The 570,183-nt window shown below is 38.2% G+C and overlaps 9 protein-coding genes and 1 long non-coding RNA gene across 38 annotated transcripts; 8 read left to right on the forward strand and 2 right to left on the reverse strand.

The window, feature by feature from the left end:
• The first annotated feature begins 2,223 nt into the window (after positions 1 to 2,223).
• BTAF1 (B-TFIID TATA-box binding protein associated factor 1) lies at positions 2,224 to 50,169 on the forward strand. 2 transcript variants are annotated; one of them, XM_032994094.2, is made up of 38 exons: positions 2,224 to 2,627; positions 12,757 to 12,880; positions 13,919 to 14,033; positions 16,829 to 16,975; positions 19,385 to 19,590; positions 19,846 to 19,982; positions 20,618 to 20,729; positions 22,008 to 22,076; positions 24,600 to 24,689; positions 26,211 to 26,306; positions 26,560 to 26,736; positions 27,299 to 27,439; positions 27,584 to 27,708; positions 28,878 to 28,998; positions 29,075 to 29,179; positions 29,413 to 29,562; positions 30,145 to 30,287; positions 30,455 to 30,629; positions 31,091 to 31,294; positions 33,368 to 33,794; positions 34,573 to 34,763; positions 35,725 to 35,878; positions 35,969 to 36,078; positions 38,065 to 38,266; positions 38,689 to 38,837; positions 42,383 to 42,535; positions 43,055 to 43,176; positions 43,373 to 43,540; positions 43,731 to 43,808; positions 43,892 to 44,021; positions 44,672 to 44,813; positions 45,019 to 45,149; positions 45,572 to 45,697; positions 46,462 to 46,614; positions 47,064 to 47,275; positions 47,433 to 47,592; positions 48,169 to 48,339; positions 48,575 to 50,169. In XM_032994094.2, the coding sequence occupies exons 1-38, from the start codon at positions 2,614 to 2,616 to the stop codon at positions 48,719 to 48,721; spliced, it is 5,577 nt and encodes a 1,858-aa protein (XP_032849985.1). In that variant the 5' UTR covers positions 2,224 to 2,613; the 3' UTR covers positions 48,722 to 50,169. The 2 variants fall into 2 exon arrangements, with proteins under 2 accessions (XP_032849985.1, XP_032849993.1); XM_032994102.2 differs by having other exon boundaries at positions 2,226 to 2,627; positions 19,385 to 19,548.
• Positions 50,170 to 78,801: 28,632 nt separating this feature from the next.
• On the reverse strand, positions 78,802 to 220,688 carry CPEB3 (cytoplasmic polyadenylation element binding protein 3). Of its 7 annotated transcripts, none has more exons than XM_042807605.1 (11): positions 220,648 to 220,688; positions 164,899 to 165,809; positions 141,180 to 141,339; positions 129,148 to 129,204; positions 115,137 to 115,160; positions 110,243 to 110,410; positions 108,322 to 108,411; positions 88,525 to 88,643; positions 87,158 to 87,272; positions 84,216 to 84,397; positions 78,802 to 81,241 (listed from the first exon to the last, which is right to left on the reverse strand). In XM_042807605.1, the coding sequence occupies exons 2-11, from the start codon at positions 165,796 to 165,798 to the stop codon at positions 81,014 to 81,016; spliced, it is 2,043 nt and encodes a 680-aa protein (XP_042663539.1). In that variant the 5' UTR covers positions 165,799 to 165,809; positions 220,648 to 220,688; the 3' UTR covers positions 78,802 to 81,013. The 7 variants fall into 7 exon arrangements, with proteins under 7 accessions (XP_042663539.1, XP_042662567.1, XP_032849968.1 ...); XM_042806633.1 differs by lacking the exon at positions 220,648 to 220,688 and adding an exon at positions 174,126 to 174,242; XM_032994077.2 differs by lacking the exon at positions 220,648 to 220,688 and adding an exon at positions 173,431 to 173,569.
• MARCHF5 (membrane associated ring-CH-type finger 5) lies at positions 174,416 to 207,011 on the forward strand. 2 transcript variants are annotated; one of them, XM_032994577.2, is made up of 6 exons: positions 174,416 to 174,675; positions 194,046 to 194,248; positions 199,457 to 199,557; positions 202,740 to 202,923; positions 203,340 to 203,506; positions 204,712 to 207,011. In XM_032994577.2, exons 1-6 carry the CDS (start codon positions 174,632 to 174,634, stop codon positions 204,826 to 204,828), a joined length of 816 nt encoding a protein of 271 aa, XP_032850468.1. In that variant the 5' UTR covers positions 174,416 to 174,631; the 3' UTR covers positions 204,829 to 207,011. The 2 variants fall into 2 exon arrangements, with proteins under 2 accessions (XP_032850468.1, XP_032850462.1); XM_032994571.2 differs by having other exon boundaries at positions 174,420 to 174,675; positions 199,427 to 199,557.
• Positions 220,689 to 227,253: 6,565 nt separating the features above from the next.
• On the reverse strand, positions 227,254 to 298,729 carry IDE (insulin degrading enzyme). Of its 8 annotated transcripts, none has more exons than XM_042800982.1 (26): positions 298,649 to 298,695; positions 292,253 to 292,346; positions 287,365 to 287,549; positions 285,727 to 285,934; positions 284,746 to 284,915; positions 281,162 to 281,284; positions 277,446 to 277,558; positions 276,854 to 277,016; positions 276,155 to 276,247; positions 275,514 to 275,605; positions 273,822 to 273,902; positions 270,663 to 270,766; positions 259,085 to 259,187; positions 258,012 to 258,134; positions 255,413 to 255,495; positions 250,921 to 251,065; positions 248,079 to 248,189; positions 245,916 to 246,036; positions 243,813 to 243,904; positions 241,374 to 241,485; positions 240,116 to 240,283; positions 237,019 to 237,291; positions 234,722 to 234,783; positions 233,101 to 233,173; positions 231,084 to 231,151; positions 227,254 to 229,903 (listed from the first exon to the last, which is right to left on the reverse strand). In XM_042800982.1, exons 2-26 carry the CDS (start codon positions 292,303 to 292,305, stop codon positions 229,808 to 229,810), a joined length of 3,015 nt encoding a protein of 1,004 aa, XP_042656916.1. In that variant the 5' UTR covers positions 292,306 to 292,346; positions 298,649 to 298,695; the 3' UTR covers positions 227,254 to 229,807. The 8 variants fall into 8 exon arrangements, with proteins under 8 accessions (XP_042656916.1, XP_042657424.1, XP_042658819.1 ...); XM_042801490.1 differs by lacking the exon at positions 298,649 to 298,695 and adding an exon at positions 298,306 to 298,375; XM_042802885.1 differs by lacking the exon at positions 292,253 to 292,346 and having other exon boundaries at positions 298,649 to 298,729.
• A 99-nt stretch (positions 298,730 to 298,828) lies between these two features.
• LOC116963351 lies at positions 298,829 to 302,491 on the forward strand. The gene is made up of 2 exons (XR_004408106.2): positions 298,829 to 299,903; positions 301,440 to 302,491. It is a non-coding gene; the product is annotated as an uncharacterized LOC116963351 (long non-coding RNA).
• Positions 302,492 to 303,576: 1,085 nt separating this feature from the next.
• Positions 303,577 to 329,226, forward strand: KIF11 (kinesin family member 11). Its single transcript, XM_042787858.1, has 22 exons — positions 303,577 to 303,785; positions 307,070 to 307,202; positions 307,312 to 307,409; positions 307,492 to 307,570; positions 307,897 to 308,082; positions 308,167 to 308,291; positions 309,923 to 310,013; positions 310,316 to 310,558; positions 310,669 to 310,764; positions 311,890 to 311,978; positions 312,491 to 312,578; positions 313,365 to 313,553; positions 314,671 to 314,878; positions 315,154 to 315,326; positions 315,600 to 315,722; positions 316,717 to 316,875; positions 317,275 to 317,414; positions 318,023 to 318,302; positions 319,331 to 319,553; positions 319,802 to 319,956; positions 320,269 to 320,385; positions 322,485 to 329,226. The coding sequence occupies exons 1-22, from the start codon at positions 303,688 to 303,690 to the stop codon at positions 322,608 to 322,610; spliced, it is 3,219 nt and encodes a 1,072-aa protein (XP_042643792.1). The 5' UTR covers positions 303,577 to 303,687; the 3' UTR covers positions 322,611 to 329,226.
• A 14,967-nt stretch (positions 329,227 to 344,193) lies between these two features.
• HHEX (hematopoietically expressed homeobox) lies at positions 344,194 to 349,086 on the forward strand. Its single transcript, XM_042792745.1, has 4 exons — positions 344,194 to 344,623; positions 346,277 to 346,455; positions 346,685 to 346,735; positions 348,384 to 349,086. Exons 1-4 carry the CDS (start codon positions 344,245 to 344,247, stop codon positions 348,615 to 348,617), a joined length of 843 nt encoding a protein of 280 aa, XP_042648679.1. The 5' UTR covers positions 344,194 to 344,244; the 3' UTR covers positions 348,618 to 349,086.
• Positions 349,087 to 398,118: 49,032 nt separating this feature from the next.
• EXOC6 (exocyst complex component 6) lies at positions 398,119 to 494,496 on the forward strand. 10 transcript variants are annotated; one of them, XM_042786887.1, is made up of 25 exons: positions 400,419 to 400,523; positions 418,746 to 418,917; positions 420,219 to 420,266; positions 420,375 to 420,465; positions 421,384 to 421,429; positions 430,088 to 430,292; positions 431,501 to 431,656; positions 432,317 to 432,385; positions 435,863 to 435,946; positions 436,040 to 436,086; positions 436,460 to 436,580; positions 438,493 to 438,564; positions 439,227 to 439,324; positions 440,430 to 440,535; positions 442,658 to 442,687; positions 444,146 to 444,255; positions 445,324 to 445,435; positions 447,087 to 447,221; positions 452,356 to 452,535; positions 455,627 to 455,656; positions 461,528 to 461,669; positions 469,705 to 469,778; positions 492,347 to 492,459; positions 492,885 to 492,896; positions 493,369 to 494,496. In XM_042786887.1, exons 1-25 carry the CDS (start codon positions 400,441 to 400,443, stop codon positions 493,499 to 493,501), a joined length of 2,469 nt encoding a protein of 822 aa, XP_042642821.1. In that variant the 5' UTR covers positions 400,419 to 400,440; the 3' UTR covers positions 493,502 to 494,496. The 10 variants fall into 10 exon arrangements, with proteins under 10 accessions (XP_042642827.1, XP_042642812.1, XP_042642808.1 ...); XM_042786918.1 differs by lacking the exon at positions 400,419 to 400,523 and adding an exon at positions 401,031 to 401,196; XM_042786878.1 differs by lacking the exons at positions 400,419 to 400,523; positions 455,627 to 455,656 and adding an exon at positions 398,120 to 398,271.
• Positions 494,497 to 495,202: 706 nt separating this feature from the next.
• On the forward strand, positions 495,203 to 502,895 carry LOC104359203 (cytochrome P450 26C1). 5 transcript variants are annotated; one of them, XM_033001912.2, is made up of 7 exons: positions 495,203 to 495,447; positions 495,525 to 495,749; positions 495,878 to 496,153; positions 497,839 to 497,994; positions 501,480 to 501,625; positions 501,845 to 501,983; positions 502,269 to 502,895. In XM_033001912.2, the coding sequence occupies exons 1-7, from the start codon at positions 495,256 to 495,258 to the stop codon at positions 502,629 to 502,631; spliced, it is 1,497 nt and encodes a 498-aa protein (XP_032857803.1). In that variant the 5' UTR covers positions 495,203 to 495,255; the 3' UTR covers positions 502,632 to 502,895. The 5 variants fall into 5 exon arrangements, with proteins under 5 accessions (XP_032857803.1, XP_032857729.1, XP_032857878.1 ...); XM_033001838.2 differs by having other exon boundaries at positions 501,480 to 501,619; positions 501,800 to 501,983; XM_033001987.2 differs by having other exon boundaries at positions 501,480 to 501,619.
• Positions 502,896 to 506,691: 3,796 nt separating this feature from the next.
• LOC104367686 (cytochrome P450 26A1) lies at positions 506,692 to 509,769 on the forward strand. Its single transcript, XM_033001127.2, has 7 exons — positions 506,692 to 506,880; positions 507,062 to 507,286; positions 507,386 to 507,673; positions 507,794 to 507,943; positions 508,276 to 508,410; positions 508,621 to 508,773; positions 508,966 to 509,769. The coding sequence occupies exons 1-7, from the start codon at positions 506,692 to 506,694 to the stop codon at positions 509,305 to 509,307; spliced, it is 1,482 nt and encodes a 493-aa protein (XP_032857018.1). The 3' UTR covers positions 509,308 to 509,769.
• The last annotated feature ends 60,414 nt before the right edge of the window (positions 509,770 to 570,183 follow it).

The following is a 570,183-nucleotide window of genomic DNA, read 5'->3' on the forward strand; positions in this document are numbered from 1 at the left end:
ATTGTTTTGCTTGGACTGCAGTTTATCATAATTTCAGCAAGTACCCTGTGCATAACACCCACCACCAGTATTTTTCCTATTTTTATCAGGTAGGATAACCCCTATGGAGCTGTTCAAAACAAATTTTATTGAATGTTTGATGCTTTGACTGATATTTAAACAATGCACAAAATATTTTAAGGAATCTAAGAGGAAATAGGGTGTTAGAATTGCAAGTAGCCCCTGAGGTTCATTTCAATAATGCCCACAGCAGGACAGGATGGCTGTGGATTCCTGGCTAAACAAATGTGGAAATATTATCAGGGTGGTTTGCTATATGTCCATGTCAACAGCATTGAACATGCAAGAAATACATATCCACCCTCAGCCTACTCCTTGCTGCTGCCTACCCCAACTCCCTGCTGTTCCTCCCTATCACGTGGCTAAGTAGCAAGCACCCCATCATGTGAAAATATGTACACACATGGGACAGGAGTAGACATGTGCCTCAGATCATGGGTCAGGGACCTAGACAGATGCACCTGAAACACGTGATGGCATTTGATGGCAGAAAGGAAGGTACGTGTAGTTTTGAAGTACTTCAGTAAGAGGCTCTTGGCCTCCATCTAACCCCACTGTATTTTTGTGTGTATTCTGCTACAGCAGACATACTGAGCTATCTAATGGTAGCTACTACATCAGAGCCGTGGCAGGGAAGAGAAAAGGCATTATCTCGGTCATTGAGTGTAGCACTGTGACAAGAAACATCTCTACCACTGAAAATTAAGTCTGTGGTTTGCTCTGGCCACATTTGTGATGCAGGGGCTTTGGGCTGACTCATAGTGCTGGTGGTTGGTTCCCACTTTAATGCCAGCTCCTAGTCACCACTGAGCTGTCACCAAAGGGCAAGGAGCAGGAATGGACCCTAAAGAGGCACCCAGAGCAAACCTTTTTAGAGGTCTCAAATATAGGCTGGATCTGCATGGGTAAGAATGGATTGAGGTATTGTGTACCTGCATCTTTTTTACAGAACTATAAAACCACAGTGATCATGCAGATGGCTTTAGTACGTCTATTTGAAATATACACTAGCAGGGAACAAATGGGCGAACACATACATGAAGAGTCTACTACTACAGGGAAAGGGAAACCACCCAGTAGAAAGGCTGGAGTAAGCAAAGTCCCTGTTGAAAGGTTTGGTATGAAACACGCACAACGGGCTTTAGAGGAAAACTTTATCATACAGTATTATGCAAATTCATTTATTTATGCAAGTTTATGCATCACAGGAAAGCAAAAAACCTTTATTGTGTTTTCAACTTATCACATGAAAGGTTATGTACGTCAGCTCAATTTACGTCCCTGTCTGGATCATTAATTTAAATGATTAGTCGAAGGCTGATTTCGTAAGTTTCTCTGGTTCTGACCGAAGCCCACAGCAGGCACTTGGAAAGCCCTGCCTCCTTCCCCAAGCGGCCCGCTGCCCAGCGGGCACGCCTGCCGCAGGGGACTGCCGGGTGGGACCCCGGTGGTCTTCAAGTCCCGCCCTGCGCTACAGGCCGCGCGGAGCCCGGGCGAGCTGCCTCCGTGAAGAAGGAGGCGGCTGGAAGGAAACGCGGTCGGTTACGGAGCCAGCGCGACCGGGCCGCGCCGCGGGGAGCGGCTCAGATGGCCCCTTGCTGTCTTTGGCGGGGGAGCCGGTGCCGGTTAATAAGCCCTTGCGAGTAGCCGAAGCGAGCCGCGGAGACCGCCACCACCCCCGCGCGCCCCCCTCGCCGCCGCTGGGGCGGAAGGAGGGGGCGGCCACCCCCTCGGCCAGGCCCTGCCCGTCGCGGCGCCGAGCGCGCTGCACGCCGGGAGCCGTAGTCTCCGCGAGACAAGCCTCCGCGCGGCGGCACCGGCCGTGAACCGAGGGGCAGCGCACCGTGGGGAGCGCGGCGTGAGCTTGCCGAGTTCCCGGCCGCTTGTCCCGCCGTGCTGGAGGGGGAGAAGCGCCACCGCCCGGCGGACTGGGAAGGAAACACGTGTACTGCGCGGTTCTGGCGCCTCTCTTCTCCCTTCGGGGCGAGGGCGTGGGGCGCTCTCCTCTGAGCTCCCCCCGCACGCGTGCAGATGGTACGCCTCGCCGGAGGCCGGCGCGCCCCCCGCCCCCCCCCCCCAGCCGGCTCGGCAGGCTCCATGGCCGGTCCTGCTCAGTCCGGGAGCTGCGTGCGCCCGCCCTTCTTGCTCTTAGAAGCGCTCTCTCCATTGGCTACGGCCAGGAGCTCTTGCCAATCAGGAAGCGGCTATCATGGAGGAAGGGAATAAATACAAGATGGCTGCTCATATAAAACCAGGCATTGGGCTTCGCCCCGGCGATGGGGGAATAGAAGCTTTAACTCGCGCTCCGAGCGTTGTGCACCACTCCTACCCGCGCCGCTGCCGCTCCCCCCGGGGGAGCGAGACTCTGACCGTTGCCGGCCACAGCTGCCTGCGTTCAGCAGCTCCCCGCAGATCAGCGGCGGGGCCGAGGCCGGGTGCGGCGCCCGAGAGGCCCGAGCTAGGCCCTGCGTCCTCCTCCCTGGGAGAGCGGCGCCGGCCCCCCCGCCCGCTGTCCTGCCGCTCGCCTCCAGTGAGGCCCAGCTCCGGGCGGCCATGGCCGTCTCCAGGTCGGTAGGAGCCGGGAAGGGGGGGGGGGGGGGGGGGGAGAAGGCGGGCCGGCAGCGGCGGCCTGGAGTCCCCCGGCCCCCCGTGTGGACGGGCTGTGGGGGGTGCGGAGGAAGAGAGGGGTGCCCGGTTTCCACCTCCTCTCGTCTCGGAAGCCTGCGGGGACCTCGCCGGGATCTCGGCGGCATGGGCCCGCTCGGTGGGGTTTGGGGGTGGCTGCGTGCTCCGACGGCTGGCTGTGCTTCCTGGCCTGGGGTAGCTATTCCCGTGCCTGTCGCACAGGGAAGCCCTCTCCCTCCTTCAGGCCGCAGGGCTCTGCCTCGAGCCTCTCGGGCTTCCTCCTTAATTCGACGCCTTCGTTTTGTTGGCCAGTACCTCATCGGGTTGAACTGCTAGGGAGCAGGGGGATATGATATCAACTCTCAAAAACTGGCAAGAAACCATTCTGCCTTTTAGAGCTCTTAGTTGTAAAGTAACAGAAATAAAACAGGCTTCCATGGAGAAAAGTGATTAGTGTGTTCTGGCTCTGCCTCAAGATGTTGGGTAGGTATCTGCTTACACACATGTGCTCCGGGGTGTGCCAGCATTTAAAAGTATTCACAGATACAGAGGCATGTCTTAATAGAGCTGTTTCATAAAAAAATGCTGAGCCCAAATTCATGCCATCTTCTTTTTGTGTGTGAAATGGGCATGTTAAGCTTCCTAACAGATAGTTGAAACCATAAATCCAAATTAACCTTGTGATAGATTAGCTTCAAGTCACGTGTTCATAGTATCTTTGTACTTCCGAAGTGCTATAACAAAAGTAAATTCTGTTTCTGAAGCTGTGTATAAATAGGTTTATAGTTCTATGTAGCAAAGTAAAGGTGTGCACTTTTATAATAGAAATCCATTATTAATCAAAATTTATAGCAGCAATATGCCTTTTAAGAATTCTGGTAGCAGATGTTTTAGTTTGGGCTTTGTAGTTTCTACAAACTATCCTTTTATCTTACTGTACCCTTATTTTTTTAATCAACTTGTAATATACTAGTTGTTGGGTTGTTTTTGTTTTGTTTTTTTTTTGTCCAAAGCTGACCATAAGAACTTGGAAGAGTAAGGATTGCTGTAACAAGACTACTATGTACATTAAAATACTACTGTAAGCCATCATGTAAAATAGAGTGGTACTCTAATTGCATTAGGTTTGGGGCAGTCTGCTTAAATAACTGTGCTAACATACATGTGATATGGGGGTTAACTGGAATATCAAGGTATGTTTTTTTTCAGCTGTATGCTGAGGTTATGTCTACTGTAAAGATTGGTTTCGCATTGTTACCAACATTTCTGTAAAACCAGGTGCATTTAGTGAAAAGCACTTGAAAGTGCTCTATGCAAAGATTTAGTTAACACCTGTTTGGTCTGCTAACTGACAGGAAAAATTATTTTGGATATGGCTCATTCTAAGTTTCAGTACGGAGCACTAAAGAAGTTGGTGTGTTATTAATGTCACGTGATACATTGCTTCAGAGTACAGGTTTAAGATTAAAATATTACATGAGTTGAACATAAGGTATAGAACTTTAATAAAGGTGCTATAATACTTGTGAGTTGGTATGGAATTGTTTCAAATCCACATGTAACTTAGGTGAAAGAATTACACATTTTGAAGTGCTTTAGTATCTAGGTTATTCCTGGCAAACTCTGGTGTTTCTATAATTATAAGAAGTGATACTGTGTAAATTTGGCCTCATGCGTGTTTTTTAATAGATCAGCACAACCTGTCCATACCTCTTCGAAGTTACACAGCAAATGAACCTTTTGGCTGCTGGACCACAGGAACACTGATAATACAGTGTCAGTGTTGCTTCTGTAAAGAGAAGAAATCTTGTTTTTACCTTTTACTTTAGAACGCAGAATTTCTAAGGTCCTTTCAGACATATTACAGATAATTGTTTCGTACACTTACATACCACATACCTATGTTTATGTGAAGGGTATAGTTGTTCCAGCTTCTGTACCAGCTTCATTTAATTGTAGAGATTTGCATTTTTCCTCTAGGTAGTTACAGTTACATTTTATTTTTTTGAAGGACCAACATAGTACTTCATTGTTGAATGATTCTAACTATACAAATGTGGAGTGTGAGGGAGAAGTTGATGCAAATTAATCCTTTTCTGAGGACCATAGTCTTTGAGTGCACACCAAACATTGACATGAACAAAAAACTTCAGTGGGGTTAGTTCTGTATTGGGACTGTATTTTAAAAAATAGCCATTTTTGTAGGTGTGTGGGGGGGTGTTTTTACATTTTCAAAACAGTAAACTGTGAAGTGATGGTTTTCCCGTAAAGTTTTTTTTTTTTTTTTCTACTATTTGGCCAACTGAAAACCTTCCTCAAAACTGTAACCTGTTCAGGAAGACCTAAACAAATATAGGGGATGCTTTGAAATATCTCAAAATTCGATTAATAGCAAACCTATAAATTCTCAAGGTAATGTTAAAAATGATTGTCACTTATTTGTAATCTATTGAAAAAATATTTTGATACTTTATTCTGCATTATATGTATATAAGCTTGTTTTACTGGATTCTGCTGTTACACAGAATGAAGACCTGCTTCTATATAACATTTCTGTGATCATATGCCAGAAAACAAACCTAAAAGCAGAACAGTAGATACCTTATATCAAAAGATGTTGCAGAGTAGTTGCTTCATATATGCTCATCTCTTTGATAGTTTTATGCTAAAAAGACTGATGAATGCCATCCTCTAGAAGTATGTATAGGTGGGTGGGAAGATTGATGTTCTTTCAGTGAATGCGTGAGCTAATTTGGTAGGCTCTATCTGCTGTCTCTGGTATTACAAGTAAATATGAAGTACTGTAATGTTTGCATAACTAATAAAAAAAATAAGTCTTGATAGTGGAAGTGAGAAGGGAAAAAAAGGAAGTGAAAAGTTTTGCTTCAGGTTCATTCCTACAAAGTGTATGATCCAAGTGAACAAATACAATGGCTCACTAGTGATCTTTTGATATACTTTAGATGAGAAAGTAATACTGCCAATTTTTGGAAAATGACAACACTTATAGGTTACTCAGGGTGATTGAGTTTCAGTAGATAATAAAGTGTTGATAGTCCCTTTCAATATCTAAGAAGACTTTTTCAGGTTCTGTAATGTGTTCAAAGACACTTCATGTATTGGTATTCTAACACCAGGGCTGCTAATGGCTTTCCCCTATTTTTGAGGGCCTTCACAGTACAAAGAACAAATACACTTTTAAAATGTGATGAAATACATGAAGCTGGTAGGATGCACTACGAATAAATGATTTTATTTTAATAGGTATATCTTTAAGTTCACCCTGAAATACCTTAAAGACAACCTCTTCACGGTGTTTTCAAGACACTTCCTTAAGCAAGTGTGGGAGAGCAAAGCAACTTGCTGCTCTTGCAAGCACTTTTTTATTTAGTCCATGTAAGCTCAGTACTGGTGTCTCGAGTTTTAATTGTTTTCATTTACTTGGATCTGTGTATAACTGGTCATATGTAGATTCGAAACCTAGTTTTTATTTTAAAATAATGTCAGAAGGCTATGATAGTAAAGCTCCTGGAAAATATGTGAGCCTTGTATGTTCCTCTTGGCTTTTGAAGTGTAGGGCTGTGACTTCCCAAGAACAGACTGCAACAGTGGCTGCGCTGGCTGACATAATTACTTATGTAACATTTCAAGTTTAATACTGCATCATTGGGAGGTTGAAGTTCTTACAAGATACCAAAATTGCCCCAGATCTCTTTGATGGGCCCTATGTACCTTTTGGAAATGTTCTTTTGGGGTTATTGCAAACTTTCTAAAGAAAGAATTCAGCGTCTAGCTTGCTTGGAAGGTATTACTTCGTGGCTGCTCTTGCATGAAAACGCAAGAGTTAAAGTAAAGCAGCATGCTTTCACTACTACTTAAAGGCACATGCCAGTTCCATCATCGTAGGTAGATGTGATTACAGGAGTTCTGAATCAAAAAGGGGAGGGAAAAATAGTGTACCTCTTCTGTTGTTGTTGGAGATTAACTCGAAGATCAGAACTGTGGACTGCCTTCCCTGTTGCTGTTTGTGGGAGTGCCAGCAGAGTCATGGGGAGGAGGGGAAGCAGAAGTAGCATGTGCGCTACTGCCCAAATGAGAGCTGTAAAATTTCTCAGACACTTAACAGACTGAAATGAAACTTGAAAGTTAGGATTGTGCTCTGGTAAGAATTCTAACTTGCACCACCAGCTAGAAATTGAATTCTCACCAAAGCATTCCCTGTATAACTTGCTGATACACTTCTTGTATTAGTATATTTTTACAGCTGCTTTAATTTCCTATTCTTTCTCACAGTTTTTGTAATATAATTGGCCATACATTTTTGGGCTGCTTTGTTGGATATAGATGTATATGTAATAATTTTATTTGTTAACTTGTACAGCCTAATGCTATGGACCATATATTATTTGAAATATACATTCCATATGGAATTAATTATTCTAATTTTAGCATTCAGTTGGCTTGCATAGGCAGTATATAGTATTGTGACCAGTGTGGTCATGGAGCTCTTGTTTCATTCTAGGTGTCCCTTGCACTGCTCTATAGGAAACAAGATTTCTTTGTTGTCCACAGCCCCACCTTCATAACTGTTTACTTCACAATCTCTCACCTATAAGAAATAAAATCACAATCCATTATTTATGTGTATCATCACACTTTTTGTTCTGAATTCTGTTCAGTGATTTTTCTCTTGCTTGATGATTGTATATTGGAAAGTTGTTTACTTGATTATTTAACAGTTTATGTGTGATTTAATAGGGTCTTGAGTTATCTGAGCTGTGAAGCTGACCAAACTGGGATTTGATCAAATGATGAAATACCACCAAAGGATTATCAGGTCAACAAGAAAAGCTAAGGCATCTGCATTAGTGCTTAGGTTGAATTTCACTGTGTGTGTCAACCTTTGTCAAGTCTGAATTTTAATTTAGTGTTGTTTTCTAGGTTTCTGGGCTATTTCTGTACTAAGAAATAAATAGTGCCTAGGAGGAAGCTCCTCTGTGTTGAAATGTGATTTATACTGTAAACTCCTAAGGGTATTGTCTTGCCTTCTGATGGGTGCTTGCTAGCAGTTTTCCAAAGAGCTCTAGGCAGAGTTTGACATTAGAGTGTTCCAGGGTCTATGCTGCTAAGGGTTTTTTTTTGTACAGTCACACGATTTTGATGGATTGGAGTATATTCTAGGATAGTTAAGAGCTGTTCTGTACCAGTTGGCCTTTACTGTCAGAGATTGCTCCCTGGCCAGTTAAACATATTGATGCACACAGATATAAGTCCAAACAGGTCACTTTGTTGGCAGCAGTGACCAGTTCACTGTCCCTTCTGAGCCTCAACTCACTGAAATCAACAAATTGGAAGTTTCCCCATCTGAAGTCCCATGGGGACCCAATCAGTCAGAATGCTTATACTGGGATGACTAGGATCTTTGTACAATTCAGCTGGATAGGTTGTCTTGTAGAAACATTTTTGAGATGCTGTTGGTAATCTGTGTATCTTGACCTTGTCATTAATTATCCTGCTACTGGCTTTCTAATGTCTCTATAGCTGAAGGGCTTTCAAATCCTTATCATCCAGTTTCCTCAGGAGTTCACTTTAAATATTAGGATAACTGTTCCTTCAAATGGAGTTCGGCCCTCTCTTTGGAGACATACCTTTAGGCAGCAAAGAACTGAAGATGAGCTGATCAACATAGAGAACTGAACAGGTTATTTGTTGCAACACTTGCCTACCGTGCTTGGGTACAGTCATGTCTTAGTTTAATGCTGAATATGCAAAACGGATTGGAAAACAGTGACTAGAACATGGAATCACTGTGCTACCTGGAGAGTGCCACTGAGTGACTTATGGTGGCTGTTCTGAAAGTACTTGCTCTTGTGTTTGTCATTCATAATTTTTTTATTTATGGTCTTTGCTGCGATAACAAGCCTGTTGCTCTTCCAGTGCGTTATGTTTAGTGGCTGGGGGTCAGTAATTGTTTCTGTGTGCTTCTGTGTGCAAAACGCTTTAGTTAACTGAGCTAAGCATGCATGCATAATCATTCTGAGTAACAATGTTGATTAGAGAAATGATGTTCCCCCTTATGACAGCCAACCTTGCTATTCTGATTAATAGCAATGCAAATAAAATTGTTTACTGTTAGAATTATTCTTGCCTGCAATCTTTCATTAAGAATTTTTCTTTTTGGTGGGGGAAGGGGGGAGGGGCAGAATTGTTAAATAAAATTGCTTGAGTGGCAGTAGTCTAGTGGTGGAAGAGTCTGGCCCAAATTGGGATGGCTGTTACAGGTGATATCCTGATCATAGACCTGATTATTCTTGAGTATCTCTTGGGTGGTTCTATTCTGAAAGTAAAAGTTCCAGCTTTAGTCTTTTCAAAACTAGTGTGCTGTAATGAAATGCTTAGGGTTTGACTTGGAATATTTATATGAGGAGGATTCACTTGCCTAATCTAGGTCTCTAGTGCCAGTTTAGATGGTATAATGTGTCCTTGCCACCTCAGAATGACAAGGATCTCCTGCATCCTGTGTCAAGTCTGCTGACCCCATGTGGATGACTCATTCTGAAGAGTCTCAAATGCTACTCAATGCCTCTTCTTAGGCACCTGAATGGATGTCTTTGTGTCAGAAACATTTCTGATGAACTATGTGTCAGTGTAAAAGCTAATGTGGTATTTCTTAGAAGAAAAAAATACTTAATATGAATGTAATGCTGTTCATAAGAACTTTGAATTGCTGCTCCAAGTTTGTCTTGCTTATACACTTCACCAGCAATTAGAAAATCTCAAATCTCTCAAGTTAGAGGAAGAATCTTAGCATCTTTGAAGAATTTAGTGCTTTGTAATGAGCTCATATGGCATGAGTTCACTTAACGGTAGCGTATGGTTGCTGTTGCACTGATGAGATGTAGTTGTTCCAGGACTAGTTGATGACAGGGTTATGTAAACCATTGCTTATGAGTTCAAATTGAGGGACTTTGTATTTTTAAGGTCTGATTACATCAGTTAATGTGCAGGAGAAGTTGAGATAGATTTCATTTTTAGCATTTGTTGGTATTTAGATTTTTCATAACAACCCATAAATCTCTTTGGGTTTCTTACTCTAAGTACTCCTGTATTTCTCTTGTTTGTGTCTTCCATATGCTTAGAACAACTTTTCTGACAGCCTATGTTGAACTCTTTCATAAAATAAACTAATCTGTTTCTAGAGTGTTTCACTCTACCACACTGATTTGGACTTGTGTTACATTTGTGAATGATGTGAGCCACACAGCGCTTTGCTTACAGCACTGTCTAGCATAAGAGGCAGAGAACCACATGCCACTAGAAAGCTCTTAGTTCTCTTTGCCTTTAAGAGCTAGTTTAGAGACTGTTAGCTCATTCTGAGAATGGAAACCTTGTCAGAATTTAGAATATTTATTTCCAACAGCAGGTACTCAAAATTACCTTGTTTAGAATTTTTAGTATTTTTTTCATTCTTAATGAAACTAAGAATGAAAACTTTAGTTTAAAAAAAGCTAGCACTGTGGATCAGTGGCAACTTTCTCAGTGCCACCCTTACAACTAGAGAAGAATTCAGGCTCTGCCATACTCTGCTGCAACACCAGAACTTTTTCTAAGAATCTTAATAGCTCCAAAATTTTAACAGTTTGGAAATTGTACATCAGGGAAGTCTGGGGGAGGAAAAGGAGAAATGGTTAGCATGACCAGGAGTACTGTTAGTCAGGTATTGTTAGCTGTATTTACTAATCCTTTTTCCATTTATTTTGCTGGGGTTGACTGCTGAAATCTTCCTGTAGTGATGTGACGCAATAGAAAGCTTTTTTGGTTTATTCTGCACTTGTGTGTAAGCTAAGCATATTACAATTTTAAATCACAAATTACAAACCAAGTATACTGCAGGTTAAAAGAAAAACAAACAGAAAAACCCCAACAAACCACAACAACTGTATTTTGTAGGTAATACAGCTTCAAATAGTTGTGGATTTTAAGACAGAAGATCTAGTGTTGTAACTAATATTGGAATTAAATTTGAGGTTTTTTGAGGGTAGGCTGTCATAGTGGTTTCCTCCTGTTTTGACACATGAAGAGTTCTGGCTGAGGAAGTGGTCTAAGCTGCACATTCTGCTTGACTTTGGAGGTGGAAAAAAAGGTACTTTGATAGTTAAAGGAGTGGGTGGTGCTAAATGGCAAACTTCTTGAGTATGGAACACTGAAGTTTCGCAGAGAGATGAAGAATGAAAGGGATGAGCTTAAGAAATGAGAGAACAAGCAAATTAGAGTAAGCTGTGGTTCTGCAAGCTGGAATATTTTGTACTGAATGATACTGAGTGCTGCAAATCAGGGTGGTTTATTACTGTCAAATGTACTAAGGAAAAAATATTTGGTATGTTTATCCTGACTACTGCACTATCAGTGATTTGGAATAGTTGGATCTGTAAAGATTTTGCTTATCTCCTTGATTGTCTAATCACACAAAAGTGCTGGTTTAGGTATGTTTGGGTTTTCATTTTTATGTAACTTTAAAACTAGTAAATCATAGCAATTGAAGCTCCAGGTTTAGTTACAGAAATTAAAATAGATTCACCTATTTTTAGTAGTAGGAAGAGAATTATTACAAAGCTGGCTAGTATCAGAAGTGTGTCAAAAATACTAGAATGATTTGAAATAGTCAGAAGCTTTTTTTTATCTAATGGATATTTAATCTAGTGCCTCCAGTTGTGAGAGCGTTTGGGTTTCTGTGATGTTACTGCCTTGGCTCTGTAGCACTGCTGTTTCTAATGTGTTGTGAGACATTATAAGACATTCTCAGTAGTTAAGTGTGTCAAAGGAAATAGAAAATCCAGTGGTGTTGGAATGAGGTGGTTTGGTTTTTTGTTTTATTTTGGTTTTGTTTTGTTTTTTGGTTTTGGTTGTTTTTTTTTTATGTATTTGGCACTAATGTTAAAGGCAATTTTGGTGAAATGTTATTAGTAGCAACAGACTAACAGGCAAAACATTTGTCCATTCCTGTATGTGCTCAAACCTAGGGTACGTGTTTTATGAGGAAGGGGAGTTTTTCAAAGTACCTGTATCCTTATTTCATTAGCCTGATCTAGGTGAGCTTCATTGCTGTGTAAATTCCAGCTTCAAATTGTTGCAATATTTGGAGGAGTATTTTTAAGCCTGGAAGGGACAATTCTGACTGCACTACGTGGACAGATTCTAGACTTGCATTCAGCAATAACCTCATACCACCCAATAACTAATGGATAAACTAGGCACCTGGTAAAGAGTTCTAACTGTCCCACTTACAGTGGAGGGAATAATGAACATTTGTTACTTCCATCATTGATTATGTAGGTAGACTCTATTTTTACATGGTTTTTGTATATGATGACTTTTTCATTCAGTAACTCCAAACAAAAAATAAACTAACTGTTCTGAAAGCAGATGATCGAGGTTCTCTTTCACTACAGAGTTACTATGAAAACAGATCTGCTGGTTAAGTTCCTGTATTTCATGGAAAGGCCAGAGGTATTGGATTATTTCAAAACTGTAAATACAACAGGTTTGGTCTTATATATTCCAGGTAGTTAGGGGGAGAATATGTGAAAAGTAAAAATATATGGTATCCTGGAAAAGCAGAGTTTGATATTATAGATTGCAGGCTATGTCTTCAAAGGAAATAATAATGCACAATATGAGCAGTTGAGCCTTTTGCTTTCTCTATTGGACAGAATTTGAAGAAGATCATTTACAACTTAACAGTATTTTTCAAGATTGAGAATATTCTATCACAGAGCAAGGAAGAAAATAACTTATTTTTTTTCTTGTAACTGCAGATCTTTTTAAAACTAATGTTTCTAACAATTTCCCTATTATTTTTTTTTTGCTTACCAAATTAAATGTGCATTTAGAACAACTATGCTTACAATTAGAATAAAAAGTATTTTTGTCACCTTGTCAGTTGACAGTCTTCAGGCAAACATTTATTCTGTTTGCATTAGATAAACTGGAGAATGTGGGGGAATATTAATAGAAATGGGCAGCAGAACTATGAATAGTGTAACATTTTTGGTTTTTGTCAATCATATTTAGGCTTGATCGTCTCTTTATTTTACTGGACACCGGTACAACACCAGTAACAAGAAAAGCAGCTGCACAGCAACTTGGGGAAGTAGTGAAACTGCATCCTCATGAACTGAATAATCTCTTATCTAAAGTAAGCATCTTTTTTTTTTTTTTTTTTTCCAGTACTTTAAAGGTGAGAATAAAACTAGTTTAAAGCGGTGTGGGTTCTGTGGAAAGAAGAAGAAAAAGCATAGCACTCTTGTGTTCTCTGAAAATAGGGGACTGAAGAAAAGTAGGAAACTACTACTGTTAAGTCTGGTGTTTTGTCATCCTCTGAAATGGTTACATAAGCAAGGTTTCACTTTGCATTCAGTATTGATATTCAATGTTTTCTGAAAGCTTAGGTTTTCTTCTATAAAGGGAAGCTCTACTGCCTTATAAAAATATCTGTTCCTGCCTTTAAAGATTATTAATTGTTACAGCATTAAAAATATAGGAGGTTGTATGTCTTTAAAAGGGCTGGAAAATGTAAAGATATTTCTACTAGTTTGAGACTTCAATCTGGCCAAGTCTAGTAAAACCACCAAAAATAGTCTGTATCTGACAGCTGGAGATGGCTGAGTGACCTCAATTCTGCTCTTATTGAACAGGTGCCCTCACCACAATTGATGGTATCAACAGAGTGGCCAAGGAATCATGAATATCAAAGTATTTTCAGAGAAAGAAATAGTTTTTCCAGATTTCAGACATAGTGGTAAATTAGTTTAGAAGAGCATATGTAGCTTCAGGTGACCCATGTTGTCCCTTTTCTTGGGTTAAATGACTTCAAAGTTTTAAGGTCTATTAACCTTTTTTGAACACTTCATTTTAGAAAGCCAAAAACAAGTCTCAAGCCTTGTTCATTACCTGGAAGAAATCAAAGTTGAGTTTGACTGATGGGACTAAATATATCTTATAAATTCTTAATGCCTGGCTATGGCAAGAGTTCTGCTAAGCAGTGAGCTATATGGAGAAGGCTGCTGCCATTTCTTTGGTTTGTTTTCTTGTCCTTTGTTTCTGTTGTTTTGAATGTTGTCGTAATCCATAGCATTAAAAGTGTGTTTTAATAGAACATAACAGCTGATGGATTTTTCTAAAAGTATCTTTTAAGCAAATATTTATTTATTTGTTTATGAATCTCTCCTTAAAGGTGTTAGTGTATTTAAGAAGTACGAATTGGGATACTCGTATTGCAGCTGGCCAGGCTGTTGAAGCAATAGTGAAAAATGTACCTGAGTGGAATCCAACTCCAAGATCAAAACAAGGTGCTTCTTAAATGAATTATGTAGAATTAATTGTTTATCTGATGCAAACTGACTGTGATATGAGACTTTTCAAGGCAACTGTGTCATTCTGTTTTTTATGAGAAGTGATTTTTTTATATGCATGGACTATAATAAACCTCTTTAGCTTTAGATGTTCATATCCATTTACAGCAATGTGCCTGACCTTTGTTTCTTCTAAGATTCCTGTGCTTGTGTTCTGTACTCTCATAAAGCTTCTATAAATAAAAGGAATAATAACTAGTAAAATGGCAAAACTGTTAACCAGTCGACATTGTCATGATACTTTGCAGACACCCTTTTGCTTCTCTGTTTCCTTGTGCAGAGCACCTTTGAGGAAGGTGAAATGGCAGCTTGCTGAAGTGGATTCTGTTTGTATTCACTTTGAAGCTGAAATTGTCATGTTAGGGATGTTAAGAGTTGTTTCTGTTACCAACTTACAAACCTATTGTAAGGGATTTTGTCTAAATCTGCTGGTACTGTGTTCACAACCTTATGTGACACAGGTTCCAGAAATTCACCAACTGTTTAAAAAACCTCCAAAACAACAAAACTCTGATCTGTTTTGAGGTGATCTCATATTTATTTCATACAGTGCTTCCTGGTTCTGTTGCTATAGAATTTGCCAAGTAACTTCTGCATTTACCTTATCCACTGCCTTTATGGTATTTGTTGGAGGAGAGCAAATATGATGGTTTACAACTTCTCTCCAGATTGGAGAGCTGCAGTTTCTTCAGTCTTTCCTTGCAAGATAGCTGCTTTGTCTTTTAGGTAACTTTGTCCTCCTCTGCGCATTTTCTTGCTCATGTCTTCCTTTAGATGCACAGAACTGTACACAGTGTACCTACATCTCTAGAGTACTCATATTTATACACAGTGGCAAAATGATGCATTCTGTCATGTTTTCAGTGTCCTTCCAGATGATGCTCAGTACTTAGTTGGCTGTTTTGGCTGTCACTGCCCAATAAGCTGGTGAATACAGAAAATTGTCAGAAGTGCTTCCAAAATGTCTATTGAATGTTACCTGCCAGTTCTGAATTGTGTTTTGTAGGCATGGTTTAGGTTATTAATTTTTGCACCTTATCTGCCTTTTTGCCCATTAGTCTGTTCTGAGAGTCCTCCTTGGGTTCCTTAGTGCCATTGTGACTTTTGGTTACCCAAAAGAGCTTAATGTCATCTGCTTGCTTGAAGAGTGTGTAGTGAAATCTTCCCACTGCTAAAGACTGATAGAATTGATGGCAACACTGATCCCTGAAGGTCTCCAAAGTTAACTTTTATCTGTCTTTTGCCAGCTTTCAGTCTATAAAAGGATGTTTTCCCCCATTCTGTGTAACTTAGTTCCTTCAATTTTTGCGTGAAACTTTGCCAAAAGCTTTTGAATGTATTATGTCCACTGGATGCCCTCCATCCATTTGTTGGAGCTCTTTAAGGACACTGATAATCAGGTTAATGATAGCTTTTTTTTTTTTTTTCCAGGAGCCATTCTGACTCTTTCCCAAGTAATCACATTTACCCATATACTTAATAACTTTATTTATAGGCTCTATCTTACCAAGGATAGAAGTTAATTTCACCAGTCTAGGTATAAGAATTACTTATAGCACTCCTTTTGCACATTGATATTGGGCAACCTGTCAGTCTTTGAGTACAGCAGCTGTTTTGAATGATGAGCTATGTGCATTGTCTAGCTTGTGCATATCTGCCTATCAGATCTGAAATTGAAAAGGTAATTCTGTGTGTTTAAGAAAAAGGTACCATTTAACAATGCAAACTGGCTATGCAGACGTTTATTTCTTTTATTTCAGTTAAATTATTTGATGTAGTAGTCAAATACATGTTTTACAGTTGTCTGGTAGGTTCTTAGATTTGCTATAAATCACCTCTCTTTTTGTATATGTGTAATGCAATGCTAACTTTTTCTTCAGGTTTGAAGAAATTTAGGTGATGTTTATTTTGTACAGTGTCCTGTGTGCACTTAGACTCATTCTACTGTAAATAAACAAGTTTTTGTAAATAAGTAAGAGTGTGGGGTGAAACACACCAAATGCTGTATTTCTTGTAGGCAACAATTGTATTGATAGTGCTAGTTGTAATTCGGGATGTGGGTGCACTGGATTATGTAGGAATGGCCAATCTTCTTGGATGATAAACTGCACATGACTACGAGTCACAAAACACACTGATCTTTGAGTGCTGAGTGGAAGGAATACATTGGAAGTGAATTAATGTTCAGGAAATTATAAGACACCTTGTGAAGAGCAAATCTCTTCTGTATCAGTGTTGAACTGCACTATACCTGCAACTGGATTTGAGAAGAGCTGATAACTAGTCTTTAGCAGCCCTTGGTAGCTGGCTTTCTCCCAGACCTGTTAAGACTACTCTCCAGCTTCCGTATCAGGGAGGCTTGGCTGTTGGTGATACGATACAGTGCTGGTGTGATGCTGTTTTGAACTATTTGTGAGCCATATGCAGTTCAAACTGCAAGTTGGCTCTGTGTACAGAGAAGACCTAGTCATGTGTCAGTGTACAAGATTTTAAAAAGCTCAATTTATCAAGGGAAAAATATGGAAGTTTTTCTTCAACTTAGTTAAGTGTATTAAGTGGGATTTTTAAGTATGTCTTTGTGAAATAGAGCCCTTATATTTTGTGAATCAAAATGCTGTATGTCTGATTCCTTCAGAGGACAGAAATTATTTCTTTCACTTAATCTTCTGCCAGAACTTTGAACAAAAATTTACTTACTTTGTCCTTAATGTTATTTTCCGTGTCCTATCTAGAACCAGGCTCAGAAAGTCCTATGGAAGATTCACCTTCAACAGATCGGTTGCGTTTTGACAGATTTGATATATGTCGGTTGTTAAAACATGGTGCATCTCTTCTTGGATCTGCTGGTGCAGAATTTGAAGTCCAAGATGATAAATCAGGTATATCTTTATATTTTACTTGCAGACAAGAAAACTTACTGATTTTAAAAAGTTTGTTGTGGCAGTATTAGGAGTTTAGCCATCTGTGGTTTCTCAGAATGCTAGAAAATAACAGAAGAAAATATTCCCCAGCATAACTGGTTTGTATTATCTTTCTCAAGTTAAATGATTTTTTTTTAAGGGGGTGCGTACTGCTTGTTTGTTTTTTTTCTTATCAGAATTAGTATGTCTATTGGAGGAAGAGGAAGGTGGAAACCTGAAAGAGGGAGAAGAAAAAGGAATATTAAAGGCTTCTGTAAAATTTCTGTAGATTATTTTAAGAGGTGCAGAAACTATCACCACTTGTTCTTTATTAAAACTGCTCCCAAATACAGTAGTAGGATGTGGCTTATTTAAAAATTTGAAGATTTCAAGTATAGAAAGATTGCATGAAAAATACTGTGGTAAAACTGTCTAAGTTGGAAGGTCAAATACTGTCTGTGATACCAGACAAGTCACTTAAAAGACATCTTTCTGTAACTTTTTAGCTGAGAGAGTTGGTTTACATCAATGTAATGGCATTGAATTATTTTAATTGGAGATTTATTTTTGTTGCTATTACTGTACTTTACTGCTTTAATTCCAGTCCATCTTCCCATTTCTGCACCAAATGAAATGATGGTATAGATAAGAATCTGGTCTGCCTGCATAGCCCTGATTCACTTGTTCTGTGACGCGTTCTGTGTAGTATACACAGAAGACCACTAGCTCAGCAAGGAACAGAATTTATGGCTCCTGTCACTTAAGCAGTATCCTGTCTGTTAAGCCTTGTTGCTATTTTATTGCTTGCCATCTTTTATGCTAGATTAATGAGGTGTTGTACAAGTTTAATCTCTTCTAATGAAACCCTACTTGTTCAGAGATCAAATAGGTAGGACACTTTCGTTCACAGAAGTCTGATATGCATCCCTGTGCAAATAATTCTATGAATTAAAATAAAAGTATAATATAAAAAAATAAGAAATCAAAAATTGCTTTAGTTGCTGATTTTTTTTTTTAAATGATGAGAAAACGTACAAAGGCTGCTTTCTCTGCTGCATTTTGTAGCAGCTTTCCTTTTCGAGTAAGTAGCCAATGTGAATGGTTGTAAAGCAAGCTAAATAATTTTTGAAACTAGCAGTCTTTGACAGTTTTTCCTAAAATAAACTTGTGAAAGGAAAAGTATTTAGAATGGAAGTTGTCTGCATTTCTCTGCTTGTCAGTAAAATGCTATTAAAAAAAATAAATGGCTTAATAGTATAGATAAAATCAACTACTAATTACTACTCAGCCTGGTGTATACCCCAAAAATTCTGCCAATATTGATCACCTTCTTACACGTTTATGTGAAGATAGTTGACCAAAATACCCCAATCTCCTGACTGGTTTCCATTCTGCACATGTAAAAAGAGAGTGAAGACTGACAGCACTACAAGCTACAAGTTTTGGTTTACTTGGAGGGTTTATTCTGTTCAGGCACTAAAATCTTATAATTTTTTATGCAAATGTGGGTGCTCCCAAAGTCTAAATGTTCAGTAATTAGCGTTGAAGCTTCACAACATTCTTGAGGTAGCTTCTATTAACTTCCTAAATGAGCATTGCTGACACATGAAACTTGAGGATGATAAGATTGTTAACAGACTCCAGCACCCTAGGAAAATTATGCTGTGCTTTATTTAACATTGCCATCAGGAGTTAGTTAGGAGAAGAGACACCTGGGTCTAGTGCATTTTACAAGGAAGAATGTTTATGAAGGAAACAGGTTCAGATTCAACCTCCCTTAATATAGGATATTGTATTGAATATCATTTGAGGGGTTTTATTGGTGGTCGTTATTTCTTAGGTTTGTTTCCCAACAGAAGATAAAGCTTAGAAGAAAAAGAAGCATTAGAGGAAAAAAAAAAAAAAGCCCCCACAAAAAACCCACCCCAAACAAACAAACAAAAAAAAACACAACCAAAAACCCAGACTGCAAAAATCAGCAGATCTCAGAAGGATGCAAGTGCTTAATGAAAAAGTACTAGTTCCTAAATTAGTTGCTGGATTTATTTTTTAGTGTGTTAATTCTGCTCCTTTCAAAGTGCACCTTCCTAAAAATTCAAGGAAAATTTGTTTTTTACTTCCGTAGACCAAATGTAATTTAATGAAATTCATGGGAGCTATTTTCTGCTTAAAAATTGATCACAATTTAAGTGCTAGTATAGTTTCAGCAGCAGAAAAAGCCTTCCTTGGAACCAGTGTTATTTGGTTTAAGAGACTGTATTGATGTATTAGCCAAGTATAATTCATTTTATAACTTCTGACTTTGTTATTTCATTGAGCAAATCTTCAATAATACATATGGCTGGAAATCTGACATATCTTTCCTTCTTTTTAAAAACTTTTTTAAAGGTGAAATTGATCCTAAAGAGAGGATAGCACGACAAAGGAAACTGTTACAAAAGAAACTTGGTTTAGATATGGGTGCTGCAATTGGGATGAATACTGAAGATCTGTTCAATGATGAAGATCTGGACTATTCTCCTTCTTCAGTTTCACTAGTAAACAAACAACCTGTAGGTAAAACCTCGGGCTGTTTGACTGCAAGGAATAATACAGTGGGTTTGCTTTATTTGTGCTTCTGCGGTTATAATATATATATTTTAAGTATGATGATCAACGTCTAATATGGTTTGCATTGACTTCCTGAATTCTTATGCCCCCATAGTTGCATATTAGTATTACTTGATGTCAAACTGCTGCTCTGAGTTTGAAATGATGGAGGGTTGGGGAAGTTGAGAGCAATGTGGGTTTGAGGATTTTTCAGGACTTTCATTGTGAGACGAATTGACAATGAATGACTTCTCTTTCAGACTCTTCAGGCTGCTGAGTTAATTGACTCAGAATTTCGTGCTGGTATGAGCAGTAGACAAAAGAATAAAGCCAAAAGAATGGCTAAGCTATTTGCAAAGCAAAGATCCAGGGATGCAGTGGAAGCTAATGAGAAGAGGTATAACAGTGGACTGGTTTGCTTTTATTTCAGTTAAGATGGGACTGTGCTTTAATTATCTGTTGAAAAACTTCCTACAGTCTCTGCATCTTAATCTTTTACATGCTAATTGTGCTGATGGTAAAATGCTTGGGGGTGTTCCTTATTCCCACTAGAGCTTTGTTAAGGACCTGGCTTTATTTTGAAATAACAGAATGCTACAGTTAAAATTTGTGGTTTGTCTCTGTTAAATATGGCTTGAGAATAATGAGGGATTAAAGAAGATAATAACTTAAAAATTTCAGATATAACTTTCTGATGCATGCCGTGTTCCTCAGTGTAGTTAATAGTGGCATATTACTGTACCTACTATGTTTATAACAAGTAGAAACAAAATTATCCTTCCTTGATTTTAGGAATTTCTGTATCTCTTGCAAAAGAATGAGAAAGATTGCCAATTTGGGACAGCATTCTGCTGTGTACTCACTGAATTTTTTTACATGTAAACTTACCTGTTTTACATATTTCACAGTGTTAAACCTCTTTGGTTTGTATTCTTGCCACACTTTATTGTATCTGAAGACTTCAGTTGTAGAAGCAATTACTTTCCCTGAAGCATACTTTCTGTTCATAAACTTACACTTTTTCTTTCTCAGCAATGATAGCACTGATGGTGAACCAGAAGAAAAGAGAAGAAAAGTTGCAAATGTTGTTATCAACCAGCCTGCCACAGACTCAAAACCGTCAGTAGAAAATGCTCCAGAAGAGGTATGATGTATTTTTCTTCTGTTAGCAGGAATGATCATTCAGTTTTTTAGCAGAGTAATGTAAACCATAACTTCTTTATACTTGCAAATTCTTTAGTAATTTTAGCATTAATTGAAATGGAGTAAATAATGCCATTGCTAGCTTACTTTTATATGTAATGAAGCAAATGAGCTTCAAACTGTGTATAGCATTGAGAAAGAAAACACATTTAATCCGTTGGTAGCAGTTTGACCCAAATGAACCTGGCAGGTGGATTGCAGGTGTCAGACCTGGTTATTAATCTGTAAAACTGTACTAAACACTTACATGATAGGATTACTGTGAGCCATAAATAATTTGATCTAAATGTTCATGTACACTTTATTTAATCTTTGCCTTACTTTAATTAGGCTTAATTTAGAATTAAGTTCTGTCTTTAGTAGTTGAAGATTTAAACGATTGCCTTAGTCTTAGAAACACTTGCATTTGTTTCAATAGACTGAAAAGCTGAAAAATTGTAAGAAATTCTATACCCGAATACAAATGCTACATAGAAGTTTATTTGAAGAGACTTTATCTTAATTAGTCTGTATTCTACAAAAATAAGATTTTTCTAGACCTAGTTTAGTAATTAAATTATTATTTGCAACATGATGAATGGAAAAATAATTAGAAAGATTGATAACTACAGGCTGAATAGCTAGCCTTTCGAATGCTTTGTGTTTATGATGGTGTGAACTTACTGATGTTAGTATTGTAACTTTCTTTCCACATCCATGTCAGTGTCCTTGTATGAAATCTTGAGATAGTGGATATGCTTCTGGTTTTCAAAAATGTAGAATGTGTTTCAAAAAGGGTGGTGTTTTTAATGGGATTAATTGACCCAATTCGATCATGTAGTGTAATTTCTAATTGAGACTTGCCTGTTATGTTCTTTAAAGACAAAGTTCATAAATTTAAAGAGTCACTGGGGAGGATAAGAAACTTTGCTTAAATTTCTGCCTTAGCATGATTCCTAAAGGGGGGCTGAATTCCAGAACATCAAAATTAACTACCATAGAGGTTACACTACTGACAGACAAACTTCATAAGCTTTTTGAAAGATCCAGTGCCAATCAGCGAAGTTTATGGAGTGTGGAAGAAGTTTGTTTTTCTTCAGTTCTGTCCAGTAACAAAGAAAAATACTTAAGCTTTTAGAGGTCTTTATCTTCAAATATCTAAGTGGCATACAATATAAGAAGTGTTCGTCTGATCCCTTTCTCTTTTAATCTTGTATTTCATATTTTTGTATTGATTTAGGCAAATGAATGGCCTTTGGAAAGCTTTTGTGAAGAGGTGTGCAATGATCTCTTTAACCCTTCTTGGGAGGTAAGACACATGCAATACCGAAGGTGTAACTATAGATTAAAAAAAAAACCTTCAACAGAAGCACAAAAATTGTATGTGTAGGACTTGAGCATTTTGCTAGGTATCAAAAATTACATCAATCTAAATATAGATTACATAGCCAAGACAAATCTGCTTTTAGGAACTTAAGTGTTTTTTTTTAAGACTCATTTAAAGGGAGAATAAAAACAGATATGTAATATATACTGCAGTGGAGAGTGGGAAGGCTATGGAAAGCAGTGATTGTAAGTGAGAATTCTGGAAGTATTGAAATTCAAGCAAAATAAAAGCACATGAATCTATGGTCAAAAAGATTAAGCTATTAAAACAGGCTTGGATTCATCAAGAGTGTGAGGAATATTGTGTAAGTCTATTGCTGACAACTGTGACATGTTTGTCTAATGCTAAGCTGGTAGAAAAGGGGGCAGGATCACTTGTTCGGTAACAGGGGCTAGGCTACAAGTCATTAGTTGTTCTCTTCATTTATAAAAAGGAACTTAAACTTTTTTTTTAGAATGATAGTAAATACCAATTACAAAAACTATATATTTGGTTGTCTAGACAACTTATTTTCAAGATTAAAAACCTGTTCTTCTCACTCTTCTATTCAATCCTTATACTATTTTCCACAAAAAATCAGTTCCAAGAAGAAATATGAAGTAGCTGACAAATCTGCTCTCTTCCTTGAGCAGAAAATGGAAATAACTGTTGTTAACTAACTTGAGGATTTTTAAGAAAAAAGTTGGTCCTTTTGAAAGAGTAGATGTTAACACCAACTATAACATACTTTGGTATGTCTGTAGTACAGTTTTAGTGATAGCAAATTGGCTCTGCTCTTACTGCCCTCAAACTTAGAAACAGAGAGATAGATCGTCTCTATGTAGGCAGCACAATTACTTTGGGCCCAGAAAAAGGATAATTATATGTGTGGCACATCACTGCATCTGTGCTAATAAGCATCTACTTTATTTGAAAGCGGGCTATTTGCTGCTTGCAGATGAAGTCAAAGTACACTTGTCTGCTGGAATGCAGACATTCTCATAGCCTTCTTACTACATTTGATATAGGATGCATACATATTAAGGAAGTAGATCAATACAGAATCATTATTACAGTATGTTACGGATGAAAACCAGGTTAAACTACCTCAAAATACATGTTTATAAAATGGCCCTCTGGCATCTTGCATTGTCTGGAGGTAGCCTGGATAACTAGTTCAGACTGCTTGCCTAGCTTACAGGCAGCTGAAGTCGGGCAAGATGGAGCCTACTACTGTTATTTCCTTTATACGTTTGGCTGGCTGGCTGTTTTTTTTGTTTGTAGAAGTGGAGAAGTTAACTAGCAAAGTTTTCCTCTTTAGGTTTGTAAAAACTAGCTCATAGGCAATCTGACGAAACAAACAAATGATTGGTGTATTATGAGCAATTAGGATTTTAAGACCAGGCTTTCTGTTTTTTATTGGCTTGCTTGTAAGCTTCTACCAGCAGTCATTGAGCTGTACACGTGGGGATGTGTATGCTTCCAATTCATTTAAGATACTCTGATTTTAAGGGAGGACCTATAATCTACTCAGTTCTAGTTGTTACTGTTATGAAATTAAATACAATAATTTTCTCCTAGCAACAAGCATGTATGTGAAGTGCTCTTTAAAAAAAAAAAAAAGTTCTGCTCTAACCTATGTAAAGGCCTCTCAGTGAAAACCTGGTTCAGAACTTTGCTTTTACAACTTTCTGTGTATCTGTTGAGTGGGCTTTTCTTGATTAGCCAATTACTAGTCCAGTTAGGTATCAAAAATACCAGAATTGTGTCTGTAGCACATCTTTCTACTGGTCTGTCATTTCCAAACATCTTCTAGTGTATTCAATTGTTCATGTTTGGTGAGAACATACAAATAGCTATAATTTACTTTCCCATATCACTTGTTCACTTATTTTTTTTTTAATATTTAGCCAAACAAGGCAGGTTTGTAAGCTATGCAGAATAGTTATTTCCAGAAATTTGTTTTGTAGACCCCAGAATATTCATTGGGGAGCCAAACTGTGTTTAAAAAATATTAGAAGTTGTACAGAAATATAATACATAATATAAAGACAAATATGTAGTGTTTAAGAAATATAAGAATATTGCCTTTTTTTTTTTAGTTTAGAAACTTACTAAAACCAGTAATATCTTCTAGTTGCTTTTTCTGAATACTAGTATCTTATAGTGAGGTAAAATTAAATGAAAACTGTACTGGCTACATTACTACAAGTATGATAACAGTATCTTATATGTTAGAAAATAGAAGAAATTCTTAATTGCTTCTGTCCATAAACTGGCAAATACCTAGGGAATAAACAGGTTGGTTTTGAACAGTTTAGAATTTAAGTCTTAAGTACCACTAACTCTGCAGCACTTGAAATATCTCTATTAAGAATAAAATAGCATTTTTTTCAGTTGCCCAGTGTGGTTTTTATCTTCTGTTCCTAAATATTTAACAATTGACTTTTTATTTCGCTTTTCTAGGTTCGACATGGTGCAGGTACTGGACTGCGAGAGATACTTAAAGCTCATGGTAAAAGTGGTGGTAAAATGGGAGATAGCTCTTTAGAAGAGGTAAGTTTCCAGACATGTAGACTTAACACATTATTTAAATGAAGTTCATAAAACAGACTTCTCAAAATACTTAAGCTTTTCAGGGAAGAATGAGTGATCTGGGGCAATACAAACCATGAGATTTGTCTGCTCAGAATAATATGGATGAAATCACTGTATGCACTGACTGAAATGTTTACATTCTTTTTTAAAGGCCTGTGCAAAAAACCGTTACTACTGTATAAGCAGCCATTAATATCCTGTTAAACACTGGCTTCCATACTAGAAGATACTGTTTTCAGGTCCTGATAAGGGTGTACTGAAATAGAATTGACAAGTTGATTATGTAACTCTAGTGAAGTGTCTCAGACCATCTAATTCTATTCACTTAAATAGTGAAGTGACTCTACTGATCTGCTTGCTTTGTTGTTATGAGAACTATTTAAATAGTCTAATTAAAAGGAAAACACTTCTTAAAAATTCCTGACAGTAATGACTTCTTCACTAGTAGTGAATCTCATCCAGATTCATACTAACTTCCCTGCTGTAAAAGCAGCCTGGGAGAGCTTGTGGTTCAGAAAGCGTTGAAGAATGAAGAGACATGTTTATAAATTCTAAAATCAAGCTATTTCAGCATACTTTGTATATAGAGAAAGCAAAAGCCGCTGTCCCTCTGTGCTTCCATGTGGAGTAGTATTTGTTCCATGGTGATTGCAGTTGTAATAATGCACACTACAATGATAAGATACTTTAAACAGTTTCCTAACTATTTATGGAAGGTGTGTGGTGTGTGTGCACTGCAGGCTAGCTTCAACAGCTGCTGCACGTGCTATGTGCAGGCTATAATTCTTTGACATGTATGGGAATATGAAATCCATAATATGAAGAAAATTTTGTTCATTATAATGATAGTTTTCAAGGGAAGTGGTGATCTAGTTGGCAAACAGTGGAGATGAGAAATATTATGCCTGAGCAGGTGCTTTTATCAGGCTTCTGCTCTGAGATTCAGAGTTAGAGCTATTGGGCCTCTAACAGAGGGCAGAGCTTCAAGACAAGCTTTGTCTAAATTGCTTTGTTGAATCTCGAGGAGACTTGGCTGAAAAGTGATTTTCTTTTGCTGGACTCCCACAGTGGAGTAGTACTGCTTCATAGTTTATGTTTAATTGCAAATATTCTTCCAACAATTATTAATTGATTTGCCTAGGACACGTTGATATTAGTCAGTATAGATTATCTGAATGCCCTTACCTTTATCTTCTGTCTAGGGATAAAATTATATGTCTACCTTAGGAGGTGCTTTCTAGCCTTTTGATAAAGATACTGTGTGTTTGTTTAAAAAATACATTATGATGTTTGTAATAAGTCAGGTGAGCTGAATTAGTGCTGACTATTTTGCCTTGACAAGCTGTGCAACATGACTATATTCAGTCCATTTAAACATATGTTGTTGTATCTTTTACATAAATTTTAGCTAAAGCAAGCATATCAGTAATACTTTATGAATAAATATAGTCAAGGTGTTACTTTTTTTTTTTTTTACAGATGATTCAGCAGCATCAGGAGTGGCTAGAAGACTTGGTTATTAGACTCCTTTGTGTGTTTGCATTAGACAGATTTGGAGACTTTGTTTCAGATGAAGTAAGTTGTCTCTGAGTGACCAGGTAGATCAGCAGGCTTCTGCAGGAGATACTGCAGCAGATGAGCTCTTCTTTGTAGGGTGCTTTTGCATGTGCCTGTTGTAACTGCTTGCAGATGCTTATTACAAAGTAGCCAATATATAAATTTTACCTTCTTTGCATAGCAGTTTTGGTCATCTGACTACTCACACTGGTTTCTTTCTAAGTCAAACTTTGTACCAAAATACCTGTTTTATAATTTTACTTTATCCTAGGTGGTAGCACCAGTACGTGAGACTTGTGCTCAGACCTTGGGAGTAGTGTTGAAACATATGAATGAGATGGGAGTTCATAAAACCGTGGATGTTCTCCTGAAGCTGCTTACACAGGAACAGTGGGAAGTAAGACATGGTGGTCTCCTAGGAATAAAGTACGCTTTGGCAGTACGTCAGGTAATAATACTCATGACAAAGTGCAGAGGGCTTTGGAACAAAAAGCACTGCACAGAGTTGAGGATACGGTTGAACGTTAGATAGGTGTGTTAAAGCAAGCTTGCTTGCACTGCAGCCTCATATGGGTTATAAGATGTGTGACTACATTTTTATATCCAGGCTGCAGAAATCTGCAAGTATATAGCAAAGTTATACCGTTTTAACTTGATCAGTTACTTGCACAAAACATTATAAATAGAGACTGGGCTTGTCTGTTTTTTATGATACTTTGTGTGTGAGGATAACAGAGCTGAGTGCTACAAGAGTTTTAGTCTATTCATGGTATTATTCTTCAAACACTGAGCTTTGTTTACACCAAATCTGAGCTGAGTTAATGTTCATTCAAATTATAATTGAGATATTACTTCATGAATGGTGACTTGCAGTATTTAGATTATAATCTTTGACTTGTAGCTTCTGTTTATATAACAAACAGGTTTATTCACACACTCAGAATACATTTTACTTGTTTGCAGCATTATGTGCTTTTTAAGTTTAAAAATTCTGTTGATCTTTTTGTCAGGACATGATCAACACTTTATTGCCTAAAGTGTTGCCTGCAATAATTGAAGGTCTCCAAGATCTGGATGATGATGTCCGAGCTGTTGCTGCAGCATCTTTAGTACCAGTAGTGGAAAGCCTGGTCCAACTTCAGTCTCAGAAGGTAACTGAATTGTTTTCCATCAATTCTGATTGAAAAGTTCACTTTTAGTCTGAGTTAAGAAAATAACACTTATAGTCAGCAGTCAGCACTGGGATTTTTTTTTTTTCTTTTTGGTACAATAACCTCTTCTGCATATTTGTGTAGGTGCCTTTTATTCTTAATACTTTGTGGGATGCACTTCTGGAACTGGATGACTTGACAGCTTCCACAAACAGTATCATGATCCTTCTTTCTTCCCTTCTGACTTATCCTCAGGTCCGCAAATGCAGGTAACTTTTTCATTAATATTGTTTCAGTATTGCAGGTTTGACTGTCCAGTTATTTTCAAATTGGGATAATCAAAATTGCTTTCAAATCATGTGCCGAGAAGATGCTTGATTTAAATCAGTATTTTAATTTTACTCTTACTTTTCCTTAAAGTGAAGGTTAGGACTGTGCTTCCATTTTCATTACATTAGTAAAAGGCAACAAAATAGAAGATACTAGGCACTGTATACATGTGATGATTTTTTCTTTCCCCTTTCTCTCTCATCTTGGGTATTTTAGTAAAGGATGTTGGTGGTCCTTCCCACAAACCACTTACTTGTCTGCTTCTTGTTCACAAACTCCAAACAAGAGAGCAAACTACGTACATTAGAAGACATGCATGTACCTGTAAAAATTACTGTTGGAACAGTTCTAAAGGAAGCTACAAACTTGAAAATGTACATCAGTAGTACAACTAGAAATTCTGTGACTCATTGAAGACAATGACTAGTCCCTCTCTTTTTGGGACTCTGTCAAATTAAAGAAATTGCATGTTAGTATGTTAATGGTTTTTATAATACACATGGTAAACTCAGAGCATCTGCACTTCAGGTGGATGTTTTATACATCTTACCTTTCTCATCCTATATGCTTGTCATTGCTGAAGCTGTTTTTTGCCAAAATCCAAAATTAAGAATGAAGTTTTATCTCTAATGCCATCTTTAATTCAGCCTGTACTACTTTCAGCAGTTGATGTGAAAGTTCATGCACAAAAGATCCAAGCTTGTTTTAAATTATTTCTAAACTCGTACATGCCTAATAATAAATAAAAAAAAAAAAAAAAAACCACCACACTTTTTTTCTAAATAGTTGAACAAATACCAAAGCATAGTCTGGGAAACAACGTGGTAAAAATACATGCTTGAATTGACTAGTTCTTTATACCAGTAAGGAAAAAAAGTGTTTTCCTGAAAAAATATACTGACTCAAACTATTTTAAATGTTTAAGCTGTAGCAACTTGATCCATCCCTTAAAATCAGCAATCATATGCAATAATACTTTTTTTTTTTTTTTAAAAAAAAAGCTTTCTTTTGGATAGAACTTTATAACTGATGATAAACAAAATTAACTTAGCTCTGTGTTTGTTTTTTATCCCTGTCACGGCCTCTACATTTCCCCTTCACGTACTAGTATTCAGCAGTCACTCACAGTTTTGGTCCCACGTGTGTGGCCGTTCTTGCATCATACGATATCTTCTGTACGAAAAGCAGCACTGGAAACGTTATTCACACTTCTGTCTACCCAAGACCAGGTAAGAATTGGAGTTATTAGTGGTTTGCTGTGATACATATTGGAATCATCTTGATCGTATGATGTCCTTGTTTCAGAGCTCTTCAACATGGCTGACTCCAATTCTGCAAGACATGTTGAGGCACATATTTCAATTTTGTATCTTAGAAAGCAACCAAGAAATTTTGGATCTTATTCACAAGGTATTTGCATGACTTATGACCTAGATATGTAGTGTTTGTGTATCCTGCTGTTTCATATCATCTACACTTTTGTGCAGATCAATAATTGTGGGTTCATGTTAATTATTTTGTAGTTAGCCTATTTGATGCTTTATTATAGAGTGAAGGAGAATAGGGTCGTTCCTGCAGTTCATATATGATCTTAAGTAGACCACATACAGATGTGTCATGATTTCCACTGTTTCTTTCCCCAGGTGTGGCTGGAACTGTTAAACAAGGCATCTGTACAGTATGTGGTTGCAGCTGCTTGTCCATGGATGGGAGCCTGGCTCTGCTTAATGATGCAGCCATCTCACTTGCCCATTGACTTAAACATGTTGCTAGAAGTAAAAACCAGATCAAAAGTAAGTAGAATGTGACTTCACTAACAGTTCTGGGGAAAGTAGGAAATGGATTAGCTGTACATAAAGACGTGTTCTAAAGGTGTTAGAGGGGAGTAATGGTGCCCTTCTACAACTCTAAATGTAATCTGTCTTACAAACCTCAAATATGTACAGCAAAATAGTTCTTGTCAGGTTATCTATGAGAACTCAAAATTCTGACATAAGTCTTTATTTACATGGTTCCATAACCATCTGTTTGCACGACTGAGTTAAGTCTAAAAGCACTGTGTTATTTCTGAAAACATGCTTAAAGAGGTTTCCTTTTTCCTCTGTGGACTTAATTTATTTGCTGTATGTTGAGTATTAGTTTCAATATTATAGTGAAGGAACCATATCATACATTTAATAAGACCATAGAATACTATTAGCAGAGAGATGATTTACAGTGATTAACTGTTCTAAGAAGTCTGTTATCCAAGAAACGTTCTGGCTTAGTCCAACTTTTGCAGGGTATGATGGTTATTGGAAATGTTATGGAATATGAATTTATCTATTCTATTTCAAACACACTTACTTCCAACCTCTCCCAACTTTATTCCATAGGAAAAGGCAGGCGCTAAACTGCGTCAAGGTCAAACCCAGAATAAGGAAGTGATTCAAGAATATATTGCTGGGGCAGACAGCATTGCAGAAGATCCAGCAACCAGGGATTACGTTGTCATGCGAGCTCGGATGATGGCAGCAAAGTCAGTTTACTGAAAAAAAAAAATATTTAAAAGCAATTTATCTTTTTCATTTATACAGTGTTTTTGCTAAAATCTAATTATGTGGACTTTTTTGGCATCTTGATTTTGAATCATTAATTGTAGAATAATTAAAACATTGAAGTGACTGTTCTTTCTCCTTTTGACAGGTTGCTGGGAGCACTTTGTTGCTGCATTTGTGATCCAGGTGTAAATACTGTTACTCAAGAAATAAAGCCAGCTGAATCATTAGCTCAGCTACTGCTCTTCCACTTGAATTCTAAATCTGCCTTGCAGAGGATTAGTGTTGCATTAGTAATCTGTGAGTGGGCAGCCTTGCAAAAGGTAGGATGTTTCTGCAGCAAAAATAGATTTCCCTTACTATCTTAATCCACAGCTTGTCATCTGCCACTTAGCTTGAGATAAAATGAAGCTAAAATGGTACTTATACATCTAAATACTAAAATCTTGATTGTTAGACAATGGAGGAATACATTACTCGGTAGCTAAATACCAACTGTCAGAATATGGATCAGTAAATACATTCACATTTTTTCTACAGATAAGTCTGTTCTCAAGATGCATGTTATCTAAGGTCAATGCTTCCTTTCAACAAGATGGTGCTCCTTGTATCACTTCTGTTCTAGTGGCAGACTGAAGGTTTTGTCCATGATCTTTAATATTCTAGGTTTCAGATGTTAATGGTCCTTCTGGAAACTGGGTTTTTGTAGCTAGATTGTGCTGTTTAATGCCCAAAACAAATTGTGATTACTCAGAAATACAAATCATGTCTTTTGCTGTTATAGGAGTGTAGAACTGTGGCCATTTGTGTGCAGCCTCGTTTACTTGGGGTCCTTTCTGAACATCTCTACTATGATGAAATTGCTGTTCCTTTTACACGAATGCAGAATGAATGTAAACAACTCATCTCATTGTTAGCTGATGCAAACGTTGACATTGGAAACAGAGTAAACTGCAGTGTATTTACAATAGATCAAGCTAATGAGCTGGTAAGTAGACACACGCCTGCCCTTCCTTCAAATCTATTCTTGTCTTGAAATAGATCTTCAGCATAATTATTATTTCTGAAAGTTATTGTCTGTATAATGTGACTACACATCCTTTGACATGAGATGTAATAGACATCACTTCCCCTGCGGTGTTTACAGACAGTGCCAAAATCAAGAAGAATGCAAATTAGAGAGATACTTAACAGGAAAGAAAGTTGACAGTGTTCTGTCTCCAGGTGTAGATTTGCTATTGAAGTCTACACAGAAGAGAACAAAGCAGGCTGGAACTCCTCCAAAAGCACTGTCAAAAGACTAGTAAATAAACTGTGTAAATTCTAGACCTTCTCCCCACCCCCTCAACCCCCACAAGCCTAAATTTTTTTTTTTTTTCCTGGCTGTTCAACTGTTTTGTCTTTTTTAATCTGAAAACATCAGTATTCAATGTGCTAATAAAAGGTAGCACTTTACATGAAAAACTCTGTAAGCAGAAATAGAGCTGATAATGTTGGGGCAACAAATTAAAAAGCTTTTCTTCCAACCCCAGACTGGCCTCTTAAGTAGAGAGAAAGATGAATATGGACAGATGAGGTAGGATGTAAATGAAGAGCTTGTGGATTTGAGACCCCGCAAAATAAAAGCGGACTGGGGTGGGAGGGGTGTGTAAATTTGGTGGGATGAAGGAATGGTGATAGGTGTGGCGCAGCTGGAGGCTGGAAAGGAGGGACATTAGGATTGTGGATGTGTTTGTGTGTGTAACTGGGATGCTGAGGATGAGGATAAAGAAGTTTTAAGTTTGTATGATTATGGCCATGATGACTAGCATGATGGATCTTGAAGTTCTCAGGTTGGTAATATTTATGTAGTAATACGCAGTAGCTTAACCTAGAAATCTCCACATATCTTTGAAGTTATAGATAATTGTGTCTGAAGGGATTATGGCTACCATCTAAAATGAATAAATTTCCAAGGTAAAGCTAGACAGAATAATGTGAACTTAGAGTCTGTGAAGTACTGGAGTTTTCACATACCTCAACTGTTTACTCTTGAGTGTAGTAGTAGGGCCGCTTGTCCCATGTATGCTTTTTCAAAATATATCCGTTCTGATTAGAAGATTCATTCCATAACTATTTGCTATTTTCTGTTTGTCTTCTGTACCCTTTTCAACTCTTCAAGTTTTCTTGAAATCCAGACACAAGATCTACTCTCACTGTAGTATGGGTCTTCATGCATTAGATGGAAAAACCCTGTGCTGCTCCTTCCTATTCAGATTTTTTTGCATACTTTGGTCATTCCAGTCATCAAGGTCACATGGAATAGAACTTGTGAGGTATCAACAGAATGAAGCAGTACAAGTCTGATAGTTGAAAGACTTGACCTGAACATTTAAAAGACAAAAAAACAAGTAAAAACTCCCCAGACTAATCCTCTGAACAGCTGTCATCTTTCCTGTACTTAGGAGTTTAAGTATCCTATCAGTAGAGTAAGTTCAACATTTCAGTGATTCCACACAGCTTTTAACCTGTTCCCTGTGAAAGATTTAAGCAACAGTAGTCAGCCAGTTGTGAGTGGGGAAGGATATGGCAAGTCCTGCAACTACTATCTTGTGCTGACTTTTTCCTTAGATTTTTATCCCAGACTCTTTATTCAAAAGAAAATAAGCTTAGAAACAACTTCTTTGTGCCCAGGACCTTGCACATCCTTTCTGATCTCTTGTACTCATAGCATATTCTCCTTTGCTTATCTGTCCCATAATTTATATATTGCCATAATATCTGGGTATATCTGGCAGTTACAGAACAATCCAGATTTGGAGGAGTATGTGAACTCCTCTTTTAGCTTTGGGAATTTAAACTTCAAATGTTCATAATATGCCTGATTTTCCCCTTGAGCCTCTGGTTCAAGATTCCAGAAACTGGAATCTTTGGGAGCATTTCCTGCTATTTGCTGGAAAAACCGGAGATGATAATACCTGGTGAAGTGACTTGTGTTATGCCATGAAAAACAGTTTTCAGAGGATATCCTGGTTTACAATATATGAAACAGATTTTTAACTCTTTTCTTCCTTTTTATTAGGTTACTTCTGTTTTCAATGAAGTGACATCCTCCTTTACTTTGAATCCGAAAATTCTACAACAGTTGGACAGTAAACGACAACAAGTCCAAATGACTGTTACAGAAACAAATCAAGAATGGCAAGTGTTGCATCTGCGAGTCCATACATTTGCTGCATGTGCAGTTGTGAACTTGCAGCAACTTCCAGAAAAACTAAATCCTGTTATAAAACCCTTAATGGAAGCCATCAAAAAAGAGGAGAATACACTTGTGCAAAACTATGTGGCTTCATCTATAGCAAAGTTACTTCAGCAGTGTACAACAAGGTCTCCTTGTCCTAACTCAAAGATTATAAAAAATCTCTGCAACTCCCTCTGTGTGGATCCACATCTTACCCCACTAGCAGCATGTCCTGCACAGCCTCAGAGTAGCCATGAAAACTCAAAAGGTATGATATCAAAGACTGCCAGGATTCTTAACAGTTCAGAGACAAGCACAGACATATTTTAAAATGAGTATTTGAGTCAGTCTTGTTTTCAGTCTTTTTAAAAAGACACCAACTGAGTCTTCATTCATTAGTAATTATTTCATTTAGGTATCTTAAACTACACACTGTGTGCAACTAACAACGCGTATAGTTTTCAGAAAATTTGTATATAAGACCTTAGGTACAATTTGCAGTTATATATTGTTGTTCAATTATTATCCAACTATCACGTTTAATTTACATATGTTATGAAGCTTTTTATTGACATTGAGTAAGTATGGAAATTAGAGTAGCCTGTTAGAAAAAAGTCTGACTTGTGCCACATTCCATAGGCTAATAATAAGGTAACAAAAGTTGAGAATAGCGTTCAAAAGGAACAAATAATCCTTTACATTCCGTGGTCATGGATTTTCTTTAAATGACTGTCCCTTGCTAAAAATGTATGGATTGAACGAACAATAGAAACTAAGGCTTTAATACTTTCAAAGATTCTAACCTGCTTTTAACGTTTGACCATTATACATTTTACTTTTTCTTAATGAATGTGTCTTCCTTCATCTCAGAGTAGAATAACATTTGTATCTGATTGATAATTAAGCTGATTAGCATAGAAACGTCAACACTTATGTTTTTTTAAAGCACATTGAGATCTGCAGATGACTTGTAGGTGGCTATCACTTCCACCTCTGTTTTAAACTGCAGCTTAAATTGTTGTCAGCTATTCTCTCCTTCCCTTTAGGGCCCAACTCTGAAAAAGACGGGATGCATCATACAGTTACTAAGCACAGGGGAATAATTACACTGTACAGACATCAGAAAGCTGCTTTTGCCATCACAAGTCGGCGAGGTCCTACTCCAAAAGCTCCAAAAGCCCCAATTGCAGATCTCCCTGCTGGCAGTAGTGGAAGTATTCCTACAGAACTTGATGAGGTAAATTTCAAAAACTTGCATTTGTAACTTGTGCATCCACCCCTCCCTTCCATTACTTTGAATTCACTGGAGTTGATACCATTATAATACGGAGGCCCAGGATCTTTTCATGAGAGAACTGAGTTGATGTAAAGTTTTGTGATACAAGAAGCATATGCTTGTTGGTGATGATGTTGTTTTAAATCTTCAGTGTGTCATTAAGGAAATTAGTAACTCCTGAAATACTCTACATTTAGTACAGAATATGAACATCTCAATATAAATCCATGCAAGTGGATTTTCACAAACTGTGCTGTGATTGTCCCCCATTACCCATGTTAGTGTTGGTCATCTTGATGCACAGTGGAAGCTCTGAATCATTAAAAGCAGTATTTGAAATGTAACTGGCTTTAGGATGTACATGTGAGTGCCACACTCGATACACTAAATTTTTCTGTTACTGTTCTATTCATGTAAAACTTCGGCGTATTTTAGTAGGATCCTAGTCACAACTGTGATTCCTAAACAGTGTTGTGGATTTTATTCTTTATTGTTTGATTTTTAGCAATTCCACTGTCTGAAGAGGGTGGGAGCAAGAGAAGGTGCTTAATAACAAATAAAATATTGATTTTGAGAAGCTTTGCTAGCATGTCATTGTTCTTGGTGTCCCTATATTGGCAATATCTGAGGTTCTGGAACTCTAAACAGTTGGAATACCTCTTGCTGAAATGGGCCTTTGTCAGCAAAAGACAAATCCCCAAATATATAGGCTTTAAATAATCTGTTATAGAAGATTTTAATTTTTTGTCTGTATAAAGAACAAAATAAATAACTTAGAAATAAAATAATGGACCACCAAATGTAGGTAGCTGTAAACACAATCAGAATTGAATGCCTGTATAACAGTGGGAGCCTCCTTGAAAATAATTGTTATTCTTAAATGTATCTGTCCTCACTGCTTTTTAAAATTGTTTAATTTTAGGCTCAGAAACCTTATGTTGTACAGAGAAGAGGAGCTGAATTTGCCTTATCTACTATAGCTAAACATTTTGGTGCTGAAATGGCAACAGGATTGCCACATCTCTGGGATGCTATGGTTGGTTCATTAAGGAACAACATTCACATAAATAATTTTGGTAATTACACTTCTGATTTAAGATGGGAAGGTTGGTAGATTGGTGGCAGTATGTCAGTCTTAAACTGAACACCTTTTCTGTTTTTAACAGACCGAAAGTCCTTACTGGAAAGAGGAGATGCTCCTGCCCAGGAGCTAGTAAATTCTTTACAGGTTTTTGAAACAACAGCAGCTTCAATGGATACTCAGCTACATCCTCTGGTAATCATATTCCAAAGCAGCTTTTGTATGAAGCAATTCAGTCTGTTCTTTGCCACTGTTTTAAATCTTCGTTTTGTAAAGCTTCTTTTCAGATGTTTTTCTAATTTTGATCAAATGATGGTTTTATTCACTTGCTAGCCTGCCCAAGTCCTATATCCTAGTCTTGATAAACTGAAGACATAGCCTTCTGTCTTCAGTAGTTAAGCTGTTCTATTTTAAAGCTGCTTTTTCCTTGTGTCCTATAGGGTATTAAATTCTGTATTTGTTTATGCAGGTTGTAAAACAAACTACAAAAGCAAACACCTACCTACAATTTAGCCTTAGCCTAGCTTTTTCTGGATGAGGTGACCAAACAAGATTGTGTCCATGATAGTACTTATACTATTGTGTTTCACTGAAATCAGTATCTCAACTCTGCCTTACTCTAATTCCAAATTTCCTAAATCTGGAGAACAAACAGATATGATACCTTCTCTTTGTTATTAATGTACAGATAAAAATGTTGTTATGCTGCATTATGTGGGTGACTGAAATAGGTTTGACTTCTATGTAGTTTGTGTGGCCAGAGTGGGGGGAAAAATGGTAGTAATAAAGACTGCAGTTTACTGCCTCACTACTGTGTAACAGGGTGAAGGTTGTCAGAAAAGCTCCCTTTGCAAGGAATGCAAAAATTATAGGAGACTTCGGCTTACCCTTACGTAGACTGGATTTGATTAATTTTTAAAATTATTTCTTTTTACCTATCACTCAGTGTAAAAGACTTAACATTTTACATGCAGTAGTAGGCTTGAACTGACTACTACTACTTGGGAGAGAGATCTTGGAGTTAGGACAGTTCTGTGAAGTATCAGCTGACTGTAAAATACTGGTTAAATAAAACAACAGAAATTTAAGAAAAGAAACAGAACAAGAAAGTCATCATTATGCCTGCATCTGAACACGGTTTTCAGCACTAGCTTATCAGCATTACTACATTTCAGAATAAATACAGTAGCACTGGAAGAGGCATAAAGAAGGGCAGTAGAATGATAAAAATATGTAAAAAGGCTCCCATGCACAGAATAAGTAGGCCAGAAGTCTGTCTGGAAAGGATGGATATAAGGAATAGCTGTAGAAATCTGAGCAGATGGACAAGATTCATATGGGATGGAACATATGGAATTGTTTCTTATCTAATTTAATGAAATACTGAAGTGATTTTGAGTACGTTTAGCATGATATGGAAAGATTTTTATATATATGTATATGTTATATATGTAGACATGCATATATATGGTGTGCAGTTTGTGTAGATTGGTTTTGGGGTGCTAATGCTGTAGACAGGTTTAAAAAAAAAAAAAAAAAAAAAACAGGAAGTCAGAGGGTGGAATTAGTTCATCAAAGCTAATAGTTAGGGTCTTCCACACTAGGAAAAACTTGACTATCTGTTTAAGATACCTGATGTAAAAAGGCATTTGTGCTGATAAAAAAGATATGTATGTACACACATACCCCCTCAGGAAGATGTGAATTTCATTCTGGATGTCTGTCATGTTACACAGAGTTTGTAAGACTCCCAACATGGATAAGTCATCTGCATAAACATAAATGGGATGAATCTAGGATAAATTTGCTGGCTGGAAGGAATTCTTTAATCTCTGTATCTATTTAAGCAATAATTATATTTTTAATAAAAAGTTCTTAGTACTGTAATTTCCTGGTGTGAAACACTTCCTTAATTATCAAGGGCTTTTTCATTTTGACTAAAACCCTAAGTATTTTGATACTCTGAATTTTAACTGTATTGGAGAGTAATACTTGTTCAAAGTTCACTTGTCTTTTTCTTCTGAAACAAGTTTTCAGTTCTAAACAATTAGATCTTGTGAAGGAGCCATCAAGCATTCTTTGGGAGGCAACGGGGACTTAAAAAGACTGTTTAATTCAAAGTAATTCAGTAATTTGTTCATAATTCATATTAATCTCCCCCCCCCTCCTTTTTCTATTCAGTTAATACAGCATTTGCCTCATCTTTATATGTGCCTTCAACATCCCAGCACTGCAGTGAGGCACATGGCTGCTCGTTGTGTAGGTGTTATGAGCAAAATAGCTACCATGGAAACAATGAATATCTTTCTAGAGAAAGTTCTACCGTGGTTGGGAGCAATAGATGACAACACCAAACAAGAAGGTGCAATTGAAGCACTTGCATGTATCCTTGCTTGAGTATTCAAAAATGCAGAAACTTCTTTGCAGTTGTGTAATTTGGGGGAACAAAAACTGTTGTCTGAAAAAAAACGGGGGGAGAAATGAAATAAAATGTTAAGGTATTGTCTTCCTGTAGACAAGAAATAGAAGATACTTTAGAAACTTTAATTTCCATTGCCTTTTATCTATGAAATGAAGGTCTGGTGGGGGTAATTCAGTTTCTCAAACTATGGAATTCACTGGAGTAAATGTAACTGGGTAGATCAGACACCTCCCCCGCCCCCCCATTGCTTTGTTGGTAGAAATCTTGTTCATCTGAGTGCAATGTATTCACGACTACTACCTATTGAATGTGAATAGTCACGTATATATTGATATCTGACAGTCCTGAACTGGTAAAAACTATTTCCTTAATAACTGATCCAGGTGTAATGGAGCAGCTGGATGTTGGTATAGTTCCATACATTGTTCTTCTAGTGGTTCCAGTTCTGGGTAGAATGAGTGATCAGACAAACAGTGTACGTTTTATGGCTACTCAGTGCTTTGCAACACTAATTAGACTAATGCCTCTTGAGGTAAGCTCAAGTTGTAAGTATACTGAATATGTGAACTGTCCTGTATCCACTTTTTCATAAGTCACAAAGTCCAAGCTTCTGGCTTAGTAAACACTGAGTAGGTAACTTTTTATAGGTGTGTTGAGGCCCATATCAGGTAATTGAAGAAGTGTCCTTCATGGTGTAAAATGAGTAAAATTCAACTGTCTCCTAGTAATTTTCTAAATTAATGTTAAAGTAAAATTTCTCTGAGAAACTCATTTCAACTATGTACATGAAGCTAAAGTGTATATTCATTAATTTTGCATGTAATGATGCTTTTGCTAGTTTTGGCTCAAAAGTCTTTGAAATTACATGTGCACTTTCTCTAGGTATGTGTGGTGGTGCGTTTGTAGTCAAGAGAAATGCGTAAAAAAGCAATACTGATTTAAAAGGAAAAATTGAAATAGCAGTAATAGAAATAGTGTGGAGATAAGTACAATTATTTATTCCTAGTTCTTAAAATCAAAAAGCCCCACCCTAAGCTTTGAGCAAAATATTACATGTATTATGATCCAGTAGTGTTTAAATGGTAGAGATTTGCTTCATTTTTTTTACTCCTACTACGACTTGCATACCTTGGACGCTTTCTAGTATTGCACTTCGAGGACTACAAGGCTTCTAAGTAACTTATTTTCACCACCAGATGGTAATAGAAGACAGTTCAGAATTCATTTGCATGTTTCTAATGAAAAAAAAAAAAACAAACCTGTCAGTTTAATGGGTTAAGTATCTTTTACTGTGTCAATTTTTAATTTAGCATAATAGAACCTGAGAATCTGATAACTAGCAATCTACCTTAAATGGAGCACTTACTTTCTGTATGCTTACACTGACATGTTGATAAAGTTGAAAGTGAGCAAAGTAGAAATGAATGCTGCTGTTCATTCCAGTACCATTCGCGCCAGTGCCCTTCATATGCACCTAAACACAGTGCTATGGAATACATGTAGCTTAGTTGTTTGGTTTTTTTTTGTTTTTTTTTTTTAAAGCTGGTTTAATAGAATTTAGTGAGCATCTCTTAAAAATATAGGATACTTGTTTTATTAATTGCATACATATGGATGATCAGTTCATGTTTCTTTTCCATAGTTACTCAAGAACTACCTTAGGACTACCCTTTCCAGTTAAGGAAATATGCAAATTTAAAAATATGCCTACTTCAACTGAAGCAGATTAATAATGAGAGAAAATACCAGTCACTGTTGTGGGACAATGTTTTGAATGCTAGAGAATTTTACAATGCTAGGCTAACAAGGAATTTACATTGATAACTGTACAGGGGTTGAAGTCATCACAGTGGAAAGAGTAGGGGGTAGATTGATAGGGACTACGGAAATGCATGTTTTATGGGAAAATAATAAAGAATCCTTTTTTTGAAATTGAAGTAACTATTATCAAGTTTTCATAGACAGTTTCACACGTGTGAAAAAACTGATGGAGTGATGTTTTATGGATACAGTTTTACTTTTTAAAATGGTGTCGTGGTTTGAGCCTGGTTGGCAGCCAACCACCGCAGCTGGTCACCCACCCTTCCCCCTCCCTACCTGGGAAATGGGGGAGGGAATTAGAGGGGTAAAGGGAGACTCACAGGCTGAGATAGGAACAGTTTAATAATGGTAATAAAATGAGAACAATGACAATAATAGAAAAAAAAAAAAGAACATAAACGGGCAATGTACAGTGTAATTGCTCACCACCCACTAACCAATCCCCAGCCCGTTCCCGGCCAGCGACCCCGAGTTACAAAGATCCCACAATCGCAATCCCGGAAGCGAGAGAGCTCCTTCCCAACCACCCCTCCTCTATACAGTGAGCATGACGTGCCATGATATGGAATATTTCATTGGCCAATTTGGGTCTGGTCCTTGGGCTGTTCTCCCTCCCTGCTTCCTGTGCCCTTGCGCACGGGCAGAGCATGGGGAGTCGGAGAGTCCTTGAAGTCCCAGTAGCAGCTGAAAACATCAGTGTGGTATCAGCATTCTTCTCATACCAAACCCAAAGCTAAATCCAAAACACAGCACTCTTCTAGTTCCCGAAAAGGAATATTAACTCTATTTCAGCTCAAACCAGGACAAATGAGAAGACTTTTTAGGGTAGCCTTGCAGATGTTTCATAAGACAGACTCTTAGTTTTCAGGAGTTACAGTGGTATTACTAAAACAAGAAAAAAACCCTCTCCACTCTTTTTCAATTTTATGTCCCTGAGGCATGACTTACAGTTCTGTAACAGAACAGTCTATCTAGACTTTTGTATTCATTGCTGGTATTTGATGTACTGACTAAAATGCAAGACCGGAATTCAGCTGTTGGATAAGTAAAAGCGATTGAGGTCTGAATAAGCTTGGAGTTTCTAATCAGTATTTTTGCGTTGGTTTCTAATTGTAAGGAATTGGAAACAGTAGCAATAAATCAGTTGGGAGAACTTAAGTATGCTCAGTTTCCTTTATCTTTATTCTCCATTTCATTATTAATTCAATCATGAAAAAATGACTGAGGAGGATTGTAAGATAGATGGTTCAACTTAATCTGTCCCATTTTAATGATAAGCAATGCTGCAAGTTGACAATATACTTGAACCAAATTAATTGGCATGGTATTCACACTTCAGATGTGTTCTTTTAAAAGGGAGCATAGGAAGAGCAGCTGAACAAGTAGGCTGTTGTCTGTATGTACCTACTTAAATACCTTATTGGAGCACTTCTAACATCTGAGATCTGTGTTAGTTTTCCCCCTTCTTTATTAACTACATACACAGTGGAATTACTTGTGCTTCTCAGCCAGGAGCCCTCCCTGAGTGATTAGTAACTTGGGTTTTGAAGTAAAACTAAATAAAGATGGAGGTGACCCAGAAAACTGGGATGACAGATGTGATGGAAAATATCAGTACCTCTTTTGCTACTGTATGTTATTACCAAGCAAGAATATCAGAGCATATTTGACCCCCAGACAGCTTCTCTGGGTTTCTGGCATGGTATGGGAAGTACGTAGGAAGGTAAGGTCTGCTGCTACGAATCTGGAAGGGCTTAGGTTTTTCTTTTTCCCAGTAGTTTCCAACTGCTTGAATTCATCTTGTGGATTTCATTATCACTTTAGATCTAGTTCTTCTAACATCTGCAGGAGAAAAATTCATCTAATTTTGGATGGTAGACTGTGGCTAAGGAGAAATGGGTGTCAAAGGATTCTCTAGCCAGCCAGATAAACTCTGATTAGAGGTAGAATAGCTCAATCTTTGTAAAATCTTACATGCATGACCAGGGTTTCCCCTCTTCTGTGCGACTGTATCAAGTTTTTCAGTGTGTCCTTTGGGGCAGAATTTGCCTCCCAGTTGATTTGCATCATTTGATTTGGATGAGTTGATTTGCAAGGAATCAAACAAGTATAGCACTGAGTTTGGATTTATACAATTTAGAAGATTGCAAATTTTTGCTGTTTAAAATGTCGAAGCTAGTATGAGGTTTTACTTCTTATTGTCTGTGTATTAAGTACTGTAGCCCTTATATTACTGCTTTAAAAATAATACCCTAGGCTGGTATACCAGATCCACCAAACATGTCTGAAGAATTAATCCGAATGAAAGCTAAAGAACGTCACTTCCTGGAACAATTACTGGATGGAAAAAAACTGGAAAACTATAAAATTCCAGTACCAATCAAAGCAGAGCTCAGAAAATATCAGCAGGTAACAGCTTATACTTTTATTTTAAAGGAGCAGTAAGTTCCAGTCTGATACGATTTTATGGAAGGGTAGGAGTTGTTTGGTGCTGGGGTTTTTTTGCTTGTGGGGTTGGTTTTTTTGCTTTCAGCTGTGCAATGTGTATTGTGGATTCTTGGGTAGGGAAGAACAAATTAAGTAATGCATGCTGTTTATACTGTTTTTCTTTTAATTATGTGGGTTTCCCCTCTCTGGATTCTGTAATTTTTTTCTCGGGGAATGGCCAACAGGTTGTGCTGCTTAGGCTGACTGTGGCAGCTCACCACTGCAAAGCTGGGTGTTGTTATACTGTTCGGCTGCTTATGTTTTTCCCTTTATTCTTCTCTGCTTTGAGTGGATGTGCTGTAGTGGATGCCTTTATGGTGGGAAACAAGCTCATAGTTTGGCAGTGATGGATGATAGGCCATACAGATGTTGAAACTGAGGCTTAACTAGCCAAAAGCCAGTTTTTACTTCTGAGGCACTCTTTTTATTTCCTGATTTCAGGATGGAGTGAACTGGCTGGCATTTCTCAATAAATACAAACTTCATGGAATTCTTTGTGATGACATGGGCTTAGGAAAAACTTTACAATCCATTTGCATTCTTGCAGGTGATCATTGCCTCAGGTAAGCTTAAACAAGTAATATTCTATCTGAAAGACTTTAACAATAGGTTTTATCTGTAGACAGAGTCCTGGGCAACTGGCTGTAGGTGGCTCTGCTTGAGCAGGGCAGTTGGATCAGATGACCTCCAGAAGTCCCTCCCAACCTCAACTCTTCTGTAAAAAACAATTTTTTCAAACTTGTTTTTATATTCTTTAAGGGCTCAGGAATACGCAAGAACAAAACTAGTGGACAGCGTTCCTCTTCCCTCCTTGGTGGTGTGTCCTCCTACACTCACAGGACACTGGGTAGATGAAGTGGGCAAATTTTGCTCGAAAGAATATCTTAATCCTTTGCACTATACAGGACCTCCTACTGAGAGAGCAAGGTAAAGTACTTTACATTTATGGCTTGGGTAGAGTAAAATATCACACACAGAATTTTGCAATTCACTTTACTACTATTTCTGAAGCATGATTTGTGGGCATGGTAAGACTTGAGATAATGCTACCTTTAAAGGCTGAAATATTAACGTAAGTAAAGAACACTTTAGTTAGGATCTCCTCTTTTTTCTTAAGATTACAGCACCAGGTGAAAAGACACAATCTCATAGTGGCTTCATATGATGTTGTAAGAAATGACATTGACTTCTTCAGGTAAGAATTTGGGTTTTTTTTCCTGAGGTTTTTAATAGCTTAGAATTTTACATGCCCCTTAAGTCTATGTTGTTCTTTTCTAGAAATATTAAGTTTAATTACTGCATTCTTGATGAAGGCCATGTAATAAAAAATGGAAAGACAAAGCTGTCAAAAGCAGTAAAACAGCTGACTGCCAATTACAGGATAATTCTTTCTGGGACACCAATACAGGTACCTGCTTATCTTTTTTCCTAAGGAGTTGAGTGACTAGTAGAAAACAAGCAAAAACCATCTATTCTGCAGTCGGGTTTTTTGTGCTTTTTATCAGAGTCGTCTTGTTCAAAGTCTGCATTGTAAAAAAGCCTTTCATTGCTAAACACTTGAATCTTTTTCCCTTCCCAGTATACCCGTGTATAGGGGAATGGCTGCAGGATCCATGGTACTAATGGGACTTAAGTTGGCAACAAGACTTTCTCTACCGTTTGTTCTTTAAGTAGCAGGCAGGGAAGGGGAGAGAGTATTTACTTCAACTCTGAGAACTCCAGATTTTGGGCTTTGTCCTAACAACTTGTCTGTGGAGTATGTGTTTCATCCAGGACTAAGAGCACTGGCATCTCCTGGGTTTTGTTGTCAGGAGAACTCAGTGTGGCTTAGGACATCAAACACAGTAGAAAGTCCATTTATATATTAAAGTGCATGTATGGGTCTTCCAGTAACTTAGGTTGATGAGCCACCATGTTCCAGGAATTCAAAAATATGTCCAACTGATGTATTTGTGGTGTTTTATAGGCAGTGTTAAGTATGTATGGAAATGTTTCTGATAACTTGTGACAATTCACTACTTTTGAAGATAATTTAACAAATGTTTCTTTCATGTTCAGAACAACGTCTTAGAGTTGTGGTCACTGTTTGACTTCCTTATGCCAGGATTTTTGGGTACTGAACGCCAATTTGCAGCTCGTTATGGCAAACCAATACTGGCAAGTAGAGATGCCCGAAGCTCCAGTCGAGAACAAGAAGCTGGTAAGGATCAAATCTTGGTTTTCTTATTTTCTTCCTTTAAGTGAGAACTGCTAATGAAAAGAGAAAGTGGGGTCAGTTCCAACATAAGAGATTGGCAGGGGGTGAATGAATGTTTTGAATTGTTGGTTTGTTTTGTTTGGGGGTTTTTTGCCTTTTTTTTTTTTTTTTTTTTGTTTAAAATACTGCTTCTGTTGCTTTCACTTAGGGGTTCTTGCAATGGAAGCACTGCACCGCCAAGTTCTGCCATTCCTACTACGGAGAATGAAAGAGGATGTACTGCAAGATCTTCCACCCAAAATTATTCAAGATTATTACTGTATTCTCAGTCCTCTACAGGTATGATTAAAAAGTGGCCAGAAGCTTAGGTTTTTTTCAGCACAGTTAAGACCACAAAGCAACCAATTCCGTATTCCTGGGCCAATCTGATGTCAGTTCTGACATTTTCTGGCACCATGGGACTAAAATGTTTTTCTAGTATGTGTTTAAAAACTAATTTCAGTCCAGTTGCAATACAGTATTTCTTTAGCTTAATTTCTGGCATAGCTCTAGAAGAATAACATCTAGGCATCTGCAGACTTTTTAAAGAATACTGTCCGAGCTGAAAGAGATTCCACTGTTAATGTTGATCTTGTGCTACATATAAAATAGCTTTCTTGATTTACAGAAATCCAGAACTTTAACTTGAAATTCTAAAAATGACTGTGTTGCTTCTGTTGGGGAAAATATACTCATTTTCTTGTCTGGGGCCTGGTCTACAGGTTCAGCTTTATGAAGATTTTGCCAAGTCTCGTGCCAAATGTGATATTGATGAAACAGTTTCTTCAATTTCACTGAATGAAGAAACGGAAAAACCAAAGCTTAAAGCTACAGGTCATGTATTTCAGGTACAGATTTCTTTAGTAATTTTTAAGACACAGTTCATTTATTTCTGGTAACAGTGTTTCTGGGTTTAGTAAAAAATTAAAGTAGATATCTTACACATTTGTGGCCGTATGGTCTAAGTAAAATATTTAGATTTTAGATCTGATTGCCTGGAACATGATGTAGAGCTATTATGCTTAAATTATGGTCCTATGTCCTAATTATTTTTGTGTTCTGCTAAACTGGTGTTCAGCTATTTTGTGGATCTTTGATACTACTCTCAAGTAAAAACTGATTACCAAAAGTGCAAAACCTCAAAACAAGAGGGAACTAATTTTGATCTTATCAGTTGTTACACAACAAAATTAAGATTCTGAGCCATGAACGAAAAGGTTTCGTTAAGGTTATATCTGAATTTATGAAGGTTCGTAGTCTTACAGAATTGCAAATTAAGTCTTGGCTACTTGAAAACAGTAATTTTCAAAGCTCTGCAGAGCTCCCAAACCCACGTACTGTATCTCACTCACATGAAGGTGTGGGAAATGGTAGTCTTTGCACTGTTCCTGCAACAGGAACCAAGACCATTATGCACCTGACAGTTACTGGATACAGCTTGAAATACAGGTTTTCTTAATATAAATGTGCAACTTTATTTTAATGAAAATACATACTAAATCCAAATTGTGGAATGTGGCTGAGTGGCTCCTATACCCTTAAGAAATTTTGTTCATCCTTTTTCTGTAACTACCTTGTTGCTATCTCTTTGAATTTCATTTCCTAAATAAAGGCATTGCAGTACTTACGGAAGCTATGCAACCATCCAGCGTTAGTGTTAACAACCCAGCATCCAGAATATAAAAGAATTACAGAGCAACTTGCAGCTCATAATTCATCCCTTCGAGATATCCAACATGCACCTAAGCTGTCTGCTTTAAAACAAGTAAGTAGACTTGCATGTTGTGCCTTAAATTTTCTAAATGTCCCTACTAATGTTAAAATTTAGCAAGATTTGTTTAAGACTTCATCGATATGAAAACTGATCTTAAAACTCTAGGTAAGTAGCAAATGAAATAGAGTACAAAGATATGCCCTATTTTTCCTGTTAATTCAAGGGGGAGGGGGAAGAACAAGCTTGCTTCAAGGTGATGTTTACATAATTTTTGCTGCCTTGTCAAAAACCTTAATTTTATTCTGTTTTTTACTCCTGTCCCTCTTGTTACAGAACAACTTTTTATTATACAGTAGACTACTGGCTTGATAAATTGCATTATGTACTTAAATTCTATTTTAAGTAAACCAAAATGAAGAAAACTACTATTCTGTCAACTCCTAAATTTTTCAGCTTGACAGTGAAGCCAAAGATGCACTTTAATGCTCTTTTACTTTAAGCTGCTGCTAGACTGTGGCTTGGGGAATGGCGGATCTTCAGAAAGTGGTACAGAAGCTGTTGTGGCCCAGCACAGAGTACTTATATTCTGTCAACTTAAAAGCATGCTGGATATAGTGGAGCACGACCTTCTTAGACCTCAGTTACCTTCGGTTACCTATTTACGACTTGATGGCAGCATACCTGCTGGTCAGAGGCATTCCATTGTTTCACGGTAAGCATATCCCTTAGTAACTAATATGAGGCCAACTGTAATGAACTGTATTATTTATATGGTACGAAATTATTCTTTTGTTTGCCTCAAAGCAGTTGAGGTTCATAGTTCCATTATTTAAATGAAATTTACCATGCCTACCCTTTCTTGTATGCAGGTTTAATAATGACCCATCTATAGATGTTCTTTTGCTCACCACTCATGTTGGTGGATTGGGACTTAACTTAACAGGGGCTGATACAGTAGTATTTGTGGAACATGACTGGAACCCAATGAGAGACCTGCAAGCCATGGATCGGGCACATCGCATTGGACAGGTGAAAAACAATTTCCCATAAGTTTTTTCCCTGATTCTTCAAATTTGGATAAGGTTGTAGCATATAGTAAAAGCAATGCCTGGGAGTTTCCACCAAGCTTCCCTTCGTAGTGCTTGCAAATATCACAGATGTGTGTGTATTTCTCTAATCCTATTCTCAACTTGGTATGCCTTCTCTTCTGTGCTTCCTGAGCTGCTGAGGAGAGGCCAGGGAAGAACTGCCCTTCAATGGAGGAAAAGATGCAACTGAGGCAAAGGGAAGCCCCACGGGGTTGTCCTTCTCTGATGCCTGGACAGGGAAAGAGTGACTGCTATTAGTCTCCCTCTACAGCTGTAAAAAGCAGAGACTTCCTAATTTCAGATGCAAGTGCAGGTGCCTCCACTGATGTGCTTGGCATAGTCTCTTTCTTTTCATCTAACATCAGTCAGACTTAGTACAATTACTGAAGGGTAACTCCAAGCCAAACTGCTTCCAGATTGTCCATGATGAATACTAAAGGTCACACTTTCTTAAATACCTAAGATTGTATTTTTTAGATGTGTGCCTTTTTTTTTTTTTTTTTTTTTTTCCTTTCAGAAACGTGTTGTTAATGTATATCGCCTGATAACAAGGGGAACTCTGGAGGAGAAGATCATGGGTCTTCAAAAGTTTAAAATGAATATTGCAAATACAGTGATCAGCCAAGAAAACACAAGTCTCCAGAGCATGGGAACGGAACAGCTTCTTGATCTGTTCACTCTTGACAAGGTAAAGAACCATTTTTATAAATATCTACCAAAAATAGAGTAAGCTTAGGGAAAAAGCCCTACTTTTAAATGTAGAATTTAGTCAGACAAACACTTGAAGTTCGAATGTTGAATAGTAGACAGCTCCCTGAGAAACAGGAGGAAGTGATACTTCCCCAGAAGAATCATCAGACTTGAAGGATTTATTATATTCCTGAAAACATTATCCTGTGTATTTTTTTTTTTCTTCTGTGAAGGATGGAAAAACTGAAAAAGCAGATACCTCTACCTCTTCTGGGAAAGCATCAATGAAATCAGTACTCGAAAACCTTGGAGAACTATGGGATCAAGAACAGTATGACACTGAATACAGTCTTGAAAACTTCATGCATTCATTAAAGTAACCATCATATATTTGTAATACAACTGCTGCTAGTTCACGTATTTTTCTGCTGATATTCAGCAAACTTCAAAGCATATTTAGTGAACCTTTAGCTTAATGTGTAAATAGACTTACTGAAAGAAGAATCTTCAAAAGACTGGCACTAAGTAGTGTCACCTGTTTCACTGGGGAGTTATTCTGTCTTAAACGTTTGCACTGTATAAAAGAACTTTAAATGTAAACATTGTGAGGTGGTTTGAATTTTACTTGTTCTGAATGGCTGCAAATTCTTACTTGGTAGAAGAATAAAACAAAGCAAGTTTTTACATATGTTAACATAAGTGTTGCTTCTGTTTGAACTTAAGTCCACCATTATTTCTTTCTGTATCTATAATAGTTTTGTACAGTTGTTTTGGTGAGTACTTCAGGTTGTTCAGTGTACACTTTTCTTTTAAGCACAACTTGCTTTTATGGTGTATTAAAAACCAATTTTCCACTTAAACTTTTTCAGATCATTTCAGGACTTGTATCACCAGAGGCAAAGCCTAGAAGCCTTGAAAGTATTGAGTAATTAAATGGCACTAGGTCTGTGCACCCACCTTTGTATATTGAGTATAAATATATTATGCTCTTCAGTCTTTTGACACCATCTTGAGAGAACAGCTGACTTGAACTTTTTAATGTAATGAGCTATATTAAATACAGGTAATGGCCTATTTGAGGCCATGTTTGCATCCTATTAGCAGGGGTGTACTTTTTTAATTTATCTATAAGGCTAGAACATAGCCGCTTTGAGAGATGCATGTATTCAGTATGTTTCAATCCTATATATTTTTTGTAACTAAAAGAAGAAATTAAATATACAGACAGACATTTTCCAGAAGTAGATTTTACACTGTCTACGATTCTAAAATCCATGCTAAAGTGACTGTTTACTAAACTGATGCATGATTTAAAGCTTCTTAAAGGAATAGGGAAGACTTTTTTTCTTTAGGAAAAAATATACATAGAAATATCTACATTGAGGGAATTGAATAGCTGAAATTGTGTAACAAATATAGTAAAGGACTTAAATAGCAGTGAGTGAGAATAATATGGCTGTATGTTATGCAGCTTTTTATAAAAGGGAGGCAGTAGTAAAAGCGTTGTTTCTAGATGTGCATATGTACTAATATATGCACTTTTTATAAATATTAAATTATAGATAACTTACAGCAGTTGTCTGAATACATAGACTATATGTATAAATATAAAACCTAAGGTTTGTAGCTTGCTGTGTGCTTAAGCATCAGAGCTTAAAAACCACCAGAGACCTCAACTATGTAAAATAAGATTGTTTTAAAACAATATATATAAATCAAGACTGTTCTGCATCATTTGAGATGAAATAATGTCACATTTCAGTAGTTATGAACTGCCATATTGTAACTAAATTAGCATTCCATGAAAATAAACAAAACTGGGAATACATAATTTGTATGTTGTATATGTCCATGCTTAGGGATTTTTCTGTAGAGACGACTTTTTGACTGTAGCTGACTAGGTATAAAACTAATGCTTTTGGAAATTGCAGCTGGATTACTATTATTAGTTCAATTCTACCTTCATACATAGATAGAATGTATCTGTTGTGCTTTCAACTGATAATCCAAGCTGGGGGGAGACAGCATTGGTCTTGGTGTTCTGTTTGCAGAGAAATTTATAATGCTGGAATACTGGGTCCTTTAAGATTTTGGTACAGTAATCTGGTGCTAGAGTCCAGAAAAAAACAAGATACTTGAATAAAGAAACATCTTAATTAGTCATAAAACACTGCATATGTTATTCCTCAATAGTTTTATTAGTTCCAGTGGTAAGAAACTGGCTCCTGCTGGAAAAGAAATACACAGCAAAGGACTGCTTTAAACTAGTTAGTTATCACATCGTGGTTGCTATGCAACTGTAATACTCTTAGTGATGGCTGTCTTGGATATGACATCAAAAAGACTCCTGCACCTGGACAATGGGGGGGGAGTAGAGCCTAGAATAATTGTTTCAAGATTATTATACATACTGACTGATCTTAAGTGTTCTGTGAATTAACACTTTCAAAATGGAAACCAGCAGGAGCACTGCACTAAGTACATAAAAAATATTTTTAGTTACCTTAATATTTAACTAAGAGATTTTCTATGCTTTCCAAGCTAGCAGACCATTTACCATGATTTATCTGGCTTTTTAGTACAGTATTCTTGGTGCACAAATTAGATTCACTTACAGCAAAACTCAAGAAAGAAATATGTTCTTGGAATGACTTTAACTGCAGTTGACCTGTTTAATGGGTATTCAGCTGGACCGGACCAGGGTCTGGAGCGAAACAAAGTTTTTTATTTCTAGGCTGAAACAAAAACTTCAAATGTCAGGTTGTTAGCACCAACCATTTTGCTCTACAGCTCTCCCCTCTACAGCAGTGCATTACTTGCTAATGAAGACATAGCCTAAACCTTGAATTGACTGCAAGTTCAGTTGTTGCAGGCTCTAAAAAACATGATCCATGAGTAGAACCATGCACACACAAGGCTTGATGCACTGTGGGTAATTTGCACTGAATTTCTAGTCTATCTCCATTATTTAATGGCATTAAAAGAACACCAATAGTCACTAAAGCCAGACCTCCAAATTAATGATGTAGTCCCAGATTCAAAGACTGCTAATTTGTTAAGACTAAGCACCTCTTACTGGTGACCACATTCTGGGCTGGAAGAACTGCCTTGAAACAGCTGTATAAATAATGCTGCTTTTCAGTCAAACTTTAAGACAGACTGAAATTCTATTCAAAACTAAATGGAAAACTATCTTCTGCAAACACGTACCAGTCTACCATAAACATGCCTTCTGAAATGTCTGTTACACTGAGCATTCAGTCCAACAAGTCTCCTTCTCCATGCATGCCATCTTTGGAATCCATTTAAGCAGGCAGCTGCCTGCTTTCTGCCAATGCAGTTATGACTACAGTTGGGGGGGTATCCTGCTCCCTAATGCTTTTGAAAGTTGGTTTGGTTTTTTGGTTTTGTTTTTTTTTTTTTTTTCAAGCTTGCTGAAATCAAAATTACACTGAAGAGCTGAGGTATGCATACTCACCATTTAGTTGAACTAACTTAAGTCTTTTGCTTTAGTTCTACTAGATGTCCATTACCTTTAGAAAGCTTGTGTTTTACCTTAAAATTACCTGCTTTAAAGACAAATGCTTACACTTAACCATTAGTGGTATCCCAAACTTTACTACCTTCCCATGGTTCTACAGGTTACTGAGGCAATGAACACATCTTTGTAATTAAGTCTTCATTCAAGCAGAAGTAGGGCAACTCAAGCCACATTAGGAACTGTGGAAAACTTCCACAATGAAGACATGCAAGATTTTATTAACTTGTGTACAAATGACAAATAATGTAGTGTTAAATAAAGCTAGGCGTGCAGTGTTAAATAGAGCTTTGGCATAGTGCAAGCTTTAAGTCTTTTAAGGACCACAGCAGTAACTGATGTGTGGCTGATAAGCTGCTTTGTAATCAAAAGCTTGGAAGCTGCCATTTTTATTTTAAACCAACCAGAGAGATGCTTTATAGTAAAAATTAACTCACCTTTTAAATGGTATTTAAGCGAGTTACTTCAAGGGCAGCTCTCTGAGTATAAGCATTCTTATAGAAATGATTATTCATCTGAATTCTTTCAGTGTCCTGGTAAAAGACACGACCTTTGAATTTGTGGCAGAAACTGACACAAGTAAGTTGGCTCCTTACCTTCTAGTGGCTTCACTAGTTCTTCAATATTCTCTTATACAACAGATTTGGAGGTATCTGTTCAGTTACACTGTTTATTTTTAAGGCTAACTTACTGTTCAAGAATTAAGCTTTAGTTGCTACTCTGGTAGGCAAAACCAGAGTCAAACCCTAGCTGAAATGGGGGATTCTGCCCAACAAAGGCAAGTCTCCATTGGTGCGAGGCTGACAAAACTACCCTCTGCAGTACAGGGATGCCACTCTGCTTCTGGGAGGCCCATACAGCAGCAAGAGAGCAGAGCTCTGAATTCACACTGACATAACTCACAGTGATCTTGGGTGTGACCCAAGGGGAAAAAGCATTTCTTCCTTCTGCTATGTGCAAGCACAAGCAGTTTTCCGCTGGCGTGATGGTGGCATTGGGGGAGGGAAGGTACTAAACAAGTGAGCACATCTCAAGAAACAAAATGGCAATCCACAGATTTAGAGCAGGCTTTCAGTCCTCTCCATTCATAAGTCTTATGCAATAAACAACAGCAAGAACTTAATTTTCTTTTATTTTTTACAGTAAGGTACCTTTAATTTAACATAGAGAGTAGGTGGTCTGTGCCAGGCTCCTAGGTATCTTTTTTTCTTGGGCACCAGCTAAATACACTACGTTGAACTAGGTTTGTGTTTTAAAGACCTTCCTTCACTAGCCTCTTGAAGTAGCAAAAGGTCTCCATTTCTGTAGCATTCTCCCCTTTCTTTATACTATATTGTCCAAAATTTAGCAGTTAGTAAAGAGCTTGGTTACCCTCTTAGTGCCTCGGGATTAGCAACTGCATGTGCCTAAAACAATTTTAGGAATAGTTTAGGAAAGCAAAATATTTCAGTACTCAGCATTCTAATATTGCTTAGATGCTACAAGTAGTTGTTCAAGTTGTTCGGTCACAGTAGTCCTGTGCAAAGAAGAAATCATGAACTGTGTTTACTCTTGTTCAGGATGATAAAAAGGTGCTTCTACAATGCAAATGTTTCTATAAACCAAGTTTTATAGCAAAAACTTGCGCCTGATGATCTACAGTGAATTCCACAAATGCACATGCTTCCAGCTCTTCCTGAACAGAACTGGTTTGTTCTTTTTTTTTTTTTTTTTTTAATTACATACAACTGTGCATTTATTTGCAAGTTATGTTACTGGAATCTTGAAATGGCATGTCTTCACATGCCTCCACAACAAATGCACAACAAAGGGTTGAAAAGGGAATTTATTTCCTACAGAAATTCTAAAGAAAAGTCAAACATGGGTGAAGCTGAACAAAGATTACCAAGACACACAACCTCAAAAAGGAAAACTAAAATTACATGGCCTAAGGTATGTAGCCCATCCTAAAAAGACTTGTTAACTGACTGAAAAATGTTCTTGCTGATGAAATATGCTGTGCTCTGGAACATATTTTTCAGGGAAAAGAATGTGCCTTTTTTTTTTTTTTTTTTTTTTTTAAATTTAAAACAAAACAAAACAAACTTCACAACCAAGAACAAGAGCTACCGATTGTAGGGAACCACCCTGTACTGACAAGAGCTAGACTGGGTGACCTAAGATATCTCATACTTAGCTTTAATTTCTATGGAAAAACCCAGCTCTGTTTTATTGGCTCAGAAGGTTGATTTTTGTCTTTCCCAGTCGGTGTACTAAGCCCACCGAGATCTTGGTTTTTTAATGCTAGACTGCAATAGATATGCAGGAAGACAACAGAGTAACTCTTAATGGTTGTCCTTTGCTAAACTTAAGAAATTTTTATGACTTTCTTGTAGACACAGAGATCCAAACTTGCAACTTTACATCTCCATTTCAGTTGTACCCAGTCAACACTGCATCTGCACAAACCAGCACACATAACATCAACATTTCAAACACTTAAAAACCTTCGCTTCACCTATCTATAGAGCTGTGCAAAAATATTTTTAATAGATTCAGTACTTTCAATTTAAATGAGTTTTTGAGGAAGTGCTGGACACAATTTTAGTAAAATTAAGGACTCTATTGGCATTGGCTGGAAGGAGTTAAGACCAGGAGGCGCATCACTTAAAGCTGACATCTTTTGGAACAATGATTTAATTCTAGTAGTCAGTATAAAAATAGGTTTCTGGTACCTAATGTCAGGAGCCCAAGTTTAATAGATTTGTCTTTTTACTACTTTTACAGAGGAGGGCCAAGGCTTAAGGAGAAATATCACCTCATCTCACACGGGATTTTTAAAACTGAGATAGTGAGATACTCAGATACTATAACCATTAGCACCAAAAAGAAGAGGGAGGAAGGTAAGGAGGTGAGATGGGAGGGGGTAGATGGGGGGGACAGATGGATGGACAGACAGGAAGCCATCTTCACAGGAAGGTTTGAGTTCTGAGTAAGTAAAAGGTGTGATAAAGGCTTAGGATCACACTATGCAAAATAAGAAAAGTAAATACCGATCTTATCAGACAAACATGATTAAGGAAGGAAGGAATGTATGTGGTCGTAAGGTACTTGCACAAGGGAGCCACATTAAGTTCAACTTTTACCTAGAGCTTTCCAGGCGCAGATGTTGTAATGCCACAGGTAAGTGTAGGGTCCTTCCACTATGCCCGTGTAAGAATACCCACCATCACACAATGAGGCTACTTGCTCAGTCCTTCATGAAGTCAGGAATGAAGCTCCTATCCTGAGTAACCAACAGATATGCCAGCCACCAAGCTCAGGTTTGAAAAGTGTACTTACTTTGAAGAAAAACGAAGACAACTATCAAAAAAGATACGTTTCAAATACTACTGTTGGAGCTTTCAGGAGAAAGATTTAAGCTGCAATATGGCAACAACTTTAATTTCTATCAACTTCTATTCTGATCGATTTTTCTCTTATCACCTAGAGCCCATCCAGTTCAGTGACTCCAATTGCCTCTTCAAGTTCTAACATTGCCACGACAGCCAAGTGAGATGCCACCCTCAATCATCAGTACTTGGAACATGTCATTCCTCACACGATACTATAATTCTTAAAACAGGTTGCACCACTGATCTCTCATTCAAATAAATTGGAGGAACGTACAGCTGAATGTGATGAGAGGCTGGTTTTCAAAATCCTAAGGTTCTGTGCAGATGAACAGTTTGAGATTCTATGAAAAAACTGGTTGATCTGCTTGTTACACAAACAGGGCTAAGACTGAATTTACAGTGACTAAAGAGTTGCCACTCAAATCTATCTTAGCATCTAAATATGCGAAGGACTATACATACTCTATTGCTAAACTATGCCAAATTTTTAATACTTTAAATGGAAGAAAGGAACAGCTGAGGAAACAAAGTACTTAACACCAGGTAGCACTAGGGAACTCAGACATGGATTTAGGAACTTAGGTTATCTTTCCCTCCCCCAGACATTAAAAGTCACATGCTCAAAACTTGTACTATTTTCTTAGCTCTATTGTGGATAACTAGCTCAGTTGTCTGTTGTTAATTTAGCATGTAATCAAAAACATACACTCTTACAGATAATGACCTGCAGTATTTTAAGGTAAAATTCAGACTAGAATTTGCTAAGTTGTAAGAGGAAAATTGTACATATTAAAGGAAAACATTTACTGCTCAATTTCCCTTTTTAGACTAGAGAAGGAAGTTGATCCAGAGAGCAGCAACTTCAAACCCTTAAATTCAGACTCTGGTACAAAAACTGTAGGAAAAGTAGGGAAGGGTGAAGTACAGAAATGGGAAGAAAGGAAAAGCAATACACCGCATTCTGCCAAAGGCCTGTTTCAGGAACACAGCAAACTGAACTAATCTGCAGTTCAATCAGAGGCTCAGAAATAGCTGAGCTATCAGAACATACTGGACATGTCTCCAATACACTCCTGTTCCAAGGGCCTTTGCAGGGTGATGCTGCACTGTCCATGCCAAGGCTGTGCCTGCCAGAGACTTCCCATATGTCAGAGTAATTATATTTCATAGTTTATGCAGGCTAGCTGCTTAGATACTTGACCAAGAAAACAGGAATACTTATCAGTATACTGGGAGCAAGTGAATTAAGTCGTTAGCTATGGTATGCTTTTTGCTACTGCTTCTATGTTGTTTCTCTTTGAATAAATATTTTCCCTCCAGATACACATTTATGTATTCTGACCCTGTTTCACACAACTCATGCTGCACTTACAGTGATTTAATATCAATCACAGCCTAGCATCCTAGAAATAGACTTCAAGTAGAGATCTGTAATAAGCCAAGGGAAGAGCTAATGCAGATGTTGAAATCCAACTGCTTTTGCAAGTCAGTAAACAGAGCTTGAAAGAAGTCAGTTGAATTGTACATTATCTCTGCCATGCCCAGAGAAGGAAGACCGTGAAAGACATCAATCTCCAGAAAACACTGCATTCCGATTCCTGCCTCTCTTCTGAATCAGAGCTACTTCACTTAGGAGCAAAATTTACTTTTGACTCTGTGCTACCAAAAGAAGTGTGGCTTTTGAAAAGTGTTGCACTGTATTTTGATCTACTTCTCCATGCTGCCCACATCTCCACTCAGTTCAAATCATAGAACACCTCTGGGACACTTGCAACTGTTCATCCTTGGTGCCGCTATCTTGTAAGTGTCATCACTCGCAAAACACAACACTCTTATCAACCAAACTAAAAGTACTGAGCTGCTATTTCCTGTTCATTTGGAAGCTTTGGACACGTACATAAACATAGGCAAAGTTCATATCTGTGCATAAACTCAAAATACTGCCCATACTCATATTCAGGAGAATGTTTTCAAGAGGCTTGCACACTAATCAAACCAACAGTCAAGGCCAGCCCATCAGTGTTTGTTTACAATTAATTTTATGCTCACCCACTTAAGCATCGTATCAGTTAAATTATCAGTTCATTTTCAAGATGAGAAGGACAACGTGGCAGAATTCAAAGTTGATATTTTTGCTTTCTTCGCTGCCCTGGTAAGAGCTGCAAGATGTGATCAGCATTTCAGGCTTCTCACAGCTGACAGAGTCAGCAGTACCTAATTATTGTTTATAAAATGCAGAACTATGTGTTCTCACAGTTTCAAGTTACATCACTCTTTGGCTATGTCTATTATTTATCAGTTGAAGAGCAAGGCAGAAAACAAAGCAAGAAAAGTGAAAAAAAAAAAAAAAAACAAAACAAACAAAAGCGACAGTTTGCATGGGGTATGTGGTGTCAGGGAAAGTGAAGGAAGAGGAAGGGACATGAGATGCACTTGCCATCAGCCCATTTTCTCTGGCTCAGTTCAGTTTACTTCTCCCAAGTTCCCAATGTGCAGTATTTTTGCCTCCAATACAGACGTGGTCACAGCTCCTGCAACCACTGCGGTGCCGCTGTGGAAGAGATTTAAATGCCTTATCCCTGGGAGCCCTACGCACTGCTTCATCCTCTTCCCACTTGAGCAGGAAAAGTAGCTCCAACCACCAACGCACGAGCCTGGTGTGCCACCACCAAAGGAGAAAACAAACCAACCAGCCTGGAAGCCCAAGTAAGCCTAAGTGGCACATGGCTGCAAAAACTCCACGGCTTCTTGTACCTGCACAGAAACCTAGAGAAACTACAACGCTTGCACGCAGACGCCAAGGCCCAACTTCGGCTGCAAGGATGCAGCAGCCAGGGCTGCCTTCATACCTTCGGCATCCCTCACGCTCCAAATAAAATAACAAGAATAACAGGAGAAAAGGCCTCAAAAATCACGAGCCTCTCACCCGTCGGCGCGGCTCGGCAGTTACAGTTACGCCGCGCGCAAGGCAGCACGCGGCACCGGCGCGAGTGGTCGCGCGGCCGGTCGTTTCCGTCGGGCCGCGCGCGGAGCCCGCCCCGCCCGTCGAGCCTTCCAGAAGCCGCAAACCGCACTCCCGCTCCGGCCCCGCCGCCTGCCCAGGTAACGTAACGTAACGGTTCTTTAGCGACAGCAGAGGACGGTGCGGGCTCCCCCTGCCAGCCTCCCGCCTCCCGCTGAGGCACCAGCGGTCGCCGCCGCCGCCGCCCGGTGCGAGCCGGCCTCGAAGCGCCCCACCCCCCACCCCCGGTTTGCCGTTGGGCACCCCTGTAAAAAGTCCCCACCACCTCAGAGTCAAGAGTAAGGCGGGTTGGGCACCGGTCCTCTCTCCCTGCGGCAGCAATAGCGCTCGGCTGCTGCCAGAAGAGCCGGGGGGCACCAGGTGCTCGAGTGGGTTTTTTAGGAGTTTTGCAGCCCGGCTGGTAAAATGGTAGTGCTTGTCCTAAAGAGAAGGCTACTGTGCTGTTGAAGTGTTTGTAGAGCAGTGAAATTCCCATCTTCGTCTGTATTGTCTGTTTACTGAAAAATGAGGATCAACCTGGATTTGGAGCTCAGTTGCATACCTTATTAATTTATCTGTTTACCTATTCAAGGTCTCTAGGGGCAAGGAGACTTTCTTTTTTGTTAGTCTGCTGAGGATCTGTCATACAGTAGGACTTGGATCTGTGGCAGAGATTTATTCAAGACACTGAATGGCTTTTGCAATTATTAGATGCCTTTATCAGCTTTGCTTTGGCATTTCATCAGCCACAAAAGCTATTTATTGCCTCATAAACTCCTCTGCAGCAAACATTATCCTTTAATTAATCCCTGAAAATTACACAGGCTGATGAGGTAACCTGTTTTTCACACCACCCAATTAAGCTTAGGAGAGTTTGTTGCTGTTTTCCCTTTAATTTTGTTTTTAGATAGTTGTCAGCTGGCCCAGAGAGTTTGTTAGGACAGGTAATAGCAATTTAGCAGCATGGCACAGGTGACAAATACCAGCTGAATCACTGAGCTGTGAGGATTATTCACAGCTGAAAAACTTGGGAGATGAGTAAAAGTTAAACCCTAATTTAACTCACATTAAAATCGGAAGGGCAATCTGAACAGCCTGTGGTTTCAGAACTAAATGATGTTACAGAATCATTAAAAGATTGGAGACAGCTGCTAATTAGGAGTATTTGAAGCTGAGGACACAATAACAGAAGTAGATCTCTTACTGAAAGATTTCAGATGCATACTTTATATATCATGACTTGTTGTATATCAGCAGTTGCAGAAATTCAAAGCAGCTGAAAATCATCAAGATCTGTCTATGACTGGAACAACTTAATACCTTAAGATATCCAGTAGCATAATATTTTGTAGCATGGATAAAATAACTTTACGGCATGGATGCAGAGTTTTGCTATTTCCACGTACTTCGACCAGTATCAGTTTTAAACTAAAACAATTCACAAAGTAACCAAAATGTTAGGCATTATGTTTTCAAACTTCTACCCGGCCATATGAGGGCTAGAATTATAGCTGGAAATTCAAGGATCTTGTGTCAACTTGTTGATTCTAGTAGAGAGATTTACTGAGGGAGTGGGGAGCAAGAAACATTCCCCTAAGTATTTGGGAGTTGGCAATGCTGAGTCCTACCTCACTATCTCCCATGAATGACTGATAAAAATTCTTATGAAATTGCCATTGACTGCTCAGAATCATGATATGAAGAAAGAAGGTATTGTCATATATATAGTATGATTGAGTGCACCCTTGGCAAGTTTGCCAATGACACCAAGATCTGTGGTGCAGTCGACATGCTGGAGGGAAGGGATGCCATCCAGAGCGACCTTGGCAGGCTTGAGAGGTGGGTCCATGCAAACCTCATGGAGTCCGACAAGGCCAAGTGCAAGGTCCTGTACATGGGTTGGGATAGTTCCAAGCACAAATACAGGCCGGGTGATGAGTGGATTGAGAGCAGCCCTGTGGAGAAGGGCTTGGGGATACTAGTGAAAACTGACTAAGAGCCAGCAGTGTGCACTTGCAGCCTGGAAAGCCAGTCACATTCTGGGCCGCGCCAAGAGAAGTGTGGCCAGCATATTGAGGGAGGTGACTCTCCCACTCTGCTCTGCTTTTATGAGACTCCACCTGCAGTGCTGTGTCCAGCTCTGGGGCTCCCAGCATAAAAAGGACATGGACCTGCTCGAGCAGGTCCAGAGGAGGCCACAAAGATGATCAGGGGGCTGGAGCACCTTCCCTGTGAAGACAGGCTGAGAGAGTTGGGGTTGTTCAGCCTGGAAGAGACTCCAGGGAGACCTTTTAGTGGCCTTCCAGTACTTAAAGGGGGCTACAGGGAAGATGGGGAGGGACTCTTTATCAGGGAGTGTAGTGATAGGACAAGGGGTAATGGTTTCAAACTGAAAGAGGGGAGATTTAATATAAGAAAGAAATTCTTTACTGTGGGGATGGTGAGACACTGGCACAGGTTGCCCAAAGAAGCTGTGGCTGCCCCCTCCCTGGAAGGGTTCAAGGCCAGGTTGGACGGGGCTGGGAGAAACCTGGTCTAGTGGATGGTGTCCCTGCCCATGGCAGGGAGTTGGAACTAGATGATCTTTAAGCTCCCTTCCAACCCAAACCACTCTGTAATATATTTATCCAGGTTAGTTACTGAGTTGCAAAAATGTATTGGGATCACATAATCAGCCAGTACTCTGCAGACCTACAGCAAATCTTTCATGAACTGTGCATCATATTTTAGCAAGTACCTAGTGATGCAGGCTGTAGAGTTTATAGTTAAGGTAGTATAAACGTGATAGAGCACATGAAGTACAGGAAGAGAAGTTACTCTAAAAATTATTGCAACAAATTTCCCCATCAGTATTTCAAGTTTCAAAAGCAAATTCTGAAAGAAAAAGAAAACGAACATATCTTGTGTTAGAGAAAAGGGAAAAAGTAGAAAAAATGTTGCTTCCCATGTCTGTTATGGCCTTTTATTTTTTTTCTGATCACTGGAAGGAAAAAAAAAAAAAAAAAGGCAAAACCGTAGAAAACCTTGACCTTGTTCTAATGCTAGCTCACAGCTGCTAGGGAATTTAAATCTCCTGTGGCAGGTGTTAATCATGGTGAGACTAAAGAGCAGTTCCACTTCAGTGACTCTTTCTATGTGTTAGTAGGTGGTAGCATAGTCAGGACTCAAATTATAAGAGATTATATTTTCAGAGATGTATTGAAAACTCCAACCCAGTAATTATGTTTTCTGAAGTAGTCAATTTGTGCTGCGTTACTGCTGGAGACATTCTGCATTGCTTAAGTGATGTGTTCTTGCCACCTGAGTTTCTGAAACCTAAGTAGGAAAAAAAAAATTAAGTAGGTGGATCCTGCTAAAATGAAACTTTGGAAGATAGAAAGTCTTAAGACTTTATGTCCCAGGAGGAGGTGTCGTGAGGCGATGTAGTTTTATGCAGTGATAGATGGTACAATTGTCAGCTTCCTGTATTGAGGGGGAATGGAGGGCAGAGCAATCCAAAACTTGGGAAAAGCAGGTCTCTACAATGGTGAGTACAGTAATAGTTCAGTTAGCTACTTTGGTCCCAGGAACATTTAAATACACAGGCAGTTGTACACATCCCATGATGCAGTAGCACTTTGGTATATGTAGTCCACAGCTCATTTAAATGAAAAGTGTAATAGTAAAAAATGTAGCAGTGGGACTTTGGGGAGTTTGTGGGGAATTAAAGTGGGTAACCAAGTTGTTCAGTTCTAATTCAAAGTACAGCTAGACAAAGTGTGATAGTGAGAACAGATAGTCAGGAACAGTGATGTTCACCACTCATAAGCCTGTGTCTTGCCCTTTGGCTAGAGATGAGGGCAAAGCTCCAAACCTCTGAGCTAGCCTCAGCTGGGAAATGCTGGCAGAGGTCCCTCATTATGCCAATTTTGGTGTTTCTAGGCATCTAATTCCTGCTTTCTCATATGTCTGTAACTTTTCCTTTCTGAGCAGTTTGGTATTTGTGTCTCATGTAAATCAAAGCTGGATTCAGAAATAAGTGCTCCTCTTCTTGGGTGCATAAGAGGACATGAATACCTGATAACAGCTGTTCTCCTTTTCTTCTAGAGCATAGCTGGAGCACCAGGGGGAAATGGCAGTGCCAGTCCTTCTGTTTTTCTTTTTATTGACTAGGGTGCTTGTTCAGCCATGTTAGTGTAAAGACATGCAACCCACTAGGCTATGAGTGGATCTGTGTGGGATTCCTTTCTACCCTGAAACTCTGCCACAATGCAAAACAATTTGAAATATCATAAGGATCAGAGAGTGTGAGAGTGAGTGTGTAAGGATAGCAGACTGCTCTCTGTAGTCTGGCGTTTTATGTGCTTCTCTATGGGAGAGACTATGGTTGTGTCTCTGCGTCATGGACTGTTCAGTTTATGCACATTAAGCAAAACTTCCTTTGGCTAAAATTCAAATAAGGTCCTGGTAATGTAACTGCTACTTATCTACAGTTACTTGAAAAATCTCTTGACTGTCTAGTGGGTACAGAAACAAAACAAACAGAAGGGATTTTGTTTCCCTCACATTACATCACATCACACAAATTTCTATTACGCTTCTTTTCAGTGTAAATTAAGAATATCGCGGTTGTTTCAAAGAGATGACAGCATTCTGCCTAGTGGGCCAAAGAAATGATAACGCATTCTTACAGCGATTTGGCCTGCAGTGAGGAAGTCGGGCTTGTTTGTTCTTCTTCTAAGAATAAAGCAAAACAAAAAAGTTAGTGCAGGGGTCAGAGTTGTGTTCTTTAGAATGTAATTAATCAAATGTGCTAATAAGAACACCACTTGGTTACAATTTCTTAGAGTAATTGGATCAGAGCAACTTGAAGAATAGGAGCTATCTCATCATACTGACCCTAGGACTTGGCAAGATAAAGAGAAGATGAGAGCTACTCAGTCTTCTGCATCGCTGAACCCAGCCTTGCCCCACCATAAAATCTCTTATGAACAGGCAGCTGAAGGTGAAGTCTCTTTGTGAGTGTCACCAGCAGGGGGGATTGTCTCCTACAGCTCTGGCAGCAGTGCAGTGCAAGAGGCAGACAAAGGCAATACTATTATTCATGCTTTATTTCATACAAACAATGCATTTTAATCTGCCTACCAGAAAATAAGCCAGATTGAGTCATAACTGTTGTGAGTTTGGATGCCTGAATTGTTTCTAATGTCTGAGCGAGCCTTTTCTTCCTGCTTCTGCCAATCTGATTTGCAATCTGAAGCGGTTTGTAGTGTTAACATAAGTACATTTAATAAGTTTTGACTAATTCTCTGTTGAAAATGAGTCTGTATGTAATGGGATATTTCTGAGAAGAAGCCTCTTGTATTGTGCTCTTCTGAGTACAAGGTTTGTTTGAATGCTACCATAGTCTTTATTGGACATCATAGCCATGTCTTTGAAGCACTGACCTAATAAAATCTAGTTGCTAGGGCTAGGGAGCCAGTTAAATGTGAAACAAGCATAACCTCTCTACCCAGCCCAAACCCTCCAAACAGGGATCAGACTTTCAACCTCATTTTTTTACACAGCGGGAAAGAACTAGCAATTAAAGCTTCCTAAATCCTTATAGTTGTCAATTGCCAAAATTAATAGGCACCAATAAATATTTTCTACAGTGGAGACAGGCAGAAATGGATCATCACACTGATTATTTTTTTCTTCTGAAAAAGGTCTGAGTTTATTGATTATTATGACACCTGCACATTCCTGACTTGTATGATTGCAGACAAGTCACTTATTTTCAGTCCTTCTGTTCCTTTCATGTGCTCTGATTGTTTTGCCTGCTTAGACTGAAAGCACTTCAGGACAGAATCTGTCTCTCTGCTTTATGTAGTGCTAGGCCCAGCAAAACTGTGCTTTACTTTGAGGCCTTTAGACACCGATGAAACATACTTTCAAAGACAATTAGCAGTGCTGCCTTTGAATGGGAAATCATAGTTTGGCTTGAGAAGGAGGAATTTTTATTGCTCTTCCCTATCTGCTGATTAATATTGTCTTGGAAAGAAGGAGACTGGAAATTTTTGCAGACATTATAAATGTTCAGAATACTTGCACAGTTGCGGCAGACTCTGAAGGAGGTAGGCGGTGAGTGGTTAGATTACATTTGGCTGAAAACCAAATTAGCTTTATTGATGCCTGTATACCTCAATAATACCCAAAGCCCAGAAGAAATTTAGTAAAAATTACAGAACTCCCTGCCCTAAGCAGACACTCATGGTTACTTTTAAAATTTAACCATCAGGTGACTCAAGGGAAAGGAGCTTGACAATGTGGTAATATTTAGGCTGTAAAACAAACAAATCAAAATGGGTTTTACTTTGAAGAATTATATAAATCTTCCATTCCTTCCTTTATTTTTTGTTATTTAATTTTATCACGGTAACACCTGAGAGTCCCAGTCATCCTAAAGAGCAAGGCAACGTCCAAACCCTGCCACAAAAACTCTGTCGTTCCTCCAAAGAGCAGTTGGTGTCAGAGTACAGTGAGAGGGCCAAATTACATTAAGAGATGCCTGATCTGACTACATTTTATAACTTTTTTCTCTCCAGAAGTTCCTGTCATCTCAGTTCTGCCAGTTGATTGACTTTTACATTTTTTTTTTTTCAGCTTGATTTTTTTTATAGTTAGGCTGCATTCTGTAGTAATTAGATGAAGATCTGAGATGGGTGGAACTCTGGCAGAGACGTAGGGTTAAATATCCAGGGAGCTGAAACCTCTTAACCATGATCAGCAGCAGAAGACACAGCAAGTGAACATGCACTGATTAACTCAGCTCTGATCTCATGGGTGTGGAAGATAAGTGCAGTCAGAAATTCCTTCTCAATGATTTGGTTCCAGGCTGTGATGAAGACCACCTGCAAAGGTAGTCACTATTGAAATTACTCTGGCCTTTAGTTTCTTCTTAAATTCACTTAGTCCACCAACATGCATTCCTAGTAATTGTAATTATTTGAGAAATGGTACTACGTCATTAGAGCTCCTGATCCTCAAGGCAGGCTCATTGTTCACTTGCCTACAGTGTATATAGATGGAGGTAATATCCTATAAGTCCAGTAAGTTAGGTGCATCTGTATGGGCTGTTACATGATAGTTAGAGAATCCTGAATCTGCACAGTGTCAAAGGCAATTAGATGCTTTCATACTTGGCAATGCAACTTCACTAGAGCTGGCTAACAGGATGTGGTGTGGACAGCAGCACATCTGAGATCTTGCTGTTCTGTCGCATGTGGGAATGTCACTTGGAATTCACACCTGTGGGTCCTAGCAGTCTTTTTTTTCTTTTTTTTTTTCCTCCCTAAACTTGTCAATATAATTGAAGCTCTTACGAATCATGAGAAAAGCTTCTGGCTTGATGCTGTGAAATGAAAGTGTGCAGTGGAGGTCTACAAAATCACTTGCTCTTCGGGTTTTGGTACTGTTCAGGCAGGCACTATATACTCACCTAGTCTGCTTTCTCAGGACGGGCAGTTCTGGTTCTATGCAGAGGCAGCTGTAGGCAACTTAGCCAGAATGTTCAGACAGTTTCAAGGTTATGCAGCAGCTAAGTAAGAGTTTTCAGGAACAGTTTGGGACTTTTTAATAACTTTTTTTTACATATTTTTCAGTTTGGCCCCACAGTGTAATATAATTAAGGCAGTATCGAAGGTTTTCCACACCAACAGCTTCACCTTCAAAGGCATTTGCAGCTGTGACCACAGACATTGCCTCTGTTTCTCTTATTTCTCCTCTACTGACAGAAGGAGGAATTCATATTCACTATTCATAAATAGGATCATGCCAGAGAACATCCTGACTCTATGTTCAGGTTCTCTGCCTGCAGTCCATCTGCTTAATCTGCCAACCCTAAAGTTTCATCTACCCACCTGACTCGAAAAGGGGCAGGCAGATCCTACATTTTTCTCTGAAATTAACTGCTGAATTAACAACACTCTCTTCGAAGGGCCACAAATGGAAATGAAGGGCTAATTCCCTGTGCCATGGTGCTCAGCCCTGAATTATGTGGCAGGCACTCTTAAGTGATGCATATGATACTCTTAGAAACCATTTTGATGAAGTGTCATTACATCAGCCAGGAGCAAATGCAGATGAAAGGCTCAACAGATAACAAACCAGAGGAATTCCTTCAGTCTGAGGTTCATGTCCTCATTCAGGAGTTAGATTTGGAATCTGCTTGTCCTGGGTGTCATCAGAGTTTGTTTTTGAAAGCATGGACACAGCTGCTCAGAAAATCTGAAAGGATTGCTGGCCAGATCTTTTTTTTTTTTTTTTTAACAGGTTACATCTGGCTTTGATATGCTGCAAATACAGCTATATGATCCATGTCCAGGTTGACAAATGTCTAGTTTAATGTTTAGTACTAGGTCCTTCATAGCCTTTCAGTCAAGGGCTTCTGTTATGTCTTAATGGTACAGGTCTTTGTGCAGGTTCAACAGCAGAAACGTTGGAACATACTGTGGTAGGGAATATTTTGGTTCACCATGTCAGATATAGCCATTAGCCCCAGTTTGGTAATTACTTCAGTGTGTATGTAATTTTAAGCACTTAAATAATTCCAGTCAGTCAGGCTTGTGTTTAAGTGCATTTCTGGCTCCTATAACTATTCAGATTTTGGCTCCCAGGAGTTTTCCTCCAAATTTAACAACATTCCTGCTTTATTCTCTTGTGGTACAAACATGGTAGCCTGCTTTAGCCTGCTGTCTGACAGCACAGATAGCAAATCTGCTTTTGCTACCATCCTATGAGGATCTGTCATCTATGCATTGGACAGATAACTTGATGGGAATAAACACCCTATGGTTAACTTTGAGAGGCTAAGCAATATGTATTGCTAAAGCTGATAGTCATTAGCTAGGTTGCATGAAAGTGCAACCTAGCTAATTGGCGAAAATTTTACACAAGCTTTTATAAAGTTGGGTGCTTATTCCACAAAGTTCAGAAGTTTACAGAGCCTAAATAGGGCAGTACAAAATAAGAACCAAGAGACACGTTAGAAATTGAATTGCTTTTGCACCAGGATTGGGAAAGAAATGTGTTATCTCCTTTGAACTAGTTGAACTGGAATATGAAGCTACATCAGCTCCATGCTATACCTGAGATAAATATTGTTCAGGACTGCAAAGGAGAAGATATATCAGCTTAACTCTTCGAGGAGAAGAAGGGCTGTTTGGGACGTTTGTAGGTAAGGGAAATGTACTTAAATCTGTGCTGCTATTTCTTGTTCTGATTTTTTTTTTTTAAAGATCCTTCACTCTACTGCACCCTAACCTAGAAGAATTACAGAGTTTCTCCTTTCCTCTGGGCAGTGATGCATAAAATCTTTTTTTTTTGTACTCAGTTGTACTAGGAAATGTCTGCCATCTGTCACTTCGACCCTGACTGTGGAGGAATCAACCTATAATAGGAGGAGATTACTGCCTTACAGTACAGGCCTTTCCCTTCCTTTTTAACCATGTCCTTCCCTTGAAGAGCAGACTGTCCAGCCTGGCTCAGGTCAAAATGGGAAAAGGGCTAAAGCAGCAATAGACTTGATTTTCCCGTGAGGCTACACTTTTGCTGTTTACCAGCCAAGTGTATCAGATGAACTTACTTGCTATTTCATTAAACATGTATTTAACTCTTTTCTGTTTTCAAAACTGGCATTGCCTATATCATTGAGGTTTTGGGGCACAAGCCCTTTTTTACAAGAGTCTTGTTCAGCACTAGGTTTTCCAAACTATGGATCATACATGTCACTGCTGTACACATGCGCCTTTCTCATCTCCTGGGACTTCTGACATAATCCAGCATAATTATCCTATAGGGCAAGTTGTTCCACAGTTGCCAAAATAAGACTTCTTTTGCCTCTTGCTTAAGCATTTGAAACTGGCAGCTCTCTGAGATGGGACATGGAATTACCTGGGTCATTGGCTGATCAGTACAAGCAACTCCTGAGGTCCTGCAGTATTGAATGGGCCTTTCAGTTGTCTGTAACTACAGAAGGCAAATTCACATCAGAGGTGGTCTGGCTAGATAAGCACCTTGCAGCCTTGGGCACCATCCTCCCCGCTACACTCTACTTGACTTTCACATCTTCAGCTCTTCCTGCAGGCAGTAGGAAAAGCCACAAGTAGCTAGGGAGTTCTGTCAGCTGTAGCTAGTGTTTTCTCTGTTAGAAAATCCACAGCTGTTCCCAGGTGCAACCCAAATAGCTTCCAGCAAAGAAGCAAGAAGTGGCCTGCAGTTTATCACAAGTTTTCATGGCTTCTATAGAATAAATGGGAGCATGTAGCTCTGCGGGTTGCATCAGACAGCACAGCCTGGTGTTGCTCTCCTTTCCTCAGCTGTGCAGTCCTGCAGTTAAGACTTCTGTTCATGCTTAAGAGTGAGGATGATCTGAGGAGAGGTGTGTGTAAGGGTCTAGAGCATAGCTGGAACTGTGCTCATGGGGAGAGGTAGAACTGACAGAGGTGATATCAGTCACCTTCTGATGCCTCAGAAGGGATATTATATTCTTCAGATCCAGACAGAAGCAGCATCTTCACTGATTGCCTTGTCCCACTGCCAGGATGAGGCTATAACAAGTAAATGGCTTGGTAATAGGAGGAGTTGCAGAAGGGCCCCAGGAGTGCAAGCAGGTGGTACAGCTGGTGATGACAGGCTCAGTCTGTGGGAACAGTATGTGTGCTGGAGATAGCCAGGGAGAACCCATTTTAGCAGGAGCTGGGCAGATTCACGGTCACATGGGCTCTGGCTCAGCTGTACAGCCTGAGCTTTAGGAAGTTGAGAGGGCAAAGTTTTCAAAACTTGCATATTGCAGCTGAGTGACTCCACAGCACACTGACTCCCTTTCCTGGGGCTAACAGGTTGTTCTCACAGTCATGTTTCTGCAAGGATCACAAAATGGAGGACAAAACCCCGCAAAATTTCTGACAGTGTATCTGGAATTGGCTCAGGAATTGGGCAAAGATTCAGTCTGAGTATTTGATGTGAAGTGTTCACTTCTGGCTAATGCTATTTCTGTTACATCTCTCCTTCAGAGCATGATTTAAGAGGGCTCTCTAATAGAAAGGCATTGCCACTTGCTGACTCTGCGTTAGCTCCTGCAGCATTTTGAATGCATCTTAATTCCCCTGTGAAAAGAACTGACACAACCAATTCCCATGAACTCTTCACACTTGACAGAAACACAAGTGAAGAGGTTGATCCATAATAATTAGGAAACTGGGATCAAAAGCTGGCAGGCTTAGCCCAAACTGTTTTGATCAGAGGCAATACTGCAGTTTATAATATACAACTTAATTACTAGAGAACATCATTTCTGCAAGTGAAGGCAGTTTCCAGAATGAAAAAGCTGCTATAAATATAGTTCTAAATTCTACTCAAATTAGGTTAGGAGAACATGAGTTTGGATAGTATTTAAAAGAACAAAGGGATAATCTTATGTAATGTTGTCCTATTTCTGGCATCACTCCTCAGTGGGAAGGCCACTGTTACCCATCTGGCCTCATATGTCATTCAGAAACAAGAAATCAAGAACACGACAGAAATGGTGTTCCTTAAAATCGTTTTCCAAAGAGAAATTGTCCTACTTCAGAGCAGTGGCAGGCATCTTCAGTTCAGGGCCACAGTTGCTTTGTCAAAGGCATAGTGAACTATGTTTTCTATGAAGAGTCTTTTTTTTGTCTCAGATACGGTGTTAACAAAAGGCTAAACTGCAAGAGAGATTCATCCTCCCCCACACTTCATCACTTTTACTTTATACACTTATTCTACACTCTATAGACACTGTACGTGGAGCCCAGACTCATAGGATGGATGTGAATTTAAGATTTAGGGTTTTTTATATATTGTGTGTGAATAGTCTGACAAATGCAGAGTCCACATATCTTAGCATTTGTTTTCCTTTTTCTTTGTCTCATGACACCTAGCTTCACTGAGCATTAGCTATCAACAGCCATTACACAGCAGTGAGTTAGATATAAGAGATACAGTGTTACATAATGATGTAAAGATTTGCAGACTCAGTAAGTCCTATCTCCTCATGACTATGGGGTGGGTTTTTTGGCCTTCTGGCTATATAGTCTATATTAAACTTTTTGCAGGGCAGTGATTGAAGTAGTATTACTGAAGGAGTTTTAGCACTGAAATTTCCTGGTACTTTAGGGATTTTTCCAGAACAAAACATTACCAAATTGCTGGCCGATCATTGGGAAAATGTGTCCCAGAATCACAACCGTGGACTTTACTTTGTTTTAATCAGAGAGAGAGAGAGACCATTACACTTTGTCATGTTTATATCTTGTGTGCTGTGGGGGCAGTGCTTTCATAACATGGCAGTAAATTAATGGTAATTCTTGGCCTCTAAACTCTCTTGACAGAAAAGTGCTAGAACATTCTAGCTCTGGATTTACTTTTTCCTCCTTTTTAGGGTTGTATGTTTGTGAGGTTTGCATTATCACTTGTTTCATATTTTACCCCATACCATGCAGGTTCTTTAGCACTTTGAGGCTTTACTGTCATTTTCCTCTGTGTGGCTGGTCTTTTTTTTTTTTCTGGTGCTTATTGGAGTATATTTTTTCTGCTGTGGTCAAGCATCAATATTTAGCATCTTTGGATAGAACAACATAAGCACCTAATGTAAATATTTCAGCAGATCAAAAAATCTCAACTGAGAAGAGGAAAAAAGAGTCAAAGTCACAAAGCCAAATCCACAAAGTTATGTAGGTGGTGTGAATTTGAGCATCACTGCATCTAATTGTTGAGTATGTGGTGGCCAGAGCATAATTCATGTCCTTGAGTTAGGCACCTGTACAAGTGTGTAAGTGTGATGTAGAGATACCCAAGGTGCTTTAGCATTGCCTAATTTAGTTGTTTCTCAGGGTGAATTATCACACAGAGCATTTCATGCTCACAATGGTAGAGTTAGCTTGTGTTATGCTGCCTGAAGCTGGAGGAGAGCTTTTGCTTTCTGTTATTCCACTTCATATAAAACAAGACAATCTTGGCTAAGAGGGTGAAGGCAAAGGGATGACTTATTAATTGAAAGTCCTGGACACCCACTTGGGAGGGAGGAGCTCTTGGTTCTGTTTTCTGCCCTATTTCTGACTTTATGTTATAATAGTTATCAAATACTTATTTCTGCTGGAGTCACTGAAATTTTTCTAGATAAAACATTAATTAAAATGGAGATAAAATGGACAACTTAACCTTTCCCCACTCCTCCTCACCTCACCTTTGCTAGTGTGCACTTGCTGGTCATTAGGTTCAATTAAGTTCATCAGTGGGTAGAAAGAAATGATTAGACATTTCCTAAGCTAGAATATGTTTAGGTAGGCTGTAACATAACAAAATAACAAGAGTAGCATTCATGTTTTGTCTAAATCTGGAGCCCATGAGAACTGGGTGAAAGTTGAAACCTTTTCTGGTGAAGTGATATCCCACTGAAGTCTGTAAGACAGAATTCTGTCTTCAAATTAGTGGGAGCAGTATTCTATCCTTTATCTTTTATGCATTCGTTTGGCCGTTGCTATTGCATACCATTTTGATTAGCAAGTGATTTCACATCAATGTGTTCAGCATATAAGGAGGTTATTACACAGAGGTAATATGTTGGTTGCATGTTGTCTAAAGGTATTTACGTTTTGTAATATACATAGCAAGTTCTTAAGGGGGGAAATGCTTTTGTTCATTCATGGTTTATATTTTCCTTTTGTCATTGCAAGCAGCAGATGAAGGAATGCAAATGTACATGTTCAGTAGTAAAACTGTCCAGTTCTGTGCTCTGACAAATTATACAACAGGTAGTGATCGGGTGAAAAAAAATGCAACAGCCTAGAATGTGTGTCATGTTAGCACTGTCTATCCAGTGAGAATCTAGTTGCCTTCTAGAGTAAATTATAACTACTTTGAATTTTACCTCTTTGTTTTAGGCAGAATCCTCCCCATCACGCAATATTGCCTTACTAACATTCCAGTATTTCTTTGGTGCTCTGTGACAGGTTAAACCTTGTGAAAACGGAGCAAAGAAATGTTACCATTGCTTTTCATCCATTCATAAACTGGTGACAGTTTCTGAAATTGAAGGAAAGCCCAAACAATAGCATGCAAGTCTAGTCAGAACTAAGAAAAGTAGAGGCAGAATGCATAGCAGAACATCTCTGGCACATGTGTGTATACTGTGATTCTGTGATGCGGGCTCTGACTACAACAATATGCACAAGGCAAAGTTGGAGGGATTAGTTATATTATGAACAAGATTTGTCCATCTCTTAGAATTTCATGTGTTTTTTATTTGACTCAGACCATGCTCTGTAGTCTGACAATGAGATTAGAGGCCTTTTTGTAACTTTGAAAGGCAAAGATCTTTGAGGAAAGATGAGATGAGATCATGAGTTGTATCCGTGCCATGATTTTTGGCAGTATTTTGCAGAATTGTTTAGCATATGAATTGTACTAGCTCTATCGCTTTCAAACTTTTATTTCAATGGGTCTGTATTACATGTTGAAACTAGCAAAGAAGTCAAGGAGGTGTATCAGAGGGCACTGTCTTGTTACATGTAATTTTTACAAAAAAATTCTGATTATTTACACTAGTGATGATGCTTATGCTGTTCCAGAGGCCATTTCTCTTCACTTTGTAGAGACCAAAGTCTGTGTCACAAAATAGAGTAGTTGCTACAACCATGAGCAAAAATGTTTAGTCTTTGCTGCATAGTACAGGAAATTTGGAAAAAGAAAATGAGAAAAATAAAAAAAAATAAGTGTTTTAACTGTTCAGGCTATTGGATAGAGAAGGAGAAATACACCTCTGTTCTCCTTTATGTGAGATTTGGTCTGATAACTGTTTGCAAGTGCTTTCTGTGGTTAGGCCTGCAGGAGAAAAAATAGAGGGAAATACCTTGAGAATCTAAGTAGATCTTGGGTTACTGACATAAGCGGTTTTACATATTCCTGTTCACAAAAATATAGGCCCAAGCAATGCTAGGCAGCAGCTCAAAGAACATTTTAGGAAGCTGGTAGCAAATAATTACCACTCAGCACCTAAAAGTAGCAACTGGATACATGGTTTTACTGATTTAGCCCGAAGCACCTACCATGCTAGTCAGGCAGTGGTTGGCATGGCCACACTGGAAAGCTGCTGTGCTATGGGTGAGGCAGCAGGAGTTCTGACCTAACTATTGCCAAGGGCCTGCCATGTGACTTTATACATGCTGATACTTTATTTCTCCTTCCAAAACAGGAAAAGGGGGAGATTTATGGCTTTTTATTATATTTCCTTCTCAAATTGCTCTAGGTACAGCTTGTCCTCCCAAGATAAACTTTGTAAAACCTTGCTGACCGGGGACTGGGGGGAGAGAATGCATCTGAACAGGCATAGTTTGTGTGTGCATCTGGTGTATGCAGCTTTGTCCTGTGTTCATAGTAGGATTGTGTAGTATAAGGGTTTTGCAAGTAGCTAGTAACATTTTTATGAAAACAGGTTAAATATGTTGTTTGGTTTAAAACCCATTCTCTGGTTGATCCCTAGGAGAGAATACAGCAATTCTCTCTTTGTGCTCATGCTGTTTAGCTTTTGCTAAACACGAGGAAAGCAGATTATGGCTTTTAAGAGCTACACTTTGGCTTTTCTGCAGGTATGTGTGAGGGATGGCATGTTGCGTTCATGCGTTGAGTACAAAAATGTTTAGCTTAGAAGCGTGCCTAAATATGTTTAATACACAAGTTTCAACAGTCATAGACATAGCTACTCCAGTTTAAGCCTAGCAAAAATGACACATACAAACCAGAAGCAAAAAACAAAAAAAAGCGCCATGCAGCCTTTAGTACTTATTTAAATGCATTGGTTTAAATTAAATTAGTGCAACCTTTTTTTAATGCAAGTGACAGCTGAGTAAAATGCAGCTATCAGCTGGATAAGGAAAATTGTCAATGTCAGTACTTTACAAGTGGCATGGCTTAAGTTATCAGTGATGCAAGGACTGGGATTAGAAGTTCCAGAGAGGCTGCACTTCCTCCCGCAAGTATTCTCTATACTAGAGGATGGGGGTCAACCCAAGCTGATTTTGTCCAGATGGACTCAGAACATTGTATGGTGAGAGGCTACAATAAGCAGTTTAAGACTCCTTAACTGAGAGGTTTTTATAAGAACTCCTTTCAAAAATTTAACTCTGAAGTAACCAGAAGCCTACCAGTTCTCATACATTTAGTTACTACTGGAATTACTATTGCAGATCACTGTCTTGCAAAACCACTTCTCCTGGAAGAAGAGTCAGCAGCCCATTCTCTCGAGAGTTATGGTTATTCACTGTCAGTTTGAAAACAAGTCCATGCCTGGGTGTTCTGTTTGTTTTCTGGCAGCCAAACTTTCTTCTTTCATGTGTATGAGCTATTGCACATGGTAATATTAGGATAAAATAGCATAACAGAAACCACAGGGCTCTGCACACTAAGGCAGCATGCACACATAACCTCATCAGTTTTTCATATAGTTTCCAAAGGGAATTTAATTTCTAGTGCAATCCTAGGCAGTTCCTTTTTAAGTGGAATGTGTACATGGGAGTCAGCCTGTAATTTCTAGTGCTGATAGTTCCAGCAGGGTTGTTGAACTGCATTTATGTAAACACTGACAGAAAGCAGTGACAGAGAACGTGCACTATTCTCGTAGTCTTCGCTTGTCCTGATGTAGAATTCATGTTTTCAAGGAGGTATTGTGTAGAGTTCCAAAGAGCTCTATCACTGAGCTTTAATTGTCTCCTGTTCTTAAAATAGAAACCATTAGTGTAGTGCTTTTTTCTTTTTTAACTGATCAGTCTAATCTCTAACCTGCAGCCATTGTTAAACTGCTAATAAAAAAGTGCAATAAAAGTTAGCATTTTTTCTTAAATTCAGAGAAAATAGTTCAACAATTCCTTTCTTCAAGGCACTTGATACTCCATTTGGTGGGAAAAACTACCTTCTCAGAAATATTTCCATAGTATTTATTTTTGTATTTCCCTTTGGCTTAGCATAATAAATGCCTTATCAAGGGTGGCTTTTCCATTTTAGAGAGAAAACATAAGTGGTCCGTATACCTGTATTATAAAATAACTAGAAAAGACAGATTAAGTGCATGTAAGGTGTGAATTTGCTTAACCTTATCTAGTGTAAGCAGTTCTCCAATACAAAATTTGGGGGTTTGTAGTTAGTTTACATTCCCATAATGCATATCCCAAGATTTCCTTAGCATGTGCAAAGGATGACAAATATCAGTACTTCATACAACTATATTTAATAAGTTATTACAGAAAAAAATAAAGTCCAAACTACAAAGTTTAAGCAGTTGTAAGCAATAGCAGCATTGAGCTCCATGTTTAGTCACAGTACTGCAGTTCCATACAAGCATTAGTCCAAGCCAAAAAGGAAGAAGCCTTGTTAGAATTACTAGCAAAAACAATCTAAGAGAACATGTAATAAAAGATACAGTACATTTAAAATTAGTTGAAAAACAAGTACAGAGATCTTAGCTGTGAATGCTCTAAAAGTTATGTCCATTATTTTGACAGTAAAATTACAAATATCTAATACTTTATACCCCAACAGAACTACGTCCAGGAAAAAAAAAAGAAAAAAAAAAAAAAAAAAAGAGCCAAAATTATCTCTTATTAGCACCCTGGTTTTCTACTTACTGCTATTTTTCTCATGTAAATTTGAGTGCGCCAGAATTATGTGACCAGTGTGATATCTGACCAGCTACCCATTTGGGGTATAGAGTAGTCACTAACATGAATATAAAATACTCTGTGGTATGATAGAACACTATAGCAGCAGAGGTGAAGAAGTTTGTCTGGTTTAAAAAAAAAAAGAAAGGAAGGAAGGAGAAGAAAAAGGGCTTAGCTGACATTATACAAACTAGCATAAAAGCAACTACATACAAGCCAGATTAAACAAAAGAGACATTTCTACAAATCTGTGACTAATCTTTCACTCATACCTTGCAAGTAGAGATGTCACAATACTGAAATATTAACATGGGAGCTTTTCCCAGTTAAGCGCCTTTTTTTTTTTTTTTCCTTTTTTTTGTTTGGTTTTTTTTTTTTTTTTTTTTTTTACTACTCTAACAGATAGTGAAATCAGCAAAGTTATTTGCTAACTGCGTATTTGCAATACAATTTGTTTTAGCCCATGCCTTGCTAGCAGGCTATAAAATACAAGCATGTAGGCAGAAATATAAGCATAAACTTTGTACCACTTAGCAGGAATTTTTTTATTCCCTCTTCATTCCTTAATCTCCTTTGTTTGCAATTTGTGTACATTCCAACCAGTAGTACCTAATTTGAGTCTAAATTTTACTTCACTATTTGATCTAGTCTATACATTACTTACAGAACTGAACACACAGAGGATACACAATAGACCAACTCCGGACACGTTTCTTTCCTCAAGTTACAGATGAGCCACTCTAACACTCTAGCATAAATTAGTCTAAAAGATCATCAATAACTTGAAGTAATTGTTTTGTCTAGAGAAAGTCATTGCATGCCCTGTTTACGCAACACCAGTTTTAGTCTGGATTGTTTCAGGTGCCAGAACAGAGTCACTGGCTTCAGGAAGGGGTTTCTTCTGGCTGCATAGGGAAACAAAGGTGATGTAAATGGCAGTGGAGTGAAAGGTGTTTGATACTGGCACTTGGTATTGCCAACACAAAAGAAAAAAAGGACAATGACACAAGAGAGGCAGAGAAGAACGGAGAAAGACAAAGCAGCTGAACAGATGTTCAGACACGGTGGCAATATGGGTTACTGCATTGCTACCAGGAAATGGACATACATTATTTTGCTTTAAAGAGGCAGCCACCAAAATTGTGTGGTAACTTCGATTGAAAATGATGTGGGTACCTACAGTCTGCTCCATGCTGCCACTGATAAATGTATGCAGGAAGGAAGTTGTGCAGGAAAGGGCCAATTTAATTAAACAAATAACACGTGGCAAAATAAAATGAAGAATATATATTTTAGGAGGTTCAATCTAAGACTACTGAAAAGAGAGTTTGTTGAGTTCATGATGAGAAAAGTAATGGAGCATTATGCTGAACGGGCCGGGTCAAGAACCCATTGTTTCAATAGATTTAGTTCCTTATAACGGCAATAGTATTTCATCAACACTGGTGGTGTATAAATCTAGACAGCGAACTGGTACTGTGACATCCCTATTATCTCCCTAAATCATTTTGATAAAGGAAAAGGCTTTTCAAAATATCACATTTTTTCTGCTTCATTCTGTCATTTTATTGCCCAATTCTTTGTTACAATTTTCCAATCACTTTACATAACCAACCATTTTCATCATTGCCACACTATTGTAAACCACATCAGCAAGTTAATACATAAAGCTTTGCATTTCAAAAAACTAGACACTTTAGTAACAATATTACAAAGATTTTAGCTTCAAAAATAACTGAAAATGAAAAAAATAAACTTTTAAAGAATTAGCATCATAAAATTAATTTATTCCAAGTAAAAATACAAAATAATATTAATGACATTGACCAGATATGAAAGTCTCTCCCAGAAACAACTATATTAATGGTTGAGAAAGCACTCCTTAAAGAAAATACGAAATAAAAATGAAAAATATGTAAATATGTTTAATTTTTTTCTTAGCAAAAAATCTTTCTAAAAATAACAATGAAAATTTGTCTCAGTACAAAGGCTACATTACTATTGAAAAAATACCAGCATGAAGAAAAGGTACATATTTGACAGTAGAAAAATGATTTTAGTGAATCACAATGTCTAAAGTCTGCAATGAAAATAAATCTGCAATAAAGATTTATGCCTTTTTTCTTTTCATTTTTCTTTTTTTTTATACAAACAGTACAAACAGTATTGCACATAACAACAAATAGTCGAGGTTAGGTTAGCCTTCAAAAAAATCGACTAGTTCAAGTCTCACATCAGAAAAGGCCACAATAGGACCTGTTGTACCCAGGGGCTTCTTAGTCAAGTTGCAGTTCAGAACTCCATATTTTAAAAAATAACTTTTTTTGAAGGACCCTCTTTTAATATAACATATTAACAACTCAGGGGCACATTCATTTACAAAACAAAAGGGAGCATGTCATAATTTAATAAACTAAAAAAAGTTCTCTTTAAAAAAATACAAACAGAAGAACTCTCACAATTCTGGTCAGTCGTGCATAATCACACTTGATTATAAATATACAAATTAAGGGAAAACATTTTTTCACCTTCTATTCACAACTTTCAGCACCAAATGGAGTTTGTGTTTACACCTGTTCTTTATGATGATTTTGTTTTAGATTTAATCCAACATTATGCTATATTGTACATTTTCCAGCTTTTCTCTTTCTCTCTCTCTCTCTCTTTCTCTCTGGGGGTATTTTTCTACATGAAAGAGGGGTATTTCTTCAAAAAGGTTTACTTCTTTCACATAATTAGGTAGATTTCTGTAGGTTAGCTATGATCTTTAATATTACAGTTATAAAGCTCTAACTTCTTCATTTTCAAAAAAACTCAAATAAGCATGAAAAAAATAAAGTTACCCATCTGTTAAATCATTTTTCTTGCAGAATTAAATTAATATATATTTTTCTGAATAAACTTACTTAGAAAATATCATTTTCTTTCCTATATTTCAAAATTGAGGTATTGCAAAAGATCATGTCAGTCAGAAAGCATGCCTTTTTCTTTAAAAAAAATCATCAGCCGACTGTTGAAAACTGTCTAGATACAAAAAGTAGTGCATAACAAAATGTCTTGTACAGATGAAAAAAAAAAAAAACAAAAAAACAAAAAAACAGAAAAGACATCTGGGCTGGGAAAAGCAATATCACAAAAACACCCAGAAGTAACTTCAAAAGGGATAATCATAATAAGCATTTTAAACCAGTAAAAAACTATTTTTTCTTTTTTTTTTTTTTTTTTTTTCCAAAAACAGAAAAAATCCTTTCAAAGCCAATACTTGCAACTAAACATTGGGAAAAACAACTTACTAAATGAGACACAAACAAGGACATCACTACAAACAAAACCCAGAACACTTAAATCTACTATGCGGTGTCATATCCAGTCAGATTGTCCCCAGAACTGCAAAAACAAAGGAGGAAAAAGAAAAAAATAGTGTACACATTCTCACAATCATTAGTATATCAAGTGTGTTTATATTTATATGCTATCTGCAGCCCCATAGTTCATGCTAAAAAAATGTCCACTGTTAGCAGGTCTTAATTGTATTCAAGCTTCACAGGATACATCCAGGGATTAGAGAGATAACGCCACATCCACAGAGCAGACATCTCGTGTTACTTTTTTTACGCAGACATTTCTTTAGCACCACTTTTTTTCCTAACTTTCTTAAATGTGCCTAGTTTATTAGTTTGACAGACTATCTAATTGGTAGTGTATGTATGCTAGCATGAGCTCTTTGGTTTTCTGGACAAGGTCTGCAGCTACATAAATGATGCAAGCGTTAGGAGAGAGATTGTAACTAAGAGCTCATTTCTGTTTATGTACCTGTTACGAACTGTCAAAAATGTGTTAATGTTGGATACAGAGGCTTTAACAGTTAAGTTTGATCACAGTACTAGACATAATCACTTTACTATATAAAATAAATTGCACGATATATAACAGAGCACCGCAAAGTACTTCATCTACCATCCACAAATTTGTTTTAAGAATATCCTACAGCTAGTTTTTATATTTGTTGTAACATAGGTCATTCTGTAATGGGCTGATCCTAATTTCAGAAGCATTACATTTACTGAGGCATGCCTTCCTCCAGTCAGTAACCAATTTTTTTTGTTACTGAGTATTTTGTAGCCTACGGAGATTCATAATTTGTGCATTGTGGGCAGATTTTATATTAGACATATATAAAATTTATTGCATGCAGCAACCTGATTAAGTAAACATGCAGTCAAAAAATATTGACCTTCCTTGGAAGCTTTTCTGTATGCTATACTGATCTCCTTTCAGCAGCCATCACTATTTTAATCACATATTCATTTTTTAATTGATACCCTAGCCTGAATAGAGTATTATGGTATTAGTAATACCATTTTAATAGCAGCAAAAGCTATTGCAGCATACATTTACATAACACTAAAAGACCTAACAAAAACAAAACAAAACAAACAAAAAAAAACCCTCAGCAAAACAAAAGAAAAAAGTCTGATCCAGCTTATGAGGTATCATCCTTACAAGTCAAAATGGAGAGCAACTAAAGGCTTATTTTCTTTAAGGGTTATTACTACTCTAAATGACCCAAACTAATGATTGCTGAATATCTGTTTAAGTTTTTGCTACATCTGCCACCTACTTGTGAATATTACCTTTGGTAAGTCATCTGCTAGGGGCAAGTCTAAATTTCTGAAAATAAGTGCATGCTCCAGTTTAAAAATAAAAATAATTATAATAAAAAATCTTCATCACATACACATCAACCCGGCGAAGGCTGATGAGAATGGCAGTCTACATAATGTCACTAGTGACAAGTCTTGTGTAGGAAATTAAGGTACCAAGCAGATGTTTGTGTGAATCAAAGTGCAAAATCAGTACAGTTACACTCTGCCGGTTTGTATTATACTGGACACTGAGTTCAGTAATGTGACTGTAAATAATAGTAATAGTAATAAAAAGACCCATATCTTCATTAAAGTCGAGGACGAATGCACAGATTTCCAGAACACTAAGCCCTGAGGCAGCGCTCTCTTTTCACTCAATTTTATCTACTCCAGTACTTGTTGCTGGGTGAGGCCTGGGGTTCAGCTCCAGCGGAATGGGACGTGGCGGGGCCGGTCACCTCCCTCCTTTACCAGTGGTTTGTGGAACTCTCGCCCAGCACGAGAGTGTATGCTTGCCCAGCAGTATTCACAGTAATACTGCAAACAGGTAACATTGGCACAAAAGAATGGAGCAAATTTTCCACCACAGCGAGTGCCCTGGCATTCGTCACACATCTGATCATCCAGCACATATGGCTTCACTTCCACCTGCACCAGGAAGAAGAAAAATAACTGTAAGAAGATTACATGGTTTTTGCTAAGTATGAACAGAAGGAACAATATCTTAATTCTTTTGACTCTATTCAAGGTTTTCAACTGATGCTGAATTAACCCAAAGAAGTTGGTAGTTAAATTTTCATACCAACCACTTTACTTGTCAGAAAATCTCAAGAAAGAAGAGTGTGCTTGGTAACTATCCAACATTTCTTGGAAAAGTTAGGTATATGAAAGTAGTAAGATGAAAGTACAATAAAAATAGCATCTCCAAGGATTTTGCTGCTGTCTAAGAAACCTCCAGCAATGTGAGTACAGTTGTTACGGGGGGCAGGGCGTGAGAAAATAGCATTTAGGAAGAAAAATGATCAAGATCAAAATTACATTTCTAAACTTCACAGGTCTGGTGAGTTTCAGAGGGTTTTTTCCAGATTTTTTTTTGTTTCTTTGTTTTCTGTGAACTGCAAAATGCAGGGCCAGACTAATAAATGAAGAGAAGATTCAAATTAAACAAGATTAAATGCAGTTGTATTAAGTACTCTGCCTTATGCTGGTAAAAAAAAAAAAAAAAAATCACTATCCAAAGATTTTTAGCTGTAGAAACACAGTAAGATTTCATAGTTGTTCCAACTGTGGCCTTGCCATCAATTACAAATAGGCTGGAGACCTGCTGTCTTTTGTCCTACACTTAGTTGTAGAAACATATTAGGATTGGAATTCGTGTTTTTAAAGCACCTGTGCCAAACACAGCAGTATTTTGAGGCATGACTAGGCAGTTAGAAGAATACTATTACAGAAGTTGGCGACATGTGAGTTTTCTCCTGTTTGTCTGTTCCTAAGAATCAAGCCTACACATTTAAATTAAGCGCTTATTCATTTTGAGGACATCATTAGTTTATGCATGTGTAATTCTCATGGCTCTATGATGCTTTTTAAAAAGTGGTTTAAGTACAGTCAACTACATTAAAAGACATAGAAAAATTTGAAATATACATGCTTTTATAATTAATTTTGCTCTTACTACACAAGTGCTAGTCTGGCAAAATTTGTATATTGCAAGGAAAACTTGACTCCAGTAACTACTCTTAAATACATACGATATTAAAGAAACACAGCACAAGATACTAAGTTGAGAAGCAATAAACATATACAAAAAGCTTCATGCTGAATTTTACTTCTGCATATCCTGATCACTTGTCAATAAAGGTTACTCATTTGAAGTAAAGCTTATATAGTGAATTATATTTCTTGCCTGTGGAACAGCTAGAACTGCCAATATTTTTTTTTTCTTTTTAAATTACACTGTACTACTAGTAAACTGGACTACAAGTCTGAATAACTGCCGTTTTGCATGTCAGATGCCCTGCCACTAAAATTAGAAGCATCATGTGAAATAAACCAGCACTGTATCAAATTAAATTGGAAGAAAGCAGGTCAAATGTCCAGCACATCTTTAGGTCCCCACCTACTCACATTTCCAAAGCATGAATTACAAAGGTCTGAAATAGATTATCTCTCTCACTGTTTTTATTGTTTCAGTTACCAGTGAAATAATTTAAGGATGTATGTTGCACAGTTCAGGGATTTCAATCTATTATATTTTAAAACTAATACTTGAGGACTGATTAAGAGACTTCATACTTCTTCAAATTCACAGATAAACCTATTTTAAAAACAGATAAAAGATAATTAAGTAACCTTAAATTATCAGTCAACAACTGGGAAAAGTACTGATTGGTGGAACAAACTACCAGCTAGCATATTTGAGACTCTATCCTACAGTTTAGGAAAAAAATCAAAGTTTTTAAGCATGACTGATATATAAATCTCAAAGGGTTCAACACTGTAACTAAGATTCCAAAATTAATCTTCTTAGTCTCTTTGTAAAATTTTTCAGAATTCACTGGACAAGAAATATTTAAAAACAGCCTTATCTTAGTTAAAATCATGAGGTAGAGTAGCACCATAGAAAAATAGTTTGAGGACTTACGACTCCATGTCCTCATCCAATCTGGGAAAAAGTTCAGTTCAGATTTTTAAAGAGAAGGTAAAAATAGCTTGGACTTTGCCACTGCGTATTTTTGTATGTATACTGCACATAATAGACACAACCAATACCTGTCAAGCTGACCTCTTAAGAAACAATTTATATTAGATTAAGTAGAAAACATGCCATCCCTGTTGTAAAAACACATAGCAGCAGTGCATGCTGTATGTTCTTTTCAATAATTCTAAATGCCAAGTCCTCAAAAACATAGGTGTTACTTGAACATGTAATCGAGGTGAAGAAGGTCTAAAGGAAAAAAGATATATTGGAAGTTAAGTAATGTTTTCTTTCAATGTCTTCATCTCAGATTTCAGTAAAGACCTTAACTTCACTGTATACTTGAAAAGTCCTTCAGAAACCAGGATTTCATATGCAATAACAAAACCACCTCATTTCCCGCCCTTCTGCCTAGCAAACATCTATTGGCATTTGGTTTTGGTAAAATAATTCTCAAGACCTTTGAGGTCAGCATTACCTATGATACTTACAGTAAATCTGTGTTTTAGGAACCTCAAATCTAGATGCACATTGCCGAGAGAAAATGTTGCCTAATAATAGCAGAAATGCCAGAAGCTATCTGAGTAGCCATTAACTAAAAGCTGTGGCCACACAATGAGCAAACATCTAGAGGACAAAGAAGCTGGGAAATTCTACAGTGTTTGACCTTCAGAATTCAAAACAAAACCAAGAACAAACAAGCTTACAACCAACTATTTTCTGGTTTTAGTGCTAAACATTTAAGAGGTTTAAGATATTTTTTCACTCAGCTTTAGATGCTTAAATAAGCTTTTAAATATTTAACAAATGTCATCTGAAGGACAGAGGTTACAATGTTCTCTAATACAATATTAATATGACTGGTTTTAATTTTGGTACAGTTTTGTGAGTAACAAGCATTCTGTTCCATGCTCTTTTACTTACCCGTTTATCAATGTCATTGTGTTGGAGCTGGACAAAGCGAGCACTGATAGCAGCAATATAGCTCTGCTGATTGGAGAAAGCCACTCTGCCAGCACCTTTTGGATACTTCAACTCTGGATCTGTATCAATGCCAGCATAGCAGACACCTCCATATAAACGGTCCATAATCATTGCCAATTCAACTGCAAAAGGTCAATTGTTAAATATTACAGATTTAACATACATAATAGTGTTGCATTTGGTTTATAGCATTAAGAACAGCGCTATTGGCCTTAGCATACTGGACTTCCAAACTCTAAAACAGCAAACTGAAGTGTTGGTTTTAACAGACTGAGTCAACCCTACATGAATTATAGTGGAATGTAAAGGCAAAAAATCCAAAATCTGTAAAAAGAAACTTGGTGTGACTGAAGTGTGAAAAAAATTAAGAGTTACATTGTTAAAGTAGGTACCAGGTCAACTGTTTCAGAATTTATCATATTGTAAATTAAAACTGTAGTAATTAGGGATTAGGTATTCAGGATCTCTGCAAGGTCCAGGCAGGCTTGTTAATGCTAGTTTAGAAATAAGACCACTTAAAGATATTCCTGTATTTAGAATCTGATATTTTGCCCTAAGTACTGAGGTTGAAAAGACATTAAGGAACTATTTTACATTTGTGAAAAAATTTTGTGAAACATCAGGAGTTATTACACTTAAAGCAAGCCTACATTTGGATGCAATTTAGCAGTATTTTTGTAGAACATTAACTTGATTGTGGATCTCGAAACCAAGAATAACTCCAAAGAAGTTATAAATATCATTCATTAAATAAGGCTGAGTGCATAGCTGAGGAAACATACAGGAGGAAAGTTAAGGGAAAAAACTGAAGGAAGTGGAAAAGGGGCATGTAAACTGTGCGAAGTCATATGGTCGTCAAGCCAAGGTCTCTGTAATTGACAGGCAGACAAATTTGTCAGATGGATAAGGGACAGACCCTCCCAAAGCAAGATACTGCGACCTGTACTGACCCTGCCAAGTCAGCCATTCTTTTATGCCAATGTGTGAAAACACTTTCAGTAGCAAGTTAAAACTTATCTATCCAAGATAAAATGAAAAAGGTATACTAAATATTGCAATCCTTGTAGTTCTCACAAAATTCTCACTAGTTAATTGTATAGAGAGACAATTTTTAAATTGAGTATGTATGTGTGTTCGTATAAATGTCTGTGTCACATTAAGGGAAGACTATATGCTAATTTGTCCATCAGCAATGAGCAAACAAATGTCTGACTCATTCTACCAAACCAGATAATCCTCTTGTTCCAAGCAGTAAGGGAAAACTATCAGCATGATGTGGTGACCAATAGGTTCTTCTGCTTTCTGATAATTTGGAATCATCATTTGGGTAATGATCTCAGAAAGTGACAGTACGGAATAAACATCAGGAACACTTAAAAACGTTTACAACAGTTCCAGTAAGTTACTCTTGCCAATAGCCAAAGAATATATAGGATTCCAGGGCAAGGAAACCATGCAGTGTTCAGACATCTTACAAAAATCTTCTGTATCAGATCTTTACAGCTGCAAACAATAAAAACTGGAAACTATTTGTCTGCTTTGGAGAACGTAACTATTTAAAGGCATCAGTTTTCAAATGTAATGCATTTGAAATGTAATCTATGACTGGCCAAATGACATACAGTTTTATAAAGGCATACAGTTTTATAATTAGAACTGAGGTAATGTTTAATTGTTACTATTTACATAATTACCATCTTACAATTATGCCTTATTTTAAGAGGGTGAGGAAAGTGAAAGCTGCCAAGAAACCTGGGCTGGGAGAAATTTTACTGTCGGCAATGGCTGGGGGACCTTGTGTACAGCTTCCCAAAAGAATTAGGAGAAAGATAAAATGAGACGGAGAAGTTCTAGTGGGCTTAACAGTGGCTGCCAAAGGAAAGTACCAGGAAACCTGTTCCAGAAGTCTTTCTTCCAGACAATGTCTGAGGGGCCTTGCCTACTACAGCCTGGAAAATTAGGATTAAGGTTGAGAGGATTTAAAAAAAAGAAAGCGTGGAGCTGACGAAGTGAGGATGGACAGGGACTACTAAATGGCAGTGAAGGCTGCCAGAAGACCTAGCTAGGAGTAGTGTTTCCACTTGCTTCATGACCTTATCATTGGCTCACCAAAAATACAAAGGTTAGGAAGAAAGAAAAGAGTCTTGAGCTACAGTTGGGACTGGAGTTGAAAAGGGACCTTCAAAACAGAGTAAGGGCTGAGAGGAGATCTGGGCTGGGATAAATCTTTCCTCTGGTGAAAGGCTAGAGAGTCTTGTCTATGGCTCTGCAAATAAAAGTGAAGAAAAAGAGTTAAGGGTAAAGAAAAAAGTATGGGGAAAAGAGCTACATTAGGAGTGGGTCTGGAAAGTGGTCTTCAGTACAGAGTGGAGCCACCGAGAGACCTGGGCTGGGAGAAATTTTTCTTCTGTGCAAGGGCTGAGAGGTCTTGTCTATAGCTCCATGAGAAAATTAGGGTTAGGCTTGAGGAAAAGGGAAAGAGAATTCTCAGAGTTGCAGTTGGAATTGGTTTGGAAAGGGGCTGGGAGAAGTTTGTCTTCTAGTCAAAGGGAAGGGGAACTTGTCTGCATTTCAGCAAGCACATCAGGGTTAGGATTAAGATGGTATACATTATGAAAAATCAGTCAAGTTCAATGATATTATGCAAACTTGGGGAGAGCTTTCTACTGAAAATCCTAATTAGTAACCTGTTCAAAAGATAAAAAATGTTCATGGTTTGTATTTTGTAGACAGGATGACACAGACTTAGAAAGTGAGCTACAATCTGTGGAAAAGACAGGGTATGTTTTCTGCGCTTTTACATATACTGTATGTCATTCTCATCTTTTCTGCTTAATCTGGAATCCCGCTTCTACATGCCTTACATTCTCCTTCTAACTCACCAGCTCGGAGGGGCCGTGGAACTCCTCCAACAAAGATAGTTTTTCTTGGATCCAAAGGCTGAGACCCATCCATCACAAAGTCACTGTCACTTAGGTTCCAAGGTCTAATTTGCACCTGTATTAAGGACTGTTTTTAGTAGAGGAACTTGACAACTCAAAATTAAGAAACAACTGCCAAATCTTTCTATAATTAAAAATATAATTTTACCTTAGAAAAAGCAGTGTATCAGTGGTATAAGCACCAAAACAGTTGGAGAACATAGCTTATCTGTGTTTGAAAGGTGGACAATTCATTTATCTCCTCTAGAGGCCAGGCTTGAGTTAAATTTCATCATAGCAAACTCCTACCTCATTAACTCTCTGCCCCTAACTGCCATTATAATAAGAAATCTGCAAAAGGTCATTTTACCGTGTATGTGCAGTTACAGTTGTAGTTTGGGCTTCTGGCTTTCCTGAAATCACATACTGTGATTCACAAATTTTAAAGCACCGATAGGAGTGAAGGTAAAATTAATTTCAATGCTTGGATAGAAAAGGAGTTTTTACAATGTGTGAATGCCCACTTCTGTTAAGCAGCAAGCAACACAGTTGATAAAAATTCTTTAGATTACACAGAAAAAAAAAACTGCTCAGAAGTTATTTGGGTAAAGTTGTTCATCCATCCATTTTCTTGATCCTAGAAAATCACGTAAGCATACTCACTGTGCTGTAATATTGAGTTGTTCATTTATCTGTGCAAGCTTTTTAATAGTGTTTTTAAAATGCAGCACATTTTTTATCTAATCATATTTGTCTGTAGTTTTCATCTAATCTGTATGTATCCATAGCCACAAAAAAATAGTAGCATTAAAGAATATCAGAGTTGTGAACAATAGAAGCAGGTTACCCTATGTCTTCTATTTTGCTATAGGTGACTGCATTACTTGTTTTTACTCTGCAGTTTATATAACATAAATGAGACATAAATTATAAATTACCTATTTCATGCAGAAAAAATAATAATCAAGAAACCTAATGAAGTACAGTATATTAAGTTTCTTTATTTCATTGCACAAGGCTTTCTTTTCTTTCAAATTATATAGAGGAAAAAATTATATTCTGATTGTTTTACAGCTAACATTGTAAAAGGATGTATACTCCTATGAGATACCAGAAGTACCCAATATAAAAGTTAACCGAACACGACATTTATCAGAAAGAAGCAAATGTTAAAACCATGTTATGCTGAAAGTCAATGTAACAGCAAGGACAGCAACAGGAAATGGACAGGTCAATTAACTGTAAGTGTTTATTTATTTTTTTAATTGAAAAGAGTAACAGCAAATGGGTTAGCAACCAGCCTAAGTGTCATGGCATAAACTACTTACTGGTTTATCCTTGATTGTGGGACTTGACACACACAGGTAAAGTTTCCCATCTTCTTCCAGACAGGCGTCAATCAGAGCTTGTACAGAGCTTTCTTCCTGGAACAGCAGAAAGGCATAACCTTGGAAAGGATACAGGCACAAGAAAGAAAAAGAACAGATTAATTTATAAAGCATTTTTTAAAATAAAGAAAACAAACCCAAGAAATGAATAAGATAAACAAATTACAAATATCTATTAAGGCTGTTAGTTTTCATACATTAATTTAACTGAATAGCTCACACCCTCATACAGTATTGATTTCAGAATGGAGACAAGACTGTTTGCTGCATATGAGTATGTTTATTTTATTAATTAATGATTTTGAGCAGCGAGGATATAGGCTGGTGAATGAAGGGTTCTTACTGTCCAACAACTGCATCTGAGCTATTTATCAGTGGTATCTGCTGGTATCAGTGATTATCATATTACAAGGGAGGCACCGAGTTTCTGGTAACTATATACAGTGAATAAATATTAGAAGAAAGGGTCAAAAAAGTAGACAGGTAAGCAGACTTCCATGCTCACATACTTAGACATGAAAAAAATGCTCACCTAAAAACAATAAGCATGATCGAAAAAAGAATGGCATGCATTGTGTTTTATTATGAGTCAAAGACCTGCTGCTGTTATTTATATTTAAATAATGTAGTTCAAAAGAAAGAAGAAAATCAAATAAAAATTGCTCCAAGTGATTCAGAATTTTCAGAGTTTAAATTAGCTAGTAAAACTAAGCATGTGTGGCATTCAGTGCTCTTCTCAACGCAGCTGGCAAGAAAGCTTTCTTCAGTTTTACTTAATGTTGTTAAATTTGAATGAAGATTGGACCCAAGCAGTCTATGCTTTTGCTACCTCAGAAGTAAAACTAATACAGCACGCTCTACACTAAGCAAAGTCATCTAAAGACTGGCTGCTAGACTTGAATACAGCTGCCTGGTTAAGAGGATTTTCTGTCGAGCATGCATTGCTCTTTTGCTCCATAATCAGTACAACTCAGTTTTCTCACTGAATGTGAACACGTTGGCTTTGACCTTTATAATTTGGCACTTATGTGTCTTACAGGCTACCTCTTGTCAGAAAATCATCAGCAGCAATTAGAGGCAGCTGGAGTTTAAGCAGGGACTGCTAGACTTTCTCTGCCTAAGACACTTGACACAAACTAAGCGCCTACATGATACACCATATTTAAATTATGACAACCTTTGATATAATTTTACACAGTCTATTTGCTATTAATATAGTAGTGACTTAACCTAATTTTATACTCAGTATTGACTGAATAGTATCTGGCATGTCCCTTTTAGATAAATACCACACGACTCTGATTTATAAAAAAAAAAATAAGATAGACACTGAAAAAGTGTTTTCCTCTGTAGAGTTATCTTCCAAATTAGCTCTTACCCTATTATCTTTAGTCCCGTGTGACTTCTCAAAGAATATTCAATTCTATGCAGCTGTTTGTTTTCAGAGGTGAAAAAAAGTTTACATTAACAACATAGTTATAGCCCAGAACACATCTAGAAAGGTTGACTTGCCCAAGAAAAACAAAATAGTTTGATCATCACTCTTGCTAACAAACAAGGAACTTGCATACCTAGGGTTAGAGTAGATCAAAGATACAAGTTCCAATAAAAAGCGAAATACTTTGTGAGTAAAAACATTGGTGTCCTCTCTAGCAGATGTAATTCTCTTAAAACAGTCCCCTAAAGATATAAACACACTGAACATTTTAACTTTAGACTTTACAAAACTAATTACGTTGAGTACACAAATAATTAGTTTGCAATCACTATCACTTTTAGTTTCATTTTATTTTCCATCCATGCACTTATTATATCTTCCTCAATCCGTACCATCCCTTTTGATTATACTGAATAATCAGAGCAAAAACTTTATACAAATTAAAGTATCTTTAGTTTAGCAGTTCTTTGAGCCTTATAAAATGCCCCAGTCGGGAAATTAGATATGTGGAAAAGACTACCGTGGCAACTACACCTCCAAATGCAACTGATCACACACTGTGGTTCAGCTCAATCCTTGCCTCATATTTTATACAAATACCTTACAAGACAAATTCACAGAAGATGCAGTGCAGATCATTCAATTACTATGAAATCCAAATAAGGATACATGTATATGTATGCATACTTTAAAAGAATGGTTTACAATATCTTTAAATAGATTTAAACATTTAGGATTTACCTTCTGCCCAAACTGTAAGATTTGAACTCTAAAAAAAATGGGATTTTATCTATTTCAGACTTTCATACTCTTAAACCAGCAAAATATTGGAAATTCCTTTAGCATAAAGACAAAAATGAAAATTCAGAAATGTTTATCGTGGCTTAATTATTTAGCAAAAATCTGGCCAACAGCTTGGGATGCTTTGTCTGTGAAGCTTTTTCAGGTTTTTCTGGGTCACAGTGAGAGGTTACATCTGTGGTAGCTGGAGTTGATAGCCATTTTGGGGGTACAGTAAATGGTATGATCATCATTTCCCAAACCAGTTAAACTTAACTAAACAGATACTTGTTAATTTTTTCTGGGTGCTAGATTACAAGAGCAGTCCAAGTTAGTAAGAATTCAGTTTTCTAACCTGGAGCTAGTGCCTGCAATGAAGTTTAGTACATTAACACCTCCTCACTTCTATAAAACTCTGTGACTGTAACATATTCTGCCTGCTGTGGAGACTGTGTGGGCCCTCTGCAGACGGACAGGTAAACAGTTTACAGTAGCAGTCTTGTTAATCTTGAAAAGCAGGCTGGAGTAGCATGACATGATGTCCAGCATTACTTCAAAACCTGGTGATTGCACATCTATTCCAATTATTCAAGGACTTTTAATAATATTAACAAAGATAACACTGAAATGAAAAAATAACTGAATAACAGAAGTTCAGATAATATAAGGATCATGTAGAAGCTGATACGGACAAGAAAGATATCTGCCAAAGTTAAAGGTGTTTTCGCTCATTTTCTAGAAGTGCACAGGATGCAAAAAACTTAAATTCAGAAAGATGCAGCTCCTTCCCATGAGCAGTGGGAAGTGCTAGACATCACTGTTACTGAAGACTTACCCTCTTGCTCACAGTACCACCAAGAACTGCTTTTGCTTGTTCATACAAGCAAATATGTGCTTCCATGGCTGCACTTCATTTGATAGGAACTCTGTAGTGGGAGATGTACTCTGAACTCAGATTCCAGTATAAAAAATTAACTTGGAAAATACACATGCCAAAATTGAAACTGTATAAAGAGTTATCTCACACTAGATGCAATTTAATAATATTTTTTTTTTGCACAGGAACAAACCAACATTTTTAATAAATTCAGCCACAATTTAAAGAAAAAACAGCATGCCAATCTATAAATTAACAGTAATTCATTTTCTTTTTTGGTCAGCTGTGTTTAAACACTAAGTTTGGCTTTAACTTTATAAAACTCTAAGAGTATCCCTTCCTGAAGAGATTCTCAAAAATGTCTGCTATAGGCATTATATGCTGTTCTACTGTGGATTTCTATTCCTATTTCTACTACACACAATGATGAGCCTAATTCCCAAAAAGCTTTACTGCATGGCCAGTTGACTTCTAACATTCAGAATGGTCCATTATAGAGGCATCTAGGCTTAAAAGAAACTTGATTCCTATTTAAAGACAGCAGGTGAGGTAGCAGTAATAAGATGATCAGTTTCAAAAACAAAAATGTATAAAACTTTCAGCAGATGCTGAAAGTTGCTTCAGATTCCTCATCATCATGTCCCTCTCAGCACATTCTCCTCTCTGTGCATCACAGGTATCATACAACTTAAAGCATATGTTTTTTTTTTCCCCAAGTTGTAAGAGATATGATGAATTTCAAAATTTTAATCCTCTACAGCAGAACCTCGGTAGCATGCTGTGCTAGTATGCTGCAGACAAACTTCACCTGTGATCCTTTCTTGCCTGACCAGATGTTCTAAAGGTTTGAGGGCTCAAGCGACTGCTTCTGACTCAGATTCCACGAAGTAAAACAGGTGAGATATTTGAAGCCCCAGAAAATAGCAAGGTACCTGACAACAGCTGCATATTGTATATACATGCCTACATGGCTTCTTGGCAGAGCAGAAACAATCCAGCTGCATCTCAGCTGTTGGTACAACATATCAGTGTAGTGCTGACAATAAACATTGCACTTTGCAATTCTCTGGAAAAAGGCTACAACATATATTGCTGTAAGACAAGTCACTACAACTTTTGAAGTGGTACAGCAGACAGAAAATGACGATAGGATTTATTTCCCTAGATTCTGAAGCACAGCCGAGGAGCTCTTCAACTTTAAGATCGAGGAGTCATTATTTTATGGAAACCAGTACAAGTACTAAGCTCATTTGTATATGTCCCATTCTGACATCTAAACAGTGACACAATTTCCATATGAAAGGGTAATTTAGTCCAGTTGGTCTGATTTCACTTAACCTTGCTGAGAACAAACTGGAAAATCTGGCATATATGCCATGTCCCACAAGCTTGAAACAAGGTTGTCACTTGACATGCAGGGTACACTTGAAACTACCATATAATGTTGCTATAGTCTGGAAAATGCATTTTTGCTAGCCTAGACAGTCTGGAAAAATCTCTATTTCAATTAATATCAACATAGGTATACCTTCTCTAATGATGGGAACACTTCTGTATTACTTAAAGTACATTCTGTCCATCCTTTCTCAATGTAACTAAACTGAAAAGAAATACTCATGAACCTTTATTAGGGCAGAATGTGTATTAAGTCTATCAGGCAAGGGAGAAAAACTTATGGGCCTTGTCAACACCATTCAACTTAGCAAGCCATAGCTGGTAAGAGTTTATCAGAGACTATCTTCTCGTCTAGACCAAAATATTTCTGAAGGGTTAAAGATGATCCAACTTAACACCTTTCATGGCTCAGCAGGAAAAGATTGGTTGCATTTCAGAGCATCCATGAATAAAAGATGTTAAAAAAAAAAAAGCTTTCATTTATTCTTCTAAACCTGGTAACACCTTCCTTGTACAGCTTCATCATTAGGCACAAAGTTTGGTGGAGTGAAATGAAATCATTGTGTTTTCTAACCTATGGGAGAAAGTAGGAAAGAAGTTTGGTATACCAGAATTTTTACACTCCTTTCGGTTTAAGGGATTGATTACTAATCTTAGAAGTGCTAAGGTTCTCTGAACAGTCTCTACTTACTTAGTGATTCAGGAAAATGCTAATGGAGTAGCTGCACAGATCTCTCGCTTAATGAAGTCCAGAGTGGATTGAATTCAATTAGAAGTTTTTCTTAGAAATTTTAGTTAATTGTGAATCTGTTCCATCTCTTTATATTAACTGCAGTTTACCATTTTGTGTCCAACTTGTGAATACTAAAAGTAATTCTTAAGTTCTGTAAGTTTCTGTATTTGAGAACATCAACCATGAGCTGCATCTTCTGGTACAAGGCCAGCATTTTGGCACTCAAATATTATATCCCAGTAGGGAAAGATTAACCTATTTCTAGCTCTTAGAATCAGGACTACTTTTCAAATAGAGAAAAAAATGGTAATGAAGAATTATATATAAGGTCAATGAGTATTTGAATATCCATGTCAGAGTTCTGCATATCATCTCTTGATTTCCTATGTAATTGACCTAAAATCCATAATTCCCAAAATTCAGCCCACTTACAAAATCAGATATAGAAATCCTATTCTAAGGGTCGTATGTTTTCCGTTCTATAACACTGATGTTGTGTGACAGAACTAAGACAATGAAGAGAAGGACTTTCTCTTCTCTTTACTTAACGCATAGCAAGTCAGAACAATCTTTGGGTATTCACATGTATTCATTTCATATGCAAAATGGAATGACTACTTACACTTGAAAAAAGTTAAACCCTTTGAAGCACATTTTCTCTCATTCTGTTTTTTTAAAGTATAGACAGTGTCTTTTCTGATGTTTTTATAGGCTCCAGGATTACAATAAAACCTACCATCCACCAAAAAATCTCTTATAAAAATATTCCGATATATGTATCCACCTTGTATTATTATGTAAAAAATAAGATACAGCTAAACTAGCAAAGAAAATTAATGTTCTAGTCTCATGTCTCTGAGTTAATTTTTAGATGGTTGAGATGGCTATCTCAACAGACTTATTTCTTTAATGAAATATAAATAGCACTTTCTTCTTTTATTTTTTTTCTGGATTTTTAGAAATAGTTTTACATTGAATTATGGTTGTATTGACTAGAACTTTTAGAATAATGTTTTTTTAAAAAGCCCACAGCAGAGGAACATTTGGAAACAGTGTGAACAAAATTTCTAAATCAGTTAATGTGATGACAAAAGGTCATTGCTCAAAGTCACCCCTAGTAATCTTATTAGAAGGTGCTTTGAACATGAATAAAACACATTTCTAAATCCAAAGATGAAATTACTATTAAAAATGATACTCATTTTTGAAAAATAAAAATACGAGGTGTTAAAAAAAATGCAGACTTTCTTTTAAATATTGCAGTAACATGACTGGATTTTCAAAAAACATCAAAGGCTCTAAATACTTAAGAAACCTCAAAATAGAAAGGGCTGTAATCTCACTTAGCTACTGCAGAAGAGTGAAATTATGTATTAGTCAGGGCTGCAAAGATTAATTTCTTTTAGTCAGTCTAATTTTAAATGGCAGTGTATGACCCTGTCAGCTGATTCCTTTCTCTGAAAACCAAAAGGTGTATAAAGAAACATGAACAATTAGCATCTTGCAGCAAGACTCCTATTCATTTTTATGTCTTTTTCATGAGTACCAGACTAAGTCTGAGAGTCTGATATGTAAGAAATTCCCCATATGCCACATAAAAGACAGGGTTTGGAGTAGGTTTTGTTTGTTTTTAGTTACAGATATGTACTCTGTATCCTGAGTTCCACTGAAAATCCTGAATCTAAATAGCAATTAAATGAAGCATACATAGTTAAATGGAAGACAGGATACATATCAAGAAAAGTCAGCAAGCAAGTAGATCGTATGGTGAGAGTTGAATGAAGACTGATATTCTGTATCAGTAGCTTCTGTAAAAGAAATTGCATGTCTTCATAATTACAGTTTCACCATTAAATAGTCCACATTGCTGAGATTACCAAAAGAAAGGAAACTAACATTTAACCCTTACTACTAATATCTTAACGTATCACAAATAATAGAGAAATTAGAAACCTTGTATGTTGTCATAAATATCCTTGAGAGTTTTTCCCCACATCTTCAATTTAAATGGAAAACAAACAAAAAAAAACCAAACAAACCAAAAAAAAAAAACACCCACAGAATGTCTGCTTGCTCCATGAGGACATGCATTATTTTTGGGGCATGGGAGATGTGCCCCAATGTTTCCTCTGCACTTCAGTGATGAATAGAAAGGACATTTTGATAGTGCTGTAGTGAATATATGCAGCTAAAGATTTATGAAGTCCTTTCAATTCCAGAACATGTGAAGAAGCAGAAGGGATTTGCTAGTCATCACTACTTCAAGACTTTTTCTGCTTATGGGGAAAAAAACAGTATACATACACTATCTCAGTTTGTCCTGTAGTAAAAATACACCCATCCACCTATATTGAAAAAGAAAAAAAGAAAACACTGAAATGCCTTTTTTTTTTTTTTTTTTGAACTAAAAGAATATTCTACAAGTGTACTAAAGCCTCTCTTTTTATCTGGCATTTTACTTTTACCCTAGTGTAAAACATTGCAACAGCAAATTTATAGGGTTGTCTCCTCTTTCAAAGGTCACAGCCATTTTAAAACTTCAGACTGCAACATGATCTATAGCAGCTATAAATCAGAATTAAAGGGTATAAAAACATAAAAGAAATGCTATAACTTACAGTTTGGTTTATTGTAGTTACAAGAGTAGTCACACGAATTAGTTGTATGACAAAGACTAAATTTTTGATGAGGCAAGAGCTATCTTTGTGAAGTTTACTAGGTCAGCAGCATGAAAAAACATGCATTTACATTCATAAATATGAAAAAACTACATTCAGGATTGAATTTTTTCAAATTTGGTTTTCAAGGGCAATATGAAATGGTGACTGCTCTGGGCAGAGCAGCTCATTGTCATCATCTGGAGGGGGTCAGGTCTGCTGCTGCTGCTTTTATTCTGAACAGATGGCTGAAAAGAGATCACCTTCCAAGTTTGAACAAAACCTGTTACTCTTCTTTGCAAATAAACCAATTTCCAATTATACTCCAAGCAACACTAATATAGAAAAATTCTAGATTAATATAAATTGGCTGCTTGATTTCAGCTTCTATTTCATGCATAGGGTCAGCATGAGGTAAAATAAATTCAACACAAAGATTTTCAGGGGAAGAAAGCAAAGGTCCAAAACTCTAGGCTACTTTTTAGCTGAAGTCAGTTATTTTTAATTAATAACATTTTGTATTGGGGTTTACAATATAAACAGTTTCCATTTTTATTTTCCATTATATGTTTTCCTTAGGATTTATTTATAAAGAAGAAAGGAAACCACACTTACGAGAGCTGTGATACACAAAACACTTGGGACTGTTGTCAAGAGCTTCATTCAAAGTAAAGAGCTTCAGTCAAAAAGAGAAGATACCCAATGTCATATCGATAGACCATTCCTGAGTTTGTATGATTCTAACTCTCCTGTGAGCAGATAGATAATCTGTATTTCACAGTGAGTGAACTGTGCTTTGAGCGGAACTGAAGTTGTAAAACATTTCTTAAGACAGAATGCAGAGCTTCAGTACTAGGCTTTGACTTTTCTTCTTTTCATCAAGTAGTCAATTTGTCAATTGCTGCTGTGGTGTGTTGCTGGTCACTAATGGGTTTGTTCACTCACATGTGGATTGCTTTCAGGTTCTAGTTACTCAAATTTCTTACCTTTGTTGACTGTATAGAAAAGATGCAACTTGAAAAACCTTCCTTGATAACAGAAGGTTTTTCTAAAACTTGATTACTCATAGTTGCAGAACAAATTTCAATCTCTCAAAAAAAAAAAAAAAAAAGGGTTCTGGTTAGTGAGATGAGATTATGCATTTTTTTATGCATTTTTCTGGGAGATCAGAATAGTACATTTTACCAAAAAAATTATTGGATTTATCAAATCCTCTAAAACATTGTGTTTTCACTGTATTAAATGAAAACTGCACAGCCTCCACTGGTATAGAACAGGCTGGTATAGAGACAGGTGTGTCTCCCAAATGTCTCAGTACTCTGGTTGGCAGTTTTTATCTGCTTTATACCATGCAAATTCTACCCAGTTTTGGGACCTATGATAATCGTTAGCCACATGTATCTTAGGTCCCATAACTGGGTAGAATTTGCATTGTATAAACTGTCAACTACAGCACTGAGACATTGGAGACACACACACCTGCCTCAGTGCCTCCTAGTTTCTGAAATCAGAGAGAGGCATATACACTGCCTTGGGCAGAGGCATCCACAGCATCTTTCATTCCAGCACCTGATGCATTTCCATTGCCAGTCCTAACCTCTGATTTGAGAGAATGTAAGTATAATTTGGGATATTACCTTTTATAAATTGCTGATTTATATATGCAGATGAAAATGCACTGATTTTATATTACTGTATAATTATTTTAGGGGTAGGAGTTGTGTGCATTACTGCAGTGATTCTAGAAATAGAATATGGAATATTATAAATATAATCCTTACAGGAATTTATAAAGAGAGCACAAGTTTCTAATGCATGATATTATTACAACTGATTAGGGAGGCAGCAGCAGGGAACAATTTATTTCTTAGATGACCCTCAGAAACAGTGAATATGCTGCAGTGCTATTACAGAATTTCTCTCTTCACCCCCATCTCCAATCATCCTCTTAAACTTATTCCAGTGATTTGAAAGAATTTGGTGCTTCATAAATTATTAGCAAAGCAAGCCATAGCACAAGCTATTAGAAAAGCACAAAATATTATCAAGTCCTCAAAATCACTATTCAAAGGACTGATTTTATCCTGGGGCCTGTAATACAGATTAATTCATACATTTCCATTTACAAAGCAAAGGAAAATACAACATTTAATGAAAATAGTATTTAGATAGGGGGTGGGGGGCACAAGCCACAATAAAATCTACTTGGCTTTAGAAGTGGTTAGTGAGAATCAGACAAACATTTTGCTGCTTCCATTTGACAAAAGTGGTCTGGTTACTTCCTATAAGCAATGGAAACCTTTTCCTATACTTAGATACGTTCAAATTCTGGGTAATGCTTTCACTTCTCTACTCTGTTTTTGCCACCTTAAACCTTTTTTTACTGTCTGTACACTCAATTAGTATACCATATATCTCAGTCTGATATGTGTATCATCCACAAAAATGACAGATTCACAACCCTAAAAATGCATGATTCAGTGCTCTTACTTAGTAAATGTCATGAAGTCAGTCATCAAGCTCTGTGTGCTTCTGTTTCACTAAATACAAACTTTTCTTTAAAATAGGATCTGCACATCCCAAAGTAAGAGCTAAAACAGTTAAAATTTTGAACTTAACCCTGTCCCTGGTTTGGATAACTGGCGAATTGTAAGATTCATCTTTGATTATTAGAAGATAAATTCATAGGGGACCTCTTTTCTCATTGACATCATCTTTAAGAAGTGATCACAACCAAGTCTATTAAAATTAATTGCCCAATAAATTAAAAAGATATTCAATTTGCATGTGAGTTGGCATCAATTACCTATATACTGCAGAATGCTGAATACCCAAGACATACTCCTGAAAAATCTAAGGCTACATATTATATTCATAAAACTCAAGAATACATTCTTTAATAAGGACTATCTTTAAGATTTCCTGTTTCTCTCCAAAGAGGACATCAGTAAACTTGTCTGAAATTTGATTTTTGGGGGGAGCGGGATACAGCAGGTCACATGGATGGACATGGACACACAACCATCTATTTGGCAAAATGATGCAGTAATCTGAAGAACTGTTGTCTATTTTCCATTTAAGTCAGAGGTATATTTAATCCAAAGTAGTCAGACTTTCAGGAAGTTTTACTGCAGGTAACAGCTACACAATGAAGAAAAAAATACAGGTACTATACACAGGTAAGTCTTACTGAAAAAACCTAGTCAATTATTTCAACATCTGCCCAAACAAATTTACTGTACCAGTTAGGCCAGAAAGTAGATGCTTGGAATTGCTATTTAAACACAATCTACTGAACTGGGCATTTGATTGAATGCTTGTGATGATGTGTAGTGATTAGTAATTGCATGAACCAGACTCCAGTCAGCTGCTCTTTAGATATTGGAAGCAGCAATCCCCTTGAGACAAGCCTTAAATATCAACTGTAACTTAACCCAGTGTACTCTAATAAAATAGATAGTTTGTATAAAGTATAAGAAATCCCATTGCAATCTTAACCCTTCCAGGCAGTGAGTGATAGAAAAGAGCCTGCCTCTTTGGCATATGACCAACAGAAAAGTGTATAGATGATTTATGGAAACTTTTCTGGTAATAGAATATTGTGCAACTCCGACACGTGACCTTTAGTTTCCCTTAAAGAATCAGGAGGCTTCTGAAGAAAACCTATCAGTAGGTGCAGATGCAATGCATATGAACCTCAAAACTGGCTTTTCTGGAAGCAATGGATGTGGCCTAATTATCTCTCCTCATGTAACCAAGCCCATCAAAGCAAACTGAGAGGCATTAGATACAATTTAATAGAAAAGTGATACAGACAATGATACGGGCTTCCAAAGCACACCTCTGTTAATTGCTACCAACAAATCAATTGGGTCTTTTAGAGACCTGATTTTTTTCTGTGGAAAATTCAGGGCCTTTTGATGAGACTGCTGACAGAGTGGAGACATTACATCTTATTCCAGTAATCACACAGTCCAACAGCAGAAGTCTAGAATTTAATGCAGTTTTGAAGACAGCAAAACAACTTTCCATATTGACTTCTGTGTTGTAAAAAAGGTATTTTGCCCCCACCAGAAACTTCTGAACAGCCTCTGAACTGTTAGGACTACAAAACTCTTCTAGCAATTTCCTACTAATGCTGTAAAATGAAGTTACATAGTTAATTGCAGTCAACCCCCTGATTATATGAAACACTTTCCAATAGACTCAGATATGAAGGTAGCTGATTGACAGATGCACATCCAAGCTGAAATTGAGAACATCACACAGGGTTGTCTTTACAGTTTTTTTTCTGAGAACTCTGGGCACTAGCACAGTAGTGAGGAAGAGCATAAAAACAAGTTATTTCTCTAGCAAATTAGAAGAGCAGCCATGAGAAACTGTAGACTTGTATTCATCTTCAGATACCAAATACTAAAATCTTAGTTTTCATGTGAATAACAAGTACGTTTGACAGTAAAATTTATCATATTAGCAACATGCACTGGAAGAGCTACTCTAGGACTGTCACAGCCCTTGAACTCTCACTTTAGGCAACAGAATTTTTCCTGCTTAAATAATCTGCTTGAGCAATAGAAGAAGCTGGGTGATAGAGAGCTACTGAATTTATTTCCTGTATGACGCATAAGTCCCAAATGCATATTACTTCTTCAAAAACTGGAAAAGAAAATCCTTTATTTGTCTGTTCTACACATAGAACATACTACAGTACACAGCCATTGTACTATCCAATGTGATTTGACTATTGATCCTAAAAATGTTACTCATCTGAACAACAACACTACCAAAAATGCCAGGACATTGGTGGGTAACCAATAACCTGTTGAGGATGTACTCCAGCCTATCAGAGTTATCTTAAGAACTTTGAATTCTATAGAGAAAGGGGAAAAAAAAAAGTCTACACATAGACAAGTGACCTGTAGATTAAAAGTCAACCACAATTTCTTGAGGACAAAAAAAATCCCACACATAAATTAGGGATAAATTCATTGATAGGACAGAGATAGAAATTTGGACAACAGCCGCCTTTTGTGCTGTAAGCAGAAAATAATTCGATTTGGTCCCACTACATAAAATCTCACAAGAGACTACTCCACTTAGGAGAGCGTCTTTCAAGGTGTTATCAAGCATGTGGTGTTGCAAGATCAATTCTTACAGAATAATAATTGAGAGCCACTATCAGTAACTACAGCCCAACATCTGCCCCTCCCAGCTCCACCCCCGCACCTCAGAAACAGTCCTGAAAGAGCCAATCCAGTAATTGTGGGCATGACATCAAATTTTTCATGTCTTGATTGGAAAAATATTTATGACACCACATAAGGAAAATAAAAAAGAGGGAAGTGGGCAGAAAGGGAGAAATTGTTTTTTGAAAAATAAGATTTTTCTCTCTTAGGAACATTTGGTTTACACTAATGAGAAAGACACAAGCTGCTTTATGACTTCGTACTAGAACCCAGAACTCCAAACTTAATTTTTGAACTTTACACCACCCCTCCTTTCTAAATTTGCAGTCCTGGCTCTCAAGGCTTTCAGTAATAACCTATATTACATTAGCAATATTTGGCTACAATCACTATATTCTTCTCATAATAAATAGCCTTTATTTACTTGTTTGGTTACTGTCATCATAAGCAACTGGTAAGACTGATAGAAACACCTTTAACTACCAAATCCTATGGAGACTACAGATGCTGAATCCCTTCTGAAGAGACCTGGTCATTCCTTGGTTGCTGAATGAAGAAAGGTCAACAAATGCTTGCTAAAAAGTAGTGTTTTCGTAAGGGATTAAAAAAAAAAAATCTATAGCAACTGAAAGAAATTAACAGTTCTAAAAGAAAATAGCATTTGCTGAAAGCAATATGAAAGCTGAGAGAGAATAATCCTGCAACTCTACTTCAGAATCAGATTTGTTCTGCCAAGGCTTGATTGCTCAAAAATATTTTTATATTTTGCCTCATCAGATTCTTGTTTACCCCTAGAAAAAGAAATTGCAAATGGCATAGCATTAGGGAGAGAGATTCCCTTATAAAAGGCAAGCTCCTTGAATGCTCTTTGCTAACTGGCACAGCAGTCTTAAAGACAGACATTTTAAAATCATCATTATACTACCAAGAATTCTCAAACATTTAGAACAAGACAGGCAATAGTGTGAAGAGCTTTACAAAGGGAGGCTTAAACAAAAGTAATCAAAAACCTAAAAGAAAATTCTGTACAAAACCAACTGTAAGTTACACAGCTACAGAAGAGCAGATTACTATGTACTGCATTTTGCTACCACATATTTTGTGAATTGCACTGATTAGGGATTATGCTGCCTTGCTGTGGGAAGACACAGGGACTAAAAATTACATACATGGCCTCAGATGTCAGTGGGTAAAAGACTGATACTGCACACGTGTGTTGGAACACACGGAAACAAAGTTTTAAAAAGTTCTTGCATCACTATTTGCATACGATGTATTGCTGGATAAGGAACGCCAGTTCTCATTCTAGCAAATATTATCATCTCTCACTTCAGTTTTTAAAATACAACAATACAGTAGGCATTTTATGCTAGACCATGGTGGTATGGTATTGGACCAGTTAAGCCAAAGCAATTAGTTTCAGTACAATAGATTGCTGTATTTGGACAAACCAGGTAACTTCTTGTGAGTATGGCTGATGAAATTAGACTTATGACTCCATACTTTCTCATTGCAACTATTCATTCTTGCTCCTCTGCAGTGGCAATGGAATTAACCATGCAAATGGTCCTCATCCATGAAATCAAGATCAGTCAGAAGACTACCAAAATAGGTGTTCCCATCTAACACTACCTTAGAGATCATCAGGAAGGCTCATACAATCTGTCCCATCAGTTGTATTAAATTAAAGCATGAGAATCACTTCATAATGTTACTTTGTGTAATTTTGCATACACTATTTTCTTCTTCATGAGATCTTGTTCACCCTCAGTGTCCCCTGTGGAGCAGTAGGGACAAGTGTGCTTAATGTTAATAAATAACAGAATAACTAACTGAAGAACAGGGAAAACACAAGAGGATCAGACTGTTGCACCACATATCTAAATCAGCTGTAAAGCCAAAGCTTCCTCCCATTCCAAACCCATCCTATCTTCAAGCTCTGCCATACTTCATTTTCTCATCCTAAAACTCATCTTTATCCAAACATCAGTCCTCCTAAATGGAAAGGAACAGAGGAAGACTTTTGCATAATTTTTGTCGTTTCAAAATACATTGTGCAGTTTTTAGTGATTGCTAGAAAAATACTGATTTGTCTTTGTGATAACTATGAAAGGCCTTTTAAAAAGTTGTTTTAAAGCTAGCAATCTGTTAAAAAAACCCAAAAGAATGTTTTTGAAACAGTTGGCACCATCTGTTTAATAAAAAAAAGGGGGGGGGGGAGAAAAATTACTGTAGTTAGCATCAGCATTGCTTAACTCAGCAGACCAGCAAGTAAGTAAAAAAGCCATCAATTTCTATTTCAATAAAACATGAATTATATGGATTTTGCTAGAGAGAACTAGACCCTGTCATGGTAACGTGTAACTACATTTGATAACATTCTTCAGCACATATTTCATTATTTCTCAACATCTCATAGGTACTCACAAAATACTTGGCCACAAACCACATTTAATTCCCAAAACTCTGTGGTGAAAGCCAAGTAAACACATTACGAACTGGGCATCTGCTAAACCAAGACTAACACATGGCATTTATAATTTTGCCAATTCCGTTACTAACATATCCAAACAGATGCCAAAGGAAGTATTCCAAAGACTTTTCAGGCAATGGGAATGAATTGGCCTTATTCAGAAGCAAAGCATTAAAATCACCTTCTAGATGACACCAACATAAAAACACGGTGCTAAGCTTTACAATGCATAAAAGGGGTATAAAGAAATGTTAAGGCAATAATACAGATGCTCAGAACTAGAAATAGGAACCTCTCATACACATTGTCAGCTGTTATCAGCTTCTCTTGCCCAAGTGCATAATCTACACTCTCACTGACAAAACAGCTGGGTGCCACCAGTCCCTCCTCTCAGCAACCTCAGTATCAAACTCTGGCAACCAATGCATCCTGTAAGGGCTGCTTGATCTGTCAGATGATTCTGGTTTTATTATAATAATCAAAACTCAACCACTGACCAAGCCATATCACTTTCCCAAACACATGCTCACAGTGTATTCTGTGATGTCAGGCAAGATTCAGAAAGGGTAACAAAACTAGGATATCTGGAAAAACAGGAAAACCTGGATAATGTAGATAGTATAGATGTGCTTGAGGAATATGGTGCAGACACATCCATGTTGCTCTGCGATCCCACATGATGCAAAATCATAATGCTGGCACTGCACTGAAATAAACCTTGTGTTACACCATGCTGGAGGTGGCAGTACAGTATATTTCACACACAATCTTTGTGTCCACCAGGTCCAGCACTAAATCTGAGGTAATGTGCCTAAGCAGACTTGTGGTGTCACAATTCCACTCAGGATGCCAAATTCAGGAAAACCTTTGTTCAAGCTCAATGCTGCACAATGTTTCTGGACTCCAGCTAGTCCTGAAAACAGTTTACATGCAACTGCACCTAAGCTAATCAACTGTATCAACTAATAAATTAGCTAATAAGGCTTGCTAGAACTAACTACATATCTATGACCTGACTTGCTCACTAAACTAACCAGATAAAGCCCTCCAGGGCCTTGGCAAGAGGGAGGTCATAGGGCTATAAGCAACATTTTATTTTACATATCTATGACCTGACTTGCTCACTAAACTAACCAGATAAAGCCCTCCAGGGCCTTGGCAAGAGGGAGGTCACAGGGCTATAAGCAACATTTTATTTTACTCTTTCAGATTTCATGCCTGATTAGATTAGCCATGGCTAATAGTTCCTGCAGCCTTTTGTTTCTAGCCCTAAGCATATCAACAAAGTGTTCCTAATATAGTGCAACTATAGGGAACTCATATATTGCATACTCACATAGTAATCATTCCACAAATCCAAAAATTACACCAATTACTAAATACTGGATGTCTGTATTAATGCACTCAGGACTGTGAGGGATGTCATCACCTGGATGTAAGTACAAAGACAGAAAACCAGGACGTAAAAAGGCTCCAGTGTAAAACTTAGCTGACTATGCTGACCCATGGCATCAGCTACTGATGTCTGCTCCAAACTTCTAACTGAATACTTACCAAAGCAAACAAAAAAATAACAACCCTGAACTTTGTTGTAAGTCCAGACACTGCCCACTGGTCTGACCCTACAGACACGAAGGAGTAATTAAAAAGGCTATCCATCAAGAGGACACTAAAGTCTGTCTGGAGGTGAAGGCATATTTTCAGAGAGAGCAAGGTTCAATTTTACTGCCAGTGGGGTACATTGAAGTACATGGAAGAAGCCTTGGAGGTCAGGCTTTATTAACGTATGAACAAAGATCAGCCTCCACATCATCACCACTGCATTCCAACAACCCATTTTTCTTGTTTATCTTTCAGATTGCTAGCACACAAAAAACAATTAATTCTCTCCTCTATAATTTGTTTTGCGTTTTTTTGACATATTTCCCATTTGAAAGAATCAGTGGAACACGGAAGAGAAGATCTCTAGAAAAAGGAAGAGAGAAACCATTTGAATTTATGAGTATTTGACAGCTGAGTCACTCACATCACTGAATTTTGCACCAAGCATAATTTCAGATACCTCCATTTCACTGTATTTTTTAAAGAAATGCCTGATAATGCATCAAAAGAGCTTAAAATAAAAAAGAAGACCACCCCAAACTTATTTTTAGTTCTAAAGGAACTTCTAATGCAAGACAGCAGTAGAGATAATTTATTGTGGTACTTCTGTCAACGATTCCACAACAACTCTGGAAAATAAGTACTCCTTATCAAATAGACCAAAAAGCTGTGAAAAAATTGTAATACACATTCAAACTTTACCCTCTGACTCCTGGTAATGACATTTTGTCTTGTATGCAGATTCTGCCTATATAGGATCATAGTAAATCAAGTACATTTGACCTACTGAGCTTAACATGACTGTAAATGAATCTCAAAGACAGGAATGCAGGATGTATGATGCTGCAGTCCTGATTGATAACTAAGAAGTCAGTTATAAATAAATCTGGAACAGTTGGGATTGACTGTTGTTTAGCACTTTCAGACAGACATTCAGGGCAACTGGCAGGGGCTTTGAAAGCTGTTTCCTATCTTAGAATCATGACAAAAATAGAAGTGAGGCTGCATTCCCTTGTCTTCTGCTAGAATAGATCTTACTCAAAAACATTTTTACAAGTTTGGCAAGGCATAACTAGTCCACCGTCAGATACAGAACAAAATCATAATTGGAAGTCCCATGTTGATCTACCACAAATAGTTACTTATTGAATTAATAAGAACAAAGCGGGGGTGGGGGAAATAAGAAGAGAAACGTGGAAGGTACTAGGAGATATTAGGGACAAGGAGAAGGTGGTTTCACTGCATTTTTTTTTTTTTTTTAAGTTGTAAGTGAAGTTACAATCAGAATTCACTAGCCAGAAAGACCCTAAAGACCTTTAAGAATAAAATAAAAAGGGAAAATCATATATTTTACCAACTGTCCTTAGGAATATATGGGGTTTTTTTTTGTGGTTTGGGGTGTTTTATTGCTGGTTAGGTTTTTTTTTCTTTGTTTGTTTTGTTTTTGAAGTCAAGAACAGACATTGCATAATAACTACTGACAGCAAAACTGAGTTGTGAGAATGGAACAGGAAAGAGGGAGCATGTATGGGGTTTTGTTCTGTTTTTAAGTGCCCCAAATACTGTTTATGGGGCAACCATATGTCACAGAGTCATCTTGCCTTCAGCACTTAAGCTTCCATATAAATTAAGATGGCATTTATTTCTGTGGTTTTTACACTCAAAATATATCTATCAAAATATTGTAGGATTAGCTAGTTCACTGACTGAACAGCCCACTCTTCTGCCAAAATAATCAGTGGCCCTAATAAGCAATAAAGAACTTTCAGGGTCAGTGGGAACCAAAAACATACAGACCAGAAATTCCATCTATAACTTCTTCCTACTATTTCAGATGAGTGAACTCCCAAACTATATGCAAGAGGCACATGTGACTGAAAATAGAATGTATGTAGTATAATACAAAATCCCAGGAGAAACTAGGATACAGTAAGAGCAGTTTGATTTAGTCTAGTAACTCTCCCAAATGGGTTTCCCATAAACTGTTCTTTCTCAACCAGAACAGTCATGCATAGTGTTTAGCTGACAGAGCTGAAATTGCCCCACCTGCACGCACTCTAAACCACCCTGAACCAAATCAGCTCCAACCGGGAAGCTCTGTAACCGTGGTGCACAATGCCATCCTGCCCTCTTAGCAGAGGTACCCGGTGAGCCCTGATGATGACGTCATGGTTCTGAGTAGGACCACAGCTTCTTGTGTCAGAACACACACAAAGTGGAGGCACGCCTTTCTACAGAATACTGTGTACCCCATTCACTAGTGACTTCCAGGTATTATTCCTATAGTTTCTACAATATACAAACTTCAACAGAATCAGCACTAGGAAATTTCTGCAACTTGCCTTCTAAAGTAAGCCTACTACAAATTAAGGCATGATTCAAGGTCTCCAGGCTTGCTGAAGAAGTACACACACAGGACCACATTTCAGTCACTGAATTGTGGTGTTTCCGTCACGACAACTGCTGAAATTATGCTTGTTGAAAGAGAAAATTCGTCATAAAGAGTCAGATCTTTTATTTGTAATGGATTGCCGCATTGCAGACATATTTTCCTTTTACCAGAACAGCCTGCCTAAATGTATTTTAAACTAATTACCTTTAGGTGGAAAATATGACTTGCTTTCAGCTTTGTGAGGCCAGTCCACCACAAGAGGTCCAAACCTACGAAAGCTGGCAGTGATCTCATCTATAAAAAACAAATGAGGCACCTTAGAGAGAATCTGAAGACTGACAGTGACAAGGTAAAAAAATCTCAGTTAAAAAAAAAAAAAAAAGACTATTTTCGACACCTGTTAAGAACAGTGAAAACTGGAGTAATGTACATAGAGGATGCCTAAATATTCTTTCACCTATATGCTATACATGGCTGCTTAAAAAAGTAATTTTACATTCCACTAATGCAAGTTTGCATCAGGATTAAATGCAAACATGATCTATCAGAAGTGAATATGCTTCAGCTGCAGTTTATTTCTAATTATAGCCACAAAGCAGGGTCAGATGCAGCCACATGGGACTGGCTGAGGAGCTACATGTCAGCAGGGCCACTCCTTGTAGCATGCCCTAGAAAGCAGGCTGCATCAGGTCATGCGACTGTGGGGATTTCACCTTCCTCAGCCCCCTCTGGAAATCTGCCTTGAATTACCAAGTTATTTCTTTGCTTTTTAAGCACCAATTTAGAAACACCATGGAACACACATCTCAAACTATCCTAAAGGACAATTTTACATGCAAATGCATTGAGAAAAACCTGTTTTAAGGTTGTTTGGTTGGTTGGTTGGTTGTTTTTTTTTAATCTAAGATATTTTTTTCCTCAATGCATTTATGTACTTTAAAGAAACATTTAATTTAAAATTGTGTCTAATGTGATGCTAGATAGATCAGAGCAATGATCCATCAGGAGACAAAGGCAGTGGTTTTCCAATTTTTTGATCGCTGTTTGAAATGTGTCCAATTTATCTGACCCCATGAGCTGCACATCAGATTTTTCAAGACACTAAAGCCACACATATTGCATAACTCAGGAGCTGAAGGAAAAAGATGTTACTGGAGTAGACCCCTCATGGGAGAGGGTAACAGCTCCCATGTGGCTATGTTACTTCCTTGTAGAATAGACTGGGCATATATTTTGATTGAGTGACCCAGCAACATTTACATCAGTTGTACCTGTTGGCCTGTTTCTTCTTACAGCTGGGGATTCAGATAACCCAGTAGTCCCTGTGTCAATAGTCCTGGAACTCATGATGTGACACGGGAACTGCAATTAAGCTGTCTTGGCAGCTCATATTTATTAAAATTGCACGTGGTTCAGGCTCCAATTCAGTAGATCAGATTTGGAGATCACTCTCTTCTCGTTATAAGGCATCCTCAGATTCCCTACGTATACCAGTTGAAGCCAGATAGTGGTGGATTTCAGCTATAATATGAAAAATACACCAAAAACTGTCATGATTTTAGTTGGGAGTCAGGCTGTGTGGGGGCACAAACAAGTAGAGCAGATACTGATTGAGAAAAAAGCTGACCATCCTTACTAAGCTGGTTATTATTTTGTAGCCATATTAATTGCCCTACATTTGTCAGCTGAACACTGCATATATGCTGGATATAAGAGCTGATTAATTAAAGCCTGATTTATTTTGGTAAGGACTGTATTAGCAAAGTCCTTAAGGTCAACCACATCTTGTAAAAAGAACCAGGAAAGACTATGGTGGAGTGACAGTACCCACTAAGTTCCGTTTTTCAGTTTTCCCACTTTGCATGTGGGAACACATGCTGCTACTGCAGGTTAGAAGGCCTGCCATGCAGGCACTTCTGCCTCCATCTCTTCTGACCTACAGTATAAAAGAATGTCAAATTAATTCTCAGGTATTTCAGGGGGTGGTGATGGTTGGTTGTTTTAAATAATGCCGCGAGCAACATACCTGGGAAAATACATATGTTATTATGAAAATATGACCTTTTGAAAGTAATTATATGAAAGTCATTTCTCACATCTCACCAATGTAACTTATTCACAGTACCTTCATCAATGTCAGGAGGAAGACCTCCAACAAACACCTTTCTAGAATAGCGTTCCACTCTTTCACCATTCTGACAGCGTGTTGGAGAGCTGAGACCCGATGATAAAGACTGATCACCATGACTGTCGTCTAGGAAGCCATCTTCAAAAGGAAAGAGTGAAGACCGACCTGTAACAGATTTTGTAGTATCTATAGTTAACACTATTTCCTGGAGAATTAAATACTTCAGTAAAAAATGTTGTATTTCCTTCTACTGTTTTGCTTTAACAGAATTTGCATTAAAGGGGACAGCTAAGTGGTCCAGTTATCCACATGATGTTCATTAGTATTGTTTCTATTTTTCCAAGTCTATATTATCCAAGACAATAAACCTAATTTAGCTTTAAAACGAATCCTTGCAACTGACTAGTAATGAAAACCAGCAAGTTATCTGATGAAATTGTGTGTCATAGGTATAGAAAGAACAATTATAAGATTTGCATTTCAAACCAATTCTTAGAGATTTAAATCTTCCGTAACAGATCTTGCAGGAATGATCTTAAAGAGCAGATCCCTCAAGCTATTGCACTGCAGACCAGGACAGTCTCAATCAGAGTGCTTTACAGGGTCCTAACCACAAGGGCTGCATCACTTCCTCCTCGAGTGAATGGAGGCCCAGTCTGAGCAGGGGGGCAAGCAGCAAAATAAACATAGAAAGGCTTTGTATTGTGGATATTAAACGTGCAGGTGAAACAAAAAACTTAGCTAACAAGAAAAAAAAAATCTTTAAAATCTTATTAAATAAACCGCAAAAAACTTACAGTTGAAGAAAAAAAGTTGTTAGCTAGGACAGCCTGTCAAGCTGTTACTCTGTTTTAAAGCACACTTTCAGTAATGACCTAACTAAAGCAACATAAATGACTGCTACTCAGTCTGTTAATGGAAAGTAAAAAATTTTGTGATCATCTAATGAAATTAACTTGTTGCTATTACTACCAGAGTATACACACATTATCTTAAAAACAGATTTATTGACCTAGAAGATAAAGAAATATTCAAAGTCTCTATGTAAGCATGTAAGCAACACTGTAGAACACACAAACTTTAGAATTGAATGATTTCCTATATATGACTTGAAAACTAAATCCTGCAATGTAGAGGTGTATAAATGGGAACCTCATCTCAAGTCTGAAAAGGCTAATTGTCCCCTCATATTATGGAGGATTACTCCCAGGGATAGAGTTATAATTCATTGATACAAACAGTTTATAGGGGGTTTAATTACAAATATAAATAGCAGGGCACACAATGGAATTCAGAGGTAACAGATCACATGAAACTGACTTCCAGCAAGACCTAAGAAAGAATTAATGCCATACCAGGAAAGTACAGGAAATAAAAACAGAGGCAAGGAGGAAAAAAAAAACCAAACCAAACCAAACCAAAACAAAACAAAAAAAAACATGCAGAGGGACACTAGTCAGAAAAACATATATACTGAAAAAATACCAGTAATAGAGTAGCAAAGGACAGAAAACTGAAAGAAGAAGCAGTCCTATATATGGAAAACAATCTAAGAAACAAAAGCTAGGAAAGATGTTCTGATTAACACAGAACCCTAGCCTGATTTTTTTCTGAACATGAGGCACTGGAAAAGTCTTAATTAGGAAGAATATAGTGAATGCCCAACATTGACAGAGATCACAGATACAAAAATCCACTGAAGCAAAAACCCTACTGTGCTTTTAAGCACTGACATAAAAAATAGGGTAAATGCCGCAATCAGAGAAGGATTTAGAGATGCTACTTTTCAAAGTCTAGTATAACTGGTTGTCAGAAACGGTGGGTTTAGTGCATAAAACAGGAAAGACTATTGAATATTCCATTAATGGACAAACAGGTCATGCACATATATAAACATATGCATTTCAGCATAAAAGAGAACAGATGCATGAGAGAAATAATAATTAGGAAGGCTAAACTTGTGTAAAAATATCAAATCAGAAAACCCATTGAAAAGTAAGAAATTAGAAAATATCTCTAAGAGATTGACATTAGTAAGAAGCTAAATAATCTTTTAATCCCCATCCTCCCACCTACCTTCTTATAAAAAAATAAAACAAAACAAATAACAAACATGTGCTATTAGTGGAAGTTGGCATATCAAATTAATAGATACTAGAACATGGTACTCAACTAAAATACAGGTCTACAAATGAGGCTGAATAAGTGCTGAGTTCTGAATGAAATTATGAAAATGCACAACAGCTTAAAAAGCAAGATAACACATCTTATGCCAGATGCTTGACAGTCTGCAAGCATTGTACTCGTCTTAAGTAAAGGCAAAAGATGATCCAAAACTTTTAAATGTATGACGTATACAATTAAAATAATGGAAAGCATACAGACAAGGGAGTAGGGAATGACTGGTCACTTTCTCTACCAGTAAGGAGAAACTAAAATGCATTGAACACAATCAGTACATGGCAAGGCTGAAAGCAAATCAAACCGTGGAATCCCTTGCCACAGGCTTTTTAGGATGCTGAGATTCATGTATGTAGATTCAGAAAAGAGAATGAGCAAGAACAGAAGAAAAAACAATTCTGAAGCAATCAATATTGAGACATCACCTCAAGAAACCCCTAGAGGCAAATCTCTGGGAGAGCATTATGGGAAAAGCATCACTAAATGCCTTATTTTTATACCTCTGCGCCCCTCCCCTGGCATCTCTGAGTTGTCAGTGTAGCAGAATAGATTTTGGGCTGATTTCACATAGCTGTGCTTACATCTGTACCTGAAAAGCTGGTTGTAAAAGTTAAAAAGAACATGACTCAACAGATCTAAGCATGATACCTACAAAGAAATGCCTCTTCACTCAAAGAAATCAAGAGGATCAAGTAGACAACTGATATATTATGGTAAGCACCAAGAAATTTCTGACAAAAGCTCTTGTCACTGAAGATGCTTAGTCACAGTGACAGAATCAAACACTAATTAAAATATCCAAGTATAAAAAACGTTAAATGAGTCCCTGCACAGATTCGCCTCTGGGTACTCTGCAGATTGCCACAATGCAAATGGGAAAAACAATAATAGAGGGGGATATACGATAACATTTGATAAGCACCACATCATGTTTTAACAGACTATTGTAGAATTTTGTGTTTCTTAAGGTTAAGAAAGCTCAAAACAATAATATAAAATTCAAGATAATGAAAAAGCATGAATATCACAGACTTCAATATTGTATGAATAAGGCAAGTCACAAAATCCCTAACATTAATGAAAAGACACACACACACACACAAATCTATGTATTACTATAGACAAGCCTGAATTTCACATAGAAAACACACGTTACAGAGTGAAACATGCTTTTTGGTAAAGTAAAAAACATTCTGAAAGTCCAGCACATTCAGAAGTCGTTTGCCCTGTTTTGTCATCACTATAATTTGTATGAAACAGCCTACACTCTATTCATCAGTTACTGCCACATTACTATATTTCACTTCTACAAGTAAACATAAGTTGCAAAAAGTTAATAATGTCCAGCTGATTCCCACCTCCTTCCCTACTTAGGTGCCATTTGATCAACCTGGAAATACTTGCCACAATCTTAAAATGAAATTAAACAGTGTTTGCATGCACAGAGATTATACAATATTAGATATTTTGCCTATTTTCCAATTTGTTTCAGTACCATGAGAGCACTGAAAAAGTTTAAGTATTAGGATGTGTTCAACATCTGTTAACAATAGCCTGTTCTCTGGAATCAGGGAAAAATTGGAAGGTAAGTTTGTGGGGAACACATAAATATTTTCTTTTTGTTTTAGCTATAAAATGAACACGGAAACCAGACGGCTATTAACAAAACCCACTCAAAATCTCTATTATAAACTGTGTTAGCAGAGCCTACTACCTCAAATCCATACATATGTGCAAACTACAAGTTACTTATATGCTATTGGCTTGCTTGTGTGCCTACACTTGTCTCCCAGCTCCTTCACAAACATGATGCAAATCCTACATTTTAAAAATGGAAGAGATGTCACATGCATAGCTGTCAAAGAACATATATCAAAAATTAGATAAAACCAAGTTTAATGCCCAAGTACCTCAAGCAGGTGGCATTACCCAACTCTAATCGTTAAAATCTGCAATCCTCATTGTTATCTTCTCAGTAAAGAACAGTCTGTATAGGCTACAGCACAGTACATAAGTGTAAGCTACATTAGTAGCTTCCCTGGTAGTCAGCGAGCTTGCTGTTGTCAGTGTTCAGTAATCTCTCAGAATAAACTTATATGCAGCACTGTACATTTATAAAATGTTTTCAGTCTGCTTTTACTTTTTAAGGGTTGCATATAATGAAATAAAGCTAAACTGTGTTCAAATGTATCTTTTATTATTATTATTAATATCCGCTGTTGAAGACAGTTATTAGTATTGGTATTCACAATGTTCTACCTTAGGGAATCCAATATAATACTCAAGTGTAATATTCAATGAAAGTTGTTTCCTCTAAGAAAAAAGTATTTTTGAAATGTTCAATGTACTAGTTAAACATTGCATTTCTACCAAAAAAAAAAAACCAACCCAAAACATAACCAAACCTGAAAACAATCTTTTTTTTTTTTGAACACTACACATTTAAAGTCATAAATCTGTCATGAAAGAGTCTTTACATTCAGTTATCCTTCAGTTCACTAGTAATAGCAACACACTTGAAGTTATCAGCTCAAGTTCATCATTGCTTTAAGCTGCTGATGTTTGCAGATGAAGAATATGAGACTGACTTGTACAAAGCAACTGATGAACCAAATAATGTTAAAATTAGTAACATCATCTTATTATAAGAGAACTAAATATTTATTTCTCCCACTATTCACCAAACAAAACATTTAGTAAATACTTTTACCTCTTCTCCGCCCATAGCTCCTGGCTGCATGTAAACACAGAAGAAAATTGTCGGTACAGCTGTCATTAGATTTAGCTCCAAAAGCAACGAAAATGTAGCTTCTCTCTGTTCTCTTTTCCCCCTCCCACCATAAAGAAGGAAAATACATTCAAAAAGTGCAAGATGAAATCCAAACAACCCAAGACAAGACAAGAAGTTTGAAGATGACAAAAGGGGGTGGGGAGGTGGGGGGCGCATGGGGGAATTAAACATACCTGCTGTGCAAGTTTTCTACATAGCAAAGGTATTTTAAAAAATCAGACATATCAGACTTACAGTACTATAAAATAATTTAGGATTATGGTTTTAAGAGTCAATAAACATCATCAACAGTAATCTTAATTAAAATAATTAATTTTGCATCTTATTAATTAGTTGTGGAGAACATATTTTCTGATTATGTTTCAATTTAATTAATTAACCATCTGTAAATAGTAAGATCCTACCAAAACAATATGTACTCAATAGCCAGTATGTTCAGACAAATAAAAACAGATTGACAAAACCTCTTCATAACTACCAGAATTAATACAGCATTTCAATGAGACATGCATCAATGGCAAGATCCACAATGTTGTACAAGTGCAGAAGCATAATTTGTGATATAATGAGAAATGCAAAAAATAGCATTTTTTGATCTGAAATTTTAGAATACCAGAGAACAATCTGGAAAACAGTGTGTTCTACAGAGATCCTTCAATCTGTCACAAAAGGTATCTGTGGTTTTCCAAGGTAATCAAATGTAGAAGGCTAAGGGTCAGGTAGAGTTTTTCAACAGAAAGTGAACTTAGGGAATAGGTAATCGAGCCTTGGTGTGTTTCTTTCTCTCTTGACTGCAATACTATGTGCTTCTCCTCCTTCCCAACTCCATCTCTTATTTCCAAAACTAACACAATGCCTTCTCGTCCTACCCTACATGCCCAGGTTTTAGGTGTAATTCCTTTAGCTCTCCCTACAGCCCTTAGCCCACTTCATGTAATTCCCACTCCCTCCTTGTATATCCCAAGTGTCCTCCACCATAAAACTAATTTTTCTATTTCCATCTTGGAATGGACATCCTGAGGTGTCCCACCATACCCCTCCACTTTCCCTAACTCCTTTTCTTAGGCCAGCAATTACATGACAGACCAGTTGTTGCTAGTTGAGAACTACTAATCTGATGACTAGTCCCTTGGCTATGAGAGGCCCCAGGGACTACCCAGAGCAATGCTGAACCTCCTTCAGCACACGCACTAGTAGCCTCTCTTCTACCCAAGTAGATTCTTCCTCAAGCCTTGAAAAAACATTGTCTCAGGCACCATACTCCTTTTTCTCCCACCATCAATAAGGCCACAAAAGATCAACTACATGAGTATTTCATTAGAGGGATTAAAAAATTTCAAGGGCTATGATGAAAAACTGCTTCACAATTTCTGTTTAACACAAAAGCAGTAGAAGGTGTGTGAACAACTATTCAGCCTATAGTGAGGTAGCTGGTAAACCCTGAAACACACTCTGTTCCTTGCACCTCATGGAGCAAGTCCTCATCCTGAATGCCCATACACCAAAAAATAAGCATGTATCAAGGTGTAGCTATCAACATGTTTGGATAGTAATTTCTTTGAAAAACATTTCTCAAACAGAATGCTACCACTTGAAAAATTAAATAAAGAAGCATTACTTTAGTATGAGATGAAAAACTTCTGTGTTTAAGAAAGCTTTATATGCATAATGTAAACATTTAGGCTCTAAACAAGGTAACTGCATGATGGCAGATGGCAGACTTCCGTAAATTTTAGAATAACCTATTGTCATTCATACATTATAGCACTTCCATATTATACTGCACTGCATAATATTACTTTCTTGTATATATGCACTCACACATATAATCTTTATGCTCATAAATAAATTTTCATGAAGTTATATTTACTATTACCTGTAAATTCTAGGTGGAAAACAGGGCAAACCACTTAAACAGGAAGACAATCAGCCTATTCAGGTTTTGCTGGTTTAGAAACATTGCATTACATTTAAACACTCAAAGGTGAAGTTTCACCATTGTTGCTTATATTTTATATATACATACACACACGTAATTTGAAAATTAACTCAGTTTTATCCAGTGTTTACATTAAAATGTTACTTTTCCCAACAAGCTGAGTTATTCAGCACAACAACTTAAGAATGTCAACACACATTTTATTATGTTTTTTACACAGTATGCAGAATAAGATAGAGTTAATAAAAAAAGACAAGTTAACAAGAACAAGGTAAGTTAATAAAAAATACCCATCATGTTCATAAGTCAAAGTTGAGAGCATGAAAGATTTAATAGAAGGAATGGTTCATTAGGCAAATTTCTTAATGCTTCCAGTGTAAGTAAATATTTTATAAAATAAGCAATTTAGAAATTGTTCTCGAATTAAGACATTTGGGACCCAGCAAGAAAATTATTGCACTATTACAAACAGTGAAATTACCAGTGTTATATATCTGAAGTTACTTTCTCTCTCAGGCAATTCCAACAGAAGACAAAAGAGACAGGGAGCTCCCAAAATTGTACCCAGCACTGATGAAGCCACTCCTATATACTGGTTTTGGTGCCAGATATGAAAATCATTTTGCACAGAAAAACATCTCCTGAAACATTGCAAAATTCAACACAAAAGCAATTCTTTCCTAGGTACCTCATGGAATATTATGGTATTAATGAAAACACAGCTGTTTTAATAATAAGTGATGAGCACATTTTCCCATGTAAAATTTGAAATTGTTGCAAGCAGGCACTGATCAGTTGTGCAACTCCTGAAAGGATCACCACTGTGTTACAGTGTTTTTCCATTCCTTTGCAACTTCCCTTAACTGACAGGTAGAAAGTTACGTAACCCCTATGTCCTAAATTGCATATATTCAAATACAAAGGAACAATACATTCTTTTATACCTCCTGATAACTCTCCTGAAACTATTAACTCACCTCATCCAGAAGTTGAGTGTATTCTTACAAACGTGAAACTGTATGTTGAAGAACAAAACTCTAAGCTTTTAGCAAACAAGTAAAACTCCCCAAACCCCAAATCTTGCAATGCAAGCAAGCAAATTTAGTGCTAATGCTATTGGAATTCCTGAAAGCCTGCAGCTAAGATTACTCATTGCTGCAATAAATCAAAACACACTCAACTGAAATGCTCAAATTCTAACTGCATCTCAAAGAAAGCTAGATGAAACTGATGAAAAGGAACTTTAAAGGCTTGCATTTTGCAAATGTCTATCTGGTAGTTAAGGGAGAAGGAGTCTACTGGTAGCATAAGAACATGCTTATAAAATTCCATGAAGAGCCACAAAACTCTTGGGATAACATGGTTTATGAGATGAGCATAGCTGCATGACACACAGAAGCACGTATCCACACAAGATAGCCCTCAAGGATTCAGAAAGGAAGGTAGACCTAACAACCCTTGCCTGGAAAGGCAGAGGATCAAAAGCATCCACAGTGTGACAATGTTGTCAAGAAAAAAAAATGTTATGTGAACAAGGGAAGCTACTCTGCTGTTTAAAGTTACTTTTGTTCAGTTAATATACATCCTGAAAACCAAGAACACAAACAACAGAACATTGCTTATTGTATATCAACAAGTAAACAACCTTCACTCTTCAGCTCACTACTTAGGCTGGGAATAAGTTTGGATTTGTCCTGATGTTTGTGTTGGAAGGTTCTACCACTAAAAGGAACATTGTGTAATTTGTGTGATAAAAGCAAAACATGTAAATAAATACCAGAATTGCACAAACGATTTCTGAGAATTATTATTAGTAAGGCAGGTGTTCTGCAATGTATTTGATAGAGCTGAAACCAAGTGACAACATACAGAAAATAAAAGTTTTTGTCTAAAAAATATTCTTAGAAACTTAGTGTATGTTAAAACATAGACCTAAACCATATGGCTCAGCTAGAATACCTATAAGAGCTCATATTCAATGCCCTGATGGGTAAGACCAATAAACCATCCAGACAACTATTCAGTCTTCAATAGTGGCACTAGAAAGAGCATGTTAGACTGGCCGCTATCAGTGATATTTTTCTCTTCTGCTTACCTTAGCATTCATAGTTATTTGAGGAAACATGTTAGGAGGCACACTCACCTACTTCTAATACCTGCTTAAAGACTTTTGTAACCATTTGTCGACCTTTTTTTTAAACCTGCTGATACCATCTCTTTCCACAAATTCCTGTGGCACCAGGTTCCAAAAGTAAACTACAGAAGCACTTCCTTTTGTGGGTTTTGAATGGATCTACCATAAGTTTCACCAATTGCCCCATTAGTTCTAGCTTTGTGGAACACGGTGCACGGCAGTTTTGCATTTCCCTATAATTTTTCTAAGGCTCCATCACATTCAACTTCAGCATTCTCCCCAAACTCAAGTGTTTCAGCTTCTTTAATCACTTGGTAATCCAGTACAGTCACAGTAGAGACAGACTATAATGAAGAACAATTACAAAATCCAGAGAAAGTTGTATTTTAGTAGTTAGCTACTTTGATATTACAAAATAAGGAAAAAGCATAGCTAACAAAAAAAAAAAAATTAAGCTTCCAAAGGGTATAGAGAAAATTGAAATAGAGCAGTGAAAGTGATGTTCATTATCAGTCTCATTAGCTTTACTCAAGGCTGCAAAGACAAAAAAAAAATTAAAAACTCAAAGTTATGTGCTATCACTGGTTTAATCTATTCCTATGGAATAGGATTATTCCATAGGAAGGCCATGAGAACACTTTTCCACAAAAAACTATGCATGCTTTAGGGCTTGTACTGGTTTACTATTCTGGTCTCAAATCACACTTGTAACTGGGCTGGCTATGCTCATATAAGGCTTGTAGTATGCACTGTCCACAATACATTTCAGTTATAAAACAGCAGAAGGTAAAAATTGGCGGTACTTGGGAAGAATAGGTATCAGTGATGTCAGATCAGTCAATCTAGAAATGTGTATCTTCTCACACGATTCAATTAAATGCTGACACAATACATCAGTACAAGAAAGCATAATAATAACTTACAATATCCCTGTGAACCAAGCCTTTGAAGTCAAGAAAGACTTGTGAAAACAAAAACCACCTTACTTCATCTTCTGGAGACAACAGATGTTAGTCATGTGAAACAATGAGTATCTACTCTAACAACTTAATCTCTAGTAAAGGATTCAGTTTTTATGGATTAGAAACTGTGAGGAAAAGTTCCCCTGGGAAGACAGCTAGCTACACAAGGGAGAAAGTCTGTAGAACAATTAACAAGCTTGACAAAAATGCAATAACCTTTTTCAAATATTTTTTTATGAAGCCAATCAATCACATGCTGATATTTATTCAACATATTACTGTCACTTCCATCAACAAAACGTTCTGTATAGAAACTTGAGTACTGTTCACCTACATCAAGCAGATTTAAAGATTTCAGCAGCGTCATTATGGCTTTAACTTGTGAGAGAGAATTTCTGGAGAACCTTTTCAAATGCATCAAACCCTATCAAAGGCCTGATAACTTAAGTCTGTAGACAAACTGATGTACTTCCAGTATATTCATATAGGAGATAATATTGCCAAATTAATTAGTTGACTTGTCTTTTAAATCAGATTCTAACAGCAACATAAAGTTGACAAGCTGTGAAGTATCTTCTTCACAGATTTCAGCAGAGGTATGCACAGGATTAATCTGTCCTAGAGTGTGAAGACAGCATGATGCTCCTTACGGAAAACGCATCTATTATAATTTTATTGAATTATGTTGGACCATAAAGATAATCTCTACTGGTTAGGCACAGCCCTTAAATTTTTTTCTTCATTGTAGATGAACTAAAATTTCTAAGCCAGGAGATTTTATATGCCAAATAAGATAGTGATTTACAAATTACTGACATCTGATCCTGCTAAGACTTTTTTCCTGATTTTTTTCATTGCTTTATTGTAATATGGGATTAGATCTGCACACTGTATGTGGATGAAACAGCATTTCAGGGAAATAATAAATTTGTGAATCCATAAAACATTAACTCAAAAGAACTAGATCTACACTCTTACCATATCATAGCTAAAAGTGAATCTGATCAGGTAATTTCAAATGCAGAAATAAGTGTCACCATGTAGTTGTACTATCACATTTTCTGGAAGACTTAATAGAAAGTATTTTGAGATTTTTAAAAACATTTTTTCTTCACTGTTGATACTTATATCTTGTTCATGCATAATGTGTCCACAATATCAAAAGATACACATTTCAAGGAAATCTTAAAGGCACTGCTTAAATTGACTTAAAATAGCATTATCTCTATGGAGATTAAAAAAACCCCAAAAGTCAACATTCCCTGATTTGAAATTTCAGAACGAGGAGGGCTAAAGGAAAGTTTATTTGAGAAGATCAAGAACCATCTTGATTTATAAAGGACCAGAATCTTATTTCTAACTTAGAAAACTCCTTTGTAATCTTGAAGCAGGCAGCAGTTCAGAACCAATTCTTGCTTTAGGACACTATGACCTGTCCAATAATTTTCTAAGATCAGAAAGAAAAAGACGTCATGCTTTTTCTTTTGAATAATGAGTCTCTAAAGTTCTTAGAGATCTGGAAGTTTATAAATGAATTACAATGCCAGTAAAAATTAATTAATGAATTGAGAGAAGGTGATAGAATCAAGTGAAATTATGCAATGTATTTTTGCTATACCATTATCTCTGTAGCACACACCTTGAACTCACTGAAGAACTCATTTTGCTGAAGTAACAAAAAGCAAATGAACAGCATAATCTAGGAACTCTATTTTTATGTCATTAAAATACATAGATGGAGATCAACTATTTGTGTGCACATAAGAAACACAGATGCAAGAAGGGCATGCAACAGTCAGAATTTCTATCAACTGATTTGAAGATTTCCTTTGAGTCATAATAAAATACTGAGATCAGACACATGAATGGCGTGTCTTTGTAAAGTACTAGACTTCTCTTAAACTTTGGGCCACATATTCAAAGTTCCTTTAGGAAACATTCTTGACTGTTAATTTCAGTCATTTCATTTGATATAATGTACATAAATAAAGTTTATTAACACCTTTATGATTTTAAAGTATCTATCCTACAACAACCCTTGTCTTAAAATACCCAGATGGAAAAATAATAGTTGCAATTCCAGGAAGACAAATCAAAAGTTTTCTCCCTGTCAATCCATACTACTATGTCTGAATGGTCAATATCATCTAACAAACTGTCAAAATGTGAAAAAAAAATTCAAAATCACTGAATAAGAGCTAGGTCAGGAACATTTTATTTAAAAAGTAGATTTTCATACAGTTGGAAGTATATGAAAGGCAGTAGTTAAAGCAGAAGCAGTTTAAGTAACTTAATTTGTAGCAATCAACGTAAAAAAAATATATACATAAATGCATTCTAGAATAATTTCAGTATTTTCAATAACTAAAATAGGAGTCGAGGTTGACAAGAACAGTTTGCATACAAAGATGAGGCCAATGCTTGAACCAGCATGAATTTACTGCATATAAAATACTGTTTCTTGAATAACAATTTCTGTATTTTATCTAGATAAGAAGCAGACTGATAAATGAACATGACATGATAAAACTCAGTAAATCATGTGCATAAAAGTATGTGGAAAATAAGAACTAGGTTTGGGAGAATAAACAGTTAAACTTGGTTCACTCCATTAATCTTTGAGTTTCTTGCCATAGTATGTTTGTACTGAGCCTTATGTGCACAGAAATCTTCCAAAGGAAGTTTTCTACATATTAGTCTGTTATTTGCAGAACACTCGCCCCACTTTTTCAGCAATAGCATTTGTAATTATTTTTACTTCAGCATGTTTCAGCACTTTAGATCTGAGGGGTTCTTTTTCATGATGAGCAATACAACAGAACAACTTTTTTAAAAATAATGCTCTTTCTTCCCCTTATTCTTTGTCTATAAAAGCTGTTCACAAAGAACAATACTTTTGTCCTCCAGTTTTTTTAAAGAGGTCTTTGAAAGAAAATATAATTAAAAAAAAATTAATTATTATGAATTATTGCTTGGTTCAAAAGGTGTTTCTCAATTTCCACTGATAGATGGGCTGGATGTGCAGGTGGGTGCTGTGATAATTTGGTGATACTAGCTTCAACTGTCCTTTCTGGTTCAATTTTTCCCAATGCTAGCAATGCAAGCACTATAACAATCTCCCTGGTAACATATGCTGACATACATATACAATTGAATCCCATCATCAGAAAAACATGATCTACATGCATGCTGCATGCAGTTAAGGCCCACACATTGGAACTCAGACACTTGATCAAACACTTGAACTGTATTTGATAGTCAAAACTATTGTTTGAACAGTTTAGGCATATCATGCAGCCAAGCATCTGTGCAGAAGGCAAGGCTTATCTATTTTCATTTCTTCGCTATAGTTTAAAAAATAGATTAATAATAAAACTCACATTTCTAACAGCCAGGTTGATAGGAATTTCCTTCATATTGCTTCCATTCTACCAAACCTAATTCTAGACTTCTGTCTCATCTCTTCTAGCATCATATATAATGCTTGTGGAATAGCCTGGCAAATCTTGTTCTTAATATACTGCAGAAACAGATGGCACTCACCCACAGTAGAGAGGATCACATAGATGAAAGGAAAGCACATTAGTGAGGTTATGAGGCAGGCAAAGTGGTGGAAAACAAACAAACAAACAATAAGGTAGCAAAGAGCTACAAAGTTGGATTAAAAGGAAGACAATTTAAGAAATCCTTCTCTTCTAGAGAGAGACTTCAGCAGTCACTGATAAGGGATACTGGCTTCAGTAATAGACGAATCAGATCTAAGAAAGTCCAGATGCTAATATAAAAAAATTGAAGGGAAGAAGGAAAAAAAAGCATGTTTTATTGGGTTCTCGGCCTTTCCCCTCCGCTTTTTTTAGGTACTAGCTAGCCTGCCTCACAGCCCCCAAGGCAGCATCAGTACTAACTGTACATCTGGTTCTGAAAAATTTAGCAAGGTTATGTGTAAAGTGACAGTTTTCACACCCTGGGACTCTCATGAACCCTGCTGCCTTTGCTATGTCACACTTAACATCATTCATTTTTCCCTCCAGTTAAATAAACTCGGATCTCTTCGTTATTAAATTAGGTCTAGTTTTGCAAACCTTATTAGCTCTCTCAGTGTCTTTTATTCTTTTCTATTATTCCTTATATGTTAATAAGCTAGTAACACGTTAGTAAATGAGATTATGGCAATTCGGCTAAAGAGCTCAGCAAATTCCTATAGGCAGGTAACCAAACCATTAAAAGAGATTGATGCCTCTCAAAATTTAGATGCACATTTCCCAGAATATTATCACTACAAAACCCAAGCTTTTATTAGCTATTAAACTGCCAACCCAAGATTTTGCAAGAAAAAAATAATTCAATAAACCTTTTAGTCAGAGTGGTTCATTTCAAGGTATACCAGTAACACTGTCAAAAGATTTAAATATAGAATGCTATTTCAGCAACTTTGTTATATATCTAAACACTTTATGTGTTTGAAAACAATACAACAGAATATAGGGAGAGCCAAGTACATTAGCTCTTAAGGAGACAAGGCTATTTAAAAACGGATAGAAGCATGATAATAAAAAATTAAATTGTCTTGCTGCCATTACATTTTCTGTCATGGCATGATGACTTTCCACATAATTACTATCTGTATTAATAAAGCAAAACCAAAATCTCTACACAAACATCTAAAAAGATGCCCCAAACCCTTGCCTTAATGTATTTTTCAATTTATTTCACTCAGAACATACAGAACTAAATGACACTAATGCAAAGAAGAAAAGACAGTCAGATGGAGAGCAAATAGTACCAGACCTCACAGATGACACATTTTCATATGAGACAAGAATGAACATTGGAAGCAGATGGAAAATTTGAAGCCCAACAGCAGTGCAAAGTCACTGTGCAGAGGAGCTTTAGAAAAAAAAAACAGAATTTCATCATTTCACAAAGGGTTTTTTCTCATTTGTTGGTTGAACGACCTTTAGACTAAACTCATTTTACAGAAGCTTGTTTGGGATCCCAGCAATACAGTTCAATGCTTCCTTAGAAAGATCACACACCCTTGTTTATTCCCTATCTCGCCTTTTCACCTGCTATACTTCTCTCCCACTAAAGCTTATTGTTGGCTTTCTGGAGGTCACAAAAAGCATTAAAGATAGCTCACTACCTAGCACATAGGTAACTGTATTCTTGTTGATCATTTAGTCCTAATTATATAGCTAATTAAAAGGGAGCACATATTAACTCAAGACAATGTCCAGTGTCCCCCAACAGAAGCAATGGCTACAGAAATGTATGACTGCAAACGGGAGTGAATCCTAACAAGAGAAGGGGATGGGGGACACCTTTGAGTTAATTTTGGCAAATCAAATTAATTTATTCTCCGGTTTTGCTTAGTATTGTAAACATATTTTTAATTAGCATTGCAAACATCTACTAGAAGTATCATCAATAGATGGTTTCTTTTTAAGTTAATACAATAATTTATATAAATAAAATCAGTTGTTCAATTTGTGCCACATTTCCCCTAGAAATTACAGTATCAATTTTATGTAATCAGGTGTGTTAGATGAAACTTTATAAAAATTATTCTACTGTTCAGCTCACTATGAATCACGTTATTAAAAAGTTAACAGACCAATGTCACTACTTGATTAAAAACACTATTTCAATTACTGACATTTCAATTACAGCAGGTACATACAAAAAGCTATAGCTTTTTCCCTTTGCACAATCTTTCAAATTGAATTATTCGCATCTTCCTTTTGTTTAAATGCTCTTTAGGATTATGCTCAGATCTCTGAATATTTGAACACTGCATTCCTCAACAGAAGCCTAATTCTGATAGAGAACTTCAAGCACCTCTACCATATAAACCTGCTTACACATATGTGCAAGATTTTGTGCATGTACACAAGCATAATGTCATTAATTACAAGAAGATATAATAATTATGCATCTAAAAATAATCTATCTCACTAATTTTATTATTTCAGAGCTCAGTGCTTTGAGATGATGATGATTTATAGCTTTGCACAATGATGAACAAAATGGTGGTAGTATACTCTACACTAAGCCCTGACATCTAACCAAGTAACACCTTCCCTCATACCAAACAATCTCCTTCAACATTTATAGACAGTAGCTCAAGACAGTCAGGCAGGAAAATCCCTGGTTTCAGAAGGCTGTTATCAGTAAATAAGAATACCACCTGAAGTACAGTTGAAAGTGTTGCCATAAAGGATGAAAAGGAGCTAGAGACAAACAACCCTCAGAAAACTTCCCCTCTCCCTACAACATATGAAGGATTTGGATTGCAGTTGGCATGAGCCTATGTTGTCTTCCAGCTTCAAAAGATTGCATACACTGTTAGTGAGAAATAGAGTAATAAATCTTAATAAATAAATAATTCTGATAAATCTTAAGGATTATTACCGTGTCTTTGCAGGAAAAGAGAAAAATGCTTATGTGGCAACAACTATAAGTAGAAAGTGAAATCTGGATTTGCAAATTCAGCAGTGTTTGGTTTCACAGAAATTATATATAGATATTACAAGTATTATCACTTAAAGAAGTTATGTAAATTCTCCAAATTATTCCAAAAATTACTGGGATGAAATATTTTGGGCAAATTTTTATTTTATTTTACTTATTTTATTTTTTTTAAACACAAGCCACAACCATTCTGGCACAGGAAAGATTATTTCTTCTTGGACTAACTTTCCTTAGTATATTTCCCCATGACAAAGGTGATGGATCACATGGGAATTACATAGTTCTAAATTTCTCAGTTCTAGCTGCATACAAAAGAGGATTTAAATCACAAAGTAATTATTAATCTTACATACTTGAATACTTGCTTGTCTTCAACTTTTCAAAGATTTAAGAGCAAAACCCAACAGGTTTCAGAGTACAGTAATTCTAGCTTCTGGGCTCTTGGTAATAGCCCAAAATGGTGTGGCCTCCTCTAGTAAAGAATGGGAGGAAGAAGAGATGCAGGAGAGGTAAAATATATGGGAACTTACCCAGACTTCTGATTTGTGCTGAATTTCATTCAAAAACCCAATCACTACTGTTCTGCATAGGTTGTATATTTATGATTCCAGGTTTACATAAGTCTAGAAATAGTTAACATTTCAAGTAAACCCATCATATTTTAAATACTGCAAATGCATAAATATATTTTTTTAGGTCTCTCAGTTAGCTACACTAGTATTTTAGCCATACACCAGGACTACAGCTGCAAAGGATCATTATATTTTATAAACAAATAGATTATATAGCTACTGTAAAAATTACAAAGGAATTACACAGGAAGAAATATTTTCTGAAATACTATTTCCATTAAAAGGAAACTTTTTTTTTTAAGCTTATCTAGCAATGACAGAAATCAGAATAGAATACATTCATTCATTCAGGATAAAAGTGAGTTGCCCTGAAATGAAACAACCTTGATTTGATATAGTACCATATATAGCATAGATTTTTGTATCTGTTTTTCATTCCTGTCTTTCAAAAATCTCTACAAGACTTTGTAAGAAATACTGCTATATATTCCATAGTAACTGTCAATTTTTAAAAACAACTCAAAACTCAGTCATCACCTCCTATCCTCACAATTATATTACTCTTGCAATCAGCTTATTGAAGTGCCCATGTTAGAACAAAAAATACATTCTGAAACCAGAATTCATGTCAAACAGCAGCAGACTGTCCTGTATAGAACTTATTCACACACACAGCCACATGTACAACTTCGTCTTTTAAAGAAGTCTTTAATCAAATGGATCATTTATCCCAGTTAATTACTTGATTTTCCATAATTTCACGTGCCCATAAAAAAATGGAGCATATGCACTAACTATGACAACAGAAACTGCAGAATATCACCTCATCATTAACAGTGTAAAACTAAGAAAAAGAGCACAAGCAATGTCTTACAGGTTCTAAAAGCTGACATTTAAAGCAAAATATTAAAACCCTTGCGTCTTGTCTATTACAGATTTTCAGTTCTTCACACTTATAAATTATTTTTAGATTCTGTTTGGTGCTACACAAAGAACTGCAGTTTTCAACCATACAAAATGTAACTTATACAGACAGTGCAAAGGTAAAAAAAATTAGAGAAGCTCTTAAATTAATCCTAACACTTCTAATACAACATGGTAAACAAAAGCTGACATTTCAAAATAGTTAGCATTTCTTAGGATTAGATGGACAAAAATTGTGCTTTGATTTGAATAGTTCAGTTCTAAATTATGCCGGTGGTGCTTAACACCCCATACCCACACACCCCTCCTACATGATACAAGTCTGTTTCTAGAGCTTCCAGATCCATTTTGGCAGGTTTTTTTAAATGCATATGTTCATGACTAGATTTTTAAAATTTATTTTTATATTCCAAAACTACTGAAAGATTATTGCTTTTATTTAAGTTCAGCCCCAAACTTTTTCTTCATTATTTAGATGTCTAAACATTCGTTCCAGTCCTGTCTACATAATGCTTTAGGGAAACCAAAGTAAATTCCATCAGTCAATATAATGTATGCAAAACTTGTAACAACTCATTCTAAGAAGAAGAAATATGTCTGGAGAGATATCAGAACTTAAAGTTACAGATTTAACACACATTCACACCCACAAAAGAGGAAACAGAGATTGTTTTGCAATATTATCTATAGCAGGCATTATGAAGCTTCCAGTGGAACACATTATCTATTATAAAGCTAATATAAAGAATCACCATGTCTACCAAGAAAATCGGAGGTGACTGATTTACAAAAATCATTTTAAGAGAGTGCACAAACTTCTGTGCAAATATTATTATTACACATTTATGTCTGACTTTATAGCTACATATACAACAAATGTAACAACATTAAACATTACAATATTAGTCATTAGATATTAACTACTTACTATTAAGAGCCATAATATTGTCTGTTCCTGGATGATGGAAGTTTATGCCCATACGCCCTGCAACATAAATAACAGCTATTTTTGATATTTTGATTTCAAAACTGAATTAAATTCATTAATATAAAAAACTGCTAACAGGTATGAACACTCAGGGTAACCAAATCTTCCATCTACTGAAGACAACTTCCCAAGAATACACATTTATGATGTTTAACATCATATTACCTCTAGTGTTATGTACTTAAAATACTGAAAAAAAAAAAATCACAAAATAAATAATGAAACAATTGTTTTTTTAATACATCCATCTCCTTTGTACTAGGAAAACATTACATTTACCCTTTCAAAATAAGGCGTCAGTGTTCAACCTTGCTGCAGTCATGCCATTTATAGTAGACTTCAAATAACAAGTATAGCATTACAAAAGCTCCATCTAATTGGTAAAAATAAATAAATAAATATTTTGTCCATACTACCTGTGACACCAGAAGCTCTTGACTGTCAGAGACAGAGTGCTTACCCTGTTTTTGTATTTTTCCCTAAGAATCTGCTATCACTTAGTGTTTGAGATAAGATAGTGGTTTGGAGGAAGCATTGTTCTCATGAAGTACATTTATATGTACTTTGAAAAATATTTATTCTTGACCCATAATATGGGACCATCATATACAGAAGGTTCACCATGAAATTCAGATGAACTCTGCTGGTGCCAGCTTCCAGGAGGCTAGAAATATGTAAAATTGGACCAGTTTTCTGGGGTGATATTTAACAGTGGAAAGGTTGGCTTAAGAAGATCTCTGATGACTTCAGGAACTGGAAATGGGAACAAATTCATACACAGTTACTTTGTTTCAAAGGAGACAGTCCACAGAAATATATTTTTACCATCAAAGCAAGAAATGAGCCAGCTCTACTACTCTTCAGATTAGCTTTAGTTTTAGGTACTATTTAACTGATCTGGATTATTAAAAACCCTGAAGAAACCTTGTAACAGGACTTTCTTAAGTCCCCCAAAACAATTTGAAAGCTGTAATTGATATTAGTACTTGTTTGGAAAAAGGTATAAAAGGATCATTATAGACACATAAAAATTTATTTCAATTAAGTAGTATAAGTAACTGAAGTTACTTACACATGCTGTAATCACTTTCATGTGCTCTGTCTCTAAATTTGTGATTATGTTTGGGAGCTAAGGAAACAGGCAGTTTACATTTCTTCACTGCATTGACACTCAAATATGGGAGCTCAAGACCCACTCACTATACTGAAGAACCAACCTAACCACTAAGTTCCTATACTTCTCCAAAATCAAGTTTTAACAAATAAGCTTTGACAAAGCAGAACCAAAGTCCATCTTCTCCAGCAGTTTTAGTTCCTATCAATAAGTTGAAGTCTTCTATTTTCAGTCACAGAGACTGCTGTGCTGTAATTGATATTCTTTCTGAAGAGATGCAACATGAAGTTTCAGTACACTGCTGAAGCTGGCACAAACAGTTTGAGAAAAGAAAATATATATATTCTGCACATTATAATTTTCTCGTTCTTTTAGAAAAAAGTGTTGCCACAATAATACTATGAAGCAAACAGCCCCTCCAGAAAGAAGTGGGGGCAGAAGGAAGATAAATAAAATTTCCATTTTTACTTTCCAGCTCCCTGAGCAAAGCTTCCTAAAGAGATCTTCATTAACTACTTCAGATTTCCTAATTACTGACATAATTCTCCTATACACATTTTCACATTAATCTGGCACTGCAGAAACATTAAAACTGCTATTTCAGTTAATATAAGCTTGTGCTAAAATATTTCAAAAATCTTGCCAGATTTACATCAATTCCCTTTTCCCTACCAGCATATTAATAAACATGAGGTTACAAGTATTCATTGTGAAGAGAAAAGGTGTATATAGTAATCTATACTTGTAAACTAATACTAGTAATAGAAAAAAGGGAACTGCTACGAAAAATCTAGAGTAAAATTTGAATGCATAATGCTTGGATCAGCCCTTCTCTTTTCCTTTCTGAAGTTAAATTCTGCTATTTGACCATCTTCAGAAATAGAATCATATCTGTGACATCTGGGTTTGTTTTTTATCTCCCTCCAGGCTGTCACTGGACCAGGTGCTGCTTGTGTGACATTTTGTCACCTGCCCTTGGCCTGCTATTTTTAAACAGTTCTTGTCAGCTATCTTTTAAGAGGAGCAGAAAATACAGAGCAGCACAAGCAGAAGGACATGTTCTCACACTGAGCTAAGCAACAGTGTGAGATAATTCTGTGCATCTTCAGAGGTCCCCCAGTTCAATTCTATAGAAACAAATCAATGGAATAATTTCAAAACACACCTGTATTAAAAGCTTTCAAAACAGACTGGTAATACACCAATCATAAGACAATTAGTTACCAATAATTATATAGCCTTTCATGTTAGCTAGAACATTTTAACATCTTGCTGTTTAAAGAAAATTATTCAATTGAAAAAAGAGGCCGTATGCAGATTACAAAACTGCGTAATTATCTAAGGAACAAGAAGAGAGCACAAAAAGAAAATTATAAATTTATTCATTTAAAGGTGCAGTGCAAAAGTGTGAAATGTAACTAAGAATATGTACTTTCAAGGACATATTTGGGTTAAGCACAGAAATTACTATAAGAAAAAAATAAATTTTAAGAAAAGCACATGTATGCTACCTGGACTTTTATGGAGTCTATATAAGCACACATTTCTAACTATAGTTTTAAAATGAAATCTCTGGATAAAATTACTACTTTTCAACAATCTTCAGCACAATAAGCAGAAACACAGGGAAGTTAGAGCACAGAAGTTATGGACTCCAGCAGTTCACTGAAGTCATAAATAGGAACCCTTCCAGTAACAACGTCCCCAGTACTTGTGATTCAGTGTACATCTGCCATTTTCAGTTTGTCTGTCTTGGTTTCATAACTATCTACTGAGTATATTTTCAATTATGTGCCTTTGTAACACACACTTACATTACTGCAGTTAGGCTGCAACAATAATCACTCTTTTATGTAAGTCTTTTCAATTAATAATTTTAAAAATTAATCTAGTTGTATACTTCCTGCTCTTTAAACATTTCAGAGTATAAACAAGGGTTTAATGATTCTTGTATAGCATAGGCTGCTCTTTTGCATATCTGATGTCATTAAATTCCTTAAATTCTCTCTCCTAACAGCATTTGGAGACACCTTCCTGGCTAGACTGCCCAAGTGCTCTGCTGCATGTCCAATATCATGCTGGTCATGGCAGAGAGCCCAATTCCTTCTTAGAGCACATCTCAAGTATACGCATCTTCTCTTCTGTCTTATATCGGAAATAAGATGATGTTAAGTGGAATTTAACTTCACTTCATCCTTTGTAGAAAAGAGTCATGATTTTGAAACAATTCTGAAATCTTTCCAATAAGTTAAGAAAGTATACCCTTCCCACATATGAATCTCTTTATTAAATCTTTCACAAATAGATGATCTGATTTTTTTTTTAATTGTCTAGATAATTTCAAGTAACATGAACAGTTTCAAGAAAGAATGTTGTTCCAGAAATAACAAACTTGAGTATCAGGCACAGTTACACCACTATTGCAGTTTGACAGTGTCTAGTGCCAGGCTGGCCTATAGTGGTCTCTTTAATCTCAACTTTAATATCCGCTATTTTTAGCAGCTATTCAAGCTTATGAGCACAGTCTGTTTACAACTAAGTGTAAAACCAATCTTTGATTCCATCCTTGTATGTATGTGCTGGTATTACCATAATTTTCCCATGTCTGAAACAAACATTAGTGATTAACCAGTTCCAGATCTATAACTACTGGTTTTGCTTTAAGATATTTCTGAATTAATTGTCTCTTTTTATTAATTTTATCTTCCCAAGTGCTCTATGGTTTTTTGAACTTGTGAAATTCTAATCAGCTCCTGGACATGAACACTCAGTGAAGGATTTTTAAGATTAGAGTTACTTATACTCATCATTTTTATGTTACAACCAATGTTCTAAGAAACAATGTTGGTTATACATAGAGTAAAACTTCTTGCATTGCTTTACCTCATGGCTTTCACCAAGATCAACCACTTATATTAATTCAGCAACTGGTATTTGGCATAAGATTTGCCAGAAGACAGCAAAGCTAGCCTGCTTTTGACCTGTCCTGAATTTATTGGGAATGAGAACTTCTTCTCACATAGCTCCTAAGATCCCCACCACTCACTCAAACCCAGGACAATTGTTGATATCAATTACTAGTTATGACTACAGACTCCAGTGGCAAGGTCAAATGAAACTGGCAACAGGACTAGGTCTGCTATACTTCCTTAGTAATAATACCTCCTTCATCATTCTTATCTCTTCTATCAAATTATTTCAAAGTTGTTGCCAACAAAACAGCAACAGTTACTTGGATGGATAGGTAGCAAGTGCGTTAGAGCAATGTTTAGACACAGAAAAGTACAAAAATCAAAGCAAAACCAGTACTTCCTCAAACATATGAAACAAGATTATTTTGACCCATATGTATCTGGGGGTCTAGTTTACAGCACAACTTAATACCCTCCAAACACACACCCATACCCAGTTCAACCATGAGTCTTTGCACCATGACTCACAAATGGCCAAAAAGCATGAAGCATGTGTGTGTCTATATATAAGAATTTTAATCATTTTAACTTGAGTAGACCACGGACCATTCTCTCCTCTTCTCCCAAAAATACAGACACCTGAAACTGATGCTACACTAACACCACACGCACACCAAAACAATTTCAAAAGAAAGAACTGTGTAAGCAAGGGTCTGCACAAAGAATTATAAAAATAAAAGGTAACTCCCTGAAGAATTTTGTGGAGGTTTTGGGTTTTTTTTCTTTTTAGTTTCTCCTTCCCCCCCCCATTTTTTAAATTCTATCTGCCATTTATTCACACCCATAATCCAAACACCTACTTGGGACTTACATATCTTTTACATGTTAACATACACAGCAGAACAAAAATACTATTGTTTGCAAGAAGAGAAATATGAAGAACTATTACTGTTTTTACACATATTTTTACGGGTCAAATAGATATTGTGGCAATGTGAACAGAAGTGTATAATTATCAGCTATGAATATCAGTAACAAAGCCTGCTGATACTAACTTCTTCCTATTGCTGACTAAACAAATATATGCCATCAGTAGAGAAAGCAACCTATAAAATATAACAGCATATACAACGAAATGCACTCTTCATAAGTAAATTACATAGCTCCAATAAAACACAAAGGTCTTGCATATATTTAAAGTAGTGAAAACATTTTTAGCTTGAAAACAGTTTTCAAAATATTAGTACTTTAAAATCAAGACCTGATGAACATAAAAAGAAATTTGGCTTTACTTGTAAGGGGTAGAGAAGTATTTGCATACATATACCTATTCTACACATAGTTCTAGAACTGTACTCAAAAGAGCAATATTGGTATTCTTATTGGTGAGTTTGAGCAGAATAAAATAAACCAGTATAAAAGCAGACTTTTCCATTAGTAATCTATGGTAAAATATACAAAACCTTCTAAACAGTAAATAAGTGAAAAAAAAAAAAAAAAGAAAAAAAAAAGAGCTTTAGGTCTCTGCAAGGCCAGTCTTCAATAGCAGAATTTAAAAATGGAAATAAAGAAAAGGAAAATTTTATATCTGTATCACCAACTCCTTAAACCAAACAATGTAAACAAAAAACCTCACCAATCTTGCCCAAAACAGATACAGCAGATCAAAGACAAGGACATGCTGGATGTCAGCAGAAAATTAGGAAGTACAATCATACTACAGGATCATTGAAGAAAGCACTTAAGAAATATGAACCATTTAATGGTCATATTCTGTACTGCAAAAAAATTAAACAAGTTCTTCTTAAATAAGCAGTTTCAAATGGAAAGGAAACAGAATCCTTTTAAAGGATTAGCTTCAGTGACCTAATTTTACACAGAAATAGATGTGCAAACACATCTGTATGCTCACTCTGATTTTCATGTGCATTTACAGAAAAGTGTGTGATGAGCATCAAGATTTTGAGAAATACTGTTACAGTGCACTTCTTTCTAACAAAAGTGTTGCAAAAAGCTCTAACTGGGTGGTACCATTTCTAGGGCTGAAATGACAACATTTGTTCTATTTGCACAACCTTTGTGTTCTGCTGCTGACTGGAAACACAAATATGATCCATTCACCTTCACATTTCTCAGGTCATGTAGCAAACGTACTGCTTTGCTTACACAAAGCTTATGAACAATTAGAGTTGAACAAAATCTGGTAGCATGCACTGAAGTTAACTGAAGATCAAGATGGAAAAGTAAAGGTCCATTCTATACGCATTACAATATTGTCTAGGTTCCACATAATCTTAAAACACTGCTGTCAAACCTTGTAAACAATATAAGTTAAATGTAAACAGAAAATCTTAAATTTTACTTAGTTTTCATGTAACCTGATACAGTCTTTACAATAGTTAAAAAGTAGTAACTCCAGTAACTTCAGTTTTCTGTTGTGTAAATATTTGAGTGTCATTCATATTGACTATTGAAAATCAAGATAAAAGGTTTCCCTAGGATGCTGTTTCTATCTCTGAACTGTTGTACATTTGTATTCAAAGTCTCAAACAATCTCAGAACAACAAATGCTAAGACAGTCAGGGAAAATGTACATTCTTCTGAAATATTATGACACGATCAGTCCATATTTTAAGTATCCTTCAATAGCATGATATCCATCAAAATTAGTTTTAATAAAACCTACTCTTGAAATCCTTCTTGTACATGTATTGTCTCAAATACTTATACATAAAGATATGTCACATTGATGCTTTATAAAAACCTCGGAATTTTTGTTAGTTGGAGATTTGCACATTACAGTTTGTTTCCATTCTGATTTAAAATAAACCCCTAATATTAGTTATCTACAATAACAGTAAGTTTAAAATAAATATTTCAAAGGGACACAATTTCTCTCCTCAATTTTATATTTTGATTCAGTTTCATGGCCTGTCAGTAGCACATGTGCATAGTGTATGATCTAACACTGCTGAAATATTTTAATTATTTAAAAATAGAACAAAGGCAGCTGCTAGTTACTACTGATCAAAATAATTTTATAGATCAGAGTGCCTCTGTTTGTGTTGCAATGCAATAGTTTGACGCAGATAAACATATTGCAACAGTGACATATTACACCATAGACAGGAGACACTTTGATGTAGGAAAGAAATGTTTTAGTAATAAGTACCATCTACCCATAGCTATTCTGATAATTCAGTTTTGGCCTACAGCATTAGACAGAAGCAGCACAAATACCAACGGGACATAAGATACTGTAAATATATCCTTTCCTTGTTAAAGCAAAACTTTCTCCCATGTTTTTGTAGTGTATAATATATTTTATTGGCAACTCAGAAAGTAAGACAGTTCAGGAAAAACATCTTAGAAGATACTGCACACTTCTTTCATATAAGCATGGTTATAACTGGCAGAGGGAACAAACAGGTACCCTTGGCCATATACAGTAATTCTTTAACTAGAAGCAGCACAACAATTCCTTTAGTGCATATTTTTTCTTCTTTATCTCCATTTTGAAAAGAGGAAAGGATTTACAAATATTGACTGAAAAGGAAAATTTTGAAGCTTCTCTTGATGACAGAGAAATCAGGTAAGAAAGTCTGCCTAACTGTACTGGGAGAAAAGAAAATGAGATTTCCTTTTTAATGAGTTTACGTTGTTTAGATCTCAAAGCATGAACGTGGCAAGCAATTTGAAAAGTTACATAGTTCTCAGACTATGAGGACAAAAAGATAGGAATCCTCAGCAGGGTATCCCTAGCTGGAAGGAAAAGCTGAGAAAAAGAAATCAGTTTTAGACAGAAACAGAGTAAAGAGCTGACACTGGACACCACCTCACAAGACTGGGCTCAAGTTCAAATGCAACATGCATAAATAATCTGGTAATTTATCTAAACCCAGAAACCTCAAAGCTAGGTATCAAACCTTTCTTACATCAAGAAACACCCAAAAAGAACTAAGTGACCCTAGCTCTCCTAGCTGAAGAGCACCAAGCCAGCCTGCCAATCAGGCTGAGTTAGCACTCACTCAACATAAGTAATTCAATATTGCAAGACTGAGGATCAGTTAGTTTCTGCTACACTAGCAATCCTTCGGCCTTTCTCTTATTCCACACTTGAAAGCAACACCTCCCCAAAAAAGTCACTTAATCACATGCCCTCTCAAGGCCAAGTGGAGCATGCTTTGAAAAAAGTGACCTGCTTTGGTGACCTTGAAATAAACGCAATCTCCATGGCCTGCAGGACAAAGTCTGACCATACCTCAGATTCAGAGAAGATATGAAGCTTCAACTGCTACAAACAAGATGGCGGATTCTTCCTTTCTCACCCCTGAGCTTTCTCCACTACCTCCACTGAACAATGCAGAGCATGAGTAACTTATACCATAAAATGAGAAGAAAATATCCCAGAACTATTTCAATTTGATCTTCACATCAGAATATTTTATGATTAACCCTCCCGTCCACATTCTAATCTGGAGCCCTTGTTCTATATCCAAGATAATTACTTTTTCTTTCAAGTATCTGCTGGGATGTGAGTGGGCACGTATGCCAAAAGGGGCTATGTTCCAAGCAAACTTTCAAACTTCAGAAAAGCCACCTGCAATATTTTACTAATGAATACATATACAGACAGTACTTCTAAAAATACGCATTTGCTGAAGACTTTGTTGCCATCCGCAGGCTGAAATGATCCCGAAATAGCTGCACTGGCTTTGTAACATGCATTGGAGGCTCCAAGTCCTGTATAGCTTTTCTAGAATTAAATATTCCTGCATTTTCAACATCAGAGGCTTTTGGTACTCATCTTTTCACCCCTTTCATCATTTGAAAGCCACCTCATTATTTTTCTTTTTTTTTAAACATAGGATTTTTGTGGTTGTTTTGCTTTTTATCTACACAAGAAAAAGATGCACAAAACCTGAGAGAATAGTCACAGATGCCAGAGGAAGGGAAGATTTAAAGGGGAAAAAACCTCCCAGTTTACTATGAAAGACAGAGGAGATGAAATGAAGGGAAAGTAGCTCTGAGATTCAGTTAAGTTAATAAGACTCCAGAAAGAGCAGTTGATATTTCACAGAAGAGGCATTCACACAGGAATGTCTATGAGGAACTGAAAAATCAAGTTGAAGTACAGAACCAGTATATTCAAAAAGCTTCAAGTGAAAATAATTGAAGATGTGACAATAACTTAAGAAACAAGCAAAAGCAAGCAGAGTCAATCACTTACTTTTTCAGGGTTATTACAGAGTAAAATGCGCTGCTACTCTAAGGGGGAGAGCCAGAGGAGAGTGGGATAAATAAGAAAAAAGCAAGTGAGTATAGAAGACAAAATTAAGTGAGATCTGAGGAAGGTGCAGTGAAGGAGAGTGGTTGAAATCTTCTGCATCTTTGGTAGAGGAAAAACTGAAAATTGGAGGTACAGGGGAAGAGTCAAGACCAATGTTTGCAGAAAAATAGTTAGGTTTTTATGAGAAGGATTCAGTTAAAATAGTAACATAGATCTGTTTAATACAAAGAAAAACAACACTTCTTGGAAGGGAGAATGAACATGTCCTGAAACAGCCACCCCTACAATATTGCCAGTCATGCTGCATAGTGTGAAAACAGGAGAAAAGTGCACGCTAGGGTCATGCCAAGGCTGGAGGTTAGCAAATGAAGCCCTGTAGTTAGAGGCAGGAGGAAAAGAAAGCAAGACAGGGAATTGACTAGATCAGTAGGAAAAAACCAAACCAAACCAAAACAAAACTAAAAAACAGCTGGGCAGAGACAGAGAGAGATAACAAGTAGAAAACAAGACGTTTAGAAGTAAACTTCTCCAGCAGTTACTGGACTGGCAGCTGGAAAAGAGCTAAGTAATGAGGCAGGGAGGCCAAAACAGGTGAGCAGCACTGAGTGAGAAAATGAGAGTTAGAGCACATCCAGTAAGTGACAGATATGTCTGTGAGAGAAAAAGTAAACAGTCTCAGTGGCAAATAGAAAAGATCAACTCAAATTTTACAAATAATACCCAACTCTTTCATTTTACTTTTTGAGCAGAGGGAAACAGTTCCTACTGCTTTCAAATGTCCATTTAAATTAGTCAGTCTCCTTCATAAATTGATAACCTAGTAGAGATGAAAATATTGTTTGTTTTAGAAAGGATACTTTTCTTGAAAAGCATGAAGCTGCTTAATGAAACCAATAATTTAATTTCTACCTCATGCAATACACTGACATTGAATAGTATTATGACACTCAGGTGCAGCTGAGAAATATGCCACTTGCAACACTTGCATAGACTAGTTCATCTAAGTATTAGAAACTATTCTTAATAGAATGAGCCAACAACACAAAAGAATTAAGTATTTGTACCCAATATTATTTTATGCACTAATATTCTGATTAAAAACTTCCTAAATGGTTATAAAAAGACAATAATAAAAGCATAAGCAAAATTGCAGTTATATGATGTTGAAGTCCTTTTCTAGACTAATACAATTTCTAATTCAGTCTCATTTTTTCCATTCCCAGGTTCATATGGAAATTCAGTCTTTAAAAAACAGTCTCAATCTGTAAATTTAAATAAATATTGATTAAAAAAAAAAAAAACACAACATGAAGTTTTACCTAGATTATAATACGCTTAATAAGATACAATACTTAAAAATCTACTTACTAGCAATTTGGATTTTTTTTTTTAATACCAGCCATATAAAATGTATATCCGGTACAAATCTCAACTTTGTTCAGCTTGGGTTTTTTACAATTTTTAGGTTAACATTTATTTTGGAGGACTCTGATCAGAATAAACATGAGACAGTATCTCTTACCATTTTAGACAGCTAAATAATGATTAAAGACACATAAAGGCTACAACACAGCAAATTTAAAGCTAATAGTGGAAAGCACAGGTTAAAGGAGCTGAGAGTACAGAAGCGTTTGATCTGGTTGTAAAAAAAACCTCTGCACCCAGAAAGATGGTGAAAAAGGCACAAGACCTTAGACCAAGAAAAAAATATTTTTCCACATGTAGTATATAAATGGGAGGGGAGCAAATGAAGTAATAGTGACATCAGAAAAGTATGCATAGAAGCATTAGCATAGGAAATGCCATACATGACTGAATTTCTCTATATCAGTTCCAGAGTCTTGACTTAGTTTGGGAATCTTAGAGTTTGTGAACCCTTTCTAATTCATATACTTCCTTTGTATACGGCTTCAGTTTTTAAAGTCACCAGGAATGCATGTGAGCAAGAATATGTACCTATTTTTAACCTTAACCAATGAAAGATTAAGATGGAGGAGTGTGCAGGTTGATCAGGAATATTTATTTATTGAAATGCTGCCACAACCTTTCATTACTCAGTATCAGCTAAGTATTAGAAATGATTTCATCTCCAATGCTACACCTGGTAGAAAAAACACAGTTTAGTAGCATAAATAATCAAAAGTTTCCCAGCACTTAACAACATTTGACAGCTTTTGCCTTCCCCTAACAATCTGAAATCCAAATTAAGATACTTTTTTAAAAAAGAAATCTGAAACAACTGTGGAGAGTAAGCTTGAAACAGCATTTGTATCAGAAGCCTGCATACTAGATGACAATCCAGAAATAAGAGTAGTATTAACTTTGAATATGATGTTGAACATAACAGTTGGACTCCAGTTGTACTACACATTTTCTGAACTTTGTGATTGCAGCAGGAGACACAACTGTGCCATTTGCTGATAAACAAAACCAGGTTTTGGGAATGGCAGTTAGATAATATTATGATTGTGCACTTATAATAAATGTATACACATTTCACCTTATCTTCCTACAGTAGAGATGATTATCTTAAGATGGGAAAGCAGAAGTTTTACAAAACTGACAACTCATTCATTAGCAAAATGTTTATAGCAGTACTGAAAAGCTGATTTTTGTTTAAACACCAAGCAAGCATGGACATATGAATATTCCTAACCTGTAAAATGATTCCTCCACATTATATCAGCGAAACTCATTGGTGGGCCACTGGGAGGGTAGTGTTTACCTTTCAGAGGCTCATGATCAGTCCTTATCATATCCATTAAGGAATTTTCCAAAGAGTGCAAGTTAAAAGTGTCATAGGGCCTATTCCGGTCCTAGAAGGGAAAAAAAAAAAAAAAAAGAAAAAAAAAAAAAAAAAAAAGGAAAGAAAGACTGTTAAAGAAAAAAATCATTTTCTAACACAGGCTCATTTCTCAATTTATAAAACTCCATCATCCAACTCTACATTTCTTCTTGATAGAGCTTCTTATATTACAAAAAGCTTCATAAATATAAGCCCACAATTGTTAAAATGACGCCCTTCATTTTGAATACTCCTAAAAATATACATACAAAGAATAGATAATTCTAAGCATTATAATTTAAATAAGAACTTCAAAATAAAGTAGTATTAATGTTTAAACTGAATAAGTGAAATTGTTTCAGAGTTCCGAGGTTTTTGTTTTACAGCTTCATTATCTGCCTTCTGTCACAGTGCTACCTTAACATCAGAATAGAAGCAAGCAATGCTCAAAACACCAGCAGGTACAATTGTTCCAGAAAGTACCAAGTAATTCTTCAAATGTCTAACATGAATCTCACAGGTTTAAAGAAAGTACACTAGATGCAAGACAAAACAAAAAGCAAGGTAGGATATGCAACACTCAAAAACCTGAGCAAGGGTTGGTTTGTGTTGTTTGAATCTCTCATTTTTAATTTGCTGTTGTTCAGCCTCTGGTTTATAAGTAAAAGGGAAAACAAAACCAAACCAAACCAAAAAAAAAAAAAAACAACAAACCAACAAAACCAAAAACAAAACAAAACAAAAAACAACAACAATCCACAAACAACCCTTAGCAGGCCTATTAAAATAACCAGTTTCCAAGTTCAGGAACAATCTTCTGGAGGGAACAATGTACCCATGCCCATGTATCTAGAGTACTGAATGCAATGGCACATGTATCTAAACATGAGATACATGTATCGAGAGGATATGGGACAGTACCAGAACTGCCCCTTGTAATCAGAAAGTAAGAAAATTAATGGTTTTTAGAAATTCTCATCACTATCATTAAAGTAAAGCACAACTATGTACAAAATAGAAGGTTTTCTTTGTACACTGTATTATGCTACAATTAATAAAGAGAGGCATATCATGCTACCGTGCAAACCTAAACCTTAATTGTAATATGCCCCCCAAATTCCTGCAACAATGTTTTGTGCATGCTGGCTACTACAAGATAATCTCCTTGCTTGAAAGAATAACATTTAAAATCCTCAGACAAGAGGCAGCAATAACCATAGCAAATATAACAAAAGTTTCATCCTAATAAGTATTATTTCTCTAGAAGTCTCTTTTTAGTAGGTTGTCTTTAAATAAAACTAAAGCAAAAATAAGTTCACTGGTATAATTAAGCTTTCTTTTAATATATCTGTTCTGGAATTCAAATAAATACATGTTATTAAAGGTTTGTTGTTACAGAAAGCTCTGAAATACAGATCTCACTGCCAAAAATCTCATGTTCCCACAGTCTACCTACTCTAAACTGAAGATCCAACTTCCCTTCTCCAACATGCTAATGCTACAGCATTATTTTCTTCACACATTTATTTTACCTATTAGGCATTTTTTGGCAGTCAAACATGATGTCCAAAGAATAATACTTGCTGTTTATTAGAAGCTATACTAAGCACTAAAGTTCAAATGAGCTCACCAATTTCCATTGTTGATGAATTTTATGTCTTCTACAGCTGCTTAGAATGCCAAAATTTGTATACGGTATTTAAAAGAGTACTTGTTCACCTATCCAAGTGGATCAATATATATGGAATATGAGGAAGGAAAGCAAACCCAAAACCCTGAGGTAATTTTTTTTCCTAACAGAAAACTTCATTTTGGTTAAAACAACCCAGTGCTTGGTAATACACAGTAGGAGAGTTTGGTTTATTTCATATTCATTTTCTTATAAAAATGCAAGGCTATACTGAAAAGAAAAAGCAAAACTTGGATGTAAAAAAAATTCTATTCTTGTGATAAATTAGTAACTTGATTAAATAGGATCTATTTTATTCCCTCAAAGCAAAAATTTTAGTTGTCTTTATTTGTTTCTACCTTTTAACTACCTGTATTGTGAATACATTAGGAGGTCAGGTGCTACAGTACTGAACTATGGCACCTTTTTGAAGAGAAAATATGAAAGGAAACATACAGCTCATACCCTAAATAGGGGTGGGAAAGTATTTTTCAGTCAGATCAGTCCCCTGATCTGGTTTACTATACAAGTGTAGCAGAGCTGAGCTAGCAAAACCAATACTGGCAGGAGAGCAAAAGGGCAGGACTGCTGCTTTTGCCACAATTGATAGTTTATTTCAGCTTTAAACATTCCTGAGATTACAGTCTTAGAGGCCAGAAGGCATAAGTTCAGAAGAGGACACAAATTGAATTTAATTGTCCTTTATTAATATACATATGTTATATTTTAAGTATGTTATTATAGCATCAAATCTTTGGGAGGTCCTACTTTGTTTTAAAACTTCCCAAGGATCTGTGCACATGGACACAAGTGGAAAAAGGGAGAAGAAAATTGTAGCATCAAAAGCAAGATTATATAGGGCAGGTTTGCTAGAGTGCAGGATCTTTCTAACCTTTTAAGGGACATACAAACCTGCAATATATTTTTGACATGAAATTAGACCTACATTGAACACCGGCAGATCAATTTGATCAAAACCCTTTACCTAGGCAACTATAACACTTCCCACTATAGTCCTTGAGCAACCTAAATCAAGTAAAGGAAATTTAGACACAACACATTTTTGTGAGTATGTTGTGGTATGTGCATAAGTATAATGCGTGATGACTACAGGGTTTGTAGTGTGGGTGATAAAACTAACAAGGCAGACCTACATTCTAGCTCCTAAGGAAAAAGGCTACTACCATTTTTCTTAGTAGCTTTCATTTCAGTCGTAACTCATTTATACTGAGCAGATTTGAAGATTGTTTCCTAATATTGGCAATTTCTTCCAAGAAGCCTGGTGGTTCTGCACACGCATGCATAGGATGATGTTTCTGTATTTCTCAGCATGAACAGGTTCTCCTGGATTTGTGAACTGGTACTGTTCCGTCTCTGGGATTTTCCTTTTTCACTGTTTCCATAGGTTACTGATCTACTGCCAAACAATCCCAACAATGGAAACAATTCATAAAGATCCTTAGCAGCACATGAGAACTTTGCAGGGAAGTTCTGGAACTAGGCCCATGAATGGATATAAAAATATGAAATACAGAATGACAAAGCAGAATAAAAAACCTGGAAAAGAAGTCTGAAAATCCAGCAAGTCCGGAAAATCTGCTGAGATCTTCCAGAACAAAGATTCTAAAACCCACTCAGATCAACTACATTATGGATAAAAGAGAAATCTCCAGCTAGAAGGCATTGCCTTTGGCTACACAGCAATCATTAAGTTAGCAAAAAATTATTAAGTCCAGCCTGCCCATGTTGGATTTTACTTTCACGGTGTACAGACAGCAGCTCCTTTCTTGGTAGCTCCTAGTATATATGGCAACATATTTCAGTTCTTACAATACCTAGTCTTGAAAAAAAAGAAAAACAATTTAGTAGTAACAACTCTTAAGAGAAGATATGGGTCCCAGAACCTTAAATTCCAGCCCTTGGCTGCTATCTATATGTTCATCCATGACACAGATTTCCTCAAAGTGTATATGTTAAGCATAGCTAAAGTTCACAAATGCATATGCAGGATCAGATTTTTGAAGATTTTTTCACAAAGTGAAATGGACCTTCAGTTGAAGTTAGGTCTCAACTTTCTACCTTTAAATATTTTACTTGTAAGGCTAGTTAAAAACATCACAAAATACAAGGTCTATAATTTGTCTGTTAATTTAAAAAACAAAACCAAACAAACTAACTTTGCCAAAAAATAACTGCAGAGTCAAGACACTAAAATAAAATGAGAAAATAAAATAATTTGCATTTTACCTGCATTTTACACTTCGTACATATGTATTATGTGAGTCTTTAATTAGACAACCATAGTAATTTTTCAGAGGTCTCCAGTCTCCATCCAATATAAATAATGAACCAGCTCCAGGAATGAACCAAAACAGTGTTTTAAAGAGGTCTGTTTATCTCTGGGACAGATGTCTGTGCTGCTTATTCCAGATGACGGAGGTATAATCAGTGTGTCAGCAAATTCCAGGAGGGGAAAAGACATTCTTAAAGTTATCTTAATTATGAAACAAAGATTACTTAACAGTACCTGAAGCATGTAATTGACACGTGTATGTATCATTTGAAATCAAAATAACTTTTTTCCCTTTGTTATACCCTGTAATGTGGTGTGCTTTGTCCTGCCCCCTTCAGACTCAAAACATGGGCATGTAAGGGCAAGGCATACCTAGCACTATTTCAGTTCCCTCCCAATAGATAAATAAACTATGTCTTTTCTGATAAGAGGGAAAGGTAAAGAATGAGAAAAGAATATATGACTACATTATCGATAATAAAGCCATATAGCTAGGGCCATAATAGGTGTGAAGTGGACCTTAATACAGCCTGGCTTCCTCACTACACCTTTCAGCTTGAACAGGTAGCCCAAAGTAATTGAAACTAATGAACTAAAAAAGGAAACTACCAACATACCCCATGGCAGAGACATGAAGAATACGCACCTTGCTCCAAAAACTGAAGCTCTATTTTTTTCTTCTGTCTCTGCAGAGGATTATGGCAGCAGAGACACTTGACCATTAATTGATTAAACTACAGTCACAAAGTGAAATTTTACCCTGAGAAAGCATGTCAGGAATCTAACATTGCCCAAGCCTAGCTATCATCCATACTCAAAATCCTTAACCATGTATTTTCACATGTGTTGAATCCTTGTTGGCAAGGTCATCTGCATCTGTAGTATAAAACACACACTAAACTGAGAGATACCAAAACCTCAGGTACCTACACCCTTCCAAAGATACATTTCCCTGTGTCTATATATTTCAGTCCTTCTCCTAACTGACTTCCAATTAAGCTTACTAGCTTCCTATATTCTGAACAATATCTCAGTTTCAGTAATTTATTTCAGTGTTCTACATTTTCATACTGCCCTACATTTTCAAGCTTCCTGCACCAGTATGTGGCACAACGCAGCGCAACTCTGCTGAGCAACAAGATGGCCTCCACTAACTGAACTATTAACTGTTTCCAGGAAAATACCAAAACTCCAGAGCCTCAGCATTTTTTGCTTACTAAATTCTGGGACATTACATGTAGTATTTTGAACAGAAGGAATAGATGAGATCCTGGGGAACAGATAAAATTCGTATAGATTAAACAATTTTCCTATTAATGCAAACTACTTCACTGTGGTCACTGCTGTGTTTCATTCTTCCGCGCCTGACATAAACCTGGATTTGGCTGCACAGGATTGCTAAGCATTGCCAACTAAAGCTAAAGTCAATGGAAGTACAGCTTTGAATAAATACAGGGTAAATTGCCAGCACTGTTTTAAACTGGGCTTGCTCACTCTATTCTAACACCAGCAGCAGGGCTTATTACTAAGAACACAAGGAAAACAAGTTTGTCTAGCTCCAATATCCCAATCCAAAGCAGCAAAAACAGCAACTGCAAAAAAAGTATTATGGAAGTTCGGTTTGGGACATGCTCAATCTGCCATGATGGTACACATGAAGATCACAAGCAGCAAACTAAATACTCACTGAGCAATCTTTATCTCCTAGAAGCTTCAACTGTGATGCAAACCTGTTTGCAATCTCAGTAAAGCTGAAAAAAAAAATCTTTAAAAAGATAGGAAATCTAAGGAATATGGGCACATGGTAAAATAATCAGTTCGCAAAAGAATCAAAAAACTGTAAATAGCAAGTGTTACTTCCTTTGCAGCTTGGTGCTGGAATACTGCCAATAACAACATGACTGACAACACAGATGCATGCAGAACTAGAATAACCAGAAATTTCAGTAATTTTTTCCTTATATTGGATTTCATAATAATATAAAATAAAACAAAGCAAATAAGAAGGTATAAAATATAAGTAGGAGGGAAAAATAGGGTAAATTTGTCTATGCCAATGATAAAGAACATTACAGCAGAGCTACTAGTACTAAATCTTAATGGAATTTTATTTTAATTCCACTTTCTTTTCTGATCTTTCCAATTAATTTGGGATAGTATTAAACTAATCCAGATTTATTACGTTCCTTTACTGGAACAAAAAGAGAAATGCTTTCTTATGTTATTATTGCTCTTGGAATGCCCACAGAAGAAACACATCGACTTTTCATATACTTGTCTTTTCTCACTACCAACCATAGCACATTTTACTTTCATAGATGTTCAGAAGTTCACTGGGCAAAAGGTGAATTTTAAGCTTGTTCAAAAAGCTTCTAAGAAAAATAAGGAAATTTAGTACAAATATAAAACAATATCTAATTGTATATAGATTATGGAAATATTTGCATATAATTTGAAAAATATCATTCCAGAAATTTAGTTAATGATATCTAATCATCTTGTCCATGTTACATAAACTTTTATAGCTAACATGCAAGAACTCAGATTGAATTCAAAGACATTGAAAACTTGACCTACTCAAGCTATTTTTCCACAAAGAAAGGTAAAGGTTGCATTCAAACTTTACCCCTTTGCAAATTCTGAATTCTAAAATGTTACGAGAAAACTAAAATCATTCAGTGAAAGATTTAATTTTTTTCTTGAACCAAAATCCACAGAAATAGGAAGACATAGAACAGGTATTATATAGAGTTAACAAAACTAATATAAATTATATTATTCTTTTTAACAGTCACTTTGCAGTTAAGATGAGATTCTTTTTTTGTACACACGTAATACATGCTCAAAATATATATAAAAAAGATCAGACTTTATAGTCGTAAGACTTTGCATCATAAACAGAATATCCTGACAAGTTACTGAATATTCAATACTTGCTTGGAAACTGCAAGGAAGAAAGTAATAGAATTTAGCTTGCCTTTTTCTAAGTAGAGGTCATAGCTATAGGGCAGACTGAGAGGGATACATTAACTGTTTCCCTGGTTTAGGCAATTCATGTTTTGGAGTTCAAGGAACAAAGCACAATATGGTCCTACTGGATACAAGCACACCTATATACATATACACATATATTTATCTGGTTCTGTATTATATGTTTCATTTATTTCATCATAGCTTTACTAAGCAATAGGCTACTTATTGTGTTCTTTGAAGCACTCTTAGCTATGCTTCTAATACAGACTTTTATGATATGCCAAGCGTACTACTTACATGATCACTAGTGTTATTTCTCTACCTCAGATTCAAAGACAATAAAGCACCTAGTCAAATGCTTAAATAACCTAACCTAATGCTATAATAGGGAACACTGTTTATTATCAGTAAATAGAAATATAATAAACTTAATATTTCAAACATCTTCCTTTTGCCAAGAAAACAATTAGACAATATGTTAAAAAAAAACCAAACAAACAAACAAAACCCCCACAACAACAAAAAAATCAAAAGAATCTACGAAGCTGTTATTCTTACACCTATTACACTACTGTAGGGTATGATCTGCAGACATTACAACTGACTGAGCACTCACTGACAGGATTTATGTTTAGTCATATTTTGTTCAACGTGATGCTTTAGATAAAAATCTGCTCATCAGTCCTGCTGCTGAATGCATCTCAAAAAGCTGATGTATCCACTTTCTATTATAGTTACTGATTCCCGTATCAAACAGTTCTAACACTTGTAAAATATAGGATTAAAGTAGTTACACCCAAGATGATCATCAATTCACAAAAACAAGCAAGTGGAAAAAAAAAAGATGTCAGCAGTAGAATTTACAAGGCCATTCATTATACACTTGAGCTATTAAAATGACTTAATTTAACTGGTTCATCGGCCTGCTGTGCATGACTTCAACACTGGTAACTCACCTTTGGGCTTCCACCACTCTGTTCAGTAGAATGATGCCTGTGTGCCATAGCAAGATAAAACTAACTGACCTAAGAACACCTTGCCAGCTAAATCAGCCCTAGTTAAGTGCAAACCTTAAATCACAAGATGAAAGCACTATGAAGATGCAAAGACTGCAAACAGAGAAGGGAGTGTTGCGTATGCTACAGCACAAAAGGATCTTAAATGTTTACAATTGGAGCAGTCTGTCTCATGATATTATAAGATAGAGACAAAATGGGAGACAGAAAAGAATACAAGTAATAACTGTCAAATAGATATCTGAGCACCACTGCCCAGTAGCTTCATTTACTATGGCCACCACAGTAAAGGAAGCTCAAGGATTTCTCCAAAACAGAAACAGTGGTTTTCTGTATGGTTACTAATCATCAGTGACATGGAATGTATTTGTAAGGTTAAAAAAAGTGTCACTGAAATTTTTAAGCCTTATGCCAAACAAAATATTTTCTTTCATGCAAACTCATCGTGCTTTTAAGAACAGTGTGACTAAAATAATATCTAACTGGCATATTTCAAGTCAGGCTTTTGTTGCATTTCTGTTGTGCTCAGGAAACGGTGCCACCTGAGCAAAAAAACTTGTAGGTGACAGAAGTCCAGATAGGTATTTCAAAAAAAAGAGGTAAGACATTTCATCTGTTCATACAGGACAAGATCTTCACCTATGTGTTTGAAGAGCTACCCTTAGAGAAGACAGTATTTTTGCCATTTCGATACCAACATAGCCCTTTACTTCTAAAAGGAAACCAAGAAAATGTTAAGTATAGTGGGAACAGTTGCCTAGTAAAGTGCAGGGGAAGTGGGGTCATTTACCAATATTTATGCATGGGTCTAAAACCAGGCCACAAACACTCTCAATGAAAAACAGCTCCGAGAGAAGACAAGGAAGCGATTTGTGATGTCACTTTGCATCCAGCAGGATTTAAAGAAAATGTTTACTTATTAGCTGCCATATACTTTTAATTACTAAAATTACTCATATTAGTTGTCCAAGTCCTAGCTTTATAACTTTATATTATTACAGCATGATTAATATGCATGACAAATTGTGGCAAAAGAATTTAAAGCATACTTTAAATATGTATACACAAAAATCCAAGCAGACACCTTACTCATAGGGACTGAGAAAAGTCAGGCAGTGAATGTTCTCCATCCTGGGACTTTATCGAGGACATAATCTATCATAGGAATCCCAAACTGTCACAGCTACCTCATAAGGCAAAGAGGACTACAGGCTCTCTCAAGATGTGCACCTACTTCTAAACATAAATTGAGGACTCCTGTATAGCCACTGGAATACAAGGCAATTCTTTTCCTGTCATTACATTAGAAATGTTAATTTAAGAATATTTGCTATTAACAATTTGATCAGCTTCCAAGTAACCAAAGGCTGCAAATCTGCAGCTGAACAGGTGGGAAACAGCAGACTGGCAATCCAAAGATGACTCATAGCATCAAGCTTCACTTAGAGGAAAGAAAATCCCAGCCCAAAATTGTTTTAATTAGAAGCAACTCTAAATAAATTATATGCAAGCAATCTCATTTCAGATAAAATTTTGTTAAAAAATAATTTTTCCAGTTGCAAGTACTGAATCATCACATGTATGAAAATTTTCCATTTAATAACAAATTCAAAATATATCAACTATATTATTTCACATAATAAATACATTAAAATAGTAACTGAATGCATACTTGCATCTTTTATTACCTAAGGGGCTCAAGGGCATACAGGATATCAGGAAAAGAACAACTGTCCCATGTACAAGGTGCCTTAATACTTAGGTTAAACCCCTTAATAATAACCAAAATAGGTCTTTCTTCCTCTTAGAAGAATCCATAAGCATTTTTGTGTTGTTAGGTGTTACAAATTCAAATTACTGCTGCATACTTCTATTTAATGAATTAAAATAATTCAGAAATCACATACAAGATACACAAGTACATGTATGAACAGGAAATTAACCAAAAAGAAACCTTTTGGAAGAAAACTCACAGAAATTGGAAAGGGTACCTATAGGAACAAGAAAACCAATTTCCTTTCATATTGTAAGAGCTAAATTGATTAGCAAATGGCAAATTTAGTAAAGATTGCTTCAGGCAGGGAAAATGTGTTGAGCTAAAAGCCTACCTGATTTTCAACAGAATTTTCCATTTTTGTACGAGGTAATGAAGACTGACAGGCACCTTAAGAAATGTTGTTAGAAGGAAAGAACCAGGATGTTCAGCTACTTAAGTACATTCAGGGAAACCATAACAAGTTCAGCACAAATATCTTGGACAACAAATGTCTAGGAAAAAGTCTAGCAAGACTGACGGAAGAATTAAACAAAAACATATCAGAAGAAGGCAGGAGAAAATAATGTAGCCTCCATAATCAGTCTTGAGAAACAGACAGGAAAATCAGGTAAACAAGGGTAAAGTCAGGTAAACTGTAAGAGGCAAAGTAACATCATCTATCCAATCCAACAATAGACATCAGGCGCATGTGAACACTGTAATCAGAAGGAGCTAGAGTTGGTAAGGTGTAGTTAGTGGAACAACTAAAGCTAGTCAAAGTAAGAAAGTCAATACTGTGTATATCTGACCAGCAAAATAAAAAGGAAAGAACTGCAATAACAAGCAGGACATGAAACTATAGGTGGCAAACACTGTTTCTAGTGTTTATGACTGAAACTCAAGGATTTCTTCTCTAAGAAATACAAAGCAGAGATAATATAGCATCATATATTAATGATGAAATATCCTGTAAAGTATGATTTCTGGTTCTTGAAAGAACATGATATGGCTGATCTAACAAAGACTTCAGTATAGCATTTCATATGGTGCTACAAGGAAAGTACCTACATAAACAGGAAAAAAATAGTAATTAATGCAATTAAGGTAAGAAAAACAGTGACAAAAAGGGAAAGAACTGATAGTGCTAAACAGAGAAACCTGCTAAAGAAAAGTTACTAATGGAGTTTCTTAAATGAAAATCTCAAGACCAATTTTATCAATGATATTGGTTATTAAGGTAGGAACATGGTAATAATATTCACAAAATGATCATCAATACAGTGGAGATCAGCTCATCATACAGAGACAATTTAATTAATTTGATGAACAGAAGCAAAGCAGTATGATATTTAATAGCACTAACTACAAGGTCATGACCTCAAGGACTCAGTTTTCACTATGAACTGGGACCTCACAACCAGAAAGAAGGACAAAGAAAGGAGAAAGACAAGAGTTTATTAGTTAATGTCTGGACAATTATAAACCATGAGTATTAATGTTAAGTGTGAGAAAGCAAATAAAATTGCAGGTTGCATGAAAAATTGTACTTCTAGTAGGGCTGCATTTTGCATCTATCCACATCTGTATTCATAAAAAAATCCCCCTACTTTCACTGTATTTGTTCTTTTAAATTATTCCTCTTTCTCTATACAGCCAGTGGAGCCAAGGATTGAGCTATATTTTGAAACACTGACCAGTTCAAGTCTGTATTCAAACAAGGCTATGTAAGCAAAATAGCTTCTCTAGAAATTAAAGACTTCCAAGCAAACTGTAAAATTTACTACATTCCTTTTTGAAGCAGTTTTAAATGGAGCATATAACATCAGTTACTTCTTCCTTGCCTAACAGGAAAATATTGTTATAGAAGTAATCTACTATTTCTACTTTGCAAAACCATGTCAGAAGAATGTGTTCCTGTTTAGACAAAGGAGGTAAGACTGTCTGGAGAAGCTTGCATCAAAACATTACTTGTAAACTCCACCAACAGTTATGGTTGATTTTATTGCTCAGAAGTCACTGCTTCATTCATTAGCAGCCAAAAGCAGCAGAAGCCACCAAGCTGAGGACCCTTACCACTGGAATGTCCAACCCAGCCTAAAGTTTGCAAGATTTTATTTGCAGAAATTCTCATCCACAGATAGTGAAAGGGTATATTGTTACCTTGGATTATCATATATGAAAATGTCACAACTTCACTTTCATTTTGTATTATAAAAATTCTGCTTTTTCGTATCCCTCATTTTTGTTTCCTTCAGCCTCTTGTTCTGCCTCAGTCTTCCTACTCCACAGTTAGGTGCTACTTAGGGCTTTGTGAGTTCTAAGAAAATCCCTTGCAGTTACTGCGAGAGGTTTCACTGTTTTCAATTTATTTTTTTTAATGTTGCAGAATGAAGTAATATGATCCTAGAAAGAATACTACATGAGCAAGAGAATTATTTAATGAGATAAAACATTAGGTCAGAGCGTTACGGGAATCATAATTTAAAACTAAAAGGTATCTTCATAAGTAGTTTAAAGAAAACTTCAAAACCACATGTATGTTACACACATTTGACAGACTTGCTTATTATACACCTTAATGGTTACTAAGCACATGAATACATGGTATTAAATTTGGTTATAAGCCATCTGTTAATGTACTAGACTCAAACAATCAGTTAAAACATTAATAATTTACTAATGAATAAATTTACAAATGTACAGTTTCTCTAAAGGTCATGTAGTAAATGGTAGCAGCACTAGCTACCTATATGTTAATTGATGAATGCTTTTAACAAATCTCCTTCAATGTAAAATACCACATTAAAGGATCTGCCTAAAAAGGCTCTGAGTAGTACTTAGGAAAACACTTCTTTGTGAGACCACAGGGAACATGGGATTTTAATATATTAGAGTTAAGGTTCCTGAAGTGTGATCTGTTGACTGCTGTAATGTTATATAACATTTCATGATTGTCTATCACATGCTGTTAATTCTCTACGTTATTTCCAGCTGCTTAACACATGATAAATTTTACAAAAAAGTTTAGAATTATGAAAGAGAGAAATCTATGTGTCTACCTGATAAACTTAGTAGATACAAGCTCTCCTGGGCCTCAATCAGTGCATTACCAGTAACATACAAAAAAGAATTATTCAGAGAGATTCAAGAAGATCTTGTCATACCTGCATATGAGATTTTGAAAATACACTACCTGACATGAGAAAAATGCATTACTTGAACTAAAGCACAAGTACTTTCTTATTTATAAGAGTTAGCTTAACACTGCCCTTTTAATACTTAATTGGATGGTCTGGAAAGATTTTTTTTTTTTTGGGTTAATAAGAAAAAAATAGAAAAAAATAAAAATTAGATAGAAATAGAAAAGAAAAAAAGAATGACTGGATGATCATGGTCATGTCAGTGGAAGACACGTGGAAGGAGTGTTAAACGTCGAAAGCATCCTGCAATGCATTGTTCTTATATATTCTAATTTAATAGAGCAACTTTATAAGTCAAACTAAACATACATAATTTTAAAATATTATTTTCAATATCATCATAAACAGTACAAATAAGGCATAAAAAAAAAAAAAAATTCCATAAAAGAACACCATCCCGGATGAAAGTAAAAATATACGTAGAAAGGATAACACTCAGCATAGCTGAGCTGAGAAGATGGTCCAATGATAATTGGCACAAGCTTCAAAACTATTTACTTATTTCATGCCTTTTTTTTGTTTGACCGTCTAAATGCTTTCAGGATAAGAATTGTTCATTACATACATTGTATGACATGTAACTAAAATTAAATGGCATTTCACAGTTAGATATCAGTGAGAAAGTTTTAGTAAATTATGATGAATACCAATTTATCAGCAAAGTAAAAATTAGAAACAAAAACTGTCACCTTGGTTTTTATTTTTTTATTTATTTGGGTTTTTTAGTAAGAATAGAGGCAGAAGAAATCTGAGATCAGTGGAAGAGATAAAGCATAGTAAATTTAAGATTGAAGAAACATCCGGGAGACCTTTTAGGATGTTCAGAAGGACTTTGTAAGAAGGGAATATCCTGCAATTCACATTTTAACACACACACCCCATTTTAGTGAGGATTTAGAACATACTCTAAAATACATACAAATTGCTTTTTTTCATTATGACCATATAAAAGAGAAAGCATAACCACTAAAAACTTTGATAATTCATGAAATTTGAAAAATAACAAAAAACTGAAGAAAAACATAATTAGTTTGGTGTTTCTAGTTCCTGTTCTTAAATTTAGTTCATCTACACATACAGTGTAAATAAACTGGACAGTTAGGATAATATAGCAGTACTGATGGTATAGTGATGATTTAAACTTTATCCTTTAAGATCAAGTCAAAATCACTGGATTGGCCTTTTTAATTCTTATCAGGTAGGAATTACATAATCATTAAACACAATATGACAACTCTTTCCCTTTATTTTTTTTCCCTTGCTTATAATTAACAAACAACAGCAATTAAGAACATAAAATATGTCCATTGCTTCAAGAATAATGAAGCAACAACTTCCAATGAGGAATTACGAACTTTTATTTAATCTAAAAGTGTATTTTGCCATTCAAATGTTTCTAAATGTTATGTTTCATTTCTAGCAAATTACATAAGAAGCCATAATTCCAAAGACTTCATTTAGGAAATAAATCTTATGCACAAAAAAAAAGCTTTTACCACTCTGAAAACAAAACAAAGAAAGCTTCAGTGTGTGACTTTTTATTTTGAAGAGCCATTCTTATATACAGAAGAGATTAATTCAGAAACATAATAAATCACAGACAGAATCACTTTCTGAAGTTGCCTGAAATTTCTCATTAACAGTTCAGCTTTAAGTTGCTTACTGTGTTGTGAAAATTAATTTTTTAGGGTGAATCTTTTTAAGATCAGCACCCTCGCAATAATTCTTCCATGTAGGAAAGGTGAATGTCACTGGAACATCCACTTATGATAATGACATAAAAGAAAATTGCATATACTAAAAACATCCATGTTACACACATAATATTTCCCTCATTTTATGTCAGAAATGTTTGTCTGTTGATATGTGTGAAAATCCATCCCAAGTCACACATTCTGGAAGCTGGGCTGGGGGATGGGGAAAGAAAATTAGTCCAGCATGTTCAGCATAAGTTACCATTTGGTTAAAATTTCTGAATTTCTAAAATTTAGAACTTCTAACTAACATTTCTGAAAACTTAATTCTCCCTGAATTTATTTAAACCTTCTTAAAACCCCTCATGTTATTAAGTTTATGCAGGAGTAATTCCCACAGAGTAAGTGAACACGATTCAGCTTATGACTGCAGGGGTTTATTGGGCCTTCCTCTGTAATGTGAAGCTTTGACATAGAAAGCAGAATAGGGAAGGTCAACTCAACTGAAAAGTATCAGTAAAAAAGGGGATCAAAAAAGTGAGAACAGAAATAAGTAAAAGAAGGGAAGTTTGAAAGCAGTGGAGTAGAACAGTTCAAGGCTGGATAAAACAAACAAAAAAAAAAAAGGGCCACGCCCACAAAATCATGCTTCACCCAAAACTGAAACCCATTGACTGTATGTGCTCTGTACACATTACTTTCATTAACTCAGTTAAACCAAGAACAATCTGTAGAGTTGATCAAAAGACTATGAATAATGTGAAGGTCATTATCCTAACATGTAACAGAATCTGTGGGTTTGCTTAAGTATTTTATTTAAGCTCTAGGATTTTAAAAGAAAACTGCAATTCTTGCAAGATTTGCAAAGGCATACACACACACACAAAAAAGGGAAGTGCAGGAATAAAACTGCCTGTGTAATTTCAATTCTACTATTTTGCATGAATAAACTATAGTTGTCTAAGTTTCAAAACCATTTTCCCAAGAAAACTCCATCCCATCCAATGTCCATCAGTAATGTTTTTGAAAAATGAAGAGGTTGTTTGTTTATAGAAGTTCTATGTTTCTTGCATAATTTGGAAGATGTGCAGAGAATGGCATAGACAACTGAAGGAAAAGTGGGTCTCAATTAAGGAAATAAAGTATTTTGTGTCTTTTCTCCTCCCTGATAAAAAGTTCTGAATAATTGGCATGTAACTTAAACTAAAACTTTTCACAAGTGATAATTTGTTTTCTTCACTTTTTGATGCCTAATTTGAGATCCATACACACTACAAATTTAGAGTCAAACTTAGTCATTGGGTGTTCTGTTTTCAAAGACTTACATATGTAAATATTTCAGAACACCCCCCCAACTTTTTAGTCTTCTCAGATTGAACATTGAGAATTATTTCCCCAAACTCTGTGCCTCTTATTTATATCCATAGAATGGAGATCACACTTCCTATTCCCCTAACACTGTTTTGACAAAACAGATCAAAATCTATCCTGGTCAGCGCAGGAGTTCTCTTCTGTAAGATTTTAGAAAAATTGACAATTGTATCTCTGTAATGAGTTTGAAAAGCATGCAATAAAGAGATAAAGCCACATCAAACAATAAGGAAAAGGAAGGTATCAATTAACTGTGTTTTACAAATTCTACTGGGAACTTGCAGAAAATGACAGAATCATATAGTTGAAACTTATAAAAATGAAAATGTTGACCAAGTCTGAAGATACACAAACAAAGTTTATCTGATGTTTTACAACTTGCATTTTAAAAATGCTAAAGTTTTACAAGCAATAATAAAAAGATTACATAAATGAAGATCTATTTCTATATACAAAAATAGTACATTCATCTGAGACACCTGCTTATTATCAGTATATACGATATTCTAATAATTGTTCAAAAGCAATGTTTCTGCGCTTCCTGTAAATTTCTACTAAATGAATCAGGAAAAATTAAATAAAGAAGAAATAATGATACCAAACATGGTAATGGTACCCTAAATTTAGTTACAGAATGTGTAAAACATCACAATAGCCTAAAAACTGTGAAGTCTAAACACACTCTGATATACTTGTTAGAAAATGAGAATGGAAAACTATTACACTTCAGTTTGCATAGTCACTGAAAAAATAGGTTTAACTTAAGTATGAAAAAGATGTAGATGGTCTCAATAACAGCAAAACCTACTTTGTAATGTAGTTCTAAAGCAGGTGTTACTGAAAATTAATTACAATTGGTTTTTTTGAGAAAATGAACCACTTAGACATACAGCTGTAGATTGCGGGTGTACATATATATTTTCTGTATATTTATACACAAAATGCTAATATTGCTAGGAATGGAAAATTTGCCTAGAGCTTTGAAATATGCATAGAGTATTTCTCTCATATTACCTGTTCCACTTGATCTTGTTGCTGGCTAGGGGGAAAAGAAAATGTCTCTAAACACATGTGGATATTTAGGAAGTTTCCCTATCAAAGGGAAGTTACTAGCCCACATATCACCAGACAGAGTCTAAAGGGAAATATAGCTGAACTTATGCTGAGTAAACAGGAATTAGAAAACTCTGTTTCCTGCCCTTTCTGTAATTTTATTTCCTCCCCACCATAGCAAACAAGTAGGTTAAGATGAGGAATGGTAAGACTGCAGGCAGTATCTTGAGAAACAGCACCTAATTGGGCTTGCAATAGGCTAGAATGGCACAAGAGTCTGATTACCCCTGAGAAAAGGCAGTAACTTCCATCCATGTCTATTGTTCCTCCCATTTGAAGATCATACAGAATTTCTTTACCTAGCTTTTGACAATAAAACCATTATTTTTCTGAAGACATGGAATACAAGTAAACAATCCTCTTTCATGCCTACAGAATGTGGTGCTCCATTTTCAGCAGTTAATTGCTACCAACAATTATACATGAAAAACTTTCAATATTAACTTCTGGGACCTGAGAAGACAGAGTAGGTGGAAATCAGAAAAAGAAAGAGAAAAGAGATAATTTTTCTATCCAAAGTTTCCTAACTGCTATTATGCTAAAGGTCTTGAGCAGATACTTTTCCTTAAATAGCATATTACATGTTACTATGACAAAAGCAAAAGCAAAATCAAAGCAGCATGCTTGTTTTGGGGAAAACAGTGACATTTGTAGTCTTTTATATCCTGGGGGAGTTTATGCTACAATTTGGAATAATGTTTTGATTAAATTTTAAGACAAGCATCTTTTATTTATGAATAGTATTTTCAAACTTGTAACACTATCTCAAATGATTAGTAGGAAAAAAAAAACAAATAAAGGCTGGGGAGCCTTAGAAACTCTCTCAAAGGTCATCATTGGAACTGGGTCATTTTGGTATGATGTTTTTCTCCTCAGCCTATTTTAAAGTTTTTGAAAGGACAGTAGTCTACCCAGTCCAAGCAAAACTTAGATGTATACAGTTTAAGATCACTATATAACTTTAAACTAATCAGTGCTATCTTTTAACTTCTCTTTGGTATGCTTCAGTCAGAAACCACTCATGAGTGACCGTAATGAAAGGAGAGATATTTTACCAACTGCTAAGAAATGGAAATGTTCATCATCCACTCAGCAGGCTCAAATTTTCTTCTTGAAAATCAACTGAAACTGGAAAACATTACTTTTCCAGGTATCTCTTCCTCTTACACTGAATTCGCAAGAGCAGCCTCTAGGCGAAAAAATTAAAACTGAAAATGATCCAAGAAGGCAAAGAGCAAAATCAACTGCCATGCCCTTCATCTTGCCTTCTTCCTTACATCCCAAAGGAAAGAGAGATAATTCTGTTATCTATCTTTAAGACAAAATTATTAATTCATTGTTCTATATGAATACTTTTAATATTTTTAAGGAAGTCTAAGTTACTTCCACAACAACTAGGTTATTCTCTTTTTTTTTTTGTTCATAAAGTTGCAGGCTGCCAGTACACGTGTGTCATCATGTAAGAAAAATTAAGATTAGACTACATGTTAAGATATAGTTTTCAAGATACCAGTAATGTTACTAAGTATGATTATCTACTAAACTCCCAAGAAGCCAGAGCTCAGAAGGTAAAATTTAGACTAAAGAAACACAATGTATTAAAAATTATTCTTCAAGTAGACTTATTGCATACAATTATTTCTGTGAAAAAAAAAAAATCTAGATATAAGCAAAGGCTTTAAAATGACAATCACCAGAGTGTATTAGTCAGTAAAACTCCTTAACTCATAAATATAAAACTGTTACACTCATGAATGTTTCAATATTTGAACTTATTTTAATTCAGTCATAATTTTTAATACACACACACATATATATGAGATATCCTAATATGCATTTTGGGTTACTGTAGTGTTAAGAGACAGAACTATGACAAATAAATTATGGCCAATTCATTGCCTGTGAAGAAGCTAGCACAAACATTATAAAACTGAAGTTAATTATTTTCTCTAGGGCTTGAAGACAAAAACTACTTTGCATTAGTTTAGTGCATAAGCATATATATTCATATGCATCTGTGTGAATGCATACAATTTATTTTGAGTATCAATCTGTATTGACAAGAAGAAAGATAAGTATGGGCTAATATCACAGGCCTGAAGAACTTCAAATGTTTAAAGAGAGCAGCTTCTTAAGGAGCTGTCTATTAATCATCAACCAAAAGTCACACTGGAATTATAAACATTATACAGTGGCCATTCCCTTGCCCTTCATTTCACTCAACAAACAACTACAGTGTGTTTAGTACAACACAAAGTATTTGTGCTTGTTAATGTATTACTAGTTATTGTATCTACATCTAAATGCATATATATTCATACAAACATGGTTTTATGCATATATATTTATATTTATACATAAACTCACAGTGTTTGGATTTGCATTTTGTTTAAGTATGAAATATAGAAGTTAAATATAATTTCTCAATTTAGCTTATAATTTTATCTGGGTCCAGAATAATTCCTATTGAAATCAATGAGAAAGAACACCAAAACACCTCCCCCCAAAAAACTCTCAGTCTCCCTGCAAAAGTTAGCATGTTAAGACTATCTTCATCCACAATAAATAACACCTTATTTATTTTTGCTAGAAAATTATTTATCAGTAAAGCTGCCAAGAATGACTTGATGTATGCCAGAATCTTCAGAGGACCAAATTGCTATGCATTTTTTAAATTTAAAACTTGTAATTGTGCATTTTTTATTGTTTCTGAAGAACATTACTCATAAAGCAGCAAAACTTGGAACAATTTCTGGGAAATTGTTACAGTGCTGTTGTTATTAAAAATCCACAGGGTAGACTTCCTTAATTAGCATTCTAGTCTCCAAATATTTAATTCCTTCTCTATCTTCTCTGTCATAAAGAGAATTTCTTATCCATGCTTCCAAGAGTCTATTTCAGGCACTATGAATCCTCAGAACCCCACAAGCTCTGTCCCAATGTCTTCATATGTTCAAAAGCCAAAAGAAATACACAAATTACCTGAGAGAAATGGAGGAAAAGAGAATTTGGGGAGCAGCTCAGAAGCACAAGATGACAATAGCTCTCTTCTCCATCGCTCTGCTGTAAAAATGAATTGAACCACTGCCCAGGTCCCAGGGACAATCAGCTAATGTCAGCCTCAAATGCCAGAAAGGAGGATCACCTAGCATAATGGCACAACATGACTGCTTGTCACATGGCAATCACAACAGAGGACCTTCACCTGAACCACTCAGAAGCCGAAGAATATTCAGAACTGGCCATATTTCTATACTTTACATCTTGCCTTGTCCCACATCTATTCCTGTGATCTTATCTCCAACTCTTATTTGTTACACTGCATTTCATTCCAGACCAATCACTTTTTTCTTTTCCCTTTCAACTACCAGCTTTGTATCTTCAATTTTTTTTATATAGTGCAATCAATTTTTCTAAGTACATGAAAACAGTCTCCTTCAAAGCATTTTTAGTTGTCTTTCAACACCAATCACAAAACAGATGCCAAAAGAATTCCCACTAACTGGTATTTTAAGTTTTCTGATACATTCTGCAGCATAAATCCTTGGGACAGACACCAATTGGTTTTGACATACAAGGTGCACTAATTTATTACTCAAATTCAGGGATGAAGACATCTAGCATATTGCTTTATGTACATGTTCTTAAGAGAAACATTTTCAAATTCAACATTTTTTCCTAGAACTAGATATATCAGTAGCTGAGTATCAGCTATCTTCAAATATTACAGACTCAGAACAGAAATCTTGATTACAGGAGCTTTCTGCATAAAATTTTTGATCACTGCGAAGATGTGACTTAAAAAGTAGGTATCATTGGTGTTAATCCAACCAGTGAACATACTAATATTTTTCTTTTACTTAGAACATCTTGAGCTTCATAGCTTATTAAAGAATTAATTAGATATAAACCACAAATTTTGAAAAGTCTTATAATCTCAACATAAGAGAAAAGAACGGGTTAGCACAAAGAACTTACTAATGTGCATTACTGTGTTTCTAGCAAGTTTACTGACAGGTATTTCTGAGCAGATCAAAAATGCTCAGTTATGAATGATGGCAGATGTACATGGATAAACCTGCCAGAATTACTTGATAGTGCTGACAAGCAGAACTTAGTGTGTCAACTTTGTCAACATATTGCCCAATATATGAAGGGGTATGGGGGACAGGGTAAAGAAGAAGAAATAAAGAGGCAACCATAACCCAAGCAGCAAATATGAAACTCTTACATGAATCTGAATTTCATTTTTAACAATGTAACTAAATAGTTGCCTCCTATGGATAGTATGGTTTCAAGACTTCTTAGGCAATTTGTATTGCAAAATACAGCACCTTTTATTAAAAAGAGCCTAATAGGAAAAAAATTACAAGTTTTCGGAGTCTCTGAAATCAGACTGTTATCCCAGCTGGTGCTGAATGTAGTCTAAATATTTGCTTTCAGTTGAACAGAAAAATACCAGGTTAAATTCACTGAGAAGGAAACAAGTTTCCAAATTTACATATTGGCTAATACCTCAGTTTTTCAAAACCTTACTTTTAAAATCAAAGGAACTTTTCTTTAAAAACATTTATCTACTTTTTTTTCCTAGTGACAACTAAATATCTGCTAGTTCAATTTGTGACAATTTACAGTCACAATAATAAATTGTGTATTCATTAAAAATACATCTCACTGACTAAACCACAGAAATAACACCATTTACTGTTGTTTCCCCTACTAATTCAAATTTATCAGAATTTGTAATGTCTTATGTGTAGACAATTTAAATAAAAGAATAATTGTAAATTGAAACACATTTTCCACTCCTAAAAAATGACTGAGAGCTATATTCATTAGCTTTTCTGTTGCTGTCCTCTGTGCAACATAGTTTCACCAGGCATATTGTGTCTGAAGTATACTCTTTCTCAAGACCTCAGCGCTTCAGAGACATTGACCAGCAGTTTGCCAGAAGCCACACCACCTTCATTGAGGGTAGCCAATAAAAAATTAGCAACTCTCCCTTTAAACAGAATGAAGCAGCAAAATGAAATTTCAGGGCTGACTATAAGGTGCCCTCTTTGAATGGGACTGGAAAGTGCACAGGAATGCACATATTTTTTACTTCAACAATCTCTTAAAGTAACAGGGGGTGGTTTGTGTTTGTTTTATTTTTTTACTTTGTTTCTTATACTGTCAGTCTAGGTGCTATTCTTACCATACTGATAAGTTAAAAATGTTCAAGAGTTCATACTTTGTTGAGAAAGCGATTGCATAAAGAGAAAGCATATATGAATAATTTCACTGTATTTCAAAACAGAAAATTTCTGTCTTAGAATAAAAAAATCTAACCTAGAAGAAATTTGAAATTCACTTTACCCTGTACAGATATAACTGCAAGTGCATGCTCTGCTTTTTTTCAATTTAAAATGGATTTCACACCATGACAGGTTTCATTCTGCATTAAAATTGCAAATCTTCTATGTGGCCCAGTTTCAGCTGCAATTGATCTGCTTTGTCGTCATAGATAAGAAAAAAAAAACAACCCAACAACCAAAACAGTGAAGGGCACTGCAGCTTTAAATATTTCAGAGCTATGTAGCTAGTAAATAGACTCCATTGCAATATGGCTCTGAAGGTCGTGTCCTATTGTCTCTTTTATCTGCAAATATTTTGAACGGCATAAAATGGTTTATTTTATACAATACATCCCTGCATTTCTAAATCACATCAATTGTATTAGGCATTTCCTTACGGGAAAGGACAGATACGCCACTCTTTCCATACACACCCATGCTGCTTCTAGATGTATTCAAAACATCCACTATGAATTTAACAGCAGGGTGTACATATCAGATGTATACAGCTTTTCATATGTATATCTTATGTGAACAGACTCCCCATTAAATACCACCACAACATAAGGACAATTAGTTATTTCTGTGGTGATAAAATAACTGGACTTCAGGTCAAGAAGCATCTTTAGTTAAAACTAACATGCCAGTAAGAAAACCAAAGCTAGCAATTTTAACTTCTGTTTCTCACATACATGAAAATATGAAAAAAAAAATATAACACGCAGCATCAAGAGAGTGTAGTCTGTCAGACCTGTTTTTCATGATGGAAGGCTACTACCTTTCCAATGTTATTAAAAAAAACAAAACAAAACAAAAACCAAAACAAACAAACAAAACAACAACAAAAAAAAACCCAAAAAAACAACAAAAAAAAAAAAAAAAACAAAAAACAACCAAACAAAAAAACACCGAAAAGCCCCCAAAAGCCCTGTCACATTTAAGAATAAGTTATAAGAAAAATAAGACTATAAACCTTAAGCCAGAATTTGAAATCTTTGTGTATGCACTCCCTAGGATTAACTCCGCTTCTTTCACACAAGGTGACTATTTGATGCAAATATGAGTTATGGAGATGCCTTCCAGATAGAGCAGAAACATAAAACACATCCCTGAAAAAAATACAACTTTATGATAGCTGTCATCACATAGAAGATGCATGTAATATTTACCTGAAAAGGCAACAGATTGTTGCCATTGTCCGTCCTGAATGTGTTGTCTTCCATCCAGGATTTGGGGGTTAAGGGTGCAGCCCGTGGGAACTTCGGAGGGGCAATGACATTGCTGGAGAACGGTTTTTTAAGGGGTGAAATGGGATTGAGGGGGGAGGGTACACCGACCCCCACTCCCACGCCAACCCCCACTCCAACTGCCCTTCGAGGGTCCCTACCAGCCTGCAGCCCACCCCAAGGGTTGGAAGGTGTACTCCAAGCCGCATTTTGGTGGTTATTCCAGCTGGAGGAGGAAGAAGAGGAAGCAGAGGAGGAAGACGGTTTGCTGGTCATGATGGGCTGATGGCTGTAAGCAGCATTTCTCTGGGCAAAAGGTGCCTGATTAGGGCTTACAGGTGACCTCCGCTGCTGCTGCTGCTGAGCTTGCTGCTGCTGCTGCTGATGTTGGTGGTGTTGAGTCTGAGCTAGGCCAATTTGAGGCGAGAAAGTGCCACCAAATACAGGGTTGACATGGTGTGGAAAATTCTGGAAAAGCATTGTCCCATTGACTGGAGTAATCCCTTGGAAAAAGCTATCATCCACCGTGTTTGTGGTCCCTGTAGACCAGGTGCTGCCAAAGGAGGGAGACAAGGAGGTGCCGGCTGCAGGTTCTTGTTGAGGCTGGTGAAAGCTCAAGCCAGGCAAAATGGGAGACTCCATCTGCATCTTCTCCTTGCTATTTTGGGAAGGAGCTGATGTGCCGATACTAGTCACTGAACTGCTGTCTTCTGGTTTAGGTGTCTCTGACGAGATGGGTGTAGAAGGGGCTTCTGCTGAGTTTGGATCTTGCTGCTGTTGCTGCTGCTGCCGCTGCTGCTGGGGCTGGGCTTTGCTTTTGTCCATCAGTAAATCATCCTGCATGGTTTGCGCAGCTGAAACAGTAGGGGAAAAAAAACACAAAGACAGATTATTAACATTGTCATTCATACCACAAATCAGGCTGTTTTAATCATTTGCCGGCCAAAAATCTCGTCCTATTGCTACTGCTATGCTACAGCAAATTGTAAGGCAAACCAGTAATCTTCCCCCTCCCCCAGTTAGGAATATATAACCTTTGATAGTGCTACATTGCCTTTAAAATATTTTTTAAGATGCTTCACCCTTTTTGATGCCTTGTTTCCCTTCAGTCTAAATGAGAGATGTGCTTATAGGGCAGAGATATACAGCAATTTCGCCACGTCTCTTTTCTCTTACACCGGAACTCAGAGCTCTCACCCTGCAATGAGAAACTGATTCTGGTTCCTGTTTTTCCAAGCACCCTCCTCCTCCTCCACCTCCTCCCCCTGGTTATTTGCATACGTCAATAAATACTGCTGCGTCCTTCAGCAAGGTTAAAAAGACACCAGTCTTCACTCTTCTCCACCCCCTTTTCTATTAGGGGACCTTTAAAGGAGCCGGGTACCGATTTTCTTTAATTAGCAAACAACCTTTCAGTTATTTAAATTTATCAGAGAGAAAGCACACACGAAATCTCGCACTGGCACGGGAGCGGTTCTTAGCTGCACAATCGTTTTCTGGCCTTTTTCTGCCGCACAGTTCGCTGCTGGCTTAGGGCATGAGAAACGATCGCAAGGACGGGTGGGGGGTGGGGGGTGGGGTGAGCGGAGACACTTCATGTACAAAGCCACCGATGGGTGTTGTATTTGCCTTCAGTGAGCTTACGATCTTTCCGTGTAAAATTATACATCAAAGTAGTCCTTTGCTTAGAGGTATTTCTACTTGCTATATTTCTATATATATGAAATCATCAGGAATTTCTTCACTGGAAAAAAAAATAAGGTCAAAATGAGCAGATCTGGGAGGTATTATTATACTACAATGGTTATGATGCTTTCACAGTGAAAAATAAAAATGGAGCAAATTGAAATACTTAAAATACAGACATGCTACATTTAAAAAGCCATCTTTATATGCACAAGACAAAGACTAGTGATGCAAATTATTTGATAAATCAATATGTAAGTTCAAAAAGTAAATGTATGTAGAATGGCTGAGTCTTATATCTGCTAGAAAAGGTGCTTCATATAATATAGAACAGATTATAGAATTTGATTATTGTTTTGAAACACAATAATACTAATGCATATACAGACATCAATGAACAGCAATTGTATGAAACTACAACAGAAACCTCCACATTTTGCAGTATTTTAGTCAATTGGGAGGATAATTCTAAATCTCTAAAGTATTTTAAATGAGCCAAAAAACACTTACTTTAATTGAATATGTCAAAGATGGTTATTGTTGAATACTTAATTGCATTTCTATTGAGTTAATCATATGACATGTACATTCGTAGGATTGCAATTTTTTAGGATTGTTTGTTTTAATGTAGCAAAGTAAAGTTTAGCCAAATCCATTAACTGTTTAAGAAAGGTGGCAAAGAGTGAAATTGATGACCCTCTCTTTTCTGACATCACCGGTTTTCAGATGGTCCATGTATATCTTGAACATTTTTTGTGTCTTTTTTTCTTTCTTTTAAATCTCTTCTGAGCCACACACACACTTTTTAGTTAAAATTAATGTCAGGACAGGTTTCTGCTATCAATTAAATTAATGCTCATGCTCCCTATTATATACATGTTCAGTAAGTATACCGAACAGCAAGGGTTCATGAACAGACTATGCAGTGAGACAACAGTATGGCAAGTTCCTAAGAAGAATGGAGTAAACTATTGCATCTGTGACAGGCAGCTCTGCTGCTGTTGCTGGAGATGCAGAAAACCTTTTGAGGGAGTTTGAAGCAATACTGCAGTAAGCCATAATATATCAAGCTTTGTGTAGCTTTCCATTAGCTTCATTTAAATCAAAATCACTATTACTCCTAAGGCTACACAAAATTACTGATGATTCCACATCAAAGAGAGAAAAAAATTATATTTATTCTTCCCCTGGTTCTGAGCTATCAATATAAAAATATATTTAGAGAGAAAAACATAGCAGCTGAGATGTTAAAATTCTGTCGTCAATAAAGTATATTTAAATCAGTTAGTCACCAGGTTATCTATAGTGGCTAGCACAGCAGTTGCTTCAAATATGTACCTTGACTTAGCTAGCTGGTTTTGAACTTTATCCTAAGGATTGTAATCCACATTCATTTTCATATTGCTTTTTAAAGGTAAAAATCACTGCACAATTTAACCCTCTTGTCAAGGTCAAGACCTACCTTTAATGAATGAAGCCAGTCAGAATGGAAAAACACTGGATAATAAATTACTTTGAAGGACGGGCCAGCCAATGTCTAATGTTGGACTAATATGCAGTACCTCTCAATTATTTGCTGGTGTAAGTATTTGTAGAAATTTACAATCCAGTACAGGAAATCTCTATCCCCCATAGCAATACTAGCTCCGTTTGCATGCAGTAACCCACGCAGTCAACACAGAAATTTTTAAGGAACAGTTACCTTTAGATTTTCTGTATTTAAAGATCAACAAAATGACAGTATATTTATTTTCTTCTTTCAGGTTTGGTATATGACAAATAGTCGACCACTCTGGCAAGAGCACTTTGACAACTGGAAGCTTTCAGCGCATGCTCTCCCAAGGAATCATGGGGTTTGAAGTCTTATCTATAGATGGCATTTCACTGCTGCCTATCATGAAAGGAAGAAGACTCAAAGGGAAAAAACATACGTGCACATTCCCTCTTTACGGGGAAATTTGCTGCAATCTGAATCACCAGCTCTGAGAAACTAAAATCTGTCAGATTGAGCTGAAAGTAATTAAATAAGAGCTCTTAACAGTTTTATTTATAAGCCCAAGTCAAATAGCTACCTATTCAGTACAACAATCACTAGACAAAGAAATAGTTCTAGTATTTCCAAAGTTCCTTCCAAAGTCCAAACTTCTAGTATAAGAAATTAATTATAAACTCATACCAGCTGTGAAATATACAGCTATTACAAAGGAGACTGTGTCATGTTGCTTAGCTGAAGAAAATATTAAATAATCACCTGTCATCACATAATTTCTAAAAATATTCTGAAGCTCAAACACAAATAGGTCAAGTAAGAAAATTTAAAATAAAATCAGAGCATAGGTGAAAAGTTGTACTCTTTGAATAATTTCCAATTTCCAAGTTAACACTTTTTCATTACTGAGTTGGTACTACACTGAAAATTATACAAAAAAAAAAAAAAAAAAAAAAGCTACTCAGAAAAAGGTGCAAATTTTACTATTTAACATTCCATCTACTCTATACACTGTGGTTTCCCATTTCAGCTACCTCTCTTCCACTACCCACTGTCCACATATCTCCAACCTCCACATCAATACACAGCCTAACATGAGTTCCTCTTGTGATATGAATATTTTGGTGATTAATGTAGGTCAGGTAAAGTTTTCAGAATTTCTTGTGTTCTGCCTTGCACTGGTCCATGAATTACTCTGGGTAATTATTCATAATACTAATTATTGAGGAACAAATACTAATGCTTGTATGGAAATTACATAGTTGAAATCAGAAGCATGAAAATATCTGTTTAATAAAATTGCAGGCTAATTTTTCAAAGATGAAATATGCATAGCTTTATGGGTGAAAGAGAGATGACTAAGGCTAAGAAAGCTAAATTAGGGCAGTTGAAAATGGGTTGTTAAAACACATGTCTTTGCTTTCTATAGTTTGTTTATGTTGGACTGTATGGTCTACCTGCCTTAAATCAATGATGTAATTAAGAGTTTCTCAATACTTGCTCTAACCTGTTGTGCTACTCTGAATCATTAAGAGCAGGAAAACTTCTTTCTTACAGCAGTTAAAAAGACCTCATTTGTTGAAATATCCCAACTAGTACACGGCTGGCTCTAGGCATTCTATACCTCTCCTTTATGTCCCTATTTACTTCTGGGTTATTGCTTTTCAGAGGATTTGAGGATTCATGTGGAAGGGACTGCACCCTTGCTGTCAGTTCTTCCCAGAAGACAGCTTCACTTTGTAGATCAATTATTAGGATAAGGAGAGTGTTCGCTATGATATTCACAAATGGAGAAGCACTCCAGAAACAAAGAAAATCATGGTGTAAAGACAGGTTTTGATCAACTAGCCACTAAAACAAAAACATTTTTTGTTTCCACCAGCCAGCTCTTTTGTAACTGGTAGTTAAAAGATAATAAAAACAGCTGTATCAGAACACAAGCGCTTAATTCAATCTGGTATCTGAATTACTTGACCTGGGCCAGTTCCAAAGAAACAAATGTAAGAAAGGCCCAAATAAGCCTAGCTAACTCAATTAACATTGTATTGAGTGTATTTTTATTTTATGAAATTCATTATGAAGCAATTTAAGCCTACTATGACTAACAAACCATGGTAGTCTTCTTGCTAGAAAGTGAATTTTCCAGCTAGCTTGAAGGTTAAAATGAAGTATTATGTTACTGAAAAAAATTAGTTTTATTGTAGAATCATTTTTCTCAGTTTAGGTTTGCTTCATTTCAGCTTAATTGAGGGTTCCTTGTCTTTTTAAAGAGGAAATCAAGTAGAAAAAAATGCCTAACTGATCTTGTAAATTAATTTTACATATAACTATCATAGCACTTAAAATGTAGTTTTGCCATAATAGAATATTTTCATATTGCCAGGTTACTTAGCTTTGTTGAAAACAGTGAATAATTTCAACAGTCTTAATGTTGTCAGATAAAAAGAACTGTATTAAGGTACTGATCCTTCATTATTCGGCCTTTTTTCAGGCCTTTCTGAAATGGTCAGATAAATATTTAATATACCTCTATACTATTCTTAAAGTAATTGCTTGACAACTTCCTTATTAATCCTAAATCTGTATAAAATTGTTATCAAACAACTTAGTATGTTGAAAGTTGATCTTTTGACATAAATATGATGGCTATGTTTAGGGCTCAATTTTAAACCCTAAATAGCTTATATTGGTTTTGGTGATTTTCACTGACTTCTGTACTTTCCTTCAAATGTGCAGTTTTTATTTAATTCAAAATGGCTTCCATCTCCAGTTAGTGTCTGTGAGGCTGGACTCAGTTGAATCTCAATTAGTAGAAAGCATTTTCCCTCACTTTGCACTGGTGAAAGGGAGTCTGTTCCCAGGAAAGTTCTTTCTGGGCTCAAATGCAGCTATTACCAGGTAAGAAAGTAAGAAAGGACAGAGTGAGACAGTGCAATGAACATCATGGAGACAGAAGGAAGGAACAAAGGAAAATCTATTAAGGGATTACATGGAAGCAATAGTTTAAAAAATTAAAAAACTGCAAGAGGCAACCTGAGATTTATAATGTAAATTTTTAATTAAAAGAAGGAAGCATAAAGACTAAAAAGTGAAAAGAAAATGAAGAGAAAAAGGGGATGAGGGAGAGTGAATTGAAGGAGGAGGTTGTTGGGGGAGAATAAAGCAAGCATTTGAATAGAGCAGCTGCATATCCAGTCTTGTTAAAGGGAAGAGATGAGGATGGAATGACAACTCTTGCTCTGTCAGGGACTAAAGAGTTTTTTCTCAGATATAGAAATAGTTGATTGTATATTTATTTTAGGATCGCACTTTGATTCTGAGAACAATAGACAAATGAAGAACACATACCCCAAACTGTCCAACAAAATCCTGGACAATAAAAAGGCACAAATTAATTTTTAAATTTCTGGATCTTTAAGCTATTTATGGGATGTTACAAGGTCTTCCATTATTGAATCATAGAATAGTTTGGGTTGGAAGAGACCTTTAAAGGTCATCTAGTCCAACCACCCTGCAATAAGCAGGGACATCTTCAACTAGGTCTGGTTGCTCAAAGCCCCATGCAACCTGAACTTGAATGTTTCAGGATGGGGTGTCTGCCACCTCTCTGGGCAATCTGTTCCACTCTCACTGTAAAAGATTTCTTCCTTTTGTCCACTCTGAATCTACCATCTTTCAGTTTAAAACCATTACCCCTTGTCCTACAGTGTTTTTATGTAGCCTGTTGTGGTCTGGTATTTCATGTTTGGAAAAGAAAAGAAGGGAAAAAAAGATGTCCAAACCTACCAAGTGTTCACTATTTGACCTGATATTCAAGTTTTGTCCAGTTTTGTCATCCCTCCCTGTGCCAGTGGTCGAGCAAAACAGTCAACTTTGTCACAGACTGTTCTTCAGTCTCAAATGGTATCCAAGTGATCCTGGGTTCTAGTTCCATTTCTTCAGGTAAGTATTGTTCACAGCCATTATTACTCATCATGACCTCATACCTTTATCCTAAATAGCAGGCAACTAGCATATCCTTCCCACTCCAAAGCAAAAATACATAAATTGCACGAATCACATAAACCTAGGAATAAAACCATCTTCCCTATTTCCATTTGTAACATTTGCAAATAAATATATAAAACCTAAGCATTTGGTTAATTTATCTGATCAATGCTATGACCAATAGACAATGCAGTTATTCCAGACCAAGATTAAGACCTAGAAACTCTGATATCTAATATTGCTCTTATATTTCATGGACAGCTGTAATTGGGACAGTGTGTATTAGGTTCTCTTCCAGGAACTCATGCCCATATGGTTTACTAAGGCCACTGTACATCCAAGACTTCCCAGCAGTGGAAGCAAAACTGAGCTTTACTGTTCCAACAATAAGTACAAACTAAATTTTCTGGGACAGGATGTCAGCATGATGCCTTCTTCCTACCTGCTTCTATACATACTTTCTGTAAAGACCATTTACATCACTGTAACTACTTTAGCATTCCTGTTTGTGATATCTGTAGCAATTAGAAAGTAAACAACACCCTCCCTACTCTATACGTATAATACAGCTTACAAGTCAAAGTCCGGATAATTTACCCACATTTTTACACCACTTTTCTCTCAACAAAGACCCTAAAAAACAGACTGATTTTTCCCTAGCTAAGGCAGAATGGTCAAAGAATCCAGTATAATCACTAAAGCCTTCTTCCTATTCTACCTGACCTCTATAGCCATGTATATCCACCATGCAAATGCTACTCATTTCAACCAAGAACAGCCTAGATTGATGCAGCCCTACAATTGTGGGGTAGGCCCATTAAATTGCTACTTTGTACAGCAACTGCAGCATAACAAAGTTGCAATTTACACATTGTATCAGGGACTAGTTACATGCGACAAAACTTATTACAAGAGCTATTTACTGAAAAAGTACACATCCATATATATTTATATATAACCTCAAAAGAAAAATTAAAAGCTGAAATTTACTAACCAACCTTCCCAAGACTCTGGAATGTCACAACTACCTCTGAAAAGCAGGATCTTGCCCTTGGGGAATATGACATTACATAGAACCTTTACATGCATGGAAATACACATCCACTTGGACTGAGAAGTAAGAGTGGGAGACAGACACACAATGGGAAGGCAACTGCTCTCCAGGGCGTTATCCACTTCTTTGTTTTATAAAGGCTTTTCAGCTTCTAAATTTCCATTCTCACAGACTGCGATGTTCTGTATTGACTTTAGAACGTGTAACAAAGTTTAAAATCACTTTAGAAGGATTTGTTCCCCTTAGGAAGCATGCTTACAAGCTGAAATAAGAGCACTGTCATTGCCGCCAGCCGTCCCACGCCTCAGCCTACTCGCACATAGAAGCCAGTCCGCCACAGGCCTCCATCAAGCATGAAGGGCCACTTACAAGGGCGCCGAGTGCTCGTCCTTGTCATTGCAAACAAACCCACAGAAACAGATTAACTTCTTTTCGGCCGTGCCAACCACCGCCCTTCTCGGCAGCCTAAACCGGAGAAGGCACCTGGCAAGCTGCCCTCTTCCCTCGGGCCTCTCTGCTCCGAGAGCAGGTCCCAGGGAGGCCGGCTGGCCGAGCAGCAGGCGGGAGCCGCCTGCACCTGTTCGTCAGGCGAGGGAATGGCGAGGGTGCGCAGGAGGGTTGTCCCTTCCCCGAGAGGGTCCCCACGTCCTGCGTGAGTGGGGAAGAGGCACAGGAGGCGGCCCAGCCTCTCCCTCCTTCCCTCTCTCCGCCGGCGAGAGGGGGGCGACCGGCGACGGGAGCGGTGCTGCGCCAATTCCCTCAGGGCAACGGTCGCTGCGCGAGGAGGCGGGCGGTGGCGGGAGGGCCCTTCCCATTCCCCCACCCCTTCGCGCCCTCAGGGGAACCAGGGCAGTGGCGGCGGAGGGCAGCCGCTACAGAGGGCGCGGGGCCGGGCCGGGCGCTGACCTTCCCCCCGCCCAGCGCGACAGCCCCCGCGTCACCGAGTTCCCCTACCTGCCCCGAGCGCAGTGCCGGGCAGCGGCTACGCAACAACAGTGATAAGAAGCATAGGGAGGGGAGAGGGCGGAGGAGCGCCCCGCCGGACCTTTAAGCTCCGGCGGCGGCAGGACTACACTTCCCAGCGCGCTGCAGGGCGGCCGCTCGCTCGCTGGCGCAGGCGCGCTATAGCGGCCGAGTGGCTGTCGTAGCTGCGCTCCGTCCTGACCTCACAAAGGCGTCGTCGGCCGCCTCTCGCCGCGCCAGCGCGGGGCCCCGGGCCGCGCCGCGCCGCGCCGTGCCGTGCCGTGCCGTTCCTGCGTTCCGCTCCGTCCCACCGCTCCGTCCCCGCCTGCTGGAGGAGGGACTCTCCCGGCTGCCTCGCGGGAGGGTGGTTTCGCCGCTTTTCCTCTTGCTTCCCTTCGCCGCCATACGCGTGACGCGCGGCTTCGTCGGTGCTGGGGCCGCCTTTGTCAGGCTGTGGGCCCTCAGCTAGCCCCCCCTCCCTCCTTCTCCTGGGAGCCATGTCCGAGCAGACGGGCTTGGCCTTGCCGCAGACCATGGATAGGTACGGGGAGGGCCTGGTGCTGGGGCACGGCGGGAGGAGAGCCCTCGGGACGGGCCTGTGACTCCCCCGTGTTCCCGGGGTTGCGCGCGGAGGGTTCGTGCTGCCTGTGGCGTGTTTCGGGCCGCGGGTGGAGTTGGGGTGAGTTGCTCCGGCGCGGGGTCCCCGCAGCCGTTGCTGGTGGGGGGCCAAGGTGCTGTGGCGGCAGAGCAAGGCCGCAGCCGGTTTCACTTTTTGGCTTCTGGAAACTTTGGTGGTTCAGGCGAAGTCGTGCAAGCTGGGTCGTAAATCAACGCGAGGTCCCGCGGGCACCAGCGCGGTGTTTGCGGCGGTGTGTGGGGTGTGGAAGGATTGCTCTGGCAGCGTTTGGGCAGGAGGTGTGTATGGGCTGAAAGGGGCTCAGGGGAGAGGGGTGGGGGTCTGCAGAAGGCTGACTGATTTCTGTGGGCCTAGGAGAACCTGTAGGTATGGAAATCATTAACATGCACGTAAAATGTGGCACCAGAACTTAACTGGCTTTGTGTGTCTTGGTGGTGGTTTCATGCTCTTTGAAGAAAGTCTAGAGTTGCTTTTTGGAGTGCTGTTAAAAAATACAACCTATAAAGTACTTTGACTTAAATGTAGGGGAGGAGAGATATTTACCAACTTAAATTATTTCTATTACACTTGTCTTCTCTTTATTCTTTAATTTGAATATGTAGCACTTTCACCCTGTTCCACTGAGGGCTTAAGATTCCTTATGTATAAATTTGAGTCACCCAGGAAGCCCTTAAGACCTTCCCCTCTAAACAGCAAAAACACACTGGTAGCCTGGTTTCTCAGAAGGTGGGGACCCAAAAGGAATCAGGCTTCTATTGATAAATCTGTGAAGCTTTCATCATAAGGAAGCAAAAAGAGAAACCACTTGGTGTTTTTCTCCTTTTCAGGTCACCTTTAAGGAAGGAGGATTTAGTGAAATACAGGCAAATGATAAAGATATAAACTATGCGAGGCAGGGCTAGAACTTGTGCAGCCTGGAAGGTGAGGATGAAAAGTTTCTATTTGATGTAGAAAGAGGATAAAAGTGAATTGGGGAGGGAGGGAAAGTTGTTTGGCTATGTTTTAGAAGAACTACAGAAGTGAAAGATGACAATGAGATTATTTAGGTTATAGAGTAATGCCTGTTAAGGAGGCTAACAGCCATGAACCATAAGTGTATTTCCGAGAAGTAACAGGAAGCAGGTAGATTTTTAGAAATACTATAAGGAAAGTATTGGGTTTGGTACACTTACTGTCAATATAGAGAATAAAAGGGAAGAGTTATGGAAGACAAAAACAGTTGGGAGGAGGATGATAGAACTATGGGGGGGAGGGGATGGGGGCAGAGAAGATATCAGGAAGAGTGCTGCAGAATCACCTCCTCTGAAACTAAAAGAAGTCATCTTCATCCTGAAGTTTGTAGTCCAGTGATATACAATATTTTATGTTTTGGAGTTCTAGGAAACCATGATGTTCTGAGTAGATTCCCTGCTCTGTGTGGCTGTTATACCATTGAAGTCCTCATTCACTCTTTTGGGAAATGACTGTGAGGTGGTGTTTATAATTGGTGTTGTGAACAGCTGTTAAATTAAACTGTTAATTAAAAAAAGGTAAATTAGTTAACTAGTGGCTAGACCAGTTCACTATTCTTCAATTGTTATGTGTAATGGAGGTGTAGGTTTTGATGTACATTTAATATTCTCGTATCCTTTTCAGCTTTGTGAAATTGTAATTTGTATCTTTGGCCCTTTTCAAAGACTTTTTCCAGTAAACTTGGAGTAACAGATTTGTTATCTAAAGCAATTGGAAAGTGTCCCTCACTTTCTTAATAACATGCACGGTAGGGAAAAAATTTTGAGTACCTGGGTAGTGTAAAAGGAGGTATGAAGAGAGACTGCGGCTTTCATATAAGAATTCATTGGTATAGGAAACTTGAGAAACAGTAGTGTGAGAAGTGGTGAGTGGAGTGTTAAGGAGATGACAAGCATTTATGATTTGAATTTAATTCAGAGTGTAGTATGATACCGGTAGAAGTTTTGGAGTAATGAAGACCTCAAAATGCAGTCAGTGTAAATAATTTTTTGGCTACATATTGGATTTAGGGAGCAGGGTTACATTGGAAGAAGTAAATTTTCATTCACCTGCTATTACTGAAGGTCATACGTAACTGTGTTAATGTTGTATGTAGTGATGATCAAGATAAATCTTCAATATTTCACCTATAACCCATGGATGAATCATCAGTAGGGGTTCTGATGCCTCTTCTATGCTGATATTTTTATTGCTAATGACAGACAGGCCTTTTCCTGGGTAAGAGGAAAAGATATGTATGCATAAGCTTAAGAGTAACTGTTAATGCATTGTAACTTAACACAAAACACATACTTTCAAATCAGATTTGGATCTTGTAGTGAAGGATGCAGAAAATAGCTTTCCAATGAATAAGACTTGAATTTTATTCTGATAGTTAAGGACGGGGAAAAAAACAGTGCTTTCTTTTGTTTCCAATACTGAGATGGTCACACAGAGTGGTGATGTACTGTTATATCAGGAGTAAGGTGTTGCTGCAGATCTGAATGTATGCACTGCTTTGTATATAAAGGTCAGAGCTCTTATAGCAAGTTCTCTATGTATTTGCAAGAGAGAATAGTTGGTGGCTTCTCTTGACTCTTAGATTGTACATCAGTATGTCTTACAGTTTTTTCCTTAATAGAGCAATTTGGATTTCTCCAGTGTAAGGATTGTCTTGATAGCATCTCAGCATTGTTACCTGGGATTCGTCTTTCTTTTATCTATTTTGTTCTCCACTGTCATTTATTTTCCCTGCATAATTTCAGCCTGGAAAAAAAACATGCATTTGTGATAAAAGAGGGTAAATAGCTGTTAAGGTGTAAGGAGTTTCTTACTTTAAATTTCTAGCTAAGGATTTTATACTTCTCAGAACGATGGGCTACATCAAAAATACAAGAAGCATGAGAAGTAGACGTGATCATGAAATAACACTAGATTCTGGAGTTTTCTCATCTGCAGCATTTCAGAAACTAATCCAGATGATTATCATGAGCTTTCTGGCCTCAAAATTGGTATTTCCATCCCTCTTGTCATTTTTTTCTTCTAGCTCATGTTTAAATAACAGGCCTAGATAACAGTCTTAAAATACTATCCTTTTCTGCATGCAGAGTTCTTTGCAATCTACGGTAAAGGGCCATATTCCTGGACTAATGTGTGCATTTGAAGGCAGTGGTTTGTGGTCTGTCTAAATGGTGATGTTTTATTAATCCCTTTATTCTGTTGTTTTAATGCATAAATTACAGAATGATAGGAATTTCCAGCAAAAAATGAAATCATGTGCAGTGGGGTTTTTTATATGCTGTTAATCAATGTATAATAATTTTTCAAGTTTTATTTATATGAAATTGCAAGATTACATGAAAATGCCAGGAATTACAGCTATTATTCTACTGAGTGCACAGAGCAAAATTTACTTGGAAGTCAATCCTAATGCATTTGTCAAATTTTAACAGACAGAGGCCATTTGATATGCTATGCATATTTTTAATGTAAAATCATTTTTTTCAAGGAAATATCCAGAAATACTGTATTCTGAGTGGTATTAGACTGTTGAACCTTTACCATGAAATTCTTGTGCATAGTATGCCAAGATCACGAATGGAGTCAGTCATTCTTGTGTTTTCAGTTATATTTTTGAAAATGCACAAAAAACCCTTAAGTCTTTTGTAGACTTTTTTCATGTTTCCTATTCAATTAGGTCCTATAAGTTTTCTGTCTTAGCACTGTTTGACAGCAGTTCTTCCACTTGAACACTTTTAATTATTTCTTCTAGCTGTACTGTGAAGCATCTGTCATAAAACGTATTCTGGCTTTTTAACCCATTTTTCAAACACCTTAATTCTTCTGGGTAACTTCAAAGATAAGATGTTGAACTTTCTGGGGGATTTTGGTGCTCTATTTGATTAAAAATCAATCCTTTAAATACCTGGTATTTTTCCTGTGTCATTTGCTTGGCAAATACAATTTGACTTCTATTTTTTTATAGTTATGTTTTTAAGCAAAAGTAATGTGTAATTTCAGTTTGATTTTAAGTTATGTCTGTAGTTACATCCTGTCAATTTGCTATTTTATAGCTTTCTGTAATAGCTTGCATGTTATTTCCAGGACAGCAGTTGGCTGTGGTCCTGCACTACTTAGCCTTTTTACAGAACACTGGCCTGGGTCTTTCTACAGTTGCTGTTAGAATACATAGGAGAAGACAAAACTAATAACTGCTTATCTTGCTATGCGGTCTTTTTACTGTGCTGGTTGAGGGGTTGCTTTCTGTAGTGACGAGATTTGAAAAATAGTTATTAAACATGTACTTGCCCTAATGGAGTCATCAGCAAGCCCATGCTGATAGAAAACCCAGACAACGTAAATATGAGTGATTAAAAAAATCTTCAGTGTGGTCAAATTTTACGAAAAATATTGTTACTTCTATGATAAATGTGTCATCAGATAGTCTCTGGTTTATATATTTGTGATGATAATCTGATCAGTCTGCTGTCTTCATAAAACAAATGCTTAGCCACACACCAGCTTTTTCCTAGCTATGTCATTGCCTATATTTACCTTAACGTGAGCTGTAATGCTAAAATGTAGTCATATTTTTATGGTTTATTCTCTTGACTTCAGTTGGGTTATGTGTGGATTGTTCTTGCAGTTGGTTATACTGAGGCTTCAGAAAGCTTGGGTTTTGTTTTGCAGGGTTTTTTTTAAAGCATGTTCTGTAATAGTGATTTGAGGTACTCCTTATACTATCTGAATTAAAGACAACTCCTGTTCCTTCCTTCCCATATATTTGTCATCTGGCCAGAACATGGTCACTTTTGCCTTCTGTTTTTTCAGTATTTAAAGATGTTAGTCAAAATGTGATAATCTGTTAAAGGCTTGTGCAGGTACATGCTGAAGAATCACTGTACTGCTAATTTTAGCATGGTTTAATTTTTGAATTAGCATATTATTTTCTGAATGGATATTAGTTGGTTTTACTGTGGTTGATATGCAGCCCTCCTTGATAGAAACTAGAGCAACATCATATGACTGGTTTGTCCTCTACCCTTGCCATTCCTTATTTAAAGGAGACAGTAGAGTTGAAATTGTGGGTAGACTTTAAAAGAGATTACATAATAAAATGAAAACCTGTAGTTGGTTTAAATTATACTATTAAGAGAGGAATACTGTTGCAACTGAATTTTCTCGTTGCCATAGCACTGGTTTGTCAGAAAAATGCTAGCAATTGAGGTTCAAAATTTGCAAAATAGCAGTCACAGGTTTTCATTTGTTTTCTGAACTGTCATCTGATTTCATGGCAATTTTATCTTTTAAGAAAAAAGCATATGCAGTGGTTTTGTACATCATTTTTGCTCCTTTCCTTCAAATTAGCATGTGTGTTATTGTTTGTGTTTAGTATGAATCTTTTCCTTCCCTCTTTGGAAGTGCAGGCACTGATTTAGGTTTATCTGCACAATTAACTGTTGATACTCTAGTAACCCAAGACACGGGTTCGGATTAAGACCTTAATGCTACAACCTAGGCCATTTAATTAGTGCAGTGTGGTCCTTGATTCGAGACCTTTATTCTGAATTTAAACTTGTATTATATGTTGTGCACTGTGAATAATCTCACTGACTAAAGTTGATACGTGAGTAATCTTGGTAGGAGTGGAGTTCAACCAGATAAGATATTCTGAATAATAAACAACATGAAACACTTTACAGACTTTAGGTAGTATTTTTATGTTTCCCAAACTATTTATTGTCTCTGTAGTTACTCAGTCTGTTCTAGTTATGCTGATTAAGCACACTTCTCTTCATTACCCTGCCTGAAGGAATTGTTTTCTTTCTACATAACACTGTTAAACTCATTTTCTTGGAAGAGGACTTTTCTGGCTTCTGGTCAAAGTCTATCAGCAACTACCTCGTTTTCTGTTGTTCCTCTAGAGTAGGTTACGCATGCTTTAGAGAGTAAAAGAATAAAGAATGGGCTGTGCTGGGTTAATCTCTACCAGAAAGGAAACAAGGTGTTTTTACTCCCACTGATTGGAACCTGATGTTGATCCAGGAAGGAAAAAGCAAAATGATACAAATATTCGAGTGCATTTGAAGAATGAAAGTTTGAAACAGTGATAACTTTCTAATAGCTTGACTTTTTCAGTATTGCTTCGTCCCAGGTCCATCCCATGCTATTCCAGTTCTCTGTATGCTGAAGGTTCTGCATAGATGGAGTTCTTCCTGTGTCTTATCAGTAAAGATGATTAATAAAGACTTACTGTGGACCTGTAGAATGCCTTTTGCCCATCTGTAGTATGAAAATGTCAGCATGTTATTTATAAACTATCTTACCCTTTTGACTGTCATCTTCTGTGCATTATATTTTCATCTTTATCTGCTTTGATATGCTTGGGAACAAACATACATGTTTTAATTGCTACTTACTGTTAACTTTTGCCTGCAGACAGTAGGCAATTATCCCTTCCATTTAAATGTGGGGAAACTCCTGAGAGACTGTTTATAATTTTGGATACTAAAAATCTTGGTATTCCACATACTATTGTGGCAAAATAGTATTTTCAAATAGTTTTTTCAGACATTGTATCTGCTTCATCTAAAAAAGCTATAAAAAGAACTGTTTATTGATATTACACATAAAAGTACTCAGACCTCTGTAATACTGCTTAACTGTGATTGTTTCCTTTGTCGCAGCATCTTAGTGCTCACTGAAGTTGAAACTTCTGACAATTAATGCAAATGTATTGAATAAATATTTTATAATAATGTACAGAGAAAGATCAGTTAAAAGGTTCAGATACTAATTGTGGAACATCTTTTTAAGTAATACTTGAAGTGGTAATGAATATGCCAGCTGTTTACAACTTGTTTGGTTGGTGTTTGACATCTTAACCTGCTTATGGTCTTACTGTACTGCGGAGTGGGTGGGAAGTTCCTTGTGTGAAAGTGATAAGAGCTTTCTGATGCATCTTACTTTGTTCCTCTCAGCAACAGAATGAGTTGGGTACTACCTTGTTATAGGTTGTAATACCTGTCTTTATCAAAAGAATATATGACTTGCTCATTTTTTTAATTGGAACTTGTGGTTTACCACACATAGCAAATCCATCTTCAGTGCAGAAGAATGAGAAGACCCAATCTGAAGTGGTTAAGTTCTTTGAAGCAAACTGCTTTTGGCTAATGTGTTGAAATGAAATTGCTATTTAGGTTACACAAGATGGTCAGGGGGCTGGAGCACATGACTGACTAGGAAAAGCTAGAGGGAACTGGGCCTGCATAGACTGAAGAAGAGATGGGTTTGGGAAACCTAATAACTTTCTAATATCTACTGAGGATGTTGCTCAGAAGGCAGGCTGGCTCTTTCTGAAGGTTCTTGGAAGGATGATGAGACACAACTGTAAATTTTAACAGACAAGGTTTCAGCATGTGGGGATGGGGAGTGATGCAGTCAAGCTTTGGAACAGGTTGCCCAGGGAAGCTGTGGATCTCTGTCCATGGGGCTTTTGAAGACCCAGCTGGACAAAGCTCTGACAATCTGGTCTAAATTCACAGTGTTGCTTCTGCTTTGGGCAGGAGGTCTGACTAGAGACCTCCTGTGGTCCCTTCCAACCCAAATAGATCTCTGATACCAGGTATAGATGCAATGTCAATTTAAATAGGGAGACAACAACAGTACTGGGGCTCTCTGGACTGCATGACATGAGTATACTGTGCTGGAGGTGCTTAATACGGGAAGTGCAGTCCACTTAAACCTTCTGGCAAATGTACACTTAGCCTTTTTAGCATCTGCTCTGAAATCTGTACCTAAAAATTAAGATGACTTCTTCTCTAGTTGGACTGGGATCTTATTTTTAGTTTTCTCTACGATTTTTTGCTCTGCTGTTATTTTAATGCTAATAAGAGTCTTTTTCATCAGTAGCTTTCTACTGTTCAGTGAAAGTGTTTACGCGCAGGATTTCTGTGCCATTGATTCTGGTGGAAGGATTATATACCTCTTGCCTAACACTAATGTAGGATAAGAAAAATTCCAATAAAAAACTCCACTTTTAAATGCTAGTTTGGGGAAGAAAAAAAGTTTCTACTGAAGTTGTATTAAATCTGGGACTTGCTGTTAGTTTCTTTATAATATTAAATCTTGATTATCTCAACTAAGATAAAAATTAAAATTAAACTGACCTGCTCTATAACAATTTCCCTATAATAAGTAAATACCAGTTGATTTAAGGACCAGCCATGGAATCTTGATCTGTACTTATGCTTAGAAATGACTCTCACAGGAAACTAACTTCTTAAATAAGGATAGTTAGTGTTTCTAGGCTTTTAGGTGATTAATAGTTGGAGAGTATTATTAACTATCTTGTGTTCTCAGTTAATGTATCTGTGCTTGTCTCTCCCTTTGGTCATGCACCTCTTCAGGGTGTGTGTATTAAAAGAAAGTTAACCCAGTGTGAAGGTAGTGAATAATACTAGAGGAATTATGGACAAGAGACTCTGGCATTCAGTGATTTATTTATTTTTATGCCATTTTAATTTAGTAGTTATTTCTTCACAATCTTTCTCTAGAAAAAATTTTGGACCCTTTACTTTAGAACTGTCATGTTGTCTTTATATATTTTTCTGATCTTTCCTCAGTTGTTTCTTCTGTTGTAAATGCTTCCTTCTGGATCTGAATACTTTTGTTCAGAAGTGGATATTTTACATTGGACTAAAATGTGCCAACATAAGTTAGCCTTCTGTGAAGGATATAATTACAGAAGGCCATGTGCTGAGTGCTTGTGACTCTTCTACTGTTGAGTCATGCAGTCAGTACTACAGAGCACTGAGGAGAATCACTTACTGTTAGGATCCTTGGGGTTTTGTTCTCATTTATTTGGAGTAAAGACATTTCCAAATTTTCAGTGTCTACCACAGTTGAGTGGTTGTTTTGTTGTTCTTGAGGTATTAATGTTGCAATAATGCATCTTGGCATTTAATATTTTTTGGGTAATTTTTAAGTCTCAAATTGTTGTTTCAATTAAATATATTAGGGGGGATACAAGATAATGGGACTCTAGAGCTTTTTGATTTGCTCTTGTATAAATTATCTGATAAAAAAATGTAAGTTGTAAACTGAAACTGACTTAAATAATAGTGTCTCTTATATAAACTCTTGAGTTGAAAGCAGTTTGCTTGCTTTGGAGTCTTCCTGCCAATTTTTGCCGTGTTAGGACTAGACTTCTTATTTTTCTTTTTCCTTTGGAAGAACATAACAGAAGAATTTCTTACCCTGTATGATCAGTTTAACTGTGAAACTCTCTAGGCACACATCATACAAAACCTGAACTTTTATTTCACAATTATCTTGCCTAAAAGTGGAATGTCAAGTGATTACCCATGAGTTTGATTTCTAACAGATTAAGTCTATGGTAATGTGTTTATTTTTGTAACTAAATATTAATTTGTATTTTTACATTACCTGTGTGATACTGGAAAATCACTGTAGGAGATTGAGCTCACATAATGCAGAATCTGTGAATGGAATGTAACTTTGCATTTCTTTTGTTTGTTATAGCAACAGTTCAATGTTAAGACAGTTACAGTTTTAGACATGGCAAAGTTGGTCTATTCTGTATGTATGTTGCTTCTGATATTTGTAACATCTGTCATTTAATCTGTACCCATGCCACAAATACCAGTATTGTTATTTTGCTGATGCAACTCTCTTCCCCTTTCCCCCAATGCAAAGTAACGTTGTTTAATGCTAGTTTAATAAAAACTACATACTTGTATCTTCTTTTTGAGATTGGGAGTTGTATTTAATATTCCAGTTTAAAACAACAAATTAAAGACATCCTGATACCGATCTCTGAGCACACAGATATGGTTAGTGCTCGTTTAAGGAAGCTAATAAGTACATGTTAGCCTTCTGTTATGGAAAAGTAAATCTTCTAGGAGATATGAAGGACTAATGCTTGTTACCCCTTGTTTCAGAACTTGAAGGAATAAAGGTTAAATTCTTTTAAGTTGACCAAACGCTTGCTTTAACTTGCATTTTGGCTAATAGAGGAAAAATCTGTAAGTTGTGCTCTTTGAATGGCACAGCTCGTTATAGAATTCAAAGCAACAAAGCAGTTGTGCAGCAATTCCTAATTTTGGTCCACATGCAGCATTTTCAAGCAAGCAGTATTCTGTAAGCAGAGTTGTTTTGATGTCCAAGTTAGCCTCAATGCTAGTATTTAAATTCTTAAGTAATGTTAGGAAGTTGTTTTCTGGGAACATTGACTGGGGAATCTTTTGTATACGTAATTAAGCTATGGTGGTATCTTAGAGCATTGTAGCATATTTTGAATCTTTTTTTACTAAGAAACAACCTCCTGTGTTCTAGATCTTCAGATCTATTTTCTGCTGCCCTTATTGATATTTTTGACACAAATCTTCACCCTGTCTATTTAACTGTAGTTATTTAGTGTTATTAAGTTGAAGAGCCAAACGAGTCATTTTCTGTGCATTGTTCTTGATTAAATGTGATTTTGTTGTGTGTGGGTGGTGTTTTTTTTGTTATTTTTGTTTTTTGTTTTTTTTTTTCCACCAACTTTTGTATGCCTTGGTTTGAGTGTCACTGTTGAACTGGAGAGGGCATTGACTGAGCTACAGAAAATAATGATGCAAGTGCTCTTTTCCTATTCTCAAAACCAGTAGAATTTAGCTTGTGATGACTGCAATCAAGGGCATAGTTGAAGATGCTTTTTTTCAGGAGGCCTCAAGTGATTGAAATTAGACAGATACAGTTACTTGTTTGTTATACTTCTGTTGTCTGGTAAGTAAATCTGATGTATTGGAAACCATGGAGACAGTCAAAACCCAAAGTTTAGCACATGGTGATATGTGTAATATTGCTAGGGAGTGAGGACTGCTGTAAGAATTTAATACAGTAGATTTATATTTTTTTTACAGCATTACAGAAGAATTACAGCAATAATGGCTTCTAAAACTACTTTGAGGTTTGAAGCTGTCTTCACTAAATCTGGCGGTGTTGCTAGTACTAAAATAATGTGGTTTTTAGCCTGAAATAATAATCCATCCTCCTTTAAATCTTATTTGTCCATAAATCAGATCATTTAGCTTGCCAGTAGTTGGGTGCCCTACCTTCCTAGAAGGTCATGTTATCTGCTAGAGAAGGTTGCATGTGGTCTAGCTATCTAGAGTTCTTGTAGTACCTTGAACGCCAGCAGCTTCTCTTTCTTCAGCCAGTGTAAATATTAGTATATGAATTCTAGCTGATTGAACCTCTTACTATTTCAGTTATATCTTGACGTTATGCTGCTTTGCAATTAGGCATTGAGAGAAGCTAAGACTTAAAGGAGTCTCATCTGGTTTTCGTTTTCCTCATCAGGAGGAGCTTTCAGACATACTGCTATACAATTTTTGTGAATGTTATGGGCAATTAATACATAATTAAGATGTTTCAATGAACATTGAAGGAAGCAACTTTAGCCTCTAAAACATAATATGCTAGTTGCTTCATATCTCTGTTACTTTCCATGTTTGTGATTGACAGCTTGGTCAAACAATGCTTAAGAAAATGTTTTCCCTCTGTAGTGTTCTATCTGCATTATAAAAAAAAAAAATCCATGAAACATGAATCCATTAAATGTTTAAGGCATTAATGTAATGCTATTAGAGTTCTTCAGTGTTTGCTATGTACTTATATACTTCTTGTTCAGCTTTTCTTTTCAAATCAGGTTGTTCAAGTTTTGGAAGTAAATTGTTTTGTGTGTATGGGGTTCTTTGGTTTTGTTGTTTGGTTTTTATTCTATTTGTGTTTTAGTCATTTTTATTCCTAAACATGATGCTAAGACTCAGTGTTACTGCCCCCAGCAGGCACTCAGTAGCTTAAATGTTAGGGTTGTATGCCAAGCTGCTAATATAGAATAACAACAGTTTTAATTAGCAAAATGTGTAATGTTTTAGTATTAAGCTGCTTAGTCTTGAGTAATACTTGTATCTGGTTTGTCCTTTGCACACTTTTAGAAGGGCCATGTTTTCCCTTCCTTAAGAAATAAAAAAAATATTTATAACAGCGATGTTCTTCGTATACTTAGAGGTTCACAGCAAGGCTGCTGAGTCTTGGTGACTTCCTGGATTTTCCTTTTGAAAAAGTGAGAATATGGTAATATTAAACAAAGCCTTTAAGAGAACTGATTTTTGAAGTCTGTACAAAAGCAATATTCCTGAATACTGGTTGCAAAAGTTTAATTTGTCCAGAGTGAAAGATTTTTTTTTTTTTAACCAATAGTCTAGATTGTCTTTGACAAACTAGAAACTAAAACCCAGTGAGAGAGAATAAGAAATCCCCCACAGATTTAGTTAAGTTGGGTAGAAGCAAAGGCCATAAAAGCTTTGTAAGGCACGATTCAAGCACAATAGGTGATGGCTGGCAGTCAAAGGTTTAATTTTATCCACAAGCTAGAAAGGTGCCAGCAAGATTCTGTGAACTGTCCTTTACTCATATCTCTGCCCTTTATATAGCTCAGTTAACTCAAGTGTAAAATATTTCTCCTTAATTGGAGCTATAATTGAGACCATATAAATAAGTTTAAGTTGACCTTCTCATAATCACTAGATCTTTACAGTACTCTTTCTAGTTAATTATTCTATGTTTTGTTTTAATGTGTTTGCTTATTGAGTTTTAGTCATTGATAGGCTTTTATTAAAAGCTTTTAAAAATCTAGTTTAAACAATGCCATCCTGTAGTTAGAGGGTCAGAACCTATATATGGATACCACTTGTGTGGCCATATGTTCACACCAACATTAGCTTCATATTCTCTATTTAATCTTTTGCTGCTGTTTTTAATGAAAGCATTACTTTTGTAGTAAAGTCTAGTTACTATTTAGATTCTCATCAACTTCTCCTTTACTCAGCATTATACCCTACCTGTGATGACTAGCCAGAGCATGATTGGGTATTAGGTGAAATGACTTTCAGGAGCTTCCTTTTAAGATTTTAGACTTTGTTTCAAGGTGACAGCATGTTTTCTAGTTGAAACATCCAGGCTGGCATGTGGCTGCTATGCCATGCTGCCTTAAAAAGGATTCACAGAAGCCATGATGGAGCATCTAAGACTACTATTTTTGCACTGGTGCCTCTGTTCCTCACTCTGTGTGTGTATTTGGTTTTTCCCTTTAGGGTAGTGTAAGGATTTTTTGAGTTTGATACACAGAGCTCGAGTTGAAGATAAAAGTATTTTCTGCTGTGTGAGATGGCCAGAAAAATATTGGGGAAAATATTGGAGTGTTCCAGCTATAATCCTGTTGCAGTCTTCTGCTAACAAACTTCTACCATTGTGGCAGTTAGGTCTGTATGCCTTCTGCCGAAGTCTTCATGAGGCTTCAGGCTTTGCAGCTGAGTTATTTTTTTCCAGCACTTAATCTTCTCTGTGAAGCATGATGTAAGGTAGCATTTCTTGGGTTAAGTAGTATTCCTCTCTTTGTAGCCTTTATCAGGTATATGTAGGCTAGAGTTGTGACTAGGTAGTGGCCCTCTAGCACAAGAATCTTCTGCTGGTTTCTTCAAACTTAGGAAAAGTGCTTAGCAGTAGTATTTGCAATGTGTTGTTTCTCATGCTTTTTGAGAGAAAAGTTTGCTGTGTTTTCCAACTAAAATTCTAGCCAGCTCCAAAGCAGCCTACCTGCATTGTATGCGACTAGGCATCTCCATTTTTTCCAACATCCTCATCTTCCCACTTAAGCATGATTTTACAGCATTTAGAGTGTAGTTGGCAGGTTTACTGGAAGCTTATCACTATTCTTCATCAAAGATATTTTATCTTTCAGTATAGGCTATCCTTACAAATTTGTTATAAAAGCCTTTGAAAGATTGCATCTTCCAAACAGCAGATATGTGGGTCATCCTTTGGAACGGTGCCTTTTTATGTTATTGGAGTGTTTTCAGTCATTTTTTCCAAGATATGTTTTTACCCCTCACTGTGTTGGCTCTTTGCTATCATTGCTATCTGTTGTGTTTCAGCCTTTTCACTTTTTTCGTTTTGGATGTGAAATTCAATCTCAGTAAGCCACTCAGTCACTTATTGCTTAGCAGAACAAGGATGCTTTACTCTGATAGTGAGATATCAGCAACTTCCTGCAGTTTTAAGGGAAAGCAGTATGCTTTGTGATGTGGGAGAAATGCAGAAAACTTTACAGATCCTTCATAAAATAAATCTTTAAGAAATGAGAGGAAAAAATCTTTTTAGCTCATGGCTCTGGAGCATGTCATACATGTTTAAATTTGCATTAACCATGGTAAGAGGTAGGTCCTGTTAAAAGTCTTGCAAGAATTCTATTTTCTCAGTTTTCTGGTTTTGCTTGCTATTCATACATGTGTGCCACTGAACATGAGGAAAAAAAAAACCAAGGCTTTTTGCATTCTCTCTTGCAGTACTGAATATTTGAAACCAGCTTATAAAGGAGCTGTGCTATTCCAGTCTCTCAAGTCATCTTCCATTAAGTGTTGTGAACACAAGGATATCTCATGGGTTTATGGGGCATTTAGGATTTCTGCAAACTTTTTACTGGTGTATTTATAATTAACATACTGCTTTTAAATTACTTTTTTTTTTTATTAATATTGCTTTAGTCAGGCCTGTTGCAGAAACTCCCAAAACACTTAATAAAAAAGCAAAATTTATTTTTATACACAATTAATCAACATTCTGCAAGCATACAAACAACAGGTCCAAATGTCCGTGAGAGGAGAACGAACTACCACCACACAAACTTCTGGGGTTTAACAACCACCCAAAACACCAACCAGGGGTTTAACGACAACCCAAAACGCTCAATCACTCACCTAATAAAAGGTGAGGACTCTCAACCTCGAGGAACATCTCAGGGCAGCGTCCCAACCCAAGGAACCCTGAGGAGTCTCCTTGGGCGGCATCCCAACCCAAGGGGAGAGTCCTTACCTGCAGCACACTGCTCCAGGCGGAACGAGCTCAAAATAGCTCCCCCCCCCGCCCCCCCCGGGACTCCATTTATACCCGAGCCGAGTCTGACCTGTGGTCAATATCAGCCCCTATTGGCCAAAGACCCCAACGACCGTAAAACCCCAAGAACACAGGGCACAAGGAAAGTTCAGTAGCCAGGGAGCCATTTCATTGGGCGGGTGCACCTGCCACAAGGCCTGCTTGAAAACAAAGCTGTATTGTGGTGAGTTCAGCTCCCACAGGTGGAGGCAGATTTGATTTAAATAACATGAATTAGATCCTGTCTCCCCTCTAAGACTGGTTTAGGAAAAAAGTAACCTTTTAAAAGGAGTATAGCTCAATAAAAAAGAAAGCAGTCTGCCTCTAGGTGTGTCTTGGTACTGGAGGACCTTACTGGTGTGTTGGAGCTCTATCTTCAACCAGGTACAAGAGAGAGTGGATTCCCTACTCATTAGAATCTCTTGGTTTGGAGAATCCTGTTTTTAGGCAGGCCTTGGATTTCTAGATTAGTCATATAACATTTGGAGTATGGGATCTCTGGTCTTTTAATACAACTTTTTCTCCATCTGCTTTGCTCTTAACATATGCAGTGTCCTGAAAAGAGTTTGGTAGAGAAAAAAAACATAGATGCAATAAATGAGTTATTGTCAGAGTCAGAATAGATTTTGAGACAGGAAAGCTTTAGCTGCTGGGGAGCTGAATCTAAAAGTCATTTGTAACCCTACATTCAAAGCTGAAATAATTATATTGGCCTCTTTCTGTATATGTTCTGTTTTGATTTTTTTTTTTTTGTTAAACCAAGAAGTGTGGAAAAATACATTAGTGTTATTGATTTGTCTCTGTAGAAAGTCATCAAGGAAAAAGGTTTGAGTTTCTATCAGAAACAATGCTTTGTTCCACCTTGTCAGGCTTTTCTATTTCAGGTTATCTGAGTAGCAACCTGATTCAGTGGTAAGAATCAAGGTCATATTTTATTCAGTACAAGAAAATGGAAAATCTGGCAAGAGCCAAGATGCTTGTTTTGAAATGGTTTTATTTAGCCCTTTCTGCTACAGTTGCTGTCAATAGAAAGAGATAAAGCTGATGACAGAATACAAGGAATTTACTGTTCATTATTCATGACTTGTTAAAGGTTTAAGTCTGTAAAGGATTTTGTTATTCTTTTTGTGGGTCCTTCAGGTTTTCAGATATGACTGCCTGGCAAGAAATTGGATGAAGCAATTAGATGCATATTTTTCCTGACTTATTAACCTTAACAGAAAACTTGAATAGAATTTAATCTACAGAGTATTCACAGACAAATTCACTAGTTAAAATTGCAGTGTAGCAAGATTATGTTAATGATTAAATCTCTCATTATTTGCATAAACCTTAGACTTCTGTTGTGTGGTGGCATCTGACCTTACTGACACCCACAGCTCTATTATGAAGACTTCAGTTTAAAAATAAAAATCTAAGTTACAAATTTAGAGCAGTTGTAGACCTAAATAGGATGTGGAATGAATGAGTGAATGTTTAACACAACAAAAAACTGTCAGAGTTGTGTTGTGTTATATTGTATTGTTTGTTCTTACAGAAAATTTGGAGTTTCTTGTTGTAAATAGAAAATTAATAAGCATTTGAAGAACTTCTGTTCCTTAAGAACTCCTTGATATCCAGTACAATGAATCAAAATGTCTGCCATGCTTTGTAATACTTTCAAATATTTATGGTAGTATCAGCGTTTTCATCTTGATTCTTACCAGCTTGTGTCTTGGCTGTCTTTCTTCCTGTTTAGGCAGATTAATGTGTCCTTTCATTTAGGCCTGCTATAGGTGTGTGTCAGGAGCATGAAGGTGGAGAGGGATGGTATTACAGGAGTACATAATGTGACAATTCTCATTTAAACAGATGTTGTGAGGAGGGACAGAAAGAAGCAGAGTCAGACTTGGCTTTTACCTTTCTATTAAGATGAATGAAAGAAATTGCAGTTCTGATTCAAGATATCAGTCTTGCCAACTGAACAGTCTTCTTGAATGCAAACTGATACAGTTCTAGTTTTAGAACACCAGTGCTAAAAATTCACACATGTATATACTATAATATGTTTGGTACTTATGACTGGACATGTGGACATGACCGTTACGTTTGTTTTGCCTATTGTTCAATATTAAATTGCTTTTCCTGCAGTCTTTCCTCAAATTGTATCTCAAATTATGTTCCCTATCGTAAGTATGCCAGTAATAAGGTGCTACAGGCTACATTCTGCTCTTACACACTCACAACTTAATTTCAGTATACTTCCACCTCTATAAATTGGGGAAGGATTCAGTGCTTTAAAAAAAAATCTCCTGCAAGTATTGTTTAGGCACAGTTATTCCTATAAACAAAACATGGTTATTCTTCTGTAGAGAAACATTTTCAGTTTACAAATAGAATACTATCCAAAATAGTGAGGTTTTAACAGGAACTGTTAGACAATATTTTTCACTACTTCAGGTTTGAGCCTGGCAAAATTAAAGTTTCCCATTGTAGATTTCCCACTGCTTTTTCCTTATAGAGTTAAAAACAAAACTCCCAACCTGTTTATGGGTGATATGCTAGGAAGAAAATTGTGACCTTTTAAAGGAATTATTGTATTTTTGTTGCTTTGAAAGTAGCATTAGTAAGATTGGTCTTTGTGCATCTTTCTAAATCTTGTCTAAGAAGCTTTAGTTAGTCACAAGTGGGGCTTTTTGGAACAGGTGCAGAAGAAGGACCTTCGGTATGTATATGTTCAAGTATAAATTGACAAATGTTTTCTGGCAACTATTTGTAATTGACTGCACAAGGGAAAATATGTCAATCTGGCAAAATAACTAGAGTTCGAGGGACTTCTAATTTCTCCTCCCAGATGCTAACAAAACTTAGAGATGGGATGCAAAAAGGGCAGACTAAAACAACAAATAAGGGGACAGAGAATAAAGGTGAGGAGTAGTTGAGAAGCTGATACAAATTAAAAATTTCACTGATGATTTTAAAAGGCTGGGGAGGTTTATTACCAACAACATGCTAGGGGAGGGAGAAGAAAGGCATTATGAACCACTAACATCCCCACATTAAAACTATAATCGTGATTCTTGAATCTTAACATTATTTTGTTTAGTAGTGCCAGAGCATTTCTTAGCTTCTTATTCTCTCAATTACTGTCTCTTAGTGGTTACACTTAAGAAGCCTTTTACTGTTTCATATTAATGATGTTATTCAAACTGTTAGAACAAAATTTGAGAATCAAGATAGTGCTGCCAAACTTCAGATAGTGTATAATGTCTAATCAGATGGTGTCTTGATACTTAAATTATGGGGATGCTGTTGCTCTACACTTTTATAAAGGTTTAACTATGATTACAATGGCTTGTGTAAAATTTATTAAAAAAAAAATATTGAATCAGATTATATTTTTAGTAAAATCCTTATTTTATTAGATTCAGGTTATTATCTAAACAGGTATCTTTGGTATGGGAATTGGCAAATTATTTCACAGTAAGAACTAAATTATTGGGTCAACATATTTGATATTTTCCTAGGTTAGAACCATATTTTACTTTCTCTTGCAAGTTGTAAGGTATCAGCTCAGATATCTTGGAATGACTAGGATGTGTGCTGTCTTTGGGTCAGGTCACATAGCCTGTCAGTCTTGTGTTTTCCCCTTAGAGAATTTGTATGTTTGAATTTTATATCTGCAGATAATTTAAGTGCAGAAATTTCTTTCTTTAGTGTTACAATAGTATTCTTGAAGTACTTCAACTTAAATTGATTTTGTATAATATAAATTATCTGAATGAAGTACTACTTCTTTCTAAAGAGAAGAAAGGAATTGAATATAATTATTTACAGTTTGTTTTGATACGTTTTATCATTTGTGGTGTTTTCTTACTTGAGTGGATTGGAGTTATTTTCCCAAGTAACAGACTACTGTATTGATCTTCTATTTTAAATTTTAAAAACTTACCAAAATGTCTGCCATAGAGGGAAATGATACATTTTAAAATATATGTATTATTCATATGTTGAATTACTCAAAGGTAAAACTACAGTATCAATGTTTTTAATTCCTAAATTATCTAAAAGTTAAATTAGTAATTCAGAATGCCTTAAAAGCAGTTGTTTAGCAGTCTGTAATATTAATACCAGAACAGGACTGTGGTAAAAAAATACTTATCTTTTTGGTGATTAAGAATGAAGCAACAAGCGTAATCCCCTCTAGGTACACATTTTCTAAAACTACATGCTTTGACATGTGAAATTTTATTTTAAGCATGTAAAAGTAGCAAAATAATAATATTTTTTCTTTCCTGTAATTACAGAAGCTGCTGGGTTTGTTTTGCTACTGATGAGGATGATCGGACAGCAGAGTGGGTGAGACCTTGCAGGTGCAGGGGCTCTACGAAATGGGTTCATCAGACTTGTCTGCAGCGCTGGGTGGATGAAAAGCAAAGAGGAAACAGTACTGCTAGAGTTGCTTGTCCTCAGTGCAATGCAGAATATTTAATAGTATTTCCAAAGCTAGGTAAGATATGGATCACTTAAATTTTAAACATAACATAATGGGTCGTTTCTTTATATTGTTCATACATTTTTCCTTTTTAGTGATTGAAGTATCAGTTCTGTTGAAAACTTATCTATTCCCTTTTCCAGACAGAAATAAATAACTTCATATTCTGCTCATGTTCTATTTGGTGGCTTAGTTAAATACCTTCTGAACATTTTGAATGTGTTCCACTTAGGTATACTGGTAAGTCTTATAAGTGATTGACCTATAATTAGTCCATGGTTAATGTAAATTTTTTTCTTGTTGAGCAGAAGGTCACTTTTCAGCAGTTGCCAAACACATCCTTTTGTTTTTTTCTCAGCTTGCAGAGAAACTGTTATCAAAGGAAATTCAGAGGAAGGAACCTTACTGAGCAACCTGTTTCATTACCTGAAAAACATACTTTTACTGTGTTTGGGATGTATTCCTGAGTCATTATTGCCCTATCTTCAAGAGGCAGACTATCTGTGGTTGCTGGGTGCTGCTCCAGCTCTGTTTGTCAGTGAAAGAAAAAAGTTTGAGATCGTCTTCCGGAGTCTACTTGAGTAGCTTAGTAGTACACTGTACAACATGTTGCATATATTTAAATTAGCAGTGGTTGCTGTTATTCCAGCTCTCATTTGCCCATGTGTTCTACGGAACATATTAAGAAGGGCAAAAAAAAATGAAATGTGGCCACGGAAGCTTAAATTTTGTTTAAAACTGCTGGTTAAAGAAATGCTGATATAGCATGTGAGTACAGGCATTTATAGGATTTTAAAGAAGACTTTGTTTTAAGTATCTTATTTCTGTAATGAAACAGCTGAAAATAACTTATGCTGTCAGTTCTTTGGGATAGGACCTATTTTTCTGTCAGTATAAGGGTTAAAGAAATTAAGGTGTGAAGGGAATTTTATATGGATGATGATATTTATTTCCATGATAAAACACTGAAGAATGGGAAGGAAAGTATAGACTAGTGTATTGTTGATATTCAAGGAAACATAAATCAGCATGAAACTTACTGCCAAGTTATTCATATGTCAACCATAATTCATATCCATATAGCTTTGCTGTAAGGATAAGGTAGAGAGGAGTCTTAATCTCCAGCATTAAGAAGGCATCAAATGATAACATTTAGCACTGGCTTTGGGGAAAAAAAATGGTTTGATAACTGGACACTTAGTGTACCACAAAACTTGAAGCTGTTTAAAATTTTTACTTGCATCTTGGATGTTGAAATTGTAATGTGAGCTGCATTTGCATTTTATTTTGTCAGTGGGAAAAAGGGGAAGCAACTATAGTTTGGATAGGATACATGCATATAAACAACAATAGGCATTTTTGTTTGTTCTTGCAATTTGTGGCATTCTTTATTTGAAAGCTAAGATTCTTAAATGCTAACATTCCTAACTTCTGAAGCTGGCCTAAAATTCTTGCATGAGATTGTTCAGCTCTTGCATGCAGGCATGCAAAAATCTTCTGATGTATTTTCCCTCACAATACCATCTTTTTCCATTTTTAAAGATAAGTGCATAAAAACTCAGACTTGTGTAAGGGTACAGAAGACATTGGTAGCAGAGCAGGGAAATTAATTTGGGTTCATCACTCATGAGCTTGAAGTGCTTTAAACAAGTGAGACAATCTTGCTCTTTTGAAGCTCTTTCTAGTAACCCCAAATTGTTATATCATAACTCAACTATAAGTCAGTCAAGGTCACACCAAGCAGAGTTAGGACAAGTAAGATGTTTTCAAGCAGTCTTGCCAGTAGCCCTGTCTTTGCAGCAGGTATCTTTTGAAAACATTACTAGTCATAGCATTCAAGAAACTAAAATTACTTCAGCAGGGAAGAAGTAATACCTGAAGTTTCCCTGAGGTATCATAATTCAGAGACTTGCTTACATTAAGACTTCTCTAATGCACTGCTGGAAACTTTTTTTCTAAAAACAAATTTCTGTGAAAGAGCACTCCCTAATACAACTTTTTATTTATTATTTTAGTTTTGAAGTAATAGCAACTTGAGGAGACATCACATATCTTTCTAAGTAATAGTGTGTGTGTTTTTATGTATTTACCAATTCAGAACAACCCCCCTAGTGACATATATTCTTAAGATTATAATTCCATTTCAGATTTGATAGGGCATATCAGTTTTAGAGCTTGGTAGTAACTATGATCTTACCGGGTATTTTCTTCTCTTCTGAGAACTTTTTCTATTAAACAGGAAAATCTTATTGCCACTTTGAAAGTAACAGAAGTTTCTTTTAGGTGATTATTTCTGTTTAATAGAAAACAATTTGGCAGAAAAAGCTCTATTAAAGCATGATAGTTTTTACAAAATGAAAAATATTTTTGTATTTTATATTTCCTTCTTTAATTTGTATGTCAGTGATATTTAATTTTCTGCTTCCTTAATACCATCTTAAAAACTTACATTTGTCCTCCTTTCTCACTATATCATTCCTAAAGAACTAACTAAAAAAAAAAAAAAAAAAAATTGGAACAATGTTTTTCTAGTCTTAAGATTCAATACCTAATTCTGTAGCTTGCTTCTTTTAATAATTAGTATCATCAGGTGCAATCTGTTAGTACTTCTAGTGTTAGACTTCTGCTGTTGCCATATCACCTTGCCAAGATGTATAAGGCAAGCTTCAGTGCTTTGTGTTGCCCTTTAGGACTCACCAAATATGATGGGTATTTCGAGTTTCTTGTCTTGACCATCTTCAAAGAAATGTAAGTTTTCAAAATGGTACAGCTAAACAACTTTTCCAGTGATGGTGGGAAACAGTCAAGATGTGTAAATTACTGTGCATTTATTACTTGAGTTATGACCTTGTTGCTACTTTCAGCACATTGATAGACATCCTATTTCCAGTCTGTCCTGGAAAGTTAAACATAACTGTTAATACAGTTGAACTGCTTGTTCCAGTTCTCTGTATTTTGATTAGAGCGTTCCTTCTTCAGAAACCCTTTAATTTTGGTACCTAATGAATAGGATACTTAAGTCAAGAATCATTTAACTCTGTAGTTATACTTTGTCAACTACTTATGGGCTAATTTACATCAGTGGATGTATTTGAAGCAGGGTGCTGGTGAGGTGTTTACTTTCTTACAAGTCACATAGGAAGATGCTTCCTGCCCTTAAAACTAGAGCTTGTTACTAAAACAAAGAATGCATGCTGTACTAGAACATTTATGTGAAGGTAAACAATTTGAAGTACATTAGTAGGTTAACAACTCAAGGCTCCAGCAGAGTGTACATTAAGCAATATTCTGCCCAAGTTGCTTAGGACTGCCCACTAGTCTGATACATAACTTGGCAATATTTACAGTGACTTCTGTCAGGACTGCATAGAAGCTAAATGTGTTTAAATCGCAACTCTTCAGTGTGGTATTCACACACGTGTGTGGAAAAAAATTGTGATTCTTCTACGAGGTCTCTGGATGCTACTACTGTACAAATAGTATGTAAAATCCTACCCTGTTAGTCTGTTGTTTTGGATTTTTTTTAAGGGCGGGGGGGAAACTTCATCACAAAACAGATATGTTGGGGAGTGATTTACAAGAACACCAATGCTGATAAAGCATGACACGTAATGTGTTCAATTACATGTTCCTGTTGCTTGTTTTCACCGGCTCACTTGGCCTGAGTAGAACTGGTTGTTTTGAAAACTTTCACCCTAGAGCTCTCTTCTTGACAGAGAAAAACTAATTAAGTCATGAAACAGGAGTCACAATTTTGTCAGTGTGGCTGACAAATTTTCTGCAAAATTTTTTTGGTGTGAATTTAAAGTCTTGTTTGGTTGTTTAAATGCATAGCTTTTAATTCATTTGGTGTAAATACGATACTTCAGAGATGATCTTTTTGGGAACAGGGTGTTAAGTTATCACCACCCTAAAAAACTAAGAATATAAAATTGTTATGTAGTAGGAGTATTCAAGCTAAGAATTGAATTGTATGACGAAATGGCATACAACTCAGGATTGGGGTACAAAACATGCTAACTAGCCTGGCAGTTCATCTAGTGGAAGTCCTGTAGGTCAAGTATATCAGGAATTCAGTAAGTCATTTAACACGATTGCTCAGGAGATTACTCCTTCTCTGCCTCTTCCCCTCCTCACACACACAGACACCTCCCCCCCCCCAAAAAAAAATTAATAGAAGATCTGTAGGCCAGAGTGGGTAAATGGTGATGAGAAACATGAAGGATTAATTACTTGAAGAATGCCTATAGCTGGTTTTGAGAATAATATTTTCACTTATTTTGGTAGGAAAAAATAGGAGGAAATTAACAGAAACTATTCATGCATATGAGCTGGAGGAGGACAGTCTATATGTAAAATTTGTTGACATATGAAAGTAATGTGGAATCTAATCGTGAGGATGACATTTTTCATTTTCATACATGCTTTTCAGACTTCAATTCCTGCCTTTTGATTTGGTGGTTGCTCTTACAGTCTGTTAAAGAAAAGATACAAGCACACCCTTGTTTACCGTGCCAAAGCTGGTCAGGGTAATGTCTTCCTCTGTATAAGTCTGGAAAGTGCAGTTGTCCATAGACAGAACAGTGAAACTATTTATGCATTGTTGTTAAAGGCACTAAATAACCTGAATAGGAGGGTGTTTTTCTCCAACATTTTGAGAGGTGGTCCTCTAAAAATATTGAATGCAGCCTCTTCCAGTGGAAGGAATCTTTCATATTGACTGTGCTACTTAGTACTGTAGAACAGGGTAATTTAGTGGCAGAGTTCTCGGGTGAAGCTGTCAGGCAAGCACATGAAGTACACTACAACTAGTAAGTAATTTTTCCTTTTCCAAATTAAAATGACTAACAAAAAAGCCACTAAGCCTAAAATGGTTTCTACAACAGAAGAATTCTGATTCAACACAAAGGAAGCTAGGCAACTTTAGTGGGTAAATTAGTCAGTGCCCTAACCCGTATATTAGTCTCTCAGGAAGACGATGTGGTGAATGAAATGGTAGGTAAAAATAAGTTACAAGTTTAGCTTAGTAGCTTTTTAATTACAGTTCTCATTTAATAACAACATGTGTAGGATGTCAGATTCACATTTTGCCAAGTTCATTCTTTCTTATCAGCAACGGATGCTGAGAGCTGTCTTCAGTTTGCTTACACACATATATATATATCTTGAAACCTTACTTTCCCTTTATCATAGGTCCAGTTGTTTACGTTTTGGATCTTGCAGATCGACTGATCTCAAAGGCATGTCCCTTTGCTGCAGCTGGAATAATGGTGGGCTCTATATACTGGACAGCTGTTACATATGGAGCTGTGACGGTGATGCAGGTACAAGCTTTGAAAGCAAGTCTTCTAAAGAAAAAGTCAGTTAACTAAGACTTCTTTTCATTGGCTTAAAACATGCTTTAGCTGCTTTCAGCACTTCCAGTCTAGTTAACAAGTGAATTAAAGATGGGTGGATAGAAAGCCTTTCACTTTTAACTGATCATACTGTATAAAGCCAAGTATGCCTGTTCAAATGTGGTTCAGTCTCCAACTAACAAAAATCCCCACTACTCTTAACTGGCTGCCCTTTGTATGACAGGCTGGTGAACTCACTTCTATTCTTACAGAAAAGGTGCCATTACCACCTAACTACTAATAATAAGGAGTCTAATTCTTCAGAAAAGACATGAGACTAAACTCTTTTTACCCATAGAAGAGTTTTGCTGGTAACATTCAAAGGGTTGCAACACAGTGACTTTTCCAGTCCTACCACTTTTTTATTACATAAAGGAAATACATGCTCTGCATGGTGCAATTCATTCAGAAACAAAAAAAGGAAACCACTGCAAATTAATAGTATGTTTTTTTAATTACTTCAAACTGTATGGTTTGTTGAAAGGGAAAAAATGCTTAATTCTCCTACTGCTGTTCTTGTGAACTTGCTATTTAAATATAAAAATAACACTGACAGGTGGTAGGCTATTAACTATAGAAAGACTTGTTCACAGACGTCCTAGTTCAACTACAAGATAAGAGTTTTCATAGACTGTACAACTAGAAGGACCTTTGTTACTGTCTTATTTGTTGATTCCTCTCTCAAGCCCATAACGTGTTTTGCCTGAAAGCATAAAAGTATTTCTGATGCTAATTCAGTTGCAAATAGAATTAACAAATCTGTATGCTAATAAGTATTCCTCTACACAGTTCTAAGTCATATGGCACTACTTTTTCTTGAATTGTGTGATATTGTCCTGCAGTTCTACAGGTCGCTCCATCTCAAGATTGTGTGCTGTTTTGGGTCTGTTTGTACATGATCTGATAGCAGAGATGTATATGACAACCACTTGAATTAGAACCCAAATGAGTTGATGCAGTCTGCTTGGTACTAGTGTTGACAGGGTCAAGCGGCTGATTAAGTGATGTATAATGACTTTCACTACCTCCTCCATTCCAGTGGATGAGTCTCTAGTACAGAATGGTACCCTTAGGAATTTGCTCTTCTGCTATTTTGTTCTTGTTGTGGCCCTTACAGGAACATTGCAACCATCTGTAATACTACAGTTAGACTTCATGAAATGTACCAGTCCTTACCTCCTTGCTCACTGCTACACTGAGCCTTTTTTTGTAGGAATTTACATGACATTTTTGGCTTCTCTAGAACTATATAACCAAATGGAAAGGGAAATGCTCCTTTCTGTAGTTGTTTTCGTTTTTAAATTATGATCTGTCTAAACATAATTTTAGTCAGCTGGTCAAATCCCAGGTATGAAGAATTAGCTCTTTTCTTCTGATTTAATGTTTTTTCATCGTATGGATGGCACGTTGGTTAAGAGAATAATTTAATTTTCTTATAATAGATGAGATTAAATTGGGAGTGGAGGGAAACTGTGTCACCCCTTTTACCACCTCAGATTTGCTAGGTTTAATACAACTTGTTTCCTGATGCATTTCAGACTCCTTTCCTTTTGTTGAAGGGCCAGAGAAGCACAAAAGCTATTTTTAAAGGTTAGGTTTCCAGTGGAGAAAATAAATACAGAATTGACATTTTGATTCCAGTGGTAGCTAAGTCAGTAACAAATCATATAGGATTTCTGAAAACAGAGAGATAGTAACTTAAAGCAGAAGAGACAAGATACTGAGGCTTTTTTTGATGGACAAGGACTGTAAGCAGAAACAGGATAGTGTCAGACATCACAATTTGGGTGGAAGATAGTGAAGAAACCAGAAGACAAATGATGAATATTTTTTGCAGGAATAATCTTCTGGCAGCCACAATATTGGTTACACCTATTTTTAGAGCCTGTGGTATGTAACATAACTTCCTGTTCTGGAAGAATAACATGGAATGGCTTTCAAAGCAAGGCTAAAAAGTATGGTTTGAAGGTACCATAGTACATTACACTAGCTTCTTCCCTGTCCTGCTTATTCCAGAAGTACTGGGTTTTGTTGTTTGTTTTTAATTTTGCTATTGTTGTGCGGTCTTGCCACCTAATTCTAGGTTTTATGCAAGTGCAGACTTGATAGCTCTTTGCATTTGTGGGGAAAACAGTAAGTCAATGAAAACATATCAGGAAATCCAGTGCCTGACAAATGTAATAATAATTGTTTTAGTGTTTTAAGTCTTCCTGAATTCTTATAGAAAAAGTCATGAAAGAGCCTGTTCTTTCTAGAAGCATTTCAAAGACTTTGTTAGCATTTACTAATTCTTAATTTGAGACAGTTCTAGAGTATATCTACCACTTTAATTCTTTCTTTTGTCTTCAGCCCTATTAGTTACTTAATTAAAATAAAAGGTATGTACTTTTTAGGAAAACATAAGGCATTGTTCTGTTACAGTTTTAATACATACATTTTAGAAACTGCAAAGTCTGATTATTTTTCTAATGTGACAGTGGAAAGGTTTAGATACATTGATAATGACCATCCTTTAAAATTGCAGCAGTAACCATGTTTAAAAATGAGGTACAAGTGAAGATATGTTATTTTGACTACAGTTGAAAATAATTACCTCTTCCTCTATTGTCTAGAGAAGCAATGCTTCTTAATGCTGTGATCTCTGTTGCATAAAGTATTCCTAAGCAGAAATTTTTTATTAAAACATCCTGAGATAAATGCTATCAATTTATCCTTTAAAGACTAGTATCTAGTCAGTTTGAGTGTGAATTAATCAGTCTAAAATTGTAAATTATTTTGTGTGTTTTGGAAAGCATGTTATTTTGATGTTTCAGATGTTTAGGCTTTCACTTACACAGAAGCACATTAAACTTTTCTTGAGATGGTAAGGAATTGTGTTACAGTTCTCTGCAAGATTAATGATTTGCAAACTAAGGATGGTAGCTTGCCTGCATTACACTTGATAAGCAACTAAGGATGTGAAGGGAAAACTGAGTATATTAGGTAAAGCAGTATTCTTTTTTTTAATTCAAAATATGTGGGCAGCCACAAACAAATTATGTTCTTTTTAAAGTTATGTTTGTTCAGTCGTGGCCTTTGTTATATTTGTCAACTGTATACATATTTACCAGGTTGTGGGTCACAAAGAAGGTCTTGACGTCATGGAGAGAGCTGATCCTTTATTTCTTTTGATTGGACTTCCCACTATCCCAGTTATGCTAATACTGGGCAAGATGATTCGTTGGGAAGACTATGTGCTCAGACTGTGGCGCAAATACTCTAATAAGCTACAAATTTTGAACAGCATATTTCCAGGTAATGTGATTAAACTTAGAAGCAAATATCAAGCTCGAATTTGTGCCTTTAGGAGATGGGGATAGTCAAGTAGTTCTCACCATTCTTAAGAAAAAGTGATTAGCACCTTCCCTTTATGTTCAGTCTATTTAGGTGGTATTTGTATAGTACCTACTGAGAAAGGTGGGGCAAGAGGAGCACGAGAGTGGTTTCAGTTAAGGCCTGAGTAAAAAAAAACAAGCTACTGAAAATTACGGGCCTTATTTTGAAGTAAAAATTGAGTAGTCATTTAACAGAAACAGAATATTTACTGAGAAGAGGGATAATTCTCAAACTGGGCTATAGAATTGTAATGAAGTGGGCACTAATGTGCTTTCTATGTTCTGTTTGAGGCAGTGGGTATGTAACCTTTTCTTCCCCCACTCTCATCCCTTTAGGCATTGGATGTCCTGTTCCTCGTATTCCAGCAGAGGCCAACCCTTTGGCAGATCATGTGTCTGCTACACGTATTCTATGTGGAGCTCTAGTTTTCCCTACTATTGCCACAATAGTTGGCAAGCTGATGTTCAGCAGTGTTAACTCAAATTTACAAAGGACAATCTTGGTAAGATTCAGTATTGTTTGTTTCATAAGCGCTTATAATATGGGAAGGAGTGCTGTATTGTGGGGAGAGGGAGGTAAAGGAAAAAGAAACATAAATTGATCCAGAACTTGAATGAAGGGGTTCTTTTAAGGCTGTCAATCTTGGCAGCGGACAAGGATCACAAGTGTGAGATGCTTTGACCTTATGACTGAAACTATTCTCAGTTCAAGACAAAGCTGAAACTTGTATCTAGTACTGTACTAGGCATACCTTAGGCAGTAATTGTGATAATGAAGATGAACTGGAATCTCCTAAGAACAATCTCTGCAAGGGAAGGCTGGGGTTTACATTATCAACCTTCTCGTATTTAGCTTCTGTTTACTAATCGTTTGAGAGAATCCCTTTGTTACTTAGATTAAAAGAAGGAGAGAAAAATAAACTCCCTGTAGCAGTTGATAGGAGGTGGGAGGACAAATAGAGGAGACCATCTCTTCCTTGTGAATAACCTTTCTGGCTTGCAGCCTTTCAAGGGGAAGCTCACTGAATTTGGGGAGGATGGTATCCCAGGGCATCTGACTGTCACTTCAGCCTCTGTTTTCAATTCCAACATGCTTATGCACCCCTCTCTTCCATATGGAAAAACCAGTGATATTACAACTGTTCATGCAGACTAAAGGCTTCTTAGTGTCTCTTGTGTTTTTGAAGACTTGAGATAAATATATTATAAAATTTTGGGGGGGGGGGGGGAAGTTTGTTTTATGAAAAAGAGATTTTATTTCACTCCACACTTGCTTTTGGCAAGAGACCTTTTTCACAGTCTGATTATACAATAGTAATTAGTAAGTACTCCTTGTGCCATGTATTGTGTATATATATTCAGAGAAGGGAGGAAAGCAGATACGTATCTGCAATTTACTTTGTTCTTTAAATAGGATGTATTTTGATTTTTTTTTTTTTAATTTGTCAGAGCTCCAAGCAAATAAAAGCTTTCAAAATATTTTATAGATCCAGTATGTAATCCCTTTAAGTAACATTAACCTCTGTAATAGTGCACTGTGACAGAAAACTGAGATACTCATTTGGAATTGTCCTAATTAGCTAAACTTCAAAAGAAAATGTTATATGATTGGAAAACAAATCATCTTTGACCAGAAATTTTTAAAAAGAACATTTGCAATGATATGGCACTGAACTGTACAGGTTTTCAAAATATCTTTTTATTTCAGGGTGGAATTGCTTTTGTTGCTATAAAAGGAGCTTTTAAGGTTTACTTCAAACAGCAGCAATATTTGCGCCAAGCTCACCGCAAAATTTTAAATTATCCTGAGCAAGAAGGAGCATAAGGCTGTGATCTCTGGATGTCATACAGTCTCACCTAACAGGTTTCCATGTTGTATTGGTTCCATCGTTATTGCACAGTAGTGGAAAATTGTGATAAGTTGCTGCTCCTGTTTGTTTTTTTTTTTTTTTCTTTAATAAAGCACTGTCTTGTGGCAGGGTAAATCCTTTCAGCAACCACTGAACTGAAGAATGTGACTTGGCTTACATTATCTTGGGGTATTTGTTGGGCAACAGTCTTCTGAATTATATTCATTAAGCCAGTATGCTGAATGGAAAAAAAAGCATCAATGCAGAACAAAACATTTTAAATTGCGTAGTTAATGTAGGCTATATCCAAATGCCATTTCTATACATGTTTTCATATCTACACTATAATCCAGTTCAGCATTTCATACAACGAAGGGAATATTTTTTAGAAAGACAATGCGAGTCATTACCAAGGAGAAGTAATTGAAGGACATAAATCAATAAAGATTTCCTTGGTTTTTGCTGGTATCAGGCAGGGAGCGTAAAATACTCAAATGACTGGTCAGAGAAGGCAGAAGATAGATCACACTCTACAGGACTTGTGTGTCAGCTTTAGCCACCTAAGTACTAGGTGTTGAAATTAGCATGGCTTCCAGGTGACTTTTATTATTGATAATTTTTACTGTCCTGTTGTATCTTCTGCAGTGCCTAGTGTTATCTTCTATTTTCCCATGGCTCTTACTGTTTTGTAACTGGTGCTGGATAGCATTTCTTTATTCCACAGTAAAATAATTACATGGGGGAAGTAAATTTCAGTTGTTTATTTTGTAGTTAAGTATTAGAGCACTTGTTTAGTTTTCATGTTCCTTTTGATTATGTAAATACCTGTACAAGTACAAAGAGCAGTAGAAGTGTGAGGAAAAAATATTGGACGCTAAAGCTACATTTAGACTGGCAGATTAGGGCATCCTTCTAAACTCCAGACCTGGGTGTGTAACTTGGCTCTGTACCAGGACTAGGCCCTCCTCTGCCTGTACCAGCTCTGGTGGAAGGACTGCTTGGAAGGGGTGACATGACACTTTGGGTACCTCAACTGAGTGTGGTACAGACCAGCAGACTACACACTCTTAAGAACGTGGCTTTATTCTGTAAAGGACTAAAGGATAAATCTTAAATATGTAATAAACTAAGTTTATTTATACAGTAAGCTTTACTCTTGCAATATGTTCAAAGTAGCCAGCTGAGGGAGACATTAGCACTTCCGTTATTGATGTATTTATAAACTTAATTTCAACAGAAATTAACTGTTTTGTGAAGTTAAATTTTGACAAACATAATATGGCCATCTAATATTCATACCAGATTTAACCTAGATCTAGTACTTGAAGTTTTTCCTTAACAACAATTTATTTGTTTTTCTCAAATTTTTTTTCCTTGTTCATATTAGTATGTCAAATGCATGGAGAAAGGCTTAAAAAAGAAAACTTTTAGTGGAAGCATCACAAGTAAATATTTCTTTTCACCAGAAACAACGTAAATGCAGAATGGACTTCATATTTGACTGCAATAATGTATGTTAAAGAAATTAAAAATATGGTACCTTTTCTATAGTATGTTTATCTTAATTACTGAGATGTAATATTTTATAACTGTACAAAAGTGTATATAATGGCCAACTAGTATTCAGAAACTATACAGGTATTGAAAACTATACATTGAATCAATATCAAATACTTCTGAGGTTCTTGCTGTAACTGAAGAATTACTATAATCTTGTAAGTCTGCTGATTATATTTGTCTTAGTGGGCTCAGTTTTATATAAAACTCTAAATAGAGTAGCAACCTCTGATAGTTGCTGCTTTCTGTAAGATAGTCTTGAAACAATAAAATATTTCTTACAGAATTCCTCATTTTGAGAAAACAGCTTTTCGGTGGTCTTCACTGTATATATTTCCAACCAATTTATTACTGGTTTTTAAAGTCTCATGAAGAATTGAATGATGCAAATTAGTGGGTTCGAAACTTGTTCCATAGGAAAGCTCATTGTTTCTGCTGGAAGTTAAAGCTATTGTAAAAATACAATTATAAAAATGCTGTATGGATTATAAAATTATTTCATTTGAGTGGCAGAAGATCATTACTCTGTTGTAAATCTTGTTTTTAATTATTGCAAATTATAGTTATGTTGAATTAGGTTGAATAAATATTTTTTACACTCCCTAGTGTATTTTGTCAGTTGAACAAAAGCCTGTGGCAAAACTTCTGAATGAAAAATGTGTTTTAATGTGTATCTGAGGATTTATATAATCAATTTTAGGTTGCTAGCCTACAGAAATATCTTGGGGATGAAGGAATAATTTCTGTAAGACTCTAAACTTGCATTTACATTTCTCTTTTTATTTATTTCTCTCTAGTGATCAATAAATGATGTAGGGGGAAGTATTTCTCAAACATTTAAAGCAAAAGCATTGTTGCAACAGGAACAATTTATGGTAACACAGAACTGGGCTTGGGAGTTACTACATACCTCTGGGTTGGCTGATGTGCAGCATTTATTTAGGGAATACACTGATCCTTCGCCACTGAGAAAGAGAATACTGGCTGTAGGATGTATTTTTTTTTTTCACTAATGTCTAATTTATGTCCCATTGCATTCAAAAGGATTATGAAATGTTATCTAGCATTTCTCAGTGTACGTTCTTATCTGTAAATTGGTTTCTCTTACCCTTCCATTACATCAACATAGAGGCACAAATTATCTCATGTGATTATGTAAATACAGAGAAGATGCTTTTCCCCTTCTCTCTCCCCTCCTATCTTAAATTCCTAGATTTAGATGGAGCCCTATTCTACTTTTGACTATCTTTCGTTTGAATGATGGTTCTTTCCTTTGTCCTCTTTCCCCTGCAAAAGCTCTTCTTTGTAACAATTTGCATGAGTTGCTTGTTTTGAAGTATATTAATTACCTCCTCATCCGGAGTTTTTCTCAAAAGGTTAGCTGTCTCCCTTGGTTATCAGAGATGGAGCCAACCATGTAGCTATTTAACGCCTCTCCAGTATTTAGAGTAGTTATGTGTTTGTAAGAAAAGCTGTGCTTAGGTACTAGGACATCAGTCAGAATTACCAATTTTTATCAAGGACACAATTTTTACTAGAATTTCAGCTGCATAACATTTTATCATGGCAGCTGTGAGGATTCCCCTTTTTTAAATGCATGCTGTGGAACTTGGACAAGCTTATGGAGTTAATGGTTGAGGGTTGCTTGGAGTATCATTTTACTAGATACTTTTTATAAAAGATTTTAACCACCACCAAGTATGTCTCTTTGTTTGCATAGTGGTTTTTTACTGATTGAGAGAACTCAGAACTACAAAGGCCATGGATCCATTTACTGTTGCACCACTAATCTTGTTTTTGGAACTCTATATTTAATGTTCTATGTCCATGCCACTTTCTCTCTGGGTTTTCTCTTTTGAAGAACTAGGATCAGATTTGTTTAATGCATCGCTGAGTACAATCACGTTATCTGTTCTCATAAGAAATGCTGTGCTAACAATTCCTGCTTCCCTTTTTAAAGTACAAATGCCAGTTTCATTACCAAGTCTAGTTTTTAAATTCCTTTCCAGTAGGCAACTGATGTTGAAACTTGTCTTGGTGTGTTTCAGTTGTTGGTTTTGTGGTGTTGTATTTTTTTGGTGGTGGTTGTTGTGGTGTTGGTTTTGTTTGTTTGGGGTTTTTTGTCTTATTTTTGGGGGGGGTTGCCTTTTTTTTTTTTAAGCATGCTGGGATAGGGGTTGACAAAGGAAAGCATGAGAGGATCACAGGTAAAAGCTAGAAAATTCTGGAAAACAGTCTTAGCAGTTATCCTTGCTAGCAGGCCCCCTCCTCTGCACCCTTGCAAAGTAACCACTGTTCTACATAGTGTGAAATAGAACTTGGTATCCAAACCCAAGCAGTAACAGAGTACTAGTTCTTGTGCAGTTTGAGAATAAGTTCTGGGTTTGAAGAGTGATTAAAATGAAAGTGATTCTGTTTTGTCATGTAAATGCTATTCCTCACCTCGATTTTCCTCCTATTTTTTTTTTCAAAAGGTGAGGACGCATGGCTACTTGATTGAGATGGCACTTGTTAGATTGAAAGAAACTTCAAGGAGGCTGACAGTTAACTAGTACGTTAGCCTGGGATAGGAACTGTTTATAGAAACCAGCCTTTTTTCAGAAGTTTTTATTAATTTCAGGATATGTGTGTGTGTGTATATATATAAATTAAAAAAGATTGTACTAAAGGTTTTCTTGGCTGTAGATAAGTACATACATGTAAATAGCAATATATTGGAAAGTGGTTCTTGCTGGAACTGAGGCAACAGTTTAATCCATCAAACTACTGCACACTCAGAATCAACTATCTACAGTTTTGTCAACTAAATACAATTCAATGTATACAGTATTTAAGAACCTAAAAACATTAAGGCTGTGTAGTGTTAATTATCTGCTTTCTACACTAATCTAAATGGCTTAATTTCTTTTCACTTTAAATTTTGAGGAATACAGCTGTTGCCATCCTGCTTACTTTTGGCTCCATTTCCCTAAACTGAGACATTTGACTCTTCCTGTATCATGACTTATTGACAGTTTATTCTTACTGTTTTTACCTGGGTTTTCGGGGGGGAAGGGGGGGGAAATCTTCAAATGTTTCATGAAACCACACCTAGCCTGATGTTTAACTTAGGGGTAAAAAAGTACTCCTGTGTACTCGGAATATACCACTGAATCTGGCAGTATATCATCCTCCTTATCCTCACAGCCTCTCAGTACCTGAACTACCATGGTCTTTACCCTCTTGACTGAAAAGGCACATCTTCCCCACTGGTCTCACTCTTGCTATGACTCTCACTTTTTAACCTCTTTCAGTAAATTCCAGCATAAAGTGGGGAAATGAGAAGCCAGTGTTCCTTAATGAGTTGCTTCAACTCTTGTAGGCGCTGAGGCCAAGACTTCTTTCTTCATTGCTGTTTAGCAGGTTGCTTTATTAGAACTGTTTACAGTTCTGTTCTGTAAACAGGGATGAACTATCTCCATATATACCCCCTATACCTCAGGAAGGTTTGAAGATCTGTGGCCTCTTTGTCCATTCTTGCCAGGTATTCACATTGCTTTTGCACCTCTGAATAGGGTGAGCATAAAGCAGTTACTTCTCGTTGTACCATACTAAGTAGTTCAGTAGAAAAATTCCATTCCAGAACCACTAAAAGCAAATAGCAGACATGACTTGCAACTGCCTCAACTAAACAGCTCAGGACCACCTGTCAAAACATACCTTGCAAGCACCTCATTTAATGCTGGATGATTAAGCCATGGAAAAGCAATTGCCTAAGCAGTGGGCCTCCACAGGAAGTACTATGCTTATTTAAAAAAAAAAAATAAAAAAAATGGACCTTGCTTCTAGCTTCAGACCACTCTCATACAGCATGCACTCTGTTTTGGGTGTTTTGTATTTTTCAATTGCTGTTCCACTCTTACTACAACTCGGCACTACTTAGCTGCAGCTGCTGGGAGCTGAAGAAGGAACACACTGATCTGAGTATTTATGTCTAAGGACTGTTGTGTGAGTAATGATCACTTCTCTGCCATGAATCGTTAGAAGCAGCAAATACCCCTACTTGCTACCTCTGGAAGAGCCTCCCCCTACCACTTTTCCAGATAGTTCTTATGCACAGAACATAGAATAAGTAAGATAGCAAAGAATCAGAAATGTTTGTCTTGATGAAAGTTGTGTGGTTTTTGATTTTTCTGCAGCAAAACCAGTAGCTGGTTCAGAAGTGTTTGACTAACTTGATAGAAGAAAATCTCTACCAGTTTACCTCCCTTGCATAGTTCTAGGTTGAGATCCCAGGAGTAATTCTGAGCTTGGGACTAGTCATAGTTTGCAGCATTATTCTTGTAGGAGCTGCTTGCATTGCTCTGTTTCAAATGACCGTAGTGCAGGAGGAAAGTCCTGCTTCTCCAGTATAGTTGCACTTTGGCTTCAGGGCTTTTTATATATATTTCATTTTTATTTATTTTTTTTTAATCCAAGTCAGATGTTGTTTAAATATACATAACATTAAAATAACTCCCTCTGCATGAGAAGCATGCAGAAGCTTTATGAAACACAAGTTACATGATGAAAGCCTTTTGGAGAGGAGGGCAATGAAAGAATAAAAACTTAATTGAAGATCATTTTGGAGGCAGAAAAAAAATGCCATTCTGACATACTGAATCTGAGATTTAGACCAAATAACCTCAGTACCAAGCTATGAATGGCTAGTGGGATTTCTCATAATCAGCACAATAGCAATTCTTTTGACTGCAGAGAGGGGCATAGAAAATTGTTGCTAATCTATAAGGATAATTCAGTCTGAACTTCATTAAACAAAGGTTTCAGTTTTTTCCCAATTGCTTTGGTATCTTTTATATGCAAAGCAATGTGTTTTCTGTTCTGTTGATTTCTTTTGAAAAAGCAATGGTATCTTTTAACTGCACGGTTCTCTACCCCAGAGTGTTGTTAAATTTCAAGGTACTATAAAAAGGAAAGTGCTTTCCACTTAGCATAAATTAAATACCATGCAATGCAGCTGACCTTCCCCCATTACCAAGCCCCATCTCTTATCACAGACACAGAATCATGCCATGTATTTAAGTCACATACCACCCAACTGGTAACTAGGCTGCTTTTCCTATCTCATTTCAAAGATGAATGAAAATGCGAACTAACCCAAGGAGTAAATTCACAAGTGATTACAAAAGTATGGATGCTTGCATTTCCTTGTTCAGCTCTAGATTCTTTATGAACAGAGTTGTTCTATTTTCCTTTGTAAAGGGCCTCAAAAGTGAAAGCTCTTCTGGTTAATAGGTGGTGAGACTCATTACATACATTTATTTTATTCTTTAAAATACACTTAAAATGTTTACACATAGCTACTTATATGCTAAATGACAGAAAACGTATGTGTATTTCCTGAGCCTTCAGATCTTAAGCTATTTTGGATAGTGTAGGTGACCACAGACAGTCCATAACATTCTTTTCAACAACTCCTGCTCAAAGCATTTCAGTTCTTGCTGAGCTAAATCACATATGCTATGTGTTGGAATCCCTTTATATAACACTTAAGAGTAGAGTCATTAGCAGCCCACAGAAATACTTTGTCCTAATCTACAGATTAGGACCAAGAAAAACATAAAACAGCTTTACTAGTGGCAACTGTGGAGATGTTTTAGAGAAGATTCCATTAACGTGCCATGGAGATTATCACAGATGTCGGGGATCATCTTGTCTTCTCAAAAATCTAAGCATCATGAGGCCTTTCTTGACCAAGCATGAATCTCGAATATGTCCTCTGCAATGGCCAGTACCATGTGGCTTGTAGCACTGAGCTCTCTGTGCCTCAGGCTTTTTAACTAAGTACCAAGACAGGGAAAAAACCCTTTGTGGAAAACTACAATTGCAGATAGTGTAATTATAGGAGGTTGTTAGAATGCGAAACAATACTGCAGACACCTCCCAAAACTGCACGAGATGCATGTTTTAACTGATTTTACTAGCTTCTTACTGTCAAAATGATGACCAAAGTCCTTATTTATTGCAGCTGGTATTCAGATGTTACATAAGTAACTATTTGCAAACCTGCAGTTGACAAGCAGACTGTTTCTTCTGTAGTTATCCGGTTTGTCCTTGTTACCACATTAATTAAATCCCGTAAACTTCCCTTAGACTGTCTCATCATTGAGAAATAGAGCCATTTATGGCATCCACATATGAAGAGTTTAAAGAAAGTCAAACCAAATCATTCTGCAGAATAAACTGGACACCTTCAAAAGTCTGTTAGATGGTTGGCTTTAGGATCCTCATTACAGGGTAATTAGTTGCATCTGGATATACCTCAGGAGCAAATTAATGAAGTGTTTTAAAAAGCAGTGCATAAGACTTGAATTCATCCCTTTTGGCAGCTGCGTAATCATCATCTGGGAATCCATGTAATCCTTTTCTTGCACCTAAAATATGTTCTTATGAATGGCAGCCACTGAGCCAATGTTAAAACACATCTGCATACATAGGAACATGACCAAGAGAAACTGAGTATTTCTACATCAGCCATGATGTGCAGCTTGGATGGTGCATTTTAGTTTTGTTTCGGTTCTGTTCAGTTTTTAACAGAACAAGGCTTGTGTCACTGTGCACCACAGGAAAGGCGCAAAAGGCATAAGCAAGCTGAATTCAGTATGTGGCAGTTCTGCTCCAGTCAGAAAGCAAATAAATTTACTGAAATGTAACTAGGCTAAATCAAATATATACCACAATTATATGGCACATAGTAAGCAGACTCCAAAAGTGAGTGGTGTATTTTTGCATCCTAACATTTCCTGTATTCCCAAAGCAGATTCTTTCCTTATTATTGCATTTTTGAGATATAATTAGATGACCTCAAAATATCTTTTTTCTGTAACAACCCTTTTTTGGAAGTCAAGTCTCTTTCTTTACTAATTGATTTGCAGAGGAACTAAAGTTATCTTCATCAAAATACAGTAACAAGAGTTAATATTCCCTGTCCAATTGGTAAGAAAGGAGAATGATGGGGAGAGTGTACAATGAAGTTATATTCTAGTACTACTAACAGGTAAACTTGGTGCTATGTCTTAAATAGTGTATATAGTTCATTTTGTTTTTTAAAATATATTAGCATTGAAAAAGGAAACATCTAATCAGTTTATACTATCCCCTGCCATGCACATACACATAACAAAATCTGCCTTTTTGCTCAATGCTGATACCAAAAAGCGAGATACCAGAGTGACAGCCTACTGTATTGGCCATCCTGCCCTTCACACACTGTTCCCTTCATCTTGTGCAGGGGTCTCACCTGGTTGGTGATTGCAGTACATGCTGAAAAGCTAGAGGATGTGAAGAATCACTTTATGAAACAAAATCAGCTAGTGACTGAAGTGTGAGGGATGCTACAGGTAATGACTGCAGGGTCACTTACATCTGTACAATTTGACTTTTCAGTCCCAAAAGTCCTACAAAAAAATTCCCTTTTCCATCTATAGAAACAAAGCAACCACTTGACAATATAAACTATCAATCCCAATGGAGAAACGGAGTTTCTCAAGCACATTTGAGAAATTGGTCGCAGCTGGACGTTGCTGCAGATTTAATTTCAGCTGGTTTAAGGTACAGTTACACAGCTCAGTTATGGTCTTTGCTGGATGAACGGGTGCACATAGAGCAACTTTGTGATGGAATGAGCCATGGATATGCCACCTGATATTTCAAACTGTACTGCACCTTGACCATTCCTACTTTCCACGATTGCTGGATGCTAGTGGGATTCTTCTGGGTGACAGCCTAATGCTCCTGCCTTCAGGCTCACTTGCCTCCCCAGGAAGCACCTGCAGTCCACAGCAGATGCCCCCGTCCTGGGGCCTGACCACCACTTCTTGCTAATGGCTCACCCAGGCAGCAGGCATAACCTGCTCCCAGCTCAAGCAGCAGAATAGGTATAAGGACTGCTGGGAGAAAGCTCAGTTTGGCTGAGACCCTCTTTCCCTTACTCTTATTTAATGATACATACAAAAAAAAAAAAAAAGCACATACAGACCTGAGATTGTGGCAGCTTATTGCGTACCTGCCCCCCAGGGGTCTGTCCGTTCTTGAGTCACTGGGCAATTACAGAGCTTTGGGCTGACCTGGTAGTAATTACTTTATACCAGAGACAGGCTGGCAGAATAGTACCTCTCTCTTCCTCTGGGAGGGAAACCAAGTCTAGTTCTCCTAGGACATAGGAAAGGCCCATGAGTCAAAGGCATGAAGGGCACAGAGTGCCTCTGCCATCACTGTATGGTGAAAGCACAGCCTAAATGCAGATAGCTGACTTGGCCATTACTTGCTTCCAGTAAGGATGGGGTTGAGACTAATCTGCCCTACTGAACAAGCTTCAAGCACCTTTTTTTTCCCCAGCAGGTACAATATTTTCTTTAAATAATACTGTATCTTTAGTGGTGCATTATAAGGCTCTGACACCTAAATACAGACAGACCACAGTACAACTTTACAGAGGCCAGGTTAGCCTCAGAGTCTGCAAAATAACAAGAGATATAAATGAAAACACTGTGGCAGGATTCTGGAACTGTATCAACTACTTGGCAGAGAAGAGATACAGATTTCGTATCATGTCTAGAACAAGATTATCCCTCATCACAGCTGTGGTTGCAATGTAAGCCTAGATTTGATGCTGGAATTCTAAAATACTGCATTATCTGAAAGTAGATCTAGGCCCCGGGCAGGTAAAATGCTAGGACTTGCCCGCACTTTGTTTTCTTTTTCCTGCTTCTGCTGCTCCTGCCAGTAGTTAGGGGTTGTGCTGAAAAGTTACTTTTAAAGGTCAGTGATAGTTGGATATGGATTTGCAATCCTGAACACATGCAGTATTTGAGAAGATGATCTGATCTCATATTCTGGTTCAGTCCTTTTGTAGTTAATCTCCCCATTTTCCAACTGTGTAGGAATTGTAGATTTTGGCTAATCCTTCTCATATGCCTCTGGTGGTTGGAGCTTTTTCCACTGACAGCAGTTCATCAGTACAGCTAAACAAAATCACTGTAAGCTGTCAAACAGAAGACAAATGAGAGCTTACAAAATAGAATACTCGCTGAACTGAGACAAAACTTCCAGTGCCGACAGTGATGATGGCGGGGGGCAGAGACTATCTAGTTATAATTGCCAATTTAGCAACAGCTGAGCCTGTACTTATCTGAATTGGTACTTCTGCTAAATTCATGATGTTTTTGTCCTGTGCTAAGCCTTGACGTTAGCAGACACAATGCAAATGCAGTGTTCCAGGGATAACTCCTCTCTCAAAAAACAGCAGGTGGCAGTTAGTCTGAGGACTGAATCCTAGGGGAAGATTGCTTTTTCCCTCATGTGGGCACCTGTTGAGCTGAGATTTTTTTAATCTGCCTACAAGCATCAAGGTGATGAGCATGCACTGTTTTCTTCAGTAGATGTTTGTAATTGTTCTCAGTTCAAGCCTTTAGCTTTTTTCCTAAGCCCCAAATATAAATTCACTTTTCTTTTTGTTTAAAACTTTCACACTGTGCTCTTTAAGTCTTGTCTAGATAATGGCTTATCTTTGGATTGTACCTCATAAAACCAGCATTCTGTTTTATCATGAAGTGATTGCCACCAAACACTGGTGAATAAATCATAAATATGCCTTATTCTACCAAGGATAGGTGATTTGTGGGAGATAATTACTGTTTAGCTTGTTAATTTGCTCTGTCATCGAAAGATGTTTCAAGTTAATGAACAGCATATAAAAGGATATATAAAAATATGCAAGAACCATTTGTCTGAAATAACTTTTACTCCAATGCAGTAAAGTGCAGACAGAATTACAGTAACAAAACAAATGCACTTGCCCTTTTAAATGAAAACCAGTGTCTCAGAGTAATTAACATGATAGTAATAACTCTCATAATCTAAAAATAATCATCAACTATAACATTAGGCATAGGAAGTCGAAGTAAAAGAGCATGTTTAGTGTATTGATGATGTTAGTATACAGCATGGCATACCTAAAACAGAAAGAGAATACAGAATCCTGAAATTAGACTATTCATTACAAGAATAAGGGGTTGGCAAGAAAGTAGAGTAAGAAACAAATCTTTCCTCCTTTCATGTACCCATATACTGCCATCCGTTTTGGGACAGGAACCTTCTAACAGCCTTCTAACCCACACTGTATACAGGAGGAACCATGTCCCTTCTCCAAACTGACAGTTATTCTAGTCCCATAAATAGCTTGCTATAAATTATGCCAGAGAAAATTAAAATCGGAGGGATAACACAAAAATAAGCAATATAATATGGACAAGGGAGAAAGTTGGTCTTCAACTGAAACTTGAAATGTTACAGACCAACATGCCACATCCTATAACGTTTTGACAGGCCTATCATCAGCAAGGGTGTAATTTCATTTCCCATCATATGGGTAGCATGTTTGGTTTGCAGTTTGGAGATGAGGCAGATCACAGGCATTTACACTGCCTGTGGTCCAAGTCATCAGTATTTGAACCAGCTTTGACCAAAAATGCCGCACTTGAGCTCACATGGTGGGTCCTGCAGAAGGGGTAGGGGCTAGCAGCACCCATTCTGCTTGGAGCACATGTGCGTCGGGCAGCAGGAATGCAAGTCTGTCTTTTGAAGTCTTCTAGTCCAGCTTCAAAAGCAGCTGTTTGCATGCAGACTTCATTCACATATTTCTAAGGCTTATGTGGGGTGTACATTCATGGATAACGCTGTTATTCAAATATTAACTGTTACTAATAACTGCTATTAAGTAACTGTTACTATTAAAATTTAAGGAGACTTTAGATTTACAAGGCTGAACTCTAAAATTAATGAAGAAAGGTGCTGGAACAACCGATTCATTATTATTTTCGTACTGTGTGTATTGTATTAGACTTCCTCTAAATCTGTGTAGGCCAAGGGCATGGCTTTAACTGAGCCAGTGTAATGGCCTGTACTGTCCTTCCTAGCAGGACTTGTTTCAGTTCCCCACTCCCAACTCCTGACAGTGACCCAACAGCATGAGGTGGCTGACTGTGAAGGAGCATGGAGATATGCACCTGGTCCTTTCAAGACAGCCATGGGACTGATGCAGTCATCCCATAAAACTCACTTTCAGACTCGCTCCAGTTTGCCTACATGAATTCACCTTTTTCTTTGCTGCTAGATCTAGATAATTTCTCATGGCTCAGTGTATGTGAATCTGACCTCTTCTCCGTGAAAGGGTGTAGCAGAGAGGGTCAGAAGAAGAGAGTTTAGCAAGGAAACTTCAGCTTTGTCAGTCTTACTCTTTAATATGCAAGTAACTTCACTTCAGACTTGCATGATGGTGATTAGTAAACATAATATGTCTAAGGCCATTCAAGCTGACAAATCTCTGACTCATCTCTCCTCTGTATTGGGGTGATATAGTTCCTGCATTAGCTGAGTTTTTTGAAATAAAAAACTGACAAAGGAAAGACAAAAGGGAATTTAGCAAAATCTCATAATTAATTCAACAACATTTTAAATCACCAGCTGCAATGTTATTCAATTTTGGTGAATGGGAAATTAAATAATTCAAAATATTTAAAATCTCTCAGAGCAATTATTCAATTGAAAGCTTAAAAGTTCAGATCAATCTTCAGGGGGGTATATTTCTAATGAACAGGACTTCTCTCCAGTCAAGAGCACACATTATCTCTGCGGTGTTCTTTCCAAGCTTACAACTCTGAAGATTACCATTTATTCTCTGTCAGATTTTATGCACTTCTTGCCAGAGTATCATTTATATTTTATTTCTTCAAATCAGAAAAAAAATATATTTTTAGAAAGAGAGGGCAAGCAGAAGAAGCCTTTAAATACAAATCAGCTGATTCAGAGTCCCTTCTCCATTTTCTATCTCCTTCAACCACACTGCCTTGTATTTACTCTTAAGTTAAACCAGTCAGATGAGCTTTAGCTCTCTGTGACAGAATTACAGAAAACAGGATCAGCAGTTTATCCTTTCAATGTGCAAACCAGGCATCTCTTCCAAGCAGACATATTAGTGAGACACCACAGCCAGGTGCAGCCTGGGGATGCTCACACCCAGCGGTGAGTCTGACGCAGGGGAAAAGCAAGCTCCTGCTGCATGGCAAACAGAGAAAGGGGCACACAGTTCCCATATTGCTGTGTAATTCTGTTCTTCATTCACTGTGCAAAGTAAGCAGTTAATGAGTTACCTACTGTTGCCAAAGCAATTTCTCTTCTTGGGCTCTGTAATGAAGGCTGATACTGCCCTTCTTTCCCCAGCACTCATGTGCCTGCACATACCTATGCATATAGAGTTCCCCCAGACTAGAATGTCTAGAGACAAGAGGAGACTATTAGTACAAACTTTTGGAAGGCTAAGGATCCTTTCTGTTTAAGGATAAGTAAGTCTTAAGCTATAGAGCTCTGCAAGCTTCCTCCCCCTTCACTCCCACCTGACACAGGAAGACTGATACCACCATCAGGTCGCTTGATATTTCCTTTAGTAAGATGGTGTTTACAATTGCTAAGATCCTTATCAAACTTTAAAAACCATACTGTGTGGCCCACAGTGAGTAACTATGAAAGATTTCTTCTGTGATAGTTTGGTCACTTAATGGGAAATTGCAGCAGATCTTTGACAGTCTCAAAGTTTGAAGCAGGGAACTGAAAATTAGGTGGTAGGACTTCAGGTTGGTGGTTGAAGTGGTGGCTTTGGTGACTTGTATGAAGAATCTTCCCAAACACCTTGAAAATTTGAAGGTTGAAGCTGCTCAGTTGGGATTTTATAAAATTGAACTGGAATTTCCCAAGGGTTTTTGTGTAAGAGGCACATTAAGAGAAGAAATGGATCTTAGCACCTTATCCCATTACAGCTGGACCAGAAAGCAGTAAGCCTGTCCTCCAGAGCTCTTGATGACTTCCCTGCTTAGCCCATCCTACTCAAAGGCAAAAGATAAAATGTGGACTCAGCAAAAGGTTTAGTGAATGAAGGACAAGGAGGTTGGGGACTGAGCAGTCATCGAGAAAAAAAGGTAAGAGATTGCAGATGTTAATCTGTGACACAGAAGCCTGGGAGCTGCAGAAGGGCTTGGGGTGTGGGGGGCTGTGGATCAGACTGGGTGAGGGAGGCAGGTGACAAATGGGTAAGGAGATGAAGACTGAGACTGGCCAAGGGAGAAGGATGTGGATCCAGAGACAGGAGAGGGGATGGTCAGGAAGAAGACATGGAGGTCTGTTGCCATCAGGAGCTGGAGCAGAGTGTGTGCCTCAGCTCCTTTGCAGCACCTGGAAATGCCAGTGATGGGGGCTTATCACGCAGACACACACATCCTTGCTCCTGGCAAGTGACGGATCATGTGGCTCTCTCCCATGAGATAACATGTGTCCGTGTCATTAAGGCAACACATAATTAAAGCTGCCCTGTGTCCCCCCACCTTTCAGTTTCCCTTTTCTTCTGTTTGAACACTTGACAATTACACCAAGTCAGTGTTACGAGCACTTTACTGTCAAGCTCCCTGTTACATCAAACACTAGGAAATACCAGAACTATGGTGGACTATACAATCTTATTTCTGCCCTCCTTTGTGAAAGGATCTGTCTGCGACACGACTGTTCTTTTCCACAGCCCCCCACATGTCACTCATTGAAACGTTTCGAAGGCAAAATTGCTGCTGTTTTCATGAGTTTCCCTGTGGTGCCTGTTGCTACAGTGCCAAGCACTCCACAAGTACAACCTTCCCCAGGACTGGGTGGGAAGGGGGCAGCCCCAAGAATCTGCAGTGCCAATGAATTAAGATAATCTCATTCATAACGCCCATAACCTGATACATGTAATTTTTTTCCTCAGAGTAACATGCACTGCATCAGTCACACGTTCAATGCACGGCAAAGCCGCAGCTCCACTTGCTGTGCTCGGTGCTGGTGCAAATTAACCCCATTCATTCACGGACCTCCCCCAGCATCTTAAATAAAATAACAGGCGGCTGTGAGATAAAACAGAGCCTGCGGCACCCCACCACCCGCAGAGCCCAGCCACAGGCCGCGGGGCTGCACCGCCGCCATATTGCCCCGCGTACCCCCGGCCCCTGCGGAAGCAGGGCAGGCGGCGACCCCCGGCCCCGGCGCCCATACGGGCCCCAGCCAGCGAGACGCGCTTCCCGCCCGCCATTCATCGTCCCTCCCCCTCACTCAGCCCTCGCCCGTCACCCCCAGCCGGCCCAGCGCCCACCCACCCCCGGCCCAGGCCCGGCCCCACTCACCGCCTCACGGCGCCTCAGCTCGGCGGCACCACCCCGCGGCCGCGGCCCGGCGCTCCGGCCCGGCCCCCGCAGCCCCCGTTCGCCCCGCGGGCCCTGGCCCGGGGCGAACGGGGGCACGGACCGGGGGGCCGGGGCCGGGTGAGGGCGACAGCGAGCGCCGGAAGCGAGAAGGGAACCCCGGGGCCAACCCCGCAGGCGTCGCCGGCCTGGAAAGCCCTGGGAAAGCCGGTGGTTTTAGGACACAGGACACCTAACGGGATGCTAAACCGTGAAGGTGAAAAATTCACACAGTCTTGCTCCTTACAAAATACACATCTGGACCATTTCTGAGATTTAAGAGTGATTTATTTTATCTGCTTAAGCATTTAAAGTTGCATCTTTATCCGTAGTATCGTACAAACACAATTTTCTTCAGCAGAATGAAGAAAATAATTTGCATGCATAAAGATGAGATGCACAACTCTGCACACTGGTATAAGGAGTAACAGCAAATGTTGTGTTGTATAGCACCAAGAATAATTTTAATTACAGTGTGCAGGAAAGATACCAAGAAAGCTTCTTGTTTCGCAGTAAATCTTTTAAGCCAATGTTTTTATTCTGAAGTGTATGCTGTTTTCCAAGCAATGCAAATTAAACTTTACATTACAAAAATTAAAATATACCTGTTTAAAAAACTTGACACTTTCTACAAATTAAGCTATGAAAATTGATTTATTGTCTTGCATAGCAAATTTTCTTTAAAACAGGTAAGAAAACCTTGAAAACAAAAACAAAACAAAACAAAATTCTTCCTTTCCTGGTGTTCCCCTACCCAAACCTGGTCTAACAGTAGGAAGTAATCATTGAATATGCATGACTACATCATGGACCTGAACATTCCTCCACACATGAAGCATACAATCCTACTCTTAATTTTATTACTGCAAAAAATGGCACTAAATAGTTCAATATTTAGTGTCAATTAAGTCACCACTTCTTGACTTTCCAGGTCAAAAAATATTTTGGTAAGTGCCAGCTATAAAGACTCAACAAGGGATAAAAAATAAAATAAAAAAAAATGAAAAAAAAAACCAAACCAAAAAACTTAAGGTCTTTCACTCTCTTGCATTACCTTAAATAAAACACCCAGTTCTGTTGTTCATTCCCAAGATGAGGGACTAGATTCGACAGGTAATTCAAATACATATGCATAGCCATCACCTGGAGGCACAGGTAACTGGTTGGAAATAGCACTAATTAACACAGTATACATATTGCAAAAAAGAAGATATAATTCAACTTCTTTTCTGACAAAGTAGTAACATTTAATATTAATACTTAAACAAACCAAAGAAAGACCTGTTGAGGAAGTAGATTTGATTTGATGTAGCTGCTGCTCAAGAAAAGAACTTTGCTGTTTGCCCAAGGCATCTGAGATTGCAGGGGGCCAACAAAGATGGGATCGCTCTCCTCTCCTTTAGCCATCCATAGTTTCAGGAACAGGGAGAAACATTACAAATTCAGCTTTTTATATCAACGAGCTGCTGTCAGTCTGTGGATAGTGTAGTGCTATCCAGTCTCATCACATCTCTCCCAATTGTGTCATCTCTCTCCTGCAATACCAGTCTACCAGGTCTGTGCACATTGCCAGGACATTTCTGGTATCACTTCTGAGGGCACCTCAGCTTGTTCAATAAACCAGAAATTGCCAGCAGAATAAGTAAAATAGTTTAAGCTTACTGATTGTGCTATCCCTTATAGTCTTACTTAATCATACACACATCGACACTCAGTTTTGATTTTGTGTTGCAGTCTGTTTTCTGAATACCTCTTCCTGAGCTGCTGGACAACCAGATACATGAAATCTTTCCACTCAGTTTTGAAAATGTATATTATTTACTTTATCTTAAGAAAAGGTAAGAGATTAAGTACATTACAAATGCATACTTTACAAAGGTAGATATACATTATCTTGGAATTTATCTTTCTGCTTGCCTGGTGTATGATTACTCCTGGGGAATAGCAAGGCAGCTATTCTGGTATCTTTGTATCAGATCTCTGGAACACCATCACCAAATTAAAGCTCTATGCAACAAGCTATGAAACTGCAGGACTGTTTATTTCTATACAAGACTGAGAGCCTATATCTGGATCTCAAATTAAAGAAAATACATGAATGTTACAAGACTTCCAGGACTATTAAGCTATTCTATTTAAGATTATTTTAAATGACTAGTCAGACTTTATGCCAAAACCATTGTTAAGATACATGCATTTTATAATCTAGTGCTATCAATATACTACAAGGCAACACATCTACTCGTTGTCAGGCCAGCTTAAGTCTTTAGTTATTAATTATCTCAACTGCCTTTTTTTTTGTGTTTGTTTGGTAGAGAATGCAGAACTAATACAATTAATGAGAGATTGTGCTACTTGTATTCTGTTGTTTTCAAAACTCAAAGAAACTCAGATTGTTCAAACCCTACAAGCTGTCCTGAAAATAAGGTCTTGTATTCACTCTTAATTACTCAATTCAACATGTAAGAAATCCTAATACATATTATCAGCTATACGGTACCACAGTTGTGCATTGGTAGTTTACAGACAATACATGACCCCTTTTCTGAGGAATTTTTAATTTATACACAATGACATGACAGATAGACATGATTATCAGACAAGAAGTGCAAAATGGCATGCAACTAGTTGCTTTCGCCTTATATGTATTACCTTCCATTTCAACATTATTTTTAGTAAATGGCTCATAGTATGGGCAAGCACCCTAGTTCACACTTACATTTTGTATACACTGAGCTTAATACAATCTTTTGTATTCTCACATTCATAACATCTTTAAACTAATGATTACTGACACTTACATTCAAGTGAAAAATCCAAACTACAAGGATTCCTTGTATATGCTTTCTTCAAGTTACACAAAGCCTACAAGCTATTCCACTCTTAAATATACCTACTTCCAGGAAAAGGCTGCATAAGGTACATTTTTATTAGATTATTCACAGCAGTAAAATCATATTGTGCATACAACAGCAGATCAGTCTCATGCCATGGTTGAGTAGCACCTGTTTATTTCTGAAATTATTTCTGAAATAGTTCTACTTGCTTAAATCTATAACTTTGCTGGGCTTCAGCAGCAGTCCAGTGTGTCTCTCCAGGCTTAGACCTATTATAGATGTCATCTTTGTGTAATTTTATGGATACAGCTTGCCATGATTAGAAGTTGAATTCTAATCACAGAAAAAATATCCCACAGCATGCATGCAGCCCACACCTCGGTGCATGCCAGTGCTAATGGGACATCAACGATGCTTTTGGCTGATGTGACAATGGAAGTATCTGGTCTCTTCACCTTGGTCAGAGAGACATGACGCAATGTGAGATGAACAGTAGACATCTCCGCCTTTGAAGATGATACAGAGTATCAGAACTAAACAATCAGTTTGTGGAGATGCCAGATCCAGTTATACGTACAGATTCCTGTGTTCTTAAAATACACTTAATGCTGCAGAATTGTCACAGTTACTTTCTCTTCCTACAATTTTATCTGGAAATGAATATTAACCAAATCTGTGAACAGAAGAATTATCTGCATAGATCTTTTTCAGATTCCTGAGGCTTCACCCTTAACAGATATGTGCCAGTGAATGATACTGGTATCTCACAGTCAAAACACAGAATTTCCCTTGCAGTAAGTAGTCAGAACAAACACTTTTTTTTCCCGCATTACTGCAGAAAGCTCGGAATGCACAAATATTAGCAGACTAAAAGTTACTGTAATGACAAAAATATAAAAGTGTTGAACTGTTTGACAGCTTAGTGACTCCAGAGCACTGATGGGCACTAATCTGTTGTGAACTTCCCTGGCTTTTGCACACGTGCAAATAATCATTTGGGTTGAAACCTGTCCTGCTAAACTTACTTCATTGAAAGCAAGTTGGAAAGTTTGAAAAATACCAAGTGAACCATTTTTGAGCACTATTGCTGTGAAATGTTTACATATTTTCAGTGTTTTAAACCAGTTCCAACACTGACTTATCGAATGCACCACCTTAATACTAAGTAAAATTTTTAGACCCCTGTTCACCAAAAGACATCACATCCAAAATATAGATCTTCCAAGCCCAGTCTCAGCTTTCACTGACATTTGTACACACCCACACTTTCTACATTTGACATCCCATAATACCATTTGTATGCATGCTCTGACATTAATCAGCCGTAACCATTTAAAATGCTGTACTGATTTACATCTCCCTGGAACTCACAAGCAGGTTGTCTTCTATTTCTCCCATCACAGGAGTTCATCCTTACAACACTCTTCATATAAAAATCATGTTCTTCTACACCATAACTCAGTGGTTAGTGCAAGTTACCCCAAAAAAATCAACTTAATTTCAATCTTATATTAGAATTTTCTCTAGCCTATTTCTCCCACTTCCCAGGAGGTTAGTAATGTAGGTTGGGGGCCTCCTCATTCCCTTCTGTTGAACCTGTTCCAATTTTGTAGAGTAAGCATTCACCACCAGACTATGTGCATGTATGAGCCCACACGTACCATGGGGCACCCAGTTCTGCGTACGGGTGGAGGCAAGGGCTGGAAGGGGGTCCTGAGTTCCAGCTGCTGCTCCAGTGAAAAGTTCACGTATCTTTGGCAATCACTAGAAAAGCACCACAATTCCTTGCTCCCTTTCCTGAAAGGGAAGCCGAGCAGGCAGTGAAACACTGTAATGAAAATCCGAAGCAGAAGGAAGCACATCTAATACACAGTAAGATGATGGCAAATCCTCAGAAAGCTGTAGGATTTAAATTTAGATGCCTCTCACTAGAGTTTCCCACTGCCTAAGCCTAGTCACTTCCTTGCTCAGTGCAACAGTAACCTGAAGTCCTCTTGGAGCTGTGTATCCTCCCTCATCCATTGCACAATCAGGAAATTTAATTCAGAATTTTGCATTGCATCACTAAAAGGGGAGTCCTAAAAGTTAACAGCAGCAAATGCTATGCAGTGTAGTGTCTACATCCTTTAATGCCTAACTTTTAATTAACAGCCTTGGGTGGCTTAGAAATATTAATTTAAGAAGCCATCAATATTCTCAATCTTATGTTCTGTTTAAATGCTTGAGTTCAAGTATGTTGGTTTCATTGTGACCTTTTCATTTTGCTGGGCCATTGGCCTTACACACTTTCTTCCTTTGAATCGCAATTCAGATTTCACATATTATTAGTATTATATTCCACCAACAGCACATACTATACTGAAATGTTTCAAATAAAAGCCTCTCAGCAGAATCTAGATAGGCCAGGCTTCTTTTGAAATTACATGAAAGGTAAGAAAGGAGCCTGAGTTTCTGATCTCTTCTGCCTTTAAAATAGCACAGAGGTGCCTTGTATTCTGCAGCATGCAGCAACAATATTAAAAAATAACTTGAAAACAATGCATTTCAGAGTTGGATTTGAATATCAAATTAGGTATCGGTTCAAGGGAAAGACCCAGGTGTCTCTGTAGATAACCGTATCAGTTAGATGGTCAGCTATTGAAAAAATACGGAAAAAAACATATGAAGAAAGGTGTAGAAGATAATGATTTTACACTTTACGTCAGACTGATAGCAAGAGCTTACTAACCAGTTAAATGGTACAGAGAAGGTAGACTAAAATTCTGCTGACCTTGTGTTAAAACAAGAGCTGGAAAATAGTAAATGAAGTCTAAAAGCTGTGTAATGCTTTCTCCACACATGATTACACTGTGGAACGCGTTATCAATAAGGGCTCTTCATGTCCAAGCGCCTAAACAAAATTCTGAAAAAGCTCAAACATTTTTTTATGGCTAACAGTAACAGCTGAACTTGGCTAGCCTAATTTTTTTGCAAAAGACAGCAAAGCCAATGAGTCGAGATTTACACCAATCCCTAATGACTGGGAGTGGAGAAAGAGAGCCCTGATGTTGGGCACAACATTTTCCAGGTGGGTTGCAGGCATTTCATTTCTCCACTCTTCCCAATGCCAAGGACAAAACCTGTCTCTCAATGTTGCTGTCTGATATTACTTCAAGGAGCCCCATTAGAACAGCAGAAGCGCCTGCTAATTTGTATCTTTGTGCTCTCAGAATTCAGAACAGATACTATTTAATGTTCTAACAACCACAGTTACTCCTAACCTTTGGAAATATAATCTCCTGGTATGCATAAAACAAAGAAAATGACCAGGGAAAGTAATTTCTCAAAAGCAACACTGTAAAGCTGCATTAGACATGATTCAGTCTGGATGCAGCGATGATCTGAAATTATATTTTCAGATTTGATAATTAAACTCCTGTCCTGTGCCAATATTTCTACCTTTACGTTACTAAGCTTTTATACACTCAGAGAGCAACAGAGGTGGATCTACCTAAAAGGTGTAGGATGCCACATGGGGAAGTCCTCTGAAACTTCCCTAGAAGTGACTTGGAACACTTCTCCAGCAATGCCTAGCTAGTCAGCCTAACTAGACCAAGCAAAGGAATAGCAGAAAATCACAATTAACATATAATAAAAAACATGCACAGACTGATAGATGTAACATTACCAGTATGCAAAAAATTGAAATGAAACAAATTAAGAAGTCCAAACATTAAATTCAGATTGTTTATTGTAAACAGAATAACTCTAGCACTCTGTCATACTGGCTGTGTCACATGCACCCAATTCCACATGAACTGCTCAAAATAGCACTTGCAAAAATTACAGTTACGTAATAATAATTTATGGTTTCTTACATAAATGAATTAATAAGCGCTAAAATTGAATTACAGTGTATTCTAGGTAGTTTTTTATTGCTTGTAGACACTGCAGCTTTGGATCCATGAAAATGAACCCATTAGTATGCCTGAGTTTATCAAAATTTACTGCTATATCAAACTCAGAAACTGTAAAATGCTGGAGAACACTTAAAAGCAATTAAGAGTTGCTGGAAAACTACATGGGTTTCCATATCCAGTCACAGAACTTTGAAATTCTGTGTTTTTTCCGCTGGAAAACATGGTATATGAGCTTGTGTTAAATACACTGCTAGTCCAATTTATTTATATAATTTCTTAAAATTAGAGTTGATAGTACTTCCATGAATATATATATATATATCTATTTATTTTTACACACGATAGAAGCCATTTAATTTTATTCACCGTAAGAGTGGTACGTTTAAATACTAAATCCCAAAATATATATTTTTATATGTTGTCAGAACTTTTAATATATATAATACAAATACTTTTACCAAAGGAAAATTATAAACAAAAGTGAAATGCAAGAGGGTAAAAAGCCCATTCTATGTGAAGGATCCATGAAAAATATGATGAACAGAGACACCTTTACTGTTTTTGCTTATACTATATTTAATGTTTTTTCTTCTCAGGCTACAAAAAAATGCTAATGGCCTTTCTTGGCAACAGGTTACATCACAAACTATCATCAAATTTATTAAAAAGATGTTGAAACATGTGCTGTTAACCTTTAAAACAACTTTTAAATACACTGGATGTATTCGGTTAGAAGAGACCCTCACATAAACACAACGTAAGGCCCTTACGTGTCAAAAATTCATTTAAGTTGGTTTCAGAGCCAGCTTAAGAATGAACACTGATCAATGACATGAACAGCCTTATCGAATATACCAGGATTCTGACAAAAAACAACATGCATGTCACATCAGGGCCTTAGTTTCAGGTTCTTTTAATAAGAAGCAAACTCTCAGTAACATCCCTGATGAGCAGATTTTATATCTTCAGTGCTTTGTATACTCTAGCCTGTCTGAATAATTACAGTCAAACAGGTAGGAGAACTTAGTATGATTCTCCCTTACCTTTTTCTCCTTTGGGGCTGTCCCAAGCACAAGACCACTCTGTAGAAATCAGTAAACTTGGTGAAGATTATACACTGTATATTTTTTACCATTTTACTAAATTGTGAAATATATATATATATACACACATATAGTATTTCAGCATAATTCTTGATCTTTCAGGGTTTTGTGCAGCTTTCTTCAAAGAAGTAGGAACAACCATTTCATGATGTAACCTGAACCACACCCTGTGCTGTAGCAGTACTGCTAACCCAGTACTGCACCGTCCAAAGTGCCTTTCTGAAGGACAAGGACAAACCACACAGACATATCAGAACAATGATGTATCTGACTCATTACAGGGCCCGTATTTGACATTCACCCGTTCTTGCATCAAGAACTAATGCGTGCTTATTTGCACTAGTACTCTGCTGGACTGAGAACTGACATAACAAATGAGGCAAAATAGACTGAGCTCTCTATCAGTACATGCACAACTAAAAAACAAAAAAATGACACCAAATAAAGTATTTTATATGCCAAATGGAAACAATTCACAGTAACACTGAAAAACTGAATGGGATGTTGACACTATCAAGAGACTGGGACAACACTTCTGATAACAAAAATAAGATGCACTATTAAAGTGTTTCCAGCATTTTACTAGTTTTAATATAAAATGTCCCCAAATTTGTATAGAAAGATTAAAATCATGCCCCATTCTTCAATTATTCTCATTAACACAATTCTCTCACTTACTAATGTGTTGTTAAATTTCCTTATATTTTCCCCCACTGGTGTTCATAAAACTTAAATAGAAAATATGTTGGTTGCATTAAGGATCAATTAAAAAAGTATCATTCAACACGTCACTTCAAAAAATGTGGGAGTCTCTATTTTTAAGAAAAATTGTTGACCCCATCTCAAAAAGGACCTACTTTTCTCACCCCCATGCAGCCCCCAATAAGATAATTTTCAGGAGTAACAAGGATATTTCAAGCAACTTGGTTTGCTCTGGAAGGTTATTTTATCAAAATGAAAATTTGAAGGGATATACTATTTTAAAAATATACTGCATCTACAAGTTTTTTATTATTATTGTTTCAGTTGATTTTGGTTTTCAACAGGTTCTCTGTAATATAAATGACACATGACCACAACTGATTTTTATATACTCTCTATCCCTAACACACAGCTACTGTCAAATGAACCAAGAAGGAATTCAGGACTTTCATAACAGACAGAACCATTTATCCTGATGAGCTTTAATAATTTTGTTCATCACGAAGTCCCCTGAAACCATGTCAGTACTGATCATTTGCATTTCTTCATCCACTGGGCTTCTTCACAGTTTTGCAGCCATGAAATTGATATGTGGTTTCACCAGTGGAAAGAGTGGCAGACTGCGCTTGAATTCTGTCATATTTTCAATCACACTTGGCTGCAAAGAAGTGTATGCAAGAAAAAGTCTGCTCAATATCTTTAATCAGAAAAGTAAGAAATTCTTCCCTTTTCATTTTAACTTTTGCTGCAGCTACATATAAACACACTTTTCTTGCTCTTTTCTACAATATTAGTGATTCACACTTCATTATTACAAGATCCCCCAAAATACAGTGTTATGTCTTATGAAATAAATAGTTTAATATTTAGTACAAATAATTTAAAACAATAGCTACAATGCAGTAATTGCATTACTAATAATGGCAGGAACTTCAATAAACACAGAGCTTGTCTTTTCATTTACAAATTCTACTTCAGAACATCCCACCTACCCTTTGAGTACCAGAGGTAAGATCATAAAAACAACAGCAATTCAATGAGATATTATTTTTAGTTGCAGTAACAAAGTAACTTTTTAATATTTCAGTCATAATGGTCAATATATCCATATATAACTCACAGAAATTTTCACTTGTGGTGATTTTTTCACCTGTAAGGACTGAATAAGAACACAGATCTACTACCGCACTGCAAAAAGTTAAGTTACTGGGACAAACACTATCATCCTTCAAGAAAATTCATTTAATGTCCAGTAAGGGCCCAATGCTATCACATCTAACCACACAGTGATATCTGTGATGTTTGTATGAATAGAAATTGTCAAATTACTTCCTCCACAGGTTACACATTGACAAGAATGTGCATTAATATTTTAGGCTCTAAGATAATTACCAGATAGTTGGTTTTGTTGTTGCTTGTTTGAGCTCAGGTTGTGGTTTTTCTTTTTAAAAGCAAGGATGATATATTTGTTGATGCATATGCATCTTTCTCTTGACACATGATACAACTGATCAGATATAATCAGTATTTGCATACAACAATAATCAGTATTTAATCCCTAGTGTAGAGTTAACTACTACTATTAGCTTTCATTTCGATGCAACAGAAGAAGTAAGGTAACAGGACAGACTGTTAAAAAGAATTTAGAAAAAAAAAAGAAAAAAATCAGGAAAAATCTCTGTTGCTACTGAGAATGACAGCGCATGTGGAAAAGAGCTGAAATGTCAGCCCCACAACAGCATGGATTTCAAGGAGTTTGTTTCTCCCTATTTAATGATAACTAAACTTCCATATTAATAATACAGCCTGATACTTTTTGTGTGTCATTTGTGCTTTACCTGTGGTAGTGGTGGTGCTGGCGCCAGGTTCACATCATTTTGGCATGGAAATTCTCCAACAACAGGGCCTATTTAACACCATCAAAATCAATTCAGGACCATAATTTAATCAGTATCTTTTACATAATAAATGGTTTTCTAAGACAGGTATCTATATAATGCACAGGTTATTAATTTTAAAGTATCTCTAAATAAGATTTTCTCAACATTTTGGTTTTATACTCCATGGTTGCCTTTTGTAAAGACAAAGACCTTAATCCATCATTTGACTTGAGAACATGTGCTGAGACAGTGGCTTTTATTCATTTTATTCACACATAAAGAGAATGTAGAAATAAAAATTACTAATCTACTGATCAATGAATACTTAAAACTGGTTTTCAGTACAAATTAGGAGAACAGTAATAAATGCCAGTGGTATATGCAACAAGAGCAACACAACAGCACATATTTTAGTAAGGACATGCCTATGGAGGCATGGGGTTTACTCCACATACCAAAATTCTGGATAGTAGCCCCAAAGTCTTCCCTGCCAGTCCCCATGCATGCCCTCTACTCCAGGCCCCACAAAACTTCTTCCTGCATCCAGCCCACCTGTCCATAAGAACTCCTAGTCTTAAATTCCTTAAACATCTTTCTCCCTCCATACTCAAATTTCAACCCTAACCTTCACCCGGGGAGTTCATCAAGTGCTTCCCCCTCCTAAAATTGCAGATCTCTACTCTGCTGCTTCCAGTTCTTTACCACTCTCAGAAAAAAATGGTGTGTCTGCCTCCAGAAGATGGGTTCTCCCTGGGAAGCTTTTCAGCCTTTCTCCTTTGTGTTACTCTCTAGAGGATGGGCACCTGCACTTGGAAGAATGCTTATTTGGACTCATAGGAAATGCATTAAAGTCCCAATTTCTCTTTCAAGGCAGAAGAGAGGCCACATGCCAGATTAGATGGTTTAGGACTGGGGAGTATGTGGAGAGAATACCTTGTTACAATCTCTATAAGAGTAACCACTTCTTAGATTGTCTCCCATGCTCACCATTGTCTTGGGAAGATACCATTCCAAACAAATAACAAATCATTCTGGCAATGTAGTTATGACAATTTAAAAAGTTTTCTCTAGATAGGAAAAGTATTAGAACTATTTCTATTCAGCAATGATTAGCCACAAAAACTGGTAGGATGCTTTGAAGCAAGTCCTCCTTACTCAGCTGCAGAGTTACAATTTCCACAGCACCATAAAAATCAGTTATTCTGAAACTGCAAGGAGGTTCGTGACAGCCACACAGCTATCTGCTTCTTTCTGTTCTACAGACAAGCCTTTAATATTCTCAATTTTGGAACCAGTTACATCTTGGAATTTAAGTTCAGTAGAAACTGGTGAAAAATCTGCACAAAGCAACATAGAAGTTTTTCCTCTCAGTTTTTTTATATTAATCAGAAACACTTTTAACCTTTTCCTTCTTGAATTCTAAAATGGAACAACAGTTTACAGTGCATAGCTAATCTAGATTATTTTAAAATAAAGCCTAAATAAACTTTGTCTTTCTCAAGTTTAAATATAATGTTTGACATTCCCAGAGGGTTGGGTTTTGTTTGTTGTTTTGAGGGTTTTTTTTCAGAGTGCTTGAATAAAATTGTGGCTATTCATTGCTTGTCAGGAAAAAACCAAAACAAAACAACAAACCACACTGTACTGATAACTGCAAATCCTAGTTTTGTTCTTCCCTGTAGGACTATTACAGTTTTGTTTGTTTTAAAATATCCTGTTCGAAAAATAAGTGTTATTTTAAGATATATCATTTTAATATCAATGTACTTCAGAATGGTTGAAGAACTTGGTCACAAACATCAATCAGAAAATGTGAAGCACCCATTTGAAGAAAACCTATAAAAAGAAATAATTTTTTCTCTGAAAGTTGTATAATCTCCAGAGCTGAAGTGCATCCGTATCATATAACGTGCTGTCTAACTATCACTTGTTTGAACAGGAATTGATTAAATACTACATTCAGCACAATACTTACAGGAATCCATTTCCCTTGCAAGGACATGTACCGATACCTTGTGTCTTCTCGGAGCATCTATTGCCAACAGCACCTACAGTAAAAAACATCAAGTACTTCAGGTGTGGGAAGTATCACTCAGATATACTGTTATAAAGCAGTAAAAGAGCATTTAATTTAAGCTTTAAAATGTACCTTCAAATATTATTAAAAGTCATGCATACAGTACTTTGAATTATTTTATAATCAAGTTAAGAAATTCATGTACTGTTTCAGACTCAGAAAAACTGGAAGTAATAGGAATTCAGCCATTAACTATCATAGTATCAGGAACACAACCTAAAATGTCTGCAGAATTTTCAATCCCTAGCAGCCTTCTGGAAGCACATCACCTTGAACACAACTATAAAACCCAGCTGGACTAGTTCACCAATCTAACCAGTTATTTCTGCTCTAGAATACTGGATAATCATGTATTGAGCATTAGTGTGAGCAAAATAGTACAGATTCCTACAAAATCAGAATGTGGATACTTGCTTAATAAATGATAACTTGAACAACAGCTATTGAAATTCCATTTACTAAGTTTGTATTTGCTGCATATCTTCACCCATGCTATCATACTATAAAAACAAACCAAAGATGTTAGTGTTCAGTGTGCTGTATGAATAACCAGTTTTAAGCATTAAGATCATAAATCTCATAAAAATAGACTGTAATGTAAAAATTACCTTGGATAGTGAAAAGGATAAGACAGAGTACAGAAGAGAAACCGTTTTGAAAGACATTAGCACCCCCCGAGAGAGAAAAAAGAACACAGATACACACATACCCATGCTTCTTCATGGGCAGAAATTTTTCCATCCAACAGTAAGTTCCAAAGACTTTACGTTATTTTTCAAAGTATTCCCTGAGCTATGAGCTGCCCATATGTAATAAAAACCTATACACACTTCACAATACAGTGAATTTCCTATGGAATTTGTTATAAAACAGAAAGAATGAGGCCCATTTTTTTTTTTTTTATTGGGAGGGGGTGGGGGGGCAGACACAATAACTACAACAACATATGCCACCTCACTAGTATTTAAATTGCTTACATTAGATACCTATCTAGCAACTTCATGCTGAGTTGCAATGTACAATTATTGTATCACTATGCTGTTCCTTTGTTCTGCCTAACTGTAAGAGGAAGAAAAAAAAGCATTGATTTATAGTGAAAAAAGCTTTAAAAAATATCTGTTTCATTCACAATTCATGCACACAAAATAAGCTGAATCATTTACTGGTTGAAGAAAAAAAAAACAAACAAACCAACAAATTTGCAATTTTGGCCAAGTTTGGCCATAGAGCAGCACATTTTTTATTCATAAAGAAATAATACATGAGTCAGGAGGAGAGTAAGAGCTTATAAGAAAAATAAAGCCCCACAACAAAAACCAATCCTTCTCCACTATTTTTACAGTATGCTAGTTGCCATTAAACTAAGACTCAAGAAACAAAACTATTATTAAGGTATCTAAATCAATCATATAATCTACCTAGAACAGCATAAGTACATGCTTTTACAGTTCACAAAAGTAACATGCAGTTATATCTACATCTCTTTCCATGTAACATTTTAACCATGTGACTAACTTACCTTGTAGAACTGTATAATATCATCCTTGGTCAGGGTCTTTAGATAAGCCACTTCAATGTTATCTGCACAACAATAGTAAAAATTGTAACAAGTCTGCAAATCATAGCTGGTTATTAGCACACTACTTATTCAAAGTATATTTCTTCCAAATTCAGATTCTGTAATTGACTTCAAATGATATGCTTTACATTGTTAACTTCCAAGCCAATGCTTGCATCACTAAAAGTATCATTGGAAGCATGGCAGAAAATTATACTTCAGTAAGTCCATTTGATTGGACTTACTAAAAAAAATAAAAAAGCATGTTTGAAGAATACTGATTGCACTGTATGTTATTCAGTAGCTAAAAAAGATATTCCTACTTCTGTATATTATCTTCAAATCAATGTTACACATTTCTAATGCAAACCGATTATATATTTTATTCACAATTACAAAACAGGATGGTATGATGTACTTTGGCAGGATGTACTTCTAAGTAAATGTAAGGAACAGTGCCTACATCATACCTGTTAAGGAATAATCACCTTTAAGATATCTGGGAACAATGTGTCTCAGTAGCTACACTGCTATATAAATTGTAATGAACTAATCATGTAATTACTGCTGGATAAGCAGGAGTGCTTTTTGTTGTGGGCATGCTTGCTTTTCCTAGGGTTAGCAGGAAGATCAAGAAAGAAATGTGTGAACGAGCACAAATGTGCAGCTAACAAGTCTGTGATGCAGGCTCTAAGTAATTAATATGAAGCTCTACCTGGAGGAAATAAAAAAAAAATTGAAAAAAAAAAATCAACAAAACAAAGTTTGGAAAATTAGATGACATTTGGGAGAAAACAGTAGTAATAATAAAAATGTAAAAACTTGAAGAAAAACCTTTTAACTTCTTGAGGTTGGTATATGAATTTCTAATTTTGACAATTCTAGTCATATTAGAATCATTAATGAAATAAAATTACTAGTGCGTAGAGGGGAACTGAAGATATAAAAGTCAAGAGAAATAATAAATTGAGTGGGATTTAGATATGAAAGATATGGCTACTGCTAACAATAAGAAATTCCAGAGAGATAATACAGATGCAAGTATGGTAAAACCAGAAACACTTAAGGCAGAGAAAAATTAAACCGTTTCATCAGAAACATAAAAGAACTTGAGGGGATAAGTTTCCACGCCACTCCTTATACTCAGGCATGGAACCTTGTCAATAGCTCTCATTCTCGTGAGACCAAGCTAGATGAGAACTCAAAATTCTTCATTATTAAAAGAGTTCAGTTAGTCACTGTTGACCAAAAAGACTGTAATTGCTATTGTGGAAGGCCAACACTGTGCATGTAAAGCAGAAAAGAAGTCACAGGATACAGAGTGAGTTTCATGTAGGAAGCATATTATTATGTATGGAAGATGGAAAATTATAGCTGTGAATAAGAGTTGAGACATGAAAATGTGAGGAAAAGCTGATCTGTACCTAAAACTGATTTTTTTTATGTCAGAAACTATATTACTAATATACCTCAATATTTTGGATTAAAAATCTTCAAGCAATTATGAAAAAGGGAAAAATACAACTGAAATACTATGTAGGATCACAATGTAAATAACTGTCAGTCCATTTTCAGTAATGACACTAGAAGTTGTATCTCATTTGATCTTCTACAAGCTTAAAGCCTTCAATGGCTTTTTTCATGATGGATGAAAAAAAAAAACAAAACCAAAAATGTTTCTTCAAGCCTACTCTAAGCTGAGACAGGTCACATGTTAGTCAAGATACCTGCTGTTGCCTCTGCCTTTGCTCCCACAGAAGAGTGCAATGGGAAGAAGAATAGGGTTCAAATTAATGTGTTTGCTGTCAGGAATCTCAAAGTGTATTTGAATGTTTCTCAGTCAAGTAATAGGCACATACATAATACAGGCATCTGAACATCACGTTTATGTGACAACAACATTTGCATTCAAACCATTTCCAAACCTTGACCTACTCTATGTCTCCTTGAGCCCTAAGGGAAAGAATGGAAGGTCAATGAAGTATTTGTGAAACCCATCGCATGGTGAACATCAGGGAACACGTTTATCCTCTATTACTTACAGCTCCCACAGCAGTGAGAGCACAGGCTCCACAAATTAGCTATTTTGTCAGGGCAGAAGGAAGAAATACAGCTTACTGGACACAAATAACTAAAGATATACTAAATTATGCACAAGCTATGTAAAAGCTTAAGTTTTTTCCAAAGGAATATGACACTCAACAGTCACAACTGTAGCCAAACTACAGCAGTTTTAAAGGCACTACAATTTGTCTTACCTCTGTCAAAGTTATACTGCTGAGAAATGATTTCTCCCCAGTATTTAGCACATTCTGCAGACAGCTTCTTTGGTTTGTCTAGACGACGAATTGCTAAAGCTTGGATGTGTTTTTGGAAGGCCTCTTCTGTCATATCTTCTATGCATTTCTCCATAGTTTTTAAGAATGCTTCAACTCTGCTTTCCAAGTAGTGTGGTGGCTTTTCGGATTGAATAATAAATCGCAGTCCTTGTATGCCATTTGCCCGACGTGGACCACTGAACACAATGTAACCTTGGAAAAACAAGAACAGTCACAAATTAAAAGAAATCCCTTATTCTCGCATTAAGTTCACCAAACATGTCATGTTTGACATGAATGCAATTTTACACTAAGTTTAATTCTGTATTACAGATGAAATAATGCAGGTTTTCAAAATTTGCCACTGTGCTATTTTTAAAACCCCTTTATTTCACTGAGGTAAATATCAATTCATGGGAAGGGCAAGGAGGAGATAAGGTAGACCAAGACAGAACAAAGGGAATTTTGTCATCAGGATTAGGTAACCAGACATTAAGCTGTACTCTAGTGCCTCATTAGACTCAACATTAGGAATTTACTATTTTTTCATAATGTCTAATCTGAATTCTATTTGCTGCAATGTAAGAAAACTATTTCTCATCAATTAGATACAAAGAAAATATTATTCCCTTCTTTTTTTATTGCAGCTTTTGCTTATCTGAAGAACTAAGCCTTTTTTTCAGTCTTATTCCCCTCTTTTAATAACAAATCTGTCATATTTCAGTCTTGTAAATGTTTTATGTCTAATTGTTCCTTGATGCTCCTGTTTTAAGTGAATACAGTAGTTCAAAGTCCTTATCTGAACAATATAGGAGGTTTATTGTGTGTGCATATTGGAAGCTCCCATTTATATATTCCAGCATTTTACACAGCAGCATGACACTGCTGATTTATGTTCTACTTCTGATCCATTGTAACCTGTAGATTGTTTTTTACGTAACTGCTATCTAGCCAGTTGCTTCCTAGTTTGTATCTGTGCCATTGATTATTCTTGCCAAACTCTTCCTACTAAACTGCATCTTATTTTCATTCAAGTAATTTTTCCAAAATGTCAAACTAATTTTGAATTCTATTTTCCCACACATTTGCAGCCTCTCCCAGCTTAGTATTATCTGAAGATTTAGCAAGTATATTCACTCTTCTATCATCCAGAGTTTTGATGAAAATACTAAATGGCATTGGATCACAATACAGCTCTGTAGAATGGTATTTTTCAAATTAACTATTCTTATCTGTTCCCCACTCATGACTTTCCAAACAGTCTCGCATCCAAATGTGTTGCACTTGCACCTAGGCAGTCTCTCCAGCTTGTTTGAGAATATGACATGCCTTTCATACTATCAAGAAGAAACATACAACATCACCACTTCCATCTGTATAGCCAAACTCTGTAGAAGAAAAAGTTAGGTTATTTTAACCTGAGTTTGTCCAGTAATAGTCTCTCAGTTATGTTCTATGAATTTAGAACTGGTTTGATAATTTATTCTGTATTTTCCAGGAATCAGAATAAGCTAACTGATCTGTAATTTCCCAGCTCTTCTCTTTCCTTTTAAGGAAACGTGTTGCATTTACCAGTGTTTATTTTTCCAGTGCCTCATCTATCATCCACAATTTCTCAGTTACAAGACTTCTAATTCCAGGATTTCGTAATTTTGGTTTTGTTTTGTTTTGGTTTGGTTTTTTTTAATGTAATGTAAAGTTCATCATGCCTGAACTCTTTAAAAGCTTCTAATTTACCTGAACAACCTTTAATCTGTTATTTTCCTGTTCAAAGGTAAGCCTTGGATGTTGTTCACTGGTATTTATTTTGGAAATCATCTGGTCATAGTTGACATTTTAAGTAAGAACTAACAAAGCCATTCTAAAACATTTTGACTTTTTTTTCCCACCACTGACAACTTTTCTCTTCCTTGTACTACTAAAGCATTTATTGAATGGGTTCTTGTTACTACTTCTAGCATTTAGCAAACTGGTAACTCCTGAACTTCTTTTTCCTTTAGCTTTCTCAGAAATCTTAGTAACAATTCCATGAAGTTTACTGAATTTTGCTGGTATTTCTACTTTCTTCCCTCCTAAGTCTCGTGAACTCTATCATTTGGCAGTTATGAAGTGTGCTGGATGCATTCACACAGTTCTTCCTCACTGTTTTCCCTCCTCTTCTTTAGCTGTTACTTCCAGCTTCTACACAAAACCTGCCACCAGCACATTCCCGAAGTCTGCTAAATAACCTGGGTCCTGCCCTATTTTCAGCAGATATCTAGATGGTTAAAATCCCTATAATGAATATGGTATGACTGATTCTGCTAGCTGCTCAGAAAAAGCCTAATCTTTCTTGATATCCCTCGTAGTTCATAGTCATCACACTGAGACATTCATCTGCTTCTCACCTTTAGAAAAAAGAAACTCCTCATCATCAGTATTTCAATCACGCAAGCTTTCATGCAAAGTCTCTGTCCTTGTTATCCTGTTTGGAATAACCTTACCAGTTCTCAGACTTACTGCTTCAGGTAACAATTATTTGTACTTACTGGTGAACACTTGTATTCTTAAAAAGCCTGAAATGCATTTAGGTCTTCACCAACATGGCAGCTTACCATTACCCATACAGCAGTATTCCTAAAATATGGTTTATGTATTATCAAGTGCAACTGGAAGTAGGATCACCAGCAGAAAAGACGGGACTACTAGTGATTCTTTATAAGATGATCTAAAATTTAGGAAACTGATCTAATTTCCTTTTGGTAAAAATTCTATATATGAAATTTTCTGTACAGTGATCCAACTTTTTTTTAAGCCAGAGTTAATTTCAGATTTTTCAGACTTATCTTAAAAATTATGCTTGCTGCTTCTCAATTTAGAGTCTGTGCACAGTAACGTTCCTTTGAGTCATCAGCAGTTAAAATGATTTACATTTACCAAGTGCCCTTTAAATGGCATTCACTAAGCAGAGAAAGAACACCTTACTGTGTCTCATGTAAGCTTGTGAGTATGTGTTCATGTGTATATACAGATGCATAATCACTATGGGAAAACTTACCTAGTTGTTCCTTGGTGCGCAGAGTATTGAAACACGGTTCTGAGATAATTTGACAAAAGAGCTCCAAAAACATATTCTCAGAAGTGCTCTGCATGTCTGTCTGGTAATATATTTCAATGCCACAATTGTTATGAACTTCATTTCTCTGTTGATATACAAACCAACCTCCTAAAAGACAAAGTTAAAATATTTAAGTTCATAACAATGTACATTCTTATTGTCCACATTTATGAAGATCATGATCTATCACTTGTGGAATGGAATTATAACAAATGGTTTAGGACTGTTAAAGCAGAGTTTCCACTAACATGATACTTTTTATGTAAAAAGTAAAGAAAAGATTATTTTAACACATCGAAATGTCACAGCTTGAGCATATCAGCAAGTAAACTGAAACTGGCTGCTTCTCCTCAAGCAAGTATTTTTGGAACTGGAGTGGAATTCTGCATTGCCTCTACTGTATAAATAGTTTCTAAAGACAATTTGTCAGAAACATTTATGAACAGAAAAAATAATTCAGCATTTAATACAAGCAGCTTCTTTGGTATATGGTAGTTTCTACAGGCTGATGATCAGCTATGCGTAATTGGCTTTGGCTGTATAGCAATATATGTCATCGCTCCTGTATAATGCCCAGCAGTTCCTTGAACCTCACTGGTCCTTATATGTAAGATTTTTTTGCACAATAGAAGTAAAATCATATACAAACAAGTTCAAAATAATTCGTGTTAGAAAAAAAAACAAAGTTACCTGTGTAAGAGCTTTTAGTTTTCTCAAGAAGCAAGAATTGTTTAAGACAGTCCTTCACTGAATGGTCAACTGATATTCAGAAGTGCTCAAAGAATGGTGCTTATTTAAATGTATATACTATGTGTAGCAGAGAGTGGGACAGGGCTCGTATTTCCATAAATAATAACGAGCTAATTAGAACTGAATCACAGAATTATAGAATGGTTTGGGTTGGAAGAGACCTTAGAGATCATGTAGTTTGAACTCCCAAGAAGTCCAATTTGCATACATAGATTAAAAATGAAATCAAATTTGTTTTCAAGTATTCCAGAAAGATGATGTATTAGAGTATAATTTTATTAAACAGAACCACACCCTGATTATATTTTTAAAGTTTTAAATAATTTTAAGTCCAATTTTGAAATAAACACCTAGTAATAGAGTAATATTCATTTTAAAATACCATTAGCAAGCAGAGAATTTCAATTTAATGTGCATTAAATAACTGTAAATAAATCATTTAACTTACTGTCAGGAAGTTGCACTTCTCTGTATCTCACTAACTGACTAGGAAGGAGTGGCTTTGTATGAGCGTGCTCAATGAGAGTGTCCTCAACCATCTGCATAATTCCTAATGCAGCCTGAAAGAGAACATGTAAGAGGATTTTTAACAATCATTAATTATTTTGTACCCAACAGCAGGGTAAGATTTTCCAATTATTGATGGTGACATGAGAGAAAAGATAAAAAAAGAAAGATCCGGAATAGAAAGTAGAGGCAGTGTAATTTAATAAAAATACAGTAGCAGTTAAGTAGATGAGAAGAAGTGGAGGGCTTGTGGGACAAGTGTTTTGTGGGATTTTACATTTATCTTGTCTACATGCTTAACTACTACTACTCCTCCCCAGTTCCTCTGAAATTAAAGTTCAACGGGCTTTTTTTTTTTTTACCTTTCACTTCACCACTTTCATGTACTCATGTTTCAAAGTTTTAAAATGAGGTAACTACACTGTATGTTTGCAAAGCAAATAACATCTCAACAGATGGAATTTTAAGAAACCAAATTAATAGTTAAGTCCAAATATGCATTCTATTGATGTACTGGTAGTATTAGGACTCACTGCCCAGATACTTTCTTTTATTTGAATTAATAAAATAATTTTTTAAAATAATAAAAAGTTTAAAAAATTTAAAAATAGTAAGTTTCATTCAAGGATTTAACTTCAAAAGCTTTACCTGTTAAGGGTTATGTGTTCTTGTAGCTTGCATATTGGAAATTACAGTGACACAACAAAGCGGTTTTGGCAGAATGCCAAAATCTCTTAGCCTATTCTGCCACAAACTCTCAACACGAGTGATCTTACCAAAAACATGAAAAAGGTCTGAAAACTTAATAAACACATGTGTTCCCCCACCCCCCAACAAAACATCCAACATCAAAACCAAAAAGACTGAGGCCTAACAAAACACACTTTAAAAGGTTAGAGAACAATACTATATATTTTCTAATCAAATCACCATATTAAATCAAATTATTTACAAGAAGACTGGTCAGACAGATGTTCTGAACAGAATTTGTTTATTATTCATCCACTTGCAGCAAATAAATAAAACAACAGTCAAAAACCAAGTATCAGAATGAAATTAATTCAAGAAGAAATGGGAATTTTAAGCAGCTAGATAGGTTTAATTTTTCAAAAAGTACAGATTTACTAAAAACTTTTCCAGTATGGAAAGGTGTCACCAGAGTATGTAAATTTTGATTTAATTTTAGTTGGAAAAATTTCTTAGTTCAACTTTAAAATTTCTGAGTTTTGTCAGTGATGATCACATCATGGGCACTGAAGGACAGAGTTTTCGTACCCACATCTATTCAGGGAGGTTTGCAGATCGTTTCTAAACATTACACAGCTATGGTCATAACAGTACATCCTTCCCAGTTCTCTACCTGTAGAACTCTTCAACAGCCACCCATTATGACAACTGAAGAATGCATTTCTCTGCTATGACTGCATCAATACGAAAATCTAAAAAATCTGGTCATTCAGTTGTATTTCAGAAGGAACCGACTTTCATATACAAATGTGTAAGAAATAAGGAAGGAAAAAAGTGAGACTTTTTGCACATGTCTCCACATGAAAAACACTATAAAATTTAAAAAGAAAAATTATTTGATACATCCTTGAAAAAGAAAACTTTGTGCTTCCAGTGCTATTGGCTCCCTTTATCTTTTTATTTTCCCCCTCCTTAATAGTTAACTTCCTTTTCCATACATTCAACAGTCACTATGGGTGTTTATAACATCACCTGCTAGCTAACTATCACAGAGCTGGTGTAACATAGAAACACTGCTATACCAGCCTTACAAAGAGAGAATGCAAAAAATGTACAAGAGGGGTATTGTATTTTGTATTGGTACATATATTCAAATATTTGGTTAGATTTCCTATGCAAATACAAACCATTATAAACAGAAGATAGAACCAACATATTCTGATTTTTACTCCCAAAAAGATACAACTGAGAGCTGACACTTATTTTTTATGGCCCACCATTCATGTTTAGTTTTGTGCAAAGTACTTCATTTGGAGTGATCCTGGATTCTTAGATCTTTGCTAGTTAGCCTGAAACTTTTTAAGTGGAAAAGCAGGATTTGCAGCACATCATTCCTTATGCAGCTTGATCACATCATAGTAATGACATACAACATAGACTTTAAAATATTTGGGTCGTAAGTTGCTTTTTATTTTATTTCTAAGAGAAATACAAGGGCAGCACTTAACCTTGTAAATCTGAAGTGGTAAAAATTGCACTATGATACTCCCATAAAGATAAAAATGTATGAAGCCAAATTATGAAATCACATTTGGCAAAATTGCTTTAAGATCTGAGAAGATGAAACTAGTCTTCCATTTTTTATGCTGTTTTTAAATAAAAATTGTATAATTAAAGAAAATGTCATGCCAACCTGTTTTGTTATATTGCCATGGAGAAGAGCTTCAATGTGTAACCGTGACAACAGTTGAGCTATAAAGGCCTTGAGGCGGGGAAGAGTGACATCTAGAATAGACATTTAGACAGTTAAATCAATCACATGCATTTTTACATTAAGAAGTACCTAACTCATCATTAGATATGGTGCATTTCTTAGAGGAGGAGAAACTCATCATCATAAAAAAAGTGAATCTCTCCTTAAAAATGCAACGTTGGAAAGTTTCCAGGTCTAAATAGCAGCACTCATCATATAGATTGTTTCACTTAGAATTCACATACTGTCTGACCCAGATTCCAAAAAGAAAAAAAAAAAAAAAGCCTTCTTTCCAATCATGCTGAACAAACATTCATTCTCCAGAGAAAACAGTTGCAATCATTCAGGTGGTGTTCCAAGATAAAGCCTTAGTTATTAACTAAACAAGCAGCATGTAGTTTATAATGCTTGAGAAACACACTGTGCATATACTGTCTAGACTAAAAAAAGAACCTCAACTCAAATATGGTGTTTTGATAGTATCTTTGTAACAAACAATACAGACGAAAAATATTTTTGCAATGTATCCCAGAATATACATACACACACTTCTATGCTAGCCTGTCTTTGCAAAGCAGTTTTCATAAATAATGCATAGTTTAACATATAGAATCAATGGAATAAGAGAGGAAAGATGGCTGAATGGATGGGGTATTCATCCTGAAGTCAGCATCTCCACTCTTAAATCTCTTGGCATTACAAGAATACCCACGCTGTATCACCAAATGCATTAAATTTCCCATTTTACCATTTTCTCAACTAAAATAAAAGCTAACAGTACTCATGTATTTCACAAAAGCTTTGAAAAGACAAATGCAATCAAGACTATGAGGTCACTCAGTTACTCAGTGGGGAATGCATACGTATCTAACAGATTTGTACCAGAAAAACCTATACCTTGCTTATCAGTCTTTCCCTCTCTTAAGAGGTAACTGACCACCAGTAAAAAATTCATTTCTACAATTTTCCCTGATTCCAAATCAACTTTTGATTGTTGTGTATTCATAATCTTAATTTTTGCCTCTAGAATTCCTTAATAGTGCAAAAGATTAGAGTCACACTGAGTGTGAAAGAGGAAAAGAAGAAAAACCAAAAAAATAAATCATGCATAAACTCTTTGTATTTCAAGCAGATTTCCAGCAGTGCTAAGTAGACAGCATTCCTTTCTAGCATTCCATTTTTAGCCACTCTTATGCTGAATACAGTAGCATTAATCTTATAAAGACAATGTACACATGGAACAGAAAATCTCTTTTTTTTTTTCAGAATTCAGTAGTCATTAACAAAAAAAAAAAAAAAAAAAAAAAAATCAATGACCTACATATAGCTGAACTCACTACCGTGAAAAATCAGTGTTAGTTTTGTCATTCACTCCACAGGCAGCACTAGCACCACTGCTAATCTCAGAAATACCTGCAATCATTCAAGAAACTATAGAACTAAATTATATTTCTATCCTGCAGCAATCCTGTAGAAAAAAAGGACAACCCTGTGCAGCTGGCTCAGGGCATCTACAGAGTGTATCTTAATGAAGCAGCTTTCAGCATCACAACTGCAAACAGTATGGTATGTGTTAATTTTTGACAGATATGAATATGTATTCTGGATCCACCCCGTCAAATAAATACAAAAGCCAAATACTCTTTTTCAAAAGAATATCTCTGTGTATCCCAAGAATATATTACAAGATATTTTGCAAACTGTCCCAGTAACAGCCTTCTGTTGTAACACAGTAAGATACAGGTAGGGAAGATTCGCCATACCCAGGCTCAGGCCCACAAAGTCATTCAAGTTTTGCCTGAACTTTTACCTGCAAGTTTTGCCATTTGAGGCCTGTTGCCTGAACTACTATACCTTCTAGAAACTGCAGGACAAGTGCAGAGGCATCAACATCCACCAGCATCAGTTCAGGTCTGGCACTGCAGGGACTCTACTTGAATAACAGGCAGAGTTCAAAATAGCTACCTCCCATTAGTTTAGTAACAAGACATTTTCCACAAGAAAAAATAAAAATAACGAAGTTTAAAACTGGCAGAACATTACCATCTAGAGCTTCTTTTAATTCATCTTTGGTCCAAGCAACTTCTGTCATCAGGAGTCGGAGATAATACATTGCATGCTGGTGAGGCTGTTCAGCCCTGAAGTTGTTAAGTGATCTCATATACTAAAACAAAAGAATTAAGTTCAAATTACGGAACCCTATTTCTAAACATGTTAACCTTGTACTCTCAACTTTGTGTACTATCAAAAGATACATTTAAAATGTCAAGAACATTCTTTTGCTTGTTAGAGCTGTTAAAAAATTGTGTTAAATTTCCTTAGCACTAATGTGGGCTTCTAAATCTATGGATTAAGCAGTAACCATTAACGTAGTTGAGCATGAAATCAAACTTCTCCATAAAATTAATGACTGGAAATTAATATATTGCAGTTAGACCCAAAGAAGTATTTAGATCAAGATGCTCTACCCATGAAATACACATTCCATGATGACTGTCCAGGGGTGGTGTGGGGGAGTATCACTAATAGAAAGCGTATTTTTCTCCCAGTTGCTTCCCTGTGCTGACTTGGTTAGAAAAAGTACAGAGGCATCTGGGAAATTCTTTGCATTCTTTGCCTGGATAAAGGAGGCAGGAGAGAAGAATCAGTGAGCTCCTCCAAAGAAATTCCTTTCTAGTCCAGCTGCACCTTTACAAAATAAGCAGTATCCTTTTCCTCTACCAGAAGAACTGGAAAGTGTAAACTAATAGTTTTGGCAACCTGGGATCATTTCCAGTACAGGAGAAAAGTAACTCATTTCACAGCACATGAGTGAGGAACAGCAAGGAAGCATGAAGTTGCTGAGGATGTATCCTTCTATCTGTTCCACAGAAGCCAGAAGCTGGTATCCCCCTTATCTGTTAGGTGCAGCCATGAGGGGAAAAACTGCAATCTCCCCATCTGATTTGACTTTTTTGTATTTTGTTGTTATTTTACATACACAAAAGGCCTACGTAACAAAAGTCTATAAAATGACAAAACATGCATAATACAGAGACAATCAGGGAAGCACTTTAAACTAAAAGAAAATCATCCAAAACAGATCATTCACAGACCTGTCGGTTGGGTTTCTTCCAGCTTGCCATTTGTTACATCCAGTGTGACAAAATTCCAGACAATTCCAGACAATTAATGGATGTTAGGTACACAGAGTCCTAAATAATTATAATAAATCTACCTCATTTTTGATCTCCACCTGCTTAGAATTTCCTACTAAATAGTAATGAATTAAAAGACGGCCCTGGTGTCCGTCTGGGCCAGTCATCTGTTCAAAAATCACCGCACCAGAGGATTAACAGCACGCATGGAGCGATCTTCTCTGCAGCCCTAGCTCTCTCATCTACTGCAGACTATTTGCAAGCTTTCTGGGCCAGAAGTCAGCCTGTTTCCCGACACTAGTCTAATCCTTGTGCACTCATTTATACCTCCACAGCAACTCACTGCTATGAAGAGCCAATATCTAATTTGTTAATTTACTTTGCTTTACCTCTGTCTTGCTCTGACGAAAGCACCAGAAGAAAATTTATGTATCTTGTTTGGCTTAGCAAATGTAATAAATCATTCATAAATTTACTTCACGAACTAAGAAAAATAATCTAACTTACATTCCGTATATAGAAATAAGTACATTAAACTTAGGAAGTGAGACTTCCAGAAGTCAGCATGTACTTAACCAGCTGGTTACTACTTTTGCACCAAAGGATCTTGGCCCAGGAGCAAAACTCCTCTTCGTATCTGGGGAAAAGAAATGTTGCAGATCTTTTCAACATTTCCTTTCCTACTTAATCCATTCTTCCCCTTCTTTTATGGCTAGATCCCACTGGGACCTTTCCTAATTGTTAAATAGGATATAAAGTTAAGATTCTGCATCTCCCTGTCCCCCGTCTTAGATTTCTACTCCTATCAAAGCAAGTTGTACTGCCTTGATCAATCATAAAATGACTGAAAGAAGATTCCATGGCCAGTTATTTTTAGCCAAAGAATGTAATGTAAACACTCCAGCGAACTCATGGCCACAAAAAAGATAAAAGAAAAAAAGTTTATGCAGTCCCAATGAAGTGGAATTTCACTCTGTATTTCCATGGATATCAGCCCTCAGATTTCATTTCAAGTGAACGCATTCAATTTTAAATTAATCCAAAAATGTAAATTTCTTATGTAGCTTACCGCTTCCTTGATAATTTCAAATCGTTTTTCATCAATCTCAAAAGTAGCCATTTTCTCAATGATCTTCTTAAGCAAGATATGTTGCTTGTCATTATAACCTTTTACAGAAAGCTATGGAAAAAGCACATAATTTGGTTTAAATGTGGAAAATAAATAAAACAATTACCAAGTCTTGTATAATTCAATGAAAAATACACTTTTTAACCCTTACCCTAAATTCAGTGTTATTCAATATTAACTCATTCTGAAATAAAATCCCTCTACCCATCCAAAGATAACTCACGAATATAACATTGCATATTTGCCCAGAGTGATGAATTCTGAGAATTAATGTAATTTCATGTTGATGTAAGCGAACTGTACTCAGAATACAGATTTTTAATGATCACAATTATTGAGTCCAGTCAGAAAACTGTATATTTGGAGTACTGAAATGTGTTTAACTCTAGATTTTTCATTGTAGTATTGAAATCTAGAGTCACAGACTTCTTAAATATTCTCTCCAATTTACTTTTAACCTTGTTTCATGTTTATCCTGTTGCTCAAAAAAAAAAAATTTTAACGTTAAGTGAAGTAAGCAGTACTACAAGAAAAGGGGTACTGTCAACAGCAGCACAATTTATAACCATGATGGTGCTGGGCTGAAACACCAAGGTAGTTAGTCTACAACCGTAATGAAATACTAATCTGATCATACATATTTTTTCTTTAAAGTATACATGAAATAAACTTGGTCATTTAAAAAAACCACACAGAAACTTAAAAACTACTATATGACTGCATCAAGCTACAGAAAGTTTGTCTAGTCAAAAAAGACATTAGAAGTCCTTTTGGGGGAACAAAAATTTCAAAATTTAATATCTCAAAACAGTAATTTAAGTGGATTTGTGCAGTTTAATTATTAAGGGTAAAACTAAATTTTAGGACACAAACCAATATACAAGTGAATTCCTGCTTTACAATAGGAAGAATTTTTCCTTCTATGGTTGCTGAAACATACCTGAACCATGAATTTAAAGAAAAAGCTATCATAAATGGATTTATGACAAAGTCTGATATCCTGAATTAGCATAAGAACCCAAACTGTTCAACAATCACCATGGGTGACTTGTTTTCAGTGTAGCACCTGTCCTTGCTTAAAGTGTCAACATTGTACAGTTACACCTACTGACAATAAAACTTCTCATGATATAGAAAAGAATATTAGAAGTTCCCAGATATCAAATTGGAGTAAACTGATTTTAATACAAAACCACCTAATATTTAAAATAACTCTTAACTTCTAAACTGTGACTAAAAATGAAGAAAATTATATACCCACACACTTTTTTTTTTTTTTTTAAAGAATTAACTCTGATCATAGAAACATCAGTAAGTTTTGAAACTGAGAATAGATACCCATATTTGCAGCAAGTTAGGTGAACACTACCAGTAAATGAGATTTGCATTGGATAAAAAAAGAAATTGCAGCAGCCATTTTCATACAGAAAACGTAAAGACAATATACAGTATATTATCTTACTAAGATGCTTTGCAAAAATAATACTTCTACAGGAAATTTCAAAACACATTTTGGTATAAAATGGTGGTCAATAAAAGCTTTTAACAGAACTTCAAGAGAGACTATTAAAATCTCCTATCAGAAATCTCATAGCAGAAGCTGAATAAGAAATAACCATTTATCATAGTATCAGTATTTATCAAGTAAGGATTGTCAGCACCTTCATATGGATTATAAAACACGTAATAAAAACAAACACTAAGGAAAAGCCATAAATGTGCAGCATTGCATTCTAATGAACACATGCACAATCCATTTCCACCGCTCACTACAGCAGAATTAGAGAATTAAACAAGAATCTGTAAAGTTGAGATTCATTCAACAGAAAAGTTAGTATTTTTATATAGAAACCAGCAATAGTACTTTCAAGATTACCATGCAAACACGTAAAAATGGGAACTAGAATTCAACAATTGCACTGCAATCTTAAAGAGGTCAGTCAGTACTGATTAAAATACAGCTTTGCTTTGCCTTTAATTCATGAGAAATATTCAAGGAAAAAAACATTAACCGTCTCATTTAGAAATGCAGAAGTCAAATGTTTTCTCCAAGCTCAACAACTCCCAAGCTGTTTCATTTCCTCCTGCATTTTTTTTCTTACTTACAAGTATTGCATTCATTCCTGATGCAATGCCATAGATCAAACCTGAGAGGCGTGCTGCATATGTATACTCTTTTAAATCATCCTTCAATAACCTGATAAACAGGTATGTCATGTTGCAATGGAGAGGATCAGCATAAATGTAGCGACTAACAAAAAGAAAAACAAAAGAAATGCTTTGATACCTCAAGCAGTGACAAAGGAATGGATGAAGAAACATGACTGAAGAGTATGTATATGCAGCCTCATGGTCAGTAGTTCTTGAACAGGAAAGTTGAAGTGTACCATTTATTTAATAGCATGAAAAGTGGGTCTTTTACCCCATCAGTCAGAAAGCTTTTAGTAGATGTCTGACAAACTGAAATAAATATGTAAGCTTGGATTAGGGTTGCTTTTTTCTTTTTTGAAATGAAGGAATAAATTTCACAACTAATTAATTTTATGAACAATATAAAGAAGAAAATTTGCTTAATATGAATGGAAAGATTGTTGAAGACTTTGAACAAAATTCAACTTAAAATTCAAAATTAAAGAAAGGATGCTTAATAACCAAGATCAAAAGGACTAACAGCCTTAGACCCATTTTTTAAATAACAGTCCTTCCATCAAATCAATATAAAAATGTTGATGAGTGGAAGTAGTTTTAAGGCTCTGAGCTTTTCCTTGATTTGGGTACTTACATACATCCCATAGATGGTATTTTGGAGATCATAGTTCAAGCCAGCTAGTTCTGCTGCATATGCATACTCGTTGAGGGAGTCTTTGAGTAGTTCAAGGTACAAATAGGCCATGTTACAATGCAAGGGATCCACGTAAGCAAATGGGCTGGAAGAAAATGTTGAAAGTAAAATATGCAGTTTAAAATTATTTCTCAGTTTCTTTTGGCCTTTTAAGTTTGATCTGAAGGAAACAATATTTACTGCTGAGTATGCTGATGGATCCCATTATGAAGCCAAATATGAACATATCTGAAAAGAATTATTTAGCTTGCTTATGATTTGAGCGATGCCTAAACACAGTAAAGTTTCCAGAGATATTCTCTTACTTATGCTCATAAATCAAGACACATATTTACTTTGCTGCAGAGTCAAATTTCACCAGGAGTAAAATAAACTAAATACACCCTGAATAACCAACATAAATTAATAGACTGAAATGAAAGCCCACGTACTGATCATTACTTTATTAACACTTCTACAGTATCAGAAAACAAAGTAGTTTCTATCACAAAAATTAAGAGATTAGCAATCTGTGGTATGAAAAATATGCAGTACATACTAACTTCAACCCAGGAAAGAAGTTTGGCATATCCATTTTCATACCACTGTAATTTTTTTGTGTTATATTTTTAATGGCAACAACTATACAAGCTCTACTGCTTTATTAGAAGCATCTCATTGCATACAATACTCTTGCAAATTTTTTCAAAAAGAGAAATGTAACTCAAAGACTCAAGGCCATGTTTTGACTGTGCTAATTGCTAAATACCTGTGTGTTTTAAAGGTCTACAAAATCCAGTGAAGTTATCTGTACTATGACTGAATATTTATTTGTAAAGCTTCTGAAGTGCATTTAAATTCACTATCAATTTCACAGAAATAATCATCAGTATCTAAAACAATTTGCTGTCAGGATATGGCTTACAATTCAAAACCACAGCACTTGCATGTATTTTCCACAAGCAGTCGCTAATGGTCATATTCAGAGACATGCCACTACACGTGTTTACACATATACAACATAGTATTTCATAGAGTATACCAGCATTAATGTAGCATAACAAAGATAATATTGCCACAACACACATGCTGACAAAATACATTGCAAAGGTATTTTTAAGAAAGTTCCTAGTAGTTTTTAGTAAGGCTTTAATTCCACCTTCCTTTTAGATTAAGAAAAGGAAGCATGGGAAGAGATTTAAATGAAAAAAAAGCAAACCAAACCAATTATTTAAAAATTAATTTATTAGAGAAGCAGACCATGCTATAGTCTGACATCTTAGCCTAGGATATGCTTTTTTACTACCACTGGTTTATTTGTTCTGGGCTTGTGTAGCTCAAGCAATCAGGTAAGTGTGAAAAAAAAAAAAAAAACCCTGCTATTTGCATTTCTCCCTACAATGAGAACTTCCCAAACGTGAGCAATTTTAATATGCCCAATGATGAAAATCCAATTAATAGTGATTTTTTAAATTAAGACTGAATTCAAAGCAAGATGTAGGTCAATCCTATGTTATCATAAACCTTCCTCCACACTCATTCTTTTCCGTTTTGATAGTAGAATAGAGACTTAATCAGTTTGAATGATTACTATGTCCACTATCAGTTATAACTGCTGTACACTCATTTAGTTGGCAAAGGCCAACATGGAGTTTTGAAAATAATGAAGGCTACTAAATCAGTAACCCTCAAGTGAAAAATTATAGAAAACAATTATAACAACACTGTCCTGGGAGTTGCTTTCTATTACTGACAACTTTGTAAATAAATGCTTATTTCTAGTTTACCTTTGACTAGACTCGAGGAAGCAGAACAAATCAGTCACTGATAGTATACTTGAAAAATCTTAAAGTCTAATCTTTTCCCCTTTCAAACAGAGCTGTGACATAGCTGGAATCAACACTGATGTGTTGATCCTGGGTTACCTTATGAGCAACTCAAGTTGCTTAAAATATTTCTTAAACTGGAAGGTAGCGCAGGTATCCAGTTAAAAATAGTTAGCATTGTATTTTTAACATCCATCTCTCCAAACCTTGAGAAACTTGAAGTGCAGAGTTTACTATGTTAGAAATTTTTCAGAACAATGGCACATTACATTGTTACTTTGCTTCCTTTTAAGACCTCAACAAGTATCCTTTTTTTAAGTCATAATTCATACAAAAGCACAAGGTTATCATCATCCTTTAGGCTGGATGATAAGTCCCATGTCAGAGGTTTTTACTGCGGTGTTTCTTTAATGCAAGACTTGTGCCACATAAGGATTTTCAGTTTTGGAACAAAGTGACTTCAAGAGGTTCATATACTTCAGGTTGTTCCTACTGGATTTGTATGTTTGAGGGAGAAACCACCCTCATCAACTTCCTCTTAACTCATCTACACAGCAGTTGCTCCTACAACATCTGGGTCAGGAATTCTTCCAGTGATTTGTGATGATCAAGGCTGCAGGCAGAAGAAATCCTCCCAGTTTTTTCTATCTTGCTGAAGATGTCTGTACTGCGAACAAATTCTGCAATCTGATACAAGGCAGCATAGCTATCATATTCTGATCTAGAATTGAGGCTAAAACTTTTTATGAAAACCCATGATATTAAGATGGCTTTATTTACCAATTTACTTGGCCACAAGAGCTATCAGTAATTTCACCAAGTCTCATGAATAAATACTATGCATTTCATCATTTCCTCCGATGACCATCATCATGACTAGTCTCAAAAGATAGATTCATTAATGACTTTTCTAAAGTATCAAAACCAGACAAACCTTCTTACAACTTCTTTTGGAGATGATGTACCCAGTATTGTCAAAATGTCCTCACATCCATTCACATACAACTGCCATCTTATTTTTAAAGAAAAGGAAAGAACACTTGCCCCCAACCCTAAGAAAAAAGCCAGTTTTCTAACTGTAACTATTCCTAGGAGAAAAGAGGCAAATCATTCCATTATATTAGTCAGCAAAGCTCAAGTACTCCTGGCTTTTTAAAAGGGCTCAACGAGATGAAAATACAAATCTAACTGGGAAAGACTATCACCACATATCTAGCTGAAGATGCATATCCTTGCTCACTGCAGGAGGGTTGGACTAGATGACCTTTAAAGGTCCCTTCCAGTCCAAAACATCCTATGATATCATATGTATATGCACATAATTAGACCTTTGTGGGCTCTGCATAAAATCAATTACTATTTTTTATTCATTCACAAACTAGTATAGAGATTTAGTTCCTTTGAACTTGTTTTTAAAAAAAACACAACACAACTGTGTAACAAACTTGGTGTCTGTCAATAAAATCCTATTTTGGATTTTGGCCAAACATTGTGTAAGGAAAGCCCCCAGGTATGAATAAAGAAGGCAATGCACTGCAACTGAGATGGGTAGTTACTGTTCTGATCTTCCATTTCCTGATCACTGAATTTGAGAAAGTTGTAAAGTTTCAAAAAGCAAAAAGAAAGAGGAAATACCCAGACAACCTATTTTCCCCAGCTAGTACCAACACCAGTACTAAGATTTTACACTCTCTGAAAAAACTCCTCTATCTAAAATTCTGTCAAGAACAATTTAAAGTGGTCACTCAAAACAAGGACTCAACAGTACATCTATGAGCATCTATCAGAGTCCACATAACAGCCTTTCCAGCAATATCACAAAATCATTTCATTAGACCAAAGGAGGAGAGATCCAGAAACTATTGTCGCTTTCAGTAGTCCAGCACAGAAATAGCTGCACTCTAAGGACAGTAGTATTTTTTTTTTAATTCAATAAATTATTACTTGAAATGAACACTAAGAAGATACATAATTGTCATGCTCACTCAAAAAAAAAAGTGACAAAAATAATGCAAGACCAAAATTAACATTACAGCATTTTATCATGCATCTTGAGGTGAGAATCACACATTCATTGATAATACAGATGGTGTTCTTCTAAAAAAAAAAAAAAAGTATCAGTTGTTGGTGTCAGTTAAATAAAATCCCATAATTTTAAGCACTTAGAATTTAATACTGGCTTTCATTATGCAAATTAAACCAGAATTTGAACCTAAACCCGTTATCAGAATAGCATTTTATAAAGAAAACACTATTTTAAAATAGTCGTTAGTCATTAATTAAAAATTATACAAATCCATTTTTAAAGAGGTGTATTGCAGTATGTAGTAGGCTACACTGGCAGGCATATTTCAGGTATAGTAAATAAAATATGAAAGCAAAATTATTTTCAAAGTATTTTTAGATAAACTTTTCCTGTTAATATAGATGGAGCACCTCAAACTGCTACTCAACTGCTGCGTAACTTACATGAGCCTTCCTTCTATGTGTATCTTATTGTATATTCTCAAGTAAGGATAAGCGTTTTAAAGCCTCATGCAGGAAAGTGTTTGCCACAGAAATGCATATTCCCAACAAACAAGAAACTTTTGGAAAGCAATTTATGTTGTGTACTTAACATTGCATACCTGAAAAATTCAAAGTTGAGACAAGCTTTCGGCAAAAAAAATTTGTCATCTTGCTTGAACCATAGTTTGCTCATAGCAGTGTCCTGTGTCAAGAAAAGAGGTTTTGATAAGCTGTCTAACTTTTAACTGTAATATAGTACATTTTAAAAAAAAGGCTCTTCACCACTTCAAATCTCAGTTTAGTGTTGTCCCCTTAAATTCATATTCTTGCTATTTACATTTGTGTATATATATTTGTGTATGCTTATTGAGACTATTCTTACCATATGTCACCTTAACAAGCAGTTAAATGGCTGCAACATTGTGAATGAACTTATGATCAAAATGGGAACTACTTTTCTAGAGCAGGAGTGATCAAAGACAAATATAGTTAGCTTCACAAAATTCCCTGCCAATGTTGGCATTGAAGGGTGTGCTATTATGCAGCACTACAGCCATGTATATTACATGCTTTAGACTAAGAATATAATTGTGTATTTAAAGCTTTTAGTAAAAAAGTATGAATGCATTGTATGTTGTTTTAAAGTAACATTGGTAACAAAAAAATACATACACATTTAGAAAGACTAGTGAAACTAGCTAGAAATTAGTTAAAAGTTCTGTCACCAAAATTTTTTAGAATAATTTCCTTTTTTACAGGAAAGAATCTAAACAACCTCCTCTATTGCTTCTTCTGCCACAAAAGCTGCAAAATAGATACCCTCTGTTCCAACACTAGTTAGCTTTATCCCCAAAAAACCTTTTCTTTAAATTGCTATACATAAGAAGAGGGAACTTTTAAACGTAAAATTATTTCTCTTTCTCATATTTTTGAGCAGATGTTCTTTGCTTCTCATGGATTTGGCATGGTATTTTCCTCCTTTTTGCATAAAAGAAGTAAGTCTTGACTCTAACAGCACACCTACCTCTACATAAAATTCGACTCATACTAAAAAGCTAAATTACAGCTTCTCTTCAAGACAACAAAATTTTTATTCTGTTAAATTGCAACCATGCAGTTTAGAATACATGTTGCATCAGCAACAGAATGACAAAATGTAGAACCTGCCTGTAGTACTGGAGACCTGATCCAATAGCTAGAGACTGCTAGCTGCAGACCACGGTAACAATTTGTTCCTCAGGCCAAAGCCCATATCCTAACTGCCCTCTTTCCCGAGTGTTTTTCAGAGCACTATGTGAGATTACAACAGAGGTGACCTAGTGACATGCTGCCAGTCCTGAGTGTTTTTCAGGGCACTATGTGCCATTACAACAGAGCTGACCTAGTGACATGCTGCCAGTGAAAATGGCCACCCTGTTCCTGCACTTACGTTCCCATCCCTCCCTTTCTCCACAACACTGATACAGTCCATAGTAAGCTCACTTAGGCATATAAAGCAACTGAAAAACTGCTTTTTATGTACAGCTAATCTCTGCTGATTTAGTTCTTACAGTGTTTTGCTGTGCAGTCAGACAAATGCCAGTGCCCACCAAAAGGAAAATGTCACAGACACACAGTTGGGGAGAAAATAAAGGAGATGCAGGCAAAATACATGTCTATTTCATCACATACAGAAAATTAAAAACATTTTCCCTCAGAAAATGTATTTTAAAGCGTAAGGAAAAACTAAAAGCAAATACATTTCTAAAGCAATGATGCTTTAAAGCAAAGCTTTTGTGTGGATCAGTTGCCTAGCTGTTACAGAGACACTGAAGCACCATCAAGTTTCTGTAGCAAACCAATTAGTGTTACTTAATAGAGCTGTAGTATGTGTCCCTGCTGAGGTTTAGGGTTTCAGTTCAGGATGAATGTAAACATATGCTCAGAGTCCTCCTCTGTTAATAACACTGCTTCCAGTATATACCTAAAATGTCCTGCACAGAACAAATGTATTTTCCTGAAGGATCTCTTTACACTAAAATAGACTTACATTAATCTAGTGTGTAAAAAGTATTCTTGAATTGAATATTCAAACTGGATCACAACATGTAATTGCAGAAGACTTCTATCTATCCTCCAACTAAGCTTCAAACAGAGATGAGCATTAGCAAAACCAACTACGCTTTCGTAGTGGTAAGGTAATTTTTAGTAAATTTTAGGTACTCAGAAAAACTGGTATTTGCTAATATTATTGAGAGTATTAAATGATGCTTCCAGAAGACTGGAGATTAATGTTTATTTATGTATTTACACCCCTCTCTCCCTTTTCCCATGCAATCACAAGCTTTTTCCATACACAGTTACTAAAGAATAGCCTTGTCTATACCCTCAACTTACTGAATACTGCTCAAAAAAAAAAAAAAAAAAAAGACTGTAAGTCACCCTTCTGCTGGACAAACAGCTTAAATACTATTTCTATCAATTCTTAACATGCTTTCAAAAAGGGAGAGAGTTCAGGCTGTTTGCAAATTCATTTTTGTAGGAACCCAAAAAGTCATAATCCAAAGTTTATCAAGAATGAACCTTCTACTGTCTCTCTAGCAATACATTCAAGTTTTGAACTTTTTTGGTTTTTATACATCGGAATATGACACGACTTGTATTTTAAAATATCATGGGAAATAACTGATAACTTCCCAGAAGGTTAGCTAGCAAACAGAACAAATACAGATAACTTACCTTGACAAGGGCAGGATATTGTGTCGCATCTTTTTCCAATGGCAGAATCTCAAAGTTAGTCGGAATGAACTCGTTCTTCATTGGAAGCTTGAATTTCCCATTCAGGTCAGCATTTTGCCATTTCTAGATAAACAGGAGAAACAGTGAGGCTAAGTAGAATTCCTGCTTAATTAATGGATATATACTTATTTATTTTATGTTGTAAGAAGAGATTTTAAAACGTGTTCCACTAGCTTATGTGTAAATACTATTAAGACAATAGGTAACAAGAAACAAAGTTGGGGCAAGCTATCAGATTGATAAAGTGCTCCAAGTAAGAAGACAAAAACTAAAAAATAATTTTTAAAAGTTTACAGTACAGTGGCAGATGGTTCTATGTCTCATGTTTTCTGCTACTGTGAACTCTAAATTAAGGCATTAAACTACACTCATAAGCACTAATTCTAATCAAGAACATAGGTATGGACAAGCTAAAGTGAGTGATTCTATGCAATGTCTTTTCAGAGCATGCTTGGCAGGTTCAATTTAGCTCTTGGGTATATTTTACAGCCATCTCTTCTTAGAAGAATAGATCAATAACAACTTTCAATAAGGACTTGCCCACCTCCTTTGCTAGAGTTTTGATTTTTAGAAGCTCATTTAATTGGCAAAATATACTAATTTTCTAAGTTGCAAAAATCAATTTCAGAAACACAGTTACATACAGCAGCTGTAAAAAGATTCCTTGCTTAAGAACAGATTAGTTCATTAACACTTAACAGACACATTTAAGTTTTTAAAAATTAATGCTTACATTTTAAAGTAACCACTGTGTATTATGATTTTTTATAGCAAAAATGGTATAACTCTCCCTGTACTTTGCATGGTTTACAACCAATAAAATTTCAAATATTTATTAAATAAGACAGATATCTAAAGACTAACATAAGATCCTTACTTCTCATTATATCAAACAAGGCTCACTGTACACTTTTTATGCTATGTGGAGCAGCAGATTTAAGTTCTTCAACTAAATGGAAAATTATACAAAGAATCTACCACTATCACTTGCAGATGTTAGAATATATACATACCTTAATAACTTCATCAGAAATTGCTTCCTGCTTGTACTGTGTTCCATACCAATCTTCTGTTCGATCAGTTTTTCCTTCAAAAGACTTGGAAACTATTGCAACTCTGAAAACAAAGAGACAAAACACTTTGGCATGAAAGTGTCTGAGAAAAGACTGTGAGAAATTATTCAGAGCACTATTTCTGTTGCATCACTAGGATGCATTTATTTCTGGAAATGGTTCATGGACATTTGGATAGCAAGTATACATAATACTGAACTACACACTAAGGTTAACCATGAAATCAGGTTATTAGTATAATTTAATTTTACTGTTTTCCTAAAGTGTTATGACCTAGAGTTACACACAACTATTGTTGCATGCAATTTCTATTCTTCAGACTTTGTCCTTGTTCCAGAAAACACAGAAAGGAGTTCTGTTCTCGACTAGAAACATAAATCATAGAATATCTCAGGCTGGAAGGGACCCATAAGTATCACTGAGTTCAACTCCCTGCTTCTCACAGGACTACCTAAAACTAAAACATATAGCTAAGAGCATCATCCAGATGCTCCTTGAACTAAGGAATACACCTAATATGAGTAAATCCAGAATAAAGAAAATTACAAACTTAGCAGTACTTTTTCAGTAGTCTTCATAATAGTATCAAGAAAACTCCTTTAATTCTAACAACCTACAACACAAAAGATTTTTCAGTGGAAATAAGTAGCTAGATTTAAGAGTAAACAGATGTTTGTAAGAATTCTGAAATGGTCAAAAAAGGTAACACAATTGCCTCCTACATATATTTAACAATCCCTAAATGCTGAATAGCACAGCAACAAACTTTGTCAAATTTTGTGCAGATGGCTAAAATGTACATTAAAACATCAAAATGCATGCAGTGCAAGTGTTCTTTCCTTAACGACAATATCTTCAGGCCAGGAACACTCTGTTTTGTATTTCTAATATGCATGGCAAAGTGGGACATAAATCAAAACAGGCATACGATGCGCCTCAAACTACGGTATTTTACTTTACAAATACCCTTGGGATTAATTTCACAATACATCGAAAAGTTTAAGTATGTGGGCTATTAATATTGTAAATGCCTATGTCCTCATCCCTCATTACACATAAATGACTCAATGATCCAAGAAGGCTGAAGAAAATGGGATTCTGCTGTATTCAGTTCTAGACTCCCCTATTATGTAGACTTTCAAATTATTAATAATTTAACCTGTGCATTGCAGTTTGAGTAACAGAAGAAGGAGCAGGGGTAAACAGCTAGTATAAGATGAATTTAAATAAATGACAAGTACATTTCAGAGTCACACAAGACTGTAAAGACTCATTCTCCAGCAATATATTCAAAAATTGAAGCAGGACTTGCACCACAGACTGTTTAATTTTGAGACAGTATTTTAAATCATACACACTGAAGAAAGACAATCAAATCTCATGTTTCAGAGATGCAGATTTCCTCTGTGTTGAGGACAGGAGATATTTTCACTCCCATCTTTGAAAAAGACACAATTAGCATGAACACACACACACGCATACATATGCACAAAACAACCCTTGCGCGCCTCTGCAAAAGTTATGCAATATTCAAACCAGAATGAGAATATTCATCTTCAAGAGATACGTTGTTTCATCTCTCACTGCAAATGGCAATAGAAATGGTTACCATTTTTATTGTTACTTCATATAAAATGGTTTCATATTTGTTTGCATGTTACATCTATTTCATTTTTTATAGAAAAGGAACAATACTAAATATTCAGCAAAGAATTAAGTACTTTAACCCTGGAGAATATTTGGTCTTGCAGACACTAGCTCAGTCAACAAGGTGAAATCTAATAGAGATATTATTGTTTACATTAAACTGAGCCATAGGAATCTTCTATTATGTTTTGCATTTTAACTTGGACAGCTGGTGAGCAAAAGCTCTATCATGTACAGATGAAGTTGCTAAGAGACTATAAAAATCATAAAGCCTATTCGAATTTTTAGAGCAACCCACCAGGCCTTTCCTTCCATTAAATAAATTTAAAAAAAAGTCTTAAGCTAAAATATTATCCTAATAAAATTCCAATAAACATGCAGTCTGAGCAGCAAGACAAAGGTATCTTATGCTACAATACACAGATGTCTGTTATTTGACATTCCCTCCTTCTACCCTTCTCCAACATACCAATGCTCAAGCAGTAGTTGCAATCTGAGCACCCAAACATTTGCTGTAGGAAAATACTAAAATTAAAGAGCTAAAAATAATCATCTGCTCAACATATAGAAAATTAAATTGTGGAAATCAGCATTGCATTTCTTCAAGCAGTTCGGCTTCAAGGGATCCTCTTGCCTTCCCTATACCCCAAATCACTACTGGAATGATTACTGACATTTTGAGTTCTCAGAAACATACCCACAACCACATGAAACAAACCAAAAGGCATTTAATCTCTCTGAGACATATAACCTTAACCAAGATATGAGCATCAACAGAAGTGAACATAAGGAAAGGGGAAAAGAAGCACCACAAGTAGAAATACAATGCTACAGTTATTTAAATGTATCATGATGCATCTTTAAAGTTGCTAACTACATAATGTTACTTTTGCTCTTCATTTCTGTGTTGTGCTGTATAGCACTATGAACACCCACATGGTTTAAGACAGTGTTGAAACGCACAGGAAAAGCCAGACAGCAATCAGGCAATCTTTAATAGGACCTGCTTGTAACATATCTAAACGCAACCAGTACAATTGGGCTTCGGAGCCACTCATGAACATGCAAGACAGTTGAAACTATAAATATAATTTACTTCTACATGTACATTCCTGTACATTCAAACTGTTGTAGTCCTCAATTACGGCTGAATATCAAAAACAAGCACAATTTCTATAATGTGATACGTATTTACTAGGCAGCATCTTGTTTTTCACTCTTCTGAAATCTAAAAAGAAGCAACAAGTGACAGATTTGCAGAAGAGGTATTACTTGGGAAAAGAATGTGTGCTTTAAAATTAATGTACTTCCAGGAAACACTATCAACTATTATATTCCAGATTTACGTAACAGAACTCAAGGTCCTAAGGGTGAAAAAGTAATAGACTTTGAGACCACAGTATTTGTGGTATTAGTAACAGACATGTCAAAGCAAAATTTGATGAAAAAAAAAATTTATACTTAAAAAGGAACAATTGCTTTTTTTATAAATTAATTTAAACTTTGTCTTCCAAGTGATATTGTCAAACAATGGAAAAAATTACACATATCTTATTCAAATGCATAAAATAATATGACTGAGATAAAAACAGCTAAAGCCTAGAGCTGTTTACAAGTTCTCTCAAAACCATCAGTAAAACTGATGTGAGGAAATACAGGCTATTCAAAGCCACTTCTACACAAATCTCATCAGAAAACAGAGTAAGAGGGGAAACTATATGCAGAGAGATGTTGTTGGGGTGCAGCATTCTGACCATTCTGCAGAAGCACAAGTTATTTGTTAGAGTTCAATAAAACTAAGTCTCTACAAACACAATGGTTTGTGGGGGAAATAAGGGAATAAATTGTGATTTACAAAATATTTACGCAGATACAATGCAATTAAAAAATAAGCATATATAATCCATATTTGTAACATGTTTATCATTAGGGATGAGCACCACTGACTGCACTGAAACAACTGCTCAGTATCTGTAAAATTCCAGCTCTTAGAAATTTCTGTATCAACATTTTTGGCATTCATTTTATTTTTCTTCCCCCTAGGATAGTACTAGTACCACACTTCAAATACCAAGAGAAGAAAAAAGCCCATTTACTATCCAGGGGAAAATGTTCTTTAGTTCCTTAATCTGATGAATCACTAGCTTCTTCAATTTTAATGTGAGCATTTATTCTGCAGATGAAGAGGAGAAAAAAATTGTAGTGAAAGTGATGGGAAAATTACATTTTTCAGCTAAGATTGCAACACATGCCAAGTCTATTCCCCTATCTTCACAGATGGCTGGCAAAACCCAATGCAGTTTGAACAAGTAGAAATGATACATCTTAAAAAGGTTTCTCTCTTAAGGAAATTAAGCCACTAACTGCAACAAGTAGTGTGTGGGGGCGGGAGAGGGGAGGAGAATATGAAAACTTCCTGTTATGGTTCAGTCAAACAGGAGCGCATATGGATACTTGCTACCATCTGTGAGTATGGATATTTTTCCATACTTTTTAAAAACACGGTTTGTTAGGAAAATAACAGTTGAAAAGCTAAACTTTTTTAAAAGACATTGAACAGTAGTCTCTAACTGAGAATGCAGCTATCCCGGTATAGATATGCCAAGAAAAGTCCTTAGTGTACGCGAGTTCCAATAGGGTTCTCAAAAGGAAATTATAAATAAAACCACAATACAAAGAAAAAATTCAAATAAATGGAAACTAAATCACTGAAAGACACAATTTATACACGACATAAAAGGGAAAGAAAAAAACTCAACAAGTCAAACAAAACAGAACAAACCAACACAGGAAAGAAACCCAACACGCAAAGTTAGGACGATGTGGCACATACTAATTCTTGCACAAAAAGGGAAAATAGGAAGGTAAACATGAGCATAAGTATCAGTAAGTAACAGATAAGCAGAACACATGCAGATATTTAAAAGCACATGTCCACAGTTTTATATTGATATATATAATTTGCTCAAGCAAAGATAAAAAAAGGAAATGAGCTACTGGACTTCTGTGTTTACTATATGCATATAGATACAGCTGTAGTAAAAAAAAAAATTACACCACCACAAGGGGACTTAGCATCTATAATCTCAACTCATTCTTTCAAGAACTCACAAAAAATGCAAATCCACAGTAGCCTTCTCGAATCTTTGTAACATACCATGAAATCAATTTTAGTAGTATCTAACTAAGGGGTTTCCCCCCGCCCAAGATATTTTATCTTTTCAGCAATTTAAAATAAAAGATACTATAAAATTATATTCCTTGTCACATTTTATTATACTTTGAAGTATCTTAGTTAAGTAAAAGATGAAAAAATTCCCAATTCATTCTATTTTTCACTTCAAAATATGTTTAAAATGTGTCTAAAAGGAGTATAGTACTATATACAAGTTAATATTTTGTTTCAATCACATGAAAATAGAAGAGTCTAATTAGCTCAGATCTTTAAACACCTGCTGCCCTGAACAAAACTAAAGAGACTTTTACTTTCACATCTGAGAAAAATCTATTATCACAGAAGCTACACAGAACAACTACTATAACTTTTGAGTCTATACTGGAAAAATATATCATTTAGAGAAGCTGGGAAAAAGCAACACAACACATAAGAATGTTAAACTTGGTTTGATGTTTTGGGTTTCTGTTTATAAGTTATAGTTTTGTAGCAGACAAATAGTCTGAACATAAAAAGAACTAAGATGTGAATGTACAGTTGTTACAGCAATAACAAACACTGGAGTTGTTTTAGCCTACACATAGTAAGCAATACATTTATCATTCCTCTGACCATATACCATTCAAACTCCAAGTATGTCTGCTGCTACATCATTATAGTCCTCCTGCAGGCCTCATTCGATCCATGTTAGAATATCAGGACTTTGCTGAATTCTGCTGTTAGAACTGCATTTAATCAGTCTTTGGTCTCTCTCTAGTTTGCACATATTTATATTTAAGCCTTAACATGATAGCTGTAGGTATGACAGTGGCTATTTAAGCTTCAGAGAACTAACCTATTTGTATTTACTATATTTAAGCCCTATTAAAATCCCTGCAACAAAAAGAATACATCATTTCTTTAACTGTAGAAGACATGAAACCATGTATATTCCAGTTTTGATAGTCCCTTTATCTCCCAATAGTTAGCTTTTTTTATTCAAATGCTTAAAATTATATTATCATCATAATGTCTTTCTTAAACCAGGTAAAGCAAAGAGACAATGTGGTTAGTTCTGAAGGAACATTAAACACAACTTATTTCTTCCTAGCATCCAATAAGAAAGCACAGTAACAAGAAGTTAGAAAAAAGCAGGGTGAGACCCAAGACATGCAAAGCCCAAGATTTCATGGAGACCCACATAAACAGAAGTTACTAGATGACCATCCCTCTCTGATCACAAGCTTTCTTGATTCAGTCACCATGCCACCATCACTTTTCCATTATGAAAACTGAGATCTTCCTGTACAGAAAAGCATACCTATTCTATCAAATTTACTTTCCAAAACATGCCCACCACTGTGCCTCTCTAACTGTACACTTTGCTACTTGAAAAGTCAAACACAGCACTGTCTCCGTTATCTGAAGGATCAATGCTTCCCAATTGCTTCAAATACTAAAGCTGATCATTTCCAGTTACTTGCTCTAGATGTGTTCTATCTTGAAAAAAATCCTTTCTTTCTTAAAATTAATCCACAATTACCAAGTGTAGAGAATATTCCCAACTCCAGCAAGTTTTTGTCAAACGCAAGAAGAATGATGTAACCCAACAGAATTACTATAAATAAAAGATACATATGATAGTAAACAATTATTTTCTTTGGTTACTAACATTTCAAATAAGTTACGGCTAAGCTCCATATATTTTTAGCATTACTTTTTCCTGTCTCTCTGATAAGATTCTTGCTTATCTTGCTATTTTCTTGCGCTTTTTTTGTCGTGGTTTGAGCCTGGTCGGCAGCCAACCACAATGCAGCCACTCACTCTCCCTTCTCTTCTGGCAATAAGAAGGGACAGAGAGTCAGGCTTGGGGTTCAAGATAGTACTGGGATGGGGAAAAAATCACCCTTTATGGGCACGAGCAAAAGGCAGACTCGTTAGGGGAAGGAAAAAAAAAAAGAACATACATTTATTACAGACACTAACAACACAGTAACAGAGTAGGACAGTGAGAAGCATTGCCACATCTTGAGAACACCTTCCCCCCACCCCTCCCTTCTTCCCAGGCTCAGCTCTGCTCCCGATATCTCTACCTCCTCCCCACAGTGGTGCAGGGGCAGGGGATGGGGGGTGCAGTCAGTGCTGCCACTTTCTCCATCTTCAGTGGGGGGAGCTTCTGGAACTTGTTCCTCCTGCTCCATTGTGGTCCCCCTCTCACAGGAGACAGTCCTCCACAAACTTTCTCCGACATGAGTTCCTCCCACAGGGCTGCAGCGTTCCCCACACTGCTCCATCATGGGTCACCAACTTTCTCTAACTGTATTCTCTCCCAGCGGCTGCAGCCCTTCTCAAGCTGCTCCTGGCGTGGGACTCCCCCGCATGCTGCAATCCTCCCAGCGCTGAATTACAGCAGCGGGGCTACCTCTTCCCAGAAGACTCTGGCCTTCTTCGGGCACAGCATCTTGATCATCCAAGCAGAAGCCTCAGGCCATAAATCAATGTCTGCTCCATCATAGATCTTCATGGGTGGCAGGGGGGGGCCGCCCTGCCATCTCCCCACAGGATACAGGGGGGTCTCTGCTCCGGCACACCTCCCCCCTCCTTTCTTCCTCTGTTCCTCCACTGACCTTGGTGCTCATGCAGCTGCAGCAACTCCTACCCACAAGTCTGACTGCACGTCACCACATCCCTTCTTAAATACGTTATCGCAGAGGCGCAGCTGATGGGCTCAGTTTTCCAAACAGAAGTGGAGCTGACTTGGAGCTGGGGGAGCTTCGAGAAGCTTCTCACAGGGGGCCGCCTCTATAGCCCCCTCCCCTGCCACCAAAAAAACTCCACCACTCACTCAACCCAGGACATATTTTTTTAACCACAGACAAAGAAGAATGCAGAATTGTAAATGCAAGTGCAAGTATGGGCTTATATTAACTAAAGTAAAAGAACATTGTGAAATGGCTGTTTACAACATATTTGAGAAAAGCACACCACTTAGCATTCTCAATTCTTCTAAAAATTGTCACCACTATTCCTGTGCTTCTGACCACATTCTATGCAACTTAATTTTTCCCTCTCTACCTGTATTTTCCACACTTTGCTTTCTCACACTAATAACTTCTGAACAAGGTTAATTATGGCTATTTGATGCTGAAGTACTGTCAACTGGGTGTCAAAAGGCTGGCATAGCCAGCAACAGGAATAACAGGAACAACAAAAAAATGAGTCTGTGTCATACAACAGCATCTGATAAGCTTAAATAGTCTATGAATGTATTTAAATACATTAATTTCCTCTAGTAATTTTTGAAAATTTAAACAAGCAGATGGTTTGGAAGTTCTCTGGCTAATAACAGAGACCCAATTTACATTACAAAAGGTATCATTCCCTAAGATACTATTGACTGTTTCTTGCAATATTGAGACACACTTTAAAGCTATAATAAACATCAGCTCTGATTAAGCACCTGTAGCTTGCCTACTAATTCAGTATATAAAAAGGGTTTGCTTGCAAGCAATTATAAAACCAGTTAAAAGTTCAAACTCATGTGGAATTTGGTTAAGCTTTCTTTGATGAAGTAATTCTATATTCTCTATTTTAGTTACTAAAAACAGTCTTTATGTTAAAGGTAAGCTCTTGTATCAAATTTCCAAGAAGTTGGGCAGTACATCAGCATGAAAATACATTCAAAATAGAAGTATTTAATACAATATGAAAGAGAACCTGGAAATTTTCTTTGAAGTATTGTTTGTTCAAAATATGATCTCTCAAAATACTCAAGCTTCAGTTGCAGTATCCCACACACATTACACATAGATGCACACCCACACACAAAGATATAGGCCCTTCTTTAAAGGGCACTAATTACTATGGCAACTACTGTCACTGACACAGGCAGCTCAATTTATTTTATCATTACTCGTATACCCCTAGAAACACCACAACCCCATGACATTTACAAATACAGTTCATAATCCAATTTTATCCTACTTTATCCAATAATTATTTGAAATATACCATCTTTTGAAAATAAAGTCACATACATTTTAAACTAAATAAATATACAAGACAGATTTTATCATACAAACATAGTGAAGATTGGTGCCCAAACTTTTATGTAATTCACAGTAATTTCAGAAGGCCAAAATACATAAACTCTATAAATATATGAATACATTCCTCATTGTCCTTCTATATCCAACACTGTCTGAAAATTTGAGCGTGGAACATATTCAGAAACAGACACACACACCCCACTCTACCCAAAAAATTATTTTCTGTATCATATACCTGGCTTCCTAAACACTGATAAACAGGTGTTCAAGTACAGCAAGATTGATAGAGACAGTAACAAGCAAGAACTTGTTTCTGTGTTCTCATACGTTTGAATAGTATCTCTACACCACTAATTTAATATTATAATTTATTAAAATATACACAAAAGATATAGTAAAAGAACCAAATTAAAAAAAAAATCAGGGTTCAAAGTGTTGATATAATTGTTGCACATGCAAGCTTCTAGTAATTAAGATTGTACCACATAATACATACACATAAATATATACACAAGTTTACATATTGTCCTACTAACCTCTGCCCTGTTCAGTGCACAGAACAATTAAGAAACAATTATTCAGTATTCTATATGCTTTTCTCAATGCACAATCTGATGACTTCTCTTTCCAATATTTACCCCTTTCTCTAAATAAAGAGAATTACTAAAATGTCTCTTTCACAGCACTCAGTGTTACAGGAACTAATTTCATATTTTAAAATATCCCAACAGATATAATTTTCATAGATAGGAAGCTGAGGCATATAGAGAACCAGAAAGTTACACAGTACCTATTAATTTTAGATGCTCATTTTAAGACTTTTCTTCTTTTTTTTTTTTTTTTTAGTTCTTTGCATTGTATTATACCTCATAGATTAAAAGCAAAGCTTCTGTTGCGTTGTTTGTGGATTCAGGCACTCAGCAATCCCTCTAGTTAGTTAGGCCTTAAGATCTTAGGCATACTCAAGAAAATAAGAAGGAATGAGTAATTACTGGCTTGCAATGAAGAGTTTTAGGAGCTTGTCTGGTGCCATTTAAGAGGCTTGTGACAAAGTAATGAAGGAGTTCAGTTCACCTGGGCAGCATTGAACAGTCTTAACCTTGAATCTCTATTTTTTCTGCAGATTCCTGTTACTTTTATTACACACCTTCCAACTATACTGGTATGTCAGGCAGAGCAATACATGGTACTGGCACCTTATCACATAATTCCAAAATATTTCTATTCTGTAAGAACTGAAACAGAAGTTGTATGGGGGAAAAAAACATACATCTGCAGAGTGCAAGAAAAAATAGCGTGACTTGGTAAACTTTAGTTGCTTCGCCCTTTGTAGACTACATTGCACTTAGTCTGCACAGGCTTTTCCGTTCAATGCCTCCAAGTTTAGTCCCATCAGTTCTGCTGTGGTCCCATCTCAAGCTCCTTGTTTCAGACCTCTTCTGTTTGCCCTGTTTCCACGGTTCAGGACTCTCAGTTGAATATCCTTGCTAAGCCTGACATAATCTTTTCTTCTAGAGTTACTCTCTTACCTCCACTCTATCTGCTAGCCCCAATTCCTATCCTCCTCTCATTTTTTTTGTCCAATCTGCACTTAACTATCCGCAGCAGTTCCACTAGTCAGCCTCTCCATCCATCCTTGTCTGAGATACCATTTCCCCACAGCTAGCAATATGCCCCCTTAAATTACCCGCATGATGCTCTTTGCCAGGTCTCTTGTTTCAGGCTCTTCCTCCCTTTGTTAATCATTTCCCCAGCCCTTCCTCCTCCTGAATTAATATGTTCTTTTTTCACCTGCCCTCATTTTTTTCTCTACAGCTTCCAGATTCCTTTACTTGTAAATCATCATCTCAGCAAAGCATTATTTCCCTCACCCTGGTCACACTACTGTTCTTTACGTATTCAAATAGATGTTAGGTACATTTGTTCTTTTGGCCTCCCTTTTCTACCATGCCTGGGTGACAACTGAAGATCCTCAAAAGCACAGGAGAGAGACGTTCCCCCTTTTCTTTTCAACATCTAGGCTGACCAATTACCAAACCCTGAATGTTGTACTGCAGCACACTCACTCTGCAAAAAAATCTCATGTGCAGTACGGTCACGCTCACATCAAAGAGATGCTCTGGAAGTCTGAGAGATTTTAGCAGCTGAAGACACAGACATTTCTACCCACATAGATTGATATTTTTCAGAGCATCTGCTAATCTGCATGAAGGTTCATAGCACTCCAGAGTGAAAATAAAGTATATACAGCAGATAAAAGCCATCCTCTTAACAGACTTCCATTATCTAGCTCCAAATTATGAATATTAGAGCATTCCATACAACATGTCCCAAGAATTTAGTGAGGCAGGATAATTTTACTAGGCGTTTCCACAGTACCAGTTGAGTTATTCTTAGCAAGTATCTTCCTAAAAAGTATTTCAGTTTGAGGAAGACATCCTGCATAGAAAGGACTGAAAGGATGTTTCTGTCCAAACAGGAAGAGTTGCATGCACTTAAGAGTGCTTATTTTCAATGGGGAGCAGAGACATAAACACACATAACTAGCTCTTCTTCAGTGACATTTAATTTGGAATTGTAAGAGACACCTAAGAATTTGTGTTTCCATTAGTTTATCTGCTTTCTTATAATGTTTGGTTAAAATACAAGTTATTGCAATTTAACTTACCGAACATTTTCTGGTCTCAATTTATCCAGTACCATTTCTATTAAATCAGGCCTGAATTCTTCAAGCAAATATTCAGCAGCCAATACTTCTTCTATAGGATAATACTAAAAAACAAAGCCCAAAAACATATAGATGCATTAAACAAAAACTAAGCATGAAAAAACTACTGTTTTGTAAAGGAAATAGCAGTGTATACTTCTGGTTGCTAAGTCTGTATTACCTTGGTAATTTTAAATTAGAAGTGCATAGATGTCTTAAAAATCTTTCTCTTAAAACTAAACATGATGGAGTAGTACTCTAACTATGCAATCATATTTCTTCTATACTAGGTAATTTTATATACTGAATTTTAACATTCTTTTCTCTTTAAATCTTTTATGTCTCAATATAAAAAGTCACCCACATTTGAATACTGTTTTGAAGTAACTAAAGTAAAAATAACATGGTAAATGCTGACCCCTGCAGGATATTTTTAAAGATAAAAGAGCACCAAGTACTCCCTAGATTGCATTTGCAAAAAAACCAAAACATAGCACAGAAAAAAAAAAAAAAAACACACACACACACACACACACACAAAAAGTAAAAACACAAAACCAAAACCAAACCACTGAACAAAACCCCCACCACCACTATGTTTTTTAGGACTCTCTAAGAATGCAATTTTTATATACTATAACCTAAGGCAAAGAATATTTCAATTAACTAAAAGCATAATACGAATTTCCACAATTTTAATTCTAACATTTTTCATTTAGGATCAAACCGAAAATCTTTTAAGGGACATCACAATTTAAGAGGAAAGAAAAGAGTTAAGCTTCCTCTGAAAATGATTAGTGCTGTTGACAGGATAACTTTGTTGATAAACATCTGTTTACCAAGGGGAAAAATACCAGGTGACCTAAACACCGAGTACTTACAGTTTGCCATACCAGTCTACTTATTTTAACCAGAATTATTATAAAATGGCTTTCTGAATTAAATACATTATACAAAAATCTGCAGTGGAATGACTTCCAGAACACAGAGTAACTCACACAAAGGATTTTGGAAAAGAGAAAGGTCTGGGAGAAGAGAGGGCAGTGTGGAGACCAAGGACAATGAACCAAACCTGTGTTACAAAAAAATTCAAACGTGAATGCTAAAGATCCTGAATTTGACAGGTCTCGTCCAAAAGACTGAAGAATGCATTTAACTACATTCTGCACAAACGGCTAAGCAAACTAAGCAACTTGAAGCAGAGATTTTAAGGAATGTAATTTCTAATCTGAAATTACCAAGGCAATATAGTTTTAGTGACCAGAAGTCTACACTTCATTTACTTTACAAACACAGGCCACAGTCTGTCCACCAACTGGAGTTGAACATTAAATGTATTTGATTACTTCGTTATTTTGTAGTGCTTGGGGGGGGGGGGAGGGGGGGATGGGGGGGAGGAGGTGTTTGGACAAGATGACCTCCAGATGTCCAATTCAACCTGAACCATTTTGGGATTCTGTGATTTCTTTTCGGTAGGTCAGAGCATAAGATAACTAAAACAAACAAGACTAAAACAATCTAGATATGACAATCAGATTAATATGAAATTTTAAAGAGTAGATAATTAAGGAGACAAAACAAAACAAGAGGAAAAGGGCACTGCAAACCAAGGAACAACTACCTGGAAAACATCAAGCCTACACATGACAAGTATGAAATATAATTTGGCAGCAAGACCTTAGCGTTGACTCCTTAGACTAACACAAATGTGTTTTAAAGGTGAACTTCTGTTTTGTTGAATATAAAGCTTTTTTAAATGCTTTTGGTAAACACGTAACAACTTATGACATTACACTTACTCATGCTAACTTACGCATAGGTTCGTCTCCAAGTTATGAAAAACACCTAGTATTCATAAGCACATGAAATCACCAAACAGCTCTAGCTTGGTTAATTAATTCAAAGCATAAACTTAGTATGACTCAGAAACAATAAAGAGAACTAGAAAAGTCATTTTTCTATTAGTGTTTAAGCAACTAACATCAGAATCAGAATTACCATTCATACTGCAAAGCACAGCAAAAGAAAAGCAGTGGGAAAAAGAAGTCCTGAATCAATACCCTGCTCTTTGGAACACTGCTGGCAACATCCTGGCCTGATTCTTGGAGACAGAAATTGTAATCGGGAAAGATCCAACAAATACAGACCACTGAAAGACTGTTATAGAAGTCAGAAGCCCATTTGTTAAAGACCTTTTATGCATTTGACAGAACAAAAGCAAGAGACAGCATCCCAAATAGGAACTGCTTTAAATATCCATTTAAATGTTTTCAGCTAATTCTAATGCTTTTTAGTAAACAGAAAGACAATTCTAAAATTAAAGATCACTACTTTAGACTTTACAAATTACAGGTGTAGGAGCATTAATACGAATTCCTGCAAAGAAACCAAAAATGCTTCTGAGTACATATAGACATTAGCTGTGCAATGGAGAATGGCTGCAATGTATAGAAGTTGCATGAATTTCACTAGACAAAAAAAAAAAAAAAACACAACACCTAAACCTTCATTTAGTGCAAAATGAGAGGACTGAATTTTGCAGGAAGTATAAAGACTAAGTATAAGCTACGCAATGATTTTTTCAATACTGATACATAGAATCAAACATTTCTAATTTGCTATCCTACTATGAACATTTCTGCTTACTTCAATACTTCAACAGTTAACTATGGAAGCATTTAGAAACACAGTGCTTGTGTTTATGATAAAGTATTATTTCTCTAATATCTCCCTACAGAACATTTACCTATCAGGTAGACACAGAATGACAAGGTACATATGTTTTAAGATTAACACTGAAACAGATCAAATAGTAACTCCAGTTACTGTAAAATCAGTTGTACCAAATACAGAAGTATAAAATGGTAGACAGTGAAGGAAATGTGTCTTACTGACTACCAAAGCTAAGATCTATGCAGAATAGTATTAGCTTCCTAAACTCAAGAAGTGCAAAGGACCTTTGCATATACCTGTATTTATTAAAAGTATAAAAAACCATACTGCTAAATGATTACTATATTGTAAAAAAAAAAAACAACCAACCAACCAAACAAAACAAAAACAAACAAACAAACAAAAAAAACCCAACAAACACACAAAAAAAACCACACACACACTTACATGCAACATTCCTCCAAGCTTTGATGTATAACCTCGTGGTCGTTCTTTATCTTTAAATCTGAATGCCACAGCATTTAGATCCTAAGAAGCAACGTAGGAAGGGTTGAAAAGCATGTATTAGAGACGATTTTAAGAATAATTATTGGTTACTCTAGTTTCTTTTTATAACATAAGAAAAGGAATGAGTTTCATTGTAGTCATTTTATAGTAGTTAGACGGGTCCCTAACAAAAGTTTTCAGTAATATTCAAGTTGCGCAAAACTGAAGCAATTTCAGAGTTCACAATATGAAGTGTTATACAAGTCTTCCAAGTCCTGTTTGTAGCAAGAGATTTGTCCCATAGCTCACATATTTAAATTTGCTGATAATTTGAAAACACAGCAACTTTGATACAACCAATGCATAGTGTTCCAGTGCATTGTTCGTTTTATGTTAATGAACTCAAGCCTCTCCTCTTCCTTTTTTGTTCCTTATGTTCAGCCAGACAAAAGGTAGGTTTAGAGACATAAAAAGTCTGCTTCTTTGTGCTGTCTTAGCTACAGAGATAGAACACATCATTCTTAGAATGCAATGGCAAGGGTGAATTAAAGAGATCTAAGACTGTAAAGACAATGGAAGGGACAGTCCATCCTTCTGTGAAACCAGGCAGACAGTCTGGTTAATTCAACAATTCAGCTGAAAATAAAATCAAAAGAATATTCTTTTCAAACTAATTTGCCAGCTCTTCTGACTCACCTCACAGCCTCAGGAGTGCTGGGGCTGATACAAAAAGAGCAAGGGAAAGACAGAGGGATGAGATAGGAGGATGGAACTACCTCTTTCAAATCTTGTATCTGCTTACAATACCAGTGAAACAATTTCATTGACTTTTAGCAGTGGGTAAAAAGACAACTTCTACAGATATACTGTGTCAAAATGCAACAAACGAAGCTAATGCACCTGCAGAATTTCTACTCTTAGACATAAGAGACTCAACAGTTTTCAACAAATAAGCTAAGATGGAACAAGAAATCTTTACCCAAATATTTGTAGCAAACCAATGAGACTATATATATAAATAAAACTGGTTTTATTTCACACTGTCACTGAGAAGTGCAGTACTGTTTAATTCTAACAGTATTCTTTACATTTTTGCTCTGTGCATGCAGAACCATACAGACTTAAGAAGCATGAACAGTTAAGCAAAGACTCAAGTGTACAGTCAAAGTATTCCGTGAACTTTTATTTCACCTCTCAAAAAGGTGAGAGAACAAGCAGCAGATGTGCTACTGCCTTCACAATCTCAACTATACAATTTGACACATGGAAGAAGACAGGGGTAGAATAACAGCCATTTTAATTTACAATTCAGTGTTACCCCTCACAGCAAATACTTCCCCTCTCCACCTTCAGTGAAGACTAAGGAAGGTTATGCAATATTCTTGCAGACAGAGTAATATACTTCTTCCTCCACCTCCATTATGCTATCATAAAATGTCAACTCACAGTTCTATAAGAGCATTTCACATCTACATGAAGACTTATTCTGAATATACTTGTCATTTGTGTCATACTGCACCTTTAAAATTAATAAAGTTAATTACCATGTGATTATTAAAGGCTATTTCCACAGCCAAGGAATCTCTTTCTACTTATAATCCAAAAATTTGTAAAAAAACAACCACCACATATTTCAGGTACCAATCACTGTACCTTGCACTCCTGGAAAACCCATTCTTGAGGTCCTTCTGTACGTAGTTTCTGAATATACTGAAACATGTGCAAAATAATATCTTCAACATGCACTGGAAAGAAAATATACCTGTTTAATAATTCACTCGATTCTGCACAAAGAAAAAATTCTGATGAACACAAACATGTAGGGTTTTCTTTTTAATTATACCCTGATAGATCAAAATATTTAAGTACACATGCAATCCCACTGGCAAAGTTAAATGTGTTTCTCTCAAACATGAATAAGATAAGTGTTTAGGTCCCCAGCTAATTCTGAGAACTGAAGTGAACATGTCTTATGTTAAGATATTGATTTATAATACAATTTAACCCCAGTCTAAATAGCATGAATGAGTAGCACACAAGGGTATTAACAGCTTTTCCTTTAAAGATATTTACTTTAAATATTTAATGAAATATTTTTTTATAATCTCAAATAAGCTGGTTTCTTATATTAGATGAAGTGTGTTAGCACACTGAGAGGATCTAAACACAGAAGAATAACCGGTTAATTAAAATAAATTGGCTTTCAAGCTGTAAACACATTAGTCTCTTTGGATACAAACACAAACCCATCACATTAGGAATAACACGGAATGCAGACACAGTGCTTAACTTACAAAGTCCTTCCTCTGTCAAGTCCACATTAATGATGAAAAACATGAAACCTCTAGCACCTTCCTTCTGTCCTCCAACAAGAGTATTTACCCATCCTATGAAATCAACAAGAAAATATATACATAAACAAATCTGTTACAATTTATGTTACTTTTTATATGCTTCAGCAACTTCTTTTTTTTTCTCTTTTTTAACATTTTGATCACTTAACATGTTTTGCTTCTCTTCCTTAATGCCTACAGCAACAGTGCAAGTTAAACATAACACAAGTCAGACCCAACTGATTTTGTGCTCAGATATATCAAAGTCAAAGCCATTTGGTTACTGGGTAATTTATTTCTGTTGGGAACACAGTAACATAAAGAGAAATTGCAAAAAACACACTCTTACAGTACACTCATAGGAGTCTAAGTCAGTAACTGAATACAGACAGGATCATTATGTCAAAGTTCATGTAACTCTCTAAATAAGGGTAAATAAAAGGGGAGTTCAAGAAATAATAGCTTCAGTAGTCAGATTGCTTGTTATTTATTTATTTTAACCCACTACAGAAACAAAAATTAAGCACAAAATGACTTACAACTCAAATTACTCAAACAGTTGGGGACTTTAACAGAGGTCAATTTTAAGTGAAACATAGCTAAGCTTTAAAGAATTGTGTAATAAGTTACCTTTTAATTCTTTATCTTCAAAAGTCTTACCTTTGGCTTTAAGCTCTGATAAAAGACTCCCTGGGCCTTCATGCCCAATCAGATGACCAAGGTAATGGCCAGGGTTTGATTTATAGTACTTCTGAAGGTCTGGTATAGGAAATGTGACGTAAAGATTTCTAATGTCCTTAATGGGTACCACTTTGTAAAGTTGCTGAGAGGAGGAAAATAAGTAAGGAGATCCATAAAGAAAAGGAAACTCATTATTTTATTAATCTCAGGAGCACATATCATGTTCCCTTCACACACACATACTTTATTACAAACGTATCAACAAAATCTCAGAAGTAAAGGTATGTAAAACTGAGGGCAACACTTCAGCTATTCATGATGCAAACAGGAAGAGAATTAATTATCTCTCAGTTGCTTACAGCTGCAACCAAATGTACAACCTTTATAATAAACTATACAAAACTATACTATACTCAGCATGGAAAGGTGGGTGAAAAATTAAGAAAGAAATACAAACTTAACAGGAACACTGATACAAAGTAGTGAAGTGCACAACGTACTACTGAAACATTAAAAAAAAAAAAAAAAAAATCATTTAAGGTATACACTCCTGATGTACCTCTATACGTACCCGGAGATGTTCTTCTTGGAAAGGATGTTCAGGAAACTCTGGTATAGGGACATTTTTATTCTCTACTTCTGAAAATAACTTTACCACTAAGCAAGTTAGCTCATCCAAGGATTCTAGTATAAAGAAACATTAGAAAAAGCATAATCATTATCTGAAGATTCTGGCAAATTTGGATTTTGTATATTCTTTAGGGGAGACATCAATTATACAGAAAAGTAGTTTCAGTGGTATGATAATTATTAATTTCAGACAGGAATATCTATATTAATACTTGAGTTTTGAACTATAATGTGCTATACGCACTATGCTTATTAAAGAAAGGCTTCAACCATGATTAAAATAAAACCCATAACCAAAACAAAAAAAAAAATCTTTAAATTTTACTGATGAGTCTAAGCTGGAACCGAAGAAAAGACATATTAGATACTGAGCATTTACAAAAACAAACATTCCACAAAAAGCTTAAGGGTCATGGAAATACAGCTGCAAATTTTCCAGACTGGAAGCATCTTTGCCAAAATTTTATTTTATTCAGCATTAGCTCACCTCCAGTACTTCACGTACACTGTGAGCCAAGATCATCTGTCCTCAGTGCCCCAAAATTTCACACATATCTGTGAGCTGTTTAAGCACTTCTACTTGTACATCCATTCTGTTTCAGTCTGTGACTCTAGTACTCTCCAAAAATGAGAGGAAGACCATTTGCAGAAAGAGTTTCACATTGTGCATAAATTCACCTAAATTGACCTATACCATTTCTATTGAAATACTGCCTTCAAATTAGGTATCTGCTTAAAGAAATACATATTGCAACACTTCTCAAAGTGAGAATAAGGTAAGAAAGACTCATCCATCAATTTTTTAGCATATGCCTTTCAAGGGTGGGCGTTGAAGGAAAAACTAGGCATTTCTTGGATGTCTCAAAGTACAACTGTAATCCTCAAAAGATTTCAAAAAGTGGTCACCTTGTTAGTCAAAACAATCCCAGTTAGATTTAGAAAGCGGAATCTTTCCTGCCCAACATATGTGGGCTCCTACACTACACTGAGAGAACCATGCAGGGGAAAAAAAAAAAAAAAAAAAAGCAAACCAAGATGGGTCACTGTATAATAAAATTTTGTGAACCATGTGTAATTGTGTTAGACACCACTATTTTTATCCACATCAGCAAAATACACACTCATTTAAGCTTTACAGCTACAGTGAGGGTTTTCTTTAGGACAGATTTCCAGCTGCCAGGGTGACTCTCACTGAAATAATTTCCATTTAAAAGCCTATGACAGCTGTATTAAAGCTTTGCTTTTGATTAGATAAAAAAATTAATTGAATTTCATTATTTAATTCCAGCAAACTTCTGAATATTTATTACTATTTACTAGAGAAATTATATTCTGATTCCCCCACTACTTTGTACTGACATACAATTTTATTTGTTTTACACTACATATATGAAGTGGTAGGAAAAATCAGAGAATTACTACGCTGCACATAGCTTTAGACATCCATGTATTTCAGAATGAACATGAGTAGAGAGATCATGTTGAATTTCCCACATATTTCTAACTATTTATGTATTAATTAGCCATACTGTTACATTGAGAGCAAGGTATTTCACCAAAGCATTTATGGAATAATGCTAACAAGATTTGGTTTCTGCAGCTTGCTTTCTATGGGTGGAGCTCCATGAAAATAAAAATAAAAAAAAAAAAAAAAAAAAGAGGAAGAACATGGAACTTGTAAATGTTCAAATCTGATGCTAGAGGCAAGCCCTCAGATACCCAAATTGGTCATTAATGTAAATGTAAAGCCTTCTGGAAAGCAACTGCATAATTCTCCTGCTTAAACAAATAACAAAGTGAGAAAAGATATGTCTTTTCTGGGAAAATCAGATGTAACTTTCGTCCAAATAGCACCTCATTATTCAAGTGACAACTACTTAAATATGACAAATAAGGGTAGTTGTATGGCATTTTGTACACATGCAGACTAACAAAAAGCCTGGGAGTTACCTTTCAAATTTTTACTTATTTATTTTGTAAGATTGAAAGGAAAAATCCCAAAGATCAATGTTTCAAAGGCTCCTAATTTTTCTCAATACCGAACTGTTTACAAGGACAACTCACACTGAAAGAATTCAACTGTGGAAAATGACTAGTAAAACAACCTAAATTCAGGATTTCAACAAGAATAATTTTTGTATTTTATAGTAAAAAAAACATAAATATGTCCAAATTGCAGAAATTTTTGAAAAGTAACAGATTTGAAGACTGTTTTCTACATTTTCTTGGTATTTGAAATGCAGATCTTGTTTGTCCTGGAATACAGTTTGTCCAGTAAAGAACTAAAGATACCAGGAAACCTTGAAAACAGAACTGTTAAATAGGGAAGAGAATTTTAATTCAATTGCTTTAAACTCTGATCATTATCTATTTACCTTCAAATAATAAAATATTTTTAAAGAAAATAATTTCTTTTTTTTAACTTTTCTCAGGTTAAGTAAACAGGAAAAAAAAAAAACTGAGATTGGGTAAGCACCTCTTTTAAATAGCAATAAAAATATATTCACAATATTAAAAAATATTTAGAAGCTATTTTCATCAATACCATATTGTTTATTTGCAGAAAGTTTCCACTGCTACCAAGAGAATAAGCAAGGCATTTTCACACATGACATACATCTACATAAAGCCCTACTGATATTACCTACATACCTACTACCAGAATATCTGATACGTCCATCTTTAAAAAAAAAAATTTTTATAAAATTAAGTACATTTTACGGTTCAGCTTGCAACAGTTGAAAAAAAAGAAAACAAAAAACCTTTCACCATATTCCAATCAATATGTGATTTTACAGCAGGTGAGACAAAATAATAAATGCAACTGAAAGGAATTAGGGAGCCTGGAACTGACTCAGTAGTGAGTATATGAAAAACACTTGGATTCAGTTAAGAAGTACAATCCTCATTGTGTTTGCCCACCTTAAAAATCTACAAGAAAACGTGATTCATGTATATGCTATGAGTGAAGTTAAACAGGTACGTTTTTTTAATCATCTTCATACTCAGCATTCTGTAAACAGATAATTGTAAAGGAAGATTTCACTCTGCTAATGAATTTTATTCCATTCATACTCACCATTTGACCATTACTATAAAACAACATACAAATACTAGTCTGCCAGCATATTTTCAAAAAGCAAACAGTTTTCAACACACAGTTATTAAGCTTTTGGCAAATCCATGTAAAATATCTTCTCAATGGTAGAAGATTTTAAGCAGTTGGAACCTCTGTTAAGTTAATTCAGATGTAAACTGAAGTAAAGGCTTTTTATCTAAATGTTAGGTTAGGCTTATCCTTTGATAACACAGAAATTTTTGTAGTGGAAGAGTAACTCCAAAATATTAAAACAGCACCAAAAGCCCTCACATCTGAAACCAGACAGGTGTCAGTCTTCGTAAGACAAATATACAATGACAGCACCTGGTGACTTGATAATGGATTTTAAATTCTCAGTTTAATTTTTCTATTGCAAGTTTATAAACACTTATATTTATACATTTCAAGTTTCTTTGGAGACTTCACTAAACATAAAATTGTTTGGTCAGCCTGTACATGTTTTAGTTTCTACCCCTTCTGTAGATCTTCAGTACACTTCATTTTCTTCAAACATAATTACATGTAAAGTCTTACTCAACCAACAGAACAAAACTCACCTCTTCCTAAGACACAGATAGCCATTAAATTTGATGAATAATAAGTAGAATGGAACTTCAATAGCTCTTGTCTTACATCTATTCCTTCTTTGGTTGGTCTAGTTTCCAGAGTAAGTTTGTTCCCTGTAACATAAATAAAAAGTTAACAATAGTTGATGTTTATGAATTTACAAATCAAAAAGAAAAATATGAATTAATAAATCTGCTTTCCTCCAGATCGATAGTAATTTTAAAAATAATTACTATCCATAATAAGCAAACTGGATCAATACTCTCTCAGCTTATTAGAGACAATAAATACTTCCACACTCAATCTGCACATTTCTAAAAAACTGAGGATGTTTTAGTCTTTGAAATTAATCTTTTTTAATTTAAATGGGTTATTTCAAAGCAATCCAAGTTAACCCAGGCTCTTATTCAGAAGAATAATTTCTCTGCACATTTGGAGTAGGTTTTACTCCCATATACACACTCCTGTCACAGGAAATTATTTGTGGCATTGTGTGCCACTAACTATAGTCTAGTATATTAAATGAAATAAAGAACTGTGTGCCTGGGTTGAGTGAGTGGTGGAGTTTTTTGGTAGCAGGGGAGGGGGTTATTGGGGCGGCCCCCTGTGAGAAGCTTCTCGAAGCTCCCCCAGTTCCAAGTCAGCTCCACTTCTGTTTGGGAAATTGAGCCAATCGGCTGTGCCTCTGCGATAACGTATTTAAGAAGGGACGTGGTGACGAGCAGTGGGAATTGTGAGGAGTTGCTGCAGCTGCATGAACACCAAGGTCAGTGGAGGAACGGAGGAAGAAAGGAGGGGGGGAGGTGTGCCAGGAGCAGAGACCCCCCTGTATCCTGTGGGGAGACAGGCAGGGTGGCCCCCCCCTGCCACCCATGAAGATCTACGGTGGAGCAGACATTGATTTATGGCCTGTTGCTCCTGCTCGCAAGATCAAGGTTCTGTGCCCGAAGAAGGCCGGGGTCTCATGGGAAAAGGTAGCCCCGCTGCTGTAATTCAGTGCTGGAAGGATTTCAGCATGCGGGGGTGTCCCACGCCGGAGCAGCTCGGGAAGGGCTGCAGCCAGTGGGAGAGAATCCAGTCGGAAGGAAGTTAGTGACCCATGACGGAGCAGTGTGGGGAACGCTGTGGCCAATGGGAGGAATTCAAGTCGGAGAAAGTTTGTGAAGGACTGTCTGCTGTGAGAGGGGGACCACGATGGAGCAGGAGGAACAAGTTTCGGACACTCCCCTCACCGAACATGAAGGAAGTGGCAGCACTGACTGCACCCCAGGCTGCCAATCAGGCCTAAACCACAACAAACTGCTAACTTACAAGTATGATTTGTAAACTGTGACTGTTCAGCTTCTGCTTCACAAATACCTGAGCTGTTGCTGCAGTAGAGATACACAACTAGAGTACAACTCTCCCTGAATAAGCCCATAAGCAGAAGATACCAAACTTTTTCCTTTAAGTTATTCTCCTGTTAATTAGTGCAATCTTTACATCAACATCAAGCTTTCAATAATTTTCTCTAAAGACATACTCTACATTTATACTCAAAGCAGAACTTGTGTTTAGTAAAGGCAAGAACTTGAAACAACAGCAAAATTAGAGTCTAGATTTTAATCAATTCCATTTCCCATTACTACACACACACACAAAATGGTCAACAGAATCTACAGATCAGAACTGTAACCCAATACTCTATTTGTTATCTTCGAGATCAGTAACTCCCTTAAGTAACAACCAGACCCAGGTACAGAAGAGAGCAAGAGACAAGGAGGAAAAGAATAAGGCAGGAAAATTCAGCAGAAAAGTTGACTTGTGTGTTTATAGGAAAAACAGCAAGAAAGAGAGAAAAGATAGGGAAAGCATGCCTGCTATGCATATATACACAGTGCACAAATCCTACAATTACAGATATAGTACGAATCAGTGAGGCAAAATTAGCTACATAAATAAGACTAGTGTATTGTCCAGATGTTTGGTGATTAGATACAAGTCTAATTACAACACAACAGTCAACAAATCATCATAGAGAGGCTGCCTGAAGCAATATATTGCTTTAATTTTCAAAGTTCACATGTGAGTAAAATCAACGATTCTTAATGACACCTAAAAAGGATAATTAGGGTATCATGTTTAAAATATTTTGTCCATATTCATCACCATCTGCACACAAATGAAATGCAGAAGTTTTAGATACCCTACTGTGTGTTTTCCCACAGAAACAATAGAGGATAAATAAATAAAATATAAAATAAAAGGATAAAGCTTTAATTCAGTAACTGTGCTGTACTGGAGTACATTAAGAGGTAACAGTCAGAAGATACCTTGTAGATGTAGGAAAATGAACACTAGACAGTATAAAATTGCCTGGAGAAAGTACTTGTACTTGACACTGTTGAAGGTACTGATGGAGAAGAATTATCATCACAGGCATTAATTCAGGGAGATGGGTGAAGGGTATCTGGGGGTAAAATGTACATTCCAACAAGAAAAATGGAAAATTAAGGTGCATTTGTTTCTCTGGACAAAGGGTAATTGAAGGTTTGCTGGAAAAACAGGCTACACAGCAATGAGGAGTGACATCAAATTGATCCATTCCTGTATTCTGCTAGACTAACATCTCAGCTGGTCAAAAGGAAATAATAAGAAGGATATCAACTTCAATTGTCATGAAAACTGTATCACAGTTGTCATCCTCTTTGGGTAAATAAAAACCATTAAAGCTGGGCTCTACTTCTGCAAAGTCAGATCTACAGGAAGGCTATGTGCTACTTCAGAATCAGAGTCTGATCTAAGAAAAGGTGAGTATGACTACTGCCACTGAATTCGAGCACATTTCAGCTATTTTACCCATGAAAATGTTTCACTTGTGTCAGCTATAAAACCTTCTTAAGTTGTACAAAACTCTTTCTGGAACTTTTACTTACATTTTCTGAGCGTTATATAAAAATTAAATAATCTCTTCAGATGCTTTTTAATTTGAGGTTTTGAGGTGTTTATGTCAAATTGGTACTAAGCCTTCTGTGAAAAATAAAGCCTGAAAAAACCTACAGCCTAAAATTGGGATTTGTTCAAGATCATTTTATCTATCCATCTACTACTGTTGTGTTTTATGCTTAAGATTTTGTTTTTATATTCTTACTCGGTAATTTTCATGCTACCCTGCTGATCTTTCTGATTCCACCTAGTCACTGTCATCTAGTCCGAATGCAATACTAGTTAGCAAAAAGAGCATGTGGCTAACAACAATTTAAACATTGTCCATTCACTTCGTTATGCACGAAAACTTAAGAGTACCAAATTATGATGAATCCCATAATTGGAAAACAGCCTTCACTGCAGTAATTATCAAAATCATAAAGGATGCTTCATCACTGTACTGCAAGTCTTGGATCACTCTGTTTCCTATGTTTTTGTCTAGCCAGTGTTTGGTCTTCCACGTGGAAAATGTGATAAAGCACCATAATAAATGTGTATGGAGAGGAAAATAAGGGAATTGTTTCAGTCTGTCCTTAACAACTTTATATAAACAATAATACTATGCATGTTACACAGAACTCCAATGGATAATTATATTCTGACAAACCTGTTCCAAATTTACTGAAAGGATGATTGGGGTTTCCAGTAGCCTTCTCCAACTGAAACAACCTCCAGGCATCATTCATCAGATTCTTCTCGTGCTCAGAATCAACAGCATTCACTTCCCTGTCTTTGCAGCTTTCATCAAACAAAGGGCACAGGAAAAACTGGGCAAATCTAAACAGAAGAATTTTAATTCAAGTCAAGAGTACTGTATATAAATGGTTTCAAAAAATTACGAAGCTTGGTAGCTCCTGAAAACAGGTGAATATATTATTTTCTTAATGCAGAACTTAGAAATTCTTTGACAGTTTTGACACTGATTCACTCTATTTCTCAATGTCTTTATCTATAAATGCAGACAACAACATATCTATCATATAAGATATAAGGATCAAGGATCTTGCATCATAATTCATATACTGAGAATTTCTAATGCTTTGAAGTTTAGTTGCAAGAGGCTCATAAACTCAGAAATCAAATCAGTCTTGTCAGACATCCAGAGAAAATCCAAAGGGAAAATCCACTCTTGATCTCACTGACTACGCATCTTTCAATTTCTGTCCCCTCCCACAAAAGCCAGGGATTTCAGTGAGTTGCTTTTACTAAAAGCATCCTAATATATTTTTAGACTTCATCCTTCTGTTGCTATTAATGAAATAAGGACCCTATGAGAAGCATAGTATTTGATTATGCAGTCAGAGTATTTGCATAATGCATAAGTTCACGATCATATTCTGTGCCTCACATTTCCAAGAATATTCAATGTAAACACAACCTTTTAACTTAAAAAAATCTGCCTCAATGAAGAACTCTGCTAGTTGAAAAGATCTGAGCAAAATTTTTGAACTGAAAAATATCTGGTATTAGTTTTAACAAAAGACAGTGTGCTCTCAACCCTTTCTTTAACATCATAATGTTAAAACTATCAAAAATCGTTTACACCATAACACCTATATATCAAAAAATTAAATATAGAAGAGTTTACCTGTCTAGTGCTCCTTCTAGATGTTCATGTGACACATCAAAGTAATAGTTGGTATGTTCTCCACTCGTGAAAGCATTTGAGCTCCCAGCATGCTCACTAAGGAATTGGCTATACTCATTCTCTTTTGGATATTTCTTGGTTCCCAGGAACAGCATATGCTCACAAAAATGACTAAGCCCAGCAATGTTGGGGGGATCAGACAAGGATCCTGCAGGAAGAGAAATTTCACGTAAGCATTCATAAAAAGTAATACTAAATTGTTAAGTCTTTTAAAGTGCTTTGCATTATAGTATGTTGCCTCAGGCTTTTATATCAATTCTGTATATGTAAGCAGACACTTGTGCAACTATCATCAACTAAACTCAATCTTAAATTAAAAAAAAAAAAAAAAATTAGGATGAGTAGCTGAACCAATTATTGTCTCAGATTGCCTCTCCAAATCAGCCTGCATTGCCTTATCGAGACAATTTTTCAATTGAAGTCCATGACTCATAATCTGTAAAGACCTGGCAGATCATAATGTTCTGACTTCCATACCTTGACTTTAATAACTGCACTGTGTTAAAAGGCAGCAACTGCCAACCACAATTAAGGAGGTATTTATCCTGTGGTTTATAGGACAAGTGATAACCTGTAATTGCCTGAACACAAGCAGCTATTGGTGACCAGCTAGAAGGCGTGAAGGCAGACAGATTAAATGGCAATAACAATGTGCAAGAATAGAAGCCAGAAAAATGGAAGTTTGAGTCTGGCAGTCCTGCTCTGGAATGTGCAATGATGCGCAATGGGAGAGTAGAGATGAAGGCAACAGATACATCTTCTCCAATACATGTGCAGGAACTGGATGCTGCAGTTCACTATTACTGTCATAGTACCTAATAAAACCACATTTGGGTTCCTCTGAACCAGATAATGATTTGTGACAGCCATCTCCATTAAGAAAAAAAGGCTAGAAGTTTTCTAAGTTACCCTACTACTTCTGTCCTAACACCAACAGCACCAAGTGCTCCAAACTACAAACATGGCAAGAGGATGCTTAAGGTAATGAGTAAGGGTGCTTAGGTAATGTGTGCGTGCATCATACTTCCCAAGCAACCGAGAAACTAAACAAGCTTCAGAAATACTCCAGATATAAGAAAAGGTTTCCATTATTCCAAAGACTCAAAGTAACTGCCTTCCCCCTCTATTTCCAGTATTTCTGTTTGCACACTTAAGCATCACTGGAGTTAGGGAGTGCCTTTCCAGCTCCTCCAGCACTACAGCATTTTCTCATCTCTACACATCAACAACTTAACATGAAAAAAAGAAAAGTCTGACATGACAGATGGAGCTGTCTGAAATAATTGCACTCACACCCGCCCCTTTTTTGCTTACGAAAGATCTTTCATAACACAAAACTTAATCGTTAAAAAGTCTTTCTACTGACTGAGCTACACTTGAGTAAACACACAGAAAATAAAATAATTTAATTAGCTCTAATAATTTTCAACCTGATGTGTCAAAGAATTAAACAAACTTTAAATTACAATAAAAGGCTAGGCTGACAACTGGATAGAACTCCCATCAGTTTATTTGCAATAATGATACCAAAACTTATTTTTATTAATGACATACTGAACAAGCGCATGCATTAAATACCTATGTGCACATCAAGTGCTGCTGAAGATTTATCTGTGGTGGGGTCACTAATGAGAAGAGCTTTGATGCCATTTGCCAATTCCAGTCCACGATATTCTCGTTTATCCTCAGGTGATTTGATAATTTCATTTGTTATTCTCTTAATAGCTGGATTGTTCATTTTGTTGTTTGTCTCCTTCTGAAATCTTAAAGAAAACAGAAGAAATTTCACTTATTATTTTCACTGAAGCCCTGCAAATATTTTTATATTATGTTAGAGAATACTGGGCAATACTGACAAAAAGAAATCTAGTTCTGCACAAGACTCCAAAGACTGGCCTAAAAGTATAGTTCAGATCCTGAGAGATACTGCTGCTAAAACAAAAAAAAAAAAAAAAAACAAAGGCCAAGCAACATGATAGAATTGTAGATCATGTAATTGAATGTTTCAAGTTTCATACTAAGTAATTAAAAAAAAACCCAAACAACTTAGTAAAGAAATATCATCCCCCCTATTCAATTATGATAAATATTAAATTAAATTAAGCATACATTGCTATCTCAAGCATACTTTCAGGTTTCAGGAAAGTATTTCATGTGTCTGAACTTGTGTTTATATTATGAATGTTGTAACTTTGCAGCTGTCAGATAAACAACATTTTACTAATAAACCACTGGATTTGTACACTCAAGCAATAAAGAGTGACATCATTTACAATATTGCCATAAAAATACAAATACACTGCAGAATTGCCATGATAAACAGGAATAGACTGTGTCACGTTTAAAATTCTACTATTAGTTTAACAGACATACTAAGAAACATGCTTCCTTAATGGCAAAATTTTGAAATGCTAAGAAACTAAATGCAATTCTGAAACAATAAACTCTGGTTATTCAATTACTTTACATGTCAAGTGAGAAGGTTAAGTGATTCAGCCTTGGACATTTGGGGAGGTGGAGTGGAACCACTTGGCTGCATGTTAGAAAAAAACAAACAAACAAAAAAATACCAACACAAAAAAAAACCCAAACAACATCCGTGCACACACAGAGGATAAAAGCAAACCCCAGAAACAGGAAACTGGAGTGCTCTGCTCTGAGCCAATCACGCAGTGTGTGCCTGTCTGTAAGAGCCACTGAAATCTAACCCTGTTTACAGGAAGGGTTTTAGAACAGGGCCTGTTATGAATATACAGTACCAACCAAACTCAGTATTTTCCTGCAGTAAAATGTTGCTTGTCACATTGCCAAGTAACTTACTACATGAGCTTCATTAGTTGTTGCTGAACTGATTTCACTTACAAAGAAAACCAGATCTAAATCTAACTCCCCACCACAATACATCCGTGGAGGCATAAGCAATTCTATACATTTGTTTTGGTATCACACATATAACAAGGAGTTTCACAATATTTACTTTTCCATTTCCAGGTTGTACAGTTGAAGGAACATCATCCAAGTTTTAAGACTATATACAAGCTGTAAGACTGTATGGGATGTGGAACATAAATGACTGCACAGTCCTCAACATACTTATTCTTTCAGGTCTTCAGTGGCTTGCCAATCAACTGCATACTCGATGTTACCAGATATACAACAAAAAACTTTGGAAATTAAAATCTGATTATAGATTTTATTTACAGTTTACAATCACAAATGAAAAAGTCAGCTAATAAAATCTCCTCCCTAAAATACTGTATCATTCTCAAAACTGGAAGCAGTTCTGCAAGCTACTGTAGCTCTGGATTACCTCCTTCCCATTTATTCATGTGATTCTATGTTATAAAAACAACAACCAACTTGAAGGCAGCAGATGTACAGAGATCACTGTTGGTGTTATATACTATAGTAAGGCTGATAAAGAGCTCGTTATTAACGGTATGTTAAGGATATAAAGCTTATGAAGATAATATCTACAGTAGAATTAGTGAAAAACAATGTTTCACAAACAGAAAATTAAGATTTTCCCTATAGTTGAGTGAAAGTTTGTACAAGACTAGATTTATGCTTGAGGAAGGAGATACATAAGAAAAGACTAGGAGAATATATTGTTAAAAAGAAAACAGTAAAGTAAGCATTAGATCCTTGAATACTTTTGAAAGAAGTAAAGAAAGAAGTTTACTTTGGAACTTTTATATAGACCTAAGTTATAATGTGCCCTTGTATGAAAGAAAGCAAATTACAAACAGGAATTATAATCCAAATAAAAAAAATAGAAGCACTGAATACAGAAAGCATTAATGAATAATCAGAATATTAATGTCTCTAAGCAAGAGCCATAAACAACATGAAGTAACTTTTTTAAAAGGGCAGCTCAATGCATTTTAGAAGGAAATACTTCCACTAGCAAAACATGGTTCTCACACTATGAATTACTTTTTTAAAAAGTGCAGTTGAACATAATCACTAAACAGTAACTGAAATGCTGAATTTAAATTTAAATATCTACACTCTCATTTAAACCTGTCATTTATCCACTAGTTTAACCCTGTAGTCAGGCTAATCCTGCTTGGAGTATCTATGGGCTTCCTTCCTCTGAATAAAATGTAGATAACATTCAAAAACAAAGTACAGCAAGTACAGCAACATCTATGTTTCTCTGTATCAACAGCACTGATATAATCCATGTTTATGATTTTAAAAATGCTCCTTGATCAGAGTCCTGGGTAGAAATCATCATCTAGAATCATAGAATGGTTTGGGTTGGAAGGGGCCTTAAAGACCACCTAGTTCCAACCCCCCTGCCACGGGCAGGGACACCGTCCACCAGACCAGGTTACCCAAAGCCCCGTCCAACCTGGCCTTGAACCCTTCCAGGGAGGGGGCAGCCACAGCTTCTCTGGGCAACCCGTGCCAGTGCCCTGCCACCCTCACAGTAAAGAATTTCTTCCTTATATATAGTCTAAATCTACCCTCTTTCAGTTTAAAACTGTTACCCTTCATCCTATCACTACACTCCCTGATAAAGAGTCCCTCCCCATCTTCCCTGTAGCCCCCTTTAAGCACTGGAAGGCCACTATAAGGTCTCCCCGGGGCCTGCTCTTCTCCAGCTGAACAACCCCAACTCTCCCAGCCTGTCCTCACAGGGGAGGTGCTCCAGCCCCCTGATCATCTTTGTGGCCTCCTCTGGACCTGCTCAAGCAGATCCATGTCCTTCTTATGTTGGGGGCCCCAGAGCTGGACACAGCACTGCAGGGGGGTCTCATAAGAGCAATGTAGAGGGGGAGAGTCACCTCTCTCAACCTGCTAGCCAGGATATTCTACTAAACTTGCGATGCTGTGTAAAATTTATGAAGTGAGAATAGATACTACTTTTCACAGATGAAAATCAGTAACTAAACTGTTCTTAATTGCATTTCACTTGCACACAATTCTATTGGGTTGACAAATGTAAGTATTAAGGAGACCAAGTAGGTGTCTCAATCTCCTGATTTCACCTATGCTAAGGAACACCTATCACTTGGTTTCCAGCTAAAATATTCCATCTCATAAAGATACTAGTTGCTTATCACAAAATGCATATATACTATAAACGTCTCAAGGGGGTTTTTTTAAATGTTATACAATTACCTTGTCATCTGATATCTCCTTGTTATTTCTACACATCATTAAGTCACAGAACTTCACTGTTTGTTCAGATGACTCATCTTTCCAACGTGATTCACCAAATTATGCAGATTCTGTGAAATCTTAAGAGATTTCAATTGATGTCTTGTAAAGCTGTACACCTCCACTTCATTTTACTATCATTCCCTACTTCTGCTTCCTTCATAGACTACCTCTGGCTTCGTAGTCAAATTTCAGTACAGGAAAAATCTATCATTTTCAAAAGGTCAAAATCAGTAATTAAGCCTTCAAACCGAGGACTTAAATGTGTATCTCCGTCTTCATTGTTATTTCAATGGGTATTGTGAATACAATATTCTTTACAACTTCAAATGGGTTTGCATGATTAACCCACAATAATTTCCCTGCAATCTAAATTGCAGTACCAGACAACTCATATAAAAGCAAGAGCAGATCAACTATGGAATAGTCCTGTAAGGCAACAAGTCAGAAGAACAAGACCAATACCTTTCTGCCTAAGTACCGTTCCTCCTGGTGCTACGTTACTATAATACAATAGCTAGAAAAGAAAATTTCACTTCTGTATTTATACAATGACTTTTTCTTACAGGAGTAAACTGTAAGATATAATATTTAATATTCCCTCATATGACTGCTTTTCTGTGCAACTTTGAAGTTCTCTAAGTGCAGTTGCTTTATAACAATACCGTGTTCTATTCTTTCACACAAGAATCCTAAAACACTACAAACTACTTTTTGACACTAGAACTGTTTTTGACCAGAGGAAAAAAATTACAGAAACGGAAAGAATCCTGAATTTCTTGTGGGTTTTTGAGAAGTAGCTTAATTCCTAAAGTCATGTTCAGACACCACCCTGAAGTACATGTGCTATATCTACTTCCTATGCTGTCATTATAGTGAGCATTGGATGATGATGGTCAGTAGAAAAGAAACTTATCCACAAATTAGATGCTGTTTATTGCAGAGCTAATATCCTAACAAAAACGTCATTAAAAGAAATACTGTCATACTACTTTCACCAAACAGAAGCAACAGACAAAGACCCAATAAAGCAAAGACAGCAGGAACAAATACAGATCATTACTGTAGCACTACAAATTCTTCCACTGCCGCAAAAATTACAGGTGGCAAGATGACAGAACTTGAAAGAAAAAGAAAAAAGAATGCGAATGTCTGAACTTCGAGCAGTGTTCCTATTCAATGACTAGGGAACACTAAACATTCTTCCTCATCCTCAAAATTACTTCACTTGTATAAGAACAGTTTCAGTTAAAACAGATGCTGAATTTTAAACTATAGCCCCCTGAAGTGAAATTACATTCTATTTTTTGAGGCCCCGTTTTTGTAACGATTTCCAGGCAGGCAGTCCATTGGAAACAGCAAGGCTCTCTAGGGATGCCAGGTTCCTCCACCTGCAAACAGAGTATTATAGAGTGGGATTAAGTGATATATGATTCTTTCAAAGTAATTTTAGTAAACTTAATTAAAAATTAGCCAGTGTAGTCAAATCTAAGTTCAATGTTTGAACAATTAAAGCACCATATTTGAAAACTAATTAACAGCAACTCCTGGGGGTTGTTTCAACGCAAGAATATAACTAGCTAATAAAAATATGACCCCCAAAGCACAAACTCCAAAGCACTTTTCAACATTTTTTTTTGCCATGACAGGCTGCACATATTTAAGTCAAATGCTGATATATAGGTCTGAGCCAGATGAATAGCTACGAACATTGATCAGATTGAAGTAACCAGATGAATGGCAACAGTTACCAGCTCAGCAAATCTTGATGTTTGCTTTTTATTTTTATCAGTCTTAAAATTTGGGGTTTGCTTGAAGCTTTTACACAACTGAACCCAAATACTTCTATGGACACACCTGTGGGTGTTACTACATACATACTTTAAGTTCACGCTTGTATATACTAGAATCTGAATTGCTCCTGGTTTTCAACTCATGTTTCATCTGTCTTGAATACACTCCATATGCTATGTTGACCACAATATAATTGTTATTCTAGTTCAAACTGTGTCCTTGAAACAATATGAAGATCACAGTTATGTTCAATCTCACATTTTTGTACCTGCTCCAAGTTCTGTATTTTGTTTATATGCATTTCTTTTTAGTTTTGCTGGGGGTTTTTGCTGTTGTTTTTTGTTTTGTTTTGTTTTGTTTTTTATCTTCCAAACTTAATTGCCTACCATTCACAAGAGGGAAGTGAAACCTCTGTTGAACGAAAACCTCCCCCTGCTCCGTCTTGCAAGGGAACTACCATTGATAACTTCTTCTCTGTATTATTTACTAATCCATCTTGGTTTACAGTTCTTAGTAACTTACATGAAGATTTCTTCAGCTGCCAATGCCTGGAGTGAAAAAAGTGCTATGTGCTTCGGCAAGAGTCCCGGTACTGCAGCACTATCAGCCAGAGTTTTCTCACCTCTCATACAGGGATGATAGCACTGAACTGAGCACTCTGGAGGAGTCCACAAGCTACTTCAGCTGCAAGCTTGTGGCTTTGCAACAATAAAAACCTCCATTCTCCCACAGGTCTTCACCTCACCTCTTACACTCCTGCACCTACTTCTCCTCAGACAGCAGCAGAATTTGATGGCATTGTGACATCCTTGTATACGTAACAGTGATGTTACCAGCGAGTCAACCAACAACCTACCTCCTTTCTTATCAATTCACTTGTATGCTATAATTAAAATTTTTTTAGATTAAGCTGTAGGCAGTACAGGTTTTTTCCTCAAATCAGACAGATGTTTTTACTAAGATCTGCTACCAAGAACATAATTTTTAAAAATGGAGCAGAGAAACAGTAATTTCAAAAAGGAAAAAATAAATTTAAATCAGCTCTGGTGACCATTCCCATAAAGGATACTTCAGAAGACTATCCATAACTCTTTCAGTTTACAGCTTCATCAGTAGACAAACCTAGCAATACTTCTTTTACACATTTAGTGATTAAAACAGTACATATTATTCAACATCCATAAAGCATCAATCCTTCTGTGAATTTACTTGTCATAAAGCTGGAAAACGTATAAGATCTCAACACATTCCTGATGCTGATCTAAATAAATGTTATTGCATACACAGGCAGACAGACTGCATAAGTAGATAAACTGCTCAAAACGTTAACATGTTTTATCACTTTTAAACTCGTCAGGAATTTAGCATACTTCATACACAAAAGCTCCAACTACAAAGACCCACAATGATTTAATCAGTGCTACCAAATTATTAAGAACAACTAATCATGCTAAATCAGGCAAGTTTGAAGATGATGAATATTTATGAGGCTTTGTTATGTAGTTCATTTTGAAGAAATTCTGAAGTCTTGATACAATCAAAGCATTTTCAGAATCTCAGTCTGCAGCTTTTTGCCAAGTCTGTAACTGACTCAGAAAATTGTCTCCTAATACAGTAGCCAGAGCAGGTGCCTGCCTCGCTCTCATTCCCAAAAGAGTCCAACTTCTACAGCCTCTAGATCACAGCAGTAAAACTTGGTCTGCCACAGGTTTCACTGTCAACGTGAACTGAACACAACTGGTCTTACACACCAGTGTACAGGAATTACAATAGCATTAATGAGACAATACCACATGTGAACTTGGCAAAAACAAGGACCCTAGTAGCTTCACATGTAAGATCAGGCCCCAGCAGTAAAATGATGTCTGCTTTCAACAGCCCTGTGTTGGTCAACCAGGATGGGATATACAATCAAGACACCATAAAGCTAATTTACTGCTCTAAAACTATATTCCTGAACTTGATTATTTCACAGCTTCCAAAGCACTGGGCAAAAAAGTCAAACAAAAAAGCAGGATTTTATACAATCTGAATTCAGATATAGCAATAAAGAATAACAAGTTTTTAAAAATTTCTAAATCACTTAAGCTTACTTTTCCTATCTCTTCAAAAATTGCTCCAAACAATTAATCAAAAGACACCCTTCAGGGTAAACAAGTTTTATCCAGGTCCACCAGAAACAGAAAACAATCAAAACTTACCCTTCCCTAGCACTTATGTGCTTCAATTTTTTACAAGATTGAAGTTTTACAAGATTTTTACAAGATTTCAATCTTACAAGATTAGGCAAATTCCAAAAGGGTTTTGAAGACTTTCATTATTTGAAAGATAGGTTCTTTTTTAAATTTCAGTAAATTTATCTGGTTTTAATCTTTAGACAATACGATGGTATAGGATCTTCAGAATTATTTTACAAATCTGGAATAGTATTTTTGCTTGTATTGTTATTTTCATCAGTCTCAAATTGCATGCTAAGAACAAGACTCGATAAGACTAGTTTCCATGTTACACCATCAGCTGCTTGAAAGCGTATTTTAACATTTTCATCAGAAATGTACTCACTAATTCAATTAATTACTGTATATATTGAGTTACTTGCAAGCCAGTGGTTCTTATTCTCTTTTCCTCCCTCTATGACATTCTTCCTCCACCACACGACAGCTGCAGGGCTTGTTCCACAGTCACAGTGCAGCAGTGGTGTCGAGCACATGGCCCTGCACACACTCAGGGAACGTAAAACTGGATGCTACAGGAGACCTCTGTGCTTTATTCTAACTGTATTTTGATGTGTATTTCATACATTTTAGCTGCAAGTAGCACATCAGATTGCCCGAGACTCTTTGTAAAGCCAACTCACTTAACACTTTATGCTACCATCTGTCTCATACCCTCAAAAAGAAAAACTTGTGAGGTATGAATTAAAAAAAAAAAAAGAGAGACTAAAACTTTAGTTATACTGCATAACAACAAGAAATACACAGAAAGATGAGAAAACTGGCAAGATCTGATCTAACAACAAAAACAGAAGGAACTTTAGGATTCTGAATCATGAGAAGCACTGTAATCCCACATTAAAAGCAATTGCTTATCTAACACTAGACCTTTGACATAACCAACAGATCTATAGCAACAAGCAGTTTACAAGAGTCAGCAGTGTGTTTCAACAAAAGAAGTCCCAGCTGTTTACCTATTTTGTGTTTTAGTTTTTATGACTGATTTTGGTCAATTCAGTTCTAGTTCTACTCTTGACACTAAGTAAACTTTTAACTCTACAGCATTTTTTTTCATTTCAGTTGTTCAGGCAAGCTATAGTTCTAAAACTCATTCTAAAAATCACACTGCAGAAGGTCAGATCTAAACAGAAAGCTGTAGTGAAGCAACTTTCAAACAAACTCCAACAAAAATCACCTTATTACATATGTACAGTGCTATCTCATAAGCATGTTTTATCAACTTATGGACCTCATAAAAGCTGAGAATATAAAGATGCTCATTGACAGACCATGCATATACAAACACATAACTATACACAAAACTGATTAAATAATTTCCTCTATAGACATTTTTATTAGTTACTTTTTAATTCTTATCTTGTTAAAAGATCAATATATCAAAATTATGATAAAAGCATCTAATACAATAGAATTAACATATCAAAAATATCAGCCCAACATGTGATCTCTCAAATAGTCTGACAGTATTTTTAGTAAATGACTTCTACAATAACCTGCAATGACCCCTTGCTGGGGGACTAACACCTTCCAGTTCAGTGGAACACTGGAGGTAATGCAATTTTTGTCCCTTCCCTCTTCTTCTGGACCTAGCAGGGTAGGAAACTACTTCTGTATTCATGTGCAAAGTAAGTTATAACCTTGATACTTTTCATAAATTCCCAAAGGTCACATTTTATCTAAGGGATCAAGCCACAGCCTTAAACTGACTGAAGACAGAAACGGAGCAAAAAAGCATGCAAACACAAAAATATGAACCCTTCTAGGGACTTCCCAACTAGAATAAATAATTTCAATGCTGTAAATGAGATGAAAAGGAGGAGATAAGAAGTTCTAACTGAGAAATCATCTTGCCACTTGATAGGCTGATGAAGGTTGAATATTATATGAGAAGAAAAAGTTAAAGCTGAAAGAAAGGTGAAAGTATGAAAAAATTTCAGAAATGGAAACAGGAAACGCATAATTGAAAAAAAATATTCTTAATTTTCACATGTTCACCATCTTAAAACAAAAATCATCACATGAATGCACTATGTCTACTCTCATTTCATTATTATTTATGTAAATCCTAATTCACAATTAAAAATAAACATGATTACATCATGGTTGTAGGCAGTATGAAAACACAGCAGGCCTACTCTCATATATAAAGTTAAGTTGAAATACTTCATATATTCACATACTTGAAGAGAAACAATCTAGCAGGATACACTACAACCTGAGAGAAGCATTGGCTCCGAATTTACATTGTGGATTACCTTTACAATACTGAAGCATACATAGCAATTATGAACAATAACGGTACATCCAAATTTTGACACACGAGTATTGACAGCATGAGTCATAACTTTTTTTTTTCCCCAAAGCATGCTACTTTTGACGTCTCTTACTTTTGCAGTGCTAAATATAGGTTTTGCTATTAAGATAACAGACACAGTGTTAAAACGAAGAAAGAAAACAACTTATCCTCCTTCCCTTACCCAGTCCCCTTCCTGGAAAAACTTTGCCGAGTTGTTCCGCAGTTTAACTTGCCCCTGAGGTGAGTCGTGCCAAGACTCCCGCCCGCTCCTCCCTCCATCGAGGTTACTTACCGTCTCCACTGGAACTGCGACCGCACACTCACACAAAAACAAGACCCACACAACAGCAGTACTAGACAGCTCGTCACAAACCGAAGAGGCCGCTCCCACCAACTTTGGGTAACTGTGACAGCAGTTTCTTTTTAAAGAATTAAAACTTTTTTTTTTTAATTGTATTTATGGCTTAGGAAGACATGGCAAGTTAAACAACATAAAAATTAGGCGGTTTTTTGAGAGAAGAGGGGAAAACAACCAACAAAGCAAGCCCACCGGGCACCTAAAGGCGCGCCACAGCCGTCCGGCCGACGACCAAGCCAGCTTTAACAAGGGAGGTGCAGCCGGGGACACACGCCCGCCCGCCCCGCCGCACACCGGGCGCTGCCGGGCGGGCCCTGCCGGGGGCGGGCAGGGCAAGGCGCAGGCCTCCCCGGCACACCCGGGCCCGCCACCCCCAGCTCCCCCGCCACTTCCCGAAGAGGGCTTCGCCACCAGCCCCGCGTGTCCGCGGCGGCAGCCTGAGGTCCGCTGGCTCCCCACAGAGCCGGGGGTGAAGCCGCGCTGGGGGCAGGGCGAGCACTCCCCCTGGCCGCACAAGGTGCTGCCGCCCCGGCCGCGCCGCCACCTCTTACACAACAGAGCGGGGGACAGGAGCGGATATCCGACCTCACGGCCCCGCCACATGGTGCCGGGACCCGGGGGCCTGCCCCGGCCCACCCGCCCCGGCCCCCGCCGCACCCGCACCGTACCCGAGAAAGCTCCGCCGGCGGCACCGAGGGGAAAACCGGGAGGCCGGGGCGGCCCAGGGGCGCGCTAAGCCCAGCAGAGCCCACCTCAGCATAGAAAGCTGCCGCATATCCCAGCCCCGCCGCCAGCACCCGGCCTCTCCCCGCCGCTGCCGCCCGCCCCGGCCCGGCGCCGCTCGCCTCAGCACACGCCGCTCCTCAGTGCCGCGGCCGCCGGCGGCGCCATCTTCTCCGCCCGCCTCCCCTCGCCGCCTGGCCAATCCCTCCCCGGCGCCCTCGGGGTCCCGTCCGCCCTCCTCGCCCGGCGGGGCCGCCGCCACCGCGCCGGGCCTAGCGGAGCCCGTACCTGGGGGTGCGGGAGGCTGGCTCTACTGCCGGGAGGGCCGGGGCTGCGGCTGGGGAGGGGGCAGGGGGCCTCTGGGAGGAGGCGGAGGCGGCGGAGGGGGTGGGTGGCTGGGCGGGGAGCCGGGGCGACACTCGTCGCGGCGGGAGGGGGGGCCGAGGAGCTGCGCCCGGGGGAGGGTGACGGGGCTGCGGCAGGAAGGGCACCGGGGCGGCCCCGCCGCGGGGCTGGGTTGCGCCCGCGAAGGGACCGTGTTGCGGCCCGGCGCGGAGGGAGCGGCCCGCCCGCTTCCTGATGGCCGAGCTCCGCGTCCCTGCAGGCAAAAGCCGAGACAAAAGGTAATTAGACGCATCGTAATTTGAGTACAGTGGGTGCGGTGCCGTCCTGAACGGCAGAGATTTCAGATCTCCCAGTGCAGCGGGCGTCAAATCTTCCCTCCCCATGGGGAAAGAATTTCCCCCATGGGAGTTCTCCTTCGGGAGCCCGCTTCTCCCCGCCACTCGCCTGCCGCGGGGGGTCAGCAGCACCGCGGCCCCGCAGGACTCTCCTTGCGCTGGGTTTACAAGGCGTAAATGCTGGATAAAGTCGGACTTCTGTTATACCTCCATGTATTAAGTTTTGTGGGGAGATTTTTCTTTTTATTGCCACTGCTTGCATTTTATTTTAGGTGGTATCTTACGGATGGAAGTTCACCAAACCCCCCTCCAGTCGTAAAAAGGTAGAAAGATGTGACCTGACGAGTTAGCTGAGGCTATTTCTGCACCCAAATATGAGACTGAAGATGTATTGGAAGTAGCTTGAAACTAGTCGGCTTTGGTCAAATTAGCTGTTTTAAGTGGCAGCATGCTACTCCCTATGGTCAACAAAATCTGTCAGCAAATTTGAGTAGACGTTCAGCTGCTGGCTTCTACTGAGGTCTGTGCTGCTATAGAGGTGCTCTTACCTGAGCTACCCAGTTTAAAACATTCATGTCTACATCAAGTACACCCACACTTCTGGCCTCAGTTTAGACACAGAACTGTCTCTCAAGTTAACTAATCCTGGTAGAAGCAAGGCGGTTGGTAGTTTTCACCTAAATTAACTGGTTAGATTTAGAACTGTGTGGGAGCCTAATTTTAACACAATATGTTAACTCCTGTGAAAATGAAGGATATCTTTGTCCTCATGGGATTCTAGTTTGACGCAGTCTGATTTTTTTCCATTTCTCAGTGTATGTAAAAGTCAAGACCAGGCTGGAGGGAAAGCGACATGATAAATGGTGAGACCTTAAATCTTACTTCAGCCCCTTTGCCATTGTCAGGGCAGGAGAAGTTAATACCATTGTGTCTGGCAGAAAGCACACTGCCTGGTGAGCACCTCTTTGTGATCTATCTCCTCCCTTTTGGAAGCAACTGGAGGATTAAGAGGTTGTGAATTGGAGTCACTCTCTTAAATTGGATGTATAGTAGAAATGCTTCTGCCTTTATTGTTAACACAAATTGTGGGTGTGTTGTGTCAGTTGTCATGTAGGGGTGAAAGTTATGAAAGTACATGGTTTCAGGCAGTTTATTCCCTTTTCAGGTCCTGACAGTTTTCGAGCCTAATGTAGCCAAATGTTTATATTTAGCTAATGCTGGCCTGATGTATAGTTGCTCTGATAAATCCTGCCTTTCCGTATAGATCTTGCCTAGGATATACACGGGGTCAATCCTGGGAAACCAAAGCTGCACCAGCAAAATTGTGGTGGTCTGCTGATGGTTGCATCTAAAGCAAGCACTTCTGCTGCTGTAGCTGTGGTGATGAAAGATTACAGCTCCTTGTGTATCTAATGTAACTATGGCAGCAGAAGTATGCAATAGAGGTCACACCTACTGTACTTTACACCTGTTTTATCCCCTGTAAACTTATTTAGTGGCTATTCAATGGCACTGACGTTTATTCAGAGCAGACTGTGTTTTTATAATCTAACCCCTCTCTCTTTCAGTTTATACTAGCCAAAATTACACTCCTGCACTATTTTGGAAATCTTTTCCATGTTTTAAAGATATTTTCAATATGACACCATCAGCAAAAATAAAGAGGACTGTCAGTACAATTCCTTTCTCAGGGTAGTCCAGCAACTAAGATTTCTTCCCCATTAAACATTAATTGCTCATAGACAATTGATGCTTTCAATCCTGCCTTCTTCATCTGCCCCAGCGCAAAAGTAGGTGTTGTCCAAACAATCAAATGCACTTAAGTATGATTTAGAGTAAGTGTGGAAATTATTCAAAAATTTACATGAAGAAAGGGAGTAACAGTGTGGAGATTCCTCCTCAGGACATGTGATATTACAGTGCAGGGCAAGCAATCCTCAAAGTAGGCAGGGTTACAAATACTTTAGAGTAAAACCAGTATTTTATATTTCTCTTGAAACCTAAGAGGCAGCAAGTGTAAAACTGTAAGTACAGTCTTGATATGCTTCTAATGGATGCATATTTTTCCACTTAGCTAAAATTCTGGATTAAATTCAAATTGTAATTGTATATAAAAAGGCTTTGTAACAAACTGGCCTCAGACTGAAAAAAGCATATATTATGATTGTTATTTCCACTCCAAAATAAATAGTGACAACTCCATGACAAGGCATATATGAAAAAAGAATGCCTGTTGACTGCTTTTAATATAAAAATATGAAATTATTTACATTTTAAAATATTAAAGTCAAAGTATAATGAGAAGCCAAGGAGACGTTTCCTGATGACTTCAGTGTGTCCTGTAAAGTCTATATGTTTCCAATTTTCCCATTCATTGTTTCTTTTCTTTTTATGTAAAGGATGTCATCCAGCTGCATGCCTGAACTGAAAATAGGTAAGCGTATGGAAAATTATTTACTGTGAGCTAATGACACAAATGCATACACCCCTCTACATGTGGTGTTTCTTTTTTATTATGGTGACTATAACTATAAAAAGATGTAAAAGTGGTACTGTCTGTGTCAGACAGTGATCTGGCACACATAGAAAAAAGAGATCCTTTATTGTGTTTGTTTTCCCTGTTGAAACCAATTCTGGTTTTAAACATATATATGCACTGAGTCCTTATTTTTTAACAATAAGGTAGTTGCTGCATTGTATCTTTCGGTTTTAACAGTGAAGGAATTATCTTGTTACTTTGACTGAAGGTGAACCCTATCCTCAGCTGAGAATATACCAGTACGGTGTGTGTGTGTACGTTCTTACTGTTTTAACTTTCTGTGTGTGGACAACACAGAGTTTAGAATGTTACTGGCCAACTGGACAGGCTGTTCAAAAGCGAGAAATTGCTTTATGTTTATCTGAGGTGCAGGTTATTTCCCCTTTAATGTGAATATACAATTAATCAGCAAATTCTTCCTGTTTCACTGATAATATTAAACAATAATCAACTCTCCACATGTTCAATACAGGTTATACACTGTGTAGAGTGTTGGTATCAAAACAGGTGTTACTAAGCCTTGAGGAAGTCTCACCCAAACTTGTAATTTGTATTAATTATATCTCTCCATTGTTATAAGCTTACTTAATTCTTAGCTATCCATGTTTATTGTCAACAATTTATTAATTGTCAGGTCTCCATACCTGTAATTACCCAGATGATATGATATAAATCCTAGGAAAACACTGATTTTTTTTTTTTTTTTGGAGACATGCGTTGTCTATGAATATCACTATAGTACTGATGACTTCTTGTTGTCAAGCCTTAGTGAAAAATTGTCCTTTTTGATTGATAAATGGGAATTAGTAATCTCTACTGGTTGTTACACTGGCAGTTGTGTGTATTATTGCATAATTTATTTGTGTAATGCTTTTGTCTCTCTTTAAAAAAAAATAAAACAGATTTGTCACAGATGATGTACATGCGTTCTTAAAGGTCATTCTCCCACTGTTAAGGCTATCCGAAGTATTTTTGTTTCTTTTTTCTTGTGTTTATTGCTTGTGAAATGCTAGCTCCCTGTTACTCAGTTTGTATTTAAGTGTATGAGTATCTTTAGGCTTTACCAGCCTGTAAACACGCAGAGTTAGGTGTAGAATTCAGAGGGTTGTTGATGAATTGCACCGGAGTCCAACTGCGCAGGGGGACCAGAGGCAGGCAGGGCCAGTGCAGAGGAATGGAAACCACCTGGCCAGGCAGTTCAGCAAATGCAAGGCAACAGGGCATCACCGACCAAGGGGGCAGCAGGGTGTCCTGCTGGGAACGCTGTGCCCTGCTGCATAAATAAAAATGTTTGATTTTGTTTTTTTTTTTAAACAGTCAAGGTAATGCTTGCACTCCACTAGTCATCAGTCAGGTGTTCTCTAATTTTGAATGCGACTTTTAAAGAAAACGTGGACAAACTGGAGAGCCAGCGGGAGGAGAAGAATGAATGGCCAGAGGACTTGGCCTGCGAGGGAGGATTACACGGGTGATGTGAATCTCCAAGGTCGGTAACTGAGGCGGGAAGTTCGGAAGCCCTCAGACGCACGGCGGCTCAGCGGCAGCTGCAGAGGCCTGCACGCTGCCGTGCGCATGCGCGGTAGGGCGGCCAAAAAAAAACCCACCAGCTGCCCGGCAGGTTGGAGATTGACATCAGGTAAAACGTCACAGCGGTGCGGTCGGCGCGGACCTTAGCGGACCAGCTCAGACGCTGTAACGGAAACGCGGCGTCCATTGCGGCGGGAGCCGTCACCCCGCGACCCGCCCGGCCGAATTCGCTTCCTCGCACTGCCGTGACGCCCGCGGCGGGGCCCGTCGTCGCTCGGTCACGTGACCGCGCCCGACTGGGCACTACCACCCCCAGCACACACCGCGCTCGCGGCGGGACCGGGGTGAGACCGCCCGCTTCCGTCACGGCCTTGCGTCACCACCAAAATTTGAACATCGGTCCCATGGTGCCCCGCGGGCTCCCGCTGATTGGCCGGCCCAGGGGGGAGGTGCGCGGTTCAAAATCGGCGCCGGAGCGTGCGCGCGCCCCCGGGCCGAGGTGAGCAGCGGGCGGTTGGCCCGAGTCCCGGTCACCTCGCAGCAGCACGGACCGCGCACCCCGGCTCGCGCCGAGGCCCGCCATGGCTTCTCTCAGCTCCCAGGGCGGCGGTTGCGGGGGCGGCGGCGGCGTTAGGAAGGAGGAGAAGGGCAAGAATATCCAGGTGGTGGTGCGGTGCAGGTAGGTGCGGCGGTTCCCCCCGCCCTGGGCGAGCGTTGGAGGTCGGCCCGCGGGGTGCTGGTGCAGCCCCTTCTCGTAGTTCCCCCGGGGACTTCGGCCTGAAGTGTTTGCCGCGGCGTCCCATGGAGCGCCGGGCGGGCCGAGGGGGGCTGCCGGGGCTGTGCAGCCCGCGGTTCTGCCCAACGGCCTCGGGGAAAGAGCTACGTGAGGTCTCCGGATATATCGCTTTCAAAGAGTCCGCCATTACCTCCCACCGGCTCTCGTTGCTGCGCTTTGTAATGCCTGTCCGGGGCATTGACTGTCCGCGCTGTGTGGCGGAGCCCTGTAGCCGGCGGAGATAATCGGCACTGCCGCAAAATTAACGCTGCCGTGAATAATCCCCTGCAATTTAAAAAAGCACAAAGTTGCAATTTCCTGACTTGATTCAGTGCACACCCAGTATGAAGCTATGTAGGAAGATTAAGAAGAGCTAAATGAGAGTATGACTGATGTTCAAGACACACAAAAAAATAGTCTGAATTTTTATCTTCTTTGAGCATCTGTGGGAAACTACTACGATTTAACAGCTAATAAAATTTTTGCAACACCCGCTTTCGTATATCTTTCGCATGCATTTGGTGATACAGACTCTGAATTCAGATGAAAAATTATGGGGTTCAACTTCTTAAGTAATAATGACCTTAGTTGATGAGATTAATTTATTTTTTGGTATGATATGGCAAACTTCATGTAACATAAAATTGGGTTCTTTTTGTAATTTTGAGGTGACTTTAAAGACTTGCTCACTTGCCAGATGTCAGATGTTCCCAAAAGTGTTTCTTTTTAAAACTGTAATGCTGCTAATGGGTTAAGAATGGTGTTCAACATACCTTTGGAAGCTTCTTTTGAGTCAGAACTGCAAATGTTAGCTTACATATTATTGTTAATAATGCCTTTTTGCCTTCACTATATCCTCATGCTTGCAAGTTCTACTTTTGTAGATGCACAACGAAAATAAAAATTTTAAGTGATTTTTCTCTTCTTTTTGCAACACAATTAAAAAGCTGCTGAAACAAATGCTAGGGGATTGGTGAAATTGTTGATATAAATCAAGGCTATTGCAAAAGAAGAATGACTTTATCGAAGCAATTGAGTTTGAAACACTCTCAATCACTTCCTTTTTCATCTGATTAGTCTCAATTATTCTGGAATAACTTCGCTAAGTATCTGTATATTTTAATTAAATATAGTGTTCAATATGACAATAGCATCAGGATTGTCTATGGTGTAGTGTCTTGCTTTTGTTGCAACTCCTAGACCAAGTACTAACCCCTAAAACTTTCTAGCATGTTCTTGCTTGTACAGCTTTTTTAATAGAGCTTCAGTGTGTTTGAGCTAGTAAATGTTCCTTCCGCTTTTCCTTTCTAATGCATCAGTCAGGTTCTACTTATCTTACAGATATGTAGATAGATCCAGTTGTCTTAAAGCTCAGACACGCCAGGTTTTAGAAGCAAATTAAGCAACACATTCACTATGCATTTGTAAAACATTAATTTGGACACTCAAAATGCATGCATTAGCATTGTTAATATAAATGTTAATGTGGTTCATACCTAAGGGAATGAACCTGTGATCAAATGTCACCATGGCATACTAGGTTGTTGCTTGTCTGGTGGCACATAGTGATGATCTGCAGGTATGCTCCAGCCTAGCTGAACTATTCCTCTAATCTCACAGTTGTGGGCTATCGTACCATTAAGGCTTCTGCATTTGACTGGTTCACTGTTACATCGCTACAGAGCAGAACATATTAATTGCTCAACCTTCTACTATTTTAAAGTCATAAAACCGAAGCTGTAACTTGCCCCCGGGAACAAGATTTTGGTGATCATCTGTTGTCACCAGTCAGTCTTGCACCAAAGTGTCTAGTGGTCTGTTTAGAATCTAACACTTCATCCTCAGTGCTATGTTGAGGAATAAATGTTAGCCACAAGTCAGGAAACTAGATATGACATGTACTTGTATCTTTTTATTTTTTTTTCCCTTATTACATTATCATTTAAAGATACAGCATCTGAAGTGCCTCTACTGTCAAGATGTTATAAGTTTGCTAAGGTTGTAGAAGTTCTATTTTTAAGCTGACTGTTCAGGTCAACTACATAAGTAGCGTGGACATTCAATGCAGTAGCACTACTAAATAAGTAATAAAATAGGATTTCATTCTTTTAGTTTTCAGCCCATGGTCATTTCCATTCTTTTTGAGAGAAATTATTACAAACATTCCTTCAAGGAAAATTGTGTGCATCAGGTTTAGCTTAGTGGTGAAACAAAATGCTCACTGTCAAGTTTCTAAGCTTTTATTGCACCTGTATTAAACTTTACTTAAAATTCAATCAGAGTGAAAAGGTATGTGGACCTTTGTTGGGAGAATGGCTCAGAGACAAGGGTCATGAGCCCACCGAGCAGTTGTACGATCAGAGCCTGTTCTAGGGGCTGATGCTGGGCCTCACTAGGGTTTGCCTGCAGCTGCTCGCAGCTGCTGATACATGAAGAATGTCAAGGACGCTTCGGCCTTGTGTACCATGGTGTGTCAAAAACAGGTTAAGAGGAATTAGAAATAGTGGCATGAGAAACTTAGTGTTATGAGAAGCTTGTGCTGTTAGCTAACTGCAAGTAGGTAGACCGTGCGAATACGACCTTTAGAGCTTAAGCTAATCAGCTAGTGACTAGTAGGCATAATAATTAGCATTGTCTGTATAAATATATGTACCCTGGACCAATAAATATATACATACGGTATATGATGCTCTATCACCCACATTGAATCTGTCTCGGCGTGTAGTTCCTCTGCGGCTCCGCAGACCTTTTTCCCCAAAAATTCAATGTTTTATCTCTTTTATGAAATTCTGTTCGCAAGTCACAAACTCTGTTCAAATACATCAGCATTATAAAGGCTCTGATATTGCTGTCTACTGTTCTGCTATTCATAGGTTCTATTAGTATTTCTGGTGTTTTAGTATAGTGTCATCAGTGCAAGAGGTAGGCTTCGTTGCTTGTGTAAATGAAAAATAAGGAAAGGAAATTTTTAAAGTTAATTAGTTTGATACACTATTGCCTTAACTTTCACGTATAAGTTCTTCCTTTCTTGAAGACTCTTATTTATAAAACTGTTTATTATGTTTAACCTTCCACCTCTCTGCAAGTGAACTATTCTGGATCCTTAAACTGGAGTAATATCACTGCTTTGTCAGCTTATATTCTTAGTAGTTATATCAATCCAATATTCTGAACTCCTGTCTTTTTAGGCCTTTTAATGCCTCAGAACGTAAAGGAAACTCCTATGCTGTTGTAGACTGTGATCAAGCAAGAAAGGAAGTTAGTGTCCGCACTGGTGGAGTGACAGATAAGACATCGAGAAAGACTTACACATTTGATATGGTAACTCCTTGTCAAGTTGGGGACTTCTAGAAACAAGCTAATATATTTCTCTAATATGGTCTGGTTATACATTATGTATAAATGGGATGTGTTGTCTTTGCTTCAACAGGTTTTTGGAGCTCAGGCAAAGCAGATTGATGTATACCGGAGTGTTGTGTGTCCCATTTTGGATGAAGTTATTACGGGCTACAACTGTACAGTGTTTGCGTAAGTAAGCCAGTAATTATTATTAGGAAATTTTATTCGAATATTGTTTTTTTCGTTACATTTTAATTTTTCATTCTCACAGTTATGGCCAAACTGGTACTGGTAAGACCTTCACAATGGAAGGGGAGCGGTCACCCAATGAGGAGTATACTTGGGAAGAGGTATATTTTCACTCCTGAGACTTCTATTGTCTGTACTATAGTTCAAAGTTAGAAATTGCAGAAGACTGAAGAAAACCTAAAGTTGATACCTTTTCAAATACTGAAGCTGACTTTCCTTAGATGTTTGTAAATTAACAAATGGTCTCATTCATTTATATGAAAATCAAAACTTTACATCTTCAATGCACACATGCAAATCTTCCATCTTTATATGAAAGATGATCTTTGTCCAAGGTATTATTGCTTATGTCAAATCAACTATTTAGCTGAAACTCTCAATCTATTTAAATGAATCTGTGTATTAAATACTTCACTTTAATTTATAGGATCCACTAGCAGGTATAATACCCCGTACATTGCATCAAATATTTGAAAAACTCACAGAGAATGGTACAGAATTTTCAGTGAAAGTCTCTCTTTTGGAAATATATAATGAGGAGCTATTTGATCTTCTGAATCCTACTCCTGATGTTGGAGAAAGATTGCAGATGTTTGATGACCCTCGAAACAAGGTTAGTGCTGTCTTTCAAAATTTGTCATCTTAAGGCTTTCAGGATTGTTGAGATGTATAACAAGCATGCATTATTTTCTAACAGAGGGGTGTAATTATTAAAGGCTTGGAAGAAATAACTGTACACAACAAAAATGAAGTCTACCAAATCCTGGAAAGGGGTGCAGCAAAAAGAACAACTGCAGCTACTTACATGAATGCATATTCCAGGTACAAATTTTCCCCATTTTATAAACTTTGTTTTGTTCCTGTTTCATTAAACAGTATCTTACCAAAGAAGTAGAATATGTTGAAGCTAGAGGGAACCTGGCATGATCTTAAGATTGTATATTGCATATTGCTGTTCAGAATGCCAAATGTGGGTTAGAAAGCCATAGTTAGAACTTCTTCCTTATCACATCCTGTGGGATGTAGCAGAATGTTCTTAATCTGACATCTAGAATACTGAAATATATTTATAACTCAAAGTTAGGAAGTTCATCTTTTCAAATCTTTCCATGCCTATGGAAACAGAAGACAGATGTCTGACAGATACGTAGCTGAAAGATGTTGTATGCGCTAGTATTAGATAAATATTCCCTGCAGCAGATATAGTACGTATTCAAAAAGGTTGTAGTCCTTTCATATTTGGAAGATGTTTAGCTTATATACCTCTGTGAGAGAGGTGGGTTGTCTTTGTGCTAGCTATGTGTGGTTTGGTTTAGTGCCTGTTGTGTTTACTAAATAAAAACATGGTGTGAGAGTCTCAAATATCCTTTTCTCTCCTCACCAGCAGTAGAAAATGGTGTATTAGCGTTTGTTACTGAAGCTGGAATTTCAAAATATTTCTAAGATCTGTTTTTCACACGTCAACACATGACCTTCTTTTTAAACCCCAGCTTCTGAAAACTTGCAAACAGGGGTGTGGAAGTTGAGGATAAGGTTGAGGGGGTTTTTTGCATGTCATTGCAGGCTACGTAATATGATTGCAGCTCATAGTCAGAAGCCAGTAGAGACACCCTAATCAAAAATATTGTTTCTTACAGATTTCTTATTCTTAAACTGCAGATGTAATATCTGTGTCACTGAATGAGTAGTGATTCAGTGTTGCAATAAGCAAGGAACACCCTGCTCATATCATTTTATATTAAAGATATACTGAGTACATCTGTCTGCTGGTGCAGGGGAATGGGTATTTGGCTACTGCAGATTAGAACACAACTAATTTAATCTGAAAGTACAAGGAATTTAGAGAATTCATTCTCTCTGAACTGTTGTTTTTATGCATGATCGAACTGGTGTAATTTGATGTCAATGGATTTCTGTATATGTCAGCTTCCTATTGTAAAAACTTATTGAAGGAATAAGCTCAAACTAAAATAATTTTAAACTGTACTATTATTTGAATGAGAATTGAATTTAGCTTCTAATTTTTCAGTATTGGATTCAGCTACTTGCTGATTTTCTTAGCCTGAAGAAAACTATATTTCTTAATATCACATTCTGTAAAACTGTTTTTAGTGTATTAACTTAAAAAAATATACAACCCAGTTTTCTTCTGTGAGTTGAGAACACACAAATGTAAACAAAAACGAAGTGTTTCTCTTGGTTTTGCTTGAAACAAGATAAAATTTACCAGAATTGAATGAGGCAAATGTTGTCTAGTATCACATTCATAATGAAGGCACCCAAAAATATACTTGGTAGAATAACTTTGTGTGTTGAAAACATGCAAGTCCCAATTAATGGGCAAAATGTATTCCCTAAAAAGAGCATGGATACCTAACTTGCAGCAGTGTCATGTAGCAAGCAGATTATTTGGCTTCAGTGGGATTTCTGCCTGAATCTGAATTCTTTTACAGCCGTTCCCACTCTGTGTTTTCTATTACCATCCATATGAAAGAAACAACAGTAGATGGAGAAGAACTTGTCAAAATTGGAAAGTTAAACTTGGTAAGTATTTGAACTGAATTTCACTGATGACATTCTTAAGGTAATGAGCTAGAATAATCCAACCTCATTCTCTTGAGAATCTAAGATTTTATTTTTTTTTCCTGATAAAAGTAAAAATTATCGCTTTTCATAAAGTGATATGAACTATATTTGTCACTCTGAGAAAAGTCTGTCCCATTTGACACCCCGATGTCTCCCGAACTATCATAAACTAGTTGGTGTGTTGTGTTCTACAATATTATGGGGCAAGTGTTCTTCAGGGTGATTTGAGACAGAAGCATGTCTTTCCTCTTATCTTTCAGGTTGATCTTGCAGGAAGTGAAAACATTGGTCGATCTGGTGCAGTTGACAAAAGAGCTCGTGAAGCTGGAAATATCAACCAGTCTCTTCTGACACTAGGAAGAGTTATTACTGCTCTCGTAGAAAGAGCGCCACATATTCCCTACAGGGAATCTAAACTCACAAGAATCCTTCAAGACTCTCTTGGGGGACGAACAAAAACATCAATAATTGCCACAGTTTCTCCTGCATCTATAAATCTTGAGGTAAATTTAAGTCTGAAAATCTATTCCAAAAATAGATACTATTTTTGCTAATGATACAAAATATGAGTTACCTCATCAGCTTAACCTAGTGTTACATCTGTTTATTGTAGGAAACATTGAGTACTCTGGAATATGCCCACAGAGCAAAGAACATCATGAACAAGCCTGAAATTAATCAGAAGCTAACAAAAAAAGCTCTTATTAAGGTAAGCTAGACATATGTCTTATGCTAGGTTTGATTCTGTTAACATACTTTTTGCTATGGAGTAATTACTAAGTTGTGGAGAAGCTATAACTAGTAGCAGTGCTTTTCTGAGGTGATTTTAATCACTGAATTGAAGCTTTCAAACTAAGCTGCTCTACTGGTACAGCATTAGTCACTTAGCAACAGTTGCAGTATCTGCAAAGACTAAAGCTGGATAGAGAGGGCTATTGCTACTAAGTATGACTGTGTATATGGATTACCTGTTGACAAGTTAGTGGAGAACCACTAAATGACACTATTAGCACTATTAGCTGCTGTATTAGCATATTCATTCCCTCAAAACTGTCTGAGTTGAAGTGAACTTGTCAGTATGAATGAAGAGGCAATGTAAGGTTGTTGGAGAATGGCTCAGAGACAAGGGTCATGAGCCCACCGAGCAGTTGTACGATCAGAGCCTGTTCTAGGGGCTGATGCTGGGCCTCGCTGATGCTGGGCCTCACTAGGGTTTGCCTGCAGCTGCTCGCAGCTGCTGATACATGAAGAATGTCAAGGACGCTTCGGCCTTGTGTACCATGGTGTGTCGAAAACAAGTTAAGAGGAATTAGAAATAGTGGCATGAGAAACTTAGTGTTATGAGAAGCTTGTGCTGTAAGCTAACTGCAAGTAGGTGGACCGTGCGAATACGACCTTTAGAGCTTAAGCCAATCAGCTAGTGACTAGTAGGCATAATAATTAGCATTGTCTGTATAAATATATGTACCCTAGACCAATAAAGGGATATGATACGATATATGATGCTCTGTCACCCACGTTGAATCCGTCTCGGCGTGTCGTTCCTCCGCGGCTCCGCATAAGGTAGCTGACTGCTACTAAAGAAACTGCAATTCCCCTTGTAAGTTGGTATATGCAACCAAGTACGATTCAAATGGAAGGTCTCAGTGTTCTATGTGTATCCAATGGTACGAATTTAAAAGGTGCTATACTGAACTTATTTGGAACAGAAATTAAGTATTTTGCTCCTGTGCTTATGCAAAACTTCCATTATCTTTGTTAAGTATCTTGAAGCTAAACCTTGAAAGCAAAGTAGAAATTTTCAGGTTTACGTGTGATTTATTTGTTTATGCAGGAATATACTGAAGAGATTGAACGTCTGAAGCGAGACCTTGCAGCTGCACGAGAAAAAAATGGAGTCTATATTTCCCTTGAAAACTATGAGTATGTCTTCAAAATTTGTATAAAATGACTTACAACAAATCTCAGATACTTGTACTTATACATAAATGCATTCAGATCTATTTTCACACCAGAAAATTGAAGATAGTCAGAAGAATATAACTGACTTGTCCACTTGTTCTTTAGAAATTAATTATTACACAAATAGAAGTCTAAAGAGTAGGTTTGCACTGCGGATCTTATTTATATGTGGAACTTACCATTAGCATAGCAGGGATGCAGATTTACACCATGCAGCCTTCCTTTCAGTGGAAGTTCATATAGGAGAAAAAATTATATAGTTTACTTCACTTTGTAAGAGGGCTAGTTTATGCAGAAAGTTTACAATAGAAAATTATCTTAAATCCTTTCTGCATTAAGTGATAATTACTTGCTTTCCATACAGAAGTTAACAATACTTATTTTTAAAAATTACTGAGTATGTAATATAAAAAACAGTAGATAATCTTGAAATCAGTTCTTGACTTTTTTGTTTGTTTTAATGCTTGCTTGAGAGCCCTTAATGGAAAGCTGACAGTTCAGGAAGAACAAATTGCAGAGTACATTGACAAAATCGGTGTCATGGAGGAAGAAGTGAAAAGAGTAAGTGACATTTCTCAACTCTGCCTTAAATCTGCTAAAAAAAAAAAAAACAACTGAAGAAGCCTTTGGGGAAGGAGGAAAAAAGTTTGAACAAAGAACAGTCTGAAGAGTTTTTGTTCTTAAAGTTCCCTAATTATTCAAGAGCAGAAGCTTTGTAATCCTTGAAGTTAAGAAGTTGAAATATATATGAAGTTGCAGGATGCAATATATATTTTTTTTAAAGCTGTTTTAATGTCTACCGCTTTACCTTTAATTTGCTTTGCTAGGTTTTTGGCAATATTCTTCTTGCAAAATGGTATCTTCTCAGTTGACAGATATCTGCTTAGAGGCAACGAATGGGGGGAGAGAGAGGAGAAGGTGATGAGCTCCCATTAACAAATTACACAGAAAACGGGAGCTTTCTCTTTAAAAGAAATGCATATATTAATTTGCTGGAATATGTAACCACTCTGTGCAATCAGCTTTACTGACTCTTCTTCATTCTGTTTGCTTAGGTTTGTTTAGTGGGATTTTTTTCTTGTGCTATAATTGTTTGGTCTTGTGGTTTGAGTGGGGAAGCAATGGATCATTACAGAGAAAATGGTGTTGATTTGTGATATATTCAGTGAATACAGAGACTATATGTATCTATAGTCTAGGCTTAAGACCTCTGAGCCTTATAGGTGAAACTACATTGGTAAATGACAACTTGCTTTTTTGTTTTGTGGCATAATTTGAGAGATGTAAAGTGGGACTGTTGAACTTATAAAAAGCACTGTTGTCCTATTTGTTTGTCTTCCACTTTAGATCACTGAACTATTCACAGTTAGTAAAAATGAACTTGAGCAGTGTAAAACAGATCTGAAAATCAAGGAGAAAGAACTGGAAGAAACACAGAAAGATCTGCAAAAAACCAGAGTTCATCTGGCTGAAGAAGAATATGTGGTTTCAGTTTTGGAAAACACCGAACAAAAACTTCATGGCACAGCTACCAAGGTTGTCGTGGTTCTTGCACCTAACTGTAACAGTAGCTTCCCATGTTTAGGAGTTTTGTGGGCTGCTCAAGGAAATCATTGTTGCTAAAGCATGATGCAACTTCAACAAAACTGAATTTAAGATGGATTAGCGCTCTATAAACTGTATTATGATGAAAAGCTACTTAAGATTGCAGGACTTTCTATGGGGTAGTATTGACAGTTGACTGCTAAAGATGCTGGTTAGTCTGGAGCTACCTTATCTTCAGGCCCGTTTGTCATGAGAGTTCCAGTGCTTTGGAGTATCTATTGTCAGGAGGTTTTTTGCAGAATAAGTAGTTTTCTTTACTAGAAGCTTATGGCTGGCCCTGCAAAAGACGAAGTTATATATAACTGGGGTAGAAAAATAGCAAAAAGCTTTGCAGACACGTGTGCAGTAATTTACACTCACTAAGTGAATAATGGCAACTGGTGCTCTGTTACCTCTATATTTTAGGGTATGGTTTTAATGTGCTTGTAAATTGGTCATAATTATTGAAAAAGACTTGATGTGAGGGGGGAGAGGATGTCCAGTTATTTAAACTGCAAAGTGATGAAACTTTTATCTTTAGTCAATGTGAAAATTCTTTTCTACTCAGATTCCTGTAAGGTTGGGAGGGGATGCCTAGTTTTTTACATGTGGGTTGTGGCGTGTTTGTGTGAGAGAAATGGGTATAGAAATTATTTATGCTGACTACAGAACCAAGAATATGCTCGAATTCTAAATTATTTATCGCAGAACTAGTACTGGAAACCTCTTGCTTGAGGTGAATGTATTTACTGTCATATCCTTCAAAAAAAGTTGAAGTGATCAGGAATTTTTTTCCATTACTATTCTGTGATAAATATCTTAATTCCTTAAATACTGAGTAGAGTCCTTTATTAATGCCTTAATTTCAAAGTAAGAACAAATGGTCTCTACTAGGTAACTTTTTCCTGTGTTCTAAGACTATAAATGACATAACACCAGGATTAAGAACAAATGTAATTTGACAATGTAATTTGACCTGTCTTTCTAGGGAGATAACTTCTCCTTTTAATTCCATTGCTTCTCCTTTTCTTGTTTAAAGACTGACTAAAATAACTTTCAAAAATTGTAGTTACTTAGTACAGTTGAAGAAACTACAAAAGATGTATCTGGTCTCCATGCAAAACTGGACCGTAAGAAGGCTGTAGATCAACACAATGCTATCATCCAAAATACGTTTGCAGGACAAATGAATGCTTTGTTCAACAAAATTCAAGATTCAGTTAGTGAAAACAGTTTGAAGCAGCAACAGATGTTGACATCTTACACAAATTTTATAGGTAAGTGTAATACCTGTATCAGTAAGTCATCTTGAATTTTTGCAACAGTAGTACCAAAGACCGTTTCCTAAAATGGATCTGTTTTAGTAAGCAGAAGAGGCTTTATTTTAGGTAATGTAATTATTGTAGTTGCACCAGCAATAATGTATCTGGGATGATCAACAGCCTTCCTGTGCTGTAAGAGGCAATAAGGTGATGAGCAATAAAAAGAATTCCTATCTTACAGTGGAACTTTATTTAAAAAAAGTTGTAACACTTCTTGGTTTCTTTCGTAGGTGACGTCCTGTCTGCCAGTTCTTCAGCAGCTAATATTCTTGCATCAGTTGTATCAGCCTCTTTTGCCTCTGTTAAAGAATTGGTGTCTACTGAAGTTTCTCACGTGTCTGAAAAAATAACACAACATGAGAATCTATCACTTGATTGTAAAGCTGAGCTGCTGAGATTAATTGTTAGTAAATTTACATACTCTTATGTTACTTGCATATACGAAACTTCTGTCAATCAAAGGGAGTTCTGTAAATATTGTATAGTTTTTTTGTGATGCTCTCTACCTGTCTTCCCTGCTTCCCCTCTCATGTCACCACTGCAAGCTGTAATGTACTTTATAGCAAATACTGTAATAACAGAGTACATGGATTTGTATATGGATAGCTTCTTCCAAATGTAGATGAACAGTCATATCCTGTTTTACTTTTTTCTTTTTCTTTGCCACTGTTCCTAGGAGGAACATACATCTGGATTAGGAAGATCATTAAATAGCTTGACACCAATGGTAGAATTTGTCTTGGGGCTAAACTGTCAGTTTCAGAGTAACATGAAGAAATATTCTGCTGTGGCTGACAAGGTAATGCACATAACTTGTCTCTGTGCTCTTATATTTAAGTTACAGATAACCCTTTGGTGGTTTTTCTGCAGTGTGTCAGTGTTTCCACTTCTGGTCTGGCCTTTTCTTCTTTATTCTATCCCATCAGTTCTACCTTTTAGCTCTTTCAGACTTCTTTTCCATTTCTGAGTGTGGTGTAATTGCTTGTTACTTGCATTGGCAGAACTGCTCATCTGAATGCCACAGAAGAATTGTAAAACGTGGATACTTAAAGCTATATGTAACAAATATTTGATAATATCCTTAATATAGTCTCTCCTGTATCTTAGAAATATAAAATAACCAACTTGGAAAAGTATTATCACTCCTAATTTCCCCTGCAGTCATACCAAAATTTTTCCATAGTCACTTTGATTCCTGGGGAATGTGATGCTTTATCTTGTTAACAATAACCATAAGTGCAGGTAACACTGCAATTAGAAAAAAAGTCCTTTGCTTCAATTTTTAGTTCTAGTCTATGCTGTCACGTTTATGTAGAACTGCAGCCTTACTCTTTCATTACTGTTTTTTCCATTTTGTCAAAACCTAATCTTTGTTCCTGGTGACCTGTTGCACTGACTGAAAAATTTTCCCCTTCTGTCAGTTACAACTTGTGTGTAATCAACTCCCCTTGTCAAAAGGCTTTTCAATGGTTTTCAGTCTTAGACAGCAAATAGTCCATGGCTGACCAGCTCTTCTGGCTTGCTCTTGCCTTAACCAAATACCTTATCTGTGTCTTCCTATTTTGTCTACTTCAGATGCCGAATTTTGTGTTTGGAAAAGCCCACACCAAGTTGCAGTCTGTAACTTCAGGTTGCTCTAAATGTTGTTTTCCACCTTTTATGCACAATACTTTATTAGTGCCTTTGACAATTTCCTTGGGGGTAGAGTTTCTTTCTATATAAATTATGCTAGGGAAAAGTATGCAGTTCTTACCTAAAGACAAATATCTAACTAATTAAAACTTTTTTTCAAGATGGAGGGTCATAAAAAGGAAATGGATACCTTCTTTGGAGATCTTTCTCTCAATCTGAAAAAATTACAGGAAGAAACAACCAGTGTTTTTGCTCAGCTTCAGAATGACTGTGACAATTTAAAAGAAGAAGTGGAAATGACGAGGTTGGCACATACAAAGGTATCCTTAGAGTAAGAAGAAATCCTAACACTGAGTGTGATTGCTTGCTTCGATTTAAACTCTTTGTAGGAGTAAGAACTTGTACTTGCTTCAGAAGAAATGTTAGGATGATAACTTGATGATCATAATTCTTTTCAGCCTTTGTTGGGCGACTTTAAGAAGCTTATGTAGGAAGGTAATGAAAAAAATTGATCCTTGATCTGAGCACGTCCAGTATATATGCGTTGACATATATCTCCAAAAGCAAAGTGCCTATATCTTCTCTATACAAAAATTGTACTTTCAGCTTCAGAGTGATGAAGCTCTTATTTGCTTCATTGATAATAAAATAATTCAAGTACCCTTTAAGAATGTTAAAAAGTGCAGATTAACAATGAAATGTATGATTGTTTTTAATAGAGCGCAGCTGAATTAATGTCATCACTGCAAAGCCAGCTTGACTTGTTTGCTCAGGAGACTCAGAAGAACTTAACAAATGTACTCGCAAAAAATGGAAGCTTGAAGACCACCATCGCTGCTGTGCAAGAAAACGTTCACCTGTAAGGAGCAGATTACTTTTGGTGTATACTGATGCAAGATAAAAGTGTGTATGAAGAAGACTATAAAATTAGATGCTCTTCATACTTATGTGCTTATAAAGTCTTCTGGACAAGACCTGTACGGTAGAGTTGAGTTCTGCTACAGAATGTAGATCATTGTTCACCTTTCCCCAGAGTAAAAGGTAGCTCTGCAAGGCTTTTCCTCAAACCTGTCTCTTGAGCATGTTGAAGACAAGAGAACATGGTTTTGGGAGCAGTATGCTGATGAACAGCTCTCAGTATGGCTGGACTTCAGAACTTCATACCATAAAGGCTTAGCTTGAAGTATAATAGTGTATCTATTGCAGCATGCTAAGGTCGTGCTGAAGTTGTTGGTTTTTAATTAGTGTTTGGGGTTTTTTTTTGTGGTGTGTGTGTTGGGTTTTTTTAAGGGGATTTAACAAACCTGCTGCTTCGAGTGCTGCAATTTGTGAGTTTACTAAATTGAGCAAAAACATTATAATTAACTGGTTTGATAAAACTGCACTACTTCACTGGTTCTCGTCTCAAATATTTCAAAATTTAGAATGTGTCAAAATCTCTGATCTCTTACAAATATGTTGTTGCAGGAAAACAACAGACCTAGTCAGCAGTACAACTTCCAATCACAGTAAATTTATTGCTTCTCTGGATAATTTCTCTCAAGAGCTCAGGATAATAAATGCTGAAAACAAGATGATGCTGGAAGAATCCACTGACCGCTGTCAACAACTTCTCAGCAATCTCAAAAATGTGTCTCAGGATACTGATAAATGGGGTGAACATACAACTGCTCAGATAGTTGACCTTACCAGTCGGCACCTATTGTTCCTCAATGATGAGAAACAGCAACTTCAGTATTTACAAAAGGTATGTATAATCTAATACAATATTCTGAGACAAACTTCTACAGTAGAATTTGTAAGGGAAAGAAGTTCTCACTTATAGTCAGAACAAAACTGTGTGTTTTCAATCACAGCAGACTTGTGTTACTCAAATAGATGCAATTAGGGGAAATCAAAAGTTTAATTTAAGAGGAAGACTTTGAACTTGAAGTGCTAATAACTTAAAAAATGGTGTCTTGATTAATCGCATGCAGCTGAATTTCATTTGTAGTTTGGGCTTTTTACATCATTTTGGTAGTATATATCTGTAATTCTGAAGCTTTATCTACCAGTGATGTCCCTGGGAGGTTTGCGCAGTGATCAAATACAGACTGTATTCTGGAGGATGCAAATGACTTTATTGGTCAGATGGATTAACATTATGGGAGAAATTGTTCCTTTAAGGTATCTGTTAGTTCTGGCCTCCTACCTGACAGTTTCTGATTTTTTTAATTCCCATCACAAACTTCACTTCCCACCCTACTTGTTTTATTGTTCTAATAGGTAATGAAATGAGCAAATCCAACTTTTTGTTAAGTTTCAGAAAAAAAAATTAACTGTTAAAAGCATTTATAGTCTGAAGACACACCTGTATCTGTTACACCTACTGAACACTTCAGGAGCTCCATTCCAATGGGAATGGCTAAAAATACATGTTCTCCTTCTTTTCCCCTACAAATGCATAAAGATTCTAGTGCTTGTAGGATTTTCATTTTAATATCCTAATTCTGTGTAGGGTTGTGCACAGAAACATGAGGAGTGGGATCTGAACCAGATGGCATCATCTTTATGAGTAGCTTTCTAAAATGATCATACTTTCTAAGAAACTGATTCTCTTCTGAAGATAGTTCTCAAAATGAGAGTTTAAAACTGGCTCTGAAACTTCTCAATTTGAGGTGTCTCAGTTGTTTCGTTTCAGGTCATGTCAGTAATCATGTAACACAGCTTAGAAAAGAGGCCACAACCTTATCTTTCCTGTTAACTTGGTGGGTTTTGTTGGTGTTTTGTTTTCAGAAAAATGAAGAAAGCTGTGATAAAGCAATAGCTGAAATTGCTAACCATATTGATAGACAAAAGGCTGCTGAGGAGAAGGTACTAGATAGCCTTCTTGATCAGATAAAGCTTGATCAGGAGAGACTTCTGGAGCAGAAGCTGGCACTTAATGAGGAAGCACAGCATGGACTGACTCGGGTTAATGGCTTCCTGCAAGAGGATCTTAAAGTGGATATTCCAACAGGTATTTCAAGTAGGTCAGGGACAGAATGGTCTTACAGAAAGCAATTTGAGTGGCAGAATTTGTAAGTGAAGGCTAATGGGGATGTAATATAACTAGCAGCCTTACACCTTTTTTAAGGTGCATGCAGAGAACGATGACTGAACAAAGCATGATTTCTGTATTGAGCTAATGTAAAACTGAGGATCTGTAATAAAGAAAATGCTCAGTGTTTAATAGTACCTTTCATTAGTGTATAATATTCGTTAAAGGTACAACTCCACAGAGAAGAGACTACTTCTATCCAGTCACACTTGTGAGAACAGAACCCCGGAAACTTCTGCTGGAGCAGTTAAGGCAAACACAACCAAAGCCTGATGCTGTGCTAAACAGCATGATAAAGGAGGTGGAGGACAGTGCAGATCAGGTATGTGTATGAATGGCAAATGAGGCTCTTCAATGAATATTTCACATCTTTAGGAGTTTTTTTCATGCCGTGTGGAGAGTTGACTAGAACTCCAGAGTTATTGCAGCCTTTGTGTTTTACAGGGTACTTGGAGTCATGTTTACTGAGCTTTTGACAAAAACAGTATTTTGAAAAAGAAGGCATTAGTAATTTAGAGACTTTAATTTCTTTTTTTAAAAATGAATGTGCTGTGTCTTAGATCTGATCATGCTCAGTACATTCACCTAGGAAATTCAGACATTAAATACACTTTTCTGAAAACTTCCATTTTAGGACCTGTTGGAAGAGGGAGAAGGGTTGCAAGAATCCATTGAAAGCCTTGCTAGCAACAAATCCTTAGTGGATACAAGTATATGCTGCCACGCAAACGGTGGCATTCCCTTTTTCCAGGTAACTTCCACAGATATTCCAAACACCTGTGTATTTAAGAGTGAGGGAGAAGGATTGTTCCATAGTAGTGCTGTAGTCTAAAGTCACTTACTGTCATTTAGTGTAGTCTCAACTTCTTTAAATCCTGTAGAACATGCTTTGTTACACTTGAGCTAAAATAACAGCAGATTCAAATAACAGTTAACAGCAGATAAAATAAAGCAAACTTCTGACAAGCTAGACAGACAGTAGAAAGCTCCTTAGCAAATAACCCTGCGTGAAAAAAAAACCTTGTCATAATTTACTAAACACATGTGTTTTAAGGGAAAAGTTGAAATTAAATGTGGTGTATTTTCCTAGAGGCCAAGCAGAAATATTAGCATTCTTGATTCTTCAATGATTTTTTTTTTACTTACTTCCTCTCTTGACCGTTTTGCTCTACCAATGTGGTTTCACCCCTCGCCTCTGCGAATCACGTATTTAAGAATTAAGAGAACCAACATTCAGTACAGAAAACAGTATACACATCAACATCAGAACAAAGAGAAGGCAAAACCAGACTGAAAGGAACTTCCCCACACCCAAATAAAACATAACTGACAAAATACTGAGACACAATACAGAACGTCCACCCATAGTCCCTTCACCACACCTGGAAAAAAACTTCCCCACAATTACAACTACAGACATGATAAAGATCATTCCACTAACGGAGTTCAGTCTGTATTTTGCTCATTACCTCTCCCAATTAATATCCTTATCAAATCGCAACCCTCTGCCCCACGTTGGGCGCCAAAAACTGTTGTGGTTTAGGCCTGGTTGGCAGCCAACCACAATGCAGCAGCTCTCTCTCCCTTCCCCTCCGGCAATGAGAAGGGACAGAGAGCCAGGCTTGGGGTCCGAGATAGGACTGGGATGGGGAAAAATTCCCCTTTATGATCACGAGCAAGAGGCAGACTCGTTAGGGGAAGAAAAAATAGAACATACATTTATTACAGACACTAACAACACATAACAGAGTAGGACAGTGAGAAGCATTGCCACATCTTGAGAACACCTTCACCCCACCCCTCCCTTCTTCCTGGGCTCAGCTCTGCTCCCGATATCTCTACCTCCTCCCCCAGTGGCGCAGGGGCAGGGAATGGGGGGTGCAGTCAGCGCTGCCGCTTCGCTTATCTTCGGTGAGGGGAGTGTCCGGAACTTGTTCCTCCTGCTCCATCGTGGTCCCCCTCTCACAGGAGACAGTCCTCCACAAATTTTCTCCAATATGAGTTCTTCCCATGGGCCGCAGCGTTCCCCACACTGCTCCATCATGGGTCACTAACTTTCTCTGACTGGATTTTCTCCCACGGCTGCAGCCCTTCCCGGGCTGCTCCGGCGTGGGACTCCCCCGCATGCTGCAATCCCCCCAGCACTGAATTACAGCAGCGGGGCTACCTTTTCCCACGAGACCCCGGCCTTCTTCAGGCACAGAACCTTGATCAGGTGAGCAGGAGCAACAGGCCATAAATCAATGTCTGCTCCACCGTAGATCTTCATGGGTGGCTGGGGGGGCCACCCTGCCGTCTCACCACAGGATACAGGGGGGTCTCTGCTCCGGCACACCTCCCCCCTCCTTTCTTCCTCCGTTCCTCCACTGACCTTGGTGTTCATGCAGCTGCAGCAACTCCTCCTCACAAGTCCGACTGCCCGTCACCACGTCCCTTCTTAAATACGTTATCGCAGAGGCACAGCTGATTGGCTCAATTTCCCAAACAGAAGTGGAGCTGACGTGGAGCTGGGGGAGCTTTGAGAAGCTTCTCACAGGGGGCCGCCCTGATAGCCCCCTCCCCTGCCACCAGAAAACTCCACCGCTCACTCAACCCAGGATATTATGTATCGGTGTAAACCCCTAGTGTATTAATCTTGGTTGCTGGGGGGTGTATTTACTTGTCATGGATCCCCCTTAAAAGTAGCTGCTGAACTTCAAGATGTCTACATCTAGTAAATGCATTAGGAACCTTTTTCAGGAGTTCTACCAACTTATTTTCTCAGAAGACTATATACTGCATTCTACATGAGCAAGTAGTCTTTAATTTATTTGTATTCTCTTAACATTGGGCATTTTCTTTAAATCCCAGCACAAAAGGAGTCACAAAAAGGATAAAGAGAACAAATCTGCAGCTACGGTGGAGAAGAACAAAATAGAGGATATGACAGAACAGTTTCTTCCCAAATCTAAGCCTCCTTTAAGATCACTGAACTAAGATATATCCACTGCAGGTCCCTGTTTTGAAATACTCATGTCTAATTGTCTACGGTGCCATAACTTTCTTTGGTTATTCTCAGTCTCTATACAGTGATATAATGATGCAAAGTTGGATCAGAAGATTGGCTTGCCAGATGTCCTGCCTTTGTCCTATTTTTATATTCTGTATCTTGCAAAGTATTGAAAAACTTTTTTTAAAAGAACGTGGATTATGGTGCTGTATGTTAAATAGACTTTTATGTTGTCAAGCAGGAGATCCTTTTCTGTTTCTCAGTAGACTTAGAGCGGAAGGGGATATGGAAAAATGTTTTATTGGCATTATCAGCTACAGGGTTTTTGAGTTATCTGTAAATAAGTGTTCTGGTTTTATACCTGCTTTTTAGTCTGATTCATGTTTCTACAAAGTTGATAGCTCGTTTTTAACTGGGATACTTCAAATAAATCATTGATACATGGAAAACAAATGTATAAGCCTGTCCCTCAGACTAAAACATGCTTACATGACTCATCTTTTATTACCAGATTTGATTTAGCTAAAACATTAGCAGCTCTGTCATAAGCCTTGTGCTGTTAAAAAAGGATGGTTCCCTCCCTTGTTTCATAATAGACTATAGCTTTATTTCAGCGCCTCTTCAGTATAGGAAAGCTAGTCTTATTGCTGGGTTTGTGGGGTTTTTTGTTTCATTTGTTTTGAATCCCACTGTTCTTATCTTCTTAACCTGCAGCTGTGATGTGTTGGCTTGGATATGATGTTGTCAGCCATAGCTTATGTATTGTAAATTGATAGCATTTCTTTTACAGTGTAGATATGTAACATTGAAACATGCAAACACAGTTACAAATGCAGCTCCTATGTTGTATAGTAACAGTAAATTTCCAGTAATTGACAGTAGCCAGTAATTTGACCAGCTGCTCTCTTCATGCGGCTTACCTGAGAATTTGAAGAAAACATCAGGCTGTAATGTACAAAAAAAGTAGATTAATAGTATTATGATGGGACTGGGGAATGCATTTGGAAGGCAGCCTTAATTTACATTGAAGCACTATTGGCTAATTTGAAAAACATGATTTAAGAGATTGTCCATTTTTCTATATCTTGCTTGCAGGCTTAGGTTGATCTTTCTTCAAATGAGTATTTCATAGATCTGTTTATCTTTGAGCAAGTGTGCCAACTAGATACACTTTGGACACAATTCAGACAGCACATTGCAGTCCTGCTGCTAGAGATGGACAAATGTAGTTTGAAGAATGCCTTTGAACTGATGCTCTGAACTCTAGCATGAGATAGAACATAGTTGTGTTTGTCTGAAACACTATCTTACCTCTTATTTATTCTCTCTCTCATGCCTCTGTTGGCAAGGCTTAATTGCTTTTTCTTAACAACCTGATAGGAGGAAGGAAAGCATTAGTTCCCTTTCAAATTAATAAGAAACACAAATATGGGGGGGGTTTTGTTTTGTTTTGTTTTTAATTTTTTGGGGGGGTGTTATGATATCTTGGTACCTAGCTTATATACCAAATGTTTCTACTGTTGTAAGGGACTTAGCACTGGAAGCTGCAGGACTGTCTCCTTCAGAAAGTGTTTGGTGTATAACTACAATTCAGCCAGAAGTGTTGATCCTATAGCTGTATTGGAATGGCCTAAGCCAAGTGGGAGAGGCTTGTGCAAGTCTGTCTTTCACCTTACTACTTGATTTCCCACATGCAGTTCACAGGATCAGTATGAACAAACTGGAGCAGCCAGTACCCGAGGAGGGTTGCATCCATAAAATCACACCAGAATCTGTACTTCCTGGCTTTATTGTTTTTGAAACTGTCTCCCCTACCAGGTACCAGGCAGAGGCTCCTTTCCTGGTAACTGAGAGTTATGTATGAGTTTCATGGATTGCTTGTATGCTCTCTCTTTGTCTAAAGTACCCCTCAGAGTCATGTTCTCTTTTGTTTGCAATACTGGTATGGCAGATCATTGTTTTACTGGCCTTGGTGTCTGGAGGTCACACCAGAAAGCTGAATAGGATGACAAATCCAGGTGCAGAACCTGACTTGGCTTCTTTCTCCCTTTCTCTTCTCCCACTAGATGGCTCTAACGCTAAAGTGTTACTCCAAAGCTCAAGTACTGGCCACTAACCAGGACTTAGAAATAAGCATTTTGCCAAGCTTTTTGTCAAGCATCTGTTAAAAGAACAAGTTTAAAAAACTAATCTCAAATTTATGCTTCTGCAAGGATAATTCTGTATTCAAGTTTGGGTGAGGGGTTGTTTTATGGAGAGCCACATTTTGGAAAAAGGTGATCCAACCTCTGTCTTGAGCTTCGCTGCAGGGCTAATAGACGCTCTTAGTAACTAAATTTTTGTCCTGACCTGCGCTCTGGTTTCCCTACCACATGGGCATTGCCTGAAGTAGAAGGCAACACCTTTTTTTTTTTTTTTTTTTATATATATTTTCTGATATATGATAGGGAAAAAAAAAAGGAGGGTAAGAAAAACAAAGCGTCAGTTGTTTCTTATACAAGGTCATTGGGTTTGCAGGTCTAACCTAGAGGGAAGAAGTATCATGGTCCAGGCTAGCTCATGTGGTCATTTGAATTTGTCTTCTTATAAGGCGTCCTTTATAAGAAAAGTAGGAAGCTATTTCTACAGAATAAATAACAAGGTCATACCCTGACTGAATTAGTCCATCTGAGCATGAGGGAAGGTTGTGGTGACTGAGGCTGTAGTATATAGCTGTGTTCTAATTAACCTGATGAGGTTTTTTTCAGGTTCTGGATTAGTGGCCAAGTAGGGTACATCTTGATTTAACAAAAAAAAAAAACAGGTAAGATGAATGTGATGTGGGGAAATTAAATGAGGAAAAATGAGTTTAAATGCAGGTAAAGGGGGACTGCAAAGAGAACAGAAAGAGGGCCATTGGAAGTACAGATAATTAGAGCCACCAGCTTGCTTTTCAAGTGAAAAATGATCTGTCAGGAGAAAGTGGAGGAAAGGAAACTTCCTGCTTCCTCCTGGAAATCAGGGAGCTGTGGCACTTGCTGCATCAAAGTTGTTGGGGGATGCAATCTTTTATTTGAAGAGAGGAAAGAAGACTTAAACTGACTAGCTGCTATTGATGGCTGGTTTTATTTTGGGTATCAAAAGCAATTGTGTGGGGCTAGAGGGGAGTGAGGAGAAGGTGTGTAGTTGCTAGGCTCTGCCTTTCTTTTTTCTGGCAGGTGTTAGTCACCATTGCAATCATCTGTTAAATGTGGGTACAGGGAACGAGGAAGCCTGTAACTCTTTGAGGTGATAAAAAAAATGCTAGAAGAAACTGGAAAAATAAAGTTTAACATTCCTTTTCTATCAAAAAGAGATAGAAGAGGAAAAATAAATAGTTCTAACATTCCAGAGCATTAAAAACAGGAAAAAAAAAAAAAAAAAAACAAATAAATTTTAAAATATATAGTTGGTAAATATATACTTTTTGAACAAGTGTTTACAACCATTTGACTATTATTTTTTTCTTTCCTCATTTGAAACTACTTTTTATGGTAGAGGGCAATGTTCTATAAACTGCATGCCCACCCACACAGTTACTTTATAAAGTTAAGTAACAATAAATCATGCTAGGCTTTGCATTAGTAGACTGTAAGTGACATAGTATTATATGTGAGATGTAGACCACCTAGCAAAGTAGGCTGTTCTTGTAGGTTGAATACAAATTCAATCCACAGCAGCATTGCTATACACAGTGCAGCAAAGTGAATGTTTAAATCTCTATGTTCAGAATACTTCTAAAATCATCTTTGGTTCTTTAGTAAAAGGTCAAGCTACTAAAAAAAGGACACATTATAGCTACACAAGTGCTCTTTAGACAGATAAAAAGGAGTAAATGCTTGATCCAGCAGTCTCATCAGGGAAGAAGTTAGAAACAAGCTGACGTTTTTACATGAGGTCTGAAAATTGTTCCCTATTTCCAGGTTTCTAAAATTTTGAGGAGACTGTCAGTTTTTAGGTGGCACAAAGTTTTAATTTTGTAAAACAGTGGAGCTTGACTGGATTGGTTTTTTGGTTTTGGTTTGTTTTTTTTTTTTTTTTTTTTTTTGTTGTTTGTTTTGGTTTTTGTTTTTTTTTCCCCAAAATATTAAACCTATGTTCCCTTGACTTCTTAGTTTTACTTTGCGACTCTTAGTCTGTTCATAACCTAAACATTGTATTTCAAATAATGAAGCACATGGCTAAAACTTTTGACCGGTGCATTTTCTTTATTAAAAATTACCAAAATGTAAGAATGAATAAACAGAAATATGACATAAATATGTTAGATTTTTTCAGATCTTTCCAGATGTAATGATCTACAGTTGTCGATAACATAAATATAGTTTTGACTATAATTTTATTCTGACAATGTCCAGAGCACAGAAGCTACTATGTGAAGATTTTTTTTTATGTGATAAGGAATGGTATTTTCATTGGCAGAAGGTATTTTTTTAAAATATCTTCTTTTTCTGCCTAACTAACACACAAGTTTTGCAAAGTGGAAAATAACAATTAGCAGGAAAGAAAGTGTGCTCTTTTAGCATTTATGACAAATAGTAAACCATACAGGTTAAATACATGGCAAGATCCTTTTCTTCCTCCCCAGTGATTCGAGTACTAAGAATGAATTATGTTCTTCAGAGGACCAATTTCCCCACTGCACAAGTCCAGTCTTACATGGGGCTAATTCTGCTACAGTCACTTTAGTATCAGTTAATAAAGGTGAAGGATCAGATTCTCTGTTCTCCACAGTACAGAGTTGTTAACGATGCTTAAAAACAAACAAAAAATCTAATGCCCTGTTTGGTCTCTGTGGCCAAAAGATTTCATGGTATTTAGAAAGGTTTCTCTAGGCAAGCCTGGAAGTTGTTTTCAACCCTAAATCTGTATGTTCTTTGACAGGAACTTCAAGTGTACCTAACTTCCCTGACTCTGTAAAATGACTTTGGGATCTTTCAGGATAGGTATGATACTACTGTTGTACTGTTAAAAGACTAGACTGTGTCAGTTGAAGCTAGCACTGATTGTAGTGGCCATCGTATCATGCCAATGTCCGTAGGCATAGTGTGTGTCACAGGAAGAGGAACCTTTCAAACCTCCAAAGGATGGCACAGATAGCCCCTGCCTTCTGGAACATAGCTTCATGCTGAATCTGAGCACCGCTACTCCCACTTTGGAAGTAGAAACTTGTAAACATGTTTCTGAGAGAGTGAATTCCAATTTTTGTTTTGTTTTTGACACAGAAAAACTTAAGTAGTCTCTGTCATATGTAAAGACTGTTTGGGGAGATTTTTTTTTTACATTTCAATTAGCATCCTCTAACACTCAAACCAAAACATAAGTGGCATTATGTTCAAAAGCTAAAGGAAACAAAATGATTCACTTGTAATTTGTTATACCATCCTCTATGACCTAATTAAAATATTACATTAATTTCAAAACCATTCAGCTGTAGACACATATTCAAATGGTTATAACATAATAATGATAAGTGCCAAAATTTTGCTTATTCACTACCAGTTTATTTTAGGAAACATAGTCCAGCAGGATGAACCTTGAATATACAGATTAATGCAAGGAAGGAAATTTTATGATGTCTGTTAGTTAATACAGAAGCCAATCTTATTAATCATGGATTTACAGAGGGCTGTTTTATTAGATGTTAACCATAGCTTATGTTGACAATTGATTTTCATTGTCGGACAACTAAATTTATTATTTGTAATAAGATAAAGATAATTAAATTGACTTTAGAAAGGTTACTATCATAAATGTTGGTACCTGTGAATAGCAAACACAGAACTGCTTTGGCAGCGAAAGTTCAGTTAAGTGATAGGTGCTTTCTTTCCATTACATTTATTAGTCCCTGAACATTTTTCGTCTACATTTTATTTTCCAGAGTTTATACCTATTGCTGTGAAAAACTGCTTGGGTTGAAGCCTCACTTTCAGTTTATTTTCTTTCAATAAAACAGGATCAAAACATTTTTACAGTTAAAGAAGTAAAACAAAAAATAAAGCAGTAAGTGTAAATGTTTGATGCAATGAAGTTTTGTCCTGTTATTTCTCAGATTTGTCATTAAATTATTCAGAATAGTATGTTGAAAAATGTTGGTTCTGCAATAAAATCTGACTGAGGGGAGTTTAAGTATTAAAAGGAGTAATTATTAAGGAAGTTAATTTTCACCTTGTAAAAATTGAGTACTTAGAACTTATTTAATCTTTTTAAATTGTATTGTTTTTATTATATATACATATATCTCCATCCATTTGGGTACAATCTTTTGAAAATCTGGAGGAATACAGCAAATGATAAAGACTTTGGAAAAGCACCTAAAGTAGCATCTTCAAACCTAGTGCATTCCCGAGCTTTGGCAACATGTGAACTATCCAGTACAAAAGTAATTCTATCAGAGCTCTCATAATATATTTTTACTGTAATATTAATTTTTGTTTTTTACAGGCTTGTAACTTGTCGTTGCTTATTTGGTGTTTTGGACCAATCGTGAAAGAGGGAGTACTTCTGGAAGACTGTTTTAAACTGTGGTGTAAGACTGAATATTTGATGTTTTGGTTCTTTAATTAAATACACTTGGCTGCAGGATCTCTGTATTATTAGAGCTAATTGTAATTAGTTCTTTCATGGTTTTGCAGCCTGTGGAAAGAAAGGTTAGTTAGATGGTGGAGTACAGAGGAAATGAGCAGCTCATCATAAGAAGTACAGCTTACCAGAGATGCCAGGTTGCTGGTTGCTGGGCTGCAACATGGATGCCAACCCAGCATGTCTGTTATGCTCGGTTTATAACACGGCAAATCAGCTTAGTGCCCAGAGCAAAAAAGCACTGAAATTCTTTGTAACTTAAATTGATGGCCAGTTGTCCTATGACATTGTTACTGGTGAAACTTTCTCTAACAGAACAGCTATAAAACACTTTGTGCCCACTGTATTTTTGATGCTGCTTTGTTCTTGTGTGGACACTCCTGATGATCTGACCCGAGCTCTGCACTGCTTCCTCCAAGGGTGAGTATGGGTCTTCCACGTCTCTGTGGCATTCCTGCTGTATGAACAGCCACAACAATCTGCTCAGAAGCTCTGAGGGAAAGCGAAAAGGGTGCTAACACGTGTGTGCTGGCATGCTTTGAGTCATGCTTTGAGGGCTGACTGCCACTGCTGCCTACCTGCCCTGCCAACATAAGTTGCTGTCAACGCATAGCCCATGTATCTCCCTATGCCACCCCAGTTTGGATCTTGTCATATTCATGGAGCTGCAATTATTTCCACTTGCAGTTTGTGTGCGGAGGAGCCCAATCTCAAACCCAGCTGGGGCTCAGTGCGACAGAAGATGGGCTTTCAGCCCTTACCACCTCTTCAGCAGCCACAGTTGGTTTTGATGGAGCTCAGAAGTCCAGGTCAAGCTTAGGTGGAGATTATCATCTTGTGCCCAAGGCAACTCTTGGCCCTAGGTTTTTCTCCCAAAGCAAAGCATGGTCTGGGTTCACCCTAGGTAGGTTTGTTCAGGCACCTAAATGGAGGTACTTAAGTGAGAATCCTCTTGTGCCCTGCTCCTTCCAAAGTCAGGGGAGATAGATGGGACCTCTGGAGAGTGATTCATTGCTAGGTGCCCTGCTTCTTTCTCTCTATCAACTACATGGGAACCTAAGGAGGTAATGATTTTGGATGCTACAAGTGCACAAATGAATCTGGGATAAGCCTCACTCCCTATGAATTTTCCTATTGTGTTTTTTTTTAATGTTAAGGACATTTATTGTAACATAAAATACAGATGCCTTGGCTGAATTTTTGCTCTGCACAACTACCTCACACTGTACTGTTAGCTGTCTTCAGGTCATTATAAATAGCACTTTCTGATTCTCTGTGTATCTGGAGTGAAGGTGCTGAAGCCATTGCAAGAATCTGATAGGGTCTGGTTTTAATACATTACTTAATCTGCTCAGGAGTAAACCATGGCAGACTCATTCTTCAGGCAGTTTCCACGTTGCTGTAGTATTTACTTTAAATGAAAGGCCATGATCCTGTTCAAAGACATGATTTCCCCCTCTCTTCCCTGCTGTCATTAGAGTCAGATAACAGGAAGAGACAGTAAGATAACTGCCACTTATTTGGATTTCACTGAAGCTTTCAGGCAGAAACGAGGACGCCAGCCAGAGCCAAATCAATTAATTTAAATGATTTGCTGATTATCTATGTTAGTTATTCCCTGATTATCTTGCCTAGTGTCCAGCACTAGCTCTTTGCCTTTGGGCTTGGGTTGGCTGTTTATTTTAACCTTTTATTTCTAGGGAATATTCTTCATCATGAGTAGTGCACCTCAGTCTGTAGAGACAAGAATAATTGGCACTAGAAAAACTGAAGACTGGTGTGTTAATAACTGATTGACAGGAAAAAAAGCTTGATCATAGTTTTTCATAGGGGCATCTTGTTAATGAAACAGGGCTAATAAAGTGGCCTTTGATAGCTCCTTTCAGGACTATGACTTGAAATATTTGAATCACTGCTTTTGTGTCATTAGTATTTAAATTATGGACATTCCAAGAGCTCCCTGCCAACATATACTGAACAGGGCACTATACGGATCACACTTGTAGAAAAATTTAGTCTAAAAGACCTGTCTCGGGAGCAGGTGAACAGGCGTAGACAGGCATGGATTCAGTGCCTTGAGCTCCAGCAGCAGCATGCCATGACAGAGGTAGGTGTCCAGTCCAGAGTTGCCAGACCATGGTCTCCTCTCTCCCCTGTCTGGCAGCAGTGTGCTACTGTAGTCACTGCTGGATCCACCCCCGGGAGTTCATGTTCTCCATCCCAGCAGCACTCAGTTGAAAAAAGACAACCAGTTCTGTTCCTAATGCTTGAATTAAATGTAAGCTTTCTTTCCATGGAGTCTGCCATCATTGAAGACGAGGAACTATAGCAACATTAAGGAAATTTAATAACACTGAGATGTTATAAGCTAAAGTACTGTGTGATGGAGCTAGGGTGGGTAGCAGATGGCTAATTTGGTCAGATTGTGCAGTCTGACCTCCCTCCTGCAACCAAAGGATCTGAAAAATTCTTAAAACTCCAGAGAAACATGCTGTACTCTTCTGGTGACAAAGAGAAAATTAAGCCTCTGAATTCAATTCTCTTGTATTGCTATTACCTTCCTGGTGAGGCAGGCCCTTAGCCAACACAGACTGTTTTCTAGTTTTTAACTGCATGCATTTTAACAATATAATGTAGATAAACATTTGCAGCTTTCTCCTCAATAGAAATAGATCGCTTGATTCTTTTCATTACCTTGCCTGAGTGAATTTGTCTGCAGTAACTATTGCAGTTAGCACATGATCTGAGCTACTGCAGACATGGGGAAACAGCTGTGACCAAAACTAAATTCTGTCATTCTGAATGATGCAGAAAGAAACCTCAGTGACAAAGCAATACAGATGAAATCAGACTACATGTTTTGGAGCCAAATACACAGAACAAGAAATGAAAGCAACTTGTGATGCTATCAGAATTATGGGCCAGTTTTCCCTCCCTCTCTGACTGGAGCAACTGGTGCAGCCTGTGGAGTGAGACTCTGGCCAGCTGAGAGCAGTGGCCACAGAGCCAGGGCTCACTCCTCACCTCGCCAGCCTGTCATCCTCTCCTTTCTGACTCTATGTGAGCGTGTACGGCTCTGCTCATTTAGCCTGTCAGTCAAGACAAATTGAGAAGTCTGAGGAGAGCCTGATAAACCAGCAATTATGGAGGAAAGCCAACAAGAAGAGATGGCACCACGTTGGCCAGTGGGAGCGTTTGTTCAGGGAGGGGGAGTGAGCTCCAAGAACAGATACAACTTTCACAGCACTGATAAGAGGCTTCCTCTTAACATTAGTCCCCAGTGAAGTTGATCCAACCTGTAAGATCTGCAAAATCAAACTTTGGGCTGGGCCAGCAAACCTAGTAGCCCTGAAGCCTTAAAATTTCCCATTTCAGTCATGCACTTTGCTGTAAACTTCACAGATAAATGTCAACTGGATCAGATATGATTAAAATATCCAAAAAGGAACTGAGAAGTGTCAGAGTAAATTTTCAGCTTAAAGATTAATTTTTTAAACTTACAGGCATCTATTGACATCTGTGTCTCTCGTTAGGAGAGAAACATTAGAGCTGCTCTACTAAGAGACCATTAACTCCAATGTCTTCTTCCTGCCAGTGACCAGGGGAGGGGATTTTGAGGGGAACTGTGTGAGAAACAGGCACAGACAGGGAAATTCTTTCCTGGCTTCATCAAACAGCAGTGTAAGAGCTTCCTGAGCTAAATGTTGTAAGCAAGCTACTATGTTTAATACTCATCAATGTACATATCCTTCATTAATTTGTCTTCTCCTTTTCTGAACCCATTTGTACTTTTGGCATCCAGCTCTTCCCATGGCAACAAGTTCCACAATTTAATTATGCTCTGTGTGAAAAAGTACTTCCTTTTGTTTGTTTTAAACCTACTAAAACAGAATTACAGGATGCACGACAGAATTGCATGGGCAGACTTAAATGGGAAGATAATGTGGAATGACAGTGGAAAATCAGTCTCAGCGGAGAGAACTGGAAATCAGTTTTGTTTTTGCTTTACTCTGACCACCAGTATGAGGTTAGTTAGTACTTCCTATCATTCCTCTCCCTGTCATAAATAAGACAGTTTACCTGATTAGCATGAAGAGTTAGAAAACAATCTGAGCTCCCTACAAAAATGTCAACGTTTGTTAGAAAGACAAAGTCCACCGTCTTCCTTTTTTCTTAGGGAGGAAAAGATGTGCTGGCTGCTGCACTGGGCAAGGAGGGGCTCCAAATTTCCATCTGAAATTGCTAGGTGATGCGATGGTTAAAAATGTCAAGATGATTTGGGGCTCTTGTGGAGACACACCACAGGGAAAGAGTGAGCGAGCCTTTCTTCTTGGAACTGACAGGCGATAGCATCGGGAAAAGGTGAGCACAGTTCTCTGCACTTCACTACCAGGAAGACAGGCTGGAGGAAGTTCAGAGAAGAAGAGCCAACTGTATCTATCTGCTTGGAAGAACCGGCTGATGAGAAAAAGTGCAAAGAGCTGACAGCATAGAGTTTGCTAACCAACACTTAGGGAGTAAGATGACATAATAACTGTTAACTAAATTTTAAGTGTAAACCTGCAGGAATGAGAGGAACTAGGTTAGTGTGAGACAAGAGAGTACCATAAGTAATGATGGGCTTAGAAGAAATATAATGTAATAACAATAGTTCATCATCCCTGGGCTTGCCCCATGTCTGAATTTGACCTGGGCGTTCCAGGTCTTAGCCCGTAATGTTTGCCAGGATCACACCGGTTATGATGCTTTCACACAGCAGAGAGAAGTGTGGCCACAAAGTCGCCAGTGCCATTGCCCGCACTATGAAGGGGGCTTGAGCCACCTACTCACGACCCAGCAAAAGGGCTCAGTTGGTGCCATTGCAGTCGCTCTGCATGACCCTAAAGCAGATGTAAGTGCTGTTCATGTCCCACTCACGCTCCTGTCTGTGGCAATGCCAGCAGGACCTTAACCTTGGTTCAGGCATTCTCTGGAGAAAGCACATCCCTTGGTCTAAATTAGGGTGTAGGCAGATATGGAAAGACTAATCCCGTCTGGGCTTTTTCCATAAGTCTCTATGTATTCCTAAGAAATTATTCATGTCATGAAACCCACAGACAGGAAGACTGGTGTGTCCAAAGCCCATACATGAACTAAATATGAAGAAAACTGTAGAAAATGCAACTGCAGCATGGAACAAAAAGGCATAAAATGAGAGAGCATTGGATTGCAACAGATGTAGCTGCAGCAGGGTTTTTGAGGAGTGCACGCTATGTGGCAGACCTGGCCAACATGAATTCCTTCTGCTACTTTTTGTGATTTTATGGTTATCTAGAGCATCCTAACTCTTTAGGAATTTACTCTTCGGTGATACAGACAGAGGCTTTAACAGGCTGTGGTGCTCCATCCCAAACAAACCCATTTATCTACAGAACACACTTATCCTGGCTAACTGACTTTAACACACATTCTTACAGTTTAATATTTTACAGGTGTCAGATGGGTGCTATGAAGGTGACATAAAGAGCAACATCGTGTCTCCCAATAGATTCAGTCCTGAGGTGAAATGTAACATACTTCGAAAGAGATAAAACCTATAGAAAAGCAGCTTGGGAAGCCATAGAAATTAAGTGATGCAGTGAGGGCTTGGTTTAGGCACATCTAAAATTAAATTGCTTATTTATCTTTATAACAGGTAGACGGTTCTGACTTGATTCTGTAATCATGGTCCAACTAAACCTACCTTTACTTATGGTCAGAATTTCAGTGCATCTGAGACTGTAGAAGACCTCCTTTCTTCAAGAACAAACCTCCTAGAAAGTAATGTAATGGCAAAAGTCAAACAGGGTTCACCCAGTTCCTCCCAGGCTGTCAGATGTTCTTCAAAGGATAAATATGAGCTACTTCTACCTTCAGTTTATATTGGTTGTATCATGTTAATTAATCCCGAAACTTTAATTTGCATTACGTTTTTAAGCATGAAATTGCATATATTTCCTAAAGTCATATTACGCAAATTTAACACACAAAACTACATAGAGGGCAGTGTAGAATGTGTTCTTCTAAAATGAAGATATTTCACCAATTAATTTCTAGTACATGTTGGTAATATTATATGAGGGATCGTTTTGGTCTATTATGATTCTGTAATTAATGGATCTCTTCCACGATCTACAGTGTCTCTGAAGTCTCTGTCCTGGTGAGCAGTCTGCTTTCTGCCTCTCCTCCCCAGATGTTTTACGTATCCATTGACTCTGAGCAGATTTTTAAAATTCCATTTTTGTTCACATTACGATTATATCTTTGGCTGTACTTTGATGCATGAAGAACCACATGGATTGGCATGAGACCCATATGTGTAATGTATGAATGACCCCCACAGAGTGCACTGCCTGTTGCTGCCTTGGAGTCCCTGGAAGCAGACATGCCTTTGAACAGTGGGGATTTGCTGACTGTGCTGGGGAAGGGGAACCCCAACGCGGTGTTCCTTCTCTAACCATTTCCTGCATGTGCCTGCTCCAGCAGATGTAGGTGCAGAAGCATGGACTGTAGATCTGCTTCTGAATTACTCGTACAAGTATCTACAAGGATACATCACTAAACTCAGTGTTGAAGTCCAGATGCTTCTTCTCAGCAGCTATGCATCTCCTGTCTGGCTGCTGAGAATACTATTCAAACACTCATTATCATTATTCTATAGTAATTTTGCTGTAATGTTTTAAAGCAAGCATTTTAAAATAAACAAAGTATGGTTCAAGATTAAGATTTGGATTAGCATTGGGTTTGGCTCTGTTGTTATGGTTTAACTTCAAGGAAACATCTGATCTATGGTTTAGATTCTGCAACACTACATATCCTATGTCTGCACCTACAATTTCAGACTCCACTACTAGGATGAGGTAAGATGATGAAATGGTCAAACTAAGGAAGGATCGAGAAAGAGCAGCTGTTCTGTAAAGTTAGTCAAACCCAGTCCTTAAAGTATTAGGAAAGAATGGTAATGTTTTGAACACAAATTTTACAGATATATACATATTTTATATTAGCATATTTATTTTCATGACAAGTGCGATTTATATTTTGTTTTCCTTTTACCAGAAGTATTATAAGGAGTAAAAGTTGTGGTGTAGATATTGCCATCCCAGCACATATTGTTGTCCCAGTTTCCATTCAGGAGTAATTATATTTGGTATAAAGCACCTTGCTATTGACCTGACTTCATGCCTACCAGGACAGCTGTACTCTCAGCTGCACAAGCATTTCAACAGGTTTCCATGACCAGCACTGCTGACACAGAGAAGCAAAGCATAGAAACACAATAGCTCAACCAAGAGAAATTTCTCAACCAGACTCTGGGGAAGAAAAAATTAAAAACCCAAAAGGCTAAGAAATGAACTCACAGAGCATGGGAAAGCCTGCAGCTTTGCAAAAGCATTCCCCTTATTTTCGGACTCTGAAGGGACTTGAACAGTGACTTGCCTGACAGGTGATTATTGCTGGCAAGGGTGGATGAAACCAGACATGGCAAAGACCCACTCAGGATGCTCACCTACACCTTCCTCTGAAACAGCTTGAGCTCACATAATTTTAGACAGCCGACAGTGAATACAGAGCTGAAACAAGGCTCCTTTTATTAAATGATGCATGCTTTCAGAACAATAAAAATAAAATAACTTTCCAGGTTGGATGTCAATTGCTCCTATATCCCACATATTGAATGGAACCCTTACCCTCCACTTCGACTGGGGAGAGTATCATGGTTTTGCTTTATCTCCAAAATCCTGGGGGGTTCCTCTCTGCTCCATGATAGCATTATCAGGGCCCAAAACAGAGCTGTTGGCAGAGCTGGATAACTTGGAACTCGGTCCTTGCCAATTCTGCACCTGGAGTGTGGCAAACTGTACAACCAGCTTAGTTGTGCTTCCAGAGGATGTGGCATCCTCCTGAGTCCTCATCACAATGTAGAAGTCCTTATCAGCAGGTGCCAAATATTCTCTTTGTACCTGAAAAAGCCACTAGTAGTCTGGGACACTGAGATTTTGCCATTATCAGGAAAATCTGTAGTGTTGTCAGACTTAGCAGTAACTCTCCTGCCACCTCTGGTGTGAACTAACAGGATATAATTGGCGTAATAAGGTCCTCTGGACTCAGACACTCGAGGCTGGGTACCATCTGTGACTGATACAGCCATGTCTCATCTGTTGATTCTGGGCTACGCAGTTTCCATTACAGGGAGACCTCAGCTCAGGGCCAGGAGCGAGACAGGGAAATACCTACCTCAGGGAAAAGATTCTTCACTTCATTTCTGCCGTTTAGTTTTGTACTTTATGAGATATTTCCATGTGCAGCCATCAAGGCATAGTCTGTCATTCTGTTATGAAAAAAATGCATGATTTGCTTATGAAAATCATCAGCTTAAATGGACTCCAAAGCCATTACATGAGTTCTGAATTTGTCTCTAAGACAATTCCTCCTCTAGCATTTTAGTGCCAATTCTACCCATGTATTTTGGCTCCTACCCATGGAAATGAAGCCTTTGAAGAGTTTCTGCACCTGAGAGTCTAGCAATCTATTTTTCAGATGAGGACAGATTTCAGATCCATCCTTCTAACTCCACTGTTAAACAGCCATTAATAGTTAGCTAGATTGTTATTGTAAGCTTCTGTATTTGACTATTAGCAGCAACTGCATGTGCGTATCAGCTCCAGATAAAACAAACCTACCCAGGGATTGATTTTATGATGCCAAAATGATAAAGTTTGCTAAAAAATGTAGAGGGAATGTGTAAGCTCTGGAAAACATTAACAAAAATAACTAAGTAACACTCCCTATTCATACCTAATTCCTACTGACATCAAATTTAGCTGTGTGTACTTTGGACCCATTGGAACTGTTACAGTGAAAAATCTTGCTGCACAACTCTTCTTTGAAACGTACAATATTTTGCATTATGATTACTCTGTGAAAAAAAAATATGTTTTGTCATCACTGTAGTTTAGGCAGATTCACCATTGTCTGGTATCTTGTTATAGTCATTTATATCAACACAGAGTGGGTGTACAGTAGCCAGCAGTATGTATTAGCAGTATTTTATATTCAGTTTGCACTTACGTAAATGATTGTGCAAGATCTGAGAGACAATCTGGCCCCTGGGAATTATATGTGTTTTTGGGTGTAATCTTTATGTGTGTAGCCAACACATAAGAATATAGAGAAGTTTTAACATGTTACAGTTGCCATCACCCCAAATAAATATAATTAATCAAGCAGCTTTCAGTTACACTTACAGGCAGGATCCAAAATAGCTCATGGTTTGTGGTGGCAGATATATAGGAAATATGAGCCTGTAAGGAACAATATATTGCTTTGTTTTTCATAGCGTTGTTCACCACATTCTCATAATGGCCAGATAAGAAACTCTTCAGGCCAAGGAAAGGTTAGGAAAGTGCATTCCAAAAACCACTAAAGCCTATGTAGTTTCATAGGATGCTGCTTTGTAATTCAGAAGAAAAGTCTGGTGAATTATGTCACACTCCAGCTGAATTAAATTCTGGTTTAGAGAAGCTGGTATCATGGTAATCACTAGGACAGCCCAGTCCAGAAAAAAAGTGGTATTAAGCTGTTTATAATATGGGGCCATGTGTTCCTTCCTTTTACCACAGAGCCATAAATGTTGCATATCCCACTTTGCAAGTCAAGGTGTCCCAGAAGAAATATTAACAATATTGGGGGCTAGAGGAAATGGAGGCACCTTACCAATGTGTTCCCCTGAGGGTCTGGCATGTGTTGGCTTGGAAATCCTTGACAAGACTCAAAAGCACCATTAAAGATTTTCTGTAGCTTTTTTCTTTTTTTTTTCCTTTTTTTTTTTTTTTCTTTTTTTTCCCCCAGAGCTGGTGACAGTATATAGAAAAAGGGCACTTGCTGGGGCAGCACATACCCACAGATATTCAGTGTCAGGAAAGAGCTCTGCAAATCATTGAAGAGCCAAGTTGGGCCCATGGGTGGCCTGAACACTCCCAAGGTGCCTGTGTCTCTCTGCAGAGGTTGGGGATCTTTGCTTTGCCCAACTATAAACCAGTTGGGTGGAAGAGCAAAGGAAGAACTGAAGGGGAAAACCCTGGCCAACTTTTTGCTAGATGCTTTCACCTCCTGAAGTTTCTCTTGTGGTGGGGCACTGCAGGTTTTCAGTACAAGGCAAGGATATCTAAACGCCAGCGAAAAAATCTGCTTTCCTCTAACCCAGTGCTCAGCAACAGCTGAAGCAGTTTTGCTGAAACTTTAAACATACTCAGCATGAGGCAGATTCCCTCAGAACAGAATTTTTTCCACCTGGATGATTTAAATTTGGCAAAATCATAATCAGATGAATATAGGGATGTAGGATGGAAAATGATAAGCTATTGCCAGCTCTGCCTAGAATAATAGTTCATATGTTGTCCACCCCTTTTTAGACCAAGATTTGTCTTGTTCTGCTACATCTAATGAATGCTTTTAAGACTGACCTGCCTTAATGTTTATTATGGTTGTAACCTATTTAGTAAATCAAATCACAACAATGAGGAGGAGGAAGATGTGAGAAGTGAATATCTAACAGATGAGTTATCTGGAAGACGGCAGCACTGACTGACATCACCCTGCAACTCACGGTGCCTCTGTCTGGAGCAGTCTGGCTTCTACAGCGCTAGAAAAATCAGAGAGGTGAACTCCCTCCTATTTCCTCCTTGGAAGGTGTTCAAGGCTGTGGCCTCACCTCTCTTGGAAGAATCTTGAAATATTTTCAATAATGGGAAGGGGTGGAATGGCTGCAGGCTGGATCCTCTTGGAAGGCGCCCTGTAGCTGCTGGTAGCCTGCTCTGGCTGTTAAAAGATGGACTTTGCTGGATTGCTCACTGATTCTGCACAGCCAAACGCAGTTATTGCTGCTAGGAATGATTCATCTGTGGTGTAACTCTCCTGAAGTCTGCAGTGTCACAGAGGGTTCTATTTTTGAGGGCAGAAACCGAGCATGTACCATGCCAAAAAAATACATGTTAGTGGTAATAGGACCTGCAAGGCAAGAAAAGAGTTCTGTGCTTCGAGACTCATTTCGCTTATAAATCGTGGTCTAGTTTATGTATTGCCCGGAATAACCACCCCAGGAATCAGAAATCTTCTATGGGGCGTTTATCGCAGGTAATGGGGGTGCTGTGGAAATACCGCCCGGCACTTGTCGCTGGCTTTGGAAACGCTCATCTCCTGATTTGCCGACATGATGTGGTGGTGGGGGGTGGGTGGGTGCGGGTTGTTTGATTTTTTAAATTGATTCATTTTATCTTAACGTTTTTGCCTGACGACAACCGGGCGCAGTCGAGCGCCCCTCCGCCGCTCGACCCCCCCGCCGTGCGCGCCCGCGGTGCCGCCGTCCAGGTGTTTCGCGTTAGCGCCGCCCTGTAAAACCTGCTCACGAACACGGTGACACATAAACGCTAAATTAAAGCGGCGCTGCTCCCCCCTCACCTCGGGGCCGGGGGGCGAGGGACACCCGGCCACCCGCAGCCGAGCCCAGCCCCGGCGCCTCCTCCACGGGGGTGCGCGGCCCCACGCCGCACCGGGAGGGAGGGAGACAGCGGCGGGAGGCTCCGAAGCCCCACCGGAGCCAGTGGGCTGCCCGCTGCTTCCCGTAAGGGCTTCCCCCCGAGGCACCTGTGGGGCACCGTCTTTGGGGAAAGCGGCTCCGGGCTCCACGCAGGACGGAGGCTGGAAGTGGAGGGAAACAGGCTCAACTCAGCCGGTAAGTGTGGCTGGACCGGGCTTATAGCACAGCCCGGGAGCACCGTCCTGCGAAGTCGCCGTGGCAACATCACTCGGGGGGGCATTTGAGGGACGGCCGGTGTCAGCCAGGCCCCCGCTGCCTCCTCCGAGGAGCCGGCCCGACCCCATCCCCACCAGCCCCCCCCTCTTTCGGGGACGCACGAAGCGGCACGTTGGCACCGGCCTTCCCCAGACGGAGCCGTTCCTCCGGGAGCGCGTCCCGGGCGGCGACGGGGGAGCCGGGCATCCCCCGGGCACCGCCGTCGGGGCTGGCGGTGGAGCCGCCTGCAACAAGTGCGGCGGTCCCTGATTTCCCCCCCTTCTTTTTTTTTTTTTTTCCTTGAGTTCAGAACTCCTCGAAGGCGAGGGATTTCACAGAAAGTGAAGGGGAGGACAGGGCCCCGAAGTTATTACACGAAATAATGAGTTCTCCAGCCGATCCCTTCGGGCTGAGCTGTGCCAGTGCGGGGATGCACACATACGGCCCCACCGCCCTCCAGAAAGCCCCTGATTAACAAGAAAACTTGGGGGTGTTTCAAGTGCATTCCAAGAAAATTAATGTGAAAGGTTTGTTTTGGTTTTGGGTTTTTTTTTTGTTTGTTTGGTTTTGTTTGGTTTGTTGTCTTTTTTTTTTTTTTTTTCCTTAATCGTGAAAGGACTGTATTTATTTTTTTCTCTCTCTCTCCCCCGAGTGCTTTCCAGAGGGAACCTGGAGAAGAAATAATAAAAATATTAAAAAATATTAAAGAACTGTCTTGGTTGCACTGGTCTTGTAGTGTCTACAGCACCCTTACTTTAAATGCCCGTTAGACTGTAAAATCCAATCAAAGCTGTATTCATCACAGTAATATTGGTAATAACGTATTTTATCCGAAGCTGCATTATCTCCCTCACAACAGAACTACAGACAAAATGTATGTTCCAAAAGAAAGGGAAACGGTTTTATTTAATCCAGAAAATAATTAAAATCTCATGTATTTTTATTGGTTTTAGTATCCAGCAGAGTGAAAATATTGAAACTCCGAGACCCCTTGCATTAAAAAGTCACAACTGTTCTATTTTATTAGTTCTGACTGTGTGAAAAAAATTATAAGGACAACATTGAAAAAATCCGGGTTTTAGAGCCCCGAATGGCTATAAAAACAATAAAATCAACTATAAAACCTGCACTAGTGATATTAAAAAATTATGTAGTTCAATAAATGTGACATTTCATGAATGCGGATTTAATAGTCTCCAACCCATGGAAGGAGGAAGGCTAAGGTCTAACAATTGAATTTGAAAGGGGCGGTGCTGTAGAACTGCAAAATTAAGTGCTTCATTTTTCTTGTTAGGGATTATGCAGTGGTAGTGGAATGTAATAACTGTGCCATTAAAACTTCCTTTTAACAAGGCCTATTGCTTGTATAAAAGTCAGAAAAGAATAATCTCTTCCTCTATTTATTTGTTTTCCAATAATACAGCAAAACATGTTTTTTTCTTTCTTTCATTCTTTCTTTCTTTCTTTCTTTTTGCTTAAACTTGTTCTCAGGATTTTGAATCGACAGCTTGTAAAATATTGTGGGGGCCCTCCATACTGCTGCCTCGTATCATGCACGTCGTTATTCCAGAGGGCAACGGGTCATCGGTTTACTGTACATTTATTAAGTAAATCAAGCTGCAAATCCAACACTTCCAGATGAAAACATTAGCTAAACCCCTTGGAAAGAGCAATGCCTGGGAGACTGAGCACAGAGAGAAAAAATAATCAAAACTGTCAGCTCGCTTTACGTGTACCTGATATTTACAAGACACAAGACCACGCTTTAAAGGTGAATTTTGGCATTTGTTAACAATGTAAAGAAAAAAAACCCAACCTCCCTATATTATTAAAAATATATATATTTCCATTTCACCAACACCCTTTCGTCTTGCTCTGAGCCTCTGAGTTATTAAGATCTTCGTGGGTTTGAACTGGAGACCTTTTTTTTTAAAAAAAAAAAAAAAAAAAAAGTTAAACCAGCACCTGCTATTCCTTAACAGCTTTCCGTGCGCGCTGTCAGCTCAGCGGCGTGGGGGGAAGACGGGGGATGGGCCACCCGGCGGGGTCCGCGGACACGCAGGGGGCACCTGCCGCCTCCGCTCCCACGGGCAGGGAGAAAGCGGTGCCACCCGCCGCCATCGGGGAAGGTGCCAGGGTGGGTGACGGGCTGCGGGCAGAGGGGGAGTCGCTGCCTCCTCCTGCCGCCCCCCAACCCCGGCCGGCAGCGGCACTGGGCGAGGGGCAGCCCCACCGCGGGGCTGGGAGCCGACAGCAGCCGGACGGAGCGCACGGCCCTCCCCGGGGGCGGCGAGGCAGGAGGAAACACCCGGCGGGTTTTTAAAAATGGAATCGATGGTGCCCAGGTGGCGCTGCTCGGGCCGCTGCGGGGCTGTCGGGGAGCGGGTCCCCAGCGCCGCGCACCACCCCGCTGGGGGTGGCCGCCCCCGCCGCACCCGTTCACCGGCCGGTTCCACCCGTCGGTGCCCGACGAGGCGCGGAGCAGTAAGTCGCGCCGCACTGCTCCGCGCCCCGCCGCGCTCTCGGCCCCCGGGGGCCTGCGCGTTCCTGCCGCCCTCCGCCCACGCGCGGCCCCCGGTCCGCGGCCGCGCTACCACGCCCCTTTCCCGAAGGGCCTGCGGAGCACGGCAAGCTCCACGGGGCGGGGGCCGCGCCCCCCCTTCTCCGCCTCCTCCCTCAGTCCGAGGCCGGGCCACTCTGCGGGGGCTCAGCGTTCTCCCCCGCGGGGAAGCCCGAAACGCGGGCAACACCGTGTCGTACGGGAGCAGAGGAGCGGGAGCCGGTGGGGGCAGCGGCGGGCCCCCTGCCCGCTGCCGTCGCACCTCCTCCCCGTACCCCCGGCCCCTCCTGCGTGGTGCCGTCGGGTCCCGGGCGGGCTGCGCATCGCGCCCCGCTGCCCGGGCTCCCCCGGGCCGCTGCGGTGGTTGATTGGCGCCGCGGGGAGTTTGCTCGGGGAGGCGGGGGGAGTGTTTGCCGGCGGGGGGTGGTTTCCCCCTTCCCTGGCCGGGCTCATTGGCTAGACGGAGCCGTGGCAGGAAGGGGACAGAGACCACGCGGGCTCCGCCCCGCGCCAATAGAAACCTATCGAAGGGTAACCCGAGCCCAGAGAAACCCGCGGCGGCGGTGCCAGCACCCAGCCGCCGCGGTCGGGGCCGGCTTTTCGCAGGGGCGGCCGGGGGCGCGGGGGGTGCGCGGGCGGCGGCCGCGCCATGCAGTACCAGCCGCCGGGCGCGGCGCCGGCGGCCCTGGGCGTCGGCGTCCCGCTGTACGCGCCCACGCCGCTGCTCCAGCCCGCGCACCCCACGCCCTTCTACATCGAGGACATCCTGGGCCGCGGCCCCGCCGCCGCCCCGGCCCCCCACTCCCTGCCCGCCCCGCCGCCGCCGACGCTGCCGTCGCCCAACTCCTCCTTCACCAGCCTGGTGTCCCCGTACCGGACCCCCATCTACGAGCCGACCCCCATCCACCCGGCCTTCTCCCACCATCTCGCCGCCACCTACGGCACCGGCGCCTACGCCGGGCCCCTCTACTCCTTCCCGCGCGCCGTCGGCGACTACGCGCACGCCCTGATCCGGCAGGACCCCCTGGGTAAGCCGTGCCCCCCCCGCCTCGCCCTCCTCGGCTGCCGCCTCGCCGCTCCCATACCGTCCCCGTCCCGCCGTCGGAGGCTGGGGGGGGGGGCAGTGGGAAGCCACTGAAATCTTCCCCTCTGTCCCGCCGCCCCTCCGCGCTCCCCCTGGCTCCCTCCGGCCCCCATCTGATTTACAGTAAATTAAAGACGCGCCGCGCTCCGGCGCTGGCAGCGAGACCACAGTGCGCGGCCGCGGTGACTCAGATTTGTTTTCCTTCAACCAAGTGACTCTGAGAGTGTCCTTAGTAATGTCGCATGTGGTTTTGGTGGGGAGTTTTAATTGTGCTGGGAGATCGCATGGCAGATCTCAGCCTTTTCCTGCGGATGACTTGAAAAACAGTAGAGAGCTCGGCTCCGCTTGTCGGGGCCCCCGTGGCTGCCCGACGGGGGGGGTCGGGCCGGGCCGGGGCCCCGCGGCTCCTTCTCGCCCACGGCCGGGGGACGCGGCCCCGCTGCGGGGGCTGAGCCCCGCGCCCGGTCTGCAGCACTTGCTCTTAGTGATTGCAAAACTGGACCTGAGTCACCACATTTGTGCAGTGAAAGAGGCTGACCCTTTCCGTTCATACAGGAAACCTTGAGCTCTCGATAGGAGTAAATCTGGTTTCAGAAGCTGTTAAGTGTTTTCCTGGCCGCCTGAAGCAGGCTCTTCCCCGGGAGTCGTGCACATTGCTGATTACTTTATCGACATCCTCAATACAGACAAATTCAGGAAACACTCGACTTCTGATAGCCGGGATCCGTTTTTCTGATATTGTTCATTTCCTCTGTGTGGGATGTGACTTTATGACAGCTAAAATAACCAGTTGCTTCCTATTTTTTGAGTCTGTTTTGCACCAGAATTACTAAAGCCTGACGCAAGCAAAATCTTGAAAAACAATGCAGCAAATTTCAAAGGGTGCAGGCAGCAAGACAGAAAGACAAACAGAGTGACTCAGTGGCACTGGCCAGAGCCGCCGGCCCCGGGACGCGGCTGCCGCTCCGCCGCGGGCTGGGCTCCCCGCCGTGCTGCCGCCGGCCCCGCCGTGCCCCGCACCGCTGCCCCAAGCCCGGGCTGAGCCCGGCGGGCACCCACGGCCACGGGTGGGCAAGCCCCCAGCCTGGGGGGGGGGGGCGGCGCGGGGCGCTTCTCCCCCGAAGCGGCTGGCGGCCCCGTGCCCTCGCGTTGGTGCATCCCCCCTGGCCAGCCCCGCGATGTCCCTGCTCTGCGCAGGGACCCGGGAGCTGGTGCAGGGTAAGAGCAACGGTTTCTTTGGGGCATCGCAGTGAAAGAGCAGAAGGAAGCAAAGGTCTTGGGGTTTTTTTGTTGGTTTTTTTTTTTTTTTTTCTTTCTCTCTTTTCTTTGCGAGATAGACCAACAGGAAACACATTGACGGAAATGTTGCCAAAGCCCGTAGAGTGGCTTTAACTGGTCTCTCTGTTCGAGGGAGATGAAAAATCAGAGGAGGCGAGAGATCAGACTAGGAACTGGGGGAAATAAAATCAGGCGAAGGAAATTAGCGGGCCTTGGCCCGTCGCGCCTCCAGGCCTGGGCTCGGGCAGGGGCCGGGGCTCCCCGGGTGTGCATGTCCGTGGCCAGCCAGTGACCCTCGGCGTTGTGCCTCTCTTTGAAGGGAAGCCGCTGCTGTGGAGCCCCTTCATCCAGCGGCCGCTGCACAAGAGGAAAGGGGGGCAGGTTCGCTTCTCCAACGACCAGACCATCGAGCTGGAGAAGAAGTTCGAGACGCAGAAATACCTCTCCCCGCCGGAGAGGAAGCGCCTGGCCAAGATGCTGCAGCTCAGCGAGAGGCAGGTGAGGCCATGCCCGCACCCCCGGACACCGCACCCCATCCCCGGGCAGCCCCCGGGGCCGGCAGCCCCGCTCCGGCCCCACCGTGCGCACCACTCCTGGGGAGCCGGCCAGGGGGATGGGGGGGGGTGTGTGTGGGGGGCTGTTGCTTTCTCTCTGTGGCTTGGGTAAGGCTTCTGGTGCTTCCCGGCTCCGAGGCTACCCTGTGCCCTCTCTCGTTGTTGTTGCTCAGGTCAAAACGTGGTTTCAGAATCGCAGAGCCAAATGGAGGCGTCTAAAGCAGGTACGGGGATGTTTCTGTTTCTATAGAAATAAGTATTTTAATTGTCTTATCTTACACCGTGCTCGCCTATTCCAGGTTGTATGCAGAAGTCATCTGAAAGGCTGTTTAACCTCTTCACCTTGATTAAAAAGACAAATAGTCATGCTGGAATCCATGAGGGCTCATTCAGGCAGCACTAACGTTAAAAGCTCCTAATGTAGTTCCTATATCAATTATGCCTGGCTTTCACACACCGGCTATTAAAACTCCACGCTAATTGTTTTGTAAACCCATATGTTGTTTAGCCAATTAACGTGGAGAAGATAAGTAATTGTCAGTAAATTACTTAGGCAGTTGTTTTGGAGAAGAATATTTACTGGTCTTTTAAATCACCCTCTCTTAATAAACACAAGTCAATTTATTCTGCAAATGTTGGGAGTGTACAAATGCCTTGTTTTTAGGAGCCACATGGAAAACTGAGTAGCTTTTACTTTTAGTTTACAAAAGTTACAGTGTATGAGACTGAGAGGTTAAAGCGGTTTCCCTCCCCTTAGAAATTGTGCTCAAGCAGATAAATCTTTTTTTATGGCCTGGAGGGCCTGATTCTGCTCAGCTCAGACAGATCAAGGCCCCCTCAGCTCAAAGATTTGTGAAAAATGCCTGCATTGTGTCCCGAGTCCAGCTTCAGTAAATGTGACATGGACGGGGGAATTTTACTGGTAAATCAGCCTTTAATATAAAAATAATAAGAAAAGAAAACTAATCACAGTGCCATGCTCCAGATGGATTTGTTCTCTGAGCTTCCACTGGGTTTAACCCGTACTTCAGTTGATTTTCTAATAAAATCCCTTTGCTCTGGCAAGAGGCAGGCTGGTCCCTGGTGGTGCCTCCTCGGCAGGGCCCAACCCGCGCCACAGTGTCCAGAGAGCTCGCTTGGGATCTCGGCCATTTTAAGTCATTTCCTCCTTTTCATTCAGTCACATCTATTTCTCCAAGCCCACACAGTTATATCATGGGTACATGTCTCTGCCTGCTTTCTCTTAACAGTATCATTTCATGCTCCCTTAGGGGACTGGGCTCCCTAGATGGCTGCCGACACAGGGCTACTCCTGACTTTGGAAACAGGGTTTTGTTTTGGTTTGGTTTGGTTTTAATGGTGAATATTTTAATGTTGAATTTTAGCTTAATTGGTATTTTTTTTTTCCCGTTTGCTTTTGGGCCACTGATGGATTCAGCCTCCCTCCTTTTGCTGTTGGGTGTAATTAAAGAAAGATCAGGACAGGAGGAAGCAGTGTGTCGGTGTTTGTAGACTCATAATAAACATTTGCTTTGCTAAAGACAAAAGTTCAGAGGTTCCTGGGCTCCGGCAGCTCCTGACTCTTTTGAAGTGGCTGCGATAACCATCGCCAAGGAGCCTTATTCACGGCCGCGGCCCCTGTGGCTGCCGGCGAGTGGGATCAGAGCCGAGCCCCTGCGTGCGGCTCAGCCCTCACCCGGCCCCGGCCCACGCAGGCAGGTTTATAGGCAGGAGGCCCGGGGAGGTAGCAGGACACCTGCCTTTTCCTGCAAGAAACCTGAGGTGGTTTTCCCACCCAGCGCAGCTGGAATTCCCAGGCCTGTTGGTCCCGTGGCCTATATTTCTGTATAATGCTGGCATCTTTCATTGCAGGAGAACCCCCAGGCCGCCAAAAAAGAAGAAGCGGAAGGTGCTGACAGTCACAGTGACCAAAGGCCAGAGAGCTGCCCGACCCCTGAGCAGAAGGGTAAGGAGGTCTCCCTGGACGGCTCGCAGTACACCCCCTCGCCGGCCTCACAGGAGGACCTGGAGTCAGACGTCTCTGATGACTCCGATCAAGAAGTGGACATCGAAGGTGATAAAGGCTATTACAATCCTACTCACTAACGGCCCCATGCAGAGAATGGACCCTAACTCGGCTTGCACTTTACCAGGGGCTGGTTTGGAAGAATATTATGCTATAGGAGAAAACTTTCACTGTTCCACTGAAAGAAAAAAAAACAACACCAAATAGACTCATTTTATAACAAGCAGAGGAAGAAAGATGTATTTTCCACAGTCAATTTTTGGCAGATCTCTAATTTGGTTAAAGACACATGGTTTGTATTTAATTTGTAAGATATATTTGTACATTAATCGATGTTCTAACTGAAATATAGTACTGCACCCTGTCCTTACTCATGGGGGGTCTGAGTCAGCTGCTGGTGGTGATCAGGCAAAACTCCCCTCTAGTTAGTGTGGAAGTAAGTATGGATTGCAGGACTTTGCATGTGTAAACAAATGTAGTTTAAATAGATTAATTTAAATGCCCTTTGCAAGCAGAGAATTATGATCTGTGAAATAGGGAAGGATTTGACCATCCTGACACAAGTGCCTTATGCTCACACCCTTTTACCTGCCATGGTGCTCTCCACTGAGACATCCCTCCGTTCATCAGGTAGAGTCTTTGGACAGATTCCTTGTTGTTCTTGCATGAGATGAAATGTGCCTTCTCAGTTTTTTGAGGACTTTTGCCCTGCAATCTGGATGGTTCCATTTGCAGGAAAAAAAACCCGTATTTTTCTCCTTGAAAATCTCTAGTGCTGTTCTTAACAGATTTCATATTTGAGAAGAAAATGCAGGGAGTGATAGGGTCCTGCTGCAGGGGAGAAACTGTCATCAGCTAGGGGGGGATAAGTGAGGCACACAGCCATGGGAAGATAATGCCTATTGTATACATATCTGCTTCTGTACATACTAGTTTTCTTTAGAAGTCTTACGGTTTTATACCTCATGTTCATATTTTGTACATATTTGTTCAATGTTTAAAAAAAAAAAAAAGGCAAAACATGGTATTTAATTTTTGATGGACTTGTCTGTGAAATAAAACTAAACTCTGCACCACCTGCCACGCTGGCCGTCCAGTTAACTGTCAGGAGAAATCCCAAACCTTCCCCTCTGCCAGCAATGCCCCAAGTGGGTTGTAATCGGGCTTTTCCCTCCCGTACCATGCCGGTCGCCGGCCACCCCGCAATCTTCTGGGCGCCCTCACCGGGCTCACTGCTTTTTTCTTTTTTCCCCCTCCCCGCCCCCCCCCCCCCCTCTGTTTTTTAGCTTGCCACTCCGCGTTTCGGTTTTGCCCGTGCCCGTTCCCGCCCGCACGGGGAAGGGCTCTGCAGCGGGAGGAGGTGAGCTCGGCCTGACGGCCCCTGCTGCAAGCGAAGGTGTTCACCCCCGAGGCGCCCCGACCCTGGGGGGCCCGTGGGGGCGCGGGTGGACGACGAGCGGGGCCGGCGGGGCCTGCTCGGGGCCGGGCATCGACCTCGGCCGGGGCAGCCGCTGACCCGCCTGAGTCAACAGTGGTTATTCATCGGCCTTTCTGCGAAACGCTGCCGGCCCGGGGGCGCGGGGAAGGAGCGCGGCCCCCGGGGGTGCGGGGAAATGCTCAGCCCGCACCGGCCGGCGCCTTCAGTGCTCCCCCCGGGTGCCGCAGAGAGCACCCAGGGGACAGGGACCTGCCCCCGGCCGGGTGCCACGGAGGCTTTTCGTGCCAGCGAAGGATTTTAAGGGGCAACAATTGACTGTTTGGACTGGCAGGGGGGGGAGGGGGGGGCGGCCTTTAGGGCAGGTGTTGCGTCGCGTCTGAGCGGGTTAATGCTTCGAGAAAGAGCCGCTGAGTTTTCTGAGTAACTCAGTGGCTTTAGCTTTGGTTTATTATTTTAAAACTGCATTCGTGAACGGGGACCGAAAACACGAAGTCAAGGGGGAGGATCCGTGGGTACCTGTTCGTGCCCGCTGGGAAGTGCGCGAAGCCTCTGGCCGCCCCCTCGGGCGAGGAGAGCGGAAACCGTGCCGCAGGGCTCCGCTGAGGAGGGAAACGCTTTTCTGCCCTTCGCGTTTTCCTCTCGCTCAGTATTTCTGTCGCGGGTCTCAGCCCGGATCCCGACGGGGACGGGCACCGCCCGCCGTGAGCCGCCGGGGACGGGCGGCGGGAGCTGCGGGGGGTACCGGGGGCAGGGCGGGGGGGCTCGCCCAGGCACCTCCCGGCCCATTCCCTTCCCTTTTCCCTTCTCTGTCTGTCCCGACTGAAATCGGGGAGCACAGAACTGGCGTTACCTCTTCAGGGCGGCTTCGTGTTACGGCTGTGCGTTCGAGCGGGGACGGGAACACGCGTGGGTAGAGCCGCTGCGACGGGTGGGCAACAGGCGGCGGCCCGGGGGTGCGGGCCCTTGGTGAACTCCCGTAAACCCCATTTCCACGCGGGGTGATGCTGGCATCTCCCGGCCGGCGCAAACCGGGAGCTAGCGTCGCGTAAGGACTTGCGTGGGGGCTCCACTCGGGTGTGTGTCCCAGTCGGTGTAACACGGTCCTGGAAAGCCGGGCTCGTTAAACGCAGGCGCTTTCCCAGCGGTAGCAGGGCACTTGACAGCTTCCCTGCGGGTGGGGAGCGCAGATGCATCGTCTGCAGCCGCCGGTCCGGGGATGTGGATTTCCAAGGTGTCGGGACAGGTGACAACAGCGCCGTCACCCCGGCTCGAGATGTGGAAATGCCCCTGCTCACCCACCCACCCACCCACCCGCGGAGGGGGCTCACCACTTCGCGGCACCTAGGCAAAACACAGAGGCGGGGGGGGGCAGAGCCGCCGGTCAGGAATAGCCCCAGCAGCTGTCCCTACGCCCACAGCCCGTTCCCGCCGCGGGGGAGACCCGCGTGGGGATGTTCACGGTGGGGCGGGCGAGCAGCTCTCCCGGGGCACTCTCTCCTCTCCTCGGCAGGAGAAAAACAGCCAAAGCACTTTACACCGTTCGGGAAAATCCTCGAGCCCCTTCCGTGCCACCCTGCTTTTTCCTATTTGTTTGCCCGTTGGCTATTTCATGCCGAACTAGCACGTATGACCTTTCCAGCACAACTCCCGTCTTGTTTTCGACTTTTTTATCAGCCGATTCAACATGAAAATGGTTATCATTTAGCAGAAAAACAAACAGAAAAGCACATTTTTGTAAGCAAAACGTTAATGATTGGAAGAATTGCACCAATTTCAGCTTGACAGTGTGTGATTAATCCTCCGGGTCAGGTACTTATATTTTTAGTCATTAGGTTCGTCGGCCTTTGAGATGCAGAACTGTTTCTGGCCTAATAGGGTATCGACCCAGCCGCCTATGTACTTTGACTCCTCGCACAGCGCGGCTCCCCGGCCCACGGGCTGCCGTGGCCGGGGCGGGCACAGCCGCCCGCCACGCAGGATGCCCGGGCTGGTCCGGGCCGAGGGGCAGCTGCGGGTGGGGGGCCCCGTCTCCAAAGCGGCGGCCACGGTCATCCCTTGGTCGGCGGAGGCTGCCCACCCGCTGGGCAGGGCGAGCCCGCCCCCGCGGCCGGGCCACCACACGCGTGGGGCAGCCGGTTGGCGCTCGCCGACGGAGCCTCGAGTGCTTCCGCGGTGCGTGGCGGCGGGGGGGGGGAGGAGGAAAGGGGTTGTACGATGTTTGCGATCCTAGACACTTTAATCCTTCATACTGGAACGGCCAGAGCCTCTTTTATTGCACAATAAAAGGAAATAATAACTTAGGGCTCCTAATTGCTTTCGCTGAAAAAGGACCTTCCTCTGGTCATATCGGATAAATTGAAGGGTTACCACTCAGCTGAGGGGACAACAGTAAATGATATTAGGCCCCGAAGATATCTGCTCTTAGATGTGTTCTCAGAGGACAAAAACATAAGACAGACCAAAAAATCGGTGCGTGGGTATTACTATCTTTCAGGTACATATATATCAAAAAGAAAGGTTAGATTTTAAAGACATTATTTTAGCATGTGAAAACTTCGGAAGAGACAGTGCTGAAAAACTAAAATAAGCATCAACAGCAGGTCAGAGTGTTTAATGGTGATTTGGGTTTAGCAAGGACAGAAAGATTTTGTCCAGGTCTGTAGATGACAGCTGCCTACCAGAGAGCCTTTGCTGACTGTGGAGTCTGTCTTACTCTGAATCACAGACGTTGTTGGCTGCAGGCCTCACGGGCAGAGGAGATTTGTTTTCTTCCTACTTATTCAAAACAGGAAATCAATGTGTATTTCTGAAATACTTCAGGTGGTACACACCAAGGCTAAAAACGCTTGACACAATCATGAAAAAGCCTTATCATGATAACTTAAGTGGCTGCATTTCACAACTCCATTGTTTGAGAGCTATTCACAAATGACTGCTAAAACCCGGGAATCTCAAGCAAGTCCAGACTCTGTTATTTTGGTCACTTGGAGTTATACCAGAGAATTATTATTTGGTGGACTCTTTCAATTGAGTTGGTGACTTGTGAATTTTCCCCTGAATGTCAGATACCCACCTATGTCATAAAGACATAATTTCTAATGGGACTAATTGAGATGTAGGTTTTTTTTTCCTACCAGACTGATACCCACCCATGCCATTAAGTCTTAATAATAAATAGAAGTAATAGTAGGGTGTCTTTTTGTTGTTGGCTTTTTTTTTTGGTTGTGCTTTTTTTGTTTCGTTTTGGTTTTCCCATATAAAAAGGGGCCTGACATTAAATGGCCAGAGAATCTGGGCTTATGCTTGTTCTTCAATTGTGGTAGTAGCTTTTTCCTTTTTTTTTTTTTTCTGGAAGTATTATTTAAGATGTCAAAGATGCTAGTACAATTCTGGGAAACAGTTACTCTATCTTGTTCACACTCTAGTCAGCTTGGTAGAAGAAAACAGTGTAAGGCTATGTATTAATGACTAAGAATTTATCTGCTGACTTTGTAGAAGACGACAGTTATTACAAAGGGTATGTGTACATGCATGTAGGCTAGACATTTTCAAGTAGCTGTTTAAAGGAGTAGATTAGATTGAGGGTTTTGTCTGAGTATGTTTCAATAAAAACGAAGTCAAAGTCAAAACCACTTGCTGTCTGGTGGTCTGTAGGAGATGAGTCGGTGCTCACAGCTAGAAATATTAATGCTAAAGACACTGAATTTTGTGTTTGTTGGTACAATTTAGGCAGATTATTTGGGTTAAAAGATTGAATGGGCATGGAAAATGAGCTGCCATTTTATCAGCCTTAGAGAAGAGGCCATTTCCGGGAGACCTAATTCAATCAAGTTTATTTAAGGACTAAAATCCCATCTGACAAACACATAGGCCTCAATACCTTTAACATGATTTTAGAAGGCTGACTTACAGTCAGCCAGGAGCCCAGACTATGACCTGCTAAAACTGAGTAGAAGATGATCTTGATGGACTTTTAGTAGTTTTGCTTTTGAGAAAAGAGGGCCTGACTGAACTAAATCTAGTGAAAGAAGATCTTTTTCTCCTGTTGTCTAGACAAGGCCTTCAGGGTTTCCCCACATGTCAATCTGTGCCATTGCTTTCAATACCTATGTGGAGAAATGTCTTATTGTTAGTTTCCTATACTATAATTCTCCTTGGTTGTTGCAGCGGGACTTCCCATGAGCATGGTGTGTCATTTTAAAAAATATTCTGTCATTGTCTAGACAGGTATAAAAGTTGTATTTTTAGAATGACTTAGGAAACACTTTTTAACACCTTTTAACATTTGACTTGTCCTATCTATGCAATGTTTCAAAATGTGTTGGTCAAGCTGCATTAACTAATATCTTCAAAAACACAACTTTTATCCTAGTCTAGATGTACTGAAAGAGAGTACTTGTCCTGGGATGGACCCACATGAGGGTACAGCCGTTTTAAAATGAGTCAGGACTGTCTGCTACCATGCAATTGTGTTTCAATGGCTTACTGCAGCTACCAGGATAAAGATCACAGGTTAAAAGGGGAAGAAGTAACTTTGCTTTATACACATCAGTTCTTCCACTTCCTTCTCTATGTAAGAAGACTCTTACCCAGCCAAAAACCTAATCTAGCACACAGAGTCAATTAGAGAGTAGCTCAGACCTGTTGTAGACCTATGCTATAGAAAGAGCCAGTTCTGCAAAAGGCTGGGCCAGTGGCTGAGATTACTCTCCAGGGACTTATCCTCCCAGTTGTCACCAGAACCCTTCAGTTCTGCCAGGGGATCACATTCCAAACCTACCTCGAATGAAAATAGCCAAAGTTAGCGTAAGCAGTTTAAAGGTCTGCACTAACTTGGTTCATTTTTGCTGATGGGTGTCAGTGCTCCGCTGGCACATCGGAGAAAGTTTTGCTAATTTGAGGGGGTTTAGTTGTTTGGTTCTGGGCTTCTTGGCTAGTAAAACACCAGATTAAATTTGTCTCTGAGCACGTCAGTGCCAGTTAGATGTGGGCAGGAACTGTGAATGAGTTGCTCTGTTGGCTGAAAACAAACACAGAGCTGTGTAATTCAGGGTGGGAACAGCAAAGTAGGAGCTGTGCTGTGAGTTGAAGAGGCTTCAGGGGCTCAGAGGCAAAGAGAGCAGGACAGGACGGTGGCTCTGCAGCTGTCTGTTGTCCTGGTGCAGGCAGTGGAGCAAGCCAGGAATTTCTTCTGAATTTTGTCAAATGCCCTGCCGAACTAAGCCCATTTCTCTGGCTTTGGCCCTGGAAGCTGACGCAGGCAGTGTTGGCTCAGTCACCAGTATTGCACCTGGTACAATATTGTCTCCTTAGTGCAATAACACCCCTCCCCCCCAACTTTATGAGCATCTTACCTCGAGTGAAGCAGCCTAATTTTATTCAATGGAGCAACAGCAATAGTGGCAGCAGCAGAGGCAGCCGCTTTTGGCAGGCTCTGCCACATGGATCTCGCCTCTGTGAGCAGGCAGGAGACGGACGGCACTTCCTCCAAATCACACCCCTTTACAGTAACTCTTTTTGGGAAGCTGAGGATTGAACCTGATCAGATCACTAGTCGCTTTTGAAAGGCTCAGTCAGAGCTACATGCAGGTAGTCTTCATGTTGTGCACAGTTTCCCATACTGTGGTATGAGAAAACAATGCTGACACTGCAATAGCAGAATAAAAGACACCCGTTTTCTGCCAGTGCTACTCTCATAATGAATACCGTTCATGCTCAGCACTGGTTTGCTCTACCAGCTACCTCCCGCCCCCCAAACCTTTGGGAGTGTCTGGGTGATCAGGGCAACAAAATATATGCTACCTGCAGATGGAAACAAACAATTTTGCTCGAGAAGAGACTTGTGCTACAGATGCCTGTGGGTGACAACACCAGAACTCACCTGAATGAAACGTGCGGTGGGATACGACTGCTTAATTTCAGAATCTTAGACAGCAGAACTTCCCTATGCTTCAAGTAATAAGTATCTTACACTCACAACTGTGGTTGGGAGGGCAGTTTTTATTGGTTCATTATCATTACCATTCCAAATGAGATTGCTGTGTTGTAATATAGCCCTTGGAAGGGGTTTCCTGACAAAAGAATTTTATATTCTTGTGCATTTTTTTTTCAAATATGATACTTTTGCCTCATGACTGTGTCCTGAACTATCAGTTCCATGATTCATTAACATGACCCGATCAATATTATTTTCTATATATATAATTGATACGTCTAACACTGCCAACTGAATTACACATGATATTTAAAAATTTAGAGTATTAAGTTATTTGTTCATTGCACCAGAACAAATGTAGGATAAATAATGCCATTAAATAACAAATTAATTAAGGTCTTATTTTTCCTTAGTTGCTTACGGAATCTGCATTACTACATACTTTCCATTATTTGCAAATTACACCAGACTGATTGAATAAATGCTTTAAAATGGGTCCTGAACACTGGTTTAGAAGCACAGAGGAAGTGGTTTCTTAGACAACTGCTACCCACATATTGATTTGATAACAGAGAGGTGGAGGGGCGAAGATGATTATGTTGATGTACGGAGCTGTTGATTGTTTAATTGAAGGTAAAATTTTTAGCTTCACTAGTCAATTACCTGATGTCATTAAGTTCTTAAAAATCACTAAAATACCATTCTGGCTGAAGCAGCTGCACTTTGCTACTATATTGTCTAAAGCATTAGGAAAATAATTTGCTAATGGTGATTTACAAGTGTAAACGTGATATTTTTAGCATCCGAATAAGCTTTCTCCATGTGAGAGATCTTGAATGACTACTATGCACCAGGCATGTAAAGACAAAGAAGGATATGAAATATGGTTTTATGTTTGATTAAATGAACTGTAAACTTCTAAATATTTTAAGGCTTTGTCTAAATATTCACACCTTATCAACAGAGTAGAAGATGGAAGACGAAAATCACAATTTCTTGACAAAGCCGTTTCATATATAAATGTAAGAAGTTGTTCAGTGCCTGGCACAAAACAGAGGTTGTGTTAAGGATAAATGTAAACTAAGAGAGTGTTTGGCATCCCTGTGGAGGAAGAAGCCCTGTGCTGGGAAGACGCAATAGATGGCAACATGGCAGCACAAGGTAATGGTGCTCTGGGGACTCATCCTGTGCCTGGCCTCGTTACTTCGGAAGTTGCTGATAGAGGGCTTCGCATAGCACCTCCCAGATTCTGTCTATCTGCCACAGTGTGCGCGGAACTGACAAAGGCACTGCTAGCAATGTGTGGCATTTTATGTATTTCCAAACATCACATGAACACATTCTTCCAGGTTAACACATTTTCATTTTGCAGGATGACTGTCCCAGAAAAGGTAGGTCATCAGTCAGCAGTTATACAGTAATGTGAGAAGCCCTTTCCAAAACCTACGTGGCAAGAGCTCTGCTTCCTTGCATACTTCTGTTTATTTGTTTTGTTTTTAGACCAGTTCATAGAAAGACAGCTGGTTTCCTTGCAGAAGAAGGAGTCTGGGATGAATTTCTTCATTCTTGCAAGCAATGTGACTTTGGTCACAAGAACTAGATGAACTCTCAAAAGGAGCTAGACATGTTTTCCTTTCAGTGCAAAGATGTAACAAGAGGTTATGAATCAAGTTCCAGAATGAGAGATAAAGGAATAATTTTTTAAATTTTTTTTTTCTTTACAGAGGGGTGATGGTAGATATTGATGAATAATTTAGAACAAATTCAGTAACACCAGAGCTTCCCAGGTTTTGGGGTTATTCCCACTGATGGATGTTTCTGGCTCTGTCCCAATCCGTGTACCACTTACAGTCTCTTTGGAGTTAAGTGTGACTGTCAAAATATGAAGGCCAACAGCACATGGCACTGATGCAGAAAGGTGCCAGTTCCCCAACCTTAGAGCACATGCCTCCAAACTTCTCAGGAAATATAATCATTATCTTCCAATAGTTACCTTTTATAACTTTAAGTTCCCATACATCAGTAGCTCCCAAACTACCTGCGTGTCTTTTACGTAGGTTTTTAGGTACCTGAATTGAAGTACAAAGTGCAAGGCAAATGAAACTGCTAGTGTTACATTTTGAGGTTATGTAAATTGGCAACCGGATTCTGCAGAAGGCATTGATATAAATGATGAGATCAACCCCGGATTCTAGAGCATTCATGGGGAGTCTGCCTTAATGTTACAGTAGGTGCGAGAAAGTATTTTATGTTATAACACAAGCAGTGGCATGAAAAAGGCAAAACCCGTTTTTTAATAAGACAACATAAATTTAGGTCTTTGAGACTGCAAAACTACTAAGGGTCTGTTTTTTCTGGTTGTTTTTTTTTTGTTTGTTTGGGGTTTTTTGTTTGTTTGTTTGTTTTTTGTTTGTGCTTTTTTTTCTTTTTTCAGATTGGCTATTGCCTTTTTAGGGTGTGGGGATGAGGATGTCTTGGTCCTGGAGCGCTCTGTATTAACTGTGGAGTTGGGCAGAAAGAGTAGGAGCTGTGTAGAGCTACTCTGTGACTTACTTGTACTGTCAAGCCAGACAAGTCTGTTATGCCCACATTATTGTGATGAACCTGTCTGTCCAAAATGGTATTGAAACCTTTTTCAGGTTTAAATAGCACAGACCCATTTTTGGAAGGGGTAGAGCCACTGTTACTTGGTTTACCATTGCAATTTCTGGAATGATAGCAAATTCAGCTGTGATTTGTTCACAGGAACAATTAAACCATTTTAAACACTGATTCAAAGGCATTTCTTGGTGATAGCTGCTATCAACAGTGGGTTGACTTCCTACTTGGTAAGCAGGCCAGGAGAGCCGTCCTGGTGGGAAATGAGAGCCGGGAGCTCTCCTCTGAGCAGAGCCCTGTATGATAGAGGTCCTGCAGAGAGAAGCTTTGGGAATAGCCAGCTCAGGGAAGTGCCCAGGGCCAAGTATCTGCAGAACTGTTCTGAACTATCGTTCTGCTTAAGGTCTTTGTGGTTTTGAGATAAGAAACTGAGGAAACTGAATAAAAGCAACTACCCACCAAAAGAGTGAGTTGTATAAGATCACTTCTGTGTGTAGTCTCCTCCTCTTTACAGACCCATGCACTGGAGGAGGCTGTCTCGCTGCTGTTGGTAAACAACTTTTCAGGTGTTCGATTGGCATGAAAGTTCATGCAGCTTCTTAAATCCAAATATCTTCTAGCCTGCACCCTGAAGGACACACACTGATACATAGCTATACATTTACAAGAATCCTTTACAGAATAGAATGGCGAAGAATCAGGGTGTAACTTTCTTGAATATAATAAGTATTTAAATCTGTAGTCCATCTTTTTAAGGTCTCTTTAGTTCTGGTTCTTTTTTTTTTTTCTTCTGTGTTTTTCACTTTATTTTCAGAGTATGAAGAACTATTTATCTGTTAGCATGAGCTATACCAAATCCTGCAGGTTGCACTTAATATTGAACTGTGTGGCAGACTTAGCTAAGAGTATCAGCCTAGAGAGACCTTTTTCCTAATCAATAAATCGATAAATTTCCTAAAATGAAGGTGATAGGTGATTACTTATTTTATGTCTTTCACTCCTTTTTCATTTGAATTGAGCTTATGCTGTCTTACACAGCACTGGATTGCATTTAAGCTTTCTAAAACATGTTCTCTAGAAAATGAGCAATTACAGTGCAGTGTATTTCAAAACGACAAGAGTCTGAAGTTACAGTATTTGACACTAAAACACATTTCTCAAACTTCTGCCTTCCAAGAATCGGTTAAAGCATAATGCTGGGAATATGTATAATGAATGAAGATATTTCAGTGATTTGTGATGATTTATCTCATTCTGTTTCTAGATATGAGTAGGTAATTAACTAGCCTATAAATATATATACATTTAAAAGCAGAATTTCCTCATGCCCATTAAGATCAGTAATATATGATACAAAAACACTGAAGTGTTTTGTTTTATCTCAGCAGTAATCTTTTCTCTAACTAGGTACATCTTATTCCCAAGATAATAAACTTTCTGACAAACCTTTTCATATGATCACTCATGAATATTAAGGCTTTTAATAGTCATATTGTTCAATGCTTATATTGCCTAGCCAACATTTACGGTGAATCTATTAATGTCCTGCTTTTAATTCCTAATGATACTAACGTTAAATTAGTTATGAGGTCTCTTACAATGTCTGTTTCCAGATCCAGAAGACTGTTTATACAAGAAATCAGGGAAGTTAGCTGTTCACTGGCAGGGCAAGTGTCTGCAAATAGTCTCTGCAATAACATATTATCCACTGCAAATGGAGGAATATGAATTAAGCATATAGATTTTACACTTGTTTCCCTTGTGCCTCCCCCCTTTCCTTGGCATGTTTACTAACACATTTGTAATGTCAGAAATGGCTCCAAATGTTGAGCATTAATTAGACATGGGAACTGGAGCATAAAATAATATCTACATTTTATCCTTTTTAATCAAGAGGAAATGCTCTAATGTTGGATTTAGATTTAATGCAAAACTAAATATTTGACTCACTATATATTAGGTCAGTAGATTAGCTGGTATTTATCACAGTTTTCAAAACTAGGGCTTTAATGCCTCATTTGACGTGATTTTGTCAGTCCCTGACAGAAAGCTGATAAACCGTCCATTTATGCCATTACAGCTGCCTCTTGTAGCACTGTGCTGCTATGGAGAGGGGTCAGTTGTCATTTCCTTAAAACCTTTGTTTTTGGTAATTTTATAACAGGTTGATCTTTAAAGTTCATTTGGCTGTATTACAGTAGATAAGTTCCAGACTATAAATCAGATTTTGATGGTACAAAAATAGCTTAAATTGACTGAGTGGCCAAAAGTTATCTAAATACTGCACTCTTTCTGTCAAGGTAGTTGAATTTGCAATTAAAACTACTGCTGGACTTCCATTTCTTCCCATATTTTAATTTTCTTCCCATAGGGATTTTTTTTTATTTGCCTGGGCTTTTTTTTTTTTTTTTTTTTTTTTTTTTTTTTGTGACCAGGTAGCAGGAAAAAATGTTTTCCACACAAAATGGCAAAGATGAAGTGGACCAAATTATATGGCCTCTGCTGTCCAGATAAGATGATTCCAGAGGATCCTCTAGCTCTAAAACCCTCTCTAGGCATGTGCTATTACCCAGGCAGGGTTGTGGGAATGGGCAACACGTTACCTTGCATCCCAACTCTTACAGAAAATGTGGATATGCCAGTGTCAATACCCTGGGCTCAGAAGAGCTGCATTGGGAATGTTATTAGTCCTACTGACTTCTGTTGCTTTACTTGCTATTTCCACTGGGAAGAGCTGATAAACTCACAGGCCTAATTATAGATGTATTTGAGACGATAAAAGCCACCTACATTATCTAAGATGATAGAAGCACAGGTATGAAATGGCTCCAACTGTTCCTCGGGAACAGGGCAAATTCTCAAATTATACAAATGCTGCGCTACACTTCTTTTGTAAAGTCCAAATTACATCGTCTTATAAAACCAGCAAAACTATTTACCATTAATTTATAATTCACCTCCTTCTTTCTTCTTGGATTTAGAAGTAGATGATGTATCGCTGACCCGCTGATGGGGCTGCAGCACTGCTGGGATAGCTGTGACAGCCCGAGGAGTTAAAAAAGAGCTGGGGATTTCTGTTTCTCCTGTGATTCCTTCCACTTCATCAGGTTCTGCTTACAGAATGTTTTATCAAAATTGGTAAAACAGTAATAAAAAGACAAATGCAATAACAGCAAGAAGTGCTACTCTGACATGCAGTACTGAGTCACTCGCCCACACTGGCAGGTGAGTGGCTTCCTGCAGGACTGGCTGAAGCTCTGTTGGATAATTAGTGAATGACTTGCACAAGAGATTCTGTGTTCAGTGTAGTCACTCCATTAGAAATATGAAATGTGTGTCTATTTAGGAAGTCTGGCACATTTTTACAATTATCTAAATGAAACGAATTGCAGAATTTCAGGTCAAACCTGAACTTTGCCCTGTCTCCAGAAGTGCAAGGACAATCAAGCCACTGAGTTGGAAAGAGCACAACTCGTCCTGCCCCTTCTCTTTCCTTTTTTTTTTTTTTTTTTTTCTGTTGATGCCATCGAAGCCAATGTCAGCATCTGCATGAGTAAAACAAGAATTTACCTTTGGTGACTGGCGTTTGGCAGGGAAAATATGTGGAAAATGAGCTGCTCCGGGCATTAAAACCAGTGTTTTTTATTTTACAGGCATAATTGAATTTTTCCTCCACCAAAACAGAAGGAAAAATAGTTCCAGCACTGACAGATTATATTCGATGGAGATGTCCAAAACCTGAGGACATAATCTAAGAACTTCATTTGCCACCTATCTCTGTTCATGTTCCTGTCCTTGCTGAGAAGTGTTCAGCCACCAGTAGCCTGAGGGTATGGTAATCCTTCATTGTCGACCACTGGCAATTTCAGTGGCAGGGCTTTAATTTTCCCCTCTGCTTTGGGGAGAGCAGAAGATGGGGAAATAAACCAATTTCCCCACTGAGACCCACTAGAAGGTGGGAGGAGAGTCATACGTATTTGTGCGTACTTGCAGTTCACCCACTCCTTCCTTCCCTGGGCCCACCCTTCCGCCCTCTGCGCTGTCCCCAGGGGCGCAGAGGCTCTACCCTGGCTGGATGTGGTGGCGTGTGGGGGAGTGTGTGGCAGAGAGCCCTTCCTCCCCGCAGGGCCTGGGAGGAGAAGAAAAGGTGCTCTGGGGGTAGGGAGCAGTCCTGCAGTCCTCCTCCTGCTAGGAAAAGGAGACATCTGTGCATCTAAAAGTGATAAAAAGAGCTGCCTTTCTACCTACGCCAACTTGCGTGGTATGTGTTTGATAAGTCTAGGTAGCTGCCTTGTTCCTGTGCCCCAGGTAGACCAGCTGAAGCTACCAATTCACTAATATAACTCATGTTGCTAGGTTGTTATCGAGGCAAAATTGCCTGTGTAGTGTGTTGAGGTCAGCACTTGTGCTAACGTAGAAATTAACATTCTCATGGGAACCTGCAGAGGTGGCATCAGCCTCTGGGACCACTGGAACAGCACCTTTTGTTTGCAGACCTGGCGTGAGGGCAGCTCTTCTGTGCTCAGCAGTGCCAGTCAGCAGAGGCTTCCGAGTTTGTGGGATCAGCACTTTATTCACATGAAAGACCTGACGCCTTTGATTCAGTACTTCTGTCTTTCCAGGATGATGACACCAAAGCAAAGGTCTCTGTGATCTCACTGTCTCAGCAGCTTTCACGTGTGAGGTTGGTACACAGAGTTTCCCCTCTGGCATCTATTTACTCAGTGGAAAGGGAGCAAAGAGGCACAGACTTGCCCAGGGTCGCACAACAGAGGTGTCGCCAGTTCTTCATAGTGCACTGTTTATTGCACCAGATTTTAGAGATCATTTTCAGCCTTGGTTCTTGCTGTTGTGTGATAATCTGAGTTTTCATTAAGAAAAAAAAAAAAAGTCCGAAGAGCCTATAACTGTCAAATTGTCAAATAAAAACTAGAAAATGGGGAGTTAAAGCACTAGAAGAATCTGCATGCAAATAAGAACCTATGTGATGTGTAGAACAAATGTGCTTTTCTCATGACTTTTCTGGAGTGGAGGAACTCATAGTTTTAATGTTGTTAACAGGGATGGTAAAGACTGTGTTTTGAAGTCATCTCTAACTTGCTGAAGATGCTCCTGTTCACATGCACAGTTCTCAGGGTTGCTGGGGCCACAGCTTTAATGAGACAATGGTGTGAGTGGAGGCACCCAAAAAACCCAAAAGGGCAGGAAGAACTCTCCTAACTCATCAAATTTAGTCTTCTGTTCTCACAGGCATCATATTCTCCTTATATAGATGACTGGATGGTTTAAAAGCAACTGCACTAGAGTCACACAGCTTCTTTTTCCACTCCTTGTCCACTTTCATTTCCCACACAACCCCTGCTGCTGGTGGCATACTTATTAGTTGACAGGCCAGCGTGATGCTTGGCCAGTGGATGATTTATGTAACTGCCATTTAGATGGTGGAAGTGCAGCACCAAAACCCAAACCTCTACATACTCACCTAATAAAGCAAAAGAGAAGATGAAATACCTTGACTAGGATGAGATTCTCAAAAGTATTTGGCATTGACCTAACTGCATCCACTGAATTCAGAATAAAATCCTTTCCTGCCTCAGTGGTGGACAAAGCCATCCTGGCCTGCTCCTGAAGATGTGACTGTCAGCGATGTCTCGTCCCTGTTATAACACAGCTCAGTTTTCCAGTCACAAAATCAAAGGAAGAGACATATTAATACTTAGATTAAAGTTACAAACCTAGATTAAGGTTATAATCTCAGGCATACTCAGAAAGAAGCAGTCATCAGGCTGTTTTACAGATTTTAATTTAAAAAAACGCTCAGATTTGTTCAAAATTTAAAGCCAACCTGTATAATGCAGAAGAGTTATTTTTACTTTGCTTTTCTAATTAAACACTGAGAGACACTGCTCCCCACATGCCTCACTCTTGTAAATGCTTACTGTTTACCCAGGAAGCTGGAAGTACTGAGAAACAGATACTATTATGTCCTTGTTATTCTAGGCTGAAATAGATCAAATAAAACGCATTGGTTTTTTTACATGGTGCGGTCTAGTGTGGTCCTCTGATATGGCATAAAGTACCTCAAAACATTGTAGATTGAAATCTTCAGGTCTAATTTCTGCTGTATTTAATTTTTTAAATATCAAATGTTACTAATTCAGATGGAGAATTAGGGTGAATAATTATGCAAGGTGTGCAGAGTGATGGGAATTACAATCTTTGCACTTGAAATTTGTCACATCTGATATAAGATGCCAAAGATTTCTCTTAACCTTGCCACCTGGAGCAGATATAACTGTTCTATTAAAGTGAATAAAATAATATTAATTTTAAATACTACATATATATACTAAAATTCTGGGAAAGCAATGAGCATGCTTTGTTTCCATTCAGTGTCAGACTTAGTTAATCTTGTTCAGATGCATTGGGTAACTATGTTAAACAATGGCTTGGAAGGCAAAAATGCTGTGGGTTTTTAACCCATTATGTAACATCAGAACTGCCAATTTTGTATTGACTTAAAATTAGAGAGGTGTAATGATAGCCCTTTCCAATAATATGTGCAAAATCACAACCATGTACACTTGAAAATAAAATTGCTAAATATACAGTGTAGATGAAGTATGAGTGTCTAATAATCTCTTCATGTTCCAGCATAGAGAAAGGAAAAGCTAAGCTTAATAAAGTTACAAACCCCATGATTTCTTAGAAATCATGGTCTGAATTCTGCCTCAGGAAATGACAAGCCTACTATTCACCTACCATGAACAAAAATAAGAACCACCTGTTGTCTCTTTGTTCTTAATTTACTTCCTCTGGCCCAGTTTGCTCCCTTGCTTTCCTTCTGGAGACCTGGGAGGAGCAGTAGTTAGATCCTTCTTGTCCTTTAGCATTTCTGATGAAATAAATAGGTAAGTGTATACAGTTGTAAGAGGCTGTTTCAACTTGCTCTGGTTTTTATTCATTGTTTTGTTCTTGCTCTCATCATTAATTATCCAGCACAGTAAGTAACTGCTGGAGGATTGCTTGCTTACATGGACTTTTAGTCTGACCCAATATGGCCATTTTTATGTTCCCAAGTTATTACTGCCTTACAAGAGTATAAAGTCTAATCACTTGGGGAAACTTAACTGTTTTGTATTTTTTATCATCTGTCTGTGACAGATATATTCCTCAGGAGTTTCTCTTCTTTTTATGCTCGAGTCAAACAAAATCATGTAGATTCTCTGCAATTTTGGGAGCAGGAAAAACAAAGCCCTGTATCTTCAGTCCTGTGACTGAATGTGTTTCCGCTGATGACACATTGGCTTCTTTTCCTGAAATATATGTTCAAGGTTATGAAATAAGAAGGGGAAAGTTCTGTCCACTGCTCATCATAGTTTTTTGTAAAATAATTCAAGATCAAATTTGGAATGAGTAACACTTCCTGTTATGATACTGCTGGCTTAAGAAAAATGGAGCTAGCATATCTGTTTGTCCTTTCTGTCTGGAAATAAAAACACCTGATTTGGCTGCTTTCTTTTTTCAAAGAGCACATTCACACATCCTAGTGGTATTTTTTATGGTCATTTAAAAGTCAATATAATTGTGTAAAACTATATATCCTCTAGGCAACAAGAACAAAAGCTTCTATACGCGCTAAATATTGTTTCATTCAGGAAGTTATTCTTATGTGTATGTTTCCACAACTATTATCAGCAGAATTGAAGGGTAGCAGCAATATCCACAAGTTGTCTGATTTCCTTCCCGCACTATCAAAGATTGAAACAACAAAGATGAAAATGTTGGTGGAAATGCCTGTAACTATGACATAAATTGCTTTCCATAAAAGATTTAAGGAAGTTGCCTTTAATATATTGTTTATGGTATGGAGGAGGCACTCCTGCCTGAAACAGTTTGGTTGTGTTGGATCTTCTAAACATTCCCCAGGTCTAGCCTCAGGATGTTCTTCAGTGGGTTATGTTCTGTTCTTGATCACGGTAGTGGAAGCGCAAAGCTCCTCCATTGTTTCTAGGTTGTTTATTCTGAATTTGTGCTAATGCATCTAAAATGAAGCTTTTGTAAATATCTGTAATAGTTCCAGTTCAACGAACTCTGGAAAGTTCAGAGGATAAAATCACATAGGAAACTATTACTCTTGCAGTGTTTATTTTATATTTTATTTTATAAGGTTCCATGATTAATACAGATTTTTTTATTATTGTGACTTCTCTTGTGATGTTTGCTAGTGTCTGTCGGAGGTATATGCAGTGGAAGCTTAAAGAAAGAGAGCAGCTGCTAAACCCTGGGGCACTCATGAGATGTTGTAGTGTACATTTCCAGCCCCTATTCTCGACTGGGAAAAGCCCTCCTAACACACATCACTTCCAATAGAAACCCATGCCCAGTGAATGGTTTTAACGTCACTCAGCTCTCTTTTATGGCCTTATTTTGTCTAAATGTCATGAGTCAGTTTCATGCACGTCCTGGTATAGGAACTGAGAGGAAGCACTTGGCATGGTAGCTGGTTAGGAAAGGCTGTCTAGCATTAAAATCAGACATCCAGATGCTTCCTTGATTAAGATCTTCAGACTGGTGTTCCCCTGGAGTCTGGGAAGCGGTGAAGAACTGACCTGATGTCTGCCCAGGCCACAGATTACCCTCCTCCTCCAAAAATCTTCTGTCCCATCCTTGTCACTGCTCCCACCCCAGGGCTTCTGCTGAGGTAGAACAAGAATGACCACAGAGATGTGTGTCCACAGTGAGCCCCCCTGAATGAGCTGAACACAGAGACCCTGAAGCAATGCTTCACGAGAGCCCACGGGCCTGTCAGGTGGAAGTGTCCCTGTCCTCTGTGGCTGCTGTTGCTATTGTTCCGCTGCGTCAACCCCACAGCCAAAATACCTGATTCTGATGGGTCTCTCGACTTCCTGGCTCAATAAAACAGCTCCTTTATTAGTGGTTAGAAATGCTTCTGGGGAGGCAAAAAAAGAAAGTAAACTTTTGCATAGCATCAGCTGGACAACTGGTGAGACCACGTAGCTAAGATATGTTAAGGCAGGCAATAGTGGTCATGTTGGGGAAGGCCTGCCTGTTCATACATGTGGCAAAGAGTAAATGCCAGGGAAATTAAATCTGCCAGCAGCATTAGGGGAAGGAACTGTATTACATATTTTTAGATTTAGATGGCTGAATTCTGCCCAAGTCTTTCTGGTACATGATATTTTTCAAAAAAGAACAGTAAACATTGCCCAAAGTCTAGAAGAATGAAACCTGGCTTATTTGAAGTTTGCTGGAGGAAGAGTTTGGGCCTTTTTAAAAATTAATCATATGTTATTTATAACTGGATTATCATCTGGAAACTTTTGAGAGGTAAAACCAGAATTTAGTATACTATAGGTTAAGATGTCTTCTCCAAAAAGACAAAAATACTTATAAGCACCATTATTAATATTTAAGACAGATGAAAATGCGTCAGTACACACCAAATCTTACTTGGTGGACCCAGTTGCTTTGTGGTCATCAGCTCTTACTACCTCTCTGATGCCACCTCAAAGGCCTATCTTAGCTCTGCAATCTTCATGGTTTCAAGGGCAGAGGCATCTTGTTCGCTTGTTGTAGTGGACGCTATAAAACCACAAGATAAAAATACTTAACAGCCAACTAGCAACTGCCTTTTGAACAGGTGAGATCTGAATATCCATTACCCCACAGTGTGCGCCGTCATTTATGTCAATACAAAGTGGTGTAAAAGAAAGTCAGAAGTGCAGGATCAGAAACTCTGCTAAATTGGGTGTTAATCTGATTTTTACTGGTCTGTACAGTGAAGTAAAGCATTGTTTTCTCCGTAAGTCTCAAAGGAACACTGGAGGCTGCAGCATATATTTTTGCATGGCTTCATACAGTCTCTGAAGCAATGACAAAGATTTTTCTACCCTTATGTAATGTGTTTTTAAAATGGAATAAAATAAAATACCTCCTCCTCCTTGAATAACATTATAGTTTTGTTTGTTTGGTTGTTTTTTTTTCCAGCTGGGAGTGATATAACTTAACAACAGGCACATGGGGCTATGCACACTCTTCTTGGCTGGCTAGAGATGACAAAATAGTGGCTCCCTCCTGTACTTCATGACCAGCAAGATCCTGTGCAGAGTGCAGAGCCCCACCACAGACAGGAGAGGGTCAAGACCAGTCAACACCCCACACCCTCAAGAACCTGCTGTTAAAATCTGCTGGTTTTGTATCCATGTCTAAATCCTATCCAACGTCTTTCCTTGGTTGTCTATCCTTGTTTGTTCTCACCAGACTTCCAGGACACTTCCTCCGGCAGAGTGCACAGCCCCGCGGGTGCTGGTCCTGTTCAATCTGCTGTTCCCTGCCTGTGCAGCCGACCAAGCACTGGTGTGGCTACGCAGCTGCTCATTTGCCTAACTCGCTAGCAAATGCTCAGGGGTATTTCTTAGTGTTCTGCGTGTTGGTCACAATTGATTTATTAATTAATGTAGCGGTGGGAATCAAGCATCAGTGGTTTTGTTTTTCCATCTGTCTTCCACTTACTTTTTGCTTAAGGTAAATGATCCAAGCTCTGTTCACATCCTCATTCCTGTAAAACAGGAGTGATAATACCTACCAACGAACTGTTTGAGACCTTTGCTGAGCTCTTTAGCATCCTCAGCAGGAGGCAGCATAGAAGCATATGGTCAACATACTATTTCAAAACAAATCGGTTTTAAATCGTTGCAAAAACCTCCTGCTAGCCCCGTGGTAGCTTGCAGTCCCCTCCTGATGGTTCTACTATTGCTTTAATAATTTGCAGCCAAAAAGTTTTTTCTGGCCCTTCTCTCCACAGTCATTGTTCCTATACATACTGTGAAAACTTACACTAGTGAAAACTAACCACTTTATTTGTATTTTTTCAGGTTAATTTTCAGCAGAAGTTCCCTGATCTAACTGGTCACATAGTTTCATGACTGCTCACGTTCAGAGAAGAGGCACAATAAGAACAAGCATCTGAGTAGGTTCAGAGTTGCCTCTTTCAGTCACAGCATGAATTTAGATTAGTTTAAACTTATTGGGAAACCCAAGTTTTAGCAAAGCTTCTCCAGGTAATGGCAGGTAACCTCAGTGAGCCCTTTGAGGCACATAACCTCAAAATGTTTCAGTTAACCATGCATCTTAACTTTTAGCACAGATAAAAAAATTGATGTTATGGGTTAGCTGAAATTCAATGACCCACCACGTTCCAGAAACAACGATTTACAGAAATCATATAGTCAGACTTTTCCTGACTATCTGGATAGAGGTCGCAGAAAGGAAGCATGCTGAGCTTGTGCTCTGACATAGTCATATTTGTATCCCTGCCTGAGCTGTGGCCATCCAGGGGAGGACCAAGCTTCGTATCTGCCCTGTGCTCTGCGTAAGCTTATTAAAAACTACAACTCAGCTGAGGTCTTCTGTAATCACCAGGTGAACTGGAGGATAAATAGGATATATAAGTTTGTGAAAGCCACAGAGGTAAGGAACTTTTCTGGGATAGTGACAGACTTCACTTAACGCCTCGGAGACATAGTGAAGTAAGTTAAACCGAGTATCAAGAACGTCTCACATAGTTTTCTCTACTGTTGAGGACCCTCCTCCCAGATAACAGGGTAATATAATCTAAGTACTTGAGTAAGCATTCCTGGCTGCTAAAGTAAAAATCTAGTAATTGTGCCCAATACACAAAGTGCTATTTCCGTAATAAAAGATGGGAAAAGTATTAAATTGCCTTTTTTATTAGTGAAGTATCTTATGCTTTCAGATTTTTTTGTTTGTTTGTTTAAAAGTATATATCCCAACAGCAATGAGCAGTCTGCATCATAAAGTCATGCACCATTAAATGTATGTAAATGTGGAGAAAAAATGTAAACAAAAGCTAATATGATGGGTTTAATAAGTAAGTGTCCAAATAAGTAATCCAAATATAATGTTAATGAACATTCCCTAGTAAAGCAAGAGAGAGTGCTAAGGGGTGTTCTGTTCCAAATGAGTCATGTATCGCTTAGGTGTTTGTGTGATGCTTGCTAGCTTTTGTTCAGCATACAGCTCTGAATACAACTACCTACTATAATGGGAGCTGGAAAGACACAGTTCCATGTTTGATTAAAAAAACTACAGCAGATGTTGTTTCTGCTGAAACAGTTGCTGGGTAGCAATAACTGTTTTTTCATAGCTAAGTGTGTCCATTAGCGTGCATAAGGAACAGCTAAAGGCATTCAGTTACATTCTTCAGGGTCTAAGCTCTGTGACGGGACTAATGTGGTGCTTGACCAAGAATTGATGTACTTCAGGTTTCAAAAAAAGAACTAAAAAGTACTAGAAGATGACTCTTATAGAAAAAGTCAGTAGACTGAAGTTTAAAGAAATTACACTTGACTGATCAATGTCCAGGGAATCCCAGAACTTTTCAAGTAGGCATTAAAAACAAACCCTGCCACTACTTTTGGCTTTACTAGAGTAAGACTGTAGTAACATTATCAAAGGCACTGCTTAGGAAGTATAGACAAATACATCAGTTTTGGAGTATGCTTTTCCACTGTAATAAATAGTTTTCTAAAACCAGTGGAATTACGTGGTCCCAGATGTCTAGCTTACTTCAAGGAAAAAGTTCAAAAATCATCTTTTACTTTGTAGTTATCAGGAGATCCTGCCATGTCTCCCAAAGTATATGAATCTTATTCAAACTTATTTTTATGATATTTTGTTCCCTTTTCTGTGCATATCAAATGGGAAGAAAGCATACCCAACTCAAAGGTCATCTTAAAATGACCTTTGGAATAGTGTAAGATGCTCTTGTTTCCTTGGTATGATGTTATTAGGTTAGGTTTTAGTCCTGAATGAAGATACTGGAGAGGCAGGTTGTATCACAGTTGTTTGCATTGTTCTTTTACTTTCTTGATTAGGAAATAGAGTGTCTCCCCTGGGAGCTTCAGAGAAAAAGTGCTCTGACAGAAAAATACACTGAATCCTGTAGATGGTTGTTTTTTACACAAGTAAAAATGTGTGGAGAGATGAATCACTAGAGGAGCTGATGATTTTTAAAAAAAAAAAACTTATACACAAGGCACAGGTTTTTTGGCTTTTTTTTTTTTTTTAATCAGCTTATTCAGCTGTAAAGATTTGGGGTTGCTGTTTAATTAGCTGTTTAGAATTGTACACTTTGCATGATCACTATTTGACTACACTCTGAAAAAAGGAAGTTCAATCTATTCGTTACTCAACTAAAACAATCTAAAAGGCGAATCATACTTTCCGATTTCACTTCATTGCGCTGAAGTTTTGAGGTAACTAATTCTTCCAGGGAAAGACACTGTGACTTCTGCCTGATCAGTTGTTATTATTTCAGTCTTGTGCATAGTCTTATCTTTCAAGGAGAATTTCCCATAGCTGGAAGTCAATATATTCCTTGCTACTGGGATGTAAATAGTTCATTTGACTTGGGAGTGGTGGAAACTGTAAGCAGCTCTGCAGTGCTAAATAAAAAAAATCAAACCAAAAACTGATACATTAATATCGATATGAGTTTTTCATATCCAAGATTTTTCTATACACACACACACACACATATAAAAGAGTATGTGTATTGATATACATAAAAACCTCTTTAAAAAGTTTTGTACAGGTTACTTTTCACACTGTGCTAAGATCTGAATATGCTTGTCAAAGTTCTTATTCTATCATACCAGAACAGAAAAATAATAATATTTTTTAAAAACCTTTTAAATACATACATGTATTTTGTAACTGATAGCATAGCTAGCTTTATATTATCAGCATTGCTCCTGCATTCTCAGGGGCTCTGAAATGTGCAATTAAGATTAGCAAGGACAAACCTTGCAGTCCATTCTGAAATACTCTGTCAGATTGTATTTGAAAGAAGAACCTTCATAACTATAAATGCTGACCAAAACAGGCTGGGGTGTGAGACAGGCATTTCCAAGAGACATCTTAGCAGAGCTCTTCTTCTGCCATCCTTGCACCCAGAGTCCCTCTCCGTGCTCTCCTCTCCTCCCCATCTCTCTTTGTCCTTCCACTTCCAGACTCATTCAGCGCCTCCTGCTCGGCCCTTGCCTCCTCCCAGATGGGTGGCAGTGGTGGGATTTGGGCCCGACTGCCCTCTGCTTTACTCTCGGTAGGCTTTAGCGTACTGGCACTTGTTAAAGATGTGGACTGAAGAAGGTTGTAGGGTTGGTAGTGGGGCACAAGCACTTCCAGGTGGGTGCTCGTAAAGTTTGCAGCAGTATTCCTGAATTCCTGTTTTGACTGTTGTCTATAGATATTGATGAAAAGCTCCTTTCATGACAAAAGCAGGAAGCTTTTAACATGAAAACGGTCAAACTGTTGTCACAATTCAAAGCAAATATGAGGCCTGGCTAGAAACACAATCTAAACATTCCCAGGAGATCTCCTTGAGACTTGTTACACTGAGCAAAGTTGGCACAGTGTCCCATTTACAACACTAAAAATCAAATGTGTTTTTTTTGTTTGTTGTTTTTACAATATTTAAGTGACATTTTATTTGTTTTAAGAATCAGTTGCTGACGCACAAGAGTTCTCTGTCCACTGATTCACATCAGATGAGCCGTCTTTCTGTAGTCACAAGTGTCTGCTCAGCAGACTTGTTTTTGCAATTGAAAAATCAATAATTCATTCATAGCCAAGATAAAGAGCTCAAGCCCATTATGAGATTACCACCGCCATGAAGACTTTCAGTTGTATGCATGCTAAAAGAAGAGGAGACTGAGAGTGTTTGCTACTTATAATTTGGTCTACTACCTATTTTCATGTTTTCTAAGGTGCCTATCACCGTGCTATCTAAGTAACAAAAAACCTAGTCACTCGAGTGTTATGCTAAATATTGCTTTCAAGACAACTTAGTATAATGAAAACGAAACTTGTTTTGATGATGATAAAAATGTTTGTTCAATAATTTCTACCATAATTCCCAAGTGAACAAGCAGCCCTTGAGTTCATGAAGAAAAATAATTTAATTAATTGTTATTCAGTAACATCTGAAAAACACAAACTGCTATCTAACTGATTACATTAATTTATCTGCAAGAGGAATCCCTCTGGGGGGGAATGTACAAGAGGTCAGAACAAAATTAGCAAATGTGTAAGATTAAAGGGAAAGCAATCAATTTTGAATTAGATTACAAATGAGCAAGTTTCCATATTTGCAATATATTGCAGAAACAATGGAAATAGGCCAAAATTGTCAAGCATTTGTGTATTTTATAATTAATTTTAACTTTTTGCCTGTTGCTGCCACCATTGTAATTACTGTCTCTTAAATCATAAGAAGCCTATAGTCATCCGTCATCATTTGGTTCTTTGCCTGAGTGCATGGCTAAGAGTCTATTGGAAAAATAACCATTGTTAGCTCCTTCTATGGTGAGTCTATTGACTCTGTGAAAGACCAGTTTTAGGCCTGGTATTTTCTGCAGCCTGTTACTCTGACTGAATGGTTGTCAGAAATCACTGGGCTGTGTTTCCATTTACAATTTCTTCAGAGTCAAATCTGATTCTCTTCTTCTTCCTGCCTGACACACAGATTACTGCTGTGGCTGCTCCCCCATTGGTGTGACTGTGCTCTAACCCAGCCTTCTGAGACAATCCAATGTAAAAGACTGCTGAAAAGGTGTTTTGTTTTTAACAAATTGGTATTTCACAGGCTGAGCACGCTGTGTAGCTCTGGCTTGGTTTGCCTGGGCTCAGCACAGTTGTGCTAATGGCATCTTCAACACTGCTCTGATTGCAGCTCACTGCATGGCTCATGGTAAGGCTTAGGTCTGACCAGAAATATGTGGGGACCAAAAGAAATACTGATCTTATGGCTCTTTATGTGTCAAGAAGCACTGTGCACGGCAAATATTGGACTATCACCACAGAGCTGTCTCATTAATCAATTATTGTATTTCCCTTATTACTTCACAAACTTGGAACAGAAGCAGAAGTTGTAAAACTCTTCAGTGCTGGGTAGCTTTTGATTACTTTTTAATATACTGCAGTTGCTTCTCTCCTGACCTGTTACACAGTCTGAGCTTCTCAAAAAAATAATATAAACAGAAAGTATAAAATTAAATGCACGGAACAGGCAAAAGTTAGCAAAGATCCATTATTTGTATCAAAACAGGTTGTAATATCCTGAGTCTGGAGCCCTTCTGGTGTCTCAGAAGGAGGACTTGACATCAGGGCTGGTTCTAGGACATCATCATGTGAGGTTAGAGTAGATGTCTGCATAGCTATTGTAGAAGTACCTGTGGAATTTCTTAGAGGATACAGTGATCTGCCTGTACTTTTGACAATGAGTAAGTTTATTTTGCAAGTGTTACTCCCCCACTGCTCCTTAACAACTGGTGAAGAGTTTATTATGATTTTTTTATATTTTGCATTAGAAAATGCATGTGCTTTTGACCTCTAACTTCCATGTATTTTGTGTTCTAGTCGGTTTGTATACCTCCATATTTCAAACATTTTCTAAATTCTAATTCAAAAAAACCCTTTTGATACATGTTAAGTGCTCACATTTGAAGCTCATTTCCCCCACAGCTTCCAGTGTGAGGAAATCTTGGCTGCTCAAATATTCACAACATGAACTCAAAGTAATTATAAATATATTAAATTTCTTGGAGTTTGAGGTGACATTGATGTAAAATCGAGAGGAAATTCCATGAGAAGGAATTAATCATGTTTCTTATAGGATTTTTCCCTCATTAGACACAATCTAGCCTTATTCTTTGAACAATCTCTCCTTATTCCTCCATTTGACTAAACTTTTTAGTTTAGCTTTCTTTAGAACTTTCTTTAAAATTTAAGTAAAAATATTAGCTGAGAGGTTTCTGAGTTGCAGGGCTCCAGCTGCAGCACAGGAGCCTTTGGGAGAACACGGATCTGGAGCTAAGAATTAAGTGTAGTTCCTCAAAGAATCATTTCAGAAATGTGTGAGTAGAACAACTCCGCAGCATACTGAATCTTAGTCACTTGTGCTTCAGCTTTTGCAATAGCCACGTGAAAAAAGAAAGGGTTATTTATTAAGAGCAGAACAGTTCCCTTTTAGTTCTGTAGCAATCATGTCTCTTTTTTTCCAGTCCATGGAAAGTGTTATCTCAGGCAGCTTTGTGCAGGAAGTTCTGTTTATCACTTCCTCACAGTTGCAGTTTGTCTAGGACTTAAATATATGATATCAGATTGCATCAAAATGTGGGCCTTTGTGTGCTTAACTCATCAAAGGAGTGGACCCTCAGGACTTGATATCACTTTGCTGCATATGCAGTCATGTAGCAAAACAAAGTCTATCTAAACAGGACAGGACTATTTCTGTTGGTAGTGTAGCAAAGCTTGCAGAATTGGTGTAGTTTCAGGTATCTGCACTGTTTCACTTCTTGTTTTTAAATTTATCACTTTTAAAAAAAGTGACACAGTTTGCGTGTTTTTACTATGTAAACTACAATGAAAACCAAAATATTACTTGCACAATCAAAAAAATAAAAACTCAAACCCAGATGGGATTCACTTGGTATACACTGCTGTGGTGCCTGCTTACGTTACAAAAACACTCTAAAATTTCGAATCCATGTGTTTTCGGCTGACTGTTCCAGCAAATTGGAGATTGTAGATGGTTATCTAGGCAACTATATGTCAAATATGCTTAAGGAGACTGTAAAAAATAACAACAGCAGTTACTGTAGGAGGTTGGCTACAGTTTATGAACCTGCTCTCCCACCTTTGTGGTTATGTTTCTATTTTCTGTACCCTTGATAAAGGAGTTCCCTCTTCAGTATAGCAGCCTGCATTGCCAGATGTTAGTCTTTCTGGGCAGCCACAGGAAGCCTATTCAAACTGTGTAGCAATACTTCTGCTCTAAGCAACAGCTCCTCTACGCTGACTCTGGTTTTCAATGCCACCCTCTCCCACGCCCCTTGCAATATCTTTCTTAACTGTATTGGCCCTTTTACTCAACACAAGTTGGTTTCGTGTTAGCTGATAAGTGTCCGGCCGTTGCAGAGCCTGATACCCGCTTGCCAGTCCAGGAAGCTGCAGCTTCGGATTCATTTCTGCTCCTTCCCACATGCTTCTGGTGCGTGTTTTAACCACATGATAGATGCAAAACTGAGAATGTGAAGTTAAGTTGGTAGCCACCCTCAGATCCATGATGTAATATGCTCTCTGTTTACTAAAATCCGCTAGTACTATAAAAAGGAAAAAAAAGAGTTTAAATTACTCAGCAGTAAAAGACAAAGTAAAAGTCTATTCTCTCTTCATGTTTCTTTTCTTGTGAAAAAATATAGAACATGGACAGAAACTGGTTGAGGGGTTTCTTTTTCTCATTTTTCTCATTATTTTAACTGCTGTATGGGCTGATGAACACTATTAAGAGGTTACTCCAAATCCCATCAAGCAACTGTTGAGGGAGCCAGTCAGTGATGTGGCCTGAGCGGAGCCGTTCCACCTGAAGGAAGGGGCCCCAGAGCCCAAATCTATAGCGATGACCTGAGCTTCTGGCAGACCCTGGCAGACTCTTTCCTGTCAATCCTTGAGAGTGAGCTGGGAAATAGTCCAGTTTTCTAATTCCACTGTTTTCCACTCTGCTTTGCTATGCCAAGGAAACCCTGAGAGGTACATTATTGTGTCTTCCTGCTTTCAATTGCTGCCTCCCACCACTTTTTCCACAAGGGGAGTGGTGTGGTCCCTAGCAATCAGTGGAGCTAAGGAAAATTTTGAGAAGTGTAGGACATGCTGCTTTGTGCTGTAATTTTGAACACTGTCAGTCCTTTGTGGGGAACAAACTCTCACTGCTGGCCAGAAAACAGGAAAGCGCTTAAAACCAAGGAGTTTTTTTTTTAAAGCAGCTGAACTTTCCTCCCCTTCTCTTTCAGTTTGATTATATAGCAAAAGTGAAAGTCAGGATCCCACCTCAAAAACTGTCCTACTGCTCCAAAATAGTTTTACTTTGAAAATAACAATACTTTGCAGGAAGCAAATGCATGCTGTTGCCTCATGAAGAATACTTCCATTTTCACTGTGGGGGTAAAAAACCCTGCTTTTGTTAGTCAATATGGATAATCAGTGCTATGAATCAAGTTTACAGGTACTAATCAGCCATACAGCTTTTCTCATGCACACATTTGCGCAGTGAAAACTGGAAGTTTTGTGTAGTTCTGCTTTGTGGAACCTCACACCAACCTAAAACTGCCCTCTACAACTCAACTGCCCTTTTTTGTGGAGGGAGGATGACAAATAGGTATTGGCAGTTACTGTCTTGATAATGTTGATCTTGTCTTGATGTTTGTAATTATATATGTTCCTGTTGTCCATATTGATTAATGCAATACAATTGGGGGGGGGGGGGGAGGGGGTATATATAAAGTCTTAAATGTTCACATAGGTGATGGTACCCTATGTGTCACTGAGGATGTCTAGAGGGCCCACCTCTCCTAACAGTCTATGGCTTGTGGACTCTAGTGGGCATGAAAGGTCTAATCAACTGAACTACTAGATTCACTTTTCCAAATAAGGTGATGCTTTTAAATAGAATTCCTTCCGTTTTTTTTTGTTGTGTTTTTTTTTTTTTTCCTGTTTGTTTTTTTTTTTTTTTTTTTTTTTTTTTTCCTTCTTTGGTCCTGATTCAGGGCTCTTGTGTCTCTGCTCAGAAAAGTATATAAAATGGTGTCAACTTTAAAGTTCTGCTTAAATCCAACCAAGGTCAACCAGGATGAAGCACCAGCTTAACGATTTCTTGGCTGCTGTAGGACTCCCAGGGATGCTAATGCATGTTAATTTAAACTTCTTATCACCACACTAGCAAGACCATTCACACATTTTTCAGAGACACCACAGGATTTAGGCTGTTGTCCTAATTGCTATTGTTCAGGCTGCTAGCTATTATATTTACCACAAGCTGTTTTCATCTTGTTGGGAGCCTGGTGCTAAACTGAAAAACAACACCTATTTTAGCAATTTGTTGCCTTCTGGAGGCTGAAGCAATTACACTGTAGTATGCAGATGAACCTCTATACAATGTGTGTAAATTTTTGGCTGTGGTTCCAGTAGATGGTTTTAGGGAACCTTGTACCTGATTAGAAATGCAGGGCTCTATGACATAAAGCAATGCACACAGTCTCTCTGTGATTTTTTTGTGTTTTTTTTTTTGTGTGTGGGGGGGTAAGGTTAAACATAGCCGATTAACCAAGATGTATGTGATCATGGTTTTTATGCTTGATCAGGTCTGAATTTATCCTACAAGATAGTCTGATAGTGGATCTACAACCCCAGTTTGTGTCTGTTTAGCATGAATGAGTCTGTCAGAGATGGATTTCTCTATCCCATGGAAGTTTTAGCTGCTCAGAAGACCACAACATTTGTACAGTCATGGTGATACCAGTCTGGAAAAATACTCCAAGCAAGGAAGAGCAAAGGAGAGAGGCCCTTCCTTCAGTCCGAAAGAAATGGCTGCCTTAATCTGTGATTAAATTTTCCTCATTTAATGTGGTCGAGTGTTAGATTAGCTTTGCTGTGGCAGCTATCTGTTGCTGAAAAGCACAGTCCCACTTCTATCTCTGTGCCATAGTTTCCTGCCCCATTCCTTGCACCAGGAGCAGTGGTTATCTGACCTGACAGTCAGCCAGTTAAGGCAGAGCCAAAACAAAAGAAAACTAATTCTATCAAGAAAACTAATTTATTTTCTGCCATTCTCATTCCTTGATCCAGTTTGGGGAAAGGTCAGGAAACTTGTGTCCTGGACAGCAGATCCAACCTTCTGGGCAACAATTCTCCATAAGACTGTGCTCAGCAGTAAGTTAAGATTGAACCTCAGATGACTGACTTTCCAAATTGCTTTATTCTCTTTGTATCTTTAGGTGCAGTTATTAACTTTCTTTAAAAGGGAAATTCAGATCACAAGTCATAGACTTTTATTTAGACATTGATTTGCTTTGAAAAAAAAAAAAATCCTAATATTTGTCCGCAATTTAAACCAAGTTTGAGATTGAAAACAGAAACGTTTAGTTATGCTTGTATTTGTTTCATTTTTTACACTCTTCTCCACTTCCTTCTTTTTACTGTAATACTTCCAGCCCCATCAGAACCTGGAAATAACAGAAATAAATCAGAGGCACCCATTTTTGCAAAGCATGGGTCTTCTTGTGGTAAATGGCCTGGGCTGGGATTTGGGAAATATGGATTCAATTTTCTGCTTTGCCACTTATTTGCAGTTTAAAATTGGGTAAGTTATTTAGTAAAATCAGTCTACACTTCAGACCTTCATATGTGAAACAGCCAATGTCTCCTTACCTCAAAGAAGCACAGTAAGTTCATTCGTGGTTCTGCAGTGCTCTGATGTTGTGGTGCCCAGAGCCATTTACAAGCACAGAGAGGGTCTCTTAGAACAACAAAATGCCGTCATATTTAAATAAACATAGGATTTGTTTTTGTTTTCCAAATCATTATTTTAATCTTGTTTTAACCTGCTGGAGAACAAGCTGTTGTGTTTGTTTCTGGAGATGTATATTATCCCAGTCCTAAACAGCTGTATGTGTGTCAGTGTCATTCTTGGCCAGCTAACCGCTAATGGGATGTGCTAGACACCCCATATTCAGTGAAGCTCTTATAGAGAGTTACTGAAGATGTACTATTTTCAGTAAGGTGTTCATATTTTTTTTTTCTTTTAAGGCCTAAAGGTTAGAAAATCTTGAGAAATAAGCATAGTTACGTTTTTATCTTGCAGTGTGACTTACTGGGCAGTGCATGTATATACTATATGTCTAGCTCCATATTTAAGCAGGGAAGAAAGGATTTGACCCTAAGCTTAGAGATCCTGGCTCTGTAGATCAACTTAGTATCTCACATACTCAGTTTCTGATGGCCCACTCTGACTTCTCTGCACATACAGAACTGTATTCCCAGATGCACAGAACTGTATTCCCAGATGCACAAGAAGATGGTGCATTTGAAAAATGGGACATAAATGACTTTATCTGGAGGATAACCACAGGTCTAAGCAACCTTGGCTCCAGTTAATGATCTGAAGACTATGCTTGTTAGGCTGGGGAATGGTGAATCAATTCACTTGCTAGTTTTAATGAAGGATTTTTGCTCTTTAGATCTTTTATTTACAAAAATTAATAGAATAAATGTATCACAGAGCCAGGTGTTGGCGAGGATTCTTCAATGCTACAAGAATCCTCAGCTATTACATTAAGACCACATCAAGTCCCATGGTCCTTCTTCAGTCAAAAGATATTAGGAGTCAGTAATGTAGCTTATCATATCATCATAGATAGTGGATATGAATAATAAATTATTAACACATTACCACTTTTCATGACTTAACACTTTGAATATGCTGCAAGATTTCATGAGTCGAATTGTTGAAGGAGCTAAATAAATACAAAAATTAAAATATTTAATCCTGGATTTGGCATATGTGCCATTAGTTAGAAATGCAAACCATACAAACAAAACTATTTGCAGCAAACTACTCAGTAAAATACATTGCAAAATAAAGCCTTACAAATAATTAGATTCCCAGGAAAAATTTAATCACAGCTGCCTCTGCAGCTGTCAGATGTCAGCTCAAAAAAGACAAGTATTAAAGTCTATGAAAACATTACTAAGTAATGGTTTACATATTGGCTTCTCCTTTGTGCTTAACAGGAACCCAGAGTTTTAAAATTATTCTCAAGCAAATGACTAAACTCTTTATTAAGCAGCTGCTGTACTCACTGACAGTCATTTGTCTTTGCCATCACACAATGAATAAGCTGTCTTTTGAATCACAGCTATATACCTATGTAAGTATATTACCATGACACAGATACTATGCTATTCTATTTTTATTTTTTCATAGTATTCTTTGTTTTTATACTAAGTGGTCTTTAAAAAGACTAGCTAAAATCAGAAAGAACATCTGTATCCACATGTGAATTTAGATAAAAAGACTGAAGTTGAACTCAAAAGCATTTTCATTGCAGTATGCTCCATGAATTACTTTGAACTTGAAGCCAATTTGACATCCAAAATTAAGTATTTTTTGTTATAGATGCAAAAAATCGAAAATGGGAATTGTTGCTAGCTATTTCAGAAGTACTAAGAAATCCAGAAACTGAGCAAGTTGGAGTGAGATGTGGCTTTTAGTGCTTGAAACGTTTATTGTTCTTAGTCGAATGTTTTCCAAAGGCAGGCATGATTATTGGCTACTGTGGTGTTATGACATTGTATATAACGGACACAAGACCTTTGAAAACATATTCAAGCTGATTTGGGGTATGACTGGATATGTTAGATAGGCACAGTTGTCTGAACAGTTGAATTGGATTAACAAAGGATTGGACGAGATTCTAAGATTGGATTCAATATTGAATATAGATCAACTTTAAGGAGTTCAAAGTTAGTTACACAGTTTTAAAGAGTTTGACAGTAGTCCTTATCTGAGTAAATTCATTCTTTAAGTCCTTGCTTGGTGAACTGTATATTTGATTTAGATAGGTCAGTTCTGTTTTAAAGGACTGACAGAAAGAAGGAGACCTATGTCTGTATGGTTGTGTAGAATCCGATTTATGAAAATGTGGGGTTTTATGCTAAACAGGAGTTTCTGTGGGTAACATATAAATGTTCTGCACACCAATAATTGTTTCAGAATCTTTTTGTAAAGCTATTTTTAGGGATTGGTATAGGAAAGTGGTTTGGTATTTGAAGGTTCTTCTCATGTTGGAGTAGATCTTTCTACTTTCAGCTTGTGAGTAGGATGCTTCTGAGTCTATAAAAGCCAGGACTCAGCTAAACACTCCCTTCTTTACAGCCTGTCTAGACCTCTAGAAATTGGGAGTGTCTAGTGACCTCTTAGCACTTTAGCAACTGGTGGCTGAATATATGGGTATAGGCCTTGGTTAACTGCATAAATGCCAGGAGAGACAACTCACGATCATCAACTCTGAATTCTTGGCACTAGTCAATGAGTGATTAACTCTGAAATTAACCAAGTGGAATGAGGAATATCTCATCAGGTCTGCTGTACTATGACATTAGCAGAAGGTAAATACACATGCACCAGCCAGAATGATGTAATTGCAATTTGCTATGCTTCACTATCTTCAGTGTAGGACTTTCTTTTTTCCCTCCAGCTATGAGATACCAGCTGTGTCCCCTTGCACAACTGTGCTCAAGTATGACATCAAAATAATATAATTAAAATATGCTCATCTAAGGGACTTTAGCAGAGTGGAATAGTTCTGATCTTGTCTAAAAGATGTCAGTTCTACCTACATATCCTAGCCTGTTTGCTAAACTCCACTACCTTCTAACCTGTAGAGAGTTGGACATCATTTTTAATGACCGGTGCTTTAATACATTTGAAAACATGTATAAACTTTCATTTTTGGAGTTTGTGATTTGTGATTCCATACACTGTGATATATAGGAGAGGAAGAGTTATGAAAGCTCCATGTGCAGAAAGAATGATTTGATGAATCCTGAAAAATATGGGATCTGCTGGTATGACTTCATTGTTGCAGGAATTGTTACTAGGGCATCACTGATTCAGGCACCGTAAAACTAGAGAGAACAACTTCTAAATTTTTTTAAAGAATTGTTATACAAAAAAGGCAGTTAAAATAGGTGAAGAGTGGTATTTCATACCAGGTATGCTACTAATACAATTTAAATGTTTTGAAATTATTTCTATATTTGCAAAATGCCCTGGATGAATTTTAACAATTGTTCACCGGTTTTCATAAATGCTACTACATTGTTTTGGCAGAGAAGATGGCAGCTCCAGTCTAATACAGTTGGGATTCTCACAAGGGAGCACAGAGGGAGTGGAGAGGAGAAATATGACATTTCTACTTTCTTAACCAGGCATTTCTGAATTTGAGAAAATGCCTTTATGTTTATCTCCTAAGAAATTTAAGAATTAACATTAACAAGAATTAACCAGAACAGACCAGTGGCCTACAAATGTGAATTTCACTGTCTCAAAACCTGTAAGTTAAAATAAGGGAGAAGTAGATGAGATCATTTTCCAAAAGCAGGGACAGATGAAGAATGTTTTTTTGCATTTGGTGACCTTAAAATATTGATGAATTTGCACGTTAACTTTTGGGAACGTCAGATGTGAGAAGGGACAGAGAAGTCATTTAACAGCTTCCTGGCAGTCACACAAAATCAGAAGGCATTCCTCATGATAGAAATCAGAAGTGACCAAAAATTAATTTTTTCAGTATGAAAAACAAGTACTTGTCCTAATGTACAAAATGAGAACTTCCAGGAGGAGGCCCATCAGGGAGAGTGCTTTCTCTATTGCCGAGTCCTTCAGCCTGGGAAAACCACACAATCCTCAAATCCAGCTCCAAGGCACACCCTGCCCAGGCCGCAATGATGTGTTGTCGGTGGCCTCCTTGGGAGTCTGGCTTCCCCACTGAGCGAGGAGGGGGCTGCGCTTCCGCTGCCGCTTCCCTTTCCTGCCCCTGCCTCACAGCTGTCTCCCTCTGCTGGGTGGGGAGATTTTAAATATTGTTGGGCAAATCTTTCCCTTTTTTTGCATGGCTGGACTCTGCAATGTTTCTGAGGGAGGAGAGCCCAGTTACTTTATGCCGGGACTGTGGGAAAGTTCTTGATGTGGTGGGATATTTAGGGTCAGGGGTTGTGAGGGTGCATCTTCAGTGAATCCTTCCCACTTCACCCTTTGGGAAATGGTGCCTGTCAGTGGATTTCTGACTTTCTGGGCCTTTGAAAATTTGTACTTGTCGGGGACAGTGGTCGCACTGCTATCTTGGGTGCAGCTGGGTCTCAGGGTGGATCACAGGCCCTGTAGTCATCTGTCTGGCTGCATTTGTATGGGTGAACACCAGGAAAGGGCATAGGCCTGTAATGTCTGTTTTTTTGGCAGTTGTCACCTGTAACAACCAGTTGTCCTCACTGCAATGCCCAGGCATGTCTCAGGTCATGGAAGAAGCCACCACTTGGTTCCCACCAGTCAGAAGGAATGAGGCCATGCTGGTTTACAGCAGGAGATTGTCTAGATGCATGGATGGGAGCTGTGCTGTGCCATTTGCCCACAGAACCACAGAAAAGGTCCCAACCCTGATTAGTTTCCTAGTATAAGTGCAGCCTCTGATGCCTTACAGAAATAGAAGTCAACTGTACTCTGACAGTGAGGGAAGCCAAAGATGCAAAAATAGGTCTCCATAATTCACTAGCTGAAACTAGCAAATGATAAAACATCACTTTGTGTGTCTCCCCCCAAAATGTATACTTACCTCAATGGAAAGTTTGTGCTGGGAGTGCTCAGGTATAGTATGTTCATCCTGCAAACAGTGCTGCAATGACTCCTGTAGCTAAGGAAGGAGAATTGAAAGGCTCAGTAGGAAGTGCTCCCTAGACTATCTCAAAGATGTTGACTGCTTATGACATGGGACTTTAAGCAGCTTTGTGTTATACTCAACTATTTAAAGTGATCTTAAAATGCTTGCTATCTTGAAACCAATAGGAATGATGAAGTAACAGGCAGGGAACATGGATCCCTTATGTTTCTGGAAGTTTTAAAATTGTCTGAGCTCTTATAAAGCAAATCCCATTGTGAATCATGAGCATTCTTTAACTGTCCTTGAAAGGGCTCATCCTAAAACTAAAAGGTAATCCTGTCTCTAGCTCTCTGCTAAGGTTTGCTGCGCTTCAGTCCAGTTGCAAAAAAAAAAAAAAAAAGGGGGGGGGGAGGGGGAAAGGGGGAAGTTTATGAAGATTATTAAAAAATTCAAAAATGTTCAAATTACGTTTTTAAACACTAAACTGACTGGATTTGAACTAGCTATTTAGTGGTCAAAGTATTATTTTTTATTTTTAATCCTATTGATGCTAAAGTTTTTTAGGTAGTATTGGTTAATGTCTTCTTTCTTATTAGAACATCAAGTAATAATTTCCCTTCCTCTTATTCCTCTTACCTCTTGCTTTATATTTACTGAGAACAGCAGGTAACGAGGCAAGCCTGGCACCTGACCAAAAAGGTTTTTTAGCTAGGGATTCATTAGTGTGTATAAAAATAGCTAGCATTGTTTAAAGGTACTTCTTACACACCAAGAAAGGGGTTCAATTATCATATCTCATATAAAGCGAAGATTAAACATCTTTACCAGGACAGTGCACTAATCTCATGAATCCTATTTATGTTGAAATGTAGTACTATTGGCAATAAACAGCAATTTGAGAAGTCATAACCCAAGAAAATAATTGTCAAGTGACTTTAGAGCTCCCTATAAATTTCCTCTTCATGACTTTGGTGGTAGTGTTCAACAACAGAGTTAAATATTTGTATTAGGTGCTCCTGCCTTTAACAGACTAATTAAAAAGATGGAATTCTTTGATTTTATCTCAAATCATTTCAGTTCTAATCTCTCTCAGGCAAAGTCAGCTCTATAAATTGAGCTAAATGTATTTTTTTCTGAATAGAGACTTTACAGTGTAGCAATAAATTCAAGCACTGGGAAAGTAAATGCAACTGAAGTACCCTTAATGATGCTATTGTGTAGTTGTTATGGTTATAATCCCATTACACAGACCTTTACCTTGAAGGCTATAAATTCTTTGAGAAATTATTCTAATGGGAAGGGGCATTACTTAAAGAATTGTGTTTAAATATGACAAAATGAGATGATGTATGTTTGAAAAACCAAACCAGTAATAATGGAAGGAGATTACATTTTTGCCTATCATGCAGACCTTCTAAATTTTTATTTCCTATTAAACGATGCAATGGAACCATCCCCCGGGGTACTTCTTGTTATTTGCATCACAGTCATGCCTGGAACTTGCCTTTAGGATCAGGATCTCATTCTGCTCTACACCTGCAAACTTAAAACACAGTACCTGAATCAAGAATTATCAGTCTAAAAACCTGACCCAAAGTCAATGGGACACTTTCCATTGATTTTAATGATTTGGTAGGAGCTAAGTAAGTATTTCTAAGACAAAAATCAATATTGTCCGACAGTGTTAATGTTTTCATGTGCTTCTATTGATCCTTTTGTCACAGATTACAGGATACCTTGGCACTGTCAACAAATCAGGTTTTAAAAAATTGATTTGATTTATTAACACCATTTGATTAACATCTGCAGTAGCAAGTATTTATCAAATGTCAGCAAACAAAAGTTCAACGGAAGGATCACCACAAAAAAATGACTTGTTGCACAATGTGAGCTGAAGTTCAATGGGAACAGACTTTCCTTATACCAGTTTATGTCAGACCCCTACATAATGTGCTTGCTCAGCATAAATTGGGTATTCAGAAACTTAGGTTTTTTAACCAACTATATCAGCAGGTCTAAGAAAAGCTTCTACTGCTCCTGGAGTGCCTTAACATAGCTCCTGATGTTGCTGTGACAGTATGGTTTTAAAAATTATGCCAAAACTCTCGAATCAGATTGAACTTCCTTAGTCTGTCAGCTTTATGATTTAATAATCTTCCTTATTCTAAATAATTACAGTGAAATGCATGATTCTATTTCAGAAATACACTACAATGTATTGCTGTATTCATAGCATCTGACTTACAAATGCAAGTCCTGGGGCATTGTCAACAGGACTGCTTATCTTGGTAATATTTATAATGTGATTGTTCAGTTGACAGCTCTGTCATTTAGCTCTACCACCTTATAAACCAACTAAAACCCTTCAGTCATTTCTTGAGAATAATTCTTCAAAGTCTCGGCCTCTAATTTATATTAGGTTTTGTATGGTTATTTGAAAAAGAAATAGTTCACACAATTTAACAATTCTGTAGTAGTAGTCTAGTGATGTTCAGCTTTCCTACTACATGATGATAATCTACTATTAGTACACCAAACTCCTTCACATTACATTGTTTCTTGGTTTACTAATAGTCACTAGAAAAATCCCTAAGTTTAAAATATCATTTCCTCCCTTTGAAAGGATCTTTTTTCCTGGAAGAATATTTGAAACCTTTCAGAATTTTCCCAATGCAAACACAAAACTACAAGTTATGTCTGACATGGACTAGGATGGGTTACATTCATTCACATTTTCCAAATCAACCTAAAGCTTAATTTGCTAATTGAATTTGTAAGAATTTATCACATAATCTGTTACAGTATGAATATTTCTAACAGTTCAATCAATCATAAAAAAATGTGGATACCATGTAAATCTTATCAGGATCACTAAAATAATGGGACTTTTGTTTACAAGGTGTCGATTGGTTTTAGAAGCTTTGATAATGACTCCAGACAGTCAATAAATACAGAGACTTTTACATTGCCAGTAGGAGCCGAACTAAACTATCTAATCTTTTTAAAATGACAGACAACACAATGAACTCTGAACTTAATCCCCTCCAAACATTAAGGAGACAGTTTAGTGCTTAAAGTACTATTCAAACACAAAACCTACATTTAAAAAAAAAAAAAAATCATTAAGCGTCTGATTTAAACACACAGGAAAATTCATAGTTAAGTCTGGTTTTCCTTCCCATTGTGCATGGGCAGTGGTCTGTGGTGGGTTCCAATTCTGTTGGTAGCTTGTCTTGGGCAGGGAAAACACCTGTGTCCTTTTGAAAGCAAGTTTGTGGTCACAGAGGGGTTTTTTTGTTTTGTTTTTTGTTCGTTTTTTTTTTTTAAAAAAAAAAGAAGCTGAAGCCTTAATTACTTTGTGTCTCTATTGAGCAAATTTTCCCCTAAGGTTTTGAAGACATGGAGACCAATGTTATACACTACATTTCAGGTGGCAGAATTTATGCTGCTGAGTTCATAACCTCTGAAAATGACACATGGCCTTTAAGAGGAAAAGGGAACTGTAAATGTTAAGCTTATGTTAGACAGAGACAGGGGAGAAGGGTGGCAGGCAATGGCTAACATACAAATTTTCTGTGGGACATCACCTCCAGGCATTAGTCACTAAGAAGATCGATCATGAAAGGCACATTTCTCCTTTACTTGAAATCTGTGAAGCCAGTCTTGTTTTATAAAGTGACACCCACCACAATTAAACATTTCTCTAACTCCTGCTGAGAGATAAAAAATATATATTTATTTTATAACTACCTAAAATTATAAAATATAAAAATATATCAGCATATAAATATATTAAATCACCCTATCAGTTTGATAATTTTTTAAACAAATAGTGGAACCATCTGACTGCAGGGCTGTTTCTTCTACTAGTAATAAAGTAAGAGGAGAGAAAATAAAAATATCCTTAAGCTATCATTATAAATTCTTCTGAGTCAGGTAATTGTTTACTTTTTAACTTCTTTAGAATCGCTATGTGCAGTGCAATTCTGAATCTTCCCAGTACTGATGAAGGTTCAGTATTACCCTGTTTTACATGAATTGTATCTTGCATGTCTCTTTTGTTAGTTTGTCTTATAAATGTAACTCTCTGGCTAATGAATGGAGGAATTAATCCATTCTAACCTTTTCAATGCATCCCTCTTGCTGCCTAATGTAAAGCCTGATGTGACAAATGCTTTGGTTTTATTCACTTTCATGGGCAATTGGACATAAGTTGTGTTAAATCTCGGCAGTTGTTATTAATTAATTCCACCAAATAGATAATATTTCCTGAGATCTTTTTGCTACCTCTATATCTCAGGTCGGTTGCTGTATGCAAAGGGGAAAATGCAATTGAAATCATCATTTGGACATTAAATAACAGATTTTTAATTACCAGAATGTCTTTACATTGTTGAATGCAATTTGTTCTGCAATTTTGTAATTTTTTTTTGCTTAAGGTATCCTCATTGTCTTGGCAAGTTACAATATTTGCATGTGAATGGTTTCAAATATTTTATGTTTTTAACAACTGATTCTCAAGTCAGGAATTTCTGAGGTTCCCACTATCTGTGTTTTGCCATGATTAATTATTTAAGCTTGTGTTTCCTGCAGTGCTGGTTGGGCAGACTACAGTTACTTGGTTGAGTTGTCACTTGGATGATCTACATTATCAGGACAGCTTAAATCTTATAATGGATTGTTACTGAGAGATGTGATGTCTGTGTTCTCAGGATGAGATCAACCAACAGAGGTGAGAGTATGTATATTTATTTGGCATCAATGTCTGAAATTTTGAACCATTTTCTGAAGTCTGTATTTACATTAACTGTACCCAGGCTGTATCTTGATTTCAGGCTCCAGTTATACTAAGTAATTTTGCTGACCTATCACAACACTTCAAGATGTTTTAATAAAATAACTCAAAATGCTTTCTTCAGAATCTTTTTTTTGTATAAGTTTTACTGATGGGATTTTGGTAATCAGTACTTTCTCTAGTGGTAGTTTGAGGTAAAATTAGTGGAATTTCATGGCACTTTATTTCATGGCACTTTTCCTTTGCAACAGTATATTTTCATATTTGCCTAATTAGTATTTCTTAAGTCAGAGAAGAGCTGTATGTTTTATAATGGAAAAAAAAGAAAGATGCTGAACCAGAACCCTGACAGGTGCTGTGCTGAATGAAAATCCACAACTGCTAACTTATTTGGATTCTGGGTTTCTTCCCTTCATTTCTTTAAAACCTTTATTAGTCATTCTAGTAGATTGCTTCCTAAATCTGCCTCTGTTTCATTACTACCCATTTAAGGACGAGTACTGTAGACTGTCTTGTAATAGGAAAGTCTGTGTTAAACAGCTACACAAGTGGTTGTGAATAAAATCTAACTGGTATCCAGTCAGAGCAGAACCTACAAGTGCCTATAAGATATATTGCAGCATCTTTTACTCTCCCAGGCTCCTTGGTACATATTCTGACTCCCATTCTCTTTTTTCCACCACATGCTCCCAAATGCATTGTGTTTGGGCAGTCCCATCACATATCAAGTTACAACGGAGATTAGTTATAGGCATTTGTCAACTTGTACCAGTGGTAGTAATGAAAGCTTAAGAAAGCTGAATGACCCCTGCTGGCATTGTGAGCAAAGCATCCTTGGCATGGGCCAGATGTGGGCACAGGACTTGCAGGCCCACCACATTTACCTGCTGTGAACTAGCTATAATGCAATATATAACACAACCCCACCAACATCTCCTCACGCTGGCTCGCTGGCTTGGCTCACTGTGCTGCTGTTGTAGCTGTCTTGCTCATCGAGCCAAGCTGCCATCATGCCATGGTGTGTGCCCTGGGATCCTGCTGGTGGGCTTGGGTCTGCCTTGGTGACATCCGTGTCCTGGGGTGCTCGATCTGTCCTGCTGTGTTGGGTCTGCCTGTGGTGATTCAGTTTCAATTTTTGAAGCATCAAGCTCCCCTACCGTTTGTAACAGCCTCCCAGCATGGTGCTAGCCCCCAGTGTGGCTCAGCTTTGGTATCCATGGAGGTCCTGGTCTCCTGAATGGAAACCAAGTACTGCTTTCTGGAGGAAATCCCAGCTGTGCCATGGCCAGTGAGCTTCCTACCGAGAAGGTAGATAAAGGCACAGACTTTTTCCTCTGAAAAGAATAGCTGTTACCGTATTTTTAATTCCCAACTGTGCAGCAATTTCACAAAGATTACTTACCAGCTATCTGATTTTTTTAATTGATCAGACCCCTCCCTTATTTAGCCAGACTGTATGTGTATTTATAGCCATGTAACACTAAACCAGATCTGCCTTTGTTTTTGTGATTTATGTTTTTTTTCTTAAACAGGAAAGCATTCATTATCAAATGTTGTGAGAACAATACAGTAACTGGAGGTTATTTTATATGAAAATATTGTTAATTTTTCCTCCCCTAGAAATCTCTCTTGGCAGCTCACTTCCTGCCAAATGAATCAGCAAAAGCTGCTCATGAAAGTTGTTAATATATAATACAATCACCCAGCACTGCACTTGCTCCTTATCTATGAAATCCTTTTGTGATCAATGATTCACATCACCTTTTGATTATAGCCTCTGAGCACAAACAATTTCTTAATATAAATTAATGGCCTTGGAATTTCTAAATAAACATTCCCTTTTGTTCAGCATCATTTCCTATTTTCCTACCAAAACAGAGTCTTATTGTATTTGTTCGGTTTTCACTGGAAAAAGTGTTTGTGGACTAGAATGTTCTCAAAAACCAAGTGATTCCTTTCAGAGCTATTATTGTTGATTTACAAGGTCTAACCTGCTATGTTAACTGTATAGCTAGGAAATATTACCAAAGAGCAGCTAGTATGGTGTGATACTGTAAGTAATGATTCCTGCATTCATTTACTGGAAAAAATATTTTCTCTTAAAGTATAGTACTATTTGGCAAGGGTTGTTTTTTTTTTTTTTTTTTTTTTAATCTTTCACAGTAATAAAATCCAGGTTACCTAAGCAGGAGATATTGTCAAGATACTTCCTCTAAATTTCTTATTGTTGTTAACACTACTAAATAGTTAGGCATGGGATCTTCAGCAAAATTAATTGTGAAGATTTCCTCTAGCCAGGTCTGACTAGTAGGATAATTAAAATACCAGATATTACGCAGTGGTAAGATAATGTTAATTATCTCCTCTTGCAAACTTCAGTGAAGCATGAGCGGAGAATGTAGAAACATAAGCCTGACCTGCACAGAACTGGTGCAAAAAGCTATCTGATAAAATTTCTTTTTTTAAAGAAGAATTATTTCACTTAAGTCAATTAGGTGGAGTTCTAACTAAAATGAAATCAGAACCTGAGAGACTGAAAATGCCTATGGAGACATTTAGTTTAATTAATTGCTAGTTAAAATGATCCAAGCTTATATTCAGACAAGGATTTTTTTTTATTATTATTTTCCCAAAAGCATTTTAAGAATATAAGCCAAAATAAAAATGATCAAACTTCTGAGTGGGTTGTTTGTGGTGGTTTCAATTAAAGCATTTGGTTTGCAGTGAGGATAGGCTCAGAGCGGGCACAGTGTCTGTCAGTCACTGTGGTCCACCTTCCAGAGCAACTTGCCAAGCTTGAAACACTTGGCCATCGCCAGTCAGATGCCCATCATACACTCATTCTAACCTCAAAAGTAATTTTAATTTCTGACTTGCTCATACCACAAACTAGAACAGGGTCTGGTTTCCTCAGGAACGTTATCCTGGGTTACGTAAGGAATTTAAATGCTGCAGCCATCTAAGACTAGATGCTCTTAATGTGTGGAGGAAAAAAAAGCCCTCCTGCTCCAGAAAAGTGATGTCCTCCAGGGCAGTGTCTGTAATACAGCTCCTTGCTGCCTACAAGGAAGCTAAGCCCTCAGGCTCCCGGGGTACATCCTTGACTCAGGGTTTTAATTGATTCATGTTCCTTAAAAGTGCTAGTAAGCAGAGAGAAAAATTTTTTATGCATCAATGTTTTGTTCTGGAGAGCGATAAAAAAGCTACTTCGTAAGCTATTATCCAATGTTATTAAGCTTCAAATCTGAAATTCAAACACTGTGTTAAAATATGGAGATGTATTTATTTAGTCTGAACTGTTAACTACTTTTTGCATGTGCCCAGAGCTGGGGCTGAGCATTATTTCACTGTCTGTATGTTGCAATGTCCCTCAATGTACCTCAATGGCACCAAGCATTATATAAACACATATGATGAAAGTGCTTCTCCTGCTGCTGTCAGACAGAAGTGCCTCTGTTCAGCCAGTAGTCTCGATGGCTGTACTGACTTTTACAAAGACAGCAGCAGCATCAGCTGATGATCTCTCCTGATATTTTTAGGCACTTGTAAGATATCAGTGAAATGTCAAAAGTAGTTAGTGATGTGCTGCCCTTCTAATGGGACATGTGCATTGTTTTGAGCTATTTACAATAAAAAAACCCAGGTGTAAATGTGCAATAGAATGTTATTTCCTCAGTCTTTTGGTAAGCATTGTTATATACACTGTTCAGTGCTTAAATCCAGTGTAATTAAAACAAAAAGCAATGTATTTACAGATTTTGACTACAATTCAGGGAGCATAACTCACTTAAATGCTCTCAAAAAAACAAAGTAATTTCCCTGCTGGTATTTAATATACTGGCAGTATGGAGTGATCAGGAAAGTCAGCAAATTTAAAAGAATATATTTTATCATATGCTTGATAAAGAGATGTTTTAGTAGTAATGCACTGTAGAAAGAGTAGCAATTCAGTTGTAGAAAAGTCAGATTTTTAGTCATGGTAGTGCTTTGAGCACTAACATTCTAACGGATTTCCCTTGGCTTATGGTATGTATGTGTGTATGTAATACCTGACAATAAATGCTATTTTTAAATAGAAATAAAATTTTATATGCAGTAACCTAAAGCACAGTGTGTCCTACAAACCCTTATCACAATGAAGTGTATTTGGGACAATTAAAAAACGTTCATTTGCAGCAAATGGCTGTGAATCATACACAGAGGCCTTCTACCTAATCTGGGAAAGGTTATTTTATAGCTTCTAAAGGTTAATATCAAATTTATGAATGTGTTCAAGATGCATTTAATCTGAAAAAGCAGTAGAATATAAAGATCAAATCATAAGAAGTAGGTAACCACTACACCTTTTATTACAGTTATTTTTAAACTCCTATTTCATACACAATTGCAGGGCATTAATCTCAAAAAAAATGAAAAATTCCAACAAGAATATTTTTGTGTATAACGAATAGGACTAGAAAGGTACCAGAGGTCCCTTTTACAGAGAGAAAATTGCAATCTTCAATGTGTTGCTGCCAGCTCAAGCTGATACTTTCTAAGTACTTGGTTCAGCCCAGCCTATGTTGTTACTGCATAGGTTACATTGAACTATCTGTTCCTTCATAGCTATTCTTGCTCTATTTGCTTGGGCAAATGTGCCCAATTCCTGGCAGCATAGCCTTGAGCACTATATTAGTCTCAGCTTCCCATTCCAAACTTTCAACAGTATATTTGAGAAAAATATTTTTTTCCTGATCAAATGGGCCAGGCCAAGCTAGATGCAGATGTACTGTTGATGGTGAGGTACAGATAAGTGCATGTTGGTGATTAGAGGTATTTGTAGGGAGTAGAGAAAGGGGCAAGAAACAAGTTAGAGTTCCCTTCCTTCTCGTAAATCTCTGATGGCAGTATTCATCAAGAAGCTCAGGTGGCTCTTCAGATCTTACAGATTAAATAAAATTTCTTAAAGCACATATGCACCAAAGCAAAAGATGGCAATGGTAATTCCAGCAGCTCCTTATACGCCTATCCTTCCCAAGGACATTTGACAGGGTTGTTGTCACCATGCTTCATCAGAGAGGCAGGCAGAAATTGGTCTGGCCACCAGAAAAGGAGCAGGCACAATGGGAACAGGAGCAGCTGTTGCAGGTTCTAGGAAGAATGAGCTTGTTTGCAAGCTTGGGGAAGAGCCCAGGAAAGGAGGCAGCACCAGAGCAGGAGATGCCAGAGAAGTGACTAATGCCATTGTTGTCCTTGTGGAGGGATGTAAAGTGGAGATATCTGGGCAATGACCAATGAAGTCATTTGTTATGGATGGCATTGCATGTGAAAATTATCTATACTAATTCTATTTGAGGGTGGACATTTTCCCCCTTCCCTCTTTTCCATGAATCATTCAACATGGATTCCAATCCAACTGGGAAAGAAAATTAAACAAACCTCTGATGACTTGATGCTGTTAATCTTGCACTGGTAATGTAAAAGAAATTCAAATTGAATTGGAAATTTAAAAGTAATCCACACTGGAATTACATACTCAGTAGGGATGACTCTATACTACAGCACATGCTACTCTTTTTGTAATTGCCATGTGGGTAAAACATATTTTTAAAGCATTAACACAGGCAGGCTAGATTTAAACCAGCAGTTCTTGGCCTTTTGCTATCCTGTTGGGGAAAAGTAGGAATTAGGGGAGGAAAGGGAGAAAAGACGTGGCAAAAGTGGGTTTGCTCTAGATAAGCCTCTTCATTCTGCTTCACAGTCTTGTTGATATTTGCCTCAATTTCCCCTCTTGTGCTATACAGAGTTGTGAATCATTTTTACACCTTCATCAAGAAATAGGTGCTTGTTTTTTCAAAGGAAAATGTCAGGATGATTGGAAACATGACAGCAGCTTTCTTTACAGCTCACAGGCCCTGAGGTTTCTGCCTGTCCAGGCAATGAAATACCTCCTTCACGGAAATAGTGAGAATTTAACAAGCACAGGAAATCTCTTCCCTTTTTCTGTCAGAGACTTCTAGCAGATTATTACTTTCTCAGGCTTCTTGACCTGGTTAAATTTCAAATAGTGTAAGTATGATGCCTCAGGAATGATAATTCCTACTCTCCCTTTCAGCATAGAGAGTACCATAAACTAATACAAATAAATAAATACTTAGCACTGTCTTTTCTGGTAGTCTATTTAGCTGCAGCCTCTGAGTATGTTATGTATGGCTGTAAAGTAAAAATACACTGTTCTGCCAGAAGCTGATGAATGTATCAGCTTGTGTCATACCACAGTACAGTCCCTTTGTCTTTTTGCAAAAAACATTTATTTTCTTGGACAAGACAGTTCCCTAAAGCCTTTTGAGAGAGGCCATGAACTCATCTGGAAAAAGGAAAAGTTCATGTATGACTGAAAGACATAGACTTTGGGCACGTCTAATCAGCACTGCAATTTTTATGGAAGAGGTGGGGGGAAGGACAGAAGATGGGAACACAGGTTGGAGAGACAGCACAGGGAAGAAGCAGGGTCACCTGCAGCAGAAAGGGCTTTTGGCAGGTATTAATGGGCTCCTGCCCACAGACCTGAGGTCACCTATGGATCGACCACTATATGTTAGATCCTTCTTCACATGTCATGGTCTTACAGAGGTTCAATGTGGGTATAAACTGCTCCAGAGGATCAAGCAGCTGGACCTAGCTTGTTTTGCTTTGTTATTAAACGTATTTATTTCTAGGCAGTTGTGATACCTACAACATTTGCACAACAGAGTACTATTTATTTTGTTTGATTTATTCCTAAAGCAAGCTTCTGCATGAGTTTTTAGGAAAGAAGGAAAAATAAATTGTACCCAAAGCCTCTGTAAATATTGAACTCACTTAAAATCACATAAAAACATTCACAGAAGTACTCTGTATAAAACGTCATGCTGCAATCCTGCATCCTATTCTTCTTGCAAGCCACAGTGTGTGATGGCTGGGTGTGGATGTCCAAGGTATCTCTGATTTACCTGGCCTGCCTGTGCTCTGCCACAGTGGCAGCAAATTTACTTCTCCTATCGTGTGAATAAGCTTTAGATTCAGCTTATTCAATGTAAAAATTTTGGCAGTTTACTTTCACATTGTCACCTCATAATTGATAAATTAATACTGAATCTGGTTTCTGTTAAGATTAGAATGAGTAGTTACGATACCTCTTCATCTGGATTTGTGTGACATCCAGTGGCTGGATGGGTCAATCGCAGGCTCTCATTTCTTGTGAAAGGTGTAAAAAAGGCTCACAATTCTGTTTAGAACATGAAAGCAGGAAGCATATTGGATGTTAATGCTAACAGTTCAATTGATTAGTTTTGGTTTAAAAATAAGCTGGTGATTAAAGCAGCTTGTTCAAGGGAACCTGTTACAGATTTGTACCTGTAAAAGTCATTGTAGCCTTTAGCTCTTTCCCACTGCGACTGATGTGAACTCATCTCCTCAGTGCTCCCGCTGTGCATGGAGAAGTGAATACACAGTGTATCACCCTGGCCAGAAATGAGTAATTTATGTTTTCCTGAACTTAACTGTTGACTACATCGTGAGTGTCAAGACTCTCATCAATTTTGTCAGGAGCAATACTGACATAGGAGCCAAATTTTTATTAAAATCTTTGAAATATCCAAAGTAACCAAATATAGTAAGATTGACTATGCCACATAATATTGAATTAGGTTACTAAAAAGTTCTTTAAAGATCTTGAACTCCAGTCTTGTGCTTGAAATAACTGCCTGAAATTAAAGTAGTTGATGGCAGTTGTTATTTTCTTTTCCATCATCATAAGGACAATGACTTGACCGCAGCACCACTCTCAACATTCATAGGAGTTTATCCATTTTCTTTTTCTTCCACACAGGTAATAAATTACTAACAGATGTGTTTATTGCACACTTATATAAACCCCACAGTTATTCCAGAGCATTTTTTTGCACTCTGTTATTGTAAGTAGCATCTACTAATGCTGAGAAGGAAAAAGACAAGAACATAAAAAGTTTCTCTGATTTTCCAGTCTGCTTTACAAGGTCCATCAATCTGCTTCATAAATCTAGATATTTTGTTGTGTGTGCAGACTTTTCATACAGCAAAAGGAAAAATACAGTATTTAAAATATATGCTTTTTAATCTCATAAAATTAAACAGAGAAACTGAGCATTGATGTCTACTGTCTGAAATTACTTTGAAATTGTGTTTTCAAACTGACTAAATTACAGGCTAAATATTTACTACTGGTGAACTATTACAAGGATGTAAAATCATTATTTTTGCCAATGAATTTCCTGTTAGGCTAAATAAATTGGATGCACGTGGAAAAAACACTGTGCAGGCCTGGGTATTGCAAACGAGGCAAATGTTACCAACAGAGACAGGAAAACAGCAGCTGTGTACCATTCTTGGACACAAAGTCCTCAGGAGTCACGAGGTTAGCGCAGGATCTGTTTTTTTCATGTCTGGTTTTGCTGACTACAGAGTCACTTAGTCAACGATAATAATCAGAATAAAAGTCCTCTCCTAGAGTTAGACTAGTTTTATACTAATCTATGGCAAGGAAAAGCAAGACAAATCTGTCAGAATTGTATCTGGAAGAAAACAAAGATCAGATATACGAAAATGCCCTTGCTGAGATCCAGTCCTTCGAGCTGCCTCTTGGAAGCACCCTAAGGTATGCATCTTTTAGATAATATTGTATTGTTCATGATGGATTTGTTCCGCTGTATAGCTGTTCTTTCAGTCAGTTCCATATATTAGAAACTTTGTTTTCCTGACCCTGAAATCTACAGAAAAGTTTAATTTAATTTCAATGTGCTTGGCCCTAAATGAAAAAATACAAACCAAGGTCACTTACTCAGCTCTTTCTTTTCACCAGCACAAAGCTGTCTGTTACTGAAGGTTGGCTGCAGATTCTCTGTAAATAAATAAATTACTCTTAAGCATGAAAACAAGGGGAAGTTTTCTCTTTTGTGTATCAGTGTTTTTAGTTTGATGTTAACAGCTACATTTTAAAAGAATTGCTTCTTATTATTATTTTTAATAAATGTAACTTCTTTTTAATTACTAAAGACACAACTAAAGGTTTTACTGTTGATATTCCTAGATATCTGAAGATTTTAATATTTTTTTCATTTGCAGCTTATGAAAACTGTTTAATGGTAGAAGTGCAACTGAAAAAAATCTCCTCTGCATATTCATCCCTACACAAAAATACATAAAAGATTATGATGTTATGTGTCTAAGTATATTGTCAGTATCTGCAGAAGAGTTTTAAAAATAGCCTGCCTGGCACTGTAGGTGTCAGGTTGCAGTGACTATCAGGCTAAAGAAATAAAATTTGAACTACCCTGAAAAATATATGGCAATTTATTACTTCAATAATTTGGTTATGGAAAAAAAAAAAAAAAGGAATATGGGAAGATTGTTACTGCATTTGAATGATTTCTTAAAGGAAATGCTACTGCCGCAGTAGCATGTAGGATTTTTCCTATTTTCTTTCTGCAGCATTCACTTTGTAGACACTTGTCTACATTTGAAATAGTCCATGTTGATTTAGTAGGTGTCATCAATACATTCAACTGAATCAACACTGAATATGGTAAAAATATAAGCTTAGACAAGATGTGCAGTGTCTTCAATGCCATTTATTGACTAGCACCCAGGTGTAGTTGCACCAGGGCAGGAATGATGAGTTTGATTACAATAACTGGAAGGGTGCCAAACACAAGTGTAGCTGGCTGGTGTCTACACTTCGATGCATTCACAGTTGTAAACTGCTGTCAGTTCCTCACTGGAAAAGTCACCAAGTATCACCCTGAAGTTTTACACTTCAGGCCTCTTTTTTTATAGTGGCTTCCCACTTGTGTGCAGGTAAGTTTGCCCAGAAAGCAGGTGTATCCTGTCTCCTGAGCATGCAAAACCCAAGGACTAGCTCATTTTTGGCCACAAACCACAAAACGTATAATATAAATAGAGCACGGGCTATTCCTGCTTCATTGAAAAATGAAACTTTGCTGTACACATGCTCGAGGGCACTCGGAAACAATATGCCAGTTTCCAGTGAAATACAGCAAGCCAATGCACAAAAAGCTGCACTTTTTGGTTATTCTGTTTTTACCCTGAATTTCTATCGCCTAAAGAAAGTAAGGAAACAAGTCGGTGACCTAACTTGAACGCAGAAACCCCTTCAGAGCTTCCGTGTGAGGGGCCGGTGCTCCGTGCCCGCCCCGCCGCCGCCTCCCTGCGGGAACTAGCACGGCCCGCGTGTGCATGAGCAGGGGCAGTTAAAAGTAAAACAAAACAAATAATAATAATAATAAAAAAAAACCACCCGAAGAAGGAAACCAGAACTAGTCCTCAGGAAAAGGCCAGTTTCAGCCCTATAAACCTTCAAGGCGTCTCTGCAGCGCGGTGCAAAGGGGCGTAGGGAAGGCAGCCTGTTCGCCCGTAGCGCGGCCAGGAGAGGGGTCGGATTTGGGGTGTCCCTCTTCTGTCACAGGGCGCTGAGCGGGACAAGGGCAGCCGCCCGCGGTCTGTACCGGACGCTAGCGCCCGGACATGTGCAGGGGACGGAGAGGCTTCGCCGGGCTCCCCCGGCGCAGCCCGTTCCCCGACAAGGGCCACGGGGCGCCGGCGAGCTGGGGCGATCCGGGCGGGCGCTGCCTGGGGCTACCCGCTCCTCTTCGCCCGTCCCTTGCCCCCCTCCTCTCCCCTGTCAGGGCCGGCTGCCCCGCTCCGCGCCGAGCGGCCCTCCCCGGCGGCTCCCGTTGCCCCCCTCCGCCCTCGGTCCCGCCCCGGCACCTCCCGCAGCGGCGCGGCCGCCGGGTCCCTCCCATCCAAGATGGCGGAGAGTCTCCCCGAGCATGATCGGATCCTGCAGGAGATCGAAAGCACCGACACGGCCTGCGTGGGACCCACCCTGAGGTGAGGGGCGGCGGGGGCGCGGCGCCGACGGCGGGCGAGGGTCTCCCGCCCCGTGCTGCCCGCCCGCCCGGGGAGCCGCGGGCCGGCCCGGCCCGGCTCGGCTCGGCCGCGCTTTCTGACAGCTCCTCCCTAGAGACACCGCGGGGCCGCTCGCAGCGCCTCCGGCGGGAGCGGCCGCGCTGGACCGAAGGGGACGCGCAGCCCCCGGGGAGGCCCGACCGCCGTCTCCCGCCGCGGGCCCTGAGGGGTCGCCGCGCCCCTGCCCCCCGGGTGGCGGAGGGAAAAGGGGCGGGAAGGGAGCGGGGAGCTGGCGCGGCCGCGGGCGGCTGTCACCCCCGCTGACAGGGAAGGGGGGGCCGAGCGGAGCCAGCGGCCGTGCCCCAGCCCCCGGGCCGGCCTCCCTCTGTCATTGTGTGCCGAGGAAGGGGGGCGCTGCCCGGCTTCCGGCGGGGGTGGGCGCGGCGGGGCCGCAGCGGGGCCTCGGGATGGGGCGCCGGGCTGGGCCCGCCGGGGGCGGCCGGGTTGGGGGCGCCCGCTGTAACCCGGCGCCGGCTTCTCCATCGCCTGGGCGAGCAGGGCTCTTGCCCCGCGCTTGAACATGGGGCATCTTCCAGGGTTGTGCCGGTACCCCCGGGTATCTGCTGAGAACGGGACCGAAACCGTATTGTGGGTGGTGAGTGTTTGCATCGGTAACTGCAGGGCTCCTCTATACACAGCCTTTCCTAATGAAATCTCCTGCCCTGGTCAGGTTCCTTCTGGAAATGTGACAGTGTTCAGAGCATTTCAGAAATGCCATGACTTCAATAGGTTGGTTTGGTTTTTTTTTTTTTTTTTTTTTTTTTTTTTCATTTCCCTCCAATTCCATGTACTGCCAAATGGCGTAGCCTGCATGTTGAAGAAAAGGTTTTCCTTAATCTTTCCTGTTGGAGAACATGTCAGTGCCCTTCAGTTTGAGCTGGGGAGAGAAGGGCAGGGCCTGGAGGGAGTGAACCATGGTATGGAGGAGGCACAGGGAGAAAGGGGGTCTTCATCATGGAGCTGTGCTGATGCTTCCCTGATTAGAAACGTCTGAAAGAAGTGAAGAGTCACGGACACAAGCCAAACTGGGGAGAGAGAACTTTGAATTTGCATGTTATCTCTTTGGGAAGATAGGGAGAACCAGTGTGCAGGGAACTGGAAAAGGTGGTTTGTGTGGCAGCATGCCGCAGGGCAGGGAGCGCGGTGCTGCTGGCGTTCCCTGGAGAGGGGATGGTGCCTGCTGGAGAGCGTGGGCAGGCCCGGGAAAGGGCAAACACGGGCACACGAATGGGGAACCTGGTGCTGAGAACTGACAGGAGTGTGTGTTGCACGCGAAACGGGTCATTTTGCACTCGCAGCAAATGATTTTGCAGTTGGCTGGCTGTGTTTGCAGTGGGCCCTCCAGTGCTGAGGGCTGTGTGGGAGATGGCAGTCTGGGTGTTTGGATGAGGCTGGGGCTAATTAGTCCTCAAAGAGCCCAAATGGGGAGTGTAGTGGGGTGGCCCCGACATCACCCAGGGGCTGCTTGTGGAGTCAGCCAGCTCTTGGAGGCTAGCTTGGAGCAAACTGCATTCTGATTTCCCCTTACTGTTCCTTAAACACAGCCAGTATTGGGAAGACAGTGTGGAAGTGTCAAAGCTGAGCATCACAAGCAGCTTCACCTGTGAAAGTTTGTGAGCTTAGGTTGAGAGAAAGTAGCTGAAATGTTTTCAGACTTGAGTTGTCCCTGGAGGCAGTTTAGCCATGTTTCAGCTAATAAGCCCAGGCAGGTTGGAGCTGCTGTCTGCAAAAACCACACCAAACCAAAAAACAACATCAAAATATTAAATTTAATTGCAATTTCGCTACTGTCTCCAGTATAGAACTTATATCAGAGGAACTATGTAAAGAACATCCAGAAAATCAGGCTGCACAGTGGAAGAAGGCATGTTTGGGAACCACAAGTGTGGATGAGGGAGTGGTGTAAAAGGGAGAAGGGACAGTATGAATTTCTTACCCGTGTTAAACATTTATAATGGGTCAACGTTTTAATAAATATCAATATTTAGTTTTCTAATTTTTTTGTATGTTCCTGTCCTTTCTATTTGTATCTCATCTATCATATCTATCCTGTTATCTTACTGACTTTTCAGAAGGGGAGTTTTGCACTGCTGGCTTTCAGAATTTTTTAGAAAAGAAATGCACATTACTCTGATTTAATCTCCAGTGTTCATTTACAAATCAAAAAAATAAGGCTAGAGAATGGTTATACCTGGCTGACTGTTTTGAAAGAAGTCCAACCAGCATCACAGAAATATGCTGCTACTTTATAAAAACAGCAATGTTTAAAATCAAAGCTAGCTGTATGTTCAGCTATACCTGTTAAAATTTGTGAATTGCTGTGTGAAACTGAAAAGTCTGAAATCCTGAATCTAATTTCAAGATCTATTTCAATAAATAAAAGCATGAACATAAAATGGAGTGTTATTTTCTGCACAAGATCTGGGTTTTACTTGCTAAACAATATAAATCAAATAAATGAGTTGAATAATTCTATGTGCAGTTGTATAAGGCCACAACATAAAGTGATCCATTGATTCTCAGTCGTGGAAGTAATCGATGCTATTTGTCTCATGTAATGACTGAAATTACATTAATTTCATTAAGTGAAATGGAATGTTTTTGTAATCTATGGGCTGTAATGCTGGGATATTATTTATAGCATCGTGACATGATATAAAGTACCAACATACATATTTAAATAGCAGAACAAAAGAGGGGGCTTGAGGTGAGCCGTTTGGATGAGTAGCATGAGGTAATACCAAGTGCTGAAGATTGTAGGATATGCAAGATCTGACTTATCCTTAATTGTTCATAATAAGATCTTAATACATCCATGCTTTGCAAAGGAAGTGTGATTTTTTTGTGGACTGTACATAGATTCCATGGAAACATGTTTCTGATCTTGTTTTTCTTCAGTGTTTTGTTTGCTAGTTTGGTATAGCTGTCTCTGCCAGGGTGGCATTTCCTACCCCGCTAGAAGAATGGCAGCACTTCTGCTTATGATATAAAAAATAATAGCATATATTGATATATAATGTTTTTGTGTGGAATTTGCAGATAAGAAACAACACACAGATAGATCATGCAGGTGATTTTCTAGTGCTGAGATCCACCCGTGTATAGGAATGTGAAACACGGGTCCTTTATAGGAGGATTCAAGGTACAGCTAGTACAATTGGGATTATTTACTATTTAGGAGAATAAGTTAGCTCCTAACGCTTGCTCTGCATCTCAAGAAATATAAAGAGATTGTATTTGATTAAATTAATTACTATTGTATTTTATTAAATTAATGTTCTTTTGACATTTTAAGTGAATGAATTTAGTAATTTAAAATTGCTGGTATTTAACTTGCATCTCTAAATTTAGTGACACACACTGAATCATTATAAATTAGACTTAAATCAACTGTACAGCATGCCTTTCATTAAATGGGCAGAGTGTATATAGCAGGCCAGGATTAATTTTTTTTTCAACAGTCTGAAATTCATCAACATCTTTCTAGCTTTAATGGCTAACTGAATGAGATTAATGACAATACATGTTAAAGGCTCGTCACTCTCACCTTTTTATATAATGTGTTAATATCTTAGAATTCATGTCATGTACATACTGTTGGGCTTTTCAAAACTGAGGAGAGTTGTCAGCGCATTTCTAATCTTTATAAAGGAAAAGGAAAAAGACAAAAAGAAAGAAAGGCAATTCCCCTATCCCTCTCAAAAAACCCGATAAATATATTAAAAAGTTAATAATAATAAAATTTCAGGCCCTCACTGAACTCTGTATAAATACATACTAACAAAATTCTAAGAGTCAGTTTTTAAGTGTGTCTTCACACTTCTTGAGTACTCTGTTGGGCATGCCAGGGTAATTAATAAGATAAATTATATTCAGAAGAAAATAATTGACTTTATATGCTGGTGGGTTAGTTTTATGTTGGTCGAAATAGGTCAAAGTGGAGCTCAGCAAAGCAGATGTTGCCAGTGTCCTGATATACTATACTTATGAGTCTCTTTAAGCTTGTGGTAATGTGTAATATTTCAATGCCCTTTTTTGAAAATAAATTAATTAACTCTTAAACTCTATCCTGGCAATGTGTTGTATAAGCATATGGTAGACTTTTTCTGAACACTTCATCTCACGGACTTCGCATCATTGAGTGTGCAGTGTTCAGTGATCCCCATGCACAGCCTGTCAGAGGAGTACCTCCATGCCTACAATCATTTGACTAAACAACTAATACAAAAGTAAAATAAAATTTAAAAATTATGGGGGCAACTATGATGGCAATTTTGTAGCTAAGGTAAGGTTGATAAGGAGGTGCTATGTCTATTGATATATCTGTAAGTGGGATATACTCTGTGGCTTTGACCCACAATCACAGCTCAGAAAGTGCTTCTTGAAAGTCAGTGTAAAAATGCTTTTAAGCCACTTCTCTATTCCTCTGCTCCTGAAATTTGTCATCACCAAGCTGTTGCCTGGAGGATGTTAGAGTGTCTTAGAGGTTGCTGTAAGTTGTGCTAGCCATGAAACTTCTTTGAGGAGTTATTAGATTCCTGTGAAGGTATCTCACTGGCATGTTGTCTCTGGCTATGGGAATCACACTGACAGGAGCTGTTAGGTTGATGCATTTCTGTCTGATGTTGCAATATGCTGCGATTGCCTTCCACTGACCAAGGATGGCATTGGTAAAAGCAGCACTGAGCCACCCAGCTGTAAAGCAGAATCACTTCTGCATGGTGCTATTTTTTCTCATTTAGGTTGAACAGAGTTTGGATACAGGATGTAGATTTGTTGTGAGCCTCATAAATGTGTATGGGTAAGGTGTTAGAAGCAATTGATAACTGTTCATACCGAACTTCTGTCCTCGCATTGCAGAAAGCTGAAGGTAAAAGGCACACTTCAGTAAGGCACCATTAGAGGAATAAATGGAGGAAGCAAAGGTAGCAGTAGTGGTCAACTACAGTTTGCAACTACAGGTGCTTTTCCCAGACTGGGGCCCGTAATTTGTATTTTGAAGATATTTCTGTATCCATTGACGGGACCCATCCAAAACCAAATGAACAAAGCACCTAAAATACCCTTTGGAGTATGACAAGATCCTCTGAAGCCTCAATGTAACTTGTTTTACTGAAAGTATACACTATTATTACTAGCAGGCATGATTTAGTTATATGAATCTGTATCTTTAGCAGAATAGTTAGTAAGCAGTAGCATAGGCAGTATGAATGACTTCTCTACATGTGGGAATATAGTACAGCATTAACACAGTCACAGGCTGGGAATTTTTTTTTTCTGAGCACTTGCCTATGGGCTGTTGGGATTTGTGATGTGGTTATCCAATGACAAAATGTGGTTGCCCTCATTTTTGCCCTGTGGTCTTACTTGTCAGGTATGATTGTCTAAAGGCATTTTTCTGTGTTTTCGTTATTTTGGTTTTGGATTATGAGCCAGCAGTTTGCATTTTTGTCTATAGCTTAGTCTTGTTCTAAATGTAGAGCAGATGTAAGAGGACTCTGAGATCATCAACTAATGCTTTAAATCAGAATTGAAATGGTTTGATCATATATTTTAACTTCAAATAGTATGATAACGTCTTACAATATTGTAAGCTATTTTTATGGTTTGAAAGTCATCAGTCTGTATCTTCATCAATGGTCTGTCTTCAAGCCCTGCTCAGTTTTCAGGTTAATGTGTTTTGTTTCTGGTTCCCTTTCAAACTGAAATTACAAAGTAGCCCAAAGAAACTAGAAATTCCATGTGTGTTAGCTGTGGTCTTTTTTGGATCAGGTCACAAAGTGTACTTTGTATATTTATATATCAGTTTATTATAATAGCTTACTGCTATTTTGCAATTGGGTTCCTATAGAGTAAGGAGAATGGCATGCTTGCTGAGAACAGTGTATCCTGAAAAAACAGTGGCTGGCTTGTAGTGTCAGTTGCAGGTTTTGTTACTTGGAGCATGATTTGGTGATACTCCAAGTGTTTAAGTTGAAAGGCAACAGTCAGATAAAGCAACTGGCTATGTGAACAGGTCTATCACCATGTATATTGCTATGAAGGAGCAATAATTTTGTCACTACTCCATTACATAGAGTCAAAACAATGTAAGAAGCGTGCATGCTATAGACTGATTAATCAGGCATTTATGTATTCAGCGGCAGAACCGCAGCTCTGATTTTTCTGTTGGCTAGCCTTATGATTCAGGCGTTTTCTGCCATTGATGGCAAAAAAATATTTTAGAACATGAGGATTCACTTTCATCGCTGCAAGTTTCAACATAGTACTTCTTTACTTGTTATAAAGCCTGAAATTGTTTGTGGCTAATCATATCTGCACTGCATTTTTCTGTTGTGCAAAAAATCTTTAGGTTCAATGCTGATTAAGTTTGTCATGAAATATGCGTCTGCAAATCAGGTTATCTTGATCTTTTTAAGTGTTCATGCATCAGCTTCTGACTCAGTTCTTGCAGTGTTTTCCAAATGGGCCACTGCCAAGTGAAGCTTTAACCTAACTAGTAACCTATGTGAATAATACTTCTGAAATAGCTCTCTCCAATTTCACAAGCATTACCAACGAGCTTGAAATCGCTCCCATGTTTAGGAAACATGTTTCAAAGTACATTAAAGCTTTTAAAATAGAGGGATCATCTGCTGAGAGATCCACAACAGTGTACTTGATAGGTGGTTCATGCAATTTGTATCATTGTGTCTGATCTGAATTTAGCCTTCTCATCATATGAACAGCTTATTCACTGTAACATCAGTTAAATTCAGGAAAGCCAACTGTTATTCATGTCATTTCTTCATTGACTTATTCCTCAAGCTGATTTTATTTAGTGTCTGTTGACCCAGATTTTGGACCTGCCATGTGCATAAGAAATGCATAATTTTACATCCTTTCCAAATGCCAGTCACATGGGTACTTACTTCCTTGCAGATTTTTTTGTGAAGCCAACAACATATGCTGTAGTCTTAGCTTTCTGCGTGTGCTGCTGAACTATTGCTCTATACCTACCTGAGGAGCCTTAGTGTAATTCAATTAATTACAAGCCTGTTTTTCACCTGTAAGTGCTAGAGTGTTTGCACATACAAAGTTGAAATTGCAGCAACTGCAGTTAAGCAAGTTTTGTCATGTTGTATTTTATGGATTATACTACTAAAATGAGCTCATAAAAATCTGCGAGGATTGATATTTCTTAAATAATGCTTCTAAGATAATGCCAGGAGTGGGTTCGCAAATAGGAAACTATTTCTATGGGCTGTAGTAAACTATTAAGTACTAACTTGTTCAAAAAGATCAACCTAGCTTTGCATCAGCATCAAGTAGTCACATTAGATTTTATCTTGCTGAAGAGCTTGCTATGGCTAGTTATAAAATTTAGCTGTTGCCAGTCTTTCTGGCTATTATCTGGCGATGGTTGGAATGTCCACACCTAATCCCTGTCACTACAGACCTCGGTACAACAATGACATCATGTTCAGTTTGATGTTCAGCTTAAAGTATGCTCAACAACACATCTTTTCCTCATGTTGTTCATTACTACTAAGGAATTCTTTGTATGTCTGACAAACTGTGCTATGCAGGAAGGAGTTAATGATCTCTCCTGGGACCTGGCTAAAGCCCTTTCTGTACCTCAACCTTTGCCAGTAATACCAAATTAATAGGGAACTTAATCACTGACAAAGGTATTAAGAAGGAAAGAAGTTTTTAGAGTGCATCAGCCTTGGTGGAAAGACTTGGGGTTTGACAGAGAGGATTTAAAAGATGTCTTTGAACAGTTCTGCACTAGAGACCTACAGAGAGGCCTGGGACTTTTTTTTCTGATACACCATGAAAAGTGTTCAGCTTTAATACTGTGAGCGGGATTTTCACTGTCTTGGAGAAAGTAATTTGCTTGCAACACTGCAGCAAGTGTAACTTGCAATTCTCCTGTGAATCAGAGTAATACAAAATCAATAACGCGCATACTGTAGTATGTGTACCTAGGGGGATACTTTTGAGCCATTTCAACTTCAAAAAGAGGTGTTTAAACTTTGAAGTATCTCATACTTAAATTTTAATACACTCTCCGTTCTATTAGAGGCATTTAGATGTTTCTGCTGGTAGCAGCTCTCCACTGGGACTTTCACAGCTTGCGCACTTCCTTGTGCATACAGTGGCTGAAGGATCTCTACCCCATTGATTTCAGTGAGGCAGCGTTTTCTTCTGAGTTTAGTTTCTAGTTAATTTCAACACAAAAGTAACATAGTTGATACTGTTTTATACTGCATGTTTGTTCTAGTCTGTTTCATTTCCTCTTGAAATTCAGAGTTTCTGTGGTGTGCTGGAGTGCCACTTTTCCTTAAGGTGTGAACAGATTTTCTGCCACTTAGTCTGTTTATTGAGCAGGTAGAGGACTGGAGTAAGGTAACAAAGAGTAGTAGAAATCAGTCGCTTCAACACTGTTAGTTGCTTCCCAACAGAGAGAAACACTGTGAGATAGTTTTAGTTGGGCTTTTGAATTAAACCCAGACTTTTTAAAAAGTCATATTTCATTTTTTCAGTGATCTGGGAGATGTCCATGTGTAAAGGATATATAGAACAGGCTGTTGATTTGCATGAGGGAAATACACAATGATTTTCTATGTATAGGCTGTATGAGCTCATAGAGGTAACAAAAATTAAGAATATAAATTTACTGGAAAATATATGCTTGGTTATATGTTGTCAGAGGAATGTGACACATCAGAGAATTATCTGGTTTGATCTGTGTTGAATAGAATACATTCTTAATCTGACTGGTTTTGAAACTTTTTTCAAAGTCTCAAATTTTAAAAATTATGGGTATTTTATTTAGTCTGGAATTTATTGATTTCAGTAATATTTATATGTGTGTAGTGTTTGTATTTGAAGCCTATTGAAATAAGTACCCTATACATTTGTGATATTTAATGTTCTGTGCTATTTCGTATGTCTCTTGAAGGCTCTACCAAAATGATTGGTATGTATTTGTCTTGAAGATTAATTCTAAAGTACCCCAGATAAAGACAGATTAGCAGCTATAGGTTATAATAGATGGCTAATGATTTCTGGGACATGTGTAATAGAATTCTGATCAAATCTTTAAAAAGAATTTAGAAGCTCACAATTTCATTTATGGATGAACCCATCACTCCTAAAATGGAACAATTTATGTTACAGTCTGTGGAAATATTAAGGGAAGATAAGAATATTGCTGTATGGACTTCAGTTTCTTATTTTATTTTCTATGAAATAAAATAGGTTACAACTGCATCCATTGTATTGGTTTAGGTATATTAAACAGATGATTAAACTTGTCATTTTGTTACGTGGTGATAGCTAGTACCAAAGTGAGTGAAGCTGGTGTTTTCTTTGCTGTCTTTTTTATCTACTGTTACAACACAGAATTAGAAAAAAAAAATAGTAGTGCAGCACTTGTTTTTCAGTTTCTTGCTTCATACATCAGTAAGTCGCACAAAGGCTTAGCAGGAAGAGGCATCTCCTTGGTCAGCAATGTAAAAACAGGAAGGAGGAAGTCTATTGCAAATCTGGGTTTACTGATTATCAGTTCATGTTTCGCTGCAGAGGATGTCCATTAACAGCCATCAGTGTGATCCATTGCTTACCCAGCATGAACAATGACTGCTGTAGTGCTGCTACTACAGAATATGGACCCTGCTTATAGGAAGTAATGTTAACTAACAAACTGTACTCAGCCCTTTCCTGCTCATAGAAACAGGATACTATTAGTGAGAACAATTCACAGAAATTGCACATCCAGGAAAACCAGGCAAGCAAAGCATAACAGCTAAACTAAGATTAATAAAATCTTTTCTCTGATTAGGCCACAGCTTGAGTTCTATGTTGTTCTGGCATGTAATGCGATCTTTTAAATACAGCAGTGAGATGTAATTATGAATAAAGATGGCAGAACTGGACCCTATGTAGCGCCTGGCATAGAAAGGCTGCTTAGGTTTTAAGAAATGTGCTTATTACCATAACTCCAGTTGAATTACAGGAAACACCTGGACATTATTTTATAAAGCTTTTAGGGTGTATGCAGCAACCTATATGAAATTACTCCATGGAAAAATCCCTACAAAGTTTCAGTTTGTGTAAACAGAAAATATCTTTGTATATTGTAAGTCAAAGGAAGTTTCTGCAGTGTTTCCTGTGAAATTGCAGTTTAAATGGCGTGTGTGATACAGTATCGTGGTTAGGGATGCCATGGTTATAATCACAGTGACAGGTCTGTTTTAAGGGCAGAATCTTAATTTACATGATCAGTGTTTGGTGCTTGAATTGATCCCACTGAACTCATCATGCAAATTTGAATTTTAAATATTATTTTATTTTATAACATCATTTAATCTCTTTCTCTTTTCTTAAAAATCAAATAAGAAGTGGAGGGAGAGGACAAACATGTTCTGGGCCACTTCTTGCAATGTGTGTAAGGGAGCCAGTTGAGAGCACCTCTAGTCTCAGTATGAAATTAGTTTTGGGAGCAAAATATGAATTCTAAAAATATAATCTTCCACAAGCACAGTTTCTTCATTTGAGAGTTGGTTTATGTGTGTGTTTTGTTTTCAATATTACTTTGAAAAATGGAATAAAAACTGTATATCTGAGATTATTTTTTTTTGTAACTTGGTTTAATTGATCAAAGTGATCAGCTAAAAATTTATTTTTTCCCACAATGCTAAATCTGAAGCTCTACAAATGAATCTTGTTCTCTTATATCCCTCACAGTTCAGTGATATGAAATGTAAGCCTGAGCATGCAAAGTTTTTACAGCTATTGTGCGGATACATGTAATTCCCGTCATTGTCACAGCATTCATGGAGATATAACTGATTGGCACTTACTAAGTGGTTATCAGTACCCTGAAAAGAATGTGTGTATACAGTTTTTAATTGCTTCGTGTGTCTTGTGTAATCAGGAAATGAAAGACTTTGTGGCAATGTACAGAGGGGTGGAGAACCTGCAATTCATCCTAGAAGTGGGACATAACAGGATGGGTTGGGGGTGTGTGAAAATGGTGGAAGGTGGCAAGTCATTAGTGAGGAGCTACTTTGTCCTGTAAAAAGATCAGTATTTTCTTCTCTATTTTCTGACATTTTTTTTTTTTTTGCTATGTCTTAAATAGATGATCTGTTTTAAGAGTCTTTGCTGCTGTCAGAACCTATTATTATAAATGATTACTAGGAAGAGAACTGTTCACTCTAAAAATTCACAATAATGCTCCATAAGCTCAGAGATATTTCTCCTGAATATGGGTTGCAATTAAAAATAGAATCAATGTCCATTTAAAAGAACAAACACACACACACAAAAAACCCACCCCAAAACCTTCAAGAAATAACAGATTTTTTTAAAACCCCAAAGGGATTTGTTAAATCTTTTTTTTTCTTTATCTAATAGACTGTTTAGTAATGATTTTCAGTTGACGGAGTTATTTATCACCAACCAGGAATTCATATTATCTTCTGAATCATTAATTTCTTATGAAAATATGGAGCTTTTATTTTCAATAAAAATCAACCCTTCAAGTTAATTTTTGCCTGAAGCCTGAGTACCTGAGCAGTTCTGCTTACCATTGAAAAGTTACAGCTATTGCCATAGATATAAGGGTCAAAATTACTTTAGTTCTCATTCTGATTACTCCTGCAATTCACTTTTCTATGCTGAACTCCAAGTGCAAGTTGTGTTCAGGTTTCTGATTATTCTAGTTTTCTAGTGGGGAGGTGACATAGGTGTGAAGACTGGATACGAAAAGGGAAAAAGCAAATTTTGGGTGTTTACTGAACTCTCAAAAACTATTTCTAGGCTCCTCTCCTTTTACACTTACTAGTCTATATGCACTTCCTTTGTCTACTTTTCCAGTAGTCTCGTCAATGTATTAAATGAATTTTTGGGCTTATGATATATTTTGTTTCTAGCTTTTTATTCCCTTCCTCCTTAGTGAAATGCTGATCCTCTTTTAATCCCATTTACACTCAGACATTTAATGATATGTATCCTGCTTGCATGCACAGAAAGTATTTATATGAAATTATAGCAGAAATATATTCTTGAAGCTATACTGTAACCAGTTGTGAAGAGATGTATGATAGTGACTTAGAGTGATAATGCATATGTATGGAGTTGTTGTTATAGAATGGATCAGATGATTTGAGGATAATTGATTTTTAAAAATTATTATTCTTATTTTTTTGAAGGGTCATGTGGAATTCATGGTTAGGTTTATGATTCTTGGCTGAATTTTAGCTGTCTGCAGATTAGCCTTTTTGCTTACACAATGGCTGGTGTTTTTGTGCATAGAATGGTGCCCTCTGGTGCTTCAGTAGATTTTTGCATATAAGCACAAAAAATTGTCAGTAAGACCTATTAAATACATATTTTTCATATTGTGTTTCAGTTTTGAGAATAAAAATTTTAGGGAGGTTTCTTTGTGGTATAAAGTAACCTTGTTTGATTTTTCTTCAGTAGAAAAATGGTTGCATATATGAAAATTCTCCTTCATTTTTTATTAAGAACTGAATTCCTATCTGTTTATGATTGTCTTTCTCCCTTCAGCCCAGCTGGTAAGAAAAGATCAAGGTAAAAATATCCCTATTGCAATAAAATTGAGCCAGTGACTGAGATATCTTTCTCCTTTAGGTTAAGCTGTCTCTGACTATTCCTGGTTATATTTTTTCCTTTTTCGAGTACTTCCTGCACTATCTTGTATTTATCTAGACTGGCAATATGACTCATATTGTCCAGTTGTTGGGATGAGTCAGAAAAAAAAGTCTCTCCATCTGTATACAGAGTTCTGGGAAATATAGACAAATAACCTGCTACACATTACCAGAAAAATCCTTCAGCTCTGCCTGTGCTCTTCATGGGTGCCCTGCTTGCCCCATCAGTTAGGAATGAAAATAGTACCTGTCCTGTCACTGATTTCCAGTACTGATACCTAACTAGTCACTCAAGTTACTGTTCTGTCATTCCAGATGGAAAATTAAGATGGTATGTTGTGGGGTTGGTTTTATTTTGGTGCCAAAATCAAGTACAACCTTCAGTCTGAAACATCAGTGATTGATTTTCTCCCCCCTCCCCTTTTTTTTTTCCTTTTTCTTCTTTTTTTTTTTTTTTTTTTTTTCCTCCCGGTTTGAAGACTCATACTGAGAAAAAGCTGGCTCTTCAGAGTTTCATGGTGTGAATCAACCACTAGTAGTCTGTCAGTTCCTATAGCTGTATAGATCCCAGGTTGAAATCAATTGTAATACAAACTGATAATTTCTTTCAGTTTGGTTCAGTTCAGGTTTGTGCCGTATTTCAGACCACCAGCCTCTGTAGAAGCATTTCTGATGGAGAATGGCCACGATATTTTGTTGCAAGGTTTGGACAATCCAGGCCTGAGATCAGACTGCTAACAAGGGCTGTGTTATGAAAATTACCTTGAAGGGCTGTTTTGTGAGGAACTGTATCTGTTGAGTGAAAATAAATGAGGAATTTTCTCAGCTATGTATCTGGCTAAGCTAAGCACAAATATGCAGCAAACTGCAAGATGCTAGCCTATCACAGTTTGCCTTTGGGTGCGTGATAAGTTGCTTATGACCAATAATCAAGGGGTATGGGGCGCGTGAACAGTGGGTGCTTGCTTTGCAAAGTATATAACCAAGCGATTTGGGCAATAAAGGTGGAACGACATGTAGCCGCATCGGTGTGATTGTCGTTACTCAGCCGACTCTCCAAGGGGACCCTGTTGCAAGCCTCCACTTCAGGGGCCCCATAAAGCTGAAGAGGATCCTTGGGGTTCTTAATTCACAGGAGTATAAATGATTTGAAATATTTTGAAATAACTTTGTTACACATGTAAAATTTCTCTTGATAGCCTAGGCATGTTTGCCCCTTTTTATGACATTTTCTACTGATGTATATGAAGCAATTTAAAGTGAGAGAGAGATTTTTAGGGTACATGTAATTGCATGTAATACTCATCTCTTGAAGAAATACATCTGGAAGGGTTACCACTTCCTCACTCTTCCCAACAGAACTCTGTGTGTATGTTGCAAATTCTGTTAATTCTGTCTTGTAACTTAAAAGAATTAGGTATAGGGTGCTTTCAGGATTCTGTGTCTCTAAGATACTGCAATATGGTGATTTGTCTGCCTGATAGTTTAACTCTGAAAAATGCAGAGTTGCTATCATCAGGATTGCTTGCAGTGCCATAATCTGTTGAATTGTACACCTTCAGATAATTATTCAAAGGTAGCAATTACTTTATTTAGATAACTGTAGGTAATTTGTGAAAAGTATGTATGGAAAATAAGCTTCAGTATCAGAAATAAACCATACTGTACTATGTGTGATGTTCCATAATGGGTAAACCAGGCATGCATCATCTCGGTTGTGTTTGCAGTTTTCAGAAGAAGCCTGATCTCTGTCCATGCCCAGTGATAGCATGGCTCTCTCAGGTACACTTACACTTTCAGAGGCCAGCGCTTTAGGTCAGACTTCCTTCTGAAGCCTCTGACATAGCATGTGCATAGTGTCTTAAGAGTACAGCATCTTAAGAAAGTTAGTAAGCTTGTTTTATTTGTTGTCTTCACACCTAGATCAAAGAATTGTGATACAAAGTGTGAATTTCTTTTAAATGCTGTGATGATTTAATTCTTTGGAGGTAAGCAGTTCCATCTGAGTTTTCACTAGTGTGCTGAAGAGGGTTGATTTGTTATTGTTCCCACAAGATGGAGCTGTCTACATATGTAATTAATACTGAATTTGTACTACTAGTGAATCTTAAGGATCTCTGTCAAAATACAGTTTTAGATCACAGATCACCATTTTATTAGTATCCCTTCAGAAAACAGTACAATGTAGAACATAAAATAGTAACCATTATTTTAATAAGGTAGGGTAATCTTGTGGTTAAGACAGTGCATTGGGATGTACACAGTATTGATTTTTTCCACCCCCAACTTTAAACATTTATTCCTGGTGTGATTTTGAATCAAGTATAGTGATAATACCCCTGATAATTATCAATTAGTGCTTTATTATCATTAAACTGAAATATAGGTACCTTTAATATTGAGAAAAAACAGTAAATAATGATTTTTATAACAATGAATACTGTATTGCCTATGCTACATCGTATATGCTTTCAGAATTTCTGGCTCTGTTGTATGGAGGTGTTTGATAACATTCTAAAGAAAAATTCCCTGATGTTGAACTATTTCAGTTTCTCAGTATTTTAACAGCATGTCTGCCAGTGTTGGCAGATCTGAAATCGGTAACAAGGTATCAGGACAGCAATCAACAGTAGCTACTGGACACCCCAAAATCATCTGGCAATCACTTAGTCCAAGAAGAGTGCATTGCTACCACCAAAGAAAGTTTAGTGATGCAAACTCAAGTATGGAATTCTTCTTGCACCATCTTTTTACAGTCTTGTTCTCATTTTAGGTATATTTGGTCTACTGTGTTTTACTACTGTTTTCACTTACTGTTATGTCACACAACTTACAGTTATGAGTATACAGTGATAGATGGAAGTTTTCATGATATCTTTGTGATAATCATACTCCTTTCTCACTTCCCTTTGCTGGCACTGGGAGGAGACCTAAACTTGGAGCCTCCTACCCTTAAATAAAAGGCTTAAAGAAGCAGCAATAAATTGAAATTTTTTTCCTGGTTTTTGCTTTAGCATCCAGTGCAGTATAGATGGTGAGTCCAGCCCATTCAGAGGAAGCTCATGCATGCCTCATATATGTGAAGGCACTATCTGATGCCTCTGGTCCTCCTAATATTTTTATTTCTTCTCCAGGAATGGTACTCTGGAGACAAGTAGATGTGTCTCTATGTCCACCCTGTAGGTTTCAGCATAGCTGACCCTTCTCTTATAGAGACAGGGCAGCACTCATGTAACCAGCTTGTACTGTGCATTTTTGAGCATTACAACATCAGTTGTTGAACCTTTTTCTCATCCCTTCCCTTCTTTACAGGCAACAGTGACATGCTCTACATGCTTCTCCTTGTGTCTTCAGATAAAAACATTAGGTTGCCTAATGAGAGCTCACATAATGTGTCTTGTACCTTTCTTTCCTCCCAGGCCGGGTTACTCCTCCTTTTAACCAGCAGCAGGTTCTGGGTTCAGGTGTTTCCCACTTGGCAGGTGTGGGTCACTGAAGTTCTTCCACCAAAGTCCTTCAAACCTCAGTTGGCCTGGGCAGCCTTGAGGGGTTCCTTCCAGGCAGTCTGACAGGAAGCTCAGGAGGAGAGACTGACACTCTGCTCCTTCCAGCTGTCCTTTCAAACTGCAATGGTGAGAACGATGAGGGGTATTTTTCCCTCTTTAAAGGGACACTTCACAGGTCAACAGTCTTATATTTTTTTCCCCTGATGCACTTCAGAGGAAAGAGCTTGCCTTTCACTACCATGGCTGTATTTTCCTATCATAAGCAAAAGGCAGATATTCTAGAAATATTTTACTGAATAAGTTTTTCCCTGAGAAAATATCTATAGCAAGCAGGCTATCAGGAATTGGCTTGCTTTGGCATGTAGGACAGCTTATTATATTTTTCATTTCTCTAACTTCAGTTGCTTCTCTGAGTACATTGTCTAAGGTCAAAAGGAACTCAAAAAGAATGAAGAATCTAGTTCCAAGACTATTTTCAATCTCTTCTATACCCTTTTCTTCCTTGAAAAGTCAAGTTCTTGTCAGACACTCAGCTATAGGTTTGTTGAATGGGTGATGATGACCCTAGGTTTTGGCAGAGCCCAGCTGTCTGGTTAGAAAAGACGATCTTGAAGAATATGGGAAGTTATTCTTCTCCAAGAAGACTGTGCGGGAAGTACTTTCTCTCTACTCAAGAGTTTTAGAGGCTTTGACTCACCGTTGCCTGAGTCTTGAACTTAAAACTGTACTTCTGCATGCAACATTGAGACTACTGGAACTTCAGCCTTTTTTTTTTTTTTTTTTTTCCATTTTAAGATTTTAAAATTTTTATTTATTTTTTAAAGCAGCTTTTCCTTACACATTTACAGAGAAAACTTTGTAATTATGAAGGGAAATTAGGAGCTAAAAAAAAAAAAAATTCAAAGATTTTTTTGATCTCCTGATTTTTTTGAATGCTTGTAATTTGCAATACAATCATGCTTGTGTATGTATGAGTGTATCATCCTCATGTTGCCACTCATTCTATCTGAAAAACTGCTTCAAAAATTACCTGTCTTTGCTGTTGTTGCTATATCAAATTATTAATCAAATTTTGGAACTGCTGATGCCTTTTGTTTCTTGGCAGACTTCATACCTTTGATTTCCAGTACAGTTCTCTGTAACCTCTTTTCTTGCTTCCTCTTATAAAGTCTAAAGCTTTAAACTGCCCTCTGTCTCCTTTACTCACTCTCATGCTTGACCATTTTTCCATGCAGCTTTCTTATTTCTGATGCAGCTCAACAAGCTTTGCTGGTAATTTCTCCAGGAGCCATGTTTCCTACTTGAGGTTTATAAGTGTACTATTCAAGCAATTAGTAAAATAAACCAAAAGACCTGATTTTAGCCATTCCTGAAAGTTAGATCCCACTGAGGTAGGAGCCTTGTGTATGTCACGGTCTTGCTTTGGGAGACGTTGAGCCGTCAGGAGGAGGCGGGGAGCAGCGGGGACTGCCATCCGCCGGGGGTCTGGCTGCTGCCACACAGTGCTCCGGTTGTTCTGGCTGGAAGCATCCAACCCTGATTTAGTTGGGTAACTCTGATGTTAACAATACCAGAAAAGCAAATTCATATGTTTGCACTTCTTTATATTTAGCAAAGAGTGGCATTTGATGGAAAAGCGATCCATGCTATTTGAGATGGTCAGAGAAACTGATTCTTTTGTACCCATATTTGAGCATTAGGGCATAAATAACAGACCAGTGAGGCTCAGGTCAACCATGATGTAACTGGTTAAGCACCTGGATTAATGCCATAAGGGCTGGGTTCAGTTCTCAGTTTTGCACCATCTCTTTCTTTTAATGCTGATTTTGGTGAGTGGATCACAAATGATGCCACAATAATATGAAGTTTGTGTGCTTTTCTTTTTGAGAGAGAGATTTCACTAAGGATCCTTGCATAGTATTTTTAACTGGGGAAAAAAATAAACATTGATTTTTCTTATTTGTATTTAACAGGTCTGTATATGATGACCAACCAAATGCACATCAGAGGTTTATGGAAAAACTAGATGCCTGCATACGTAACCATGACAGGGAGATAGAAAAGATGTGCAATTTTCACCATCAGGGCTTTGTGGATGCTATTACAGAACTTCTTAAAGTTAGGGCTGATGCAGAAAAATTAAAGGTAAGGAACTAGTTTTTCAGAGTTTCACATATGATTGTCTTTGGATTTAAAAGAAGGAACTTGACTCTTCTACTGAAGAATTTAGTGTTTATCACATACACTCTGATGTTTGCAACAATTTTTAAAAAGTGGATTATTTAGGATTTGTGATTAGAGATGTGTTGCCTGATCCAGTAATTTACATTTACAAAGCTGAATATTTTATTAGGTCTTGTTTGTTTGTTTTGTTTTGTTTTTTTTTCTTTAATGTATGTTCGCAGAAAATGTTACCAAAATTATTTTGCCCTTTTTAAAGGCTTTCTCATAAGGTAAAGAACAACAAATGGTAAAACCAGTGTTTCTTACATAGGTCTTTTTCTAATAATGCATTTATATGTCAGACAGTAGAAAATTATAAAATCTTGATTAGAAAAATAAAAATACTGCAATTATGCACGAAAAATAAATTTTCTTTAATTTGTAATGAGTAGGAGAGTAGATGGAGTTAGTAGTTTTCATTAGAAATAAGAGCTAAGATTTACTCCCAAATCAGAATGCAGAATAGTGAATTATGAGATCCGTCCCTTTTAGCTCTCTTTACACTTTTGAGAGCAAAATATGCACACCAGACAGAATGAGCATAGTTCATCAGAGGTTATGATTAGAAGAGCATTATATAAAGGATATTCAGATAACAAGAGACCAAATACAGCGTCAATGAGGTCATTGAGCATCTTTGTTCAGAAATTAATGAGATTTTTAATAAACTAGAATGTGCTTCCTTATTATGATGACCTAATGAGTCACTTACTATGTGGGAAAATCTGAGGTCGAGCTTTGCCTGCACCTGCAGCATTAAAATGTTGCTGTGGTTTGGAGATTTCCACGTTTGATGTTAATCAACCACCCAGTGTTTGCATTCAGCAAAGTATGAATGTTTAATTACCATAAAATGCAATCACCATTTCTTACAGACAATGAATGGCCCATAGAGCTCATTGAGGTTATCAAAAAGGGACCAGTGGTCAATTGGGTCAATGAATTGAATTGTTTGACAGACCTACAGAAACAAGGAAAGTTCAAAAATCCCAAGTAAATTTGAGAAGTTTGCCACAGAATCTGTTAGAAAGAACTGTCATAAGTAATTGAAGTTAACAAAAGCCCTTTGCGATCAAAAGTTCAAGTTCAAGCTGTAGAGTTAATTTGAATTTGCATTTCTTTGTTCTAAGTTTCTCATGAAGCATGATCTGATTACAAGGGTGAGCAGTCACATCAGGGCAATATATGCATATTTGTCTAACAAAGGTGAAATTATTTTTAAGGTCCAAGTTACTGATACCAACCGAAGGCTTCAGGATGCTGGGAAAGAGGTGAGAAAGTGGTGCTTCCTATATGAGCATTATGAATATTTGTAGCAAATTAAATTTATTTGCATAATTTAATTGTGGGGTTTTTTTTTCCCATTTAAAATCTCTAAGGTGATAGCCCAAACAGAGGAAATAATCCGATGCAGAGTTCAGCAACGGAATATTACAACAGTTGTGGAAAAACTACAGTTGTGTCTTCCAGGTGAGTGACCTATAGCTGGATATGATGGCAAATTAAATAAAGTAAGTCACAGTAGCCAAAATGGAAAAGAATTTTATTTTTGAAGTTGTGTTCCTGTAACATCCAGTTTAACAAAAAAAAATTAATGTGTTTTAAAAAGTTGTCAACATATAAGTTCCATATCTTTTACAATATTTGACGCAGAGAGATTATGGTGCTTTTTGAGAAGACAGTGAGAGAAATGTAGAAGATGCAAACAGTGTAGCCACGTACAGCTTTAAATGAAGTAATATTTTTAATATGATAAATAGTTTGTTGCTTGAGAAGGTGGTTTTTACTGTTTCAATTCTAGGGAAAATAAATACTGATGATTCTATTTCAACGTTATACTTTTAGCTCTGTGTTATTACAGTTTGGGGCTTTTTTTTGATAAAACATAAGGGTTCTAAATGATGTTTCAGAAAGGCAATATTGTAGGATTGCACACAGCTTTATTAGGGTTTTATCCTGTTTGTGGTATTAGCATAAGATAGATTTGAGAATTTTGCTTTGTAAAATCTTGTTGTTGACTTGTTATGAGTACAGTAGGTGGTACTGTTGCCATTTAATGGAGACAGGTCATAGATGGTAATGCAGATAAAGTTATGGTATGTAGTAAGAGAATGAATATACTTGAAACATCGTGTCTGCTGTTTTGTTTAATCTTCATATTTTTTCATTTAAAAGCTGTTCAAAGAGTTTGGTTTTTTTTTCTTAGCTATATTCTAGAAATTTTTTTTTGCTATTTTTATCATATTTATGTTACAGTAGGAATTAAATAAGGTAAATTTAGCATATCCTTTTCTATGGTTTATTTTGTGCTTGACAGTATATATTTTCCTCTTTTATTAACTAAAGCCACAATAAGATCCATGGATTAATCTGCTTGTTTTTATGCAGTGCTGGAAATGTACAGCAAACTAAAAGAACAGATGAATGTAAAAAGGTGAGTGAACTGATTTCTGTGAGTAAAATATAACACTTGTAAGTAAACTGATAGAATAGCAAACACTACCGTAGACAAGTATTTTAAGTCCTGTATCTTGGTACATGTAGTCTTCTTTTCATAACACCTTGTCTGTGTTTCAAGAATGTCACTGCAAGTGAACAAATGTTATATTAAGTATAAGGACTTATAGGAGCTTAGTAATTGCCATGAAAATAATGTTCTCTTGAATAAGCATGACATGCAGTGAAATTATGATTAGAAAATGTGAAGTGTATTATTTTTTTAATACTTAAAACCGTTTAAGAAGCAAGAATAATAAGATCCTTAGGGAGTAAAGATCTTTCAGAGTACATTAATACATGCTTAATCTATCATGATATATTTAAATCAAATTCATAATACAAGAAAAAAAAGGCATTTCACTTCGTATACCTTTATTTAGACCTATCTGGTATCTCTATACTAGTCTTTTGTGTATGTGGGGCTATGAGAGTGAAGTGCAGAAAATGTGTTGTGGTTTGTGTTTTTTTCCCTCTGTGACAAATTGACTTGTTAAAACAATCTATTAAAGCCATAATTTAAAAAAAAATTCTAGAATAATGGTTTCTAACTGGTACGTGACCAGTTGCTCCTTCCTCTGTTGTACCCTCACCTTCCATCTTTTCAGAGAGCCTCTCACTGCTGCTGTAACCCCAGTATCACCAGTTCCCTCTCTGTGGCAGCTTGGCCTCCCCTGCCCCCTGTAGCTGTCATCCTATCTCACTGGGGCTGCCTTGCCACCTCATGCACACCGACCTTAGGAATACCACTCCTGCTGTTTTCTTCTTCCCAATTTCTACAGCATCATTGCCACCTTCATCCCTGCCTACTTTTCATACAGCCTCAGTCACACAGATTGCTCTGTGTCTTCCCTTGCTGGGTTCATGATCATTGCCATTGCCTCTTTGTGCACCTGGCACCACTGCAGCGAGCTCCGATGAACAAGCCTGTCTGGGTCTGACTGTTTGCATTTGGAGCTAGCTATGCATAGTCAGGTATCTACAGGTCTACTGTATAATTTAGATTTACTTTTGGACTGTTTGTCTGGATTTCTGTTTTCTGGGTAGCCAACACCACCTGCCATACTGCTGGACATCTGAAAATCCTCAACAATGGCCACTTTGTATGAGTAAATTGGCTCTAAAGCCTGTGTGCAGACATGTCCAAAGTGCATCAGATCTACTGTACACATCAGATCAATCAACATTGAAGAAAATTTGATGAAGCTTTGTCAGTGGTGTATATGCTTCATGATACCTGTGCACACACACTGTCTGGAAAATCTTCTGCAGAAATATAAAAGCTTTAAGAGTTACCTAATAGCTATGGCACTATGCTGTCTCTTATTAAAATCAAAACTTGATAGATGTGAACCAGTGTGGTAGATACTATCAGGTTGACTAGTATATGCTATTTCCTCTGAACAGGACACTGGTTTGACATCTGCCTAGAGCAGCTGGCAGCATGTTGTTTCAGTGCTCTTGGAGCAGCTCAGTCCAGTGATCTTGGTAGTCTGGTCAGAGAACAGACTGCAGGGTGTGGTGTCTGAATCCCACCACTTCCTGCTGCAAGGTGGTCTGTAGAGTGTGCTACATTTAGCATGTTGAAAATATGGAAACACTGGGATCAAAGCCTGCATTGTGGCATTCGTTTGTTCTGTCAGGCAAGACAAACAGCATCCCAGTTTTAGAATTGCAAGGGAAATTATAGTTCCTCATGTCATCATGGAGAGGTCATGTAGGTGAGATAAAATTGAAGCTGGCTTTTAGCATTTTGACTCCCTGTTTGCTAATAGCTTTGTTGAGTCCACTGGTGGTTGATGTGCTTTCTGAGAAATCATCAGTACTCTTAAAATCTAAAACTAAATTTCTATTATTTAAGAGATTTAGATCTGATAATTTTCCTGTGGAAGGAATTGCCTGACAGGAAGTCTTAAAAGTCAAAGGACAATATACTGAATTGAGGGATTTGGACATGTCATTGTCATACCATAAAAAGATCTAAGGGAGAGGGGAGATGCCATAGCTTTGATGTACCATACCTTGATACCACATGGAGTGCAGAAGGTTTAGACTCTGCTGCAGTTTACTGCTCCAGTTCAGATATCTCTTTCATTAGCTACATTATAGTTACTACTTTGCCTGTGACTTACAATTCCCTATAATGCAGCCTAGAGGTAGCTATCCCATGGAACTTGCAGGTAATTCAAATAGTAATTTTCTTGTGGCTTAGCATGAAACAAATCCAGAGTGAGTGTATCCCGGCGTTTATCACTGATTGAGCAATAACAAGAACATCCATAGCATCAGTGCACAGACCTGACAGCTGACTTATGCAGACAGAAGGAATTTCAAAACTGACCTTGCCTAAGTTTTGCTGTGAAGCTTTCCTGCAAGTGTCGTTCACAATCCCTGTCTTAAAAGAAACATTCCTCATTGTTTTGTTAGGCAAAGGTATTTTTTCTTATAAACCTTCACTGAGGTTTCTTAGTGCAGCAAAGATTTCATTGGTCTTTTTTAAAAAGGCCTCTTTTGGTTTTCTCTGCTTGCAGCCTTTTAGAATATATTTTCATTATTCCATTGTTTTAGTCTTGCACTATGAATAAAACTAGCATTTCTAATATTTAAAGGAAGGGAAGGTGAAAGTATGGATATTCTATACTGGGAGGGCGGGGGCGTAGTTGTTTTAGGATAAAGATTGGAATTCCATTTTCTTTCCTCCATGGCAGATACCTTTTAAGATACTGCGGGATTTGGGGTCAGGAATACATACTGGTTTAATGCAGATGGAATGCAGGTTTAACTAGGAGTCCAAAAAGCCATCTATTGATAGCAACTTTTGGTTCCTATGAACATGGGCTACATTTGAACTGATGACCTAGAGGTGAAAGGCTCTGTATCCTATTTATCTGTCTCCTGAGCCATGGATAACACAAATTTACAAGAACTGTATTTGTGAGAGGAAGTAACTGCAGAATCTGCTCTAAAGAGACACAGTGGGCTGGAAAGAGTTATGGTAGATTTAAAGTCTTAGCTGAGGAAGCACAAGGGAGAGGCATGGTTTCCCTACTGCTCTCCAAAACACCTACTGGGGGCTGTGCATTTAGACTGAACTACCTGGATCTTTAAGTCAGAAGTAAGATCATCACACATTTTATATAGCTCTGTTACCATGGCCTGTGGATTTGGATTTTGATATGTGTCTCTGGAGAAAGGTCCCAGCTGCTCCAAGTGGTTGTGATCTGATTCGGATCTGTTAGAACTGGTGTTTTTGCAAGTCTTCTTCCATAATAAGTATTATCAAAAAAAAAAACCAAATCTGCCATACGACGAAAATAATTAAGTAAATAAATCTGCTGAGGTTGTTGCTGAATCTTCTCGAACCTGCTGTGAGAAGGACTGAAGAAGGAGTATGGTCTTTCAGAGTGAGCTTTTTGCCCTGAGAGACTTGGATTTTTGACCTTACTATAAGCTTTCTTCTGAACTGTAAGAAAGACAGAGTTGATTAATTATTTAGGTTACTAAATCACACCGAGAGTGTCATGCAGCCTTTCTCTGCATAAACCTTCCAGGCATTCAAATATACCTTAAGACATAAAGGGTGCAAACAGAAAAACTTCATCATTTATATCATTTGCTTCTACCCATGTCTGTATGGAAAGATATTGGAACAGATAAAACTGATGGTGATTTGATTTTGGTTTTCTACATTGTTTTGGAACCATGTCAAAATGAAAGACTGGATTTTACCAACTGCAAACCAATACTTACCAGAGGTACCATGGATCTGACAAAAAAACTATCAAAATGTATGTTTGATACTGAACTGTTGGCTGCTTTCTTTCTCACTGTTCTCACAATCCTATTTGTTAAATAATTTCTGTTTTTAGAAAGTCTCCTACCACATCAATATGGATGAAGAAGGTATTCCACAGATCTTGATTTTTTTTGTACAGTAACTCTTTAATCTGATTTTCAGAAATACTGATATTTTGACTCACTTTACAGAAGTTTCAGAGTTAGTAGTGCCTTGATCTCAGTTCGTGGTCCTTTGGGGCAACTGATAAAATTGGTATGCTGGGGAACTTTAAAAATTAGGTTTAGAATTGTTAAGGCAACTAGACTTAAAACCAAAATAAATAAGTAGTTGTTCCTGTAGTGAAAGCTTTTCAATGGCAATTTCAATATATCATCTTCAGGATCTCTGTGAATGTGACTTTTCTACAGTGGTATTGAAAAATTCCACTGAACTCCCTTGAATTTGTTTGGTAGAGTACAAAAAGGTTTTCGTATTTTCTTAATTGAAATGTAGTAAGCAGGACTATACAGTATTTGCCTCTGAGAGAACCACAAAAGCAGAACACTGCTATTTTTCTTTGTAAGTTAAGTTTGTTTCCTTAAATAAGATGAGAAATTTATTGACATAGAATCATAGAATGGTTTGGGTTGGAAGGGGCCTTAAAGACCACCTAGTTCCAACCCCCCTGCCACGGGCAGGGACACCGTCCACCAGACCAGGTTACCCAAAGCCCCGTCCAACCTGGCCTTGAATCCTTCCAGGGAGGGGGCAGCCACAGCTTCTCTGGGCAATCTGTGCCAGTGCCTCAACACCCTCACAGTAAAGAATTTCTTCCCTATATCTAATCTAAATCTACCCTCTTTCAGTTTAAAACTGTTACCCTTCATCCTATCACTACACTCCCTGATAAAGAGTCCCTCCCCATCTTCCCTGTAGCCCCCTTTAAGCACTGGAAGGCCACTATAAGGTCTCCCCGGGGCCTGCTCTTCTCCAGCTGAACAACCCCAACTCTCCCAGCCTGTCCTCACAGGGGAGGTGCTCCAGCCCCCTGATCATCTTTGTGGCCTCCTCTGGACCTGCTCAAGCAGATCCATGTCCTTCTTATGTTGGGGGCCCCAGAGCTGGACACAGCACTGCAGGGGGGGTCTCATAAGAGCAATGTAGAGGGGGAGAGTCACCTCCCTCAACATGTTGGTCACGCTTCTCTTGATGCAGCCCAGGATACGGTTGGCTTTCTTTCTGTTTTTTTTTTCAGCATGAAATTTTAGTACATGAGTATATGTTTCTTTACTCAAAAAGCTTGTATGCAAATACGTTATTCTCAGTAAAATTCACAGCCTTTGAGTTCATCTTGCTCTTGTTCTGTGTAGTTTCTTTGCTGCTCTAATTCAACTTGATGGGGCTTTTTTAGTAAGTTATGATATTTCTCTTAACTGCCTCCAAATGACACTGTGCTGATAAAAATCTTAAAAGTTTTCTCTGTCACTTAAAGCATAACTTAATATTTTGTGTACACTAAACTAATGGTGACTTTCTTTTACTTTTGGATTTTTTGTGTGTTGATGTTTCAAATTTAATACAGACCTGACTACTTTGTGCTGTGGACTTGGACATTTTATAAAATGCCAGCTCAATTTTAGAATAAGATGATGTAAAACACTAATATTAATCTTATGGGGGGGGGTTGTTGGATTTTTTTTCTTTTTTTTTTTTTTTCTTTTTTTCCCAGTCTTGCTTCTTGCTAGTTTTAGAAGTTTCTATTTTTATAGTTTGGAGATGTTAGCAAAATCCATCTTAAGGTTTTCTGTTTATGATGACAAGGTGGATCAGTTCTGGACAGTCTTATCATGTGACCTCTATTGGTATTTCAAACTGGTGTCTTCAGTTTCAAAGTTTACATTATAAACTTTGCATTGGGAAACATATTCTTGCAAGATTAGCTCAGACGAATAGACAGAGGGCTGGTGTATTTATATGAAAAAATAACATTGAAGATACTTCTTTAACTCATTTGTAGTCAAATGGGCAATCTTCACCTTATAGGATTTATAATATATGATGGGAACTAATAATATTGTTGTCACAATCTTAATCATTGAGTTAAATTTATGGAATGTTTTTAAAGCAAAATATGCAAATACATCATTCCATGAAGTGATATACAAAACTTTTAAGTTTAAATCCTGACCTGCAGATGACTTTCAAATTAATAAGACATTGGTGCTTTATCAGAACAGATGTTAAAAGAGCAAGGTCCTGAGCTCCATATATATATAATTAGTAAGGGACTCTAGAATGGATTTAAAATGGATTATGTTAATTCTGATCTTAGAGACAGCAGTCAAAAACCTTCCAGATGAACTAACAGTGTTCTGATAAGCTGGTCTGTATAATTTAAATAAAAACCTTTTATACGATTTTGATGCTATTATGGTTTTATTCCCCAGAAGTCTTGCCATGTGGCACTCCTGCTCATTTAATATTTAAAAAAACAAAAACCACAAACACAAAACCCCCAGACCCCTTCTTATCTGCAACATTCCCATCACCTTATGCATATTTTATATAAACCAAGTATATAATAAACAAAAGCTCCTAATTTACACTTGAAACCTCTTTATTTGCAGTATCCTGAAAGCAGCTGAGTTCTGGAATAAAAGAGATTTTTCCCATCCATCAGCTCTGCTGAATTGTTAGCTTAGAAATGCCTTGATTGACAAAATTCAAACCAATTTGTTTATTTCAGAATGGAACAAGAAGTTATGACTGTAGTATTAATAATTTATTATTACTTGTCAACAGAAGGGGAGACAGCAGTTTGAATTGTATTTCAGTTTGAAAGTGTTTACTCAATATATCTACAAAGTAATATTCAGAAGCAGAAGAGTTGGAAAGGACACTTTTCCAGGTTTTCTTGAACATTTGAAGGGACTTTGCTCATATTCAGCTTTTCCCTTTCAAAGTGATTTGGTAATTTTCCCGTACTGATTGTGTAGAACTTTGAGGAAGAAAAAGGAACTAAAGTTATAGTACGAAAAGCTAAAAATGGGCTAAGGATATTACTCTGTATTTGTGGAAAGAAAGGGTTGGAACTAGCAGTAAATTAACTCAGTCTGATCTCAGTTTTTCTACTTTTCCCATTCAAGACCAAGCTAAGTTCACCTTATTTTATGCTAATAGGCCAAGCTAAATGCATTTTTCCAAAAGCCTCCTGGGCTGAGTGCCTGGTAAGAATACTGCATAAAGGAAAATTATCATCACATCTATGACTAATTGCTGTCCTGTTCATGTTTAATCTGTTTCCTGCACCTCTAAAATTGTGTTGACATCACAGATTTGTTGATCACGGTGTTTCTGTTCATTGCCTTCTTAGTTTAGCTGTCTATCTCGAAATTGACCTTCTGTTATTTTGCTTCATCTTTTCAATAATGTAAAGATTTTCACAAGCATTCTGCGTTAGGAGCCTCTGTGACATTTGAAAATTAAATAGAGAAGGGTATTGACTTCAGGAACAGGCATATAGGAGCCTGACTCAGCTCTGAATCACGTCCTTGTGGTGTTCATCTCTCTACTGGTTGTAAGAGGAAGCATGAAAAACCCATTTCCCTAAGTTAAAATGTCCTTCTTTAAATGTTTCCCTAAATCAGCTGAAAGCATCAGAATTTTACTTGTATGCTGCAGGCCTGAAGTTGATAAATGGTTTTAGCAGATAAGTCTTGGCCCCACAACCCTTGTAATATACGAGAGAACTGAGAGTGAAGACAGTTAAATAACTGTAGTAATAGATAAGTGTTGATGTCTCAGTATTTGATAGGTTTCTGTGGTCAAAATTGCTGGAGTCTTTCGTTAATTTTTAAATTTATTTTACAGTTAAATCACTTTTTATGCTTGGTTTTAACTTGACTATTTCTTTAAACTTATTGTCCCTTATGTAAAATTTTACAGCATAGTTACGGATGTACTGTACAACATCTGCATGGTGTATGGATAGGAGAGGAAGTATTTGTTGGTGTTTTGGTTTTTCCCCCTCTCAGGCTATATCTTCCATATATCTGCTACAAATAGTCTGTAAGCTAACAGAACATGGAAAAATAAAGAAAGTTACTGAGTCTTTGTTGTTTTGTTGTTTTTTTGTTTTTTTTTTTTAAACCCTCTGACCTTAATGATTGTTCAAATTAGTTGTTTTCTTGATGGGATATACTGTATTTTGTCAGATGAGTAAATAGATTAATGGTTTACAGCAAAATATTATATACGGCTGGAAAAAATATTGCTTGAGATAAATGTATACATATCTTTTCCAGCTAAGGATGGTGGAAGGAGGTTGGGTGTAGATGTGTGTATATGTTCACAGATACCTAAAGAACGCAGATACATACAGTCACACTTTTCCAAGATTTTTTTCATTATTTGGTGCATATAGTGCAATGTTGGGTGACTGGAAATTTGTGTTTCAGAAAAAAGAACTCATAAAAAAACCCTAATAAATTCAATATAGAAGGGCAGATAATTGTGATGATTTTAGTGCCTTCGTTCTGCAGGATTCTGTATGTGGTGTTAGGACTCTGTTGATCAGAACAGCTAATACCGTAGGACCCTACTTAAAATTGCGACTTGACTGAATCTCTATGACAGTTCACTTTTTTTCCAAACTAAAGCATTATATGGATGACCTTTTGTTTCTTAATTTTTCTAAGAACAGAGTAATTTCATTAGATATATATTGATTGCATGCATTATATTGATATCCTATATTTGATAAAGTATTTTATAAAATTTTATAAGAAGCTACCTAATTTGATTTTAATCTCTTTGTAGATACTATTCTGCTTTAAAAACAATGGAACAGCTGGAAAATCTGTATCTTCCTAGAGTTAGCCATTACCGGTTTTGCCAGATAATGATAGAAAATCTTCCAAAACTGCGTGAAGAAATAAAAGAAATATCCATGTCAGATCTAAAGGATTTCTTAGAGAGTATTCGAAAGCATTCTGACAGAATTGGGGAAACTGCCATGAAGCAGGTAAGCTCACATAGCAGGATGACTTCAATTCTGTTGTCTGCTGAGAATATCAGTGTCAATAGTCTCAGGTTAGCCCAAAAGATTTGTCCAAGGATTACAGTCATCACATAGACCTTTGAGTAATGATGAAGAGCTGTGAAATGCTTGCTAACGTCTTGGGTAGTTTCTTCTCCTGGACATGAAGGTGTCACTTCTAGTGGTCCCTGGCTAACACCTGAAGTAGCAGTGTGACACCTCAGTAGCATCAAACTTTCTTTCCAAATTTGTATCTGTGTACTAGACAAGAAGTAGTTTCCTCCCTGGGAAGTGAAGGAGAAATGTTCTATATCTCAAATTGCAAAAAACTGTGAAATACTTTGAGTAGTCAACTCCTAGACAGTCTGTTACTCAGCAGCTACTACATCAAAACAAAGAACAACCTATCTGGCCAGCCAGCAAGGATGAGTAAGACTAAAAGTGTTGAGACAACTGCCTAGTTCTTCCTAAAGTACTGCTAATACAGAGGACTGAGGTGAGAGCCAGGAGGAGACTGGGACATGTGGAGCCCTTGCATGTTCCATCACAAAATACTCGTGCCTCTTCAAAGCGCTGGTACAGGGGCAAGTTTCAAAGCAGTTAATGCTTTTAAAATTTATTTGGAGAGCAAGTAAAGTTTCAATTTGATTTTTTGTTGGTCAGAGTTCAGCTTGAGTTGCCATTTTGTCATCTAAAGTTCTTGTAAAATGCAGATTTTATTATTGTAAGTGAAACTTAATCACAAGATTATACTGTGCTACCTTGTTGCATTTCTTTCAATAGTAAGTACATTACGGGGTATTTGGCTTCTGCAGCTGACTGCTCACTAAGGCTTAACTGACGACGGCAAACAAATAGCTGGAAACTCTGTGATAACTGTACTTCATTTAAATATTGATTTTCTGTTTGCAAATTATGATCAGGAAAATTGCAGATTACTTTTTAAATTTCTTCTACCTGTAAAAATGTATTCTGGGGATTAGAGAAAAATTGTGCATAAATTAGCTGGTGAACTCATTTATCATCCCAAATAGATTAAAGACAAAATCATTGGTGTAGGCTGAGGACACACATCTTGCAGTTATAGTGATGTGTGTTCAATAGCACCACCTGTTTTTCATGTCATAACATATACTCATCAGTGATGAAATCTGCATTACATCTCTCTTTATCGGTACTACTCTTATAAACAGGCACAGCAGCAGAAGACCTTTAGTACTGCTCTTCAGAAGCAGAATAATGTAAACTATGGTCGGAATATGCATTTAGGTAGAAGCAGAATTTTGGAATCCAAGAATGAAATTACATTGAAGCGAACGTTTGAAGAGGAGGATGAGCATGAAGAAGAGGTAACTTTTATACTAAATCAGCACATCTTATATTTAAAGTGAATTTTTAAGGTTTATTGAACAAAACTTGCAGTACATTGTAGATGGTCAGTGTTAGGAAGAACCAGAGAACACCTTCAAGGGACACCAGTCCAGGTCAGCATTTTAGGAGGGAAAAATAGTGCCAAAATGTTAGTTGTATTAGTGCTAGTTTCAGCATCATGTTTGGGACATTCAGTTGGATGGAACATGTAATTATTCTGATAGTCAGTTGCAATTTACATTATATGTTACCTACTCACTCTAAATGATATGTGGCCCACTGGAATATTCTGCTATTGCTAAAGCCAGCATTTTGGTGTTGAGGACTTCAGCTTGTGTTAGAACTCTTCTAGCTATCAAATACTCTGTATTCATAAACTGAATAAAACAACAAATATTTAGACCTTTAAATCTAGTGGCCTGTAAACATAGGTAAAGGAGTCTGGTCTTGTAACACAAATAAAATGTAGTACTGTACTACAAAGGGAGGGAAGAGTCAAGCAATTAATTTTCTCTTCTGTGATAGAACCCATCCATTTTTGGGTCCTCATTAAGTGGACAAGTTCTGTTGGTAATGTATCACATTTTGCAGATTCTAAGCTTTTTATGGTTTATATACTTTTCTTTTCCCTTCTTCAGGTTTTAACTGCCCAAGATCTTGTAGACTTTTCTCCAGTCTATAGGTGTTTGCACATCTACTCAGTTTTGGTATGTATTAAGGTGACCTCAAAAAGATATTTTACTTTTTGAAGTTGAATGTTCATTTTTGTATTTTTCATACACTAATAGTTCCCAAGCAAGCAAACATACTGCTTCTAGTAGTAGTAGTTCTGGATGAACCAGCTGCGGTGAGTAGAGTATGGATACTCAGGGCATGACTACACGGCTTATTTTATGTGCATAATAAATGACACGCCACAAGACATTAATTGCATAAGTGTTCTTAAGAATATATGTAAAATATGCATGTCTGCCTCAGTAGTCATATTGGCACTTTTGCAGTTCCTCCAAGTGTTCCATGTTACCCAAATGTTTGGGGGGCGTATATTCAGTCTGAATCTTGTGGAAATCACAGCAGTAGAGCAAAATAGCAAGCAAAAACTGGAGATTGTGACAGCCTGTCCTCAAGCAGATTAGATTGGATTCAATGGCATAGACATAAGGGCCTATTTTAGCTGCTGTAAAAGAGATAACAATGCACAAGCTAAGGAGTATGAAAACTTTTTTGGGGAAACTTAGTAACAAATTATTTATTATTTTCTCACCTTTCCTATGTCTCAGTTACTTTTGAAGTCAGATTACTCATAGAATAAGTATCAGTGATGTATAGATTAAGTACTTTTAAGTATTGCCAATTCTACAGTCTTGACTGGACCTGGCTTCAAGCATTTAGTCTGGGTTATCTTCTTTTTATGGAATCCTTGCAGCTGTGTAACATGGAAGCTTGTATCTTGAAATAATGTTTAAAGTGTTGTTTCACTGTTACTTTTTTTTTAAAAAAAAGAAGGAATCCAAACAAAAGCATCAGTAATTACATCGGTAATTATTCATCTCAATGAAAGAACAGGAGATAACAGAAAGACAGGCTGCTGGAATTATTAAAAAAGAGTGGACCATTTATTTTTACAGAGGAAATAAGTGTGAAACCACATATGAAAAAGAATGTGTAAAGTTAAATACACCAGTTGACCACATCTGCTATTCTTCCTTTAGCATAATGAAAGAACAAGAAGTAAAACTGACAGATGACATTTCAAAGTAGTATGTGATTATGTTTTTTATTTTGACAAGGATTCTGATGTTGGGTCCTTGATCCAAGGATATGTTCTTCAGGTTTGCTCAGAAAGTTTGCCAGCTTCCAAATTTACTGGAGACAGAAAGCAACTTGGAGTGCTTTCTGATATCAAGAAAGGGTTCTTGACATCTTTAGAATAGGGCTACTGTCTTTCCTGCCAACGTCATCTAATTAATAAGTGATGGTAGCATTACCAAGAGTTGTGCATTAACCACTTCTTCGAGTCCTTCTTGTTTACCTCCTGTTGTAAACCATCTCTTTTGGAGTTTAGAGAACTTGAAGATGACAGCAAAGGAGGGGAGTTGATACCAGGTGGCTATTCATTACATTTCTATATCAAGGACTTATGACACAACAAATATCATATTCCAAATGAATTCTCTTTCTGATAAAAAGTTGTAGAAAATACTCTATTTTGTGCAGGACAGAAGTTTCTACTCTGCTTTTTCATATTGAAGAAGAAAGCAGGATTTTATATACCTCGGAATACTACATAGCTTGTGATTGCAACCTGGTAATTGCAAAGATAAATACATGCCAAACATAGACTGTATTTAGTGACAAGTAACTGTTCTTTAGACTAGAAATTTCTGAGCAATATATATAAAGAGTTTATATATATTTTTATATATATAATTATATATATAATTTTATATATATAGTTTATATATATAGTTTATATATAAAATTATATATAAAATATATATAAAGATGCTGTATATTTAAAGTCTGGTGAAAACAACCTTGATCCCTTTGGCATGTAATGTTACCTTTTAACTAAACACTATCTAGCCATATATAATAAATGTAACTTTGGTGTGAAACAGTACTTAATATATGAGCAATGTTCCTAGAATTTATAACCCAACATGAGCTAATTTATTATTTCTATTGATATAAACTCATGAATCTTTGAAAGCTGAGCAAAACAAATGCATTGTTTTGTATATTTTATCTTGACTTTCCTTTGCTTATTCAGTGAGTGAATCATCAGGGTTGTTGCTGTATTCTGCTGATTACTTCAGAATATCAGTCTAAAATAGTTGTTATGCCTGAATTGCTGATCTTGACTGCACAGGATAGCACGGTCTATAAATAATCATAAGATACTTTACATCTCCATTTCTGGTGTGGATTTGAGAACAACAGCTCTCTTGTTTACTTGAGAAGCTTGTGTCAGGACTGAGTAGATATTTGGCATCAGAAGTAGAATTCAATAATGGCTTTGAGCATCTGAAAACTGAATTGAATATTTGGGCTGGAGGTGAATGGTTAGTATGTCTGATCAGTATGTGTTAGTATGAATTAGAGCACACTGTGAAGTTCTACTGCAACGGAAAGTGTTCTAGTAAGTTTGCATCTCAGTTTCAAGTGGATTTTTTGTTTTTAGGCCAAGTGTCTTTTTTACTTTTAGATTTTGTTAGGTTAGCAGTATTTCTAAATATGATGAAATACTCATGAACTTAAAATACTAAATCTAAACTTTCTTTGTTATGTCTCATAAGGGATTTAGGCGAGTAATGCTGGCTTAATAATGTACAATCTCTGTAATAATTTGATTTCAAGATTTTTTGGAAGCCCAAGTAATGGAATTCTAACTAACACTGGCCCAATAATAGACTCATGAAGTAAAAACAAACCTTAAAAATGCTAAGTTGCTTTATTCTGTTAGCATACAAATTACATTGTGTTCAGTAGGTAGATGAGTCCATGTCACACTGATTTCAGATGGACAGATGGTTTCTACTGAATGGTCATCTTAATGAGATGGGTAGGATGTCACTTGAATTCCTCACAATATGATCATTAGGCACAGAGGGTATTGTGTATTTGAAGACCAGGATAGGAGAAAAATCCAGATCCACAGTTATTAATTTACCAATTCCAAAGAGAATAAGCAAATATTAAATAAATCTCATGTGGTTTTGTTTTGATTTTTTTTTTTTTTTTCCTCAGGCAAAGCTAATGCAGGCAGTGTTTGGATATATCATATGTTCACAGAAGCATTTTTAATGTTTAGGACACCATGAGTTTCAGTTACAGAGTAATAGGTTATATGCCTTGTCTACAAATATTAATATGCTCTGAAAGCTGTAGTTTAAAAACATAAATATGGCTTAAAATGCATAATATTGCTTGACAGAATATAGGCACATGAGCTAAATTTTTATTTACAGTACATTCTGTAGGCTTCTTTTTTTTTAAAAAAAAAGATAACTTCTGCATGTTTCATGAATGCAAAACTTTGCTGGTGTCAGCTGTGGAGGTCTGTGTGTGGAATAAATGCAAATTAAGTGGCTTAGTTTAAGAGAATTCTACCCTCAATTTTAAAAGTGCCTTTTTCATACTGAGACAATGTTCTTGGTTTAACTACTTTTGTCTTGTTTTAGGGTGATGGAGAAATATTTGAAAATTACTACAGAAAACAAAGAAGGAAACAAGCAAGATTAGTTCTGCAGCCACAGTCAAGCATGGTAACCAATACTTTTGTTTTTGCATTGACTTGGGTTGTAGCTAATACTTAGTGATATTTTTATTTCTAAACTTGTCTTCTTTTTCACTGAAAGCATGAAACAGTAGAAGGCTATAGAAGATACTTCAGTCAAATTGTAGGGTAAGTTTTATAAACAAAAATTTATTTCAGTTTTACTGTATTGATTCTTAATTGACCCTCTGTTCTCCCATTGTCCAAAAGCTTGCTTCTGCAAGATTCCGTTTCTACACAAATCATGCGGGTGGTTGTTGCTGGATCTGAGTGGGGAAGAGCATCCAGGTTCTGCCAGTATGGTGCCCCACAAGGACCCTCCAGCAACTTGGGCTCCAGCTGGCATGAAACAAACTTTTCACATTTTGATTTTGTGCTGGACAAAGCAGAACACCATCACTGCTTGAGTGGGGAAGCGTTTGACTATGCTTGTGTGTGAAAGGGTAGAATTTGCTCTAATATTAGAAAACAACGTAATAATTTAAGCATTATTTTGTTTTAGTTTCTTTGTAGTAGAAGACCACATTTTACATGTAACCCAAGGATTGGTAACTAGAACATATACCGATGAGCTCTGGAACATGGCCCTTTCCAAGATCATTGCTGTTCTTAGAACACATTCAGTAAGTGAGAAGTTTTATCAGTACTGCAGTTTAAATCCTCTTACTTCAGAGCTCTGTATATTTAAAGCAGGGATAGTAACAAAGTGAAAAGTTACACCTCTCATGTTTTCTTTTCCTTGTGATTAAAAATTGCTCGGATTTGGGAGGGAGCCTGCCAAGCTTTTGTTTTTCCCAACAGTATCAGGCTGTGATCCACAGCCGGGCTGTTTGCATAATCCTCCACTGATTTACAACTCACTGGGTCTTCCAAACCTTCTCTTAGTCCAGCAGTTTAGAATATGCAGAGTTAATCTGCTGTTATTATTGCAATCCTTCCTCATTAGTCTCAACTGACCTCTTCATTAGATCAGATTGAATAGTTAGGCACTGAAAGCACCACCAGGAAATAGTTCCTAATTATCATTCCAAATGCAGCATTTCCAAAATAAACGCCACCAGCAAAACCCTTGGAGCTATGTCTTCAATGCTACAGTAGTAATATGTTTATGTTGAAGTAAATGTATTAGAAAAATTCTTTATCAGCTGAGTATTTCAATGCATTCAAAGTGTGTCTCTTAAAGGTACATTTCTACCTTAGCTCCAGTGATGCTGAATAGCTGCATGGTATTTCTTATTCCTCTGTAAAAACCAATGGAATACCATTGTTCATTCTCACTGATAGTAAATTGCTTCCGAGTTTACTATTGGTATAACTTTTACTATTGGGAAAAAACAGAAGAGTTTTATCTTTCCCTTTTTAATGTTTGCTAGAAGCAGTTCTTTTATGCAATGTTATTTTTATTTTTCTTACAATTGATCTTTAATTCAAGGAATATTTTGTATTTCATATGTACTGAGGAAAAATGGGGTAAAAGTTCAGTTTGCAACTGTAGTTTTATCTTAGGACCTTTACTAATCAGTGGTACCTGAGGTGTTTTCATACTACTTAATTGATTTTAGAGAAATGGTATAAATTGAGATATATTCAGCAATTTTTAAGCTAAATACAAGTTAATTGTCTGTGTATGGATTTATACACCTATGTAAGAATACGATAATTTAAGGAATAAAAATAATGCAATCTCTAAAGAACTCTTCAATGTTTTGTCATGTAGTTGATCACTATTTCTTCTCAAAATGCATAATTCCCATCAAAACCAATTCTATCACAATATCCTTCTAACATCATCCTAGTATAGACTAATGTTTAGGTAAGTGTATGTTGTCTTATGAGGTATTGTAAACCAAACCATTACTTCATTAAAGTATGCTAAGACTGAAAATTAAAGAAATGTGAAATACGTATATATAGTCTCTAAACAATACTATGTTCTCATGCTGCTTTCAGTTAGTTTAATAGAACTATTTTTTTACTTTATCCAGTACTGCAAATAGTAAAGCTGAGGTGAAAGCCTTAGTTGTATGACTCCACACCTCTGAAAATCAAGTTTCAGTTATTTAGTAAATAACTTAATGTCTTGACTTTTTACCATCAAATTTGTAATTTGAACTTATTTAGAAAGTATTTTTTAGTGGTTTCCTCATACAGCTTGGGACACTGTCTGAGGTGGCACAGTTAGCCCTAATTAGACCCAGGCTTAGTGTTCAAAAGAATGTCTTGTGGAAACCTCTGATTTAGCAAAACATGTAATTTGCTGATTTTGAATCTCAGTACAACATGCTGGTATTTATTGAATCTTTTATTCTAGTTTGCTTTTTCTGAACTTGTATAGTACCACAGGTTCATATAAAAATTCAACAAAACCTTTATATAGCTGGATTAAGTGAAGACAAGTGAGTCTAAGTTGTTTTTTCCCGAGGCAGTCAGTCAGGTATAAGGCTGGAGAGTTTAACCTTCTGTGCTAATATTCATTGAAAACGTATGTTCCATATTTGAAATCCTTTTAACAAAACCAGAATTTCTTACTTTCAGTCGTATTGCAGTGATCCTGACCTTGTTCTGGAACTGAAGAATCTCATTGTAGTATTTGCTGATACTTTGCAGGTACATACTATATTAGTAGTTTAACTGAAATTCCTAGCATCAAATTTTTCCTTTAGGTAAGTGCAATGCTTTGGATTTTCCTGAATCATATATACAAATCAAGAACAAAATTACACAGTAATATTTTTTAAATGTATGTATTTCTTGCTTTGGTTCCTCCTTTTCAGTATTATCAACATAATATAGGTGTTCTGGACTACCCAACTGGAATCCAGTTATTCATATCTGTGCAAAATTAAGATTAGCTTTGTAATTTGTGTATGTTTTTGTCTTTTATAAATGCTTTACTTCTGATCTTAAGGAAGAATAGCATTCCAGTTATCATTAACCGTCTAGCTGAAAGACCAAATGAACATCATTGGCAAGTATTCTTGCAATGTTTAGCAGACTGATAAAAAAGATTAGTTATATGCATAAATAGCAAATGTTATAGACAGCTGGGAAAAATGTCTGCCTGAAAACCAAAAACATACGATAAAGTATTTGGTAAGAATTCAGTATATAATCTTCTAATTATAATGGTGTGTTTAAAGTACTATAATTTGTTTTGTAGAAGTGACAAGATTGAATAATAGGTTTAATCTCAGAGTCCTGAAGTGGTGTGATAGGAACCAAATGTATTATTTCTTCAATTAGCCACTCTTTTCATTTTTATATCTTAGGGCTATGGTTTTCCTGTGAACCGACTATTTGATCTTTTATTTGAGATAAGAGATCAGTACAATGAAACACTTCTTAAAAAGTGGTCTGGATTGTTCAGGTTAGTATTTAAAAATAATTGTGCCTTTTGTATTGAATCTATTGTTTTTGTCTAACTTAAAGGTTTTTTGATGGAGTTGTAATTCTGGAAGAATTAATTAACTCATTATTCTGTATTAATTTTAGTCTGGATAGGACTAAGATATTCATCACATGTAACTAATATTTAGGAAAAGAGCCATTGAGTACTGCCTCTGTACTTAATGAAGAGAAGGAAAGTCTCCAAATGGACATTACTGGAGAAACATGCAGGAGAGGTGTTTGTTTCTCTTCATTAGGAACCCAGTAACTATAGGCTATTGCAATAGGGCATAAGGTTCCTGATTTAGGTTGTCTTAATGTTTACAGTTAGCTGATATGTGTATTTTCCTGACAGACTACCGACTTTGTCAGTATGCCTTCATGTTTTTTTAATACAGGTTGGTTTCCACCTATTCCTTGGAAGCATTTGATTGAGTAAATTGTAAATCCAGGGATACAGCAGTCTGGGACTGTATCCCAAAGCCTGTTTGCAGATAAAGTGTGATGTCTAAATGTGTAAAAATTGTTTACCATAAAATATGTTAAACTGTATTACCAAAAACCTTAAAATTAAATTGACCACTTAAGGTTCTCAAGATCTCTAGACTCCTGGTATAGTCATTGACTAGTAGAAAAGTCCAGAGGGTACTTAAATAATGCTGTGGCCATATTCACAGTTGAAGTTCTCTGAATCATCTTCATGGACTATATGTACCTGTGGTACCTAAGTGAGACACTCTGAAAGTGTAGGCTATCATAATTAATAAGTATCTCATTATGGTTTACTCTAGAGTAAACTAGTTGATCTCAAGTTCTTTGCTGTTTTGAGTCATATACATTAAAATGCTTGCAGCTATTTTTTCTCTATGATTAGACACTGTATAAAGAGTTAACATACAGAGTACTTTCAAATTCATCTAAAATAGTTTGGATGTCTGAAATTATGATGATTGCAGCTCATAACTTTGAAGCTGCACACCTAAGTGTGGTAGTAAAATGTATATTAATTTACGTGTTTTATCACTGGAAAATACTATAAGCTACATGTCCTGATTTTTTTTTCACTTTACTAACTAATTCACTAGGGATATTTTTGAAGCAGACAACTACAGCCCTATTCCTGTAGCAAATGAAGAAGAATACAAAATAGTTATAAGCAAATTTCCTTTTCAAGATCCAGAACTTGATAAGGTAAGGAAAAGTTTTATGCTATTAAAGTTTGACGGAATCCAATTATGGACATTTGGGACAGTAATGATTTTTATAATTAAAAAGCAATTAAAATTTGAGAAGCTAGGTAGATTAAGAGGCTAAATCACCTTCTGTGTGTAATTATCTAGTCATAAGTAAATATGAAAATTAAAGCTTTAGTCATTTGCTCTGATGTTTGAGTTAATAATGAACATTGTTTTGTAAACAAATTAATAATACAGTTTAATTGATACAGTCTTTATGTAATTATAATACAGTCTGTCTTTAGTTACATTTTGTTGCAACACATTGGATATAGTAACTCATACTATATAATGTGCTGTAGTGTTGCAAAAGTACATGTAAACCAGGAATCAGTTAGAGACAGCAAATTTTGTATTTCACTTTTTAAATTAATTGTATTTGAGCATGTGGGGCAAAATAAATGTGAAGGGACTATAAATAATTCTGCTGGATTAGTGTTCGAATAGGATGTTCGAATAGGATGTTCGTTCATAGCCTCGGCCATTTTTTCACTACAAACTCCTTTCACAGAAAGATGATTAATATGTTCTGCTATTCAAATACGGGTTTGGTAATACCAGTGAAGAAATAACAGGCTCATGATGGAGTCTGTAGAGGGGAACTAAATAAGAGAACCACCTAGTAATGGGAGAAACTGTTGTAGGGAGAAGCTGGTTTATACACAGTCCATTGCTACAGATATCTGCAAAAGTAAAAAAATACTCTAATTCTGTGATTCAGCAGGGATTTACCAGAGAAATGTAACAGCTACATGTCATTAATACAGTATTGCAGTGAAGATGAAAAATTAAAGGTGGGTTTTATGCTGATTTTTGAATAAGACTCCAGAGTGCTTTCTGGATGCTTTCCTCCATCAAATTAATTTCCTTAGCCATTATAATACTAAAATAAGATAAACAGAATGGAAATCCCTTACAGTGTTGGAAGTATACCACACCCTATTTAGCATGACATATTTTGCTAATAAATTTCACATATTTTTAATTTGCACTAAACAATTTAATCTGCTGTCCTCTCTCTGATGTATATTATATTAACATGTATATGTGGACATTACTTGTGTGGTCATATGTAATTACATATATGTATGATTAATACAAAGCTTTGGCTCTTATTTCACCAGAAGGGGAATGTATTCTCTATACCCAACCATTTTCATTTTGCTTTATGACACAGAGAGGGATTTCTATTTCATGGTGAACAGCACTTTTTGTAGATACTTTAGGGTCATAATCTCACTGATGCTCAGCTTTTGGGCTGGTGAGTTTGAGAGTAAGCTGGGAATCAGGTTGCACTCTGTTCCCAACTCTATCATTGAGCAGCTGTGTGGTGCTGCTAAGTCACTTCATATCTCTCTGTCTCTATTAATTCATAAAAAAAAAAAAAAAAAAAAAAAAAAAAAAAACAACAAAAAAACCAAACCATTTTTTAATGTATCTCTGAAAAGAGCTTTGAAATCTGGATGTAAAGCAGGACATCATTAGAAATAAGGTAGTCTGAGGTTTTTTTCTTGTGTCTTAGAAATTTTTGAAGCGGTTTAGTTGTCTTTGTATTTAGAAAAGGGACAGAAGTCTCAAAGATAATGAGTTCCTAAAAGTTTTGTCAACTAGGCAGTGGAATGGAGGAGAAAGAATCATTAAGTATCCTCGTTGAAAGAAAGACTGCACTGTTACCTTGTGTGTTATTAGATAGCAGGGAATCCACATGGAGGGGAAACTTTATAAATGCTCCAACATCACTTCTTTTGGTTACTGTTTATAATCTCATTTACTTCACCTCTCTGTTGTTGCCTTAGGCTATAAGGCACTGGGAGGTCCTATTGGGTGGGTTAATCTAATCTACATTTTGATGTTTTAAAACAACAGGGGAAAAAAAAAAAGTGTAAATTCAGTCTATTTGCTGAAGGTGCCTGTGTAGTTGACAGAGAGGAATAGACACCCCAGAGGGATAATTCCATTCGATGCATCTCTGGTGCCTTTTACAGATTAAGGGGAATTTCAACTTTGAAAATGTCTGTTTCTCTCCATTTAGTATAAAAAGAGACAAACATGAGTGTGTGTCTCATTTTTAACTGTAGGTGAGGATGAATCACCCTTATGTTTTACAGGTAAGTTTTATCATTGGAGTTGCTTGCAGCACATTAGACAGAATTATGACCAGAACCTACTACTTAACATAGCAAATCCAATCTGACTGGACAAAACAGTCTTGCCTGCACTTGTCTGCTGTTTAGATTGAATGTGCCAAATTATCATAGTTTGATGATATAATCTAATTTTACTCCCTTTTTGTATTCAGAAGTGAAACAAATGGTTGTAGCTCTTTTTTTTTTTTTTTTTTTTTTTTTTTTCTTGCTACCTTCTATAATAATCAGACCGAAAGTGGTATGTCCTGTATTGGCCAGACACTGGAGAGGATAAAGAATTGCTTCTCTTAGATGACTGTACATGTTAAGGTTGAAACTCAAGCCCTGCTGACAGTATATTGTGACAATCCAAAATAGTTATATGTAATAGCAGTTGTTCTATCTGTAAAAATTAATTGCTTAAATCAGATTAATACGCATTTGAAGTAAATTTTACTGTTAAAAAGAATGTTTGATGTCATTGTTGAATGACACAAAAGCCTGGTGGCACTTACACCACATATTTGTCACACCCCCTAATCTTAAACAAAGAGGTATGATTAGGAGAATGTCACTGTAATCTGTTCTGTCTTGGTTTTTTATTACACAAATGTTGAGCTGCTCTTGATTAATGCTTTTTTTTTTTTTAGAGAAATTGAATTCTCCAGAGATGATACCAGTTGTTAATTATTTTTCTCATGCATTAATTACAGAGTAAACAGAAAATTGGTTTGCAGATTTCAAAAATTATATATTCAATGCAGAAATACCTATTTGCTATGTGTAGATTTAATTTAAGTTTTTTTTTTTGTCCTCCCAAATACAAAATCAGCTTTAAAACTGAAGTAAGAAGCATGATTTTATGCTTACAGGCTACTAGTGTTTCCCGCATGTTGATTCAATTGTTGAAAAGAATTCAAACCACTTAGGTTTTGTAAACCATCAGGAGAAAGTAAATATATAATAGTAGATATACATGCCTAAACATTCTCAAGATGCTTTGAAAATCCCAGATGTATTGAACTTCTCAAACCTTTTCTTTTTTTTTTTTTTTTCACTGCTTTCTTCGGCAAAAAAATGTTTGCATTTTTGAACCTCTCATCCGACTTACATCTGTCTTGGTCTTTCAGATTAAAAGCAGTTTGAGACCTGTTTTTTAATGTGTTCGTAAATTGCTTTCTACAGAGGAATCTTAAATTACACAAAGTCTCCAAACTTTATTGTAATTTAAATGAGGGGTAAAGTTCTATTTTGCTTATAAGCTATTTAAACAGTTATAGAAGTCAGGTCAATGCATACCAATGTTTGTATTTGATGAAAACCAGAAAATATTAAAATAGATTAAAATGTTGGTAGTGTTAAGTGGCTTTCTAATTGTGGCATTTAATACCTTAGAATCAGTTTCACATGTAAGATAGTATTATCTTTTTATTTTCACAGCAATCCTTTCCAAAGAAGCTTCCAATGTCTCAGTCAGTGCCTCAGATTTATATCCAGGTTAAGGAATTTATTTATGCAAGCCTTAAGTTTTCAGAGTCACTTCACCGCAGGTAAGCTTAAAGTATCAGGAATGTGACTATAAGGTAACCTATAACTTCCAGGTGACCTAAAAATAGATATTAAAATTAAAATACATTTTCTTGTGTGTTTGCTAGCAGTGTTTGTTTTATAATTTACTTATAAATTACATATATAATTCTTTATATTTAATCCATGATTCTCAGTGCTGTAGCATGTGTTTCATATATATGCGTTTTATATATATGTATTTCATATATGTGTTGTATACAATATGTGTATGTCCATAAGAGTGAACATAGCTTGTTATAGTAAACAATCTAAAACACTGCTGGAGTTTTTTAAACAGTATTGACTGGTTTGAACAATCTAGATATTTCATTTATTTAACAAAACATGTAAGATTTGAAAAATATAGTTTGATATTGACCATTTCAGAAATAGTTGTGTAGCATCCCTGATCACTTAGAACAGTCTTTACTTTCTCAGTGCTCTGAGTTTCCTTAGCAATGATTTCTCCTGCAACAAAACGTGCTGTCTGCATTTTCATTCCCTCTTCCATCCCACCTTTTTCTGATGTAAAACATCACAATTCTCTCATTTCCTTTCCTCTTGTGGCCTTCAAAAGCTTAGTGTTAATTACATAAAATAACATGCATAGATCTGAAATCTGGAAGGTATTAGCAGCTGGTCACCCACTTCTGCACTGTTAAAGATGTAAATGACTCGCTTTCACACATTCTTAATTGATACTGTTTATAATTTACACGTACTAATGAGTGCATGTTGACCTCTTTGGTAACTAATTAAAACCCACAAATTACTCTTTCTGAACTGCTGTGTCAATAAACATGTCCAAAATCTAAAAATAACAGATTTTGCTTCAGTGTTGAAATTCAATTAATGGATAATTTGTTAAATGAAAGGGATGTTCTGTGTGTTAGATCACAGAAGACTTAGAGCAACCAGAAATTAAATGCACATAGGGAATTCTTAACATGAAAAATTCCTTTTGCCGGGGGGAAAAAAGATATTAATTATTATTGTCAAAGTATTGTCATGTACAGCATAGTTATAAAAATAAACATTTTTTTTTTCAGCTCGACAGAAATAGATGATATGCTCAGAAAATCTACAAATTTGCTGCTTACAAGAACTCTAAGTAGTTGTTTACAAAACCTAATTAAAAAACCTCATATAGGTTTAACAGAGGTAAGTATTAAAACACATACTCAAAACTGTGGGTTTTTAAGACACATAGTGGTAAAACTATTCTTGTAAATGTAGTTATGTTGTGCTATTAAGATTTCTGTGAGAAAAACAAGTAGTTGGTTGCTTTAAAATTTAAAATCCAAAGAGGTGAAAGATGAAGTATAAAGAAGCATCAATATCTGTTACGTAAATAATAACAATACTGTGTTGAGTCTAGTTGGAAGTATATTTACACAGGGATGCCTTTTGAGAAAGACGACAATGGAAGAGTTCTGTGTCCTGGATGATAAACAGATTTGCAAGAAATAAGCTAAAGACGCTTCAGTTGCATACAGAGCATGGTTTGTGTGTTCTTCTGTCTAGCAACTAGTAGCACATTGCTGAATTTCTTTTTCTTCCTATAAAAAAAAAAAAAAAAAAAAGGAGGGAGGGAGAAAATCTCTCTCTCATTTACTCTGAACTGTAAAGTTTCAGAGTAAACCTACCAAATGAAGAAATCTAAAATCTGAAGTTCACTCTAACACATGAAACTTTTTCTATAGTAATTGCACTTAAAATACTTCAGTAGGTTTGTGCATGTTATTTCTTCATCAGGACTTTTGATATGTTTATTGGACAGGATAAGACAGGGTGAGACAGTGAATCAGTCTTTCTGAACGTTCACTGCAGGAACATGCAAAGTCAGGAGACAGCAGGTACTCACTGAAACATACTGAGAAGAACTTACACTGTTGCTGTTAGAGCAGTGTTATGTCATATTGAATGTTGTTTTTAAACTGGAAGAACCTCTTGTATAGATGAAATGCTTGTATAGAAATCAAGATGGTGATGAGCAGGAAAGAGCTCTATAAATCATATATTGCCATGTTAATAAGACAAGCCATACGATTTTTCTGAGACTTAGTTTTCTATGTTCTTGAATTGGTAGAAGAATATTTTCAAGGATATGAAAATAAATTCACTAGTACTTTTTGAGGTTTTTCATTATTAAGTCAATATGTTTTATGAGAAAAATGTTAAAAAGAGAAGATATATTTTACCAAGCATTACATTGGTGTTCACTAAAACAGACAGTATGTAATGAAAATTAAGATACACTGATATTTCAGTTACTATGCATTGTGTATGTTGTCTGATTTTGAACTGAATACGAATGCAGGTCCTGCTTATTATTTGTCATGTACAAGCAGATGATTACCACTGTTGGGGAGGGAAGGACTTGACAGTCTTATTTTTGAAATTCCATAACTTCAGAATGCATAATTTTGCAGGCAATATTGTGAAATTTTTTTTAATAGCAGTAATTTTTTAAATTATTATTTTTATGGTACAAATCAGTGATTTGCTTTTGGCAATATATTTTCCATTATTTTATCTTTTTAAATTCTAAAATATCAGTTGGGTTTATTTCACTGTGTAGGTATTTGTAGTCTTCCTTTTTTAAAATGACATCATTTGTATGTAAACTGTAGTATTATTCCTTAGTAGTATTTGAAAGCAAACTTGAAAACTAACAGGTAATAGGTGATAACCTGAAATACTATAGTTACCTCCTAGTACCATTGTTGCTGAAAGAAATAAGCATTTACAAAATCAAATGACAATGGATGATACAAAAAGGATTTTTACAAGAATTTTTTGCCTTTTGTAGCTTGTTCAAATCATCATAAACACCACACACCTGGAACAAGCCTGTAAATACCTTGAGGATTTTATATCCAACATTACAAATATTTCACAAGTGACTGTTCACACTGCAAGACTTTATGGACTTTCTACATTTAAGGTATGGTATATGTAATCTGGTTTAGGACTATGTCTGAAAATTTATATGAAAATCACTATAAATGAAGCATTTTAAAACAAAAGAGAGTGAGTGCAAAGCTGCATGCTTTCTCATTTTTGACTCTAAAACAACTCTAAACTGTTAAGAATTCGATTGTAACACTGAGCAGATAAACACCAGGTTTTATGTTATCGGTATGATCTGAAATATATATGTATGCAAGAAACATCAATATTCTTTCAAATGCATCTTTTATTAAGTTACAAAATGACAAGCTAAGCTTGACTTCACCAGAAGCTTTCGATAGATTAAGGTTCAGTCTATGTATCATCTCCCCTTTCTGAATGGAGTCAAACGAAACAGCTAGTTTAATCTAAAATGTTTGTATTATTTCTTTGTTTTTATTCTACAATATTCTGTGGTATATTTTCAAATTGTGTAATTTAATAATATAAAATTAGTATTAAAAATGTGCTACAAAGCATAAATTATTCAATTATCTTTTTAGAATTAATATTTATATGGGTTTTATATATACAATAATACTTGTTAAAATTATTATTGGGAACTTGGCTGTTTCTAGTGTATGACAGCTGCTTATCTGCGTGGACTGTATTTTCTCTGATTTTTTTCATAAATGGCAGAAGTACTTCAGTTTGTAGCTCAGAAAATTAAAGTAAATCATCGATGATGCATACTCAGCGTAGACAGTTGTAATTTCAACAAGTCAACATGGCAACATTTGTAAGCCAAGTATGAAATAATCCTATATTAAGAAATGTTGTAGTTTTCTTTCTATATATGACTCCTCATCTCCATTAGTAGGTCACATTCTCCTAGTTGTTCTTGCATTTGTCTATACAAAAAATCTGAAGGCTTTTGAAAAGAGGAAACTACAGCAAAAATACCAAGTGACTTGTATAATCACATCTGATGTCCTTGGCACAGCAAAAACCATACCCTCAATGAAGTCCCTCTCCACAATATTACTCAAAAGGCCTTAGTCCTTTTTCAGTTGTAAGGCAGACACGTGTTGTTAATGAGAAACCTGCACGTAAAAATGAAATTGCTGAAGACAACTTGTACACATAATGCCAAGTAACTCAAGATGATTAACATTTATCCCTAAGATAAATTAGTCAAAATTCTGATCCTAGCTCAGGCTGGTTTATGTCATAATGAACCTCGTAAGCTCTAAAAGAAGATCCCAGCAGCTGGACTAGCTATTCTGAGTGCAAAGATGGTTTGCCACTCAGGCCACTGAATGGTCCTACACCAGAAACCCTCCTGCACACTGGCACTGGGGACAGGTGTAGAGGTGCTTAGAGATCCTTCATGCTCTGGTGGTGGTTGATTGCCAGGTACTTCTTCTGAGCACTGGATGGTTGTGTACATCAAAGAACCAAGTTTTGGTATTCATATACATAAAATATGGCAGAAATTATTTCATTGACCATGTCTGGCTGACTAGCTTTTTTGGTTTAGAATAGAAGAAAATGTGTGTGCTTGAGGGTGTGGTTTGGCATTTTCTTTCTGAAGAAACATGCTCACATAGAATAATCTTGTATATGTCACCTTGTGCCATGAATTCAGCCAGTGCATTGCCTTCTTAGTCACTTGGGGCTTCTATACAGACATTTTTGAAAGAGAAACAAGAAAAAACAACTAAAAGTCATCAGGGATTCCAGAGCAGCTGCAATTTGAACTTTAGGTATTTGGGGGTTTTTCAGTGTACACTGAAACAAAGGAGTGAATTCTTGTATTTATGGGATAAAGAGGACTAATCCTATTGAGAGTAGTTCTGTTTTCTGTACTTTATTTTTTCTCTTGATGCAATATGTAGCCTATCCTATAATAATATGCCCTCTGGCATAGATGTTAAAAGGTGGGTGAGGTGGGATAAGACATCATCATTGCAAGACACTTCATATTTCCAGTTGATTACCAACAATTTTCCCATTAACTGTCATTTGTTTTACTAAGAATTTAATGAATAAGGCAAGACAGTAAAGTTCTGGCCTAGCGACCATGCTTAGGTTACCATTGCCCTGCCAGTAGTTTTACTAGTTTTATCCTGTCCTTAACCTCTAGGCTGCCTAGTTTGTTTGTTGTGTACTGATAGTGCATGTGTGTCTTTGAATTTGCGTATCTATAGATATTTTTGTGTAAGGTTGATCCATAACCTTTTTAACATTCAAACAAAACACTTAATGCAACCATAGTCTTTGATTTCATTAAGAGGTAAGATGTTCTTTATCCTTGAATTTCATTCAATAAATGCTGTTGAAAGTTTGCATTATATTTTGTGCTGATTCCTTATGCTGTTAAGTTATGTTTAAGTATCCTATAAATTTTGTTCTGTTGGAGGGAATCACATAATATCATATCTGTGTTTAGTGAGCTTAGTATCTATGCATTTTGGAAAAATACAGAATGAACGCTGACAAACACGTAAGAATTTTTTTTTTTAATGTTTTTTTCTCCTGTCTCTTTCCCTGGAGAATTGTTAGCACAATGTTCTCCACTTAAAGTAGGAAATTCTTTTCTCCTTAATTCCTCTTTTTTTTTCCCTCTATTTTAATGAAAAACTGCTTGCAGTTCCCCGGTTGAGCCCTCACACAGTTTGGTATGTTCTACTGTTATTAAATTCATCTCCTGGTGGCAAATCATGTCACCTCCATTCTCTCTGAGTGGTCAAAAGCCTCCTTTTATTAGCAGCATCAATCACATTTGCATTCCATGAGATGATCTTAAAAAACACAGTGTAAGTGTACTAATAGAAGTCTTCAGACCTAATTCATAGCTATTTTAGACGGCTGTTTTTCTCATTTTATTTTTGCATATAAGATCTCATTTTAAGAAGTATTTCAAACTCTCTAAGCATTGTTTCACATGGGTGGAAATTGAGGAAAAAACCATAAAAACTTGTTTAATTGTATCGTATTTAAAAATTGTGTTGCTTTCAATATTTATAGCCACATTTTCCAGCTTTAGATGGCCATTACTTTCCTTTGTTTAAATCAGCAGTCACACTAAGCATAAATAGGTGTATTTGCAGATCTTGATAGAAGTTTTTGAGCCCAGGGTCTCAGCATTAAGCTGTGTAATGGCTGTTGGAAAGCCAGATACACAACATCAGATCCTGTGCAGGGCTTCAGGACATCCTGAGAGAAAAGCCATTGAACAAAACTTCATAATTTGCCTTTTTCACTTTATAATGACAGAAAATCTCGTGAGCTTTCAAAAGGTTTTGATGCAATTCTGTCACTACGTTAAAAGAAGAGATGGAGTTAATTCTTATGCCTCTAGGAGTCATCCCAGATCTGAATACTGCTAACTCACTCTTTCTTGACTTATGCATGGGATTCACAGTGCTGCTTCTCAGAAGTGACTTCTGTGTTTGAAATTCAATTGCTAGGCTGTTCAGTTTTCTCAGGCAATAGAGCAACATGCCTTACATAAGGCACTAGCAGCACACTGCTCCAATTGTAAACCAATAACCAAAGCAAAATAAAAGGTAGCCAAAACCAGGCTTCCAAAATAAAAACTGAAGGACTAGTCTTGCCACTGCCAGTAAATCATCTTAACTGGTAAAGATGATACAACCACTCCATAAATTACTTAGTTTTTAAACAAAAACCCCCAAACTTAAACAAACAAAAAATCCAAGCAATTGCACTAAACCTAAGCAGATATATTTGCAAGTCCTGTCATTATAGATTGCTGAAACTGAGGTCTCATTGTTAATTAGGAACTTTAAATGTAGACCTGGCTTTAATTGAAGCTTTTATGGTCATAGCCATCTACAAAATTGTGGATGTAAGCATGTTCCCTTATTTGACATGTTAACAGGTTGTCAGATTCTTGTATGTTGGATTGTGAGAGCTGTTCAGTGGAGACCTTTATGAGTTGTTTTGGCACTAAAAATGCTATTCTTAGGGAATCTTAGTTTGATATTTATACATGGCAGGGCCACATGCCTTCTTGCTTCCTCCTGATGTTGAAGTGCCTGACGGCCTGGGGCGTGACTGAAGACTGAATTTGACACACTCAATGTGATGCCACCTTTAAGCTCAGATCTCTCTTTTTTTTTTTTTTTTTTTTTTTTTTTTTTTCCCCCCTACCTTTCTTATTTACACATTTCTGAAGTAAAATGTTTTTGGATTGCTTTCTCCCAGAGGAAACTAGCAATGGAAATTTCATCCACTTTTTTGTTGCTTCAGTATATCCAGCCTATTTTTGCTCTCTAAAAACCTTCAGCAACTGACCAGTTCACTTTAAATCAAATGTCTGTCTTGAATTATTTCTCAGGATCAGTGAAGAAAGTTTCATTTGAGCCCAAATTAGAACGTAGAATTTATTGAGTGTCTTTAATCTCCAGGCTGGCAAAAGCATGACTTTCCAGCAAGATACAACTCATTAAGCATCTGTACATAGATCCCATTGTGTCTGTGAGGATGTCCCCTAAACAAATAAGGCAGATAGCATCATAAACTCACTTCAGAGCAAATGCTAGACTTTACCTCTTTACTGTTCCAAAAAGTAGAATCTGGGTCGTGGCAGAACAAAAATTAGGGATGGGAGGAAGTAGTGGAGTGCTCTGAATCACAGTGTGTGATGATCAGGATATTTAAAGGAGGATGAAAAATTGTGAGTATTCTTCAGATGTGCAGCTTTAAGAGATTAATTACATAAAAATCTTATGATTGCTGGACCTCTCTCCATAACAGATAAAATAATTATGTTCTTTTACTATTTTCTTTGTAAAAGAGGCCAAGTAAACTTTGTGTTAGGGCTGATAAATTTGTAAGGCTGAATTAAAGGTGATTGTTTTGAAGAGAGTAAAGCAATTGCTTTGTTTCCAAATTCAAATTGATTTATTTTGTCTCCGAGGACTTGGATTATGCTATAGGCATATTCTGTTATAAACACCCTTATAGTATAGCTTGTGGTAATATTTTAAAAACCACAGCCTCAGACTTATTGTAAGACAGAAGTTAAAATATTGATTTAAATAAAATATTTTTTGAATGTAAGAAGAACACAAGACTTCAGTTTAGTTGATTAATATAATTTTATCTGTATTCTAATAATATTTTAGAATTCTGACAATTGCACATGATTTTTTTTTCAGGATGCAAGGCATGCAGCAGAAGGAGAAATATACACAAAACTTAACCAAAAGATAGATGAGTTTATTCAGATTGCTGATTATGATTGGACAATGTCTGAATCAGATGGACGAGCCAGTGGATACTTAATGGACCTTATTAACTTTTTAAGAAGTACATTTCAAGTTTTTACTCATTTACCTGTAAGTGTTCAAGATTAAGTTTAATTTCAAACTATTGGAGCATTATTTTATTTTAAAATACTAAGATTTTGAAGATAGATGTGATTTCTGAATTGTACACATGCTGGCAGACGTTTTTAAATTTTTTTTCAGTACAGATATATTTTCAGATGTGTTTCAGTATGTTGGTGATGCTTACCCATGGTAATACTTAAAAAATGCTTTCAAATACTTTAGTAATATTGTTAACAGCAGCTAATTTACAAAAAATGTAATAACTCACGCAGTTTTCTAGAGCATCAGATGACCTTTTTAATTAACTATCTTGATTCTGTGTACACATGCACTGATTCGAGCAATGCAGAATTGGTGCAAATCCTGCATTTGTGCATAAGATTATGGAGGTCTTGGATTCTCCAAGGTTGTTTTTAGCTAAAAAGTTTTGATCATGAAAAGTCATTTGATTCTAGTTAACTAAGCTTCATTGGAATGAATCCTTGTTCGCAGTCAAATGTATCTATCCTGTGTTATTTTGTCCCGGGTAAAAGGGTACTGTTAACCTGTTTTATGTACTAATTGTTACAGTCCTTTGTCTGATTTCTCCTTGCTTTAGGACAAAAAAGGCCACTTCTAGTTTGACTTATCAGCATAATAGTTTATAGCTTTAGAGGTCTGGAGTAACTTCAGTAAGTCTTTCAAGCTTCATCTCCTTTTCATCAGCTTGTCTGTCCTTGGTTGCTACTGCCACACTGATGTCTGAGTGCTTTGCCCACACGCAGTGCCTATAAAGAATAAGTCCTCAATGCATAGAATGTTTTGAGGCTCCTGACTGGAAGTAAAATATAATTTCTTCACGTGCACAGCAAGGTGTTGAAGTTGCTGGCACAATGGGCTTATCTGGTCTTCCAAATCCCATGTGAAGAGGCTGTGATTCTTCAGGCTCCTGTTTTTCTACTGGCTCAAATACATAACCCACTCAGAATGTATCATGTAATATTGATGTGGATGTGATGGGTGAGGCATGTGCTTTTATGCCAAATCAGTTGGGCATTTTTTGATAAGAGTAGCAAGTTTGTTAGTTAGTTAAATTCATTGTAACTTAACATACAAAGCAGTGTGAACAAATGACACTGCTCCTCAATGGTCATATGCATATAGCAGTTAAGGGATGTGCGACTTCTAGAGAAGGACGTACAGAAGTCTGTCATGAATGTGTGTTGTGATATAGCTGTTCGTAAATGAGTCACAGACAGAACAAAACATTGTGTTAAGAGGGATGGAAAAAAGCAGCTGTGGCATTAGGACTTGAAAAGTGTGAAAGGAGTAAAAATACATGCCTTGGGGCACAAGCCAGCCTTTGGAGAAAGCTAGTTCCTACAAAGAGGTTATTCTGTAATATCAAACTCTGGTCAGGTAACGGGCAGGATATAGAACTACATGGACAACTAGTCTGGTCTGGCAAGAGGGTTCTTGTAATTTTTGACTTACCCTGTGTATCACTCCCTGTTCTGGCCTGGCTAATTGTAGAAACATACAGTCCTATGAATATTGTCAAGCGTGAGCTGTAGAGGTGATATGAAAATGTGTATACAGTTTCATCATGGTGATTCTGATTATATTTGTAATAGAAAGTTATTTTAATTAAGAGAAAATTTATACTAAAGGCATTTTCAAAGATAATCTCAAAACTAGGTTCCATTACTCATTTAAATAATAAGTGCTTTGGAGTACTAAACTAAGCTAGATTATCATATACCATAGTTATTATTTGGCATAATTATAGTATTAATTTTCATTAATGGATTATTCCATTAATGTCACAGTGTCATCTCCGTAATTTTTGTATGGCTGGCAGAAACATTCCACTGCTCAAAATAGTTTCTCAGAACCTTTTCTGTAATTAGAAATCAAAGGACAAAAGTCCTAGCCACCAGCTATAATTATAGAAAGGAAAGAGCAGGACAAGTAGAGGAATCTCTTATCTTCATACCTTAGTGTATCCAATCATGTTAGATGGCATTATACTAGGGCTGAGGGCACTGGCTGGCCACACTAGTTCTCCATAGTCTCATTCATGGGTCACTGACTTTCTCTTTGATATTGTTTCAAACTCAAGTCTTCTTGTAGAAATGTTATAATATGTTCTTTAACAATTTTTTTATTGCAGTCATTGGGTTCCTGTCATTAGTGTCTTGATTTATTTTAGCTGTATGTGTAAGCTGTGTAAATGCACAGGGATGTCTCCTTTTGTTCCTCCATGTGGGGCTATACTGAAGTATTTCTTTAAAAACTTTTTAAAAATACATCTTATGTTACATATCTGTTTTATGCAATTTGTATTACTTTTAATGGAACATTAGAGATCTAAATCAGGTAGACCATGATCTCGATTTTACTGAACCTGCACACTTTGGCACAACTTAGTTGGGGTCTGATATCTCTGTTGAATCACTGGAAATGTCTTGTGTCTCTGAGGCTTTTTTTTTCTCTTAAGTTTCGTATCTTGATTTTCTCCTCTGTATTTGTTTACTGTACTTGAAAAGCAGTTTTGGAAAAGAAAAAAGCTTTATTCCACCCTGCAGTTATATTACCATTAAATTTATGTTAACATTTATGAATGGGTTGTGTTACTTTTAGATTCTTACTGTCCTGACCCATTCTAAATCTTGCTGGAACAAAGTATGTTAATGACAGATAGCCTCAGTAAGCCAAGATGGTAAACATTATATTTATTTTTTAACCTAAGTATTTTGGAATACATTATTTCTTATCATGAAAACTTTATGGAAAGGCATTTCAGCAGACGCTTTGTCATTTGAAGTTTGCTACTTTGATGTTTTGGCATGCAGTTCCTCAGTACAGAAAACCAGTTTATTGTCAAATTATTATTATTTAAATTATAATCTTTGTTAGGCCTCAGCAAAATACTATATAAGTCCACAGGTTTAAAAAAAATAACATAAGGAATTATGTAGCTGTAGTTATTCTTTTTGGAAGCTTTTCCTTACCTTCTATTGCTACCAATTTTTTATTCTTTTTTTTTTTTTTTTTTTGATGTTGACAGTACATCTTAATTTTTTTGTTTTGATTGCCTTACTGGTTTCCTTCTCAGAATAACAACAATGACCATGCAGCTATGTCGGTAAGTAGATGCAAGATGAAGAAAAAAGCATGTGAATTGAAAAACTATGAACTGCCTGCAGGCTTATTGCTTCAATTTTTAATCATTTAATAAAAAGACCCTTCTGTTTTACTGATGACTTGCTGTGTACCTTGTGTGGTTGCATGCAGGGATCAGGTTAATGACTAACATTGGGCTTTCGTACACTGGGCCATCCAGGAGCCCTAAAAACCTTGCAGAAGGTTGGTGGGGTGTGCCTTGCATCCCAAATGAGATAATTTAGAGGAGACATGAGACCTTTTGGAAGAGAGGTCAGTTATCAAAATGCAGCTGAGACATGCATACAGAATAAAGGTAGAGTGATATAGCAGAATGAAGAATCAGTGAAAGTTCCATCATTTCTCTGCTACATCTGCCTGGGGTCAAGGGAATGTGTATGCTCAATTTTTTATTTTTTGAGATGATGATGGATTGCATTTAAGGATCCTTCCAAGCCCTGATTATTTTCAGGTCATCAATTTTTGTATAAAGAGTTTATTTTAATTTGGCATAAGAATTTACATGATGATGAAAGTGTTGAAATTAACATTATTCTGGTGCGTGGCTTCTGAATACTGAATTTCTGAACTTACTTTTACTAATTTTTTCTAATAATATGGTTGAATCTTGTTCACTTAAGCAGAGTACAGCAACAAATGTGTACTGGGCTGTTCACTGTTTAAGTAAACAAATATGTAAGGCACTTAGAATATAGAGAGTGGGAATAACCCTGTTCATTGCTACAATCTGGAAAGCAGTTGGCTGAGTAGTAGCTCTGTGGATCTCAGGAGAGGATAGAAGTGGTCTTCCAAGTTGTTAGGAACCTAGAGCACATGAGTTACAAATGGGTGTTTAGGAAGGTGGATTAATTAGCCTGTTAAAGAAAAGGCTGGGGAGAGATCTAGTGGCAGCCTCCATCCTCTTTAAGAACAGATACAAAGGCGATGGAGGCAAATTCTCCTTGCTAGGACTGACAAATTCACATGTTGCTATGGTCACAAGTGAAAGCTTGGGAGATTAAGCTTTTACATTAGGAAAAAGTTTGTATGAAGAGAGTAGTGTGGTGTTGGAGGAGGTTACCTAGAGGAGCTGTTGAATTCTCATCCTCGGTTGCTGAAGGGTCAGCCAGAAAAAAAGGACAACAGACCTGAAATACTGTTGGCAACAGTGCTACTCCAAGTAGGAGGCTGAACTAGATGACAATGGTGGTTCATTCCAATGAACATTTCTGTGATTTGAATACTCAGCCTCATGTTGAACTGTCAAGCTAATAGGTGTCATGAGCACTAGAAATACTTAATATTTTGTGTTGAAATACTTCTTGTTAACGTTGAGTAGATGTCAGTGTGCTGGTTATGTTATGACCAAGCACTAGCAGAATTTTGGAGATGGAGAGCACAGAGGCTGCATTGCTTTTGCAAGGTTATCATTTGAGAATCATGCAGTTTTTAATGGTTCTGGTTTTTAAAGTTACGAGAATTTAGTCTTTTGAGATTATTACTGTTTTCAAATTCTTTTACATACCATTTTAAGTTCATGTTGCAGTTTATAGTGCCATTTGATACTTTGAATCAAAAAGCAAATTAAAATTTCATTATACAGCCATCTATCTCATTAAGTCAATTGGATGATCAAATTTGTTATTAAGAACCTGCATTTTTTAGTTTTCATTTTGAACAGTTAAAGAAAAATCATACCTTTTATTTTCAGATCAGTTAATTTGAAATTATAGGGGGTGTATATATAAGTGGTTTTAATCTAAATTTAGAATTAGCTGAAGTTTTATTCTAGATATGCGCTTGGTCAGCACAAAGCAAGTATTGGACAGCTCTTTGAAAAAGAATGGCTGTTGAAAAGTAACAGTTACAAATTACTTTCAAGGAGGTATTTTTTTATTATTTCAGTAGAAAATGGAGCAGAGACTGGAAGTAAAATTGATTCTTAAATATTCCATTAGTGGTTTTTAGTATACTTGTATTTTATCAATAGTTCAAAAGTTGGATTTTAGTCCTAATGTTTAGTAATATAATGCTTTAGTTATTATGACTGATAAAATATTTATGTTTAGTTTCTTTGCATTTTCAGAAAGTTTTTAATTTAATTTCATATTGGTAAATTAATTCTTTGGATTAACTTCTTACATTTAACAGATAAGTTTTGTTATTTCCTTTTATGCTGAGGATGGCAGTTTGTGTTATTTTATTGTTACTGTGATTGGCAGCAAAAGCCTAATTTCACAGCTTGCAGTGAGGGTGAAAGGGTGGTGGTTTTCTGCAGCTATATTCAAAAACTGTCAGTCAACAGCCTCCACAGGCTACTTGGAGAATGGGTTTTCTTACTGATTTCTCCAAATGCAGCTTCATGCTGTCTTTGATTGGCACAGCCTGGCAGGGAGGATGGATGAATCTGTCACTGGCCGGTTAATTGTGTTTCTGGTCTCAGCCTGACATCAGGTCTTTGACTCCTAAGTGGCTCAATACAAAACAAATTAGCAGATTGTAGTCATATTTCTCATTCTATATGCTTTGACTTTGTTGAATGCAGTCCATAAATCATATTGACTGACACCGTAGTGAATGATGAAAGCTGCTTTTGAGACAGCTAGCATGGGTCTTAGAAAGCAGTACCGCGAAGGTGCTGTGGAAGGATGCATATGGCTGACCCTCTGGGAATTTCCTAGGAGCCAAATGTCTCTTTACTGCAATTGTTCTCAGGAGAAAAGCTTTTGGGGTCTATAAAAAAGGATTTAATATGTCAGCAGATTCTCTCTACAAGGTCCTTTGAAATATAAGAAGTTTGTCTAAGGGTTTTCTCTTTTTACAGACTTGTATTTCAGCAAAATGTGAAGGCTGAGTGAAAAAACAGTTGCCTTTAACACTGTTAGCAGGTGTTTTTGCTTATAGAATAGGGTCCTTGTTTCCTAAACTTTACATTAGTTGAATGGAAGAATAGGTTTTGTAGATAGCAGCAATTAGCATAGGCACAGTGGAGATAACAGTAGTGTCTCCAAATGAGAGGCAACTCATGGGGTAAATGTGAGAAGCCTGCTGAATCTCTGCATGCTATTGAATATACGTATTTAATTGCTAGGTACAGTAACCACAGCAACTCCTACCCTTAAAAATAATAATAATAATAATAATAATTTTTTTAAAACAAACTGTCAAATAATATACATTAAGAATGCTTTAAAACTAACAGATTTGTTTAATTCTGGAAAAGAAATGTTATTGCTGTGTTCACAAATCCTTACATTTCATCTTCAAAATTCATGAAAAAATGACAGGGAATTGATTAATTGGTGTATGGTAGAAATTTTGAGATTTTTTTTTTTTTACTAGATCTCATTTGCCAGATACAAATTTTAATTTCATTCCTTTCTGAGTATCATACGTCCAACATATTTTGAACTGGGAAGCACTAAGTTCGCAAGAGGATATCAGTAAAGTTCACATTTCTCTCAGTTAAAATTCAGCATTTTGATTGATATACGTAGCTTTGTTTTTTCTATAGATTTAAGAAAATTGAGTGATTGTATTAAGTAAGTATAAACTGTGTATAGTAAACTTCTATTATTTTTTGATATGTCTTGTGAACAATAAGCCTGTAGTTCAAGTTACATAGTTCGAAATAGTTTAAATGTTAGGATGTTTCCATTTTACAGAATTTAAAAATAAACATTAAACATACATGTATTGATACTTACTTAAAGTTCAAGTGGCTTTTACCATGTCATTTCTGTATTGTAACCATTATCTTGTGCTCCAGTACTATTGAGATTTGCCAGATTGTAAGAATTAATTACAGATGCTTGTTAGAAATATAAAATTATTTTATTTAAAACAATAGAGTACACATTGTTTGCATATAAAATAAATTGAATGTTAAAATTTTTCTTGACAACCTATTAATCTAGTTGAACTTTTATTACATTATAGTGGCAGCATAAATAGGACATGGAGCTGATTTGATGGAGCAGTACATTAAACAGATGCACTAGTTGTTCCATTAAATCAAAATGGCATTTCCATTAAGTACTTCAAACCTACTACACTGTAATTAAATGAACTGTGGTCCATTGACTCACCTTCTCACCTCCTTTTTTCCTTCTTTTTTTTCCTCTCTCTTTTTTTTTTTTTTTTTTTTTTTTTTTTCCCCATTCATATTGATATCATTCTGCTTGGGGAATAGAGCTGCATGTCTCCCAGTGCAATTACTGTTGGGTTTGGGAGACACTTAAGCATGCTGTTCTTGCATTGTTTCTTACATTCCTTGCTGTCAGTTCATCTATTTTGGTCGAAAACGTTATTTGCTTCTCTGAGCTTTTCAATTAAGAAACTGACATCTCATTTTAGATATAAAGCTCCTAACAGTTCAAGATGTCCTAATGCTAAAGAGGTATTAGCAAAAGCCATTTAATGTTTCAGTGTGACTTGTGAGGAGAGTGAACACTTTCCATTCTATTGTCTACATTTTGATTATATTTTAACGAAGAATGGTTTTTTAAAGTATAAAATATTTAGGGCCAAATTTGCTTTCTGTTATATGTATACACAAAAATTCAGTGATGTGAGCAAGTTGTCTCACTAAGGACAAGGTCTGGCTCTTCAGATGTTGGAGCAGAACTTTCCAAACCTTATGGGACAGTGAACTACTGTGTATCCTTATAATTTTTCATTGCTTATATGAATTTCTGTGAGTCAACGGTGAATTGATCAACCTGGCTTTGCAGAAAACAGCTAGGGAACCATTGCTTTAGAGGAATAGGTGTCATCACATAACTAATGGATATAAATAAAACGGTAGTGGTGTGTGCTCCAGTAGGTGTATTATGTACTTATGATTTCTTTTGTGTAAGTTACTTTTGCTTCAATATGTATTTCTTTTGTTAATAGTTACTTTTGCTTCAATATGTATTGTAATATCAGTTGAAAAGCATGGTTTAAGTACATTAAACTATAGAGATTCATATAATTGTACTTGAAAGCCAAGATTACTCTGCTCTCAAAGATTGCAGTGCAATGAATAGAATGATGCCACCTGTTTTGGACATCTGGTCTTAGTTGGTTTTCTTAGTTCTAAGGTAGAATTTCAATTTTTCTGTACTAATTAATGTTTGGTTTTGTGCTTTGTGTTTTGCTCTCATGTTTGGAAAATTATTTGTCTCAATTACATATACATTGTAAAGAGAAATGTTGCTAACTAGACTGTGATTGGAAAATTATTTCTATCTTGTACAGCAGAGGGCTACATTTCATTTTGTAAGTAGTTGACTGCTGACAGCACTGATTTATTAAGCACCCAAAAAGATGATGGATAAGCATGAATATTTTAAATATTTTAGCACAAGCTTTGAGATGGAATTCAGGCAATTAAATTGCCAATAATTAGCACAAGCTCTTATGAGAAATGCTCCAGCTGAAAGCAATGGTTTTGATTTATATAAAGTTTGGGGGTTTTTTACTGGCTATTGTTAAAAATATGCAGCATGTTGATTTTCATTACATTCTTGCTTTCATTCTGTTTGGGTAAAACAAAATTAAAATAAATAAATCCACAAAGCTGTTCATATGCTTCAGCAACGTATATAGTTATTCTGGAAATGTCCTTGTATTCATGGAGACTGTTGGATTTCTGGAAGAAATATCAATAATTGCTTTAACATGTATTTAATTTAGTTCCCTTTTTGGTTTAATAAAAACAAAGCTAATAGGTTAAAGAAAATGTGATATTTCTCCTTCTAAGCCCTGCATCATTAAGACTTCGAGTGTATATTAAAATCAAATCAGATAAGCAGTTATTTAGCGATGTATCACTTGTTTCTGTCTTAAAACCTGTTGCTTTTTCTACTAGGGAAAAGTGGCCCAGACAGCTTGCATGTCAGCCTGCCAGCATCTTTCAATGTCCCTAATGCAGATGCTACTGGACAGTGAATTAAAACAAATAAGCATGGGAGCAATTCAGCAGTTTAATTTAGATGTGATACAGTGTGAATGTAAGTAGATGTTCCAGAATTCCTATCTATATCTGTCTTAACACTGCAAAAAAGTTTAATGTAAGCCATACAATGATCTTTTTCCATGATCTATTAAAGCTTTGTCTTTTTAAGAGAAAATATTACTGTACAGCTTCTTGTAAAAGTACTTATGAGTAAGTATGTTAATATTTTGGGGTAATTTTTTAATGAATGTTTTGGGGTTTTTTAACTCAAATCTGATTGAAATGTACATCTGTTGTTATTTCTAATGGAATCATAATCAATATATCTGGTAAAAAAAATATGGTCTAGTACAAAGTTGCCCAAAACCACTACATAAATATTATGCTTTTATAGTTGAGCAAAAAAAGGTCAAATGTTCATGAAATTTTAATTTTCCCTCTTGAGTTTATTATTACACAAATTTTAAATGTGCTGTTACATGGGGTTTCCTCCCTCCTAGAACTACTATTGCCTTAGTCTCTGTGCAGAATAATAGTACTCGTTTAGTAAACATCAGATGTTGGTTTATTCTCACTGTTCAAAATATGGAAATAGAATCATTTTATAAAACTAGTTCAATCTGACACTGAAGGCAGGAATAATTTCCTCATGTTTTGCATGAATCTGTATGAAGGAAGTTACTTCCATGATATCACTGTGTTATAAATAGGTTTTAGGTCTGGTTTTATAGTTGATGACTAAGAGACAGTGAAAGGCACACTACTGTTTTTTTCAATGCATATTTTTAGATTCTTATGCTCTGTTTTTTCAAAGTATCTTTCTTATGTGTTTGAAGCATGGATCTCAATGATTTTGGTGACAGCTGTAAAATGGGGCAGTTCTACAAGTCATATGCTGAGGTTTTTGGTTTGGACATGAGAAAAAAATCCATGACTATACAATTAGCAGCCACCTGTGGGAAACTGGAAATTTGATTTTGAGCAATTTGGTTAGCATCACAGAAGGTTCTTGTGGGAGTTCAGGGACAAAGTTAAGGAGCATTTTTGACACTTTAACCATACACTTGTGTTTCCTTCTCCTGCCTTATTTGTTAAATTCCAACTAAACCCTGTAACAGGTAGAGCAAGAACCTTTCTGGCAGTCCTTTCAGTGTGTGGAATCAACTGATGGGATTATCAGAGTCCAACTGAAAAAATATCTGTGGTCATGACATTAAAGTTTGTCTCGTGATTGCACAAGCTGGCCAAACAGATGATGGTTGATTTGGTTTTTTTTACTTTTAGTACACTTGATGTTGCAACCTTAATAGTGTTCTTTTCAGGTAGGTGGGTAGGATACGTGTATGTGCATTTGAGTAGTTCCCTAGATGTAAAAAAGATCCCAGTTGTAACAACAGAAATTCCATAGTATTCATAATGCTGACACCATAATCATTCATCTAGACAAGTGGAATTGGTGCACCCACTAAACAGTCATGTGCCTTCTAAACAAATAGCGTAACAGCAAAGAAAGGTTGCCAACTGCCATATCATTCTCTTTCTAATATTTAAAATACCATCTGTGAACAACAGAGTACTTCACTACCCTGTATAGATTAACCAATTCACTGTTTCAGTCCGGGATTTCTAGCAGTACAGAGGATAAAATGCATGCCTTGCAGGGTGTTTTCACAGTATGAATAGTATGTTCACAGCGAAGTAATGAGAAGTCCCAACGAGTACTGCTGGTGTCTGGTCTCTGGGTTGTTCTCAGTCCTTTTTCTTCTCAGACTTTACCCTGTTATGGACCATCCTCATTTCTATTACTGTCTTTGACTGCTGCGCAATGGAAACTTCAATCAGTGAAGAGATCTTAGTAGAGTTTTATATAATCTAACATGATAAAATGTCATTATTTTAAGATTAAAATATAACCTTAAGACAAAATGCTTTGTTATATATAGCTGTTATAATGACCATATGGCATGGACTGGACGTGGGAAACCTTGGGCCAAAATGAGCAAGTTTCAGAAAACCCATAAATTAAAGACTGAAAAATACATTCTTTCCACCATTGCGTAACTTCTAGCATGGCCTCTACAGATGCAAATAGAATAAGCTTTAATTCTTCTTTTCTGCAAAGGTTTTAAAGTACATTAGAAAAAAAACTGGTTTTGCACAGAAACCCTCTGAATTGTTTAAATATAATTATGGAAGCTCAGAAGTCAGAATAGTATCTTGCGACAAATGACTTACATCTGTGGAATAAGGGATCAACACAAGATTTTGCTCAGATTGCTTTGCTGTTGTTTCATTCATAAGGTCCATCACAGGCACATTCCAGACCTCACTGTGATGCCTGTGATTTATGTTCTAGCTCATCACCCTCCCCCAGCTTTATTCTTTGACACTTTGGGATTAATGGATACAACAGCGACATTTCAATTAGTGCTTAGAATGTGCGAATAATTCATGACTGTTGGATAGTTTCCTACTGTATTATGTACATGGGTTTGTCATTTTACTTATAGACACAGTGGACTATACTCAGATGCATTTTGAACTAAGAAGTTATGTGAGATGTAGAAAGTTATGCATATCTGAAGACACATTTTTTAAAATTGTTGGCAATATTCTAGATAGTTATTCTGATCTTTAACATTGCATTTTTATTCTTTCTAATATGAACTGGAGAAGATCTAAATAAAAGCAGGAAAATGTGATTACTTCACAGATTTTTTTCTTTTCCATTAAAGAGTAATCAACAGTCCAACCAGCAGCCCAACAATCTGTTAGTGAACAGCAATCTGTTAAAGTCAGGAAGTGCTGATGTTCTTAGTCACAGCAAATAGGTAGAATGATAAGCGGACTTCCAAAAAAGGAAGGTAGAAGGGAAGGAGGTGATCCTGTAGTGAAATGTGGAATTTCATTATCCTGCATTGCATTTCTATGCAAAGTACCAAACTTTAAAAAGCAGAGCAGAAAATCTGGAAGCATCTGATACTTTTGCTCAAGAATAGTAATAGTATCAGGTAGTCTTCTCTGATTATTTATTAAAAATTAAAAAAAAAAATACTATTTTCTTGCTCTGCTTCTAATAAGTTTTTTGTTTTCCTTCCAAACATTTCCAAAGCTTTCAGTTTTATTTCAGTTTGTCCTGTTCTAATTGAATTAATTCTCTGCTTTCTCTACATATTTTATAACTTAGAGCAGTGTTTTACCTCAGTATTTTACACCATTCTTTCTCAGTGGTGATCTTCCACTAAGATAATTTGGTTTCTTACAACAGTATTCAGAAAAATAGAATGTACTAGGTCCCATTGAATAAACCCCAAAGAATTGTCTTTTGCTTGGACATTGCATTTCAGTGCCCTGCAAAGGGAAATGGGTTGGGGAGGGGAGGTGTTCACTATTTCTTGAAGATTAAATTCAAATGTGGGTTGCTATATATCACTTTATGAGAAGCAAGGTATACAGAATAGAAGATGAGCTTTTCAGAGTCACCATCCAGATCTAGATACCTTACATCAGATTTTTATTAAGGAAATAGATCTTGTCAGAAATTATAATTGCTAGAAGAGTTAAATGTATTTTTTCTAATTTATGTGTTTAACATTAGCTGAATTGTGAGACAGGTTTAATTGGCAAGAGGAGGTATGGTTGAGTGAGCATCCTTCTTCACCCGGACATGAATCTGTGCAAAGATGAAAAGGTTTTGGATCCTGCCTATAAATGAGCATGGGTTAGCAGAGAATTAGCACAAAGCAGGATGCAATATACCTCTCTAACCAGTGCCACATAGGGCTTCCTGCCAGTCCCTCCTTTTTCACCCACTGTGTAGAGAGATGCAGTATCCAAGAGCAAGAGAGAACTTGACCCATGTGCACTCTGAGCATACGCGAAGGTAATCTCCAGGTGGACATGCCAGAAACTGAGGAACTCAGATCCCGGTTTTCCTTGAAAAGGCACTGTATTCACCTCTGGAAGCCCCTCACTTTACCTGCCTCCTCTCCCATCTGAGAAGTCAGGTTAACTTAACTCACTTGAGACCATCCTTCATTTGCAGGTCACATATGGCAGCATGGGAGTGAGGGGAAGCATCGAGATCTTGCCAATGCTGGGGGCAGGGCTGGGGGCTGCTGCCTGGCCAGCTGGCAGCTCCCTCAACGAGGGTCCCCTCCAGGCGTGTTTGAACAGCTGGAGCATCCAACAGGGCTGCAAAGTGGCTGACGGCTGCTGAGATAGTCACCTGAATCTCCGCTTTTCCTTTTAAACTACATTTGTAGCTTTGCTGTCCTGCCTGTGAATCAGCACTATGAGTCTGGAGTAAAACTGTCCTAATTTAGCTTTTGACCCAGAGTCTGGGCTTTGATTTTTAATTTCTGACATTGAGCACCAAACTATTTGTCAGGAATTAGTGAATTCCCACACCAACAGAGAGGCACAACCAGATGATGGCTGAAAGATGGGGTTTTGAAAAAATATCATGAAGAGACCTGTTAATAAATCTAGAAGTACACAGAAATTCAGGACAATTTACAGTTAAAAATCTCTTAAATTCCATTTTAGCAGACATAGCCTTTTTCTTAAGATATCCAATAATACATATATACATCAATTCACATATATCCTGTATGCAAAATGTAATGAAAAGATCAAAGCAAAGTATTCAAAAGAAAATGGACTCAAGTCATCTTTACAACATTTAAATTTACCATTCTCATGTATGTGTTACCTCCCAGCCCATTTTTGTATTATTACATACTTGTTTCATTAGATCCTACCTCCAGTAAATTGCAAAACCGGCTGTTGTAGGAAGTACATTGAGATTGTACATATTGTGATCATACATTGTGCCAAAGATCCTGTTTTATATATACAGAAAAGGTCTACACAGTATCAGCAAAGTTCAGGAAAAGAAAATGTTAATAAAAACCTTGTGAATACCAGATTCATGTAACACATAGTTTCAATTTATTTTCCTGAAAACATTGGGGTTTCTCATTTAAACTGACAAGCAGCCAGTTGTTTGCCCCATGTTACAGTTTAATGGTGATTTTTGCATTTAATTCTTGTATATAATAAAATTCCTGAATGCTTTTATGCACACTCAAACAACCAGCCCCCTACCCCTCCAAATCCTCTTTAAGCCTAGAATGAATGTATGGGGTGAGTATTTTGAAAGATGTATATATGACAGTGTTTCATTACTATCTGGAAAAGGACCCTTAGGACAAAGACATTAAGAATGTTAATCCCGTTCTTGTAATATCTTCCTAAAATGCTGTGCAGTAGAAAATATTTAATTAGCTGTGTAAAATTATTAGCAAAACTTAAAAGCCCTGAGCTGAGGGTGAAGGGGGAACTGTCTGACCGTTACCATAAGTAGATTATCTTTTTGCCCTTTGAACCCATGAAATTGTAATAATGAAGCAAATTCTACCGTAGTCACCTGTCAAAAATGACCCAAATGTGAGAATAAATGCTTGTGCTATTATGAGTGTCCCTGGTGTTGTAAATGCATTAATAATTTAAAATTGTAGTTAAAGAGAACAAAGCTTTTGCAATAAAGTTTGGTACTTTGTGTGCTTCTTGTTCTATAGCTGCAATGGTAGTAGGTACTATGCAGAGAAACTAAATCATACTGCATTATTTAATGCATTAGGATAAATTCCAAATTATGTTAGCCTAATGAGTTGCAGAAAGGATGCGCGTATTTGCCCTGTGGCAAGTAAAAGTATCCCACTATAGGAAGGTACCTCCCAAAGTATCAAGTGTCAGTAGCTAACTGAAAAGTTTTGCTGCAGGTCACATATGAAAAGTCATATTCGCTTTTCAGTTCTGTAACCATTCCTTTGCTGTAGCACTTCCTTTTCCCATTGTGGAGTGACTGGAGGAGCTCATATTCTAGTGGGGAAAGCTGTGTATGAACAGAAAGTTACACAGGATCAAATATGGATTGGCATTATCTCTTGAGAATAGTGCAGGTTCTCCTTCCTTGTTTAGAGGATGTAGAAAAGACTTCCTTCTGACCATCACCATGATCCTCATTAGTGTGCTGCTTTAGCTCACAACCCATGAATCTCTTTTTAGCTGTTTGCTATAGGGCATTGCTAAGAATTTCCTGCTATAATATGGCGTTTCCATTTTAAACGCTATGTTTGGCTGACCACAGGGGCCGGCATCATAGACCTGTCACTGAAGAAAGGGTAGTCCCAGTGGCCATGAAATTCCTGCAGAAGACAGCCATGGAGACACCCAACCCTTTAACCTAGGGTGTTCAGAAGGGTGCTTTCATAGGCCTGGAGATCTTTAGTTCTTCTGCAGGTTGGTGGTTGTACAGACTGTCTTCTCTTTGCTGCTTTTAAAGAGTTTATTTTTAAGCAAACTCTCTCTATAAAATGCTGTGTTTAGGATATGCTTTTTCTACTGTTTTTTATCTTTCTTATTTTTTATTTAAAAAGTATATTTGTGGTAGATTGAAACTCCCCTAGAAAGTTGGTGTTACTTATAAAGTAGGAAAACCAGACAATTTAAAATGCAGACTTGAATACAGTATTCAGTGAACATTTTCCAACTCTTACCAATATTTGTCTGTGACATTACAGTTTTCTCCCCAGGGATTTTGATTGTTATTTTTTATTCCTTTAGTTGATGAAGAATTAAGTCATATTCCAGTTTAATTCATTCTCCTGTTACGTGACTGTCCATAAAAATTTTGGCACTACTGTAATAAAAGTAATAAATTATGCCTCTACTGGTAAAGCTTCTACTCTGATACTATATTCATCTATTACTAAACTATTTTTAGATATTCTAAGATGGTCTTAGTAGCTTCTTGTACCACTTAAGTAAGAATCTTTGTTATTATCATTCACAATTGCATTCCGTATAATAATTTTTAGACTTGTGAACAGTATCTGAATTCATTAGTCTGCTTTAAGTCAAAACCATACATTCAGAAGTAAATGATTGAGCCCATCATGTTAGCTCAGACACCAGTGTCTTTCTGGATGTTACTTTCACTTGATGATCCAAATTTTCTAACTAGCCATTAACAAAAAAAAATCTATTAAGGATTTCATATTACTTTTAAATGTTAGTGAGAGTCCATGTGTCACAGTAGAGTTGAGCACTGGATCTGGAAATTTTTTGGATGCATATGTTCTGTTTCCTCTACCACTGAATGACCTGTTTCTCAGACTTGGAAAAAAATGTTAGTTTCGCTGGCTCAAATTATACCTTTGTAAAACTATTACAGTGATACCTACTTTGTTTTGTTAAGAACTCTAACTGAAGAGCATAAGAAAAATTCTCTTATGCTCTTCTGAAGTCAGGTGTCTAATTTGCGTGGGGACATGAGGCAGTGGGTATTTCTACAATTGTCTTTTGTTATTAACGTGACTGGAATAAGAACAACAAAAAGTATATTTATTTTTAAGCTTGATAATTATTTATCATTTCCTGATTTAATCAAATAGCTGACATGGTTTTGTTACCATTTTTTGTATTTTGAATGTAGTTTTGCCTTCCAATTTTGACAGCCTATTTTTGGGTTCAAAAAGAGCATAAGTTCACTATTGATAAGCTGGCTTAAAGCCATGAACAACAGGCATTTCATCTCTGCTCTGACTGTGGCACATAGAGCTTTCCACCTGTTGTCTATACATTAAACTAGCTCCCACCTTATTGTTTGTCTTTTATTGCTGCTTGACTAGAGATGGGGTTTTTGTAGCACGGGTGCTGTAACAAAAGCAGATGTTTGAAAGTATGTTGACAGCCATGGAATTGGTATTATTCTGAAATTCTTCAATAATCATTCACCTCAGGCCAAAAAGATGTTGGCTGCTGTGGTTGTAGCATTATTACTGAGTTAGAATTTTAAGACTTCCTAATAATACTCCTAAAGGTATTATTCTTTGGGGTCATGGAAGAATGATGGGGAAGTTGTTTATTAGTTTGGTTTTAATCACTGAAAGTTATTTAATCTATTTCTATCAAACTAGTTTCATTTTTATGCTATCTAGCATTTATATTGCATAGAGCCTGATTTTTCTGTTAGAATTTTTTTTTAAATCTATATCCGTAATATTTTTAACCTTTCTTTGCAGTGTTTGCTAGTTCTGAGCCTGTGCCAGGATTCCAGGGAGACACCCTGCAGTTAGCTTTCATCGACCTCAGACAAGTAAGACACTAGTTGTTGTTTTTTATCCTACTAATTTCCCCTTTTGACCAATGCTGAAGTTATTAAATTCAAGAACTTTTCATGGTTTTGCATTCCCATGTAATTAGTTCTGAAAAGTGATTGTTTGAAGTGTTATTGGTGGACTATTCTCTGTAATTTAGCATAAAACTGTTTCTGCAGTATGTTGTTAGGGGGCACTGTGCTACTGGTGGTACTATTGCATGCATATAAGATTGAATTCTGGTCCTGACAATTTTGTAAAGATCCTGTGATGCCTTCTTGCAAAAGTGTACGTACAACCCTGGTGTATGCTGGCCTGATTCCATTCTGATCAATTGCTCCTGTCTACAAAACTACTTCCTGGAGAGCAGAATTGGGCATGGTATTATTTAGCATTTCTTTTCCTTAATTTGTTACATAGAATTCTTTTAAACCGTTAGAGGGCAGCTTTATTCCAACTGGCTAGTCTTTATTTGATATCAAATTTAATTTCAAATGCCTTAATATTGGAAACACTTCTCCACAGTTCTTGCCAAACGGAAGGTTTTTCCAGACTAAAATCTACTTACCTTAATTTCATGTAGTTATTTCTAGTCCCTTCTTTCTGTAAATTCTGACACTATATCCACCCATAGCAATTCATTTGCAAAAACTTTTCATACTTGAAGTAAGCTGTTAGAAAGGATTTATTATTTCAAAAAAATGCAAGTATAAGTATCTTTTAAATACTGAAATTAATTATTAACTGCATGTGGAGGGTCTTTAGCTTTCTGCAGATGTTGGTAATATTTTTCAGCACCATTATGAACCTGTCAAAGTTATCAGAAAAGGAGAGAAATGTAGAAAGAATTCCATACCAAATTATCTATAGAGCAAGAATATTTTTGCTTTTAATAGTTTAGTAGGTTTTTCATAGCAAGATAATGAAAAGGCATTTCAGAAGGGAAAATTCCTGAGGCAAAGTGTTCCAGTTTCTCCTAATAGTTAGAAAGTACTTCATTAAAGTGTCTTTTTAAATTAAAAAGTTAAAAGATAAAGTTTTCTGTTACATTCTCACAGTAGTATAACAATGAACAATATCTACAATGGGATAAGCACGGACTATGTGACAACACAGGATCGTGGCCATAAGATTTGTTCGTGTGATACTTGTACATTAGGAGTTCCAGAATTCAGTATGTAAAGATGTACTCTGCCAGACTTCAAATACCACAAGTCTTGACTAGCAGCTTTTCTCTTTTGGATTCTTTTTTATTCTTCTTTTATTATCAGTGTTAGAAGTGACTAAACGTCTTCCAATTTGTACTAAGTTTAGTTGAAGGGAAAGGATGTTGAGAGATTTTGGCACCATTTCTGTCATCCACCGAAGTGGTATAAATCCTTCCAGGGCCTATGTTTGTTTCAAGGGAACATGTAATTTCCAGCTATGCAGGAGGGCAGGGTGTGTTCATACTTGTTACAGGAAATAAATAATATTTTTGTATGTTTTAAGCACTAACTGTCTAGCATGTCACATAAATAGGGATTATGTTGCTTATGATAGCTCTCAGTTTATGTTAGCAACTTACATTTAGAATCTTCTTGATGCAAGTAACCCTTTATAGAGGATTGTCTGTATGCCATGGGAAACTAATTGATTTCAGATACTTGATAAACAGAGAAAGTCTGGGCAGCTCTCTTTATTGGGTTGCCGTTGGAGAAGTAGAATAGTTCTAGTATATTTGTTCTGGTTTTTTACTATATTTTTTGCATGACTCACCAAAAGGTATTGCAAGCACACATTAAAAACATTTACCATTTAGTAAGGATTTGTAGTGTTTTCCCTCTCTTCCTTATTTGTGATCCATTTCTATCTTAATAGGGTGGATGACAGTTCTTTTCAAGAATACTTAGAAAGGCAACAGAGCCTTTTTCAGAAAGTTCTTATAAAAGGTCATGCTTCTGTTTTTTAGTTTGAATTTGATACTTCTTCATGAATCGCAGGATATGAAAGATAAGGAAGTAGGTCCAGTGGTCAGGTTTTACCTGCCCACCCGGACTGTGCCCTGAGGTCAAACTCCTGATATTGGCTGTTTGGTACAGAGGAGCTGATGACAGGTGGGGGCTGATACAAGGGGGAAAGCTTGAACCGTATCAAAGCTAAAAGGCAGGAGATTTGGGACTCAGTGAGAGACTGTAGCTAAAAGATGGATCAGCAGGATTGCCCTCTTCTTAAAAAGCAGCTGACCTGCAAGGGAAAAGACTTTATCGTCCTGCCAATCACATGGTTGCTAATGGAAGCCAGTTATCTCAACAACAGCTTGCTCTCTCTGTTGTACTAGGGCAATGTGTAAGATTAATGAGGATTGGGCAGCAGAACATTGCAGCACATTTTACTAAAGCAGTAGTCACTTACAAGGAGCCAATCTGGGAGACAGAGAGGGAAGAGCTACATTTGGATGATTACCATGGTGGGAGGAGCAGCTTTGAAAAGAATTGCTGTAGGTATTTTCATCATAACAGTTCCTGATCCTCCGTCTTGCCCTGAAGACAATGTATGGACAGCATGTTGTCCCTAGCAAGCCCACTTCTTTCCCTCTTCTTTCCACATACATAGAAGAGCAAACAGAAACAGTTGGCATGAGAAAGAGTTTCTTCTAAGAAGAGAGCAGTAGTTAGTATCAGGAGGCTCTAAGAGGGCAGAAATCACAAAGGGGCAGTCACTTACCGATGTTCCCTTTGATAAGCCACCTCTTTCTTGTACTATCCCCCCTTATGCTCTTGTCATACTTAGCATGTTCCTTGAAGATCTTAGTAATCAGTAGAAACCCTAGTCTAAAGATTTTTGTGCTATTCCCGTATCCACAGTATCTCAGCATCTCACAGAGGTGACTTGGTGTGGTTGGCTAATCACACATAGTGCATACTAACAGAGAATCACATGGCCACGTTCATCTAGAAACTTGCAGCTCCATCTACTTTAGCAGACCTAAAGCAGCAAGCAGCTACTAAAGAAACGGATAGATTCATGATTCTGTACAGCTGCAGTAATTGTGTCATGCCTCATACCACTTGTCTTTGCATATGACCTGAGGTCATACCTATGTGCACCCTTTCACTCCACTTACTTAAAGCCACTGAGGGGCAGGCCAGTTCAGCAAGGTAATTATCAAAGTGATATGTGCTGCTTTAAAGAGCCTTGTCTCTGGCATCTTGTGAAGATGACCCAGATCTCCTGTGACCTGGATCATTCTCTGAAGATAGTCTCTTGCTACTGCCTATATGGAGAGCTTGGGTAAACAGTGCAGTGGCCCAGAGTGAGGTGGAATGAACTTTGGGGGTTTTGCTACCAATTCAGATCCTAGGTCAATTGGAATTAACCTTCAAAAGTAAACAGGTCTTAGTTCATCCTACTTGAATTAGTCTCTGAGGAAGCTCAGCCTCCAACATGAATTAGTTTTGTCATGGTTATGATCTGGTTTTTAGTGCCTAAAGACTAGGGTTACAGTTCTGGAATGTGAGGCAGTTTCTTGGATGTCCTGGACACTTAAATACTGTGAGGAAAAGGACTGAATTTTACAATTTGTGCATTATTCTTTGGAGAGCCAGTATAGTGTGTAGTAGACATGGTCTCATGGTAGCCTGAGAGGTCAGTAGTTGCTGTCCTAGGGCAAATTCCCTGATTCCTAATCAGCTGAGTGGGAACCAGTGCCTATTCTTGGAATCAAATAATTGCCTGCAGAGGTATAACCTAATCTGCAAATGTAGCTTGAATTTTTTTTCACTTTTGACTTCACAAGTTGTTGCTAGTGTTTCTCTCCGCCACAAGAACTACTTCAGTTTCAAACATGCCTTCTTCCTCTACTGTCTGATCTCAGACAAATGGTCAGCTTGATGATTGTGGAATTTCCTTATTTTGCCACAAATGAGGAGAACTGTGTCTCATCTGTGTTCTTTTGGCACTTAAGTACATGTTGTTCATATCTTCCAGTTGCTGTCAGTGCTGGTTCTGCAGCAGGGGTAGCCATCTCAAGTGTATGTAATCATATGCTGTTGGTAACCCCAGAGTTAAGCAACCACCTTAGAAGCATCTTCTCCCACATGGTAACACAGAGTTTACAGTCTGATAGTGGTGTCCCACACTATGGGAGACCAAGGGCTGTGAATAACAAGGTCCATAAATTCTGCATAGGCATGGGAGAAAATTCTCAAAGATTTTTAGCAATTCCTGTTAACATTTTGCTAACGTTAGAGATAAATTAGACACAAAGTCATGATGCAATCAGTGTGATTAATATACAGAATAATATACTAGGGGTACATTAGAAGGTACATTTTTGTCACACTTGTTTATGATATATGTAAATAAACGTGGATAAGCACTTCTGTGAGCTCAAGTTATTGGTAATACACAATATGTATTGCTTCTAAAAATTGATAGCTAATATTTAAAAATATAATACATTTTCTTTAGATTCCAAAGCATAATGGAAATTACATTGATAGTTTCTTGCTTGTCTATTCACTTTTTAAGGCATTTTCTGGTCAGAATTACTGCTAACTTTCTGAACTGTAGTGTTGCATGCAACAGATCTATGTATAAGTTTATTTGAAGGAGAAAATTCTTAATAGTACTTAAGATAGTGCTCCTCTTTCTTATTTGCTTCTCATTCATCACTGAGAGATGATACTGTCCTTCTGATAAACTCAGAAGTAACTCGTTGTAGGTAGAAACTGTGTAACAGATTACTGGGCTTGTCTGCTAGTAAAGGCAGGCTGACAGCTCAGTCTTCCCCACTGTTTTGTTTGCACTGTTTAATTTGAATTCATTTCCTGTGGTAGTAACTGCATTTCAGCTCTGGCTTGTCTCTGATTCCCTGCAACATGCAGCATGCTGAAGCTGTCACCATCTGTGTTCCCAGTGGAGAATGCTCTTGAGCCCTTCAGTAGGCTTCAGAAAATAAGTTGCGGCCTGTTGCCAAATCTGACCACCATGGCTCTTGGAGGTCCAGGACGCTAAAGGTGTGCTGTGGTTTCTTTCAAAGGCAGTCATCCCACACAGTGCCTAGGCTTTGAAATTAGTAGGGTACACCCACCCCTGGCCTCTACTACAGAGAAGAGTCTTGAACTGAAAAAACATCAGGATTTTCCAAGAGGGAGAAATCCCTAACAGTATGTTTAGGCATAAGTCTTAAAAACTTAAGAATTTAAAGATAAAAGTAAGCCTTTCTTTCATAAGGCAACAGTCTGAATTTTTAATTAGCAAGTAGTATAGAATATTTCATCTTTCGCTTCCTGAGGGAAATGGTTGTTGAGGCTTTCATCTTCACAGAGGCTCTTTCACAATGCTTACTGATCCCTTTCCCCTTGCCATGCACTCCCCAGCTTCTCTGAACAAGCAGAGGAACATGTTACATCTGTAACATGAAGCCCAGCCTCAGGGTGCTGTGTAATGGGATTTGTGCTTCTCTAGTTTTCAGTGCAATGCTGCTTATTCAGCTAAAGAAAGGAGCTCAGATTTCAGACAGTAATGAAACAGGAGTTGCACCTCTCTGGATTTCAGACCATAGATACTCACTTTGCTGGGGGAGGAAGGCAACGCTCGTGCTGGCCTTTTGCTTCTCCATAAATTGAATGCACTAAAGCAGAAGAGTGGCTTAAGGCACACTGTGAGCAGAACAGGGACACTTCAAGGTTCAATATCTCATGTATTTGCATCATACAGGAGATGCATGCATGCATATGCATATCTGTGTTCAAAATGACACCGTTACTTGAGTATGACTGCATGCTGAATGTGTGTTATCCAGCTTGCAGGGGACACACCACATCTTTTCAGAGTGCTATATTCCTACAAGTAAATGCGAATTCTTCACACAAGCATGACAATTTGTTTGTAAGCACTTATATTCCCCAGTGGAATCTATTACTTTTGATTTCTCATTTTCAACTAGATTCTGTGAAGCCTTTATCTAATTGCTAAATTGTGTCTATAGATACTTGTGAGAAAGATCTCACTCAGTGCTCTGTACACAGAAACAAGCCAGCTCATTACTGGGATGGGATTTATACCTTCCAGCTGGTAAGAATTAGGAAGCTTTGGAAACAAATGCACAGAAATTAGCAGTGGGGGGTCAAAAACAAGCATGGCTTTAGATACACTAACTTGATAAGGATTTGGAGAATCAAAGCAGGATGGCAAGTCAGTCACTTCCTGGCAGTAGATATTCCTACCCTGTTACTGCCAGGAGCTAAGAGCACACATGCCAGGTATTAAGTGTATACGTGTTCTTTGGGACATTAGATCATGCACTGAATTCAGTGCAAAGCAGGTTATATCCATTTCAACATCTGAATGCCCGTTTTCCAGCAGAGAAGTGCAAATAACATGCTGATAGCGTACCAAGTTTTCCCTCTGGATCTGGGCTTAGTGACAATGAGGGGGCATACCTGAAAACAGGTTTGAAAAACTCAGTGTACAACTGTTCTTACTTCACTTCAGTAGCTTTATCAGTGCTTTACTTAACTAAAATTATATACATACGGCCATTTAACTACAAGATATACTACTCCATCTATGGTAAAAACTGTAATAGTTTCTCCAGAGGAAAGTATAGTAGATTGTCTACAAAAAACTATGTGGTGGAAGGTATAACACTTGAACTGAATGTCATCTCCTAATTGACAGTAAAGAATGCTGTCGGTACCTAAACCAGAGGAATTATCAAGAATAAGAAAATAATTTTCTTGTTGTTTCTTTAAACTAGTTCATTTAAGAGATACAATTCTTTTCTCCACTTACCAAACCAGATATACACAAGAATTAGATGGGCTGACAAGAAATCTGTACTGTGTATTTAGAAAATGACAGAACTTCTGAAGCACTGTCTCAGCTTGACTTAAGAGACCTGCAGATAACCACCTTTGCATAAGAACATAAGCCTTAGTTGAACAAGAGGTGTGGGGGGGGCGTTGGTTTTGTTAGTTGAATTTATAATTTTTGGAATGGAGACAGGAAATGGCATTTATTGATCTCATTTGTCATGTGCAGGTGAAACTCTTGACTTAGAGCAGTGCAGGGAAGTTCCAGCTTGTAAATACCACCATCACAGAAATTTCTAAAAGTTTCACAGAAGATTGATGAAAGCAGATATTACCAAAAAAATAAAATACAGTAGGCAAAAGCTGCTATCAACACTATTTAGATGAACATATCTGAGTCCCTATCTGAATACTACCAACTGTCACATTTAATCAGCTCTCAGCTCTTCTTCTTAGTCATCAGTACTTCCACAAGACAAGGTTTAGAAATAGTTAATCAATTCATTCAAAACCTACAGAGCTGTTGAAAAATGAAAACTTCACATCTCTGGGAAAACTTTCTGTTCAAGAAAGCTCATCCCATAGTTACAGAGGAAATTACTGTAAGATCACAACCTAAATGGCATTAAAATTGTATCCTTGATAGCTGAAGTGCATATCCTAATTATACCCTGTCCATAATGCCAGAACACAAAGGCTTTAGTTTTTTTGAGCAAGATACTAAATTACTTCAACAACTGGCATGGTTTGTGTCTATGAGACTATTTATGAAGCAGTCATTTCCAAGGACATTATGAGAGAAAGCACTAAATAAGCTTTATTGGAGGTTTTATTCTTTTGCAGAATGGCCTGTTGGTAGAAAAGTTTCAGAAGATCACTTTCAGATGATTTCTGAATTAACAAATCTCTTGTTTGAATTAGAAGAAATTGATCCATGTGCCTATTATATTTGTAAACTCCTACTTACCCTTTCTTTGAGTCACTGATCTACATCCCATTCAGTGGAATGAAGTTTCTCTTCTGCTAGCAGTTTTGCTCCCCATCTGATCCTTGCCTTTATCTTTGTCATGTAAGAAATTATGTAAATACAGTGAAGGAAGATTTGAGTGCATGACTTTCCTAAAGTTTGTGAATACATTATATCAAGCTGCTGTCCTCCTGCTGACAGCCAGTTGCTGCAGGATCTCTACCATTGTGTCTGGGCCCTTCTGTAGCCCTGAGCTGATGGATGGAGTTCAGTTTTGGAGCCCCCCAGCTCCACAGGACTTCCTCTGAATCCTGTGGGTGGTATGTGGTTCCTATGAGTAATGAATGAGCATTGTTAATTGAACAAAACAAGAGAAAAAAAATTAATGTTTTCCTTCAAGTTACTTTTTATTTGTATCCTCTTAAGATCCATGAGTCCTCGTCTCCCATGAGGGAGCCATGGGACTGGGAGCTGCATTACGGTGTTCAACAATTTCTGCCTCAAAATTGCTTACATCCCCCAGACTTAGCTAAGCTGGTAGTATCACTGCTAAATACTATGTATTGGACATCACCACTAACCCCTTAACTCTACCGATTTGCCTCCGGTATTTTTTCAGTTGCATCAATCAACATATTTAAGTTCCATTCCTTCTATAAATCATCTGTCAATCACAGGCAGCAGTCAGAATGTCCCCTTTTTTTCCTTTTGCTAGTTTCTTCTGTGAAAAAGAAAGTCAGTCCATTTCTTTCAGAAGTCACAATAGGGCAAATGCTTCTTTCTATGTTTATCATTTTACATAGTTTATGCTGAGATCCATTAAGAACATTTATTTTTTAAACAGTAGAAACTGAAGAGATGTTTTTACCCAAAGGAAAGGACTTTCAGTGAGCAGTTAATGGTGTATAAAGTCCATGAAACCATCAGGTTGCCTTATTCCCAGGAGAACGCAATCTTTCCTGGTTTCAGTGGCCTGCCTCCAGGAAATTGTTCCAGGAGGACACACAATTAGCCCACACTCCAGAGTGCACAGTGTAATGTGATGCAGTTAAACCAGAAGACAGTTTTCATCTTTTGACCCTGTGTCAAACATGTCAGTTGAGTAGCTTACCTGAGATCTGTAAGAGAACATAGGTCATCAGATATTTTCCCATAGAAAAGATGACGCAGTAGAGACACACAAAAAAAAATGCAATTTTAAAACCTGACTTATTTCTGAAGTAACAGAAAAAAATGCCGAGCCAGCCTTTTTAAGTGACGCAACTCAGTGCATTCAGATTCCTTTCTTTTTGCCGGTCTAAAGTTTAGATAAAAATCTTTGCCTTTGCTTAGGATGTATGAGAAAGACATTAAAAGTGGCTCTTTCATTTTAAGCATTAACAACATACTGAGCACTGTGGAAGGGTAGATTTGATAATATCATTGAAATGCACATCCAAATGATAGTTTTGGGAATGGTTCAGTATAGTGTCTAAATTCTGCATCTATTGACATAGAGGATAGTTTTAAAAGTTCACAGTGAAACAGAATAATATTGAATAATTCCTAGACAGAAATACACAGGTAACTGGGAAGGGAGGGGGAACCCTGCGTAACTAGTAGATTGAAAAGGCACAAGCTGAAAACTCAAATGACAGTGTAAAACAGTCCCCATAGCTTAATTAAATAAAACCAATAATGCGATTTAAACTTCTTTGAGTTAAAATTACTTTAATAAGGGTGTTAATTACTAAAGGATTAACACTGCTTACATGTGATAATAGATGTGGTCAGTCAATAAAGGGTGAGAATAATGTTCGTTTAAGAAGCAAAAGAATCTAGCACAGGATTACTCACCAGAAAGGGATAACATTTCAAAGTGGCAAGTAAAATCAGGGGAAGAGGTTTTCAAATTGCAGGAGGCATTAGGGGCTGAATTGTGCCATCGTTACTCAGCAGAATTTCCATGTATATTGGGATCTGTTGGAGCTAAATTATGAAGAGTAGTTATTAGAAATGATCTGTTACGTAGTTTGGAATTACTCTGTTTTCCAGAGCAATTGCAACAAATCATTTTTCAGATTAAACATTTTAAGAAAATACTGTCACCTGAGAAGTAAGGAGAAAAAGCACATTATAAAGGAAAAAGTTCAACTTCTAAGGAGAATAATTTCTTGAAGATGTGTTTCTTAGAAAATAAGTGGTATTGGACTGTTGACATCGATCAGAAAGGGGTTTTCCTAATACGTTTGCAAACATAACAGCAGGAGAAGAAAGATCTTTTGCAAAAAGCCAAAAATAAACAAATTCTGAGTTATCCAGGTTTCTTGTTGCTGCAACTTACTGGGCTCAGAAGCCTTTGCTAAATCAAATTATCTAGAGAAGAAAAACAAAAGCAAGTACCAGAATTTTATACAGGCTGTAGTATTGGCTAACGTGCTTTTAGAATCATTTGATAGATATAAACATGGAAGTAATCATCTTGTAGTAGCTGAAGAAGAAAGTGAAGGTTGTCTGGGAAAGAAGATCAAACTTTTGTCTAGTAATTTTGGCTTTGCTTTTAACTTGTCTATATTTACATTCCTGAGCTACTAGTTGTGGAATTCTTTGTCCGGTGGTTCCCAGGTCTAGTATAGCTTTCCCTAAGGGATGTAACTTCATCTGCTATGAAGGGTGGTTGTGCAGCCATACCCTGAATGCACTACTTTGGAAGAAATAACAATCTGTTTACAGTACACTCATGATGAGCACATCTTTAAGTGTCTGTGCCTTATGGATTGCATTGGATTTTTGTTTCTGCAAACAAAATGATGCTGGTTTCTGTCCTATTATGTCTTAAAGTGTCTTTCCATGTATTCTAACCCAGCACACAAGATCAGCTGAGATACTTTATTGAACAGTTGCTGTATTTGTATCTGCTTCCTGCAGAGGCTTTTCAGAGATGCCATGTATGTAAAATGCTGAGGGCTTTGATGGCCACCTTAGAGAAGAATCTGTGATTTTTTCATTTTAGATCTGCAGTTTTTTAAGAACCGCACAAATCTTAAAAATAAACCAAACCAAACAGTTATAGATGAAAAAATAGTTAAACTGTTGTGTTGAAACAAACTATTTCCCTCTATCTGCTGTAGAACTCCAGGTTACCTCAGTGGAGATCATGTGTTTCATAGTGCACACTGGAGATCATGGACCTCTGTGAAGACCAAATGCTGCAGACTCATAAACCTTATAGACCTGATGTACATCCTCCTATTAGGTTGGAAGCCTCAATCTTTGTAACAGTTAGTTCAAAATAGCATTTGTCAGATAATGACTTTTCATGGTATAGTATATGTACTGACCTCTGGTGAGACTGCGGACATCTAGAGTTACTCACATGGATACTGCTAAGTATTAAATATGGCAGATGGGACAAGAGTGTTCAATTACGGAACACAGTATGGAAGTTGAAGTGAATTTATTTTTCTGTGTTTAAATTTTATTCCAGTTACACCAAGTTGGATGATTTTTAATTAGTCCTGCCTTCTCTAAATCATAGAAGGTGGTTAAAATCCGATTTTAACATTAGATTTTGTAATTTTTTAATACATCTTTTTAGTGAAACACCTCACATGGATTTTTACAGGAAGGATTGAGAAAAATTATACAGTTTTAATCACCAAGAAACTTATTTTAAGGTTACTATGCCACATCACGTGCTATTGATGGCATTATGTTGTAGATGAGCAAATAGTTTAAGGCAAGCCTGTTATAAATCTCGTGCAGTTGAAAAAACTGCTTGTAAATAATCTAAATTTAAATGAACTAAAAGTAAAAATTGCCTCTTCAGTTAATAATGGTTTTGGTAAGTGTCAGTGTTTAAGTACTACTGGCAAACCTGTGTTCAAAAAAAAAAAAAAAAAACCCAAAAAAACCAGAAGCCAAATGAAAATGACAGCTTAAATTTAACTGTATTAAATGCTTCATAATTTTAACAGCTGAAATTGTATTTTCAAAGTCTTGTTCAAGTCAGAGGCAGATGTCCTGTTTTGGGGGGCTGCACTTGTCACTCTTGCGTGCTGTTGTATGTACGCCTCTGTGTTAGAAGCTCAGAAACAAAAAAAAGGGTGAATGACCTGACCATTGCATAATACACACTTTTTAATCCACACACATTTTACCATTGACATAGTTTTATGCTTTGTCTAAAGGGACTTCTTGTACAGGCTAACGGGCTTGACAGGAGCAATTTGTCCTGAGCCCGTGCCCTCTGGAGCCTGACTGTCTGCCAGGCTCCTGCTTTTCAAACTCTTCCCTGTATCTAGACTCAAAAGACGGTTGTTTTGCTACTAGTTCAACTTATTCTTTAATGATGAACAACACCACACTTCATAGTAAGCATTTGTACTGTAATTAAACAAATCTTCTTTGAAGAGGTATTGTTGCTGTATTGTGTATTGCTTCGGACCTAGCTATTTATATTTGCCTCAGTGACTATTTTTCAGTGACTTTCTTCAGATGTTACATTTTAGGCTGCTTGAAGTTTTAATGGGATTTGTAGAAATTACATGCTGTGAGTGTTTTTCTGGTTATGGTAACAGCAACAAGCTTGTTCATGTGACTTCAAAAGCAGGCATTTTGTTTGTAGGCAGGCCTAACTTAATTTGAAGTGCCAAAGAATAAAAAAATATATTTGGGCTTTCTCAAGAATATATCAAGACCAGGCATCTCTCGGAGTGTACCTCAAGGTCCAGATTTTAGGCAAGAATTCTGCCCTTTGGAAGAATTTATGTTATCAAGGATTTATTTGAAAACAAGTAACTTCCATTTCTTCTTAGCATAACAACGATTCCCAGTGGTTCAACTGTCATAACCTCAGAGTTTATACACTGTACACTTATGAATGTGTTAAAGATTGTATCCCGACATTCAAGATAGTCACAGATATAATTTTCACTTATAAATTTGAAACTGAAACATTTAAATATAAAACTGTTTCATACTTGTGAACATTTAAATGTCTGCAATTTAGGCAAAATTTCTAAATGCATACTGCTTTTTTAGGGAAAAAAAAATGGCACATTTTAATGCAGTGGCTTAAAAACTGAAAGACACTGCCTTTCTAACACAAACTATCCTTCCTTTGAAAATCCTGGGCTCAGTTTTCAAAGCATTGCCTAGGAATTTAGCCTGCGACCCCCATTGACACTAATGGGAATTGCATAGTTAAGTCCTCATAACATCACTTTGAAAACGCATTTGTTCTACCAATCCAGAAAAAGGGTAGCATAAACTGCAGGGAGACATTCACAGATCAAGAGATCAATTTACACTTTGAAATACAAGACCAGTGTGTGTTATTCCAGTTATGTGATCAGTAGGGGGGGGGGATTTTAAAATTCACCACATTTGCAAAATAAGTCACCAGGAGTAAATAAAACAAAATATTTTGGCAAGTGGCAGGCAGACTTGCTAACCGGGCTAACAAGATATTTGTCAGCAGTAACGAACACCTACTGATTAAGTGATAATTGCATTTGGTTGGTACAGTGTTATTCTACAGTTAACAAACTTTTTTCCTTGTAAGCTGAACTTAGATATCTGTATTTTAAATACTTCTGTTGTTCCTTTGTGACCAGGAAATGTTTAGAGTGAACAAGACTTGTCTTTGTCCAGTTCTGATTTGGTCCTTCACATTTTAGTTCCAATCTAGAAGGTGCTTTCATGGTGCACATGCTTTAATAAACAGGGAGATAATGTTTGGTGAACTAGTGGCAGTATTATCTTCATGTTCATGCAGGGTTTTTTTGTTAATTCGTTGGAAATAAGTGTATACCTGTGTAACATATATTCATGTGTGCTTGTGCATGAAACGTAAGCAGCAACTAAAAAGAAAGTGTTACTGTTGTGTAGCTGTGTTACTGCAGTGCCTGTGAGTCCCCAGTCATGGACCACAGCCCCATTATGCTGGGCAGGGTGTAAATAAGTATTTTAACAAAAGGAAGACAACGCTGCCTCAGAGTTCACAAACCGATGAGATTATAGCTCCACGTTATGTCAGAAATTACCAAACAACAATGATTCTGGTTGACAGGCTTCCTCTTCAGTCATCAGATCTGTTTGTTCTTCTGAATACAAAGTGTGTATAGCTACAGAGTGAACTCCTTGGCGTGGGAAATGTTGAGGAGTGGGACATTTGTGAGTGACTTTTGTGAGTTTACTGTGTTTAAAATGAAAAAGTCCCTTTCATCATTGGAGCATTTTAGCTCCAAACCCCAATAAAATTAATAATAATTGAAATATTAATATATTTGTTATTCCTTTGTCCTAATGACTTAAATTATACATATCTAGCAACAGTCACAAGACTTTTTTTCTAGGTTAGAAGCCAGGCATCCTCAAGAAAAAATTTGTAATGTTGCTTCTGTACTCTTTCCTAAGAAAAGTTTGGGTGTAGCTTGCAGTTGTATATGCTTGGCACTGTTCATTTCCCAGAAGAGTTCACCAGTATTCTAGGCTTTGGGATTTTTTTAATTAAAGAGGTCAAAATCCATTATATCAAAATTTCAAAGAATTTTCCAATTAGCTGTAGTCTGCGATGCCCAGCAGGTGGCTTTTATACTATTAAAGGGAGATTGTTTCCATCTCTGATCAAAGCAAAAACTAAACAAAGGAAAATATAGACTATTTTGCTGTACACAGTGCAAACCACATGCTGTGTAAATTATAGGTGAAAACTGTACATGAGAGACTGTTCAGTCATACCACTTCAAGAAAAAATTCTGTATGTTTTCACACCGTTCCTCATGAGGATTTTAATGGTAATATCTAAATCTGTTTAGATTATTGATTAGATGAGAAGATTAGACAGTTTGCTATTTCCTAAAATTAATATTTTTAGCATCTTCTTATTTAAAAGTAAAAGCAAAAGTGCACAAATAAGTAGATTCATGAATTTGCTAGAAGTGAAATTAGAAAAAGCTGAGGTGCTGGAATGTTGCAAGATGCAAAAAAGTTCCAATTTGCACTTTTCAATGAATCTAAACTTCCCTGATTTTTGCCTACTTAAAAGAATGTTTGTGACCTCTTGACCCTTTTGTTATCCCTTACTCAGAAAGGTCTTTATTCTGTAAGGCTTAGGTATAAAAAAATAAAAAGAGCGTTAATGGCATAACAGTCCTTTCTGATCACTCGGTGTAAGATGTTTATGCAAAGTGTCAATAGAAGCAATTGGCCTAACAGTGTGACAACCTGCTTTGCTTGGAAATGGGCTAATCTCCTGTTTGGGTTATCCAGAGGTCAGGTAAGGATTTCTTTTTTTGCACTCCCTGTAGTGCATGGGTACATAACCTGCAAACACTACAGGGCAGAAATCAGAAGCAACTGAGCCCAAGAATGCCACAAAGGATTTTTTTTTTCTTAATCTTGCCCTGTTTGCTTTTCCTGAGTTTTTTTCTCAGCCTTCTTCTGATTTTTCGTTTCCTGGTCCCATCCCAGAGAACCTGTTTGAATGTTTAACACATAATGATGACAGAGACTCCACCAATATCATTATCTGCTGCTTCACTTTGTTTTTTTCTTTTCAAACAGGCATCATCCCACTCTTTTTTGAAGTTCATGTGGAAACCTACTTCAAATCTCAGTTTTTGAGGGCTGCCCCTGTTGCCCTGTCACAGCAGGCTGGAACTCAATAAGCGCTCAGGCAAGCATAGCAGGCCAGGCAATGGGCCTTGGCAGGCTGCATGCTGTGAACTCCTGCCTCACTGAATCAGCTTCTGTGTGTTTTTATAACTGCCTTTTTTTTTTTTTCCCTGTTAATTATGCCCCAAGGCTGTGGAAAGACAGCATTTATCTGTTTCAACAGACTAAGCAGCAAGTGTTCTGACATGTTTATCAGGCAAATTGTACCTGACAAAAGGTAATTACGCATGCAATCAAGTACAGAAGTAACTGGGTGATTAGGGGTTAATAAACTGTTTAGCATATGAAATTCAGCTTGTGAGCAAGGAGAGTAGGCCAGAAGGATATAACTAACAGTGATATATTAAAAGAATTACTTTTATTTTGATGGAATGTTTGACTTTACAGAAAGGTAAGCAGGATATTAAGTGTACAATTCCTCATTTTTATCTCCAGCTCCTGAATCACTGGTGCTTATTGTACAACCAAAACTGTTTGCTGACATTCTTGCTAATTCAGATGAGTTAAGGGCACCATTGCAACTTGTATGAAGCTACCTTGATAATTTGCAATTAGTATTTTTGTAGTATAACCAACACAATTGGTATTGTCCAATGGACACTGCCCCCGTTTCCTTCTGCAAAGCCCTCGCCTCCTCCTTCTGTCTCTGTTGCTCTGTTAACTCTGTGCATAGCTAGTTTCCAAAGTCACGTTCTCTTCTAAGATTATTCCTGACAGTTGCCCAAAAGTGAAAAGGAAAGGGCATCTGTATGATATTTGAGGATGTGACAAGAGGCTCAAACAGCATTAAAAGGGCCGGATGGTCGATTCCAGCAGTTCCCAGTGCACAAATTTCTCACATAATTACAAGATGGCCTAAATACTGGACTACGGCTGAGCTGCTCAGGACATTTGGTAATATGAGACAAAGCTTTACTGAGCAGTGATTACCCGTAACTTCTATCTAAACATGACTATATCACCTAGATACTGGGAAAAAGCAAGAGTAGTGACGTTGAAGAATAGATGCAAGTGCACTATTTGAAACCAGAATTCTGCCCCTAAAATCTTAAGAACTCTTTCCCACCCCCATAGCATCAAAATTGTAATGTTTTGTGTTAACCAAACCCATTAACTATCAAGGTCTTAAAGTAGGACAACTTTTAACCAAAATGTAGCTTAGTATCTTTTACAATAAAATTGTTGTGTTTAAAATAGAAGTCTTCTAATTAAAAATAGCAGTGTTATCTGTATAATGTAAGAGATGGCTATAGACTTTGATACAAGTATATATAAACATCTTTTTTTTCCAAGTGATGTTTATTTCAAGCAGAAAGAGCTAATGTTAGACATAAAAGGCATTTAGAAAATACATAGACATGAACAAAAAGTTAGAAAATCAAAGTATTCTAGGACATCATTCAAACTGCAAGTGCAGAACAGCAACCAGAGTCTTAAGTTATCTATAATGTTAGAAGTATATATGTGACTAATAATGTGATGGTTTGAGAAGGCAACACTTTTTCATATACAGCAAAAGGAACATGCTACTCTCTGTTCATCAGCTCTGAGGGTTCCAAGATGCTGGATAAAGGTTCCCCTTCTATCACACCTTTAGAAAGAGGCCAATCCTCTTAAGTAAGGCAGAAGTGTATACCCTATTTATCTTGTAAATGTAAGTAAGCGGACAGTCTATTGGACACTCCATTTGGTATACTAGAAAGTTCCTTTTTTTTTTTTTGATAACAACTCAGACACACACTCAGGTACACACACTTCTCTGCAAATCATTCCTAGTCAGAAGCGCTTCCCTTCCTCCTTGGGAAGCATATTCTGCTTCGTTATAAAGTCCTCACTTACACCGTTGCCTGTCTTAGCTTATTCTTACTTTTCATGATTGTTATAGGATAAAGAGAGTACAACACTGACATTGTTCTTGCCTGGTAGAATCTGTATATCTAGTTTATTAGGTGCTTCGCAGTGTTTCAGCTGTGTGATAAGGTGATTCTGACAGAACACCCCTGGGTGGCTCCTTAGGTGGGGTTGCATGGCTGACCAACTCCTAATGGTCTGCACTGCCTTCAGACTTTGAGAGTAGCAGGAGAGATTGCTTTTCTGTCCAGTTTGAAGTATTTTCTGTACATGTTAACTTTGGAAAAATTCATGTGCCGAATAAACATTTTTCCTATTGTAGTTTCAAGTTAAACAATGCAAATTCTAACCTTGAAGAAGACATAGCCAGCACTGCCAGTACCCTGTGTGGATTTTGAATGATTTTTGAGGCCAGAAAATAGTTTTTGCCAGGACCTACTCCGTGCTACAGAGTAGCATTTCTCTTATTACAGTGTGTGTCAGTGTGGACCATTCCTTGTTAGACAATACATCTTGTTTTCAGTTTTTGTCTTGATAATAGCAAGTTCTCATGGATAAAATAGTAGTAGGGAAATGTTGCTTTAATTTGGCCTTTAATAGGTTGACTCTAGTTGCCACAATAAGAACTACTGTCACAAAACCAGCAAATTCTCCTGTATTTCATGCTTTACAACTGAGAAGCCATGAAGCGAGCTCCTCTGAACTTAAATCTCCTAAATGTTTTTTTTTTTTTTAATTGTAGTTGATACTCTTTTTGGCAAAATTAATGGTTTTACAATTAGACTTGCCCTTGATGCAATTTTTCTTTTTCCACATGAGTAGTAATCACAGTATTTAAAAACTGCAGAGATTTACAGCCTTCTTTTATTTCCGTGGAACTTAACATATCCCACATATTAGATCTCTGTACTATGAGTCACATCAGCATGTCAAGCCAAATCCATAAAGTATTTCCATTATATCTTCACCTTGAGTACTGTGTAACATTACCAAAGGCTGTTCCCTCTCCTTGTGGTTTTGCACACACCTAGTCCATGTCACACTATAAAATAATTTTAATATGCCTCTATTGTGAATGAAAATACAGCAAAAATATAGGGGAAAAATTGAGGGGTTTTTTTCCTCCTCTATTGAAGAGTTGGCCAAATTTTCATTATTAATTTCATGTAGCCGCACTTCATGTTATTCTCTTATTTTCAATAATCTTTATGTATAGAAGATAATTTTATCCCTTACAAAAATAAAAATCATCTACCAAAGGATTAGTTAGGCCAGTGCTTCATTATCAGCTTTGTCTTTCCAAGAGTATGTTCAAATCACATGAAATAGCTCAAATATTTTTCTGCAACTTTGAATGGATGGGCTGTCTTTCAGATCATACGCCTATGGCCAAGACAGTCCCATGGTAGTACAGATATTTATTTCTATACAAGAAAGAGGAGTTCAAGTGCTTAATTTAAATAAGGCACACATTTTTGTAGCTAAAGGCAGTGGAAATCAGTGTGCTGGTATTGGCTGGGATAAATTAATTTTCTTCATAGTAGCTAGTATGGGGTTTTGGATTTGTGCTGGAAACAGTGTTGATAACACGGGGATGTTTCAGTCACTGCTGAGCAGCGCTTGCACAGAGCCAAGGACTTTTCTGCCTCTCACCCCACCCCACCAGCGAGTGGGTTGGAGGGGACACAGCTGGGACAGCTGACCCCAGCTGACCAAAAGGATATCTCATACCATATGACATTCTGCTCAGCATATAAAACCGAGGGAAGGAGAAGGCAGGAGAACATTCAGAGTGATGGCGTTTGTCTTCCCAAGTCACCTTTACACGTGATAGGAGCCCTGCTTTCCTGGAGGCCACAATGGGGAGTGGTGAATTAATTCCTTTTGATTTGCTTGTGCATGCAGCCTTTTTTTTACCTATTAAACTGTCTTTAGCTCGACCCATGAGTTTTTTCACTTTTACTCTTCTGATTTTTTCTCCATCCTGCTGGGAGGGAGGGAGGGAAGGAAAGAGCGAGCAGCTATGTGAGGCTTAGTTGGCAGTGGGAATTAAACCACCACAGTCAAAAAGGAATAGAGTAGCAGAAGTTGAAACAGACTTGTAGGGTTGATACCTCTGCATCAATGCTGCAGAAGTGATGGTGAATTTGGGGTTGTGCTTGAGGGAAGGTTTATACGGGTGGCTTGACATTATTTCCCATACACATGTGATGGTCCTGGGATCAGCAGATCATTTCTACTAGACTGTCCTTGCTGCTGTTGGCTGCTCGCCAACCTGTTCCCCTCACAAAGTGCCTGCATTGACTGTACACCCGCAAGTGCCAAGTCAGATGCAGGTGATATGAATGGCCAGGACACAGATCCAAAGAGCTGCACACCAGGCAGCTCTTGCCCACCCACAGCATACAGTATGTGCTGTCAAAGCCCATTACGTGCAGCAATATGCCACAGCACAGAACTGCAGCTGTGAGGGGGACAAAATGCACAATGCATAATTGTGCACAGCAGCAGTCCGGTCTCCAGCAGTGTCTGCAGCTCCTTGTCACGTTTATTCCAGCAGCAGGGCACACTGGTCACACTGCAGCCCCTGAACACGTGCGCAGGAGGGAAGCTGTGATTGAGTGTCATGTGTCATTTGAATGCATGTCTGTGGTCCTTCATGTTACCTGCCACATGTCATGACAGCTCCTTTAATTTAGGAGACTTATTAGCATGAGGCTGGTTGTGTGCAGCTCTTTGACCAAGCGTGAAGCAGGGAAGAGGCTCTGGGTACATCCCCTTTGCCGATAGTGTCTCAGGCCATTCACACTTCGGAGCCAGGACTGTCATGGAGCGTGCAGAATATGTGTCATGCTCTCTTGGGACATTGTTTTACCTCGTGTTGAAAAGCAACAGACTCCATGGTCTATTTAGAGCCCTACATGCCCACCTGTGTTCTGTCAGGTGACAAATGGAGTATGGTCTTCCACCCCAGCCACCACTACTACTGAGATGTCCCAGAGCCATGACACAATCAGACGGTTGATTCAAGCGCTTATGCAATACTGGCAGGAAAGTTTCTCTGAACTTGTCAGCACTGCAGTTGTATCAGTCATCAATGGTTTTGGGCCTCATGTTGCTAACAAAATACAGAGTTTCAAGGTTGTTTGGGGTTTATCCAGAATCCTCAATTTCAATGTTACAATAGGGATAAGAAATTAAATCTTTCACCTTTGATTTACCAAACATAACTGCTGCAGGAGCATTGGTACAGTCCTTTCTTAAGAATAATCTCCCATGTGGAGCCCATGACAAGTTGCATTGTAATTAGTAGTAATTTTTTAATACATTCTGTTTGCTTCTCTGTAAGAGGGAAGGAACATGAAACCTCTAGATTACATAGTTTGGGTTCCTGCGGTTGTCAGCTTTATCCTTCCACCTTGTGTTGTGCATTGGCCTGTCCTATCTTTCTATTCTTTTGATCATGCTTTCAAATATATCATACAGCCTCTGTTGGGACTGAGCACTACTGATTGTTGTAACACAGGTAATAAGAAGCGATGAGTAACATCCAGCAGCAACTTGAGGCTGTGGGGTTCATGAATGCCACTAATTCCTGAGTTATCAGAGCCTTCCCAAGTCTGTTTGCTTAGTGACTAAAGGCCTTCACTCAGTGGGAGAATTGATGGTGCCCATCCTGAGAAAGCACTCTATGAGAAAGAACCATTTGCATTTGACCTTGTCGGCTATCTTGGCTAGGTAGTCAGCAGAGAATGAAGCAGCCTCCTTGCTTTTTACACACCTTTCGCCCATGTGAGATAGTTTAAAATTGAGATGTCACTGAGGTTTGTAATGGTCTCTGGAGGGTTTTGAAATGACAGAGCAGTAACTGTGTCAGAGGTCCATTATAAAGCCAGGAAATGTTACTACATATTCATAAAAGCCTATACTGAAAATATGGAAGGAGTGATTAATTAGAAAATAATTTATTTTAATTAGACGCTTTATTTGAAAATAACAGAAGAAAGGGGTTAGGAAGTGGAAAAAATTGGAGAAGCTGTGAAGACCAGGTGTATGCTTTTATTTTGCATTAAGTTGGTGTTATAATTTTGGGAATGAGGTTTACTAGAGACCTGTGACATTTTGTCAGGCTGAGAAGTTTGAGTAAGGCAAGGCTCTCGGAGGTGCACTCCTCTTCCCAGTCTGAGAAGTCAGAGGGGCAGGCGCGTGCTGCAGCTCTGCCTGCGGGAGCAGGGGCCGCTGGCAAGTGTTTAAAGTGAACAGGGTTCTTTATTTAAATAGCAAAACAATATGACTTGCAGAAGTCTGTTAGGTTTCTTAAAGTCGTTTTTTGTTACAGAAAGTCCTGTTCCACCCCACCTTCCCAGCATTACCCATGTAGCAAGGCCCCCAGGCAAGCAGGGGCTCTCAGTTACGCTGAGGACCCAGCTCAGTGGAGCAGCCACAGGCACTGCGAGCCGGGGCAAAGTGTCGCTAACGGTGCCCCACGCTTATTTGAACAGCAGGTTTGGCTAAGACAGAGCAGCCTGAGAACAATCCAGCGTTAGCCCTCAGCAGCAGGATGAGACCCAGCATCGGGCGCGAGGGGAAGCTGGGGGTGCCCCGCCATTGACGTCAATGGGAGCGGGGCCGCAGGTAGCCGTGGGAAAGTGGGGCCGCCTGTGCCCTGGCCCCCAGCAGCCTGGGCAGGGTGCCCGGCGGCGCCTGGCTTGCACCCGTGATGGCAGAGGGGGAATTAGGCTGCGAGGGTGCTGGCTGCTGGAGGTCAGGCATCATGTCCGCTTGTGAAAGCAGGCTGTTTCGTTGAACTGCAGCTCCGAGATCGTGAGTCAAAGGCCTGATTCGAAACTGCGGCCAGATGCAGGACTGCGCTTGGAGGCTTTTTGTTCCTCCCCATTTAAGTGTTCAGGGTTTGTTTGGGCCAGAAGTATGCCCAGGGCTTGGGGCTGAGTCATGAGGATCAGTCGCCATGGAGAGTGCAGCAGGGGTGGTTTAATTCGCTTAATTGAGACTACCTGAACCTCTGGTTTAAATTACTGTGAACAGACACGAGTATCCCCTTCTTGCTCCCCACGGTAAAGCAAGCTCCCGAAACGCCAAAGCGTGAGGCCATTAACATCCCCGCCTAGGACCGAGCCTGCACAGCCGCCTCCCGGCGCACGGAGGGAGGCGAGAAGGCGGTCAGGCGAGGAACGGGCAGGTGAGGGGGCTGCGGCCGGGCCCGGCCCGGGCCGGCGCCTCCTCCCCGCGGGGCCGCTCCGCGCTCTCTCACCCGCCTCTCCCCACGCAGCTCCTGGACCTCTTCATGGTGTGGGACTGGTCCACCTACCTGGCTGACTACGGGCAGGCCACCTCCAAATACCTGCGGGTCAATCCGAGCACGGCCCTCACGCTCCTGGAGAAGTAAGTGCGGGGCCGGGGCCGGCGGCGCGGGGGTGCGAGCGGCGGCGGGGCAGGGCCGGGCGCCCACGGAGGGCTGCGGGGCCGGGGCCGGGGCCGGGGCCGGGGCCGGGGCCGGGGCCGCCCTCCCGGGAACAGCGGCGGCAGGAGCCCGGTGCCGAGAGCCGCGGAGGCGCGGGCGGGGCCGGAGCCCCGGGAGCGGCTGGGGGAGCCGCCGCTCGGGGGAGGGAAACGCGTGGGGTTTCGCCGTGGCAAAGCCGGTAAGAGCGTCTCAGCTGGGCCGGTGAGTGGGCTGGGGAGGGCGCGTCGCCACCAGCCGAGGGTCAACTGCTTTTAAAAACGGCACTGAACTATATACCGTGGCTGAGAGGCATTTTCTAACGGTGTTTTCTCTCCGCTCCTGCCTGCGATGAATATGTATTTTGCAGAGTTCACAGAGGGTATGTATCGCCTATGTTGTTACAAAATATTGGTGCGTCAATTTCTTTCACTTCCCAAATTTCGTTTTTAAATCCGTTGATATGGGAGATCAATGATAACGATATCGGGTGATTTGCCAGTGAACAAAACACATCTGTTCGCGGATCCTGAACTCACCATGGACGCAGATGATACTAACGGGTTTTCTGGTTTGCTTCTCCCCTCACGCATTTGGTAGGGCCAGTTTCCTGACAAAGTGATATTTGCTAAATACTTACAGGCAATTTGTCAAGTAATATTTGTTCAAAAGAGTTTCACATTGTGGAAGTTTAATTTCAGAGCACATAGATAACAGGTTTTGTAATCTTTCAGTTCTTATTAGCAGAAAGATAAAAAGAGAAACAAAAGTAAACCTATTTAAATAGTCGGATTTTTCCTTTTCAGAATTACGTGTCTAACATGTCTGTGTCATTTGCTTTTTTATTTCTCCAGAATGAAAGACTCAAGCAAAAAGAACAACATTTTTGCTCAATTCAGGAAGAATGATCGTGACAAGCAGAAGCTAATAGAGACTGTAGTAAAGCAACTTAGGAGTTTAGTGAATGGTATGTCCCAGCACACATAGGCCTGTTAAATCAACGGTATCTCATCATACCAAGAGGTATTTCTTAGCCACTATTTCTACTAAACAAACAGTGATATCAGCTAGGACATTCGTTTGATTGAGTAAAAGAAAAATGCAGTAAATGGCTTGTACACGGAGTCTTCAGCAAACAATTCTTTGTACGTATTTTTCATGGATCAAATACTATTTTGTATATTGTAAACAAATGGTGAAAAATTAGACTGTACAATAAAAACAAGCTCAACTGTATTGTACATGGAACAGCTGAACTGTAAATACATTATTTAAGTATCTGCAGACATGGTGTCCAAAATTTTGCTCCGGGTAGGAATTATTTGAGAAATGATCTCTTAGTTGCTGTTTTCTGGATGAATCCTAATTTAATGTTTTTTAAGCATTGAGATACTTGCGTTTCAGATGCCGCCTATCGTTTTCCTGCATTAAATGTATATTAGCCTTAAAGTGATTGGACATAATTTTGTATACCGGATTTTGTAGTCTGGAGGTATGAAAAAATCTTCTGATTTTTAGTACCTTTGAAAACTACCTGAGAACTAGACTTGATATTTATTTAGCATTAGGGCTTAGAGGCTTTGTTCTCCAAAAGGGTTTAATCTTGAGGTTGTGAATGTAAATAACCATTTGAGTTCTTTATAACGTGACATTTTGTTTTGGTTTGGTTTTGTTCCTCAGGGTTACTATTTCTAACTGTACTTTTGTAAGATCATGGGTTCTTTTCCCCGGGTTACAGTAAGGAGTAGATTTGCCACTGTTGGTTTTGTGCCGCATCTGTTTGTCAGTATGCACTTCCAGATCCATCCCGGCAATCAGCATTTCGTCCCACAGCCGGTCTCTTTGCACTGTCCCTTCCTGGCTATTTTAGACACAAAGAGAATGTCTAACAAATACAAACCAAATGGAACATGTAAAAATAATGTACATTTTCGCTGTATTTTTAAGTTATTGATGGTCTAAATACAGTAATATAAACCTCACCCGTATTCCTGTTTGATTTCACGTACTGGAGCGCACCTCAGAGCTGGTTTCGCTGGGACCTGTACCGGCCCCGGCTCTTGGGTGGTTTAGCCCCGGGGCGGCGGGGTGCGGGCCGGGGGGCTGCGGGACCCCCACGGCTGCCACCGCCGTCCAGGACGGCGCGGGGCGGCGGGGCCTGCGGAGCGGGGCTGGGGCGCTCCCCGGCCGGCGGGCAGGGCTGGCCCGAGCGGGTCCCGGCGGGGCAGAGGGGGCTCCCCGCGCCGAGGGGCAGCCGTCCTGCCGCGGAGCCGGCGCTGGCCGGGGCGCCGTGGCCGGCAGGGCCGGGCCGGGCCGGGCCGTCGCGGGGGCGGGAGAGGGGTGCCGGCCCTGAGGGGATGGGGGGCTGCCCCGGCCGCCCCCGCTCGCCCTGGCCGCGTCCCCGCGCCCCTCAGCCTCTCTCCCCGGTTCTCCCGCTCCAATCACCGCACTTGGCCGCGCTGCTTACATATGCAGTGGATACGTCATCTCCGAAGGTGGATCGGGCGTAAGTGGCCAATATCTATATAAATGTGGCGGAGGGGCGAACCGGCAGCAGGAGGCGAGCGGGGCCGGGCGGGCAGCAGCCGGCAGGGCCAGCCGCCGAGCGCCCGCCGCCGGCAGCGTAGTGGCGGGGCGCCCGGCCCCCCGCCTTTGGCAGCCGCCGGGGCCGCCCCCCGAGCCGCCCGCGCCCCCGGTGGGGGGGCCCGCCGCCGCTCCGTGTCCCGCCGCCCGGGAGGAGGATGCCGGCGGGGCTCTCCTGGCCCGAAGCGGCGGCGCTGGCGCTGCTGGCCCCGGCGCTGCTGGTCACCCTGTGCCGGCACCTGTGGGCGCTGCGCTGGAGCCTCAGCCGGGACCGCGCCAGCGCCCTGCCCCTGCCCAAGGGCTCCATGGGCTGGCCCTTCCTCGGGGAGACCCTGCACTGGCTGCTCCAGGTAAGGCGCAGGGGGACGCGGACGGCGTGGGAAGGGGCTGGCAGGGAGCCCCCGGCTGACCAGCAGCTTGTCCCCAGGGCTCCCGCTTCCACAGCTCTCGGCGGGAGAGGTATGGAAATGTCTTCAAGACCCACCTCCTGGGCCGGCCGGTGGTGCGGGTGACGGGCGCTGAGAACATCCGCAAGATCCTGCTGGGTGAGCACACACTGGTCAGCACGCAGTGGCCCCAGAGCACCCAGATCATCCTGGGCTCCCACACCCTGCTCGGCTCCATCGGTGACCTGCACCGCCAGCGCCGCAAGGTGAGCCTCGCGGCTGTCCTGACAGGACACGCAGCCCAGGTGGCACCTCCTGCCCAGGCTTGGGCCTCGGTGGCATGTGGGACCCCCCCCACTTTAACCGCCTGCTTCTATTCCCCCCCTTCTCCTAGATCCTGGCCAGAGTGTTCAGCCGCGCCGCCCTGGAGAGCTACCTGCCACGGATCCAGAAGGTTGTGAGCTGGGAGCTGCGGGGCTGGTGCATGGAGCCGGGCTCCATCGCAGTTTATTCCTCCGCTAAAACCTTAACTTTCCGCATTGCAGCTCGGATTCTGCTGGGGCTCCGCCTGGAGGAAAAGCAGTTCAAGGACCTGGCCAAAACTTTTGAACAGCTGGTGGAGAACCTCTTCTCCTTGCCCCTCAACATACCCTTCAGCGGGCTGCGCAAGGTACTGCTGCCTGCCCCACTCCCTCTGCCTGGGAGCAGGTGCCCAGGCCCTGGTAGCACAGACCCCTTGTCCCCAAGCCCACCACAGGGTACTTCCAATGGGCCAGGTCATCTGCAGCACCCCGTTCCAGGTCTGCGTGCCTGGTGTCTTGCCCACCCCAGCTGTCTCCCCTTCTCTCTGCACTTCTCACCTGCCCCTGGTTGGCTTCCAGCACCTCCCTGCGCTGGCTCCAGTTCACTGTACAGAGAGGGGCTCCTTTTCTACCTCTCCGCACGTGTTGCTTGTGTTGGCTCTGGTTAGTCCATCACATCTGGTCCTGTCCCATCTTATCCCACCTGGACACGTTAGCCCACAGTCAAGGGGTCTATGGGCATGAGCACAAAAGGCACAGCGCACCTCAGGTCAGCACTCCCTGTGCACCTCGGGGCAGGCTGAGGACTTGAGACCCTCTTATGGTCCTTGGTCCCTCGTCCCCCAGCAGCAGAGAGACAGCGAGGGGGCCTGGACGGGAACATGGAAGAGGGACAGTCACCTCTGCTTCCTTCAACCCGCAGTGTCTTACCTGCTGTCCTGCCCCTCTTTGCCAGCCTCCCCACACTTTGGCTCTAGGTATCCATCCTGTGTCCCATCCCTCCTCTCCCATTTCAGTCTGCGTTCCCTCCTCTGGCTTTGGGTTCTCCAACTTTACCATGGCTCAAGTCCCCTTCCCCTTTCTGCCAGGTCTTGCCCAATCTCTTATTTCCACTGTGAGCTCTGACCCACAGGATCACCTTACCCAGCCAGTCTCAGTTCTCCCCCAGCCTCCCTGCTGCTATTCTCCACCAATTCAAAGCTCTTGTTTTCCTTGTCCAGTTCCCCGTTGCAGGTTGTAACCAATATGAGCTTTTACTCCCCCATCCTATCCCTCTGTGCCTTCTCTCAGATCAGCCACAGCTTGTCTGGCTCCAAACCAACCTCTTCAACTTGCATTTAGGACCCCTTGTCTTTCCCCTTGTTCACTGTCCTGTTTTCTTTGTCCAGTTCTTCCCACTTCAACTCTCAGCCTTTGTATCTTCTTCCCAGCATTTGGTCATGGCCATTTTTCATCTCAAATTGGTGGTCCTTCTGGCTTTTGCAGGAGGCATCTTGCTACAGAGGCCCATACTCCGTGACTCCACCCATCCCTGCTTTGCAAAGAAATTGCTGATCATTTGACTCACTGAGATCTTCCTAAACATTTTGCTACACAGGATTGCAACACAACTGGAGATGATCTTGGTGTAATTAACATGTCTTTAATATACTCTGGTAAAACCATTCATTTGTTCCTGTGTCAGATGTTCCTTGCTTCTTGGAATCAGTTTTATTAAGTTACCTCTTCTTGTTCCTTTGGACAAGCTTCTTTTGGACCTGACACAAGACCGTGGGTTTGTTCAGCACAGACACCTCTGGACTTGGTACCGTGTTTTTACTGCTGTCTTTTCCTCTCAGAGTGTTTGCTTCACAACAGCAAAGCAACAGAATTTGCAGTAGTTCTCCCGAAACTGCTGCCTCTTGCAAGGCTGTGGGGCTGGGCAACAGATTAAACAGTTTTCTTGCTGTTAACAGATCCTGGGATTAAGGATTGCCACACTTGGGGTCCCCTGGTCTCTCTGGAGAGGGGAGTGGTTCCTAAGGCTCTCCTGAACTGTGTCTGCCTCCTGCAGGGAATCAAAGCACGGGACATGATACATGAGTTTATGGAGAAGGCTATACAGGAAAAACTGCAGAGAAACAACCCAGAAGATCACAGCGATGCTCTGGATTTCATAATAAACAGTGCCAAGGAGCACGGCAAGGAATTCACCATGCAGGAGTTAAAGGTAAGGAGAACCCGCTCTTGCAGTGTCCCTTCCGACTCGGTGGCTGATTGAGAGACCTGGGCTGAGGGGCAGGAGGAGGGTTGTGCGGGGACCCACCATGAGCTGTTGGCTCTCACCCTCCTCTTATCAACTCTGAGGACACCATCTCCAGTGCAAGCAAGAGAACCTGGACTCGGCGTGCTCACACGCTCTAGTAGGATTGTGTGTCTTTGCATTAGAAGAGAGCTGGTATTTTAAAATGGGATTAAATGCCTCTTCTGCCTTTCCTCTTCATGGCCAGCAGCCTTCAGCCTGACTTAGGGTGCTGTTAGGGTTATGTGGTTTTGCTAAGGCTCTGTATGTCAGTGTGCACCTGGTAAACTCCAAGATAGTATCTTGGAAATATTTAGAGCTAGTAGTTGTGTGTTCCTCAAACCTCCCCCATCATAGCATATCGGGGCATGTAGATCATGTCCTCAGGGCTGTGAGCCCAGAAGTCTCTGAGACAACACATCAGAATGGGTCCAGGGATGGAATGATGGACTCTGGGTCATTCCCTATCACCTCGTCATTAATTAGATCATCTAGCTTGTGGATTGCTATGGTGCATCATGATACATTACTGTGACTTAGGGATGAACCCAGTAGTCCTTACAGAGCCAAAACCACCAACTGAATGCAAAGTGTATTTTGCCAAAGATCTTGGGGAAAAAAATTTTCTTTAGTACTGCATCGTTCATAGCTCTGGGTCACTTGGTATCAGTTTTGAAGCAATTCTGCATGGCTACAGTAGCTGAATAGTGTTTGAAAGTATTGAACATACATAGTTTCACCATTTATTTATTAAAGACTAACATTTTATAAGTATTTTGTAAAAGTGTAGTATCTAAATCTAAAATATTTGAAAGACTTTACAGCAACTATTAGATACAGTTAGAAATAACATATATTCTTAAAGTATTTTTATTATAATTATTTATTATTTATTCTAATTTAATTTTTAATAATGATTTTTTAAATAATTGCCAGGTTAAAAATGTGGTTGATTAAGACTGATTAATATCTGTTAGTATTCACATGGATATTACACACGAACAATTACATCATCTCTCATCATGTCCCTGGCTCTGACCACAAATGAACACTAACAGTAGGAAATAAGGGGATATTAAATGTAATGTGGAGTGACATGGCAGTGACCTCGGGCTAGCTGATTCAAATGATAGGATATTCATATGCTGTCCTGTACCTTTACAGTTAGAAAATTTCCACCTTGTCTGTATTTAACAAAATGACTTGCAAAACAAACTGCCTGTGCTTGCAATTATGGCAATATTCTCCACTCTAGGAAAACAGTAGTAGAGCTCCCATCCAGTGAAATGGTGTAATTGGGTAAAAAGTCCAAAGCTGTCTCAGTCATGGATATATCTGACTCTGAGAGATACTCCAAACACTGTCACACACTAGTTACTAATTTGCTTTTTGTTCAAATGATTCTGAAGGACCATTTTCCCAGAAACTTTCGTAAATACACTGTGATTTGCATTACTGGCATGAACTCAGCAGGACTCTTGGAATGTAAAGGTCATTAAAAAGATACCACTTTGCCAAAAATTACTGTTTTAAAACATGTAAAACCTTGGAAGAATTAAAAAAAAAAAAAACATCCTATGTAACAGTGCTGTCACTGGCTGTCTGCGTTAGTCCTGCCTCCCAGCATGGGCAGTTGGGCTGTAGCACAGGGACAATACTGATGACATTGTGGGAAGATGCTGCCTCCCAGTCACCAGTTATGTTGACCTTGTAAAAGCAGGGAGGGAATATCAGCAGCTTGGTGTCACTATTTAGTTAGTAGCACTGTCAGAGGTTGATGCAGGGAGTTGTAAGGGGTGTTACTTCAAATCGCAGAGTCTGCCCTAAATTCTTTGCATTGTATTGAAATGTCTTGGGTTTTAATTGCAAGTGGTGGAACTGAGATTTCTTTTCATCTGGGTCTGCTACCTTGTGAATGTAAAAATTCCTGCTAACGCCTGCAGGAGGTGTGATAGGGCTCGACAGGGATCTGTTATTTCAGAGGTTTTATTTGATCTGAAAGATGCCCTTGAGAGCTGCACTTTGGCAAAAGCCAAAGTCCAGCCAATATGTGGTACTGGGGATGGTAGCAAAGAGTAATTGTTGTTACATTACCCTTGACCTTTCCAGACCTGTCTTCAGGTACCTTCAGGCTTCAGGTGTCCTTCCCTGTGTTTTTGGCTTCACCTCTTCAGAAACTGGTTGTGTCAGAACCATTTAAATTCCAGACACATAGCTATGTGAAAGGAAACTGCTCTGTTTCCCTGAGGGTTTTGCTCCACTTTGCCCCTGGGCTGGAGCAATTAGTGCTCGGTAGTGCCATCCGGGTCACAACTCCTCCCAGGTTGGCAGCTCCCTGGGCTCCTCCCTTGGGCTTCTCCCCGGGGCTTTTGGGTCTGGCCTCAGCACTCCCAGCACAGTGCTACAGAGCTGCTGGCACCTTCAGATGGTGCTGTAAGTTTGAGCATTATGTTTGCTGTCAGAGACGTGACATGCCATGACCCAGCCCCGGGCAACTCTTAACTTTCGGAAAACAATTGCCAAAAATTGATCACAGGGTGCTGCAAACAGCCCACAGGAACCTGGCATGTGCTGTGCCATATAGACCCTGCAGACTGTCCTGGAGAGACTGGGAGACTGTGTGGGGATCCATGAGCTGGGACAAGTCACATATTTCAGATTTGACTGTGCTGTGGTCCGTCGGAGCTGGTAAACCTCATAACTTGTTACGGACACATCTGCTATGGAGCTATGAGGAACGCTGCAGTGCTTCAGTCTGTAAAGCTTGAAAAGTGAGCAAGTCCTTTGCCCTGTGGGAAAGCTCCCTGCCAACTACAGCACCTCCTGGGCTGACCAGCTGTAGCAGAGAGGTCTTTCTGCTTTTGACTCTGTTGATTTGAGTCCCCTCCCAGAAAAGCAAATGGTTGGTTATAACTGGAGATGGATCAAATGCAACGCATTTTAGCTGCCAGCGCATCTAGGATTTACACATAAACATACACAGCCTCATCACCCCTGGCTGGGCAGGAAGGTAAAAGCTGGGGCGCAAAGGGGAATTAGCAGGTGAAGGTAAAAATCTTGAAATGAACTTCACTCAGTATGCTAAAATGCATGTTTAAATGCTTCTTTACAATTTTTAAATCTTGGAGGAAAGCTCAGAAGAGTTGAATTGGGGGTGATGTGTACTCATCTCAGCTATGTTTCTGCACCAGACACTTGGCAAGTGGATATCTAGTTCATACAGAAATGGAAGAACAAGGGTGTCTTATTTTGGTCCCTGCCAACCCAGGGTGGGTGCAGGTTTGTGGAGAGTGGGGAAGGGGGAGGAACCAGGGCCCTCTGCACAGGGACAGAACCTGCAAAAGGTGAGAACAGTCTGAATCACAACCAGTTTAAAATGGCATTCAAATTTGTCACCTTCCTTCCTCTCCCAGGAGTCAGCGATTGAGCTCATATTTGCTGCTTTTTTCACCACGGCTAGTGCCAGCACCTCTATGATCCTCCTGCTACTGAAGCACCCCTCAGTGATTGAAAAAATAAGGCAGGAGCTGGTGTCCCACGAGCTGTACCAGCAGTGTAAGCACTGCCCTGCAGGTCCCTGCCTAGACACCCTGACTGCCCAGAGCAGGGACAGCGAGAAGCTTCTCCGCCTCACAGCCGAAGATGGTTGTGAGGACCAGAGCCAGCTCCTGGGCCCCACAGAAGGAGGTTCCCCCCAGCTCTGTGCCACATCAGAGCCCACCCTCCCCCAGAGCAGCCCCTGCACTGGCCCCCAGCTCCAGGCACCACCAGGGCAGAGCTGTTGCTGCCCCTCGGACATCAACCTGGAGAAGCTGAGCCGCCTGCGCTACTTGGATTGTGTGATTAAGGAGGTGCTGCGGGTGCTGCCCCCCGTCTCCGGAGGCTACAGGACAGCGCTGCAGACTTTCGAGCTGGATGTAAGTGCCTTGCATGCCGGCGGGCTGCTAGGGAGCTGCTGCCTGCCACCTCCTGCAAGCACACTGTGTCTGGCACGGTGGTGGTACGTGGCAGTGTAGCTCAGGGGAAGATGGCACCCAGCAACCTCCATGGGTCTCAGCTGGTCTGGGGAGAAAAGGAGCTGTGGAGCAGATGGGCAATGTGGCAGGGCTGTCCCCAGGCACCCTCTACTCACCCTCCTATTAGCACAGCTGGCTGCACAGGTACGTAACGCTTCTCTTCTTCCCTCTTCTCTTCCTGCCCAGGGTTACCAGATCCCCAAAGGCTGGAGTGTCATGTACAGCATCCGTGACACACATGAGACAGCCGCCGTCTACCAGAGCCCCCCCAGCAGTTTTGATCCAGACCGCTTCAGTGCCGCCCAGATGGAGGCTGTGGGCCGCTTCCACTACATCCCCTTTGGCGGCGGGGCGCGGAGCTGCATTGGCAAGGAGCTGGCACAGGCTATCCTCAAGCTGCTGGCCATCGAGCTGGTCAGCACAGCCCGCTGGGAGCTGGCCACCCCTGGCTACCCTGCCATGCAGACCGTGCCCATCGTGCACCCCGTCGATGATGGGCTGCAGCTCTACTTCCACTCCCTGTGGCCTGGCTGTGGCAGCAAGGCCTGAGCCAGGGGTACGCTGCCCCCCTCAGCCCTGGCGCTGATGCCCCTCCACGGCTGCCTGGGCCAGGTCTCCGCTGCCCCAGGCTGGGTATGGCACTGAGTCACTGCAGAGCAAAACCCTAAGTGTCTTTTTAATTTTCCCCTCCTAGTGTGCAAGCCCGCAGGGAGGGTCCTGCAGAGTCCTGCTCCTGAGCACCAGGATTAGCCTCAGCCCCAGCCCCGGGGGACAAAGCTGCTGAAGCTGCTGGCAGGGAGCATCCCCTGTGAGGGCTCAACCAGCCCCTGCCCCATGCAGGTCTGCAGCCACTGAAGGTGGGGAGCAAAACTCCCAGCCCCACAACTAAGGCTCCCAGAGCTTTTCTGTCCCAGGGTTATCTCCTGTGGGTGTGTTATAGGAGAAGCAGGACAAACATCCTGTACACTGTAGCTTTTTAGATGTAAAAAGAGAGAAGACGGAGAGCTCTGCAGGAAAACACAAGCCACGGCTGCCCAATCAATGGCATCAGCTGTAGCTAGAATAATAGGGTGTAAAGTGGTTTTTACTGTAAATATTTAATCTCTTTCCTCTACTTCCCATTAGAGCCAGCACAAAGAGGACATGTCTTATTCACCCACTAGTAGTAGCTGTGTATGTTGTGCCTGAGTACCGTGCTGCTGCTCAGGGTCTGCCATGAAGCCCCACTCTGGGTTCCCCACAGGATGCACTTCCCAGGCACAGCCTGACCAAGGGATCGGACCGAAGCAGCGGAGGGAGTTCTGGGGAATAAACATTTGGGAAATGGACATTTCTTGAATATGTCTGATTTGTGGTAGAAAGTCCCCTGTTCCTGATGATGCTGTTCTTACTGCAGAGAGGGCATTTGCAAGGTGACACAGGTCCTGTGCTGGCTGGCTGGCCAGAGTGACCATTCCACCTCCTGTAGCCTAGCTCTGCCAAGGAAAGTGCTCGGACACCAGGTCTATAGGTTCATCCAGGGGGTGGTACGTGGGGTATGCGTGGTACTTGGGCCTGGGTGCTGAGGGCACCTAAAAAGGTGAGATACCTCTCACCTGCCTCGCTAAGATACAGGGTATTTCTCTCCTATGTAAAATTAAGTGAGTCCTGTTGCTTCTGCACTGAGAACAGAGCTGGGCCCATCTTGTTCCACTACAATGTGTTTATAAGCTTCTTTCTGCTTCACTTCTGTTTCCCACTGCCACACGTCCTGCGTGGAAGCAATGGAAACCAGGGGACAGGCCTTGTCCCTCCAGTGCCACCTGGGCCTGGTGGCTCAGCGTGCTCTGTCTGAAGAACCAGCAGCAGCTTGACCAGCAAGGGCAGAAATGCGGCACAAGGACAGTCCCTTTGGAAAGGCTCCACGGAGCTCCTGTCCCCTGAATCTTTGTCCTGCTTCAATTCCAGGCTACAAATGACCTCGCCCTGGCCAGTCCCCCTTGCAGGTCCATGCTGGGGCGTTGCACAGGGTGTGCGCTGCCATTAGCTGTCAGAGGGCTGCGCAGCGAGCACGCTACCTGGGGCAGAAATGTGGCTCCCAAATGTGACACGTCAAACCTGGAAGAGGTTGAACTGCAGGGCTGAGTTAAGTGCTGTTGGCAGGTCGACCCCGTAGTGAACCAGAGCCTCTGCCCTTCCTGACCTTGTCCTGAAAGGTGAATCTTTCTGGCTATCAGAGGTGAAATCAGTAGGTGGTGGCTGCAAGTGGCAATGACTAACTTTAATTAGCAGAACAGCTGGTGTGGCTGTGACCCACGGGCAGCGCAGGCTCCCACCGTGGGCAGGGCCCGGCCTGCACCGCCCGGCCCCGGGTGCGGGAGGGTCGGGACTCATCCAACACCGCACTTAAAAATTATCTGGAGGGCTAAGGAGCCCCATAGCCACCCGCTGAAAAATGTAACATGAATCTAGTAAAAAAAAAAAAAAAAAAACAAAAAGAAAAAAAAACAAAAAAACAAAACCAAAACAAAAAACCGTGAAACTGATTTTGTTTGCAGATAAACACGAGTATTTACAAATGAAGTGTAATAATTGTTAATAATTGTTACTTGTAATCAAAGTTTGTTCATATTAGGCTGTTAATTTCTTGACCCCCTTCCAAGATGTTTTTAATTATCTCTTTCACTCTTTACCATTTGATTCTTTTCGAGCCGATGGCTGGGGAATACACAGCTGGGGAGATAATAAAGCCTTCCTGTGGCAATTATCGGTGCTCAGGCCACCGTATCTCGTTATTTTGATAGACAGTGAACTTGGCGCGGTTGCCGGCCGGGTTCACGCAGATGTCACGGTCCGTGTTGTAGGTCACAAGCAGGTCAGCGCCCGGCAAGGGGAGAGCGGCGGGTCAGGGCGCGGCCGCCGCTCCGGGCCAGCGCCGGCCGGGCCCCGCGGGGCCGCGCCGCACCCCGGGGCGAGGAAGTACCCCCGGGGCGGGGGGGTGGGTGGGTGTCCCTCTTGGGTAGGGGGCGGTGGAGGCGGGCTGCCCCGCTCCCGCGAGGCGTCGCAAGAGAAGGGAGGGTCCCGTGTGATGCGTTGTCAGAAAAATAATAATTAAAAGTGACATCTCCCCCTCCCCTACACAAACACACACGCAACTTCCAGCGTTTCCAGAGCTTGTCTGGGAGCAAGAAAGCAAAACAGGGGAAAGACGTAAAAAAAAAAAAAAAAAAACGGAAAGAGAAAAGAAAAAGCGAGCACGACAGTTTACTGGTAGCAGCCGCGCCCAGCGGAGCGCTGCGCGGCTCCGTCCCTCCCTCCGTGTCCCCGCAGCCGCGGTCCGCGCTGGCCGCCCCTTCCACAGCGGCCGCAGCCCCGGGCGGCGCCTCCTGCGCCGGGACCCAGCGGCAGCGCCGGGACCCAGCGGCAGCGCCGGGACCCAGCGGCAGCGCCGGGACCCAGCGGCAGCGCCGGGACCCAGCGGCAGCGCCGGGACCCAGCGGCAGCGCCGGGACCCAGCGGCAGCGCCGGGACCCAGCGGCAGCGCCGGGACCCAGCGGCAGCGCCGGCGAGCGCAGCCTCCGCCCAGCCCCGCCGCCCGCCCCGCTCCTGCCGCCCTTCTCTGGCCGGAGCCGCCGCTCCTTCCCGCGGAGCAGTCCCCAGCGCCTGCCCGCCGGCCCCGGGAGGGAGCCCCTCCGCGCCGCGGCTGCAGGCGGGGTGCCCGGCCCGTGCCAAGCGCCTCTTCCCGATCGCGGCAGCCCCGACGGCCACGGGATGCCGGCGAGCCCCAGGCGAGGGCGGGCAGCGGATCCCGGAGAGAGGAGCCGGGCACGGAGTGTTGGGTGTCTCCTTTCCGCGCTCACCTCCCGTTCCCTCGGTGACCCGCGCTTGAACCTGCATCGGGAGGCTGAGACGGACTGCCGCCCGCGGCTCCTTCCTCCGCGGCCGGCAGAAATACAAGCCGGGCCTACCGAGGTGAGCCAGAGGACAGCGAAGGTCCCTCCGCCGATGCGGCGGCTCTGCCCGGCGGTCCACAGCGCTCCTCCGGCACGGGGGGGACCCCCCGCCCCCCAGCACCGGCCCGGCTTCCCCCGGCTCCGGCCGGTGGCTCGCCGTTCCCGGCCGGTGACAGCAGCGGGCGGGCGAAGGAGCTCCGCAGCTTGCCGGACGCATCGGCACCGGGCGGGGGGCGACCCCGGGGGTAGGTGCCCCCGGGTGCTGGAGCGAGACGTTTCTCGGAGCAGCCTGTTGGTCTCTAGCGAGCATCGGCGATAAATCCGAGGGGGCGGCCGGACTTCGGCTGTCGGCGGCGTCCCGCTGCCCGCTCGCCGAGCGCGGTGCAGCGGGGAGCGAGCCCGGAGCCGCTGCCGCCGCGCCCGGCAGCACCTTTCCTTCCCCGGCGGCTGTCTGTGGCGGGCAGGATGCGCCGCGCAAAGCAAACAGTTAAAGATTTCGGGGGGAGGAGTCAGGCCGCAATCCGCAATTAAAGATGAACTTTGGGTGAACTAATTTATCGGACCAAGGTAGGGTGGGCAGCAACCTGGGAAGGGTATAAAAGGCGGCCCGCGGAGAGCCCGGCCCGCGCACTCGGAGCTCCCGGGGGGCCGGGCAGGGCCGGACTCGCTCCCTAGCTATGGGCTTCTCCGCTCTGGTCGCCAGCGCCCTGTGCACCTTCCTGTTGCCCCTGCTACTTTTTCTTGCCGCCGTCAAGCTCTGGGACCTGTACTGCGTGAGCAGCCGCGACCCCAGCTGCCCGCTGCCGCTGCCTCCGGGCACCATGGGGCTCCCCTTCTTCGGGGAGACGCTGCAGATGGTGCTGCAGGTAAGGCGAGGCGATGCCGCGGGGAGCGGAGAAGCGCCCCGGCTCCTCCTCTGCCTGTAGGGGAGGGGGACGAGCAGTAGCTTCGCCGGGATCCCGTGCCCAGGTGGGAAAGAGGTGCTGTCCCTATCCCCTCCTTCTCTCCCTTTTAAAATTTAGTTATATCCCCCCGTTCCCTCTCCAGAGGCGGAAATTCCTGCAGATGAAGCGCAGGAAATACGGCTTCATCTACAAGACTCACCTCTTCGGGCGGCCCACGGTGCGGGTGATGGGCGCCGAGAACGTGCGGCACATCCTGCTGGGCGAGCACCGGCTCGTCTCCGTGCAGTGGCCCGCCTCGGTGCGCACCATCCTGGGCTCGGGCTGCCTCTCCAACCTCCACAACGGGCAGCACAAGAACCGCAAAAAGGTACGGCCCCGACGGCGGGCGGGGAGCAGGTGCGGCTGCCCCGGGCACGGCGGCTGAGCGTGTGTCCCCTTCCTCCTCCTCCTCGTCCCCCCCGGGCAGGTGATCATGCGGGCCTTCTCCCGGGACGCCCTGCAGCACTACGTGCCCATCATCCAGGAGGAGGTGAGCGCCTGCCTGGCGCGGTGGCTGGGCAATGCCGGGCCCTGCCTGCTGGTGTACCCCGAGGTGAAGCGCCTCATGTTTCGCATTGCGATGAGGATCCTGCTGGGCTTCCAGCCCTGCCAGGCCAGCCCCGATGGAGAGCAGCAGCTGGTGGAGGCCTTCGAGGAGATGATCCGCAACCTCTTCTCCCTCCCCATCGACGTGCCCTTCAGTGGGCTCTACCGGGTAAGGGTCCCGGTGAGCTGGGAGGAGAGGGGTGCCCCTGTAGCCAGGGCAGCGAGGAATGGATGGGAGGGATGGTAGCACAACCTAAGTCCCATGTTGCTGTCCCTGTTGCTTGGTCAGGGCTTGCGGGCACGCAATATCATCCACGCCAAGATCGAGGAGAATATCCGCGCCAAGATGGCCCGTAAGGAGCCTGAGGGCAGCTACAAGGATGCACTGCAGCTGCTGATGGAGCACACACAGGGCAATGGGGAGCAGCTCAACATGCAGGTGAGATTCCCCAGGGCCAGATCTGTCCCTTTACCCCCAGCTCCTCTGTCAGCAGCACACCTACCTTTTGGGGCCAAAAGGGGAGAAGGGGATTTATTTCATGCTCTCTCTCTCCGTGAAATAAACCAGTTTGTGTCGTGTACTGGGGTGAAAAAGCTCTGCAACAAGGATGTTGGATGGGGAGCCATGTCCACAGGGAGCATAAGCAACACCCCCATCTTGGCTCCTGAATGTCTGCTCCAGTCTGGGAGCGATGCACAGTGTTGTGGTAGTAGAGTGGGCCTGGTAGAGACACTATGTTCAAGGCCTGTTTTATCCCTCTTCTGCGTAAGGAGCTGAAGGAGTCTGCCACAGAGCTGCTGTTTGGGGGCCATGAAACCACTGCTAGTGCTGCCACGTCGCTGATTGCCTTCCTAGGGCTCCACCATGATGTCCTGCAGAAAGTGCGGAAGGAGCTGCAGGTGAAGGTGTGTGTCTTCCCAAGAATTTCACAGGAGGGGGTGGTGGGAAGGTACCTCCAGGAGAGGTGTTCCAGACGGGGCTCCCCTGGACCTAGGTGGTACTCTACTTTTAAGGGGTGGCAGGAAAATGCCACTCACTGAGGGGCAGGTGCTTTGCAGCGTCAGGAGCTCTGGCTGCCTGCTCCATAAATGTCATGTCTGCATCTTGCCTTCTAGGGGTTACTGTGCAGTCCCAACCAAGAAAAGCAGCTGGACATGGAGGTCTTGGAGCAGCTGAAGTACACAGGCTGTGTCATCAAAGAGACCCTCAGGCTGAGTCCGCCTGTTCCCGGAGGATTTCGAATTGCACTCAAGACGCTTGAGCTAAATGTGAGCTGGGTTTGGGCCTAACTCCTTAGTGCAGCTGCAAAGTACTAATGTGTTCATGTAGCCTCTCTGCCTCACAGTGACCTGCAGGAAGCCAGGTGGGGAGGTGGGGTGCACCAACTTGTCCTGTGCTGACATCTTCCCCTTATTTAACACAGCAAGGCACTTCATGTCTGATTTCTCTTCTTTTGGTAGGGTTACCAGATCCCTAAAGGTTGGAATGTTATTTACAGTATCTGTGATACCCATGATGTGGCAGATCTCTTTACCAACAAGGATGAATTTAACCCGGATCGCTTCATGTCTCCATCTCCAGAGGATTCCTCTAGGTTCAGTTTCATTCCTTTCGGTGGGGGCTTGAGGAGCTGTGTGGGCAAAGAGTTTGCAAAAGTCCTTCTAAAAATATTTACAGTGGAGTTGGCTCGGAGCTGTGACTGGCAGCTGCTGAATGGACCTCCTACAATGAAAACGGGCCCCATAGTGTACCCTGTGGACAATCTGCCTACCAAATTCATAGGTTTCAGCGGCCAAATCTGAGAGCTCAATACTTGCCTCTGACTGGATTTCTATATAGCATCTAATATGTACATAGGGACTTTTTATAGTAATGAAGGCCTTTAAATATTTAAACTTGTAAATGTACAATAGCTATTTATGTCTTCTAAATATTTCAAAAGGCTATTGATATTTTTTCCCCAAGCACTACAATTATGGGTCTCTGATTCATAATTAGATAATGTTATTTCTATAGAAATAAGTTTTCCCCTATTTAAAAATCTTACTGAAAGCTGGCCAGCTAAGCATTTGAAGACATTTCACGATGGTGTATGTATTAAGAAATATTCTTAATGGCATTTGAAACAGTGGTAACTAGCTACTCATTCAAATTACCTAAATTGGTTATTGTTTGAGAATGTTTTCAGTATTATTTGTGTCTAGATCATATGTTTAATGTGTGAATTTTAAGTTTCATAATAAAGTTTATTTTTGATGATCATCTGTGTGTATACTAGAGAGTAGCATAACCATTGAGTCTAAAGGGTTTGGATGTAAAGTCTGATCTGCTTTTATGAATGAGCTATTTGCTTTTTCTATGTTCATAATACCCCCTGCCTCCCATCTCCACTGTGGTTCTCATGTGTGAAGAGGAAATTAAGTTTTAGCCTGTAAGTGACAAGAGCAGTGCAAAAACATACACACTCACTGGAAACAGTATGGAGTGATAGCAAGTGCTACACATCTCCTTATCAAGCACATAATCTTGATCCATAGTAAATAAACTAAAGGGAAGCAGAAGAATAACGTGTGAGTCTTTCTCTGTAGTTGGAGAAAATAGGTTGAGGAAAAAAAAATTCCATAAATGTCCTCTCCTCCCATACTACTTCTGACCTGTGTAAACAGACAACGGGATCTTGTTCTGTGTTGAGTCTGCTGGCTATGAATCTTTACTTACAAAGGTGTCTCTTATCAGCTGGTAGAGCAAATAAAATCTGCTGATTTCTTCTTGAAATGCAACAGCTCTGTCTAGGTCAGAGATAGAGCATGCATTTGGTTTAATAAATTCTTTCCTGGAATTCAGCAAAGTGAAAACTAAAAGGCGGGCACTAATGTGAATTGATTAACAGGGAATCAACTGTTGAGATTCAATTCCCCAGGGGTGTGTAAGCAGGGCAGATAAAATGCCCTAGGCATGACCCCTGTTTTGGCTTAACCATAAGGTTTTTTGTGCTTCCTCTTCATTGCCCACCCCCCCACCCCACCCCCCTGCCATTACCACACCTATTAGTCTTCCCTCAAAAGTCAAACAACGTAGGCTGGCTCTATAAACACCTATAAAGTAAGCCGATGTAATACAGTGTCATGAACACTTATAGCACCATATAGACTAATTTAATGTTTTCTTTGCTTCTGGAAAACAGTCACTTTTTCATTATGTTCTTCCAAGTCAAGGATAGAGTTAAGTTGCTCAAAATCACTGCAGGTGTTTAATAGTATCTATGAGGTTCTGATTTTTTTTAAGGAATGTTTCTGTAATAAATTTGATGTTTCCAGCTAGCATTTTAAATACATAAGCCTCTAATGTAAGACCTTAGATATAACCTACATACGAGTGTAACTATCAAGACTTTCATGTTCAATTTTTTGTTGTCTTAAAATACAAAATATATTATTTTTAGATTGTTCCTGAGTCTTTTTGCCAATGTTTAAAATCTTAAATAATTTTTACTATGCAAACCTTTTGTACCATTACATTTTTCAGGGATTTGATGAACAATCTCAGTTTAAGACCCCTTTATATATATAATATAGTAGCAGAAAATTGCAAAACCCTGATCCTGATTCAGAGGTGATCTTAAGTCTGGAGAACAGTCTTGGTATCCCTCATTAATATTTTCTTCCTTAACATTACAACTCTTTGCACATCCAAATAGATGCTGATATTCTTTAAATGTTTTGTTTATTTTTAACTGAAGTATTTTATATGTGGGAACTTTTTGCATGGTCTTCATATTATTTTACTTTATATTTTATTTTTATAAAGAATGGAATTCTAAGTGCTGTTTGGAGAATATGAACACTTTCACAGTGTAAGTCTAAGGTCATACATCTATTTATCTGTTTCCTTTTTTGAGTCAAGTTTGCAAGGCTCTTATGTTTGCAGAAAAGAAATCATATACTTAATTTGATTTTGCCTGGACATCTCGGGGTACATCCTCAACTGTTGTAAATCATGACAACATAACCCATGTTAGGCACTGCCCATGCATGATTTACCTCTGTAGTTAAATGTCTGTCACTGATGTATAATTTAGGCACCTTGGAGCTCGCTTTAAATAAGCTATCCCAAGAAATGGTAGCAGCGTAGCTGCAGTAACATGGAACTCAGTGTGGGTTAATTGCTAAAATATTTGTTCAACTTCTTGAGCAGGTTTTATAACCCCTGCTAATCTCCTCTATGCAGCTGTATCTTGACATCTTAGATGCTGGCTGCAGACCAGCTTCAGGTGAGCTCTGGTGTGATTATGTAGCTCTGCCTGCTCAGCAGTGGCTGGTGTGGGCACATGCTGAGACTGTGGCTGCTTTTTGGGAGCTGACTGGCTCCTCCACCCCCAGCCCCTTCCCCTCTTGTTACGCTGGATCCAGGAACCAATCTTGCTGAAAAATTATCTACCAAAAAGCCTAATTGTTTTCTGAGTAGACCAGGTCCTTACTCCAGCTCCTTGTGTGAACACTGTTCTGGGGTGCTGGTGGGGAAGAGGCAGAGGAGGCAGGAAGAGGAAGGGGAAGCAGCCACTTCAGTCTGCTCCGCTGCTAACAGGTATTTCCTAGGGCCAGGCTCTAGCTTTCTTTTTGCAAGCATTACCATGTGTTACTGTAAGTGGCTGGTGTGCCAAGGCTCACAAGCTGAAACACGCTAAAGAGCCAGATTTAGTGAGGAGCACTTACTCCCTTCTTGAAATTGGGCCTTTTTGGGGTATTTCATATTCCTTCTCTTAGTTAACCTATCATTTAAAAGAAATATCTTTGACCAGGTCTCTCTCCAAAAAAAAAACCCACACACAGTTCAGTAGCTTCTATGCTTTGGTCCTGGAGTAAAACGTCATAATTTATATGTAGCATGTTGGCTCTTCTCTGAGAATAAGGTGAGTTACTGGAACCCACGCTTCTAAACCCATGTGAATATTAGTTCCTGCCAGCCAGCAGCATCTCTGGTGATTAGCATTTCTGAAGTATCTATGTGATGCTAAATGTATGGTTTTTAACAACACATGGTTATATCCATTCTTGAATAAAAATGGCAATAAAGAATGACATTGGTGTAAATTGACTTTGAGGAATGCTACTTGATAAATCAATTCCTGGTTGAAAGGCAATAGTATTTCCAGATAAGGTCAGAACAGGTAATAGTGAATTTTGGTAACGGTTAGATGAGTAAGAAAAAAATGTGCAAATGAATGCTGAAGACTCATTGGAAATAAAAAAATATTGATTAAAAATAACTTGACCAGATTTATTTATTTTGTCCTAGTGAAACAAGAACATGTTGCTTTCTTCAGTTGAGCTGGGAAAGAATTTTTTTCTTTTGGTTCATAAAAGTACCTATTGAAGGGACAGTATAATTTGAAGCCTTGTGTACTTAAGATTTTGCACTTACCTTTCTGACACTTTATTTTATTTTTTACCTTTACTACAGGAGTCTTTTTGTGGATGTTGCAAGATGAGAGGCTGACAAAAAGGTTGTCCTTCTTTCAACTCCATTTCAATCTGTTGTATGATTTCTTATTTTATTCTGGTCAGTGATTTAGAATAACCTTTGGATTTCTTATTTTATTCTGGTCAGTGATTTAGAATAACCTTTGGAGAGGTACCAAGAAAAATACTTAATAGTAAGTAAAATATTACATCCTTGACTTTCAGGTAGTACTTTCTTAAGTGCTATAGGAAGTTTTTAAAACTGTTTTTACTAATCTGAGTCTAGTCATCTTTGAGAACAGAATACTGCTGTGTTTTGTTAATTCTACATGTTGGCAGAGGTGTTCAGAGTGGATGCTGTTAAAAGAATATGTCCCAGTCATTTAAAACTAATGTGCATATCTATTTTTTAAGCATTAGAATTTATTTTTATGAGGTATAAATTCTCAAAATTTGCTATCTGTCTCAAAGGGAGTTTTACTGCTTAGGCTACCTGAAAATCCAACTACTTTTGACTTAGTCCCAAATACAAATTAAGTAGCCCAAGTGCAAGCAAACCATTGCAGAATTTCTTTATCTTAAAATTATTATATGCCATCTTTCATAGAACATTCTAACAGGATCCTGTACAAGCCTATAGGATCCCATGCAAGGCTGAGTCTCTGCTGAACATTCACATAAACCAAACTTCAATCTATTGACACCTGGTAATGTTTTTAAAATTATTAAAGGCAGTCACAAATCTTGTTTGGGACATATAGCTCAATAAAGTAAGTTCCAGCCCCAAATTATTTACTTTATTTATGGCTTAAAGGTACTATGTTATATGTAGTTTTCCTCTCTATTACAACAAAAAAAGAGTGGGTAGGTTTGGATAGTGTTTGTTAATCCAGATAGTTTTGTTTGCCAGGTGGTTTGTATTGTAAATTCTCTGTCAAGATATTCATCCAGCATGCAATGCAAAGCATATACAGATTAGCAGCAAAGATTCATAAAGTTTATTAGTTGCAACCATTAGAGTGATAGATTAGGAGAAAGGAAACAGAACTGGCAGCAAGTTTAGAGAAGACTCATTACTAGACTGGATCGCTTCACTTGTTTAATAATGTCTTATGAAAAATGTTATATGAAAAGTTCAATGAATAATGCAGCCTTCATTAAATTATGTAAATGAATGTAACTTCGTGGGTGGGTTAGAAATAAAATATTTAACAAACCTGTTTCCATCCAAAGAGTAAGAACAGCAGAGACAGCTTTCAAAAAATCTCAGATTAAAATATTTAGAAGGTGACAGACAAGAGAACTTTGGTAATAGGACTTAATAGTGCTGCTTTAATAGATGTTTATAGCTCCCCTTTTAGTTGCAACATAGGCAGGACAACATATTAAGTATTCTCAGTTAATTAAAGTGTTATCTGTTCCTTTATAAACAGTCCCAACAACTCAACAATGCTGTTTCACTTGGGTATGCTGTTAGTGCCCTAGAGACACAAGAACTTGTGTGATTTGCAGGACTAAAAGGATCATTTTAGCAAAAGTGACTTATGACATACTTGTTTGCCAGGTCATTTTGTTCACAAACATACAATCATTCATACACTGATTGATTTCAATGCATTATTTTTTTCCTCCATTTATGACCATTTAGGAAAGCCTAAGTCTCCATGGGTTAAGTTTATACCACCATACAGGATAACTGCCACAACATGAGAAAATTAGAAACCAAGGGCTAAATCAGCTATTGACAGCATGCTTTCCTACCACACCCACAAATGCCAACCTTTCTTATGACTCTTCCAAAACAAATCCTTGGATTTGGGCCTCACAGCTTACCCAGAAGGTCAAAGATTGTTGGAGGCTGTTTTCAAGCAAAGGAGGAATAAATTCCAGAGCAGAGGGCCCCCTCACAGGACCTCTCTAGAGATAAAAGTAACCAAAAGGCAGTCCCATTAGCACTCTTTTGGGTAGGAGGCAGGTCAGTTATTTTCTGAGGTGTTTGTAAGTTAAAAAATCAGTGTCAGTACAGAGACCTGGGTCCTGAGCAGTGGTCTAGGTACAGCTGACACAGTTTAAGGAGGAGATGTGCACAGGCACACATCTACCAAGACTGTGTTAAGTCATCTTTGTTAATGCTGCTTTAAATGAAATAGCTTCCTCCAGGAATCACTATTTTGAAGGGAAGAGCACCAACTCAGTTTTGGTGGTTTTTCTACTTTAGATATATACGGTCAACATTAAATTCAAATACTTGTACGTCAGAAATATACTGCTTTTCTGTGTAAAACGTCAGCAGAACAGACATCTTTTCGGGATTATATCTGAATTTGCAATGGAATGATGGTAGGTCTTGGTTTTCTTGGCTTGCATACTTAACTGACAGAAAGAAGCAAGGGGCTGTAGTATGTTTTAACCTAATAGCCTTTATTTTATATCTAGGTCCCTCTGAATTAATCAACTTGTCTGCATCATATGGAAAAGGAAGGAGGGGACTGGATAGTGCCCTGCTAGTTATAGTAGTGCCAGCCTGCATGAATAGGGTTTATTTCCTCTTACTTACAAGTCTACATCATACATCTATTCATAAAACACTCTGCTTCTCTCTGAAGGTTCCCTTGGAAGCCTAGGGACTGCAGAGTAATCGGAAACAGCTCCCTGACCTGGCAATAGCTTCCTCTTTTGTGAATTGTCCTTAACTTTGGCAAGAATGGAAGGAGATAGGGTGGGAACAAAGGGCAACCACCAGTGAGGCAAACTGCCCCACCACTCCAGCACCAAACTGCACTGCAGTCCTGGCTGCATAACTCACAGGTGATTTTCACCCTACTGTCATACTTCTTGTCCTGACTTCTCTTGTGTCTTTGGTGTCATTACATTAAATATACATTATTAATGTTAATGATGCTGCCTACAGCACTGCAGCAAGCTAGTGCATGCATTATAAATCTGGCAGTTAAAGTTCATTAATCTTATCAATAGATTGCTGGAAGTAACGGCATGTCATGACCTTTTCGCTCATTGTATGAAATGAAATGGCTCAGATTTGTGACATTTCTGAGGAAAACTTTCCTCTAACTGGGACTAAGAACACTCTGGTCACTGATATGCACTAATTGTCAGTCAGCATTTCTAGAAAAAATTGCAAATTTCAATCACGGGGATGTACACAGAAAAGTACATTTTGCAGAGAAAAGTTACATGCCTGCAAAGTGGAACCATCCACTTTTTATGAAATTATCTTACCGTTCCCCTGTTTTGCTTATTGTTAGTACTTTTTTTAATCAACGGTTTACAGATGTACTTAAAGTATTTAGAAGGAGAAAGGAAAGACAGGTCAAGCATACTGATGAGGAAAACCAAGAATCCTTAAGCAGTCAAAGGTACTACTTGTTTATTTTGGTGGCTCCTTGGTGATTGTTCTTTTCACCTTTTATTAACCTGCAAATGGATTAGTCCTCGTAAACTAAAGAGAAGAGACCAGTGCACAACCCACTGCCCCAGAGATAAGGTCACAAAGAGGGGACGTGTCCTGAGTACAACCTCAGAGAAGAAATAGAAGTTTGAAGGCATTTACACTAGGCTGCCATTGCGCTTTACTAGCCCTACTGTGATTTACCGTATCAGTTCAACTGCTGACACCTTTATGTCCCTCCCTCCTATCCCAGCAGGCCACAGAGACACAGTCCATGATAGATGCTGGTGAACTTTTCCTCTGATCACCTTCTGAAGAACTTTCCCATAATCTATTGTTTTCTATCACAGTGGAAAACAAAACAAGGGTTTTTTTGACTTTCAGTTACCAGCTATTTTGCCCTAACTTTAAAGCAATGTACTGAATTTATTACATCAGTGTGAAAGAAGTTTTAAACTCTTGTCTCTTTATCCTACTCCCTGAACTTAACATGGTCCAGAGTAAATCAACGTAATTGCTGTTAGACCTACATTGTTGCGGGAATGTTTTATAATCCATGTTGTCAGTTATTTAGAACAGTTAATTGAAATTGCAAACATAAAAAGAGGAAAGCTACAGTTAAGAAATTAACTTTTTTTTTGGTGCCTGTGGCTACTGTATGAACTATATAAAGAGCTAACATTAACTTTAATGTAAGACCAAAAGTGTCTGGAATAGCTAAAAGAAAAAATACAGTTGTGGATTCAAGGCAAGTATTTCCTTTAATTGACCACATAAAAATATAAGAACTCATTCTGGATTGAGAGAAGGAGCTGACCTAGCATTCTTCTCTGTAACTCCAAAATACTTAACAAAATGTTGCATTTGCTTCTAAATAAATAAATGCCATTGGATGCACCTGGTTTTGTCTCATCAAAATTCAGCACCGGTATATCAGCATGAAGGGAAAAAGAAAGTCACAGCAATGTTAAGAAGAGGAATATTGAAGAGAGTGCACTTGGAAGAGAAAAGGGGGAAACTGTTGCAAACCCTCTCCTGCAAAGGCTTTTCCTCTGAGTACGCCCTCAGCTAGCTTCCCGGCAGCCTGCGGAAAGGGTGAGCAAGATGCATGTACAAGCCAGCTTGTCCTGTACACAGAAACATCAGTTCGTGTGTAATAGAGAGTTAAGGAGTGACTGGTTTGGGAAGGAGATATCTGGGAAAGGCTGAGTCAGCACCTGCCAGTAATGTTCTGATTGCGGTGCTGATCAACTTTGTCCTTTCAGCACAGAATTACATTTGAGGAGGTCTATGATCAAAATGTTCCCAAATATGCTTTCACTGTCTTCCCCAAGGCTCTCTGCCCAATCTGGGTTGTGACAATACAGCAGTGCATTTATCTTCTAGTTCTTGTATATTAATGGCAGTGAACAGTTTCTGTTAAAACAAGATTTTCATTGCAGTGGCCCATGAGGCCGCACTTTTAGTGTCAGGCTATCTTTCATGCCAAGAGCTCCTACTCTATAGTTTGACTCTGAATGTGCGACAGTGGTGAGTTTAGGCAAAGCGCAAGGAAGGAAAGGATTGGTGTGAAAGATCTGGGCAGGATGCAACATTGCATCTCACTGTTTACAAAACCATGCAGACCTCACAGTTGGCCTTACTAAACCAGAGACCTTTTCTGAACATGTCAGACTACCACCATGTGTCCTAGCCCTGCCCTCCGAGTGGCAAGAGGTGCCATTGCTGCAGTGTCCTCACTGACAGCTACTTCCCAGTGAAGTCTCTGGGCTAAAAGTGAGCCTTAAGATGAGTCTCCCTTGCAGGACTCTCCCCTAATGCAGCTCAGCCAGCTAAGCAAGTAGCTGTGCAGTACTGGAGGGATTTCCCTGCTTGTGTCCTGCCACTCAGAGTTTCATAAGGCCAGCAGCCTTCAAGAAAGGTGCAACCTTGCACTTGACAGAGAGGTTTGTTTCTTATCCCCAGGAAGAGGAGAGCAGGGTTGTAAACAAAATTTTTAAAGGAGAAAATAGTAGGTTCAATCTCCAGGGTGGCTGCCTTGGCAAAGATGCTTCGGAGGTCACTGTTGAGTTACAGCTGTTAGATACACCAGTAATGATGGTCCTAAAACTTTTTACTTTACAGCTATCATACTTGAGCTGGCTTACAGTGATGTGGACTCAAAGTAGTTTTCTTTTAATTATTTTGGTAATTACTTTCTTATAATTAACTTTGCTGTAGAGAATGATTTGGCTTAATGTCTTCTAACAAATGAAGTCTTTGTCTTGCTATTATTCTTCATATGCTGAACTTCCTACTTCTGGTCTCTGCTATATCACTGTGGCTGGCTGTGGGTTTGGAACAGTTGTTTTCAGGAGAAGTGGCAAAAATACAATAGTGATATTACAAACCAGTCTTGTATTCCTGAATTCCTTAAAACTGACTGCTTGCTTTATCTGACAGAGTGAAGTCTGCAGTCAGGCTAGACATAGAAATATTTACCCATGCTATACAAATGTATTTAGTTATGCATCTAGCTATATAAATTCACCTAGAAGTATATAAAATGTTTTTCATCTTCGCATTACCTACACTAGGCGAAGAAACACAGATATACTGTGGAATTGAAGTCTGACCTGTCACCTCCCTCTAAAGCACAGTATGTGTCCCACCTGGCTGCTGCTCCTTGTTTGCTTGTTTTTCCTAAAGGCTGGAGGAAGACCAAGGACTTCAGAAGAAGCACAAGGATTTCAGAAGAAGCTTCTGGATCAGATGCACTGTCCTTGCAGCCAAAGCAAAAAAGGGGCAGGAGCGGGATCAGGCCACTGGCTTGGGACAAGGTCAGTGTGGCTCTCTTCCTGTCTGCTCAACTTTTTATGACTGAGAGGACATAGGTATGCTAAACAAACAGTAAGTGAGGAGAGCAGAAACCTAGCCCTTTGCCTGCTGGTTTTACTGACCACTTGCACGCTTTGCAGCTCCTGTAGGCTGAGCTGGTGCTGGTGCCAGGGCCACCTCCAAGTCAGCTTCCTCCTTTCTCGTCCTCCTTTGAACTTCTGCATGTCCCTGATCCCTAATAGCTGCCCCTGTACGGTGGCTTCCCTTCCCTCCTGCAGATCCCTGGACAGAGGGTAAATGTGGTTTCATGTCTCCTCATGCTCCCTGTACCACACTTTCCTACTGTCAGGCTTTCCTTTTCCCCTCATCTCCCATAGCAGTAGTCAGGGTGGCCTCATCTCTCCATCTCCGTCCGTAGGCTCCCATCTGAATTCCCTTCCCTAGTCTCCCACCTATAGTGAAGACAGTCTCTCCAGTCTATTTGTCTGGGAAATAGCTCATTTAACTGGGACAGGGAGGATGGGCAGAGCTGAGAAAGAGCCATTGTTATGCTGAAAACAGTTAATGGGTGCCACCAGACACTTGTGTGATCTACAGACCATAGCAGAAAACCCTTAAACTGCTGATGCTTCCCAAGGCAAAAGGATTTCCACATCTGTCCCTTCCCGTTTTTCTGACTTTCCTTCAGTTGAAGAAGTGTCTGGCACTGGTCTATACCATTCCTTGGCATTTTCTAATGGAATTAATGGGGTAGTCAGAACATGCCAAACTACACAGGGAGAAACAGCTTTGAGTGGAGAAAAGGTCTTAAGATGTGTCATTAAAGACCTGAGGTTTTGGCTTTGGAAAGGGGTTTGGAGGGCTGGGCAGGAACTGTCCTGTGCGGGAAGGACTGACAGCTGAAGCGGCAGACAGGACTCCATGTCTTCTTGGAGTTAGCTGTGCACTGGGTGGCTGTGTGGAGAAGGGTGGGATTTGGTGATCTGGGCTCTTATTTTCTCTTTCGTGTTTAAATATGCCATGAGTGAAAAAAAAAAAAAATCACACTTTTCCAGGAGAAAATGTATTTTTCATAGGCAGATGCTGGGCCTTCAGCAAATGTTTCAGTCAGCTGCATGCTCTGAGTGTCCCTATTTGATTAAGGAAGCCTTTGTGTTTCCATAGAAATTTGCTTTAACTCTCAATTGGACTGGAGCTTTTATGGTTACTTGGCAAAAAAATCCACTGTAAAATAACTTAAATGCCTAAATAACTCAGGCTTTTACACCAAAAATCATTCACTGTCATATTTCTTCCAATTTTCAGGGGGCTGCCTGTTGGAAGCAATGTGAATTGTTGCTCACTTTTTCAGTTCTTCTGTCTGAAGACTTGGAAATTACTTAAATTTTCACCCTTTCTCATTATTTTTTTTTCTCTCTCATCCTCACCCGCTCTCTGGATCACAAGTGCTGATTTTAATATTTAGTGCTCCACCAGCAGTAAGTCTCTCAGTGCTTTCCTTATGACCAAAAAAGTGGAAGATGAGTAAAATTTTTCTGGTCAGAAATTGGGTGTTACTGATTCATTGAAACAAATCCAAGTGGCTGGTGGGATGTCTGTAAATATGTTGTAATGAATCACTAGTGACCTCTAAGGGGAAGATAATGTGTCAGATGATTGCCTACAGGTACACCTTCTAGACTGCTATGGAAGATGGCTGATCCCATATTCCCTGAGAGGCATAGGGAAGGTACTTGAAATAAATCTTCTAAGAAACAGGGTGGCTGGCATATGGTGTCATTCACCTACGAGTCACATTCAGCCCAACTCAGCAGCAGCTGAAGTTGTTAATATATCATTGTCCTTTAATGGTCTATGAAAATGAACTTTTGATCCCAGTCCTGTTTTAAGAAAACAGATGACCCCATCAAGCAACACCATCCCATTTGGGAGCTCAGCAGAGGCTAAAGCTAGCAGTAAGAAATCTGCCATTCACAGACATTGCTAGTTAGCTGTGAACTTTTGTCCAGGGGGTGGTGGTGGTGAAAGGACACAGGAGGAAGTAGTAGGACTGACACTCAGGCCTTACCGATTTCTGGTAGATTTTTTTTAACTCTAGTTCCTTCTGTCACAATGAATTTTGGAAATTAAGAATATTATCCATGAATAAACTCAGGAGGCAGAAAAGGTTAGTAACCCTGCTTGTCTCCCCTAGAGGTTGCCTGTGTGGTGGGCAGGAGAGAGTTCACATACGGTTCAACTGCCCTCTTACTCTGCTGAGAGGACTGTAGTGGCAGCCCAGCACTCTGCTGCTTTTGGTTTGAGTGATGCTGAAGAATGATGGTTAGCACACGTGCAAGCTTTTGCCCTGTTGATCTGAACCCAGTGACAAAGTGGGTAAGTGTTTCTACCAGGACTAGCATGCAGATTGAACTCTTCCCCATTTCAGTGCTAGAAACCAAAAATGTGTTGCAACATGCTGTACTTAAGGGATACAGTGGGCCACTTCAAATTTGATCTTAAAAATGCTTTTTTCATGAACAAGAAAATCTACTGACTATAAACCTTTTTTGCAGATTACAATCTTCTCTGCTAAGCCCAAATCATTAGTTTAAAGTTAAGGACTACCTTATACCATAAAGCTGGATAACCTTTTTTTGTTGGGGGGAGGGAAGGGAGCTGCACGGCCTTTCACCTTCCAGCTTTACAAGCAAAGCCAAACTTCTGGGCAATCACTGTGCAAAATGCTTTTTCCCTCCCCCTCTTCCAGTGATGGCTGCAAACAAAGGTCTTTAGGGCTGGCTACTCCAGACTTCAGGACTTTTAAGGGTCTTTACTTGACTGGAGATCAAAGGTTTCTCCTTAAAGTGTTTATCACTCAGACAAATACTCTGCAGTTAGCATTTCAAACTGGGTTTACAAGTCAAATAATTTAGCAATTTCTTCTAACCATGTGGCCTTATGCAGAGGCTGCTGGATGCCAATTATAGCACCACTTTGACACAGAGTGCAGCACTATCTATTCACAAATGTGTGCACGCTTTTCATCATTCTTTACAACAGAGAAACAAGGTTTCTGCATATTCTAAGTGGGTCCCAGACGGCTCAACTGGAGCTTGAGTTTCCTTTCTGTGATTGCTGATGCTTTGTCACCTTCAGTATGTCTCTCCATCTCTCTCTGCCCCTGCAGAAAGTGTTTTTATTCTTTGGAAGCATAAGATCTATGAAAACAGGTAACTGGATGGTGTGCATTATTATCATTGGTGTGCAATGCAGTAATGTGACTAAAACGATGTCTTAAACATTGATCAGATGTCCCTGACCATTAACCCTTCTCTGTTCAAAGTCGTTACCAGAATGTCCTGGCACTAGGAAGAAGAGATTGCTGGTTGTGCAGGTGCATACAGGCCAAGCCAGTGACCAAAACGCTCTTGTAGGCAAACCTGTACCAACAACTCATTCATGTTAGCTGCTTGAGTCCAGAGCCCTGTTGATTTTCTGCGTTAGATTTTCATCTGTTATGTTCTACATACATTCTCTTGCTGTGTTCATCACTTTGAGCATCTTCCAGAAGTGCATTGAGCAAAGACACTAGCACTCATCTTGGATTCAAGTAGTTTTTCAACTCATCAGGCAGAGAAATGGAGTCATTGACTAGTTTTGGGGAAGGTGAAACTTTTGTTTCTGTTAGTTTTTTGCATACACCTTCATAAAAAACAAAAAAACAAAAACAAAAACAAACCCAAACCAAAACAGAACTCTCTTTACACATATTTAAATTTAAATGTAAAATTATGGCAGCAGTATCAGCTGTCCATTGAATTGTGAGAAGAGTAATAGATGGGATTCATTGAAGGGAAGGTGCCTAGGCTTACACAACCTATCAGCTTGGTGTAAGGGGAGCTGTGTAAGAAGTATTACATATCCCTTCTTTCCACCCCATGGAGGGAGGCTCTGCTCTGATGACTAACTGTGGAGGCACAGGATCTGACTTTGGCTGGTAATTCCAGAACAGAAGCATTTTATGGTAGCAGAAAGTGATCAGTGGGTCAGGTTTTTCAGACAAAAGGCTGAATATTTTCTCACAGCCTCTGTGCAACCAGTAATATACACAGTATTTGGACAACATTTATTAATAATAGTTTAACTGGCTAATTGTTTTAAACTTAAAGTGCAAATGAGGTAAGGAAATATGTCAGCATGTCACGGTTAATTTGTGGCATATATTTTTTCCAGGTGAACATTCTGGTCGGTATGTGCCATCTATGACATAGACTGATATATTCAGGATTATGGGTGACTGAACACTCAATAGAAGATTTTCATGTTGATATTAGACAAATGGTGTGTTCTACCTGCACCTGTAGATATGTGAGAGGTTGGTTAAAGATTACTTTTCATTCAGGACAGGTATTTTTCTCTGGGGGATATTAGGTACAGAACACCCCATCTAGTTTTATATGTCTATAGTATCTGCTCAGCATCCTGGTAATTTAACACTGCTAAGTTCATAGGAAGTATTTTTGATCATCAGACCCTTTCCTTCACAGAAAGGGTGGTTATTTTCTAAGTTATTGGAAAGTGTATGGCTTCTATTCCCCAGGCTGACAGTTTCTACAAGAAGCCAAGGTCATTCATCCAAACACATTGGCTGTGTGAGAATTGCAGGCTGAGGAACACAGATGGTGTTGCATCTTTCTCCTGACCAGCTTCTGCATGTTAACTTGTCCTTGCCCAGTGTCTCCACCATACAGAAGGCCCTTCCAGGATAAGTTGAAGCTAAGGAGGAAACTATGGCACATCAAAAGCAGGGAAAATAATTTCTGGAGGGCTTTCACATCCAGTATACTTTCAGAAGCAGCTTCTGGAGATCATAATGAGATCCAAAGCTTGCCTAGTTCTACTGAGAAAAACTGGTACCCAATTGTTTAATTTCTGAATCCTTCAGGTATATGTAAGATTCAGGTGAAGTCAGTAACAGCTACAGTGTTCACACCATCTAATGTGCTACAACCGAAAGTCACGTTACCCTACCCAACAGTCTATATGAAAAAAATTGGAAAACCAGCAATGTTAAGAACTCTAGATTCTGATATATTCTGGCTGAATATATCAGATATTTACTGGCTGAATTACCAAAAAGATAAAAGAGGTATGTTGGTATATAGAAGACTATGGAAGAAAAATGTTATTTCTGATGGGTTGCACTTTTAGGTGGACATTCAGAATTGAATCCTAACAGGGCTCTTGTCAGTATTTGTAGGCTGCTGTATTATTTTTACCTTTTTTCTGAACTATACCCAAGTCTTCCAAAACAACAAAACCAAACAATCCCTGCTGCATATTTTATTCTAAATTGATGATATAATAAGAATTTGCTAAAACAATCAAATCAAGTTAATTGATAATGATACGTCAAGATGACATATCATTATATAACGCACAGACCACAAGATGTTATGTACAAAAGCAAGATATAACATTGGAGAGAACCTCATTTGAATTGATAGCAAAATTACACTTGAAAATCAGGCTGTATCTAGCAAAAATTTCTTGCAGGACTTCTATAGCAACACAGTCTTTACCCAGGAGCCCTATAAAGAGCCTACTCTTGTTTATTTTGTTGCTATTTAAAATTTTATCATAGCATCTAGGAATCTGAAGCATGGAAAGTCTAAAAGGGTATTTTCTGACCCATCTTTATGCTCAATAATCTACAAGTGTTGAGGGCCCTAGATGTATTGTTCTTCTACTAGATATGCTCAGGATATCATCTGGAAGAGCAAAAATAGCAATGGTGTCTCCTTTTCATCTAATTATCTACTAATGAAAGTTGCCATTCAAGACTGGAAACACAAGTCATACCTTGGCTGGGTGACACACCTGTCCCCCTTGCTGGGAATGCATTCTTAACCACACAGCCCCTGGCAGCATGGCAGAGTGCTCAACTCCAGGGGGAGAAATTTGGCTTTGCCTGAAACAATTGTGCCAGAGCAAGATTATACATATTCACTGGTCTGGCCAGGAAGCAGGATTCTAACATGGGAGTTGTGGTGCTTGTCTGAAAGTGAGGAGCTTAGCTACACCTTTTGTGAAGTTGTATGTCTTTTGAAGAAAGCTTGGTTAGGCTAAGGATGAGTTTGAGGACATTTTGGCTACCATGGTGGTGAGAAGGGGTGAGAAGGCTAGATGAGTGTGGAGTTGATGTGTTCAACTCTATCTGCTTATTACATTGTCATCTATGACCTTAGCACTGCATAACAAACACCCAGCTTTTCTAATGATGAGTAAGTTTGATTTTTGAGAGAAGAATACTTTAAAGGATGAAAGCGAAGCTCCTAGGGAGCCTAATTCCAAAGGTGAAGTCTTACTCTCCATGATTTAGTCCAATTGTTTCCTACGATGACAGTACAGACCAATGCACCAGGGAGTGTATCTGCTCATTATGGTCCTGGGAATAGTTATTAAAACTGACAAGTGTGGGGCAAGAAGCAGCAACTGGCTTACTGTAGAAATGCTCAGATTTCCTAATGGGCTATCAATATTTCTGTGCCTGAATGTGAACATTGTCCACTTTATTATCTCTACCTGGGAAGAGGAATTAAATAAAATATGTTCATAGACCTGAACCATTTGGAGTGATTTATCAAATAGTAGGAGAATTCAGAATATGAGGGTTAAATCTGGAAAACAGCTGTGTTATGGACTGAATCGATGCAAAATATAAATTCCTTGTTCTCCCATACCCTATTTGATTTGTTCATGTTATTTCAACGTCATAAATGGGGATCCAATTTTGCATTTCTTATACAAATGCACAAATAATGTAAAACAATCACTGTGTCTGCAAAGGAGTTGTAATAGGTCTGAGTTAAAACAGCAAGATAGGGCAGTAAGTCATATACTACAGACTAATAACTCCTGAGTATAATATCATCATGTGCCACAAAAACTAGAAACTAAAATATTCACACTGACTGTAAAAAGATCTTTCTACACTTCACTTTCTACATTCTAAGGTGTGTTTTCTTTTGAAAGTAACAATACACTGAACTTTCAATATAACCAGGTCAACAGTTTGTATAATATATTCCTACGATTACTATTGCTCGGTGAAGTGGTTCTTGCCAAGTTTAGTATCCACTGATGCAAGTGGTGGGAGGAAGTGGGGAGAGAAAGAACTGTTGTTTCTAGATTTTAATTTTGAGAGAAACTATATTAATATGTCAATACTGTGCAGGTGTTATTTTACAGGTAACTTTATTTTGGCAACAATGTGGTAATTTTTATATCAGAGCTAGTATTTTTTATTATAAGCAATGTATGTTATCATAGCACTGGACTAGAAGAGACCTTCTTTGACAGTGCTGTTGCAGGTAACTACTATCTTGTCACAAAACCCATCCTCAAAATGTATCAAATCTGGTCTTAAAAACAGATGTTTTTTGCTTCCACTATTCTTAATGGAAAACTCTTATTGAATGTCACTTTTCTAATAGTTAAAACCTTCTTTGAAATCCAGGAAAAAAATTGCTCAGTTCTAGATTATATTTATTTATTCTTGCGCTAATTTGTTTTTAAAATTAAATAAGGTTTCTCCCATTTTGAGATGGGATTTGGTTTTTCTTTTATTTATAGAGAACCATCTAGCAGAATTCACTATTGCATCACACGAGCCTTTTCATTCTCTTCTTCAGGATCCTGTAAGTTTAGCAAGTCTTTTCTTCAGTCATTCAATTTTGAACAAAGATTAATTTAAAATGTGGGCTAATGTGAATAGTATTTCAGATGAGGCATGAACAACAGCTTCTCCAGTGTTATGAATATTTGACTATTTCCACTGGAAATGCCTCACCTCATATATTCCAGGATCACTTTTGGCTTTTCACAACCATATCATGCTGGTGATTCAATCTTTCCATAACCAGGTAATACCTCCTGGTCTTTTTTTTTTTTTCCATTCCGTTGTTTCTAGCTGATGAGAGCTTTAGTCTAATTTAAATTCTCGTTATTAATATATGTACTTTATGTATTACTTTTCATCTCAATTTTGTATGCCATTCTGGTCATTCACTTTTGGACACCACTACTCTCTGGCTTTTTGTTGTTTTAAGAAATTAGATTATTATTGAGATTACAGTAGCAGTTTCTCCTTTAACCACCTCTGACCAAACATTCCTCCTTTCAGCACCTCCCCCTTAGCAAAATTCTCATCCACCTCACAACTCTGTGAACTACCTTCTCTACCTTAACTAAAACCCACTTATGAAGCTTAGCATTAAGTGCTCCCCTGCAGGCTTTTTCTGTGTCCAGAAATTCTGTTATTTTCTCAGAACAAACCACCATAAAATTTCTCACCCACTCTGATATATTTATTATGAATTCTCACTGGTAGAGCTGAGCTTGATATGTTATTTCTGTATAGTTTCCTACTGAAGAATCCTTAACTTGTCAGGAAAAATTAAAAATGTATGCATTTCAAATATGGATGATGGAATTGTTAACAGATGCAGCTTTGTGGTCCATCAGTGCAATATTCAATAGCTAATTCCTCCCATAACAGAGGGGATAGGCTGCAGTAGCAGGATAATTTTTTTTATAATGCTTCTCTGACTTGCTTTTTTTGTCTGTTGGTTTATCCACTCAGAATCAAAATGATGAAATTCTTAAACAGCTGATGAAAAAATTCTTGTGACTACAGTTGTGCAAAATACCATCTTTATTCATTGACTGATTATATCTTTGTAATAGGAACCTGACATAGTTGATTTGTCCTAACAGAAAAACATGCTTCAAGAAATACTAATATTCATCTAATTACATAGAGATTATGTATATCCTAATACCTCCACATATACACTAACAGCTACATTTCTGTATCATTTTATGATTTTATATTATTTTGAGATCTAGATCCTTATGAAGCACAACAGAACTGAGAAAGGAAAAGAGGAATTTTCTCTTTTTCTGCTATGGACAACCTCAAGCAGATATAATTACCTATACAAATCTATATATATTGAAAAATACTATTGAAAAAAATAGAACTGAAAAGTAGAGAGTCTTCAAAAGGTTTTCATGCTTTCACTCTCTTGTAAAAGACCTTCTGTACATTGTATATTAGCCATTCTTTTAATAGTGGAAAAGGTTTGTAATTCTTCAGACACAGAGTCATAGTACTTGTTTGTTCCTATATATTTTTAAAATCAATGAATTATCATTAATAATTTTCTGGAAAAGGGAGTATGTATGTGGTTTGTACTCATATATGGTCAGATGAAAAATACGTCTGGCAAGACACCAAAATATTTTCTTTACAAAATGGAAAGAAGCTATGATAAATAGATTTTTCCTCCTCAAAGAATAATAACTGCATTTTTCTAACTTCTGAAATCTGCTAGAAATTATAAGAAGGTAAACATTTTTGCAGATGATTTCAGACTTAGACACCTGGTTTTGAACCACAGAACCACCTGTGCTGTGTTAAACATGAGAGGAAGGAAGTACAGTAAGTATACAAGGTAAAAAGTACAGGGCGAGGCAATGTGATGTATCTCTTAGGTCAAACAAGAGGCTGTTTGTAAATGACCCTTCCGAGGCAGACATATGACTTCCCAAGACTGGAGTATTCTACAAAGGGATGCATAAATAGCAGTTGTTCACAGCAAGGGTTATACTATATGGCTATTAGAGTGAATAGAAGCAACTCACTTCTTGCCAATGACAGGAAATAAGGTCAAGCAAAGATAACAGGTCTTTGAATTAGAGGTTTTCAAAATATTAGTCTTACGCCTTCAATATGGAGTTGAATGAGTGGTTCTCTTTAAAATGTCCCGCTTCTAAAACTCAGGGACATTTGAAACCAAATGTATGAAACAGAAGTCATTAGGTTTTATACCTGCCTTACCCAGCTTCAATTACTCCAGAAGGCAGTACAATTAATAACATAGCCAATGTAATTTTAAAATGCAACTGAGGGCTTTTGGGGATGTTTTGTTTAATCTGTATGTTCTCTCTAAAAAGAAGGGAGAAGAAATCATTAAGTATGCCAATGCTATAATAGCATTGCTAAACATCTGACTTAGGAAAATAAGTTTTTGTATAACAACATATTGTTTACTACTAATCTTTAATATCTCTATTCCTGTGGTGCAGGAGTAGTTCTTCTCCATAATCCTTTAATAGATTAACTATATAATCCATTTCCAGAGTGACCAAAACCTCAGCTTTCTTCTTTGGCGTTTGATAAAGGAAAATTGTTTTTTTCTTGTTATATGTTGCTGAATGTGCCTCTTAAGTCATGATCCAAAACCAGTCATCATCATATTTTAGAATGAAAGCATTTAATATCAAAATTTGTTAGGGAAATAGTTTTACAGTGATTCCTAGAAGTTCAGTCTGAGATACTGTCCTCTTATTTCTTCAAATCTTTCAAGGTATTTTTTTCCTGTAAGACATTTAAGAATGTAAAGCAATTGGATCTGCGATAGGTATGTGAAATTAAATCACAGGCATAAACTTAGCATAATTTAAACTCTCACATGTACATATCATATTCAGTAATCACACAATAAGTGAACCTATATAAACTTGCTCCATAATGGGGTGAATCTGATAGAGTGAATTCAAAATTAATGGAACTGTCAACAACAATGAGGATATGTGCAAAACATGAAAAAAATTAAGTATACCTTTTTTTTGTAGCCCCCTTAGTAAACTAGCATATTCCATTAATTTCATATTAATATTTTGCAGTTGAAATCAGAAATGAAAAAATAATTAAATGCCATAATATTTCTTACAACAGATACACAGCTCTAACAGTTTTTGTCTCTGTGTACGTATTGAATATGATTAGAAGGCATGTAATTTGATTCTGACAGTCAAGTAATTTCTGACTAGTTTTGTGTAGCACAAACATAGACTATATATTTTGTTCTAGTGTTTGTGTACTCATTTGTCTTTCAAGGCAAATGCATAAGGAACAATGGATAAGGTCATTTTTTTAGAAGACAATAGAAAGTCTTGTCTTTCATTTAGCAAGAAAGGGTAAAAACTGTTGATGGTCATTACCGTGTTATGTGGGCTAGAAAAAAGATTAAATATCCTTTTGCATTATCCCTTAATCATAGGCAATTCCTTGATGAAGGAGTTTCATACCTTTCATAAGGATGTCAAAATGACCCATCAGCTGCAAGACAAGGGAAGAAAAAATTTCACACATTTGTGTTCCTTTTATAATGCTGCAGCTTCTTCTTTAAAATGACAGAAAGCATATTTCCACTTGGGGTTTTTCATTTAAGTGAAAAATCTTTCTCCTTTTATATTTTATGCTTTGTTCCATAATAAAATGTCAGTGATGTTAACTAGATAAATACTGTTATTACATGAGCAAAATATTTGTTTCTGATAAAAATGTGTTGCCTAGGCAGAAGATTATATGAAATATTAAAATATATTTATTAAAAATAAACAATTATGGGTAGATTTCGTGCCTACATTACATATACCTCAGTTTCAGAGTGATTTATAATCTATAATGGGATCTGTATTACGGAACAAATACTAGAAATAATTATAAGATAGCTGATTTGAATCCATGATAAGACAAGGTTAAATAGTTTAAAAGGTTTTCTTCATTACCACACATCTCTTTATAGGGTGAGAAGCAAAAGAAGGTAGTAGCCCTCATCAGCTATATCACATCAAAAATCTAATTCAATTTTGAATTGTGGACTGAGTACACAGGAAGGGAGAGACTGTCTTACTAAAACATAGATACTATTCCAAGGTCATAGATCCAATCACTTCACAAAACTGAAGATACTGAAGATAACATCTGCCTGCTGTCAAAATTTCTTCCAGCTAATTTTTTACATATTCCAATACATGATTCTGTGAGTGTAGAACAGGGGAAAAAAAAAAAAAAAAAAAAAAAGGTATGTTTATATACTTTGAAGCCTGCCAAATCTAAGCAGATTAAAGCTAGGTTCAGCTTTAATTGTTCTATACTCTCTTAATTTTAGCCATGTTAGTGACATGATGCTATTAAAGACTACAGAAAGGCAGTACTGTGTTGAATGTGGTCTTCTGATCAGCATAGCAGAAAAATCTGCTTCTCATCCATTTCCAACAATGAACAGTTCATTCACAAGTGAAAATGAGAAAGACTGCTGCTAATCAGTATATCCAAAAGAAAGAGAAGAAAACAACTCATGGTCATCTTCCCCCCAAAACCACTTTGAGCTGGTCAGTCTCATATAATTTCTTTAGAGCTTCATTATCCCATATAAGACTAAAGTACATTTATGTCAGTCAAAGTGTGCTGGAGGAGGAAGCCTCCTCCTATCTGGAATTTCTCAAAGTTTAGCTGTAGTTGTCTCTAAAGTTTTGAGTCTACTCACTCAGCAGCTGCTATTCAACAGTCAAGTTATGTTAAGATATGACTATGGACAGTAGTCAACATTCCACAAGGCACATGCACCCAAACATGCAGTAGCAATCAGGATTTGCTACATTGCTCCTCCTGGTATTGCTTCTGCACTGGAAAGGTGTTTCTTATCCCTATTTCCTTACAGAAATCTCCAGGTCTCTAATTTCTTTGGCTTTCTTGAGGAAGTGGAAGATGGAAAGAAATAATTTCTTTTTGCAATTCAATTTTTGGCTTTTTTCACAAATGTTAGTTATTGTTTATTTTTGACAATGTTCATGTTGTTTAGAATGTTAGAAATGTTTTATCTCTATATTTTTTCCCTCAGTTCTAATTTTTCTGATTTTGAATAAAGGATTTATTGAGTTTTACTTTAAACTGCAGAGTAACATCAGTTTGACAATATGTTCCAGTTCTTTGTGGTTTTATATTTATGAAAGATTATCTGTCTCGCATTAGACTTTTCTTCTACTCTTCATTAACTTTAATGATTGAGTATTTCTACCATCTATTCTGTGAGCTCCCTAAAGTAAATCTCTGAGTTCTATTTGGTTTTCTTTCTTCCTTGGGTCTTTAACTTTTATTTAAAAACATTTAAGAAATGGTGCCACATTTCCTTGTATTAGTCCTCTTGAGTTATTCCTTATTCTTTAAAATATTTTACCCAGAGTTCACTGATTCTGTTAACTCTTTTATTCATGTCATTCTGGTGCAAAGGCATTTTTCCAGGGTTTGAATAATTTTTTTGGTAACTGTCTAAAGTTAGATATTTTTATAGGTTCTTGAGAGGTTTGCAGCTCCTCCATGTTTACCATCTGTACCTGGAGGAGATGTATTAATTCAGTGACCGTGACTGCACTTCTGTGCCATGACTATACAAAGCTCAATCATTCTTTTGCAATTTTAACTCCCAAACTACTAAGAAGCTTCCTGAACAGCACCATCTGAAATGTATTTTAAAACTGGTCTGTCCTCTGTGTGGTCACTATGAATGTAATACCCAAGTACTGCAGTCCCAATGCATTTTCTCTGCATTTTTCTTAATGAGGAAAGTAAGTGTTATTGTGGCCGTTTTGCATATGGATCAGCATGCTTCAGTTTATAACTGCCACAATCTTCTCATAAATAACATATGTCAACACAGAGTTTCAACTCCTCAAGTCATGTCCTAACTACTAGAGTTTTAGTATGGTTACTGTGCTTTATGTATGGTTTCTATTTCAAACTTTTAAAGGAAAACTTTTTAAAGACTTAGGATTCTATGCAGTCTGAAATTCCTGAGGTTTTGGATGAAAAATAATTACAAATTGTTGTACAAATTTGAATCCTTCTGTTTTGTTGTATTGTCTATCTACACAGGTGCAGGGTTTATTCTTCTTTTGCTTTACACGTATGGACTTTCTCTGTCTATTGTACCAACATCCAAAAACATTAATACTTTATCTGAGGTGCCTGCTGAGTGTTTTCGACACTTACCCTGGGAGGGGCACACATGTTAGTAATGATATCTCCAGCTGCTGCTAAATAAATCATAATGCCATCTTAAAAACATTGACAAAATAGAACCAGATTCCATATTGAAAGCTGGCCAATCTTTCATATGAATGTCTTTCACAGAAATTCCTGGGCACCTGTTATAAGACTTAGTCTTCACTTTTAATTAAAAGATATTCATAAGTATTTTTATTAAATACCTAAGCACACGTGGTCATCTCTTTTATCTTTTGCTTCTTTTCCATAGAGTGTAAAATCATCTGCCAAGCATTGTACTCTGAGCAAGGTTTGAGGGTCATGTTGAAATGGGGAACCTGAAAGATGAAAAAATGAATGTACAACTCTGAAACTATGTTTGTATACCCAATACATAAAATGCTGCCCTCAAATTCATGCACTTTTGCTTCATTTTGGTTTGAACTGTCCTCTAGAAATGAAAACATAATCCTGGTATAATTTCCTGCTGGAGAAACTTGAACATATTAGAGAAAAAGTATTACACACTTTTTAATAGTAAGGAATGAAAACATACTTAGGATAGGATTTTTAAATATCAGTATTTCCATATTTTTTCATGAAGGTACCGAGTTGAAATAAAATTCCTCAGCTTTGAAGGTTGCTCAGTTATGTTTCTGCTTTCTGTTCTATGATGAATGGATAGGCTTCTGTCTTACCACCTAGGTGTTTCTTGTAAAGTTTTTTGCACTCTGTGATTTTTTAATCTGTATTACCTGACTTTTGTCTTCTGTGAGGCAAAGTGCACAGTTACAAAATTTACCATCAGCCTAGAGCATTCAGATGTACTAATAACTCTCTAAGGAGTTCTCCATCTTCCTTCAGTACTTTGCTTTCATGGAGGCTAATAAGTCTTTTTTTAAGGGTCTCTCTCAGAAATATGACTTTGAGACACTTTTCCCCTGTGTATCTGTAAACTCTGAAGACTACAGTCTGCTTTCAACACAGGTTTTTGGGTCATTATGTCTTCCAATCCTGCTATGTGCTGTTCTTTGGAACAGTGCTTTCATATTGTTTTAGCCTAATACCATAACACCAGAGTAATGCTAGTTGTCTTAAGAAGGTGAAATGAGTGAGAATCTTAGGGCACGCATACTATGGAGAGAAGCATATGTTTGCCAAAGTTTTTAAAATTTTCAACACATGTCTCCTTAAGAGAAAGAATTAGGAAGCTGAAAGCTAGAAGTAAATTTTTAATGCCAGCTAATCAAGCTTCATAGCCTTCATATGTCACAAAACCAGTCTGTATTACAAGGAGCATACTTAAACCATGGCTGTTCTGCAGAGTGAGAGAAGTAGGGTGCATGTTCAGGGGCAACCAGTGCTGTTAATATTAACCTACCATTTTCAGTGTAGAAGGCTACTGTCAGTGTTGAAATTCAGTACTATGTGAGAACTGTTAAGAGGTGGAATGTAAATTAGAGAAGCAGTGCAGAACCACTGAACGTTGACCTCTTCTCGTTCCTGAAGGTAGCTGATGCACAAAGGAGTTCAGAAAATTTATCCACCAGGAGCTGCTAAGAAACAAAGGACACTTGATTGGACAACATAATTGGGTGGAAATTAGCACATGCTTGTATACATTTTGGTATCAGTCACCAGCCAGCTGTGACCAGTATGAGTGCTAGTATGAAATCATTCTAACATATTACATCATGCATTGGCGCCAGGAAGAAATACCGTCAAGAATCTTACATCCGAGGTGGTGTACCACGCATCTATTAATTTAAGATCTGTAGAAAACATTGCCAGACTGGGAGGCCCTGTGTGCCTTTTGTTTAACTTGCTGTATTTATTGCCTAACACCTTGAAGAAACTGTTAAAAAACTGTTTATGCAAACAGAATCCCTGAAATTGTGCCAAGTTCAATGTTAGCATGGTTTATAGACCACAGGGTTAGAAAGTCTGCCCGAGAGCATAGGAAGGGTGTAATCTAGTTTGGAATGGCTTAATATGATGAAGGATGTAATGTAATCACGGGGTACTAGAAAGTAATAAAGCACTTTGGATTAAAGATAGAACATACAGGATTTTTTTCCTCTCGTTTAAATAGTTTAAATATATGCAGAGGAATTTTAAGGTTTTGTTGTGGTTTTGGGGTGGATTTTATTTTGTTTGGTTTTGGTTTTAAGTTTGTTCCTCTGATTTTGTACTTTAATCCAATTTGCTTTGTGAATACTGCATAGGTAACCATCCATATTTTAGAAGCATATTCTGTTCATTAGTCTCTTTTCTTCCAGTAAAGTACTCAACAGCCAAGAATTTAACAGTGAGCTCATTTAAAATACATTGATAGTGTAACATAAAATGAATCTAGGGTTAAAATTTAATGGATAAACCACTGAAACTATTAAAACTGTTCCATATAATAAATAAAAAAGGGGAGTAAAAACTGTCTGGGGCATTGTCATACACAAAGTACGCAAAACATCTCATCTGCTTTCTGGCATTAACCCAGCTGAGACCTAGCTACCATGTAAAAAACAGATTAAACTAACATCCATCAAGGTGAAAGATAATTATTGCTTGTGTCAGACAACACCTGTTTTTGCAGCATTCCTTAACTGAGTTAAACTAGAGACATGCTGAAGCTTTCCACTGAATTTTACATTTGACAGTTGCCTGAAGCAATTGCGTCTGTGAAACACCTTCACCTCTTCCTTTGTTTACTTTTTGGGTAGACTAAAAATGTTAAAATACCAAACAGAAAATTTTAAAATTAAGCAGAAAATCCAGCAGTAAAATATATAAAATCAATGATGGACATTTATTGAAAAAATGTTATGATAGTCAGTCTTTTGTGAAGACAGATACCTACAGATCTGATGAAAATGTTCATTTGAGAATGAATTCTGCTCACGTTACTCAAGTGACTAATCCCACTTATTTCACTGGAAGTTCATAAGAGTGAAAGTAGTAGTTCCTAGATAATGCCGTAATGCACTTCTGCTATCTTTAAGCAACACTGCATAGGTTGTAAGGCAAGATGCTCTTCCTACTGCATAAAGTAATCTGTATCACAACACAAATTTCACAGCAAAGTGCTTCAGCTGTGCCAAGGCATCTTAGAGTCCATGGATCAAAGTGCATTCTGTTACATGAAGAGTAATGATAGATATGCATGCTATAGCTTTCATAAGTCAGTTCACAGAAGGATTTGGAGCCTTTTCTGTTTTGTTTTGCCTTTTTGTGAGATGTAAGATAAAGTTTGATTTTGTGACAGTAAGATCAACAGAGGTCTTTTGAAATAGACCTCTTTTGAAATAGAACTTATTTTTATATAGAAAAAACATTGAAAACACTGTCATCAACTACTCTGCAAGGTACAAGCTAACTTGATCAGGTTAAGTACTAACAGGTCCAATCCAGAGTTCACTTACATCAGAAAGGGTCTTTTAATCAACTGAAGTGGGGTTTGGATGATACCTGATAGAAAGGCCAGGTGGATGATTATGCTCAACAGTAGCCCCTAAATTAATTTGATCAGAGTTGATATTGCTTTAGAAGAGAGAAGGAAGTGCAAAGTTTGGTAGACTAAAAGCTGCACATTGAGCCAAGAGTGAAGAGAACTGGGAAGGGGTGCAAGTAATGGAGCACAAATCATTCAATTAAAAGAAAAACTCCCAGCACATGGTAAACTATGGTAAACTGTGTTCAAAAGGTAAAGAAAACCCTTCTGCAAAAAAAGTGCTTCCCAGGAGAGAAACACAGAGGTCCATAGAAGAGAATGATCTGAGGTCACAGATGTGATGTTTATTGGGGCAATAGATCCAGAGGCAGCACAGCATGCCTCATTGCAAAAGGAGGCAGCAGTTAACAGTGATTGGTACTTGCTGGTTTTAATGACACACAACTTCAAAAGACTGCACACAGGTTTGAAAACAAATATGATCAGATGGAGAGATGTGAAACTGATAAAATGTATAAGCCAAAGGCCTTAAAGGAAAACGTGCTGGCACAAAAAAAGTTCGGGGAGACAGTTGCACCAGTACAGATAAAAGATGTAAGATCATCTTGTGGGAAATCTTTGCTGAATGATCAGGCAGAGGAACTATTAGGGCTACCTCATCTATTCTTAAGAGTTTTATCTGAGAGCGTGTCAGGGCAGTATGGTCACAGCAAGGGCAGCGCTGACACCACCCACAAATAGAGGGTTTGAAGGGACTGCAATGTTACCTTTTCCATGGAAAACTCACTTGGAGGGCAGACCTTGGTCAGCAGAGTATGTCCTTAAGGTAGTAACCATATTCCAGAGAGAACAGAGAGCAGTGAACCAAAAATCAATAGAGACCACAATTTGGCTAAAGTCAATGGGCATCTCATGAAAAACTTAGTGGCCTGTATAGATCCCTGAGCTTTTGTTAAGATTATAATATAAGAGCAGTGTTAGGTACTGACAGAGAAAGGACAGGTGGTGACAAAACAATCATGAACATTCAATAAAAATGATACTCTGCAAAAATCATGGTCTTGCTATAGATGACATAATGACCAAGACAACATTTCATAATACTTTAGCAACATCACCACATTAATTTCCAGAAACTTCAGAATAATGGATGGACAGAGACCCAAATGTAACCTGGCAGTACAGGAACCAAATGCAGGAGTTAGGAGTATGCAAACAGTAAGAGTGCGTCTGTGGAAAGTGTTTTAGAGATGATGCTTCAATAGAGGATGAGGTCAGTGGAGAAAGCTGTCAATTATGTGAGCTGGAAATCTACATTGCTGAGAGCTGTATTAACAATACAGCTGGTACCGATTACATAAAAGCAGTACAGGAAATACCAGAAAGAGAAGATTAAAAAATGTCCTTTGGTTTAAATGTATGAAAAATACATCTTTGTAGTTATAGTGATAACTGTGGAAGGTCTTAGTGCATATCTTTACATCTCTCTTAATGCACTGATCCTGTGCTTTAGAATAATGGGCGTAGAGAATGATTCCGTTCCATCGAACCTAACTAAATGAAAGGTGTAACTGGTGATTCAGAGAGGGGCAATGAGATCAATGGGAGAAACCAAATAATTAGCTTCCATATGATGTTTTTCATAGTTTTTTTTGACAAATCCGAGTACAGACCTAACATGCATTCTCTCAAATCCTAGCCATAAAAAACCCCACATTCTTACGATTATGAAACATAATAGTCTTTGCCCTGGAGTTTATAGACTAGAACTATTTGAATGCCAAGTCTGTATCTCTACCTGGGTTAACACTTTAACCTCTAATGCTGTCCAAAATGGTTCAAAACTGGTAGAGGAAAAACAAATTCCCAGGGCAACATCTGATCTGGAGAACAAATCATTGTAATTAGCTGCCAAAGAGGAGATGATCACAGCTGGAGTCTGGTTCAAGGAACTGGTCCACAGGCAATGTGCACCAGCTGAGTCCCATGTAATAAACCCTCATCCATTTGCCTGCATGACAACACATAGTTGAGTTGGTATCAGTGTTGACCATGGCACTATATTTATCTTACAGATTTTTCCTGATCCATAATCTCCAGATACCTACACAGCTCAAACCTTTTTATGAAACTCTCACCTACTCATATCTCAGTTTCTAACGCATCTTTTTGCCTGGTTTTCACAAAACCAATTCTCCATTCATTTCTGTTCAGAAAGATGGCTGAAAGAATTATTTTCCTAGACTGTTATTTCACTCACCTCTCTCACAATCATCCTCTCCATAGTCTAAGTCAGCAAAAGTGATTTATCTTTTCTTTTAAGATGTTTCATAGCTTATATGAGTTTCTTATTCGACATCTAAAGGTTGACTCCTGTTTTTAATGTTAATGATGCCAGTGTCTAATTTCCACTTGTTACATTTTCAAAAGAGCACCAGAGTGCTTTCATCCATGTATTTTGCAGAAGCTCCATTAAGAACTTCTAAAGAAGTGCAACCTATTTATCTTCACTGCCTTTAGATACAATGCCTACAAAAAAATTGCCAACAACAGATTGCTGGGGTCCTGAGACGCCTGCTCCTCAAGCTGACGAGTATTGTTATGGTGTTCTGTTGTAAAGCTCTGTTGCAATTTGTTCTCTTTTATTTAATAGTAGAGCTCTTTGGGGCAGGGACATGTTCTGCTTTGCCTTTATGAAACATTGCTAGGACCTGCAGTGATGCCAACAGAAAAACAATTAATAACACTGTGTATAAAATTATGTCTCCCAGAGGCCAGAGTTATTTGCTGCTACACTGTAGCTTATGAAATAGCTACACACAACAGCCCGTAAATGGAAGACTTAACTTATGCACGATCTATTAGCTATAGAATTACCTTGTAGACCTGACCTTCTTTCAGCACCAATCAGGGAGATTGTGATTAAAGATGGCATATCTAAACACAGACTTTTAAAAATGTTGTGGTGTTTGCTGCATAGTTCCAAATGCTGTACTCTGAATGTTTGTATTTGTTACTTTGCTCCTGCTTTCTCCAGAATTATTAAAACTGGTCGCAACCAATTTCAGTGGCACTGCTTGATTCTAAACTTTCTCCCTCCAAATCTCTTAAAAATGCATGCAATAACACATCAGTCTAACAAGCCATTTTAGGAGCTGATTTTGTTAGCGGTCGCAATCGCGAAAGAACTTATCTACACAAAGCAGATAAGCAGGCACTTCTTTATTCCAGCGCTGGGGAACACAGGGGATAACACCATCAAAGAATGTGTTCCCCTACAGGTACAAAGCACAACATATTTATGCACTTTTTCAGCAGAGTCATAGTTACATAAGATCAACAAAATTCATAAAGTTTAAGTTGACCTTAATAATGATTGGCTTTCAGTTACCTCACCTTATCTATATTCCTATTCTACAGAAATCATTGGTCATCTTTACTGATTGATTTAAATAGAATGGGGGGAGGGCAATGATTAGCTTATTAATGTTATTTCATGGGAATTATTATAATATGCAAATGTCTCTAACGCATGCGTGGTTATATTGGATGGGGGTCCTCTGGTGGTCGTCGATAGTCTTCATCGTTGTGTCCACTGATTGAACTCCATCTTTGCGCATTCTCATTTTATCTTTGGCTAATGCTCATTTCTCCTTTGGCCAATCTTCCCAACCAAAACCAGTTTCTTCTGGTACCTATTGTTTCAAGTCAAGATCCATAACCAGTACCTATTGTGTTAATTCAGAGTCCATAACGATTCTTATAGTGTTCAAGGCACACAGCATACTAGTTGCTTAATCCTAAGGGCCTTAGTGTACTTTATATTCTCATACTGTAGCTTCATGTTAAATCAAAATCATACTTTTAAACTAAAATCAAAATAATATTCTAGGATTCAAACTGTTTCATTAAGGTATTTGCAACAATTTGATTGATGCTTCTGTAATAGGTTGCCAGTACAAGTCCTACAACAAATTAGAAAGAAATGGGAGAGCAGGGGCACACACAGCGTCTACAGAGCAAGGGTCAGCTTCCTGTCTCAAGAGGATTCAGTGTTTCAGTTGGGGAACGGGTTTGATACACTGTTCTGAACTTCCCAGAAGAAAGACAATGGATCCGAAGGATTAAACACATATTGGTCATCCACACCTGTCATTGTGAAGGTAACAGCAGCCTCAGGGGGGCTGGCAACAAAATCTTTCCTATCCATTATCATTCCAGATGACAGAAGTAACTTTCTCCCTGGATCATGAAATGGGTGCCAACAGCCACTCCTTCTCCAGTTTAGACGAATCCCAGCCCACAGTCTTTTCACAGAGGGGCAGCAAGCAGCAAAATCACTCCCACATATTGGAGGTGAAAGGAAATTCTCCTTGTGTTGCAGAAGGCTTGACTGGAAAGCAGTGCCCAGCAAGGCTTACTTAGCACAGCAGCTGGCCGCTGCTTAGAAACCACAGGGTAAAGCTGTGATGTCAAGGTGCACACTGGACCTTGGGTCCAGGCTTGGCTGGGTTTGTGGTTCTGCACAGGTAACGTTTGGGAGGCGTTCAACAATTGGGGAGGTGAAAGGAGAAACTCAACTTTATCCCTTGAGATGTTCAGAAGGTTAATTCGTAGAGCATTTAGGGTGTGAATTTAGATACTTCACAGAGAACACACAGAACTAATTGGGCAATGATTCCGGTGATTATTTTTCAGATATCTGATAACAATACAAGTATTGGAGTGTACAAAATGTAATTGCTTTAGATACGGCATTTCAGTAGGGTGTTGCCCTTCAAATGGTGAGCCAGGGACTCACCGTCAGCTACTTCAAGTGTTTTGGGACACTGCAGAGCACAGGTGGGTCCTGAAACTGAAAATAACTAAAACCAAACCAAAACAAAACCCTCAGCCATCACTGACGGCACTGCCCTGTTAGAAGGGAGGGCTGGATTCAAACTGTCGGTGCCACAGTCTTTTCCAGTCTAGGCTGCCGAGGCCGCCCGCCCCGAGGGAGCCGGCGGGCTGCCTCACAGAAGGCCGCGTGGGAGGAGGCCGCCGCGGCGGCGCGATCCTGCCGCCGGCGGTACCGGAGCTCCCGCAACCTCGCCCGGGAGGCTTCCGTGGCGGCTCCCGGGGCCCCGGCTGGCACCGCGGCTGTGCCGCCTCTCCCCGCCGACGGGCTCGCTTCCGCGCTGCCCGGCCTCGTCCCCTGAGCGTGGCGGCTCTCCCCGCCGGCGCCCACCCGCCTTGGCCTCTGGTGCAGCCGGTGCCGGGCTCCGCGACGGGCCGGAGGCGGCTGCTCCTCCCTGCAGCAGCCTCCCGGGTTTAGCGCCTTTTGCAAGCTTGATAAAGGAAGATACCGGGACTGTTAATTGCAGGTACAAGGCATCCCTTTGTCTAGCTGCTTGAAATTAAGTGGGTCTGCAGTTGGCTTTGGGTGCCGGCTGAAGTTTTCCCTTCTCGTCATTTGCACCTGTATAACCTGTTAATTGCGCGACTGGGAGCGCAGTACGAGGCCCAGGGAGCGTCCCCGCAGGGCGAAGCTCGCCATTTTTACTGTCGAGAAGCCTCTGGTAGGTCACATGCATCCCGGTGCCCGGTTTCCGTACATCCGAGTGGCAAAGGGCGCCAGGGCCGCGGCGGCGGGCACCGGCCGCGGGCGAGGCGGCTCCAACTCCACCCGCTGCCGGCGCGAAGGGCCGCAGCGCCCGTGGCCCGGCCCGGCCCGCCCGCAGGCCGCCCCGGGCCGGCCAGCCCTCGGCCGCGGCCTCCGCCCGCTCTTTCCTCTTAGGCGAAGCGAGACAGGTACTTCGATCCCCAGACCAGCAGAATGCTGTCTTCTTGAGTGAATAAAAAAAAAGCCGGTGTCTTGGAAGTAAAACCTGCCAGCAAACGAAGTGGAAGGGTTAGAAATAGAGCTATATAAGTAGGCTTTGGTCTTAAATGTGGAAAACTTGGTTGGAAAAGAAAGTTAGCAATACCAAGTATGTTTAAATTGCTTTAGTGATTTTCTAATTTGTGACTCTCTCTTCCTGTCATAGTTCAGCTGAATAGAATCATACAACTTCATTAGTAACCTGCATCAGAGACGGAGCATTAATATCGTTAGTGATTATTACAGCTTATCTCTGTAAGCAATCTCTTTTTTGTTGCTTCTTTTTACTCTTTGAGATGGAAGGAACTAGTGAGTGAGTCCAGTCTTACAGGCTGGTGAAACGCAGGTTTTTGTGTGGGGTGGTTGTTTTCACAGGGAATTTACAGGAGACTGGACAGTTGGGGGTTTATAACTTATCTGTTGATATTGTAAGGCTCATTTGAACCTTATGTAGTATGCAGTCAGTGCTTCTAATGTGGTCAGAAAACTTTGTCGTACATATGCCCTAGTGAGTTATGAAGCTGATTGTGAACTTGAAGTTCAGGTCATCTTGCAGGGTCTTAAAAGTAATTTTTAAAGCCTCTATATTCCAAGTTTTGTTGGTTGATAAGGTCTAAAATTGATAAAGCATGGATTGAGACTGCTGTAAAATTTGTCATAACGTTAAGAAGGGATCATAGCAGTCACATACAAGCAGGCCGAGATCTAGTGTCTGTGAGGAGCATCAGCATAAGAATCTTAAATGCACTGTGTTTTCCCATTTTTTTTAAGGACTCTTTCTGATATCTGTCAGGAATGGTGGTGACAAAATTTTTCCTTTTGGAAAAAAATATTTCAGTTTCTCCATAATAAAGAGAATCCAGCCTGAACATAAAAATGAAATAGCAGTGCAGGGTGCCAAGTGAATTCATGTGTGCAGAATTTTTTTTTTTTTAAAACTAACTTTATCTGTGAACTCCCAGCCCTGGAGCCTGTTTGAAATAAGATAGGAAGCTTCAGTCTTGTCACAAATGCAGCTACAACTTGTCCTGGGGAAGCCTTCGTAATGGGGTCAGGTAAAGTTCAATGAACTACCAAACCAGCACTATTTCAGAAATGCTAAGGTGCTCTTTCCACTGATCTCTCCACTCTCTCTGCCTGTTATTAAACTGGTAGTTTTTACAACATCAATAAAGAACTTTCCTACCCAATTGCCCCAGACAAAGGCCTGAAAGCTAGGTTTAAACTATGAAAACTTTGTGTTAGGTTCATTTAGATTGTTTTGCTGTGTCAAATACTCACTTGAGTTCAAAAGTTCAGATGAACCATGAACTTTGTCATTTCACAGCAGGCAGTTCTACAAATATAATCCGAAAGTGAAAAAACATGCAATATTTAAGGTGTATTTGTTGTTCTGTGTGGAATATACTTGGAGTTCTGCATTTGCAAAGTTCTGCTTGACTTAAAGAAACTTTTAACTATTTAAAAGACAGAAAAAACCTAAACACAATTAAGCCAAATAATTCCTTGATCCCTGACCTTTTAGGCTTTCAAACCAACACATATTCAGTGACTAATCATTACTGCACAAACTAAACCCAGCTAATCTTCTTAATAAATTGTGAAGTCTTGTATGTCTCATGGTTTCAGTGATGGCTTTTCTCCCTGTCTGGAACATTGCAGAATATCAAAACAAATGGGTCATGGCTTTATGTATTTGTTTAAAATCTGAATCTATGTCATCTCATGATATAGTCTTGAGCAGGTTTTACAAGCTTATGTAAAGTAAAAGACTGTTAGGAATGAAAAAGCAGTCAATGCAATTTTTACCTCCTCATTAGATAATAAAAGTATGTGGGCAAAAACAGTTTGTGGAAAACTGTTTTTTAAATGTGGAAACTTACCAGAAACTGAAGAGCCTGTAATAAATTCAGCTTCTTTTCCATGAAAAGGAATTCCTTATGCCTATTCTCTCTTTCCTCCTAGTAGGTCTGGAGACTCAATCTACCAGGAAGAAGCAGCATTTCTTTTTCAGACTTAAATTTGGAATAAGAAACAACTGATTTAAGGCTGTTGTCCCTGACTGTTCATAAATTGTAAATCAGGGCTCCCCAGAATTGCTACATCTGTTTAAAAAAACCCACAAGAAACCCAACCTGACATTATCTGAAATATATTTTTTAGTATCACATATGTTTCCTGATTTTTACATTAGAAAAAGTTTGAATTTCTGAACTTTGCCTTATGCTGTGTAAGAGCTGGGACTTTGTTTTGGGGGGCTTTCATACAGTTGCAACAATCTTGGAACTTCTCATTTAAGGAAAACATAAAATCAGAGGTTTTTGCCAGAATATCTATATTTGGTCTCTGAGGCATGTGCTCTTTGCAGAAGTCATTTAATTGTTTGAAATAATTAATTGCTATTCTTGCATTACTCAGCAAAGAACAGATATAAACATAAGGAAGAAATTAGCAATTGTGTTCTTTGTGAACAACAAAGAGGAGAGAATGAGAAAACATCAAATTTGGTGGACGTCTGCAACAATTCAAAATCTGTGCTGCTAAACCTATAGCTGTAGTTGAGATTGTGACTGAGCTTGTGATGTCAGTTGTGATTGTTACTAGGATCACTATCCTATCTCCTCCCTCTTTCTGAAGGCTTCTGTCTGCTAAGTGTTAGAAATACACATTGTAAGAAAGAAATCATTACATGTCTGATAGTTGCAAATGTTCATTGTCTTGGGCAGTTCTGCTGCAGTATCTTAACCAAGTGCACCTATTCCAGGAGTTGGTGGTACCTCAGTCATGGGTCTAGCTCTGCTGCAGCAAGCAGGAGCTTTCCTCCTGCTTTCAGGCTCTTGTGGGAAGAAGCCAGGGAAGCAAAAGTAGAACTTCCAGAATACAAGCAGTGCATTTCAGTGGCAATAGCTTTCTACTGATGATGGCAGGAAGCTTTACATACCACATCAGTGATCTGCAGCATAAAGTACAGACCTTCTCTGAAGGTTTGGTAACCTAATTTATACATATGCATGTAAGTATTTCCTTAGTCCCTTTATGCTGGGTAAAACTTACAGAGCAGTACAACAAACTTTCAGAATTCTTGGTCTAGGTGAGGAAAGCTGTCTTCTGAGATCTACTGCCCTCTCTTCCAGCACTTCCAGAGATGTGCTGGTGGTAGGACACTCACTGGAGATGAAAGCCATAGGCTGCATCATCACTTAGACTCTGGGCAGCTTTCTGTAACATTGTCAGCAAGTGATCTTAGACACTGTGATGCAACCTAGCATTAGAGAAGGCACAGAGATGGCTTTAAACCAAACCAGCATTCTGTCCCTTCTCAGAGAGCTCTTTGTGAATCCCTGTAGAGATACAACATATGTACAATCTTCCTGAAGTGCTTTATAACCTGTGAGCTGAAGAGAGTTTTAAGGGTGGTGATTGTTGTTGGTTGGTTGGTTTTTGCAAGGTGCAGTTTAGACCAGAGTCCTGTGTAAATCTCTAATTGAAGAGGTAACTAATGCTGAGGTGGCCCTTCATTGCTTCCCGTTGTTGAGGCTGATATAGAAATGAAGAGGTAGGAAGAATAGGTTATTTTTCTCCTATTCTAAACATGGCCAGTGGTTTTAAACATAATTTTCTTCTTCCATTTGAGAACATGAATTTTACTGAAGAATATTCTACTGAAACCAGACAGCAGTGCTAATAATGTTCATGCAATACAGTATTTTTAATTTTATTGTCTGTTTCAATCAACTTTAGTGAGAAAATAGAAGAGCAGTATTTATCTTCATAAGAAGAGAATTTATTAATAATTTATTGTGGCAGGTCCTAACAGGTGAAAACTTCCAAATAGGCTTCGTGTTTTTATCATCAGTTCTCCTAAACATATAGTAATTGCTATGTATTTTAGAGCTATAATGAGAAAATAGAAATGTTAATAAAAAATAAATGCAACTCACTTTTTTGTTAGATGTTTCTTCCTGTAGGTCATCTCAGTTCTGTGTAGGTACAAATAGCAACAAATGATAGGCACTGAGATTCATTACTAAAGCTATGTAAAAAAGGTCAAACTCATCTAGGAACAATTCATAAATTAGACTGTATTCATCTCTCATATTGTTTTGACTGAAATAAAATAACATTGGTGGTAGATGCAGTCAATTTTCCATTCAGGCTGCTGTTAATTGGAGCGATCAGATTATTTAGTGAATGGAAATAACTCTACGATGGGAGAGAGACAGGCATAGGTATTGTATTGCTTGTGAAAGCTTGAATCACTGGGCTTTTAAAATTATTATAATTTGTTTGTTATAACAAATTATTTAACAAATATTACAAATTTGCTACATTAGTTATTATAATTGTTTAAATAATTTTATTTACATTACTTATGTTGATGTACTGACAGTGTGTCATCATAGAAAGCACATTGCCTGCTTGGAGAACGCTGAAGTTCTGATTTTTGCTGATTAAAGTACCTGAAATGATGTCAGTTTTTCCCAAGCTTCTTGAGACTTCAGATGTTGACTGGAAAACATGAAACAAAAAGTTGATTTCTGGTATTAACCTCTTACTGGTCCATTTGCACATATTTGGGGAAGAGACTTTTCAGTGCTATTTTGACATTTTGGCTCTGCTTGCAAGGTAAGTAAGATTGAAAAATCATTAAGGTGATTTCAGAAACATTCTGTTTAGACTTGACATAAAAACATTTAAAATATTTTTGGATGACAGTGGTGGAAAAATTATACATTTTTTCCGAAGTGGTTGAACTATTACTGATACAGTGTTTCCTGATCTTATCCATACAGTGCAGTAGAGGCTTTGGACTTAATTTTCAAATAGTATCCTTTAAGAGTAAATATTACAGTGTTACATTTTTACTTCATAAATGTGTCATTACGTTGGTTAATTACACCAGTCTTCTGGAGGTTTACATGGACTTCAAACCGAAGTCACTTAAAGTAAGCGCTGAAAAACAGAAAAGCTGAGACTGGCACTGAGACCACAGAGACAGGGCTTGTGCACCAGTGTGTGTGTTTATTGTGTTGACAGCACATCAAAAGGTGTCAGAACCTGATCCTCTGACTGCCCAGGAGTCTGAAAATAATTTAGTAGTATCGGTGCGTTCCTAGAAGGGAACAGGGAAGTGGTAAATTGTGGTCTTGTTTGGGCAAAAAGATGGTAGCTACAACAGTTTCAGTTTTGCCATTGGTCCACGGGAGCAGAGAGGTGTTTCTTCTAGTGACTCACCTAAGTGTTTCTGTCTTTAACTGCCTTAACAGGAGTGTTTAAATACATAGCAGTTTACTTGTGAATGGCAAAGAAACAGGTGATGAAAACAATAGAAAGAGAATAAATAAGAATGTTCAGTTGTAATAATTCCAACAAGAAGTTTGTCTTGGGTTTTGTCTGTATTGGGATTCTCAAGTGCTTTCTTTGACATCCTGCTAAGGATACTGTCAGGAGAGAGCTTTGCTATAAGCTTATAGAACAATTCCTGTTTTCCTGTCAGAGGAGAGTCACTGACAGTAGGCTGACCATAAATTAACATAATTCCATGCTTTATAGCCTACTCCTCATCAGATCAGGTACCTGGTCAAGTTATGGTTAGCAAGTCTAATTCTTTGTACTGTTTGCTGACTGTAGGTTGCCTAGGCCTTCAGCACTGCCTCCTTTAACCTTCAGCCAGTTGCTCAGCCGCTGACCTCTCTTTTCCTATACTTCTTTAAATTCCTTTTACTGTAACTGTTAAGCATTTTTTTTACCTCAGTTTTCTCCTGGCTAGATGAGAATGAGGAACTGTCAGTACCGGCTTCACAGCCCATAAAAGACTCTGGTCTGTTGATAGTTTTCATCACAGTATTTTGGAAGTTGTACTATTGTAGGAAGCTGCCAGGGTGCATTTCTGTACCCTGTGGACCTGCCCAAGGCCACACAGTAAAGTGGCACTCCTCCCTGGTTTGTATGTCTCCACCTTGGTATGCTATAAATGTTGCTGGCTTGTCCTGTTCCCTAGGAGGTTATCCCACTCCAGTAAAAAACTCCAGAGGATTAACTGATTCACTGTAATGACAATGCTGCTGCATTATCAGGGTGTTCACTGCTGCAGGTTTTTGATATGGCTAGTTCTTTAAACTCAAGTTCTGCACGAGTTTGCCTTTTAATGTTTTGAACAAGCTTTACCAATCTCCACAGGAGGTGCTTCTTTGGTCAGTTATATTAGTGGACTTCCTGGTGACATGTTTCCAACTTCAACTGGATAGTGCTGTTTGTACAACACTTTCATAATGTTTTGGCTCTGTCAAGTCAGTCCAAGGAAATCAGTTTCTTTCTTTAAACAGTTCACTGTGCAATCTGTAGATGGCTGCCTCTCAGACTCTAGCTCTCTCACTTGGTTCACAAGTCCCTACTGTCACTGACTGTTCAGCCTGTGTTTTGCTTCCAGGACATCTGACCGTTCTCTAGTTTTTGTTTTCTCTAAACATGAGGTGTCAGGTGGTGAATCAGAAAGTTTGTGCACTTCTGGAGGTCAGTATCTACTCCAAGTTCAAATGATGCTGTATTTGTATCTTTTTTGGTTTGGGTTCTGTGTGGTTCTAGAAGGTATTAATTCTTTAAAATTCATTCGTTTTACTAGGAATCTCATCTATTCACATTCATATAAGCCTCATGCAAATACCAGAAAGGAATGACACTGCTACTTCAGCTGTTCTGTTAGTATAGGAAATACGCTTTTTTCAAAACCACTGTATTTTAACGGAATGGGTTTCTGTCACAAAAACATGCAGAAAGCACAGCTCAGGAGAGGCAGAACAGAGGAAATGTCATCTTTATTCTACCTTTACTTTGGGAGCTGGTTAGCTTCTCACACATATGTGCTTTGAGCAGTCTTGCTTGAATGATGCTGGGCTAGTGTGCAGTCCAGGATAGGTGAAGCACCTGGGCTCAAGACTTATCTCCTACATGGAAAAAAAGCATAGAGTTTTCTATCTCAGTCTTCCATAATGATGTCTTGATGGCAGAAGAGTAGCAGAAAGAGATCCTTGATCTTTTTTGGATGAACAGCATTAGGATCTGCTGGAAAACATGCAAGTCTAAGACTAGCTGCACCATTTCCTAGGGAATATATCATCTTGTACTGGTACTTCTGTGATGTATGGGTTTTAGCAGAGTTGTAGTCACTTTCAAGTTACAGTCCACCTTTTAGATGTTCTTGCATCTGTGATCTCTGCTCTGAAAAATCTCCACTTGCATTCTTTCATCTTACAGCTGGAATACTGAATAAGTGACCTTTTCTGACTCAGACACATTGTTGTTTCTGACCTCCTGAAATCATGGTTTCACCTTTGTTGCTGCCAGATGCCTTACTACCTTCCGTCTCCCGTGTCTTTCCACCTCAAAAACTGTCCTTCATTCCTAGCTGAGTCTTTCCTGTTGGTCTGTCACAGAGCTGCTTTTCTCACCACTTGCCTCTCAAATCATTACAGTTGACAGGCATTTACATTTTATTCCACTTTAGGAAAGCAGCTTCCATATGGAAAGCACATTTATTTGATGTTTGATTTATCCAGGAGCTGATCTTAGTCATAATAACTGTTTCTCATTCAGAGTTGCTGCTTTTCTTTCTGTATTTTCCAGCTGGACTGGTTGAGGCATAGGAGGTCAAGTGACTTGTCCCAGACTATGAGTCAGTGCTGTGAATTTGGACTAGGACCCAGTATCCTAAAGGCTTCCAGTCTTCTCCTCTGACCATCACTAGACCATGCAGCATCTCTGAAAGGCCTGGCTCTATGAAAAAATACAAATGAAGAACACTGAGTTTGAATTTTTAATTCCCAGAATGTAGTTATTGAGCCTTGTTCAGATTACAATGAAAACATGTTTTTTTAAGTAAATAAACCATGTAACAGCTTTTTGGGTTTTGGCTTTGTCTCTTTCTCTGCCCAGCTAAGTAGTGGCAAAATGTTTTTTTATCAGCAACTAATATAGGAAGCAAAACATTGAAGGGAAAAGAATCTAGAAATGTTTGGCCTAAGTGTGGGCATGATTTAACACATGTTTTGGACAGACTGACTCCTTTTGTAGCTTCATGCAATTGCAGTTGGTTGCCTCTTCCATTTAATTTGAGCATACTGCTATTTAGAATTTGAGGTTCAAACCCTCCTCTATTTTTGATATATGCTGAGTTTTTTCAAGGGTGCCTTCTGGAATGCTTAGGCTTCAGAGATCTCAGTAAGACATTTTGTTTTCAGAGCAGCTCCACAGGGTGGTGGGGACACTCCCCCATTTGATAAAATAAGATAAAACTGCAGGGAAATTGGTGTGAGAGTTTCTCCTAAGTTTGACATTCCAGTCTGAGGTGTTTAGACCTTATTTCTTAGGGGAAAGAAATTATGTTGCTTATGCTTTAAATGATTTTGCCTATTATTCGCTGGTTGTTTTTTAAAGAAAACTGAATACAAAAATTACTTGTTTGTGAACAACATCATTGTAGTTCCACAAGATGCAGTTTCATAGAGTTGATACCACAGAGACTTCTGTCGCAGGTGTCAGACTGACAGCACCTGTAACTTGCTGTCTACTCAGTGAAGAAGTAAATGGGCTGCAGACATGAGCTCTTTTGTTGAGGTCTGATCAACCCTTTTTCTCTTTTCTTTCCTCATCCAGTGGCTCCTTATCATAGTCATAGTCTCCAAACTGATTTTATGCAAGTGTGAAATAATGGTCTCCCCAGCCAAGTCTTAAGTCCTTGTTCTTAAGCATCATAGTGCTAGACATTATCATCTGAATGTATTGGTGGGGCAAAGTTATTCTCATTTCAGGGAGCAGTGTTACAATTGCACTGAAGCTCTCCAGAAGTCTGTCCCAGGGCAGATAAGGGGAATGGGAATGTTCAGATTAATGGGTTGGAGAGTTGAGAAATTAAGCGCAGTTGAAAAGAGACTTTTATAATGCAAAATACTAGATAACCTTAGCTTTTGCTGAATCGGCTGTGAATAGAAAGAAGCTGACAACGCATGTTGGTTTGGCAGGAGCCACTGTTACATTATCAATACGGCCATCAGCCTGAGTTCTGAAGAAAACAAAACTTGACTCAGACTGCACTGATCTTGCTAAGTACCTGTGCCCTGACTTCGTATTTTCTTTTGAGTAACATACAGACCCCTGGCTGATGTCTCCTTCTTTGTCACATCATATCTGATTAGGGCTAAATTCAGTTTTAATCCTGGCGTACTGATAAATCTCTCATCAGCGCTTTGACTTGCATATCCATATTACTATAAACCAATGATAACAGTAGTCCTGATGATACATTATGTAGTCCTTTGCCAGACATTTAAAGTACAGAAGCTCATCTAGTTTTGAAAGTACCTAAGTGTGATGATGTCACATTGCTTTTGGTCAGCTAAGCAAATTACTGAAGATGACTGGTTCCTATGTCAAATGTGTTTGATGATCTTCAGAATTTGTAACACAGTATTGATGTTTGTTTCCCTTTAGATTCTCTCTCCTACGTAAACACCTGTAGCAGATGTGAGAGCCTTCCACTAGACATGCAAATTAACCAGCTTGCTAGGTTTTAATTTAATTTGAATTTAAAATTTGAATAGTTTTGTAAGACCCTATATAGGGGGAAATACAGATGGCAGTCTTGCTGGTGCTTCCCTAAAAATACTGTGTAAAGAGGTTTAGATTCAGTGTAATTCAAGGTTGCATTATAAAAATGGGCACAGATGAAATGGCATCCACATGCCATAAGATTCCAAGGAATATTTCATGGTTAGCAATTCTTACAAGGTGTCTGCTCTTTGAAATACAGTCCTCATGGAAATTCATATTCTCATGAAAATTTCAACCAACTCCTAACAGACTAGAACTGGAGCAAATCTGTATGCTTTTAACTGGAGTGAAAACTGCTGGTCTGGTATTGGACAACTTCAAGGAGACTGACTGGCATAGCTGAAGTTAATTTTTTGCTGAAATGTTAGATTAATCAGGGCATTACAGTCGAGGTTCTGATTATAACTCCTCTCTAACTGACTTCACCTAATCATGTGCACACATAACTTTTTAAACTAATTTTGTTTATCAGTTTATACTGCTACACACAGAGTGAGGAAGTGTTGCATGCTGTGGAGGTTGGGGGGGGGGGGAGAGGGTGATGGTTCAGTTTGGTTTTGTTTCATGTAAGCTTGAATTTGAACTCTGGAGGTAGGATTTTTCCGAAGGAATCTATCTTGGGTATTTTTGAGACATAGACACTTATGAAATGGAGAACATCTGGTTCAACATTGTTAATCTCCATTTGGAGAATGCCAGTGAGTTATTACTCAAGACTTTACGGTGAAAATAAAATATTATGTTTTCCATCATTGTCTGTTGTTTTTCTCTTTTGAAACTTTTCTGAGATAGTGGAATAGGAACAGTATGCATTTTGTAACTATAATGAATGTGTTACGTAAGCAATGGATTTTTTTTTTTTTTTTTTTTTTTTTAAGCTGTGCAACTGCAAAATAGTTAGTTTTAGTGCTAGCTCAGTCTGGAAAGATGAGCTACTCTAAAATACTCTAAATAGCAAATTACTGTTCTGCTTACTTTATTGTGGGGCTACAGTATGTAAACTTGCAGTGTAAACTGTTGTATTCAAATGAGAGAAAATGGGGGCTAGGGAGGCTTGCCTGGTTTTTTACCTGCTGCAGTGAACTTCTGACCTAACAGAATTTGTATAAAGCCTAGAAAAGCATTAAAGTTTAACAGCTACTGGTCTTTCATCAAATCATTTGTAACAACCAGTGCTTGGAATACCAGTTGGTCCCTTGGGTTTCATATGTGCAACACAAGAATGTAATTTTACTTTCACTCCTTCCCACTTTGCTTTCACTCCTATTTAATAAAAATCACCAAACACTTTGTAAGGTCTACTTTGCCATGTACTCTGCCAGCCTCCCATAACTGTAGCCAGTAAGGAGAATGGAAATGTTTACTTTTTTCTTTCTTTTATTTTTTTTTCCTGCTTGGAACAACCCTTTATATTGCCAGTAGTACTTGACATTGACATTTATTCTTTCTTCCACAGTACTCTACAAATAGGGCAAATTATCTTTTTGCTCATGACACAGAAATTAAGGTAATATAACATACATTTCAGCAAAAATCCCCATTAAATGATGCTCTTACCTTTTGAATTTCCACTGTCCTATCCTTTCGTTCCAGAAACTCTTCTCTTGAGGTTAGTTGCTGAGCACTGGAACAGGTAGTTTGAATCAAAGGCTCTACCTCGTTATTGTAAGAGGCTAGTAGTGTGAAAAAGAAAGGAAAAGCCCTAATCCTCACTTTTTTTATTAGTAGGTTTGTTTTTTACTACAGTCATGACTGAGCTTTTCTCTGTAAAGAAAATCCTTTGGAGGATTTAAGTGAAAGCAAATAGCTCCCACAAATTTTGCTACTTAAAATAACTGGTAAGTAAAATTCAGCAAGTTCTGGTGGTGTTTTGCTTGGGGAAGAGGGAAGGTACCTATATATGTAAGATCTCCTCTGAAGTGGAGGAAAAATCTGTGGGAAATCTGTTTTATCTTTACTGAATTTTCTTTTTAATCAGTTATGACATGGTGCACCAAGAATGGCTATTTCCCTCTTCCCACCCCCCACCAATGAATTTTTCAACAAGTAGCAAATTATTTAAGATAAATGCCTACTGCTGTAGACAGCTGCCAGAATAGAAGTGAAAATAAACTGGTGAAAGGAAACTGCCCAGTTCATGGAAAGGGCAGCAACGATATAGTGCAGCAAGTCCATGACACTTCTGGATACACATGCTGAAAGACTTACCCTGGCTGGCCTGCTACAAATCTCCCAGTAATTCATTAAGGGGAAACGCTCCTTGCAACATTTCACTCCTATTTTAACACCCTTTGTCTTTACCTTCCATATTCATTGGGTTCATTCCTATGTCAAGTGAGCCTCAGTGAAACCAGTTTTTCATTCCTGATAGAGCATACTGTTTTACTCCAGTAGAAAGATTAGATGGATGCTTTTACTGTAAGTATTTTAACAGTCTGTGGTATTTTTTCAAAGTTTGAGGTGAAAAGAAGGATATGATTACTGTGATCCAGTAAATAATGTAGAATAGAGTAGCGTGACTAGTGACTGAAACAGGGGTGAATGTTGTCGTGTTTGGCTGTAACTTTGAGAAATCGCCTTGAAGAAACAGTCATCCTCTAAAGCAATCAGCCATATATTAAGATGGAATTATAAAAATGTATCCTGGTTCTAATCTGCTTCAAATCTCTGAAATTACAGAATTAATTTATTTCATTATCACAGCGCCAATTTGCTGTAATTGTCTAGGGAGGAATCCCATTAACTTCACTCTGAATTTTTCTGAATGCTGACCATGGGTTTTGACCTGTTTAAACAAAGAAGCTTGCCATTTATTTCAGCTAGTATTTAGTTACATTAAGTGTCTTTATTACTCCTTATGTAACTTGACAACCCTAAAGAAAGTTGTGGCTGAGTCCTGGTTTAGTAATTTTGTATTTCTAAAACAGATCAGAGGGATGGGACAATACTTGAATTTACACAATAGTTACTGAAATATGTTGGCAGAAATCTGGGTCTGGATAACCTGAGTGTATCCACAGAAGTAAAACTGTCATCTTTTGCTCATAGTTTACAGTTTTATGAGATTAGGCAGGTTGGGAGGGCAGAGTATGTCAATACCAGTACTTCTTATATAGTTGTGTTTTGTTTTGGTTTTTAACTGTAATAGTTGCATAATGGCATACTGGCAGTTGCTGCTATATCTAGAGCTGATTTCATTTTCTAAACAGCAGTGCAGATCCTTAAGCATACTTTGTGGAGAGTGGTTCTATCAAGAGCATGTTTCAAAATGGTTTTCTCAACTGTACAGTTCAAGAAGCGGTCTGTTTTACATTAGTGTGTCTCTGGCTCCAGATTCCAGGTTTTAAGGTCTTGTTGTTATTTCCCAGTCTGTAAAATGGCTCATCATTGATGGCATTCTGTGGGGCCTCTGGATTTCATTCATAAACCTTTACAGTCTGATGGGATTTCCATGGTTGAGACACATTCCATTGTGTATATGCACATACATACCTGTGTGTGCTGCAGCCTTATCTGTGTAAAGGAAACTCCTCTTCAGTGGAAGCGTATAAATGAAACATCATCTGACTGGAAAATGTTTATATTGGGCCAAGAGTGGGCTGCATGTTCACACTGGTCCATTAATAAAGCTAGCCTCTATTATACTTGTTGCCTATGTCTTGTCTGTTTGTTTGTTTTAAAAGTACTAATCAGTGTGACTGAAGGTACCAGAATCTAGGGTGCTGTAATTCCTGTTAATGCTCTGTGGATTTCAACTTGGAAATTCAGTGAGCTGCTGTTTCCTTGGTTTTTAGTTGGATTTGCTTGCTGTAACCAGGATGGACACATCCAGTGTTAAAAAGCAAAGCAAACTCTGTGCACAATAGTTACTTTTTCATTCACTGCATTAAGTTTGAGACATCAGTACCTATTTCTTTAAGTCCTCACCTTTGTAATTAATTAAAACATTCTCATGTTTGTATGTGGGTGTATGTTTGTTGTTAATTCCTTAAAAATCCTGAGGAATCTGTATTTGCATGATATGGAAGTGCCATGCTTGACATTCCTACTATGCATGTAGAACATTATTAAAGTTTCATTTTCACCCTTACATTTTAGCATTGCTGGTTTTCCTTCATGATTGTATTTTCTGTCTAAATATTGTTTGATGTGCTATGGTTAGTTTAAAAAAATATCTCTGCTCTGTCAGATATGTGCATCTCCTGCTTGATATCTTACCATGTGCTTTAAAAGCAGAATACAGCAAAGCTCTCTGAATTCCAGCATCAAAGTTCATAGTATTGTGTCCCTTTGCACCATTTTGGAATCTGAAATTTCTCTTGTGTGCTTCATTCTAATTACTTGTAATAGCCTTCTGTCACTTTACTGTATATTACTAACCCACCAATAGAATTACCGTTTTCTGGTCAGCTTGCATTCTGTTTTCTTCAGGCTTACTGCTTTGTCCTCTTGCATTTCTTATGCCTGATTGTAAATTGCATTCTCAAAATAACAGATACCTACCTCAGTGCTATAGTGGCAAAACCAGACCTTCAAGGAATGCTAAATGAAAGTACTATTAATATGAAAAGCAACTGGTAATTTAATTAGAAGAAGTAAAGACAGTAGTAAACTTAGAAGTTAAAAGAGAAAAGAAGGAGTGATGAGTCTTAATACTGTTTTGGGTTAATGTGATCGATATGGTTTCAGCTAATGATTTGCTATTACAAACACCACAATGGAACAAAGTGATTCCACCTGGTAAACGGTAGATTCAATGGGGCTTATAACTCTAAAATTAGTTCTGTTAAGTAGTGAACCATGCTTAGTAACTACTTGCAGAGGTGTTTTTCTTTGTCAGATGAGCTGTATTAGCAGGAATCGCTACAAGCACATGAAGATTTAACCTAGCTCAAAAATGCATACTGATTCAAGGTGAAAATTAAAACAAGGCACTACACTGTGCTTTGGATCACAAGGAGATTTTTTTTGCCTGCTTGTAGTATGCTGTTTACAACTGGCTTTGAGAAATAAACATTCCTTTTATTAATTAAAATGTTACATGTACTTAATAGGTAGATCTCATCTGAGATATGTTTTCTGTATTTCTCCTTTTCAGAATTTTACTAGAAGTTGACTGCTGTATGTGAACTGAACATCTCAGAGGGAATAGTTTTGCTGCCTGAAAGCAATGATTTCCTGAAGTACAGGTAGCATGCTTATAAGGAAGCAGCAAAACATCAGATGTGGTTAATTTCTTTTCAGAATTCCTAGAGTGTCAGGGCCTGTGACAGCCACTAGCTTCACCTTTTAACTTTAATTTATTTCTTGATGGGAACACATGAGGTAGAAAGGTTTGTATTACTGCTGGAGGTGTGATGAAGTGGTTTGTGAACCAAGTCGTGAGGGAGGCTTAAGAAATACATGTGCTTAAATCTTATAGAGTCTCTGAAGGAGTCTGGCACATTATGTGCATTTGTCAGAGATGCAATTTTCTCTTATTTCATTTAGAAACCTTAAAAATGGAGGCTACTCTGTTTTGCACTACAAAGTAGGCCTGTTCTGATAATAAATTTATTTAGTGCTTACTTCCCTCTTGTTTGGTTTACAGTCATTTATGAATTACTTCTTTAGGGATTGACCAGATTTGTAGAGCATGGTAATGTAAAGTGGTTAATAACATCCATTAAATACATACGTGTTTGTTGGCAGCCGGCAGTTTACCTCCTTTTTAGATCTCTATTTCTTATCTGCTGTCCTTTTTTGGCTGTAAGCTTTTTGTTCCATACCTTGGCTAGTAAAATGCCCTTCATTAGCACTACTGTATTTTTTTTTTCTTCATATTTTAAATTTAATTCATGTTCTGTTACTGCTTGTTGATTGTAAGTCTAACTTTCTAAAGATATTTAACTAGGGATGATTGTTATAGTTCTGCTGATCTGATATGTGTAATGGTCTTTAGATAACAAGCTGAAAAACATGGCATATGTGTTTATATACAGTTTGCTGTACAATCAAAGAAAAGCTTTCTTTTGGAACCTTCTTCTGTATAGGCTGCAAACTTTTAAATGCTTCATTCCAAGTAATGTCTCTTTTCATCAAAACTGAGGAGTTCATTTGAATTTTGGAGTAGATGAATGCACTTAGAAAAGCTCCCAAAAGTTAAATCAGAAAAATGTTTCTGAGCTTGGTAATTTCCTATTAATTTCTTACTGTTGGTTTTGTTTTTTCTCTTCTCTGCCTTTGAGAAAAAAAGGAACAATGCGAAAGCAGAGTCAAGATTCCATAAGGCTTTTTCTCAATTGAAAATGAAGGAATAAAAAAGGTTTCAATAATTATTTAATAAATTAAATATATTTCAATAATTAATAAATTGCTAGGATAGGAGACCTGGAGAGATTGCTTTCATCATTTTATTTATTTTTTGTAGTGTGTTGTGATGTTGAGTGTATGGTAGGAAGTGTGTCCTGCCATTCTTCTGTGACATTTTAAAAATGGCCAATCCAACAAAGAATCTGAGGTTAGTATACCCTGACCAATCAGTTACTTTTTATCTGGTAAAGAGGTGAATTCCAGCAAGTGTTAGGGAGGAAGGAGGACATGTGGAGAGCAACAGGTTTCAGAAATCTAAGTTTCCAAGTGTTCCAAAGCCTTAGAGATACATAGACATGAATATAATAACTTTGCAGAACAGTGTATGCTGTAGTGGAATAGCTGCATATTTTCTGAATTAGGTCACATAAAATGCTGAATTAGCTCATCCCTACCTCAGCCACTTCAGAAAGGAGCCAAGAGCCTGTTTGAGTTACCAGACAAGTAACAGCTCAACCATGGGAGAGTACTAAAGGTGCAGCGTGATAATCATATACTCTTTTGTACCTTTAATGTTCTCATTCCTCTCCTCTTTGGATTCTCTCTCCATTAGCTCACTCACCTGTGAACAGCTGAATATTTTCCAAGAGGTAAAGAAACCATTTACCTTTAAATTAAGGACATTGGCCTATTTAGAATTTGGTTTAGGTTTTGGAATTCCTTATGACGGTATTTCTTCAGGTGAGTAGGAAGTTGCCATAGATTTGTCTCCTAGGTAAAATAAAACTCTTAGACACGTGGATTTGGATTGCCTTGCTATCACCATGCTAAAATACATTTCAAAGAAACCAACCCCAACACTACTAAATTTTAGTGAACCTTTAGTAATCTGTGAAATCACTGCTAGCAACATTTGTACTTATTGTCTACTTGCTAAAGAAAAAAGAGAAGTAAACAGAAATTAAGGTGTATTGCAAAGCAATTAGATACATTTAAATGAATGCCTGTAAGTGGGAGAGCATGGTGTGAGTGGGTGGGCTGGTATTGTCAAGTAAAATCTTGTTTAAAAGGACTGGTGGAGATCAAGACACTTGATCAAAATAACACTGGGAAAATGCACGTGTATGGCTGGGTAATAAAATGAGTCAGGTAAAGTAAAAGCACCAGGTTTTCTTCAGCTTTTCAGATGCTGTAAATAAGAAGCAGTTACACTGAACAGAGTTGCACAGGTATGGAATAGCTTGCAGAAGTCCAAGCTGAATTGAAGTTGCAGTGGCAGGAGCAGAGAGGGTAAAGTCTTCTGTAAAGGTTGGGAAGGAGAACTGGTGAAGTTCTCTTCAGGACACTGTAAGTGTGGGCAATGGCTTAACCCTGTGCCTGTCTGGCAGTGTGTTTTCTGTGTTGCTGTAGGGATGTCTCTGGAGTGGTCTGGGTGATCTTAAATATTACACAGTAATTCTTAACATCTCAAATGCATTTCTAGTTTTGGATTTCTGAAGCATCAAGTGGTACTGGAAGGTGGCAGGCAGCCTCATCCTTGTCATCAGTGACCTCTGGAGTGGATCTGAATGCCAGACACACTTATGTTTCAGTTATGCTTCTATTCCTTGCCACTTGTTAATCGCCTTCCTACAATCAGTGTTTCCTATAATCAGTGCTGCACTTCCCATTGGGACTTTATCATAAGAACTCAAACACTACTGGGATGCAGAGGATCACTGTGCATGATTTGGAGTGAGTAGACTGAAGCCAAGACAGCAGTGTTGACAGTAGGTTATGAGAGTGGGGTGATTTAGGCATTGGCAGAGCAGGCAGAGCCCATGAGCAGAAAAATCCTTCCTTAAAGTGAGAAGAAGAAAACAGGCAGATGTTGAGAATCTTACAGCAATGACAGTGGATATGTTTCCATGCCCAGTCTGTGCTGACCCTGCAGCAATTTCAGCACTACTCAGGTTGCGTTGATCCAGTGAGTGGCACTGATTTGAGATGAGATCTCTGTAACCTTATGGGGGAATCTCATTACAAAATTCTCTTTGCTTATGTGATACTTCTGGATTCGTGTTTATTCCTGAAGTACATTATGGTCATGATCAAAGGTAATCTTTTTTTTTTTTTTTTTTTTTTTTTTTCTTTCATGGAAACAGCTGGGTATTTGAAGGAAAAAACAGATAAAGCAAGAGTTCAGAAATCTGCCTAAAGTTTAGGCTTAAAATTTGAGTTACTACTGTATTCCACTTCCTGAGTATGTGGAATACTGTCTTGCTACCTTCAAGGAAGGATATGCAGTGGGAAACAGGGATATTCATTTATTCCTGTGGAAGAAAAGTGAAAACCTCCAACTTCATGCTTAGCCCATGATCTTGAGCAACAAATCAGGTCATCTCCTGCTCAAGGGGCAAACCCTAATATATCCACCAAAGTACATAAGACCTTTATTGGAACATAAATAAAGTGAAAAGATGGCTATCTTATCTTAAAGGACTTTCTGAGATGGGCATACTCTCCATGTACAGATAGTGAAACTGAGCTCATAGAAGTTCCAAGACTGACTGCAGAGCCCTTAATACAGGACAGTCTATGCTAAAATGTGAAATTATTTAAGAATGAGCTTCAGTGAGCTTCCATGGTGATTACTTGGATGATTAAGAATCACAATGAATAAATCTGGCCTGCAAAGATTTACCTAGATCATATGACAAGTTAATGGCTGTGCCAGGAATACAGCCTAGGTCTCTTGGCTTCCAGTCCAGTGACTTACGCACTGCCAAAAGCAAATGGGGTGACTAATGAAATAGCATCATCATGGATTTTGGCAAAAATAGGAAGCCATAATATGTTTGAGATGACAAATGCCAAAAGGCCGTTAAATTCACCTCTTAAAACCATTTAACTTACTAGTACTTTAACAAATCTCAGTTGGACAAATGAGCAAAAGAGAACAAATGTAAAATTGCTCATTAATCTTCTTTTATTTAGTTATTTCTGTAATTCATAGAAATTATTTCTGCTCATCCAGAAGAACATTTGCAAATTAGATGGGAAAAAAACAATCCAAAACAAAAAACCACCCCTTTTATTTCTCTCGAGGTCTTGGTTAATTGTAAGAAATTTTATGTCCCACAGACTTTAGTAACATCTTGGGTTTTTTGATGTTTTCCTCTTTTGGTTCGTTATCATGTATAGATATTTTTGGTCTAGTTTTCAGAGAGCATACCTGGTTTACTATGTCCCTTTTAATTGAGTTATGAAATTTTAGAAGTTCAATAATAGTTTTTCTTGCTATGAAAAATGAAGTTCTCAATGAAAAAGGCCTTTATATGATGATTGATAGGTCTACTGTATTTCTGGTTTTAAAATTCACTTTGTTAATTTTTTTGTAAAGCAGAATAGTGTCAATATTACATTCTATTCAGACAAGTCCGCTATAGGCACTCAGATGTCAAAATGTTTCAAAAACATATAAAAAATAAAGAAATGAATAGAAGCTTCCTTGTTCCTTAAATTATTACTGTGTTACCCTGAACTGTAAGTGAACCCTTTTTGCTTATAAAAGAAGCAGCTGTTCATGCGATTGAAACCATGGTTCATTACAAGCTGACCTCAAATTCAGGAGTAAAACTTCCTCTATTTTACTACAACTATTCAGACATGGACTAGAGATAAACAATAATCAAAATCAGGATGAAACTTGACTGGGAAACCCTCTATACTCTTTGGCAGAATTATAGCAGCTCTTGGATCACCAAGAGTGATATAATGTTAAATGACCCTAAAACATTCCCTTCTCAAATGCAGCAGGTCTGTGCTGCCAACTCTGTAGCAAACAAAGGCTGATTGTAATGACTCCTTAAGCATAAGAGTATAGAAACGTTAATTATCACATTTTTTCACATTAAACATTTACAGAGAGTCAAGATGAAAATGGACCTGTTTATGTTGATTTTACACTTCTTTTTGGGTTAATCATGTGATTAAACCAGATTTTTCTTGTGTGTGTCCTATTTGAGTTTCATGTCTTAGCTAAAAAGCAAAACCATTTAGGAAATTTTGGAATTATATTGGATGTAAAACTAACAGAAATAAGCTAATGTGCCACTACTTTGTTTTGACTGAAGATGTATGTCTAGAATAATGTCATACCATTAAAACCCATAAACTAAATTAATGCTCATTACTAGCCAGCTGTTTTATAAATGAAGTAGGGCAGTGACATAGTGCCTTGGATGTATGTTTCTCTCTTTTGGTCTATTGTGTGTTATCCCTCTTCTGTAGCTCCCTTGTTTGTTGTTGTCCAATTTTGAGACACAGCAATCCTTTCTAATATTATTCATGACCCATATAACGAGATTCAGAGATAAGATCTTTTACTGTTTACTGGAGTGCTATAGAGAGTCTCTAAGATTTCATGATCAAGTACAAATAGGATATTCTTTATGAATGTGTGTGTGTTTGCCATGATACATTTAATTACACAGATTTGAGGCAAAAAACTTTGAGTCATAGTGAAATACAATATGTACCAAGTAGTAGCAATATTAATGATACTTGAATATGATACTGGATTTTTTCCTCATATTATAACTGTTCAAACAGTTTTTTAACATTCTGACCTAACTTTCTTGTGGGGATGTTAAAAACTCAGTAATGGGAATCTATCTCTGGACTTTTTAAATGTGTTATGGAAGTGTCTTAAGAAATTGCTGGAGATGAAAAAAAAAAAAAAAGAAAGAAAAAAGCTGTTTTCCTATGTTTAGAAATCTGCTGGCTGGATATGTGTAATATTGTTTTGAGAGAAATTGATACTGTCATTCAGTGATAGATAGTTTTCCTTATGCTTTATTCACCCATTGAAGCACTTACGGTGTTTAACTGTTATTATTAATCTGCATAAAATTTGTTGATTTCATTTACCCACAGGTTTTTAGAGGTGTTTTTACCAAAGATGAGGTTTGTTTAAACTGTCCAATCTTTGAATGTTAGGAAAGCAAAAAGCACTTCTGTTGGTCATTTTGAGGGAAGGTAGTTAAAAGCTAAAACTTCAGATTTCTTAGAAATATTGTCTTAAATTTCTTGTATTTTCTTCGCTCATAATGTGTGCATTGCATTCAGTGTCTTCATCCCTACTCAGCAGAATTCCATGTCATCTTTGTGCAGGTCTATCCCCTGCCCTTCCTGTAAAGAAGCCAGGAGACCACCTAATTTTCACATCAGTTTTACCAATTCCACTGTTTGATTTGATCCCATCACCCTGTGACTCCGTTAGACTCATGCCTGCTTGCCAGAGGATCAGGGAGACTCACCCGGAGTCACACATGGAGGTGGTCAGAATCCCACTAAACTAGAATTTTTAATTTTTTTTTTTTTTCACTTTCTCTTTTTCTTTTTTCATCTAGCACAACCTCTCTTCCTCTCAGCTGCCTGAGGGATTAAACATTCTGCTGAAGCACTCCATCTTACATAGATAAATTGTGAAGATTTTGGTCCTGTTATTGTTTGCTGCTGTTTTATCATCGTTCTTTAGTCCATATAAATGTCTGCTTGGAAAAAAACACCACAAAACCTGGGACAAATTCTATTAATAGATTTGGTTGTCAGTCTTCTCTTGCATCAGTAATCTGTTCAAGTCTGCTTAGTTCATTTATGGTAAAGGTAAGTCCAAATGCTCCGCTTTCAGGGTAGATGCATTTCTGGCCCAGAATGGTACTACCTGCTTCTCAGGTATTCTGAGTCCTGTGGGTCTCAGCAGCATCACATCATGATTCTTGGCCCTGCTAGAGGGGACACTGTTCAGCATTGGCCATACCCAGCAACGATGAAGCTCCTCTGGCCACCAATGTAAAAAGAGCTATGGATATTCTCAGTTTCAGCTCCATGCCTCCTTGTTTATCCTGGCAGAAATGTGTCTGTTGGATCCACTGCAGCTGCTTAGTGTCACCTATGTGTCTGTAATCTTCTCGATTTCTGGGTACGGAACTCCTACAGAAGAAAAAGAACAAAGGCAGATAAAGACTTGGTGATCTCTGTCTTCCACTTAAGCAGAAAGCTGAGCTCACCCATAACCTTTTGGATATTTCTTCATGGTCCATTAACTGTTAGGGCAGCACTTCCACTTAATGAAGCTTTTATGGTTCAAGACAATATCTTGTGGTTTATTACATCCTCTTGTCACCTGACTATCAAATGAATCACCAAAGTGTATCAGCTTTCCACTGGGGAGGTCGGTTTCATTTTGGACATCTGCTCAGCTAGAAGTGTCTAAGCAATCTTACTGTTAAGATAGGGACTCAAATTGCTTAGATGTTTTTGATAAGTGAGCATCACTGTTGGTATTGGTGTGATCAGATAATTACCAGACCTTTTTGATGTTCATTGAGCACAAACTCATTGATCATCACTGCTTTCCAAATCTCTGGTTCGCTGAATTCAAGGATGACTTGGTGGTGTTTCAGAGAGCTCCAGCTTCTTTCAAAATCTCCCTTGGGCTGTTCTAGACAGAGCAGGTCTTAGGTCTGCCAGTCATCTTGTATTTTCTATATATTATTTTTGCTTCTGCTAAGTTTCAGCTGTTCTTAGAGGTTTTGGAGGTACCTTTCAACAACATTGAATATATCAGACCAAGAAATTCCTGAAGAGATGAATTAGGACAATGTTTTTCAGTTGGAAGAGATCTATAAATTAATTTGAAATCACTTCATTTGCTCCTAAAATGGAGCTGTGCTATTTCCAAGACAGGGAACGAAGGGGGTGTACTCTGTGGAGCTATAAGGAGAGTAGAAGAATTAATAGAATTCTCCAGTGGAATTGATGTATTTGCCCCTATAAATGCCCTGAAACATTTAATGATCTAAGTGATCAGGAATATTGTTGTGCCTATTGTAGCTGAGTGTAGGGTTCAGAATGCTCTGAAGTCAAAGGAGGTGCCTGGTGGGGGCAGTGCCACCTGGGGAACCCCTGTTGCCTTTGCTTATAGCACCCTGGATTGCCCTCTGTGTTCTCTTGTCTGTCCAGGTTGACAGTAAACTATTTAGGTGACTGTATGATGGCACAACTTGCAGACAGTCTACCACCTTCTGTCTCACTCTTCAGTCTCAGATGAATTTCACAGACAAAAGAATCTTTGTCACTTTAACCTTTTTTTTTTCAGTGGCTTTTGTTAAAGATGAAGTGTCAAATGTAACTTTTAATTTCCTGACTATTTCATTTTAGGCCAGGTCTATTGGTGTTATTTAATCAGTGTGATATTTTAATGCAGCTATTGACATGTGACTCTTGCTCCAGCACGTTTTAGAAACACACAGAAGTCTGCAGTTTAAAAAGCAAATTATGCAAAACTGAAAAGTACAAGGAACAAAGTAGACTTATTTTTCACCTTATTCTTAAAAACAACAAAACCTGGTTATCTTAACATAGCCTAAAATGGACTTTTAAAAAACCCAGAAATATCATCTGTGTTTGGAAGTTGCTATTTAGGTATGGCTCATACAGACAATAAACTGGTTTAAAATGTGAGGGACATTATTAATTTAAAGGACTTCTTAATATTTTGAGACTTTAAAAACTGGTAAATGCAAAAAGTTATCCACAGCCATTCATTAATAGTAGAAAAGAAGGAAAAAACCTCCCAAAACCTAGTATTAGGATAAAGCCTATACAGAATTTAAATAGCTGTTTTCAAAGCTAGCAGTGAAGTATGTTGTTTGATGTCATTCATGGCCTCTCTTTTAGGGAACTTAGATTTCCCTGTGGTCATATTGGATTGACTCAAGAAAACATAAAAGGGGTCTAAACATCTCAGAGGGAGGTCTTCTGTTGCTTGATGCAGAGGCTGCCCATGTAGTAATGTAGATTATATTCTTTTTCAAAGAGAGTCAGAACAAAACCACCCCTCCATGACCAAAACCAAAATATAAGATACCTTAAATGTATTAGCCTTTCAGTGCCTTCTTTGTTCTGATACTGCACCATCTGCCACATGCTACACTATGATTCTCTTGAAGTATTTATTTGTTTCTGTAGTGTCTGAAAGTTTGTGCTAGAGGTGTTAGAAACACATAAGAAGGTAGCACTGTGCCTAAAGATCTTACAAGTTAAACAAATGGGATACAAAGGGAGGAAGGACATTTTTATTTATTTCTACTTGCCCTTTTTTATTATTTTGTTTTGTCCATTCTGCTGCTTTATATAGCTATTCTATTTTCTAGCTGCTTTCTGTAGCTCCTGGGTATTTTCTTTAATTGCACACATGTGCCTTGTTGTCTATTATGTAACCCTTTCTTAATTTATCATGCAACTTTTATGAGGTTTTCCATTTCCTTTTAGCTTTCTTCTGTTTTCACACTTGTGTACAAATATTTCTTTCAGCTGTAAAACATAATTAGTTTGTATTCTGCTTCAAACTGCCTGGTTGTCCCAGGCCTTTGAGTGGAATCTCTAGCACTTAGGATCCTGTTAAAAATGCTGATTAGTCTACTAGTGATTTTGCTATGCCAAAACCAGTAGGTATCTCCTTTGTGGTCATGAAAGATATGCCTAAACCAAGAATGAAAACTGCGCTCTCCTTACTCTTCCTGGTCTACTTTGTGCTTGCTGGCCCCAGGATATTGCAGCCTGGAACATCTTTCACTTGGCTGCAAGAATAGTAACAGTGTGACTTGCACATGTGTGTCCCCAAACATAGACACAGCCAGTTACTCCCAATATCAGGATGCTGTTGTCCCAAAGGAGGAAAGTGCAGTGGAATTCTCTCTCCTCTGTGGTTACAGAGATGCTAAAGAAGAATGCAGACACTAGCTTTTGCAATTCAAACATCCTAACAGGGCAGATTATTTGCAGAGAGAGTTTTTATTTGTTACTCTCTTCCTGTTATTTTAGCTTCCATTTGTCTCTGTAGCTAATCTAATTTTTAAAAATAATGCAGTATATCAAGAAATACTGATAGCTGGATCCAAGGCTAACAGCCACTACAGTGTTCTTTGGTTGCTGCTCATGGTTTATTTCATAATTTCACTGAATGGACTCTCAAAAAAAATAAACTGGTTTTTCATTGTCCCCACTTCATAAAAATCACACTATCTGGAAAATTTTCAAACTGTTAATGAAGTGAACATGAATACTTTCAGAACAATTACTAAATGAAGACAAGAGCTAGGTTCATTGAAAATAATATGAAATTATTTAATATGTGGCTGAACTAAATAATCTCACAGGAAGTGTCACCTGTTTTCCTATAGTGTGCCTCCCTGGGCTAATAACTTCCATGCAGCTGAAGTACTGTCCTGTATGGCTTCACTGTGGTTTGTGACTGTCTTTTCCCATTGCACATAGAAACATAACTTCCACAGAATGACAGCAGTTCCTACGATTGTAATGATGCTTTAAACTCTGTTTTTCTTCCCTAATATAGCTACATATTTCTATGACTTGGCACTGTCTATTGGTGTAGGTGCTCTTGTTTTCAATTTTATTTTCATAAAAATTGGGTAAATGCAGGTTTCTTTAGTTCACTTCTGGAATTAAGAATACAAATGCATTAAATCTTGCTCTAATGCAGGACCTCCAAAGAAATTGTATTTGGCTGTATTCTCTATGCTTTGCTAAGATTAATGAACTTCAGTGCTCAAAAGGCCAAGTCTATGTTCACCACAAGCAGGAAACCCACAGGTGGGTGCCTTTGTCTGACAAGATAACAGAGTCTGGTGAAAACAACTTTGATATGAGTGGTGACCAGGTTAGATGTAGTATGTTGTAGTAAAGCTTGATTGGATAAGTGAGAACTGTAATGTGCATGTATATAGTTTGTTTTCCAAACACTCTGAGCATTTCTGGTTTATATAGAGGCCCACTATTGTAGTCACACCTGCAATACTCTTCTCCTCCACTTCCTCCCCATCGTGTTAGGTTTTTTGAGGGGTTGTGCAGCTGAATATGTGAAAAGACTTAGATGCTGTCTTGGTGGCATTTGAGACCAATTTCTTTATTTTCTTTGGGTTTTTTATTTATTTGTTTTTTTGTCATGTCTCCTTGGACTTTTAATCTTGAAGTGACTTGAAAAGGTTTAGTCTCTGAAACATTTTATTTCTCCTGGCACACCCTAAAAGTCATCAGCCTTTGAAGAATAAAAAATTCCAACCAGAACTGAAAGTTCCCCCATAAATTGATGATGGAATCTGGAAATGCGTTGTTTGCGTACCTTATGATAACAGTAGTGGCGAACCATTAATATTCTTGCAAATACAACCCAGGATTTAAAAATAAAATATTTAGGAGAAAAGAAGCAAAGAGAGCACCACCTTTACACAAGATAATACTTGGATAAAATGAACAACAGTCCTTGAGAGCTAAACTTCCATGTTGAGTGGGCTAAGCATCAATCTTGATGTCATTCTTTACCCATGGGGAGGCTTCAGGTCTATGAAGAAAGCTGAGCCCTGCAGAGGGTGAATTTCAGACACACCTGCCCTGAGTGCTTCTCTGGCCAGGTATAGGCTGCTCCACATGCTGACTACATGAAAACTCTGATGTCCAACATGAAAGCACTTACACCTTTCATTGGATCCATCCTGAATTTTCTTACATGCTGCTGGTCATCTAGAAGCCTTGTGTGTGTGAGATCAAGCCAGGCCAGAAGCTACAAGCCATATTAGGAAAGGACTGATGAGAGAGGGATAGACAAACAGTACAGTAGCATAAGTCTTCGTTTCTTAGGAAACCAGGCTAAAATCCTGATTTGGGCCAGTGTTTTAATATCTGCTCAAACCTGTACCTTAACAGGGATTTTAAAATATTGCTACTTTCTAGGTTTGTTTTTTCTTGCTGTATTTGTGTAGGTTTTTACACTGCCTCATGTTGGCTAGTACAGAAGTACTCAAATTTGAGGATTTTAAGTACCTTGCAAGCCACTCAACCCATCTTTTCAACTGGTGGGTACAGAAAAATTAGAAAAGTCACATCTAAGCATCAGAATCTTGAATGGTTATGTCAAGTGGCTCTGGATTCTGTGACTGCTTTTGTTCTGTTTAACCCTAAACCCAAGTTCACTCAGTAGGTCAGAAGAAGGAGTCCATGGGATGAGCCATGAGCTTAAAAATGGCAGGAATATGTTACCTCTCCCTGCCTTTCCCATTGCTGGCTGAATGTTCCCTCTTGTACTCCCACTTTATGTTTTAATAGAGATTCCCACTCCTGTTGCACTAAGGATGTCTGCCTCGTTTAGCATCATCCAATGTTGGTATCACTGAAGTTGGTGTACCTACATAGTTCAGCATAATTTAGCACAAAGATAAGGCTCTGGTCCTGAAAGCAAGGTACTAGGGATACTCGTGTGAGACTGCATTCTTTCTCAACAGTTTATTTATTTGGGTATGGCATTGATTTGGCTATAGAGGTAAAGAGTTTTTGCTTTTTAAAGTGTTCTTTGCAGCAGTGGCTGTGTAATTGTTACACTGAAATCTCAGATAAAGTTTTTTCTAGGAGATTAAACCTTGGACCAGAATTTAATAGACCTGGCTCCTCTGGCTCCTGACCTGTTCAATGACAGTGAGCGAATCATTTTATCACCCTGTGCTTGATGCTTACCTCATTAAGCCTGCTCATATCCACTGAAGCTACATATTTTTATACACCAGAGCCAAGAGTAAAAGTGTTTCGCTAGAGTATGAGATGGCTTAGTCTGATGTGACATTTATCTTCACTCATCAGAAGTGCAATCAGTGGGGAGTTACCCAGATCTCTGTTCATGAAGATAAATGTCAAATGTTATCTATCTACATTCTTGTATGGTGTCTATCACCATGGTGTCTGAATGCCTTCCAAAGCAATAATGTACACAAATTAGACCTAAACCAATCAGCAAATGCTTATCATAAAGATGTCGCTGACAATTTTCTGGCAGTGGCTTGGACAGAATCTTT

The sequence above is a fragment of the Tyto alba genome, unplaced genomic scaffold (genome assembly GCF_018691265.1).
Source record: "Tyto alba isolate M040663 unplaced genomic scaffold, T.alba_DEE_v4.0 Super-Scaffold_1, whole genome shotgun sequence".
In the NCBI taxonomy this organism is placed as follows: Eukaryota; Metazoa; Chordata; class Aves; order Strigiformes; family Tytonidae; genus Tyto; species Tyto alba.

What these genes read in the sequence shown, in the direction of transcription:
- BTAF1 (XM_032994094.2), top strand. An exon ending in TGAATAATCTCTTATCTAAA is followed by an intron (nt 12,881 to 13,918) that starts GTAAGCATCTTT and finishes CTCTCCTTAAAG; the next exon opens with GTGTTAGTGTATTTAAGAAG. An exon ending in AGTGGGCAGCCTTGCAAAAG is followed by an intron (nt 30,630 to 31,090) that starts GTAGGATGTTTC and finishes TTGCTGTTATAG; the next exon opens with GAGTGTAGAACTGTGGCCAT.
- CPEB3 (XM_032994045.2), bottom strand. Translation starts at nt 166,234, where the DNA reads ATGCAAATAACCAGGGGGAGGAGGTGGAGGAGGAGGAGGGTGCTTGGA. An exon ending in AATCAGTTTCTCATTGCAGG is followed by an intron (nt 165,810 to 166,152) that starts GTGAGAGCTCTG and finishes CTACTGTTTCAG; the next exon opens with CTGCGCAAACCATGCAGGAT. An exon ending in CAATATTATGGCTCTTAATA is followed by an intron (nt 115,161 to 129,147) that starts GTAAGTAGTTAA and finishes GTTTACATGCAG; the next exon opens with CCAGGAGCTATGGGCGGAGA.
- MARCHF5 (XM_032994571.2), top strand. Translation starts at nt 174,632, where the DNA reads ATGTCCGAGCAGACGGGCTTGGCCTTGCCGCAGACCATGGATAG. An exon ending in GAGCTGTGACGGTGATGCAG is followed by an intron (nt 199,558 to 202,739) that starts GTACAAGCTTTG and finishes CATATTTACCAG; the next exon opens with GTTGTGGGTCACAAAGAAGG. An exon ending in TTTGAACAGCATATTTCCAG is followed by an intron (nt 202,924 to 203,339) that starts GTAATGTGATTA and finishes TCATCCCTTTAG; the next exon opens with GCATTGGATGTCCTGTTCCT.
- IDE (XM_042803917.1), bottom strand. Translation starts at nt 298,412, where the DNA reads ATGCGGCAGCTTTCTATGCTGAGGTGGGCTCTGCTGGGCTTAGCGCGC. An exon ending in CTAGAAGGAGCACTAGACAG is followed by an intron (nt 284,916 to 285,726) that starts GTAAACTCTTCT and finishes TCTTCTGTTTAG; the next exon opens with ATTTGCCCAGTTTTTCCTGT. An exon ending in ATTAAAAGAAGCTCTAGATG is followed by an intron (nt 243,905 to 245,915) that starts GTAATGTTCTGC and finishes TGTCTATTCTAG; the next exon opens with ATGTCACTCTTCCCCGCCTC.
- KIF11 (XM_042787858.1), top strand. Translation starts at nt 303,688, where the DNA reads ATGGCTTCTCTCAGCTCCCAGGGCGGCGGTTGCGGGGGCGGCGGCGGC. An exon ending in TACATGAATGCATATTCCAG is followed by an intron (nt 308,292 to 309,922) that starts GTACAAATTTTC and finishes ATTCTTTTACAG; the next exon opens with CCGTTCCCACTCTGTGTTTT. An exon ending in CAAAAAAAGCTCTTATTAAG is followed by an intron (nt 310,765 to 311,889) that starts GTAAGCTAGACA and finishes TTGTTTATGCAG; the next exon opens with GAATATACTGAAGAGATTGA.
- HHEX (XM_042792745.1), top strand. Translation starts at nt 344,245, where the DNA reads ATGCAGTACCAGCCGCCGGGCGCGGCGCCGGCGGCCCTGGGCGTCGGC. An exon ending in GATCCGGCAGGACCCCCTGG is followed by an intron (nt 344,624 to 346,276) that starts GTAAGCCGTGCC and finishes CTCTCTTTGAAG; the next exon opens with GGAAGCCGCTGCTGTGGAGC. An exon ending in TGCAGCTCAGCGAGAGGCAG is followed by an intron (nt 346,456 to 346,684) that starts GTGAGGCCATGC and finishes GTTGTTGCTCAG; the next exon opens with GTCAAAACGTGGTTTCAGAA.
- EXOC6 (XM_042786878.1), top strand. Translation starts at nt 398,150, where the DNA reads ATGGCAAGGAAAAGCAAGACAAATCTGTCAGAATTGTATCTGGAAGAA. An exon ending in AAGATCCAGAACTTGATAAG is followed by an intron (nt 440,536 to 442,657) that starts GTAAGGAAAAGT and finishes TTTTAACTGTAG; the next exon opens with GTGAGGATGAATCACCCTTA. An exon ending in ATGGACTTTCTACATTTAAG is followed by an intron (nt 447,222 to 452,355) that starts GTATGGTATATG and finishes TTTTTTTTTCAG; the next exon opens with GATGCAAGGCATGCAGCAGA.
- LOC104359203 (XM_033001769.2), top strand. Translation starts at nt 495,256, where the DNA reads ATGCCGGCGGGGCTCTCCTGGCCCGAAGCGGCGGCGCTGGCGCTGCTG. An exon ending in TGCACCGCCAGCGCCGCAAG is followed by an intron (nt 495,750 to 495,877) that starts GTGAGCCTCGCG and finishes CCCTTCTCCTAG; the next exon opens with ATCCTGGCCAGAGTGTTCAG. An exon ending in TGCAGACTTTCGAGCTGGAT is followed by an intron (nt 501,984 to 502,268) that starts GTAAGTGCCTTG and finishes CTTCCTGCCCAG; the next exon opens with GGTTACCAGATCCCCAAAGG.
- LOC104367686 (XM_033001127.2), top strand. Translation starts at nt 506,692, where the DNA reads ATGGGCTTCTCCGCTCTGGTCGCCAGCGCCCTGTGCACCTTCCTGTTG. An exon ending in AGCACAAGAACCGCAAAAAG is followed by an intron (nt 507,287 to 507,385) that starts GTACGGCCCCGA and finishes CCCCCCGGGCAG; the next exon opens with GTGATCATGCGGGCCTTCTC. An exon ending in CCTTCAGTGGGCTCTACCGG is followed by an intron (nt 507,674 to 507,793) that starts GTAAGGGTCCCG and finishes TTGCTTGGTCAG; the next exon opens with GGCTTGCGGGCACGCAATAT.